Source organism: Schistocerca americana, chromosome X (assembly GCF_021461395.2).
Source record: "Schistocerca americana isolate TAMUIC-IGC-003095 chromosome X, iqSchAmer2.1, whole genome shotgun sequence".
Taxonomy (NCBI): Eukaryota; Metazoa; Arthropoda; class Insecta; order Orthoptera; family Acrididae; genus Schistocerca; species Schistocerca americana.
This window is the reverse complement of record NC_060130.1, coordinates 478,647,049-479,171,836: the sequence shown is the minus strand read 5'-3', so window position 1 is coordinate 479,171,836 and position 524,788 is coordinate 478,647,049. Positions and strand designations below refer to the sequence as shown.

The window sequence follows — 524,788 nt, the reverse complement described above, 5'->3', positions numbered from 1 at the left end:
CATTGACCTTACACTTAGTAGCTGACCATAAATTCTAGCTCAGAGTGACACCAGTTTAAGTAACCTAATGTACCGAAAACTGTCTGCCAGTCCTCTTTCTCACCGTAAAATACGCAACTTACTCATTGGGCTCCGTAAGTACACCGTAACAGTAATTTCTGTGTGTATGCAATGCACACGGATTGTAGAATTTAGTGGTGCTCTCTCTTGCACTTCTGTATACAATATGCCTGACCTAAACTGCCCCTATATCATTACAGGCCCTCGGCAGTGATACATCGTACTGAAAACAGTAATGTGCTTATACTGACAACCTCACTGTTCGTTTTACCTGATTTTGTAATCATATAAATAAAACAACATGACCTTCCAGTGGGAGACATTTCGTCCCCCTTTTCCTTCTATGAAATTTGCCAGTAAGCATTTTTGTCTCCCAACCAGCGTAATGCGGCAGAGTACGGCCGGTAAACGATTCACAAAACACGATTTAGTGCCGTTAAGACAATTTCTTTAAACATTGACGTAGCTGAAGTCGTTACTTCTGGTCAAACACGTACACATCTTACTGTTGGTGAGTAAGCAATTGATACTTAAGCTATATTCGTGGATGATAAAGAAGTACGGTAGGTGTGAGGTTCGATTGTCGCTCAGGCACAAATATTTGTATCCTCATTTTAGATTCAAACACATAGCAGCTGGTAAGAAAAACCGATAAGTAACATTTGATTTTACTTAGTTAACAGTCCGATTACGCGTTGGGTGCGTAGCTCTGTCACAGAAGTTCACATCATGCGCATCATCTGTAAGTGTAGGCACACGTTGTTACTTCTGAATGGAGGTATATCAGACATCTTTCGTGGTTAGTTAACAGGGACGAAAGGGCCTTGATAAGAGTCCTGGTTTATTACAAAAACTGTCGTCCTTATAGCAATATGATTAGATTAGATTAGATTAATACTTGTTCCATAGATCACGAATAAAAAAATTTGAAATGATGTGGAACATGTCATTTTATTGAAAGATTTCGTTACATACCTTGATTCAATTTCTTTACAACAATTTTTTACTCTCTCTCTCTCTCATTCCTTATTATTTTTATTTCTCTCTCTCTCCCTCTCTCTCTATCTCCCTCTCCCTCTTCTCTCTCCCCCTCTCTCACACACACACACACACATTCTTTTTTTATTTTTGTTTGTTGTCATCGACTATTGGTGAAGCACAAAAACGTCTGTGAAAGAGTTTATTAGTTTTGAGTACACTTACAAAAGAAAAATAAAACCAACTATGAGAGTTACTGATTTATGATGCATAGTTTTCAGTCAGTTCTGAGTATTATTAGTAACTACACTCCAGTGCCTAAACCTAGTTACAGAAATGCGAATCAGACGCATTACGTATTCCAGACAGTAGCAGCTGCGTCTTTGAGACGCCAACTATGGTCACTTCCCAGCCCGCTGTAGTATCACATCAGTTCGTCTTCTTCCTCCTGGTACTGCAACTAAGATTTCGCAACAGGGCATGGTATGTTTGGCAACTCTGTAATCGACGAGTTATTTGCTGGTGTGCATGGAATTAAGCCTCAAAGTTCACTTGATATTTCCTGTCATTTCCATGGAATAATCTGAGTTATTATCGCTTGAAGTGTAACAAATTAATGTAAATTTACGGTTTTGAACCCAGGAAAGTCGTTGAACGAGGAAATAGCAACTAATCTCGTCCTTTAAATAGCTGTTTACGAGTTCTAGTCTCTATTGCCCTCGTAAGAGGAACAGAAGTAACATACATTTTCCCTAGCTCTGTGGTTACATTGTAACCTGTAAAAAAGTGACTTTTGTGGTTCGCGGTTCCAGTCTCGCTGACAGTAACGTTTTTATCCCTTCTGTGAAAGAGCTACAAGCAGTCAGATCAAACATCGATAAGGAAACCAGAAGAAAATACTTTCGGCTCATAGTGCAATGGTGAAAAACTTACAATGCTACACTACAGGTAAAGACTCTTTCCGCTGCTGACAAGTAAATTCTGGGTTACTAGGAATACATAACTTTATCATGAAATGCCACATTTGCATACCTCTTGAGTATGACACAGCGTACTAATTAAACACAGGCCCAATCGAAATCTAAGTGATTAGTATTTTACTAATTCGTGCCTATATAGGCACGCTTGTGTACAGATACTCAGTTATATTAAAACAGACTTTCGTCGTAAGGTTGTCGTGGGTAGTTTCATTTCATTTCTTATAGTACAGTGCACAATTTTTGTAAGGTTTCTTTTAGTGTTGTTAAAACAATAGTAAACATGAGAGAGATATTAATCATCAATGATATATTCGTATTCTCTGATGATCTTTATAACAGTCTGACAATGAACATGCAGTTTATTGATTACATGCATGTAGAAAACTTGTTCTGAGTTAACGCTGTCAAACAAGGTTTGAAGAAGAATAAAATGCTAATACCACACGACAGCTCATGTAGAAAATACTTTTCTGATGTATTTTGTCACGATGCTCTCTACCCATACATAATACAAAAGTTTCGAAATGCATCTGCTGCCTGGCCGTCTATTAAACCTGGAAAGACCAAAATGTCGCAGAAGTAAGCCCGCGTTCCACATGCGACTATTTTGGGTTGAGAAGTGAAGGGAATTATGTTCAAAGTTCCATTAGATCGATAACTTCAGCACACAGCAGAATTGCGTTTTAAAAAATGTAGCGCTGAATGTACTCGACCTCGCGACGTATCATGTACGGTGCGCGACAGTTACAATCATGCTACTAGCTGCCACGTAGCTATGGTACCTCCATAAATCAATAACAAGGCCTTTAGGACTTCCACATTCCACAGTGTTGTGAAATAATGCATATGGCCGAATCTAGACTTTTGAGAGACAGACGGTTACAGCTTTTCTTTTGGGCTGCATGACTTTTTCAACAAACAGATGGCGCAATAGAGTAGCTCAAGTGGAAAGGAACACTTCCTCTTTAAATTTCTGCATCCTACACTGTTGGCAGTTCTGTGTTACCTGATTTTATTTCGGTGATTACAAAATAGAGTCGAATGTATGCACTGGGTAGCTGTGGCGGCTAGTTCATGGCGATTTGGTCAACCAAGTATATGAATGTACTGAACATGCTGCAAACCACTATAGGGAGCCTGTGTGTCAGAATTCTGATGAAGTGTGGCGCAACGGTGTTCTTCGCAGAGGGTTTGGTAGTCCGTTGCGTTGATAATAGGTTCATATGCTTATGGTCTCGGTTCGATTCCAACTTCTGCTGGTCATTTTTGACAGGGAGAGACAGATTCTATTCTCTTCTGGCTACGCCAAGTGAAGAAGGTATAATGGCATTGTGGTCTGAAATTCACATTAATAATGATATTCCTTCTCTACCACGTAAACGTTAGGTTGAACCACAATAAAGTCAAGTGTCGTGACATGTAGAAACTCTATCACCAGTTATACGTCCGCAGCTCGTGGTCGTACGGTAGCGTTCTCGCTTCCCGCGCCCGGGTTCCCGGGTTCGATTGCCGGCGGCGTCAGGGATTTTCTCTGCCTCTTGATGGCTGGGTGTTGTGTGATCTCCTTAGGTTAGTTGGGTTTAAGTAGTTCTAAGTTCTAGGGCACTGATGACTATAGCTGTTAAGTCCCATAGTGCTCAGAGCCATTTGAACCAGTAACCTTTACTTCACTAGTTATATATTTCTAGTTACGAAACAAAGGCTATGTAAGGTACAGGACGCTTATTCCATGGTTATTTGAGCTTCTGTATGTCTATAAAATTGGTTCTGAACTGGGAATGCAACTCAGACCGCCCTTAACGCGGAATTTGATCCCTTCGTGACAATACAGCTCGACTACTATTTGTTGTTTGTTCAAAACTGCAGATTCTTCAACATCTCTACATATTGCACGTGAATGTGTTCGAATCCTGACCAATCACTAAAGTTTTCAGTATGTATTATTAAGCTCTAGCATGAGAACACCTATTTGGTGGTGGATAATAATTTTGATTTTTAATTTCTTTCCATTCGAAGTCAGCACTAGCGATATCTGACGTTTTTGACTCCCAGTGAGACACACAACTATTCGCGAGTTCACTGTAAGTTCAAGGATGCTGGTGGAGAAAAATTCGGTAGCTGACGTCTCTTTGTGTGTATTCAACAACGATATGTGTGGGGTTCGATCCCAGTCAGCACTGAACTCTTCGTCATATTATTTCTAGTTCAAACCCATATTTAACGTTCGTTTGCTCTAGAATATAACAGCTATAAGTGTCGACTCGGAGTCCTGAGAAGGGGAAAATTATTGTTTCGTCTCGTCATTTCAGTTAAAACATCTAGCTACTGCCGAGAAAATCCGATATGCACAGTTGATTGTGCTTCGATAACAATGTGATTAGGTTCTGGGTTCGAATCCCTGTCCAACACAAAGCTTTACCTCACGGCATTTCAAGTAAGTTACTTGTGAAGAAGCAATATTTAACAACTTTCGTAGTTCGTTAACAGGCACAATACATGCTGGGTAGGAATTCCCGTCCATTAAAAATGTTTACGTTATGTAATTTAAAGTTGATATTTGCCAACTGAAACTGTCTAAAATCGAGGTATATCACTTTCTGTATGCATAGTCAGGAATGTTTGTTTGTTTCGTTAGTCACGTAATCTTTGTTTAGTCTGCATTACCAGGGTTTGAATCCATATGCAGAACGTGACGGTTCGTCGTGTCATTTGAAGTTCATACATATTCTGAACTAGCTGCTCGTGAATAACCTAAATTTCTAATGTCTTTTTATTTTAAATAGCAAGTAAGGTATGTTACTTTGAAGAGGAAATCATGAATACGACGAACTTACTACGTGCATTACCTACCTGACGTAATAATGAGAGTGGTAACATTTCAGGTATGTCACTTATTGTAATAAATGTGAGCTTACAAGCCTTAAGGACAGTCTTATCTGTGATATGGAGTTTCTTGATATTTGTAGTATCGTGGTATAACTTTCCATCTTGAGTTGTTGCTATACAGAGCAGTGTTTTCTAGTGGTGATTTGTTGGAACCATTTTCAACTGTACCGGGGAAGCGATTAGAGGACCTGCTAGACAGCTGCGTTATGTGGGTTGCATGCGAATCGGGAGAAATGCATTTCAGGTCGTTCGGATACTTTCGAGCATGACTGTAGGTATATATAAAGTAATACAGAAGTAATCCCTATAATAAACAGTGTAAGTGTATTAACACTGGTCACGAGCTGTTGCATGATTACTTCTCAAAACCGACATCCATTGACTGTTCCTGGTGGCTAAAACGTAACTTGACTCATTACATATTCAGGAAGGGTTTCCTTCACATCGGTTTTACAGAACATGGCTGTTAACGAGGAAGCTGTATGTAGAGATTTCTTATGGTTAAAAAAGGTGTTCAAAGAGAAGTTTCAGATCACAAAAGTAAAATTTTTGCAATTTATGGGATGGTGCAGTGCTTTTTTTGTGTAGATTTTTGTGTATTTGAAAGTTCTTCTCATACTGTGACAGTTGATACAAAATTTTATTATAATATGAATATACTACAGTGGTATTTTAGGTAGTTATAACTGCTTAAGAAAATATTAATAAGATTCAGTATTATCCACTATGGATGTGAGGTAGCGGTTGTTACGTTTATGAAATAAAATAGGTAGCACTCACTTGACACTCTTGACGCCCACAGCAGATCAGCAGAACGCAGTCTCGCACAGAGCGCAGTGTAAAATGGACAACCACTGACAGAAGTCGTCAGTTTTAATGTAAGATGAGGTCCACAATTCAATGTGTTTTTATTCCATTTTATTTTATCAGTGTCGCAATTGTGTTGATAGGCTTTTTAGCATTTTAATCTCATGAGCTAAATTTTAGAAACTGGTGATGAGAGCATTGTCTCTCCAAACATGTTGTTGATATGTTTGTAGGACAAAAATATGGTTGACTGTTACTATTACTGTTGTATTTATAAGATTTATGTGTTTAAATCCCATATGTTGTTCTAATTATACTCTTCTCAGGAATTAATGATCCTAGTATCAGTATCGAAATTTCCCAAAATATTACACCATAAGACACTGATGAATGAACGTAGTGTTTATGTACTGATTTATGTCTCCATGTTATTCCTGTTGCAAAAGCAACTAAAGTTTCCGTTTTAGAAATGTCACAGTAAGTAAAAGTTCTTGCAGAACGTAAGGCCTAACCATGCAAACATAGAGTATACTGCTACGTTTACTGACTCCTTTAAAGGTGCTGTGTTACTACTAATGCAAGTTTTTAATAATACCCAATTTAAGGATATGCTTCTTTTGAAACATTCAGAGAACGCAGACTCTTGGAAGACCAGATAAGCATATCGCAAAATGTGATTTAAAATTTTCTCTGTTAGCACATTTTTTATCTCAGCTGTAATTGTTGTATCGTCTACAAAGAGAAATAATTTTGTCACCTGCTGCAAATATTGTTGTTAATCACTCATTTATGGATAAACATGCTATGATTGCTACCTTTGCCAACAATTCTCTCCAAGTAGATGCTCTGTCTCTAATAAGTTTGAAATCAATGAAATGTCAAAAAACTTAACGTCCTCATCCCTAAGCTTTATATTTAATTGTGACCTTCTGCCTCTAATTACATGAACTGCATTACTTTTTGCACTAAGAAGTAAAAGATTCCAGTTTTGAAAAATTTTACAGTAAACATGGTCATCCTCAAGAAAATAAGCCACCTTCCTTGATATTGACCTCAGTTCAAAGAGGGCCCGATCAGGATCTCTGTCCATTCAGACATATCATCAAGTAACAATACCTCCACTTCGACAGCTCCCACCTGTTCCCTACCTTCACAGACCGAAATTAATCGTCCCAACTTCATACATATACAAATCTCCTGTACCTTGTCTCTACAGTCCCTTACCTATTTCTCACATTCCACCATCTCGCCATAAAACAGTAATCCCCTCGTGATTCAGTACCATCCAGGGCTGGAGCAACTGAATAACATTATCTGCTAGGGTTTTGAGTACCTCTTACTATACCCTGAAACAAAGAACATCCTATCCACTACTCTTCTCACCCCTCCCTCAGCGATATTCCACCACCCACCGAACCTACACAATATCCTTGTCCATTCTTACTCCACCCCTGTTCCCAGTCCCTTGCCTCACGGCTCATATCCCTGCAATTAATCTAGATACAAGACCTGTCCATTACATCCTCCCACCAACATGTACTCCAGTCTACTCACAGGAATCACCTATCCCATCAAAGGCAGGGCTATGTGTGAAGGCAGTCATGTGATTTACAAACTAAGCTACTTCTACTGTGCTGCTTTCTGTGTGGGCACGACAACCAACAAGCTCTCTGTCCACCTGAATGGGCACCAAAAACCTGTGGCCAAGAGACTGGTGGACCACCCAGTTGCCGTACATGCTGTCCAACACAACATTCTTCATTTCAAGGACTGCTTCACAGCCTGCGCCATCTGAATCCTTCCTACTCACACCATCTTCTCTGAATTCTCAGATGGATCTCTCCCTGTAATATATCCTAAATTACCTTCACCCACATGGCCTCAGCCTTTGCTAGTTCCTGTCCTTCACCCACCTATCCCCTTCCTTGTCCTCACTCCAGCCTTACACAGCCTTCTATACCACCGATGCACCCACTAATCTTTCTTCCCAGCCTTACACAGCCTTCTATACCACCGATGCACCCACTAATCTTTCTTCCCTCCTCTACTTCTCTCTTTTCCCACTCCCTTACCTGCCCCCTCAAAACTCCTAACTGCTCCTATCATCTGTGCCCTGTCCCCACCATGTCTCTGCATGCTCTATAAGCAGTACTACGCTTTGCCCCATCCCTACCTTGCTATCCCTCCCCTTTCCCTTCCAATCCTCTACCTTACACCCACCACGTACGCATTGCTCTTCCCATCAGCCGCAGTTGCTGGGCACAGTCCAGCCTCAGTGGCAAAAGACATTGGTCATGTGTGTGTGAATGATTTATGTATGTGTGTGTGTGTGTGTGTGTGTGTGTGTGTGTGTGTGTGTGTGTGTGTGTTTTGTACTTTAAAAGCAGGCTTTTTGGCCACAAGCTTAAATGTATAGCAGTACTTTTGTTGTGCCTGTCTGTGACTCAACTTCTCCTCTGTATGATGAGTAATACTCTACCCTTTTTATACATTGTAGTTAAACGTATTATTTTGTAATATGATGGTCAAGTTCATATAATCATACACTTGGAATAAATCATAAAAATTCCCAAGTGTCACTCACTAAATAAGCTTACCAGAGGAAATATTAGTCACTCCCTTAAAAGAGGACACTTGTCGCTTTGGAGCCATATGGATTCTGTAGAATTGGTACCAGGCTGTCATGTGACCCTCCAGTACTGCTGTAAGTCTTGAAAATGAAATAATGCATATGTGACAGTGAGTTGTATGGAATCAGAACCGTAATATGGGTTGACGTGGAGATGTGGCAGATTGGTAGAAAAGAACTGCCATGTTTGTACACGCCTGCTACCACAACATGAGTTGCTCGATTTGTTAGTGTATTAGCATGGATGATCCGAATCTCTACAGGTAATGGAGTACCACTCATAGTTATGTAATATGGCATAATAACTGTGGTCGTAAAAAGATCTTAATCAACCTAGACTGGAGACAAGCATCATCCCTAGACAATAACAATCGGTTTCCAACCCAACTGGAGCTGCTACTTTCAGTAAATGCATGTCAGTCTCAACCAGTTGCCATGGAAACACTGTGAAGTACCTTGCAAGTGGCAATTTCTCACAACTGCACGTCTTCAGTGGGCCAAACGGCACATCAATTAGACAGTAACTGACTGGAGATGTTTAGTGTCATCTGACAGTCACAATTTTACATCTTTTTCTAATGATGCAATGCATCAAGTACATTGATGGTCCAATGAAGTTAACAAACCGCAGTTTGGGCTGGAGGTCCTGTTCTGATTTGAGGGTGCTTTTGTGTACCCTCATTTGGACTTATTCATTCAGGTCACTATGAATATTGACGAAGATGTTTATTTCAGAATTCTTGGTGGCAAGGGGTTGCTCTTTGATCTACATCGTCATGATAAGAATGTTGTGACATTCCAAATTTCAAGATGACAACAGCCATATTCACAGGACTACACACATTCATCCCCGGTTTTCTGAACACTCTAGCACCTTATCACATCTCAGCTGACCTGCTAAATCATCCAATCTTAACGCTATAGTAAATGTCAGGGATTATTTGGAACAGTGGTTGAAGCATGTCAGTGAACATCCCCAATATTTGGTAGCTCTGTGGGTTCTATTGATCAATGATGTGGTTGGTATGCTACAGTATCATAACTGACAATATCATGATGTCATAACTATAAAGGTCAAAATTTACAGTATTGCAATAGTTCTAATTGTGATTTGCATAACTTTTATGTATTAGACGAAATCCTATATGTCATTTGGAATCACTAGTTATTCAGACGCCCATTAGTTTTGTTACCAATAGTGAATAAGGACTAACAATACACGCAAGACGGTTCCCATGTAAATATTGTTCCTATCCAACATCTTGATCAACTTGTACTCAGTTCACAGCCGTCCATCCTAGGGGTAGGACCTGTGTAGTCTTCGAACTCTAATGGAGCAGCGAGTCCTGCTAGGAGGACTTTGCCACTGCAAGCCACAGTGCTGCCCTTCGAGTGAAGACTAATGGGCTCCTGTGGGCGACATTCGCACAGGCCTTCTGAAGGAATAACAAGTGGAGCAACATAGCAGTCAACAGTCGTTATCGTGGAGGAACATGCCACAGTCGCCACCTGCCTTCAGTCCTGTTGATGTACTCCGATGCTGTGGATCCTAGTTCTGTCAGAGGCCACAGTGTGACCAAATCCAACATTGCACTCTCCATGCAGGAGCAGTGGGTGCTTACGAGGGTGCTGTCTACAATGTCAGTGAGAGGACTCTGTTAACCGATTGCCCTGTGCTGATAACAACAGAGGCATCACTGACAATACCGGCAGTGCTGCAGCCAATCTGTTGTGACGTCAGGGTGCTGAGTACATGCCCCCAGAAATGCAGCAGTCGAGATGGCGCATCAAGTGCAGATGTGAGTACATTCTAGTGTAGCTAGCGTCCTTTGGTTCACAGCCACTGTTGGTAGCCATGAAGGGTGGCACAGTGTATTTTGAAACAATAAATGCCTGTATGTCACTGATGTTTTATTAGTGCCCTTGGGAACAGAGCAGACCATCTCCTACAAGCCATGGTTTACCCCTGTGCATAATAGTGTGAGACTGAGTTATGTATTGGAATAGCGTTGATGGCAGGCATGTATGGGATGTCACTGTAATAATTCAGCGAAGCCGATGCAATGTTATGAGGCAAGTTACGTTGTTGAAACAGCAAACCCAGCAGTCCTGCACAGATTAGTGCAACAAGGGCCAGGCAGATTTCCACACCAGCAGTGGCAGTGGTGTTTTAGGATACACGAATGCCAGTGTTGCATGTGCATAACAAGCATAACACAGCTGACTATAAGTATTGGACATTTTTGTAACAAAATTGTGCTTAGTCTTGTGTCCCTACCAGGATGATGGGGCTGTGCCAGATGAGGTCGCCATATGGACCTGTCAGTGTAAGTCAGCGGTTCAAAGCCACATCAGAGCAACAGCTCTATGCACTAGGTCCCTCCCTGGACTTAGTGCCATGGCACAACTGGTCATCCAAAGTCAAAGCCAGCAGCACAGCCTACTCCTGTCCAGGAGGCAGTCGGCCACTGCTGATAAACACCAGCCATCTACCGCCATTGGAGGATGGGCATCTTATCATGGCAGGCATCCACCATCATGACACAGGTGGATGCCACCTGGGACCATAGGAGATACAGCAGTGTCAAGTGCACATGCTACTGGCACAGGAACTGCATGACCGGCTTATGTAACAAGGCCAATGGTGCTTGCTGGGGACTGTGTCAGCACTGTGGGCATGAAGGCAGCCAGACCAACAGAATTCAGCAGCCAGCCACTCACTGACCAGGTGTATCGGACAGCACAGAAGCGCCAACAAAGTACTTGTTACATTTGCAGCTGGCATTCTCTGGATACTCCTAGGGTCGGTCCCACCTCACCTTCATCACCTACTCACGCCATTCTGACCCATAGCTCCTCCTCTCTTCACCGGAAGATTTGTAGTTTGGTATCAGAATTTTCGATGTCGTCTCACTCAGGACTGTGTCCGTACCATGACCTACAGTGTCAACAAGGTGTGGGCACTTATGAACAATTTAGTTATGTTTTGGAGGGTGTAAGTGAGGCACAACTGTAATATTAATTTAAAGGATACCTTGCGAAGGTCAAGGAGCCAACTGACTTGTTTGACTTTCGGGGTAATTGTAGAGAACAGTGTTTGGGGTCTGTAAGATGTACGCAATGTAACTTACTTGGGCATACTGCATGATACATGGAACCCATGCCTCTAACCTTTTACACATGCCGTCAATATGGTCATATTGCAAGGCAGTATATAGTCTAGGTAGCTCATGATATGATGTAAATACTAATTCGGATGATTTTTTTAGAATTGTGACTTCTTGTATTATTGTGTGTATTAGGTAGTAAGAGTATTGCAGTGGCAAATTCAGAGATGAAAGCTCTGCTAGACCTAGACAGATATTCTTAGAAAAATTTGCACGGCTAACAGCAAATAATACACAGCTACATGAGCAGTTGGCAACTAAGGACGAAGAGTTAGCATTGCTACAGGTATCACAGCATGGGTTGGATCCAGCTGCCACAGGATTAATTGTTCCCTTTTCTGAAAAATCCTCTGAGACCTGCGGTTGTTCTTAGGGGACCTTAAAACATCGGCAGAGATGGATGGTTGGACTGATAGTTGTTGCGTGCAGAAAAATTGTGACTATTGGGAGAAGCTAAAACGCACGTGAAGTGTACGAAAGCATTAAAGAATGCAGCAAGCTTTGAACACTTCGAGAAGAGGCTTCTGCAAAGGTATGGAAAATAGGGAATTGCGAGATATTTTCAGGAGCAGTTGAGCAGTTGGCATCCAGTCACAAAAACTGACAGTGGTTAGAAGAGTGGTGTGCTGACCCCATGTCCCTCCATATCCGCATCAAATGACTCAATAGGCTGAGGATGACAAGGCAGTCGGTCAGTATAATTGGGCCTTCCGAGACATGTTCAGATGGCGTTTATTTTTTGATTTTAGCAGCTGACGTAACTGTGGAAGATTACGTAGACATGATTAGGAAATATAATGAATACACATAAGAGTTGGGCACAGTGACACAGTAAACACAGTGTTTTTCCAAGAATCTGAGCAGAGTGCAATTTCCATCAGACATGTAAAAAATGGTGCGTACAGGTGCTCCAAAAGATCTGTGTTCTGCTCTTATGTTAGGGTATGAGACAGACGTGGGATATCTGTTGCAAATATTTAGTGCTACGTTTGTGGACAAATGGGGCACTTACAGAGGCAGTGTCTTTAGCCACAGGCAAATAGAGGAAATGATGGGTATCAGCAGCAGAATTATAACAACGGACATAGGGGTGCACGAGAAGGTGGTAAGCAGTTGTTAAATGCAAGGGGGAACTAGATGTCCACCTAATGGTATTCCTGTTACAAATAAATGAAATGAATGTATATGCAGAGGTGGTGTGTGCAGTAATGGGTTTTGTAAAATATAAAGCGGTGAAGCTTTAGTTGGGCACAGGGCTCTATATCTCAGCTGCCAGTAGAGACTTTGTGAGCCAGAGGCAATGGAACCCACCATACTATACATTACATGGGATCAGTAATAATGGTGTAAGGACGTTGGTGTCGGCAGATGTAGGCTTTCGTATAGAGGCAGTTCGATTTTAGGAGCGTGTAGAGCTATTACCACATGTTAAGGAGGGCTACATCATGATCCTGGGGTTAGACCTTTTGTACCAGCATTTTGCTAAAATTTGCCTTTGGCAGCGTACAGTAAACTTAGTGGAATGACCTTCCAGGTAGGGGAAGCTGTTGCCATTGTAGAACTGTCATAAGGGGCATCTAGAGTATTGGACAAACCAGTGGAGCTGCATACAACTGCACTGAGGCTTGAAATGTGACTGTTTGCTAGGTGGTTCCAGGAAGTCGCTCTGGGTGAATGTGTAACCAGAACTACAGGTGGGTGTATTATTTGTTGTATGGCCTCTGGAAGACAATGATATATAGGATCCAGCAACCTGTTTTATTAAGAGAAGTGTTGTGCACGTACTGTACCCAGCAAGTTGTTTTATTAACAGAAGTGTTGTCCACGTACAAGAGAGGTAAAGTGGGAGAGTGGTATCCATAAATGTAGATAATTTTGGTGTCAAGGAAGGAAAGTTAAGGAAGAGGGTGCTGATAGCGAGTTTGGACATTCCGGATGAGGATCAGTGTTGCACAAGTAATGTGAATTAAAACATCCGCAAGCTGCTATTAAGACTGCATTATGTAGGAAAGTGGAGCATCTAAAGGGAGTAGAGAGGGAATGCATGGAAGAATTTTTTTCATGGGGTCTGATGCCAGCAACGCCCATGACTCAGTACTGAATACTAACAGGGAACGAAGTAATCGTGCATCAAAGACATATCACGTGCCTAGGTATTTGCAGCTGATGATAGAAAATGTTATTAATCAGCAGTTAGCTGATCAGATAACGGAAGACAATAATAGTCCATGGGGTGGTGGATCCATGCTCAAATCAAGAATGCCTATGGATAATTCTAGACAATTTTCATCTGAACAGCAAGACCATAACAGCTGCATACCCCTTCCTCAACGTTACTGAGTCCATCGATAACTTGGGACAATGATGGTAATTTCGACCATGGATTTGAGGATCACTCTTTGCAGAACGTGGATATGGTTGTTATGCTAAACCAGCACATAATGACAGTCGCACAAGCAATGGTTGACAACTGGATGCTGGAGATTGACATTCAAGGTACAATAATTATAGATGAGACTGCGAATTTCATGTCAAACTTATTGAAAGAGCTGTGCCAGATACTATATGTGAAGAAATTAAGAACTATTCCTCTTCATCCCCAGGCCAATAGTAGAACAGAATGGATACATAAAACTATTGTGAAAATGTTTAGTTACTATGTTTACACACATAATAGAAGCTGGGATACATATCCAAGGTATGAGGTGTCAGCACACATTTCAATAGTACACTCTGTACTGGGTTATCCCCACATGAGGTGAGGTATAGTTGGAAAATGCCATCACTATTCGATTAGATAAGGCAAAGAAAGGTAAATCTGGGGAGTCAGTTCTTCATTTTTAGAAAACAGTATGCGAAGAATGGAATCGGGCACAAAAATCGAATAAAGAGACGTTAGAGAAGGAGTCAGTGAAATGTACAAGTTTACTGCAGTAGAAACTAGGAAAAACGGTGGTGTTACCTGGTCCTTACATTCCGAAAGGGGCGACGAAGAAGTGCATAACATGGAATCAAGGACCCTATCAGGTGGTGGAGAGTACTTCATCAGTTAACATGGCATTTCAGTTGCCAACAAGAAAGACGATAGTATATACTGGACTTCTATGACTTTTGAGAATAGCCTAGATTTGATTCCAGGAATTGCAAGGATGGAGGTGGGGATGTACATTAGGAGAAGGAATCAGAGGAAGAGACAAGAAGATGGAGTTGACCATGTGCACAAAGTACCGCATTTGTTAAGTTCATAAAAATGAAAGGTGTTTGTCAAGGATTTTTTTTGTTTGTATGTTTTCATATATAAAAGACTGTAGTGAATAAGTTATTTTAATGTAAAGATTTTATCCATTATTTTTGTTGTTTGTGAACGGGTCTTCTAGTGGCAGCAGTCGTCTTCTGAGGAGGGAGGAAAGGTGATATTTGCCCTTGACCTCAGGTTGCGATACGTCGAGTGCGAAAATGAAAGGAATGTGAGTCATACCAGTATTACGTTTTGTCACTTGGATGTGGTTGAAGCCATTGCAGAACGAAGACTGGAAGGCAAGAGGCAAGAGGATTTAATAGTTGCCAGCCATTAGTGGTATTTAAAGCATGGGAAATGCGGAATGAGGTGAGGAGAGGGGAAGAAGCATTGGACAGACTTCGGCAAAGAGCCAAGGGCACGTGGTTACTCAAGAAATCCTCAGGAAGTGTGATAAAATGCACTGATTCTACAAGCAACTACGAGAACAAATGGGACAGAGAGTGGAAGTTGCGCCATACACACAGAGGAGAAGATGATTGGATGCTGGGGGTAACATTTTGAAAACAGTGTTTGGAATGGCAGATGAGTGAGATATTAGAGAATTAACCGAAAGTACGGAATCAATAAAAAGAGATTTTGAAGTTTTCTTCTTCTTTCTTCGTTAGAAGTATGATGAGTACGATTAAGTGTTTTAGATGTTTGCTCAACTGCATTTCAGTTCTCTAGTACTTTAATTAAGGATGCGATAAAGATTATATAAAATATCAGAGTACCGGTACATCTCCCCCTTGTAGTAGACATATGTACGTATATATGCATCTGCAGCCTCATTTCACTGTTTGTTTTTTCTTCTTATTTTTCTTTTTGCTCTTTTCGTGGTTTTTGTACTTCACGGCATTTACTTCTTTCCCATAAAAATCTCTATTCTTTAGTTACTCACTTATACATGGGTTCTTACTGATACAGGTCATAACACTCATTCATTTGAACTTTACCTAAAGTAATTTACGTCAATGCATGTGCTATTTTCTTTAACTTCTTGTATTTGCCCTGTATTGACCCTATTGCTGTCATGAGTCATTAATAACATTTCCCTCCTTCTATTATGCACCAATTGTGGCATGTCCTCAACAGTTACTGGTTTCTTAAGGCAATTATGGTTTGCTGCTTCATTCCTTTTGACCATACCTACGTCCCATGGGACTTGTTGGCTCTAGCACCCTTTCGTTAGATTCCACAACATTAAGCCACATCTCACCTATGGATTGCTACCACAGTTTTATATTCTGGTCTGGAAAGGCGCACTGAAATTATCTACATTTTACTGACATGCTTGTTTCCTTATCTTTCTCCACAACTGTTTGTGATGATTCCCCAACGGTTTTGGTTTCTGAGTGACAGTATGCCTTTGCTTCTCGGCTTTCAATGGTCTACTTTTTTCTTGTTTTGAGCAGTCACGCTTGTACAATGCCCACCTTTCATATTTCCAGCTATGTCCCTTCTTACAAAAAAAAATGGTGGTATATATTGACGTGGTTTTGGTTTTAGTGGTCTTGTAGATATTAGATTTGTATGGTTTCATATGTTTATATCAGTTTCAGTATGTCGTTTGACGTGGTGTGTTACTATTCTTATTGGCTCTATAATCTCCGATAGTTGATTGCATCTTTTCACTCCCTCAGTTTTGTACCATAACCTCAAATATAACGTCATGTTTCATGTCGTGTACTCCCCATGCTTTTTAACAGAGTTTAACGGCTCGTCACGTTGGGTATCCAAAGAGTTAGTCGAATTAGCATTTTTTCCTAGACAGCATTGCGATCTCTTTATCATTTTATATGTCAGTGACATGAATCTCATGACTCTCGTTTAACATATTGATATTACAATGGTTTATTTATTATTAGTAGAGTCTAACATGGGTATCCTGTTTATACATGTTACTCTCAATCTGATATGGATGCACTTTTTCTGATCCTTCCTTTTTAGGTTTATGTCAGTGTTCTGAGCATTCATTCACATATGGTAGTTCTATACCATGACCACTGTTGTCGGCTTGTGTATCCTGCTTTTTTTTAAAGATTGGTCTACAGAAAGTACAGGAGCTTGGGTTCCAGTGTATAGTTGTAGACTAATGTACAACATATTGGAAGCTTTACGCTGCTGATCATATCATTCATTGATACTTGCAATAGAGTTCTATTTTAAATTTGTGTTTGGCTGTTTATTGGAATACATTAACATAGTCTCCTGGTTATGACTCAGTACTTATGTTTGCAATGCTTTCATGTGTACTGTATATATGGGATACCACTTAAGAAATGATACATAATTGTAGAGTGTGGTTGTTGTACTTCTTGCTAGCAATTTTGCACACCAGGCATCTAACTACACATGGCATTGTTTTACTGGTCTTCAATATATGTGGGGAAATTTCTTCACACATATTTCTTAGTTGGTTATTAATGTCAGTCTTTTATACTGACTACAACTATACAGATACTATTCATGATACAGGATTGATCTTTTAATGTTTTTAGTACTTTCTATTTTTTTACAAGTTCTGCATGTAACAAGTTAATGTTGCCTTGACCTAGTCACATGCTTGCGTTCATTCTTCGATGGTTGCTTCACTACGTTTTTTGGAATTATGATACTAATGTTGTGAGTGCTTCCCTACTTACGTTGTTTTGATGGTATGTGATAGGTGTTTGTTTTCACATGTCTACACTTTCATTAGTTACCGTGGTTATGTTGTTCAGATTACACACCTGTATCTCTCATGCCTTGATAATAGTCGACTTAGTGTTCTGGTATATTACTTGACATCCATATTATCATTTAACCACCTACTCATGGAGATAGCGACTGACATATTACACCCACTCACAGACACATCAGTTACATAATAGATGCGAAAACTTCTCTTGCGATTTCCTCGGAATTGCCAGAGTGGTGCATCTTATTTACTTGCACATTTTGCTGTTTTAATGACCTACTAAGGGTGTAGAATATTTGAAGTACATCCATGATCCTAACGTCGTGGTCTCCCATTGAAATGTATTGTAACCTGTTTTATTTAAATGTAAAAGAAACTGATTGTGAGTATATCTGCATGTCTGTATCACTGCAGGAGATAAGTGCATACATGCAGCAGTATTTGGCTCAACATCTTGGAAAATTTCAAATGTTACACATTCAGTAAACTGGCCACATGTTGTAGTATCTGCTGTCTGTCAGTAACATTGGCTCGACATTGGCAGTTTACCAATATCGTTATATTAGACTTTAGAGAGATGGTGTCCATCTGTATTAGGCATAAACTGATTTGCTGACAAAGCATTACCACCTCTATATATACAGTCTTAACTAAAATATTATTGTTTGTACCACACTCCACTGCTGAATTAAGTCATTTCCTAAACTATATATCCGCCTATGCTGTGGAATGGGAACCCCTTTACCTAATAATACTCCATTTCTCCTTACAGCACTCACATAGATTATTTTTAGATCACTAGTGTGGACAGACAAGATCCGTGCTTCAACATCAACATGCATGTTCAAAGTAGCAAACTGCATTGTCTCAGAATGATTCCAGTCTGTGTCAGTATGTCCCATAAAATACAATCCAATACAATAAATTGTTTCCAAACTACAGCTGCGATCACCGCAGCTCTCAGTGCTCTCACCACTACATGAACATTCCTTGCTAGATGACAATCTGATGAGCTCCAACTGTGCAGCCACATCTCATATGTCACACAGCACTGAATCAGCTATGAATGTCAGAAGGCAACCACATGGCGAAATTAATACTATCCTGTTTGAAAGCGATAATTAGGTGCCAGCCGGAGTGGCCGTGCGGTTCTGGGCGCTACAGTCTGGAACCGAGCGACCGCTACGGTCACAGGATCGAATCCTGCCTCGGGCATGGATGTGTGTGATGTCTTTAGGTTAGTTAGGTTTAATTAGTTCTAAGTTCTAGGCGACTGATGACCTCAGAAGTTAAGTCGCATAGCGCTCAGAGCCATTTTTTTTATAATTAGGTTTAGGAATACCGGAATGATGTGTGAAAATGGTGAGAAACATGACATAAAATGCATGTAAGAAACACGTACTTTAACCCATATGGGGAATAACGATGTATCACTATGCATGTTGATTCAGAGGACACATACCACATGGCATAATGCTACTGGAACCCACAGCGATGGCGAACAGTGTGGCTGTCGGTGTATCACTTACAGAATGAAATCATGTGAGCATTCAGCATTTTCTTGCGTGGTATCATTAGTAGTCGGTGTTAGCTACTGTGTGATGATGTTAACAATGAGTGGTGGACATGCTTACAGACAATGCACTGGCTCTTTGGAGGTCATTAAAAGTATGTCTGTCTATATACAGGGTGCACATAAAGTCCAGGAACACTTTCAATTACTTATTGCACAAGAACTAAGCAGTGTACAAATGTCATACATATTGCATTTTGAAGAGAAACTCTGAAAGTATTTTTTTTTTTTTTTTTTTTTTTACAAACATTTGATATGCGATCCATGAGTGACTGGCAGATGTCAATACGGTAATCGAATTCTTGCCGTACCTGTCCCAGCATGGCATCATCGACAGTGGCAGTTGCTTCCCATATTCAAAAGTCACACAGTTTCAGATCTGGTGAACTGGAAGGACATATGAAACAGCTGTCCCCTTCTGTAGCATGGCCAATCCATCGACGTGGCAGCTCCGTGTTCAAGTACCCATGAACTTCACGATGAAAGTGGGGTGGAGCCCCCATCCTGCTGAAAGATGAACAGAGAGTCCAATTGCATTTGAGGAATCAGCCATTGCTGCAACATGGCCAAGTAGGAATATCCAGTGACGGTGCTCTCGGCGAAGAAGAATAGCCCATACGATTTTCGACGTAAGGCATAAAAAACATTTACCTTTGGGGAATCACGCTTAAATTCAGTGCATTTGTGTGGATGCTTTGTACCCCAGATTCGACAATTATGCCTGTTCACTTTCCCATTAGTGTGAAAAGTGGCTTCATCGCTAAAGATCAAGCGATCGACAATGCTATCCCCATCCTCATTCAATTGTTACAACAGCGAACAAAATTCAGAATGCTTGTCTTTGTTGTCGTCATTGAGCTTTTGCACTAGCTCCAATTTGAATGGTTTCATAGACAGCTTCTGCCACAGGACTTTCCACACTGTCATTGGAGCTATTTCGAGTTCACGGGATGCATGATGCACAGATTTCTTTGGACTCCTTATGAATGTCTCTTGTACGCGCTCCACATTCACTTTAATCACACTGGGACGTTTCTTCTCTTTGCTGGGCAGAAGAACCAGTCGTAACGAATTTGTTGTGCCAGCGGTAAATAGCCTTCCTTGTTGGTGGCTTCTTACCTTACTTGGTTCTAAACATCCATTGAACAGCGGTGGCACACTTGTTTTTGTCGAACCCCAATACACGGATAGCACCTGAACTCGCCATGTTTGAGACTAGTGCTGATTATCCGCAAATTACCAAACTATGCTGGGGCGTTATACATGAACAAAAAGTTTCAGGGTTTCTCTTCAAAATAACATATGTATGATGAATGTACAATGTTTGGTTCTTATGCAGTAAATAACTGAATTTGTTCCCGGACTTCATGTACAGCCGCCCGGGTTAGCAGCGCGGTCTGCTGCGACTGGCCATGGTTCGCATGGCTCCCCCTGTCAGAGGTTTGACTCCTCCCTCTGGCATGGGTCTATGTGTTGACCCTAGAGTAAGTAAGTTTAAGTTAGATTAAGTAGTGTGTAAGAATAGGGACCGATGACCACAGCAGTTTGGTCCCTTAGGAACATACCACAAATAAAAAGCAAACCACTTTACGTACACCCTGTAGTTGTGGCATGCATTTCACCGATTGTAGTGTGTTTCGAGAGTTTCTTTGCTGATTTTAGGCTCATTTTAACAGTCACAACTACACACAACTTTTATATTCACGGAGAAGAGCTGCTATTTTTTCTTCTAAACGCACTTCTGCCCTTGTTTTCGCTTCTATGCCTTATGTGAAGCTATCATCTTTATCTATTCTGCTTCCCAAGTATCAAAATGTGTATCTCTTGAAAATTCTATTCCCACTTCTGACATTTAGTTCTCCTCCAAGTCCACCTATGACGCTTTTTCTTATTTAATCTATTTCCATTTTTTAAACTACACCTAGCACAAGTTACCTTATTAAAAACAAAAATTTTAGAAATGCAATTCCTGTTCACTTTTGGCTATGTACCACCACTACATTCTCAGCGTTGTGCTAATTTTCTGTTCCTAATAAAAACCAACAGTTCATTACTTCCATAACTCCCTCTGTGGGGGAAGGAAAATAAACGATTACTTTATGGAGAAAAACTCAACGCATGCACATTGTGCCGCAAAATACTTTTACACCACCAGTATCCTCTAGAGACTTCATTTACTTTTAGTTCATACACGCATAATGCAGTCTAATGAGACCAAAAACGCTTCCTTGCTTTCGTGAACTTCCTTACAACCTGCTAATTTTAATACTTTCATGACAATTTATACACGGCTATCGCAATTATGTACATTACTCAGTCTGGTATGTATGTGGGAAAATACACAGGTGTGTTTACTTTTCTTTTTCAATGAAACTGAAGTACAAGACTAAGTACTAGTATTTTAGTAGATACAGATCGAGAAAGTTGTAGCCTGACATGCTTCTTTGCGCTCGATAAACGGTAGCCATTTACACAGTAGTAACGCCATGAACAGGAGGTAAATATTTTGCCATTCTCGTTTAAAGTCAAATTTCTGTAGCGAGTAAGAGTGAATACAAATGTTAAACATTTTCTCACGAGCCTAAAAGTGTAAGTATGCTGAAATGAGGAATTTTTACATCCTATAATAATTATCCATATTCTTCTCAGCATTTTTTGGTAGGCCTAATAGAAAATGAAATATATCTGATAGCTGCTGCAATTTGTAGTGTCATGACAAGTCCGAAATACGACGGCACTTTTATTTTGAATGTGCTTCTGCATTTCATTCTCATAGCGCACAAAATCACAATAGTTTCACAGTGTCTATACAGGCTAGCCGCTTGATGTCAATGCAGTAGCAAACATGCAGAAAAACTGTGGCAGCTTCGTGACTCAACAATGAGTGAGAACGAGAATAATGTATTGCACTAGGACTATTTGGAATGTCATACTCATTTTAATTGCATCGATGTGTTGCGGTATCTTTAGTCGTTACAGTTGTTTATGAATAATCACTTTTGATTGTGTATCGATAGTTGTGCGGAATTACGCAGTTATAAGAAAATCATGGAAGTGCAGCCTAAAAGAAAGGTCTACATCTAGAGTTACCGAAAAGAGTACGAAAAATACGCCGAGTTCAAGCAATGGTTGAAGCCTCTGCCAGCTTACGTGGCTAATGCCTGTTGTAGCTATTGCCAGTTCGAAATCTATGCAAAAATAATTAACAATTTGAAGGAACATTTGGAAACGAAAAACATAGAGCAAAATATGAACTAATTTCTCCAAATAAGCAACTGTCAGTTTTTGCAGTACCAGTGAAACCATGTAATTCTTTCGCAAGAACTGAGTATATGTTAGCTCTGTATTATACATTGCTAAACAGAGCTCAATATCTAACAACGAACACTTGACTGATGTTTGCAAGAAATGCTTTAAAAATTAGAAATTGACAAATGCAATGAAATGACATAGAACCAAATGCACGGAGTTAACAAACTATATTCTGATACCTCTTTTCAAGAAGCTTCTCTTAAGTAACAGATTATCAAAACCATAGTTTATTCGTCATTTTTTCCATTTTCCGTCTTTCCTTCGTTGCTTTAATTTCGTGGAGGTATGTTCCGTCTATGCAACTAACTGAAAGCAGTTTGTTTATTGCCATATGCGTTTTACTTCTTTTATTTGTGAAGCATCTTCAGTGGCCTGTAATACATGTTTCTTTTTATACATATAATAAATGTATTATGTGGTAATTACAATATGTTGCTACGTTACATTTTTTCATGTTTTTCTCTTACTTTGTAGTTGAGAATGAACTTTTATAACACAAATTTCGTGATTTGAAATTATTGTTCGGTGTTACTTACGATTCCCAGCGCTGTTAGGTCATGCGTGTGGTCTTGGAAATGCATTCATTAGTTTTCATGCTCCAGTTGGCCGATTTTCGGCATTCTTTCATCCACGTTTGATTCAGCACATCGCATACATCACTTGCACCTTCCATTTTGTGTTCAACATGTGTGTGTTTTCGGTATGTAGTGCTGCCAACAGTCGTTGTGTGTTTATCGCTTGTCTTTTGTGTGTGTGTGGCTATTTTCATATTTCCAACTTCGTAAATGTTCTTTATATCTAGTATCCAAGTTCCTACCAATCATCCCCAGAAATATTGATTTACTTTCTTGGCACTCTGGTTGGTATGTACCTGCTCCTTGGTATTTATTTAGTTTGTCTGTTGTTTGTAAATGTGATTCGAGTGTGTTTCATATTCTATAATCTATGTGTTATCCCTGTTTCTTTAATATATTTGCTATCTTGAGTGTTGCTTTGTGTTTGTGTGTAAGTGTATAATTTTTTTCTGTTAGTCATGTCATGAGTGTTACTGGTTTGTCTTTCCGAGTGTGCTGTAGTGTCTGTGGGGTTGTTTGGTGTTTGTGTTCTGTGCTTATTTTCATTTTTTAGGTGTGTTTTAATTTTTTGGTTGAGTTTTTTTGCTATATGGTTGCTGTAACCATTGTTTCTTACTATGAGTAGTATTGTTTGTAATTCTTTTCATAGTTTTTTTGCTGAGTGGGATGTTATTTAATCTTTGTGACATGTGTCATAGGGCTGCTAATTTATGATTTTGTGAATGCTTTAATGATGCACGTATAATTGTGTCTGTGGCTGTTGGCTTCATGAAGATGTCAAATGTGTATTTATTGTTGTCTCTCTTTATTGTTAGATCCAAGAAATGTATTTGCTTTTGTGTTCCTTTTTCCATAGTGAACTGAATATTTTTATGTATGTTGTGTATGTCTGTATGTAGTTTATGAGTTTTCTCCATTGGTTCATGCACCATACAGATTATCATCCACATATCTGTACCAGTAAACAATTTTGTATCGTTTCTTTGTGATGACTGTATCAAATATTGTGTGTCCTATGTGGTTGATGAATATGTTTGCCAGTATTCCTGATATTTAGGATCCCATTTGAAGCCTATCTTCTTTCAAGTAAAATTCCTTTTCAAATTGAAAGTAATGTTGTGGGTGTTTAACACTTTGTATTTTAGCATGGGTTAATGTGGTTAAAGGGGTTTTATGTACTTTCTGGTATGCCATGTCTTGGACTAAGTAACTGAATCATGTGTTTTACTGAAATGTGTTAATATTTTGCTTTGTGCACTACTACCCACAAAAACAGTTAGGTGATATAGGAAGATTTTACTTATCTTATTACTCTTTCTCAAATGTACTAAATCCAATTCTAACCCAGGCCAGGAGTTAATGTTCTGCAGTAAGCTGATATATTACGTTTTTACACAAGTAATTTGATTATCATAGAATTAAGTATTCTGTCATGTGGTTGACGCTTTTTATATTTTGGTATTAGTTCCACTATGAAGCAACGAGACTAATATTTTCCAGACAACACTACAAATTTATTTGGGCGCCTGTAAACCATTAAAAGATCAGTGCTGATTCAGTTTGGCCAGCGTCTACTTTCTATGATACTGATTTTAGTACTGAAACAGTAAACTAATAATGGATTTTTTTGTCAACCTAACAAAATCCATAATATTTCTTTCTTCTTTTGTGAAGCTTTCTGGCATTATTTTAATTTACTTTATTTTAAGATTTGATTATATATTCTCCATTAGCAGGAATCTCCTTAAAACCGCCTTTCTATATCTGTTATTTTCATCCTCGTCACTACCACTACTACTACTATTATCTTCTTCGTAACCACTACTGCCACTTTCCATCTTTCTTTTCGCTCCTTTCTCCGATACCTCCAGCTTTTCTTTCGCCTTTAGCCCACAGACGCTTGAGTGTCGTTGGACACACCTGTAAATATGTCTTCCCCCGCGAAATCCAGCTTTTGTCCCTCTTCCGGCCAGCAGGTAGACGGAGCGCGCTCGGTCCTACAGGCGGCCACAATGGGACGGACCGGTTCCGGCGGCGGGCTCTTTGTGGCCCACGCAAATGCTCAGTCGCTAACGGCTCACTTCGACGAGTTCTGTTCTGCCAATCGCTGTTCCATATTATCCTCGTCTCTGAAACTTGGTTGAAACCAAACATTTCTTCCGACGCTATCCGAATCACTGGTTACTCTCTCCTAAGGGCAGATCGTGAAACACGACGCGGGGGTGGTGTGGGTGCCTATGTTCGCTCTGATCTGAGACCTACTGTACTATGCACATCGGATGCAAAGGGCGAAGGAGAAGCAGAGTTCTTGTTTTTCGAAATAAATACATCAAATCAGAAACTGCTAATTGGAGTAATCTATAAACCTCCAAACGTCGGTGCTATGTCCTCCTTTCAGTCTGCCCTGTCCTCGCTCGTGACACTGTGGCGGCAGCACCGTCCAACGCACGAAGGACTGAACTACGGCACTGCCGACACAAGTAGGGACAGCTGTACCGTTATGCAGAATTTCGGCAACGGTGCGTCGCACACCGGACCGCACGGGAACAAAGCAGGCGGACAGTGCGAGCTAGTCGACGCGACGCGACACACGTCTCCCCAGTTCTTCCGCCGCGGACCACGTGCGTCGAGTCAACGTGATTCCGCCGTAAATATGCACGCGCGGTCGTAAACGCAGTCGCCGTTAAATTGTCTTTCGCTTCTTCGCGGACGTTACGGCGCCTCCGGTCGCGCCAAGAGCAGAACATTCTGTGACGCGGCCTTTTGTCTCGCTCGGTCCACGCGGTCGCGCCACGGCTCGTCACTGGAGTGTACACCCTCCGGGATCGGTGACCGAGCCGTGCCGCCAGTGCAGCGCGCCTATATAGACGGACATTAGCGAAGTATATTATTTGTCATTTATTGTAACGGCAGGAAAAATAAATGTGTCCTGTCCAGAAACTGCTTTAGTCATTTATTGCCACAAAGCCTCTCCCATGAGCATAGTGCGTGGGCGCGGCGATAAATGCCGGTTCACTGCACATGAGCGACTGTAAGCGGGGATACAACACGTTCCCGCTTCAACACTGTATGAACACATAATCATTATGGGCGACACAAACATCGACTTACAGTTAAAATCTCCCTCTGCAGAAAAACTAAGGAGACTGTTCCACTCCAATGATATGAGTTTAACACCGCTGGACCCAACTCATTACACGCCACACAGCCATACACTCATAGATATAATAGCAACAAAGCGACCAGATAAAATAATTCGCGCCAATCAGACATCCGCTCCAGGACTCTCTGCTCATGACGTGATATTCTTAAATCACTCAGTGCATACTACCAAAGAAAAGTCTCACCTGGTAACCTACAGAAACCTAAAAAATGTTAACCATGACGCTCTTCAAAAGGATTGCTCAGACATCCCTTGGCATGATATAGGCAATGAACCGACTTTAGACGGAAAAATTCGGGAATTATGTCGCAAAATTATTGCACTGTATGATAAACATGCTCCTCAACGCACTGTCAAGGTAAAAAGAGCTCCCGCTCCGTGGTTCACCACTGCATTACGCCAGTTAATGAATAAACGTGATGCTGCACATAGGGCCTTCAAGCGTAACCCAACTCCCGAGGCGTACGAAGCTTATAGGAAACTCCGAAATAGAACCAAGCAAAGCGTGAGGAATGCCAAAATCAGACATGCCCGCTCTGTCGTATGTGGCATAACAAAACCTGCTGCACTGTGGAAAAAGCTGCGCAGTTTCGGTATAGGGAAGCGAAGATCCGACGCTGTTTATCAAGCGTCTGCAGAAGAATTAAACGATTTCTTCTCAACAGCTGTAAACTGCCACGCAGCGACAAATTACCTGCCCCAAGATATCAATCTCTCGAGAGACAAGTTTTTCCTAAAACATGTAACTACCGGCACAGTACACAAGGCAATTATGAGAATCTCTTCCGAGGCAGTAGGAAATGATGGAGTGAGCATTGGCATGATTAAGAACGTCGTAGACACTATTACTCCAGTTATCACAGACATCTTCAACCTGTCTCATGTCAGTAGTACATATCCTACTGAGTGGAAGCAAAGTTTAATTCAACCTATACCCAAGACTGACAACCCTAAGTCGCCAGGTGACTACAGGCCGATCAGCATACTGCCTGCAATATCTAAAGCCCTAGAATACATCGTCCATGAACAGCTGACGGATTACCTCAAAACTCATAACATCCACAACAAATATCAGTCAGGCTTTCGAAAGCACCATAGTACGGCAACTGCATTAATCAAAGTAACTGATGACATTAAACATGCTATGGACAGACGTGAAGCTACCATCCTAACACTGCTTGACTTTAGCAAGGCTTTTGATACAGTTGACTTTGATATATTACTAATTAAAATGAAGCAGCTGAATTTCTCAAACAGCGCAATACACTGGTTCGACAGCTACCTCAGAAACAGAAGTCAACAAGTCATTTGTGGGTCGGAAAAGTCATCATGGAAAAATGTGCGCTCTGGAGTTCCCCAAGGCTCCGTCCTTGGTCCATCACTCTTCTCACTGTACATTAATGATATTTCTTCAATGATTCACTCCTGCAACTACCATCTATATGCCGACGACATCCAACTGTACATAAGTGCAAGCCCCTAGAACATTGCTGACGCAGTAGCGAGTATGAACACAGATCTTTGCTCTGTTTCTCGATGGGCACAGAACCTAGGTCTGAAACTAAACCCCAAGAAATCCCAGGTCATACTTATATCTCATCCAAAGTTAATCAGTTAGTACTTTCGCGAAACAGTCCCTCAAATACTCCTCAATGGTACCCAACTACCATACCAAAAAACAGTAAAAGACCTTCGAATAATCTTGGATGAACACCTAAACTGGGAAGAACAAACAGTCACAGCTTGCCAGAAATCGCTCTCCTCCCTACATGCAATTCAAAAATTTAAAAAAAAATATTTCCAACCCATGTTAAACAAAAATTAGTCCAAATACTAGTCTTGCCTAATCTTTACTACTGTGATGTAGTTCAACACGGCACAAATAGTGAAAATTCGAGATGCCTCGAGCTAGTGATGAATGCTTGCGTTAGATACGTATGCAATGTACGGTTGTATGATCATATCAGTCCTTCATACTCCCAGCTAGGTTGGATACGCCCACATAAGGCACGCGATCTCCACACGATGTGCTTACTTCATTGATTTCTTAGCCACTGGTGCCCCCAATACTTATCTTCTCACATTAAACACCTATCGTCATTCCACAACCGCAATACCAGATCAGATACGTCTAGCATCTTGGCTGTACCTTTACATAACACAAAATCTTTCTCCGTGTCATTCTCCATCTCAGCCATACGACTATGGAACGCGCTCCCCTGTGATCTGCGTCTTATCCAGAACCACTTAACATTCAAGAGGGAACTCAAGACTTACATATTAGGGACGGTATAGCCACCATTATTGTGCCCCTCTCATCTTTTTCTTTCTCCTCTCCATCACATCTTCGAATTTTACCATTCTATTTCTCTTCCTCTAACCTATCTACCTCTTCTATATCTCTTTCACCCCATTCTATCGTCTTATGTCTCTGCTTGATGAGAATAACTCACAAGCTGCAAGAATATAACGAGAAAATTCCCAACTAGCAATAGGACTGACATTCATAAAAGAAAAAAATATATTTACTTTCATATACATAGTCATTACTATTATTATTACTCTTGACTGTTATAATTATTTTTTGATTGTTATAATTATCATTGTACTACTTTTATAATCTCTATTTTTTTCTGTAACATTAATACTGTATAACATGTTATATGTCCTTAATGTTCTGTAGAAACTGAAATTTGTTGAAGCTGAGTATGCCTGGTTAGGTGTAAGAGAGGGCCTGAAGGCCCTAATCTTGCCAGGTAAAATAAATGCATAAATAAATAAATAAATAAATATGGACAGTGACGATTTCAATTATTACAGGATCTATTGTAATCCTGCATAAAACTCAAACTGTTAATATTTTACTATTTTCGTAACTCATGAAATCTGATTAAGCTGACTACATGCAAGTCCCCTCCCACTTACACTAAATGAAAACAATTGTAACAGATCCCTCCCATTGCATTAAGGCCCCTACTAGGGCAAACCATCTTTCCAGGGAGTGACTGACGTCCTTTAGTAAATAATGTGAGCCACCACTCCCCTGGAAGGAGTAAGGAATGTGCATGGTGGCAGCCAGTCAAGGAATATTTTAGGGAATTGGTTTACAAATTTATTTCAAAGGCCCAGTGAAATCTTCACAAGTTTTCTCCCAGAGTAACTTCATCTGTGTCTACGTGACACAAGTTGCCTGTCTTCAGAAATGAGGCAGTTTGTCCAGTTAAAGCTGCTGACAAGAGATGCCTTGAGCCCTCTACTGAAACTGCTAGAAAATTCAAGCCATCAGTTTTAGTAAATAGCGTGCTTGGGATACAGGTCATGTGTGTGGACTCTGGAGGTTTCTGCAGTGCAGAACACAGTTGCTTCTCTCTCTTGTGATCCCGACCTCGAGCAGAAAAGATGTCTTTCTTGGGAGTCAGAGCCTCTGGCTCTGCACTCCATGTCCAGCCACCAACGTAAATTAACATGAACCGTCTCTCCTTCCGTTGCTCACTTAATTAGTTGTTCCAACTCCTAGACTGGCCTAAACCTGGTAACTTTCGATCCTAGGCGAGCCCTTTGTATACAGTGTATTGAAATATGTTCTCTTTATCTTACCTAATTTCCTGTTCTGTCGTTTAACAGCTGCCCTGGATGCCCACTTACAAGTCCTGACCGCTCGACCTCCTGTATATGTTGCAAAAACCGTATGTACCAACCTTCTTCCCCATTTACTGCCTATGTAAAAGAGAAAGAGCTCAAAAACAGCATCAGTGCTAAAACAGGTAACCACTACACAGAAAATCTGATTGCAGAAACAGAAAACATCCTGACAGAGGAAGAGAAACAAGGAAATAACACTAAAAATATTGGGCTAACACGAGAACTAGCGAAGAAACAAATAAATAACATAATCATCATGTCAAAGAAAGAGCAAAACAGGAAACTTCAAACAGAAAACAACACCAATAAGAAATTAAAAGAAAAACTAGAATCTAACAACATCATAGTCACAAGATCTGATGAAGGGAACAACACAGTACTGATCAATAAGGAACAATACATAAAAAAATAATAAAGTTTTCATCTCCTCTAACAATATCACAAAACTGAAATCTGATCCAACAGCACACTTCCAGACATAGATAAAAAAAACTACTTCAAAGACATCAGACAAGTACTCACAGACAAACAAAAATAACATGCCACACAGAAGAACCCAAAAGCACCAACACTCAGAAGCCAACCCCTTATTCCATTGAGGCCTGTTATTGATTTCATGAACACACCATCTTACCATGTGTAAAAACACATGAACATGAACAAAATCATAATGCAACATTATGAAATGAAAAACAGCAGAACAGTGAAAAATAGAAATGAACTCAAAACTCAAAAAAAGACTTACACATTCCCCAAACATAATCACTCATCTCTTTCAACATAGAGAACATGTACTCCTCAATAATTATCGACGGCACAATAAAACTAACTGAAGAATACTTACTGACATTCACCAGCTACTTGCAGACAATGTTAATGAAATAACTAAAATCCTCAAAGCAGTCACACCCACAATGTTGTTGTTGTGGTCTTCAGTCCTGAGACTGGTTTGATGCAGCTCTCCATGCTACCCTATCCTGTGCAAGCTTCTTCATCTCCCAGTACTTACTGCAACCCACATCCTTCTGAATCTGTTTTTGTGCCACATACTCCTCTTCTCCCCAATTCTATTCAATACTTCATCATTGGTTATGTGGTCTACCCATCTAATCTTCAGCATTCTTCTGTAGCACCACATTTCGAAAGCTTCTATTCTCTTCCTGTACAAACTATTTATCGTCCACGTTTCACTTCCATACATGGCTACACGCCATACAAATACTTTCAGAAACGACTTCCTGACACTTAAATCTATACTCGGTGTTAACAAATTTCTCTTCTTTAGAAACGCTTTCCTTGCCATTGCCAGTCTACATTTTATATCCTCTCTACTTCGACCATCATTTTGCTCCCCAAATAGCAAAACTCCTTTACTACTTTAAGTGTCTCATTTCCTAATGTAATTCCCTCAGCATCACCCGACTTAATTCGACTACATTCCATTATCCTCGTTTTGCTTTTGTTGATGTTCATCTTATATCCTCCTTTCAAGACACTGTCCATTCCGTTCAACTGCTCTTCCAAGTCCTTTGCTGTCTCTAATAGAATTACAATGTCATCGGCGAACATCCAAGTTTTTATTTCTTCTCCATGGATTTTAATACCTACTCCGAATTTTTCTTTTGTTTCCTTTACTGCTTGCTCAATATACAGATTAAATAACACTGGGGACAGGCTACAACCCTGCCTCACTCCCTTCCCAACCGCTGCTTCCCTTTCATGCCCCTCTACTCTTATAACTGCCATCTGGTTTCTGTACAAATTGTAAATAGCTTTTCGCTCCCTGTATTTTACCCCTGCCACCTTTAGAATCTGAAAGAGAGTATTCCAGTCAACATTGTCAAAAGCTTTCTCTAAGTCTACAAATGCTAGAAACGTAGGTTTGCCTTTCCTTAATCTTTCTTCTAAAATAAGTCGTAAGGTCAGTATTGCCTCACGTGTTCCAATATTTCTACGGAACCCAAACTGATCTTCTCCGAGGTCGGCTTCTACTAGTTTTTCCATTCGTCTGTAAAGAATTCGCGTTAGTATTTTGCAGCTGCGATTTATTAAACTGATAGTTCGGTAATTTCCACATCTGTCAACACCTGCTTTCTTTGGGATTGGAATTATTATATTCTTCTTGAAGTCTGAGGGTATTTCGCCTGTCTCATACAAACTTTTATTATACTGATAAAATACTGGAATTATAGATGAAGTTAGGGGATAGCAAAGGCTACACATCAAAATCCATGAACTTCTAATATTAACATCCTACCTACATAATTTAAGATACCTTATATCACCTCGTACAGTAACAGTGCACATATAAACAACATGCTAATATCATGGTTTTGTTGCCATATTGCCTATTGTTTTTTAACATCTGTGATGTTCAAGTGGTTCAACAAAAAATTTTATAGACACATCAAAAAAAGTTTTGCATCATCCCGGTTCCCAGAACTCCTGAAGATAGATGTTGACTGTGGATATTGTATCACAGACACAGTGTCTTTGAATGTTCAGAGATGTCGCTAAACCTGCCCAAAGATCTAAACAATCATGCATGAGCAGCACCTATTAGATTGCGGGAGGGGGGGCAGGGGGGGGGGGGGTGATAGGGTCCGACAGCCGATCAGCCGATCGAGTCATTCCACCAGGAAGGAGGTACATGGCTCGTGTTGTCTGTAGTTCAACCATGCCAGACAGTCAATACTGCGGTTCAATCACGCCCGCACTGTTACTTTGTGCCAGGAAGGGCTCTCAACAAGGGAAGTGACCAGGCGTCTCGGAGTGAACCAAAGCGATGTTGTTCAGACATGGAAGAGACACAGAGAGAGACAGGACCTGTCGATGACATGCCTTGCTCAGGCCGCCCCAGGGCTACCAGAGGAACCCTGACAGCAATGCCACCATGTTGAATAATGCTTTTTGTGCAGCCACAGGACGTCGTGTTACGACTCAGACTGTGCGCAGTAGGCTGCATGATGCACAAATTCACTCTTGATGTCTATGGCGAGGTCCACGTTTGCAACCACGACACCGTGCAACGCAGTACAGATGGGCCCAACAACATGCCGAATGGACTGCTCAGGATTAGTGTCACATTCTCTTCACCGATGAGTGTCGCATTTGCCTTCAGCCAGACAATCATCGGAGATGTGATTGGAGGCAATCCAGTCAGGCTGAACGCCTTAGACCTACTGTCCAGCGAGTGCAGCAAGGTGGAGGTTCCCTGATGTTTTCTGGTGGCATTATGTGGGGCTGACGTACGCTGCTGGTGGTTATGAAAGGCGCCATAACGGCTGTACAATACATGAATGGCATCCTCCAAGTGATGGTGCAACCACACTGACAGCGTATTGGCGAGGCGTTCATCTTCATGGACGACAATTCACTCCCCATTGTGCACATCTTGAGAATGACTTCCTTCAGGATAACGACATCGTTCGACTAGAGTGGCCAGCATGTTCTCCAGACATGAATCCTGTCTAACATGCCTGGGATAGATTGAAAAGGGCTGTTTATGGATGAAGTGACCCACCAACCACACTGAGGGATCTACGCCAAAACGTTGTTGAGTAGTGGGACAATCTGGACCAACAGTGCCTTGATGAACTTGTGGTTAGTATGCTATGATGAATACAGGCATGCATCAATGCAAGAGGACGTGCTACTAGGTATTATAGGTACCGGCGTGTACAGCAATCTGGATCACCATCTCTGAAGGTCTCGATGTATGGTGGTACAACATACAATTCGTGTTTTTCATGAGCAATAAAAAGGGCGGAAATGATGTTTATGTTGATCTCTAGCCAAATTTTCTGTACAGGTTCTGGAACTCTCGGAACCAAGGTGATGCAAAACTTTTTTTGATGAGTGTATATTCATTTTCATCATGATTGGGTATGGTTTTCACACAATGGATGGCACAGTCTAACTTACTTCTAACATCTGGCACTATCTTCTTTTCTTCCATTTGCAACATAATGCTGTTTAAAGCTTTTAGAGAATTGAGTCTCTTTGAGTTACTTGAAGAAGCATCAACAAATAGATTACTGGCACTATTAACGATTAAACTGTAACTCGAATCATAATTTGTTGTGACAGAGAATGTGACACATGGCACTCCCCTATCAACTCTCAACACACAAAGATGCAGTTTGTTGTATTCATTAATCACTGATCACTTATTAGCACTAATTTTTCTGGTCTCTAAAGCTGAACCTGTACCATTTAAGCTTTTTAGTGCATCCTGTGTGTGGTAGTTCTTATTGGATTCTATATCCTGAATGGCTTTTTACAGGTTGCCTTCTTCTACATCATCGGTTTTACAAAAAATAGGATGGCGTGTTTGGAAATATGGTTGGCACGGCATCTTCTGTTAGTTCTTGGAAACACTTTTAATTCAACTTTGTCCATAATTCTATCTACTCAAATTGTGTACAATTCATCGAAATGTTTCATACATACAAGCGGTTGTTTTAGTTTAGAGAAATCTGTAGGGATGTGACGAAGCCACACACTATGGCGATTTTCATCGGATGGCAGTGAAAATATTGCTGTCTTCTCAATTTCTGATTTGTAATTCAATCTACATCCAAATACAGTGCACTTGCGTGGCAATTCGGTGTTTCACACAATCTATAAACAAAATGAAATGAAATTAATGTATGATTTGGAAGTACTTGTCACATTTAATTTGTAGTGCTACAGTTTTCTAATAATAAAGTGTATTGTAACTGCTGCACTCTATACTAAACTTTGATTTTACATACCTTCTTGGTATAAGTATTTACTTCCAAACACTTCGGTATAAAATCACGAAAAGCTGTTGAGCCTTGTGCACATTTGGACAGTCACTGTATTAGTAGTTTGCACAATATGATGTACTTATTTTAAAACTCGCACTCAAAGACATTAGACAGTTAAGTGAAATACACATGGTTGAGGCTATGCACACTCCTGGTTATTATACTTTCACATACACCTATTTCATTATTAAAAAATTATAGATGTGTTAAATGATTTCAGCAGAAGAAACGTGAGTGAATATAACTTACACTATAGAACTTCGCTCATACAAGACTCACAAACAAACATGCTCACCAGCTAACGCCAATAACGGAAAATGTAACATCAACACTGGCAGAAGTAATAGGAGCCACATATCCCTTCAACAGGACAAGAATTTAACCACCATGCCATCTGAAGAAGCAGTCAGCATTGGATAACTCATCAAATGGTCGTATACTGAGGAATAGGAAAGCAGTATTTTCATCCCATCTGCATGATTTTTTTGCTGAACGACTACGAAAACCACAGTAAGATGAGTACAAGTGCAATATTCTTACATATTAATGTGCAGTCTCTTAAGAACAAACTTCATGAACTTCAGTATTGGCTGGAAAACTTAAACTGCATTTTGATTTCAATAAATGAACACTGGCTTAGCAATGACGAACTAAAATTGAATGTACCATATGGATGTGATTTGGCAACATGATGGTGTATCTGAACGTGTTAAAAATAGTGTGAACCTAATCTATGAAGTTATAAATGTAAGTGGGCTGTGCATAGAAGCAAAATTTGAGGCTGCAGCCATAACGTTGCCAAAACAGGAAATTATAATAGCTTCAGTATGCAGCCCCCGAAACACAATGCAGACCTATTTGTGGAGAAACTGATACTCTTGCTACTCAGATACAAAGACTACCGAATACTAATATTTGGTGATGTCAATATAACCATTAGGCTTAAGAACAGAAATGCTGATCACTTACAAAATACATTAGGGTCCCTTAACTTCAGTTGCGTAAATGACAAACCCACAAGACAGGAAGCATGTCTAGATAACATAATACATAATTTTCATATAAACAAAACAGAGTTCGACACAATCAAGCTAGGCATTTCAGATCATGTGGGCCTATGGCTCAGACGAACTCTTATTAGTAAAGCAACTGAAACTTCCACAGACTGTAGAAAAATGAGACCAATTAATGAATCAAAGCTAAACATGTTGATAGGTAAATAGAATTTAATAAAATAGGATAAAATAATAACCACTGCAGGTACAAATGAATCAATGAACAAATTTGTGTAACTGTTAATATAAGGCACACACGCAATCCACCCTGTGGCCCAAGAGGTTGGCGTCACGATAATGCTCCGGGACCTACCTTTCTCCTGGGCCTCGCATTGATTTGAGTCTTAAGCTAGGTTTGCACATGCAACGAAAGTGTCGCCACAGCTAGTGGCACACTGCTGTTGCATGTATGAACTCCCACTTTTTAGTGGCACAACTTAAGATACACTACTTTTGTCACTCCAGAAAAGGTTCACCTCAGTTGTACTTTGTTGCGCAACTTTCCTACCACCACTGCTCCCTGGGGGTAGTATTTCGAAACAGGAGCATTCTTTGGCAATTATCGTTGTGTAGTTGCTGCTGTATGCCATTCGATTTCAGTGTTTTTTTAAATTTTATTTCTGAAAAAAAATGAAAACAATGGTCGGCAGGTACACCCGTTACTATAAGAACAGCATCCCATGTTTGATTTTCTGCAGCAGTGTGTGTGTGTATGTGTGTGTGTGTGTGTGTGTGTGTGTATACAATATTTGTAAACCAATGATGTATCCCACAGTCTTAAAAGATTTTTGAATGTTTGAAGAAACTTAATATGTTGAACCAAAAAAGCGAGTCATATTAATTTGGTAATACTTGAGACCAAGATTATAAAATCTTGGAAGAACGGGGTGTCTGCCAATGTTATTTTCATGCCAGCTCTTGCGTAGTTTGCCACTGCTGCCAGAATTTTTTTCTCTGAGTGATGTTTCTTTTATAAACGTGTTTGTTTCCCCTGATTTATCCCTGTGCGAAATCTATTTTCAGATCCAATATTTTGGGTTTCATCTTCCTTGTATTGAACTCTTTATCATAGTCCTAAGGCCATAATCTGAACTATGACCTTCATAATCGCCCATATGATTTCATGGTGAGTCTGGTCAGTTGCTTAGCTGGGTCAGTGTGGGGCAGTCAGTGTCTATCTGTCCTCCAGAGTGCTAGTATGTGTTGGGCCACCAGTCTGCTCGAGTTTGTTCAGGCAATGGTCATTGGCGGTCGGATCGATCGGTTGGTCGGTCGCACACTGAGACACAAGATGACTTGTCTGTCTTGAGTGTCGGCGCGTGTGAAGTCGCCATGTCAGTCCAGTGGGCTGCGCTGTATAGCGAGGGGTAGTGGCTTCACGGCTGACATGAGAGCGACAGGAGCCAACCCACAACATCGGCTTGGCTGGTGTGAGCTGCGACAGCGTGAGACGGGAGATGGGCGTGCCTTTCTGCGTCTGTTGAAGCAGCTGGCAGCAGACAGTTCAGGACAACGTTTTGGGGGTGCTGCGCCGGGTCTTCGCCAGATATCGCAGTTTGTTAGAAGTTAAGTGATTCGTGATATGTTGTTTCGTTTACTTGTTAAATTCTACTTGTTTTCTTGGTCAGTCTCTCATCCCCAGCTTGCTCGTCTGTCTCCCATCATCATTTGTTAGGCAGTTAGTGTCCGTCTGTCTGTTTGTCGGTCTGCCGTACGTTAATAGCTGCCTCTGTCATATTTGTCAGATTCGGTGTTCGGCTTGAAGTGTAACGGCCGAATTCCTGAAATATGTTTTTATCTGCATATCATCTTGAGAGGCGGTATATGTGTCATGTAGAGCATGTTTGGCCAACCTTGTATGTTTTATGTAAGACTGAATTTCATGTGTTATTATTTAAATGGTTATTTTAGTATATAAAGTTGACACCCTTCCACCATAAGAGTTTTTTTTTTAAATCAAGTTGCACCTTCGGTGGCAAGTTAATCTTTTAATGTTAGTGTTTTGTACCTTTTCCATCCCTCCTATGAGGTGCATAGTTTATGTGCTTGTGTGAGTTGTTAAAATTTTTAGTTTAAAGTAATCTGGTGTATTGCAGATTTGCACCAGTGTAGTATTTCAGAGGTTGTTGTGAGCGGTCATGACTACGGCCGTGTCAAAAGGGAGTGGCAAGGTTCTCAGCCCGAAAGCCCATACAGTCAAAAAATTGTTCTTTCTGCCTCTGAATAAATTGTAACTTGATATTTAGAGGGTGCATTCTGATTATAATTTTAAATCTGTTTTTTTTTAAAAAAAAGGTTTTTAGGAATAAAATTTCCATTTGTTGGAAGAAATTTGATTTGTTTTCAACAGTTAGCCACTCGAAACTACTTCCACGCTCACATAGTGTGATTAACTGTGTTAATGTTCTGGATGAATCGCTAGTAAATAAAATAAATTCTTAAGAAAAAGTTTTGAAAGTAGATTCACAGTTCACCCTCTTTCCACACTGACCACCTCCAGAAACTTCCCCGTATCAACTTGGCCCAAAAGTGTCTCTCACACCTTTCCTTACCTCCCCCTCTCCCTCTCAGCCCCAACACTCTCGTCGTCTGCCAAACCTCAATGTCGTGATCACAAAGCTCAGCCCTGTGGTCATGGAGGCAAAGGTGTTGCCAGAACTGAATGCCCATCCTGCCCTGGAAATCTGCTCAGCCTGATGCATCTATAACAGCTCTGGTCCTACCTTCCTGATGTCTGTGTTCACGGACTCTGCCTCCTCCATCGGTCACTTCCTCACTCAGGGGAGCCTGATTTTTAACTGCCATCACCCCATTGACCCCTCCCATTCCCTTCCACAATCCCACTGTTGCCAATGATGTCTCCTCTACAATGACCACCTCACCCAAAACTGCAAAAATCCCCCCACCTGCCACCACTATAAAGCCTCTCACAGTGTCATAACCTTGACTATCTTCCTTTCTGCAACATCTGCAATGAACGCCATCCCACCTACTCCTCCAAATTCAAGGCCAAACCCCGTTCCACTTGCCTTGATCTAACCGTTCCCATTCACCTAATCAGACAGCCCATCCACCCCAATTCCCTTCACCCTCTCCCTATGGTCGAAGACATCATCCATTTCCTGACTATCATCCACCAGAATATCCACCCCTTCCAACACCCCCACACTCTCCAGCAAATCTCTCTTGCTGCTCATTCCATCTTCCATTTGAATACCTACGCCACATGCTCCATCGACCAGGCCCGTTTCACCTTCACCTGCATAGACACCCTCGTTCAAGCCTCTCTCCTCCACCCTCCGCTCCCTTCCCCCTTCCTCCCTCTACCACCGGCAATTACGACGACACATCTGCAACCTCTTAACAGCACAGAGACACTGGGACTGACGCCAGACATGTACATGACTCAACTCTGCCATCCCTGTCAACTCCTCCAAGTATTGGTCTGCCTTCCACCACCTTACTGGTTGCCATCACACTCCACATTACCCCTTCTACAAGTCAAGCGCCCCTTCCCTGACAACCTCAGTAAGGCAAGCCATTTTGATTCCCTCCTCTCCAAATCTTCACCATTCCTGACGATCCACACTTTGATTACTCCCTCTTCCCTACAGTCCTTCAATGTTCTGATGCCTCCATCCCACCACTCACCCCCAGTTTCCAATACTCGGATCAGTTACCCCACTCAGATTTAAACACTCCCATTACAGGACACAACATCAAACTCGTATTCTACTCCAAACACAACACTGCCCCTGGTCAGGATGGTGTCACCTACCACCATCTCAAAGAATCCTCCCCCCCCCCCCCTCTTCCTGGCTATCCTTGCTACCTTGTGTAACATCATATTCATCATCCTCTCCACCAGCTTTTACTGTGATCTGTGGAAGACTTTCTGGGTCCTGCAGTTTCCTAAACCCATCAAATCCCCCTCTGACACCTCTTCCTGTCGTCCCATCTGTCTCACCTCCATGTTCAGTGAAGTCTTTAAGTCCATCCCCTCCCAACATATTCAGCACCACCTTAACCAGCAGCACATCTTTTCCCTTATCCAGCGTGGCTCAACCGACGACCAACTCCTTAATCTTACCAAACTTTTTTCCCTCCAACTTAACTCCTGCCATTCCACTATCTTTGTTTTCTCGACCACCATGCCTATGAGAGTGTCTGGCATCCCTGGCTCGTCTTTAACCTCCAGACCTACGCCCTTCCCATCAATCTCATTCATCTCACTGCTTCCTTCCTCTCCTGTCATCCCTCCTACTTCACTATCCACAATACCAACTCCTGTACACTCTATCCCACAGCAGGCATGCCCCAAGGCTCCATCTTTCCCCTCTCCTCTATCTCATGTATACTGCAGATATGCCCTAACCACCTCTGCCTGTTCACCTCCTCCAATTTGATGAACCACCTTCCTGCCCCTCTATCCTAGCCTTCAACTGTACCGAAGTACCCTTCAAACCCAGCCTATTGCCATGCCTTTATCATTGTGTCCCGCCCTCTCTCCATCTCCATGCCCTCCACCTCTTTTACCAAGATACCTTCCAGCACCTACCCCTCCCAGATGATGAGCTTCACTCTGATATCTACCCCTCGTACCAACTCTAATCCCACCATACCCCCTCCACAGGCCTCCCTCTCCCCTCCCTTTCCCTTCCACTGAGCAGTTTTTTCTTCCCTGCTACACCCCCTCCTTTCCTGTGCAGCCCTTCTGCATCTCTACATTCCCTCCTGACTTTCAATCCCTCTTCCTTTCCCATCCCGCTCGTCTCCTGATCCTTGGTGTACCCCCTGGCACCCTTTCTTTTCATCCCACACTCTCCAGCCTCCCTCCACCGCTTCCCTCTCTTCTCCCCTCTTTTCTCTCCTCTCAGGCCACCCTTCCCTTGGCAAGTCCCTCCTGGCAGTTTTCGCTCTTCGGTGTGTGTGCTCTGTCTCATGCAGTGGTTTTAAAGTGTCGTCATTGTGGTATGTGTTAATACTGTGGGCAACTTTTAACTTGTGTGTGTGACTACAATATATTTTACGTGCTACGCACATTGTCAACTGTGTTTTTTATCTTTATGTGGGCTTTTTTAACAGTCCCACAGTGAACGTCTCTTTGCAAGTGTATTGTCTCCTCTTATTATCTTCTAACCTCCCCCTTTTTATCGCCTTTTATATGTATCGTTTAATCTTTTTATTTACTGTAATGTCACTCAGCTGAAGAGCAGCAGATTGTGCTGCTGACAGCCCTCCCATGCCCAAATGGGGCAGAGGAATGAAATCACAACAAAGAAAATTACCTATGTGAGAACTGGTATGTCAGTCCTTAAACCAGCTTTTGGAAGTCGTAGCTTCAGACCACAGTCATGGGCCCTATGTTTTGGATACACATTTGGTTGACTGTGCCAATATAAACCAGTCACCCATATAATACTCACTAGGCAGAATGAGTTTGTAAAATTTAATTATAAACTGGAACTGCTTTTCATTATTTATACTGATACAGAATGCATATTGGAACCAGTCACTGGTTGTGGTCAAAGTATAGACTGATTTGTATTTTGATCAGATATCTTTACACAAACCATTCAGCACCTCTTACTACAGACACAGCAGTTATAACCAGGAATCTCCCCAGTTTAAATTACACAGAGGCAGTGATTGCATGCAGTGGTTTAGTCAACAGCTCTAGCAATCCCTGAACCTGTGAATGGTGTTTTGTTACAATATAACCAATGATACTAAGCCCCAAGAAATAATTAGCATTTTTCTGTGCAAAAGTCAGTCACTTTTGTGAGAAACCTTTTGAGGAAGACAATGTGAAGCACCATTGTTGTCATTTCCCTGGTGCACACCGATGTGCAGCACATCCCAGCAGCGATGTGAAGTACAGACATCACTATACTGTGCCAATTGTGTTTCACAATTATGATGGTCATTTCTTGGTCATGGAACTATGTGGAGAAAAGGTATCAGAGGTGATAAAGAAATTAGCTTAAATCCATGTCGTGTTTCACTAATGCATCAGGAGAAGAGATGCAACATAAATTTTCGATATATTGATCCACTAAACTTTCTGTTGTATTTCATTGAAGGGTGTGCGTCTTACCTGAAACCAGGAGAACTCAAGAGAATAATAACGTATTATCCCAATTATCGAGAGATCAATTTAGTTAACCAAAAGGACGTTTTTCTTTACGGACATGTAAGCACTGAATCGATTCTTCTGAAAGATCGCCTACCTTCATTCAAGAAGGGTCAGAATTTGCTAAAAGGCGAAACGATAACTGAGGCTGAATACCAGAGAGCCTGTAGTGTATGTAACACATTCAAGTGCAAAACGGTCAGAGAATACTCTGATTTATGTTTAAAAATTGATGTGCTGTTCTTTGTTGACATCCTCGAAATCTTTCATGGTCTTTTTCTTTAGACAAATTGACTGAAACCTGCACATTACATTACCTCATCTGGTTTGGCAAAGGAACGTCAGCTGAAAATTATTGAAGAGGACTTGTAGATAATAACCACTATCAAACAACTCCAGTTTGTAGAACCATCATGATGAAAACATTGATGAATTTTACATCTACCTTTATATGACCAGCTTATACAGATGGGCGATATTGCAGTACCTTCCTGTGCCTAATTTTAAATGGCTTCTTTTGAAAAGCATCAAAAATTTTGATGTTGGAAAGACAAAAAAATGGTTCAAATGGCTCTGAGCACTATGGGACTCAACTGCTGAGGTCATTAGTCCCCTAGAACTTAGAACTAGTTAAACCTAAGGACATCACAAACATCCATGCCCGAGGCAGGATTCGAACCTGCGACCGTAGCGGTCTTGCGGTTCCAGACTGCAGCGCCTTTAACCGCACGGCCACTTCGGCCGGCTTTGGAAAGACAGCAGATGGTTCGAACACAGGATACATACTGGAAATAGATCTTGAATACTTCAAAAGTATTCACCATTTACATTCAGCTATATCATTATTGCCAGAAAAAAAATGTCATCACAACCAGAGAGTGAAAAATAAAAGAATGACAAGAAAAATTGTGTCATTCATTACAGAAATTTGAAACAACAGTTGAAAAATATAGGTCTATTGGTTTTAAAACAAAATGTTTAATCTTATCATTTAGGCAAGTTCTGTGGATTAAGCCATACATAGTGAATAACACACAAAACTGCGTGTATGCATGAAATGAGTTTGAGGGGGAGAGAGAGAGAGAGAGAGACGTGTGTGTGTGTGTGTGTGTGTGTGTGTGTGTGTGTGCATATACAATGCATATCTTTGACTTTGGACTCATTTCAATATTATACCATAGTGTTTAGGTAAATAATGCATAACTTTGAGTTTGGTTCAAAAATGGCTCTGAGCACTATGCGACTTAACTTCTGAGGTCATCAGTCACCTAGAATTTAGAACTAATTAAACCTAACTGACCTAAGGACATCACACACATTCGTGCCCGAGGAAGGATTCGAACCTGCGACCGTAGCGGTCGCTCAGCTCCAGACTGTAGCACCTAGAACCACACGGCCACTCCGGCCAGCTTGAGTTTGGTTTCACTTTAATATTAGGTCAAATGTATGTGACTGTTATAGAAATAGAGAATATCATTGACTTTAAAGTGAGTGTTACATAATTTTTTACTCCAGATCTGACACATCATTGTAATAATAGTCTCAGATTGGTTGGAGACTGGAGAAGAGGGGAAGTATGCATTAGTTAAACGTAATTTGACACCAGTTTTACATATCCATTAAATACTACACTCAGATTAGTTGAAGATGTGGAGGAGACGTTGAGGTAAGGGGGTATAGAGCACAAGTCTAAGTTGCAAAAACAGCACGAGTTTTACTGACATTTTGCCTTTTTGAGGCATCTTTAGAATTCGTATAGGAACTACAGGTAATACATTAGTCCTAAGACATCGAAATTTTGGTGTACACCTTTGGTGAAGGCATGGAGCTACACTTTGCCAATGGTGCACACCAAAATTTCGGCTACTTGTGACTAATGTGTTACCCGATTTCCTATAACAATTCTGAAGATGCCTCAAAAAGGCAAAATATGTCAATAAAGCTTAAGCTGTCTTTGCAACACAAACTGTTTTTTATACTGAAAATGTATCACAGTTTCTCTCTATGGCCTTAGAGTGGGCGATTTACGTACACAATTGGTTTCTTTCAATCATCTTAAATTTTTAATACTGCAGAATGATTGGCTGGAAGTAAAGAGGGGATAAGAGGTAGGTTTTCTTAATTCACTACTAGAACAATTGTGCTATTTCCTAACACTACACTCTGATTCGTAGGAAAGAGAAGAGATAGAAGGTGTGAAGCACACAATTGGTCTTTTCCCATCATCTTGCATTTTTAATAGTTGTTTTTATTGGCTGGGGCTAAGGATGGGGAGACAGTGAGGGAGGAAAATGGGGAGACAGGTTTTAATTTTGCACTAACACAGTTGGACTGCTTTCTAATGCAATACTCTGAATGGTTGGAGAGAGGAGAGCATATAAAGCATATGACTTGCTCTGTTTACATCATCTTGCATTTTTAATACTGTGTTTGACTGACTGGAGATCACTTTTTCTTTTCTAAATTTTCAGCTGACACAGTTCACAATTGTGCTGTTTTCTTCATATTGATTTTCTTTCTAAGTACTACTGCGCTGTGTCTGGTTGGAGATAGGGGAGGAGAGGACATTTTTTTTTTATTTCCCACCAACACAATTGGACTATTTCTGCCATCTTGGATTTCTTAATACTGTGTTATGGTTGGCTGGAGATAAGGAGAGGGGAAGGGAGATGGAAAGGGGTATGGCTTTCCATTGATAAGCATGATGACATCATTGATAGGAATGCTGATGTCACTACCACTGCCCCTGCATATAGGAAACCCCAGTGCAAAGGCAAAAATAGATCACGTACCATAATACGTATCAACGCTAGTTGTTCCTTTAACTACACTCATGGACAGTTTTTCAAACAAAATTGTGTAATGCACAGAAACCATCCAAATCAACTTTTGTAAAATGTTCTCTAAAGCAGTGTACGACACCATCTAGTAACATAGAAGTATGTTGGAACTGATTATTTTTGTGTTAACAAATAATGTATCAAATGTGATAAACTTGGAGTTTATTTGGCGCACAGTTATACACACAAACCTCAGAAAAATCAATTATGTACCACAGGAAAAACAAAGCTATTGGGTTGCAAAGAAAATGCACACAGCAAAGATTCATGACAATCAAAGAAGATAAATTACTGAGTCTGTAACATATGCAACAAAAATAAATTTGTCTTTCTTTTGCACTTTTTTTTTTAAATGGCATGGTTAATAAATGTATCTTCTGGTCGTTCGATGGAACGTGTTCCAGTAGAAATTCATGCACAAAATGATAACATATATCAATATGGTCCGCAGCTCGTGGTCTTGCGGTACCATTCTCGCTTCCTGGGCATGGGGTCCCGGGTTCGATTCCCGGCGGGGTCAGGGATTTTCCTGCCTCAAGATAACTGGGTGTTGTTGTGTCGTCTTGATCATCATTATTCATCCCCATTATGGTCGGAGGAAGGCAATGGCAAACCACCTCCACTAGGACCTTGCCTAGTACAGCGGTGGGGGTCTCCGGCATTGCCCCCTGTATTCCTCAGAGTATGGGACCTCATAATCATCTCATATCAATATGCCCATTCGTCTGGTGAAACTCTTCATGTTTAATAAGTTTCACTGCACTTAAATTGTCATTATTCAACATTGTTTTTATGTTGTTGAACAAAGCCAAGTCATTATGCTATGCCCACATAGCGACATTTTCACCTATGGTCTCAGTTATCATAATGTCTCTCAATGGCTCATATAATTTATGCATGATTAACTGACATTTAATGAAAAGAGTGACATATTTGTGGTAAATCTCTCAATAGATGAGTGCAGATGCTAGGAGGGGTAGGAAGGGGGAGAGGAAGAAAAGGCAAGGACTGACTTCCAGAGCCCACTGCTGGAGATACATAAGGTCGGCCAGAAAAATTTGGTGTTGCTGACCAATTTCCAGCTGTAAGACACAGCAAGAACTATGGAGAGAACAAGATCATTTTATTCGTCATGACCTACCGAGTTTTTGTCTGTAAAGAAGCTGGCAGTATACATGGAGCAAGTCACTTAATTAACAGAGACACAGGATTTCAGATCAGCAAACTATGGGAATCAGTGTTAGTAGCACTGAGTCACTGTCAGTCTCAGAGAAAAAAATCCAATGAGACAACACCAAAGGGGTCTCAAAGTCAAGGGAGCTAGGCCAAGCATACAGAACCTGTGTGCATGCACAATCTGGCATCTGTGCCTTGAAGCCAAGCTTCTCACACCACACTCTGCTTCACTCTTTCTCCTCACAGTAGAACTTCTCTAGTGACGTAGCATATAAACTGGCTCCCAATAGGCACATCTGCTGAACATTAAAGGCATCTGCGTCACTGAAATATTCTGCAGTTTCCATGACTGCATCCCACATTACAATATAGCTAATTCACAGGGTAAAATTAAAATGATATAGTCAGTTGTGAAGAAAGTGTCTGGTCAGCAGCACAAGGTCGATGATATAAAGTCAGTTCGTAGTAAAAATATTTCTGTTATTGATAAATCAGATATATGTGCAGTATTTAACAATCATTTTATGAGCATTGCTGGTGAATTAAATAAAAATTTAGTTTCTAAAGGGAATCATATAACTCCCTTGGAAAATGCGTTTCTGAGACTGATGTCTGAAATACTCCTCTGTGATACTGACAAGGGGGAGATTGAGTCAGTAATTAAATCACTGAAGATTAAGGACTCTCATGGATATAATGGAGTGCCTAGCAGAATATTAAAGTACTGTGCTGCACATGTTAACCCTGTACTTAGCCATATTTGTAATTTTTCCTTTACGAATGTTCAGTTTCCTGAACGATTAAAGTACTCAGTAGTAAAGCTGCTTTATAAAAAGGGAGAAAGGGGTAATGTAGACAATTTTAGACCTATTTATATGCCATGAGTGTTTGCTAAAGCTAATGAAAAGGCTGTGTATGTAAGGATAATTGATCATTTTATATCACATCATTTGCTATCAAATGTACAGTTTGGCTTTAGAAGTCATTTAACAACTGAAAATGCTATATTCTCTTTTCTCTGTGAGATACCGGATGGGTTAAACAAAAAGTTTCAAATGCTAGGCATATTTTTTTTATTTAACTAAGGCGTTTGATTGTGTTGATCACAATATATTGCTCCAGAAGTTGGACCATTATGGAATACGGGGAGTAGCTCACAATTGGTTCACCTCTTACTTACTTCATAGTGTTGAGAATAGTTGGATGTGGGGTCTGAGTGGTGTATCGTCAAATGGTGTGTGTGTGTGGGGGGGGGGGGGGGGGGGCAGGGATCAGCATTGTGGCCACTCCTGTTCCTTATTTATATAAATCTAACATATTTCCGTTTGCTGATAACACTAGCTTGGTAGTAAAGGATGTTACGTGCGACAGTGGCTTGGTTTCGAACAGTGTAGTACATGGTTTGTAGAAAATAAACTAATGCTAAATCACAATAAGACTCAGTTTTTACAGTTTCTAACACATAATTCAACAAAACCCGACATCTTAATTTCACAAAATGGGGATATGATTAGTGAAACTGACAGTTCAGAATTCTAGGCAGTCATATAGATAGCCAACTGTTGTGGAAATCCCATGCTCAGGATCTTGTTCGAAGACTTAATGCTGCCATTTTTACTATTCAAACGGTATCTGAAGTAAGTGATCATTCAACACGAAAATTCGTCTGCTTTGCTTATTTTCATTTGTTTATGTTGCATGCTATTATATTTTGGGGTAACTCTTCCCATACTAAATATTTTTGGCTCAGAAACAGGTGGCTCAGGCAATAAGTGGTGTAAGTTCATGAAGCTCTTGTTGACCCCTGTTCACTAGTCTGGGTATTTTGACATTGACCTCTCAATATATATATTCTTTACTGTCGTCTTGTTAACAATATCAGCTTATTCCCAAGAATTAGCAGTTTTCACTCAGTTAATACTTGGCAGAAATCCAACCTGTGTTTGGATCAGGCTTCCTTAACTCCTCTGCAGAAAAGTGTGCAGTATACTGCAGCATCCATTTTCAATAAGCTACCTCAAGAATTCAAATATCTTAGCAGTAATCCACGTGCTTTCAAATCAAAACTGAAGATGGCTCACTCCTTCTATTCTGTTGAGGATGAGGAGTTACTTGAAAAATTAAGCTGATTGTTGTGTTATATTGTTGACTGCATTTACTGAAACTTATGGCTTGACATTTTTGGGTTCATAAACATTTTATTTTTATCTGTTATTAATTTTATGTTGTAATTTCATGAACTGACATGTTCCATGACCTTGGAGATTTGTTCCTCAGTTTGATCCTACATACCTTGACATGTAAATAAATAAAATAAATGCAAGAACTTTTCCAGCTATTAAGCTTTAATTTGGGCCTGTCTACTAGCGTCTTTGTAAGTCTTCCACTATGTATACTTGTCCGGGATAATATGACAGGAAAATGATGGTAAAGCTGATGTTCACAAGCAGCCTAGGAAAAAGTTCCAGTTTATTTGTTGTCAACACTACAAACAATGATATAGTCCATCATCAACAAAGGAGTTGCTGATGTGGAACTTCGTTAGGGTAATACAGTTTGTAAGCAAAGCACACTTTATCAAGACCACTAAATGCATATGTTCATATTCAGGAAGGGTACTGTTAACCAAGGTGTTGAGTGTTCTAAAGCCAACTTCTTTCATTATTATCAAGTTTACAAAATAACTGGAAGAAAAAAAAGAGTTGAATATGAAGTTTATTGTTTGTTTAGCCATTGAAAAACTGTGCAAGAGACACATTCTTACAAATCCCTTGGTGATAAATATTATGAATAGGATAATGGTCAATGATTGTACTGACAGAATCACTATATGGATTGCCATTGGTATCCACAAGATGTAGAAAACATATTTTAATAAATGCTTTAATGATCCTTGATATGTCTCACAACAACAGGGGAAACAAAGAGGATGCAGGAATAATAAAAAAAATAATAGAATTTAAACTGTATTTATATAATTACATATCACGTGTCTTACAGACAAATATTAAATAATTTTGTCTTTGTTAGTATAAATGATATTGCACTTTCAGATATTCAGGTGTATAGTAAAAAATGCCAACCTGAGATGTCCATATTCCACATCTAAACAAAGTCCTGTATCAATATTTCATGTCTTCATTATAAAAGGTTATCATACTATTTTGTGCACATATGTTCATAGGATACTAGTCGCATTAAGCAATTTTCATTCCTGAACATTGTGTATCAGATATTACAGTTTACGATGAGCAACTGACCAGATACTTTTGTGGTTTGTGAGGACAGTTCTGAATTCTTCACATTACCAAAGTTTTAAACACAGTACAGAATACTGACAAATATAATAGGTACAAAGAAATCTTTAAAAAAATAACACTAAATATGACATTAATTTTGATGAACATCATGATGTAATCTCGATTGCAGTGTTAATGAAAATTGATTTACACAAGGTGTATAAAAGAAACTCAGATTCCATATAAGTTACTGTCCATCTGTCCATGGTAATTACAGGATGATAGCAAGTATTCTTCATCAGCCAAACACACACACACACACACACACACACACACACACACACACACACACACACACACACACAGATTTCTTATTTCTTTTTATGATTATGAAAATGTACATACTCTTAATACAACTGTACCTCCATGATATTTTTTTTTTCAATTTACAAAAAAAGATTTATTATGTTATATTACACATCAAGATGAAATTCAAATCAAGGGTGTCTACAGACAATAAAATAATATACAAATGATGTCAACCTTACATACACACAACATATCTTTATGCAGAAGTGGTTTACAAAATTTATGTTGTAATTCATTCACACTTTGGTTCATCACTATTCAAAAGTATGTTTTATGAGAATACCCAATACATCAGATAAAAATTATGATTTGCTTCCTTGTGAAATATGTACAAAACAAGCCTGAGTAGTATGAAGCAGTGTTCCACATTCTTCCCTCATTTCACATACATGAAATAAATACCATTACACTATCTAACAGTACTGGCTGTAATACATTGCACTGATTTGTTAAGTTGACTTTAAAGCAGCAATGTGCCACTTTTCCACCAAGGAACATGTTTTTAAGAACTTCTCTGATGTAGTGTAGGCAGAAAGGGAATGAAAGAAAGATGTTTAAACATAACAGAAACAAAAAATCTGCTTCTTTTTCTAGTTTATGATGGTGCTGGAGAAGAAAATGTGGACTTCACCATAGGATCTCACGCCTGTAATGAATCTGCTGCTGCCGTCAGAAAATAAATCAATTTCTGTACCTCATTTATTGTATTTTAATGTGTGGAAATATGTTCTGAAATATCAAGATTTGTTTTCTGGTTGCTGGCTTATTTATTTTTGTGAGGGGTCAGGTATTTAAATGTAGACTTTCTTAGGTTATACTGCTGAACAGCTCTCAAGTTTCCACCTAAGTGGCAAAACTGAAACTCTCTAACAATTCTGGCTAAAATATCAACTTCTAATTGAAAAGGTCTCTAGTTTCTGGCAATATGTTTATTTAGCTATAACCTAGTGATTTCACCACAAGGTCATGAGCATAACACTTATTGAAACATTACACAATTTCGTCACTGCCACCTGGCTGGGCACTAGAGAGATTTACAATTAGAAATCAGTATTTTTGGCCAAAATTCTTATTATTTTTATTCCTGCAGGTGCAGGTCATCTAGATCAGTAACGAGCCATAGTTTACATTCAATTCTTTAACATCTTTTACTATCAATATTGAAGTAATTCTCTTAGACACTAGATGTTCCAATACACCAAAATAGTTGTAACACATTTATGTTTGTGTGAGACAAGTATATTGGTAGTAATCTCTTATCCTGTTTTTCTTTCTGCAAGAAGTGCTAGGTGCACTGGCTTAGACAATAGAGTATTTCTGGAGACACAAGTGTTTCTGAAGACATGAAAAGAAAAATAACGTAGAAAACATAACGCACCATAATATTTCTTATAACCACAAAGTGTTTTGTTGAACAGTGTGTGTAGGATGGTGGTGATGGGGGTTGAAGGATTGAAGTGTTATACTATTACTAAATGTATTAGCGGTACTTGACTATAAAAGTGACTAGCCAACAGAGAGGTATGAGAAGAGTGAGAATTCAGTATCAGTTTCTTGCATTCTTTTTATCATTATTTTTATTATTATTGTAGTAGCAGAGTGATCTACATTGTTACTAAGAAAGATGTACTACACACTGTAAAAGAAAAACTGAATGATAAAACATATTTAATTTTTTTGAGCCACAGAAAATGCCAAGTCATCGAGAGGCAATGAGCTTTGACAGACAGTTAGAAATTTTGTGCAAAATGACTTGTGCATATCTTTCAGGTGTGTGTGTGTGTGTGTGTGTGTGTGTGTGTGTGTGTGTGTGTGTGTGTGTGTGTGTGTGTGTGTGTTTTCTGATGTCAGTGCTGTTGCAAACACAAAAATGAATAGGTAGTGAATTTATAATTGGTGTTTGTTAACTAGGCTTTCATAGTTTCATGGTAAATAAAAAGAATTTTCATTCACCAACACTTGACATGCACATCATGTGCAAAAAATAATTCATAAGATGTCAATATTATGAGTGTTTGGTGTAATAATAAAACAGAGGTTTACTGATGAAACACATTCATGACATATTACCAGAAAACTCCTTCCACTGATACTAAGCGCATGTTATAGGTTCTATGTAAGTAACAGAAATGGTTTAAATGGCTCCTGCCATAGGGGATGTGCACCCAACCTGAATTGGGGCAAGGATAAAAGTTGCACTAAAACTATGATCCAGACAATTTTCATCTTATAAAAGAAAAATGAAACAAAAACCAAATGCAATTCATACCAAATCATATTATCAAGTCAGATCACAGAAACTAATAATATGTTGCACCAATAGGATATAAAGGGAAATAAAAAGCTGATCTCTTGCCTAAAATGAATTGGTATATCTATTTATCTATGAAAAAAATTGTATGTCAAAGTAATGTATAATGTATACTGAGTTAGGTTCTTTTCTCTGCATTCATCTGCTGACACAAAAATCAAAGTAGTTCCTCATAATTACTCATGTTTCCTAGAGTATAAGTGACTTGTTCTGTGTCAATATTGTTACAATTCTGAGAGAGTATTCAAAAATACAAATTATGTTACTTTGTACTGGGTAATAATTCTAAGATAACTATTTTTTATTGTTTCTCTCTCTCTCTCTCTCTCTCTCTCTCTCTCTCTCTCTCTCTCTCTCTCTCACAACGCGCATGCACACACACACACACACACACACACACACACACAAGGAATAGTAACTGAGAAAATATTACAAAATAAATGGCGTACAGAGTAGAAGGGCAGAGACTAGGTCAAAATAATATAAATACCCGAATTTATTAATCCTTGTTGTTACAATAACAGTAATAATAATGTGCTGAAATGTTCTGATAATGAAGGAAACTTGACTATTAAAACAAATTCTGCTATCTATGGGGATCTTTTTAGTACTAAAAAGATTAACTACCCTAGTAAAATGTACACAGAATGTATTGCTTTTAATAATGTGACTCTTGCCATGTACATATACCAGACCAATTCATTGTAGGAATTTATTAACATCAACAGCATGCTTTGTGTTCATGGGTTATGCCTTTGGAAAACAAAAGGGGTGTAGATTCCTTTAATTTAATTAATTATTGATAAAATTGTTAACTCTGACTCCATCTAATTTGCATCTGTGTATTACAATGCATAATGCATTAGAAATCTAACACTGCATTATGTGTTGACTGCATAGGTGTGTGGCAAACAATTGATGCAAAACTGCTTACATTATGGCCCGTTGTATGAAAGGATATGGGGCCAAGGCACTGACTAGTCTGAAGTAGACATTTCCCCATTTATTGAAATATGCAAACATGAGAGTGATTCCTTAACAAATAAATCAAGCTCCATCTCAAAAGCTCACTGCATATACTGAACAAACCTTCCTGCAATGTGTTTTCAGTGCATTATGTCCATGACTTAGATTTTATAAACCAAAAAGGGGCTCATATGACAGCTTGAACAGTTGATTGGGCTTAATATTTTGGACTCTCAGGGAACATATTTCAGTGGACATTAAACTCACTGGGCATTGACATCATCTGTGATCATGTATGTTGATTTCATGTAGTCAGATATTAAGAATTTAGCAAACACTAAACTCTTATGATATGCAGTAAAAGTGTTTCTTAGATAGATTCAGACAATTCAATAACCACGGAATTAAAAATATGTTAATAGTAACTTTCTCACCAACAAATCTGCTAATTACACTTGCAACAAAAATTAAGTTGATAGAAATCACAATAATGTTTAAAATTGAAAAATTAGACACAATGCACAAATTAATGCTCCAATATGGGTAGTTCAACACAAACGTGAATAAATCTTTAAGAAATTTATGTAACACACATTTCTGTTACGGAATGCTCCTTGTATTACACAAAACTTTTGAAAAATCTCTCTGTTTCTGCATTGTACTTAGAGACACACTGATGCTTAAATTCCTTAGACATAACCACTGATGGTCAATTCAGTCAAATGTATAAGTACATTAATTTCTCCATGCAGATTATTATATCTTAAGAAAATAGACTTTACAGTAGTTATTCACAGTCAGTGTGGAGTGTCCATTGATTGTATATGAACCGCATCTTCTGGATACAGCAATCTAATGAAACCTTCTTGAACCGCTTTGCTTGAAAAGCAGGTACTAGGTGAATATCTTGTGTTCACACACTGTAACAGTCATAACGAATCTTCCATTCTTCTAAAGACTATTTCACAGCTGCAACAGGCACATAACAAAGTTTTGTCTCAATCGTTTAATTTATTTAAATCCCAGAGATGACATTATAAACTTGGACAAATTGATAAAGTCACTGTATTTATACATATACATATATTGTCTCAGGGTATAATCACTTGTCATTGTAAGGATAGGCGGACTTGTAAACATAGCAAGAGTAATTTTCTTTTGACCTTTTCTCTGCTTAAATGCACACAAATGGTGCCAGATGCTGCTGGAATACACATGCACAAACTGTTCTAAAAACAGTAGGTGCGAGTTCCAGGACAAATCCTTCCTTGTGCTTGAGCATCCGGACCATCAGGGGCCCGGACACCCAGCCCACGTCAGCCATAGTAATACTGGCTGTTTGTGGCACGGTTCAGGCTCCGTGGAATTCCACTGCTGCCTCCAAACCGCACAACTTCTGATACACTTGTAGGTGGTGTTCGACCTGGCACATTTGGAGCTTTGGTAGGAACAAGTCCGAGGACTGTGTCTGATCCAGAAACTGCTGTCTCCATTTCTGCTTCACTCAGGTCATCTGTAAAACCATTTGGTAATGTCTGTTCTGTTGGTGGTGCCGAAGGCTTTGGATTGCGCTGGCTTCTACGGCGTTGTAGCAGAAGCCGTCCTATTACCAGTCCCAGGAAGAGGACGAGCCCCGCCGTTACACTTAGGATAAGGTACAGGTAGAACTTCTCCTGGTTTCCTGTAAAACAATGCATTTTTTAACTAACTGTAATGCAATATATGAATAACAATTATTACTGCAGTAGAATATTTCACTTTTTTTACTGTATGCTGCTCAGTTTAAACAAAACTAAAACATGGAGAATATCTGTGAATATTACTTTATCTATTACAATATATGATTAAGTGATATATTTTAATGGATTGGTTTTATTTTGTAAGTAAAATCAAACACCACTAATAAGTAAACATTAACACATATTAAATATCATAAATGGATACTTTGTCTACTTACTTTTATTTCTAAGAAAGCTATATTGAAGAGAAGTATGAATGACTTAGTATAACATTTGCATCTACCAACAATAGACAAACACTTAAAATAAGTTACAAGTGATTATTTTATCAATTACAGTACCCAAGAGACTTGCACCTCTCATCTTTTCTAATTCTTTTATTTTACTCACGTGAGATGAAATTGTATGCGTTAATCCATTCAGAAATGAAGCCAATCACATTCGTTTTGTCCTCAAGATTTACTGTGATGTTGCAGTTGTTATTTTCAAGGACTTTCTCATCCGAGACATCATCACCTTGCATATCTTTGGTGGTGATAGGGTCCACAGGGGCAGAGGGAGAATGGGAGAACTTTTTGCTTGTAATGTGGGGTTTTACATATGGACCATACTTTTGTATGTCTGTAATGAAAACAAATAATGTTGCCTTTATAAAACTGGCTTGTTCTTCCTCATCTAATCCCAGATATATATGCAGTTAAATCATGTAAACTATTTTAACATTATTTATGAGTTACAGTTTAATAAATATTTTTTTTATTTTGCTAAATACTTTTCATAGTAACAGGTAAATGATACTACAAAAAGTTGCTTGTTATTTACAACTCTCAGGGAAAGTGCAATATATGCATAGATGATACCATCCATATTGTGTTTGAAGGAAGCATTTGTGAGGTGCAATAGTTCTGGTCAAAATTTGATTTCACCAGATGGTCATCAAGCAATGACAGAAAGAAGAAACAAAGCCTTATTTACAGCAAACAGAACACAGGTGCAAATTTGTATTGAATGCTGTTTGTGGCATTCATGGTGCTGGATACATTTCAGTGAATACCACACCAATACACTACCTTATCTACACAGTAATTAACAGTGCTCCCAACTGTTGATATCTTTCCTAATCTAACTGCAGTTGTTACACAACGGAGAACACAAAATTTCATGCTATTAGCAAAGAAAGGTTAGTGAATCCTTGTTAGTATTTAATAAATGTTGCAGTTTATACAGCTGACAATTACTGAACTCTTTATTTAGAAATAAATCAACTGAGTAATTCCTTCATAAAAGAGAAACTTTCCCCTAATTTTTCAGCATAGTTATTCTGCACTGTATGGCTAACCAGCAAATGAATGACTGTACAAAGAATATGTCATTATTGTAGCTCAGCTACTGACTTGCATTCTGCATCACATGTTCTCAGGTAATTCTATTTCAAATGGTGCAGTGTGCAATGACAGAAAAAGGTGGTGTTGCTGCTGGTGATGGTGCTGGTTGGAGTGAGGGGGTTGGGGAAGAGGGGGGGGGGTGGAAAACTTTTGATGAAGCATAACAGTTCGTTTTCTGACTGTTAACATTGTAATTAATCTGTTTTTTGCGCTTCTAACCATCCTTCAAGAATATGTTATTTACCTAATATGATACTGATTACATGTTTGAAGCCAGCGGTATTGCTGTAGTGATAACACCGGTTCCCATCAGTTTATCGAATTTAAGGGCTGTTGAGCTTGGATAGCACTTGGATGGATCAGTGTCTGGGTCTGCCGAGTGCTGTTGGCAAGTGGGCTGTACTCAACCTTTGTGAGACCAACTGAGGAGCTACTTGACTCAGAAGTAGCAGCACCAGTCATGAAAACTGGCAACGGCGAGGAGAGCAGCGTGATGACCAGATGCCCCTCTGTATCCGCATCCAGTGACAGCTAAGGTCTGAGATTGACACAGTGGCTGGTTGGTACTGTTGGGCCTTCAAGGCCTGTCTGGACAATGTTTGTTTGTTTTAATTACATTTTTAGTAATTTTTCCACAGCCTACAAAATCTACTCTCTAGTTCATAGATGAGGATCGATGGTAGTTTTCTTTGTCTCTTTTCTCTTAAGAAGTTCTTGGGAAAAGCAGAAGAAACTAGCAATAGAGTATGCAAAATTTTCTTTCTAACTACAGCGCACAGTTTTCAAATTAAGTCTACTAACTTTTGAGTTCTAATAATTATTTCTAACTAAAATTGCCACTTTTTTTCCAATTTTCCACTTTAAAGTGAATCCAACTCTCAAAGTGTGTTCACTTCACCCATCAGTCTAACTGAATTTGATATCTCAAAAGATCTGCCACTGATTTGGAATGAAAACTTATTCAGCTGTTGACTAACTCTTGAACTGCCTGCCAAGGTCCTATAAGGCACACAACACCTCTCTGTTTCCCTTTAGTGTGAGACAGTGACTGATCAGAACTTCATATTGACGAACACTGTTTCATCCACATTGCATTAAGTTCAGTAAATGCTGATTCTTCTGTGGTGCAGAGCATATCACTCAAAAACATTGAGTTATCATTGTAATTGATCTTGCAGTAGTGAAAACACAGTGCCTTATAAAAAGAGTGAAGCAATAACAAGATATGGTGTCCATGTAACTTCATAGAAGTACAGGTAATCGGCAGGTATGTAAATGCTTAGAGTTGCAGTTCTCAGTGACAGAGGGAATAGACACCAGAGTGCATTGGTGTTCATGTTTAGTGGTTTTACGAGGCCTGTTTAGGGTATATATACATTGTAAACAGCATCAGATGTTGAGTGATCACTGTGAAGGACACAGAGGCAGCACATACTCCTGTGAATCAGTGTTATCAGCAGCTAACAGAGTTTGAAAGGGGCCTCACTGTGGGTCTCCATTTGGCTGCATGGTGGAATCATGGAATATCCAGATATGTAGGGCATGTATTGTTCACCACACACATTCTACCCCTTCACATCAGTGCCTGAGAACAAGTAATGGAGTCCATGCAACATTCTGTGTCATCCTGCACCACTGGTCAGAGCCTAACAGTAGCTGTACTAGGGAATTACCATCCCATGCATTGCTGCCACACCAAAACACAAATGGCTGCTTTTGGAGTGGTGCTGTGACTGGGATGTATGGGCTGTTGATGAATGCCATCACATTGTTTTCAGTGATGAACTTTGTTTCTGCTCTACCTCAGATAACCATCAAAAGTGAGTATGTCACTGACCTGGGGAGAAGTTCCAGTCCTCCAGTGTTTTTGAAAGGCACTGTGGTGTTGCTCCTTTATGACTTCAGGTCATGACTGGTAGAGTTGAGGGAACTATAATCACTTATCAGTATGTCACAAACAGCCTGCATTGTCAAGTGTTAACCCACATGCAACAGCATCATGATAACATTTTTCAACAGGACAAGGATGGTCCACACATAGCATGTGTTTCTGTGAACTGTCTGCATGGTGTTGAGGTGCTTCCTTAGCCATTATGATGTCCAGTTCTGTACCCAATAAAATGTGTGGAACTATCTCATACCGATAAGGGGGCTCATATTGCCAAGTTCTTTAGAAATATGATTTGAGATTGTAATCACCACAGTGCATTACATGGCTTCTAAACCTGTGAAGTTTCATTTTGTTTTTTCCTCCCCTTGTGGGTGGTCCACTTTTATGTCAAGCAGTGTATGTTGTAAGGGAAACTTCAACATTAAGAGTGAGAAACTATTTCATCAGAAGAGAGGTGGTGGTTTGAAGCTTCTGATCACCAATCTATAACCCATTAAACTGGATTTAATTCCGAACCTCTCAGCTGTGTCTCATGAAGTGAGGGCATGTTGGTTGGTTGGTGAACAGACTAAACTACTGAGGTCATCAGTCCCGTGTTCCATAAACATGTCCATCTCCATTTGCCAGCCACACTACAGTGCACTGAAACCTCCAGCCTAAAAGCTTAGGCTAAAGGCCAGACACATCACAAGACAAAGTTGAACAGACAATACAAGAGGAGGAGAAACAGTAAAAAAAGCAGGTATGGTGAGGGCCTGGGAGATAAGGCCAGGCACCCACCCTCAGTTTGAGGGATAAAAAGTCCCTCTTGAATAAAACTTAAAACTAGAGTAGCTGTTGAGGCATTGTCACCTAACACAATAGGCAGTCCATCAAGAGATTGGGATAGTCCCACAGGATATGGGCTACTGTCAATTGGGAACCACAGTGGCACTGGGGTGGTTCTTTGTGATAAGAGGAGATGACAGTGAGTCAGCCAAGTATGACCGCTGCAGAGCCAGCAAAGGACACTGGAGTCCTAGCGAGTGGCTCACATGGATGACCTCCACACATTTGTTGTCTTCTTTATAGCACATAATTTATTTGGTGTAGTTAGAGTGCACCATTTGGCATTCCAGATCCCAAAAACTTTACAGAGTAAGGCCATTTGGAAATCAGTTTCTGGAGTGTAAATCTCCAAAGTTGGTTTACCGGTAGCCTGTTTGGCCAGCCTGTATCAAGTTAATTTCCCAGGATTTCGACATGTCCTGGGGTCCTGATGAAGGACATCAAACATCCACAGTGTTTGAGGGCATAAACAGATCCCTGGATAGACATTAGTGAATGATGGTGAGGGTAGCACTAGTTGAGAGCTTGTAGGCTGCTTAAGGAGTCACTACAGATGAGGAAGGACTCACTGGTGCAGGAGCAGATATGCTCAAGAGCACGAGAGATGGCTACCAATTCTGCAGTGAAAACACTGCAGCCATCAGGCAAGGTACTCTGTTCAGTATGTCCAGTATGAGTGTAAGTGAAGCCAATATGACCATCTACCATTGAGCCATCACTGTACACTATCTGTGAGCCCCATAAATTGCTGAGGATAAGGAAAAATTGGCGATGGAGAGCCTCAGGATGAACTGAGTCTTTTGGTTCTTGTGATAGGTTCAGAAAAAGCTGTGGCCGATGTAAGGACCCTGGGGGTGTATGTGAGTGGATCCAGAGGAAAGGTGGTAGAGGGAAAAACTCAAGTTCGCAAAGAAGGAACCGAACATGGACTGCTATCATAATCCATAATCTGGGCCGCCATTGCGAGAGATGGATTACTCTGTTTGGGAAGAGGAGGCAGTAATTCGTTGGATGCTCAGGTGAATTACAGACATGAGTGACATAATTAACAAGCGGTTGTTGGTGCTGGTTCTGCAATGAAGGCACCTCAACTTTCATGAGTAGGCTGTTCACTTAGGGCTAGTTCAGAAAGCTCCTGTCACAAGTTGAACCCCGCAGTGGTGTATTGGGTCCAGTATCCACAATGCTGAGGGCAATGCCAAACCGTTATCCAGGCTTCCATAATCAAGGCGGACTGTGTTACTCCTGCAGCAAAGAGTGTTAAAATGCTGTTAGCATTTTTGCTTAAGCTGATGAAGATGGGGAAGCCAAGTTAGCAAGGCATCGAAGACTAGTTACAAAAAGCGGTAAGTCTTCACTATGTTAAGTAGTAAGCCATCAAGGTAAAGTTATGGATGTGGGTGGAGAGTACGAGGGGGTCAGAAGGGTATTATGCAAGTCTTTGCAGCTGAAAGTTGAAAGCCATGGGTGAGGGCCCATGAATGCACCTTTTGTATGGCTCCCTGCAGGTGGCATTCAACAACACTGATACTAGAGGAGTAAAACTGAATGCAAACGTCATCAGCATATAGGGAAGGTGACAGCTGCTGCTAGACCATTAATGGCCACCAAAAAGAGAGGAACACTCAATACAGAGCCCTGCAGGACCCCACTCTCTTGGATATGGGCTCAACCATGGAAAGCACTGAATTAAACTTGGAAAGTACAGAGTGACAAAAAATTCTGTATTAAGATCGGAAGTTGGATCTGGAGACACCACTTGTGTAATGTAGTGAGGATGTGATGTCTGCATGTTGTGTCATAGGCGGGCGGCATGTGAAACTACTACAGTATACACACACATCCATTACATTCACATAGACTCCACAAATACATATACGACACAACTCTCAAATATCCACAAGGAAAGAGCCAACAGTGCATGGATGATGAACACCCTTTCCATTCAGTGACTGAGCCACCCTGTGGGATATCCCAGCCAACAATGCCAAATGATATTTAATTTAATTTAAGCCAACATTTCACTAAGGTAGGAGTGCCAATTCTCGACATATTCTAATAGAAGACATTTTCTTCCTGAGTCACAATGACATACACAGACCGATAAAATTGCAACATCAAGGAGTTGTGCGACATAAAGGAAAGTTGGTAGGTGTGTTTCTGCATCTGAAAGATGATGTCAATTTTGTATGAGTCACGTAAGAGTGGCAATAGTAGCACCACTATGAGGATGCAAATTAGGTTTGCTATAAATACAAGCTGTAATGGTCATGAGCATAAATTAACTTTGAGATTGAATGTGGTGAGTTGATGTGGGTCAAGAATGCCTTAAAGTGTCAAAGATGCCATTATTAACACCCCATTGAGTCTGAATGAGCTAGTGTAACAGGGCTACAAGAAGCTGGATGTTCCTACTGTGATATTGCAGAAAGACTTGGCATGAATGCAGTCATTACACATGTTTGCTGGCAGCAGTGGTCAAGAGAACATACAGTTGCAAGAAGAATGAGCTCCAGAAGACCATGTGGCACTACCTAGAGGGAAGACCACTGTGTTCGGCCTATGGCTCTGACACATCATACTGCAGCTGCATCAGCAATTTGAGCAGCAATTGGCACCACAGTGACACAATGAACTGTTACAAATTGGTTACTTCAAGGATAGCTCCAAGCCAGATACCCTGTATTGTGCATTCCAGTGACCCCAAACCACAGTCACTTGTGACTTCAGTGGTGTCCAGCAAGAGCTCATTGGAGAGCAGGTTGGAGGTCAGTTATGTTTTCTGATGAGAGCTGGTTCTGCCTCGGTGGCAGTGATGGCCATGTGTTGGTTAGAAGGAGACCAGCTGCATGCCTGCAACCTGGAGTTATAGTCTGGGGTGCAATTTCATATGACAGCAGGAGCACTCATGTGATTATCCCATGCAAATTTGTACATCAGTTTGGAGATTTGACCTGTTGTGGTGTCATTCATGAACTGCATTCCAAGGGATGTTTTCAGTGGGATAATGCTGACCCACATACTGCTGTTATAACCCAATTTGCTCTACAGAGTGCTGACATGTTGTCTTGGCTTCCTCGATAATCAAATCTGTTTCCAAGCAAGCACATATGAGACACCATCAGATGATAACTCCAGTGTCATCCACAAACAGCATTAACTGTACCTGTATTAACTGACCAAGTGCAACAGACATGGAATTCCATCCCACATATACAACACAATGCATGTGTGTTTGCATGCTTGCATTCAACATTCTGGCAGTTACACTGAGTGTTTCTTGATTAGCCTGAGTTGTAAGGGTCAGTTTGCCACATCTAACTCTCATGAGTCATATGTGAACACCATGGTCCAAAATTCAATAATTCATTTGGCCCCTGATGAGGAGTAGTATCGACATGCCCTTCAGCTTGATGGCCCTGTATTAGAGGAAGTTTTGAATACTGCACAGTCGTTTGAAGTCTCCACTGTGGATCACCAATTAGAGGCTTGGAGTGATGCCATGAATTTTGACAGTGTGCAGCCCAAGCCTAGTGCACTGGGGGAAGAGGAGGTAGCTGCAGTACACATGAGCCAACTGGGCTGACACTGGCAAACACATCTTGGCAGCAGGGACAGTGAATGCCATTTACTTCATGCCCCTTTTGTTTCATAGAGCACGAGTGGGCAACTGGGCCTCTTGTTATAAATGTAAAAAATAAGTGTCACATAGCAGTGGTGTTTCAATCCTCAAGAATCATTGCAGGAATCGATTAACATCGGCATTTGTATTATTTTGTCATTGTGTTTGCTGTTGTCTGCAGGCCAGAATAAACTTTTCATTGAACTGTGACTGATGGATGAGTCATTATGCTTACAAGTTGACATGAGAGCCACTGTGTCCCTACCCAGTATCCACAAATACGTTAGGGTCAGGTTTCTGGCACTGGTGCACATCAAGCATCGGTTAGTAAGCTGTAACAAACAGCAGATTCCTATTCTTGGACAATTCACAGCTGATATAGTTTACATGTCAGTTGTCCTTCCCATTACATACTTGGTGTTTAATGATGCAAGTACTGAGAACTTTTTTGGGTTAGACACTTTTCCTACTTTTGGTTTTTCTATTATGAGTCTGGTGCATGTGGTGTCAGATCAAGTATTTCACCATGAACTGGATTCCTTGTGTTCTGAGTTTTAGATCTGTTTGCCCAAGTGTTAGGTTCTGCAAAAAATTTTGCAACACACATCACCCTCAAACACTCCACCAACCTTGCTTTTTCTGGGTGCAGCTGGTGCCAGCAGCTTTAGATGACCAAATCAAGACAGAGCTCAATCACTCAATTTCACTGGCAATGATCAGACTGATCTCCTCAACTGACAGAAAGCATGGGAAAATTGCAAGGCCCTACTTCTGACATTGCAGAGAGAAACACTTAAAATAGAAAACAGCACTCCTAGCTTTCTGAATGATATATTCCTTCTTGAAGGAGGAAAAATGGAATGAGTTGGGAAGATGGATTGTGGGGAGAGGTGGGAAGAAGCCAGATTCTAAGCTAAACCACTGGTTATGAGGATGCCTGTGAATTACTGTTAAACATTCATGGAGTGATGTTCTGTTAGTTGTCTCTACTCATTACTAAGCATTCAGTAATATACATCCACTGTCAGCTACCACAGAGACATGGCAGAGTCACTGCTAGGCCACAACTGAAATCCCTCCCCTACAAGCGATAGTCATTCAGTATTGAATATTTCCAGTAATTTACCACCATGTTGTAGTTGCCAAACTGTCATTAATTTTGTACTTTTATCAGAATACAGTTAAAACCACCATTGTAGATTGCTACTCATGTAAATATATTAGACTCCAAGGAGTATATGTAATTTCCTGGCCTATGTTTTTAAAGATTAATGAAAAATATGACCTGTTTACTGATCAACATCAAATTTTTACCAGCACATGTGTCCATCCAATGAATTCCAAAGAAAATATCTGAGGAATAAATGTCAGTGATGTTACAAGGCATGCATTAGGGATTGGCACCTCTTACCACAATACAAAGATAATATTGTATAGAAATACAACAGTACATCTGTGAGTTTATAGTCCGCCCCAGTAGCTGAGTGGTCAGCGTGACGGATTGCCGTCCTCTGGGCCCGGGTTCGATTCCCGGCTGGGTCGGAGATTTTCTCCGCTCAGGGACTGGGTGTTGTGTTGTGTTCATCATCATTTCATCCCCATCCGGCGTGCAGGTCGCCCAATGTGGCGCCGAATGTAATAAGACCTGCGATATGGCGGCCGGACCTGCCCCGCGAGGGGCCTCCCGGCCACTGACGCCACACGCTCATTTCATTTCATTTCATTTGTGAGTTTATATAAAATTCTTAAGATTCAAACTGTGATTGTGTGGTGCGGCATTTCATCACATACAATTATCAGGTCTTATCTCCATGAAGACAGTGTTAACAATGTTTTTACTGAGAATACGCACTGTATCTTCACCCTTGCCATGTTACAAGTCACTCATGTCCTGCAAAAATCTTATTTCAGCAAGATGGGGTTATATATCACACTTTATTGATTTTCATTACCATTCTAAAGCATGTTTCCTGGATCATCTAACGCACAAGGGGGATATTGTTTGGCCTACAAGAGCCTCTTTCCTTCAAATGTGCTATTATTTACTTGGCGTTTATTTGACAACGTAAGTTCACAACAGCTGTGCACTGTCCTGTATGACACTGAATGATTTAATGTCAGAAGAAGTCAACTAAATTCTGATATAAATCTGATAAAATTTTATACTTATATTAGAAAATAGTAATCATAGTAAACTACTAAATGCTGCTCCTTCATAGAGGGGTTGATTGGGAAAGGCTGAAAATGGTCAGGTCATTTGGACACAAGATTGAGAAGGACTCATCGGTTGGGTGAGGGGATGTGGGGAAGCCTCTTCTTATCTTTCCTACAGATGGGGGCCATCTTCACCTAGGGTTCCCTTTTGCCAACCTCCCCCAACAAATTCCTCATTCTTCCCTGGGAGAGAACATGTAGGAATGCCAAAAGTTAGGATTGCAATTTTCCATTTTTTAGGGGTTATTTTAGCTCTAATCAGAAATTATGCTTCCTGAAGTAAGTACTAACCTTCCATTTTGTCTCCTCATAATTTTAACTGTAGAAAACTGTGAATATTCCATTTGATGCAAATGACAAAATGTAATTTTCCAGCTTGCCCAAAAGATTCTGAGTTTGTGTTGTACATACATACCATATTCATGTAACTGTACATGATATGGACCACTCGTGTGTCACATTCGTAGGCATCACAAATTGCATGAGGTGTACTTCAATTTTGTACTTTTTTCGTGTTAGTATCAAATAACTGAATGGTATTTTCAAAATAATTTGTTTCACTGATAAGTAGTGCTCTCTGGAAAATCAGATTGAAAATCTGTTCTCAATCAACTGTGGTGATTATGATTCAAAGCTTTATGTCTTACATGATGAGTAATGCTGACATAAAAACTGTGGATTAGTCTCCCAATTACTTCATCACCAGGAGAGGACTGCTTTAGCACTGCTTGTACGGAAACCTACAAATGTTGCCAATGCCAAATCTCTGTACACCTGCTCGTGTAACTGCCATTCATGTAAAGATGGACATAGAGTGAGTAAATTGAGGAGGAATTACAGAAAGTCAAATGGTCTGTTATTGGGCCCAGTGAAATACATCATAAAGGGGAACAGCATGAAACATTAAACTCTAAACTCAGGAAACATTGTGTACCACTCAGGAGAACCAAGTGGAAGAATAAATGGTGTGGGATTCCTAACAATAAGTAAGAAATAGAATGAATATCAAGTAGGATAACATGGATTGTTATAAAAAATATGAAAGAGATACAAGTTACTAATACTGCAACTGTATGCTCCTACTTCAAGCAGTTCTCATGAGAAAATAGAAGCATTTTATGAGGAGGTAAAGCATGTACATGATAATGAATGGGAGTGTTACTTTAAACTGATAATAGGGGATTTAAATGTTTAAATGCTAAAGTTGGTATAATAATAAAACACACACACACACACACACACACACACACACACACACACACAAGGACATGTGTCTGTAGGTTGCCATGGAATCGATGAGAGAAATGAGAGAGGCAGAATGCCTGTTCAGTTTGCTGAGGTGAATATTTTTGTCACCTTCAACATCTTTTTTAAGAAACGTCACAATAGAAAATGGTCATGAAAAAGCCTAGATCACAAAACCCTGAATGGAATAGATTTTATTTTGTAAATGAAAACAAAGTAAGCAAAGATGTTCAGAGTTTAAACCAGCTTCATACTAGTAACAAGCACAGGCTTGTATGAGTGAAAGTAGACATGGGGATCCAACAAGAAAGAAGGCAACTAATACTAGTGAAAAATGAAACTATCAAAATGAATAAATTAAGTGAGAAAAGGAGATTTCCAGAAGATTCTTTCAATGGGATCAGAACAGTCAACAGAATAAGAACTAGCACAAATGATCATGAAAACTGCAAAAGAAATAGGGGGATTAGTGACAGTTACTTAACAACCAGGGAGTTAAATGGTTGAAACGAAGGCCTTACTGTTAAAGAAATGAGAGATGAACCTTAAAAACAACAGTTGACAAGACAGAGCATTCACAATTATCTAAGTGTATAATAAGGAAGGAAACAAATGCTGATATAAAAAGATACAATGAAAATGCCATAACGTTAGCACTAGAGAATAAAAAAACTACAAGAAAGTTAAAAAAAGCTTATGATTGGCAAAAAAATGAAATATTAGCAACTGGTAGTGATAAAGGGCACATAGCATGTAAGGGTGGAATTCTAGAGCATACAAGGAACTGCAGAAAACTATATGAAAGAACTCATGAACTACTAAGAACGTTTTATGCAAAAGAATATGAACTCATGACCACTAATAACACCTTATGCAAATGAGAATGATGAAGTCTTAGAAACCCTCCCAAAAAAATAAGAAAAGGATGCCAAAGAAAGAGATTGTGATGGTCTGAACAACTGAAATACTTAAGGTTAGTGGTGAAGAAACATAAAAAGACATCTGGCTAGAATCTTTACTTTCCATACAGAAAAAGGCAGCATCACTACCTCACAGAACATAGCAAAGATAATCCTTCTACATGAAATAGCAAGTATTCGTGATCTGAAGAACTGATGTCCCATAAGTTTACTCCCTGTTATCTATAAAGTTTTCACTAAAACCTTGACAGACCAGAAATGCTATTGTGGAAAATGCACGATCCTTAGAACAAGATGGATTTCACAGTGTAGCACAGTTGAGCATACACACACCCATCATGAAGTAATTAGCAAGGCCAATGATTATGAAATGCCCCTATGCACAGCTTTTATAGATTTTTAAAAAACCTTTTAATTCTGGCAATCACACTGCAGTTATACAGCAATTGCCTAAACAGTCTGTGGAAACAAAGTACACAAATAAATTATGTTACATCTATGATACCATATCTCAATGGCTTTCTGTCAGCACTGAAAACACATGAGGTAATTTTCCACCGGAACGGGAGCAAAGGAGGGTGACCCTACACCCACAAAACTATTTATACCAGTCTGTGGAATCACTGTGTCCAAAATTATTCAGAAATGAGGGGAAATTAGAATAAATAGGAAAAGACTCACTAACTTGAGATGAGCAGTTGATACAGCAGTCCTGCAAAACAAATGATAGAATTGCTACCCTCTATAAGGATTTATCAGATAATTGTGAAAAACTGTCCTTAAGATAAATCTGTCCAAAACAAAAATTATGCACAAAAAGTGAGTAACTGCAAGGCAATAGTGAACAACAACTGTCTAAAAAATGTTAACAGACACGTTTATCTGGAACAATAGATTGATATCCGAGGGGACTTAAAACCTGAAATTGTCTGCCGTATCAACTAGGTCGGAAAGGTTATGGAACAAACAACTGTTATTAAACTTAATAAACCAAAAAACTTAAAAAAGTTTATTTTCAGACACGGTGTCCTTCCTGTACTAACATATGGCTGTGAAATTTAGATTTTAAATGAGTTTTCAAAAGATAACTTCAAACAGCTCAGACAGCTATGGCAAGATCATTCCTATGTCTCACTAAGAAAAATAAAAAATTTGTGAAAGTACAGGGTGATGCAGAAAAATGGGAACATTTCCACAATCCAATAAAATAAAAGTAGAAGTGATGAAGGAAAAAATTGCATTCACAGCAATTGAAACCTTACAACTTTGTCTTTTTATGAAACATTGATGGCATTTATCATTTTTTAAAATTATGTCCCTTAGATGGCATCCACCTGTACGAATACATTTGCAAAATCTGCTGTTGAGATTCCTCATTGAACACTGTGACATTTCAGCTGGGATACTGTGAATTGCATCCAGAATTCTGTGAACTCTCTCCCGGGACATGCCAACCACTGCTGCTTGTTTATGAATTGAACACCATGGGCTCTGTAAGACAGACTCACATACAACATCAATGTTAGCTGGAGAATGCACACTGCTTGGTCAATCTGCTGGTTTCTTCTTTAGGGCAGATCCAGTCTCTCCAAAGTTATTAATCCAACAATTTATCAAGTATTTTGACGGAATGGCATCATGATGTCCTAAATTATAAAAACATCGAAATTCCCTCTGTGCTGCTACCAAACTATCACTGGTTTTATAAAACACTTTTATGGCTAAAGCATGCTGTTGTCCATTCCACTGATACATGATTACTGAAATTGTGGACTGTTTACTAGCTAACTGTCATGAACCCGCAGTGCAGCCACCTGCCCGTGGCTGCTACTATTAATTTCAAACATTCTCGTTATTCTGTGTCACCCTGTATAAGAGCAATAACAGAAATTCAGGATGTCATGGGAAATGTAAATGTTCTAAAATGGAAATGGGTAGGACATATTGCATGAAAAAATAATGGGATATGGACAAAGACAGTGGAGTCCTAGAGAAATATGAAGTCCACAAGGCAGACCAACTAGCTGCTGGGATGAAGAACTAAAGAAAGTCATTGGCTTTGTTTGGTAGGGGATAACAGGTGACAGAGAGACATGGAGACAATAATTTATATTGTGTTTGTTAGCTTAAAATTAAAGAGGCTACACCTTGTAATGGTTGAAGTAGCTGAACAATAAATAAATATTCCTCCTTTCTATCATCTCTGAGTTGACACTGGCACAGTGGTTACTTATCTACTGCCTTTGTCCTTCATATCTCTCTGACAGCTTTCCTTCACCCTTCTCTCCATTCCTCTTCATACTTCATTAGTAATAGTGATCCTCAAACCCCTCCCCTTTCCCTAAAGTACACAACTTTTTCCTATTTTGCCACACAGAAGAAAGGTAGTTCCGAAAACTAAGAACCCTATGTTTCCATAAATTCAGGAGGTCTGTCAGTTATTGAGAAGATACTATCATATGTAATTATTTTTTACTGTATGCATATTAAAGCTACAACTATACTTTAAACTACATCTCAACATAATTTCAGGAAACATTATGGAGTTCATCAGAACAGTGAATGAGCTTCTCTGTGTTGTTTTTATAGAACTTCTATGGCAGTGACCTCAATCATGACACCAAAGCATTTTAAAGCTTCTCATCATATGAAATACAATGTGGCAACAGTCATTTTGTGATTCTAGTGAAGATATGGGGTGAAAATTGTGAAATCCACTGACATAAGTGACACTGACAAAGGGCACACTATTATGGCCTGACACCTGAGTATGAGCACCTCAGAAATGGCAAAACTATTCAGCTGTTCAAGTGCTACTGTCATATGCATCAACAGAAAGTCATTGAAGTTCGGGGAAATTTTGAGTACCGGTATGTGAAAAGGTGTTGGATGTCCATGTCTAATCACAGAATGTGGATGTCTGAGGCTTGCTCACTCTGTAAATTTGGGTAGGCGACAATCTGTGGCAGATCTGATGACAGAGTGCTGGCACAAATGTTTTGGAGCACATTCTGCAGCACACGTTGCTAAACATGGGTCTCTGCTCCAGATGATCCTTGTGTGTTTCCATGTTGACTCAATTCAGGGAGCACACAATCATCAAAAGATTGCCCCATTTGTCAATGGAAACATGTTGCCTGGTCAGATGAATCATGTTTCTTGTTACATCCGATTGATGGTCATGTCCCGATACACCTTCACACAAATGCTCAAAATGTGCAGTGCCAGTGACTTAAGCAGGTCAATATTATGCCAGGGTAGACATTTGTCTGGTCTTCTGTGGACACCAGGATAGCTATGGACTATGTGGACATTACTGGAGACCATTTGCATCCCTTCATGCTTGATGTCTTCCCCGACAACTATAGCATCTTCCAGCAGGATAACTGTCTGTGTCACAAGACCCAAATCATGCTACAGCAGCTGAGGGAGAATGATAGTAAACTCATTTTGATTCCTTGGCCATCAAATTTGACTGATCTGAAGCCAGAGCTATAGTCATTCTGTGGGTCTCATGGATGTAATAAGGAAATGTGGATGCCCCTGAGGTTGCTATCAGGTGCCTACTGCACACCTTGTAGGAACTCTGTGACCCATGCAGAGACACCTGGTGCCAGACACCTCTGGAAATCTGTCAACAACTTACCAAATCCATGTCAGTCAGAATCACTGCTGTATTGCACTCCAAAGGTAGACCAAGATGCTATTAAGCAGGTTATTTTACAGAGGACTTGATGGTGTTTGGAAAGGATAGATTAAATACAATGGGTGGCGTCGTGTTTGTTGTTGTGCATTGTCATCCATAAAAATGAAGCCACAGTTGAATGCACCCCTGAAATGACGCATATAGGGAAGAGGTACAATGTCACAATAATGTTGACTGGTGGTGTACCATGTTCAAAGATTAGGTCAGTATGCCAATGCAACATTATGCCTCCCCACACCAGAACACTTGAACCACTGAAACAATCATGTTCCAAAATAGTCCTGGATGCATTATGTGTTTCACCCATGGCCATATAAGGGTACACCCAGAATTACTGCTCAGACTGAATCTGCTCTCAGAGAAGAGCACGTGACCCCAGTCCTCATTGGTCCAGTCCATTTGCTCTTGGCAGCAGCGAAAACAGTGCCACTGACGTACGGGTGTCAACAGAACACACTGTATTGGTTGTCTGGCTAACAGACCATCACCATGCAGTCACCATGCCACTGTGGAGCATGAGATTTTGTGCCTTGCAGTCCTGTTAAATGTGGTTGAAATTGCATCTGCTGTTTGATGTGCGTCCCTTCTTGCCTATTGCACAATGTAGTGGTCACCTTCTGCTGTAGTTAATCATGGTCGACCATCTCTTCTCTTTGAGACAGCAGTACCTATGGTTTTAAATGCACCCTGTGTGGAACAATGCTGTGAGCAATAGCAAACTCTTGGGCTACACTCATCACACTTCAGCCTTTTTCCAGTTTCCCAATGATTCTTCACTGTGTGAAGTCATCCAGATGTTGCCTGTGGGTCATGTTGTTATTAAGAACACCACCATGGTGCGTTGTAAGTGCTCACACATTGGCACACGTCTTTTCCTGTCCACTCAACAGCCTTGTGTTCTAGGGCCAGCCCATTTGGCATTACAGTCATGCTGACCTCACACCATTTGATGTCCAGCCTTCTGTGCAGGACTGAAAAACCACTGGCAACATATTCCCATACTTTTCTTCATTTATGCTGAGTTGTTAATATGTTATGTTACCTTATCTACCTCTTTCTTAAGTTTTGAAGCATAGTTTATAAGCTTTTGTGTCAGATTAAAACTGTGTATCAACCTGCGATGAAAACCCACATCTTTGTTATTCAAAGAGAAGTGATACATTGAATAATGCACCCAAGCCTATTTGTCAATTGATGGAGAGAACCTCCAATTTGCCCCTATGTCCCTCCTATCGAAGATGAAGAATGTAATCTACAACATGCATAAAAAAGATGCAAATATTAGAATCAGCTTTAAGGTTCTCCTGAGTTTGCATTCTGTGTATTTGTGTAAGATGTATCTTGAAGGAGGAAGTAATAAAGTACTGATGTTCAATGATAGGAAAGCTACAAGGGAAGGGATGGAAAATTACTGACATATAAGGAAAAGTCAAAACACTGAATGCAGCAAGAACATATTGAAAGTAGGCTAACATGATACTATTATTTTTCCAAGAAGAGAAGCTGACTTCAGGCTGACAAAAAGTTCTCTGAAAATATATGTCAAGAACACTACTGCATGGTCAGAGAAAATAGTTTCATAAATTTTGAACACTGCATGATTCCTCAGTTTAGTGGTAACTCTTAAAATCAGGAAATGAGAATCAAGAATTGGAATAAAGCCACTTGTAAGTGACAGTGATTAATGCAAAAGAAAAAACATGAAAACCATACAAAATAGATAAAATACTATGGCCTTAAAAAGAAATGTGGTAACAAATCAATAAATGCCTTCTAGGAAAGTATTGTCACACAGATGCAATACACCAAAAACTCAAAGGGTAGCTAGTATGTCAGAATCTAGTTACATATTACAACACATATGCCAATAACATGTAGAATACTGAAATGCACTCTGAAACCAATGCATTATGGCATATGGCATGAGAACAATTGCTGGTATTTTTCATCATTATCAAACCATCATCTCACTATACGACAAAGAATTTAACTATAAGGACATTATAAACAAAAGAGATGCTCCTTGATCCCCAGTTAGGTTAAGCGCTTCTTCTTTCTGGACTATGCATAAGATGTCTTTCTTGCATACTGCAGTGATCTGAGACAAGCTCATTGTCTGGACTCCAATCAGTTTGGGAGATATTTTGAAAACAAGCTAGTGTTTACACCAAAGAACAATTTATGATAACAGTTACTCTCTTTCTATATGCATCATTATCTGGCACTGATGGCAGCATTCCATGATAAGTTTGCTCATTGACATTTTTCATCACTGACATGGTGCATGGCTAATAAAAGTTACCAAATTTAATTATGACTCCAAAGCTTTTCTTAAATTGTAGCCTTTTCATCTCTATAGATTCCTGAATTGTGCTGCCTCACAAATTTTGAGCCTGTACTAGAATACAAAGTTAGGCATATCCCACCTTGTAGGCCGGCCGTGGTGGCCATGCGGTTCTAGGCGCTGTAGTCCGGAACCGCGCAACTGCTACGGTCGCAGGTTCGAATCCTGCCTCGGGCATGGATGTATTTGATGTCCTTAGGTTAGTTAGGTTTAAGTAGTTCTAAGTTCTAGGGGACTGATGACCTCAGATGTTAAGTCCCATAGTGGTCAGAGCCATCTGAACCATTTATACTCCAGAGAATTCTTTGATGGCTGATTTTCTTTATAGATCCAGTCTTGGGTATCATTGGTGTTCCCCATACCTTCCCTCAACATTTCCATTAGTCTGCCCCACATCCAATGTGCCACAATGGCCAATGCCACCTACAGAACACAAAGCCTTACAGCTCATTTATGACATCACTTGCTTTGGGCTACACCATTAGTGGCAACTCAATCTCCTGCATAAACATCACACTACCAGTGCTCTGGTGAATGATAAGTACTGGGCATTAGTTTTGCTACACTGATCTGTCTGATACAGATGGGGCTACTCATAACTACACTCCTGGAAATTGAAATAAGAACACCATGAATTCATTGTCCCAGGAAGGGGAAACTTTATTGACACATTCCTGGGGTCAGATACATCACATGATCACACTGACAGAACCACAGGCACATAGACACAGGCAACAGAGCATGCACAATGTCGGCACTAGTACAGTGTATATCCACCTTTCGCAGCAATGCAGGCTGCTATTCTCCCATGGAGACGATCGTAGAGATGCTGGATGTAGTCCTGTGGAACGGCTTGCCATGCCATTTCCACCTGGCGCCTCAGTTGGACCAGCGTTTGTGCTGGACGTGCAGACCGCGTGAGACGACGCTTCATCCAGTCCCAAACATGCTCAATGGGGGACAGATCCGGAGATCTTGCTGGCCAGGGTAGTTGACTTACACCTTCTAGAGGACGTTGGGTGGCACGGGATACATGCGGACGTGCATTGTCCTGTTGGAACAGCAAGTTCCCTTGCCGGTCTAGGAATGGTAGAACGATGGGTTCGATGACGGTTTGGATGTACCGTGCACTATTCAGTGTCCCCTCGACGATCACCAGTGGTGTACGGCCAGTGTAGGAGATCGCTCCCCACACCATGATGCCGGGTGTTGGCCCTGTGTGCCTCGGTTGTATGCAGTCCTGATTGTGGCGCTCACCTGCACGGCGCCAAACACGCATACGACCATCATTGGCACCAAGGCAGAAGTGACTCTCATCGCTGAAGACGACACGTCTCCATTCGTCCCTCCATTCACGCCTGTCGCGACACCACTGGAGGCGGGCTGCACGATGTTGGGGCGTGAGCGGAAGACGGCCTAACGGTGTGCGGGACCGTAGCCCAGCTTCATGGAGACGGTTGCGAATGGTCCTCGCCGATACCCCAGGAGCAACAGTGTCCCTAATTTGCTGGGAAGTGGCGGTGCGGTCCCCTACGGCACTGCGTAGGATCCTAAGGTCTTGGCGTGCATCCGTGTGTTGCTGCGGTCCGGTCCCAGGTCGACGGGCACGTGCACCTTCCGCCGACCACTGGCGACAACATCAATGTACTGTGGAGACCTCACGCCCCACGTGTTGAGCAATTCGGCGGTACGTCCACCCGGCCTCCCGCATGCCCACTATATGCCCTCGATCAAAGTCCGTCAACTGCACATACGGTTCACGTCCACGCTGTCGCGGCATGCTACCAGTGTTAAAGACTGCGATGGAGCTCCGTATGCCATGGCAAACTGGCTGACACTGATGGTGGCGGTGCACAAATGCTGCGCAGCTAGCGCCATTGGACGGCCAACACCGCGGTTCCTGGTGTGTCTGCTGTGCCGTGCGTGTGATCATTGCTTGTACAGCCCTCTCGCAGTGTCCAGAGCAAGTATGGTGGGTCTGACACACTGGTGTCAATCTGTTCTTTTTTCCATTTCCAGGAGTGTATAATTGTTGCCACTAAACGAAATTGCAAGTTGATTTTTTTGTCAAATATATTGAGTGAGACATAAAACAACGAACATCACTGCATGAGAGTTGTAGTTGTACTGATTTTTTTTATTGTCATAACCAAAATCAAAAATTTATGCCTTATACTTGTGAATAATTATCAAACTTCAATCAATATTTTTGAGCAAGTACAAAGCTGCACTAATATGAATTTTAATTGTCTAATTAAACAATTGTCGGCAATATTGATACTAAAAACAGTGATTTAGAAAAAAAACAAACAATGGAAAGTCCAGGTTGGGATATCAACAATATTACGAAAATTATAAATTGCTACTTACCATACAGATGACATATGGAGTTACAGACAGGCATAACAAAAAGCTTGTTACACACTGAGCTTTTGGCCAAAGCCTTCTTGAGAAAGGGAATTAAAAACATGCACAAACATTCACACAAGCAATCACACCTCATGCACATAACTGCTATTTCCAGCCACTCCACCCAGAACGTAACTGTATTGCTTGGAGTAGAAGCAGCAATGTGGAGCGAGGTGGGGAAGGAGAAGGGATACCAGCATATCAGCAACTACATGTAAGCCCACAAGAAAACAAATCCAAGAGAGTGTTGAAAGAAGTAAGCACTATTATTTGGTTACATCTGTGCCCATTTAGCTCACAGCAAATGGAAGATACTGGGAGTTTTTCAGAGGTGAAACAATTCTATCTGTACTCATGTGTGACTTATTTAATCTCACAATGGAAAATCCACAATTTAATCACAAGAATGTGCAAATGATAGACTGCTACTCACCAAACAGAGGAAGCATTGAGTCATATACAGTCACAATTAAAGACTGCTAACTTTTAGCTTTTGGACAAGAAAGTCCATCTTCAGAAGAAAATAGACAAACCCCAGTCACACAAACCTAACTCTCACACACATGACTACTGTCTACAACCTCTCAGGCATGAGAAGTATATTCCATGTGTTTGAAAAATGTTTTGTTTTGTGCTATTGCTGTTTATGTATTGTATTTTTTCAAAAGAGTGAGGTGTCTGCCATTACCAGCAACAACTACCCCAATACATATTTCTTATTGGTGACTGATGCATTTAGATTGGAAGCTCCACTAGTGTCAAATGGCCAGTTTTGTACTTCCACATTCTGATGTGTTTGGTGTATATTGTCCCAAATATTATGATGATCTTTTCCAGATGAATCTCCTCAAATTGTTTTTAACAGTTCTGTAAGCTTAATTGGAAGATAACTGATGTCTGAATTTTAGTGCATCTTTCTGTACCAAACTGATAGTCTTTTAAGTTACGTCAGTACTTCATGTTCTCACTACATATTCTACTTTGTTTTTGTGTCGTTCATGTATGTAATGGTGTATCTTATTTGTGGTTTCTTTTATTCTCTTTTAGCTTATTTCTGTAATGTGCTGTTAGTGTGTGTGCATAGTTGTTTTGGTTGTTAACTTTTGGAAATGACTGATGTATTCATACACGTACTTCTACTTTTTTCCCTTCAATGCTGGGAAACATGTAGAAAGGTCACTGCCTCCTATACAGTATTTGTATAGAATTCAAAACAATTGTTTCTTTATCATCTTATAATACTGGCGCTAACTGCTGTTAGTGTAACCTTGTCAGTTGGCTGTATGATATGAAGTTGTCTTTCAAGAACTGTATTATCTTATCTGCAGCTATTCAATATTTCCTTTCAGCAGCTTATGTTAGTAGTGTTGCTGCTTGTGGGGTGACGGAAATTCATGTGACATGTGAGTTGAATAGCAGTCTTTGCTGTTGTGTCTTTATGTGGTGCTGGGTGAAACATGTTTGCAAATAGTTGGGCAACTGGTACAAGATAACTATTTGACTTACAAGATTGTCTGCTATATAGTTTTTTTCAACACTCATGGTGTAAGATTCTCTTCTATTATTATTCCATTTTCACTTGTTTTCCTCCTCAGTATACTTTTGAATTTTATGTTGGTCTGAATTCATCTAAATGTTGTTTCCTCTACATATTATGTAATGTTCCTAACCACAGTAAAACATAAATTCAAACTATGCTGAGAATTACTCATTCTCCCTATGTGTCTTATATTGAGAATTTACAAACAGCTAGTATGTATGTAAAAAGAAATTATTTGAAATAAAGTGGCTGGATTTGGGACTTTTACATTGTTAATGGAGTTTGGTTCTTCTACTTGTTTCCAAAAACATAATACCAAATGAGCACTCCAGCTGTTTTCTTTATTCAAGGCAAGATGTTCATGGAATACACAGATGTTGGTCGATAATTTAGTTGTCCTCAAAGTTTTAATAGCTGTGGTTTGTTGGTATTTGGTTCTGTTTTAGGATTTAGCAGCATGTTTTTCACTTCAGATTCTCTTGTGAACTTCAGTGGTATTATATTTAATATTTTCTATATTTTTATCAAACAATTATTATGAAAAAGGTAGGGGGGGGGGGGGGAGGAGGAATCTGCTCTGCCTGGCACAGAGGATGCAGGGACAAGGTGGACAATGTGGCAGGACAAGGATGCCAGTGCAATGTTGGAAGGCTGGTGGGGAGAGACGGGGAGGGGGCGGGGGGATTGGGAGCAGAAAAGAAGAGGAGCACAGAAGGGGAAAAGTCTTCTGGGTGTTTTAGCAGAGGTAATAGGACAGAAAGGATGGAAACTCTTCGATGGAGGGTGTAGGCACAGTAGGTCACTGTTGCTTGAGGCTGGTATGATTTTGGGAGCATTGAATGTGTTGAAAGGATAATTCCCACTTGTGCAGTTTAGAAAAGCTGGCGGTGAAAGAGAGGATGTAGATGGCTTGGGTTGTGAAGCAGCCATTGATTGAAGCATGTTATTTTCAGCTGCATTTTTCACCACAGGATAGTCTACTTTGCTCTTGGCCACAGTTTTCTGTGGTCATTGATCCTGTAGGACAGCTGTTTCCTAGATGTAGCAATATAAAAAAATCTGCACAATAATTGCAGCAGAGCTGGTATATGTCATGGCTGCTTTAACGGGTGGCCCAGCCTCTGATGGGGTAGGATAAGCCTGTGACAAGACTGAGAAAGAAAGTGCTGGGTCGTTGGACTAGGCAGGTCTTGCATCTAGGTCTTCCACAGGGATCATCCATGATGTTGTAGAGGCTGAAAGGGTGATGGAACACTACTTTAGGAGGAGTGGAAAGGATCTTGGGTAGGATGTCCCTAATTTTGGGGTTGATGATAGATAATTAAAACCCTGATGCAGGATGTGATTCAGTTGTTCCAGTCTGTGGTGGTGTTGGGTGATGGAGGAGGCACTCATTTGTAGCTGGTTTTGGGGGCAGTAGGAGGCCTGGGGAAGTGTGAGGATATGGTATGAGAAATCTGTTTGTGGACTGGGTCTGGGGAAGAGTGTCTGTCTGTGGAGGCCTTTGTGAGATATTCAGCATGCTAGTCAAGAGAGTTCTTGTCATTATGGATACACCATCCCTAGTGGCTAGGTTGTATGGGATTTTTTTGGTATGAAACAGAGGGCAGCTGTAGAAATGCTGGTACTGTTGCTGGCTGGTGGAGTTAACGTGGACAGAAGTGTGAATAGATCCATCAGGGAGGAGGTGGTCAACATCCAGGAAGGTGGCACACTGGGATGAAGAGGACCAAGTGAAGCAGACGGGATAGAAAGTGTTGAGGTTGTGTGTTAGTGTCTTCACTCTGAGACCAGATCGTGGCAATATCATCAATGAACCACCATCATTGATGACATCTTCATGATCTGGAATCAGGGCCAAGACACTCGATTCTCATTCCTTCATAACCTCAACCCCTTCCCTCCCATCCCTCCTAAAGTGGTGTTCTGTAATGCTATAACCTCCACAACATTCTAGTCCATCCTTATGCCACTCCGAATCCCAACCCCTTTCCACAGGGATCATATGCCTGTGGAAGACCCAGATGCAAAACCTGCCGAATCCGACAACCCAGAATTTCCTATTTAAGTCCTGTCACAGGTTTATCCTACCACATCAGAGGCTGGACCACTTGTGAAAGCAGCCATGTCATATACCAGCTCTGCTGCAATTATTGTGCAGACTTTTTTTTATTTTGGTATGGCTAGGAAACAGCTGTCCCCCACGATTAATGATCATCAGAAAACTGTGGCCAAGGGCAAAGTAGACCATCCTGTGGTGAAACATGCAGCTGAAAAAAAAAAAAAAAAAAAAAAAAAAAAAACCATGCTTGATTTCAATGGTTGCTTCACAATCCAAGCCATCTACATCCTCTCTTTCACCATCAGCTATTCTAAACTGCACAAGTGGAAACTATCCTTGCAACACATTCAATGCTCCCAAAATCACACCAGCCTCAAGCAACAGTAACCTACTGTGCTCATACCCTCCATCAAACAGTTGCCATCCCCTCGGTCCTATCACCTCCTCCCATTTCACATACTCTAACTCTCATTGCATGCTGCTTCCTGCTAACACACCACCAGACTTTTCCCCTTCTTTGCTCCTCTTCTTTTCCACTCCCCATCCCCCCCCCCCCCCTGCAACCTCTTAACACTGTGACTGGCATCGTTCTCCTCCTACCCCCTAGTCCTTGCATCCTCTGCCAGGCAGCACAAAGTGCCCCCCCCCCCCCCTCCCCAACCACAGCCCAAAGCCTGCTTTCTATCCATCTTTTCCACCCCACTCCAAATTTCTGCTTCTGCTTGATGCAGTACATTTGTATTTTTGATGGAGTGGACAGAGGTAGCTCACTTGTGGGAATGTGTATTTTCTTTTCCTTTCGGAAGAAGGCTTTGGCTAAAAGCTCACTGAGTAACAGCATCTTCATCGTGCCTGTCTGCAGTTCAACATGTCATCTTTATGGTGGGTAGCAATCTACCCTCTTCATAATAGTGATTTGATGACAATATACAAAATATTAAATATAATGCCATCGAAGTTCACAAGACAATCTGAAGTGAAATGCATGCTGTTGAAACTTAAAACAGAACCAATTACCAACACATCACAGTTATTAAAACTCTGAGAACAACTAAAATATCTACAAACATCTGTGTAGTCCATGAACATCTTGCCTTTAATGAAGAAAACAGCTGGAGCACTGTTTTGGTATTATAATTTGGAAACACATAGAAGAACCAAACTCCATAAACAATGTAAAAATCTGAAATTCAGCCACTTCATTTCAAATAATTTCCCTCTTCACATACATACAGACTGTTCATAAACTATCATTATCTGACACATGGGTAGACTGAGTAATTCTGAGCACAGTTTGAATTTATGTTTTACCCTGGTTAGGATCACTGCAAAGTTTTCACTGTCAGAAACAACATTTAAATGAATTCAAATCAACTTAAAATTCAAAAGCATATTGAAGAGGAAAGCAAGTACAAAGGGGAGAATGATACAAGAGAATCTTACACCATGAATGTTGAAAAACCTATACACCAGACAATCTTGTACCACCTGGCCAACTATTGTCTAACACTTCTCGCCCAACACTGCATCAAGACAAAATAGCAAAGACTGCTATTCAACTTAAACATCACATGAATATCAGTCATCCCACATGCACAAATACTACTAATGTATGCTGCTGAGAGCAAATACTGAATATCTGTAAATAAGAATATACAATTATTGAAAGATCACTTCACATCACACAACCAACTACCAAGTTTAGACTAACAGCAGTTATTGCGAATATTGAAAATAATAAAGAAACAATTGTTTTGAATTCTACACAAATACTGTATAGGAGGCAGTGGCCTTTCTACATGTTCTCCAGTATTGAAGAAAAAAAGGGGAAATAGGTATATCAACACATCAGTTATCTCCAAAAGTTGACAACCAAAACAACTATGTGTACACGCAAACAGCACATTACAGAAATAAACTAAAAGAGGAAAAAAGAAACTACAAATAAGATGCATTACTACATACAAGAACAAAACTCAAGCAAAGTAGGATATGCACGAGGTGTGTGAGAAAAGTAATGAGACAGATTTTGTAGCTACAAAAGTTTTTATTTTTTTCAAGCAATACTGTCCCCTTCAAAGTAATTCCCTTTTGCACTTATACACTGGCAGTCATTGTTCCCAGTCTTGGTAGCAACACTGAAAGGCTTCAACTGGCAGGGCGTTTAACATGGTGGTGTCATTCTTTTGGGTGTTCTCCAGAGTCACAAAATGATGTTCTCCCAAGCCATTTTTCAATTTTAGAAAAGAAAAAAGTCACAAGGACTCAGATCAGTTGAATAGAGGGGCTGTGGAACAACAGTAATGTCTTTTGATGTTAAAAATGGAAGTGACTGTATAACATGGAGCTTTGTTATGTAGCATCTACCTGTCTGCAATGTATGGTCTCACTTGATTCAACCTTTTCCTGAGCCTTTCAAGAACATGTTTGTAAAATACTTGATTCACAGTTTGTCCTGGAGGAACAGTCTCACAAGAGCATGCACACATTCAATGTTTTCATTGGTTTTTGAAATTGATGGTCTCTCTGAGCAAGATTCATCTTCAGTGTGTACTTGGCCTGCAAAAGATTATTTGATATGGTGAAAAAGATGTGGTCTTGATAAGGTATGTTCCCCATATGGCTGTTTCAACTTTTCAAAGGTCATACTCTCGGATTCCCCAAGTTTAATAAAAAACTTGATGGCATAACTTTGCTCTAAATTCTGCTGTTCAATTTTTGTAACACACATCAAATATACAACTTCCCTGGTGGTGCTCTCAAAAATCACCTGACGGCTGCACGGAACTGAAACTTGGAGTGAGCATCTGGAAGCAATGGACACACTGTTCTACATAAGTAGAATAACACAGTATTGCCAGATCGCTAGCAGTGTTGTCAGCTTCATTACTTTTTTTTACACACCTCAGAGTGGAAAGATGAGGTATTAACATAACCTAAAAACTAGCAATTTCATAGATGCATGCACCAAAATTCAGACAAAGTATCTTCCAATTAAGCTATCACTACTGTTAGAAACAATCTGAGGAGATTTATCTGGAAATGGCCAGCAGAACATTTGACACAATAGACAAAGAACAAATCAGAGTGTAAAGTACAAAACTGGCCATTTGAGTACAAAACTGGCCATTTGACACTAGTAGAACTTTTAATTTAAGTACTTCAGTCACAAGTTAGAAACATATACAGGAGTAATCATAGGTGGTAACAGCAGACACCTCACTCTTTTGGAAAACTACACTACATAAACAACAATAGTAATCATAACCAGTAATGGCAGACAAATCAGACTTCTGGAAAACTACAATGTGTGAACAGGAATAGCACAAAACCAGAAATTTTTCATACATGCTGAACATATTTCTTTGCCTGAGTGCCCCTAGACAATGGCCATATGTGTGCAAGTCATGCTTGTCTGACTTTTTCGTCCAAAAGCTAAAAGTTTAGCAGTCTTTTCATTGTGTATGTCTGTGACTCAACACCTCCTCTATGATGAGTAGCAGTCTATCCTTTTCATGTTGTTGTAGTTCCATCCTGGACTTTCTACTGTCAGATTAAATGAGTCACACGTGAGTACAGCTACAAACCTTTCGTCCCTAACAAACTCTCAGTATAATCTGTTTACTGTGAGCTAAGTGGGCACAAATGTGACCAAATAAAAGTGTTAACTTCTAGTAGCACTCACTTGGATTTCTACTCTTACGGTATTACATGTAGTTATCAGTGTACGGAGCACCAGCAGAAATTAAAGAACTGGCTGGTAGGATTCTAGCAGCCTGTCTCATTGTGCAGCAGGCATATTTGAGAAAATGAAGGAAAATTTTATCTGCCATTATATCGTATGCGTTGGGATTAGTGGTCCTCACTTTGAACAAACTCTGTGAGCTTTAGTTGTTACTATAGTTCAATTCTTTTATCTTGGCGGCTCGCGCATGCCCGCCCAGACGCGGGAGATTGCTGCGTTGCCAGTTGCACGCGACGCACGCGCCAAGAGAAGCAGCGCCATAGTATAGCATAGTTCGCAAGCTTACGTTTAAGGGGGAATGCACAGTTCATGAAGTAAAGCCACCACGGCCGCATTAACCCTTTCGCTGCTACAGAGACGTGCTCCCCGCTTTCCGCACTGTGCGTGATTTTGTCACTGCACTGCTCGCCTGTGCTGACACATGGTGTTCCGACTGCTTTGACACCCTTATCATTCGATTCCACAAAACCAAACGTGCCTGGTGTAAATAAAACTTTTGTTACAGTCGTGAAAGACGGAATATTTCTCAATATTACATACGACACCTACGTGGTACTTAAATTATATGAGATAGTGTTATACAGTAAATTTTATATGAAATTTAGGTATCTTGTCCACATTTCATTCTCAACATTGTGGCAACTAAAATCGACCATACGGAAAGTATACTGTATGGACTTTTACCTCTGCAAACTCTTAAAAATTTCGTGCAATGGTTTACTACATTTAATGTTGCAAAATAACTGCGTTGAACATCGAAACAAAATTAATTCATTTATGGGGGGAAGGTATCAGTCAAGAAGATGTGCAAAAATCTAATTTTTGGACCAAACAGTTTTTGTGAAATCGAATGATAAGTGTGTCAAAGCAGTGGGAACACCATGTGTCTGCACAGGCGAGCAGTGCAGTGATGACAAAATCGCGCACAGCGCGGAATGTGGGGAGCACGTGTATGCAGCAGCGAAAGGGATAATGAAGAGACAAAGCACTAGAAATTTCAAAAAATTGCATTCAAACGAATAAAATTCGTGAAGTAAGACACTTCGATATTGTTTTTAAATAAAGAAAATATTCAGCACCACACAAGGCTTGAACCCTTCACTTACCACTTACCATCCCAACGCCTTAACCATTACGCTAACGCAGCTCGTCATACACTTGAACTCCATGAGGACTCTAACAGGTCACGCAAAATACTGACAAACACTGTTGGTATGACTATGAATTACTCACACTTTGTCAAAGTACAATAGGAAATAAACAATTACTGGTGTTCTTTATTGCGAAAAAGCTGTTCGTGAGATTGATACAAACACCTTTCCTTGCTATCGCCTGAATTAGGAGTCTTATTGCTTGTTTGGTTTAATTAATTAATAGAATATGAAGCAATTGGTATAAAGAATGCTTTTTCTAAACTTTCTATAATAGAAAGTCTGCTATCAAGACATTGCTTTTGTTCTAGTACTTTATTTATGACTGAACGTTTCTAAAACTGAAGACACTCGTCCGTGCTCTGCTCTGCAGTCGAGATCTGGAAACGTCGTTCTCTGTTCATTGGCTGACTGTGTTTTGTGACGTCAGATGCGCAGAACGAACCTACACTAGGCCGCCAACATAAATGACGCGCACTTTAGAAGATATAAGTTGTTTACATCAATAAAAATAAGTAATATTCACTTTTGACTACTCATTCCCTGTCAGAAGGCAATCATGTAGTAGCCTCTATCATCTACCTACTTTTCACCTAAAGATATTACACATACATACAAAAGAATTATATTATTAGATTACAGGCAGTGTTCTCCTTTCTGCCACTGACACTAAATTTTTGTAGTAAAATACTGGGATCTTGGTTACAGTGAATGTTACAGCAGTTCAAGAACACTGCAGTGGCCTTGCATGGTCGTATACAAAAAGTAAGAGGGATTACAGATATACCTCGGAAGAGAAAGTTCTTTCACAATATTCTTAAAAATTTATATATATGTATAGGTAAGTTTCAGATCAGAAAATTGAAAGTACAATAAATTAGTATTAGTTGAAGCATTACAAAAAACTACATTGTGAGGAAAATAGAAAGCCCCAAGCTTCTTTCCACTATAGGTTACTTCCACCACACACAACTGATGCTAAACAATATCTACAGAAATTCCAAATCTAGTTACACTGTTGATGACAAATGAAATATGTGGATTCTCATGCTAAAGTACTTCATGTTACATTACCTTTAACATTCAATTTTTTCTGTGAAAAATCATGTGTTAACCTTAGCATCTGCATATCTTTCTTGTGAACTATGTTAATGTAAAAGCTGAAGGGCTGTACATTTAAAGTTATTAAATCACTTTCAGCTATAGAAAACTTTATGAATAAGCAACTTTGTAAGTCTCAGTAACTGTGTTTTCTATTTCTTTCTTTTTGAACAGGCTGCAACATGCAAAATCTACCTCTTACCTGTGAAAATATGTAATACATGCTTCTGACTATATTTACTTGGTGTATTTTAATACAAGGATGAATGACAAAAAGGAATGACAAAATATGTACACAGAAATACATTTTTAATTAGCAAGTAAAATGTTTGTAATAGCACCAATAAAAAAGGAAAAATCATAATCACAATCAGTTCTCAGAAAAGTGTCTACATTCCCGCTATAACATTACAGATGGCACTGAAAATCCACAACTATGGGCTAAAGGGTACAGTCTGCTGTTTGAACTCTGTCTCATTAAACCTATTGCTCAAAAATACACAATAGCACATTTTCAATTCAAGACCAGCATCTCCAATTCATCAGAGCCTCTGATACTAAAGAAATGGCACAAAACACTCTTTGAAAGTTTTAAATCCATTCACACCCAACTTCCACCTGAAACTCTCCTTGTCACTAACAATATGATCTTGCTCTACACTAACATTCCATGGATTCTCAGCTGTAGAGCATTACTTGTCCCAACAGCTACCTGAACTTCTCCCTAAAACTTTGTTTATTACCTCCTTAGCCAACTTCATTCTTACCATTAAATACTCCACCTTTGATGGCCAGACCCAAAAACATAACGGAAGTGGGATGGCCGTGTCATACACCATCCTCCCACATGGAAGACACATATTTCAAGACCCAGCAACTGCATTCCCTGGCTTGGCACAGATTAATTGATGATAATTTTGTTCTCCAGACTTAGGGTGAAGAAATATTCCACTTTCTGTAGTAGCTTAGCTCCTTTTCCCAACTCCAATACCCAGGATAATTTTCCAGATCCAAAGTCATCATCCCTGTTGTTGACCTACACTTCACTGAAGCCATTACCAAAACCTCAGTTTATGTAAAACCAACTGAAACGGAACAATACCTCCACTTTGACAGTTACCACTATTTCCACATCAAACACTCCATTCCCTATAGCGCCAAATGTATGCACCACCGAATTCCTCATTACCAGCACCTACAACTTCTCCCAGGCTTTCCGACTCTGCAACTACCCCACAGAGCTTGTCCACTTGTCAATACCTTTGGCTGTTTCATCCTCTCACTCTCTGACAAATATAACTCCAGACTCCAAGAAACACAGGAGCTTCTTCCTCATCTTCCAGTAACAGTTAAGCCTCAAATGCATCAATATATTTCTGCATTAAGGCTATAAATTTCTCAAGTTCACACTAAAATGAAATTACATCTTCCTACTCTCCCCAAATCTCCCATTTTCCTCTTCTGTCATCATCCTAATCTGCATAAAATCCTCATCTAACTACTTGACATTCTCACACTATTATCACTACCTCTGAATTATTCCTGCTGTAAAGCCTTCCACTACTACTTAGTTCAACCCAGCCATGGATGGCATTTCATATGGGAATGACCACCAACAAACTGACCGAATGCATCAATGGACATTGAAGAACTGTCTGCAACAGCAACATTCTGTACCCAGTTGCAAAAGTGCCGGTTGTTTACAACACCACATGGCCTATTTGGATCCTCCCAGAACTTCAGAGCTGGGAATGTACCTCCAACATATCTCCACATCCCAACAGCCTAATGGACCTACCGTTAACTAATATAAAATCCCATCTCTCCTTTTTGTTGTTATTATTTTTGTTACATTTTTGACATTTGTTTACATCATTATTTCCTTGGTTGCTTTTTACTTTTTCAGCTACATCCAGCTGCCTCTTCTATCTCTTTATCTGCTGTTTCTTTCTAAGCTTTCACAACTAAACCCACTTTCCTCCTTGAGGAAGGAACTAATAGTTCCAAAAGCTAGGAGAATATTCTGTTCTTTTGTATGTGTCTATTAGCAGTATTAGGACTTTCATCTATTGCAGGAAAATACTGACTATCCATTTGGTCTTGCAATTTTATGGTTTTCTCAATGTATTTTCTTTTTGATACTATCATGACATTTTCTGGCAGGTATTTTCTGAAGGTATTTTCAAAATGATGTGACAAGGTTAGTACCACAATCAAGTTGGTAGCTACATGACAGAAGTCAAAGGTTACATGACACTAAATGATTGTTTAGCATTGTAAACCACAAAAATATACTACTTTTGATCTGCCTGCATAAATATCAACATTTTTGTTTTCCAGAAGCTGAGTGTCATTTTTATTTAATGATGGTTTCGCTTATTTGATTTTTACCTTCTAATGAAGGCCAGAGCATACAAACTTTTGGCAGGTTATCGACTAGAGCTAACACTCTGACAAACCACCTGCTACTACAAGGTTTCAGACCTGAAATCTAAGTTTGTTAAATTGCCACATGTATTAGATAAAGAAACAAGGTGGTGCCTCTGCCATATAAAATGCCAACCATACTAAATGTCACACAAAAATTTTTAGCATTTTACAGCCATCTACTCTCTACATGTACAAGGAATTTTGTACATTATCAATTTTTTGCACATGATGTTTGTTCAAAGAGGATATCAGGTACATAATTAATGCAGTTAAAAGATTAACTTTTACACGTAATGAAGTATTTGCTGTAAACAAACTGCAACAAAGAAACAAAAATTTTACCACAGTAAGAAGCACATAATAGTGACACTACCTGCTTTGAATGACTTCTGTACACTTACATTTCTGTCATAGATAAATGACTCTGCAGTTGGAACCTAATGGGTTTGCATCTCATTACATGTATCTCTAAATATATATTTTTACATTATTACCCAGTACCATCAGTCTTGATAGATTGTCCCTCTGATGATCTACAAAATGTAGGAGAGAATATAGGGCTTATGATGATTTCACTGACAAAGGTATGCACTTCTAGCAGAACCATCTAGGTGAGTACAGCTGTATTTATTTGTCTTCCAAGCTGGGTCTTTATGTAGTACCTGAACTACATGGAAAGTTGCTGCCATATCTATTGAATTTTTTGTTCATGCATGTGAAATGATTGGGAAAAAACAGTGGGAAGATAAATGAGACAATGATGTTAAGTTTAGTGATTTAGTATCAAAAAAATGTGCTTTGAGACATCCTCAGATTTGTGAGCAGAAAAATTAAAGAAAATGGCATAGGATATTTAGAAAGCATGGTAAAGATTAAGAAGCTCAATTTTGCTATGACTTCTTACAGTGAGTGTATCACCAGTCATTTCAAACCAGTAAGTAGTTGCTAACCCACAGCATTTAAGATAAGAAGCTCTCATCCATCTTACTTGTTTGTAATACTGGCCCTCAAAGATGAAGTAATTATTGTTTAAAATGGAACTGTTTACAGTGAGTAGGGGGTTAGTCTTTAGTTTGCATTAAGATGAATTTAGGAACAACAAATGATAAACAGCAAAAGTGAAACATAGAAGATGGCATAAACGACATTGTCTATAATGTGGTCAAGAACATAAGATGGGAACATCACTAGTACAAATGTTAGGCACTTGAGAATGTTCACAATTCTCTCCATCTTGGTGAATAATACTTGGCTCTGTAGTCACAAATGATTAACAGGAAAAAATATTATCCATAATTACACTTGTTAAACCACTTGGTCAGATATTAATAATTTCAAAATACATATCTCATTACCAAATGCTCTTAACATAGTCATTACAGTCACATATACAAAAAGCAATCACCACATTTGACAGTAGAAAATTACATTCATATGAATAAATATGCCCAACAAGACATTCAAATAATAAGCATGTGCAATATTTATAGATATACAGTATGTGGTTGTAATGATGGTATCAAGAGATTTGAAAAAGAATTACCCACCTTGAAACTGATAATGGCTGAATAAAAATCTTCATAGGTACCGTATAGCTGTGGAAATATATTTTTTCCTGTTTATTCAAAAATATTGTTTGTGTTCTAAGTTGAAGTTTGCAGATAATGAATTGCAGTCTTCAATAAATAAATATTGAAATATCTGCAATTGAGGCAATAACCAATGACCTTACTTCTGTCATGATGTCTTAGTTAATGTACACATAGATGTCAGGACTGTGAAGTCTCGGGTGGAGGTATGAGAGGATGTAGATTTAAATGTAAGGTTATGCATGCAATATTATGAGATGCCTCAGCAGTGGAGATACTGTGTTAGATACATATATTTTGTAAATGGTGTTGACAAGGAGGTGGTGCAGAGGCTTTTGAGTCATACTTACCACAGCCATTGATAACAATGGGAGAATATTAAACATACTGAGTAAAAGATTCAAGGGAGCTAAGTTAGGTACATATATGCGGAGATTTTGATAAAGGACACAGATTTAATGCTGGGTGTTCTTATGTCAAGTTATACAAGTCAAGATGGTGATGGTGGTGCTGGTGGTAGTGTTTATAACAGATTGGAGTGGACTGTGTGGAATTGGAGAAGAAACACACTGCTTGATGTGAAAAGAGAAGCACCGAAAAGGGCAGGAGAAAAAAAGTGAAACTTCATTGGTTGACAGGGTATGTGATATTATTGCATTGATTGCAAAGCCAAATCAAGTCTATAAAGAACATGTCAGTATAAGCCCACTTAACAGTATGATGTTGAACCATCTCTTGCCTGGATGCATGCACTGATTCAGTTGGGAAGGGCATCATAAAGCTGTTGTAACCTCTCCTGAGGCAAATTGGCCAACTGTTGTCACTAGTCTTTGACATCCTGCATACGGGCACTGGGGCGGAATTGACGTTTGAACTGGTTCCACATATGTTCTATTGTGAAAAGATATTGTGCTCTTGCTGGCTACAGGAGTGCTTCAACATCATTCAGACAGTTCATAGAGGCATATGCCATGGATGGATGAATATTAATCTATTGAAAAATGGCAAAATGATACTTTCACATAGCTGTACCACATAAGTGTGCAGGATGTCTGGGATGTGGCATCAGAGTTCCCTCATTCACTACAAGCCATTATATTAAGTCGTACATGATGACTCACCACACCACAATGGTATGAGTAACAAAGCTATGTCTCTCCAAAACATTGGAAGAATGAGACCTCTCTCCAGGTCACCACCCTGCTCATGACGATGGTTATCCAGTGTAGCACAAAACTGCAATTCATCGCTGAACACAATGCAATGCCACTCATCAGAAGTCTTTGTTTTCCAGTCAAAGCACCCCTTCAAATGCAGTTATCTGTGTTTTGACATTACCTACAGGCCACATGTGGGATGGTAATTCCCTAGTCTAGCTGCTGTTAGTCTCTGAATAATGCTGCGGGATATTACAGAATGTTGCCGGAGGTCCATTACTTGTAACTTCCTTGGAGATTAGAGCTGTGTGCCGGACTGAGGCTCAAACTCAACACCATTGCCTTTTGTGGATAAGTGCTCTACCGACTGAGCTACCCAAGCATGACTCATGACTCGCCCTCACAGCTTAACTTCTGCCAGTACCTCGTCTCCTACCTTACAAACTTCACAAAAGTTCTCCTGCAAAATTTGGAGGTCTGGAACTTCTGGAAGAAAGGATATTGTGGAGAAATGGCTTAGCTGTAGCCTGGTTGTTGTTTTCAGAATGAAATTTTCACTCTGCAGCAGAGTGTGTGCTGATATGAAACTTCCTGGTAGATTAAAACTATGTGCCAGACAAAGACTTGAACTCGGGTCCTTTGCCTTTCAAGGGCAAATGCTCTACCAACTGAGCTAGTCCCACAAGTTTCACAGGAGAACTTCTGTGATGTTTGTAAGGTAGAGATAAAGGACTGGCAGAAGTAAAGCTATGAGAATGGTTTGTGAGTTGTGCTTGGGTAACTCAGTTGGTAGAGCACTTGCCCATGAAACACAATGGTCCTGATTTCGAGTCTTGTTCCGGCAGACAGTTTTACTCTACCAGGAAGTTTTATTCCAGTGCACCCTCCACTGGAGGGTGAAAATTTCATTCTGGAGTCCTTAGCCATGAGGAGTGGCCTCAGAGTTTGAGATGCCACGTCACGAATTGCGCGGCCCCTCCCAGGCGCCATGTCACGGATTGCGCAGCCCCTCCCGCTGGAGGTTCAAGTCCTCCTTCGGGCATTGGTGTATGTGTTGTTCTTAGCATCAGTTAGTTTAAGTAGTGTGTCAGTGTAGGGACCTCAGCAGTTTGGTCCCTTAGGAATTCACACACATCTGGAGTCCTTTACTTGTTCTCAGATGGCAGGCACAGTGTGCTTCATGCACGATATGGTAATCCTCCCTTTTGGTAGTCAGTCATGGTCAATCTGACCGTCATGATAATGAGTATACCTGCCTTCATGTTCCCATTCAGTCAAACATACAACAGTGGTCACACTTTTAGCGCCCCAAGAATCTAGATACTGGATGATTTGAGCAAATGAAGATCCCTAATGAGGCCCCTTCCAACTCTGTCAGGCGCTGATAATGCTGTCTCTCGTGGGTGCATGGCATCTTCATGTCTTTTACAGCAATGAGTCAACACCTAACAGTGTTCGTGAACTGTATACACCTTACCTGACCTCGTAAGAACACTAAACATGGACAATACTAATGCACTCCAGTGACCATTATATCTGTCACATAGAACTGCAACTCTAATAATTTATAAACCTACTGATGGTGTTTATGCATATGAAGTTATATTGCAATCTGACCATGTGTTCTGGGTGCTTCACATTTTTAGTTGGGTAGCGCGTGATCTTAAAGGTATTGTGTGACATGGTTAGACAATTTCTGCTACTACTTTGTAGCCCATTGTTCACACCTACGTATAATGCTTTCAAAGATTGTTAGTCAGATCTGGTGAAAGGAATGTGTTGAAACATAAGGGTAAAATATATGTAAATTGAATGAGTATTAAAGCTAAACTGATGGAGAATCATGAAGATAAGTAGAAGAGTCTCTATGACTGGAATTAGAGAAAAAACTCACGTGGAAAAAGACTGCAACAGTGAAAATGACACTACAGCAGTTAGTTATTTTAGAACAATAACTAAATAAGACATTACATGTAGAGAGAAGATAGGATGTTAAACTTATCATGTCACTCATTTGGCATCTTCTCTTGTATCACCAGTGTGTGCAGAATCCTGCTATGCATATTGCACTTTTGTTATACATTTAGAATTAACATATGTTAGTCTCCATCTGCTCATTTTCTTTGCTAATTTTCTTTTCTGCAACTTTTCTCAATCCTTAAGGCCTCCCACATTATGGTTTTCCTGCTCTTAGCCTCTGTATGTTTCATTATCTCCATGTCTGCAATTTACTGTTTGTCACTTCCTTTCTATCTAGTTTCTTCAGCCCTTTATTAATTTATTTTATCATTTACATGTTTTGATTTATGTCTCAATTTCTTCCCTGTCTGAAGTGTGTAATTTTGTTGTTGTAAAGTGCTAGACAGCTGCTTGGTACATCAAGTCATCAGTATTTCCCTTCAAGTTAAAGAAAACCTTTGAACTGGAACATATTTTGATGCACATGTACATGAGTACAAATCTGTCAACTTAAAATTGTTTCTAAGGTATAAACTGGCCAGTAGTGATGTAACAAAATTCACAATTCTTGAAGATAGTTTAGAACCTTGGCTCAAAGAAAGGTATTATCCTTCAACACATGCTGTTCAGTTACTGTTGACCATATATCTTATTCTGAGTATGGCAACACAGCATCTGTTGAGAAGGATAACGTATGACTTTTCTGTGTAGATTTCACACTAACCAGAATGATTGATGTTTCCATCATGTACTGGAGCATGAGGTGAGAGAGTTGTAGGGTCTCTAGCAGGTGCTGCACCTCCTGTTCCCCTGTCGTTGAGCCCAGGACCTGCTCCTTGGACATTCGGAGATGGAGAAAAGGCACCTGTTTCGTCTGCAGTGTCATAGGCATCTAGGTCATCTTCGTGATCATCTGCTACTTCATCTGCCTGAGCTGCTTCCTCAATGGCTTCCATCAGAACTTTCCGGGGAACTAAAACAAACCATGCTTTAAGAAGGGGGTCAATGTTTAGTGCATAAAGATAATTGTAAAGATATAGTACCAGTGGCTCTTCCTAGAATTCCTCATGACTGATGTACTGCAAAATTCACATAAAATGCTCAATTAAGGGAAAAATTAGTCAATTAGATGTTTTAAGTATGAGCTCCTCTTTTGGATACACAGTAGCTAAAATGAGCCACATTACTGATGTTGAGTTGTTTTACAATGAAACTGTAACATACAAAATGTTTTTACAACATTCATGAGAGAAAGTATACTACATGGTATATTTTATGTCACCTTCATAAAATAAATTTTACAAATTTCTTATGCAGTAAACACAATGCAATTCTAAATCATACATTTTAAACTTGAGTAGAACTGTAAAAGAAAAAGAAATACTTATCTTTCTTGTCATTTAAACTGCATTTGCCACCTAGAAACTATGAAAGTGAAAAATATTTCATTATAACTCTTAAAATTAAAATTCTCCTGCTATGTAATCCCAAATTCCTGGAACCCATAACACATATTGAAATTCCTGCCCTGCAGGAACTTGAGCAACATGCACAACACCACCTCAAAAAGGTGTCCATCCTGCTCACTTCCTACTCCCGCCTCGGAGTACCACTGTCCGCCCCTTCTACAACAACCTCCAAACCTCCCCCATGTCCGCTCATAGCTGAGAAATCCTGTCTTGCAGACCTACTACACTTACCCCACCCTCCAAAACTCCCTCCCACCAACACACAGAACTCAAAACCTAAACAAACCCACAACACAGTCATGAACTTTTCCTCCAGAAGCCTTAGTCCCACAGAAATATCAGTCCTTTCCAAAGGCCTCACCTTTTGCCCCACTCCCAAATTCAACCATGCAGGACTAGTTAAAGACCTTCTCTCCTTCTCCCGGTCCCTACAGTGGAAACACTTTTTCACCACCAACCCGACCAATCAGACTCAACCAAAGACCAATATTGAACCTTGCTTAACTCAGTTCACTCCCCCATCCAACCGTGATCCACCCCCACTGCCTCCAAACCACCCCCAGTTAAATTTTCAGAATTTCTTATCCTCGAACCTTGCCTCACCCTCATTCCCCAAAACCCTCAACATGCATACTAACCTTACATCTGCAGAAAGAACCACAGTCCACCATCTAAAAACTGATCCTGATCTTATAATCCTACCTGCAGACAAAGGCTCCACCACCGTAGTTTTGAACCGCAAGGATTATGTGGCAGAAGGACTCCTTCAGCTGTCAGATATTTCCACCTACAAACCGTGCCACAGTGATCCCATTCCAGCAATCCAGCAGGATCTTCAATCACTACTCAAATCCTTAGGCTCATCCCAGAACCTCTTCCCAGAGTCCATATCTCTACTTACCCCTACCACTCCCTGCACTCCCACCTTCTACATGTTTTCTAAAGTCCATAAACCCAACCACCCAGGATACCCCATTGTGGCCGATTACTGTGCCCCCACTGAGAGAATCTCTGCTCTTGTAGACCAACTCCTGCAACCTATTACCTGGAACCTATCCTCCTATATAAAAGATACCAACCATTTCCTCGACCGTCTCTCTGCAGTTCCTTTCCCTTTGCCACATGGTGCCCTGCTCATCATTATTGATGCCACCTCCCTGTACACTAACATTCCTAATGCCCATGGCCTTACTGAAATTGAACACTACCTTTCCAGATTCCCTATGGATTCCAAACCAACAACCTCCTACCTAGTCTCCAAGACCAACTATATTCTCACCCACAATTACTTCTCCTTTGAAGGCATCACCTACAAACAAATCTACGGTACGGCTAAGGGCACCCGCATGGCACCATCCTATGCTAACCTATTCATGGGCCATCTAGAGGAATCCTTCCTAAAAACCCAGAATCCTAAACCCCTCACCTGGTTCAGATTCATTGATGACATCGTTACTATCTGGATTGAAGGTGAGGACACCTTATTCACATTCCTCCAGAACCTCAACAACTTCTCCCCCATTTGCTTCACCTGGTCCTACTCAACCCAACTAGCCACCTTCCTAGATGCTAACCTCCATCTCAGAGATGGCTACATCAGTACCTCCGTCCATATCAAACCTACTAACCACCAGCAATACCTCCACTTCGACAGCTGCCACCTGTTTCATACCAAGAAGTCCCTTCTGTACAGCTTAGCCACCCGTTGTCATCGCATCTGCAGTGATGAGCAGTCCCTCTCTAAATATACTGAGGGTCTCACTGAAGCCTTCACTGACCGTAATATCCTACCATCCTTGTACAAAAATAAATCTCCCATGCCTTATCTTTCCAGTCTCCCACCACCTCCCAAAGTCCCACAGTCTGGCCACAGAGGAGCATTCCCCTCATAACTCAGTACCATCCACGACTGGAGCAACTAAATTATATTCTCCGCCAGGGTTTTGATTACCTCTCGTCGTGCCCTGAAATGAGAAATGTCCTACCCACTATCCTTCCCACCCCTCCTACTGTGGCATTCCACCGTCCACCAAACCTACACAATATACTCATCCATCCTTACACAACCCCTGCTCCCAATCCCTTACCTCATGGCTCATACCCCTGTAATAGACCTAGATGCAAGACCTGTCCGATACATCCTCCTATCACCATCTACTCCAGTCCGGTCACTAACATCACCTATCCCATCAAAGGCAGGGCTACCTTTGAAACCAGTCATGTGATTTACAAGCTAAACTGCAACCACTGGGCTGCATTCTATGTAGGCATGACAACTAACAAGCTGTCTGTCCGCATGAATGGCCACCGACAAACTGTGGCCAAAAAACAAGTGGACCACCCTGTAGCTGTTAGGTTAGTGTTGTTTAACGTCCCGTCGACAACGAGGTCATTAGAGACGGAGCGCAAGCTCGGGTTGGGGAAGGATGGGGAAGGAAATCGGCCGTGCCCTTTCAAAGGAACCATCCCGGCATTTGCCTGAAACGATTTAGGGAAATCACAGAAAACCTTAACCAGGATGACTGGAGACGGGATTGAACCGTCGTCCTCCCGAATGCGAGTCCAGTGTGCCTGTAGCTGAACACGCTGCCAAACATGATACTCCTCATCTCAATGACTGCTTCACAGCCAGTGCCATATGGATCCTTCCCACCAACACCAGCTTTTCTGAATTGCACAGGTGGGAACTTTCACTGCAATACATCCTACATTCCCATAACCCTCCTGGCCTCAACCTTCGTTAGTCACTGTCCTCACCCATCCAGCCGCCGCCCTGTTCCCATTCCGGCACTACACAGCCGTCATTTCACCTCCACACTCAGTCTTTTAATTTATTTTTATTTTTATTTCTCTCCTTTCTGATACTTACCACCTCCCCCCTCTGCACCTTCTCTCCTGCCCTCCATCTAAACTGCAACACTTCACTGTCTGCCACTCCAACCATACAATCCCTCCCCCTCCCCGCCCCAGCCTCCTCCTTACCCCCACCCAGTCACCACTCCCATCATGCACTGGTGCTGCTGCTCGCAGTGTAGTTTCAGTTCTCCAAGACTGCAGATGTGTGTGTAAGTTGCACTTGCGTGAGTGTGTGTGCATGTGTGTATGGGTGTCTACTGCTGAAAAAGCTATGATTGTGTGAATCTTTTTATTGTGCCTATCACGACTCAGCATCTCTGCTATATGGTGAGTAGCAACTTTCTTTCTCTCGTACTGTTACATTCCATCCTGGATTTTCCATTGTTTGATTTCATTATAACTGTTACATATCATTCTGTTTTAACATATCCTCCCCCTCCCTCCCTCAATGAAGACATATATTTGTGGAAATTTAAAAATAAATGCATCTGCAGGTAACAGGTATGACATATTTGCACTGATATATGACAATAAAGGCAATGATTCAAAGTGACAGACTGTGAACAGAGTAAGAAACACACATCTACCAATGTGAAGAACTTGTGCGTTTAACTGACTCTTAGTGAGCTTATAAACAAATTCTGGGCACACTGGATATGGTGTGTCAGAAATGTATGAATGTTGGTGCTAGTGGGCAACGGAAGATCCTCATATTCATTGTCCTGGTTACAAATGGCAGCAGCATATGGTCATTTTGGACCACTGCATCACATGACCATTCTGATGTTAAAGGCAACTACATCACAAATTAGGATCAATGCTGCACTCAGATTGCCTAGGAGCATCAGCAATTGTTTCCTGGAAGCTGGACTATGAGCAAAGGTGGCACCTGCTATGAATCTTCTCATACTTCATCAGCATTCAACCTCTCTCACAAGATACAATAAAAACAGAAACTGAAAGGTGACTGAAGTAGTTGTGTGGTAAGAGGTGAGAGCAGATATGGTGACATATAGGGCCACATACATACATCATGGTTTGAAGCCAATAATGATAGTTTATCTCTGATGTCTGTTGAGGGAGCACTACACTGTAAATCCAAAACTTAATTCAGGAAATTATGTTGCCATTTCAACAATGTGAGGGAGACATAGTCTTCCAGTAGGACAATATCCATGTGATTACTTCTTCTCCACTCTCCAAGACTACTCTGGGCAGCAAGGCCTCCAGACCTTCCCCCTCTGAGAATATTGGGTACGTGATAGAATAGAGCCTTGTTAGTCTGCAATATTGTGATTCCTTGACTAATTGCAACAACAAGGAACACTATCTCCTAAGATGACAAGTAGCAAGAAACACTATCTCCTAAGATGACATCCATTAGTACCATGACCATCCTTACATATGATTTCAGGGTTGCACTGTAGCTAGATGAGACAATTCAAGATACTGAGAGTGTTTAATGCAATCATAAAGTCTCAAAAGTGAGCATTGTATAAAAATCTAGGAATATACTGCAGCTCCATGTGTATCAACCCTGTACGGGCTCTGAAAACAAAACTACACGAAACACAGTGCACACAAGGAAATTTAAGCAATCATTCTCCCAGTGTCAATGGAATGGAAAGGAACCCTAACATGCATTACAATGGAAATTATCCTCGGCCATGCACTTCACAGTAGAGATCAGAAAGAGAATGAGTATGAGTCTAATGTTGAGGGCTGAGTAAATTAGAAATCAAGGCACCACTGTTAGGTCAGCACTATACTGGTTTACTTCCTCCCCACAATAGTAGCTAAAGTAGCAGTGATGGGGCAATATGGCCAATTGTCAGGATCAGATGACCTCAACTGAAGCTGTGTTTTGTGATACTGTCAAGGATATAAGATTAAAATTAAGTGATGTAGTGTATACAACAGAGAATGTGCTCCAATAGAGGAAGAATGATGTCTGAAACGCATTCAGTGCTATAGTCAACAATTCAGACAAAAAACATACACATTTCATCCAATGCAAACAAGTGTTTGTATTCTTGTTTATTCCACATTCATCATGAGAAAATACATGTGTGCAGTCAAGCAAAAACAAGGCACTGAAGAATATCACTGTCCTGTGGCCAAAAGGTGTGCTATTTGTGTATTCTTTTGATCATGGCAACTTGTGTTCATGGGCTAATAGCAAGTCATGTAGCTTATCACTCATTTTTGTAAATTTATTTTAATAATTAATCATTATTCATCCTCAAGTCCTGCTTCTTGTACTGTTGACATAGACTTGATAACATGTCAAAGGTGTGTGTAAGCCAACATAATTGTTAGACATTCTATGAATAGAGATGCAATATTAAAATAAATTTACAACAGGCTTCAAAAAGGTTTTACACACACACACACACACACACACACACACACACACAGAGCAGGAGGGAGAGACAGAGACAGAGACACAGACAGAGAGAGAGAGACAGATACAGAATAATATTCACTGCCAACTGATCAGTCATTGTATTGATATATAACAACTGTTATGTGAACTCTCAGGTTTTCTTGGTGTGACTGATTAATGCCATGCTTCTGTGTGTTCTGCTGAGCTGTTGTTTCTGTTTTATGCACAATATTTTAATGACTGATCCATCCATTTGCTTGGAGGCCAGGTGTCAAATATAAATAATAGCAACACTCGCAGCACCAGAAGAAGATGGCTAGGTTGGTTGTCAAAATATTGTGCATAAAATGAAAACAACAATTTGGCAGAACACCTGGAAGCACACTATTAATAAACATGCCCAAAGGTTGCATATGTTGTGGCAATGCAGCCAGTCCTCAGCTATACCTCCAAACTCATGTACTTCCTCTCCTTTTTATACTGGTGTAGTCCACTTGCACCTGACAACTGACTCAAATGGCGAGTTTTCACTTAAATGGGCAGCAGTGGAGACTTGCAACTTGAGTCTCTGAGCTTACAGAGGCTGCAAGTTTTTAGATGACATCATAAAACTGACTGGCAAGTTTAAAGCAAGTATATAGAGCACATTTTTGATTTCTATTTCACAGTGGTTTGCAGAGTATGGCTGTAGATGTATATCTGTTCACTTGCGTATGTATACAGTGCAAAAACTGTATAGTATGTTAATGAAACACAATTTATGTTGAGTTATTGCTTCAGGCTGAAAAAACTCATTCGAGGAACTATAAAAAGTGCAAATCTTTCTTATTAACAAGGAATTGCTTCACGCAGTGAGCCTACCACTATCTGAAATACTACACACATTGAAAGGCATGAATAGCTTCATGAGCTACCATTGTTTCAGTTTCAGAAATGTGATGACAATATAGCTCATATGACAATTATTCAGATGACAATGATCAAATTTCTTAAAAAATTTAACAATGTTTTCAATACCAAAGAAAGGAAAAGGTTAATTTATAATATCCAAGAGGATAAAATCTGGCATTCATTTTATGATGGAGCGTATACAAAAGCACTTGTTTTTAACACATTCAAACAGTGAATATACTAGCAAATTCAAGCACAAATTGCATTGTAGGAATGCATGGTCTCACAGCAATTTCAGCTAACAAAATTTTCGTGGCCTTCTAGCAATGTCATGTTGTTCAATATCCATGAGCTACCAGACAAGTGCTCCTTTGTCATTCATCACTTGATGTGGGTGGCAGCTAGAGAAAATTTAGTTACAATAATTTTGTGCAGTTTTCTCCAAGTTTTTCAAGGTGTGCAGTTATGAACCACATAAAGAATTCTGAGAGTAGTAATTGCAATCTGAAAAGCTTTTCCTGTACATCCACAAAGTAGAATGTAGTTATATATGTAAGTATTCCAGAGTTCATATTCTAACCATCAAGTGGTCAAACACTCTGGTGAGTGCAACATGCTTGAATTTGATAGCTACTTTATAACCTGTGCCATCTAGATCCCTCGACCCCTCCCTCCCAATACCAGCTTCTCTGAATTATATAAATGGGAACTGCCCTGACAAAACATCCTTCAATCCCATAATCCTTCTGCCCTAACTCTCAGCTACTCCCTACCCAACACCCACACCCACTCCCGCACCATGACCTTAGCTTCGCTCATCCTACACTCACACCCTCATCGCTGTAGTCTCCCTCTTCTACTGTCAATTGCCCCCTCCCCACACCATTATGCACTGTGTACAGCTCTTCCTGTCTGTGGCCAGAATGTGCTCACCAGTGTCATATTCCTATCTTCTTCAACTGCCGCCACTCCCTCCTAGCCATCAGCCACCTTTCCCTAACTCTCCCTCCCATTTCACATTTCATTTCTCCCCTCTCTCACCCCCACCTGCCACAACCCCTCATCCCAGTGAAGTAGTTGTGCTGGCACTACGTAGTCACCCATTCCTCTCTGTGGCTAGAACATACTCACCAGTGTCATATTCCTATCCCCTTCAACTGCTGCTACTCCCTCCTAGTCATCGACCACCTTTCCCTAACTCTCCCTCCCACTTCCTGTTTTATTTCTCCCTTCTCTCATTCCATCTGTGCATGCATATGTATGTGCACTTCATATATCTCTGAAGAAGGATCTGTCCGAAAGGTAGCAACATTCTCAGCTTCGTTTATGAGTCTATCAGTATCTCAGCACCTCAGTTGTTCAGTGAGTTGTTACCTTTATTCCTTCCATTATTTATACTCCACCAAGGATTTTCCATTACCCTATTTACAATTGTCTTCTGTTAGTCATGAGATAAGAATATGTAGTGATGTAAGACTTCCTGTTCCCTTTTCTCTTAGAAGTTAGAAGCTTGTGATATTTGGAACCTATGCTTGATACTCATGTCAGCCTCCAATTGAGGATGAACACTTTATCTATATACGATCTGTACTTGGCCAAAACCCTATAAGTTCATGGCAGTGGGCACTTGTAAAACATTGATATATTTGTTACTACACTTAACATTCATGGATGGAGCATGAGAGGAGTGACTGTCAGAGTTTTCAATATTTCTATTTCATTTCAGTGAGTAAAGAAAACCCATTTTTAATAACATTATCCTTCTTCATGATTACTAAGTGTCACCCTTTAGCCCAATACTAGATGTATCCATGTACCTGAACAGCATTCATGACAACTAGCAGAAGATCTGACAGAGAACCTGAGAAAATTCTGGTCTTATGTAAAATTGCTGAGGGGCTCTAAAGGCTTCCATTCAATCCCTTGTTGACCAGTCTGGTGTGGCTATTAAAGATAGAAAAACAAAAGTCAAAGTTTTAAATTTCACATTCAAGAAACTGTTCACACAAGAGAACCATACAAACATACCATCATTTGACCATTGGACAGACTCCTGTATGGACGACATAGAAATAAGCATACCTGGCATAGAGAAGCAAGTTACAGATTTGAAAACAAATAAATCACCAGGTCTGGATGGAGTTCCAGTTCGATTCTACAAAAAGTACTCTATGGCAGTGGCCCCTTACATAGCTTGCATTTATTGTGAATTTCTCCCCCAGCACAAAGTCCCAAGCAACTGGAAAAAAATGCAAGTGACTCCAGTGTACAAGAAAGGTAAAAGAATGGACCCATAAAATTACAGACCAATATCCCTAGCTTCTGTTTGCTGCAGAACCCTTGATCACATTCTCAGTTTGAAAATAATAATCATTCTTGAGGCTAAGAAGCTTACGTTCACAAATTAGCATGGTTTTAGGAAGCATCACTCATGCAAAACTCAGCTTGCCCTTTTCTCACATGATATACTGAGAACTATGGATGAAGGGCAACAGGCAGACCCTGTATTTATAGATTTCTGGAAAGCAATTGGCATGGTGCCCCATTACAGGCTGTTAATGAAGGTACGAGAATACGGAATAAGTTCACATATATGTGAGAGGCTTGAAGACTTATTAAATAATAGAACCCAGTATGTTGTCCTTTGATGGCAAGTGCTTATCAGAGACAAGGGTAACATCAGGAGTGCCCCAGGGAAGTGTGACAAGACTGCTGTTCTTCTCCATGTACATAAATGATTTGGCAGACAGGGTGGATAGCCGTCTGTTGTTGTTTGCTGATGATGCCATGGTGTCGAAGTTGAGTGACTGTAGGAAGATACAAGACAACTTAGGCAAAATTTTCAATTGGTGTGATGAATGGCAGCTAGCCCTAAATGTGGAAATTGTAAGTTAATACAGATGAGTAGGAATACAGTATTACTAAAGTGCGCATCATTTATGACGGCGGCTGAGTTTAGGTTTGTTCTGCACATCTGACATCACAAAACACAGTCAGCCAATGAACAGAGAATGACTTTGCCAGAGCTCTACTGCAGTGCAGAGCATGGACGAGTGTGTTCAGTTTTAGAAATGTTCAGTCATAAATAAGGTAATTGAACAAAAGCAATGTCTTGATAGCAGACTTTCTTTTATAGAAAGTTTGGAGAAAGCATTCTTTATACCAATTGCTTCATATTCTATTAATTAATTAAACGAAACAAGCAATAAGCCTCCTAATTCAGGCGATAGCAAGGAAAGGTGTTTGTATCATTCCCACTAACCGCTTTTTCACAATAAAGAACAGCAGTAATTGTTATTTCCTATTGTACTTCGATGAAATGTGAGTAATTCATAGTCATACCAACAGTGTCTGTCGGTATTTTGCATGATATTTTAAAGTCCTCCAGGAGATACGTTGGATGACAAGCTGCGTTAGTGTAATGGTAAAAGTGTAGGGCTGCTGAATGAAAGATTCTGAGTTCAAACCTGGTTCGGTGCTTAATATTTTCTTTACTTAAAAACAATATCGAAGTGTCTTACTTCACGAATTTTATTCGTTTTAATGTAATTTTTTGAAATTTCTAGTGGTAACTAAAATCAACCATATGGAAAGTATACGCTATGGACTTTTACCTCTGCAAACTCTTCAAAATTTCATGCAATGGTTTACTACACCTAATGCTGCACAATAACTGCATTGAACATCGAAACAAAATTAAGTCATTTATGGGGGGAAGGTATCAGTCACGAAGATGTGTAAAAATCAAATTTTTGGGCCAAATAGTTTCTTTGAAATCAAATGATTAAGTGTGTCAAAGCAGTCGAAACACCATGTGTCTGCACAGGCGACCAGTGCAGTGATGACAAAATCACGCACATCGTGGAATGTGGGGAGCACGTCTCTGTAGCAGCCAAAGGGTTAATGCAGCCATGGTGGCTTTGCTTCAGAAACTGCGCGCTCCCCCCTAAACGTAAGTTTGCTAACTATACTATGGCGCTGCTTCTCTTGGCGCGTCCAACTGGCAACGCAGCAATCTTCCGCGTCTGGGTGGGCATGCACGAACTGCCAAGATAAAAGAATTGAACTATAGTGAGCAGGTTAACACATTCAAGTCATTTAAATATCTGGGTGTAATGTTGCAAACCAATAAGAGGTGGGATGAGCAAGTGAAAACTGTGGCAGGGAAGGCAAATGGTTGACTTTTAGGAAAGAGTGGTTCACCTGTAAAAGAATTGCATATAGGATGATGGTGAACCTATTCTTGAGTACTGCTTGAGTGTTTAGGATCTGTACCAGGTTGGATTAAAGGAAGACACTGAAACAATTCAGAGATTTTTTACTGGTACATTCAAGCAAAACGCAAATGTTATGGAGATGCTTCAGGAACTCAAATGGGAATCCCTGGAGGGAAGGCAGCATTCCTTTTGGAAAACACTAATGAGAAAATTTAGAGAACTGGCATTTGAAGCTGACTGCCGGGTGATTCTGCTGCCACCAACATACATCGTATGTAAGGACCACAAAGATAAGATACAAGAAACTAAGGCTATATGTAGGTGTACAGACAATCATTTTTCCCTCTATTTGCAATTGGAACAGGAGGGGAAATGACAAGTAGTGGTACAGGGTACCCTCTGCCATGCAACTTACGGTGTCTTATGGAGTATTTATGTAGATGTAGATGTAGAAATGAACCATACGAAAATTTTCCTTCAGGACCTGTAGCCTTCTTTAGGTATTTTGCAACATATGAGACTCAACATAAAATGTCAAATCAAAGAGTACTACTTCTCACATTTCATGAAGATCCAAACTTAAATTTATCTCCTTTTTGAAGTTAGTTATGAACCATTGCACCATGTTGGTTTCTTGTCACAATCTGATGAAATGTTAGAACATTTTTATCAGATAACACTTCTTCATCAAATGATTAGCATATAACCTGAACAACTGTACTTCAGTCACACTTACACCTGAACAAACCAAAAACTACATTTTGTTTATTACAAACATTCATTAAGTTTGAATATAAATGTTTCTCAACCATTGTGTTTTTTTATATTTTTTTGTTTATACTGTGTCCTGCAGTCTATAGATTATTGCATCAGATCACATTTGAAACAGAACTTTTTAAGATTTTGATATTTTTTGGTAACTTTCCTTTATTTTAAGGCACCTGTCTGAATGTTTTCATAAATCATAAATGTTTGTTATTCAGGAAATGTGGGTTCCATAATACTGGGGTTTTATCTGAATTTGATGTGGCAAATAAACCAAGAACATTTTTGCAAGGGCTCCATTGCAAAAGACTTCGTAGCCACATTCTGTAATTTGTATTGGTACCAAGTACAAAAGTATTATAACATAAACAGTTGATTACATTTTTTGACAGTATACAATAACTATATAACAAAATTTTGAGAACTTTTTTGAAACACTCTGTTAGCTGTTTCCTCTGCTAATTTATATATGTCATTCATGCAAGATTTATTCCAGAAAATTGAAACATGTGAATACTCATATTGCCTGTAATGCTCAGAAGAGTTACTGTGCAAAAACACTTTACTTTGCCCAGTTCCACAGCATCCTACAGTACAGAATTATATTCTAGGGTAATATGACATCTAATTCAGTCATCATCTTAACTCAAAAAGAACTGTAAGAACAATGCAATATGATTGATAAACAGATTCTTGCAAATCCCTCTTTCAAAAGTCATCATTCCTTCCCCTTCCCTGTATGTATATACCAGAAATTTGTAAATTTGCTACAGTGAATTTTTAAAGAAATGAAAATTTTAATATCCCTGATTGTGATCACAAAGCAAAGGAAAAAGTTTCATATAAAGTCAGTAAGGACATTAGCTTTTAAACTTCCACGAGAAACAGTGTGATACAAAGGAAAAAGTTTCATATAAAGTCAGTAAGGACATTAGCTTTTAAACTTCCACGAGAAACAGTGTGATACAAATGTATGAAATAATTTCATCATTCTCACTTTATTTGCAAAACCCTAACATTTTTAGAACCCATGAAGTACAAGAGACTTGAAACAAGGCAGTGGAGGTCCTGCAAGGACTACAAACTATTTAATGGAAAAATCAATTATGTTGTTAAATATTACTGTTTCTGTATTTTATGTAAGAGTAAGAGCAAGTGTGTGTGTGTGTGTGTGTGTGTGTGTGTGTGTGTGTGTGTGTGTGTGTGTGTGTTTTTGGACACATGAACATTTGCACACATATATTTATACTGTATTCCACAAGCTGGAAAGACTTTTTGGACGAACAAATAACTAAATGAGCATATGCTTAGATTACCCTCTCAGTACTTCACAAATCAATGTGGGGGGCAGGAATTTATTTATATTTCATTTGAAGCCAAAAAATCACAGTTCATCACTACTTAATATTACATACTTTTAATGTGTTATATTTTTCATTCTTTTTTTTCATACTAAATTCATCAGAGGCAGTTATAAAAGACAAAAGAAGCATTACAATATGTGATCATACTTACCACATGTATAAACAACTTTGAGATACATCCGTGAGTCACTCCTGCAGGGTTTACCAAATGTTTCAGAATCAGCAGGAAGTGTACAACGTCGTTTTCCATGACACATTCTCATGACAATTTCTGTGGCATAGCTCACCAGGCATGCTGCAGTAAAGCAGATAAAATTCAAAATTAGAATTTTTAGGCTATTGGGTGAAGCATTAAGGATAGAAATTATGTACTGGTATTTTGATTAAGGGTTGTGACATCAAGTTACATTTATCCTATATGTAGAAACTACCTTCACAGCAAGCGGAACACACATTATGCAGCTGGGTATTTCAAAGACTGTTCAAAGGAAAAATCACAAAATCAAATCATTTTCTTTCCTCTATGTTTGTAGTACAAGTAATAAATTACTGGAGAGTATAATTTTCAGTTGTGAAACATTTAAATAATGTCAGAAACAAAAACCAGTAGATTTTAAGCATTCTTTACTTTCACAGCAAGTAAGAACTTCATTTGAAATATGCTACTCAAGAAGAAATAAACAGTTACACTGAAGGCCACACAACTTCTTTATTTTGATCACATCTTCTTTAAAAGTATTTTCTCAAAAAAATCTTAAACATGGCTGTAACTTCAGCAACTGTATGACATTAAACTTGGAGATGTTGAAAAAAATCAGCCAACCAATTGCAAAAATAGGTTCACTGGAACCTTCAACCTAGGTTTCCACAATTTTAAAATTGCTTTCTTCAGCAGGTGTAATGGACCTTGCTACATCACATGCTCATTAAGTACTTCGAATAACACCAAACAGCTTGTCACATGAGACATCCATCTTAAGTGGACCTGAATGTCATGAGGGCCCAAAAAATGATTTTTCAATAAAATTCTGTTTCTTCCTGATTCTAAAAATATGTGCTTTACATATATTACCTCATTTTCATGTTTAAATCCTTTTTAAAGCAGATGCAGCATGTGAATGCCTAGCTGTCACATTACTGCCAAACACAAAACTTTGCCTGCAATGTCTCATAATTTAATTTTGGCGCCATTATTTCCATAGCAACTCATTTACGTAATATCCTTGAAGAACATATTGACTATACTACGAGCAGGGATTTATTGTGATTGATTTTTCTATTGATATATGTAGAATACTTATGTTTAGTTATGTTTTTTCCACGTGTTTGTGTCATAAGCTTGTTGCTGTCACTAAGTATTTCAATCATTTTGCATCATAAAGTGCCAAAAATGAAGAAGTTTAATTGCAGTAATAAATTTTATGGTAATCAAAACAAGTGTGTTGTTGGAAATCATAAAAATTAAGAAATTGCTACACAGCAGCAAAGTGAGGTTACGCCTAAAAACTCACCAGGCAATTCTTCAAAACACAAGTTGAAACATCAAACCAAAAATGAAGATGATTCTGGTGTTGTAAATAGTGGAAATAATGGTTTTATTTCAATTAGTAAGTGCAAGCTTTTCAGAATTTCTTTTGATTGTTGCTACATGTCAATACTGCAATAGTGAAAAATCCTTTACTTTTAGTGAGGACATAACTAAAAGAAGTAGCCTATCCAGGAAAACTGTAGTGGACTGTCAAGTATGTAAAGTAACAAATGACATTGCCTGTAACATGCCTGAAATAAAGTGAAGTGAACATTCACCTTGATTATTACATGAAGTATATCGTGAAGGGAAAAAAAGCAATGCAGATATTCTGTGGATTTCCTACTGCTACCTATCAAATTTGGGAGGTAGTATAAGTATTTGCATTATGCCCTAACAAATAAATGGTAGATATTTGTCAATTTACTGATATTGTTGCTGCACTGTACAGTTTCTGACAGAAAAGAGGTCATACATCATCAAATGGAGTTGTCACAGTTACCTCTGTAGATCAGTGGCAGCTATTCCTTGAGGACTCCAGGACAGAACCCTCCCAATAATATCAATAACGGCAAAAGTTGCAGCATGTATGAATCATGTAAGAAAAATTAACTCAATTTTGCACATACCACCAGTGCATGTATAGGAATGATCAGTGTTTTTAGAATGGGTTGACTACCAGCCCACGTAAGTGAATTATCAATGTTTTTAGAATGGTTCAACTGTCAGATCCTCAGCGAACCACCCTGGCAGTTTAAAGGCAGGGAACACACATGTGTTGGGTGGAGTTAGTGCATTATGTTAGGGCTGCTTAGAGCGATGCCCAAGCGAAGTGAGCAAAGTATGAGTAGCATTGCGTGTGTGGCACTAGTATTGTTGTTTTGATGTGAATTAGACTATTTAAACTGCAGCCTAGTGACTAAATGATGTGCTAGTTTCCCGTTTAGAATGATGGAGTAAACAACATAAATAATATTTTAACTGCTGGTGGTAAAAAATCTTACTTTTGATAAAAAGTTGGAACTGGAAAGGTTAGGACCACAAAGCCCTGATTTAAACATATACAGATTCAAAATACATGCAAAAGCAAAAGTAGTTTTACCAGAAAATTTGCTCCTACTTTATACAAACAAGCAAACTGACAGTGTGGATGTGGAATAAGGAAGGGTTTCTTCTGTTACATGTGTCTGGTAATGCATGTTGCAAAACGTCCTTAGACCACAGATGGGGTATCAGACATTAAACATTTAGCTGACAAAGTTAAGAAACAAAAAATTGAGTGAACTACACATGAACAGTAGCATCAAGTTTTCTGTGCTTGGCAAAGTCAATATAAGACGTCAGCTGGATACAGCTTACAGAATGAAGATTAAGAAGTTTCATGAAGATGTTTCTAAGAATCTTTACATCCTTAGCAAGTTGATCGACTGTATCAAATCCTGTGGGATATTTGAACTTGCACTAATAGGACATGATGAAACAGATACCTCAGAGAATTCTGCTTTTTTTAAGCTTTGGACGATCCACGTTGAAGGAATATATTGAAAAAACCAATAATTTTGTATTTTTGGGGCTTTCTAAAACAATTCAGACTGAGGTGCTGGTCTCTATATAAGGTGTTTGCCACCAGTTGATTTCCAAAGAAATATTGCAAGCAGATTACATCACAATTGAAGTTGATGATATGACAGATTGTGCAACTTTGTCTCACCTTGTATCTATGAACTATAGTTCAATATCAATTTAAAGGGAAATATATGAAAAGTTCATAAATTTCACAACACCCAAAAATCATACAGCTGCAGGAATAAGTAGTGAAGTGTTCAATGAACCTGACAAATTAAACATTGATGACTCTCCAGAAAAACTGATAGCTCAGAGCTATGATGGAGCTTCAATTATGAGTGGTAAGCACAATGAGGTGCAGGCGAAAGTGAAAGCAGTGCATGAAAGAACAAAATTTGTACACTGTTATGCCTGACAAATCAACCTCATTGTAGAGTGCTGTGCAACACAACAAAAAGAACTTTCAATATTTTTAGAAATTTACGGGGATTCTCTACTTTCTTCTCAATTGAGGAAGACGATAGCAATGATTATTCAATGACTGCTAAAGCAGAATGAGGTTTTCACTCTGCAGCGGAGTGTGTGCTGATATGAAACTTCCTGGCAGATTAAAACTGTGTGCCGGACCGAGACTCGAACTCGGGACCTTGCCCGCGAAAGGCAAAGGTCCCGAGTTCGAGTCTTGGTCCGGCACACAGTTTTAATCTGCAAGGAAGTTTCATATCAGCGCGCACTCCACTGCAGAGTGAAAACCTTGTTCTGTAAACATCCCCCAGGCTGTGGCTAAGCCATGTCTCTGCAATATCCTTTCTTTCAGGAGTGCTAGTTCTGCAGGGTTTGCAGGAGAGCTTCTGTAAAGTTTGGAAGGTAGGAGATGAGGTACTGGCAGAAGTAAAGCTGTGAGGACGGGCCATGAGTCATGCTTGGGTAGCTCAGGTGGTAGAGCACTTGCCCGCGAAAGGCAAAGGTCCCAAGTTCGAGTCTCGGTCCGGCACACAGTTTTAATCTGCTAGGAAGTTTCAACTGCTAAAGCAGTTGGGTTTTGGTAACTTCTTAACAATGACCAAGAGTTTCTCTTTTGGCTTCAGTTTTTCAATAAAATCCCATGAAATTTTGTTTAAGCAGCTGCAACATAGAAATGTAGATAACGGCAAAGCTTTCTGATTTCTAGTCAGTGATAAAACTCATGAGAAATTCTCTTGATCTTGATCAGCACTGGAATGAGGGGGATGAAAACGAAGAGATCACCACCCAAAATGTTTCCATTTAGAACACTCCTGTAAAACTTGCAGAGGAAGTCTATGACCTTGTTATGACTAACACTGATGAACATTTCCCATTTAGCACCTTTGTCAGTAGCTATATTATTCCAATCCAGTTTGTTTCAAAAACACAAGCTGTTGTTCCCCAACACAGAATTTCAGACTAAAGTTAAATTATTTGACTTAAACGAAAATGAACTGTGGCAGGAACTTATAGCCATAAACATTAGAAATGATTTCCAAACAGCAAATGGAGCTTTAACAGTTATGAATGGTATCAACAACAATAATTTAGAAAGTGATCCACCACAATCAGCGAAACTTTTATGGATGATTTTTAAAGTACCAATGACAACAGCAGAAAATGAGAGGTGTTCCTCCATGCTGAAAAGAATAAAGACTTTCATTAGAGACACTATAAAAGAAGAGGGAGTGAGTGCATTACCTATATGCTCTACAGAAAAAACACTTTTGAATGTGCAGAATTTTAATGAGCTTGAAATTGTCCACTTTGCTGAAGGGAAGGAGAAGAGAGACCTATTAATTAAGGTAAGAATGTCATTTTAATTGTACTCAGTAAATTACTGTCTTGCCTGCAGGAAAGTTCAAAAACCACATTTCTTTGTAAATTTTTATGCTTTGGTACCAAAGTAAAAAATTGTGTTAAATGAAGATTTAAATTACGTCACTTGCTGATACACTAAATGCTGTATTTTCCACATTCAAGAAATGTTCTGAAGAGACAAAACGTTGCACGCCCCTCTTAACCCACAGTCCACCAGCCGCCACTGCTGTTGATAAAGGCAATGTCTGACAAAGCACTGTCAGGGTTGTTCCAGTAGGGTAAATGAACACAAATGTGACAAAAACTTTCATGTTTCAGTGATGGTATGGAAAGCAAGGGGGCAGTCTCTAGTTTTAGTAGATAAACTCCTACATGTGCTGTGCGATACACTTAATAGTTTGGTGATGGTGACTCTCAGAATGGTCTAGCCTTTGAAAAAAACATCAAAAATATGCTGGGCTATGAGATGAGAAAAGTAATTTGAGCAATTCTGTCTCCCAGAATATTCACTGATGAGTATCCACACCATGGCCTCTGCCCAAATGAAACACTTCATGCTACAAGTATGACAGGTTCGAACAAATTGGTGAAAACATACATATGCATACCCCATTTACAGAAACTGTTGTGGTAGAACTAAAACCAATATATAGAGATGCTTCAGATTCTTATCTTCTGTAAAAATGTTTACATGGAAAAACACAGAATCCAAATGAAAACTTCAAAAGTTGTATTTGGGAATACTTGCCAGAACCTGTTTTTGTTGGCATGGAAGTTTTTTCAGATTGGTGTAATGGATGCCATAATATGTTTTAATGATGGAGTAACAAGCAGATTAAAAAGCATGAGCAAATTAGGCATCAAAACTGGGGACAACATGAAAAGTGGGGTGCTGCGAGTGGACAGGCAATGTGTCACTAAAGATGAAGAATCTGCTGAAAGCATGACAAAGGAGGCCAGAAAACAAAGAACAGGAAGAAAACTAAAGAAAATGAAAAGAGCGCTCAGAATCAGCAAGATTACCCAGCTGGAATGTTTTGACATGTTATCACTGAGAAGAAAATGACGTGCAAATATTTAGTTTCAATTTCCCGTGACCAATGTTTTTGCATACTTAGGTTCATTATCCCATCCAATGTTAAAGCTACAAAAACAAAATTTTGCAGGAATAATAAATTGTGCTTGCCTATACAGTGAACCATATTATTCAACAATGTATTAAATATTTTAAGCTGGAGCATGTCATATGTCCTTAAATTATTAGGAGAAAAAATTGACTTCTAAGGAACATTTCTTTAAAAATACACAAAACAACAAATTGGTAAACATTCCTGGTTTATTGTTTCAACAAGTTAATAATTAAAAGAATAAAATTTGCTTTGACCTTTTATTTTGAATAGTATAAAAGTACAGTGTACCTAAAATAAAAATAACACATAATTCAATACATAAATTAAAAATCAATATTCACTCCACTACATATTCCACAGTTTTTCAATTTTTTTGACATGGAGGTCTCTGTATACTACTTATTTGGTTAGAGTTTCATTACAATATCTAAATTTTTTGAGTTATTAAATTTGAAGTTATAAACAAAGACTGCAGGCCACAATGTCCAGGTCTACTTAAGAATACAAATAATCACAAGCCATGACTTAGGATTGCACCACTGTACTATTACTGGTGTGCAGATCAAATGATAAGGGTAGTTTCCCCCTTTTCCTTTGTTAATGGGCCACTGCACTTAGCATTTGTTCTGCACACATGTAATACTACAGTGCTGCAATCCTAATTAATGGCTTGTAATTATTTGTGTTCTTCAGATGGATGTCTCATACGACAAGAGCTGTTTGACTTTATTCAGGTTATTTAATCAGCATGTGATGTAACAAGACCCATGACATCTTCTGAAGAAGATAATTTTAAAATTGTGGAAACCTAGATCATGGGTTCCAATAAACCTTTATTTGCAACTGGTTGGCTGACTTTTTTGACCTCTCCAAGTACTGTCTCTTCTTAAATTTATTGTCATTTTTCAAAATTTATGGAAGAATTCAAATCTATTTTATAATGGATTATGTTAGTAAAATAAGGAATCTCTCATGTAATATTAAGTTTTTCAACACATATTTTCATGCAATATTCTATTTTGTATAAAAAGAGAAAAAGTGAAAATCATTGCATGAATTCCCACAGTGAGGGGCACAATGAATGAAACAGAAACGAATGACAGCTATTACAATAAGTGTCAACAGTTGTCCTCATTCTGGAAGGATGGAAGATTAAAGTCATCAACGGAGAGTGCAAGCTCAGACTGAAAAGAATATTGGTTGTGTCCTTTTCAGAAGAACCATCTCAGTATTTGCCTTAAGCAATTCATAAAAACAACAGAAAACTGCATTCCTCAAGTCTGGATGTGGATAGATATCTGGTTTTCCTAAATGTGCATTAAGGGCCCTGTCAACCTCAGAAGATATGCAACATGAAAACAAAGGTCTCATTTTCTTTAGTAATGTTAGAATACTTCAAATAGATTCTCACAGACACACTGGGGTAGAATTTTTCTCAGATTTCAGATTGCCCGTCACATAATCCAGTGTGGCTGGTTTTGTTTCAGTCACAAAGTTCTTGTACCACAATCATTTGGCACAGATTCTTGTGTAAGATTCTGCAGACATTGGTGCAACGAAAGTGAAGCATTTAGAGATCTGTTGCAGCTAATCCATAGAAACAAAACTGAAACAATGACAGAAATATTGCTGCATCTGTACAACTGAGTCTCTCTCTCTCTCTCTCTCTCTCTCTCTCTCTCTCTCTCTCTCTCTCCCCCCTTCACTACTAGAATAGTATCTGTTCTGAACTGAAATAGCAGTGTTGCTTTCTGCAGATTTCATAAAGGCTTCAGGATGGATCCAGTAAAACACCAGTCTACATGGGAAGAAAGACTATATGGAAATTATTTTTGTGGTTTATATTGTGGTATATTGTTACATAGAGTCTGGGACAGACTGCCAGTTGTGAGATCATGGTCACTGACAAGAAATAATACTTCTTGTTAAAAGTATGTTTATTAAGTACGCACATAGAAACACATGTAGCTGAGCTGCTTGCCTCAGTATATAATGTTCCTATCCATACATAGGCTCACAGAGAATGTTGTAGTAAATTCCAGTATGTTACAAATAATTAAGTCCCATAACATTCGAGGAATCATGTATGTTAAGTGATAAATAATTGCAGAAGGTGGGAATAGAATGGGCAATCTATGCACTGCTGGCATGTGACTGCAGCTGCTACACCTTGGTGAACAACCCACAGCATGAGGTTGTATCATAGTTAATGCAAAAGTAGTTATTACTAGGCACAGATAATATTAATGCACAAAAGTGGTTAGTGTAAGCATTTCAACATCTACACTGAGGCCTCTGTAAGTAGTGTTGTTATGTAAAGCACACAGTACTATTGCTGTTCACAATAGCCAAATACACTCCTGGAAATGGAAAAAAGAACACATTGACACCGGTGTGTCAGACCCACCATACTTGCTCCAGACACTGCGAGAGGGCTGTACAAGCAATGATCACACGCACGGCACAACGGACACACCAGGAACCGCGGTGTTGGCCGTTGAATGGCGCTAGCTGCGCAGCATTTGTGCACCGCCGCCGTCAGTGTCAGCCAGTTTGCCGTGGCATACGGAGCTCCATCGCAGTCTTTAACACTGGTAGCATGCCGCGACAGCGTGGACGTGAACCGTATGTGCAGTTGACGGACTTTGAGCGAGGGCGTATAGTGGGCATGCGGGAGGCCGGGTGGACGTACCGCCGAATTGCTCAACACGTGGGGCGTGAGGTCTCCACAGTACATTGATGTTGTCGCCAGTGGTCGGCGGAAGGTGCACGTGCCCGTCGACCTGGGACCGGACCGCAGCGACGCACGGATGCACGCCAAGACCGTAGGATCCTACGCAGTGCCGTAGGGGACCGCACCGCCACTTCCCAGCAAATTAGGGACACTGTTGCTCCTGGGGTATTGGCGAGGACCATTCACAACCATCTCCATAAAGCTGGGCTACGGTCCCGCACACCGTTAGGCCGTCTTCCGCTCACGCCCCAACATCGTGCAGCCCGCCTCCAGTGGTGTCGCGACAGGCGTGAATGGAGGGACGAATGGAGACGTGTCGTCTTCAGCGATGAGAGTCGCTTCTGCCTTGGTGCCAATGATGGTCGTATGCGTGTTTGGCGCCGTGCAGGTGAGCGCCACAATCAGGACTGCATACGACCGAGGCACACAGGGCCAACACCCGCCATCATGGTGTGGGGAGCGATCTCCTACACTGGCCGTACACAACTGGTGATCGTCGAGGGGACACTGAATAGTGCACGGTACATCCAAACCGTCATCGAACCCATCGTTCTACCATTCCTAGACCGGCAAGAGAACTTGCTGTTCCAACAGGACAATGCACGTCCGCATGTATCCCGTGCCACCCAACGTGCTCTAGAAGGTGTAAGTCAACTACCCTGGCCAGCAAGATCTCCGGATCTGTCCCCCATTGAGCATGTTTGGGACTGGATGAAGCGTCGTCTCACGCGGTCTGCACGTCCAGCACGAACGCTGGTACAACTGAGGCGCCAGGTGGAAATGGCATGGCAAGCCGTTCCACAGGACTACATCCAGCATCTCTACGATCGTCTCCATGGGAGAATAGCAGCCTGCATTGGTGCGAAAGGTGGATATACACTGTACTAGTGACGACATTGTGCATGCTCTGTTGCCTGTGTCTATGTGCCTGTGGTTCTGTCAGTGTGATCATGTGATGTATCTGACCCCAGGAATGTGTCAATAAAGTTTCCCCTTCCTGGGACAATGAATTCACGGTGTTCTTATTTCAATTTCCAGGAGTGTAAATCCAGTAGTTACTAGCTCACATTACTACATGTCATAATTCTGAGAGAAAATAAGGAGTGAAAGAAAGTAAAATAAGCTAAAACTTTTGTCTGTTGGTCAGCACAATCAGAGGAAATTATAAGTTCAAAACATCTTCTAGTCTAGTAAGTCAATTTATTTATTTACAAGAGCTATCATTTCCATTATCCTGTGCCGAGTGAAAATCTCATTCTGGAAACATCCCTCAGGCTGTGGCTAAGCCATGTCTCTGCAGTATCCCTTCTTTCAGGAGTGCTAGTTCTGCAAGGATCACAGGAGAGCTTCTGTAAAGTTTGGAAGGTAGGAGACGAGATACTGGCAGAAGTAAAGCTGTGGGACCGGGCGTGGGTCGTGCTTCAGTAGCTCAGATGGAAGAGCACTTGCCCGCGAAAGGCAAAGGTCCCGAGTTTGAGTCTCGGTCGGGCACACAGTTTTAATCTGCCAGGAAGTTCCAGATCACATCTTGTTTCTATGTTATAAAACTATTTTGCCTTATTCCTTAAATTGTGGATATTCTGGTAATTTTCTTCTGCAGAGGTGTTAGAAACTTTAGCCACTTCAACCAACAAACTTTGCTTCTAGTCTCAGATCCTGTAGTCCAGCAACTATATATTAAATAATGCTGACCTATCATCGTACAAACTAATTAAATGCACAAATTCATCCTCAGCGCACTTCCTGGCAGCTTTCTTCATATTTTTTTTTCTTTTCTTTTTGCGGACACATTTACTGACATTCACTTCACCATGCAAATCTGTTGTGGAAGTAGTCTCATCTGTCCCAGCAACACTAGTACAACTTTGCAGAGCAATTACTTGCAACACATATGTGGTGCAATGGATACTACACCACTCTTTCATCCGTATCAATGTAGCTTTGAGTCTCCTCAGTGACAGTTTCTTTTTGTTTGTTAATTCTATGAAGTTTTTATAAGTTCTTTGCTGTGTTGTGTTGCTTAAGTCTAGAACTTTTGAAATAGGCTGGCCACTCATGGCATCCATCACCTTCCATTGATTGTGGCAGTACTCATGTGTATCATGATATGTTGTGTGTTTTCGAAAATTTGTGAATGTCATGATAAATCATGCTATATCATCAATATTAAACCTGATGTGTGCTTTTTAGAAACTTTTGGTAACAGTATCCTTGTTCAAAAACAAGTCATCCCCTAATTTTTTCTCATGTACCATAAGCATATACATGCTTATGGTACATGAGAAAGATACATACTGACATATGACTTGAAACTGCACAAGAGACTGTCTGTGAAAGACTCAGTATCAAGAGTGGCCACACATTTATAATTGGATCATCCTATCGACCACTAAGCTCACTCTTTAATGTAGCTGAAAACTTCAGAGAAAATCTTAGTTCATTAGTACGTAAGTTCCCCAATTATATGATAACCTTTGGATGAAATGTTAATCATCCAACAATCAGATGGGATAGTTACAGTTTTGTTAATAATAGGCATGACAACACATCCTACAAAGCCACTTAAAACAGACAGTTTGAAATCCCACTCACGATTTAAATATATTGGATCTAACACAGCAAACAGATCTGACCTCTTTGAGGATCTCCACTTTAAAACTAGTAGCAGTGACCATGAGGCAGCTGTAGCAACAATGATTACCAAAGAACAAAGGGCAACTAAAACATGTAGACAGATTTATATATTCAGCAAACTAGACAAAGAGGCAGTAATGTCATACATAATGAAAACTTTGGAACTTTCATCTCATGACAGGAACATGCAGCAGAACTGTGGCTCAAGTTTAAAAGAATAGTTGATCATGTACTAGACAGATATGTACCTAGTAGAACAGTTTATAATGAATGGGAAGCTCCATGGTGTACTGTCACTGTAAAGAAGCTTCTAAGGAAATAGACACTACAGCTCAATAGGTGTGCTGTGTGCAACTAGTGAAGTGATCAACAAATGATATAGGTTGAATTAGTGATGAGGGTACATTATATGTGCGTAATATCTTTTGACTTTGTTATCTTTGGTTTGCTTGGGTGATTTTATTTGTGATACTTGCTGTATATGTTGTCCTCTTGTATGTAACTAGCATTGTGCTGTGTTAAATAAAGAATGCGTATCAAAGTGCTGTGACTCATTACCCCACATGGGTGTAAAACAAAGCATAGGGTTGTAGATAGGTAGATACCTAAAGAAATGAGCTTGTCTCTAAAGAGGGCAGTGCCTGAAGCCTTCAGTGACTACCGTAGCATAATATTATCAAACGATGTCTCACAAAACTTGAAGAAATTCTGTGTGTATGTAAGGCCTGTTGGTGGCACTGAAATCCAGACACTGTAACGACACAATTAAGTCAAGACATCAACACACACTTTCAACACATAAAGACACAGCATAGTTTTTGTTAACATTAATTTGAGCTCAGATGATAATTCACTGTGAGGTATTTCTGTGTATGCAACAGTGTCTGTGAATACAACAAGTAAGACATTCTGTTAGTAGCACAGGGAACTGTTTGCATAATTGTTGTCATTTTTCTGTCTTTTCAGACCAGTAATTGCAGATATTACTACTCATTTTTGTGATCCATTTTCTCAAAAGTTAAACAATACAAAACTGTGGAACGTTTAATAAAAAGCAACTGAAGTATGTAAAATATTTTAATATGTATGTAGGAGAACTGCACTGGTTAGGCACATATTTTAATTACTGTAATAGCATCAGGAGTAGTCTGTGGCTGGTTGGAAACATGGTGAGTCAAGGGGGTTTACCTCCCTAGCAGCGATATAAGTTGGTTGAAGTGCAGTGGAATGGAAAAGTATTACCTAGATGAAAAGCATGACCTGTCATAATTTCAGAGGTGATATATTAACACAGGATGAAGAAATTTACTGTCCTGGTTGATGAAGTATAAATTGGCCATAGAGATGCTTTAGGGGATGGCAATAATATGACATCCCTTAACACACAAGCTTGTTGATACAAACACTTTATTATATCTTTCCACACCACAGAGCAATATGAAATTCAGAACACATTAGACCAACAAGAGAGAGAAAGAGAGGTTTGTAATAAAAAAAAACATGAAAGACATAGATCACCTTAACGACATTCCTCAACTTTATCGATTATCAGCACATCTATCATGTCATCCCCCCGCCCTGCCTCACACACATTCTACAGAGCTATAGCTCAGCCACAACTGCCAACCATTACATATGCATTGATTACAATAATGAAAGTTCATCATTGCATTGATTGCTAAAATCCAGGTGCACCATGAACCCACAAAATCCTGCACATGATCACTATGCAGGATCACACCTGCACAGCTTGTGGAGCAGACTGTGTAGGCATAAGGATACATCTGAATGACCCTGATGTTCACGCATATATCCCCACCATGGCCCGCACATTAGGATAGATCTGTCATCATCAGTATTAGCGGGCTTAAGATGATTCACCAATACTGTATCCCATCTTCTGTTCCTATTGATAATTAATGTTGTGTCATTCCTTTCAATTGCTTGAAAGGGGCCAGCATACTGAGGAGCAAGTGGTGATTTGACTGTGTCACCTCTGACCCACACCAAACTACATGTAAAGAGATCTTTATTGTAGAAGAAGGGTTGTTACCATGCCATACAGCATTCACAAGTTGGAGACAATGCATGTGCATTTAGAAGGTTCACAAAATATTGGTGTACTCACCAACTGATAAAGTGGGAGAATACATGGGGGAAATGAACCTGCCTGGTATTTTTAAAGTTTCACCATGCCCCAGTTGGGTGGTGGGACATTTAATTTGCTCCTTTCAAACAGTCTCACTATCATCAATGTGTGGCAATGGATAGATATCTTTATTCACAGTTTTATTCAGTCATCAGTAGAAACACCATGTGCCATCCTCCATCTTCACAGGGACCACATGGAAGAACCAAGGCCTTCCTGAATGTTCAGTGCTGTTATCTTACAGCATTCTCCACTTCCGTATTATTCATCATTCATTCATTAACACATTATATGAATGCTGTAACTGTATTGAGGCTTTCTTGATGAGGAGGATGGAGAGTCTTCAGAAGATGTAGGACTAACTTCAAGTATGCCTCAAGAAACCATGTTGGGACCCTTGCTGTTCATGTTATACAACATTAATGACTTAGCAGACAATGTTGCCACAATCTGTAGTGCATGCAGTGTGGTGTATTGGTTTGTGTCACTGGCTGGTGTGTTGTGGGTCATCCATTCAAAACCGACCATTAGCAGTTATTCTGGAATTTTCGAAGTTTGCATAAAGAGCCACACTCTCAGTTTCAGGAGTTCAATTATGTTCTGGCTGTACATATATATTTATAATAAACATGCTTTCAGTGTTATGTGTTGTATTTCACCGGCGATGCTGTTTTCAGATTTGCACTTGAGTGTGGTTACAACTTGGCATAGTTTGGTGGAGATTCTGAGTAGTTCAAAATGTCTACACCACTGTAGTTCCCATTAGGCAACATAAATCGCATCACCTACATGAGCAGGAATTGGAATAAAAGCAGTACATTGTTCCCACAATCCGTATATTCAGGAGACCAATGGGTTCCAAGTCAGCAGTAAGTCAGCTGCAGATTGGAAGAATGATAAGAGTTTAACGTCCTGCCAACATGGAAGTCATAAGAGACAAAACATGAGCTTGGATTACAAAAGAATGGCGACAGAAATCAGCCATGCTCTTTTCAAAGGCACCATCCTGGCAGTTGCCTGGAGCAATTTTGGGAAAATATGGAAAGCCCAAATCTCGATGGTCAGACAGGGATTTGAACCATTATCCTCCCAAATGCAAGTCAGTGTCCTAACTTCTGCACCAGCTCACTCAGTAGTTGACCATCAGGCATCCACCAGTGTTTTCCAGAAATGTTGGTAAGGATCTGACAAAATGGCTGAAAGCATTCACCCGAGTCACCAAATACGAGGGCTATCCACAAAGTACATTGTGTTTTGGAATTAAAAATAAATAAAGTATTGGAATTTTTTTTAATTATATACAGATGAAAGCCACACTTCAATACTACTTTTCTACATAGTTGCCATTTAAATTAAGGCACTTATTGTAGTGATGGACGAGCTTGGAAATTCCTTTGTCGTAAAATTCGGCCGCCTGCGCCTTCAACCACGTGGTTACCTCTTCTTGAAGCTGTGCGTCGTCATCAAAACACTGCATAGCCAACCACTTCTTCATTGCTGGGAATAAGTGGAAGTTGCTCGGTGCCAGGTTGGGACTGTACGGCGGATGAGGAAACAACTCCCACTTAAAAGATTCGAGAACTTCACGAGTGGCATTTGCGTGTGGGCCCGGGCGTTGTCGTGAATCAGCAAGATCTTTGAGCCCAACTTTCCCCTGCGCTTGTTTTGTATTGCTCTTCGGAGGTTGTGCAGAGTTTGGCAATACCTTTGAGAGTTTATTGTAGTGCCTCTTTCCAGGAAATCCACAAAAATCGTATTTCTACCGGGTTACTGATTAACCACGTGGTTGAAGGCGCAGGCGGCCGAATTTTACGACGAAGGAATTTCCAAGCTCATCCATTGCTATGATAAGTGCCTTAATTTAAATGGCAACTATGTAGGAAAGTAGTATTTAAGTGTGGCTTTCATCTGTATATAATAAAAAAAAAATTCCAATACTTTATTTATTTTTAATTCCAAAACGTAATGTACTTTGTGGATAGCCCTCGTACAACAGGTTGAATAACATGATGTGTTTGGCAAATGTGTACTTTTTCTTGTACAGCAGTTTGAGGACAATGACGAGAAGCTAAATAGGTGGGATAAATCCAGGCTGAAGGGGAGAAAACATTTGACATCAATCAGCAACAAAAAAAATCGAAGAATAGGTCCCAATATAATAGGGAAATGTCACGGTTCTACATACAGAATGTTTTGACTATTCCACAATGTAAATGTGAATATGACAGAAGCTGACAAAACCTCACATCTTCATGAGAGGAGACATAGACGAAGTGTGTTAAACACTTTTGGCAATGGATGTCACACTAACTGAGGAATTCGTCGAGTGATGTCAATGATCTCAACCCCGTTACATGCTAGGTAGTGAGAGAAGAGTTATGACATTTTACAGCAAGCAGAACAATCAAACAGTCATGAATGTCAGCTTGAAATGTCAGGAGGTAATAAAAATGTTTCAGAAGATGTGTATTGATCTTTAGCCCCCACCTCCATCACTAGCAAACACGCCAGAAAAAATTTACTTGGGCAACTCGGGCTTATGCACAGTTACCAAATGACAAACCAGCACCTGACCAACACAGGTATCACCACCTCCTCTGCCAAGTATAGTACTCTGCAGAAGAACAAACATTTGGAGGATAGAAGATGAAATGCTTATATGTTTCCACTGTTGATGTCCCAGGCATGTTGAAGGTGAGTTCTCGACGATTATTACGCTGCCAGATGTCAACCATCACAACAGTTCTGTTATGCCATTCTAATGCAGACAATTACAGTCAACCTGTGGGATGAAGCCCATCATTGTACCCTGGACAAGGATGCTCCACAAATCGCCATAGCCATTCCCCGTCACTGTAAAGAGGTACAAGCCACTCGCCTAGCCACTAACTTCAACAAAACTAAGCAAGGTGATCATCTATGGAGGTGAGGCATCCCAGATCAAAATCCTCCACAGTTGACAGTCATCAAGATGCTAGGAAATTTCATTGATGTAATCATCAACATCTGTCCTATCCAGGTACCAGTCAACTTCAGCTTCCTTTTCTGTAATATTGGATGATTATCATTGTCAGCTAATGAAAACTATGTTCCATGATACAAAAATGATTGTGTTGAAAGTCAAAAATTGGAAAAACATCCAGCCAACAGGAGCATGTATTGTATGAAAGTACACAGCCCTTTGAACCTGTCATTTTAACAGAATTTAGTCATAACATTATTCTTAGATGGGAATTCTTGCAGGACTCACAAACAATCAAATACCATGGTAGATCAGAGCTCTAGACTCATAAACCTATTCCAAGAAGAACACATAACAAAGACTGCTCTGGGGAACTGTTTGCCATTGAAGATGTCATTACACCCGCTGTCATCAATGAGATGAATTCCTGTCACCAGTCAAGACACTCAGTTAAACTGTGAAGCTTTTATCGATTGCAAAATCTTACTCAGGCACACAAAAGAAATCTATATGCCAGGGAAGACTGTTGGTAGGCAGAGAAAACTTTTGGATCACTACCTGTCCTGAGCAGCCATAGCTCATTGCAGAGACAGTCAAACCACTCCAGCAAGGGCAGCTTAGTGTCACTGATGGTCAACCATGTTCTGCTACCACTACAGATAATGCAGGACAGAAGGCTACTATCGAAATGCAAACAGAATCTCGCCTGACTCAGGAACCATCGGTGAGCAACAGCCATTCTGCATCAGTTTTTGGATGCTTTCAAATCCAAAGTGGAGAAAAGACAGACCAAACTGCCCATGGCAAAACATCATTTCAACACTGGGCATCATCCACCAATCAGCTAGCATTCATATAATTTGTTGCTGACCGAATGATGAATAATATGGAAGTGGAGAAGATGCTGTAAGATGACATCACTGAACGTTCAGGAAGTCCTTGGTCCCTGTGAAGACGAAGGATGGCACACGGCATTTCTACTGAAGACTGAACAAAATTATGAAGAAAGATGTCTATCCACTGCCACTCACTAACGACAATGAAACTGTTTGGATGGAGCAAAGTATTTCTCAACTAAGGATGTGCAGAAGGCTACTTACTGGCAAATGGTGATAGCATCCATATCCTCCACATGAAACTCTACTACAGACCTGAAGTGCAGGTCAGTGATGAGAAATTTAATGAACAGAAGAATCACTTGATAACTGCAAAGCTTCAATAGGAGGGGTTATTTTCATTGCTCATCATAGTAAAGAGGAAGTGATGACATGAGCAAACATGACATTCCATCAATGTTGTCTTACAGAGGACCGTTGATAAGATCCAGATCCACGGTGCTGTAGGCAACTCCAATGAGAACTTCTGCTGTTTCTTGAGGGAAGGGCACAGTGCCACAAGCTGTGGTGCAGGCAGTGTGGGGTGGGTAGTGGTTAGTGCTCTAGCTCACCAGTTCAAACTCAACCACCAGCAATTATTTGTTATTTAGTATATATCATTTATGGAACATTCTGGAAATATCTTGTGTTTATAATGTTTGTATGGTATGTAATATTTTATCTCTGTGTAAAAAACAGCATTCTGAAATATGTGGTGTTTGTATATATATCAGCACTCTCTGTCGAGGAGTTCAGTACTGTTCTGGCTATACGCTGATGTTCATGACGAATGTACTTTTGGTGCTACATGCTGTGTTTCATTAATGAACCTGCTTTTAAGATTTGGAGTTCAATGTGGTTATGTTGTGACAATATTAATAGTAACTTCAGGCTTTTTGTAGACAATGCAGTTATCAATAATTAAGTATTGTCTGGAAAAATCTGTGCAGATAATCAGTCAGATCTTGATATGATTTCAAAGTGCTACAACTTGATAACGTTCATTAAATGTTTAGAAGTGTGGGCCTACAGTTTTGCACTTTACAAAATTAAGGAACATAGCATCCTATGAATACAATATCAAAGAGTGGCAGCTAGAGTTAGTCAACTCATACAAATACCTTTATGTAACAGTTTGTGCAGATATGCAATGTGATACATATGCTCAGTCAAAGCAGTCAGCAGACTTCAGTTCATTGGTAAAATGATAGGCAAATGCTATCAGTCTAGAAAGGAAATTGGTTACGAAATATTCTTGTGATCCATCCTATAATATTGCTCTTATGTATGGAACCCATATCAAATAGGACTAACAGGTGATATTGAACATATACAAAGAAGGGCAACACAAATGGTGACAGGTATGTCCGATGCATGGGAGAGTGTCAAGGTGATCCTGAAGACACTGAACTGACCTTTCCTTCAAGATAGATGCAAACAATTTCAAGAAAGCCTACTTAAAAAGTTTCTAAAATCAACTTTAAGTGATGAATGTAAAAATATGTTGCAATACCCTACGTATTGCTCCTATAGGGATTGTAATGACGAGATTAGACTCATATAGTGCACACAGAGGTATTTAAGCAATAATATTTCATGCATTCCATATGTCAATGGAAAGGAAAGAAGACCTAACAACAGTTACAATGGGAAGTACCCTCTGCTATGCACTTTACAGTGATTTACAGAGTAAATATATAGATTATTGTAAACAAGAACTTTTAAACACTATCTGAGATAGTAAAGGAAATTAAAAGAGAATAGCAAGATTTGTTTTCAAGATATAGAAGAGATATTTCCTGAAAATTTATTTACTTACTCATTTTCATTCAGTTATTTGGGTCTATACACTATCATTCTCACATTCTGATGAGAAGGTAGAAGACTCTTTTCTTTATGAAAAATTACAGAAACTGATACAGCAAATTACTGAGACAAGTGTATAATTGGGGACTTAATTGCAAATGAAGGTAAAAAACAAAGAACTATTCTTCAGTGGGAAATTTTGCCTATGATAGCAGAAATAACACACATCATACATCAGTCAATTGTGCCGAAAAGAATGATATGTTTTGTCCTTAAGACAATCTTCCAGAAGTAAAGAATTAGAAAATGAGCTTGGCAAGAAGATAAGGAAACTAAAATTGAAATCAGATATATTTATAAAGAAATACACAGCATATGACAACGAAAACTACTTCTGAATTCCAAATGGTCATGTGTCTGTAAGATGCAGAGTGAAAGTAGGTACAAAGCTAGAAAGAAACTGACTCATCAGGCAGTGAGTCACAGATGTATGTTATAGGGATGTATATAAAACAACAAGCTACATCAGGTTAAATTAAATAATGGATATGGCTTCTCAGAAGCTGAAGGCTACACAAACACAGACATTAGGGTCAATTTTTTAAGAAATGCAAGCAATAAAATATATTGCTGGTACAAAGGAAATCTCAGCTGCCTTGAGGGAGCTATTTAAAGGGAGGCAAGATTTTCAAGTTAATGGTAATAGGAGCAGGATTGAATACAATGATTTACACAAAACTATTCAGAAATGTCTTAAAGAGGTGTGAGAGGATAGAATGGAAATTTTGTAAGAGAAACAATAAAAGTATAAAAATACAAAACAGAAACTTATATTTAGCATACATCACAACTCGCTCATTAAGACCGTAGAGCAACTAGCAACAGACACAAAACTTCTCAAGAGTTAAAAATTTTTTTTAAAAAATGTATAGTTGAAGGGTTTTATCAGTAACGCAGATAGCTATTAACATAAAAAATGGCATTCCTGACCTAATGTCACACAAGGTGTATGCAGCCATCCCAAGTATAAAGAAACTAAAGATATTGTCACAGAAGAAGCTAAGTAGCACAGTCACCGTGGTGTAGTGGTTATGATACTAGACTGTTGCACCTGAACTGTAAAATTTTAATTTCTATATTCAGTTTGAGTACATTCTAGAAGTATCTACAATTGTACTGGAATGTTCTGTAACTGTATTTATACCATATGTGTTCTGGCCAGAGGCAGTTTGCTCCTTGCTCTTGAATGTGCAAGTGCTGAATAAACCTTTGTTAAGTGAAGTTAGTGTTCGCCATTCATCTAATTACACCTTCTTCTACATGACATTATTCTGGTGGAGATGCTGGGTATTGGAACTTGTGATAGTGCACATTATTGATGACACAGTGGTTCCCATCAGGCCACAACAGAGCCACAGTTTACGTGGCGAGAAACCCAAGTTGGAGCCATATTCAACATATCGCCATCTATCGGAGACAGAAGAAGAAGAAGAGGACATTAGACAGCAAGTGTGTGCCACCACATGAGACACCTTGTGTCAAATGAAGGTGTGTGGCCAGACCCAGAAAATGTGAGATCTATAACAGAATTTCCAATTCCTAAAAGTATTAGAGATGTGAGAAGCTTCCTCGGATTATGTTCTTATTACTGTCATTTTATCAAAGACTTTTGTATCAAAGCCAGGCCACTCCAAGAGTTGTTGAAAGCCAATGCTAAATTTATCTGGGGTGGTGCTCAACAAGATTCTTTTGATGTGATATGAAAAGCTCTGATGACTGACCCTGTACTTTGTCTCTATGACGAGAGAGCACATACAGAACTACACATGGATGCCAGTGGGTATGCAATCGGTACTGTTCTGGTGCAAATTTCAGATGGAAAAGAGAAGGTTATAGCCTATACTTCTAGGACACTTACAAAAGCCAAGAGAAGCTACTCAACTACAGAAAGAGACTGTCTTGCTGTGATCTGAGCCATGTGCAGGTTTCTACAGTATCTTTACAGAAGGCCATTCACAGTTGTTATGGATCATCATTCACTTTTTTGGTTGACAAGTCTTAAGGATCCAACAGGACGACTTGCCATGTGGGCACTACGCCTTCAAGAGTATGACATTGCTACAGTGTACAAAAGTGGAAGGAAACACCAAGATGCTGACTGTCTCTCAAGAAACCCTGTGCAAGACCATCAAGACTTTGATGAAGATAGTGACTGTCTCACTGCACTCCAGGATCTCTCTGCTGAGCAGAAGAAGGACACCAAGATATCTCAAATTATGCTTGCCTTAAATTGGTCAGAGGATGTGAAAGGACAATTTAAGGTAGTTAATGGATTACTTTGCAAGAAAAACATTGATCCACTTGGGAAGAGGTGGCTACCAGTGATTCCTAAACACATGCGCTTAGATGTTTTACAGAAATTCCATGACATGCCTGAGGCCGGACATTTACGATTTATTAAGACATACAATAGGTTCTGCAACAGATTTTACTGGCCAGGTTTATTTAGGCATGTCCGTCACTATGTGACGCAGTGTCGAGAGTGCCAGAGGAGAAAGGCAGTTCCTCAGAAACCACCTGGCCGACTCATACCAATTCCACCAGCCAAAATGCCTTTCCAGGGTATTGGGATTCACCCCCTCAGACAATTTCCAATGTCTGCTAGTGACAATAGATGGATTATTGTTCGCATTGATTATCTGACACGCTATGCCATTACAAAAGCCGTGAAAACAGCCGAAGGATTCGAGGTAGTGGAATTCATCGTGGAAGACATTGTATTAAAACTCGGTGCCCCAAGCTCATTAATTATGGATCGAGGAAATGTTTTTCAATCGAATCTTGTGACAGAGATAAACCGTTGGTGCAACATTACTCATCACATGAGAACTGCCTACCATCCACAAACTAACGGGCTTACTGAATGCCTTAATAAGACCTTGGCCGACATGCTGTCAATGTTAGTCAATGTTGAGCAGTGCAACTGCGATGAGGTGCTACCTTTCATGATGTTTTCCTACAACAACACCAAACAAGACACTACAGAATTTTCGCTCTTTTTCCTGGTGCATGGTCGTGAGGCAACGACGACAACGATGATGGACACTGTGTTTCTGTTACATCCTGTTGATGTGGACAATGACTACATCTGCCCCCCTCCCACCCCCCGTCAAATTAGATCCTAACTCTTTGCATTGACCTGTGACGTAAGGGTGTTGGTGCGTGTGACGTCATGACGGCATGGAGTTTAGTATATGAGTGTGTTGTCTTTGTAGATGTCATCTTGTTGTGGTTAGTGGTGTCCTCTGGTGGTGTGTGTATGGTCGATGTGTTATGTGGTGCATTTGGTCCATTTGGGTGTCAGTGCTTAAAGTGTGCATTTATAGGTTGTGACTGTTATAGAAGGACGGAAATTAGTTTCAGGGAATTAAGAATTAAATTTCCACTGTGTCTATGTTATTTTGGTGTTATTTGATGTTGTTGGTTTGCTGTCTGTTGTGCAGTTAGTCATTTAATTCAATTTGTTGCTTCTTTTGTTAGGTATGGATATGGCTTCTTAGTTTAATAGTGTGCGTCTGTGGGCTGAAATGAGGAAAGACATGTTGTCTGTCATTAAGTTTCTGCCATTTTTTGGGCTTGTGGTGGAGGTAGTCGGAACTTTTTTGTGGTAAGTAGTTGTTTTTCGGGTCTATTGTTTGCGTGTTATGATGTTTTTGTGTTGTTGGGTCTGTGTTATTTAATGCATGTGTTGGTGGTTGATGTTTTGGTATCAGCACTTGTGGTTGATTTATGGATGTTAGAGGAAGTACTCGATTTCAATTTTTTGGTATTGTCAGTTGTATTTGAGCTATATAGGTCAAGGGATGAGTCCGATTCCAATTTTTGTTTTTGGTGTTGGTTTTGTGGTATCAATAGTTGCGGTGTGATAATAATTTTTGGGGTATTTGGTTTTTATTTTGTGGTATCGACAATTGCAGTTGAGCTATACAGGTGAAGGGAAGTAACCGACTCCTGTCGATATTAAAGTGTAGTGGAATTTGGGGATTTTCTGGTGTTTACATGTCGTCGTTTTGTGTGGTTCAGAATCATGGTGTGTGTCTGTATGTGTTTATATTTAGTTTGTCCCCAACAAAAAAAAAAAAAAAAAAAAAAAAAAAAAACAATTTCCCAAGTTGGTCCTGTTAGTTTGATTACATTTTTGGAGGGAGATATGTTTGTTGGTTTTATATGTATTTTCATGTTTGTGGTCATGTTTATGTAATGAAATCACAGGCACCATATTGGAGACATTTCCATGCATCTATAACAGTCACAACCGATAAATGCACACTTTAAGCAACAACACCCAACTGAACCTAATACACCACATAACACGCGGACCATACACACACCACCAGAGGACACCACGACATCTACAAACACAACACACTCATAAATTAAACTCCACGTTGTCATGATGTCACACACCACAACACCCTTACGTCACGGGTCAAAGCCAACAGGTGTGATTGGACGCCTCAATTGACTCTAGTTTACATTATATGTTATAACCTGTACAAATGTAACAGCAGTTAGTTTAGATGAAACTGTTTTTAATTGTAAGTTACATTTTGTAATAAATTAGCAATGACGACCATTGTTAAATTTGTATATAAAGCGACGCAGTGAGGCTGCAAGGTGGTCAATCAGTGAAGTCAGTCAAAGAGGTCAATTAGCCAGTGTACTTGTTTACCTCAAGAGTCTGTGCAGTTCAGTTGTCAACTAATGTCAATAAATAATTTTGTGAAGCTTGAAACTTTTGTGATGTTCTCATCAATCATCAATGAACCTCAGGCCATTTAAATTAAATTAAATTAAGCAATGTTTGAAAATATAAAATCATTACATTGGTGGAGCTGAGCTGTGTTAAATGAGTGATTGTTTCAGGCTATGTAAAAATGTGAATGCAAGACAACTTTTTCCTAGAGAATTCTTTGTGGTGACAGTTTATGGAAAGATTGAAAGAAAAAAAATCATTACCTGCTGTGGGAGGATTGCAAATCATCTGTTTTGGATATCAGTACCTGAAGATAATGGCCCAAATTCTCAGACTGCGCCACTGGAATTCAGGTGAGTAACTGTTCTTTAAATTCCTAATTTTAAATAGTGTTGTGTGACAACAACACGAAAATGAGTGAAGAGAAGCCTGTCGGCCGTGAATCTGTAGAATACTTTTTGGACCTAGGATAAAGTATCTGTGAACTATCGTCCAGCAGTTATCCAAGTGTAGATCCAAATTTTGGTGGAAATGGTTCCAGTGAAAATGTTGCCACAAGTACTCCTATTACACAGGGAAGAGTAGGTGGAGATAATTTGTTAATGTTATTAATGCAGCATATGAAAGAAGCAAAGGAACATATGGGACAGATTAGGTAGGATATTGGTCAGCAAAGTCACCATTTAAGTGAACAAATGGCGGAATTAATGACTACTGTTACAGAAAATACTAAGCAGAGTAATGCAGGAGGGTTCGGCAGCACTAAAAATTACTGTTGAGACAGGACAGAGTGACCTCAATACTCATGTAGGAGCAATAGAAGAACCGGTAGATGTATTAGAAACTAATTTCACACAAGAGTTGTCCAAAAACAAGGAGATATTCGAAAAGCTAGATTAAGATGTAGAAGCAGAAAATTCTAAACTTAAAGTGGAGGTTGTTCAGACTAGGAGAATTTTAGAAGTGCACAATTCACGCCAAAGTCATATTTCACCCCCTCTGTTCCACCCGCAGATCGCGCGAGGGAAAAACGACTGTCTGAACGCCTCAGTACGAGCTATTATTTCCCTTATCTTTGAATGATGATCATGACGCAATTTGAAAGTTGGTGGTAATAATATATGCTCTACATTCTCGGTGAAGATTGGATTTTGGAATTTAGTGAGCAGCCCCTTCTGTTTAGGGTGTCATCTATCTGCAAGTGTGTCCCACTTCAAACTTTCTATGAGATTTGTAATGCTCTTGCGATGGCTACATGTACCAGTCACGAATCTTGCCACTCTTCTTTGGATTTTCTCAATGTCTTGAATCAGACCCAACTGGTAAGGGTCCCATACAGACGAACAATACTCTAAGACTGGACGAACTAACGTATTGTAAGCTATTTCCTTTGTTGATGGAATTCATCGCTTCAGGATTCTACCAATAAACCGCAATCTAGAGTTCGCCTTTATGGTGGTGTGTGTATGGTCCACGTGTTATGCGGTGTATTAGGTTCAGTTGGGTGTTGTTGCTTAAAGTGTGCATTTATCGGTTGTGTAATCTGATCATTCCATTTGAGATCATCTCGAATAGTCACACCCAGATACTTCACTGATGTTACTGCTTCCAAAGACATGATCACTTATTTTGTACTCATACATTAATGGGGATTTTCATCTTGTTATATGCAGTAGGTTACACTTACTAATATTGAGAGATAACTGTCGCTCATTGCACCACGCATTTATTTTGTGCAAATCCTCATTGATTTGTTCACAGCTTTTGTGTGATACTACTTTCCTGTAGACTACAGCATCATTGGCAAACAGTCTAAGGCTGCTGTCAATACCATCAACCAGATTGTTTATGTAAATCGTAAAAAGCAGAGGACCTATTACGCTGCCCTGGCCTACACCTGAAGTTACTCTTGTTTCTGTTGAAGTTACCCCATTCAGGATGACATACTGCTCCTTGTCTGTTAGAAAACTTTCTATCCAACTGCATATGTCATTGAATAGACCGTAAGCGCGCACTTTTTGTAGGAAGCAACAGTGTGGAACTGAGTTGAACGCCTTTCGAAAGTTAAGAAATATGGCATCAACCTGGGAGCCGGTATCTAGAGCCTGTTGTATATCATGCACAAAGAGGGCCAGCTGTGTCTCACATGACCGCTGTTTCCTAAAACCCTGCTGGTTTCTGCAGATAAGCTTCTCAGAGTCTAGGAAGGTCATTATGTCTGAACACAAAATATGTTCCATGATTATATACCAAATCGATGTCAGTGAAATTGGCCGGTAATTATGTGCATCTGATTTTCTACCCTTTTTATAGATTGCTGTGACCTGGGCCTTCTTCCCACTCGGTGGAACTTTTGCCGTTCCAATGATCTCTGATAGATGACGGATAAGAATGGTGCTATATTTGTAGCATAGTCAACATAAAATCTTATGGGGTTACCGTCTGGGCCAGATGCCTTTCTGCCATCTAAGGATCTTAACTGTTTTACAATCCCAGATACACTAAACACTATGTCAGCCATCCTTTCGTTTGCTCGATAATTGAAAGGCGGAATGGTGCTGCAGTCCTCTATCGTAAATGAGTTTTTGAAAGCTAGGTTTAGAATTTCGGCCTTCTGTTTATCATCATCAGTTACATTACCCGTACTGTCAGCAAGAGAACATATTGAATTATTTGTAGCGTTCACAGATTTTACATACGACCAAAATTTTTTGGTTTTTTTTTAGAATCTGTAGATAAAATATTGCTTTCAAATTCGATAAAAGAGTCTCTCATTGTCCTTCTGACAGCTGCTTTCATTTCACATAATTTCTGTTTGTCAGCGGGGCAGTGACTACGTTTAAAACGACTGTGCAAAATTTTCTGCTTTCTCAGCAACTTCCTAATATGTTTGTTGTACCAAGGTGGATCCTTTCCCTCCCCAATACTTTTGCTAGGGCATATACTTCTCTAGTACATGATGGACAATACCTTTAAATTCTGACCAAAGATGCTCAATATCTTTGTGTCCCATGGTGAATGCTTCGAGCTGACTAAAGCCACAACGACTTTATGGTCACTAATACCTTCCTCTAGATTAACTTCCTCAAAAAGATCAGGTCTGTTTGTCACAAAGATATCTAATATGTTCCCATCTCGAGTTGGTTTTCTAACCAATTGCTCAAGGTTGTCTGTTGAGAGCACTCCTAGAATAACTTCACACGAATCTTTGCTTCTGCCCCCTGTGATAAACGTGTAATTTTCCCAGTCAATGGATGCTAGATTAAAGTCTCCACCTATAACTAATGGATAATTTGGATATTTACTTCCTATGTACTCAAGACTTTCCCTGAAACGTTCTGTAATGTTTTGTTGCGGATGCTGGTTGTCTATAAAAACATCCTAATACAATGGTCAATCCTTGTCTGATTGACAGCTTTATCCAGACTATTTCACAGTCCAATGCAGTATTGGTCTCAACTGCATTTAAACAGCTTTTAACTGCAATGAACACACCACCTCCCATAGCATCAGTCTTATCCTTCCTAAACATTGTCCAATCAGAATTCAAAATTTCACTGCTTTTTATGTCTGGTTTCAACCGGCTTTCGGTACCTAATACAATATTGGCATTGCTACTGCTTATTTTGGAGATTAACTTGGGGATCTTGCTACAGACACTTCGACAATTTACTAAAATGAGATCAAGCATATTTAAATCCTTTGGAATGACCTGTTTAGGCGAACTAACAATTTTTACAGTTGGCACACCCACATCAGTGTCATGAACTGGTAATTTTTCAGGCCAGCGGTTTGTTCCCCATGGGGAGGAACCTAATCTAAAAAAAAACCATGTGCATGCCACAAGCACTGTGCTTCCTGTGTGTAGTGCACTCCTGATCTATCGAGGGGCATTCTACAACCTTCCACCCCATATTGTAGGTCGAGGGATCTACAACCATTTTCATCACAGAGTTGACATAGCCTCTGGTTTAGATTCTCCACTTGACCCCAAACCAGAGGACCCCGGTCTACCCTGAGTACAATGCTGCAGATCATCAGCTTGGCTTCCACTCCTTGAGATATGGAAGCCGCCTTCATCAATTTAGCCAGCCGTCGAAAGGACCCAAGGATTTCCTCGGAACCCTGACGACAGGCATTGTTGGTGCCGACATGTGCAACAATCTGCTGCTGGCTGCACCTCACAAGCTCGATAGCTGCCAGAAGAGCCTCTTCCACATCCTGGACAAGGCCCCCCGGCAAGCATACTGAGTGAACGTTGGACTTCTTCCCCGCCATAGCCACTATGTTCCTGGGGGGCTCCATGACCCACCTAACATTGGAGCTCCCAATAACTAACAAACCCCTACCCCCATGTGCCTGTCCGGACCTTGCTGAAGGAGCAGCCACTATCCTGGCAGAACGTGCAGTCTGATCCAGCTCAGCCTCTCCCCCAGCATCAGATAGCACACTGAATCTATTAGCAAAGTGCATAGGATTTGGCAGGAGCCCTTATCATCAGATAAGGGACATGTGGACAGCCATCATGATTTAGATATGATGCTAGAAACTTTATGCGATACTTACAAGGGTTATAGTGACAGTGACAGAGTAAAAAGGGCCATCAAGATTATTTGTGAAGAACTACATTCCAACTGGGAATGTAGAACCAATCAGCAGGCTTACAGTGAGATCAGTTCTGCGAAAAGTAGACAGTGTGTAAAAGAGGGACATGACATCAAGCGATCCTCTGATGTGGCCCTAAGTAAAATACAGACAAGAAAGAGAAATTGTGCAGGCAAAAAGCGTATAAGTAATTGGACTTTAGAGAGATTGAGGATGAATTTTTGCATGAAGATGAGGGAAGCAGGAAGGAAAAAGTTTTAAGTTGCCCTTATATACATACAAAAGTTGCTAATTATGAGGGAGATTGACTCTTCGACATGGGTAGTCCTGTTTGTGCAATTTAGAGACCAGATAAGACATAGTGCTGACTTTGAAGAATATTCTGTTATTGGAATCAAAATTTAAGGGAGTAACTGGTAGGCACAGCAAAGTTGTAAACAGGCAAGCCTTAATATCTTTCACTTTTAATGATGTACAGTATTACCAAAGATGTTTTGTAGTCTCTGACCTCAATGAAAATATTTTGTTCAGAATGAATTGGATACAAAAAGTACATGCAGATTTTGACTGGAATAACAAAAAGTTAAAGCTTACCAACCCAACGACAGATGTAACACGTGTGACTGAACTAATCGTCTAAAATTGCCTAGAGAACAATTTTCAGATTAGAAGAGTGATTTGTGTAAATTAAAAGATTGACTTTAATAAGGAAGACAATGAACAGAATGCAGTGAAGACAAGTACGCTGAATTAGTGGCCACCAAACTAAAGGAAGCTGAGAGTCCAGATAAAGAACAGACAGATCAATTAGGTAGTTTGTTGTGGGAATATAAAGGTGTGTTTAGTGAGAAATCTGGGAAAGTTAAAAGCTATGAATGTAGACTTAATCTAAAACCTCACGAACAATGTTTTATCAGACCAAATGGAGTATCTATCTCAAAAAGAAAAGCTGTGGAGAAAGAACTACAAAAGATGGAAGAGTGGGAAGTAATTGACAGGTGCAGTAGTTCATACAATAACCTATTGGTGGTAGTTTCCAAACATGATGGTGGAGTAAGACTTGTGCTCAATTCGAGACATTTAAACAAATACCTTGAGAGGGACACTGATCACCCTCAGAACATAGATGAGTTAATGCATAAATTTGAAAATATGAAGTGCATGTCTAGTTTAGACTTAACAGCAGGTTTCCATCAGGTACCATTGGAGATTCAGTCTAGGAAATGTACTGCATTTTTGTATGGAGGAAGATGCTATTGTTACTGTGTTGTATCATTTGGTCTTGATGTATCAGTTGCATAATTTATCCAAGCATTAGATTTTGTTCTAGGAAAAGAGCTGTTAAGCAAACTAGTCCTTTATGTTGATGACATACCTGAAACAGGAAAGAGTTGGGAAGAATATAAACGTTTGTTGGGTGAAGTGTGTTATAGATTGAGAAAAGGAGGTACGTCATTAAAACTAGAGAAGTGCAAATTTGGGGTTAAATAACTCAAATTTTTAGACCATACCATCTCAGAGGAAGGACTCTTGCCTGATGAAGAAAAACGTGAAGCCATTGCAAAATTTCCTGTGCCCAAGACTAAGAAACAAATTGTTCTATGGAATTTGTGGCTACTACCGTAAGTTTGTCAGCACTCAAGCTTTAAATGCACCATGTTTGAGTAACTTGTTGAATAAGAACACCATTTGGATATGGAACAAGGGTTGTCAGGAGGCATTCGACAACATCAAGAAACAGATGTGCAATAACAAAATGTTATACAGACCTGATCTTACAGAGCCATTTTGCATTATGATCAACAATAGTGACTACGGACTGGGAGCTCATTTGTTCCAAGAAAAGATGGTAGAGTGATAGAGCATAGATCAATAGCTTTTGCCAGTAGAACTTTACAAAAGCATGAGAAGTCATATACTGTCACCAACAAAGAATTGTTAGCAGTCTATTGGGCTTTAACCAAATTCAAGAATTAGTTATTAGGACATCAAGTAGGAATATACACAGACCATAAGGTTTTAATCTATATAGAAGAGTGTACTTTGCATCACAACAGAATAACCAGGTGGGCACTATTCCTTCAGCAGTTCAGTTATACAGTAAAGTATATAAAAGGTGAAGAAAATCTAATTGCTGATGCTCTATCAAGATTGCCAATGGGAGGAGAGGGTGCAAATAACAGTGATGAGTGTGAAAGGGAATTTTGGATTATGTATCTGAAAGGGGTGAAAGATGAGAATGAAATCAGAAAAATTTGTAATGACATCCGTAGATATCAGAACCATGATCCCAACTGGAAGTTAGTTAAAAGTTATCTGGGTAAGAGAGGATACAAGAAAGTAGAGCAGTAGTATAAAGTGCACAAGGGTATACTTTTCAAAAGATACAGTGCAGACAGTGATGCTTGGAGATCGTGTCACTGAGAGCAGTATATTGAAGTATTGATAAAGTATGTGCATGAGAGTTTCGGACATTGTGGGACACAGAAATGTATCCAAAAGATCCAAGAAAATGTATACTTTTACAACATTGCAGGGGAGTGAGTAAGCAATTATCTACATGTGACAGGTGCCAGAGGGTAAAAGTTAGTAATCAAACCTGCAAAGGATATATGCAAAACATCTTGTCAAAAGAACAACTACAACTTGTAGCAGTTGATTTTTATGGATCACTGCCTAAGACTAAAGGAGGATTTTGTTATATATTTGTCATGGTGGATCTTTTTTCAAAATTCATCAAACAATATCCATTTAAGAAAGCAACAAGTAAGAACATTTTGAAAATTAGAAGAGACTATTTCACAAAGGTAGGAAAACCAAAGAGCATACTTCTTGACAATGGAGCACAATTTACTTCTAAACTTTGGAAAGCATATGTTGACGATGAGAACATAAACCATATTCTGATATCTGCTTACCACCCGTCAAGCAATCCGGCTGAATGTTACATGAGAAAAATAGGGAGATTATTTAGAACTTATTGCAACAAAAATCATGTAAGTTGAATAGGGTACATAGACAGCTTTAAAGATATACTGAACAGCTAACAGTATTCGTCTACTGGGTTTTGCCCATATGAAATAATGTATCACAAGAAACCACCGAATCTGATCAATGAATTAATTGAATTCCCAGCATATAAGGCTATGAGTCCACAGGAGAGAGAAGAAATAGTCAAGAAAGTAATGGGACAACAAGGCAAATTGAGGAAAAACAGACATGATAAGAAGTTTAAACCTACAAATTTTGAAATCGATGATCTAGTCCTGGTGAAGAAACATGAAAAATCCAATGCTATAAGCAATGAATTAAAAAAATTCTTTGGCATCTATATTGGTCCATTCAAAATTCAGTCTATTCTACACCCAAATGCATACAGGTTAGTGCATCCAAAATCTGGAAGGTTATTTGGTTTACTTAACTAAAAACCTATAAGCAAGTGTCAAACACCAAGAAAAAATAAGAAGATGCAAAAGCCCTCAGGAGGACACCACATCTGTGTGTCAAGTGTGTGGCGAGCACTAGGTCTCCGAGCTATGTAGTATTGTATTTTCTTCCTTTTGTTTTCGGATGCTATATTTTCTGCTCAACAATAAACGTGTAATGAAGTTATCTCTTACTGTAAATACTATCCATTCTCTGTAGTACAAGTTTTCTGTATGTAAAATGAATATTGAGTGACATTATTTGAGGAATAATTTGAAAATCTAAACTGTGAACTAAATTTGGCTTTTTTACGGTAGTGTTTGACCAATAATTTATAATTATCTTGTAACTCTTAAGGTGTGTAAATAATGATTCTTTAAGCATTTCAGACAATAGTTACTACTATAACAGAAACATAAGAGAAAAGGACATTTTAAAACTAGTCCATAAGAAATGAGTTGTGTAAAACTTAGTGAGAAAGTTACGAGAGCTTTCTAGAGATGGGGATGATAATACACAACTGGTCATTAAAATTGCTACACCAAGAAGAAATGCAGATGATAAACGGATATTCATTGGACAAATATATTATGCTAGAACTGACATGTGATTACATTTTCACGCAATTTGGGTGCATAGATCCTGAGAAATCAGTACCCAGAACAACCACCTCTGGCTGTAATAACGGCCTTGATATGCCTGGGCATTGAGTTAAACAGAGCTTGGATGCTGTGTACAGGTACAGCTGCCCATGTAGCTTCAACACGATACCACAGTTCATCAAGAGTAGTGACTGGCGTATTGTGATGAGCCACTTGCTCGGCCACCATTGACCAGATGTTTTCAATTGGTGAGAGATCTGGGGAATGTGCTGGCCAGGGCAGCAGTTGAACGTTTTCCGTATCCAGAAAGGCCCGTACAGGACCTGCAACATGCGGTAGTGCATTATCCTGCTGAAATGTAGGGTTTCACAGGGATCGAATGAAGGGTAGAGCCACGGGTCATAACACATACGAAATGTAAAGTCCACTGTTCAAAGTGCCGTCAATGCAAACAAGAGGTGACCAAGACGTGTAACCAATGGCACCCTACACCATCACGCCAGTATGGCGATGAAGAATACATGCTTCCAGTGTGCGTTCACCACAATGTCACCAAACATGGATGTGACCATCATGATGCTGTACACAGAACCCGGATTCATCCGAAAAAATAACGTTTTGTCATTTGTGCAACCAGGTTTGTCGTTGAGTACACCATCGCAGGCGTTCCTGTCTGTGATGCAGCGTCAAGGGTATCCGCAGCCATGGTCTCTGAGCTGATAGCCCATGCTCCTGCAAACGTCATCGAACTGTTTGTGCAGATGGTTGTTGTCTTGCAAATGTCCCCATCTGTTGACTTAGGGATCGAGACATGCCTGCACGATTCGTTACAGCTATGTGGATAAGATGCCTGTCATCTCGACTGCTAGCGATATGAGGCCGTTGGGATTCAGCATGGTGTTCCATATGACCCTCCTGAACCCAACGATTCCATATTGTGCTGACAGTCATTGGATCTCGACTAAGGCGAGCAGCAATGTCGCGATATGATAAACTGTAATCGCGATAGGCTACAATCTGACCTTTATCAAAGTCGGAAACATGATGGTATGCATTTCTCCTCCTTACACAAAGCACAACAATATTTCACCAGGCAATGCTGGTCAACTGCTGTTTGTGTATGTGAAATTGGTTGGAAACTGTCCTCACCTCAGCACGCTGTAGGTGTCGCCACTGGCGCCGACCTCGTGTGAATGCTCTGAAAAGCTAATCATTTGCATATCACAGCATCTTCTTCCTGATGGTTAAATTTCACATCTGTGGCACGTCATCTTCATGGTGTAGCAATTTTAATGTCCAGTAGTGTATGTGCCAGGGGTCCAGATGGAATCTTAATTCAGTTTTACAAAGTGTACTGTATGGCACTGATTTCTTACCTAGCTTGCATTTATCAAAAAACTCTCATAAGCACAAAGTTCCAAGCAACTGCAAAAAAGTGCAGGTTATTCCTGTACGTAAGGAAGGCAAAAGAATGGACCCAAAAAAAAATACACACCAATATCTCTAACATTGGTTTTCTGCAATCTTCAACATATTTTCAGTTTGAATATAATAAATTTTCTTGAGACTGAGAAGTATGCATCCATGAATCAGCATCGCTTGTGTGGTACTCAGTTTGCCATTTTCTCACATGATATACTAGGAACTATGGAAGGGCAACAGGCTGATTCTATATTTCTAGACTTCTGGAAAGCATTTGCCATGGTGCCCCACTGCTGACTGTTAATGAAGCTATTAGCATGTGGAATAGGTTGCCAGATATGTGAGTGGTTCAAAGATTTCTTAAGTAATAGAACCTAATAAGTTGTCCTTGATGGCAAGTGTTCATCGCCAAAAAGGGTACTGTCTGTCAGGAGTGCCCCAGGGAAGAATGATAGACTGCTGACATTTTCATATACATAAAGGATCTTGAAGACAGGTTGGGCAGCAGTCTGCTGTTGTTTGCTGATGATGCTGTGGTTTATGGGAAGGAGCCAAGGTTTAGTGACTTTAGGAAGATACAAGATGACTTAGCCAAAATTTGTAGTTGGTGTGATGAAAGGCAGCTACCTCTAAATGTAGAAAAATGCAAGTTAATGTGGATGAGTAAGAAAAAAACTGGTAATGTTTGGAGGTAGCATTATTAGTGTTCTACTTGACAAACTCAAATCATTTACATATCTGGGTGTAGCATTGCAAAGCAATATGAAATGGAATGGGCAGGTGTGGCTTACAGTAGGAGGGCAAATGGTTGACTTTGATTTATTTGGAGAATTTTGGGGAAGTGTGGTTCATTTATAAACAAGACCACATATAGGGCATTAGTGTGACCTATTGTTGAGAACTGCTCAAGTGTCTGGGATCCGTACTTGGTTGGATTAAAGGTAGCCACCAAAGCAATTCAGAGGCAGGCTGCTAGATTTGTTACCGGTAAGTTGAAGCAACACGCAAGCATCATGCAAATACTTTGGGAACTGAAATGTGAATGCCCAAAAGGAAGGCAGCATTCTTTCTGAGGAACTCTTGTTAAGAAAATTTAGAGAACCAGCATTTAAAGCTGACTGGAGAGAGACTCTACTGCCACTAACATACATTTTGCAAAGGGCCATGAAGATATGATATGAGAAATTATGGCTCATAGGGGTGGGGGGACTAAAGACACGTGTTTTTCCTTCCCTCTATTTGTGAGTGGAACAGTATTGGAAATGACTAGCAGTGGGTCACTGAACCCTCTAATACACATAGTGCAGTCGTTTGTGGAGAATGTATGTAGATGTAGATGACACAACTGGATCCTTTCAGGAATGTGTACCTGTGGATCATGAGATTCATAAAGTTCACAATTCCAGCAGTTTTATAGGTACTGAGGGTAAGAAAAAACACCACTCACATATCTGGGAACATATTCCATATGCTCGTACCCTCATTAACAGTCTACAGTAGGGCACCGTGTTAAGCACTTTTCACAAATCTAGAAATATGGGAACTGCCTATTGCCCTCCATCCACAGTTTGAAGTATATCATGTGAGCAAAGGGAAAGCTGAATTTTGCATGAGAGATGGCTAGGTCAGTTCACTGTCACATTCAGGAAGACACTTTTTTGGCCAAAGGAGACTGCTGCAAATGAAACACTGTCACAAGGTTCTATTGTCATAAGAGTAGGGTCAAGTGAACTGTGGACAAAGTCATTAAGATTCATTTCACATGATAAAGTACCAAATGGCACAGGGAAGTGGGTTTTGGTGAGGAAATGCACAAGAAAGCATGACATTCCAAGAAGCTGTCAGTTTTAATACGCATATTAAAGTTAAGGGAACAAGTGGAATTACTGAGAAATATGTTGTGTGTGGTAGAGCCGTAGGCAGGTTTTGTATGAGCATAATTTTAAGGATCTGTTTTCTGAGGAGACATAAGGGTAATTTTCATTTCAAAGACAAGTTCCGGATGATGTACAATAAATGTGAATCGATAAACCATCTGATGAACAAGGAGAAGCGCCAAGCATGAGAAATTAAATGAGTGGTCCAAGCTTATGTTACATAATTTGCTAAGGAATTTTCTGAGAAGAATTTTGGTAAATTTATTTTGCTAGTTTGTTAAGTGGCTATTCATAAGATTGATGTCTATGTGTGGAAATTACATAAGGTCATTGGACTAACCATAGAAAATACTGTCTCGGTTAAGGAACAGCCAATGAACCATGTAGTTTATGCTAAGAAATACAATAAGAGGAGGAAAATCTTTTATTTTTATGTCAGTTAATAAAACATGGGTTAAACATTTGTTGTCCAGATATGAAAATAGTTCACAAATCAGAAACCAGATTTCTTCAAAGGGGGAGGAATGTTGCACCATGACTCCACCAGGTGCAATGTACTTTCCTGCCATGCTCAGCAAAATGACATTCTACAGGGGAAAGCGAGCATCAGCTTGAAGTCCAAACACCATTTCACAAGAAGGTGTATTAAAAGTCAAAGAGTATTTATTCAAAATGCTGATGAAGCAGAAGAAACTTACTAACTCCTCTGAAGGGTGAAACTGGACAATGTTACAGCTCCAGCTAGGGTCCTGCAGGAGCTGAAGAAACAAGAAAACCAGAACAAATGAAGTCTCACCACCAAATGGTGACACCCAGAAGCTAAGCCTGTTGTCCCTTCTGTGGAGAGGGTGCTGCTGTTGGAAAAGTATTGGCCAGCACACTGTTATAAATAATCCTCACATCAGACCCTCACTCTCAGATGATACTCACTGATATCCTCTGTACATAACCATTTCAGGATGTGTACATGATGCTGAATGCCAGTCTCCAACTGTTATCTTTGATTGGAAGACAACTGCTGTGCCAGTAGCTCTACATGTCCACTTGAGCTGGAGACAGTAGGCAGACAACATGGCTCCTTCACACCAATGGTTCACCTACTGAGGGGCTATGGATTGCCTGGCCTCACTATTGTTGTTGACCGGTACCTGCAGGCCCTCATTGTTGCTGATCACCATCCAGTGTGGGCATATGCTTTTAACTTCAGCCGTGACGAGTACACCATTATTCCCGGTGTATTACACAGCAATTATGAGTCAGTCAGGCTGCCAGGAGCTGCACCCATCATACATCAACAACAGCATGTGGCAATGTAGGCCTCTGGTGGTCATGTTGATGCAAGTGCCCATCACTGCTGGCGTGTGCTGTCTTCCAGGCTGGTGGTTGCTGGTGTCAGCACATGGCACATGGGCAGCCAGCTATAGCATTAGGGGCAACAGCCTTCTGCCTGCAGCAGTACTGTCTCTGTATCAACTGTTGTGATCAGGGATGTTTCACTAACAGTTTGCCAGGGATGTTTCACTAATAGTTTGCTGTGCAATTTCAGTCACCACCATCTCCACACCCATGTACAAGTGAGGAAGTAGCACCTTTTCCAGACCTGTGAATAACCAGTTCCTCTGCCACTGTCAGGGCCAGCTCTTGGCCCTAACAGAATGAAGCAATGAGTATGAATTATCATTTTATCTGGGTTTCATTGTCTTTGAGAAAGCTTTTGACTCAATGATAACAAAATCTCTAAAAACAGTTTTGAGAAATAAGGCACTGATTCAACTTATCAGTACCACTATATAAGGACAAGGCATTTAACTTTGTTATCAAAAATCTAAAAAGTTACTTACTGATTTACTTCAAATTTTTACACAATAATCTAATAAAAATTCAGACAGACAAAGGGTACATATTATTTTGAACAAAACTGTACAGATTTTCTGTTAAAGCCAACTGCAAGAAAGAAAGTGATGTGCCATGCTATGCTGCTGAAATGTGCAGTATAGTTTTCTTTCTTGCAGTCAGTTTTAACCAGGATAACAGGGCACGTAAACAGCTAGACAGATTGTTTCTCCAATATAGAGTATATTCATTCTCATTATATATAATTTTAAACTCACATTGTGAACACAACAATGTACTGTCTTGTTTTCTTCCTCACAGTCACTTAACACAAAACAGGACAGCTGTATTGATGGCTTGTCAGCTTATGATTAGATTATTACTAGGGAATCTGAATCAGCCAAAACTTTGTCATCCTACCCATTTGCAGATTAAAACTGTGCAAAATACTGTCATTTAATCTACTATCCTCATAGATCCAGCAGCTGGAGAGGTCTCTCACATAGTGCCTATGCCAGTGATCCCAATTCTCTTCAAGTAACTTCAGTTCCAAATCGTGGTTTTGTTTGCAGTAATACTGAAAAATGCTTAAGGATGGCAAGAGGGGGGAAGAGCAGATGGACAGAGAGGAGGAGGAGAAGGAGGGCAAAATAGACTTGGATGTATCTACATCTACATGACTACTCTGCAATTCACATTTAAGTGCTTGGCAGAGGGTTCATCGAACCACAATCATACTATCTCTCTACCATTCCACTCCCGAACAGCGTGTGGGAAGATCGAACACCTAAACCTTTCCATTTGAGCTCTGATTTCTCTTATTTTATTTTGATGATCATTCCTACCTATGTAGGTTGGGCTCAACAAAATATTTTCGCATTCGGAAGAGAAAATTGGTGACTGAAATTTCGTAAATAGATCTCGCCGCGACGAAAAACGTCTTTACTGTAATGACTTCCATCCCAACTCGCATATCATATCTGCCACACTCTCTCCCCTATTACGTGATAATACAAAATGAGCTACCATTTTTTGCACCCTTTCGATGTCCTCCGTCAATCCCACCTGGTAGGGAACCCACACCGCGCAGCAATATTCTAACAGAGGACAAACGAGTGTAGTGTAAGCTGTCTCTTTAGTGGGCTTGTTGCATCTTCTAAGTGTCCCGCCAAAGAAATGCAACCTTTGGCTCGCCTTCCCCACAATATTATCTATGTGGTCTTTCCAACTGAAGTTGTTCGTAATTTTAACACCCAGGTACTTAGTTGAATTGACAGCCTTGAGAATTGTACTATTTATCAAGTAATTGAATTCCAATGGATTTCTTTTGGAACTCATGTGGATCACCTCACACTTTTCGTTATTTAGCGTCAACTGCCACCTGCCACACCATACAGCAATCTTTTCTAAATCACTTTGCAACTGATACTGGTCTTCAGATGACCTTACTAGATGGTAAATTTCGGCATCATCTGCGAAAAACCTAAGAGAAGTGCTCAGATTGTCAACCAGGTTATTTATATAGATCAGGAACAGCAGAGGTCCCAGGACGCTTCCCTGGGGAACACCTGATATCACTTCAGTTTTACTCGATGATTTGCCGTCTATTACTACGAACTGTGACCTTCCTGACAGGAAATCATGAATCCAGTCGCACAACTGAGACGATACCCCATAGGCCCGCAGCTTGATTAGAAGTCGCTTGTGAGGAACGGTGTCGAAAGCTTTCTGGAAATCTAGAAATACGGAATCAACTTGAGATCCCATGTCGATAGCGGCCATTACTTCGTGCGAATAAAGAGCTAGCTGCGTTGCACAAGAATGATGTTTTCTGAAACCATGCTGATTGCGTATCAATAGATCGTTCCCTTCGAGGTGATTCATAATGTTTGAATACAGTATATGCTCCAACACCCTACTGCAAACCGACATTAATGATATAGGTCTGTAGTTAGATGGATTACTCCTACTACTCTTCTTAAACACTGGTGCGACCTGCGCAATTTTCCAATCTGTAGGTACAGATCTATCGGTGAGCGAGCGGTTGTATATGATTGCTAAGTAGGGAGCTATTGTATCAGCATAATCTGAAAGGAACCTAATCGGTATACAATCTGGACCTGAAGACTTGCCAGTATCAAGCGATTTGAGTTGCTTCGCAACCCCTAAGGTATCTACTTCTAAGAAACTCATGCTAGCAGCTGTTTATGTTTCAAATTCTGGAATATTCCATTCGTCTTCCCTGGTGAAGGAATTTCGGAAAACTGTGCTCAATAACTCCACTTTAGCGGCACAGTTGTCGGTAACAGTACCATTGGCACTGCGTAGCGAAGGTATTGACTGCGTCTTGCCGCTTGTGTACTTTACATACGACCAGAATTTCTTCGGATTTTCTACCAAATTTCGAGATAATGTTTCATTGTGGAACCTATTAAAGGCATCTCACATTGAAGTCCGTGCCAAATTTTGCGCGTCTGTAAATTTTAGCCAATCTTCGGGATTTCGCGTTCTGCTGAACTTCGCTTGCTTTTTCCGTTGCCTCTGCAACAGCGTTCGGACCTGTTTCGTGTACCACGGGCGATCAGTTTCATCTCTTACCAATTTATGAGGTATGAATCTCTCAATTGTTGTTGCTACTATATCTTTGAATTTGAGCCACATCTCGTCTACATTTGCATAGTCAGTTTGGAAGGAATGGAGATTGTCTCTTAGGAAGGCTTCTAGTGACACTTCATCTGCCTTTTTAAATAAAATTATTTTGCGTTTGTTTCTGGTGGATTTGGAAGAAATGGTATTGAGCCTAGCTACAACGACCTTGTGATCACTAATCCCTGTAACAGTCATGATGCTCTCTATCAGCTCTGGATTGTTTGTGGCTAAGAGGTCAAGTGTGTTTTCGCAACCATTTACAATTCGCGTGGGTTCGTGGACTAACTGCTCGAAATAATTTTCGGAGAAACCATTTAGGACAATCTCGGAAGATGTTTTCTGCCTACCACCGGTTTTGAACAAGTATTTTTGCCAACATATCAAGGGAAGGTTGAAGTCCCCACCAACTATGACCGAATGAGTGGGGTATTTATTTGTTACGAGACTCAAATTTTCTCTGAACTGTTCAGCAACTATATCATCGGAGTCTGGGGGTCGGTAGAAGGAGCCAATTATTAACTTAGTTTGGCTGTTAAGTATAACCTCCACCCATACCAATTTGCACGGAGTATCTACTTCGACTTCACTACAAGATAAACCACTACTGACAGACACAAACACTCCACCAATTCTGCCTAATCTATCTTTCCTGAACACCGTCTGAGACTTCGTAAAAATTTCTGCAGAACTTATTTCAGGCTTTAGCCAGCTTTCTGTACCTATAACAATTTCAGCTTCTGTGCTTTCTATTAGCGCTTGAAGCTCAGGAACTTTCCCAGCACAACTACAACAATTTACATCTACAATTCCGACTGTTCCTTGATCCAAGCACGTCCTGTATTTGCCATGCACCCTTTGAGATTGCAGCCCACCCCGTAACTTCCCAAGGCCTTTTAACCCATCCAATTCTAACACATAGTTAATAATTCTGAAGCATTGTCAGTTTCAGTAGTATTATTATACAGAAGAAGATACAAATCTGAGTTACAGCGTTCATTAGTCTTTCATCATAATAGTGATAAATTCATAGTTGAGAGAGATGTCAGGCAAGAAAAACTCCACATTTACAAAACTCTTCATATCCATAGTGGAAATTTTCAGATCCTTAATCTGGGAAAATGAAGAAGGAATATGTGGTAATCGAGCATATATGAACTGCTTTTATTTTGCTTATGACACTAGTCTGTTTGCCTTAGTGAATGTAAAAACTTGGTAGAGTCAGTTTGAAAGAAGGCCTATAAATCAATAAGATTGACCAACATATGACACAAATGAAAATAGTAGAATGAAGTCTTACAACCAGTTGATAAGTTTTTGTATGAGGACATGCTCAAAAGTGATGCCTCTTAATTTTTATTCTGTTTTCAATATTAGTTGAGGTATTATATGTCACACATATTACTCAGTCAACTTTCCCATTTTGCTGATGCAAGCTGCAACCCTCTCCTGCTAAATAATATAATTACATTGGTTGAAGAGAAAAAGCATTCTGTAATCAAGTTTCACATTCAAAGAGCTCAACCACGCATAGAGAACCCTCTCCTTTAAAACCAGACCACACATGAGCTCTGCAATGTCTGCAGCAATTCAACACCTTGGGTACATTGTCACTGATGATCCTCCATACAGTCCCAACTTGGCCCCATCCAATTTTCATCTGTTTCCTAAACTTAAAGAAAACTTCTGAGGACTTCACTTTGATAGTGATTAAGTGGTGCAAGCAGAAGTGAGGCTGTGGCTCCATCAATAAAATCAAACATCCTACAGCGACAATATCTACAAACTGATCTCTCATTGGGAGAAATGTGTTTGTTGCCAGGTGATAATGTTCAGAAATAAATATGTAGACATAATGAATAAATATGTAGACTATTAATAACATTTGCTTTATTTAAAAAGTTTTAAATGTTTTCACATAAAAACTTCTGAGGAATTACTTTTCAACATGCCCATATATTTAGAGCATTTGGAGGAAACTTGAGGATTGGTGGGAAAAGATGTAAACAACAGACCTAACATTGCCTGTTGAGGTTCTGCTAAAGTAAACAGATTTTTCAAACCAGAATGTCTTTTTCCAGTAGTGGATGTAAGACAATCAGTGATGTTATTGTTGTTGTTGGTGTTGATGATATGGGTGATGAATGTAAATAATGACTGAGTCTTTTTCTGGGTAGAACATCTTAACTAAAGGCAGGAAGATTGGTGTTTAATGTCCCTTTGACAATGAGGACATTGGAGATGGAGCACAAGCTGAGATTGGTTAAGGACAGGAAAGGAAACTGGCTCTGCTCTTTCAACGGAACTGTCCTGGACTTTGTTTTAGGTGATTTTGGCAAACCATCGAAAACCTAAATCCGGACGGTCAGATGTGGATTTGAGCTGTTGTCCTCCTGAATGTGAATCCAATGTGCTGACCACTGTGCTGCCTCTCATATTTTAATTTCGTCTTAGATTGTCTTCTGTAAAGAACGCTCTAAAGGGGAAGTTACATATCACCCCAGAAAGAAAATACTGACGGAACTAAAGAAGGTAAGTTATCCTGATGATATACCCTATGAAAGACCATTTGTTGTAAGGACCTTAGAATTCTACTTAGCATACTTAATGTCTTATGCCATTATTGGCATCTCTGTTGCAAGAATGGAGTTTTACCTTTATGACAGAAGGAGAGGGCAATATTGCCAAACTTCTCCTTAGGAACCCTAAACTCAGAATGGATTAATATAAGAGTCCTGTAAGGAGCCTCCTGTTTTTAATCTACATAAATGACCTTTCAGTGAATTTAAGGGAAACTGGACATCATGGTCTGTATTTTTTACTAGTGTTTTGAAACATAATAACACAAAACTTTAATTGATATTGAAATGAAACTTTAACACTTTAACCAAATAGTTAGTTTATTTTAAACTCTGTGTGAAAAAAATTTAAATACTGTGGAATTCATAGTGGAGTGAAAATTGATTTTTATTTTGCATACTAAATTATGTATAATTTTTATTTTAAGTAGATTGCACTTCTACACCATTCAAAGTGATAGGCCAAGACAAATTTTATTCTTTAAGTTATTAACTTGTTAAAAGAAGAACGCCAGACTACTTACCAAGTTCTTGTTTTGTGTATTTAAAAAAAATTAGAAGTAAATTCTTTCTCCTAATAATTTAAGAACATATGGCATGCTCAAGCTTAAAATATTTAATACATTGTTGAATGATCTGGTTCACTGTGTAGGCATACACTGTATTATTATTCACACAAAATTTTGTTTTTGTAACTTTCCGGATGAGATAATGGTACCTAAGTATGCGAAAATGCTGATTATGGAAAACTGAAATGAAAGATTTGCATGTCATTTTCTTCTCAATGATAACATGTAAAAACATTCCAGCTCCATAATCTTGTTGATTCTGAGTGTCCTTTCCATCTTCTTTGGGTTTTTCTCTTTTTCTGTTATTCTGGTCCATTTGTCATGCTTCCAGTAGCTTTTTCAGCTTCAGTGACATATGGCCTGTCCATTTTTCATGTCATCCCTTGTTTTGATGCCTAGTCTGCTCATGGTTTTTAAACTGTTTGTTACTCCATCATTAAAACATTTTATGTCATTCATCACACCAACCTGAAAAGCTGACATGTTAACAAATACAGTTTCCAGCAAGCACCCCCAAATGCAACCACGGGCTTGAGCCCCGATTTCCCACTTTATGCAAGTCTTCACCACCTCAGCTATCTGGACACATTTCCCTTCCAATCCAAACTCTCAAGTTTTTGCACACGGCAGATGTAGCCATACTGTCTATTATCTTCATTGCTGGCAGCTTTATCTGATTCCTGCAAGGGGTTGGACATCGTATGCATCTGCACTGGAGTTATCATTGCCGTCAAGGTGCATGTGTTTGGTGTCTGATCTGTTGGGCATGCACCCTCCTGGAATGTCAATTTTAGAATTTTTATTTATCCCAAAATTTGCACGCATAAGTAGAAACAATCATTGTGACTCAACTAGAAACTTGAGCATCACTAAATGCATTGGGAAACCTTGTACTACATACTTTAAGTTTGTTTGGTTGTCATGCTGTTCACAGCAAATTGTACCATTTTCAAGTCATGGTGGCAGTTTTGGCTCTATTTTTCTATCATGATGGATGTGAATCTTTATAGAAATTTTGCAAAATGGGATCCCTAGCATTATCTCTGGTATGGGGTCCCTAGTGTTATCTCTGTCAACTGCTAGTACATCCTTTATCAAGGGACAATTCAACACCCATTAAAAAATAACCATGTCCCCAACTACCTTTCCCTTTATACACAGTTCAATTACATTCATAGTATACCATCTGTCTATGGACAAAGGAGACCCATCTGGGCATGCTGAGACTACACTAACGGAAAAGTGATTAAAGTAGACTCTGAAGGGCACCACCATGCTTTACTGTGGGAGTATTGATGTATATTCATGCAGGCACTCAAATGAATCAGTCAAAAAGAATATGTACAGTACCATATTTTGCATTAGAAGAGAGGAAGAAAGTGTGGAACTTCAAGGTCAAATAGATGATATTTGTAGATGTTGGAACACTTGCAAACTCTGTGTGGTGCAAAACAATGCAACTAGTTTAGACATAGAGTCCTGCAGTCAGTGTGGAAAGGCTTCACAATAATATGTCAAACTGTGGAGATGACAACCATCTTGGTCCAGGCCTAGGCTGCTAAGTTGGTTCTACTGGCCAATTTGAGGGTTGTTTTCAACAGTTTTTCACATTCATCTCATTGAATGTTGGTCTTGGGTTAACCTCTTCCCAAACATGCATGAAAGTATAGATTTCAGAACACATTTGGTTCAGCTTTTATTATGCCAGTTAGGATTAATAAATAGAAGAAATAAAAATAATGCATCAGTCCATTAGCATTATTAAATATTAAAATTTGAAGGAAGAAAAAAGCACTAAAGATGGTATCAAAGTTTTTTACTGTTTTCTATTTCTCCACTCTGATAAGAATGAAAATTAATGACTTTTTTGTGGGTTAGGTTATCTTTTTTGATATCTAATGGTATTTCATCAGACTTTTTTTCCATTTTCCATTTTTAATATCAGCCCAACATTATTGGTACTATCGCAGTAAAAATAGCTGTTGTCAACATTTTCTGTTAATTAACTCATTAGATATGATAGCTTTAATCATACTTGAAAATAATTTTGGATTGTTAAGTCATAACGGTGGCATCCATATTTATATTAATAACATGAAAATGATGTACTTTGCATATGCTGGTGAAATATGCTTGCATTTATAGGTACCAAGGTAATCTATCTTATGAAAATTGTTTAATAACTATTAAACATTTGAGATATAATAAGTTCCTTGTATTTCCTATCAAATTTAGTTGTTGCAGTACAGCAAATTTCTACACTTATAACATTACTCATCTAAATAATGACAATTTTATAATTGGATAGATAAAATATCTGTTCACCAATCGATGGCAGAACAGACACATAAAAGAAGGTTATAATTAGGCAAGCTTTCAGAGCTCATTCTTCAGGCAGAAGGGTTGAAGGGGAAGGCAGACGAGTGAAGGAAAAGGACTAGAGAGATTTACGAAAAGGGGCAGATTTCAGGAAAGTCACTCAGAACTGTGGGTCAGGGGAGATTTACCACATGGGATGAGAAAGAAAGACTGATTGTTGAAGAAAGACTGATTGTTGGGGACTGCATGGAAAAGATCTGAAAACCTGAGAGTTTAAACGTGGAAGACAGGGCAACATCCAAGACCAGAGGTGACTGCTTAAACATCATACACAAGTTAATAAGAGTGAAAAGCTAAGTGCATTGCATGTAACAGAGGTAGGATGGGGGATGGGGGGGGTAGCGGCAAAAATTAGACAGGTAAGAAAATGAAATGTGTAGAAAACTAAAATGGAGTGAAGAAAGGAGTAGTTACTGTGAAGTAAATTAAGGCCAGGTGGGTGGCAAGAACCAAGTATATGTTGTAGTGCTACTTCCAACCTGCGGAGTCCTGAAAACCCAGATGGCACCTGTAGTGAGACAAGTACCGAGGGCATGATTGTCAAGTTGTAGAGTGTGTTCTGCAACAGGATACTGCGTGTTGTCAGTATACACCCTCTGCCTAAGCCCATTCATCCTAAGTGATAATTTGGTGGTAGTCATGCAGATGGAAAAGGCCGAACAGTGTTTACACAACAGCTGGTATATGACATATGTCGGTTCACAGGTGGCTCTCCCTTTGATAATAAATGGTTTGCCACTTACGGGGCTGGTATAGGTGGTGGTAGGAGGGCGCACAGGGCAAGTCTTACAGTGCAGATGCTCACAGGGGTAGGAACCATATGGTATGGGGATTGGTGCAGAAGGAGCATAGGGTATAGCAAGAGTATGGTGGACGTTAGGAGGGCGGTGAAAAGCTATTCTAGGCGTAGTGGGCAAAATCTCAGACAGAATGGATCTCATTATAGGGTGTGATTTTAGGAAGTCAAGGCCTTGTCAAAGTAGCTGATTAATATATTCCAGACCAGGATAATACTGAGTAATCAGTGGTGTGCTCTGAAGATGTTTCTTGGAGGGATCAGCAATTCCAGGATTGGATGTGACGGCCTGGGAGATCTGCTTTTGAACTAGGCTAGTGTGGTAATTACTTCCAGTGAAGGCTGAGATGAGAATGATGGTGTATTGCTGTAAAGGGTCTGCATCTGAACAAATATGTTTGCCTTGAATGACAAGGCTGTATGGGAGGGAACATCTGACATGGAAAGGATGGCAACTGTCGAAAAAAGGATGGCAAACTAAGCAGTAATCTCTGTCTTGCATATTACCTTGTCTTCCACCTTTAAGCTCTCAGCTTTTCACATCTTGTATAGTGCAATCCCCAAAAATCAGTATTTCCTTCTCATCCCATCTGGTAAGTCTGCCCTGATCTGCAGTTCTGGGTGACTTTCCTCAAATCTACCCCTTTTTCCCAGATCTCTCCAGTCTTTTTCCTTCGTACCTCTTCCTTCCCCTTCAATCATTCTGCCTCAAGAAGGAGCCACTGGCTCCAAAAGCTTGAGTAATTATAACCTTCTTTTATGTGTGTGGTCTGCTGCTGCTTGGTGAATAGATTTTTTATCTACCTAGTTATATTGTTTTGTCAAAAACTGATTGATTCCATTGTTATAATGACAATTTTAGAATGTTACTCCCTCTTTATTAAATTTCTGTAGACAAACATGCTTTCAATAGATGCTGTTTTGCAGGGCAATACGAAAAAGTGAGTAGTACAAATACTGTGAAAAATAGGTAATCACAAATCTTGTAGAGGCCTCTTCAGTGATCTCGAAATTAACACTATCACTTTTCAGTACACTTAACTTTTAATGTGAATGGTAGATAACAATATTTTTAACTTGTTTTGTGTGTGGTTAGTTTCTGTAGTCAAAAAGTCCAGCTGGAATATATAATTCAAGTGGAAACTGTTTCCATGCACTAAATACAGAAAGAAATTATTGCCAAAAGTCACCACTAAGGACACTTCAGACATATATAAATAAATTGAATATGGTAGATCCTTAAAAAGCAGTTATAAGTTGCAGAGGCTCTGCCTATACAGAAAGAAAACAACAATTAATTTCATCAAATAAGATGCTACCAACAGACAAAGAAGACAAAAATTAGATGATGTGTAATTCACATAGCCACAACACAAGACAAAAAATTGCACTGCCTGACAAAAAAATTGAAACACCCAGAAGACATGGATGGATGTCAATGTAACTACATACATGTACATACCATTGGGTTGTATGTAAATAATTAGAGTTGCAATTCTGTGTGACCAGTAGTACAACCACCAAAATGCATTGGTGTTGTTCACCTTTAGTGTTGTTACCAGGCCTAATAGGGCATATGGTGGGCATGATCAGCATCACATGTTGAGCGATCATTGCATAGGGCATGGAGATGCTACATATTTGTGTGAGATGGCGTTACCAGTAATAGATTAAATTTGAAAGAGGTGCCATTGTCAGACTCCATAGGCCTGCCGGTTGAGTCATGCAATATTCACATTTGAAAGTGACAGTGGCCTGATGTTAGACTGCATGGAAACTTGAGGGGAGGCACACTCATTGTTATGGTTCCAGTTAATCCTATCTGATCACTACAAGGGAGTGTCACAGTATTGTTCAACAAGCAAATTGTAAACCCTTCACATCTATGCCCACCATCTGAGAACAAGTAATAGACCTCCTGCAACATTATTTGTCATGTCGCACCATTGGTCAGAAACTAGAAGGAACTGCACTAGGGAATTACCATCCCATGCATAGGATGCCATTAACACCACAATGCAGATGATTGCATTTGGAGTGATACTGTGCCAGAGAGGCATGAACTGCTGATGAATGGCATCACATCGTGTTTTGTGATGAACCACAGCTCTGCACTATCCCAGATGACCATCATTGGTGAGTATGGCAACGGCTTGGTGAGAGATCACATTCTTCCAACATTTTGGAGAGTACAGGGCTGTTACTCCTCACGTCATGGTGTGGGGAGCCACTGAGTGTGACTTCAGTTACAGCTGGTGGTGACTGAGGAAACTCTGATGGCACAACAACATCCTTCATCCTCATTTGTAGCCTCTTAGATGATTGTATTGTGGTGTTATTTTTCAACAGAACAATGCTACTTCACATATGGCACATGTCTCTATGAACTGCCTGCATGATGTTCAAGTACTTATATGGCCAGCAAGATCCCCAGATCTGTCACCAACAGAATGTTTGTTGGATCATCTGGGATGTCAGCTCCATCCCAGTGCCAGTATACATGGTATCAAGAACTATTTACAAAAGTTGTGGGCCACCTTACCTCAGGAGAGAATACAACTGCTTTATGACACCATTCCCCACCAAATCCAGGAGAGAGGGTGGGGGGACATCATGCTGGTAAGTGGAATCATACTGCCAAATAATATGAATAAATTTTGTAACCAGTGAAATAACACAAAATACTCTTTCAACACAAGAAACTTCATTTTGTTTCCTCCTCCCCTTCTAGATTCTTCACTTTTTTGTCAGGCATCATATTTTTCATGTAGACTTTCTAGTGATTCATGGAAGCTTACTCTTAGGATGAGGTCTACAGAATAAGTTGGATGCATGGATGGATGGGTAAATAAATGAATGAGCAGAAATCACCACTCACTTTTATAGCCAAGTGATGAGTAGCAAACAGGCACTTACAAATATTTATAATGACTAAAAATGTAAATGTCATGTGACTAGGGCCTCCTGTCAGATAGACCATTCACTGGGTGGAAGTCTTTTGATTTGACGCCACTTTGGCGACTTGCACATCGATAGGTATGAGATGATGAAAACTTGAGCATGACTAAACAAGGAAAGGAAAAACTATCAATATTTAAAGACGAGTAATAAGGAAGATATGGGGACAAATCTTAAATAAAGGAGAATGGAAGAAGAGAGAGAACAAGGAAGTCTACTTCTTGATGCGATGAACAACAATCCTACAGATACTGAACAGCAGAACAATCCAATGGGTGTGTCATGTAGCCTGTAAGCAAGAAGAAGGGCCCATGAAGAAGGCAATTGACGGGAAACCAAGTACCAGACACCCCACAGGACAACCAAGGCAGTGCTGGATGGATGACCTGGTGAAGAATCTGGCAGCCCTGGGACTGAAGACAGCTGGAGTAATCGAGCGCAAAACCAAAAGGAATGGAGGCAATTTGTGGAATCAGTGTGGGGTCTACAGGGTCTGTGACCACTGGATATGTGTGTGCATATACACATCAAAAGTTTTTGGTACACATAAAAGAAAATTTAAGATGCTTTCACATTGCTATAGAACTTTTAATGTTATAGAACTGATACAAAAACTATAAAATATAAAATATACAGAAATATTGTATGCCTAATGTCAGTGAGGTGTACAGAAGAAAAATTGTACTGCATTAGATTAGCATCAAAATATGAAGTGGATGACATAATTTCAGTGGGTCAGCAAATTAGTCACACGTACAAAGCTCTGGAGAAGAAAATCATTGAGATGAGTCTTGGTTCAAATGTACTCCTACATTTACAAAATCTCTTGAATTCTGTATTTTGGTACTGTGAAAAAATTACTGAAAAGATATTATTTTTCCATGAATGGAACTCACTTTAATTAATTTACATAAAAGTAATGAGAAGAAAAGTGAACCACAAGAAGGACAAGAATTTTAGTGAGTAAAACAAAAAAGGTCACTGGAAATACAGGACAAATAGATGTTACAAAATTTTGTGTAATTTGTTTAAAGAAACTTGAATACTCACTTTCCTCAGGGACACCCTGTGGCTGTGGACACTGTATACTTTCATATTCAGTGCGTCCAAAGCTTGCTGAGTAGACAGCAATTCGAGCATTTGGATTGCACTGCAGGTGCACTGTTTCACTTTGACATGCGACTTTGCTGCGAAACTCATCTGAAACAATAAATCGGTTTCAAAGTCACAGATATGAAAATGCCGTCGAAAAAGTTACAAAACTACACAAGAACGTTTAAACTGGAGATTTTTTCAATTTTCTCATGTGGCTCATAGCACAATGCAAGCCTTTATATTTGACACCTATTAGCTGGTTATCATATCTGTACTTTAATTGTAACTATTCCGTGCAATGAATGCTCATGTAACTGTAATGTCAAGTTTGTATTATTGTTGTTAGTCTTGATATAGTTGATAATGATATGGGGAGAGGGGTTGAAAAAAAGTGCTATTAAATAGTTTAGTCTTCTTAAAAACACAAATATTGACATCTGATGGACAGATTATGCCCCCACTCCAGTATACACTGCAGATATGTTTGAAATTTAACCAAGAACATTGGCACAAACTCTTATATTCAGGCATTTTATGCCCACACATCATCTCCCCTTGTCAGCTAATCCTGGTGATGAGAATATTTTCGCCTCAAGGATTTCAGCTAATTTCCTCCATTGTAAATTATGTTACGCCTTATCAACATTTGTCTTTTCATATTAAATGAAGGTCATTACAAGTCCAGTGCCCTATGATGACAATGAAAAAAGTGACCCATATAAGTATATCAGGGCTGCAACAACACACTAAGCAATAAACAAAACATTTAAAAATATGTTTTGCAGTAAATGGTCTATCACTTAATGTAGAAAAAACACAGTCATTCAGTTCTGTACAAAACAAGATGTATCATCATCACCAATGATGCAGCACACGGGAAATGGAATATATAAAACTGACTTTGTGAAATTCCTGCACGTCCGCACTGATTAAAACTTCTACTGGAAATCATGTACAGGCTGTTTGGAAATTTCCATTCCAAACTTGGAAGACTTTTACTGGGGAGTGAGTAGATAATATTTTGAACTTAGAAGCCACAGAAATTGCACATGTACTCCTTGATAGTTTCTCTTTGAGGGAATGCAGTGTGTCCCCTTTCAATATGGGTGTGCAGCATCTCCTTGGAGCACCACAGTCACACCTGCTGATGATGATGATATTTGGTTTGTGGAGTGGTTGTCAGCACCCATTCGAAGTCCTGATTTTTACACAGTCCATTTTCTTTTCACAATCCAATGTAGTCACTCTCATAAATGAAGATGATGATGATGATGGTGGTGGTGATGATGATGATGAAATGATGAGGACAAAATAAACACCCAGTCCCTTGGCAGAGAAAATCCCCAACCTAGCCGGGAATCGAACCCAGGACCCTGTAATCCTCACCTGCTGATGCTGAAAGTACCCTTTCTTGAAGTTGTTGCATAACAGTGGCAAACAGAGTATGTGATAGAATCAGACTTTGTGGAGATTGGTCTTGATAAAGGCAACGAGCAGCTTTTCCATTACCATGAGCTTCGCAATTCAGAAGAATCATGTCAGCGTATGCTACAAACGTGTACTCAACCATGTTGTTCTAACACTCACACACATGGGAATGAGACTTGAAGTGGGTCAGAGAGGTAGGTTCAATAAATGGTTCAAATGGCTCTGAGCACTATGGGACTTAACATCTGTGGTCATCAGTCCCCTAGAACTTAGAACTACTTAAACCTAACTAACCTAAGGACATCACACACATCCATGCCCGAGGCAGGATTCGAACCTGCGACCGTAGCGGTCATGCGGTTCCAGACTGACGTGCCTGGAACCGCATGGTCACACCGGCCGGCTAGAGAGGTAGGAAAGACATCAAATGTCATCAGCCGATCCGACACATCAGCCCCCACCATGACTACCCTATTGCATAACTACCTAGCAAACATGTTTTCATACAGCTGTAGCACAGAAATGGTACATTTCTGGACATGTGCTCCGATTCAAAGCGTTATGTGCTTACTATCTCTAAAAGTCCTAGAAGTTTAGAATGGGAATTTCTGTAAACCCTGTATTTAAGGCTTCTCAAATGCTTGAGTTCAGCAATATTTGTTCTAAGTGTAACTGTTGATTTTGGTGACGAAAGCATCAAAAAATTAACCTACTTTGCATGCTTCAATTCTTTGCATGTACACATGTTTTCACAGAGAAAATATGTCTTACTTGTGAATCAACCAACATATACCACATCACTGCAAGGTGTTAGGAATATGATGCACGGAACACACAAAAATTTAAACTAAACTAAAACTTTTCAGTATATCCTAGAAATAAATTTCAATCAATATAGTCAAAAAACGTTGTTGAAAATATTGCACACTGTCCCTATGATTAACAGCAGCAGCAACAACAACAACAACAACAACAACAACAACAACAACCATTTGATATTCACTGCTGGATAAAGTCCTTCTCCACATCTTTCAGTGTGATACAGTCTGCACATATATGAACTCATGTTGCTCCTGTGTTTTATAGTGTTGTTTACTATCCAGTTGTATTAGATTGCCATTTAGGTCTTATCTCTCAGAAGTCAGCAAAGAACTTTCTTTATCCATCTACTGCATACATATCATTTTCATTGCAGTGATAATCGCATCTTCCTCTCCATTCTGTTTCTTTGCTAATTTCAGTTTTCATGTCTATCCAAATAAATTCCAACACACATCTCTCCACTGCTCACTGAGAAACTCTCAGATTTTGAAAGTGTAGGTCTCACCAGCATATTCCATAATTATTAATACACATTGATTGTCAGTTTTTCTTTTTATAAACATTGGAAACATAGCTTTGAGTTATTAAATAACGTAAACTCCTTACTAGAGAAGTTTATTTGCCCAGATCACAGAAAATGTGTATACAGAATACTAGTTTCAGTGAGTTAAATTACCAACTTCAGATCTGAAAAAGTATTGCAAGCAAATTTTACAGTCTAATAATCATTATTCATTATGAATAAGAAATTCTAATACACATATTACATACCATGCACAGACATAGAACACTGTGTCATTCTATGTATTGCATGGTCATTTAGTCATGGACATATTTGGGAAAAACAGTAATACAAGTAAAAATTATTATGGAAAATCCAACACGAAACATTTAAAATGTAACACGCCAGAGGTGAACATATTTTTTTGAAGATGCTCCAGTATAACATTATACAATAAAACCATTATTGTGCCAAACGCACACAGTTTATGACCAAATACATGTGGCTCCTAGGATACTGCCTGCTGTGATTGTGTTGAGAGTTGACAGCACACTGGCAGGTAGCAATTAAATGGGCTAAATAGTGTTTAGGGCTACCACCAGGTGACAGTAGTCTTTTACAAGATAACTTAGAAACATAATAAATATATATTTTCATTGTACTGTATAATACATCAAAGGATGGCAATAATCTACTATTGTTGCCAGTGATGTGGAAGTTGTAGGATCCTCTTAGCAGTGCCAGTTGTGTTGACAGTTCAAATGCCACCGTCTATTGCCCGACGAATTTGTAGCAGTTCTGAGGTGAATGCCGTGAAGTGTTTCCTTCAGTTTAGAAATCGAGTTGAACTTATGAGGGCTTAAGTCAGGGTGTGCAGCAGGTGGTATAGCACTTAACAGCCCCATCAGTCAAACAAATCAGTAACAGCTTGCACTGTACGTGCTTGAGCATTGTGCTGCAAAATTAGGGTCAGGTCCTGCAGAAAATGTCATCACTTCTGTCTCTAAGCTGGTCATAGGTTGTGTTCCAAAAATGAACAGCATGGAGACAGAAGTGATGACACTTTCAGCAGGACCTGGCCATCATGTTTGTGATGTCCTTAGGTTAGTTAGGTTTAACTAGTTCTAAGTTCTAGGGGACTAATGACCTCAGCAGTTGAGTCCCATAGTGCTCAGAGCCATTTGAACCATTTTTTTGGAAGAGGATGAGGAAGAACGGCTCGATCGAGGCATTTGGAGACTGAGATGCGGGATGCGGCGTCAGCTGTAGAACCCTAGCAACAAGAAAGGATTTGTCGTACCATACTTATGTATTAAGAAAATATGCATATTAACTGGTATGGCGCATTTAAGATCTCTCCGAATCGTGTCGTTTTTTGTATGGTTTCTCGTGCTAAAGGTTCGGAAAATGTGACACTTCAGCACCACATCCTGTACTACAAAAGAATGACGCGTTTTTTAATGTGACGTAGGTGTCTAAAAATGTCAATATCCTTTTCATGCACTTAAAATCTTAAGCCAAACTAATAGTTACAAGACAGAAATTGCTTCCAACTTTTGCTTACATACCTCAATTCACTCGCTTATAGATGAAATCAGCTCGTCTCCCCTTCTGCACTGCAAAATGGTGATGACCATTTCATTAAAATTTTGCTGATTCAGTTATCCTTTTTCGAGAGAACACATTGCAAGCGCAAAACGTCTGTTCTTATTCACTGTATTACGCATGTTATGTTTCGACTCGCTTTGACGTAAAGAAACTGCGTCCTGCCTCTCTGTTTCACTGGGAAGTTTACTATTACCTGCAGAAGATTAACACTTTTAGGAAACGCTTTTGCCAAATTGTTTTCATAAAATAAGTTCAACAAGGTCAAAGCACCTGATGCTTTCTCAAAATCCTTTCGGCTGTATAACATTCCGTTCATAACGGAAGTCTGAAGATGAAAACAACAATGGTTCAAACAGTTGTGCAATTCACAAGTGATAATTAAAACTGAATCGATCACTGATCTGAGTCATGATGCGGTCGCAGATGACTCGTACGCACACCATTCTTGATTCAATGAACGACCCCGTTTTGCAGTTCGTTCTTTCTGTTCCCAGTGATCGTGATCGTCAGTGTCAAGTGAGGCTCTAGCATACGGTACTGGACAACAGCCGCACAGTGCGATACATATCAACACATTTACCTGCATCAGCATTCCTTTGCTTTTGTTGATTGAACAAAATGTCACAATGAGGCATGACTTTATTTAAAAGAAAATGTAACTAGAAGAGGAAATCTTTGTCGTGCTGAAAACCCTTCAGTCGCATAGCCTTGTTTATTATCCTGTAATCATTAGCATCACCATCAACAATTTCTTCCATGCACTCAGCAGTCCCTTTTGGTATTTTTATATAATTGTTACACTCCGCAACTTGAAATTCCATCCGATGGACTGAAGACTGGTAGGAATACGTGTCTTAATTATCTCGTCAAGAACGGCTGTGCGTTTAGGAGACTGGTAAAAACGGCAGATATTCCTTCCAAGTTGTTGGAGAAGATCTGCACTTGCTTACTGCCTGTCACACAACGTTCAACAATTAAATTTAACTGATGTGTGTAACAGAGAATGAAGTGAGCATTTTCATACACCTTTTTCATTCTGATTTTAACTCCACTCATGCACCGTCGCAACACTGAGCTATAAGTAGTTCAGGAGTTTCATTTACGTTCATTTGCCCTTGCTCATTGCAAACAACTGCAGTTACATCGTCTACAGTATGAATTTTTGGTCGCACAAAGGAAATAAAGCTTTCGTCAATTTTCCCCTGTAGCTCATACCGAATTATTGCGAGCAGCTGTGACAAATTTGTACAGTCAGTGGTTTCGTCAACTTCAATTGCAAGGAAATTTGTCTTCGACAGTTCACTCCTGATGAGATTGAAGCATACCTCATAAATTAATTCCAGCGGTTGATTTCTAAATGTTTCGGACACGTCTAAGAAAACTCGGTTTTCCTATAATGTGCTGCTTCAAGACGCCGTCCAGTTCTGACATCAGATCAACTAGACCTCGAAAAATTCTTGAGTTCTTGGAATCTTCTGTTTCGTCAAGCCCCTTAATGCAAGCTCGAATTTGCTGCAAAATTCAATGCAGTCTATCAGTTTACCCAACATAGACCGATTTTTTTTTATAATTTTCATATATGTCTTTATATTAACGCGGAAAGTACTATCCTGTTGGCACGTAATATCCACTTTCCCTAACACCGAAAACTCTGTAAAACCATTTATATGTTTTTCACTGGAACTGTGCTTTCCCACCAATTTGTGAGAATTTTTTAAGTCTGTGATACCATTCTCAGCCTATTTGTCTATTTGTCTCAAGGCAGGTGAAACAGGAAAATCGATTTTTCAATTCATAACCACACGACCACTCGGCTGCACTGTACGTTGCTCTGTTACAGATGCGTGTTTATTTACTCGCACGAACAAAGTTGACACTCGGCGCGGTGGCTGATGGCAGCGACTGTAAATCAGAAATGCCTTTACGGTCGCTCCCATCAGCCGTTGTCAGCCAGTGTCAACTTTGCACGTGTAATACCCTTGCCTGGATTTACACTGATTTTGTTCTTGATTGATGTTTAGTTCGGATATGGGCGCACAAAGGTTCTTCACTTTCATGTTAACCGCACATTCCAAATTTTAACATGATAAATTGCACACTGCACTGACCTAGTATTGCTTTCGAACTCGCAGTGTGCTATAGTATTTCGCAAGAAAGTAAAATTAATTAAACTCAAGCACAATACACTCACAAAATTGCTAATGACGCGCGTTAACCGCAAACGCAGTCAACAGACAAGGAAACTAAATTAACGGAACGTTTTTCGCGCGCTTTTACCACTTCATTCGTGAATTCCTCGCTAGGTGGTGATACTTGTGGTATCGTATTCTAATGCACTCTGGCGAGAATTTGCAGACTTGTTCCAACAGTGGATAGGATAACCAATGGCAGAAACAAAAGGCTTTCTAAAACACTATCAGAATAGTAATATTATATATCGATTAATGACGCACCAAAGAATAATAGAGATATACAGATAAAGGAGCTTGATAGCAAAGTTCCGTAAACTCTGTTCATTCCCTTTTGATGTAAGCAGAAGAACGTGAAAATTGTGTGGAGGTTGGTAGGACACGGGATAACTAACATATAGAGTATACATGATTTTACAATATTTCTAACCGATTAGCAATCAACGTAAACTATGAAGTTGGTTTTTCGACGTTACAAAGACTTGATCTGACATATCGTATCAGTGGCTGTAACGTTGTTACGTATGACATTAACAATATTGCATGACTGTTACTCTACTGTACATAGTTTTTGCAATGGTTGTGTCTGTATAATGCTTAAACGTTCTTCAAGTTAGCCATCAGCATAAGTTATAAACGGTTGGACATGAACCGCTTTATGACTCGCTTGCGATGCGACCCACACAGCCCATTTACCTTCGATTTCGTAACCATCAGTTGGCGTTTGGATCTGTATACAGTGTATGGTCATATACCTCTAATCTTGAACTACGCTTTCGCCTAGGAGCGGACTTTTAACCGAGTACTTTAACCTAGACCTAGGGTAACACTTCACACAAGGCCCAACAGTTAATACTTGCCATGTTATATGAGATACCGGTAATACATGTACATATCATAAATTTAAATTTTTCCAGTTTGTTATTCACTAAGCATCGGGTAATATGGAATTAAAACCTGCTTTGGTATTAATGTCTCCGTTACGGCAATTGTTATAAGGCTGCTACATATTTTAGTAATAGTATGTTATGACTAATAATTTGCCATCATTCGGTATATATTTACAACGATCGTCCTTATGTAATATTGCAATAAATTCTTATGTAAGTCTCCAAAACGTTTTGCCAATCCAGACTGAAATTTTCACTCTGCAGTGGAGCGTGCACTAATATGAAACTTATTGGGAGATTACAACTGTGTGCCGGACCGAGACTCTAATTCCGCGCTTTGGAAGGTAGGAGGTGATGATGGGTTGTGAGTCGTGCTTAGGTAGCTCAGTCGGTAGATCACTTGCCTGCGAACGGTAAATGTTCTGACTTCGAATGTAGGTCTGGCTCACAGTTTCAGTCTGACAGTAAATTTCATTTTGCCAATGCTCGAGACGAGTTGCTTCACAGCACTGTCCTCGATTCCACCTATGTAGCCCTCCCCACTTTTCTCCATGTATTTTAATGGTGAACATAGTTTGAACCTTTTGCAGGGTGCATGGGCCATTTTTTGTCATAAATGACTTGCACATCTTTTTGCTGATTGCAGCAGCTAGTCACTGACTGTTGTAAGTAGTCTAGGTATGGTCTGTATATGTCTGTAACAACTATCAGCAGTTGTGTAATGTTACACTGGAGCATCTTCAACGAAGTACTTTCACCTCTGGGATGTTATACGAGGGCCGTTCAGAAAGTAACCTCCGGTTGATTTAAAAAAATACACCAAGTTAAATAAAAATACACTCCTGGAAATTGAAATAAGAACACCGTGAATTCATTGTCCCAGGAAGGGGAAACTTTATTGACACATTCCTGGGGTCAGATACATCACATGATCACACTGACAGAACTACAGGCACATAGACACAGGCAACAGAGCATGCACAATGTCGGCACTAGTACAGTGTATATCCACCTTTCGCAGCAATGCAGGCTGCTATTCTCCCATGGAGACGATCGTAGAGATGCTGGATGTAGTCCTGTGGAATGGCTTGCCGTGCCATTTCCACCTGGCGCCTCAGTTGGACCAGCGTTCGTGCTGGACGTACAGACCGCGTGAGACGACGCTTCATCCAGTCCCAAACATGCTCAATGGGGGACAGATCCGGAGATCTTGCTGGCCAGGGTAGTTGACTTACACCTTCTAGAGCACGTTGGGTGGCACGGGATACATGCGGACGTGCATTGTCCTGTTGGAACAGCAAGTTCCCTTGCCGGTCTAGGAATGGTAGAATGATGGGTTCGATGACGGTTTGGATGTACCGTGCACTATTCAGTGTCCTCTCGACGATCACCAGTGGTGTACGGCCAGTGTAGGAGATCGCTCCCCACACCATGATGCCGGGTGTTGGCCCTGTGTGCCTCGGTCGTATGCAGTCCTGATTGTGGCGCTCACCTGCACGGCGCCAAACACGCATACGACCATCATTGGCACCAAGGCAGAAGCGACTCTCATCGCTGAAGACGACACGTCTCCATTCGTCCCTCCATTCACGCCTGTCGCGACACCACAGGAGGCGGGCTGCACGATGTTGGGACGTGAGCGGAAGACGGCCTAACGGTGTGCGGGACCGTAGCCCAGCTTCATGGAGACGGTTGCGAATGGTCCTCGCCGATACCCCAGGAGCAACAGTGTCCCTAATTTGCTGGGAAGTGGCGGTGCGGTCCCCTACGGCACTGCGTAGGATCCTACGGTCTTGGCGTGCATCCGTGCGTCGCTGCGGTTCGGTCCCAGGTCGACGGGCACGTGCACCTTCCGCCGACCACTGGCGACAACATCGATGTACTGTGGAGACCTCACGCCCCACGTGTTGAGCAATTCGGCGGTACATCCACCCGGCCTCCCGCATGCCCACTATACGCCCTCGCTCAAAGTCCGTCAACTGCACATACGGTTCACGTCCACGCTGTCGCGGCATGCTACCAGTGTTAAAGACTGCGATGGAGCTCCGTATGCCACGGCAAACTGGCTGACACTGACGGCGGCGGTGCACAAATGCTGCGCAGCTAGCGCCATTCGACGGCCAACACCGCGGTTCCTGGTGCGTCCGCTGTGCCGTGCGTGTGATCATTGCTTGTACAGCCCTCTCGCAGTGTCCGGAGCAAGTATGGTGGGTCTGACACACCGGTGTCAATGTGTTCTTTTTTCCATTTCCAGGAGTGTATTTTAATATATACATCTTACAACTACATCGCCGGCCGAAGTGGCCGTGCGGTTAAAGGCGCTGCAGTCTGGAACCGCAAGACCGCTACAGTCGCAGGTTCGAATCCTGCCTCGGGCCTGGATGTTTGTGATGTCCTTAGGTTAGTTAGGTTTAACTAGTTCTCAGTTCTAGGGGACTAATGACCTCAGCAGTTGAGTCCCATAGTGCTCAGAGCCATTTGAACCATTTTTTTACAACTACATCTTTGCACTATTTTTCTACATAGTCTCCATAGCGATTGAGGCACTTATCGTATCTCTTCACAAGCTTTGAAATTCCTTCTGCATAAAAATCACCCGCTTGTGCCTGGAGCCAGCCTGTGACCGCGTCTTTGAGCTCTTCGTCGTCATCAAACCGCTGTGACCCGAGCCATTTCTTCAAATGCATGAAGAGGTGATAATCACTTGGCGCCAGGCCTGGGCTGTAAGGTGGATGGTTGATAACGTCCCACTTGAAGGACTCAAGAAGGGCCGTTGTTCTGGGAGCAGAGTGAGGACGGGCGTTATCGTGCAAAAAAATGATACCGGAAGTCAGCATACCACGGTGTTTGTTCTGTATAGCCCGTCGTAACTTTTTTATTGTTTCACAGTACACGTCTTGATTAATGGTCGTACCACGTTCCATGAATTCAACCAACAACACCCCTTTGGCATCCCAAAACACCGTTGCCATCAGTTTTCTGGCAGAAAAATCTTGCGAGGCTTTTCTTGGTTTGGTAGGCGAATTTGAATGTGCCCACATCTTTGATTGTTCTTTTGTCTCAGGGTTCACGTACTTAATCCAGGTTTCGTCACCGGTCACGATTCTGTTTAACAATGGTTCTCCTTCGTCCTCATAACGTGACAGAAAGTGTAATGCAGAGGCCATTCTTTGAGTTTTGTGGTGGTCGGTTAGAATTTTGGGCACCCATCGTGCACAGAACTTACGGTAACCCAATCTTGCTGTCACTATCTCGTACAAGAGAGTCTTAGAAATCTGTGGAAAACCAGTAGACAACTCCGACATTGAGAAACGTCGATTTTCACGAACTGTTGCATCAACTGTCTGAACGGGTTAGTCAGTCACCAATGATGGTCTACCACTCCTCTCTTCATCATGAACGTTTTCTCGTCCACTTTTAAATAAACGTACCCATTCACGGACAACGCCTTCACTCATAACTCTTGGTCCGTACACGGCACAAAGCTCACGATGAATAGCTGCTGCAGAATATCCTTTGGCTGTAAAAAACCTTATGACAGCACGCACTTCACATTTGGCGGGGTTTTCTATTGCAGCACACATTTCAAACTGCCACAAAAACTAAACTAGCGCAGGTACGACGTTCACTGGACCACGGCTTGATGCCGACTGACCTGTTGAGTGCGTGAACGCACAGATGGCGTCGCTACTCCCCCCACAACCCACACTGTGACCAATCGGAGGTTACTTTCTGAACCGCCCTCGTATTTTAAATTTTTGATTTTGGATTTTCGATAACTATTTTTAATTATATTAGAGTTGTTCCCAAATATGTCCATGACTAAATGACCATGACCTATGTATATAGTTGGTACGTAATGCGTGGATTAGAATTTCTTCTTTATAACGAATGACAATTATTAAACTGCAAAGTACTTTTACATTCTTTTCAGCTCTGAAGATGGCAATTTAACTTCCCAAAACTAGTTGTCAATACATGCCTTTATTACGATCTGGGAAAGTAAACGTATGTAGTAAATAGATTACGTTATTCAAATTCAGAGATTGCTCTCCTGCTACCAATGTCAGGTAACCATAAGTTGAGTTCTTGGTTTACGAAAAACACTCTGGGCTATTTTTTATCTTTATGTTTATTACTTTTACTGCATATCCATTACGTAACGTTACGCATATGTAGGCGAGCTAATTGGCCGCCTAGAATTGATACAATGAGAGTGTAATTTGCTTGCTGGGCTGGCTGCGAGTCGGTCGGAAGAGGATGTCACGTAGCCGCTCCACGCGAGCCTTGTGCAGCGTCAGCAAAGGACCAGATGTGGGGAAAATCTCGGTAAGGGAAATTTGGACGACGTGTCGATCGCTTAACAGTGCTCCCAGCTATGGCGGGCTTTGAAACAAACTGAAAGATGGCTTCTTACAGCTCTTCAAGAGTCTATAATACTTCACATCAAGTATTAAAGGAAATCTGACTATACCGGCAATATAAGATAAATGAGGCATATCCCGTGACACAACAGTAATTTTAATATTTTTAAAACAACAAAGGCAATAATTTACAGTGTGAAATGTTTTCACAATAAACCTCTGAATTAACAATGTTAAATGCTTCACGCGATTTCAGCATACGATATCTCAGATTATAGCACTGCACTATAGCTATAATCGCTGAAATCTATGTATCTGTTTGTATTTTATTTCTTGATTTTTACATCTTTTATATCGGAAATGTTTGTCAGAACATCATATATTCCACATTTACACAGCTAATGAATACAGCATCAATACCTCATATTTTGTCATACTTGTGTATTTATTTAATGAACAGTTTATTATTTTGCCAGTAACGCATTTAAATGTTGATTGCAAGTGCCATTAAAAACTATGCTAATTTAAAAGTGGTCAAATGCATGTGTTATTGGACACCAGAATAGAAAAGAGAACCAAAAGACGCTTCTGTCAAGAAGGCATAAATAATTGTTTAAATAATATTTAACGACAATTCATTGTCCTTTAATGTGATTGCAATTGCACAAGAACACTAGCTTATTTATTTATTTATTAACAGTCTTTTATCTGTAATTATTGTGAATGATCTGAGTGTGACTGAATGTTTATAACATTTCTTTTTTTAAATATGATTGTAATGAATTAGTTTAGTCTGGGAAGTGGTCAAGATGTGACAGATACTGTCTGTAGCATTTGAAAACGATATGTTTTTTGTGTGGATTACCTTCAGCCAATGGAAAAGCAGACAGTAGTGGAACACTACTAGAGTCAAGTGGAGACTGAGACTTTTCGTGTGAAGAGCTCAAGGGAGTGATTCTGGACACTTTGTGGTGAGTTCCGGAAGAACTCAGACCTATTTCGAGTGACGTGTACGATTCAGCTGTATAAGTGACTGTTACTGGGCAGTGGATGGTCTCTGCAATACTTTAACTTCTGAGGGGACTTTATATTTCGAGAGGTCTCAATGTGCCACAGAAGAGGACTCTACCTTTTGTCACTTGATTTGCGGAATTGAAAATAGACAGACTGTGAGCTACTATTATCGTATCATGTGTGATAACTTGTGAATCATCATGTTGAACTCTGAACTACTTAAAGCTGGTAAACGTTCCATGTGTTGTGATTACGAAATGGGGTTAGTTTTCGCTAGTCTTATGTGACGATTTAGTTTGGAGATTTAGCTACCATCCTTGTATAACTCTCAACGTAACTTTCCTGAATTTAATATCGGGATTTTCCGTCTGCATTTTAAATGAATATCGCAGGACCACTTCCCATTTATTCGAGATGTCCTTTCCTGAATAAACATAATTCAACATAACTCTCTGTCGTCTACATCGATTACGGAAGTCAGAATACAATCCTTGTTATTAAATTAATCAGTTAACTTTTATTTTGTATTTCTGCGTATTTTATTCATTCGCAATTCTAGCCAACGTATAAACTATTTTACTGCAGATTACAGTTATAGTTTATTATTTGCAGCGAATTAGCTGCGAGGTATGAAACCAGACGTGCGCAGCTCGCCCCTATGACTACATCACGCTTTTCGTTTTAAACAGAGCCATGTATAGCCAAAGTATCTAAGGTACGATCAATATCAGGTAAAGTAGCAACTGGTTTGCTCGTATGCGACGTGGCTAGGCAGAGCAACTACAAAGCAGTAACCATTAGGTACAGTCGCAATTAGTTGTCTTCAACTGTCCTGAATATAAAAAACCCCATAAACTGACTCTATGACTTTATTGGTAAGATGTACTACTTCCTTTCTGAGATATTCATTGCACAATATTATAGTCTTATTGTAACCGATTTTTCGGGGATATCTCTAAAACTGCTCTATTAAGTTCTTCCACACGTTACTGAAGTTTATATGCTATAGTAACAGACAGTACAATGTCATCAGGAGGCGACCGACCCAAACGTATTCCATTAGCATGCACTACTCCTTAGTTTCCCACGTTTAAGAATATGAAATCTTCTTCAGGGCTGCTGAGAATAGTTTTTGTGATATCGAAGCTCCTTGCCTCGCTGCTCTTTCAATTCTTAAATTCTGATTATACTGTTGAAGTCTAATAAAAGCAGTAAGCACTGATACATACAGGGTGATTCAAAATTCCTGTTATAGGCTTCTAGGGACTGAAGAGGTGACTTAATAGATTTTGTAAAATTAATTTGAGAATCGTATCACTTTCATATCTCTCACTTTATGGTACGTTTACGCCATGACGTACGTGCAACAATTGGTTCTGCTAAGAAATTCATCAATGGAGCATAAAGAATTGGCCACCAACAAATCCTTTAGACTCTTCTAAAACTGAACTTTATTATCAGTTAAATTTTTATGGCTGCAGGCATTTTATTGAAAATGTGTGTTGCTGAACAGTGGACACCTTTCTGAACCAAAGAAAGTGAATTTAAAACTTTGTGAAAGTTATTCTTATTTCTAGTATTGATTCTATAAACTGAGATGTTGCTTTCAAAAAAGATATATATTAAGTGCCAAATTTCATTAAGGAATAAATATATTTTGGGGAAGCAGTAGCTGGTATCCCCAGTTCCTTAAACAACCCTCTGCAGGACGTTCTTGAATTCATACCACAACTAATTCGAATTGTACGTTTTTGCGCCTGGAATACTTTAGCTTAGCTTTATGAGCTACCCCAGAAAATAATTCCGTTGGACATTATGGAATGAAAGTATGCATAGTATGCTAGCTTTCATTTTTATGTCTTGTATGCCTGACAACATTTGCATAACAAATAGAGACTTATTTTGGCGCTTCAGCATTTCTGTTGTATGCTCCTTCCACTCTATAATGCAGATAGAAGACGTTGACCGTTAATTTCTTCGCATTATAGCTTGATAATAAATTTAACTAGGAGGAGCATACCACAGAAATGCTGAAGCGCCAAAATAAATCTCTATTTGTTAAGCAAATGTTGTCAGACACATATATATATATATATATATATATATATATATATATATATATATATATATAAAATAGGCATATACTGGTAGGAAATCCTTTACAAATTTTGAAGCTGGCCGTTGTGCCCGAGCGGCTCTAGGCTCTTTAGTCCGCAACCGCGCTGCTGCTACGGTCGCAGGTTCGAATCCTGCCTCGGGCATGGATGTGTGTGATATCCTTAGGTTAGTTAGGTTTAAGTAGTTCTAAGTCTACGAGGCTGATGACCTCAGATGTTAAGTCCCATAGTGCTTAGAGCCATTTGAACAAGTTCTGAACTGTATATAGTATGTTTTTTCAACGTTTAGTTACAGAGAACTGTGCAAGGAACCATTTATTTATGTCCATGAAAATCTCATTAGCGGGCCTTTCTATTGACTGCAGTAAGTTCTTATTTGAAGAGTTTTCAGTGAAATCTACATTAAAACCACTTGTAACCACTAATTCTTTCTTTTTTGTTGTTAAATATGTCAATAGAGATTCAAAGCGATTTATGAACAGATTAAAATTACCTGCTTATACTCAGCATACCCTTAGTATTGCGAATAATTTATTATGACATTCTACTTCCGGTGCACATGCTTCCATATGCTGCCCTAGGCAAAATTTACGAATGTCTACACTACTAAATTTATGGCAATTCCTGATGAATGTGAGTACTCCTCCATCCCCCATTTCTGTCCTACAAAACCAAGAATGTAACAAAATTCTGTAACACTTAATGTATCTGTAGCAGCGGTACATTATGTTCAGAGAGGAGATTGTGCTAACTGGGTTGGATGACTCTAATTCATCAATTCAGATAATAGTTCATTAATTTTACTTCTTAGTCGTCGAATATTTTGATGCACTAAAGATAGTTGCACTTCATACTGACTGAAATAAAAATGGATGGAAACAAAATTTCTACTAATTGCTGAAAATTTTTAACCAACAGCTGTGATTGCTGATCCGGTTTGCTAGAATTATGCTGTTTAGATTCTTTCTCAGACTGAAGGTTCGTTTCAATCCTGACCTCTCTTAGAACTTGACTTCTTTCTGTCTTGCCTATCGTAAAAATGGTGCTGCTCCAACACCTGTAACCACTTGTATTTTACCACTCGTGGCAGTGCCTGCCCCCCCTCCCCGCCCCCCCCCCCCCTTCCCTTAAATTTCCTGGTATTAGCCTATTCAGTGTACCCTTCCCTTTTCTGTTGAGGTGTAGGCCATGTCTAGTACAATCCCACCTACTGACAGAATCAACGGGAACCCAACCAATATGTGCCCCCCAGCAGCCCCCTGTATGTCAATATTAGTAAGCACTCTTGTTGAAAGACTGTTTAAAAATTTTTTTGTCAAACAGAGACCAAGTGTATTTTTCATGTATGATCCTAAACAGTACTTGTCCTGTAAAAAAGAGGTTACGGTACTGTTACCTTCTGTTTTTTTAAATTTAGACTTCTTAAAACGTTATTTTAAGGCTTTTCTGAACATTTTAAAAGCGTGAATACAACATTTGTATTGATTAAAAATAAAGTTCTTCCATATCAGATTTCAGAACCTACAGTTCTGATTTCTTTTGATCAGAGCTATCGGTACGGGGTATGCTACAAATCAAGCACTGATCCTAAGTATGAAATATGAAGTACGAGATGCTATTGGTTCCACCCATTTTGGAGATGGCTATTATACGATTTTTTTTTAGGAACTTGTGGAGCAATTTTACAAGCTATTTTCACGGTAGTTATGAGTTTACTGCACGGCTTCACGTAATTTACTACCTAGAACTGTTTTAATTATTCAGTTTATTACATTATCTGCATTCTTCTTCATATCTATGGCCATTTGAACTTTAGCTTTCATTGCAACAGTGACTGCTAAAGCAGTAAATTTTCCACTGTGTTTAACGTTTTTTGTTTTCTCTCTACACCATGCTCTTCCATCCAGAATTCAGTCTGATCTATGTTTGTATGATAAATTGTCTGGATGTATTGCATAAGTGAAGTCGTGTTCCTTGCACGTAGCATGTAATGGATTGACTTCAACGTTACCTCTGTTTGGCTGTTCCACTAACTTCGTTCCTGGCCCACAGTATGAGTAGTCAGGTATACGAAGTTCTATGGGTATTAAGGAGATCCACCTTGCTTCTTCTTCTTCTTCTTCTTACTTGCTTGAATTCCAGCTTACGAATTATTTAATAGAATGTAGACAATGCTCTTATGTATTAGTTGCTGCAAGGCAGAAGACCCTTAATGTGTTGGAATACGTGATTTAAGAAGCAAGTACTCTAACTTCCCGTCATTCCTACTACATATGAAAGTGGGTCATACCCACAATGGTCTCAAATTTAAGATCGGCGTTCTACGGATCAGAGCGTGGAATGTCAGATCCCTTAATCGGGCAGGTAAGTTAGAAAATTTAAAAAGGGTAATCGACAGGTTAAAGCTAGAAACAGTGCGAATTAGTGAAGTTCGGTGGCAGGAGGAACAAGACTTCTGGTCAGATGAATACAGGGCTATAAACACAAAATGAATTAGGGGCAAGGTTTAATAATGAATTAAAAAACAGGAGCGCAGTTAAGCTACTACGAACACCATAGCGAACGCATTATCGTGGCAACGATGGATACGAAGCCCACGCCTACTACAGTAGCACAAGTTCATACGCCAACTACCTCCACAGGTGACGAAGAGACAGGGGAAATGTATTATGAAATCAAAGAAACTATTCAAATAGTGAAGGGAGACGAAAATTCAGTAGTTATGGGGGACTGGAATTCGATAGTAGGAAAAGTAGGGGTGGGAAAGTGGTAGGTGAATATCAAATAGGGGCAACGAATGAAAGAGGAAGCCACCTGGTAGAATTTTGCACAGAGCATAACTTAACCATAGCTAACACTTGGTTCAAGAATCATGAAAGAAGGTTGTGTACGTGGAAGAGGCCTTTAGACACTGGAAGGTTCCGGATAGGTAATATAATAGCAAGACAGAGATTTAGGAACGAGGTTTTAAATTGTAAGACATTTCCAGGGGCGGATGTGGACTCTGACCACAATCTATTGGTTATGAACTGTAGATTAAAACTGAAGAAACTGCAAAAAGGTGGGAATTTAAGGAGATGGGACCTGGATAAACTGAAAGAACCAGAGGTTGTAGAAAGTTTCAGAGACAGTATTAGGGAACAATTGAAAAGAACTGGGGAAAGTAGTAAAGTAAAAGAAGAATCGGTAGCTTTGAAAGACGGAATAGTGAAGGCAGCAGAGGATCAAGTAGGTAAAAAGACGAGGTCTAGTAGAAATCTTGGGTAGCAGAAGAGATGTTGAATTTAATTGGTGAGAGGAGAAAATATAAAAATGCAGTAAGTGAAGCAGTCAAAAAGGAATACAAACGTTTCATAAGTGAGATAGACAGGAAGTGCAAAATCGCTAAGCAGCGATGGCTAAAGGACAAATGTAAGGATGTAGAGGCATATATCATTAGGGATAAGATAGATACTGGCTACAGAAAAATTAAAGAGATCTTTGGAGAAAAGAGAACCACTGGTATGAATATCAAGAGCTCAGATGGAAAACTAGTTCTAAGCAAAGAAGGGAAGGCAGAAAGGTGGAAGGAATATGTAGAGGGTCTATACAAGTGCGATGTACTTGAGGGCAATATTATAGAAATAGAAGATGACTTAGATGAAGATGAAATGGGAGATATGATACTGTGTGAAGAGTTTGACGGAGCACTGAAAGACCTAAGACGAAACAAGGGCCTGGGAGCAATCAACAGTCAGTTAAAACTACTTATACCCTTGGGAGAGCCAACTCTGACAAAACTACACCATCTGCTGAGCCATATGTATGAGACACGCGACATACCCTCAGATTTCAAGAAGAAGACAATAAGTCCAGTCCCAAAGAAAGGAAGTGTTGACAGATGTGGAGGTTACCGAACCACCAGTTTTATAAGTCACAACGGCAAAATACTAACACGAATTCTTTACAGACGAATGGAAAAACTGGTAGAAGCCGACCTCGGGGAAGATCAGTTTGAATTCTATAGAAATGTTGGAGCACTTAAGGCAATACTGACACTACTACTTTTCTTAGAAGATAGATTAAGGAAAGGCAAACCTACGTTTCTAGCATTTGTAGACTTGGAGAAAGCTTTTGACAATGTTGAGCGGAATACTCTCTTTCAAACTCTGAAGGTTGCAAGGTCAAACACAGGGAGCGAAAGGCTGTTTACAATTTGTACAGAAACCAGATGGCAGCTATAAGAGTCGAGGGGCACTAAAAGGAAGCAGTGATTGAGAAGGGCGTGAGACAGGGTCGTAGTCTATGTCCGATGTTATTCAATCTGTATAGTGAGCAAGCAGTAAAGGAAACAAAAGGAAAATTTGGAGTAGGAATTAAAATCTATGGAGAGGAATAAAAACTTTGAGGTCTGCTGAAGGAGCAGTTGAACGGAATGGACAGTATCTTGAAAGGAGGATATAAGATGAACATCAACAAAAGCAAAATGAGGATAATGGAATGTAGTTGAATTAAATCAGGTGATGCTGAGGGGGATTAGATTAAGAAAGGAGCCACTTAAAGTAGTAGAAGAGTTTTGCTATTTGGGGAGCAAAATAAGTGATGATGGCCGAAGTAGAGAGGATATAAAATGTACACTGACAATGGCAAGGAAAGCGTTTCTGAAGAAGAGAAATTTGTTAACATCGACTTTAGATTTAAGTGTCAGGAAGACTTTTCTGAAAGTATTTGTATGGAAGTGAAACATGGACGATGAATAGTTTAGACAAGAAGGGAATAGAGGCCTTCGAAATGAGGTGCTACAGAAAAATGCTGAAGATTAGATGGATAGATCACGTAACTTACGAGGAGGTACTGAATAGAATTGGAGAGAAGAAGAATTTGTGGCACAACTTGACTAGAAGAAGGGATCGGTTGGTAGGACACGTTCTGAGGCATCAAGGATCATCAATTTAGCATTGGAGGGAAGCGCGGAGGGTAAAAATCGTCGAATGAGACCAAGAGATGAATATATTAAACAGATTCAGAAGAATGTAGGCTGTGATTGTTATTCGGAGATGAAGAAGCTTGCACAGGATAGAGTAGTATGGAGAGCTGCATCAAACCAGTATCTGGACTAAAGACCTCAACAACATATATATATATTTCTTGTGGTAAGCAAGATCATATGAAGGCATAAATTTCCGTGGGTCGCCTTTATGGATAGACAACTTTTATCTAGAGTAGGCCAAATATATAGCAAAATTCCGAAACAATACTAATGTAATTATTCATTTCAGACAAGATGAACTTAATTTGAGGCCTGTATTCAGCGATAATGGTAATCCAGAAATGACATTTGATGCAGTCCTCCAAGTGTGTAAATGAGCGTGGAGTAAGAATGCGTATAATTTTCTGGTTATAAGCAAAGACAATGGTTTAAGTAATGGACACTACAAAATGTCTGTGGCGTGTATTTTTCTTGGGTATGTGGGATAACACTCTTTACTTCACTCCGTCACGTAATACTCTATGTGACAGAACCATCCTTCAGTTACACAACTATAAAACTATGCACAATGGAAATTTGACTATTGAATTAATAGTTTTGGCCCTAATGGTGAAACTGAAGTGGATACAATGTAATAGATTTTCAAATACCACACAAACAAATTTAAACACATTGTAGGTACTGATGTGTATTCAAATGATAAATGTCCAATGTGACTACACTGATATATTGACGAAAAGCACGAGGGTGAAATTCTATGAGCAAACATTAAAGAATACAAAAAGTGCTGTGGTGCAGTTCACAAAGTCAGGAATGAGTGAAGTCCCTACACCTCGGTTCACACTTAAGAGTGTCCATAACACTATCTAGCTATAATTCAGTACATTGACAGAAATTGTGAACAGAAAACTAGGCGTTAGTAGGCCATATCGTGGAGTTCCTTCGAAAAGCACAATCTGCCAAATCAACCAATGGTGGAGTGTGAGCAGTGTTTTTCGTCAATAGTATGTTATTATAATATCAGGCACTGCCTCTCTCCGACAGATGGACAAAACTTTTTCTACCAGCCCTCTCTCTACTGTGGCATCGAAATCGAACAGGCAACCCCCCTGGTATGCACCTTGACATCACAGTCAGCTCACCAGTCAAGACGTATATTCGCCATTCGCGTAGGAACACTGGTGCGAGTGCCTACGTTTCCCTCAAAAAATGCATCTGTTCTTAGAATTGCCTGTGCAGTGGATACCCGTCACGGCGACCAAAGCAAAATGTTTTCTTTCACAGGCCGCTAAGGCGTTCTCAGGAACGCCCATGGAAAACATTGTCAGGACTATCTGCCGAAGCTAAGGCACGCTCTCTTTTCCGCAGGGATTAATTACTAGCGCACTGTTCAGATGCGATCCAGCCATAGCTCAGGTGCTGGTCCGTGCACAGAAATTCCCCGTGCCCCATTAAACGAGCATCCCTGCTGGGACATAGGCAAACCCCCTGATGCCTAAGGCGTATCCCCCACTGGTCCCTCTGAAAGTAGGATATCAGTGACCAAGACTCCTTGCCCGTCGCTCCATATACCTGAGCTCAGTACTTTGCATTCTCTAAACTGCAAACAATAAAGTGGCTGTTGTGCTATCTACGTCAGCAGCCACAGCTGCCCCCAACAGCAGCCTTAGCTGTCACTGGGGAAGACGTGCTTCCAATATAAGCGCAATTCCTTCACCTCAAAGTACTGCATGCAATATTACATTAGAACCAACATCATGCCTAATCACTGTCAGTCCTCTATACTATCCATTAAATTGGTCACTGTGCCTCCTCAACATGACACAAGTGCCCTAATCTGGTCATTGCATAATTGTGATCAGTTAAGTGAAAGAAAGACGAACTCAAAGGACTAGCCACCTTTCAAAAATATCGTATTAATTCAATAAATATATTTGTATTTGAGACTATCTGCTACACGTGAGCTTTGGTATAAATTACTTGTAATCAGTTCAGATGTTGACTGAGCATTACAGCTGTCAACATGTCTCAATTCAATTGAAGAAAAGATTAGTCTTAAAAGTCAGGTGTTGAAATCCCTATGAAATATTCTCAGGAAATTGACATAGCTGAAAAAGGAGAAAGAGTAAGCTGAAGCGTAGTCTCTACTGGAAAGAGTATTGAGCATTTAGACTCATTTCTCAGCTGCTAGAAGGATTGGAACAGCTATTCCAAAAGGAGAATTAAACAGACCGACACGAAAGAAACGAGGTGAATGAAAAGAAGGTGTTTATGAAAGCAGAAGAAGAAGAGAAGGAGACTAAAGACGAACAGGAAGATGGCCATGGAAATGAGGAAGAATGTCGAAACAAAATTATGCCAGAGGCATAGTGTAAACTGGCAAACAACAGCTTTCACTAAACGAATAGACAAAACATATGACACTCTATACAGCATCTAATTTCATCCATTAGCAGAAATGTGGATAGCTGGAGATTCGGCGATAGATATTGATGGCGATGATTTAATAATATTCACAATGTAATGTAAAGGGGAATGAGAGGATTATATAGTCTACTGTTCAAAATTACACCTTAAAAGCAGTTACACAATACGAGATATTTAACATTATGGTAAAACTCTCAGCTCTACTAGTCCGTAGCTCGTGGTTGCTGCCTCTGGATCACTGGGTTCCGTGTTCGATTCCCGACCGGTTTGGGGATTTTCTCTGCCCGGAGACTGGGTATTTGTGTTGTCCTCATCATTTCATCATCATCATTCGTGACAGTGGCTAGATTGGACTGTGTACAAAAATTGGACAGGGTAAGAATTGGGACTTCGTGCGGGCGCTGATGACCGCGCAATTGAGCGCCCCACGAACCAAAACATCATCATCACGTCATTAGCACTACTAATAATAATACTCGTAGATAAAACTATTTCTCCCTCATAAGTCATAAATATATCAATATCATTAAGTCTGTTTAAGGAGAAAGTGGTCGTGGATCACCATTAATAGAGAATGATAGATAATATTGGAATGGGAGAGAACGAAAATGTGCTTAAGTTGGAAGATAGTTTTCACCCAGTTGTCTGCACGTGTAGCTTACGTTCACTGGAATAATCAGAATCAGTTGGTAGACAGATTAATATTCTAGCTAGGTTCGGAAACAGTGGGCAATAATTCACATGATAATGAAATAATAGTTATTGAACAGGAGGTTGGTGAATAATGGATTACTGCTTGGTGAAGTTCACGATGGCTGTTGAAAGATCAGTGTATGAGAACATTCCATCGCAGAAAAGAAGTGTGTACAAAAATGACAGTTTCTGTCCATAAAGTATCACACAGCGGAACTTACAGAGATATTACTATTAGGTACCTAAAAAAAGAGACTGTTGTGGCTCCTTGTTTAAATGCAAGAGTGGTTAATTGTCATTCGCAAGGTCATTGGTTTCAGTTCTGATCCAAATTCTTTTTCTGAAGTGAATGTGAAGATAATACTCTTGCTTAAGAGGAGGTGCTTTAAAGATTCTGTATACTTTGCTGCTTCTGAAGCATGTGATAAGTATGAATTTGCATGTCGTTACTTTAAGGGTATATTATTCATATCGTCTACAGTTTGCCCACAAAAAGGAATGCAGTGCCGTTTCTATTTTATTAAGGCAGATACAGCAGTCAAAACTTGGCGATCTAGAGGAGATATCTCAAATATTTACTCAAACTGCGGCAAACTACTGTTTACAATAGATGATATCCTAAAGAATGTGGAAGATCATTATTAAATTCCTATGTTTGTACTGTGTATAATAGCATAAAATGTACTATGATTTGTGTTACAAGTGAAAGTTCACTGTAATTTACTTTATGAGAACTTTTTATAATAAAATTTATTTTTATAGTATTTTTTGGTTTTTTTTTTTACCTCTGTACAATATTATAATGATGATGATGATGATGCAGATGTGGAAATAATGTTATGTGGCCACACGTGCCATGAAATTTAATGAGGAGGCAGAGGTGGAGAGAGAGAGAGAGAGAGAGAGAGAGAGAGAGAGAGAGAGAGAGAGGGGGGGAGAGAGAGAGAGAGAGAGAGAGAGAGAGAGAGGGAGAGGGTGAGGGGGAGAGGGGATGGGAGGAGATTTACTGCGGAGTACAAATCATAGAGGTGTGTGTGTGTGTGTGTGTGTGTGTGTGTGTGTGTGTGTATGCAGTTCAGAGGCAAATATCTTTGAACACAACACCATTGTATGCACGTATCTTTCAACATGGCATCAGTTTAAGTAAAGCTGATGTAAGTTTTACGGAAATACTGCATATCTTCGAACTTTGCGCCATTTTTACACACTGCAAGTGATTGGCTGCCTCATATTAATACTAAATTGAGTTTGACTGGAGAGAGTGAAGGGAGAAACGCATGGGGAAAGGGGGCGGGTGAGGGTAGAGGGTGGGGTACAAAGCACAGCTCGACTATTTCCGCCATATTGTATATTTAAATTTCTCGACACCAGTGCCATCTTGCAATTTTCGAATTTCCCTCTACCTCGCTCTTGCGTTTTTAAATTTTCTGCCACCATCATCTTGCAGTTTTTAAATTTACAGCCACTGCCATCTTGCACTTTTGAATTTTCCGCCACCACCATCTTGGATTTTATGGAGAATGCAGCGCCGAAAAGCGACGCAAACTTCAACTCTGGATCAGAACCCTTGTGGATCTACTACTAAAATGGAAACAGTTCATTTTTTTCTAAGTTAGAGGCTCTGAGCACTATGGGACTTAACTACTGTGGTCATCAGTCCCCTAGAACTTAGAACTACTTAAACCTAACTAACCTAAGGACATCACACACATCCATTCCCGAGGCAGGATTCGAACCTGCGACCGTAGCAGTCGCGCGGTTCCGGACTGCGCGCCTAGAACCGCTAGACCACCGCGGCCGGCTTCTAAGTTAGAATGGCAGGACAAAAGCCCATGTATCTTACACCTATCTTCCCCACCAATTTATACTTCGAAATCTCATGTGAGACTACAGGTCAGAGTCTCGATGACGAAAGTTGCAATTGGTTCGCCGGCCGGAGTGGCCGGGTTGTTCTAGGCGCTACAGTCTGGAACAGCGAGACCGCTACAGCCGCAGGTTCGAATCCTGCCTCGGGCATGGATGTGTGTGATGTCCTTAGGTTAGTTAGGTTTAAGTAGTTCTAAGTTCTAGGGGACTGATGACCTCAGAAGTAAAGTCCCATAGCGCTCAGAGCCATTTGAAACCATTTTCTATTGGTTCCATGTCAACAGATAACGCACGATATTCCATTCGGTTGATTACTGGCACCTGAAATAAGAGTACACGAGGTGGGCACGATACCCATGTGCTACATTGTCTTAAAAAATGAACTCATCACTGAAATATTGACTTTAAGGGCTCGACAATGAGTTGGAGAATCAGTCAGCCTTCAAGTTGTCCTTGATAGTGAAGAGAAATGTCCAGCACTTATGCATGAGGTCCAAAATATGACTGGCCCACTTCCCTGTTGAGTAGTTTGGTCAGCATGCCTGAGATGTGCATTGAATCCTGGCCGCCTCCACACTCTTTTATGACGACCATCAGGTATCACAAATATTCCGCGCTTGTCGCTGAACAGCCGGCCGCGGTGGTCTCGCGGTTCTAGGCGCGCAGTCCGGAACCGCGCGACTGCTACGGTCGCAGGTTCGAATCCTGCCTCGGGCATGGATGTGTGTGATGTCCTTAGGTTAGTTAGGTTTAAGTAGTTCTAAGTTCTAGGGGACTGATGACCACAGCAGTTGAGTCCCATAGTGCTCAGAGCCATTTCAACCATTTGTCGCTGAACAGAACTCGATGTCAATGATCCAGATTCCATTTCGGCTGTTCTCCCGCTTCCCTTCTTCCCGCTCCACAAAACTTGGGAATTCGTTCTACTGTTCTAAATACACGCCGAGAGGCCTGGGCTGACATAGTCCTCCCAGTTACCTCTGAAAAAACAGCGCGCATTTCTTCTGTATTCACCTCAACCTACCTCCGAGTCGTCATTTGTAGGCAGCATCACCAGTTAGTGCTATTGAGTGAGGGCAACCTCTACGACTCATCTCTTAAATGTATTTTGTCTCACGATAGCGGCTGAATCTTCGAATGACGACGCCGTTTGGTGCAACATTTCGCCGGGCAAGTTCCCGTGCTGACAACCCTTTCTGCTGTATAATACATTCGTGTTCTAGCTTGAAATTACCCTTCGAGACATTTTGAGAGCCTGATCAGTATACAAAAGCTGCATTATTCCATTCATGTTTTCAGACACAGCTCACTCTACTAAAGTCCGGCTCTGTGGTTGACAAGGGGAATCCACAACAGGTCTCTGTCTGACGTATTCGAAAATTCGTTGGTGAAAGAAGGCCGAAAATAAAGGAACACTTATTTTGTCTTTGGTGGCAATAATCAGTAGTTTCTGAGAAAACGACTGTAGAAGTTTTGATGCTACTGCATTAGTTCACACGCATGGTGATATACCAAGCGAGGTGGTAGCGTTGTGGCTAAGAGAATAGTTTCGAATTTTTGCGTTCTGTGTTCAAACCAATCTTACATTGTTATTTTTTTCTTCTTTTGCTGTCGTAGAAGTATGTGACACAATGATTTCAAAATTTTGTGAGATCGAGAAATACAATGGGATTATGAGAAAAGAAATAAGTAATTCAGATCTTATTAAAATTAGATTTTATCATCACAAATGTAATATAAAGTTACGTAACTAATAGTAATTGAAAATAAGAAATATAAATTCTAGTATATCAGTTTTTGCTTTGATGTTTACTTTTATACTCAAAGGGAACAAGTGTAATCCCCAGGATGATATCCATCATCAACACATTCAAAGCATAAAAAGTCGAAGCACCGCCAGCAACGTGCGAAGGCGCATACGGCACATTCACATTCTATAATACGAATATCCTTAGGAACAGCAACATCTTTATCGCTGCTAAATACCTCGCTATCTTGCAATAATTTCGCGACAAACCAAGCATATCAAAGCACTTCCTCAATAGCTGGAGCCTGTAATAGATTACGGATACAGACGTATATCTTATAATTTTCTTCGCTTCAAACATTGTGATTTCCGTTTGCTCTGAGATGAGGATAGTACACTTCTGTAAAAGGCGAATGTAATTCTTCACCGGTCAGTAAAAGTATACGTGGAAGGTTTGACAGAGCGGCATCCACTTTGGAGAAATTTCTTTTAATGGACACGCCGATATTCCAATTTAATAGACAACCAGACCAATTTATTAGGTGGAATACCTTCCCACACCTCATGAGTCAATAACGTACAGAAACAGACCCATTTTTACGAAAGGACAAAAACTCTTTCCAAAATCTGACGATAGATTTCTTTATTTCAGCTGGCACGCAGCTATTTCTGTAACATTCCTGCCTCAAGACGATAACATTCTCCTGCTAGAGATGTGATACATTGTGTTTGATCAGTACTTATCCCGAAATCCAGGTTGAATGCAGGAATTATAGTGGAAGTTTGAAGTTGAAAGAATTTGCTGTTTCGAATAATTCATAAGTCGTAAGCTTGTCATTGGTGCTGATGTATTTGGTGACACGACTCTGCAGAACAGGCTATTTTGCTATGTTAAAAATATGATTTTCGGAGTGCTGCTATTCTCATTGAGCATAACATTTAAATAGCATTTAAGAACAATATTCTCACAAAATATCTGTTACCTTTATGTAATTAAAGCTTAAAAATCATTAAGTATCAAGCTATGGTCACTTGATCGATAACGCTCTGTTACTGGCTGATGATTTGGTGGCGTCACAGGCTAGAAGGAAGACGAAGCTATACTTGTGTTATACGAGCATTAGCTGAAGTTACGAGGTTTTTACGTACTTTTACTGCAAACAGTTTACCTTTTTAGTGATGCAAAACGCAATCACAGCTTTTAAGTAAGAATAGAAAGGAATTTTGTGAACGCTGATAATGGAAGCCTTGCGAAAGTTGATGCGATTATGCTCCACCCATTTAGAGCGGCGATATATGCAACGACGGACATTATATTCCCTGGTCTCTGTAACATCATTAAAGTCGCTCAAAACTATGGAATTGTAGAACTTTTGGGAATGGGTCCGTTTACTGTAATTAGATTGTCGACTGTCAGTCATTAGCTAAGACCCGAAGCACAACAAAATTATTCTTTACAGAACTTAGTACTGACTTCTTCTGCAGAAAGCACTCAGTCAAGATACTTCAGCCGTCAGGCATTCTGTAGCGTAACGGATATCGCTTTCGACGGCACTGAAAGAAGTCCTATGTTCGAATCCTGAAATGATCTTATAATTTTAAAGGTTTTATAAGAAATACTAAAATAGAGTTAACAAGAACTGATTGCAGAAGTTGTTTCGACTGCGGGATGTATTATACAGGGTGATTCTAAAAGAATACCACAACTTTAGGAATTTAAAACTCTGCAACGACAAAAGGCAGAGCTAAGCACTATCTGTCGGCGAATTAAGGGAGCTATAAAGTTTCATTTAGTTGTACATTTGTTCGCTTGAGGCGCTGTTGACTAGGCGTCAGCGTCAGTTGATGCTAAGATGGCGACCGCTCAACAGAAAGCTTTTTGTGTTATTGAGTACGGCAGAAGTGAATCGACGACAGTTGTTCAGCGTGCATTTCGAACGAAGTATGGTGTTAAACCTCCTGATAGGTGGTGTATTAAACGTTGGTATAAACAGTTTACAGAGAATGGGTGTTTGTGCAAAGGGAAAAGTTCTGGACGGCCGAGAACGAGTGATGAAAATGTAGCACGCATCCAGCAAGCATTTGTTCGCAGCCCAGGAAAATCGACTCGCAGAGCTAGCAGAGAGCTGCAAATTCCACATCAACTGTATGGAGAGTCCTACGAAAAAGGTTAGTTATGAAACCTGAACGTCAACTACCCGAGGCGATGGATCGGCCGCCAGGCAGCCCGTGACAGAGCACTTCATCACTGGCCTCCAAGAAGCCCTGATCTTACCCCCTGCGATTTTTTCTTATGGGGGTATGTTAAGGATATGGTGTTTCGGCCACCTCTCCCAGCCACCATTGATGATTTGAAACGAGAAATAACAGCAGCTATCCAAACTGTTACGCCTGATATGCTACAGAGAGTGTGGAACGAGTTGGAGTATCGGGTTGATATTGCTCGTGTGTCTGGAGGGGGCCATATTGAACATCTCTGAACTTGTTTTTGAGTGAAAAAAAACCTTTTTAAATACTCTTTGTAATGATGTACAACAGAAGGTTATATTATGTTTCTTTCATTAAATACACATTTTTAAAGTTGTGGTATTCTTTTTGAATCACCCTGTATATAGCTTCACATTAGTCTTACTCTGAGAAACGGGCAGCAGAGGATAAATGCATTTACTTTGCCAACAAACAATTCACTGTTTTGTAAAGCATTGCTAATAGTGAAGATATCGCCATACGTCCACAGTACAACTAGTCGCAGGACGATGATGATGTACGGAGAGATATAGAGAGTGTACAACATGCACGTGACATAAACGTAAGGGCTGTGATGTTTGCTAGTGTAAACTACCGTCTGAATATGTTGAAACTGAAAAAGTTTAAACAATAGGGATCATACGAAGACAGTATGAAAATAAAAACGTTGTTTCTAATAAAGTAAAAAGTGTGTGGTCACATTAGCTAGAAAATATGTTTTCGAACGTGACGTGTGTGAACAACGAATGCGAATGTAAGCGCATGTAAACAGCAAGGAAAACACAATAATATTCTTTTTCTGATCGATGTGGTGACGTTTTGTAATTATGATTTGGTTTTCATATGAGAGGACTGTCGAGTCGTTTTACAAACAAGTAAAAATATTCTTTCGGGTTAGAGTCGAAACAACGATCTATGGACATCGTCTTATAAAATTCGACGGTTTACCTCCCTAACAACTGAGCTACCGAATAATTGAGGTGTAATTAGATAAAACGACAATTTTAATTAGTAGTTTAATTTCGTTGAATGGCGCTATTCTACGCTGTAGCAGTGGAAGAGCATATCTCGGAGATAAGTTAATGTTAACTTCACAGTGCAACACATTTTTAATTAAGTTTGTGAATTTGTGCTTCGACATGGAGGTAATGTTCTAGTACAGTGCAACAATATTTTACCCATCTTCTCATTCTCTGGAACACTCAAAAACTTTTCAGGAGTTTTTTTCTCGATGTATTTGTACAGTATGGCGCTACACACCATTTGTAATCCATTTTCCGAAACGTAAATACCAAAACGAAACATGACTGTGAATAGCCATTGCGACAGTAGGAGTAGCGAGCTAGGCGTCACAGGCATCACATGACTCGAATGGAACGTTTTAGCGGGCGTTCAAATTATTTGAATTTTATTTCCGTTTTTATAAAAGACTGCTGAAATTCAAGAGGAAAAAAACATGTTAGGAGCATAAAATGACAGAATTAATCACTTAAGACAATTTCCAGAAAACAGTCAAATACCATATTCTATATTTCCCCTTGAATTAATCGCACCAGGTGTTCGAGGCTTTGAATTCAAAACTTTCCGGCAGCAATGAGGTTGCTGGAGCCATTATTTGTTGCCAGAATGCTTGTGTGGTAACCACGTGTACATTTTTTCTAACCTCAGTAAAACGATCGAACAGCCACGAAACAATCGTTTTGTATTTATGTCGAGTTGATCCTTCGCTTGTCACTTGGGTCTCCATGGCGATAGCTGTTTTGTAGTTGTGAGCTTGCACACCCGTACACTCCCCAGAAAAACTATTACTAACAGCTTTGGTTTGTCTTAAAGAACAACAAGGTGTAAACTAGTTAGTGGAAAGGCATCGTAATGTCTACACAACAGCCACACAAGTTCACATAAGACACCCATCATCAGTTTTTGGACAAAGTTTTGTGACCTTACATGAAAATGGAACCGCTTCTGTACATTACTGTCTCGTGAGATGGGCAAAGCTGTCCCTCTTTATACGATGAACTGGTCGCCGATGAGGTGTCGACGTGTCCATTAAAAGAAATTTCGCCAAAGTTAATACCGTTCTGTAAATCGTATGACATACACTGTTACTGATTGGTGAAGAAGTACATTCGCCCATTACAGACGTGCCCCAGTCTCATTGCACAGCAAGGAAAAATCATAATTAGAAGTGATGCAGTTAATAAAATACACGCCTGTATCCGTAATCAATCGCAAGCTTCAGCCTTGGAGAAAATGTTTTGATGTGCTTGGTCTGCCGCGAAATTATCGCCAAATCGCAAGGTATTTAGCAACCTTACCCACGTCGTTTTTTCTAATAGTATCTAAACGAAAATAATTATGTGACTGTGGCACATGTGCCTTTCCACGTTAATCATGGTGCTCTGACTTGTATGTTCGAACATTTTTATGATATTATATCACCCTGGGGAAGACACTGGTTCTCTTTAAGCATAACAATACAAAAAGGAACAAAGAGAAAATTTATATACTGGAATTTATATGTTTTCATACGTGGTTATATAAGATTTCGGATGATAAAATGTATTTTTAACAAGATTTGAAAAGCTTATTTCTTTTCTCAATAGCTCCATTGTATTTCTCGATGTTAAAAAAAATATTGATCATGTCACTGATGTCACATACTTCCGTGACAACAAAAAACAAAAAACATACGATTGTATTTGAACAAGGAGCACGAAAATTCGAAATTGTGCTCTTAACCACTGCGCTAGTGACTCGCTTGGTTTGCGTTATGCGCACTAACTAAGTGATGAATTAGCGTCAGAACTTTGACTGTATTTTCGCAGAAATTATCGAATGTTGGCCCCCAGGACAAAATAAATACCCTTTCTTTTCACCCTTCTTTTATTAAGTGAAGTTTCGACTGTGTCAGTGAGCAACCTTTGATGGCTACCCCTTGTCAGTGGTGCCGGTAGTGTGTTCGGTCAAGGAACTCGCCACCTTCTATAGTAAAAAATAATAAAAATTCTGAACGATGGAATTTGAAGATGTGTTGCGACATCCGCACAGAACCAATGGCGATAAAACTTGGAAAAGTGCGAGTAGGACCCGCGCTCTGAGAGTTCCGTACAAACTTAATTATGTATATAGGTAGTTCATCTATAGGTTTTCTGCGTGTATCAGAAAATGTGACATAAACGGCCGTATCTTCTGATTGCTTTGACATGAAAGGTTAATTTTTTTACACCGCCAAGACAACGTAGACGTTAGTATTTGGCAAAAGTTTTAACTTGGTACGTCTTCCTGTTCCTGAGAAAAATAATTATGTACAAACGGCCTTATGTTTTGATCGCACTGACTCAGAAGCTTAAATTTTTTACACCGCCAATGGACCGGTTTTAATAGACGGACAGGCAGACAGACGGACGGACGGCGAAGTGATCCTATAAGGGTTCCATTTTTAGCGATTCTGGCACGGAACCGTATAAACGACGAAGAAACAGGTCGATAAAAAGAAAAAAAGTGGTCAATGAATCAGGCCGATATGCGGGGGACCCGTGTCCGATTCACGGTAATACCAGAGATTTTTCCTTGTTGGGAAGAGTGAACAGGGGTACATTCAGCCTCGTGATGTCAGTTATACTTGAGTGACAAGCAGCGGCTCTAAAGTCAGGAAAGCCGACAACGGCCGGGAGAGCGGTGTGCTGACTCTGTGCCTCTCCATGCCGCATCCGAACGACGCCATAGTCAGCGGATGGCAAGGTGGTTAATCGGTCCCGATTGGCCCGTGTGGGCCACAACGCGGAACTTCCGTTTTCGCTATACTGAACTGCAAGGAGAATGCTTTCACATCGGACACCCAGTATTCTCCTGTGGTCAAAGGACAAAGAGGTTTCCGATCAAAAAAGTGAACCATGCCAGTCATGAGGATGGCGCAAAACTTTCTTTGGCAGTTTATTAATTATTAGCTGCGCAGGGTAGCCGCGCGGTCTTGGGCACGTTGCCACGGTCCGCGCGGCTCCCCCCGTCGGAGGTTCGAGTCCTCCCTCGGACATGGGTGTGTGTGTTGTCCTGAGCGTAAGGTAGTTTAAGTTAGATTAAGTAGTGTGTCAGCCTAGGGGCCGATGACCTCAGCAGTTTGGTCCCATAGGAACTTACCACAAATTTTCAAATTAATTATTAAATCCCAGCGCTCTTTTACAATATGCATATCGCAATGCCGTCGCACCTTATAGGTCTGAGGCTCATTAATTATAGTTTGTCTCCTTCTGCTCAATTCATACTCTCCAAATATCACATGAGTGTCTCGCCGCTGCTGAAGCTGAACCCACCCAACTAAATCACAGTTACTCGGTTCTGCGACGGTAATTTCAAAGTGTTTTTAAGCATTTTGATGGAACCTGTGTCGGTATGCATGAGAGAACGTGCTGTTCAGCTACACCACCCAATAGCTATGCAGTGCTCGCAGTGGCGGCACTGGTATGCAATAGGTATCACAAACTTATCCTGCCATGGAGAGGGTCATCCGAAACATTTCCACTTCGTGCTCCTTTCGTCAATAGCCCGCTGAAATTACCAATCGATATACACAGTCAAGTCAGTGATACTGGGGGGGGGGGGGGGCGAACAGCGCGAAAATATGGCAGGAATTCTGGAATTCATATTTAACTGCACCATTCGAGCAAGCGCTACTGCCCAGCAGGTTTTAGCCTGCAAGAAAATAAAATCTTTTAATTCTCGTGTGGTTTGAAATACAGGGCGTACCAGGAGGAATAGTCAGTATTCAGTGAAATGACAAGAAGCAAAAAACTTCATATTGATGTACTCCCTATTCCGTATTATTTCCGTGCTAATACACATTTAATATACATTATTACTTATTTCCTGTATTATTCAATACATTATAAGGTTTACACATGTACAATTGTTACTGAACATTACAAAATGTGTTTTACAATGCGTCAGTTGAAAAATACCTTGCCTCGGGCATGGATGTGTTTGATGTCCTTAGGTTAGTTAGGTTTAAGTATTTCTAAGTTCTAGGGGACTGATGACCTCAGCAGTTAAGTTCCATAGTGGTCAGAGCCAAAAAATACTTATTTTTAACACATTCACCTCTAAGCATTATTTTACATGTCACATTATTGCTGTTGAAGAGTTGACAACAAATGTTCGGATATTCCACTCTCAGCTTCAGTGCATTTGTGCACTCTTGGGAGAACATGCTGTGTTGCTAGTCTGAGGCCTCTGCAGACCCTTTGATTAGAGCAGGAGGGTCCACGATGCGACCGAGCAGTTCATCTCGCGTAATTAACTTTAGGTCGCATATTCACCTTTCGTTTGCACACTTCAGACTTCACCCAACCCCATAAACAAACATCTAATAGCACAATGTTTGGCCGTCTTGTCGGCTACTTAACTGTACTACAATGACCAATCAAGCGATTAGGATTAAGTGCGGTTGCGATGTTCACTCACACGTCTGGTACTATGTGGAAGGGCTCCACCATGCTGGGAGGACACTACAGTCTGCGTGGCCAAATGAACGTCCTCATGATGTTCAGTAAATGGATTTTCCAAAAAATGTAAGTAACTCTGTCCCATCATTTATTGTTCTAAACTGACTGGACCTATCAACTTGTTAGCCATCAAGCCGCACCAGACACTGATCGAAAAACGAAGTTAGAAATTGCTTTCCACCGTAGCGTGTAAATTTTCCTGTGACCATCGACGATTATTACGTGTGTTGTTGATTCCATTCCATGTAAACGTGGCTTCATCACTGAGTAGTGTTAGTGGAAGGAAATGACTATTGTCATTTAACCAGTGACAAAATTTAAGTCGTGTGCCCCTGTCGCCAACGTGAAGATTGTGGACACGCTGCATGTAAAACAGGTACAAGTTTTCCGCATGTAATGTTCGCTAGAAACGTGTTCATGGGACATTGATACGTATAAAAACCTATATAGTGCTGTATAGTTGTAGGACTACGCTGTGCCATTTCAACAATGTGTTGCTGTTCCCTCACAAGTTGTTGAACTACACGTTCAGAAGCAAAATGTGAACTTGGAAGAATGCCTGTTTAACTTGATGTGCTGAAAACTCTGGTAAACACTCTACCGTCAGGAATTCAAGGTGTTTGAAATTGCAGTGCAGTGCAGTGCAATAGCACTACTATCGCAGAACCCGTGAACGTACACGATACCTGTATATTCTTCATTAGTGTAGAGGCGTGGCATTTTAGTCAGCGCGTGAACAAAGTCACTTAACCGATGCCTCTCTCTGATACACAATTAATCTCTCACACTACTACACTCACAACATACCATGGGTTCAGCAGGTTAGCTTGATGGCAGAGAGACATCCCGAGCAAAGAAGATGATAGCAACAAGGTAGCCTGGCGTAGAATAAAACGTCGAGGAGGTTGGATGGGTAAGACACATACGTGTTGGTCACTAGCCCCAAAACTAATGTACGTTAAATACGTTCTGGCTCGGAAACCAATCGGAATGAGGCGTATGTCTACATGAAGACTTTTGCTTCTGCACAGTTTTTAGTTATCTCGGAAATCGTGATTTCTCGATAAAAGCCAGTCGTCTTAAAATTTAGTAGTAACTGTAGTTTTATTTACCCGTAGATCTCTTTTACAGCGATATTGGACATGTCTTGGTAATACAATTTAAGAACAACAAAAATAAAGTAATTCACATATACAGACATTTGCAGACATACAGGTCTAGAATGACAAAGATGGGACAGGTAATCGACCGTAGCCTTGTAGTAGGAACCATACCTCCAGCCTTTGCCAGAAATAATTTAGGGAAACCACGGAAAACCTAAATCAAGGTGGCTAGATTATGATTGGAGGCTCCATCCTCCCGAATACAAGGCCACTGTTTAAAACAGTGTTACCTCATTCGGTTTCCCCTACTGTACAATACGGTTTTACAAATGAGTTATTTAATAATGATAAAAGGATAATGCTACACTGTTCATTCGTTTCTCTCTCCCACCACTGCACTCATTGCACACCCTATACACACATTGTTTCGTAACAGTACACACACTATCAGCTGATGTCAGGATCATTTTGTGGTCCGCAACTTCCCATTTGATAGCCTGAAAAACTTAGTCGGCATCCTTCTACAACGAGTGACATTTATCTCAGAAAGAGGATAAGGTGTTAATATTATACACTGCAGAGCTTCGGAGTATAACGAGTGAGAGTTTAAGCTCAGAAAAAAGGTCTAAGTATTATGTACTGCAGAGCTTTACAGCATGTTCTTGTATAAAAGGAAAAAGAGAAGGACAAATGTAGCGTGGAAGTGTTATATGGAATGTTAGATGGTTAAATACCGTTGTTATTATTATTTGTGTCACAATTTTTATCAAACCCCTACCCTATGTTATGTAAGTTATCTTTCATAGTGTAGAATGTTTGGAGTAACAGGCACTTTTTAACTGTCTTTTAAATAAGTTTGTTTTAGCAATTTCTTTAATCTTGTTTGGCAGTTTTTGTACAGATTTGTTCCTTGGTAGAAAATGCTGTTTTCAGTTTTACATTTATTCTTCCTTCGTAAATGCAAGTTCAGTCTACATTTTGGTTCAAATGGTCCAAATGGCTCTGAGCACTATGCGACTTAAATTCTGAGGTCATCAGTCGCCTAGAACTTAGAACTAATTAAACCTAACTAACCTAAGGAAATCACACACATCCATGCCTGAGGCAGGATTCGAACCTGCGACCGTAGCGGTCGCTCGGCTCCGGACTATAGCGCCTAGAACCGCATGGCCACTCCGACCGGCCGTCAACATTTTGTTCCATGGTAATGGATAGTGCTGTCTGTGCAGTTATTACCGATGTTACTTTTTGTGTACAACTGTTTGGTAAATGTATTCATACGGCGTAGTTAAAATCACCAATGTTTTGAACAGATCTTTACAATTAGCTCGACAACTATTATTGGTCATTATTCTTACGGCCCTTTTCTGTAGTTTGCAAACTGTGTTCGTATCTAGTGCATCGGTTCCCCAGAAAAGAATGCCATAGCTAAGAACTGAGTACTAGCATGTAACTAAAAGACACTTGCTGTTACACACTGATCACTGAGCTCTAAGAGCATAACATGCTGATGACTTTCTGTTTGCAAGTTTCTCCAACTGAGATTCAATATTAATTCCTCAAAATTTTTCGTTTGTTATACAGTCTGCAGTGGTGCCATATACATTTAATTCAATTGCGTCATTTTATTTCTTCAAACTGATAGTCTTGACATTTGTTTTCCTTATGTTCAGTGTCACTTTACTGCTTATTGACCAACTGTAAACTTCCTTGGGAGTTTCATTTGCTTCTTCTGCAATGAGTTCTCCTGCTTTCTGAGTTACTATAATAATGCTGTCATCAAGAAAGACAATTTTTCCCCATGACTAAACTAGCGCCGAGCGAGGTGGCGCAGTGGTAGCACACTGGACTCGCATTCGGGAGGACGATGGTTCAATCCCGCGTCCGGCAATCCTGATTTAGGTTTTCCGTGATTTCCCTAAATCGCTCCAGGCAAATGCTGGGATGGTTCCTTTCAAAGGGCAGGGCCGACTTCCTTCCCTAATCCGATGAGACCGATGACCTCGCTGTTTGGTCTCTTCCCCCAAAACAACCCAACCCAACTAAACTAGTGGAAAGCCATTAATGTATAGCAGGAACAGTACTGGAACCAAAATGCTATTCTGAGGTAGCGGTGAGGAGACGGTCCGTTTGTTGGGGAGTGAGCAGCGGAAGACGGCTGACTGAAAGAACGTTTCTCCGCAGATGAATAATGTCTCAGTTTGATGAATGATTGACGTCTCTATTAGAGAAACTGGTTTCTGCAGTAACCAGACGACGATTGTGAAAAAGTTTGGTGACGGCGGAGTCCACCGTGAGGAGACATCGTGTTGGATGTTTCTACCCTGTTTGGATGCGGAGAAATACTATTAATGCCCAGGAATACCGAATACAGGTGGGACCCTAAAACCACATATGCTGCTTTCCAGAGATACAATTATTACAAAATTCATCTTCCAATGCAATAATGCCCATCCGAGATCGATTTCTCACGGGTGAAGACACCACCCGTGAAGGCAACTGATCTGGGTCCTGTTTGCACTGAGCAGGGGAGACAAACTGCAGGCCATCACGATTTCCTGGTTATGAGGAATGTGCTCGAATGACAGTAGAGCTCTTGCATCACCTCGTAGGAGTACTTTTTGGGATATTCATACTCTCTGTTAACAGTTCTGTTTTTGTCATTTTCAAGTTCTGTTGCTTTTCTTAGGTATATCTTTCGTGTGTTCGGACCTGTTGTAACTAGTATTTGTGGTGAGTCTTTTATACCAAATGGCTTGTGGTTATATTCTGCATCTACAACTATACTCTGCAAATTAGTATGAAGTGCAGTGGCAGAAGGTACTCCCCATTGTGTCAGGTATTAGGGCGTCTTCCCGTTCCACCACGTATGGAACGTGGGAAGAATGATTGCTTAAATGTCACTTCGTAGTACATTCTCTGATTCCTCACTTAAATCTGGTTCTTGAAATTTCCTAAGTAGATTTCTACGGTATAGTATACGTCTATCCTTAAGCGACGCCAGTTCAGTTTTTCCAATATCTCCGCGATGATTACCCAAGGGTCAAATGAAGAACCTATTTTCGCTCGTTCAGTACCCTCCCGACTTCTGTATCTTCAACTCCATCTACATTTATCTGACTACTCTTCGATTCACAATTAAGTGCCTGGGAGAGGGTTCATCGAACCATCTTCAAGCCATTTCTCTACCATTCCACTCTCGAATAACGCACATGACATGGCATATTATGACAGGGAGTCCCGTTCTGTGGAGTTCGCCAGTCTAGTGTAGGTCTTTTCATTTGACGCCTCTTCGGCGACTTTCGTCTCGAAGATTATAAAATTATGAAGAGTGCAACGCAACTCCCCGTCCCCGAGCAAAGAAAATCTCCGGCCCGTTCGGGAATCGACATGGCCCCCCGCACGGCATTCAGCCACGCTGGCCACTCAGCTATCGAGGAAAACCAACACTTAAATTTTTCCGTAAGAGCTCTTATTTCTCTGATTTTTATTACTACGATCATTTCTCCACATGTAGGTAAGCGCCAACAAAATATTTTCGCATCCGGAGGAGAAAGTTGATAACTGAAATTTCGTGAAAAGATTCTGCCGAAACGAAAATCGCTATCGTTTTAATGAATGTAAACCCCAACTCAGGGATAAGTTGAGACACACTCTCATGTCTCGATAGTGCTTAAGTTTTTTTAAATCCATTGTGGCGATATTATTGTTAGACCGATTTTTTGTAGTGGCCCAGTGATTATACGAGAGTCGCAGAGTGTGGTACGGACGGAGGCGGGTTTCAGAGGGGCAGTTCCTTCAGCAAGGTCGAGGACACCTTACCCACACTTGTTCAGTCGACATTGTCTCGAAGAGTAATTGTCCTACCTTCAGACAAGCTCGCAACTTTGCGAAAGCCTCATTTACGGATCTGTGTGAACGCGATCACGAGAGGCGAACGTTGCTGCGCTCTCTGCTTTGTCCTGCCATCACTCGCTCAAACTTTGGCGTGGAGCTGCCCCGCACGCAGTTGTGCTCTGAACTTTGAACATTATTGAAAAGTGCCTGCTTGAAGTACGAGCTTAATAAACGCCACTGAAATTTTTATTCACACATTCGTCCGTGAAACACTGAGCTCGCTTCCTGTTCGCGAGAGCAACTACTTGCCTTTCCAGGCCTCTCTAACTTCCGTCAATGAATTATGCAGCGGCGTTTTGTGTTCCGCGCCTATAGGCTCCCAAAGAATTTATACCATTCGTATGTACTTCAAGAACCGTTACACGATATTTATGGAATTATGGGTTATCAAGCTAAGCGCACAAATGAAAAACTTGGCTTAGCCACTTAAAATGAATTTTCAGAACTGATGAATGATGGTAGATGCTCTAATTTTGTTTCATACTGCCCTATTATTTCGCGTCTCTGTATAAAAAAGGAAGGAAAATTGGGGTTAACGTCCCGTCGACATCGAGGTCATTATAGACGTGTCAGTAAAAATGGTAGTTTCATGTACAAAATTGTTCTGGGAAACAATATTTATCTAGAAAACAATACTTCGTGCAGATTACTAGGAGCCAATGTGGACGGTTCTTCAAGCTTCACCGGTGAATAAAATGATCCAACAGTTTTCAGTGATGCAACTGAAACATCATTATTTCTTCTTTTCGATACTTCGGCTGCAACCCTGCAGTTAATGTCATAGGAAGTTTGTGATAGGTTTATACTTCGTATATTTCTTCCCTGAGATGGTAAGAACACGTGACTAAAGATATGCTACTTATTTATTGACTACTGTATTTTTCAACTGTTTATCTTGGATTACAAAACGGCTTGTGTTTAACACATATAATTTCAGAAACAATGCGTCCACAATTGTTTCAGTGTGTTAAATACTTCAGACAATTAAAATAGCAGAGACTATATTAAACAAAACAGATCAAACGAAAACGTGAGAATGAAGTAGTAACTAAGATTTTATTCAGAACACAAAAACTTCTCTGTTCATTACCGCTTCAGTACCCAGTGTCTCCGTGCAGTTTCGTGGATCTAAATGTCCTCCGCCGCCGATGACTCTGTGAGACGCTACTGCGAAACGCCGGTACTTCACCAGAAGATGGCAGGCCAGAACATACTGACAAGCCGCGAGAAACTTCATTTGCATATAAAATTTGACTTATACTCTAAGGAAAAAAATCGATGAAACAGAGCTTGATGTTGAAATTCCCGACGGTCATGGGGAGATTTGAGTGCTATCATATTATCGTTCGGTATCCTTTTCTGGGGTTACTCATCAGACCAAGCGAAAGTTTTCAGAGTCCAGAAAGGTGTAATACTAATTATTTGTGGCGTGAACTCAAGAATGTCCTACTACCGAGCGGGATGGTGCAGTCGTTAGCACACTGGACTCCCATTTGGGAGAACGGCGGTTCAAACTCGCGTCCGCCATCCTGATTTAGGTTTTTTGTGATTTCCCTAAACCGATTCAGGTAAATGCCAGGATGATTCCTTTGAAAGGGCACGGCCGACATCCTTCCCCATCCTTATCTAATTCGATGGGATCGATGACCTCGCTGTTGGTCCCCTCCCCCAAACCAACCAACCAACCTACCAACCAACCAATGTCGTACTGAGCCCTGTTCAAGGACATGAGAATACTAACTGCCGATTTCCAATATATTTATTCCTAAATTAAATTTGTCGTAAATAACATATTTATTTTATTGAAATCAACAGCTCAGGCCATGCAATCAATGCTAGAAACAAGAACAGTTTTCGCAAAGATTTAGAGTCACTTACTGTGGTCCAGAAAGACCTCCATTATTCGGGAGTACACGTTTCCTTAACTTACTAGTAGCCATAGAAAGTTTAACTACTACTGAATTTCAGTTTAAATGGAGACTAAAGGATTTATTGTAGGTCAACTGCTTCTACTCCATTCACGAATTTTTTAGTAGAACTGATTGATGTGTATATGTTTAATAATACAAAACAATGTGAGCTCATGTAAAATCCCACTTCTAAACATTTTCAATGCAGTAATGTGATCACTGTAAATAAGTGTTGCAAACTGATTTAATTTTTGATACGCCAGGCTACAATAGCCTAAATTTTCTTATACACCTCAATGTATGGTAAATTTACTTAATTTGTGGCAAGTTTGTTATTACCCCTGAAATGAAAATATGTTTAAGACTTTTTAGGCGTCATACACATCCATGAGGACCATTTCAACTAGGGACTGTGTGATGCACGTTAATATATCTGTCGTTTTCTTCTTTTTGTTGTTTGACATGTTCTAAATCCTTGGAGATCTCCTCACAGTACATCTATTGAACAAAAATACATATAAGTTAATCTAATGTATAATAATATAATCTGCTTAGGGGCCTATTTCCACTTCTAGTAGCAACTAGCAATCTACCGTACCTACCCTCCGCTGCCTATCATAAAGGCAAATGTTAAGGTGCGATCCGCTGCGTTGCGTGCGGCTGTTGACATCACTGTGGCCCCACCACAAGTACATAAAGAATTGTTGGAGGCAAAACACGACGAGCTGCGTACTCCTGTCTCGCTGCAAATACCACTCCACAAATTACGTCAACATTTCCATAGCCCACTCTTTCACAAACAATTAAATAGGACGTGATTATTTGCTCGGAGTTTATTTTTCAGATCGCTATGACGGCTAAAGGAGTATTCACCATACAACTGACTGACATACTACTTACCACAGCCCTTGATCCTCAAGTATTACATGAAATTGATGTTCTCGTACAATCTGTACTCTTTACTGGCTGTATAGTGGACAATAGAAACAAGTAGATCTGGGAATCAGCCATTCTGAGTTCATATTCTTCTCCCTGTCGACGTCGGATTTTGAAGAGGTTCTCAGCGTAAAGACCGTGCCCAGTCAGCAGGTGAATCACACCTCAGTTGAATGATAAATCATGTAGTTGTAGGCTTTCCAGGATCTTTGAGAAGATTTCGTAAACACGTCGAACCTCAACAGACAAATCTCAGCTGCTTCGTTAGGTATGCAGCCGACAATGTCTTAACTTTACCGTCCATTTAGTTAGTAGACAACAGCTGCAAGTTTTTCAGCTTGTTCCTTCGCGTCAGCACGTAACGTCAACATACCTGACGGTATCAGTTTACATTTACCATTGCTCCATCAAAGAATTCATTATCGTTCATATCCGCTAAAAGGGATACTATCCATATATCCCAAAGTGTCTGGCCACAGATCTATTCATACGGATACAATTTAGTAACATGTTCGTTTTCCATGTGATTTCCCACATTCCAATGTACTACTTTCCTTCAATGTCGACCATTATTGTAACTGCATATTTGAGAACTCAGTTAGTGTCTGATAGGAGACCATAATTAATGGCGTTGTTTATGGAACACCCGATCCTAAAACCAAACTGACACTGGCCGGGAAGTTCCATGTCTTTCTGAAACTAGTCACTCAGAAGGTACTCTTGAGCCCTAGCCAGCGTATTAACGATACTAATAATTCTGTAGAACTTACAATCTGCTAAGTTCCTATCTTTGGACTTCTTGATCAAATCTTATTTTACGGTTTTGCAGCATTTCGGAACCATAAGCGATGTTAAAGAATCATTGTATAGTGTCGTTAGAAAGAAGATATCTATGGTATTATTTGGTGCATTATCTCCGTGGAATAATGGTTTTCTAGAGATTTAAAGCAGAAATGTCAATCAAAGGAACATAAACCAATGGAAATTATCAAGACGAAATATAACGATAGCAAAAAATGGTTCAAATGGCTCTGAGCACTATGGGACTTAACTACTGAGGTCATCAGTCCCCTAGAACTTAGAACTACTTAAACCTAACTAACCTAAGGACATCACACACATCCATGCCCGAGGCAGGATTCGAACCTGCGACCATAGCGGTCACGCGGTTCCAAACTGACGCGCGTAGAACCGCACGGCTAACGATAGCACAGTTTGTATCTATGTTCATGGAAACGTTAAATCACAAGATACAGTGTCTATTAATTCAGACAGATACCGTCATTTCTCAGTTAGGTCACGCGGATACACAAATAGGACAGACTAATTCTAAAATTTTTGAGATATGAGAAAGAAAGCCTGACTAAACGTTTGTGCGACATAATACGGAAACTGAAGAAGCGATAGTTGGTACACATTATAATTTTACATAGGAAATGTCTGGTGTAAAGGAAGGCCGGTAATATTTGCCAGCCTACCTAGTGCCGCATACAAAAGTACTGGCTTGGCAGTAACTGGAAGTAAAAAGATGTCTGATTCGAAATGGTGGGACGGCCATGTGATCGCATGTTTCCTAAAAATTACAGAGTGTATCAAATGGTATAAAACCGAAAAATGCGTTTTAAGATAAGGTGGCGAGAAACCGGAAGTCGCGCAATTATACAAAACGCAGAGGGACATAAAAAGAGTGGACACATCTACCCAATAAATCACAGGGATACATTTACAATTTCGCTTTTCAGGAGACAAGAATTGCACGGACAGAAGAACAAGCTATTTGATGCACGGTATAAAGTCAGACATACACAGTACGAATAAGGCAATGATTAGACGACGTTCCAAGTCGTAATAGATGTGATACTGGAAGTTTTGCATTCTGTTTTGCATTAACAGAAAATAGTGAGAAATGAGGAAAATGATAGAGAAATAGAGAAAATGCAGCATTGGGGTGATAATTTGAAAGTGAGTGTGAATTTAACGATAAAAGTTGAAATGAACGTAAGTGTAGGACATGCACTGCTCGAATTGGAGGTTTGCAGATACATATATAACGGCACAGACCTCAGCCAGGACCAGTGCTTTAGCTGGAACGTTAGCAACCGTTGTCAACGACCTGCCGATATAGGAAACCCAGCAGAAGTAGTTGTCGACATCATCCCCTCCTATAAGGCAACGCCCACGTCTGAGACCTGCCAGAAAGGTTCCATGCTAATCGTCGTGGAGGAACATGGCAGAGGTACATCGTCTGCATGATCCCCAGGACAGCCACCACCTCAAATGGTTCTGAGCACTATGGGACTTAACATCTGAGGTCATCAGTCCTCTCGAACTTAGAACTACTTAACTAACGTAAGGACATCACACACATCCATGTCCGAGGCAGGATTCGAACCTGCAACCGTAGCGGTCCCGCGGTTCCAGACTGAAGCGCTTGGAACCGCTCGGCCAAAATGGCCGGCCCGCAGCGTGGTCAAAGACACGAATGGAGGAAGATCGCCCACCTCTGTCCCGCTAGCTTCCGCCACCGCCTGAAGCAACGCAGCATCCAACGGTTCAGGGTTCATCTTCCAGGGCCCAACTGCCTACTGTCACATCACCAGGACACCCCCGGTAGGCCGGCCAGAGTGGCCGAGCGGTTCTAGGCGCTACAGTCTGGACCCGCGAGACCGCTGCGGTCGCAGGTTCGAATCCTGCCTCGGGCATGGATGTGTGTGATGTCCTTAGGTTAGTTAGGTTTAAGTAGTTCTAAGTTCTAGGGGACTGATGACCTAAGAAGTTAAGTCCCATAGTGCTCAGAGCCATTTGAACCAGTTGAACCCCCGTAGCTGAGTGGTCAGCGTGACGGAATGTCAATCCTAAGGGCCCGAGTTCGATTCCCGGCTGGGTCGGAGATTTTCTCCGCTCGGGGACTGGGTGTTGTGTTGTCCTAATCATCATCATTTCATCACCATCGACGCGCAAGTCGCCGAAGTGGCGTCAAATCGAAAGACTTGCACCAGACGAACGGTCTACCCGACGGGAGGCCCTCGTCACACGACCGGGACACCAAGCTACTGGAAGTATGGGAGACTGGCGTGCTGCTACAAATACCCAGAGTAGTAACGTTCCACAGGAGGTGCCAGTGGTGTAACGGTGGCGTCTTCGACTAGGTAATCGGAATCAGTGTTAGGTCCTGGGTTCAATTTTATATTTTAGCTGACTCGGTTATAATCTTTCAGAAATGCTGTGTACTAAGTTTGCTCTATACTGTTTACACTGCATCTCAAAGTATATTTTTAAGATCTTGCGGAAGAATTTGGTCTTTAAATGTATAGACACTTAGCCCACAATGTCAAACACACTAAATTCCTAGCAAAACACAATGAAACACCATGACAGAACACGTCCTATTTGCGTGCTGTCATTTCCAAAAAAACTTCCTTTCGATATCTTGAACCGTTTAGGAAATACGAAGATTCTTACGACCTATTGATTCCCCATGCACAGGAAATGATTCCGGTGCGCCGCGAGCGACCCGCCCGCAGATGTTATAACCAAGATCACAAGAATAAAAAGAAATATCATTCAGCTCTCAACTTCCACTACAATTTAGATATGTTGGCTACATTTCTTACGCAATAACGTATGGAATAAAGCGAACTATACGAAAAGTCTATGGAATGAAATTTGACCTATTCAAACTCTTTAAAAGATTCGTGCAGTTATTTACTTAGTTTTGTGCAGTACAATAATTATGAAGAATAACGAAAATAAATTCAGTCCTTCATCGAGTGAAGATGTCAACCTGTAAGATGCGGAAGAATCTACTTTTCTCCGAATAGTTTTTTAAAAAATCGGATGATAAGTATTTCACAGCAGCCGGCACGTCCGCTCGAGTGCTTTGCCGAGAAGACGTGTACCTGTCGCTCTCACTGTCACGCGTGCTGCAGCGACGAAATTCAGACACGTTTGAATTCAGTTGTCGCAGGAACAAGCGGCGCCACGACGTCGTTCACCTAGGACACTTCCGTAACCATACCTGCTGTTGTGTTTTGTCGTCTGAAACTGTCGCACGCTGTCGTAGGTCTAAAAGAATAAGAGAGCTATATTCACAGACGTTTTCTGCAGCCATCCACATCGTCCTTCAGTCTCTCACGCCATCGCACGAGCCCAGGACAGCCAAGGTGGGTGTCGAACGCCTCCTAACAAACAAGAATACAGCTCCCGCCATCCAGTAGCGGTCATTGCACCCTCGCCCACTAATGTAGCTATGGTAGTAGGACTCACGGTGCTTGTAATGTATGAGAAACAAATGCCCTGATGATCCATACATATTATAAAAGTGTACGTGTGTGTGTGTGTGTGTGTGTGTGTGTGTGTGTGTGTGTGTGTGTGTGTGTGTATGTATGTATGTATATGTGTATGCATGCATGTATATACAGGGGATAGGAAAAATAATGTGAACAGTGGTAGTAATTGGATGGTTGTGTTTGACGGTCAACAACGCAGGTAAAGCACGTGTCGTGCTGGACTTCAAAAATGGCTCTGAGCACTATGGTACTTAACTGCTGCGGTCATCAGCCCCCTAGAACTTAGAACTACTTAAACCTAACTACCCTAAGGACATCACACACATCCATGCCCGAGCCAGGATTCGAACATGCGAACGTAGCGGCCGCGCCGTTCCAGACTGTAGCGCCTAGAACCGCTCGGCCACTCCGGCCGGCCGTGCTGGACTGTGCGACTTCAGTACGGGCTAGGCATCAATGCAGCTTGTTTACAAGTAGTGTACACTTCGTGTTTGCATACACAGGCCGAGGTCGACATGCAATAAAAGACCTAACAGAGTTCCAAAGAGGACAAATTGTGGTGGCCCGATTAGTTGGAGGATCAGTAAACAAGACAGCCAACTTATTGAATGTTTCAAGAGCGACTGTTTCAACAGTCGTGACAGCCTACACAAAACATGGAAAAACTTCATCGTGTAAACGTGATAGTGGGCGCAAATCAAAACTAAATGACAGAGATCGTCGTAGGCTAACACGAATTGCGTCAAAACAACATAGAACTACAGCGGCTAAAGTGATTGTAGAGCTCAATAGCCATCTTTAAGACCCTGTATCTATCGACGCTGTCCGCCGATAGCTCCATAAAGTAAGTATTCATGAACTAGCTGCTATACCGCAACCGTTAATGACAACAACCAACGCAAGGAAGCGTGTAAGTAGACTGTATAGGTTTTTTTATTGGTAACGCCACATAGCGCTCTGTATGAAAATCACTGGCTGTGCTGTGTGCAGTCTGTGGCTAGTTTTCATTGTTGTCTGCCATTGTAGTGTTGGGCAGTTGGCTGTTAACAGTGCGTAGCGCTGCGCAGTTGGAGGCGAGCCGCCAGCAGTGGTGGATGTGGGGAAGTGAGATGGCGGATTTTTGAGAATGGATAATCTGGAGGTGTGTCCATCAGAGACAGTACATTTGTAAGACTGGATGTCATGAACTGCTATATATATATTATGACTTTTGAACAATCTTAAGGTAAATACATTGTTTTTTCTCTATCAAAATCTTTCATTTGCTAACTATGCCTATCAGTAGTTAGTGCCTTTAGTAGTTTGAATCTTTTATTTAGCTGGCAGCAGTGGCGCTCGCTGTATTTCAGTAGTTCGAGTAACGAAGATTTTTGTGAGGTAAGTGATTTGTGAAACGTATAGGTTAATGTCAGTCAGGGCCATTCTTTTGTAGGGATTTTTTAAAGTCAGATTGCGTTGCGCCAAAAATATTGTGTGTCAGTTTAAGCACAGTCATGTATAATTGTTCTAAGGGGACGTTTCATGTGGCGATCCTGCCAGGATACCTTGCTGGAATCCTCTGATTTTTTTCTTGTAGTTTGTGTAATTAGTGTAGCTATTGTTTATTACTAGTGCGTAATTGTAGAGAGAATCTCCTTTGTAGTTGCAGTCTTTCATTGTTGTACAGTAAAACAGTTGTGGCATGCTTGTAGATTTGCACCAAGTATTTCGCAGCTGCGCTTGCAATTAACTAGATATTATTTTCAGTGCTATGTTAATGTGTTCTCTTATTTTTGCTCTTCAAATTGTGCTTTTCTGTGTTATCGTGTGAAATATTGTGACAATAATGGCGTGTGAAAAACGTAACACTAGGCTCCAAAGTGAGCTGAGAAATAATAGTGACGACGAGCGTAGCTTATCAGCACCACTGTGTAATGAATTAACAGACATTCAAAGTAGTAATTTGGTAACTGTGCATAGGGAAATGGAGCGGGCGGCAAATAATGGTGTAGACAATGAAACAAGTAATGAACAGGGAAGCATTATCGATCGATCGGTCGGCAACAGCTCGCCTCAGGAATCGGAAACGACAGAACACAATATTGCAAATACTGTAGACTTAGGTTTTGGGTCCTCAACGATTTCTCAAATGAGTCAAGACACATTTCTGCTTGTGAAAATGTGAATGTTACCGGTGAAAATGCACTGCCAAAAAGCATAGAGAAACAGATTCCAGACACTAATACATTATTATTGCAATTAATGCAACAAATGGAACAAAATCAGAGACAAACACAGCAAAAGCTTCAAAAGTTAGACACAATGGAACAAAATCAGAGACAAATACAGTAAAAGCTTCAAAAGTTAGACACCATGCTTGAATAAACACGTGAAGATTTAACTACTGAGTTACATAACATTGAATCGAAATGTTAAAAAGTCTGTAATGACGCAAAAACACAAATTTGTGAGCATTTTCAACCTGTTTTTTCGCGGCATGAAAATTCATTACAGAATCACAAAGCAGCCATAAAAGAACTGCAAACTATTGTTCATGAAAATCATGAGACCTTGCAAGCTAAAATTGACTCAGTTGCATCTACCGATTCGGTTACGCAACTTGCAAAAACTCTGTAAAACTTAAAGGACACAGTATATACTCTGAAAATTAGTTCAGAAAGACGCATGGAGGAAATCAGTTCATTTTCAGAGAAAGTAGTTGAACTTTCGGATCAGCTAAATAATTTATCTACGAAGGTAGATGATAATCTGAATCACAAGACCTGTACCCATCACTGACACAGAAGAGTATGAACAAATTAAGAAATTCAAACAAAATCAGAATCAAATTAATGCGCAACACAAAAGAGAAATCCGGGAAGTAGAAGATCAGTTGGCACAAGTAATAAAAAAAACTACATATTTCAGAGGACACTCTTGCTCCAACACGGGAGGGGGACTTAGAAATACGGAAAAGCCGCAAAATAATAACACAGGGCATTTCGCAAATTATGAAAGAAATTGGCAAGGTGCACCAAATTTTGAGATGGAACCGCCGACACGACGTAACAATGACCGATATGCGACTCGCCGACACGATGATTTTGACTATAAGCTGTTGATTACTACACGTAAATTCAAAACATTTAAGAATTCTGGCAACGATATTCATCCACAAGCGTGGCTCCACCAATTCTCACATTGTTTTCCTCCCAACTGGTCATTAGAGCACAGATTAGAATTTACATGTGGCTACTTAGAGAATGAACCAGCTGTAAGAATGCGATCGGTCATTCACGATTGCCACAGTGAAAGAGAATTTTATCATGCCTTCCTCTCAGCATATTTGTCTCAAGCTACACAAGACCAAGTAAAACATAGCATCATAATGATGAAACATTTCGAACAATCTGAATTTTCCAGTCTTGTGAAATATTTTGAAGACATGTTGCACAAGAATCAGTACCTGTCCAACCCATACAGCCCCTCAGAACTCATCCGCATTTGCTTAATCAAATTACCTGAACATTTACGACATATTATTTTGACAGAACGTTGCAAAGACAACATTGAAGCTTTTCAGGGACTCTTACAAGAATTGGAAATTGACACTGACAATCGCAGAACGGGAAAACAGGAGCACAACAATTACAAGTCACATCCGTCGCAATTCCGCGATGACATAAATAATAACTGGACACGACAAAGCTATTCTTACAATGCAAATGGTGACCAGAACAGACACCACCCATATGACAACCACTGGCAGAGTAATAGTTACAGAGAAAGATCGCATTTCCGAAGTAATGAATATGACAGAAACAATCATAGAAGCAGACAATATGGCAACCAGAACTACTATTATCACGGGAGACAGAATAACTTCAGGCTCAACGGTCCACCGTGCAGTGATTATTCAGGGAGATATTCTCCACCACTTAACCGACAAGAAAGAAACTACAGGGACTACCGACATGACGACAGACGATATAATCGTAACGACAGACCTGAATTGCATCAGAACAGGCGTGATTCAAACAGGGCAGGGCCCTCTCGGCAAGGTGAATTTGTAGAAGTTAGGTCTCCTAATCCAAATAACGACGCGCGCCAGCAAAAGAGACAGACAATGACTCGCACCGCAGGCAGCCACGTGCGCCGGCTGGCTCAGCGAAAAATAACATAGACGCTAACCTTGAGAAAAATTTTAGCATTCCTTACCGACGTATACAACATGATAAATGCTTTGAAGTTGAAACTCTGCGCACTAGAAAGGGTAAAGGTTTACACCACATTTCATATGTAAAACCGTTTATTGAGAGATAATCTGCTTTTTAACTTAGTCTTTGCTGTAAAATTTTTCACTTTACATTACCATTATGCTTTGTCAGACTTAGAATCTGTTAAAATGCAACAATGCTTGAAGTTAAATATCCAGTCAAGAACCAAGAGAACTTATTTAAACAGAAATTACGAATGCATTGTTATAGTGAACAGACGACACAGTGTTGTTATTTGTACATTCTTGTTTGTTAGTTGCACGATCACGTAACGACTATAAGGCTCACATACTTAGAACATATACTGGCACTGCTAATGAGATTTTCATGCAACATTTTGGTTTACTTGAAAAGACATTCTTTATTTGAAGTACTTTCTGTGGGATTAAAGATGACTTAGCATTTGGTTTCGTTGACAGCTACACAATTATATCATGACGCTACTAATGTGTGACACAATTTACATTGTTGCTTTTGTGCTGTATCTGCTTTATATCTGCACAGTTTTTCTGAATTCTTCTGGAAAGTAAAACATGTTTAATAGTAACTTTGTGGTATAGCTACAATAAGACAGCCTTTTTTTTTGTAGCACAACAATACGTTACAGTGTAGTACTTTCTTGATCACAGTACTGTACGTAATAACTACAATATCTATACGCAAAGCATTTCACTTTTGTTTATCATGAGGTGAGTACATTGGATTCTGCAGAACTTAGCTTTCGGAGGACAATAACTACGACACTTCCACAGAGATTATCTTACAGCAAGACGCACATTTAGCGCTACAGGACACGTATTTGAGTGATTAATTTTGTACTTAAATCATTTATTTTTAAAGATATTTGAAGCACAATGATACAAACGTTTTCCGTGATACATTTCATTCCATTGCTGTAATCTGTAACACCTGAGGGTATAATTACATTAAACGTATGGGGGTACACGCTTACTTTGTGTACCATGTGTGTGGCAAGCACAAGGAGTCCTAGCTAATATGGTATTTGCTTATACAACTTTACACATCGGTACCATATTTCTCCAACACAAAAAAACAGCTACCTGATCATTTAACTGAGAGAGACAAACATTTATTTTACTACATCAGTGACAGATGTTTACGTAATTACAGCGTTGGATAACTTCACACTTACGAAATTGTATTTTGTCTGTACTTTGTGAACTGTTCATATTTTTTCGGAACCATTGTGATACTATGAGAGCTTTGAATGATGTATTTGGTATGGGGTCATGATTTTTCAAGTACGTTGGAGGTAGATGACACTATTGAAATGAGCAGAGAATTTCTTTTTAGGTTTTGACATTATTGCAGAAAGCTACGCCTTTTTTGAGATTTGGATGAGGTTTTATGATGTTATGATGATGATGTGTATTACGCTGTTGCGGTATGTTTATGACCAATAAGCTGATGCTATATGAGGAATTTGGTTATGCTATGTATTTATTATGATGAAATATTGAAGTGTCGTCGCAAGATTGACGTGTCGACGAATATATATATGTGTAATAAGGTAAGGAGTAATGAATAGTGGTTAGGGACTCTGACTTGTGAAAAAGGATGTTGGAAACCAAGAATCGTACTTTAAGAGTTATGAAATGTGTGTAAATGCGTGAATGTATCACTATGCCGGCGAAAATTTTTTGGACACTGTTATATTCATAAGATTTTGTTTCTACACATTTGCAACGCAAATTCTCGACCTGTGAAATTTTTTATATGAGACTGCCACTGCAGTGCAAACTGGTGTTGTAAATATTTCGGTAAGAAAGTTAAGTGACCTTCACGTAATGCATCGTGGGCACGACGCATTACGTGGGCAGCTGCGTGACAGTCGCCTGGAAAAAAAAAGCCATTAGTGTGTGCCTTTCAGAGGCACAGGTGGAGAAAAAAAAAGAGGCCATTATCCTCGCTATTGACATTTCTTTGTAGAAAGCATCGCAAATATGACACACTCAAACTTGAAAACATATGATTACAGTGTGGAGCTCTTAATTTATGATATTTACTGAAATGCCTAATGAAATGGTTTGCACGGGTGTTAATAATTCAGCAAGGGACTGATTAACAGCATTGCTGGTTCTAAGGACAATTCCAAAAACTTTGTGAGTGCACAAGTGGTGGTTATGGACTTGCTACTGTACAGGGATTTTCTCTGCCTCGTGATGGCTGGGTGTTGTGTGCTGTCCTTAGGTTAGTTAGGTTTAAGTAGTTCTAAGTTCTAGGGGACTTATGACCACAGCAGTTGAGTCCCATAGTGCTCAGAGCCATTTGAACCATTTTTTTGCTACTGTATATTATCCGAAAGACTCTTCAATGGTGATTGTGCACCTGCACAGTCACAACAGATTGCTGCTGGCCATCTCTACAAGGATTACAGTGGGTCTACACCTTTGCTGACTCACCAATACCACAATCTCTACAAGGACTACAGTGGGTCTGCACCTTTGATGACCCACCAATACCATTATCTCTACAAGGACTACAGTGGGCCTGCACCTTTGATGACCCACCAATACCATTATTTTTACAAGGACTACAGTGGGTCTGTATCTCTGGTGGCCCACCTATACCACACTCTCTACCAGGACTATAGTGGGTCTGCTCTGTGATGACCTACCTACCAATATTCTTCAAAACTTCGACTGACTCTGCTGTGGGTTTGTTCTGTTGTGGTCCATTACCTGTCTGCATGTCAAGAGTCAGCACTGTCTTTCCGTTGGAAGGACAACACTGCTTCTTCAAGACTGTATGGAAATCCACTACTTCTGTGTGCATTTTCTTTTACTGCTCAGACTTTGAAAAAAAAAGAAAAAAAAAACACTGCGATTTTACTGTGATGAATGATCAGAACTGTCTTTATCGACTGTGAGAAAATTTTAGCTTTTGACCTACATTGTATCGATAAGTGTGTGCATTTGATTTCTTTGTTATTGTAATTATGAAAAATTTTAACAAATCATTATTGGACACTGCCCAAAACAATTTGTAAAATTTTTTGTGGGGAGCATGGGGGCTATGTAAGTAGACTGTATAGGTTTTTTTATTGGTAACGCCACATAGCGCTCTGTATGAAAATCACTGGCTGTGCTGTGTGCAGTCTGTGGCTAGTTTGCATTGTTGTCTGCCATTGTAGTGTTGGGCAGTTGGCTGTTAACAGCGCGTAGCGCTGCGCAGTTGGAGGCGAGCCGCCAGCGGTGGTGGATGTGGGGAAGTGAGATGGCGGATTTTTGAGAATGGATAATCTGGAGGTGTGTCCATCAGAGACAGTACATTTGTAAGACTGGATGTCATGAACTGCTATATATATTATGACTTTTCAACAATATTAAGGTAAACACATTGTTTCTTCTCTATCAAAATCTTTCATTTGCTAACTATGCCTATCAGTAGTTAGTGCCTTTAGTAGTTTGAATCTTTTATTTAGCTGGCAGCAGTGGCGCTCGCTGTATTTCAGTAGTTCGAGTAACGAAGATTTTTGTGAGGTAAGTGATTTGTGAAACGTATAGGTTAATGTCAGTCAGGGCCATTCTTTTGTAGGGATTTTTTAAAGTCAGATTGCGTTGCGCCAAAAATATTGTGTGTCAGTTTAAGCACAGTCATGTATAATTGTTCTAAGGGGACGTTTCATGTGGCGATCCTGCCAGGATACCTTGCTGGAATCCTCTGATTTTTTTCTTGTAGTTTGTGTAATTAGTGTAGCTATTGTTTATTACTAGTGCGTAATTGTAGAGAGAATCTCCTTTGTAGTTGCAGTCTTTCATTGTTGTACAGTAAAACAGTTGTGGCATGCTTGTAGATTTGCACCAAGTATTTCGCAGCTGCGCTTGCAATTAACTAGATATTATTTTCAGTGCTATGTTAATGTGTTCTCTTATTTTTGCTCTTCAAATTGTGCTTTTCTGTGTTATCGTGTGAAATATTGTGACAATAATGGCGTGTGAAAAACGTAACACTAGGCTCCAAAGTGAGCTGAGAAATAATAGTGACGACGAGCGTAGCTTATCAGCACCACTGTGTAATGAATTAACAGACATTCAAAGTAGTAATTTGGTAACTGTGCATAGGGAAATGGAGCGGGCGGCAAATAATGGTGTAGACAATGAAACAAGTAATGAACAGGGAAGCATTATCGATCGATCGGTCGGCAACAGCTCGCCTCAGGAATCGGAAACGACAGAACACAATATTGCAAATACTGTAGACTTAGGTTTTGGGTCCTCAACGATTTCTCAAATGAGTCAAGACACATTTCTGCTTGTGAAAATGTGAATGTTACCGGTGAAAATGCACTGCCAAAAAGCATAGAGAAACAGATTCCAGACACTAATACATTATTATTGCAATTAATGCAACAAATGGAACAAAATCAGAGACAAACACAGCAAAAGCTTCAAAAGTTAGACACAATGGAACAAAATCAGAGACAAATACAGTAAAAGCTTCAAAAGTTAGACACCATGCTTGAATAAACACGTGAAGATTTAACTACTGAGTTACATAACATTGAATCGAAATGTTAAAAAGTCTGTAATGACGCAAAAACACAAATTTGTGAGCATTTTCAACCTGTTTTTTCGCGGCATGAAAATTCATTACAGAATCACAAAGCAGCCATAAAAGAACTGCAAACTATTGTTCATGAAAATCATGAGACCTTGCAAGCTAAAATTGACTCAGTTGCATCTACCGATTCGGTTACGCAACTTGCAAAAACTCTGTAAAACTTAAAGGACACAGTATATACTCTGAAAATTAGTTCAGAAAGACGCATGGAGGAAATCAGTTCATTTTCAGAGAAAGTAGTTGAACTTTCGGATCAGCTAAATAATTTATCTACGAAGGTAGATGATAATCTGAATCACAAGACCTGTACCCATCACTGACACAGAAGAGTATGAACAAATTAAGAAATTCAAACAAAATCAGAATCAAATTAATGCGCAACACAAAAGAGAAATCCGGGAAGTAGAAGATCAGTTGGCACAAGTAATAAAAAAAACTACATATTTCAGAGGACACTCTTGCTCCAACACGGGAGGGGGACTTAGAAATACGGAAAAGCCGCAAAATAATAACACAGGGCATTTCGCAAATTATGAAAGAAATTGGCAAGGTGCACCAAATTTTGAGATGGAACCGCCGACACGACGTAACAATGACCGATATGCGACTCGCCGACACGATGATTTTGACTATAAGCTGTTGATTACTACACGTAAATTCAAAACATTTAAGAATTCTGGCAACGATATTCATCCACAAGCGTGGCTCCACCAATTCTCACATTGTTTTCCTCCCAACTGGTCATTAGAGCACAGATTAGAATTTACATGTGGCTACTTAGAGAATGAACCAGCTGTAAGAATGCGATCGGTCATTCACGATTGCCACAGTGAAAGAGAATTTTATCATGCCTTCCTCTCAGCATATTTGTCTCAAGCTACACAAGACCAAGTAAAACATAGCATCATAATGATGAAACATTTCGAACAATCTGAATTTTCCAGTCTTGTGAAATATTTTGAAGACATGTTGCACAAGAATCAGTACCTGTCCAACCCATACAGCCCCTCAGAACTCATCCGCATTTGCTTAATCAAATTACCTGAACATTTACGACATATTATTTTGACAGAACGTTGCAAAGACAACATTGAAGCTTTTCAGGGACTCTTACAAGAATTGGAAATTGACACTGACAATCGCAGAACGGGAAAACAGGAGCACAACAATTACAAGTCACATCCGTCGCAATTCCGCGATGACATAAATAATAACTGGACACGACAAAGCTATTCTTACAATGCAAATGGTGACCAGAACAGACACCACCCATATGACAACCACTGGCAGAGTAATAGTTACAGAGAAAGATCGCATTTCCGAAGTAATGAATATGACAGAAACAATCATAGAAGCAGACAATATGGCAACCAGAACTACTATTATCACGGGAGACAGAATAACTTCAGGCTCAACGGTCCACCGTGCAGTGATTATTCAGGGAGATATTCTCCACCACTTAACCGACAAGAAAGAAACTACAGGGACTACCGACATGACGACAGACGATATAATCGTAACGACAGACCTGAATTGCATCAGAACAGGCGTGATTCAAACAGGGCAGGGCCCTCTCGGCAAGGTGAATTTGTAGAAGTTAGGTCTCCTAATCCAAATAACGACGCGCGCCAGCAAAAGAGACAGACAATGACTCGCACCGCAGGCAGCCACGTGCGCCGGCTGGCTCAGCGAAAAATAACATAGACGCTAACCTTGAGAAAAATTTTAGCATTCCTTACCGACGTATACAACATGATAAATGCTTTGAAGTTGAAACTCTGCGCACTAGAAAGGGTAAAGGTTTACACCACATTTCATATGTAAAACCGTTTATTGAGAGATAATCTGCTTTTTAACTTAGTCTTTGCTGTAAAATTTTTCACTTTACATTACCATTATGCTTTGTCAGACTTAGAATCTGTTAAAATGCAACAATGCTTGAAGTTAAATATCCAGTCAAGAACCAAGAGAACTTATTTAAACAGAAATTACGAATGCATTGTTATAGTGAACAGACGACACAGTGTTGTTATTTGTACATTCTTGTTTGTTAGTTGCACGATCACGTAACGACTATAAGGCTCACATACTTAGAACATATACTGGCACTGCTAATGAGATTTTCATGCAACATTTTGGTTTACTTGAAAAGACATTCTTTATTTGAAGTACTTTCTGTGGGATTAAAGATGACTTAGCATTTGGTTTCGTTGACAGCTACACAATTATATCATGACGCTACTAATGTGTGACACAATTTACATTGTTGCTTTTGTGCTGTATCTGCTTTATATCTGCACAGTTTTTCTGAATTCTTCTGGAAAGTAAAACATGTTTAATAGTAACTTTGTGGTATAGCTACAATAAGACAGCCTTTTTTTTTGTAGCACAACAATACGTTACAGTGTAGTACTTTCTTGATCACAGTACTGTACGTAATAACTACAATATCTATACGCAAAGCATTTCACTTTTGTTTATCATGAGGTGAGTACATTGGATTCTGCAGAACTTAGCTTTCGGAGGACAATAACTACGACACTTCCACAGAGATTATCTTACAGCAAGACGCACATTTAGCGCTACAGGACACGTATTTGAGTGATTAATTTTGTACTTAAATCATTTATTTTTAAAGATATTTGAAGCACAATGATACAAACGTTTTCCGTGATACATTTCATTCCATTGCTGTAATCTGTAACACCTGAGGGTATAATTACATTAAACGTATGGGGGTACACGCTTACTTTGTGTACCATGTGTGTGGCAAGCACAAGGAGTCCTAGCTAATATGGTATTTGCTTATACAACTTTACACATCGGTACCATATTTCTCCAACACAAAAAAACAGCTACCTGATCATTTAACTGAGAGAGACAAACATTTATTTTACTACATCAGTGACAGATGTTTACGTAATTACAGCGTTGGATAACTTCACACTTACGAAATTGTATTTTGTCTGTACTTTGTGAACTGTTCATATTTTTTCGGAACCATTGTGATACTATGAGAGCTTTGAATGATGTATTTGGTATGGGGTCATGATTTTTCAAGTACGTTGGAGGTAGATGACACTATTGAAATGAGCAGAGAATTTCTTTTTAGGTTTTGACATTATTGCAGAAAGCTACGCCTTTTTTGAGATTTGGATGAGGTTTTATGATGTTATGATGATGATGTGTATTACGCTGTTGCGGTATGTTTATGACCAATAAGCTGATGCTATATGAGGAATTTGGTTATGCTATGTATTTATTATGATGAAATATTGAAGTGTCGTCGCAAGATTGACGTGTCGACGAATATATATATGTGTAATAAGGTAAGGAGTAATGAATAGTGGTTAGGGACTCTGACTTGTGAAAAAGGATGTTGGAAACCAAGAATCGTACTTTAAGAGTTATGAAATGTGTGTAAATGCGTGAATGTATCACTATGCCGGCGAAAATTTTTTGGACACTGTTATATTCATAAGATTTTGTTTCTACACATTTGCAACGCAAATTCTCGACCTGTGAAATTTTTTATATGAGACTGCCACTGCAGTGCAAACTGGTGTTGTAAATATTTCGGTAAGAAAGTTAAGTGACCTTCACGTAATGCATCGTGGGCACGACGCATTACGTGGGCAGCTGCGTGACAGTCGCCTGGAAAAAAAAAGCCATTAGTGTGTGCCTTTCAGAGGCACAGGTGGAGAAAAAAAAAGAGGCCATTATCCTCGCTATTGACATTTCTTTGTAGAAAGCATCGCAAATATGACACACTCAAACTTGAAAACATATGATTACAGTGTGGAGCTCTTAATTTATGATATTTACTGAAATGCCTAATGAAATGGTTTGCACGGGTGTTAATAATTCAGCAAGGGACTGATTAACAGCATTGCTGGTTCTAAGGACAATTCCAAAAACTTTGTGAGTGCACAAGTGGTGGTTATGGACTTGCTACTGTACAGGGATTTTCTCTGCCTCGTGATGGCTGGGTGTTGTGTGCTGTCCTTAGGTTAGTTAGGTTTAAGTAGTTCTAAGTTCTAGGGGACTTATGACCACAGCAGTTGAGTCCCATAGTGCTCAGAGCCATTTGAACCATTTTTTTGCTACTGTATATTATCCGAAAGACTCTTCAATGGTGATTGTGCACCTGCACAGTCACAACAGATTGCTGCTGGCCATCTCTACAAGGATTACAGTGGGTCTACACCTTTGCTGACTCACCAATACCACAATCTCTACAAGGACTACAGTGGGTCTGCACCTTTGATGACCCACCAATACCATTATCTCTACAAGGACTACAGTGGGCCTGCACCTTTGATGACCCACCAATACCATTATTTTTACAAGGACTACAGTGGGTCTGTATCTCTGGTGGCCCACCTATACCACACTCTCTACCAGGACTATAGTGGGTCTGCTCTGTGATGACCTACCTACCAATATTCTTCAAAACTTCGACTGACTCTGCTGTGGGTTTGTTCTGTTGTGGTCCATTACCTGTCTGCATGTCAAGAGTCAGCACTGTCTTTCCGTTGGAAGGACAACACTGCTTCTTCAAGACTGTATGGAAATCCACTACTTCTGTGTGCATTTTCTTTTACTGCTCAGACTTTGAAAAAAAAAGAAAAAAAAAACACTGCGATTTTACTGTGATGAATGATCAGAACTGTCTTTATCGACTGTGAGAAAATTTTAGCTTTTGACCTACATTGTATCGATAAGTGTGTGCATTTGATTTCTTTGTTATTGTAATTATGAAAAATTTTAACAAATCATTATTGGACACTGCCCAAAACAATTTGTAAAATTTTTTGTGGGGAGCATGGGGGCTATGTAAGTAGACTGTATAGGTTTTTTTATTGGTAACGCCACATAGCGCTCTGTATGAAAATCACTGGCTGTGCTGTGTGCAGTCTGTGGCTAGTTTGCATTGTTGTCTGCCATTGTAGTGTTGGGCAGTTGGCTGTTAACAGCGCGTAGCGCTGCGCAGTTGGAGGCGAGCCGCCAGCGGTGGTGGATGTGGGGAAGTGAGATGGCGGATTTTTGAGAATGGATAATCTGGAGGTGTGTCCATCAGAGACAGTACATTTGTAAGACTGGATGTCATGAACTGCTATATATATTATGACTTTTCAACAATATTAAGGTAAACACATTGTTTCTTCTCTATCAAAATCTTTCATTTGCTAACTATGCCTATCAGTAGTTAGTGCCTTTAGTAGTTTGAATCTTTTATTTAGCTGGCAGCAGTGGCGCTCGGTGTATTTCAGTAGTTCGAGTAACGAAGATTTTTGTGAGGTAAGTGATTTGTGAAACGTATAGGTTAATGTTAGTCAGGGCCATTCTTTTGTAGGGATTTTTTAAAGTCAGATTGCGTTGCGCCAAAAATATTGTGTCATTTTAAGCACAGTCACGTATAACTGTTCTAAGGGGACGTTTCAAGCGTAAAACAAGATGTCAGGAACACAAAACCTGGACGACTGATCAGTGGTAACACGTCATATGGTCCGAGGTGTCAAAATTTTTTTTACTTCCAACATGGGTCCGGGTTTACGTCTCAAGAATGCCAAAAGAAGCCTACAATCCTGATTGCTTGAAACCAACGGTTAAGCGTGGAGGTGGAAGTGTGGTGCCGTGTAGCGCCGGCCGGAGTGGTCGTGCGGTTCTAGGCGCTACAGTCTGGAGCCGAGCGACCGCTACGGTCGCAGGTTCGAATCCTGCCTCGGGCATGGATGTGTGTGATGTCCTTAGGTTAGTTAGGTTTAATTAGTTCTAAGTTCTAGGCGACTGTTGACCTCAGAAGTTATGTCGCATAGTGCTCAGAGCCATTTGAAACATTTTGTGATGCTGTGGGTAGCCATATCATGGTATTCTGTTGGTCCCGTCATTACTCTCAAAGGTCATCTTATAGCCAACGACTACGTAAAAAATTCAGGTGATCAGGTGCACCCTGTGATTCAAATGTTGTTCCCCAAAAAATGGTTCAAATGGCTCTGAGCACTATGGGACTTAACAGCGGAGGTCATCAGTCTCCTAGAACTTAGAACTACTTAAACCTAACTAACCTAAGGACATCAGACACATCCAAGCCCGAGGCAGGATTCGAACCTGCGACCTTAGCGGTCGCGCGGTTCCAGACTGTAGCGCCTAGAACCGCTCGGCCACCCAGGCCGGCAGTGCAGGTGTTCACATTATTTTGTCTATCCCCTGTATGTTCCACACCTCTTCCTAAACCTCTGGATCGATTTTAACCAAATAGGGTACACTTACTGTTTAAAAAGAACCACTGTGACGGTAAGAACGACCTACCTGTCAAAGGGTGATAATGGAGGTGAAAAAGAAGCGTAGTTCACGTCGCACAAATAGCCGAGCCATATTCATTCATTACTTGAGGATGAGAGCACTTAGTTACTTGTAAAAAATTATAGAATAATTTCATACCTTTATGAGACTTTTTCTCTCTGACAGCCCACAAAACGATGAAAGAAAAAAAGTTTATTCCTTACTACAATTTCGCTTCCCATACAGTAAAACTGTCGCATCAGGTTCGAACGTTTAATTTATTACTTCTTTACTAACTGTATTGCAATACATTTTGCAGAGAGTATTCACATATACAACGGATGGATCTGAAAAACATATCAGTTGACGACAAGTAGTTCAGGAAATACACTCCTGGAAATGGAAAAAAGAACACATTGACACCGGTGTGTCAGACCCACCATACTTGCTCCGGACACTGCGAGAGGGCTGTACAAGCAATGATCACACGCACAGCACAGCGGACACACCAGGAACCGCGGTGTTGGCCGTCGAATGGCGCTAGCTGCGCAGCATTTGTGCACCGCCGCCGTCAGTGTCAGCCAGTTTGCCGTGGCATACGGAGCTCCATCGCAGTCTTTAACACTGGTAGCATGCCGCGACAGCGTGGACGTGAACCGTATGTGCAGTTGACGGACTTTGAGCGAGGGCGTATAGTGGGCATGCGGGAGGCCGGGTGGACGTACCGCCGAATTGCTCAACACGTGGGGCGTGAGGTCTCCACAGTACATCGATGTTGTCGCCAGTGGTCGGCGGAAGGTGCACGTGCCCGTCGACCTGGGACCGGACTGCAGCGACGCACGGATGCACGCCAAGACCTTAGGATCCTACGCAGTGCCGTAGGGGACCGCACCGCCACTTCCCAGCAAATTAGGGACACTGTTGCTCCTGGGGTATCGGCGAGGACCATTCGCAACCGTCTCCATGAAGCTGGGCTACGGTCCCGCACACCGTTAGGCCGTCTTCCGCTCACGCCCCAACATCGTGCAGCCCGCTTCCAGTGGTGTCGCGACAGGCGTGAATGGAGGGACGAATGGAGACGTGTCGTCTTCAGCGATGAGAGTCGCTTCTGCCTTGGTGCCAATGATGGTCGTATGCGTGTTTGGCGCCATGCAGGTGAGCGCCACAATCAGGACTGCATACGACCGAGGCACACAGGGCCAACACCCGGCATCATGGTGTGGGGAGCGATCTCCTACACTGGCCGTACACCACTGGTGATCGTCGAGGGGACACTGCATAGTGCACGGTACATCCAAACCGTCATCGAACCCATCGTTCTACCATTCCTAGACCGGCAAGGGAACTTGCTGTTCCAACAGGACAATGCACGTCCGCATGTATCCCGTGCCACCCAACGTGCTCTAGAAGGTGTAAGTCAACTACCCTGGCCAGCAAGATCTCCGGATCTGTCACCCATTGAGCATGTTTGGGACTGGATGAAGCGTCGTCTCACGTCCAGCACGAACGCTGGTCCAACTGAGGCGCCAGGTGGAAATGGCATGGCAAGCCGTTCCACAGGACTACATCCAGCATCTCTACGAACGTCTCCATGGGAGAATAGCAGCCTGCATTGCTGCGAAAGGTGGATATACACTGTACTAGTGCCGACATTGTGCATGCTCTGTTGCCTGTGTCTATGTGCCTGTGGTTCTGTCAGTGTGATCATGTGATGTATCTGACCCCAGGAATGTGTCAATAAAGTTTCCCTTCCTGGGACAATGAATTCACGGTGTTCTTATTTCAATTTCCGGGAGTGTATTACATCATAAAAACTGAGACGCTTGAAAAATTGCCATTTCATGCATGACGTTTTAATTTATTACTCCTTTGCCACTAGCTCCAGCCGCACATATTTCGCAGACTGTGTCCATGTACACCACTGGGGGTATCTGCAAAATTGTATCATTGTATGGTACACAGTTCAAGAAATAGGATGTCATAAACATTGAGATACGTGAAAACGAAACTGCAGAGCGAAATTCGCTAGAGAAACCTGTGAAACGCGTGTACAAATTTTTGTGCATAATGTTAAATATACAGGGTGAGTCACTAACTATTGCCACCTAGAATAATACCGAAAGTATGATAGGTGTTGAAACGTTTGTGGGACAGAAGTTGCATGGGACAACGGGAGCCATAAGATGACGTTGGTTTTTTGTTGCTAGGTGGGGCGGCGTCAGAGATATGATGGTCAACTTGTTTTTCTTAAACGGGATGCTACAGTTTGGTACTTATTTTCTGATAATGGTTATCGAGACGAATCCAGTGATGTGTAACAGTAAGGTCTTTGAAGGTGAACGAAGATGGCATGAACGTCCATTAACAGAAGTTGTTCGAAGTGATGACCATTGGTATCAATGCACTCTTCTTATCATGGATTGAGTGGTATTCCTTATAACTTTGTTACTTACCGAAGCAAATGATCTGACAATTCTCTCTCGTATATCGTGCAAATAGTAAATATTCGCCGAATACGGCGTATCCATCTAACGTGCAATTGACAAGTAAACACCATTAGACGGTTTCGCTATACAACACTAATAGGAACGGTAAGTCTAGTATCATCCCATCAAGCGAATGTGAGTGATGTATTACTTCGAAGACCAAGTCGATATGCTTCTCATTTACGGAGTGTGCCAACGAAATTCAGTGAGAGCTAGAGACTTATACGCCGAAAGATATCCTCAATGTACTCGCCCTACACGTCGTACATTTAAATATGTGTATGATAAATTGAGAACAACTGGATATTTAACGCATCGGAAACATAGCCGGAAAAGAAAAGTTATTAACGAGGAAACGGTAATTGGTACTCTTGCCACAGTGATTCGAGATCCTTGTGTTAGTTCGCTTCAAATCGCAAGGGAATCTGGCATGAGCCAGAATAGTGTTGTTCGTTTTCTGCACCGCCATAAATATCATCCTTACCACATCAGTCTCCACCAAGAATTAACTGGTACAGATTGTATGTGCCGCATTAAATTCTGCCGATGGGCTCAACTTCAGATTCAGAGTGATGACACATTTATTAATTTGATTTTATTTACTGACGAGACTACAGTCACAAACCATGGAAATGTTAATTTGCATAACATGCGTTATCGGGCAATTGAAAATCCACGTTGGATCCGACAAGCTGCACACCAAATGGTTCAAATTGCTCTAAGCACAATTGGACTTAACATCTGAGGTTATCATCCCCTAGACTTAGAACCGCTCGCTGCACACCAAACACGGTGGCTGGTGAATGTATGGTGTGGGATTCTGGAGGACAGAATTATGGGCCCCTATTTCATCGAAGGAAATCTTTATGGTAGGATGTTCACCACATTCCTGCAAGAAACATTAGGTCTGTTATTGGAAGAAATACGTTTAGGAACTAGGATCAGACTGTGATATCAACACGATGGCTAGAAATTAGTTGCAGAGAGAATTCCCAAATCGTTGGATTGGACGCGGAGGAGATGTGTCGTGGCCGGCTCGTTCGCCAGACTTTGCGCCTCTGGATTTTTTATTATGGGGATTCGTTAAAGACATAGTTTATAAAGACGTTCGAGCTACACCTGCAGATATGCGAGAGAAAACTGTCAGAGCATGTGCTTCGATAAGTGCCGATGTGATAAGGAATACCACTCAGTCCATGATAAGAAGATTGCAGCACTGCATTGATACCAAGGGTCATCACTTCGAACACCTTCTGCAAATGGACGTTCATGGCGCCTTTGTGACCTTCGTTGAGCTTCAAAGACCTTGCTGTTACACACCAATGGATTCGTCTCGATAGTCGTTATGAGAAAATAAGTACCAAACTATATCATCCCATTTAAAAAGACAAAGTTGACCTTCATGTCTCTGAAGCGACCCCACCTAGCAACAAAAAACCAACGTCATCTTATGGCCCCCGTTGTCCCATGCAAATTTGTCCCACAAACATTTCAGTTCCTATCATACTTTCGGATTTATTCTTGGTGACAATAGTTAGTGACTCACCCTGTATATGGAATATTTTAATATTTTGTGACATGTGCGTATATGGGCAAAGTCGTGAGTGAAAAGCTCTTTCTAATCCCTTGGATCGATTCCAACCATACTTGATACACATATTATCTAACATCTGGAAAGAAATACTGTGGGGGGGGGGGGGGCTAGAACAAGCAACCTGCTATTGGGGTTGGGGTGTTGGGGTGATAGCATCGATAGAGAATGGGGAAGGAAGAGATGGACAGACAGAGAGGGGGAAATGGAGATGTGCACAGATATGGGGAAGGAGGAGACGGACAGAGAGAGGGGGGAGGAACAGATGAACAGAGAGAGAGTGAGGAAAGGAGATGGGCAGAGAGAGGTGCAGGAAGAGGTGGACAGAGAGTGGGAGGTGGAGAAGGTGGACAGAGACAGAGAGGAGTAGGAGATGGATAAAGAGAGGCGAAAGAAGGAGAAGGACAGGGAGAGGGCGAAGGAGGAGATGGAGCAAGAGAATGAGAATAAATACAGACCCCTTAACGCCGGGTACTCATTTTAGTAAGATAATACCGCCTCCAGTCTGTGTCCGTATCCTCCTCCTCCTCTACCTGTCCATCTCCTCTTCTCCCCGCTTCCCAGTCCATCTCCACTTCCCCTTTCCCCTGTCCAGCGTCGCCTCTCCTTTCCCAGTACATTTTCTCCTTTCTCCTCCCTCTGTCCATCTCCTCCTCCCCTCTCTCTGCCCATATCCTCCTCTTTAACTTCTGTGTTCATTTCCTCGTACCGAGCGAGGTGGCGCAGTGGTTAGACACTGGACTCGCATTCGGGAGGACGACGGTTCAATCCCGCGTCCGGCCATCCTGATTTAGGTTTTCCGTGATTTCCCTAAATCGCTCCGGGCAAATGCCGGGATGGTTCCTTTCAAAGGGCACGGCCGACTTCCTTCCCCGTCCTTCCCTAATCCGATGAGACCGATGACCTCGCTGTCTGGTCTCCTTCCCCGGAACAACCAACCAACCAACCATTTCCTCGTCCACTCTCAGCCTATCCATCTCCTCTTCTCTTTCTCTATCCATCTCCTCCTTCCCCATCTCTGTCTGTCCATCTCTTCCTCTCCCTCCCCCCCCCCCCCCTTGTCTCTTCACATTATCATACCCACCCCAATAGCAAGTTTGGTTGAAATCGATGCAGGTGTTTAGGAGGCATTTTTTGCCCACAGATTTGCCCACATATGTAAATTTAAGATGTTACACACATATTTGTACACGTATTTCACGGGTATCTCTGGCGAATGTCGATTGCAATTTCGTTTTCACGCAGCTCAATTTTCATGACGTCATATCTCCAGAACCATATGTCGTACTACAATATAATTTTGCAGGTACACCCAGTGGTATAATTATGCGGATACTGTCTGTGAAATGTATTGCGAATAGAGTTAACAGTAAAGAATTAATAAATTAAAATGTCATGCATGACGCGGCAGTTTTGCTGCATGAACATCGAAAATGTACTCATCGATAGACTCTTTTCCTCACTTCATTTTGTGGGAGGTGTCAGGGAGAAAATGTCTCGTAAAGGTTTGAAATTATGTGTAAAGTTTGTTGCAAGTCATTAAGTGCTCTCATTCTCAAATACTCGATGAATACAATCTACCTATTTACCAGTAATGAGCTAAGACACTTTTTCATCTTCACCCCTTTGAGAGGGATTCTTTCCAGACAGTAACTGATTTGTGTACTAATTTTGGTTGATATTGATTCAGCGGTTTAGGAGATGTGGAACATAGATACGTACTGAAACTACCTCTTTAATTTTTTTAAAATTAAACTCTGACCTATAGAATTTTGCCTAACAAAGACAACTCAGACATAACCTATTTATTTATTATCCACAATATACAAGCCCAAAGCAATCTGACTGTTATACATTGACAACATGACTTCCAATAATTAACACAAAATAATGGCCCTGAATTGCAAGAAATCCTAGCAATAATTGAAATCCAAAAAATATGGAATTAAAGAAATATGGAACTACCTCCAACTCTGTTAATTGCCTAATCTAATTTAAATCACGAATCCCGATGGTGAAAACCCTATTCTTTTCCATAAGTCACTTACCTCACAGAAAATATTCATAATACGAACTACAGCAATTACAGCAAGTAGCAACAACGGCCAGCTAAATAAAAAGATTCTAACTACTATAGACTCTAACTGCTAGGAGGCATATTGTTAGCAAAAAGAAATATTTTGTTGAAGAGCAAACAACGTATTTAGGAAATTTTGGTTGGCTCTGAGCACTATGGGACTTAACTGCTGTGGTCATCAGTCCCCTAGAACTTAGAACTACTTAAACCTAACTAACCTAAGGACATCACACACATCCACGCCCGAGGCAGGATTCGAACCTGCGACCGTAGCGGTCACGCGGTTCCAGACTGAAGCGCCTTTAACCGCACGGCCACACCGGCCGGCTAGGAAATTTTACCTTATTCATGTGACGTCCAGTTTCAAAACGTATACAGTTGTTAATAATTCCGCTGCCCAAACATTACCAATCATACATCCATCCTCATACATTTCTTTGTGTATTTTCTCACAAACACATCATTTCATCTCACTTTACAATGCATGTCCTACCAACGCAGAGTCTCCACTAAGAATATCATGCCCATACACTTCCCTATCCACTCGCTAACTGCTAGTCCGCCCCATTCTGCTCTCTCACGATGTCTAGTGACTACTGAGGTCGCTGATATGGAGTACCTGGCAGTAGGTGGCATCAAATGCACCTAATATGGAAAACGTATGTTTTGGGGGGTGTCTGGGTACTTTTGATCACATAGTGTATGTGGCATTAGATGTAAACGCACAGGTCATGTAATCCGCGTAAATAACGAGCCACTGACTTGCTTACGAGTGATGGTGCCCGTCAACGACCCAGATAGGTTCCATATGATTTACACTAGGTGAATTTGGTCGCCGAGACATCAACGTGAATTCACTATAATTCTCCTCAAACCACTTTAACACGGTTCTGGCTCCGAGGCCGGACAGTTATACTGCTGAAAGATGATATCACCGGCGGGGAAGACATCAAGCGTGAAGGGATGCATTTGCTTCGCAGCTGTCAGTCTGTCTTCGATTACAACCACAGAACCCATGCAAGTGGTGGAGAATGTCTCCCATAGCAAAATACTGCTCCCACTAGCGAGCGTCCGTGACGCGCGGCACGTTTTGTACACCTGGATGATGGCGTTTGTGGAGACGACCAGCGTTCTAGTGTAGCAAACATGTGATTCACTCGAAGAGCAAACATGTTTCCACTGACCGACGGTCGAATCATCCAGTGTCCACTGTAATCGTAACTGACGATGTCGGAACACGGAGGGGTGGTCTGCTGCGGATCTCCATGTCCAACAATGTACGATGAACGGTGTGCTCTGAAACGCAGGTGAGTGCACCAGCATTGTGCTCTTTCGGCAGAGGTGCCACAGATCGCCATCTATCCTACTTCACAGAGCCGACAAACCTCCGAACCCCTTGTGGCATAACTGCGTCAGTGAAACCACTCCGCCGGCCGGTGTGGACGTGCGGTTCTAGGCTCTTCAGTCTGTAACCGCGTGACCGCTACGGTTGCAGGTTCGAATCCTGCCTCGGGCATGGATGTGTGTGATGTCCTTAGGTTAGTTCGGTTTAAGTAGTTCTAAGTTCTAGGGGACTGATGACCACAGATGTTAAGTCCCATAGTGCTCAGAGCCATTTGAATCATTTGAAACCACTCCTTCCCTTGGAGCGTTGAGTTACACATATTTCGCGGGCGGAAACAATAGTTCACAGTGCGATGAGCAACAGGATGACGTACTTGACAACATCCGACATTGCTGACACCCTCCGAACGATTCAATCCTACTTTAAGGACAACGTGGGACTGCAGCCCCACTGAACGTGATGTGACCCCTTAGGAGTGTAGTGCGACGACAATTTTTGGTCAGGTATGCAGGGTAGAACCACTTTGGATAGTTCAAAACCCTTCGACGAAATTGAAATGTGGTCCGAAGCAGCAAAGGATGTTCACGCTTTTCCAGCCCTCCTATTTCGCTCCCTCCTGGGGCGTGATCACATTGGGAGGCAACATTGGCATGTGCGTGAATAAAACGGCAAAGAGTCCCTCTAGGACCCATCAGTTTGGCAATACCTTCGATGCCACCAATGCACCTTTGTTGAACACCTTAAAATTGTACCTGAAAGAGACTACAAACACTCATTCAGCTGCTCTAACGCACGAGGTCAGGCAACCCGTTTGACACCCCTTAGGGCTGGGATACGCGTAAGAGTTTTTTGCTCGCAGACAGTTTGGTGTTCTCAGACGGTACTCGCAGAATTGTTTACACTAGAGGCGAATTTTCGCTGATGATTACTATCTGATAGTTCCTTGCGAGTTCTTTCTCTAAGTTTCTTGCTAGAGCATACGTTGGAAGCGTCAGAAGGGTGAGAGTGTCTGTGAGAACAGAGAGATCACTCTCAGCAAGATTTTTCTGTCGTAGTTCTGCGCGTGAATGCGCAAAGAAAACACATAAGCGACGGTGTTCGTGTTGGATATGAAAGTGGATTAGGCGGCGGGATGATGACAGCGACGGAGAAGTAAGAAATACTTATCACAATTGGGCTAGAAGTTGCCAATCCAGATACTATTATGCGTAAGTTCATTAGTGTTAAACACACTTGTGACACTAATATATATATATATATATATATATATATATATATATATATAATCATCATCAACTACGTTAATCTCTTTAAGATTTGGTAAAGTAAGAATTACGATGAAATAACATTACACTAATTTCATCTTGATACCCATAGACGTTCAAAAGCCAAATAGGATAAATGAAGCATTTCCGGACATAGGGACCTATATTTATTTGAACGCTTCTACTTGTATTAACTTTTGGAACCACTCATAGATTTCTCAAGTTCTGTTTTCAACACCAAATATAATATAATCCATAAAAGAGAGCATCGCGAGTTCCTGCTGCTAAAAAGGCGAGTACACCGTTTGCTTACTAATATATTTTCGAGTTTCAAACAGGAGAGAGTTCAGAAATGGATAGGCACTGTGAGTTCTGTGAGCAGATACGAGCTGAGTTGGTGACCATTCGCTCAAAGCTGCAGGCAGTGTTGGCTTCCGTCACACAACTTGAGGCTGCTGCGAAGGGGCATCACCGCGGGGTGTCGGACGCGGGGATGCTGTAGACGTGGAGTACGACCCACGTGTCCCCCGATCGATCCACTGCTGTGGCCGCCCCGGGTATTGCCTGCACTGAGGTTGACCCCTCGCCCGTGGTCGAGTGGGAGATCATTCCAAAGTCCAGCAGGCAGCGAAAGACCTTCCGTGGGGTCGATCGTAGGGCCTCCCCGGGTCGTTTGACGAACAGGTTTCGGGCGTTATCTGTGGCTGGTGAAGTCTCTGAGCCGGATGCTGTCGTCCACCCTGTTCCAGAGGACGCTTCTCGGTCCGCAAGGTCTGGGTATTCATAGAGGGTGGGTTTGCTGGTAGCTGGGAGTTCCAACGTTAGGCGCGTAGTGGGGCCCCTTAGGAACATGGCTGCCAAGGAGGGGAAGGAAGCCAGTGTGCACTCAGTGTGCATACCGGTGGGAGTCATTCCGGATGTGGAAAGGGTGCTTCCGGATGCCATGAAGAGTACAGGGTGCAGCCAACTGCAAGTAGTATCCCATGTCGGTACCAACGACGTGTGTCGCTTTGGATCGGAGGAGATTCTCTCTGGTTTCGGGCGGCTAGCGGAAATAGTAAAGACTGCCAGTCTTGCTTGCGAGATCATGGCGGAGCTCACCATCTGCAGCATTGTAGACAGAACCGACTGTGGTTCTTTGGTGCAGAACCGAGTGGAGGGTCTGAATCAGAGGCTCAGGCGGCTCTGTGACCGTGTAGGCTGCAGATTACTTGATTTGTGTCATCGGGTGGTGGGTTTCCAGGTTCCGCTTAATAGGTCAGGAGTCCACTACGCACAGGAAGCGGCTACATGGATAGCGGGGGCTGTGTGGAAGGGACTGAACGGTTTTTTATGTGAGAGGGTCTCAGGAAACCACAGAAATGCGTCCGTCATAAAGGGGGACGGTAAAACACAATAAGGTAATTGTAGAAACGATCGGTATTGTAGTTTTAAATTGTCGTAGCTGTGTTGGGAAAGAACCAGAGCTCCAAGCCATAATAGAAAGCATTGAACCTAAATAGTTATAGGTACAGAAAGCTGGCTACAGCCGGAAATAAGTTCAGCTGAATTTTTTTCAAACGATCTAACAGTGTTCAGAAAGGATAGATGAAATACAGTTGGCGGTGGAGTATTTATTGCTGTCAGAAGTAGTTTGTCTTGAAGTGAAATTGAAGTAGATAGTTCATGTGAAATAGTATGGATAGAGGTTATACTTGACAATCGGACTAAACTATTATTGGATCGCTTTACCGAGCCCCCGACTCAGAAGATATAGTTGCTGAACAGTTCAAAGAAAACTTGAGTATCATTTTAAACAGGTACCCCACTCATACAACTATAGTCAGTGGCGACTTCAATCTACGCTCCATATGCTGGAAAAATTATACGTTTAAAGCTGGCGGCAGGCATAAAGCGTCATCCGAAATTGTACTGAATGCTTTCTCAGAAAATTATTTTGAACAGTTAGTTCATGAGCCTACTCGAAGGGTAAATGGTTGCGAAATCATACTTGACCTTTTAACAACAAATAATCCTGGACAAATGGGGAGTATCATGAAGTATTAACGAATACAGGGATAAGCGACCACAAGGCAGTTGCTGCTAGGCTGAATACCGTAACGCCCACAACCATCAGAAAGAAACGCAAAGTACTACTATTTAAAAAAAAAGCTAATAAAATGCTCTTAACGCCTTTTTAAGAGATAGTCTCCACTCCTTCAGATCTGATCACGTAAGCGTAGGAAAGATGTGGAATGATTTCAGAGAGATAGTATCGACCACAATTGAGAGACATATACCACATAAATTAATAAGTGATGGTATTGATTCCCCATGGAACACAAAACGGGTCAGATCGCTGTTGCAGAAGCAACGAAAAAAGCATGCCAAATTTAAAAGAACACAAAATCCCCAAGATTGGTAATGTTTTGCAGGTGTTCGTAATATAGCGCGTGCTTCAATACGAAATGTTTTTAATAATTTCTACAACGAAACTCTGTCTCGGAATCTGGCAGAAAACCCAAAGAGATTCTGGTCATACATAAAGCACACCAGTGGCAAGACTCAATCAATGCCTTCACTGCGCGATAACAACGGTGAAGTCACTATGACAGTGCCACCAAAACACAGTATTAAACACGGTTTCCCGAAACTCCTTCACCAAAGGTGACGAAGTAAATATTCCCGAATTATAATCAAGAACAACTGCGAAGATGACAAACATAGACGTAGATGTCCTCGTTGTAGCAAAGCAACTTAAATCACTTAATAAAGGCAAGGCTTCGGGTCCAGATTGTATACCAGTCAGGTTCCTTCCAGAGTGTGCAGACACAATAGCTCCATATCTAACAATTATATACAACCGCTCGCTCGCTCATAGAAAGTTCCGTATCTAAAGACTATAAAATTGCTCAAGTCACACCAATACCCAAAAAGGGAAATAGGAGTAATCCGCTGAATTACAGGCCCATATCACTAACTTCGATTTGCAGTAGCGTTTTGGAACATATACTGTATTCTAACATTATGAAGTACTTCGAAGATAACGATTTACTGACACATAGTCAGCACGGCTTCAGGAAATATCGTTCCTGCGGAACACAACTAGATCTTTATACTCTTGAAGTAATGAGTTCTATCGACAGGGGATGTCAAATTGACTTCATATTTTTTGATTTTCATAAGGATTTCGACACCGTTCTTCAGAAGCTTCTTCTAATCAAACTGAATGCCTGTGGAATATTGCCTCAGTTGTGATTGCCTCAGTGGATTCGTGATTTCCCGTCAGAAAGGCCACAGTTCGTAGTTATAGACGGAAAGTCATCGAGTAAAACAGAATAAATATCCGGCGTTCCCCAGGGAAGTGTTACAGGCCCTCTATTATTCCTAATCTATATTAACGACATAGGAGACAATCTGAGTTGCCCTCTTAGATTATTTGCATATGATGCTGGCCTTTACCGTCTTGTAAATTTATCAGATGACCAAAACAAATTTCAGAATGATTTAGATATCTGCGTGGTGCGAAAAGTGGCAATTGACCCTGAATAAAGAAAAGTGTGAAGTTATTCACATGAGTACTAAAAGAATCCGCTAAATTTCGATTACGCGATATGTCACACAAATCTGAAGGCTGTAAATTCAGCTAAATACTTAGGGATTACAATTACAAATAACTTAAGTTGGAACGATCACATAGATAATGTTTTGGGTATAGCAAACCAAAGACTGCGATTCATTGGCAGAACACTTAGAAGGTGCAACAGATCTATTAACGAGACTGCTTACACTTGTCCGCCTTATTCTCGAGTATTGCTGTGCGGTGTTTGGAATCCGTATGAGGTGGGACTGACGGATGATATTGAAAAGTTCACAGAAGGGCGGCTCGTTTTGTATTATCGCGAAATAGGGGAGATAGTGCCACAGACATGATACCTAAATTGGAGTGGCAATCATTAAAACAAAGGCGTTTTTCGTTGCGAAGGGATGTTCTCATGAAATTTCAATCAGCAGTTTCCTCCTCTGATTGCGAAAACATTCTGTTGGCACCCACCTACAGAGGGAGAAATGATCATCACGATAAAATAAGAGAAATCGGGGGTCACACCGAAATATTTAAGTGCTCGATTTTTCCGCGCACCTTTAGAGAGTGGAACGGTAGAGAGACAGCTTGAAGGTGGTTCATTGAACCCTCTGCCAGGCACTTAATTGTCAATAGCGGAGTAATCACGTAGATGTAGGTGTAGATGTAGAAATACTATATCATATAAAATTATAGATACAGTTGTAATACTTGAAGTTAAAAGGCAATATTCTGAATTCCAAAGCGATTACTTTCAAGCACAACTTCACTTGTTTCTCTATGTTAATGAATCCGTTATAAAACTACTTTGACTGAACCTTTGAATTGTGGATATTCTGATAGATTTCTTCTGCGGAGATGTTAAAAACCGTAGCCATATCAGGAAACAAAATTTACTTCTTATCTAAGTACCTTTAGTTCAGTAACTGTGCATCCCATAACAGTAGTCTTTCTTGTACAACTAATTAAATGCACAGTTTCGCCCTGAGTCCACTTCCTGGCAACTTTCTTCTTCACTTTTATTGCCGACTCATCGCCGACTTTCATTCATTGTGCGTATCCATCGCGACAGTAGTCTCAACTGTCCCATCAATACCAGCGTATTGAGACAAAGCCCGTTTCAGGACAATTTTTTGGTTCTAGTTGCCTACATTCAGGGGCAAACCTATTGCTCTCCTCTGATTGACAGGCCTGTAACCTATTGTCTATTTAGAGGATTAAGACCTCTTGGGGATAATCCATTCTTCTGACTGACAGGTTATGACACCATGGGGATAATCCTTCCTTCTGAGTCCGCCACCCGTCCCACTCCTCCTCCTCCTCCCCCTCCACCTCCTCCTTCCCTTTCACTCAGGGAACTTCCCTCCCCAATACAAACACACTTTTGATATCAGTTTGGTTGACTACTTAAATCGGTCATTAATTAAATACACCCTCTAGGAAACCCCCCTGCCCTCCCAATCCCCTCTACCTCCCGGAAATTGGTGGGAAAAAGACTCAGTTGATTGGCCATTTGCCAGGAAATCAATCGCAGAGTATGGAATATTGTTTAAACAATTTAGACAATGAACAAAATATTGTTTATTTAAACAATTTAAGTAATTCAAGGCAGTGTGTGGAATATAGTTCTTTCATTTAGTTAAAGAATTTGTCAGGACTTCGATTGCAGTGTATGGTATATTGTTTAAACAATTTAGACAACGTGTGAAATATTGTTTATTTAAACAATTTACTAAAGACGAGGTGGTGTTTGGAATATAGTCTATTTATTTAGTTAAAGAATTTTGTCGGTAAATTGAATGCAGTGTATGGAAGACAGTTTAATCAAACTATTTACAGGATACAAGATAGTATATGGAATATAGTTTATTTAAAGAATTTGTAGGGAAGTCGATCGCAGTAGGGAATATTTAAACAACAGCGGCGCTTTTTTATTCTGATCGCGTGTGGAAACGCTGAGTAGGCTTACTTTACACTTGATTCAGGAGTCATGGATGTTAAGGGTCTTATTATTTATTTTCCTCACTTTCGAAGCACACTGGTGTCTAAGCACAGATGCGAAAATCAGAATAATTACATGTCTAAAAGTTCATGACAGATATCGAAATCCTAAGTAACTTTCTGAAGACTGACAAATTACTATAATGTCAGCGGCAAACTATATTGTATAGATTGAAAAACATACTGCAGTCATATTCCCCTGACAGTAAATCCTGCAAAAGGGTCTACAGATCATGAATGGAGTGAAGTGCGGTATAGTAGCTGCCGTTTGGGGTCTCCTGCGCGTGTCTCTATCGTCAGGGCACCGCAACGAAGGTTAAAACCACCCGATGTCCTAGTTACAGATCACGTTATTACTCGTAAATACCACCGACCACATATCGGTCTCCTTTGATCCCACGGCCCCCAAACAAAGCATCAAGTGACGGCATTCTGTTGATCGATAAAATTCCAGATGCGTTTCCAGTCTCTGTCTCTCTCAAGAGGCCACAGTCTGATTGTCTGTGTGAACCAACATCCCGAAACATGCAGATAGAGGTTGCATCTCTGCTCAGAATACAGTGTTCCTATTCTCTAATGCTTGAGACAAAGGGAGAGATGATACAATTTCCATATCAAAAATAGAGTGAAATAAGCCACTTGCTCTACCCTTTCAAATTAATTGTTTAACAATTTACTGCAGTCAAATAGATCGCTTAGAACACTCACCTCCAGCTTATGATGACCCTTCTTCGTAATAAAACATATTTACAACGTTTGAGTATCACACACAAACATCAAACAAATCAAGTAATGAAATTTCCACCACAACTACATCGTAGCGCTAAATAAATCCGAGGTCTTGTACGCACCAGCGTTTGAGAGCACAAACACCCACCTTCTCCACAATGTTCCACTAAACATGTATGATGGGAAAAAAAATCCTACAGATCACACGAACTGGCGACCGCAAGGCGCGTGACGTTCGCCGTCTACAGCGTAGCCACCGTCCACTCTGGCGGGGAGAGACACCCACACCCGAGCGCATGCGTGAACGCAGTACAACTATCTGACACAATAAACTGATCACTCGGGAATTTGATGTCGCGATTGGGTTTTTAAAAGTACTGTAGAATACCCAAATTGGTTCTCTCTACTTCATTCAGAGGGAGGGACGAAGGTGCGTGATGCAGTAGAGACAACAGCAAATACCACTGCCAGACAGAGCCCACTGTGATGTATTGAGAAGCACTAAACACGGCACACTTAAACCATGATGCAGTCTGTTACAATAAATTGTCATGGCTAGATGTCGTAGATAGCTGAAAACACTCGCACATCCTGTGCGCTTCTGTCTCGAGGAGCACTCGCAGCGAGCCCACCCCCATGTACACTGCCAGCGCCGTGTAGGGAGGTCGGTGAAATTTACCGCCGCGGCTGCAGCCGCAGTCGTGGACGGGCATGTATGCCAGAGTACACCACCCCATGGAGGGCATCCGGGGATGATTGCAGTGGTAGGAATTCAGATGTCATCAATACCTCTAGCGGAAACGTCCATCGTTCTGATTCTTCTCTCACGTAATACACACATGTCCGCTTCTGCCGTGCTCACCCAGCACATTGGCCACTTCGCCAGCCCTCGCTGCCACGGGAAAGATCACAAAGGTAGGTGCATTATTTGTACTCGTCAAGGGCAGGGCTAATCGGTTGCCAACTCCTCGAGGTTGCCCTTGTAGACAGCCGCGGTGCACTGCGAAACAAGCAGCTACAGCGTGGACGTATAGAGTAGTTCTAAACAATTCCACCCCGACATAGACCCACCAGATTAAAAAATCTGCTTTACCCAATCCGAGGCAACAATGTTGTTGGCTATACACCACGAATTTCTCACGCGAATTGTAGATTCCTCCAGTTTATACGAGCTATTTCCAAAGATAAAAGAAATCGGACAATACACGCGTTTTCACGTCGCTAAAGTATCGTTACTTGCTGTGAAAATTGTGCACAGGACTATGGTATGGGCTATATTTACTGTAAAAATACACTCCTGGAAATTGAAATAAGAACACCGTGAATTCATTGTCCCAGGAAGGGAAAACTTTATTGACACATTCCTGGGGTCAGATACATCACATGATCACACTGACAGAACCACAGGCACATAGACACAGGCAACAGAGCATGCACAATGTCGGCACTAGTACAGTGTATATCCACCTTTCGCAGCAATGCAGGCTGCTATTCTCCCATGGAGACGATCGTAGAGATGCTGGATGTAGTCCTGTGGAACGGCTTGCCATGCCATTTCCACCTGGCGCCTCAGTTGGACCAGCGTTCGTGCTGGACGTGCAGACCGCGTGAGACGACGCTTCATCCAGTCCCAAACATGCTCAATGGGGGACAGATCCGGAGATCTTGCTGGCCAGGGTAGTTGACTTACACCTTCTAGAGCACGTTGGGTGGCACGGGATACATGCGGACGTGCATTGTCCTGTTGGAACAGCAAGTTCCCTTGCCGGTCTAGGAATGGTAGAACGATGGGTTCGATGACGGTTTGGATGTACCGTGCACTATTCAGTGTCCCCTCGACGATCACCAGTGGTGTACGGCCAGTGTAGGAGATCGCTCCCCACACCATGATGCCGGGTGTTGGCCCTGTGTGCCTCGGTCGTATGCAGTCCTGATTGTGGCGCTCACCTGCATGGCGCCAAACACGCATACGACCATCATTGGCACCAAGGCAGAAGCGACTCTCATCGCTGAAGACGACACGTCTCCATTCGTCCCTCCATTCACGCCTGTCGCGACACCACTGGAAGCGGGCTGCACGATGTTGGGGCGTGAGCGGAAGACGGCCTAACGGTGTGCGGGACCGTAGCCCAGCTTCATGGAGACGGTAGCGAATGGTCCTCGCCGATACCCCAGGAGCAACGGTGTCCCTAATTTGCTGGGAAGTGGCGGTGTGGTCCCCTACGGCACTGCGTAGGATCCTACGGTCTTGGCGTGCATCCGTGCGTCGCTGCGGTCCGGTCCCAGGTCGACGGGCACGTGCACCTTCCGCCGACCACTGGCGACAACATCGATGTACTGTGGAGACCTCACGCCCCACGTGTTGAGCAATTCGGCGGTACGTCCACCCGGCCTCCCGCATGCCCACTATACGCCCTCGATCAAAGTCCGTCAACTACACATACGGTTCACGTCCACGCTGTCGCGGCATGCTACCAGTGTTAAAGACTGCGATGGAGCTCCGTATGCCACGGCAAACTGGCTGACACTGACGGCGGCGGTGCACAAATGCTGCGCAGCTAGCGCCATTCGACGGCCAACACCGCGGTTCCTGGTGTGTCTGCTGTGCCGTGCGTGTGATCATTGCTTGTACAGCCCTCTCGCAGTGTCCGGAGCAAGTATGGTGGGTCTGACACACCGGTGTCAATGTGTTCTTTTTTCCATTTCCAGGAGTGTACTTTTATCAAGTCTTTCACACAGATCTCATTCGGACTGTAGTACCTGTATGTAGTTTGGAAACGTATCGCAATGCTGTACCAAAATCCTCTCCCTTCTATCAGTTCCTGTATGATACGGAGTGTTCCTAATTTTCCCGATAAGAAACACCAGCGTAATTGTTCGTGCTGTCTCTTATACTGCCTTGTGTTGGAGGAGAAAGCTTCGTTTTGGTGCTGACCTTACACATCGTACACCATTGTCGGAGCTACGACAACAGGTTCCCATTTCCACAGAGGTCAAAATTCAGCTAAACCTGTTTCTTCACGGGTTGCAGAAGGTGGTGGATATAGCGCTCTCTGACTTCCGTTGGCCGGCCGCTGGTGGTCGAGCGGTTCTGGCGCTACAGTCTGGAACCGCGCGACCGCTACGGTCGCAGGTTCGAATCCTGCCTCGGGCATGGATGTGTGTGTTGTCCTTAGGTTAGTTAGGTTTAAGTAGTTCTAAGTTCTAGGGAACTTATGACCTCAGCAGTTGAGTCCCATAGTGCTCAGAGCCATTTGAACCATTTTTTTGACTTCCGTTTAGTTCCGACTTAAATTTGGGCGATCACTTAAATTGAGGCGATCACATGGACGAAGCTGCTGGGAGACCGGGGCAGAGACTGACGAACAGTTACAAGATGCAGGGGAATTATCTAAAACCACGTTGGAGTTTTGCTGTATCAGATACGTTCGAAAAAGGTGACTCGTTTCGGGAGATGAGAGTGCCACGAATACTGTTCCTCAATGGCTCTAATCATTAAAAGTAAGTATATGGTTGAATGGCGAGCCTTGATTCCAAATTGCTGACAGCATTTCTTCCAGAAAGCGTCACAGTATCAGCTACTCTTGCGTGTGCCTGTAGAACCAAGACTACAAGACTACTTTTTATGCAGAATGACTGTAACATGATTGTTGTGTTCGTTTTTTTTTAATAGTGCGGTCCTTACGCGTAATGTAGAGTCCTTCTCTGTTCAGCTTCAAATGTCGGTTCTCAGTAGCGTGCATCGAAAAGAACATCGTCTTCCCTCCAGGGACTCCCATTTGAACCAGAGTGTGAGTGTAATCCGACTACTGATAAAGAAAAATTACTCGCCATGCGAAGTGACGTTCATGATCAATTTAATTAATTAGCCTATCAGTTTGTTATCAGTGACATGCTGCCTGGTGGTTGTAGGCGATGACGAGGGCCCACGGATATGATTGTTCACTTGGTGGTTTTTTCGTTGCGGCGATATCTTTTAACGATATTTCCCTCGTCTACCTGTGCAGGGAGAGACAACCATCGTAATAAAATCAGATGTATTACCAAATTTATAAAGTGATGTGTAGTATAAAACTTGTATTTATAGCTTCTCTGTGCTGTTATCTTAAGAGACATCGTATGTGGCGAGACATTTGGTTACCTTAAGAGAGAGTTCGAAAGTGAGCACGCGTCCAATGACGGTGGTAGAGCTTAGCATTCCGTCACGAGCCAAAAATGAGTTTAATATTCTAGTCCTGTGATGCAGGACGCGATACATAGGGAAAGATATTTTTCTATTTGATGAAAGAATACTTAGAGGGAATGTAGTCCATACCATAGTACTGTACACGATTTTCACAACATGCATCCATACCTTAGCGCCGTGAAAACGCGTGTATTGTCCGATTTCTTCTATCTTTGAAAATAGCTCGTATAAACGAGTGGAATCTACATTTCGCGTGAGAAATTCGCCGTGTATTACCCAACAACAACGTTGCCTCGGATTGGGTAAAGTAGATTTTTTAAACTGGTATGTCTATGAGAGAGTGGAATTGTTTAGAGCTACTGTACACGTCCAAGCTGTAGCTGTTTGTTTCGCAGCGCACCGCGGCTGCGTGCAAGGGCGGACACGAGGGGTCGGTGTTGTGGATTGGCAAGAGAGCCAACCCACTATGAGAGGAAGCCGAAAGGCACGCGTTTTCGCTCACGCAGGCTGGCGTGAGGTCTGGAACAGGACAAGGAAGTTAGACTTTAGCAAAAAAAAGGACGTAGCTGTTGGAATACTTAACTTTAATCCGTAAATGGTGAACATCGCTCTTGACGGTACATGTTTTATAGCATCAATAGCAACCGGTAATGGCGCTTTGCTAGGTCGTAGCAAATGACGTAGCTGAAGGCTATGCTAACTATCGTCTCGGCAAATGAGAGCGCAATTTGTCAGTGAACCATCGCTATCAAAGTCGGCTATACAACTGGGGCGAGTGCTAGGAAGTCTCTCTAGACCTGCCGTGTGGCGGCGCTCGATCTGCAATCACTGATAGTGGCGACACGCGGGTCCGACGTATACTAACGGACCGCGGCCTATTTAAAGGCTACCACCTAGCAAGTGTGGTGTCTGGCGGTGACACCACAGTCGACAACAGTAAGTAACTGATTCTTTGACATGTACAAAGAATGCACCTACCTGTGTGATAAGCACACAGCAGCGAGGGCTGGCGAAGTGACCAGTGCGCTGGGTGAGCGAGACAGAAGCGGACATGTGTGTGTTACGTGAGAGAAGATTCAAAATGATGGCGTTGGCGCTGGAGGTATTGATAACATCCGAATTCCTATCACTCCAATCATTCACGGACGCCCACCATTGCCAGGTGTGGTACACTCTGGCATACATGCACGTCAACGACTGCGGCTGCAGCCGCGGTGGTAATTTTCACCGAGCTCTCTACACGGCGCTGGCGGTGTACGTTAGGGAGGGCGCGCTGCGTGTTGACCTCGGGCCAGGAGCTCACGGGGTGTGCGAGTGTTTTCAGGTATCTGTGACATGTAGTCATGGTATCTACTGCTACGGACTGGATAGTGGTTTAAGTGTGTTGTGTTTAGTGCTTCTCAATACATTGCAGTGCACTCTGTCTTTCAATGGTATTTGCTGTTGTGTCTATCCTTTCATGCACTAGAACGTTCATCATCCTCCTCCTTCCGAATGTGAGAACCAATTTAGGTTTCCTACAGTACTTTTAAGAACCTAACCGCGACAAAAAAAGTCCTAACTGATCAGTTCGTTGTTTCTGATAGTTATATTGTGTGCACGCATGCATTCGGGTGTGGGTCCCTCTCCACAGCAGTGTGGAAGGCGGCTAACGCTGTAGACTGTGAATAACGCGTGCATCGCGATCGCTAGTTCGTGGGATCGGTAGGATATTATTTTTTTTTATCAGACATGCTTAGTGGAACATTGTGGTGGCGGAGGGTGTTTGTGCTCTGAAACGTTGGTTCATACAAACCCCGGATACTCTATGTGATCAAAAGTATCCGGACACCCCAAAACATACGTTTTTTGTATTAGGTGCAGTGTGCTGCCACCTACTGCCAGGTACTCCATATCAGCGACCTCAGTAGTCATTAGACATCGTGAGAGAGCAGAATTGGGCGCTCCGCAGAACTCACAGACTTCGAATGTGGTCAGGTGACTTGGTGTCATTTGTGTCATACGTCTGTACGCGAGAATTCCACACTCCTAAATATCGCTAGGTCCACTGTTTCTGATGTGATAGTGAAGTGGAAAAGTGAAGGGACACGTACAGCACAAAAGCGTACAGGTCGACTTCGTCTGTTGACTGACAGAGACCGCCGACAGTTGAAGAATTTCAAACTGCATCAGGATCCACTGCAAGTACTATGACAAGTAGCTGGGCGGTGAGAAAACCTAAATTCCATGGTCGAGCGGCTCCTCATAAGCCAGCATCACGCAGGTAAATACCAAACGACGCCTCGCTTGGTGTAAGGAGCGTAAACATTGGACGATTGAACAGTGGAAAAACGTTGTGTGGAGTGACGAATCACGGTACACAGTGTGATGATTCGATGGCAGAGTGTCGATATGGCGAATGGCCGGTGAACGTCATCTGCCACCGTGTGTATTGCCAACATTAGAATTCGGAGGCGCCGGCCGTTGTGGCCGAGCGGTTCTAGGCGCTTCAGTCTGGAACCGCGCGACCGCTACGGTCGCAGGTTCGAATCCTGCCTCGGGCATAGATGTGATGGCCTTAGGTTACTTAGGTTTAAGTAGTTCTAAGTTCTAGGGGACTGATGACCTCAGAAGTTAAGTCCCATAGTGCTCAGAGCCACGTCAACCATTTTCTTAGAATTCGGAGGCGGTGGTGTTACGGTGTGGTCGTGTTTTTCGTGAAGAGGGCTTGTACCCCTTGTTTTGCGTGGCACTATCACAGCACAGGCCTACAATGATTTTTTAAGCACATTCTTGCTTCCCACTGTTGAAGAGCAATTCAGGGATGCCGATTCCATCTTTCAGCACGATCGAGCACCTGTTCATAATGCACGGCCAGTGGCGGAGTGATTACTCGATAATAACATCCATGTAATGGACTGGCCTGCACAGAGTCCTGACCTGAATCCTATAGAATATCTTTGGGATGTTTTGGAACGCCGATTTAATGCCAGGCCTCACCGACTGACATCGATACTTCTCCTCAGTGCAGCACTTTGTGAAGAATGGGCTTTCATTCCACAAGAAACCTCCCAGCAACTGATTGAACGTATGGCTGCGAGAGTGGAAGCTGTCATCAAGGGTAAGAGTGGGCTAACACCATACTGAAACCCAGCATTACCGATGGATGGCGCCACGAACTTGTAAGTCATTTTCAGCCAGGTGTCCGGATACTTTTGATCACGTAGTGTATATTTAGCGCTATGATCTATTTGTGGTGAAAATTTCATTACTTGATTTGAATAATGTTTGTGTGTGATACTCAAACGTTGAAAATATGTTTTATTACGCAGCAGGGTCATCGTAAGTTGGAGATGTGTGTTCTAAGTAATCTATTTGACTGCTGTAAACTGTTAAACAATTAATTTGAAAGGGTAGTGCAAAGGCCTTATTTCACTCTATTTTGATATAGAAATTGTATCAGCTCTCTCTTTGTCTCCAGCATTAGCCAATAGGAACACTGTATTCTGAGCAGAGATGCAACATCTGGCTGCATGTTTCGGAATGTTGGTTCATACAGACAATCAGAGAGTGGTCTCTTGTGAGAGACAGAGACAGAAAGCGCATCTGGAATTTCCCGATCAACAGAATGCCGCATCTTGATGCTTTGTTTGGGGGTTATGAGATCAAAGGAGGCCGATGTGTGGTGGTGGTCGGTGGTATTTAGTAACGTGATCTGTAAATCGGACATTGGGCGGTTTTGACCTTCGTTGCGGTGCCCTGACAATAGACACACACACAGGAGACCCCAAACGGCAGCTAATATACCGCACTTCATTCTATTCATGATATGTAGACCACTTTTGCAGGGTTTAACTGTCAGTGCAGTATGACTGCTGTATGTTTCTTGATCTATACAAAACAGTTTGCCACTGAGATTATAGTAATTTATCAGTCTGCAGAAAGTGACGGTGGATATCGAAATATGTCCTGAACTTTTAGATATGTAATTATTCTGATTTTCCCATCTGTGCTTCGACACCAGCGTGCTTCGAATGTGAGAAAAATAAATAATAAGAGCCTTAGCATCCCTGACTCCTGAAGCAAGTATAGAGTAAGCCTACTCAGCGTTTCCAAGCGCGATCAGAATAAAAAAAGCGGCGTTATTGTTTAAATATTCCCTACTGTGATCGATTTCCCGACAAATTCTTTAAATTAACTATATTCCATATACTATCTTGTATCATGTAAACTGTTTTGAATAAACTGTCTTCGATACACTGCAGTCAATTTACCGACAATAAATAAACTATATTTCAAACACCACCACGTATCACTTAAATTTTAGGAATAATTATATGCCACTCATTTTCTAAAATGTTAAAACAATATTCCATACACTGCAATCGAAGTCCTGACAAGTTATTTAACTAAATGAATGAATTATATTCCATACACCGCCTTGAATCCCATAAATTGTTTAAATAAACGATTTTCCATACATTGTCTAAATTGTATAAACGATATTCCATAGACTGCAATCGATTTCCTGCCAAATGGTCAATGAACTGAATCTTTTTTGGGCCAGTTTCCAGGAGGGGGTTTTCCGAGAGGGAGGATTTAATTAAATGATCGATTTAATTAATTAGTCAATCAAATGTGTGTTTGTATTAGCGAGGGGAGTTCCTTGAGGGATGAGGGAGGGGAAGGTGGAGGGGGAGGGGGAGGGGGAGGGAGAGGGGGAGGAGGAGGAAGGGGAGGGGTGGGGGAACAACAGGTTAATAACCTGTCAATCAAATGCAAGTATTATCTGCTTGGTGTCTTAACCTGCCAATCCAAAGGATGGATTATTCCCAGGTCGTCTTAATCCTCTTAGCAGAACAATAGGTTAAGGACCTGTCAATCTAAGGAGAACACTTGGTCTGTTCCTTAATGTAGGAAACCCACACTAACAAACTACCCTGAAACGAAGGTTGTCCCACCACATAACAGTACACGTTTATAGAGCGTCTCGTTAGAGATTGGTATGGCGCAGTTGGTAGCGTGCTAATCATTCATTCATGTTTCAAATTAACGTGGGATCGAGTCTCTTCTGTGATATTTTTAAAATTTTCGTTTGTTAATTCTATGTGATATGTCTATGATGTTTTTATGCTACTTTCTGTGTAACTGTTGGGTCCATCGCTTTCGAAATGGGCTAACTGCTAGTGCTGTTCGTTTAGGAAGTAAGAAGTCAATTTCATTGCCAAGAAACATGCCATGGCTACATATAATGGCTCAAAACACGTAGTTTCCTGGGCACTTTTATTTCATGCGCACCTGAGTATGGAAAAATGTACTACCAAGATGTGATAGGGTACAAACTGTGAAATACTACACTAATCTGTGTTGCAATGTGACCACTCAGCACTCTCCGAGTTCTCTCAGCTCTCTCAACAATACCTGTATATTTCTTCATGTCTGAGAGCAATGGCGTGCAGGTTCCGAGAGTTGGAGATAACCATCTATGTTAGAGGTCTGGACTTGCAGAGAGCAACTCTGTCGGCCACTGACGGCGAGCTGACTCTTGTCGCTTTTAACACGACGCATATTACTCACAAAAGCTCCTGAGAGTGAGCAACTGTCACATGTGCACCTGGCTGTGGGTGGGGTTGCCTGCCCTCAGGCGCTACATCTACATTTACATTTATACTCCGCAAGCCACCCAACGGTGTGTGGCGGAGGGCACTTTACGTGCCACTGTCATTACATCCCTTTCCTGTTCCAGTCGCGTATGGTTCGCGGGAAGAACGACTGTCTGAAAGCCTCCGTGCGCGCTCTAATCTCTCTAATTTTACATTCGTGATCTCCTCGGGAGGTATAAGTAGGGAGAAGCAATATATTCGATACCTCATCCAGAAACGCACCCTCCCGAAACCTGGCGAGCAATCTACACCGCGATGCAGAGCGCCTCTCTTGCAGAGTCTGCCACTTGAGTTTATTAAACATCTCCGTAACGCTATCACGGTTACCAAATAACCCTGTGACGAAACGCGCCGCTCTTCTTTGGATCTTCTCTATCTCCTCCGTCAAACCGATCTGGTACGGATCCCACACTGATGAGCAATACTCAAGTATAGATCGAACGAGTGTTTTGTAAGCCACCTCCTTTGTTGATGGACTACATTTTCTAAGCACTCTCCCAATGAATCTCAACCTGGTACCCGCCTTACCAACAATTAATTTTATATGATCATTCCACTTCAAATCGTTCCGCACGCATACTCCCAGATATTTTACAGAAGTAACTGCTACCAGTGTTTGTTCCGCTATCATATAATCATACAATAAAGGATCCTTCTTTCTATGTATTCGCAATACATTACATTTGTCTATGTTAAGGGTCAGTTGCCACTCCCTGCACCAAGTGCCTATCCGCTGCAGATCTTCCTGCATTTCGCTACAATTTTCTAATGCTGCAACTTCTCTGTATACTACAGCATCATCCGAGAAAAGCCGCATGGAACTAGTTCAGAAGTGGAGCACCACTCAGCTGAATGGTTGTCGACGTCTCTGTACAGGTACATTTTTAAAGTGCTCAACAAACGTGCGGACAACAGTCTCGAACGTTGTTAAGAACGTCGTCCTGTTGCTCATCACACTATGAACAGTCGTTTTAAACCGCGAAATGTGTGGGAATCAACGTCCCATGAGAAGGGGTGGTTTCATTGATATCCTTTGTGGCTTTTTCGTGTCAATTCGAAACGGCCATGTGGCTGAAATATTTTCCGCGGCCACCCTACGAAAACCGTGTGATTTCAACGCTGGATGTTGCGATTATGACCTTCATCGCAGAAGCGTCAAAAGAACGGATGAAATGTGGGTAGGAGGGGCTGTGATGACCTTCCCATCATAAGATGCGTCCCCAGAGGCGTTGTATAGATTTGTCGTGAAGTATGGTGCCAACGTGACACCATTAACCGATCTTACACCTCATATGAACTTCTGAGCGGTGGTCTTCGTTCGTACATGTCAACCCCCTGATGTTTGAAGTGTCGCCGATTCCGAAGGTGAAGTCGCTGTGCGCCACGCTTTTGCACCAATGCAGGGGAAGGTCACAAGCATATTTGAGACACTTTTTAAATTTCCGCTTCGCAAAGAAGACAATTACGGGGTTCCTAAAAAGTGATACTTCAATTTTTTGAGCAGGTCAGCGTGAATTACATTTTTTGGACATAGCATTTGTAAACGTGTGAGCTATCATTTGTAAACTTTAGAGTTTCTAGTGGTGTGGGCTATCACGTATAGAATTCAAACTATTTCTGAACGCTTACGCTCAAACTTTATGTTTCTAAGGGGTTCAATGAATTTGGATGAAGTGACGCTTGCTGAGAAATATTTCAGAGAATAATTTTCGGCTTTACTAACGCTGAACTAAGTTTCCGGAGAAGAAAGGAATATGTGGAAAACACTCATAAGGAGAAGGGACAGGGTGATAGGACATCTGCTAAGACATGAGGGAATGACTTCCATGGTACTAGAGGGAACTGTAGAGGGCAAAAACTGTAGAGGAAGACAGAGATTGGAATACGTCAAGCAAATAATTGAGGACGTAGGTTGCAAGTGCTACTCTGAGATGAAGAGGTTGGCACAGGAAAGGAATTCGTGGCGGGCCGCATCAAACCAGTCAGTAGACTGTTGAAAAAAAAAAAAAATTGAACAGTCAGCAAATTTGAATTGAAGACATGTGCGGAGAAACGGGCTAACCCTCAAATGTAAAAACTAAGAGGTAAGTGTTGCCATCTGTTTCGGAGTACGGTAACTATCAAAACTGACGTTGGTCTCACCCCTAAATATCCCAGTGTGATATCATATTGCTATATTTAAGGGTGAGACCAATATGAATTTTGATAGTTCCCGTGCCCAGCAACAGATGGCAACACTTATCTCTAAGCTTTTACATTTGAGTATTAGTCCGTTTTTCCGGGCATGTCTCCAATTCAAGCTTGAAACTCGTGAATTACTAACCACAGTTTGGGAACATTACCGACGCTCTTCTACGCCATTGAATTTCTGTGCACTAGACTTGAGCCCACTATTTAGCACTTACCAGCAGCAGTTCACAGTCTCATTTTGTGGAAAATACGAAAAGTAGTGATATAGTTTTAAAATTCACCTCGATAATGTAAAATTACATAATTAGTTACTTTGTTTGCAAGTAAATGTCTGCTCTCCTGGTGTGTATTGAAATCACGGTTCCACAGTACCGTAACACGCCACTCGAGGAGCCAAACCAACATGGCGCGGCTAATTGATGGAGCGTCGTGCGGTAGTGTGTTTTCGGCAACAGCGAAAATGTCACAGCTGCGTCAGGTCCAACCAGACAGCTAAAGCAGTCATTTGGATTGGTGTGACACAGCGACAACATTTTCGCTGCTGCCGGAAAGGAAATTACGACACAGTACTCCACTCTACAAATGGGTTGCTTATTTTAACTCCCGTAGCGGCGTGCAACAGTACCGTGAAGCCGAGATTTCATTGTGTTCCAGAGCCTGAAATCAATAAAACATGAATTATGTAGCTTCGTGAAAATTAAAACTCTATGACTAACTCTCCTACCATCTCACTAAAGAATGATTCATCATGCGTAATCTACATACCACATTTCCACAGTTCCATTATAACTATGGCATCTGCACATGTAAAGTTTCAGGAACATACTGCAGCGGTGTGTGATCAGCCTTGACAGATACTGGCTGGTTATAACTAAAAGTGCACCTGCTCACAGAGGTCCAATGTGGGCTGTAATTATCGTACGGCAGCGAAGCTCAGTAGAACTTAGTCTGGGAGTAGACTGGAATAGAAGAGAGAACCGATAGAGGTACTCAAGGTACCCTCCGCTACACACCGTCAGGTGGCTTGTGGAGTATGGATGTAGATGTAGATTCTGATGCGTTAATGGGGAACCGATTTACAGTGGGAAAAAATCAGTTCAAATTTTGGTCACCAGGTGCAAACCTGGCGCTGTAAATGCAAGAAAGACGTATACAAATGTTTGCGTATTAGTATACGGGCAGAAAAGGCCAAACAAATGAGAAATGTATAATGTAAATATAATTAACCGCTGCTTACACAATTTGTTCAATATGTGCACCAGAGACGTTGACGAGTTGTTGTACAGCTCCAGATTTGCACCTGGTGGTCAAAACTGGAACTATTTTCTTCCAGTGTAAATCGGTTGTGCGTTAACACACTAGAATATGTACCTAGTTTCGCTGCCATACGATAATTGTAGCCCACATTCGACCTCTGTGAGTAGCTGGACTTTAATTATAACCACCTGGTAGTTAGCTGCAGTCGATACAGTGAACCTACAGTATTACCCTGGTGTCCTGGCAAGCTGACTGCACTAATTTTAGCCCAGGTCGGCACGTTCAACTTTAAAATGGCAAACCAAAAACATCATAAAAATCTAATACTTTTCCTTAATTCTATTTGGCGTCATGATTCACTGTCAGCTCTAAATTTGGAAAGATGTAAGTTAATGGAGGTGAGTGCGAAAAGGTATCCTATCATATTAGAACACAATTTTACTTGCGTGATCCTTTTCACGGTCAACTAAATATCTAGGCGTTACGTTGCAAAGTGGCATAAAATAGGAAAGAGCACCGGAGGTCGGTTACAGGGAAGGTGAACTGTCGACTTCGGTTTATTGGAAGGTTTATTGAAAGTGCAGCTCATCTATAAAGGAGACAGTGTACAGAAGATTTGTGTGTCAAAAGTGGCATAAAATAGGAAAGGGCACCGGAGGTCGGTTACAGGGAAGGTGAACGGTCGACTGCGGTTTATTGGAAGGTTTATTGAAAGTGCAGCTCATCTATAAAGGAGACAGTGTACAGAAGATTTGTGTGTCAAAAGTGGCATAAAATAGGAAAGGGCACCGGAGGTCGGTTACAGGGAAGGTGAACGGTCGACTTCGGTTTATTGGAAGGTTTATTGAAAGTGCAGCTCATCTATAAAGGAGACAGTGTACAGAAGATTTGTGTGTCCATTCTCGGGTACTGTTCGAGTGTTTTGGATAAGCCTTGCGTAGGATTAAAGGAAGACATGGAAGCCATTCGCAGGCATACAGTTAGATCTTTTACCGGCAGGTACAATGAACACGCGAGTAGTACGGGAATGTTCCGTGACCTCAAATGGGCATCCCTGGAGAGAAGGAAACGTTCTTTCTACAAAACACAGTTGAGAAGATTTAGAGAACCAGCATTTGGGACAGACTGCAGAACGAGTCTACTGCCACCAACGTATATCTCGTCTAAGAACTGTGAAAAAAAAGTAAGCTTGTACGGAAGCATATAGACAGTTGTTCTTTCCTCGCTCCATCTGCGATTGGAAGAGGCAAGCGGATGAAAAGTTGTGGCAGAAAGTATCCTCCACCATCGTCGTAAGGCGTAAGGTGGCTTGCGGTGTTTGTATGTAGACGAATTCCAGACTTCCTGAACTATATCAGCAATATAAAGCAAAATCTAGATTGAGATTACCTCCAAGAAAAAGTCACAAAATACCTGAGCATCCTAGATACTGCCAGGATCACACCGTGTTCATCTAGAAATAGAAAAACTAATTCTTTCTGTAGAGAACTGTTATATGTTCTGAAGAGACTAGTAGAAAGGTACAGGCCAGCTTTTACCCGTAATTTAGTCGGCAGAAGCAAGAGAAACATCCCTGTTGTTACACTCCTTTTGCAATGACGGCTACGAAATCTTTAACAAAATGCCTTTGCGTTGTTTCGACCTCTGTTCACTTCACTGGCGCCCACGGCACTCCTACTCCTTCTTTAGAGTCTCTTCCGGCTTGGTGTTCGTGGAAAGGCAATATTGTCCTAACTGTACCGCTCCCTTCCACCTACCTGACGCCCGTGCCTCTCACGCTGGTTCGCGCAAAGCTGTCGACAGCGCGCGTTTATAGAAACAGCACTTACCCTTACGCCCAGGGGCTGCAGTCCCGAGCGACGACGGAGAGACACGAAGAGTTACGAGTTCCGTAGAGGCCACTGTCGGCACCTCAGCAGACTGAATTCAGGCGGGTAGATGTGTTTGTTCTATTTGTTCTAAATATGACGTAACTACACTCTCAGGAGAAAATAATAGTCACTCCCTTAAAATAGTACCCATGTCGTTTGACCTGTGTTCTACACCATTGTGTAGAACTGCTACCAGACGGTCATGTGACCTTTCACCGCTGACTTGAAGATATGACAATGAAGTGATGTGTACATGACACCTGGTTGCATGGAATCAGCGCAATAATAAGGGTCGACGTACAGGCTTGACAGAGTACTAGAAATGAGTTTTTGGTTTTGGCCATGACTATGCAGTAAATGATATTTCACGATCTGTTGGTGTATCATCGCAGATTCTCCAACGCGTCTACACGGAGCCAAGTTACACCATGTAAGAACAGTGATGGTAAAAAGATTGTAACCGACATGTAGCAGATAAGAGTGTCACACCGTGTGAATTGTATCTGATTTCAAACCCGACAGGAGATACTGCTGTCAGTGAATGCAGATCCATCTCAACTTACACTGAGGAAACAAAACTCATGAGATAACTCATAATATCGTGTCGGACCTCCCTTTGTCTGGCGTAGTGCAGCAACTCGAAGCGGCATGGACTCCGCAAGTCGTTGGAAGCCCCCTGCAGAAATGCTGAGCCATGCTACCTCTACAGCCGTCCATAACTGCGAAAGTGTTGCCGGTGTAGGATTTTGAGCACGAAATGATCTCTCGATTTTGTCCCATGTCGGGCGATGTGGGTGGCCAAATCATTCACTCGAAACGTCCAGAATGTTCCTCAAACCAATCGCGAACAATTATGGTCCAGAGACACGGCGCATTGACATCCATAAAAATTCCTTCGTTGTTGTGGAACATGTAGTCCATGAATTCCTGCAAATGGTCCCCACTAGTCGAACATAACCATTTCCAGTCAATGATCGGGTCAGATGGACTAGAGGACCTAGTCCATTCCATGTAAACACAGCCCACACCATTATGGAGCCATCACCAGCTTGTACAGTACCTTATTGACAACTTGGGTCCATGGCTTTGTGCACTCTGCGCCACACTCGAACCCTACCATCAGCTCTTACAAATTGAAATCGGGACTCATCTGACCAGACTATGGTTTTCCAGTCGTCTACGGTCCAACCGATGTGGTCAGGGGCCCGGGAGAGGTGCTGCAGTCGATGTCATGCTGTTAGGTTAGGCATACCCGTCAGTCGTCAGCTGCCCGTTAACACGAAATTTCGCCACACTGTAGAAACGGATACGTTCATCGTACGCTCCATATTGATTTTTGTAGCTATTTCACGCAGTGTTCCTTGTTTGTTAGGCCTGGAACTCCATGCAAACGTAGCTGCTCTCTGTCGTTAAGTGAAGGCAGTCGGCCACTGCGTTGTCCGTGGCGAGAGGTAATACCTGAACTAGGGATTGAATTCTCTAATGATTTCCGAAATGGAATGTCCCATGTGTCCAACTCCAACTACCATTCTGCGTTCAATTTCTATTAATCCCAGTCGTGCAACCATTATCACGTCTGAATCCTTTTCATATGAATCACCTGAGTGCAAACACAGCTCCGCTGATGCACTATCCTTTTACACTTTGTGTATGCGATACTACCGCCATCTGTATGTGTACATATCGCTGTCCCATTACTTTTGTCACTTCATTCTGTTTCCACGTCAGAACTGTGAAGGGAATTGGAGAAAATGGACATTCGGCGTTGGCTACCTCAGAAAAGGGATTTTGTTCACAGCAGCACATAAAGATACACATCTTCGGTGGACCAAAGAACTCAGTAACTAGACAGTAGCTAAGTGGAGGCATGTAGTGTAGTGTGACGAGTCGTGATTGTAAGTAGGCTGTTTATGTGTTTGTATGTTGGCAGCACTATGTAGCGCTCTGCATTAATAACTCTGACAGCGCTGTGTGCACTCTGTTCAAAATGGTTCAAATGGCTCTGAGCACTATGCGACTTAACTTCTGAGGTCATCAGTCGCCTAGAACTTAGAACTAACTAAACCTAACTGACCTAAGGACATCACACACATCCATGCCCGAGGCAGGATTCGAACCTGCGACCGTAGCGGTCGCTCGGCTCCAGACTATAGCGTCTTGAACCGCACGGCCACTCTGGCCGGCGTGCACTCTGTAAAACACACTCTATGACTGGTTGGACTCGCAGTTGGAGGTGAACAGCCAGCAGTGATGGAAGTTGGGTATGAGTAGACAGCAGTGATGGAGGTTAGAAGGTAATAATTAGCAGTGTTGGAGGTTTGCGGTATTAGCGCTAGCGGACGGTCTGAATGTGTATCCATCATGGAGATTTATTACTGACGATTGTCACTTGATTAAGGTAAAATCTGCCAAATACATTGTTTGCTCTGCAACAAAATTTTTCCTTTGCTAACCACATGCCTATCAGTAGTTAGAGCCTTCAATAGTTATAATCTTTTATTTAGCTGCCTTTATTGGGGTTTGCTGCGTTGCTGTAGTTGGTGAAATCAAGATTTTCTGTGAGGTAAGTGACTCATGAAATACATAGGTTATTGTTAGGATTTCTTCTTATTCAGGGCCATTCTTTTGTATTAATTATTTGAAGTCAGATTATAATTTTTTTTGAGCAGTCAGATTGCTTTGCGCTAGAATATTGTGGATCAGTGATGAAATGATAAATTCTAGCAAAGTGACACTTGCATTCAATTTCAGTCAGCAGTTTCAGGATTAAATTAAGAAGTTTCACCGTCTCAGATATTTCAGTCCAACTAAAAATTTAATAAAGAAGTTCCATGATTTTGCTCCTCTAAATGATGCAAACCGTCGGGTGCACTGACAGCTCTATGACTCGTTAAACCCGCCGTGTGGAGAGTGTTTTCCAGGACGGAGTTTTTTCTATGATTTTTGTGGACATTTTTCGTACCATTGCAATGGTCCACGCATCCAGGTTGCCTTTAACATGAAACACAATGTTTGTTACAACTTTCTGTTTGACGAAGTGTTGCCATTTCTCCAACAAATGGTTCAAATGGCTCTGAGCACTATGGGACTTAACATCTGTGGTCATCAGTCCCCTAGAACTTAGAACTAATTAAACCTAACTAACCTAAGGACATCACACACATCCATGCCCGAGGCAGGATTCGAACCTACTACCGTAGCGGTCGCGCGATTCCAGACTGACGCGCCTAGAACCGCTCTGCGGCAGTGTTAAATCGTATTAGTGTGTCGTCTCCTAGGATGACTAACTTTTAGTCTTTTGTGCTTACTACTTGCTATGCTACAATGGAAAACACTTGATTATGTAATTGGTAGTAATATTTATAGCATTCCGTCTGTTCCAGTCTGTTTTGTCACATTATTATTTTGCTCAGCCTTCATTTTCTCACAAATTCAAGTAGGATTTTTTATTTTGTAATGTCACATAGCGTCAACTACTTCATCTCAATCTTACAATAAAAACACCAATATTTGTAGCTTCCCACTGGTGAAGCATTGTAAGTGGAATGAGCTGAGTAGTTTTCTTCTCTTTCGTTGGCTACACCCTGTGTTGTTTTCTCGTATATTTGCTCCTGCATGAGGGACTTCACGTTCTGGCTGTGAAATACGGCTAAGATCACTATAAACGACAGTGTGTGCTATTCGAGAACTTTTATTTTCTTAAGTGTATAGATATCACCAATAAACCCAAACGCTTCGGAAGCAATTGTGCCACTTTTTCTGTCAAGTTCACAGGATGTTAACTTGATTTGTGGGCTACTGACCCATGAGAGTATTTCCTCTCTTTTGCTCGTTTCCCATAGATTCTCGCTGACTATGATTAATTTATCGCCATTTTCGGCAGTCACTGCGGGATGAAGACGACGGGCATTGATTCAGCACACTCTGTGTATGTGCTTGCCCATGTTCATCAACTTGCGGTGGAGTCGACGCATGAGCACAAATACCTGCTCACGCAAATGTTGCCACCTGGGACACATCGGTATGCAGCTGCATTCAATTTGATTGCCCTTTATGGAATGTACTTGCGTGACGTTTGAGGCAGATGGTGAATTCCAGCTACAACCCTTCTCAGTAATGGTCCTTGTTTATTATTACACTCTATTTATTCCAGGGAAAAACGTCTTTTTTCTGAGTTTTGCTTTCAGAAGCACTAAAGCCAGTAAAGTAATTTGTCTTTTGGAAGAGGCATAAGTGTGAGCCATTCTCCTCGTGGACATGTTTCTGTTCAGTGTGCCATGCAGTCTGTTACCAAGCGCTCAGTGGATCAGAAACTCTGATGCACCAGAATCAGATTTTAGGTTTTCAACTACAGGAGTAACAATTTCATTTGCATTAACGTTTTTACCTATAACAATGTACTAGCGATCTTGTAGAGCTTGATTGTTTACTATGCCCTCTTATTTTAGTATTTATTTTTTCTACCAGGTTCTGCCTTTAAGTCATGCTCAGCAGAGACTCATTTTGGGTGCTTTTGTGGTAACTTTTCATACTTTAAGCTTCATTCACATTCGATATCAAAGGTGCAGAACGCAATGGAAAATGTCAAGTGAAGGTGTATTCACATTAAATAGAACATCATCAAATCACTTTGCTTAGCCCAGCCAGTATGAAAGCATGGAAGTGAGGTTATGAGATATCACGTGTAGAAAAAAAGGAATATACTACCAGAAGTAAGGAAGCAGCAAAATGTCCTTGAAAAAGGTTTTATAGGAAATTTTCACACAGCTGCAAAGTGAAAGAATAGGAAAACTGACACTCAAACAGGTTAAAACATCGGCATTTATTTTTTAGAAGAACTATGTGCAAACAAACACATCAAACATAATCCAGGAGGCAATACATAGAACCTCATTAGCTTAGCCATTCTGTTTCTTTTTGTTTTAATGTATGAAATACGGTCAAACACAACTGTATTTTTCTTCTTAAATAGAGCTGACGTTTTCACTGTCAAAGGTTTTTTTAATGGTACTGTTTTACCTATAAATGTTCCTAATTGTTCATGAAATAGGTTTTTCTTTGTCCGTGTATTGTATGACCTGAATAATTTTTCACTTTCAGACATTAGTTCTCTTTTGTGAAAAAACACAGGTACGAAAAAAACAAGAAAGTGTCTCTAAAACTAAGCGAACAATAAAAATAAAGACTAAGAAGACACAAAACCCACTACTATAACACGATTAAGAACAGATTGACTTCCGATGTTAGTAGACCACCGCCAGTCTCCCTCTGCCAACGTCTACGTCGAAACTTTCTTCCCAAGAATCCTTGACGTAGAAGTCCCGTTCTGTTGGCGCTCTGTGTGAATGCTGCCCATTTGAAATGCATTGTGGAATGTTTTGACGTTTCGTTCTGTGGCCTCCAGTGTGAATCGACCTTTAAAGGGAGTTTCCAACAACTCTGAAGTGAAAATGTCCACTTGTGGTTTCCCAACATCGGTTTCTAAAAATTAGAAAACTAATAATAGCACTTGATTTTTTGAATATACTTGGAAATTCATTCCTGACATCATCCAACAGCCGCGCGGTGGTAGCAGCGCGGTCTGCGGCGCCTTGCCACGGTCCGCGCGGCTCCCCCTGTCGGAGGTTCGAGTCCTCCTTCGGGCATGGGTGTGTGTGTTGTCCTTAGCATAAGTTCGTTTAAGTTAGATTGAGTAGTGTGTAAGCCTAGGGACCGATGACCTCAGCAGTTTGGTCCTATAGGAACTTACCACCACCATCATGCAACACTAGTTAATGTCGTAAGCTTAAAATCATAGTTGTCGATGTCATGTGCTCGATCAACACAAACACAGTCATTGTTCCCGCACATCAGCCTTTACCTTTGCGTTTTAATCAACATCAACACCATATCTGTCCGTCTCAGCTCTGAGTAAGATTCGTTGTGTTGTGACAAATTTCAGTGTAACGTCATTCTTGCCCATTTAGCAAGCAGATTCGTTCTAGCTCGGCGTCAAGAACCGAGTATCACCTTGCTTCGAGTGCAGCACAAAAACTGATTTTATTTGCGGCATGGGATCATCTAGCGGCACACAGCCGCGGATCACGGTTTGCGTTCTGTGGGTCAATGGGTCACAGTTTCTTACATTCTTCCCCCAACCCCTCTTCTCAAAGAGAATATACTGTCACGCCCTCTTTTAACGTATCAAAGTTGCCTAGGATTTAATAACAATAAAATGTGTAACATATTTTAATGTAACAATAATAATTATTTGCTAACATTAACGCTTAGCACAACGCTTTAGCACAACATACAAGATAGAGAATGTACACAGTATAAAATAAAAGTGTGAGCACAGATCTCTACACTATGGCTATGCGAGAGTGCAAATCAGAGGAATACAGTTTCTTTCAGTTGGTTCTGCTTGCGGTCTGGAATATCAGGGTTTGTATTATTTTTTCCTTAGTGGAGGGCCTTTCCCTATTAGTCTCGTCTCGCTCAGCTTCCTGTGGTTTGCCGGTTGTAGACTCAAGTACTGTGTCGGATAGATGTTGACAACATGTGTGGCTAGCCTGTGATCATATACAAATACATGACTCAATATTCTCTGCAGCCAGTCAGTTCAGAAGCAGTATCCATGTCGACAAGCCCTCGAGCGGTCAACGTGGGACGTGGCGCCCCCTTCCCCACCTTCGCTTGGATCTGCGCGTGGCCACAGGACGTCGCGGCGTCGCTTCCTATCTGTTCGGCTCTTCCTGCTAGCATTCGGTCTCTGTCGGCAGCACCTTGCATCAGCTGACGATAGAGCTGCGTTGCCAAACGCTCCGCCAGAGCGCAGGCAACGTTATGTAGTAACCTTGCGGGCAACGGGCAGCCCAGCAGATGGCGATCACATTTTTGTCTCCGTGCGGCTGCTACTGCCGCCACCATTGTCAGCCGCTTACGAAGTGGTGTGGCAGCATTTCCTTCATGAGGTCACACACTAGATGCGTACTCTCCTTCCCCAAATTTTTTTACATTAATTTTTCGTTGTTATTGTAATGCAGTGTGCTTACCATAGAATTAGAAATGTTCTGCATAAGTTCTGTCGATGACCGAGCGCTGTCCGAACAGTTTGTGCCTGTGTTTCCTTTTCAACAAATATATTAATTATTTTTTTTAAATTTATTTATTTTGGCTTTGGATTGCAAGGACCATACAGCCAACAACGCTGATGCCAAAGAAACATAATCGCAAAAAAGCGAAATAGCACAAAGTTACGAAGTTAGCATACAAACACATTCTTAGAGTAAAAGAAAAGCTCAATTAGACAAACACCAGTCAGCCAGCGCCAGTGATGACAATGACATTGGAGCAGAATTACAAACAGCACTATACAGCAACATTATGACAAACACGTATATACTCTTACAGTAAAAAACAAACCATGAATGGGCGAACACCGTACGATATACAATAAGTACAACAATAACTGAAGAACAAAATTGCAACTAACATCATGTAAGAATATCAGAAATGTAGCATACAGAAAGCCGTCCTCAAAGTAAAAGAAAAATCCAAAATGACAAACACAATAGAACCAACAGTGTGCGCAAGAGCACCAGTAGAACAGCGACCTAAAATGCACTCGAGAGCAATAATGAAAACTTTATGTACAATTGGACGTCTGTACGCAAATTAAGACACGAAATTACGCACCCGATTACGAACCAGGCTGATGCCATGTGAAAAGAAATACCTCGGAAACTCATCAATTAAATTTGGATGCAGGTGACTTTATAACATTCTGTGGGCAAGTTATTCTTGTATTTATCAAACACTGGAGTAAAACATGAATACTGGTGGGGAGGGGGTAACCTCTCGCAACCAATTTCTTATACAAGTCTGATTGTGCAGTCGTGTACTTGGAACATGCCAATATAATGTGGTTAAGATACACTATCGCCGTCGTGTCCTTATCGTAGTGTACGAGCGTGATAATCTTCAACTGACATGGGCGCGCGGGGTAACCCTCGTGTCCTGGCATAATGCAGATGGTAGAAGTTACTTGACGTCTACGAAGATATACCGGTATGACCGCCGGGTGGCCGCCCTTAGAGTGCTGAGAGACATGTCATTTACAGTTCCAAGGGTGATCGGCCGTCTTTCGTATCGTCGATGCGAGATCCGTATAAGGGACTGACACTGGGCGTAACTGGCCTTCTGTAATACTCCTCTTGGCAAGGAGGACAACAGTTTCATTATGAAGAAAGCCATGATGTCCTTCAATCCAGAGTAACTGGACGGCAATGCCCAAAGTCTGCGCGTCTCTGTTGGTCTGTTTATCAAACGTGGGATGCTCTAATTTCTGCAGCACACTTTGAGAGTCCCTAAATATCAGGACGAACTTGAATGTCCGGGTGCATGATGAATAGCTCCCCTGATGGCCAGTAGCTTCGCAGTGTAGATGGAAGATTCAGTTGGAAGCGCAGACATTTGGTAGGCGCCAGTAGAAGGATGTGTATCCCACACCCGCTTCAGATTTAGAGCCATCCGTACATATTTGAGCTTGTTGCGGCCATTGTATGCTGAGAAAACGCTCCAGGGCGCGAGAGATGTTCTCCGTTCAGAAATCGGACGGCAGGTATGCTGTTGGGGCTGGAGGGCAGAACAGACTAAACGAAAGGGAACTGATGACCTCAGATGTTAAGTCTCATAGTGTTCAGAGCCATTTGAACCATTTGAACTAAACGAAAAACGAAAACAGAGGAGGACGAGTGGAAAGAGATGGCATCATTTCTCGTAGCTGCGAACTAAGAAAGGAGTTCTGTTCATTCGTCGTCTATGAGGTGTCTGGTGTGTGTCTCCAGACTCCAACCACCGACTTAAAAGAGGCACAATCAGATATTGAACATCGAGTGAGGAGAAAAATATCAGACAACATCTGCCGTCTTATAGAGAACGGCGTGACGGGTGCTTTCACTACCAAGGCGTTGGTGGGTGTTCATTTCATGATTTCAAGGACAGTCAACAAACATAAAACTACAGGGTGCAGAGCTGGCTTCAGGTCGAACGGAACCCGATTCACCATTTTTTTAAATGTATTGTTGTACTTCTACGCAAGGTGACTATATGTTTTTCACTAACAGGTGCTGTGTAGTTTGATTCTTGACCCATTATCTGACTAACGCAATAAAAATCAGTCAAGACATTAAAACTATCTTTTTTTATTGGCTCCGTTTGAATAGTGAGGAATATCAGTGCTTGGACAAGTCAATAGTCAAATGTTGCCTAGTCTTTTGTATCATTTCCTAACAACAAAACCGTTAACTTGCTGAGCTGAGGGGCGTTCAATAAATAATGCAACGCATTTTTCTTCTCGGACAGTTTCCATTGAAAAAATGCGGAATTTGTTCTAGAAGATCATCGAATATTCCCCCTTCAGCTCCTATAGTTCCACGAAGTTCAGATAAGTGGCGGAGCTATATCTAGCCTTAAAAATTGCGCCTGTAACTGAGAGAGAGAGAGCTCTTGCAGTGAACAAAAGTAGTGATCGTTGGGCGAGGCGTTTGTCATCATCGCAACAATACTGCTCAAAAATAATCTCCTGTGTTTCGGTCGGCCGCACACGGTTGTGGCTCCTGCAATTTTGAAAGGTGCAGATGCCCTTGTCAGATATGATACGATATTGCAGTGCCTGTGTTGTTAAGAAGAGCGATGCTATGTTCCTTCGGACATGCACGCATATTCGAAGGAATACTGCATCCTTCTTCTTAACAACAAAGGCACTGCAATATCGTATTTATACCAGGCAGCGACGTTTCGATTAAAATGTCCTCTCCTGTACGGGAATTGCATAATGTGTGTACGAGTACAGGTTGTAACAGAGGAACGACGACATACGGAAGTTTGGGTCTGGCTGTGAGTCGTGCATGGTCAGCTAAAGTGGTTAAGGTTGTAAGGTTTTGAGGTCAGAACAGCCGGCCGCTGTGGCCGAGCAGTTCTAGGCGCTTCAATCTGGAACCGCGCAACCGCTACGGTCGCAGGTTCGAATCCTGCCTCGGGCATGGATGGGTGAGATGTCAAATGGTTCAAATGGCTCTGAGCACTATGGGACTTAACATCTGAGGCCATCAGTCCCCTAGAACTTAGAACTACTTAAACCTAACTAACCTAAGGACATCACACACACATCCATGCCCAAGGCAGGATTCGAACCTGCGACCGTAGCGGTGGAGCGGTTCCGGACTGAAGCGCCTAGAACCGCTCGGCCACACTGGCCGGCGTGTGAGATGTCCTTAGGCTAGTTAAGTTTAAGCAGTTCTAAGTTCTAGGGAATGAAGACCTTAGATGTTAAGTACCGTAGTGATCAGAGCCATTTGAACTAATTTTTTTGCGGTCAGAACAACAATTGTGCAAGCAGTAAATATTTTTGGTTTAATGTTGCAATCTTATCACAGAAATACACGCATTTACACAGTTTACAATGTGACAATATTACGACAGTTGTCAAACGAACGCGTCTCGTTCTCAGGAAGTGAAATAATCCCAAACACAACAATGATAAATTTTAACTAGAAGTTTCTTTACAAAAATATTCTTACAACTACGTCATGATGTTGGCCAGTATTGTGATAAATCATCAGATTCTGGTTCAAAGTTCGGTAATATTTAGGATGACAATCAAGTCTGCGGACGATGGTTAGCTTTGTGACAAGTTGAGCAAAAGGTTACCCAAGGTCGCTCGAGTGTACAGTGGACGCAAGCTGGTGAACCAACAAATTTACGCCTCTGCTCGCGGTATTTACCTTAGCTGCGATGAGCTGTCGTCTGCATGGCTGCTCTCGTCCTCTGAAATTCCTATAAGAACTAATTAAATCTTTGCTCATTTTTCCAGCAGAAACTCTCCCTATGTTTCTCGTTATGTGAGAAAACATGTACTCATTCCTAGTCTTGGAATATGGCGATATGCAAGCGCATGTCTGGAGCAGCGTGCATATTAAAATGCCCTCTCTGTCCTCGCAAGGACAACTAACCAACTGGCTGGTTCGTTTCTCTACAGTTGGAACTCAACGACGCTACAGCTAATATCTAGCTGAATGTCAGCCACAGTGAACGCCGTGCTCACACAAATTTCTCCTCTGAATCGTACAGAGCGTTTTGCGCTCCATTCTGCACTTGACGCTAGTTCAGAGAAGGGTCTTCGAAAATTTCGCTCTTGTCTTTCTCGTGGCCAAACTGTCTCCCCACCTCGGTTCTTTCGAGTAGCTCCTCGATTCGCATCACGAGACTTACTCCCTGTCGGGAGATGAAGGGAAAATCGCTATCAGCGCCGGAAATTGAGGCGAGTCTTCGCATGGCAGTTAGACACACACACCACTCGGCTACAGAGGAGGACTATCGTAATTCTTACTTTGATATTTTTCGAGACTTGCTCGTATAGGGATGAAAGGCGACGCGTATACATATTGCAAGCAGACGCTGGTGACTTCCTGGAGGGCTGTGGGGCTGGGGAGTAGAATGCACAGTGCCTGGAAATGAAGAGGACAACAGGTCCGATGTTTCAATATCCAAGCTTCTCAAGCACTAAGACTGCGCTCGCGCTATAGCATGGACGAAGAAAGTAAAACTAAATAGTCAATAATACAACTAAAAAATATTTGTAACTGTGTGAGCTTTAATTAATTTCTGACCATGATGCTTGTTTCAGCTAGTGTTGTCTTTACTTTAATAAGAAAAAGTTAGGATGCATTCTTGTCACTGTTTTAAGTTTATTTTCATTATGTTTATAATTGTAAAACGTAAATGAATATTCAGTTGAATTTTTAATGTAGATTAGTTTGGTTTTAAACACTTGGTTATTTAAAAAAATATTATCGAATGACATTATGAAGCACAGCACCCATTTGTCTATGTATGATCATATAAAGATGATAATATCATCCATCTGCAACACTTACAAACTGTAACGTGCACGTTCAGTACAGCAAAACTTACGATAGGACACATTTTATATCGAGCAGGGGAAGAATTGGTATGCTTGTGCAGCGTGCCTACATAAGTCATGGAGGCTATACAAATGCACATTTTATTTTTTCTTATGTTTGTTATAATACAATTGTTAAATGCAGTTCTTCTTTTATATCTGCTGTAACGAGATTGAAGATGGCTAACGCCAAAACCGGTTATAATAAAGTGATATGTGATTAGTGATTGAACATAATTATAAAATTCCCATAATGTACTCACCCTTCCGTCTATGCAACATCATATTCTACCGCTTCTCTCTCAAACCTATTGCCGATATTGACGTTTAAAGTATGACAACCGTATGTTCTACAAACCTGTACGTCATTCTTACGACTGGATAATTTTAACGGCGCTGCAGACAACATACTGTTCAACATTCGAACACCCTTGCAAACTTTATAGTAATGTGTTGAAACGTGGTAGACATACACACTGTAGAGGCACACCGTAGCTGAACTGAACAGCATCGCAAAACAACACTTAAATAAATTATCCCAAACCTGCATCTTGAAATTTTCGCTGCGCAATGACTGTTCCATTAAATCTCGGATGTGCAGCTGCATAAATTCAGCTCCTTCTTCTAATATTTCAGCTGTATATCTTTCAGCCGTCTTTAGAGTGAGCCGAAAGACTGTGGCGATCCTGCCCCCTCTCCGTCCTTTTTAAGCTCTCAGGCACCGCCACTGCGCATGCTATTACATATACAAAGGCGTCAGAGATGTTGATCGGCAGCGAAGAGGCACAGTGTGTATGAATTATATCTGTGGCTGCGCAGTCGATCCACGCTGGTATGTCGATTTATCACTCTGAGCTGCACTCTCGCGACGTTTTTGTAAGATTGTTACAGAATTCCATTGCTTATGCAAGATGAAGTCACTATCTCAATTAATTAAATTTATTGCCATGCGAATTCTTTCATGGGCTGTACGAATCGTCTGTCCGATTTATGAGTGGCCACATTCGCAGTGGATCTTGTAAACACCAGTCTTCTGAGGCATCAAATCATCTTTAACGGAACCCAACAGTGCTGCTGTCTTCGGTGGAGGACGAAAAATCACTTTTACTTTGTGTTTACTGAGCATCCGTCCTATTTTTGACGATAGTCTTCCTAGACACGGCAGGAAAACCATGGATTTACATTTAAAGTGAGTTTTTGAAGACAATGGGTGTTTTCCACAGGCGATACATCAGGCGCTACGAATGAAACCAAAGGCGGCCATAAGCAATGCAGAAGAAGACACACAAAGATTTAAATCCATGGCTTTCCTGCCATATGTGGGAAGACTGTCGCCAAAAATAGGACGGATCCTCATTAGGCACAAAGGAAAAGGGATTTTTCGTCCTTCGCCGAAGGCAGCAGCACTGTTGCGTTCCGTTAAAGATGATTTGATGCTTCTGAACGCTGGGGTTTACAAGATACCCTGCGAACGTGGCCTCTCGTACATTGGACAGGTGATTCATACAGTCCATGAATGATGTGCGGAATACCGCTCACACACTCGCCTCTTACAGCCAAATAAATCGGTTGTGGAAGAACACTGTACTCGTACTGATCACACTACGTTGTACGAAAACGTCGAAATTTTATTGCCTACGTCACCCTTCTAGGATTCGATGGTGGAAGAGGCAATTTAAATTCACTTGGCGACGAGTTTAATGAATCGAGATATTGACTTCAGGTTGGAAAGCCACGGAATCCGGCGCTTTCTGTAATAAAGATACAGAGATGACGCCGTAGTGCAGCTCAGAGTGATACAACGACATCCCAGCGTGGATCGACAGCGCAGCCACAGATATAATTCAAGCACACTGAATTCTTTGCCTCCAAACAACGTCTCTGGCGCCTGCGCATCTGAGATTGTATGCACAGTGGCGCGGTCCGCGAGTTTAAAAAGTCGGAGCGATTGCTGGAGCGTCAGTCATTCGGCTGTCTCTGAAGATGGATGAACAATATACAGCCGAAATATTAGAAGAAGAAGCTGAATTTATGTTGCTGCACACCCGAAATTTAATGGAGCTATCACAAACCTTATTTATTTAGCTGTGCGATATTGGGATATTCTGGTTGTCTGACTATTTGGTTGTACCCTCGCACCAAAGGACATAGTGCCCTAAAAGAAACAAAGATTTTTATGCGAGCCTTGTTAAGAATGTGAAGCAAAAAATACCTGTCGGCAATACTGTGATACTATAGCAAAAAAAATATGTACATAAAATTCCTGTATCAACTAATTATACAGAAAACTGAATTAAATAAAGTGGAATTATGACGAATATATCCTTAATACTTTTGAAAATACTCATAATTTTATGTCAACACCTTAATGTTTTCGGTGCTTTAAAGATTCTGCATCATTATGCGCTTATAATCTACTTGAAAGCTGATACTTGGGGTTAGCCACGTTCCCAAAACCCAGGAAGTATGGCTGCAGCTGCAGTGCCCCTGAAAGCGAACAACCCGCAGCACGAGCTACAAGTACTATTTGGATAAACCACTGTTGACAGAATGCTTCAAAAACATTCATCGGATTTCACAAGACCGTATCTTGTAGATGAATCACGACTGACATTTGGTGTAAATTATTTTTACTTACGCACATGCTTAGAAATGTTTTATTTCATTTTAGAAAGAAACATCCTATTTTACAAGAGTATATACTTTACATGAATGCTCATACAATCTTGAGATACCACTTTCAATTACAATTAAGATCAAAGATTGTATATACCTTTCAAAAATGTTCTTTTGCCCTCCATCGAACGCACGACACACATTCAGACTGTAGTCGAACTCGTCCCACAGTTTTGCGAGTCACCGCTTTCACTGCTGCTGCGATGATGCACTAAAGTCCACAAGTGGAGGCACATAAATGGAGTCTCTTATAAACCTCCACAAAAAATCATATACCCTGAAATCAAACGACGTCTGAGGCCTGCTGTGCAATGCAAGATCTGTACGCCCGTTATGGTAGACCTGTTTTTGACAAAGTGCATTATTAAAAGATGTCCTTACATACATGTGGCAGTGGTGGGGTGCTCTGTCGTGTTGAAAAATAAAATTTTGGGCCTATTCTCACATTTGTGGAAAAAGTAAGGCAACGAGTGACAGAATGAGCCAACTCTTCGTACCAGGGAGATCCCACCAACAGCCACATGAACCAGCGACTTAAACTGACTTTTACTTTCGATGTGTAAGTTAAAATTTATCCCAAGTTACTATCTTCAGTCATTCAGAAGATATAATCTTGTGAAACCGGACGAATCCTTTTGAAACACTCCCTTTTCTGTACTTCGTAGACTAGTAATTACATTTTCGCTTTCAGTTACGCTAAATGGAGCCGAAGGCTCGAACTTATAATGTCAGCAACAAAGTCCTCGTATTGGTTATTATACGGCGGCAAGGTGACAAGTCACGTCACCGAATATTTTATTCCGTTATTAATATCGGTTGAGGTATTACATGTGATGCATCTTACTCGGTAAACTTTCCCGCTTCGCTGACGCAAGTAGCAACCCTCTGCTGCTAGAAGGCTTCGAGTTATAGCGTGTAAAACGGCGGTGTGTGATATAACTATGTTGGTGCGTGAGAAATAGTATGCTGTAAACCCTCAGAAAACTGGAAGCACGAATCGTAAGCGTTCGACCACGCGTGGAGGACCCTCTCCTTCAGCATGACAATGCCAAACCACACACGATCGCTGCGACATCTGCAACAATCCGACGCCTTTGGTTCAGTGTCATCGACCATCCATCATACAGCCCGACTGGGCCACATCCGGTTTCATGGATTTCCAGAACTTAAAGAAGACTTTCAACGGCTTCACTTGGATAGTGATGAAGCGGTGCAAGCAGAGGTGAGGTTGTGGCTCCGTCAACAGAGTCAAACATTCTACAGTGACAGTATCAACAAACTGGCCTCTCGTTGGGAGAAATGTGTTCGTCGCCAGGGTGGCTGAGAATTAAATATGCAGACGTGAAGAATAGAGATGTAGAATGCCAGTAAAGCTTGTTTTATTTAAAAATCTGTAAGAGTTTTCATACAAAAAATTCGGAGACATTACTTTTCATCACGCCATCGTATATGATTCCATATTTTTAGATATCCAGAAGGCTTTCGACACCGATCCTTATAAGCGTCTTCTAACCAAACTGCGTACCTACGGAGTACCGCCTCAGTTGAGCGACTGGATTCGTGATTTTCCGTCAGAAAGGTCACAGTTCGTAGTAATAGACGGAAAGCCATCGAGTAAAACAGAAGTAATATCCGGCGTTCCCCAAGGAAGTGTTATAGGCCCTCTATTGTTCCTGATCTATATCAACGACATAGGAGACAATCAGAGTAGCCGTCTTAGATCATTTGCAGATGATGCTGTCATTTACCCTCTTGTAAAGTCATCAGATGATCAAAATGGCCTACAAAATGATTTACATAAGATATCTGTATGGTGCGCAAAGTGGCAATTGACCCTGAATAAGGAAAAGTGTGTAGTTATTCACAAGAGTACTAAAGGAAATCAGCTAAATTTCGGTTACGCGATAAGTCACTTAAATCTGAAGGCTATAAATTCAACTAAATACTTAGGGATTACAATTACAAATAACCTAAATTGGAACGATCACATAGATAATATAGTGAGTAGAGCAAACCAAAGACTGCGATTCATTGGCAGAACCCTTAGAACGTGCAATAGGCCTACTAAAGAGACTGCTTACACCACGCTTGTCCGCCCTATTCTGGAGTATGGCTGTGCGGTGTGGGATCCGCATCAGGTGGGACAGTCGGATGACATCAAAAAAGTACAAAGAAGGGCAGCTCGTTTTGTATTTTCGCGGAATAGGGGAGATAGTGTCGCAGACATGATACGTGAATTGGAGTGGCAATCATGGATCTTCTCATGAAATTTCAATCACCAGTTTTCTTCGCCGATTGCGAAAACATTCTGTTGACACCCACCTACATAGGGAGGAATGATCATCACGATAAAATAAGAGAAATCAGGGCTCGTACAGAAAAATTTAAGTGCTCGGTTTTCCCGCGCGCCGTTCGAGAGTGGAACGGTAGAGAGACAGCTTGAAGGTGGTTCATTGAACCCTCTGCCAGGCACTTTATTGTGAATAGCAGAGTAATCACTTAGATGTAGATGTAGATTATATTATAGCAATAACAGTCGCCCTCTAGACTCCTCCATAACGTGCATAGATCCGTTCCGTGAGTCCAGGTATTGCCGCGCACAATCACACAGACCAGTTGTCGATACTCTTTTCAGTTTGGAATTCAACTATAATGTTAGCAGAAGCTTTAGAACAGTCTCACTAGACACTGAAATCTACAAACACCCTACACAAAGCATTTCTGTGGATTCTGTGAACGATATTACGATTAAATATGTAAAACTCCGAAAGTTTGCCTCATGATTTCCATAATGAAAAATCACTCGTGCACCAGGTAGCATCCACCGAAAATCTTCACAATAAATATTTGCGCAAAAATGTACGTTCTACATCTACATTCATATACTGAAAAGCACTGTGAAGTGGATGGCAGAGGATTAAATGGCTCTGGGCGCACTGTACGTAGACTGTCTTCCGAGAGTGATACATAGGGGGCTGTAGTGTATTCCCACATCCATTTATTAGTGGTTACTGAAACTTCGTTAATAGGAATTCGAATTCGTGAAGGAGTTGACATTTATGTTGAAGTTAATGTATTGGACGGTAATTTTGTTGTCACCTCTGGTAGCCTTCTTTGAAACAGCTGTGATCTGTGCTTTCTTCTACTGGGCACAGTTTTATGTTCTACGAATCTTCGGTATACTGTGAACAGAAGTGGGACAAATTCAGGTGCTAGTACAGAATCTGACAGAGATCCCGCCTGACACTGGAGCGTCGTTCAGTTTTAGCGACATAATCTGTTTCTCGTCATCACTGATACTGATATTTATAGGTCTCGTCTATCTAACGAAGAGAGATTTAAACTGGGGCATAATTTCAAAGTCGTCCTATTCAAGGGAACATTTACAAATGCCCAGAATTTCTTTCAGTTTTAAGAAGATGCCTTCCAATAAGATTTTGTTGAGGAAATCTTTCTAGACTATACGAATTGCGCTTTTTACACCCCGATGCGTTTCATTTAGTATATTTGTAGCCGTACCAGTACGCCTTGTTTTGAACTCTCTTAGAAACTTCCTTACAGAGACCGTATATCACGAGATATGCGACCTATTCTCCTAGGTACTAATCCATCCAGTGGGTGGCCACCTAATCTTTTAAACTTGAGCTACAGTTCTACGTGTTCCTGACCAGAAGTAAATGTTGGCACGACGGCCACTTTATCTGGCTTAGTGAGTATATAAATCATCCTACTTGTTTCAGTAGCCTTTTGTACTTTAGAAATCATTGTTCTTACAGCCGTCTCATTGTCACTGATACCAGTTTCAGCGTGAATGTGCTCACAGAGGTCTGGTCTGTTTGTTGCCATTTGATCTAAAATATTTCTATCATGAGTGGCGCTCAAAACTCACTGTTATAAACAGTCTTGAGAGAAAACACGTAATGTCGTTCCACTGGATGTCTTGTCACACCCACTACTTACAAAAAGATTTAATTTAGCCGGTCCACTGTTGGTAATTAGTCTCCTTCAATTGTGATAGTACGATTGGGGAACATAAGTGTTAGCAAGCTGAGATTTTCTATAATGATTCAGTTATGTATCGACGTGAGTCAGGTTATCTGCAGAAGGACCCACCCATAATACTAAATCTTGGTTAAACAATCCTGCATGCACATTCAATTTCTGTCTCGGTGGATCTGAGTTTCCTGCCTATTGCGACGAATATACCCTATTGGTCAAAAGTTTTCAGTGGCACATTAAAAAGCTATATACTTCATTTGAATGTGCAAATCCATAGAACAAACTAAATAGACTAACAAAATTAAATTTTCTCTCTCTGTAATTGAGTTCAAATACAATATGTGATTTAGATTTTAGCCTTTTCAGAGCATCCAACCTTTCAATTGAGAACAGCTGCATAAAATCTTGGCATTCTGCATATAAGATTTTGTAGTGTTTTTACAGATATTGCAGTCCAACAGGTCTGTAAGTTATTCCACAGGCCTTCAACATTAGAAGACCTCTGTTTACAGACTTCTCTGTTAAGTTTATTCCATAAGAGTTCAATGGGCTTTAAGTCAGGTGACTGACTTGGCCAAATTGTATTCTTCAGTTCCCCACATTTCTCTTGTCTATTGACACGCTCTCTGTACAATTTAGAAGCATGACTGGGATCGTTGTCTTGCTGCAGAACAAACCCATGAATAAATAGTCTATTGGCAAATGGAACTGCGTTCTTTATCTGGATCCTGTGATATCCTTCCTTCGTTAATGTTCCATTAATTCTCAGTAGACCATCGATTTTATCACCCGAAAAACATTCCCACACCATAACCGACCCTCCACCATGATTCACTGTTGGTGTCACACACTATTCTTCGTACGTTGTCAACAGGTCAGTGGTGGGACAAAGACTGTGCATTGTTACCAAATTTATACAAGATGGTGGCTCCAAGATGTTGGCAATAAATAAGGCAGCCTTATTGACGTATATGGCAGGAGGTTCAAATTTTGATGGGAAAATACGTAAATTGGGCTACCTTCACTAACTTAACTCCATACCCCCTCTTATTCTCCCCTCTCCCCACCCTCTCCCAAACTCTCATCCCCTCATCCTCACCTCCCCCAAATGTAAACTGGCGGGAAAGGACTCAGTGCTGGGCTGCTGGATAGGACAGACGTAAGGCTTTATTTTGTATGCATTGTGGTATACTGTTTATTTAAACTATTTGAGTTGTCATAGACAGTAGCTCTATCCAACGTGTTCAACTTGAGGTATGGAGTCCAACTGACCTAGTTCATAACACCACCACCAGAGGGCTCCGTTGCCCTCCCCCCTCTTCTCCCATCCCATGATACAATTGACGATAGCGGTACAGGGAAAAATGGCGGAAAATTCGCTCCGTCTGGGCTGAGCTTCCCAAGAAAATGGACGTAATTGTTTCCTATGTATTGTGTGTTCAATGGATGAGATGTCTGTACCGGAGAAGGAGATGTTTAATAGATATACACTCCTGGAAATTGAAATAAGAACACCGTGAATTCATTGTCCCAGGAAGGGGAAACTTTATTGACACATTCCTGGGGTCAGATACATCACATGATCACACTGACAGAACCACAGGCACATAGACACAGGCAACAGAGCATGCACAATGTCGGCACTAGTACAGTGTATATCCACCTTTCGCAGCAATGCAGGCTGCTATTCTCCCATGGAGACGACCGTAGAGATGCTGGATGTAGTCCTGTGGAACGGCTTGCCATGCCATTTCCACCTGGCGCCTCAGTTGGACCAGCGTTCGTGCTGGACGTGCAGACCGCGTGAGACGACGCTTCATCCAGTCCCAAACATGCTCAATGGGGGACAGATCCGGAGATCTTGCTGGCCAGGGTAGTTGACTTACACCTTCTAGAGCACGTTGGGTGGCACGGGATACATGCGGACGTGCATTGTCCTGTTGGAACAGCAAGTTCCCTTGCCGGTCTAGGAATGGTAGAACGATGGGTTCGATGACGGTTTGGATGTACCGTGCACTATTCAGTGTCCCCTCGACGATCACCAGTGGTGTACGGCCAGTGTAGGAGATCGCTCCCCACACCATGATGCCGGATGTTGGCCCTGTGTGCCTTGGTCGTATGCAGTCCTGATTGTGGCGCTCACCTGCACGGCGCCAAACACGCATACAACCATCATTGGCACCAAGGCAGAAGCGACTCTCATCGCTGAAGACGACACGTCTCCATTCGTCCCTCCATTCACGCCTGTCGCGACACCACTGGAGGCGGGCTGCACGATGTTGGGGCGTGAGCGGAAGACGGCCTAACGGTGTGCGGGACCGTAGCCCAGCTTCATGGAGACGGTTGCGAATGGTCCTCGCCGATACCCCAGGAGCAACAGTGTCCCTAATTTGCTGGGAAGTGGCGGTGCGGTCCCCTACGGCACTGCGTAGGATCCTACGGTCTTGGCGTGCATCCGTGCGTCGCTGCGGTCCGGTCCCAGGTCGACGGGCACGTGCACCTTCCGCCGACCACTGGCGACAACATCGATGTACTGTGGAGACCTCACGCCCCACGTGTTGAGCAATTCGGCGGTACGTCCACCCGGCCTCCCGCATGCCCACTATACGCCCTCGCTCAAAGTCCGTCAACTGCACATACGGTTGACGTCCACGCTGTCGCGGCATGCTACCAGTGTTAAAGACTGCGATGGAGCTCCGTATGCCACGGCAAACTGGCTGACACTGACGGCGGCGGTGCACAAATGCTGCGCAGCTAGCGCCATTCGACGGCCAACACCGCGGTTCCTGGTGTGTCCGCTGTGCCGTGCGTGTGATCATTGCTTGTACAGTCCTCTCGCAGTGTGCGGAGCAAGTATGGTGGGTCTGACACACCGGTGTCAATGTGTTCTTTTTTCCATTTCCAGGAGTGTATTAGCTGTAATCATGCAGCTGAGGGCTCTGTCCATAGAAATCTGCACGATGCTTGGAAAGGAATGATATTTGGTGAATGTATGAAGAAGACAAATACGCTTTATCAAGTACTGAAGATGCAGCAAGACGGGGCTAAATCACTCTTCACAACTCATGCTGATAAATGTGTGTACTGTAACAGCAGATCATTAGGTAAAAGTCCAATCAGTCTTACGAACCACAAGAGGCAAGACGTTCACCCTCTCCAGTGCAGACGCTCCCTGCCCCAGACTCTCCGCGCCTGCTGGAAGAAACCATGCGCCGGACTCGCAGCACCAGCTACCGACAACCACAGGGCGGCCACGTGCTAAGTCCTTCCTGTCCTGCTGGAAATAGCTGTGCCTTCTTTCTGGTGCACAGATCCCCTAATCATTGAAAATGGACTGGTTCAGGAGTTATTAAATCTGGTTGTTAAGGAATATGTAGAATATTGTCACATATGTAACATGTCATAGAAATTAAATATATCACTACACACACACACACACACACACACACACACACACACACACACACACACACACAGAGAGAGAGAGAGAGAGAGAGAGAGAGAGAGAGAGAGATTTGAAGATAACGCAAGAGTATTTAAACAATATGCGATGTAATTACACATTTTATTATGAGGAATACCACCACCACACATGAACACGGAACATCCTCCTCTGATTCGGACAAGCAGGATTCTGTCCCCCACCCCCCATTGTGGCTTTAGAGCATCTCCAGACCAGCAGCTGTAGGACACAGAAAATTCACCGTAAATTCGAACCATTTTCTCTTCTGTAGGAGAGTGCTTCAAATTGTGTTTTCCTTTTCTTTTTTTTTTCATGATCTGTTGTGGGATTCGAAATATATCATGAACTCTTAGGTATGTAATTGTTCTGATTTCTCCGTCTGTATTGAGACACCAGTGCGAGTTTGGAAAAGTGAACAAAATAAAAAATAAAAGCTTTAACATCCCTGGCTCCAGCAGTAAATATAAACTAAGCCCACTGAGCCTTTCAGAAAAGTCATGAACACTGCAGCAGCTGTAGGACTCAGAAATTTCTCTCCCCCCCCCCCCCCTTCTCCCTCTCTCTCTCTCTCTCTCTCTCTCTCTCTGGCGTTGCCTCCAAAGAAGCAGCTAAAATTGGAAAAGTGGCGAGCGTCCTGTTTAGAGTTACAGACATATTTATTTCGACTTCCAAATATCGTCGTTTTGGAGTGCAAAATCGGATATTGCAGCTGATATCGGTTTCGGGATCTATTTCCCAGAAAGTGTGTGAAGTGTCTCCGGGATGAAGACCAGGAGGTTTCACAACTGTGCCGCGATATTTTGGAGTCTGTTCAAGAGTGGCGGTATACGTCGCAAAACTGAAGCATACTATTGTGCGATGTTTTTCTTTTGAAAGTGTATTTGGAGATATATGCAATTGGATTTAGTAACTCCTGAGGCAGTCGTGATTAAGGACAAGTGAAGGATGTGGTATTCCTCACCAAAGTGCGCGAAGTGTCTCAGAGATGATTCACAAGTTTGCTGCGTGTGGCCGGAATGATTGACATTTCTGGCTTACGGCTGGAGCCACTGGAACTGGAGAGGCTGGGGTACAGGAATGCAGCTGACGTAACCGTGTCGCCCTCTACCTGGGTGAATAGCAAACTAATACTCAGTATATGTAGGGCAGCCTTCGTGATTGTATGCGGTGTGAGTATTGTCTGTGGGATTTTGAGAAGATTCAATATGGGCGACTGTTTGCGCTGAACAACTATTCCCTCCCACTTCGACTCTCTGGTTGACTGCTTGTATTGCCATTCTACACATTTCCTGTCTTTGTCTGGTTGAGAGTCGATCGATGTATGTTGAGTGCATCTACATGGTAAAAAACAGGTGGAAGAGACGTTTGCTGTTTCTCTAGACTTGAGAAACACCTTAGTTGAATCTGTAAAGTGCAAGGTTAATCTGGAATCTGTTATATCATTGACATCGGTATTCGTTGAAAAACAAATAGAGTGGAACAGCTAGATTCCTCTATTTTCGAGTTTTCGTCTAACGATCTTTGCAGACAAGATAAGCTTCTAGTTAATTAGTGGTTTGCAGCATATTCCATCTCACTGCACCTCGCTAAAGATCCGTGTTTCTAGAGATATAATTTCGACTCTTTATCTTCGGAATTACACTGTGCAAGCGATCAGTACCATACTGCTATGTGGCTGATATCGAGAACTATCGCGTAAATGGTATGATATCCTGGCAAACCATTTGAAAATACATATGTTCTTGTAATCCCAGAGTCTGGAGATGCCTGTAGAAAGCATGACAGCAAGCACACAGGTCGGGGCCGGAAACAGTAACGCGTTTGTGTTGGAGTAAGCAGCCCAGGCTTTGCACATCAGTTCGGAGAGTGACTGCTGAATGTGGAGGGCGCTCTAATTGCGCATCAGGTCGGCGCGCGTAGGGGCAGTTGCCTCGTGACCATTGGCCACGGTGGATGACTGACCAACTTCGAGGGAAATATCTAGTGCTCCAATTATATGTGATGCATGTGCTTATGTTTTTTGGGATCTGTCTGTCTTCACTGGATATGTACGAGTGTCTCGTAGTCAACAGCTGTATGCAGGATCTAGAATCGATGATTCTGTATGGCGCAGAATACGAATTATGTTTACTACACTGATATCGTATGGTGATACAATCGTTTGTGGTGATATAACCTGGCTGGAGATCGGTTTCACGCCGAAAAATTCAAGCTTCCCTCGATGGTAGCAGACCAACGTAATTGAAGAAGTGTCTTTGCCAATAACTTCCGTATTTCATTACCTGCAGACCAGTTTTGCACGGTTTAACTGTCAGTGCAATATGACAGCTATATGTTTTTTCGATCTGTACGAAATAGTTTTGCCGCTAAGAGTCTCATAATCTGTGCATATGAAGAAAGGGGTGGTTAGTACTCTTACACTAGCAAAAGCAATTAGGCGGGTAAATGCAGTAAAAACCAATCAAAATGCTCCATTCACAGGAAGTTGCATGATATCAAAGAGTCACAAGACATCCTTTGTGCGGGGCATAGGAGCCTCTTCAGACTGGTTCGAACAAGACAGGCTGGTAAGGTATCTATGGAAAGTTCTGTGGCGTCTGAGGGTCAGAGACAAGTCCAAGGAGACCATCCTCCTCTGGCTCGGACAGGCGAGATGCTGTTCCCCACCCCCCGTTGCGGCTTTAGAGCATCTCCAGACCAGCAGCTGTTGGACATCGAAAATCCACCGAAAATGCGGGCCATTTTTCTCTTCTGTAGAACAGCGCTTCGAATTCTGTTGGTGTGTTTTTCTTTTTCTCAGGATCTGTTGCGGGAATCGAAGCATATCATGAACTTTTAGATATTATGTAATTGTTCTGATTTTTCTGTCTGTGCTGAGACACCAGAGCGATCTTGTAAAAGTGTAGAAAATAAAAAAATAAGGGCTTTAACGTCCCTGACTCCAGCAGAAAATATAAACTAAGCCTTCTCAGCGTTCCAGAAATGTGATGAACACCACAGCAACTGTAGGACTCAGAAATTTCTCTCTCTATCTCTCTCTCTCTCTCTCTCTCTCTCTCTCTCTCTCTCTCTCTCTCTCTCTCTCTCTCTGGGAGTGCCTCCAAACAAGCAGTTAAAACTCATAAAGTGACGAGCGTCCTGTTTAGAGTTACAGAGATATTTCTTTCGGTTTCCAAATATCGTCGTTTTGGCGTGTAAAATCAGATATTGCAGCTGATATCGGTTTCGGGATCTATTTCCCACATAGCGTGTGAAGTGTCTCAGGGATGATGACTGGGAGATTTCACAAGTGTGCCACGATCTTTTTAGAGGTCATGTTCAAGTGTGGTGGTGGTTCAAATGACTCTGAGCACTATGGGACTTAACTTCTGAGGTCATCAGTCCCCTAGAACTTAGAACTACTTAAACCTAACTAACCTAAGGACATTACATACATCCATGCCCGAGGCAGGATTCGAACCTGTGACCGTAGCGGTCGTGCGGTTCCAGACTGTAGCACCTAGAACCGCTCGGCCACTCCGGCCGGCTGTGGTGGTGGTATTCCTCGGAATAAAATGTGTAATTACATCGCAAATTGTTTAAATATTCTTGCATCACCTTTAAAGCTCTCTCTCTCTCTCTCTCTCTCTCTCTCTCTTTGTGCCGTGGAACATTAAGTTGCCATGACATGTTCAAGATATGTATGTCAAAATATTCTACACATTGCTTCAAAACCAGATTTGATAGCTCCTGAAGCAATTAGTGTTCAACAACAAGGGGCATACGTGCACCACAAAGAAGGTAAAGGTATAAAGGTATTTCCGACAGGATAGGAAGTGCTTAGAGATTTTGGGGCAGGGAGTGTGTGCACTGGAGTGAGTGAACGTCTTGCCTCTTGAGGTTTGAAAGACTGACTAGACTTTTCCTAAATGATCTACAGTTGCAGTACACACACCCATCAGCATGAGTTGAGAAGTGCAACTTAGTTCCATCCTGCTGAGTCTTCATTATTTGATGAAGCTTATTCGTCTTCTTCACACAGTCACCAAATATCATTGCTTTCTAAGCATCGTGGACGCGGCTATGGACACAGCCCTCAGCTGCATGATTACAGCTAATCTGCCCATTAAACTTCTCCTTCTCCAGTACAGATATCTTATCCATTAATGACACAGCACACAGGAAAGAATTATGTCTATCTTCTTGGGAAGTTCTTCACAGACTGAGCGAATTTTTCGCCATTTTTCCCTGGACAGCCATCTTCGATTACATCATGGGATGGGAGAAGAGGGGGAAGGGCCAACAGAGCCCTCTGTTGGTGGTGTTATGAACTATGTCAGTTGGACTGCATACCACAAGGTGAACACACTGGTTGGAGCTACTGTCTATGACAACTCAAATTGTTTAAATAATAATGCATACAAAAGAAATACTACATCCATTCTATCAAGCAGCCCAGCACTGACTGAGTCATTTTCCTGCCAATTTCCATTTGGGATAGGTGAGGGGAAGGGAAGCAGAAGGGTAGGAAAGGGGGCAGGAGCGGAGGATAGGGGAGGGGATATATAGGAGGGGGTGTAGTTAGGTTAGTGGAGGTAGCCCAACCGACCTATTTTTGCCCCAAAATTTGAACTTTCACCACGATGTCTGTATGACATTGCCACACCTATGGCCACCATCTTGGATCCACTATCTTGAATAAATTTGCTAACAATGCAGAATGGGGTGACGCTCTCTTTGTCCCGCTACTGAAATCGAGCAACAAACATTCTACGATGGTTTCCAAATACTTAAAACTTAAATTCATTTGTGAATAACACCTTGAACCATTGCTGCACTCTCCAGTTTTTATGTTGCCGTCCCCACTGCTTTAGTTTCACCTTATTTTGTTTGCGTAATGAATTTTTTTTTGCTGCTATACACCCCTTTGAACCTTGGTCACGGAAACGACATTGCACTGTTGAGACATAATTCGGAGCTGCTCACATTCTATTTACTTCCTCGCGAATTTCAGGTGCAGTACGAGTCCTCAACGTTGACCCTGTACACACATGAGCTGATCTTCTCGGTGATGTTAATTGGGCTCTTCCAGATCGCGACACACTTGCATTGGCACCAGTTTGCTTGAGCTACTGCAACGTACACAACACTGTTGATTGAACTACGCCGAGTTTTATTGCTTTTGTCTTACTAAAATAGCCCTCCTGATGCAGAGCTACAATTACAGCAAGTTTTTCAATTCTAATCTCCAGCTTCCGTCGCATTAGGAGGTAATAAGGTATGCACTTGATCAGGCAAACATACTGCTAGATGCATAAAAATATTCTGTAAATTAATGCGAACTGATTGCTAGACAGAAGTAATGACGCCTATACGAACGGAATTGTCTTAGGTAAAAGTACGTCAGTTTTGTTCTGAAAATTCATCGGTATCCTTCTAGGCGAACAAACAGTCAAATACACAACAGAGAAGCTTAGTCTTTACATGTTAATATTTGTTTTATTATCATAATTCTGATATCATAGAATATTCAAAACGAAATACCTGTTTCAACTACAAATCCATAGTTTTGATAGGTGATTGTAAACGTTTGACCGCTAGTGTATCACCCCCTCTTCCTTTAGCCTATGATTTCAATAATATTCCAAAATTCCCACAATTGTCTATATCTGGTTTTAGTTATTTCTCTGTATGCAGTATTATGAGTGAAACTTCTTATGTGAAATCTACTCCTTTTTGCGTGTGCTTCAGACTCTGGCACTTTGTTGGGAATGCTTCGGTGGTTGATCAGTAGAATTTTAATACTCTCACCCGTTGGGGGGGTGGGTATTTCTTTTGATCTTATACGAATACTCTGGGGTTTTCTGCAGCTATCATTATCTAGACTGGATGGAGAGCTCCGTAACCTAAAAAAAGGTCCTTTTGTGCACTCCTCACAGTTAGCCACCTGGGTGGTAGCCTTTGATGTGTAATGCCTTCCTGAGCCGTGTAAGGGCGCCCTACAGTTCTAAACCAATGGCGCATGCCTATGGCGTCACTGTGTAGCTTCTTGCAGAACCTTCGAAGTGTCTGGTTCAAGGTTTCTACTCGGCTCAAAAACAGGAGGCCACGATTAATTCTGAGGGCGAAGGTGCAGATTGTGAACTTCGTTGAAACTACGTGAGCAAGCTATTGTCAATAGTAACTCAATTGGTGGTAAAGATACAGTAATTTGGAAATAAGGAATGAATTAACAAGTGTGCTGCATGTGGAGAAGAGAACAAATGACACAGTGTTGGTCGACTGAGTTTTGCGAAGGTCTATGCGTTCCAGCTCAGAATTTCTAGTGAACTAGCAAATAAGTAACATCAAAGAAGTTTGTTGCTGGCACCTTGCAGTTTTTGTAAATATTAAACAAAACATTGATCGGATTTATAGTGGGGGAATGTACTCAGAAAGTATCGAGAAACTTCTAGTTTGTTCGTTCCAGAATGAAAACGATAGGAGTTTAATATGATCAATGACGTTATTAGTTTATACTGATAAGCCAGAACATTATGACCATTGCCCACTGCAAGGTTGGATGCCTTCTCGTGGCGTTGCGGACACATGACGCAGTAAGAAAAGTTGCGCATCCAGCAGCGACGGATGGGGGATTACCCTAGCGAAGATAAGCGCTGCAAATGGGCAAACGCATTGACATAAGCGACTTTGCCACATGGCAGACTATTATTACGCAGAGCCTGCGAACGAGTATTACCAAAAGCGCGAAGCTGCTCGAATGTTCACATGCTACTGTCGTAAGCATCTGCAGAAAGTGGTAGAAGGGAAGTGAAACTACCACGAGGCGTTAAGTGGTTGGACATCCACAGTTCTTCGCAGGAGGTGGGATTTGGAGGCTTTCCTGCTCAGTAAAGTAGGATAGATGGCGATCTGTGGCATCTCTGGCAAAAGAGCACAATGCCGATGGAAGTACGTGTGTTTCGTAGCACACCATTCTGCGCACATTGTTGAACAAGTTGAACAAGTAGGCGACCCCTGTGTGTACACATGGTGACCCGACGACATTGTCATTTAGAACTGTAATGGATTCGACATCATGGAGATAGGGCCGTGTACCACTGGAAACGTGTCGGCTCGTCGGATGAATCACGTTTTGCTACAAACTCCGTCATCCAGGCGAAAGGGTACTCGAAACGTGCACCGCGCCACGGACTCAGCCTGGTGGGAGCAGTATTACGCTATGGGAAACATCCTCCCGCGCTTGCATGGTACCTGTGGTAGTAACAGAAGACACAGGGTCAGCTGCGGACCACCTGCGTGCCCTCACGCTTCATGTCATCCCTGACGACGATGTCTTCTTTCAGCAGCATAACTGTCCGTGTCTTGAAGCCAGAATCGTGCTACAGTGGTTCGAGGGGCATGATAGTGAAATCACGTCAATGTCTTGGCCACCCAATTCGCCTGATGTGAATCTGATGGTTTCCGTCTGGGTCGTTATCGAGCGTCATCACCGCATACACGACCAGTTATTTACAGGAATTAGGTCACTTGTGCGTAGCCAGCTGGTGCCACATAGCTCCATAAATCTACCAACGAACTGCAAAATCGACGATATATTGCGTTACAAAGATGGCCCAACAAGCTATTAAGTAGGTGGTCATAATGTTTTGGCGCGTTTATGTAATGTAATTGGGTAGAGAAGATATTGGTGAAACGTATCAAACAAACATCACATTTTTAAATATACAAGATATTGGTAAAGAGTTGGAATTATTCATATCTAATTAAAAGTAATGTAGGATTTGTGAGTCCTTCTCCATGCAAATCACTTTATTTGCTTTAGTGAAACTAGTTTCAGCGAGTGTTTGCCATTGTCAGAGTTTTATTTATTTATTTTTTATTTTTTTTTATTTTTTGTAATGCTGAGAAACAAAGAAAGTACAAAGACACTCTGCGAGATTAACTCCATTTTCGAGTGATTTGTTACTAATGGTGTACTGAAGTGCTTCATCTTTTTTTCCGGCGCATCATCATACTGTAGCATGATGTGTTACACGAAATCGCTGGTTAATAGAACCGTGCTACAAACTATTTGGGGGAAACAAAGTGTTTTTCTACAGGGCGAATACGCAACTTCCACATTACACTCGGTAGAAAGGGAACAATCAAGGTAAGAGTAAGATTATGCAGCCATTAATCAAAAATAGTTGTAAAGCATAGATGATGATGTAGAGCAAAAGATCGTGAAACTATTTGCGAGAGATCGGTGACGTTGAGGAACGGAAGTTTGGGATGTAGGCTGCACAGCGCCGGTAGGCACACCACTGGCGCCGGGATTACGCAGTCGTAAAACGTGTACGACAGCGCGCGTAAATTTCGATTTCATTTCAGACAAGATATCGGCGGCCGGGTGATGATCCTGTCTGCTTCTAATGGAAGGTTGTCCGGCGCACTCAGCCCCTTCCCCTCCGCCCTTCGCCGTCCGTTTTTATATTTTCTAAACCCGCGTGTGTTCTCTCGCGCTGGTCACCGAAAACGCATCTAGCTGTAGAGCCTTGTCCGTTACTATGTATTTGATGTTCGTTGTCTACAGAACATCGCAATAAACTGCCATGGAAAGGCACTCACGTGACGTCCCGTGATATTACGTCTCTAAAACTGATATTGGTCGGGCAGCCTGAGCGCGCCTAGCGGACACGGCCACAGACGGCGTAAAAATCTACTGTATGTGGTGCGGGAGAGACGTTTATAACCTCAGCAAGCCAGTACTTGGCGACCGCTAATGTGCGTTTCGACGAAAAAGAATTTTATATTCCAGGTTGGACTTCGTTTATGTAATGATGAATTTTCGTTAAGTTAAAACCTCACGTTGGTGGTTCTTTAAGGTTAATGTGTAAAACTTGATCTACTAAGTCCAGTCTACAATCTTTAGCAATGCGTAACATGCATTGTGAAACACCATATATATATATATATATATATATATATATATATATATATATATATATATATATACAGGGTGTTACAAAAAGATGCGGTCAAACTTTCAGGAAACATTCCTCACACACAAAGAAAGAAAATATGTTATGTGGACATGTGTCCGGAAACGCTTACTTTCCATGTTAGAGCTCATTTTATTACTTCTCTTCAAATCACATTAATCATGGAATGGAAACACACAGCAACAGAACGTACCAGCGTGACTTCAAACACTTTGTTACAGGAAATGTTCAAAATGTCCTCCGTTAGCGAGGATACATGCATCCACCCTGCGTCGCATGGAATCCCTGATGCGCTGATGCAGCCCTGGAGAATGGCGTATTCTATCACAGCCGTCCACAATACGAGCCCGAAGAGTCTCTACATTTGGTACCGGGGTTGCGTAGACAAGAGCTTTCAAATGCCCCCATAAATGAAAGTCAAGAGGGTTGAGGTCAGGAGAGCGTGGAGGCCATGGAATTGATCCGTCTCTACCAATCCATCGGTCAGCGAATCTGTTGTTGAGAAGCGTACGAACACTTCGACTGAAATGTGCAGGAGCTCCATCGTGCATGAAACACATGTTGTGTCGTACTTGTAAAGGCACATGTTCTAGCAGCACAGGTAGAGTATCCCGTATGAAATCATGATAACGTGCTCCATTGAGCGTAGGTGGAAGACCATGGGGCCCAATCAAGACATCACCAACAATGCCTGCCCAAACGTTCACAGAAAATCTGTGTTGATGACGTGATTGTACAATTGCGTGCGGATTCAACATTACCTTCCTTCAATTGGGCCAACTGGCTGTGAGTAGAGGAAGTACAGTATATACTGACGAAACTAAAATGAGCTCTAACATGGAAATTAAGCGTTTCCGGACGCATGTCCACGTAACATCTTTTCTTTATTTGTGTGTGAGGAATGTTTCCTGAAAGTTTGGCCGTACCTTTTTGTAATACCTTATATATATATATATATATATATATATATATATATATATATATATATAGGGGGTGGGGTGTGTTCTGTAGGACAGAACCGCCTCTGACATCCGGAAACTCTTCCAGTACGGCCACTGTATCAACAACAGTGTGGTGGCAGTTCTTTCGATCATGTCCGACAGAGCAGACACAAAACGTATATAGTATATCCGCAGGCGTAACTGCTTCAGCAACTTCAGTGCGGATGCGCAACGGGGTCCGAGACTCTTGCGGGAATACAGGACTCGCTACGAACAAGTATTTGAGTGGACTGTGTGGACGCTGCTAGCGTGTGACGAAGATGAGAATTTGGGTGGGACGGAAGCTTGTCAGGTTTGTCATGGCGGTTAAGGCAACTGCTCGCGGTAAGTGGGATATCCGGGTTCGAGTCCCGATCCGTAACAAATTTTCAGTTTTCATCATTGATTTATTTCGATACCCAACTGCTGATGGTGTCGGTATTTCCTTCGAAATTTAATGGACTAGTGTTTATTATTTCATACTGATGAGGCATTTGCGATGAATCCAATAAATCAAGCGCTTACGTCCGCGCCATTGGAACACCATGACGACGTCTGAAGCGCCACGGACTGTCAGCACGACAACCACTGTTGCGGATTACGCTGAAACAGCAGCAGAGAGAGGACCGCCGTCAGCTGTGTGCCAAATGACACCACCAGACACAAGAGTGGCACCCTTGTCATCGCAGTTTGGGCAGCAGGTGTTATTTTTATGACGCGTTTAGGCCGGTGATTGTGCACTATTTTCAGTGTCTCTGTGACGATATGTTTCAACAAGATAACGCATGACCGCATGTTGCCCGTTCCCTCCTGACCTACATCGATACAAAAGGTGTACGACGGTTTCTCTAGCCAGCACGTTCTCCAGACCTCTCATCCATTGAAAACACCTGGTCATGCGTTGCCGAGAATCTGACACACCCCCATTTTCCAGCCACTGCGATTGAAGAAATGTGGCACAGAGTTGGAGCAGCATGGAATGACGTGGCTGCATATGTTATATGAGCTTCGACATATTCGATGTCCAGCTGGGTTAGCGCCGTTGTCAGTGCCAATAACGGTAGCCCCGTGTACTAAATGATGCAACCTGAATACCTACAAATTTAATCATGTATTCTTCCACTGTACTGTATAAGCGCAATAACTAAAATTTCATTATTCTTAGTGTTGTAATTTTAAAGAGTAGCAGCGTAATTAGAGTTCATTGGAATGTTTTATTTGGTTAATGTGTTCTGCTTTGGAATATATAAAAATATTTTCGTCAGCTTTGACAAAACAGATAATATATTTCCCTCACTACTATTGAAACAATAAAACGCTAGATACCAACTACAGTATGAAAGCTCCTGTGTCGCTTCCCAGGGTTTCAGTTATCGTTACTCATAGAGAAAAGTAGCACCGGCAGGCGATCATTGATGGGAGTGCTGTAGTGCATTTCATTTGTCTGGCGGCGATCGATCTTACAACGGCGCGTGCTGAGTGCGGTCGGAAGTTGTTAGGTGGCATCTACAGGAGGCAGGGGTTGCAAGAAAGCGGCTGCGGTTACATGTTTGCGTCCCTGACTGGAGTGGTCCTCCAATATTAGCAGCAATTACTCTCAGTAAGCTTGTCTTGAACGACGTCCGAAGTGTAGTGAACTGTGTCTCATAAAGGCTACCGTCGAAGTCTTACTCATGAAGAATAGTATTAAAGTGTCTCAACTAAGAGGATTTCTCCTGCAGTGTCCTGCAAAGTTTTCGCCGGCCGAAGTGGCCGTGCGGTTAAAGGCGCTGCAGTCTGGAACCGCAAGACCGCTACGGTCGCAGGTTCGAATCCTGCCTCGGGCGTGGATGTTTGTGATGTCCTTAGGTTAGTTCGGTTTAACTAGTTCTAAGTTCTAGGGGACTAATGACCTCAGCAGTTGAGTCCCATAGTGCTCAGAGCCATTTGAACCATTTGCAAAGTTTTCAATGGCTGTATCCATACCCTAAGTATTCCGCAAAGTTTTCAGTGGCTGTGACCATACATCTGACTGGCCATCCAGGTTCTTCGTAAAGCGATGGCACACGGTGGTCGTCGTATGATGACATTAAAAGTCGGGTTCTAGACTCTCGATGTCTCCTGGTTGTTAAGGAGCCCTGAGTCTAATGTCGGGTAGGTGTCCCGTTCGCCATTCATTAAATAAGTTGCAGATAGCTCCTGACGACTAGCCCACATGTTTATGTTCGGCTGAGAGCCTCCCATCTGGACGTCGTTGCCCTATATGGCTGATACGTTACAACTCAGTAGCTAAGTAGGTGCTAGACTGCAAAATTCAATAAACACAAAATTCAAGGTACCTTTTACATTTGTTACAATGATTTTTTCTGTCACATATCGCTTCTCTCACTTCTGGCAATAATTTACACATGTGTGAAAAGTGATAATTGTTAGTGTGGTTCGGAGTCTACGTTAAAATGTAGGTCCCGCTGTAACTGGCCGCCCAAGACAGATGAAAGGTCGCAGGAGGGCGAGGGATACACCTCGAATAGAGTCGTCCTAATAAAGCTTTGAGTTTAGTACAGTTTTTTTTTCTGCATGCTTTGACAGGTAATGAAATTTGTAAATCTGAATGTCAAATGCCGTGATCTTTCACGAAGAACCACGGTGGCAATTCTCTGCTGAACTGAAAGAAGATAGAGTGAGCCAATATCTCAGCTGCTAGACAGTTCGTTTGACTTTAAGTGGTTCCTGCAAGCCGACCTGCTACGTGTAAGTGCGCATCTGCCAAGTGGTCGTCATTCAAACGAAAGCGTATCGGATGGGATTTGCAGCGGGAAACCTGCTTTGCACAGCAATTCCTGAATCAAGGCTAAACTTTCTCTCTGTGTCCCTCCTGGCGTAATGTCCCTCGAATTTCTCCCACAGAAGGCAGCACATCGATATACAGTTGTTCTCATGGTGTGTCTGTGCAATGTGTGTGTCTGTGTGTGTGTGTGTGTGTGTGTGTGTGTGTGTGTGTGTGTCTGTGTGTGTGTGTGTGGACGGCTACAGGCTCTACAACAAACAAACATGAAGAGGAACGACAATATAGGCGCCGTTGTAGGTAAAGCAAGTGGCAGCCTACGATTCATTAGTAGAAAACTGGAAGACTGCAGTTTGTAGACAAAAAGATTCGTACAAAACGCTTGTATGACCCATGTTTGACAACGCTTAAATATGTGGGACCAGTAACAGTTTGGACTAACAGGGAACATGGTGCGTATAAAAAGAAGAGTTATGCGAGTGGTCATAAACTTGACTGACTGACGAGAGAAGGTAACAGAAATGTTGAAAAGTCTTAGCAAACAGTGGAAAAAAGACGCCGTACATTTCACGAGGACTTGCCTAGAATACTGTAAGAACTGAAATTCATTGTGTAGTCCCGGACTCCAACATAGCTGTCCCGTACAAACTGCGCAGAAAAAAGTCGGGCAGATAATAACTCGCACAGAGATGTTCAAGCGATCATTCCTCTCGCGCTCCATCCGTGGGTAGAACGGGAAGAAACCTTAATATATGGTGCAATGAATGTACCTTGTGTAGCATATCTCAGTGATTCGCAGAGAATAGATCTAGATACGGATGTAGATCAATGTCATCATTGTCTTTTGCAGGTGCAGTAGATAATACAATTAGGAACAAAAAGATGGAAAAACGACAGAACCACTCTTTTCGGAAAATCAAAACCATCGTAGTTCAAGCCTATGCGCTCATTCACGAAATGAGGGCAATGTAAAATATGATACGCTGCCTGACAAAAAATCTGATGCACGCAGAAGAGGAGGAGGAAACGAAATTTCATGGGTGGAGAGGATATGTGGTGTTATTTCCGTTATTACAAAATCGAATCAGATTTATAAAGAACTTAGCTTATCGCTACGTTACGCCTCCCCTTGCCTGTGTGCATGCACTGATTCGATCGGGAATAGTGTCAAAAAGGCGTTGTATCTCTTTAGGCAAGTTGGGCCATAAAATTTTGTAAATCAACATTGTTACCCTTGATACTGGCGCTGAGACAGAGTAGACTCCTGAGCTGGGTCCACACATATTCTGTCGGGACGGATTTGGCGAGTTTGCTGGCCACGGAAGTACCTCAGCATCATGCAGATACTTCACAGAGACACGAGCCATGGGTGGCGGATCGTTGTCCTGCTGAAAACTGGCACTACGATAGCGCCGCAGGTAACATATGAGGATGCAAGATGTCCGTGATGTACCTTTGCGCCGTCAGAGTTCCATCAATCAATACCAGCTGTGTCCTGAAGTCATACTGGATGGCTACCCATACCATGACGCCAGGAGTAACACCACTGTGCCTCTCCAGAACACTGCAACAATGGGATGTCTTCCCAGGTCGCCACCATATTCGCCGACGATGGTTATCAGGGGTATTGCAGGACCGCAGTCCGTCTTTGAACACAATATGGTGCCATTCATCAGCAGTTCAAGCTTCCTGGAAATGGGACCTGTCCAAACGCAACCGTTTGTTGTGGCAACGGCAGCCTACAAGTGGTGGCGAGGGTAATTTCTAAGTCCGGCTGCTGCTACTCACCGGGATGACACAGAATGCTCCAGGGAGTTGATTACTTCTTCTCGGATGGCAGGCGAATACATGAAGGGGCTACGATGTGCTTGGTGCACACAACGGCGATTCTTTCTTGTGGTGGTAAAATGTGGTTGAGTGGAACCTTGGCGATGAGTATGCCTGCCCTCATGTTCCCATGCAGTCCAGCATTGTGCCACTGTTACATCCGAATTCCCAAACAAATCTGGATACTGCCCGATTCGACCAGCCGGTCAATCTGAGACCCACAATGGGGCCGCTTTCAAATTCTGTCAGATGCTGACAGCGCTGTCTCAAATGAGTACGCAGCATCTATGTGTCCTCCACAGCGATCTCTCAACATCTGACTCCGTTCATGCTCCTTATATACCCTACCAGGTCTGGTAACGACACTAAATACCGAAAACACTAATGAACTCTTGTGGCTGTTCTACCTGCCACAGAGAATCGGAGCTCTGTTCAGTTACATACACGCCTATGGTGTGCACGAGTTCGAAGTTATATTTATATTTAACCAAGTCTTCTGGGTGCTTCAATTTTTGTCAGGAAGTGTATATGCTCAGTGGGTCGGTAAAGAAGCGACATCCGTCGAAGAATGAAGCCCTATAGTATCGGTATTAAATGTAGCGTAAATTGGTAACAAACGTCAGTTATGATGCAGGAATAAACCACCGATAAATGCAGTAATATAGAACTACAGGTTGACCAACATATTCAGTGGGAGACTACCCTGACGAATAAGATGCCGTGGTACCTATCGACCTACAGTACTGAAGAGTACTTTATCGCCACTTATGGCTTCGTTGTCTTGCTCAAATCTGGGTTGGCGTGAATGACGAACATTTAGCAAATATGAAGCCGTAAAAGTTGTTTTAAAGAAATTGATGCTCTTCTGCATCAATCACTTCTTGTACTAAAGCTGATAGCAATTTGGTAAACACCTGTTGACTTCAAAATATGTAAAAAATTTGTAACAAACACTGCCAGTAAATTGTGCTCAACATTCATTACTAAAAACTGCTTCAAACTATAAAAATCAACATGCAGAAACGCATTACGTGTGCAGTGTTTACAGAACTACCACTTATGACGTTTTCTCTACAAAAGTGGGACGTGTCTGGAGTAACAGTCTCTTAAACTGGAGTGCGGGAGACTGTTGCAATGGTGGACAGTGCACCTAGGAACACATGATGTTTTCTTGTCGATGTTTCAATCTAGTGACCGATTTTACGATCACGCGAAGGAACGAGCAATAGAGACTGGCATCAGCAGTTGTTTGTAAATATTAGCGCTATGCATATTTAAGTGCTGTATATTACATCAATGCTATAATGAGGATACTGTTAATTCTTCAATTACAGAGATCTGTAGTGAGTATACTTCTGTATATTTTTAAAACAAGTTACATAACTTATGGACGTTTAAACCGTACTTAGTGAGACGTTCATCATCCTGTACCTTGAAACAGAGGATCTTTTTACCATAGAACACGTGGTATTTAAAAATGAACTGCTTTTCTTTATTGTCTTAACATTTCCCCTGTCTCTAACACAAAAATTTGTGTCATCTGATAAAAAGTTCTATTTCAGAACGTTAGCTTGCAATTAGTTTTTGGTAACACTCCTTCTTAATTTCATTTCACTTATTGAGTATTGGTGTGTGGTAGACTAATAATGTAACACAGTACTGACAAGATTTTCTCGATTGCAAGGCTTTTAAATTTGCACAGACTATTTGGTTCTCCGTACAGAGTGACAATTATTGACTGTATGAAATAAAATAGTCATAACTTCTTAACGGTTTGTGTTAGGACATTCAAACTGCACGCTTGACCGCGGGGTATGATGGGAATTAGTATGCGCATGCGCACGCGATTTATTGTAGTCGGCCATTTGCACCTGAAAATATCGCGGTACAGCGTGCCTGAATGTATAGCGCTTGTGAAGGCCTATTATGCGAGCAAGAACAGCTCAACTGTGGTTCGAAGGAAGTTTGCGACCGACTTCAAGCTGAAGACAACCGGTCCAAGTGTGCTAACAATTAACAATTTGATTCGCAAGTTGGAGAGAATGGATAGTGCTCGTGATGACACTCACGGCAATGTCGCTCGTCCAAAAAATGGTGAAAACGCCTCAAAACATCGAGAAGACACACACTGTGTTTCAAACCAGTCCCAGGAAATCGATCAGACGAGATGCACAGCAGGTAGGAATCAACTGGGAGATATTGCGACAAATTGTTGTTGAAGACCTGCATCTCTTCCCACACAAAATTGAAACCCATCAGCCATTAATCCCCACGGCCATATAACAGTGGTTGTGTTTTGCCAACACTATAGTCCATAGGACTGAGGAACAGGACTTTGATGTGAATGTGGTTTGGTTTAGCGACGAAGTCCACTTTCATTTGGATGGGTTTGTCAATAAGCAAAATTGGCGCATTTGGGGGACTGAGAATCCGCATTTCGCGATCGAGAAGTCTCTTCACTTCACCGTCAATGGGTGACTGTGTGCTGTCCAATGTCCAGTCACGGAATAATCGTTGCGATATTCCTCGATGGCATAGTGACTACTGAACGGAAGGTGAAGGTTTTAGGAGATGATTTCATCCCCGTTATCCGAAGTGACCCTGATTTCAATAAGATGTGGTTCATGCAAGACAGAGCTCGACACCATCAAAGCAGGAGAGTGTTTGATGTCCTGGAGTAGCACTTTGGGGACGGCATTCTGGCTCTGGGGTACCCAGAGGCCACTGGCATGAGCCTCTATTGGCCGACATATTCTTTGTATCTGAACACATGAAACTCCTTTTTGTGAGGCTATATTGAAGACAAAGCGTACATCAATAACCCTAGAACCACTTTGGAGCTGAAAACAGCCATTTACGAGGTCATCGATAGCATCGATGTTTAGACACTTCATCGGGTCATGCAGAATTTCGCTATTAGTCTGTGCCACATCTTCGCCAATGATAGCAGGCATATAGATCTTGTCATAACCTAAATCTGAATATCTGTAGTGACGTTTACATATTGAATAAAGTGTGTGCACGCCGTAGTTCGTAAACAATTTTTTTTCGTATAGTATTATCATTATCATTCTGTACATGATCATGTTGAACCTTAGAATAATTTTGTACATTTGGAAAAAGCTTCCTTTTCCAGTGAAATTTCTATAATTTCAGAAAAAACTGTAGAACACATAAAGTGAAGGCTTATATCATTTCAGAATAGAATAAGAAAATATGTTTCACTTCTATTACAGGGACAGCTAAAGACGAAAGTCTGAAAAGTGTTCCAAGGTACGCCACTCTCCCCTACGCTTAAAGGGAAAAAAAACCAAATGTGTTATGACTACTGCGGTAGGTGGCCATACAAACAAACATACATGAGGGAGAGTTGCACCACTCGTATTAAGATAGCTTACTCCACATATCCCCCTGCCCAAGAGGAGAAGGATGGCGATTCGGATCCCTGTCTGGTCATCCGGATGGGGTTTTCCGGGGTTTCCTTAAACCACGTAATACGTTGACTGCCACGATGGCGCCTGTGACACAACAGAGCGGTACTTCATCTTTGTTATATGTTTTACTCAATTCTGAAAAAATCTAGGATGCCTGCAGATACGTCACGTCTCAGTGAAACATGTTAACGCGTCGTGAGGATGCCGACTGCTGCAGGATCGTTATCTCACAACGAGAATCAGAAAAAAACTAGCTGCAAACAATAGTTATTCTACACGCGAAAAGAAAGGGAACGATGACGTACACAATATACGTGAAACGTACTGGCAGTTGTGAATATGGCCAACCATCAACTGTATAATGGAATGACAACAACGAAAATTTGTGCCGGACCGGGACTCAAGCCTGCATTTCCAGCTTACCGTGAGCGGTCGCCTCGCCATTTGGCTATCCGAACACGACTCACGGCCAGATCCAAACTTCCGTATGTCCTCAACCACGAGTCTGCATTCTACACTCGGACATCCATTATGTACGTTCCCGTACAGGTCAGACATTGTACTTGAAAGTCGCTTGCCCGCTGACGGCAGACAAATACGATATTGCACTGTCTGTGTTACACCCAACAGCATTGTACCGCAATTCGGAATAACACAGGTGCTGCAATATCGTATCTATCTGCTGACACCGGACAAGCGACTTTCAAGTAAAATGTCTCCCCTGCAGGGGAATATACATAATGGATGTACGTGTACAGGTTGTAGACACGTGGTTGACGACATAAGGTAAGGGGACCAATCGTGGTAAGCGCGATATCCGTGTTCGAGTCCCAGTCCAGCACAAACTTTCATTGTCATCATTCCATTAGAAAGCTGATGATTGTCGATTTCGCAACTGGCAGTACATTTAATGTTATTTCACAACGGCTGTAGTCGCCACAATGTTTGTTTCTTCGGAAATGTGTGTATGTCCGAAGGAGCACTGCATCGTAATTCGAAATAACAAAGGCACTGCAATATCGTATATTTGCGAATAACAAGGTGAGCATAGATTAACAGAGTGTGACTACCTTCTTCATTCGTTTCAAAGCTTGGGATCTTCCATGAGCTTTGAAAATCTTAAAGTAACGCCCCTGGCAACTCTTCTGCACTTTCTTATTTCTGTTGCCTTTTCTGGAGTAATTGTCAGGTAGTGTGGCCTTTCGTATTTCCCAGTACTACACTATGAGATTGTTGTCAAATTTTTTGGGACCTAGAGAACTTTGAAGAATATATTGTACCTTTATTTCCTGTACACCGACATCAACTCAAGCAAGAAACAGAAATTGATACACAGTGGTGCAAAAAATCTGCAGCAAGTAAAACTGTAAGAAACCAAAACTACGACCAACAGTAAACTGCCGAGATACATTCATTCACAGTATATGTTTCCCCAACAAGCGCCGGCCGCTGTGGCCGAGCGGTTCTAGGCGCTTCAGTACGGAACCGCGTTGCTGCTACGGTCGCAGGTTCGGATCCTGCCTCGGGCATGGATGTGTGTGATGTCCTTAGGTTAGTTAGGTTTAAGTAGTTCTAAGTCTAGGGAAATGATGACCTCAGATGTTAAGTCCCATAGTGCTTAGAGCCATTTTTTCACCAACAAGCCACAATGTATTACGAACACACCGTCCAAAGGTATACTGTATTAAACAGGGTGAAACTTGTAACGCGCGTAGATAGCCGTGGTTGTTAAAAGCACCAGCACGTGTGCCTGTAATGGATCAAATCCACCCAGCGGATTAACGACGAGGATCAATGTGCCAGAGAGCCTGGATGTGGTTTCTAGGCGCCGTCTCACATCCCAATAGGTGAATATCGGGCTGGTCCCTAGCCCTGCCTCAGCTACACGATTCGCAAACATATAGAAAATTTTTGCTCCCTTTCACATGCATAATACTATATGCAGACAGTTGGGTTACACGTATTCCGCAAGGGGAAGGCGACAGTAATGCCATCCAGCCACTCCTTAAATTAAAAATGCCAAATCTGTAAATAATCACGCCGACCCTGCGCCGATGCGAAAAAATCCCATAGACTGGGGCACACAGCGCCAGGCGGGAACCTCTGCTGTTTCCACCTGCTGTCTCAGGGTAGTCAATGGGTTAAGGCAAATGCCAGGATGGATACAGCTGATTTTATTCCCCTGTTCTTTTCCATTCCCAACATTGTGTTATCTCTCTACTTTCTTCGTCGTCGACGGAACTTTAAATCCTAAATTACATTCTTGTGTGGAACTAATTACAATAAAGCTTTGCTCAAATGAAATGCACATTGGTTTTCTCCTGTAATTCTCGACCTGTTTGACATCTCACATGACCCCTCTCTTTTGCACCTGAAAACTATGAGTTTTATTCCAAGACTATGGTTTGCAAAATGGCCGCCATGTCGATAACATATGCTCACACGATTTCCCACTGTTGGTGTCAGGAAGAGGAATCCAAGGGGAGGTTGTGACGACTGGAATCGCACTGCGAACCGTTAATGAAATATCCCTGTTAGTGAAACGTCGGTTCTCACTATGACACAGAGAAGGCAGGCGGGAGGCTTCGATCCGTGCCAGATGCAGAAGCACTGCGTGACAATGGAAGCAATTGTCAGCCCCGAAGACAGCACACGTTAGCAGTGACGTGCGCCGGCGTCAGCGAAGCTGTCGAAGGTTGATGCTACTCCACCTCGGTAGCTGCACCATCAGCACAGCGGATCGCTAAGTAAACGGATCCGGGTTCGATTCCCGGCCGGATGGGAGATTTTCTCCTCTCGGGAATTGGTTGTTGTGTTGTCTTAAATTCATATTGTCATAAATGACAGTACACTAGTGACATGGCTGCATGGGCGGGGTCAGAATACAAATAAATTCTAAAACGAAGTCCTGGTAGCCTGCCTGCCTCGTGGTTGCAGCATACCACCCTGTTAACGATGGTGTTCAACAGCTTTACGTAATTTATTTGTTTTCGCATCTGCATCCGGTTCATTTCCATCGGTTGCATCATGCGATCCTTCTTCCAGAATAATTACCATTAAATCTACACTACTGGCCATTAAGATTGCTACACCAAGGGTATTCATTGGACAAATATATTATACTAGAACTGACATGTGATTACATTTTCACGCAATTTGGGTTCGTAGATCCTGAGAAATCAGTACCCAGAACCACCACCTCTGGCCGTAATAACGGCTTAGATACGCCTGGGCATTGAGTCAAACAGAGCTTGGATGGCGTGTACAGGTACAGCTGCCAAAGAAGCTTCAACACCACACTCCATCAAGAGTAGTGACTGGCGTATTGTGACGAGCGAGTTGCTGGGCCACCATTGACCAGACGTTTTCAAGTCGTGAGAGATCTGGAGAATGTGCTGGCCAGGGCAGCAGCTGAACATTTTCTGTATCCAGAAAGCCCCGTACAGGACCTGCAACATGCGGTCGTGCATTATCCTGCTGAAATGTAGAGTTTCGCAGGGATCGAATGAAGGGTAGAGCCACGGGTCGTAACACATCTGAAATGTAACGTCCACTGATCAAAGTGCCGTCAATGCGAACAAGAAGTGACCGAGACGTGTAACCAATGGCACCCCATACCATCACGCCGGGTGATACGCCAGTATGGCGATGACGAATACACGCTTCCGATGTGCGTTCACCGCGATGTCGCCAAACACGGATGCGACCATCATGATGCTGTAAACAGAACCTCGATTCATCCGAAAAAATGACATTTTGCCATTCGTGCACCCAGGTTCGTCGTTGAGTACACCATCGCAGGCGCTCATGTCTGTGATGCAGCGTCAAGGGTAACCGCAGCCGTGGTCTCCGAGCTGATAGTCCATGCTGCTGCAAACGTCGTCGAACTGTTCGTGCAGATGATTGTTGTCTTGCAAACGTCCCAGTCTGTTGACTCAGGGGTCGAGACGTGGCTGCACGATCCGTTACAGCCATGCGGATAAGATGCCTGTCATCTCGACTGCTGGTGATACGAGGCCGTTGAGATCCAGCACGGCATTCCGTATCACCCTCCTGAACCCACCGATTCCATATTCTGCTAACAGTCTTTGGATCTCGACCAACGCGAGCAGTAATGTCGCCATACGATAAACAGCAATCGCGATAGGCTACAATCCGACCTTTATCAAAGTCGGAAACGTGACGCTACGCATTTCTCCTCCTTACACGAGGCATCACAACAAGGTTTCACCAGGCAACGCCGGTCAACTGCTGTTTGTGTATGAGAAATCGGTTGGAAACTTTTCTCATGTCAGCACGATGTAGGTGTCGCCACCGGCGCCAACGTTGTGTGAATCCTCTGAAAAGCTAATCATTTGCATATCACAGCATCTTCTTCCTGTCGGTTAAATTTCGCGTCTGTAGCACGTCGTCTTCGTGGTGTAGCAATTTTAATGGCCAAGAGTGTATAAAATGTTAGAACTGCCTTGGATATAATTACACTCAAATAACTATAATAGGCATATCGCACGACGACGTAGCCTTCGTCCTTTGCTCATCTTCCTTAGTCAAGGTCCATATCGCCTTATGATGCGACGAATGCGGGTACGAGTGCTCAACCCATACACACGACGAATAAGGCGGGCACCACTACTCTTTCGTAGCACCCACCATGGCCGAAGTCGAACGTGTCTGCAGGACTAGGTGGTGATTAGCAATGATGACGCCCGACAGGTACCGACGAACAGCAACACAGAGACCGGACAGCTCCTACCCCGTGCTCAAACATGCGACCCACCAGGGAGCTGGTCGCCAGCAGGAGAGTCACCCAACAGCTGACGCAACAGTGCGACAGCGCAAAATTGTCTGCACCAGTCCCTAGCTCAGGCAGATACCTTTAGCTACTGGAAGCGAGACCCTCGGAAGGTGAATGGATGCTTCATCTGGCACTGCAGTTGTTTTCACCTCGAAGTTAACAGCTCTGTTTGTAATCAGGAAAACACACCAATACGATCGTGTACAGAGAACGTCGATGAGCATCTGAGAACGTCTGAGAGTGAGGGTCGGTTATTTTTTTTTGAAAGGGGGGGGGGGGAGGGGGCGATTATTTATGAGAGTCTGGTGTCCAGTACTTCTCCAACATCAGCAGTCCTATTAAGGCGTGGCGCCCTTATATCGCTCCTGCCAGGAACCTGTGTATCGGGAAAACGACTCATGGGTGCACAGTGACAGATGGTCTAAAGCGGGTTCAGTCGACTACGTACTTCTAATTTTCATCCACCAGAGTACAGTACCGGACAGAGACAGTCAAGAAACAGGACAAGAGAATGTTTTTGTGAATTGTTCTGTTTATATCTGGAAGGCTTTTTTGCTTATTTATGTTTGTACAGTTTTGTATATATTTTTAGTAGGGTGAATGCTGCGTGAATGTGGTTTAAAGTAAACAAGTAAATCACTGTTATACTGACAAACGCCGTACAACTAGCGTGAGAAATTTTTAAGACAGTGTGAATACAGGCGACGGGGAATTTTGTAGCATAATATGTTAAGTAAGTTTACGGTAAAAGGGAAACTAATTCGAGTGTAAATGAAAATAGTTAATAACGTAAAGTATAAATGTTAAATATTTAGTTTGGAAAAAAATTCATTTCGAAAGTGGGTTATTTGTTGATTGGTTAGTCATTGAAAAGCGGGGACTAACGCGGGAGAACAATATTTTTCCATTGGCTTTGAAGAAAACTGACTAATCAGAACGGAGTATTCTTCGCGCGTCTTTTCTCTTGGAGACAGACAGTTCAAAAATGGCTCTGAGCACTATGGGACTTAACATCTGTGGTCATCAGTCCCCTAGAACTTAGAACTACTTAAACCTAACTAACCTAATGACATCACACACATCCATGCCCGAGGCAGGATTCGAACCTGCGACCGTAGCAGTCGCGCGGTTCCGGACTGCGCGCCTAGAACCGCTAGACCACCGCGGCCGGCGAGACAGACAGTGCTTACAGCAGTCTAAATTAGTCGGAGCCCACCCTTTCATTGGTACGGTTGTGTGCAGTATGAGCTCCGAAGGAAGTTACAGTTTGCCGGTTTTAGTTGTGCTACATGCCTCGAAAGTGCGTTAAAGTGAAGGCATATTTATTCCTGTGTGTTTCTGAGAAAGTACGGATTTTTTAAGTAATTTTATGTATGAGAAAAGACAGTAATTCCGAGTGGCGTATTGAGCAGATCGGTGACCAAAAACTTGAGTGCATTAGACACCGATAAAACGTAATAGTGTGGCGAGCATTTTCATTTAAAAACAATCCTTGTTTAGTAGCTGTTCAGATTTCGGGAAATACGCTACCATAAACTTGCTAACGTGAATGAAAGGGTTTGTGCATGACTGTGTTAGGATTAGCACGGGCTTGGCAGTGAACTTGTAATTATAAACTTCAGAATTGGCAGTATTTCCACCGTTCATTCAAAATTAAGTCCTTTTCCCGATTTTTAGAACAGTTACGTTGTATGCAGCCTGGTGCGAGTCGCAGTACGGTAGGTTTCTGCTCGGCTTTCCTACCGGCGATCTGCTGCGACGAGTTCACTGGTAGGTGCAGGTAAAAACCCAGAAAGGAGCCTAGCCCCTGCACTATTCCAAAAGGGACAACAGGCTATAATGGCTGGGTGTCGCCACTCGATGGCGATGATTCAATTTGTTCTGATTTTCTTGTTTAGTCAGCTCCTGCAGGAGCCTATCTGGAGCTGTAATATTGTCCAAATTCACCCTTCAGAGGCGCTGGCTCTCTTCTTCCGCCTTGTCAGCTTCCTGAAGGACATCAAGCTGACGCTCGCTTCCCTCTGTATGAGGTCGTTTTACTGAGCGTCGCAGGAGCAATTCATCGCACCAGACAGAATCGTAGTGCAACATCTCTCTCTCTCTGGAATAGTGCTTGAGTTTAAATTTCTGTTTATTTAATTGTTTTTGTTTTAGAAAGGAACTGCTACCAGAGACTATGTTTCAATCATATAAGGGGAGATTAAAAAGTTTCCGTTTGCGTATATGCCACGCTGCGCGATTCAGATATTGGCATATAAACACTGACATGTAGGCAAGTGATCCGTGTGGCATTCGTGTCTTGCAGACGTGTGTGTAGTAAACGTGGAAACGTGAGCTATGGCGACGTTATTACCAAATGCATCCAAACAGGAAAAACGTGCTGTTATTCTTTTCTTGGCTGCCGCAGGACAGACAGCGATAGACGCCCATCGGAGAATGAAAAATGTACATGGGGGCAGCATGTCTGTCGAAAACTAGCATTGCACAACGATGCGTCAAGTTCCATTCTGGTCGCGATTAGACAAAAGTCACTGGTCGGTCTGGGAGGCTGTCCCCGTCCATTACGGACATCACCCTCCCCCCCCCCCCCCCCCCCATAGTCCTGATCACTGTCTATGCGATTATCACGCTTTTTAAGAAAAGCGCTGAAGGGTCGACGATTCCTGTCGGACGAGGATGTGCTACAGTCAGCGGGGTAGGGTAGGGCAGTGGATAGCATACTGGACCCGCCTTCGGGAGGACGACGGTTAAAACTCGCATCCGGCCATCCTGGTTTAGGTTTGCCCTGATTTCCCTAAATTGCGTAAGTCAAATGCCGGGATGGTTCCTTCGAAAAGGGCACGGCCAATTTCCTTCTCCATCCTTCCCTAATTCGTGCTTGCGCTCCGTCTCTAATGACCGAGTTGCCGACGGGACGTTAACCTCTAATCTCCATCTACACACAGTAGAACACGGTGTTTTACTAAACGCGTAACTTCAAACTGGTGCGACGGTGGTATGATTGCCTCAGCGTTGAAGGCGATTTTGCCTGATTGGTATACCGATTCTGGACTGCAGGGGCTTCGAACCGAAACTTTCTGATCGCCCCTTATACTCTGGTTTAAATCCACCAGATAGGTTTTGTCTGAAGAAAATTTTCAACTACTGATTTCTTTGTATGGTAAATGTTACTACACACCTCGTGCTGCATATCAAGTGTCGCGTATTGATGAAGTCAGTGCAGTTTCGAGAGTTGTGAAAACCCTGAAATTCTAGGCACAGCGTTACTTACACGAGCAGCAAGTTGCGACCGAAATTCTTAGAAATGTGTGAGTTTTCTTGTATTCTCACATTAGAAATAATGGAAATGAAATTTGTTGCGCTAATGTTTCAGCGAGACCGTCGTCATATTTGAAATTAATTTCAGAGTGAGGTGGTGCAGTGGTGAGACAATGGAATAGCGTTTGGGATTACGGTGATTCAAATCCCCGTGCGATCGTCCATTTCAATTTTCGTCCGGTTACCCTAAAATCTCTGAAGGAAAATATCAGCATAATTCGTTTGAAAAGGACAAGACCAATTTCCTTCTCCTGTCCGATTGCGCGCTCTATCTCTAATGAACTTATAGTCAATGGTACGTTAAACCCCAACTCTCTCGTTTTGAAATCAACAACGTTGGAAAACCTTTTTTTTAAAAAAGTTCACAAGCTAGGATTAGATTTAAGCGCAAGCTAAGAAAAAACATTCAAACTTTTCATTTGTATCAAAGTCATTACATAGTGCTAGTTCAGGTAAAGGATGTGACTTGTTTAAGGAATCACCCAGAAAATCATCAGAGATGAATTAAGACATCTTGGAAGGCTTAAACTCATGGTAGATGAGCGGAATTCTTCCCCACATATCCCGAATAGGAATCCAAAGTAACTGCTACGCCATCTCGTTCGGTGTATGTTATAAAAGAGTGAATAAAACGCGATTACCTTCATATGGTATTTATTCGGGTGTAGAGAACACAGTACTACATACATCTGCAGGAAGCCGGATGAAGCGGCTGGTTTGTCTCGAGCGTTGTATTGTCAGGACGGAAGCACACAAAGGGTGAGATGCGGTGTATGGACTTCAGACAAGAAGCATTACAGTGACGCCGAGCAGACTCTGCCAGAGCTGAAGTTATTTTCAAAAGGCCAGCACTGAGACGCGGAACGAAGGAGCTTGAATTTCTACTGTAGCAACTGCCTGTGGCACAACGAGGCGCGCTTTCCAGAGAGCGGCAGCAGCTAAGTTAATTCGAGTGTCAAAACACACCTCGGTGCTCCAGACAAAGAATCAACGAATCAGCGCTAAGCCGTACCCTATCCCTCGTTTTTCTTATTGTGCTCCAGTGCTCGTTAATATTCTTTGTCTTGTTGTGCACTTCACAGCCGCAGTATTTATTCCTTCAAACTTCCATAAAAATTTCTCCAGTAAGACGACGAAACATTACCTTTTACATTCCCTCATGATCACTAAATAGGCGACACAAAGTTCGTTTATAGTTTTCGTAGTCAATCCTTACAGACAATAAGTATCCATCGTGCTGTGTCATACTATTTGTTCCAGTTTTGTCACTTTTTGGTCCTATGAGGGTATGCCTGGCAATGACAGATAGTGTTTTTCCCGCTCTTTCAAGTCATTGAACTTTCTTCAGCGAGTTGCCTTAACCCCTGAAGTGTCGTTCTGGAATGTCTGCAAAATACATCTACATCTACATTTATACTCCGCAAGCCACCCAACGGTGTGTGGCGGAGGGCACTTTACGTGCCACTGTCATTACCTCCCTTTTCTGTTCCAGTCGCGTATGGTTCGCGGGAAGAATGACTGTCTGAAAGCCTCCTTGCGAGCTCGAATCTCTCTAATTTTACATTCGTGATCTCCTCGGGAGGTATAAGTAGGGGGAAGCAATATATTCGATACCTCATCCAGAAACGCACCCTCTCGAAACCTGGCGAGCAAGCTACACCGCGATGCAGAGCACCTGTCTTGCAGAGTTTGCCAATTGAGTTTGCTAAACATCTCCGTAACGCTATCACGGTTACCAAATAACCCTGTGACGAAACGCGCCGCTCTTCTTTGGATCTTCTCTATCTCCTCCGTCAACCCGATCTGGTACGGATCCCACACTGATGAGCAATACTCAAGTATAGGTCGAACGAGTGTTTTGTAAGCCACCTCCTTTGTTGATGGACTACATTTTCTAAGGACTCTCTCAATGAATCTCAACCTGGCACCCGCCTTACCAACAATTAATTTTATATGATCATTCCACTTCAAATCGTTCCGCACGCATGCTCCCAGATATTTTACAGAAGTAACTGATACCAGTGTTTGTTCCGCTATCTTATAATCATACAATAAAGGATCCTTCTTTCTATGTATTCGCAATACATTACATTTGTCTATGTTAAGGGTCAGTTGCCACTCCCTGCACCAAGTGCCTTTCCGTTGCAGATCTTCCTGCATTTCGCTACAATTTTCTAATGCTGCAACTTCTCTGTATACTACAGCTTCATCCACAAAAAGCCGCATGGAACTTCCGACACTATCTACTAGGTCATTTATATATATATTGAGAAAAGCAATGGTCCCATAACACTCCCCTGTGGCACGCCAGAGGCTACTTTAACGTCTGTAGACGTCTCTCCATTGATAACAACATGCTGTGTTCTGTTTGCTAAAAACTCTTCAATCCAGCCACACAGCTGGTCTGATATTCCGTAGGCTCTTACCTTGTTTATCAGGCGACAGTGCGGAACTGTATCGAACGCCTTCCTGAAGTCAAGGAAAATAGCATCTACCTGGGAGCCTGTATCTAATATTTTCTGGGTCTCATGAACAAATAAAGCGGGTTGGGTCTCACACGATCGCTGTTTCCAGAATCCATGCTGATTCCTACAGAGTAGATTCTGGGTTTCCAAAAACGACATGATACTCGAGCAAAAAACATGTGCTAAAATTCTACAACAGATCGACGTCAGAGATATAGGTCTATAGTTTTGCGCATCTGCTCGACGACCCTTCTTGAAGACTGGCACTACCTGTGCTCTTTTCCAATCATTTGGACCCTTCCGCTCCTCTAGAGACTTGCGGTACACGGCTGTTAGAAGGGGGGCAAGTTCTTTCGCGTACTCTGTGTAGAATCGAATTGGCATCCCGTCAGGTCCAGTGGACTTTCCTCTGTTGAGTGATTCCAGTTGCTTTTCTATTCCTTGGACACTTATTTCGATGTCAGCCATTTTTTCGTTTGCGCGAGGATTTAGAGAAGGAACTGTAGTGCGGTCTTCCTCTGTGAAACAGCTTTGGAAAAAGGTGTTTAGTATTTCAGCTTTACGCGTGTCATCCTCTGTTTCAATGCCATCATCATCCCGGAGTGTCTGAATATGCTGTTTCGAGCCACTTACTGATTTAACGTAAGACCAGAACTTCCTATGATTTTCTGTCTATTGCTTTACAAATTTATTTATATACAGCAGTAGGTGGAAATCAGAGGCTTGCCAATTATGAGGAATAGGATCGTTGTTCTTACCACTTCTACTCAGTTTTCTCAGAGCACACTTCAGCGATACAGACTCCCCTTGCTGCTGTTAAAAATTAATTAATGATGCTAGGCACTTTGATACTGTACGTTGGGTTCTCTGCGTTTGACAAGGCAAGTGTCACGAGCAAACTGTACGGCGCTGAAGATCAAAGACACCGCAGATTCCCGGAAATTGCCACTGCGCATGCATGTTTCTGCTCCTGTATTGCCGACTACGAGACGGGGTGGAATGCCGGTCGTGGAAAATTTGTTAATCGAATATTTCAAGGAGAATATCCTGGAGCAATCCCAATTAAAATCAACGTGTTTCTACCGTTACATGGATGACACATTCATCGTTTGGCCACATGGACGGGAAAGCTTACGTGAATTTCTTTATCTCCCCAACTCGCTCCACTCCAACATACAGCATGGAGCAGGATGGCGCCATAACTTTCTTCACGTGCTAGTGAAACGGTAACTAGTTGGCAAGCTGGGACATGTTGTGTACAGAAAAACTACACTAACTAACCTAAATCTGCATGCATCCAGTACGCATAACTCCAAACGTTAATGCGATTTACACACTTGCTCGCAGGATGCGATCCATCTGTGACCGAGACAGCTTTACAGCTCAGCTAAAGCACCTGGAGACCACATTCCGAAGAAGTGGGTACAGCACCAAGCAAATAAGGCGGGCGTTTAGAAAGCTTGTACCTAGAAAACAGCAGGAAAAATGAGGATCACAAATTACTAGCTTGCATCCCATATGTCGGCAATTCCTCCAGAAAAGGCGGCAGAACGTAGAGCGACACGATGTTAAATGTGTATCTAGTCCACACCCTATGACTTTGACACTACTAGGATGAGTAAAGGATGATCTAAGCCTTAGAAAACCAGGGGTCTACCGGTTGCGCTGCAAATGCGGCAAAGCATACATCAGGGAAACTATACGCACTGTAGAACAAATGTGGCATGAACATAAACGCCACACTGAATCACCCCACTTCGACGAATCAGCCGTGGCCGACCTCAGTACCGTAACTGATAGTACTATGGATTACAGCAAAACCCAGATACTTAGCCAATGTACTATCTTCTAGGATTGCTTTATGAAAGAGACCATTGAAATTAGGGTCCAACATAGTCTAATTAACAAAGATAACGGCCTACAACTGAGTTCTGCACTGGGCCTATAAGAAAAAAGAAAAGTCTTCTTGTACAGTGAGGTCCACAGCCGACAGCGACGGCGCTCACACTGGAGATCACAGTCAGGAAATGTAATTCATACACGAAGGAATTGGCTTTCATAGTGATTGCTCGACCGATTCTTGAGTACTGTTCATCAATCTGGGATCCTTAGCAGATAGGACTGACAGAAGAGATGAGAGCCTACGAAGAAAGGCTTGTTTCGTCATGGGATCGTTTAGTCGGCGCGCGAGCATTACAGAGATGCTCAACAAACTCCAGTGGCAGACGCCACAAGAGAGGCGTTGTGCATCACGCAGAGGTTCACAATTGAAATTTCCAGAGAGCGCTTTCCAGTGAGAGTCGGACAACATAGTACTTGCTTCCTCGCGAAATGACCACGACAAGAAAATTCGAGAAATTAGAGCTAATACAGAGGCTTACCGACAATCATCCTTCCCAAGAGGGCCGTTCACGAGCCGAACAGAGACGGGGAGGGGGGGGGGGGGCCCTCAGTTAGTGGTAGCAGAAGTACCCTCCGTCACACACCGTTACGTGCCTTGCGGAGTATGATGTAAATGAGTTCGCAGACGGGCGTCGCTACCCATACTACCGCCACCATCCAGCGCAGCAGCTGTACAGGCAACGGCAGGAGCTGTGTGTTGGAGGGGGTCACAGCTAACGTATTAAAGACGCAGAAAATAGCGGAGCAGGAGTCATCATGAACAACCTGAAGATGACAACGGATCTGCCGGAGTATCGTGGATAACTTACGACGTGACCTAAGTGGACACACGAGAATTCTACAAGCAAGTTACATTCGGTTTATGTTATTGGCAACGTGTATCACCAGAACAAACACAAATTTTGGTTATACCAACGCTATACATGTGTCTAACTAATAAATATAATTCGTGTTCTTATGTAAGACTCATAGGCACTTCAACATTCGGATTCGCGCTGTTGTCTGGAAATTGCGTCTAGTCAGTGCATCCTGTTAGTACGACGATAACGAGAAACCTGGTCTACTCGCATAGCTTAATACGCGTCATTTACTGTAATAGGAGAGTGCTCGGCGTGGATAGATTAACTTGCGATGTTAGTAGACGAGGCGAAAGTCTCCTGTTTCTGGGCATGAGTAGTCTGCAGCATATTCAAGGTTTTAGAACTCCACATACGGGACAGTCAACTGATCATTGATGTGACTGACCCACTCGCGACGTATTTGGGGTTGATTTACACACAAGTACGTGACTCTCATCATCAACGAGTAGTCGGTTTTGATCACGGTGTCGCTTGTGTAAAACAGACTTAAGATCGAATCTTCATGAAGGATGAAAGACCATCGATCAGGTACAGCAGCCAGCGTGGGTGTGGATTTTAGGCATTTTTTCACACATAGAAACAATATAAAAACAGCCGAAGTGCTATGACACACAGAAGAAAGTTTACGCGAATGACAGACAGATGACGCTTGCTACTTCCCTCCCTTAGGAAAAATTGGAAATTTGTGGTAAGTTCTTATGGTACCAAACTGCTAAGGTCATCGGTCCCTGAGCTTACGCACTACTTAATCTAACTTAAATTAATTTACGCAAGGACAACAAACACACCCATGCCGGAGGGAGGACTCGAACCTCCGACGGGGGGACCTCCCTTAGGTTAATCGACGACTGTGGCATCTGACCACAAGCTTCAAAGACATCCACATCCACGCACATGCTCTACAAATCAGTGTGAAGTGTGTGGTGGAGTGTACCACATGTTAGGTTTCTTCTCGTTCCAAACGCGTAAGGAGCGCTGGCAGAACGACTGCTTAAACGCTTCTGTACGTGCTGTAATTAATGTAATCTGGACTGAAACATATCTCTGGATTTTTCGCTTAATACAAGTTCTTCAAACCTTGTAAAAGGATTTTCGTACAATAACTGGAATTTGTTTTCAAGCGGCTGCCTATTGAGGTTTTTCGATATTTCTTTGACGGTGTCCAGTGAGTCAAAGAAACCTACGACTATTCGTTCTGCCTCCAGAACATTTTCAATATCCCGCACTAGTCTCATTTGATATGTTCATAACTATCACGTTGTTGGCCTGGATTGTCACAGACCAAACTGAATTTGACTACAGAGGCTATCAGTTTAGACACTTACGTTATTTTCGATGGATTTGTTATCCGATGTCTGCGTCAGTACGTGACGGGAGAGAGCTTCTGCTCAAGGCTCCTTCAGGAGATCCACGTTCCAACGGTTGAAAATGCCTTAAGTGTCGAAACCGGTATTGCTACTAAACAGTATGTGTGAGCGTTCACTGATAATCTTTTTAATTTGTTTTATACGCGTCCCACACACTTCAACAATATTCGAAGATGGGACGCAAAACTCATTTGTAAGCAGTTCCCTTTGTAGGCTGACTGCATTTCCCTGTAACCTGCCAATGAACCGAAGTCTGCCACTTGTATTACCCACAACTAAGCCTATGTGATCATTCAATTTCATATTTCCACAATTTATTACTCCCATATATTTGTATGAGTTGACTGATTCTAATTGTGATCATTGCTGATGTTGTGATGATGTCATGTTTTCTCGTTTTTTTTGTTTTGTGTTGTGGAGTGCACAGTTTTGCATTTCTGAACATTTAAAATCAACTGCCAGTATTTGGACCCCTTTGAAATCTTACTGAGATCGGATATATATATATATATATATATATATATATATATATATATATATATATACGTGTGTGTGTGTGTGTGTGTGTGTGTGTGTGTGTGTGTGTGTGCTCCTTTTTTCAGACAGTACTTCATAACAGATAACTGCATCATCTGTAAAAAGATGAAGTGATTATTAGTTGTACCTGGCAATTCATTAACACACAACATCAACAGGAAGAATACCAACAAACTTCCCTGTGTTCTCCCTACGAAGAAATCCTCAGTCCAGGCACAGATTTTGTTTGGATCTCCAAATAATCGTGCTTTTGTAAATAACCGTTGTTGTGTTTCCGAGTTAAAAGCTTTTTGGAAGTAAAGAAATACTGCACTGATAGTCTTGACCCATGTATTTCAGGATTTTCGAGATACATCATTATGTTTGAGCTCAGAATATACTCTAGGATTCTACAACAGGTGGACGTCAATGAGACTGGACGGTAGTTTTTTTGATCCTGCCACCCTGCTTGTGGATGAGCGTGACCTGTGTTTCCTTCCAATTACGATGACATAACGAGTGCTCGAGGAGTGCTGTGGTGAGTATCTTCAACACGTGGTGAAACTGTGGTGTCACCGCCAGACACCACACTTGCTAGGTAGTAGCCTTTAAATCGGCCGCGGTCCGTTAGTATACGTCGGACCCGCGTGTCGCCACTGTCAGTGATTGCAGACCGAGCGCCGCCACACGGCAAGTCTAGAGAGACGTCCTAGCACTCGCCCCAGTTGTTCAGCAGACTTTGCTAGCGATGATATACTGACAATTACGCTCTCATTTGCCGAGACGATAGTTAGCATAGCCTTCAGCTACGTCATTTGCTACGACCTAGCAAGGCGCCATTACCAGTTTATATTGAGATTGTAATTATGTATCATCAAGAGCGATGTTCTCCAATTATGGATTAAAGTTAAGTATTCCAGAAACTATGTACTATTTTTGGCTACTATAATTCCTTGTCATTTTCCAGACCTCACGCCAGCCTGCGTGAGTTTAAACGCGTGCATTTCGGCCTCCTCTAGCAACACGGTGTTGGCTCTTCTGCCAACACTTCAGAAACCAAGGAGAAACGACGTCCAGACGTCGTGGGGTTGGGAGGCCACCCCTCACTACGAATGTCGAACGTCATAGGCTAGGCGGACTGGTGAAACAGGACAGGCGACGAAGTATGGCGGAACTGATATCAGACGTTAATGCTGGGCAGAGCAAAAGTGTGTCTGAACACACAGTGCACCGAACACTCCAAACAATGGGCTTCCGCAGCCGACGACCCACGCATGTGCGAATGTTGACAGCACGACATCGGCAGCTACGACTGAAATGGGCAGGCGACCATCGGTACTGGACGTGGGCGCAGTGGTAGAGGGTTGCATGGTCTGATGAATCCCAATACCTTCTTCATCATGCCGATGTGAGGGCGCCTATCTGTCGTCTTCCAGGGGAACAGTTCCTTGACACCTGTACTGTGGGACAGGGAATCCATGGGTCAAGTGGAGCTCGTGAAGGGCACAATGAGGGCCAAGGAGTATCGTAAACTGGTTGCAGAGCACGTACACCTCTTCATGACGATCATATTTCGCGACGGAAGTGGCATTTCTCAACAAGATAATGCACCATGTCACAAGGCCAGAAGAGTAGTGGAGTAGTTTGACGAACACAATGGCGATATCCAATTGATGCACTGGCGCCCAGCTCGCCAGATCTGAGCACGATCAAACACATCGTGATGTGGCATCGTCGTGTTCTGACTGATCAGTGAATGTACCCTATATTACTTGTGCTAATATCTATATTACTCATTTTTGGAGTCGTGCGATAAGTAAATTGAAGAGATACTTCTGTATCTTCCTTGGTAAGAACGTTTGAAACTGAGTTCAGAATTTCTGCTTCTGCTTTGCAGTTACTGTGTCACCCATGAGCACCAGTATTTCTTTGGGTTTTGTAAGAGATCTTTCAATAAGATTCTGGTACCGTAATCATTGAATGCTTAACATACTGCCCTCTTCATAACCCAAAGCGTTCCATTTAGCATCTCTCTATGTATGGCGCTATGCTTTGTTTCACACATACAGTGACGGAAAAATTTCATTACGCTACATTAATTATTTTTTAGTGTTGTGATAGTTTTCTGTCAGCGTATTAGAAGTTTGTTTACAGTGACTGCATATCGCGGAAGATTTCTCCCATCATGAAATTCTCTGACACGTACTTATCTATCAGTGGATGGTGCACTGTTCTTTTAAACTTGAACTGCAGTTCTTCTACGTGTTCCTGCCTAGAAATAAATTATAGAGTTCCTCTCCGATATTTGATTCGACCGTAGTTTTCTTAACACTTAAATCTTCCTCTTGTTCTGGTTGCGCTTTGTACTTTAGTAATCATTTTTGCTACAACTGCCTATAGCACTAATACCAGCTTCAGTATGGATATTCTCAAAGGCATCAGGCCTGTTTGTTGCCATTAGGTCTAGAGTATTTCCATCGTGACTGGTCTTCTGAAGTATCTTCTAGGTAGTTTTCAGAGCATGCATTTAATATTGTTTCGTAGGATATCTTGTTACACCCACCACTTACAAAACTGTAATATTGTCAGTCGATTGCTGGATGATAAGTCTCTTTCAGTGATTACAGTATCATTCGGAAATTGAAGTACTAGCCAGCTGAGGTTTTCTGTAGAGTATGCAGCTACGTCTTGGATCAAATTATAAGTTTATGCCCACGCCTCATGTTTAGTCTCTTCCAAATAATCTCGTATGGAGCTTTAATTTATATGCCGGTGGATGTGAGTTTCTCGTCTACGGTGACAAATACACCACCTCCATTTTCCATTAATCTACACTTTCTACACACAATTAGATTTACCCAAAAATCTCACTATTGTCAATTTCTGGTTTTAGACAATTTTCTGTACCTGTTATTACATGAAATCCACTGATTATTAGGACTGCTTACATAAATATGCCATATCATGAAAATAATGAAACCCCTACAGCGGAATGAACGCTAGGAAAGACAGAGACAAATGAGAGACCTAGTTGGTTAGTGCGTGTGGTGGATAACTTAAAGTACGAGAAAAATATCAGCCAGAACAGCTCAGTACGGATGACTTTTATTTTACTTATGAATATACTTTACATGGGTAATTTGGGGGCTTGAGGCCACGTATTACGAGTAACAATTCATCTTTAGATATTATTTTTATATTTAATATTGCTCTGGGTACAATGCACAAGTATCACATTACAGTGTTCCATCACAGTAAGATATCATGGCCAAGTGCAAAATTTTCCTGAAGTTGTCTCCAGCCAATACCCAGTTAAACCAGGCCAGCGCGCCATGTAGCAGTCAGAATGACAAACAAGCAGAGAAGCAATACTGCATAAATGTGGTACACCCCGGAAGCTGTTGCTTCATATCGCTCGAGCGAGAAGTACGAATCGTTAATTCAGCAACAAGACCTGTTCAGGAGGGATCATAACGTCATTTTGACAGCACAACATGATGCCGCAAGAAAGGGAAGATGTTCCATAAGACTGCTTATCTGACCACTGACATGGGGAATATCACCCAACTGAAGCCCTGAAAACCGCCGTTGTGACACAGAGGTGCAGAGTAGAACGCTGATGAGCCCAGAAAAGGAGGACAAATGCGGCCAGACCTCTTTGAGTTGATTTTGGCGCCCATGTCGTGCCTCCAGAGGAGAGGCGCTCCGCAACACTGCACTACCATCTGCATTCCGTGCAGAACTTCCTTATTTTATTTGGGCACACCCCTTCGATTTCCCGAAGAGTGCAGCAGTAACACGCAGTCTATGAACTGGTGGTCGACATCACTGTACGAGCTGCGCATGCCGCACGCTGACTGCATGGCAGCGCGGTGTTGTGTGAGCTGCCACAATGGAGACAATGACCTTTATAATCTACTGAGATGTACGAGTCAGCGCGTTCTACAAGGTGTACAACTTTGCTTCCGCCGTTTGACGATAGGTGGTGACAACGGTAAGTAGAGGACGAAAGAAACAGATCACAGACGTTAGGCAGTTGGTTTGGACCTCGGTCAACATAACCTCATTCAAACATTAGTCGATTTGTGTCTGCTTCATAAAGTTGTCCTTGATTGAAAATGGCAGTTTACGAGCCTAATTCTCGTCATTTGCGGAAGGTGTTACTGTTTTGTTTCACTACGAAGAAAATGGCGGCTGAGTCTCATCGAATGCTCTCAAGTACGTATGGTAAGGACGCTATTAGTGAAAGAACGTGTCGTGAGTTTTCAACGCTTCAAGAACGGTGATTTTAATGTCTTAGACCGGTATAGTGGTGGAAGAAAGAAAGAACGTTTTCGAAGATGCAGAACTGGAGACAGTGCAGAGTGAAGACTCACGTCAAACTCAAGGAGAACTGGCACGATTAGTGGGAGTGACACAGCAAGCCATTTCGAAACGTCTCAAGGCTGTGGGCATGATTCAGAAAGAAGGAACTTGGGTCCCGTGTGAGCTGTAACCAAGAGACGTTGAACGGCGTTTGTGTGTTTCTGAACATTTGCTTCAGAGGCAAAAACGGAAGGGATTTCTGCATCGCATTGTGACCGGGCAGGAAAAATGGTTTCATTACGATAACCCTAAACGCAAAAAATCATGGGGATATTCCGGCCTTGCTTCCACGTCGACGGCCAAACCGAATACTCACGGCTCCAAGATCATGCTCTGCATTTGGTGGGACCAGCTCGGCGTCGTGTACTAAGAGGTGTTAAAACCAAGTGAAACAATCACAGGTGCTCGTTATCGGACGCAATTAATGCGTCTGAGCAGAGCATTAGAAGATAAACGGCCGCAATACAGCGAGAGGCACGATAAAGTGATTTTGCAGCACGACAACGCTCGACCCCACGTTGTAAAAGAGGCCAAAACATACTTGGAAACGTTAAAATGGGAAGTGCTACCCCACCCGCCGTATTATTCACACATTGCTCCCTCTGACTATCACCTGTGTAGATCAATGGCGCACGGCCTGGCTGACCAACACTCACGAAGAAGTCACAAACTGGTTAGATTCGTGCATCGCTTTGAAAGATGAACCATTTTTTCGACGCGGGATTCAAAAAATGGTTCAAATGGCTCTGAGCACTATGGGACTCAACTGCTGCGGTCATTAGTCCCCTAGAACTTAGAACTACTTAAACCTAACTAACCTAAGGACATCACAAACATCCATGCCCGAGGCAGGATTCGAACCTGCGACCGTAGCGGTCTTGCGGTTCCAGACTGCAGCGCCTTTAACCGTGCGGCCACTTCGGCCGGCGACGCGGGATTCGTACACTGCCCGAAAGATAGGAGAAAGTAGTGGCCAGCGATGGAAAATACTTTGAATGATTCATGTGTAACCAGTTTGTTTTATTAAAGCCTCAAATGTTGGGGAAAAACGGCGGGAGCAAAGTTGTACACCTTGTACTATATGTGTTTTGTTCGCGGGTTGCCTCACCATGGACGCTGAGAATATGACCCAATTTAAACACTTAAATAAACGTATGTCTTGCTAATGCTATTCCATTAGTACACAGAGCGCCAACTGACCTTCACCACAGTACTCAACGCTTTTCCATCCTGCAACCGTAAGGATCTCAGACCAGGCCCTTATAAACTGGGTCAGAAATGCTTAGGTCGGCTGGCCCCGCTGTAGTGGCACCCCGTTTGCAGCATCGTCATCGTCGCCGTCCAGACTCCCAACCCAGTGTAATGCAGCACTGCGAGTGAGAATATTTCTGTTGGCGTTTCTAGTTTGTTTGTTGTGTGTCGCTATGTCGAGTCGTAGAGACATTAATCTCACTCTCGAAGTGTCGATTGTTAAACTGCAAGAATCTGCAGGTTTATCATATTTTAAAGTAATTACCAGGAAATTTTATCGCCAGTGAGATAAATTTTTTTTAATTTACCACGGAATGAGCTGGCGTGCACTAAATCAGTACCAGATGCATGTGACACTTGTAGGCAGTTTGGTCAACTGGCACAAGACAGTTCTGAATCACGTTGACCATCATCCGGCGTATACACTGATGTATTTCATTGTTGTGTGTAATATGAGAGTAATTTTTTCCTTTATCTCTGATACTGTAACGGCACTGGTAGAATATCAGAAATGATGGAAATACGTGCTGCTATTACAGGTGAAACTGTTACCGCTCTAACAAAGTGGGTAGAAACGTATAAGCAGGAAAATACAGACGTACATTTGTAGGATGAAACTTTACAAGTTGTAGTACGGCAATTATAGTCGGGATCAGGGGAAGTAAAGGCAGTGTGGAGTGTACCCCTCCCTCTTCTTGATCTATTTTCCGGAAAAACAATGATGAATGTAACTGTGTTCATTAGATATGTATCAGCTACAGCGGAATTGTGCAACAGGGTGGATAAAACATGTTTACGTATAACTAACTTACAGTTAGGGGGCTGTATCATGTGGCGCACAGTAAGTGTGTTATTTCTGATCGCAACATTCACTGGTGCAATGACAAATGAGATAATGAGATGATGTGCTGGGCGACTGCTATCTTTCAATGACACCCGACCTTCTCGAAATTGTTTATTCCACGCGAATACATGTGTGCGTGATGTACTGTATTCGCCGCACACAACAGCCATTCAGGCATGCAGTGCTGTCCTAACCCTGCTTCTGCGGTCAAAAACAGCACTACACCTCGTTGTCCCACTTTCCCGGGCTCCGTAGTGAAGCCGAACGCACACAAGACTCTTTGATTTCACATCGAGTACATTTAACAGGCAAAGGCACAGTGGTGAACTTCGAGCTGTTACTGGCTGATCTCCAATAGCGTGGACACTTGTGCACACACAACTACATGCTTTACCAGAGACCAAGCCATTCTCGTTTTATAGTCTGTCTCGTTTTCATTTGCCTGCCACTTATTTACCTGTAGTTTTTAGATGGAATGTGGACTGTGTACTGCCATCCCTATGATAGGAATGTTCACTGTAGGGATGAAAATGCGAAAGAAGCGAGCATGGCTGACATGACTGACTGCTGGCTCTTGCAAACAGATTCTATAAAGAAACTGCTAGTAACCTCAAAAGGAGAATATTTGTAAAGAGGAATGAACAAGGACAAAACCAAATTCAGCTCACCTTCTCATAATGTTTCAAGAAGATTGTGGGTATCAAACAAATATAACTGATGTGTTGTTAATTAAATGTTAGTGAAACTGCAGTGAAAAAACGACTATTAGCTCTTAGAGAGCGGTTCTATTGTGTCTACACTGTTGTAGCTATCGCTGAACCAAACACTAAGTGAAACTAAGATAGAATTTTCCCAATTACAGTGACTCATTTTGATGACCCAGGCAAACAGGTGGACAGAAAGCCCCTGCAAGTCGACTGTAACTTAGTGATTGGAGAATATGTTCATAAAGTAGATCTTTCAACTTGTGATGAATTGCCTATTCTGTTTATATTAGAAGGAGATTGACTGATGCAAGAAGAGGGCTTTCAAAGAAGGCTACCAAAGGATATAAATTAGAGTTTTAGTATACTGGCGAAAAGAACGAAGGGGTATCTGAGGATAGGCAGGTTAACTGTTGCCACTGAATAGAACAAAACAAAAATAAAAAAGTGACGTCAAGTGACGTGTAAAGTTTATCAAATACAGGGGTGCCAAGAGGGCACAGAAGAAAGGCACGGTAATGCATCACCTTGGTACCGAAACTCCAAGGGGCTGGAAAAAGAGAGAATTAGAAACAGCAGGCTTCATCAAAATAAACGTTGTGGGCTGGACTTAACGAGAAGCACGCGAGTTAGCCAGAGGTCACGCGATTTGCTCTTGAGCTAGACCTGGTGAGAGATTCAGCAGAATCTAAGTGGTAACGTGGGGGCGCAGGACGCTCGCAACTGGCTGCTCTCAATGTCCTTCGCAAGAGCTATCATTTACGGACTTCCCAGCAAAATATTTCCTCTGATCACGGTTGCGACACCGTTGTGTGGTGGTGTGCGTACTGTTGGAAGAAAGAAACAGAAAATTTGTCTCCAGATGTTTCCTAGTGTTTCTGCAGGGGCATGGTATTTTGATCGGATGGAAAGCGAAGTGGGTTCAGCAAAGTCAGAGGGCAACGTAAAGTGAAGGCATTGCGTCTGAGTAACTGTCCAATTTTTTTACGATTTCTGATTCTAAAATTTTGGTATTCATGACCTTCAATACAATTTGTTTCGGCTAATTGTAAATTTTCTGGCCGCGAGGGTATCTGCGTGGTCTAGGGCGCCTTGTCACGGTCCTTGCGGCTTCCCCCGTCGGAGGTTCGAGTCCTCTCTCGGGCATGGGTGTGTGTGATGTCCATAGCGTAAGTTAGTTTAAGTTAGATTAAGCAGTTTGTAGGCTTGGGGACCGATGACTTCAGCAGTTTGGTCCCATAAGACCTTCCACAAATTTCCATTTTTTAATTTTTCAGGTCGTTTTGTTATTGCCCGATGTGCCTCTTTCTGGATGATTTACCTCTATGTAGCCTCCATAAACCGCTTTAAGGAGCGCAGTGGAGTATATTTCTTGTATCACTGTCATTGCCTCCATCTCCTGAATAACAAGTCTCCGCATGATTTCGAATTTTTCTAATTTTACCATTATGATGTACGTGAGAGAAAGTAATATATTACTTGACTCTTTTTGGAACGTACACATTCCTCAATACACAAGGTCTCTCTTCCACCGCCTACCACTGTAGTTGACTGAGCATCTCCGTCATGTTCTCGTGATTACTAAATGAACCCATGACGAAACGCGGTGCCATTCTTTGGATTTTCTCTATCTCCTCTGTTGATGTTACATTGTTTGGCTCCTAGACTGAAGAAAAATTCTCAAGAAACAGTCAACTGAAGATTTCGGAGGCTACCTTTTTGGTGGGTGAGTTACGTGATCTCTGGATTTTCGGAGTGAATCTCTGTCTGAGACAGGCCATTCCTACAACTAGTTTTATGCGTTCGTTACACTATAAATCGCTCCAGACGTATAGCCCTAGATGTTTAACACTCGTGACTCTTTCCAGCAATTAATTAGCTATACCGCGAGGAGTGATTGCGCGGTTAGAGGCGTCATGTCACGAATCGCGCGGCCACTCTCGCAGGATGTTCGAGTCCTCCCTCGGGCATGGGTGTGTGTGTTGTCCTTAGCGTAAGTTAGTTTAAGTAGTGTGTAAGTCTAGGGATCGATGACCTCAGCAGTTTGGTCCCTTAGTAATTCAAACACACTTGAACATTTTTAATTAGCTATAGTGTATAAGGAGGTTCGAGTCCTCCCTCGGGCATGGGTGTGTGTGTTGTCCTTAGCGTAAGTTAGTTTAAGTAGTGTGTAAGTCTAGGGATCGATGACCTCAGCAGTTTGGTCCCTTAGAAATTCAAACACACTTGAACATTTTTAAGTAGCTATAGTGTAATCGAAGAATAACGGGTGTTACTATCTATTTACGTGCAGTACGTTACATTTGTTTACACTTAAGGGTAACTTCGAGTCCCTAAATCAAGCGTCTATAATCTACAGGTCTTCTTCCATTGCCTTACAGTTTTCTTTCTTTACGACTTCTCTATACGCAACAGCATCATTCGCAACATCGTAAAGATCACGACGCTATCCACATAATATATGTATATATCGTGACAAGTATCGGTCCGAGGAAAAGACGGGTAGGTCATATAACTAAAGAGGAGGTACTGAACAGAACTCAGGAGACAAGAAATTTGTGGCACAACTTGACTAAAAGAAGGGATCAGTTGATAGGACACATTATGACATATCAAGGGATCACCAATTTAGTACTGCAAGGAAGAGTCGAAGGTAAAAATCGAAGAGGGAGGCCAAGAGTTGAATACAGGAAGCAGATTCAGAAAGATGTAGGTTGCAGTAGATACTCTGAGATGAAGAGGCCTGCATAGGATAGAGTAACGTGAGAGTTGTATCAGACCAGTCTTCAGACTGAAGACGACGACAGCAACAACGACATCGCTCTTCGCGTACACCCTGCTTTCATATTTCATGATATGTCGCCGGTAAGAAAGAACACCGAGCCGTATGTTGTACGAAGTTTTCAATCCAGTCTCGTAGCTTCTCTGGTTTGCAGCACGCTCATGTTTTATTCACTAGGCGAAAGTACCGATTCACACTGAACGCCTCCCGAAAATCAAGGAACATACTAATAACAGTCTTCTCGATGTCATGAATGAACTGAGTTTCATTGTAGAGTAGCCTGGGGAATGCATGCTGTTTTCTACAGATGAGACTTTCAGTCTAAGAAAATATAATTCGCGAGGCTAAACCCTGTTTCGTAATACCACAGCCTATGGTTATGCTCAAATGTCCAACGAGCCGCCCAGGACCAAACAGTCAGATCACATGCCTTGAGTCAGGAAGGGGAACTGTTTACTACTTGACCTTGCCATGGCAGTAGAGAGAATCCTTTTTTTTAAATTTTACATCTGCAAGATCATGGAACGTGTCAGTACAAGAAATTACAAAATAAAAGTAATAATAGATCATATAAAATATTTATGAGCCCAAGAAAAAAGACAAGCCATAAGTTTAAGTAAACTCAATCAACAATATAACGTAGAAGGAGTGACCCATGAGGAAACTCTTCAGTTTCGATTTGAAACGCGTGGATTACTGCGAAGATTTCTGAATTATTGTGGTAGCTTATTGAAAATGGATCCAGCAGTATACTGTACACCTTTCTCCACAAGAGTCAAGGAAGGGCGATGCAAATGCAGATTGCATTTCTGCCTAATATTAGCTGAGTGAAAGCTGCTAATTCTCGGGGAATAAGCTGATATTGTTAACAAGAAACGACATTAAAGAATATGTATATTGATAGACCAATGTCAGAACACCCAGACAAGTGAACAGCTGTCGACAAGAGGTTCGTGAACTTATACCACTTATTGCCCGAACTGCCCGTTTCGGGCCAAAAATATCTTTTGGCAATGGGAAGAGTTACACCTATAATAATACCATAGGGTATAAGCGAATGAAAATAAGCAAAGTAGACCAACTTTCATGTTGAACAATCACTTACTTCAGATACCGTTCGAATAGAAAAATGGCAGCATCAAGTCTTGGACCACGATTCCGAACGTGGTCTTTCCACGACAGTTTACTATCAATCTGAACGCCTCGAAATTTGAACTGTTCAGTTTCACTAATCAAACACATATTCCATGAAATTAAAACATCGGGTTTTGTTGAGTTGTGTGCTAGAAATTGTAAAAACTGAGTCTTATTGTGATTTAGCGTTAGTTTATTTTCTACAGGCCATGAGCATATGTCATGAATTGCACTATTTGAAACAGAGTCAAGGTTGCACACAACATCCTTTACTACCGAGGTAGTATCATCAGCAAACAGAAATATTTTAGAATTAACTGCAGTACTACAGGGCACATCATTTATATAAATAAGGAACAGGAGTGGCCCCAACACTGATCCCTGGGGCACTCCCCATTTGACTGTGCCCTACTCAGACCCCACATTGCAGCCATTCTTAACACTGTGAATAGTGACCTTTTGCTGTCTGTTGTTAAAGTAAGAGGTGAACCAACTGTGAGCTACTCCCTGTATTCCTTAATGGTCCAACTTCTGGAGCAATATCTTGTGATCAAAACAATCAAACGCCTTAGTTAAATAAAAAAAATATACGCCGAGCGTTCGAAACCTTTAATCCATCCAGTGCCTCACAGAGAAAAGAGAATATAGCATTTTCAGTTGTTAACCACTTCTAAAGCCGAACTGTACATGTGACAGCAAATTATATGATATAAAATGATCAATTACCCTTACATAGAAAGCCTTTTCGATAACTTTACCAAACACTGATGACATAGAAATAGGTCTAAAATTGTCTACATTATCTATTTCTCCCTTTTTATAAAGCGGCTTTACTACTGAGTACTTTAAGCGTTCAGGAAACTGACCATTCTGAAAGGAAAAATTACAAGTATGGACAAGTACACGGCTAACGTATGCAGCACAGTACTTTAATATTCTGCTAGGCAGTCCATCACATCCATGAGAGTCTTAGTCTTCAGTGATATAGTTATTGACTCAATTTCCCCCCAAATCTGTATCACAGAGGAGTGTTTCAGACATCAACCTCGGAAAGGCATTTTCAAAGAGAATTATATAACTCCCCATAGAAACTAAATTTTTATTTAATTCGGCAGCAATACTCAGAAAATGATTGTTAAATACTGTACATATATCTGATTTAGCAGTAACAGAAATATTTTTACTATAAACTGACTTTATATCATCGACCTTGTGCTGTTGACGAGACACTTCCTTCACAACTGACCATATGGTTTTAATTTTATCGTGTGAATTAGCTACTCGATTTGCGTACCACATACTATTTGCCTTCTAATAACATTTTAAGCACCTTACAATACTGTTTTTAATGGGCTACTGTAGCTTTTTTGTGACTTCTTCTAGCATTTTAATATAATTCCCATTTTGTTCTACATGAAATTTTTATCCCACTAGTCAGCCATCCAGGATGCTTTTTACTGCTAGTACCCTGTTTAGAACATTCTAATGAAAAGCAACTCTCAAAGGGCATAAGAAATGAGTTAAAGAAAATATTATCATTGCCATCTATGTTATCGGCATTATAAGCATCCTTCCACTCTTGTTCCTTAACAAGTTTTAAAAAACTCTCTATTGCCGTTGGATTAACTTTCCTTCATAGTTTGTAATTATGTATAACATTTGTTTGAGTACAAAAGCCTTTTAGTGTTAAAATTTGTGCATCATGGTCTGAAAGACCAACCACCCTTTTACTAACAGAATGTCCATCTAACAATGAAGAATGAATAAAAACATTGTCTATGGCTGTGCTACTGTTCCCATGCGCCCAGGTTGGAAAAAACACAGTTTGCATCAGATCGTATGAGTTTAGGAGATCTACCAACATCCTTTTTCTCGCACAATCACACACAAAATTAATATTGAAGTCACCACATATAACTTATTTTTGGTACTTCCTATAAAGTGAACCAAGATCCCCTTCTAGCTTGAGCAGAAATGCTCTGAAGTCGCAGGTGCGAATCCTGCCGCGGGCGTGGATGTGTGTGCTGTCCTTAGGTTAGTTAGGTTTAAATAGTTCTAAGTCTAGGCGACTGATAACCTCAAATGTTAAGTATAAAGTGAACCAAGATCCCCTTCTAGCTTGAGCAGAAATGCTCTGAAGTCGCAGGTGCGAATCCTGCCGCGGGCATGGATGTGTGTGACGTCCTTAGGTTAGTTAGGTTTAAGTAGTTCTAAGTCTAGGTGACTGATAACCTCAAATGTTAAGTCCCATAGTGCTTAGAGCCATTTGAACCATTTTTGCTCTGAAGTCAGAGTTGGGGGCCCTATAAACAACAACAATCAGAAGTTTAGTTTCAATAAATTCAACTACCCCTGCACAAAATTCAAATACCTGTTCAGTGCAGAGCAATGATACGTCTACGGACTCAAATGGAATTCTGTTTTTTACGTACATGGTCACTCCTTCACTCCTCAAAGAACTCCTTGAAAAACAGCTCTAACACCAACTACTACAAGAATTTTTCCATGAATAATCCTACCACCACCCACTATACCGTCAACTATAAGCTTTGCCAGCCTTCCCTTCCCATACCTATTGAGGTGCAGGCCACGTATAGTGAAACCTGATCTATTGATACACTCAACTGGCACTACTGCAATGTGAGCCATGCTCTCCGCCATCAGTGCCTTCGTCAACCCCAACCGAGTGAGGTGGCGCAGTGGTTAGCACACTGGACTCGCATTCGGGAGGACGACGGTTCAATCCCACGTCCGGCCATCCTGATTTAGGTTTTCCGTGATTTCCCTAAATCGCTTCAGGCAAATGCCGGGATGGTTCCTTTGACAGGGAACGGCCGACTTCTTTCCCCATCCTTCCCTCATCCAAAGAGACCGATGACCTCGCTGTTTGGTCTCTTCCCCCAAACCAATCCAATGCAACCCAACCCCATGTCAACACGCCTAACAGCAGCATTAAGATGAGACCGATCATGATGCTGAAACAGTTGCTCTAAGTGCACATTATTGCCACCAGTTTGAGTAGCTATCTTTACCAGATCACCACCTACATCATGTTCTCCGTTCCTATCAAGACTATTCCCTGGTTGATTCGTCATCGTCGTATGCATCCAGTATCTGGGCTGATGGTATGGAGTACTACGAGTAAACAATACGATCACCTCTCATTTGTATACCCATTAATTTTGATATCAGTAGTTATATTTCTGACGTGTTAAGGCCGTTGATTGCGCACCATCTTCGAGGTCTCCGTAACGTTCTCTTTCAACAAGATACATTAAGGTGATGAAAGTCATGGGATAGCGACATGCCAACACACGGATGGTGGTAACATTGCGTATAAAAGGGCAGTGCATTGGCGGAGCTGTCATTTGTACTCAGGCGATTTATGTGAAAAAGTTTCCAACGTGATTATGGCCGCATGATGGGAGTTAACATTCATTGAACGCGGAATAGTAGTTGGAGCTAGACACATGGGACATTCCATGTCGTAAATCGTAATATTCCACACCCCTCGCGTCAAGAGTGTGCAGAGAACACCAAATTTTAGTCATTACCTCTCACCACAGACAATGTAGTAGACGACGGCCTTCACTTAACGACTGAGAGCAGCGACGTTTGAGTAGAGTCGTCACTGCGTTAAGTAAGTGCAGAAATCAATGTAGGACGTCCGACGAACATATCCCTTATGACAGTGCGGCGAAATTTTGCGTTAAAAGGCTATGGCAGCAGACGACCGGCGTGAGTGCCTTTGCAAACAGCGCAACATTGTCTGCAGCGTCTCTCTTGGAGTCGTGACCATATCGGTCTTAACCTAAACGACTGGAAAACCATGACCTGCTCGGATAGTCCCGATTTCAATTGGTAAGAGCTGATGGTAGGGTTCGAGCGTAGCGCAGGCCCCACGAATGGACCCAAGTTGTCAGTAAGGCACTCTGCAAGCTGATGATGGCTCCATAATGGTGAGGATTTTGTTTACATGGAATGGACTGGGTCTTCTGGAGACAATTTTCATCCATTGATGGACATCATGTTCCCAAACAACTATGGAATTATTATGGATGACAATGCGTCATGTCACGAAGCCACCGTTATTCGCGATTGGTTTGAAGAACGTTCTGGACAGCTCGAGCGAATGGTTTGGACACCCAGATAGTCAGACACGAATCTCATGGAAAATTTATGGGACATAATCGAGGGGTCAGTTCGTGCACATAACCCTGCATTGTCCACACTTACGCAATTGTGGACGGCTGTAGAGGTAGAATGGCTCAATATTTCTACAGTGGACTTCCAAAGACTTGCTGAGTCCATGGCATGACGGGCTGCTGCATTTCACCGGGCAAAAAGAGGTCCGACACGATAGTAGGAGGTATCTCATGACTTTTGTCACCTTAGTGTAGTTCCGTCAGTAAAGGATTCTTAAGCAAAGGTATTGATGGGCTTTTATGCAAAATAGGTCACACCTGTTATTATCTCTCAACATAGTAGGCTGTAATGACTGCACAGATTGTATTGTCTAATAAGAAAATGTGATTTTCATAAAAATGTAACACAGTTAATAAAATAACAGCATGAGGTTTTGCCCATCAAGCTGCATGCACTTGTCCTTGGGAGCAAATGGCACATGATCATAGCCATTTTCATAGATATATTGAAGACATGTGCAAAATTGTGTATCCTGTAGTGAATGTGTATCAAAGAACTCATATGTGGGCGAAATATCTTTAAAAAATAACGAAATGTTACAAAATTGTGGATTTTATGTTTTGTATCGCTATGTATTGGGAGCACATGTATTATATATCTCTGACAGTATGGTTTTAGCAATATCTAAACATTACTACGCTAGGTTGTTCAGACAGGCCGCAGGGATTAAAAAGCACAAAAACAATTTAACAGAAAAAACGAAGAACTGAAATCAGACAAATTGTGGGCGTTAGTGCTAAATAAAACTAACAGCGCCTACTCTTCCCCACTACAAGCTTCCTAACTTACATCGGCGCGACTCTGCGATCTTAGGCAGCGTTTTGATGACGTCTCGAACCAACCATTGCGTGGATACGCATAAATAGTTAGGTTTGTAGAGCTACTTTGACACTCACTTGGTTTGTGAGCCGTTAAAACCTCTGACGATGTCTCCAGCATTGGAAGACGAAACGTCGGGCAGTGAATTATTCCTTGGACCACAGGTTTCCTTACAATTTGTTCGCATATGCACTGTGGAACAGTTTTTTCTTCTTTAACAGCATTTAATGATTTGTGATAGAAGAAGTACAGCGGTGTCCAACAAATTACCATTTTTACGCTATTTTATATACTCTTATCAGGCAGATCATTATGACCACCGACCTACTAGCGATATAAACCCGTCCAGCTGATAGCAGCGTCACCTGGCGAGGAATGACACACGATCAGTGCTTGTCGTATCAGCGAGGATCCTATCCGTGAGTAGGATGGGGGAGGCGCTCTATCTATCTGCGTTTGATCGAGGGCAGACTGTGATGGCCCGGGGGTTCGGCACGAGCATTTCGGAAACTGCACGACTTGTCGGGCGTTCGAGGAGTGCTGTGGTGGGTGTCTTCAACACGTGGCGAAACCAACGTGAAACCATGTCCAGATGTCGTGGGGCTGGGCGGCCACCCGTCATTATACAGATGTCGGACGTCGTAGGCAGGCCAGACTGTTAAAACAGGACAGGCGAAAAACTGTGGCAGAACTAACATGAGACTTTAATTGTGGGCAGAATATAAGTGTGTCTGAACACACACTACATTGAACACGCCTAACGATGGGCCTCCGGCAGCCAACGACCCATCCAGCTACGACTGAAATGGGCACGTGACCAACAGCACTGGACGATGGCGCAGTGGCAGAGGGTTGCGTGGTCTGATAAATTCCGATACCTTCTTCATCATGCCGATGGGAGGACGCGAATCCGTCGTCTTCCAGAGGAACACCCATTGACGCCTGCACTGAGGGATGGAGGCAAGCTGGGGAACTTTTACGTGGGCATCCACGGGTCTAGTGGAGTTCGTACAAGGCACAATGACGGCCAAGGAGTGTCGCACACTGGTTGCAGACCGCGTACACCCCTTCATGACGATCATTTTTCTCAAAGGCTGTGGCATTTTTCAGCAAGATCATTCGCCATGTCACAAGGCCAGGAATGTTATGGAGTTTTTCGAGGAACACAGTGGCGAGTTCCAATTGACGTGCTGGATCCCCTGCTCGCCAGATCTGAACTCGATCTAATGTATCTGGGATGTGATTGAACGTGACGTCAGAACTCATCGCCCTCATCAGCGGAATATACGGGAATTAGGTGACTTGTGTTTGCAGAAGTGGTGCCAACTCTCTCTAGGGACCTACCAAGGCCTCATTGCTACCACGCCACGACTCGTCGCCGCTGTTACCCGTACCAAAGGTGGACATACCAGCTATTTGGAAGGTGGTCTTAATGTTCTGGCTGATCAGTGTACTCCTACTGAGCGTAAATCAAAACCAGTTTCTGATATGTCATACGGTTTCATTATTAAGTGTCGTGAATGTTGTAACTGAATGTTACAATTAATCCAGCCTTAACGTCCATGGTAACAGGAAAGTGGATTACTGCGATATTCTTTAAAGATGGCAGATTGCAAGCTATTTAGTATCAACTTGCTTGACAGGGTGGCGCTAGAACAGGAATGTAGCAACACAGTAAGAAATAGCCAATAACATTTATTAAGAGTGTGTTACAATACGATACTTAACTTTAGTGCAGTTGAGTGCGTGGCACTGGATATCCTATACCCAATACAATGAACTTTAAATAACTTTGCTGTCTCTTGGCAGTCTAGGATATTGTCCTTATGACAGTATCTTTGACAGACGTAATTTTGCAGACACTAGTGATTGTCCTGTTTCTCCATAAATAGCGACTGATAAGTCGGAATTTTGTCTGCTCAACGAAACCCATAGAACTGTTCTGTGTAGCGTAACTGCAGGCACTGAACTGAACTGTCTGACTGCAGGATCAGAACTGTGTGAGTGTCGGTGGCGCATCGTGTTTTGTGCCTGTCGGCGGAAGGATTTCCATATCCGCCAGTACAAGGCGGAAGCAATGTAGTCCACGGTTGACAGCGTTTTATTTGGCGACAGGCAATACTGTCAGCGGAGGAGTGCGATGCGCAGAGGGACGTGGGATGGAAGCAGAGAGTGGTCAGAGTTTGTGAGTACCATCTGGTGGCTGCTGCACCTCGGAACTGAAAGGCATCAGGCAAGTGATTGTGTCCGTGTGGTGGCAGCCACTTATATTTGTTGTGTACCTAGAAGCCTGGTTCACAGCACTAAGTAATTACAAATTCTGATTATGTCAGTTTACATTAAGAGATTTTGCTTATGTCGTAGGTACATATAATAACACCAGCTTGTCAACTAGTCCTTCCACTATCGTTACTGAAATAGTCTTTAGAGGACATACAGGGTATTTGTTTTAAACGGAGACAACCTAATGTCTCGAAAACCGTTAGAACACAAAGGTTTACATTTACACCGTAAATGAAATGTAGAAGCAATTAATTGTGAAAACAGACAATTGAAATTTGTCGGTTACAGCGCCATCTACCACGGATGGGAAACGATGATTTGAGTAAACAGTACGTATTTTATGGCGTAGAATGAGAATATGCAATAAAAATAGGTTATAAGATTTGGAAATACGAAGCTGACCCCGCCCACGCAGAGGGGTGGTTAGGAGGTGGCCATTTGTAGCATAGACAGACGTCCACTTTACTAACATTAACTCTGCATACTCCTGTGAAACACCTTCCTCCAAAGTACCAAATATAATGTCCCCTTTATCGTCTTCAGTGTCCACTAGCACTCGAGAACTATAACTTAGATTAGGTGAGAGTACTCACTGATCGCAGTCTCCCATGTCCCTTTCCCCTCTTTATTCTGCACTGCACGTATCCAGTAAACATAAAGTGGAACGTGGAGTAGGAGCATGTGCGGTGCGCGATGTATGAATTTAACGAAAATCACATAGATTTACAACTCCTCGCAGACGTATTCGAGCAACATAGTCATGGTACTGTTATCACGGGACGCAGCGCTCAAAAGCATATGCAGCTTTTAACCAATGTCGACGTGTTGATGTTATTAGAATACTGGATTTTTTTCAGATACGTCAAGGCAAATAATGACGACTGAGTGAATTGTTCAACGACAGCTACATCCCGTTCTCAGTTTGTATGAGATCCATTTTTATCCACTGGAGTCTCACCAAATGATACAGATTTTTAAGGAATGATTCTGGTGTAGGATATGTCTTGGCGTGTCCTAATAGTTTACCGCTACTAAGTTCTGTGGGTTTCTGATGTATACCGTTACTCTCTCCTTCCGAATATCCAAACATCTATGCTGGGAATGCAGAAAGTAAATTACACATGTAGTGTCACACTAAGATTATTGTGCAGCAAGAGTGACATGTTGTCATAAGAGAGTAGAGGTTCTGAGTTCCCTGCACACATGTTTCTGCTGTGGTAGAGGTAACAGCTGAAATTGTGCGGTGACTGGAAATGTACTATAAAGTTGAAGTATGCGGTACAGTATGATTCTTGTGGGCAAAACGTCTAAATGCACACAGATTCACTGGGAATTTCTGGCAGTGTATAGATCAAATGCACTGTAGAGTCCAGCCTCAGTGAAATGATGCCTACAGTTGGATCAAAGCCACAGAGACGTGGGTAACGCTGATCGGGAAGGAAGAACATTGACATCGACCACAGGTGAGAATTTCCAGACAACTGAGGAACTAATACACAGCTATTGCAGATTTTCCAGCGATAAAAACGTTCACACAGCAGTTCTCGAATGACTCCGTGACCGTAGAGAGAATTTCTATCGTCGAGGAATTGAACGATTGGTGGAATGTTCCGGCAGTTATTTACAGAGGCTTAGTGACTATTCTGAAGAACTGTCATGTATCTATTTCACTTTTAGGTGTACTACAGCATTCAGTAAAATTAACATAGATTTTGAAGTTCCCTCGTTCTTGTATATGAAACTGAGTGTAGTGTGTTTATTATAGTGAAGACGATTACAGTTATGTGACGCCATTTCGGCATCTCCCACGTTTTGGCTCCACGTTTTTATATTTTACCGTTATCTTGTTTTACAGCTAGTGTTTACGTCGTGTATTCGATTCAACTCCTTCATAATTTGATGCACAACTTGCTTTGAACAGAGTGTTTCGCCTTTCATCTGTTGCAAAGGTCAGACGAAGCTGACAGTTTGCCTATGACACACTTCAGTAGAGTGCCGTGGGTTGTCCAGGTATGTAGCTCAATTTTGTATGCTACAGTACACACTGACTTTCTGAGTGAGGTATCCATTATCTGTTAAACATAGCACTCTACCACATATGGTAGGAATGTTCTCACAGCTATTACATCAGCCTGTCAGCTGTAACAAATTCTAATGGTCACCTTGCGGAAGCTACTGTCCACCTTCTGTGTGTAGGTAGTATTATTTCTTAACTAGTGTTAACGATAATTTCATGTAAGTGATATTGCCTCTGGCATCCCAACACTGTGTTTTGACAAGCTTCTCTTGAGCAAGTGGTAATTACTTATCTTATGAATTTACGTAACTCCTTACTTAATTACTAAAGAATGTCGATTCTGCACTTTTTTAATGCGCTTTCGGATGAAAATTGTCTTACGCTTGCAAAATCTCCTACTGTTTGTGGATGGTGTTATTATGTGCAGAACTCTTATTCGTTGATGTGGTTGTATCATACATTCTAGGGCAAAAAATAAAATAAAATAATAGAAAAATAAAAAAGACGCATCACGAAGGAATGGGACGCAAATCAGTAGCTGTGATGTACGTGTACAGACAAACAAATGATTACAATTTCAGGTAAAATCGATGATTTACTCAAGAGCAGGAGCTTCACAAATTTAGCGAGTCAATAAAGCGTTGGCCCACCTCTGGTCCTTGTGCAAGCAATTACTCTGGTTGGAATTGACTGATGTAGTTATTGGATTTCCTCCTGAGGGACATAGTACCAAATTCCGTGCAGTTTGTGCGCTAGATCTCAAAATCCAGACCCGGTTGGAGGGCTTGCTACAATGCTCAAAATGCTCTCAATTGGGGAGAGATCCGCCAATCTCGGTGGTCACGGCATGGTTTTTCAAGTACGAAGACAAGCAGCAGAAAATCTCGCCGTATTCGTGTGGGCATTATCTTGCTGAAGTGTAAGCCAAAGATGGCTTCCCATGAAAGCCAACACAACGGAGCGTAGAATATCGTCGACGTCTCGTTGTGCTGTACGAGTGCCGCGGATGACAACCAATGGGCTCCTGCTACGGACTGAAATGGCACCCCAAACCATCACGCCTGACTGTTGGGCAATGCGGTGGACGACGGTCAGGTTGGCATCCCACCGCTGTCCGGGACGTCCTAAGCCACGTCTTTGGTCTGGAATCTCATTAACTCGAGTAGAATTGTCATCAATGATGACTTCCACTTCGGACTGAGCCCAGTGACCAGGCAAGACGTGTCTGGAGACGCTCCAGGCTCCAGTGGGATACCAATCTGACTGTCGCCCGCCCTACCACCAGACAACCAAGAGTGATACTCTGGAGTGCCATTTTTTTTCATAGCAGGAGCCCTTGGGTTGTCATCCGTGGCACGCTTACAGCATAGCAGAAGGTTGAAGATATTCTACGCACCTTTTTGTTGCCCTTCATGGCCAGCCATCCTGGACTTATATTTCAGCAAGATAATGCCCGTTCGCACACGGCGAGAGTTTCTACTGTTTGTCTTCGTGCTTGCCGAACTCTAGCGTGGCCAGCAAGGTCGCCAGACCCGTCCCCAAATGGGAACATTTGGAACATTATGGGCGCTCTAACCAACTCGGGAGTTTCACGATCTAACGTGACAGTTTGATATAATTTGACACGATATCCTTCAGGAGGACATCCAACAATTCTTTAAATGAATGCCAAGCCGAATAACTGCTTGCATAAAGGCCAAAGGAGGACCAACGCATTATTGACTTGCTCAAACTGAGAAGCTCTTTCTCTTGAATAAATCATCCACTTTTCTAAAACTGTAATCTTTTGTTTTTCAGTACATGTACACCACATCTACGAATTTACGTCTCATTCTGATAATTCCTTAGTGGCTCGTCTTTTTCTTTTTTGTCCTAGATTGCATCAATCCACTGCACAGTAAAGCGACACACCTTAGGAATTCTGCTGTTTCTATTGTAAAATTCCTGAGTAATCCGGTTATTTTCTCTGTATACTTTTTTCTATGTGCTCGTGCTACGTCATCAGCGGCGAGTGGATACCCATATATATTTGGAATACGTACGCTGATATGATGTTATGATAGCTACTCGCATCAGTTACATTCTGCGATGCAGTTCTAGAGCTTACATGCTGATTATGATGACTGATGGTTTCATCGAAATTTATTAAGTGGTATAACGTAGCCATGCCGTGAAGAACTGTTTTTTCACATCATTAAAGGGCTTGTTTACAGATGGTATGAAACTGGTGTAGTGACTGTCTCTCAGATATTAGGAATTATTGTGTGTTTTCCTATTACACTGTTTTTGGCAGGTACTTTATGGTGAGTAACTCTGTTGTGCTTTATTAGTTGTGCTCTGTTAAAACCTGTCAGATTCTTGCTATTCAAGGAGTTGTAAAGTGTTCTTAGGTGAACGTTGAAAATTTAGAAACAATAAAGATTTATAAATTCATTAAGGAGTTCAGGGGGATTTGTAGTCCTATTCCTCTTGGAGTTACAGAAAAAACTATTTTCAGCTCAGTAGGTGAGATGTCTGCGTTTAGCAGGAAGGTTACTTCGTTCAAAATGTGTTCTAGTATTCTGCTGCAAAACGGGACTACGATCAGCTCTCGTTTGATACGTGCTCCATTGCCTCGTATTTTCTTTAACAGCTTGATCTGAAAATGATTAAGCGAAATGAAATAGGTCAACACCATCTCACTCATGAAACATTATTTTATATATGCTTCGACGTACTATTGGTTATTCACAAAGCCCTTGTCGATATCGTCCACGAAATCCTGCTTTCGTTTCGTCATTGACAATAAAACCGTACGTGTTTCCTTGCCAAAAGTAGTTACAGATAGAATGAAATTAACAAAAAGACATCTCACTACGGACAGGGCTGTTGAATATTCCTTTTACATTACACGAGACTTGTTTAAAAGCAGCAAGGAAATTCGCATTATCTGGAATTAACTGTTTTGGAAGACGTGTGTACATTTGCGATAGAATGCATCTGTTTTGATATGTCTCTAGAAATAGAAATAGTTTCTTATTTGAGGCAGTCTGTGTTGTTCTTAGAAGAGTGTTCTTGACAACACATTAACTTTTTTTTCATAACGTATGACTTCTCGATGAGTGATCAGTATCAATACAATATCAGACTTTCCACGTTTCTAATAGATTTGGTAGTAATTCTTTATTATGCATCTCATTCGCAGCATCTTTCGGACATGACCAATCCTTCACAATAACTTCATGATGACTAAATTTCGTCCACTTCGTACTTATAGAAATGAAATGTAATCATACAACAGCAATGGTTTTTATAAGATGATAATAAAACTTAACCATTTTTATGCAATTTTTTATGAATAAGAGGAATACATTTGTTATAAAGTTCAAGCTTAACAGCACGACACGCAAATAACTTCATATATGACGACAGTTCTGAGGGAATATCTGACCGAAATATTGCTTGGAATATAAATGTCTTTTCCAGGGTACAGCAAACGTCGAAATGATTCACCACAATACCATCCACAGAATGCGAACTACCTGTTTGGCGAACTTTCTCAACAACATCACGAACAAGATTTTCAAAATAACTGTTTACATACAACTTCTAGTCCTTTCGTCCATCTAGTCCACACTGAATTGCACCACTGGTGAACATAGACTCCTAAATGTCTCTTCCTGGAAATGAGTGTACTGCATACTGTCCAAATTGCTAGCTACTTGCACTGTCAGTAGTTCTCTCTATGGGACTTAACAGTGCATATTCTACAATTTTCCAATAACACATCTGGAACTTCTCTGCTGAAACATTGACACCATACATACAGAGTCACTACATATCTATGATAATGAATACAGTCAGAAGCAATGAATGAAATCTTGTGCCAAGGCAGGGATTCGAACACACGTCTCCTGTTCACTCGGCAAATGCACTAAAAACTGCACCACAGAGGCACTGCAGCTCATGGAGTTGCAGAGGTTACCTTAGCATACCCCCTCCCTAATACAAACTCAAATTCACACATCAGCCCATCTTGATGTTCCCCTCCTTAACTCGTTTCAGTACTGCAAAGGCTCCCTAACACTGGAATAGCACATTAGCTCTCAAACAAAGTGAGGATGATCCTGCCTGTAACTCAGGTGTGGGTTATATATTAACCAGCATATTTATACGTTACAGAGACATGTTACGTGTCATCTCTATCTATGATGATGAATACAGGCCACAGCAATAAATTACAATTTGTAACAAGGTCAGGATTTGAAGCTTGGTCTCCTGCTCAGTAGGCACACGTTCTAACCACTGCAACACACCGGCACCACAGCTAACACAGTTGTATCAAACGAGCTGAGACATGTATTGGAGTTTGTATAAGGGAGCGAGACGTACTAGGGTAATCTGTGCAGCAGCGTTAACTGCAGTGCCAGGGCGGCGCAGTGGCTACACATCTGTCTAGTGAACAGTAGACCTGTGTTGGTATCCTGGTCTTGGTAAAAGTTTCAGTTCATCACTTCGGCCTGTATTCATTATCATAGATAAAGCTGAGACTTCATACGTCTCTGGAATATATAATTCACCTTATCAATATGTCACCTACACCTGCGGTAGAGGCAAGATAATGTCCATTTCGTTCAGCGCTAAGGTGCTCCTCCAGTGTTAGAGAGTCTCTGCAATACTGACACTAGTTAAGAAGGGGAACATCAAGAAGGGCAGGGTCGTGAACTGGAGTTTGTATTAGGGAGGAAGACATACTAGGGTAATCCGTGCACTGATGTTAACCGCAGTGCCAGGGTGGCGCAGTGAGCTGGCACGGTAGCTCAACGTGTTCGGTCGGAGGGTTAGCTGTCCTCCGCAATAAAAAAAAAAAAACGGAGTAAATGGATAATCAATGAACCTGGACAAGTGTCATAGGACATCCGCCCCGAACAAATGCAACGAACAATATCGAACAAAATGAGATTTTTAAAAAGTGAGCAGGAGACCTGCGCTCGACTCCTGACCTTGGTAAAAATTTTATTTCATTGTTTTGGCTTGTATTCATTATCATAGATGCAGTTGAGACTGACTATGTCTTTTGGAACATATAAGTTATCTGATTAATAAATCGCTACATAGCTGACAGCATTTGCGAACTGTTATATCAGGGATTCTCAATTATTACAACAGGCTTGTACTGGGATACTGGAAACCTGCCATTGAGAACGTGTTTTACATCATCACCATTCAACTGGTATGGCGTGGTCAATAGCAGTATGCCTTGCAACTAGAAAATTCATTGTCTAAATGATCTGAATGTGCTTACTTAGATGCTACTGTACAGAAATATGGAGTAACTGAGGTAGTGGGAGGGAGGAGGAGGGGGGGTACAAAGCACAGGACATGAAGCACTGAGCTTCATCCAGTACCAGGAAGTCCAAGCAGTTTCCATCAATACAAGGGCAGATGCCCAGGTGGGGTTACACGGGGCTGGGATCCAAAGATATTTCATTATTATGTACCCCAACAGTAAGCATGCGGCACGTCACTCAGCCGCGCGGATTGGCCGAGTGGTTAGAAGCGCCATGTGACAGACTGCGCCCCCCCCCCCCGCCCCCCGCCGGAGCTTCGAGTCCTCCCTAGGGCATGTGTGTGTGTGTGTGTGTGTGTGTTGTTCTTAGCATATGTCAGTTTCAGGTTGTTTAAGAAGTGCGTAAGTCTAGGGACTGATGACCTCAGCAGTTTGGTCCCTTAGGAATTCACACACACACAGACGTCACTCACAGCATGATGTGGATCAACTGGATACATAAAAGTCACACCCAACTAATCATTACGCACCCTTACACTGACACATGTAATACAAAGAGCCATCATCCGATGAATCGTTCTTCTTTTCAACGCAGGTGGGTGTGTGGTAAGAAAAGAAAGTATGTGATTCTTCTCTCCAGCTCAGGTAATTGCGTGGGAAAAACGAAAGTGTGCTTCTTCTTTTCAGCTCAGGCTGATGTGCTTCACTCATGATACAGTCGTAGGTGTTAAAATAAAATTGTCCCAGAGCCCAGCCATTGGTTCCCCTACTCCCACAACAGCATAGCCAGACGGACTACTCCCTTCCATCCACCCACTGGCTGCTGCGAGCAGCCCAGAACAGTGCTTGTCCCCTCAGCTGACAGCCATCCCTTATACCATATACTGTGTGGACAGATGCTGCCTGCTCCAGCACTTAAGCGCTGCTTCAGCTCTCATCCAGAAATTGTTTATAAATAATAATAATAATAATAATAGTGTGCCCAACTACAGCAGTCTGTAATAGTATTTGGTACACAGAGACAGGAACAAGGCAATTGTTCCGACATGGTGGGAGAGGGGAAGGTGGGGAAATGTATTTTTTAAGTAGTGCATGTGGGCTACCTCCAACATAGTAGTAGATATCAAATGCCCCACCATTTTTGACATTTTGGATTTATTTACACCACGATTTTAACTGGCCTATTTCCCTCATCTTGAATTTTTTAAGTAACACAAGTGGGCTATCTCAAACATAGAAGGTGATATAGAACGCTAATTCAGATTCCTGACATTTGTGACATCTTGAATTTTGTTCATGGCCATTTCAGCTGACCTTTTTTCCATCACTGTGAATTTTTTTTATGTAGGACAAGTGGGCTAGATTTGCGCGAAATATGGAAAACTGCATGGGGAAGGAGAAGGGGAGGGGGAGAAGGGAGGAGTCAGGAGGAGAGGAAAAGTTTACCTTTAGGGATGGTCTTTACTGATAACTTTGAGGGGGGAGGTGAGGGGTGACATTGAGAGCTGACCTCGATGGGGGGAGGGGGGGAGGTAACATTGACGGATGACCTGGATGGGGAGTGGTAGTGGGTTCGACTAAGTTAGAAATAAGTTAGAAATACCAGTTTCATTGCTTGTGTCTCATCCAACATGCACCATAAATTCTCAGATGAGAGCAGAACAGTTCCAGTTCACAAAAGTCTTTCTCACCTTCCACATATCGGACTTGAATTTAAAAAGTCTGTGCAGAACCTAAATAGTAGCCACCAACGTACTCCTTCCAGCCCACGGTGATAACTGAAAACTGTTTATTATATAAGGACTGGAACATCCGATTGACCTAACCATAACACCTACACGTGCACAACTGTCAAGATAAATCCGGAGCCGGCTCAACCACATCAGAACCAGGTATGCAAGATGCAAAGCATCTCTTAATAAATTGGGCGCTGTATTCAGCCCAGAAGGTATTGTAGCGATATGGGAGAATTAGTAGAATGTATTACTAGTGAATGAGCAGTAGCAGGATTTCCAGGGGACTGGAACGACTCCACGACGCTGGATCATGGAGACTACAGGTAAATTATTTTGTTTTGAAGCACAGTGGTAAATTAGGAAGAAAATAGCTTGTGTGTTCGAAAACATCATATCGTCCACGTAGTGGGCTTAGAGTTCCGATGGAACTGGGATGATAATTACCACTCTAAATGTTCACTTGCCATAATTTTAAACTGCACTAGTTTAGGCCAGTTTCGTTACATGTTCTGTGGATCATATTTGTGACAGTTCGGAATGACGTGGAACATGTCAGCAGGTTCACAAAAATGATACATTTTCTCTTTGATAAGAAGCTTACGTGCTGATCATTTACGTAACTAAATTTTTGTTTTAATTTTAATCTACATCAAAATTTGATAAATGTAGCCCACCCACACCCATACAGTACATTTAGATACTCATGTCTGGAGCAGAAGAAGTTGTGAAGTAGAAATTATTTTAATATGTTTTACAAAGTTTATCTGCCAACACCTTTACCCAAAGGAACGTAATCACATATTTTTATGGCTGAATACTTTGCTCCTTTCTGTGCAACGGTAAGGTTAAGACGTGCATAGTGGTAACTACCGTTCCTAGTGTTATATTTCTGAATGCTCCTAATACTTTCAAAAATGCCAAATTTTTTGTAAAAAAACTTCATAAGAGATTAAATATATTGGGAAACTATTGTTTGTAAGACTAATTTTTTATACAGATAACAACATGAAATTCGAGAATGGACGCAAAAAACTGTCCTTACAACACACTTCCGTACATTGAGTACTTCGTGGCTTCGTGCGGAATCGATCTAGAAAAATCATTCCATTTATGGCATCAAAGAATGGAAGTATGCAAAGTAAGCTAATTATGTGACACGTACATCAGCAAACTGAGCAATTACTTGTAGAGCACCCCGTCGTTTTCAAGGCACAAGTGCGACGGGAGGAGTGCTGCGCAATGAAATTTCAACAATATAAACAACTAGCGCCAACACAACCAAAGACGACCAATCTCTTATGGATAGTTAATATTAATCACCAACAGGTGAGTAACATTAACTCTGTCGCTCTGTTGTTTGATCAGGGAAGGAGAAAGATTCGAAGCAGGTTTTAAGCAAAAGAACTCCTTATTTGCCAGGTCACTTGGTAATTTAATCTCTGCTGCTTCCGTAATAATATTATCCCAATGCCTAAACGCGCATTTCAGAAGTTCTGTGTTGTTATATTCCATGGGATGACCGATACCAAGGTAATGTGTGACGCTTGAACTCTAATCACTGGTCATGCATGATCCTGATAGCCTGACCAAAGTATGTCACAACCGCACGGTATACGGCAGATATCCGCATTATATCTTGCATTGTACATAACTGAACGAAATGAAAAACCATTTACCGCAGTAAATCAATAAGGCTTTTGATTACTTTATAAATCTGTTAATATTTTCGTACATTTGTGTTAGGTCTTATTTTTGTGGTTTATGCTTGTCATATGCTTCTATAGGTTTGTTACCTGTTAAACAATAAATAGCAGTGCTGAGTGTGTGAACATCTTACAGCGAATTTTTCATTTTCAGAAAATTGTGCATGGTGCAGTGAGCTTTGTTGAAGTCACATTTGAGGCGTACTTACAGGGCCGGCACTTGTAATCGACGTGGACGTACTTGGGCGTCCCGGGGCAGGGATCTGTGCCGTAGGGCCGTCCGGTTGGCTGGAACTTGCACTGTCGCTTCTTCTGGCACGCCTCCACCACCGTCTGCAACAGAGAGTACTGCGCCCACTCACTCTAGACGCCTGCTCCTTTCCACATCTCGTGCATTATAAACTAAAATTTTAGCAAATGTCACATTCTGAGAGGATCAATCTTGTGCACACTGCACAAGAAATTGTCAATGTGTAGCTGCTGTTAGTACAAATCCCGCAGTGGCACAGGTTTCAATATTTCGTCAACTTACATAATATAGGCGGTTATTAATAGTGTTGTGCAAGTTATCGCATTAGAGTTTTCTCATACTGGCCATATTATTTAATTTAAAATGAAATTGATGTAATTAAAAAAACAATGTGCATTTGCATGCAGCTTTAGTGAATTTCATGTTATTTGACTAATTACTAATTTTAATTAATTGTTAGGATAAACATATTTTACCGGGCGAGGTGGCGCAGTGGTTAGCACACTGGACACGCTTTCGGGAGGACGACGGTTCAATCCCGCGTCTGGCCATCGTAATTTAGGCATTCCATGATTTCCTTGACTTGCTTCAGGCAAATGCCGGGAAAGTTCCTCTGAAAGGGCACGGCCGACTTCCTTCCCCAGCTTTTCCCTACTCCGATGAGACCGATGACCTCGCAGTACGGTCTTTTCCCTCTTCCCCCAAATCAACCACCCTCCCCAAACAAACGTATTTATAACTATCGGCAAGTAAATAAGGAAACGTATAGAGTTTTCCTAAAAATGTGTGACTGTCGTGATTTGCGAAATCCCTTATACATTCAGTCTGGTAAGGTACCTGGCACTACTTTGTACCTCGACACTTCAAGCTGCAGACACAGAGGCAGGCAACATTTGGCAGTTAACCTGCGTAGCGGTGAGACGTTGCTAGTGTAGCAAGAACGAATAGTGTAGGTGGAATTTTTTTGAATATCACATAATTTGCACTTGTACTAAAGAAATGAAGGTTTCAGCGCGAGTCGAACCGCTGCCTCATACGTTTCTGTCTAACGTAGCTCGAACGCTAACCACTTATTGTTTTATCTCATTTTGTTCGTTAAATTTGTTTGGGGAGGATGTCCCATGACACCCGTTCAAGTGCAACGTTGATCCAGTCACTCAGTTTTTTTTATTAAAGCGGGCAGCTCTTCCTCTGACCGAACACGCTGAGCTATCGCGCCGGTCACCACTTGACTACCATGAACTCTAGCATCCGGCACCGACGCACAAATGCATTACTTACGTAACAGACTAGTAAAACTTCTCCTGCGATTTTCTCGGAAATGCCAGAGTACTGCACCTCACTACTTGCGCATTAAGTTGTTTTAATGTCCTACTAAAGGCGTACAAAGTAAATCCGCGGTCCCAACGTCGTGTCCTCCCCTTGTAAGTAGCACCGACTTTCAGTGGCGTGGCGGAGTGTGGCCCCACTGCATGTGTGCCTCTGAATCCTAGGTGTTCGTACTTGCAGTTGCGGTATACCTGTAGTACGTCCCGAACTGTGGTATCACTTTCGATGCGCATGTGAACGCAAGTTTGTGTGCAGAAATACGAGGGTTACCCAGAAAGTAATGCACGGCATTTTCTTCCTTCAACAATTCGTTATTGAACATAGTGAGAATTACACACACGAAAGAGTGGTGCTTTATCTACACACCCCATTTCTCCATGTAATCTCCATGTCGTTCTATAGCCTTCCTGCAGCGCGAAACAAGGGCGTGTATGCCCTGTCGGTACCAATCCTTGTCCTGGTGGCGGAGCCAGTGCTTCACTGTGAGAACTTCCTCTGGTGATTGACAGATGCAGCGCCAACTGCCGAGTCGTAATGCGTCTGTCCTCTTGGATGGTAATATCAACTCACTGCAATTGTCAGGTGTGAAAGCCGTGGATGGTTTCCCCGAGCGCTGCAAACCGCGGAGCTCCGTCGAACCGGCTCTCAAATGGCTCTAAGTACTATGGGACTTAACTGCTGAGGTCATCAGTCCCCTAGAACTTAGAACTACTTAAACCTAATTAATCTAAGGACATCACACACATCCATGCCCGAGGCAGGATTCGAACCTGCGACCGTAGCGGTCGCACGGCTCCAGACTGTAGCGCCTAGAATCGCTCGGCTCCGTCGAACCGCCTCCTGATGCTCTCACCCTCCGTGCCCAGCGACTAACTGTACTTCTGTCGACAGCAGATGCTCCATAGACTTTGCACAAGATCAAATGGCTCTGAGCACTATGCGACTTAACTTCTGAGGTCATCAGTCGCCTAGAACTTAGAACTAATTAAACCTAACTAACCTAAGGACATCACACACATCCATGCCCGAGGCAGGATTCGAACCTGCGACCGTAGTGGTCGCTCGGTTCCAGACTGTAGAGCCTAGAGCCGGCCGAAGTGGCCGTGCGGTTAAAGGCGCTGCAGTCTGGAACCGCAAGACCGCTAAGGTCGCAGGTTCGAATCCTGCCTCGGGCATGGATGTTTGTGATGTCCTTAGGTTAGTTAGGTTTAACTAGTTCTAAGTTCTAGGGGACTAATGACCCCAGCAGTTGAGTCCCATAGTGCTCAGAGCCATTTGAACCATTTTTTTGTAGAGCCTAGAACCGCACGGCCACTCCGGCCGGCCTTCGCACAAGCGTTTGTGAATACTTTCCACGGTTTCTTTCTCTGCACTGAGAAATTCAATGACGGCACTTTGCTTGTGACGTACAACACCTACAGAAGCCATTTTGAAACTGTCCTGCAGCTACGCTATCTGTCAGAAGTGACGGAAACTTGGCATGCTCACTCAGGAGACTTCAAATAATACATACGTAAAGTTTCGCATTCGTAGCATTGTTTTCAGCTGAGAAAAAAAAAATGCGGTGCATTACTTCCTGGCCAACCCTCGCAGCAATAGAGAAGGGGGGCCTGCAGACAGGCGCAGAACGTAACGCAGCTGAGGCGGCAGGCTGTTCCTGTGAGCAACCTCAGCGGGCAACGCGACTGGCTGCGCAAGCGACGAGCCGATTTGGCCCGGCTGGTTGTGCTCAGCCGGCGAGCAAATCGGGCTGGCCTTTCTACCGTACGGACCGGAGTTCGGGATAAGGGCTGAGACCTGCAAACGTCTGTCACGTACATCACAGAGGTGGGAGCGCCTACCGAAATTGCAAATCCCCCTCACAGTCAAAATTGTGTAAATAATATTGTGATTGACAGTGCTGTGAGATAATGGCACCTCATGTTTTGAAATCGACGAAATCACGTTAACTATTGGGCAAGGACTGGAGTATCATCTGTAATCACCAATGAAATTCCGCGAAAAGTGAATGAAACACTTGGAGAGTGTCGATGATATACAGAGCTTTGTGGTTTCTAGGTGCCAAACACATTTTAAGATGATAATAAGAACCGCAGAATGTGGTCCTATGGTCACTCGTTGGCAATTCTTTTGGTTAATTTTCTTGTGTCAGCTGTTCATTTCACGACTATATCCCTACAGTGATCGAAAACGTTGTATTATAGAAACTGGGGTATCTGTGGTTCGTGGGGGACAGGTAGATCTCTCACCGGCGCAAACAATGTAGATTTTAATTAAAATTACAACTGCGTATTTTTCGTCGTATACGTCTATTGTCTCGATCACCTGTTTGTCAATGTCTTCAACGTCGCATAGGAATTTTTCAGATTAGGAACTGAATAACTTGCACTATTATTTATTTCAGAACCCAGCGATGAACCTTCCCGCTTATCAATTTAGTTGTGGCTAAGTCTTCGTCTTCTTCACGAAACTGCGTAGTTATCAAAGTTGTCGGTATTGGACGTTAACGTTCCTGTATTGCGCCAGTCGGGTTGGATGACTACAGTGGGAGACCTCTAATGGTCTCTTCTAGCTCTCTTTGTACGCCGTCTGTCAGATCAGGTGGCCACAGTATACTCTTTAATCGTATGATGGCAGCTTTTGGTGTACATTTGACTTGCGCGTGTTGAATTATTTCTTGCAGGCCTGTGTCCTTAGATCTATACTATCCTACACTTTGTTTACAAGATTCAATATTTCGCGTGGATTGTTCCAGTTTGCTGTGTTCAAAATATTTTTATTTACAAGAAGTGTGTTCTGATCAGTATCGTTTTGTCGTTTATTGTGAATGTAATATTGTGATAACTGTTGGTCAATCCGGAATCGACTATTTAACGTGAGATTATTTTTCGCCTTCCTATTAGTTGGTGTCATGTCTTTGTTAGTACCTGCACCGACTCTGATGCAATATATACTGAGTTTTTCCGCAGAGTTGGACATCTAAGTAGTTCCAGGATATCCAGGGCAAATTTTATCCAAGTCTTTTTGTTGTTATAAGGAAAAATCACTTTCTTGGATGCCAGTCACGGAATGGGGACATGAAACGGAACTTGTAATCCTCCTAGCGCAATAGACGCAGAAATTAAAAAAAGAATCAACAAGCTTAATTTGAAGTTATTTGTTTACTATTGAAGACTTACTTGGAGACAGATTTCAACACGTCGTTCTTAACAGAACAAAATCGGCAGATGTAAAGGTACTCTGCGCAGTACCCCAACGAAATATGATAGGACCGTTATTATTTACAATGTATACAGGCTGTTCGGAAATTCCTGTTCCAAACTTTTAGGACTTGTAGAGGGGACTTAGTAGACAATATTTCGAACTGGAACCCATGTCTGGAAACGCATCGACTGAGTAGACAATATTTTGAATTAGGACCCATGTCTGAAAACGTACAGTTTCCTTGCTACAGCCGTTTGAAAACATATTTGCTAGGTAGTTATGCAACAGGGTAGTCGCGGCGTAGGGTGCTTACGTCGGACTTGCTGACGTCATTTCACGTCTATCCTACCTCTCTGACCTGGTTCAAGCCTCATTCACGTGTCTGTGAGTGTTACAGAAACATGGTTGAGTACACATTTGTAGAATACACCGACGAGATCCCTCTTTATGGCGAAGCTCACGGTAATAGAAGAGATGTTCGGTGCCTTTATCAAGATCGTTATCGACAACGTATGAGTCCATGGCATGCCCTTTTTCCCACAATTACTCAACGGCTTCCAGGAAGGGGTGCCTTCACCGTCAGCAGGCGTGACTATGGTGCTCAAGGAGACGCCGAACATACGAAGTGGAAGACGTCGTACTGCATCACTTGAAGAGAACCCGTCAACGAGTACACAAGCAATTACTTTGGTTATTAATGATGTACTGGGTCACGCCAAATAAATTACGTGTTAAAGTGGTCGCGTCACCAACAATGTTTTCAAACGGTTGTAGCACGGAGACGGTACGTTTCCGGACATGGTTTCCCATTCAAAATACTACGTACCCACTCCGCTCTACAAGCTCTAGAAGTTTGTAACGGGAATTTCGAAACATCCTGTGTAAATGACCCTGTAGAAAGCGTCGGATGCTCTTTAAGAGTGGTCGCAGATGACGCGGTTGTCAATAAGATTGGTGCAGGCTCTGGCAGGGGAGCCTGAACGTAAATAAATGTAACATATTGCTCATAAATCTGAAGAGAAAACCACTACTGTGCTACTACACTATTGACGAGAAACTGCTAGAAACAGTATCTACCGTAAAATAACTAGGAGTATCTATCCAGATCGATCTTATGTAGAATGACCGTATAAACCAAACAGTAGGAAAAGCAGAAAAGCAGATGCCAAAATGAGATACATAGAAAGAATCTTAAGGAAATATGACTCGTCCATGTGGGAAGTATCTTACAAGGCGCTTGTTCGAACAATTCTTGTGTATAGTTCGTCAATATGGGATCCTTACCAGGTAGGACTGATAGAAGAGATAGAGAAGATCCAACGAAGAGCGGCGTGTTTCGTCATAGGATCGTTTAGTCGGCGCGAGAGCGTTACCATGATAACAAACTCCGTTGGTGGACGTTTCAAGAGTGACGTTTCGCCCCACGGAAAAATGTACTGCAGGCCTCATTCACATTCCGTGAAGAGTAGGAGAACGTGTTACTTCCTCCCACATACATCTCTCGTAGTGACCACGACGAAAAAATTCGAGAAATTAGACAATCATTCATCCTGAGTGCCGTTAGCGAACGGAACAGGGTAGGGGGGATCAGTTAGTGGTACCAGTAGTACCACCTCCGCCACACACCACGAAGTTTTCGTAGTATGACGTAAATGTAGATGTAGAACAACATTGCTTCAATGACAATGCAGCTCCATTGCGAATCCAGTTCTCTCCTATCGGATGAGTTACATGCTGTTCGTTCACAGCTGGCAATCATCCTAACTGTTGTCAGGCGATTGGAAACTGCTTCGAATGGGTGTTATGGGAATGCTACTGATATACATCTACCAGAGTATTATCTACCAGAGTATTATCCTCTCTCAGTGGTGCTATCTGTCCTCTTTAGGAAATGTAGAACTTATTACCCCTCGTTGACTGGACTAGGGTTGCATAAGAGTGGTAGGTCTAGCGGCTCTGTAAAGGAAAGGCTAAGCCCAGGGAGAATTCTGTGTACTTCAGCCATCCTACTAAGCAACAAGTTTGGGATGGTGTCTCTCACTCACATTGAAACTGAGGCAAAGCGACACGCTTCACTCGTTGGGAAGCCTGCTGCTCCCTTTATAAGGGGGTGGAAAGCTCAAAAGAGTAAGCGGTCTGTAGTTCGAACGAACGGCAAGTAATGGTACCTCTTATGGAAATGGCAACAAAAGAAACGAAGAATCACCTTGTGCCTTCAGCATGCATGCCTGCAGGCCTCATTCAACATGTTGATGAAGCTGTTGCGGCACCCATTGAGGGAACAGGGTGCGACCATCTCTGCCGAAAATTTGACAAGAATGATGCCTGACGACTGGTCTATGAGGCCATACTTAAATCATTTAGGGAATGAAAGAAAATGTTGATAAGACCAATTTTACTCACGGAATTTTAACAAAGCTCACAACTGCTGAATTGTCCCCATAAGTGATTGTGGCTTGCTCGTTCGAAGTTGAGTGGAAGGACGAACGAGAGACTTTGATGGTTCTATAAAAACTAGGATGCTACTTTCTAGATTTGCATCATACAGTTGAGTACTGTGTCACTGTAACAGGTTTAGCAGCTCTAAACACATGGATTTCTGGTTGATGTGACTTTCCATTCAGTCCAGACAACGATAGCTGTAAGGGACCCCAAAGTATTCGTGTCAGAACTCTAGAAATACCTTCCATGGACGAGACTATTGAAATCCTACCAGTGTATTCGTAAGAAAGTGCTAGCATTCTTAAGAAGCAGTGGAGCGTACATCATGGTAGACGCAGAAAATAGTGAGATTTTTGGGGTGCTTATAAATCGAAATATGTCGAAAAGACAAGCCAAAGACACGTGAAGGTGGTGTATTCATCGCAGTAGGCAAGAAATGCATAGCCAAAGAAGTTGAAATAAAAGTTGCATGCAACATTTTTTGCGCAAGACTCAGTATTATCGTTAGGCATAAATACGTTATTGGATCCTTCTACCTACCACCAGACTTACTACGAGACGTAATCGATAACTTAGGAAAAAAACACAATTTGTTAGTACACATGTTCCCCAGTCATACTGTTTTCCATGGGTAGACTTCGATCATCACCTAATCGATTAGGATAATTACAGATTTTTTAGCAGTGTGTGTGACTAGACTTTCTACGAAGCAATACCAAATGCATTATATGAAAACTACTGAGAACAGAAAGTTCAGATGTGTGTTAAATATGTCGACAACAAATAGACCTGAACTCTTGGAGGATGTCTGCTTTGAAACTGATATCTGTGACCCCAAGGTAGTTGTAGCAACAATGATACCAAACTGAAAAGGCCAACTGAAGCATATAAAAAGATTTATAAATTTAGTAAACTAGGTAAAGATGAAGTTCTCTCATGTCCCAATGATGAACGTCAAACACTTACTTCTGTGCTGAGAAACACAGAAGAACTGAGGCTCCAGTTTAAAAGAATAGTTGACCATGCACTGGACTGACAGGCACCTATTACAACAGTTCATGATGGAAAAGACCTGTGTGACATACACTGTCTATAAGGAAACTTCTAAAGAAACAACGACTACGGCACCATACTTGTAAAATTTTGCTGTCAAAAGGTTAAGGCGCGAAGAATTCAATGATTATTTTCACAGAAAGTTATAGGAAGATCTCTCACTAAATATAGAGAAGTTAGGGTAATACGTAAAGGCTGTCAATGCCAATAAATTTATTGTCTAGATATTCAATTATGGATGACAGGAACTGAAACTTAGGGTAGGAGAAGCGGAAACGCTGAAATCAATAAAACTTAACATGGGCCCATAAACCACGAAATTCCTATCAGATTCTATACAGAACTGGCGGCTGAACTTGTCCCTCTTTTAACCACAACATACCGTAGATTCCTTGGAGAAAAATCTGTCACCGTAGTGTCCTCGTGGAAAAACTGTGCTCACCGGTTGGGAAAAAAGCACAGGTCACATCCATCTACAAGAATGGTAGCAAAGTGATCTACAAAACCACCGTCAAATGTAATTTGCGTTCATATCTTGCAGAGTCTTAGAAAATATTCTGAGCTCAAACGTAACGAGGTGTCTCGAACAGAATGACCTCCTCGATGCCAACCAACATGGATTCCGGAAGTATGGGTTACGCAAAATCCAACTCCAGCTTTTCTCACATGACAACTCAAAAGCCACTTGTATACCCTGTTTGTCTTCATCTAGTGTTAATCCAGGTGAAAAGGTGAGGAGGTTTTCGAAGTGTTTGCGAGTTCTGTAAATGCTGTGGTACGTGGGTACCAGCCCAGTATTCATCTAGTCGGATGCGGGAAACCACCTGAAAACCACATCCTCACTAGCCGGTGCAACGGTCCAGATCATTAATCCGCCGGGAGGATTCGAACCGGGACCGGTGCGGTTCCAAGAATCTAGGCGGTGTGCTGAAGCGTGCGGCAATCCGGACCAATCACAAAGCGTATACCTGAAGTCCGAATACTGTGGCTATATTTTTGTGAGGATCCGCTTGCTCTTTTGGAATCGAAATTAAGGACATCACACAACACCCAGCCATCACGAGGCAGAGAAAATCCCTGACCCCGCCGGGAATCGAACCCGGGAACCCGGGCGTGGGAAGCGAGAACGCTACCGCACGACCACGAGATGCGGGCTGAGTTTAACATTTTTCAGGTGTAGTTGCTGGATGCACAGCAAGTTTACTGTCATTTACCCCACCCTATTCAAAGTTCGTCCATTACAAAGGAACTCTCTGTGGCATCGATATCTAGATTTTTCAACGTCGCTGTAAGAGCTGTGTTCGAAAGTAGCACTGTGAGGATCAGAGTCGGGCGCCCGTATTCAGTTCGTCCATGGCCTTGTGCAGTGTTCTGCACACGTTGCGTAGATCTACATCTACATCTACGTGATTACTCTGCTATTCACAATAAAGTGCCTGGCAGAGGGTTCAATGAACCACCTTCAAGCTGTCTCTCTACCGTTCCACTCCCGAACGGCGCGCGGGAAAACCGAGCACTTAAATTTTTCTGTACGAGCCCTGATTTCTCTTATTTTATCGTGATGAACATTTCTCCCTATGTAGGTGGGTGCCAATGGAATGTTTTCGCAATCGGAGGAGAAAACTGGCGATTGAAATTCCATGAGAAGATTCCGTCACAACTAAAAACGCCCTTGTTTTAATGATTGCCACTCAAATTCACGTATCATGTCTGTGGCACTATCTCCCCTACTTCGCGATAATACAAAACGAGCTGGCCTTCTTTGTACTTTTTCGATGTCATCCGTCTGTCTCATCTGATGCGGATCCCACACCGCACAGCAATACTCCAGAATAGGGCGGACAAGCGTGGTGTAAGCAGTCTCTTTAGTAGACCTATTGCACCTTCTAAGTGTTGGTTGGCTCTACCCACAACAGTATCTATGTGATGGTTCCAGTTTAGGGTATTTGTAATTGTAGTCACTAAGTATTCAGTTGAATTTAAAGCCTTCAGATTTGTGTGACTTATTGCGTAATCGAAATTTAGCGGATAGACCTGACCTGCCAGGACATCTAATTCTTTGATATCTGGAGGCAGATTGCTCGCTTTCAAGATTAGTCTGTCTGCTGCCTTGGTTGTGAGGAAGGTGATTGATGGCCCCTTTTCACAGCCGACGCTGGTTGCATATCGGAGCAGGCCCGCATTTACACACAGCCTAAAAGCTCGCAACACAAGAATTTAAATTTTAAATGATTTGGGTTTAATACTGTGGTGTGGGCCCTCTTATAAACGGAGAACGCGCGGACGTAATTATTTCGTATAGCCACATTCGGCTGAATTTTTCAGTGGATAACTGATTTCAATTAAATCAGCATTCACCTTTCAACCTCGTGTTCCGCTGCGTCAAATCTCAGGCTTCGCACGGTGAAATGGGTGGTACTTCATTTGGCGAAATTGGTGAGATATTTAAAAGAATGGTTGATTGAATATCGGCAGTTTGAATCGAGTCAGATTTCGCGGAAGGCCTACTTCTGCCATATGTCATTCAACCCAAATTAGGGACCAATTTTTGCCTTCCTTTCACTAGATACGAATTCTTGAGCCTTTGAAGCTCGGCATATTCAGATAACCCTATTCGTTATCGAGATATTGCGGGTAACGCACAAAATGTCTTAAGATCCAAATCGTCTAGCATTTCTCTGATTTGCACTGTCAGCAACGTCATACGACCTCTGTAAGCATTTTAGCGGGAAACTGAGGTTCAAGGTAGGATTCTCCTCGAAGATCGTACATGAAAACTATTATTCTCAGTGAGCCAAATGAGAGTTCAGACGATCGGACGTAGACTGGGCAACGTTAAGAGTAATCCTAGCGGCAGATCCTGCCACTACCAGGACCAAACCGGACATCTGCTTTTTCTTTCAAGACCAGTCCTCAGAATAATGTCAGTTAATATTCGAAGTATTTCATCTGTTAAAGAAGTTTTACTGCCAAACATCTGGAACAAACAACCTGAGATTTCCTGTTAATTCCAGAGACCCATAGTGGTACAAACAAAGTAAGGGGGGAAAATGGAACGAATCTCATCATTAAAAGATCAGATACGACGTATGTTAGTGCAGTGTTTGCAAGGCCTCGTCTAAACTAATTTCAGTAGGTTCTACATCAGATAGCTACATAGAGATCCTGACAGTGGAGATTAAGTCATGTACAGTGTAATTCATATGTGAACCACCTAACACTAACTTAGCTTCAACGAACCATCTTGTTTCTAACCTCATTCAATAATGCTAGTAATATGACCCGGCTACTGCTCCTCCTGATCTCTCGGAGATAACTGGCACTGTAGTTCATGAACCTGTAAGGAAATTGAAAAAAACGGAGAAGATCTGGAAGACTGAACTGAAAAGATGGGACTAGCGATAATCTGTGGCCCAAAGATGCCACCATTCTTTAACAGTGACAAATCATGTGGTGGATACAATCCATATAACATTTCTGTCAATGAACATCTCTCTCAGCAAGTAAAGAAGACTTGCAGAGCCACACCCACTCATCTAATATCGACCTCCTACTTGCTTTGTTGAAGCAGTTGTGAAACAAGAGACTGTTCAGTTCAAAAGGCAATTTTACTTCAATAGAGCATGATGGGAGAATTTTACACGAGAACGTGATATGGAGATCCAGTCACTAGAGACTTATTAAGAATTAAATTAGAACAAGTCATCTAACGTAAGTATACTCGAAGTTGGTGCTGAAATAACTATATCTCAAGTCTTGACAAAGGGTCTAAGTCTCTCGTGGGGAGATACGAGTAACTATTTGACAATGAGCCATTCTCTGAGCAACCAACTTAAACAGGTGAAGACCTCCGACTTGCTGTATCCGTTTCCTGAATAAAAAGTGGGGTGACTTAGTATCAAATATGAATATGAAACAAAACAGCTGGAAGAGATGGAAATTATTTAAAACCCTCAACAATGACCCAGCTACTGCTCCTCCTGATCTCTCGAAGATAACAACTAGCCAAATTGCCCATCACTTATTTTTGAATGGTAAGATTAAAGGAAGATCTAAAAAACTCTTGGGACATGTAGGTGAGAAAAACCATCTGAGAACTCTTTTCAATTTAGAAGAACTAGAAGTTTTCAAGTCTATGAAGAACAATAAAGGTGAATGCCTATACCAACTATGAACATAAGAAATCAACATGTTTGGATCTCATACAGAGCAGTGCACATTAAAATTTAGGAACACCTGTATTTTAAAATTGCAGACGCCAAAGGTTTGGTTCAAAGTAAAGATAATGGCACTTATAAAGCCTGAGAAAGAGCCAACAGATCCTAAAAACTTCCGTCCAGCATTAATTATCTGCCATTTGTAAGATATTGGAAAGTCTGATATTCGGTTTGGAATCAGAGGGTGTTGGCAAAAGCCCATAAAAAAGCAGTCTCAAATGTCGGAGAGCGGCAATGACATACGACCTCCAACAGGATCATGCTTAATAAAGCTCTATGTCGTTCCAACTGACCTGCAGGCTCATGACAGATTTACCTTTTTTCTTGTTATGTTGTGAATAAATATTGTCAGAGTTTGTGAGGTGTGAATCGAAGGATACGAGGAGTATTGCCAAACGAAACTGCCGAAAATATTTAAGTGTGTTTCCTGCTGAGTTATGACGAGTAGTGTGTTACAGAGCTCCGCTTTTAAGAATAGTGGAGAGTGCGCTATTAATAACTCGTCGCCGCTTTGTTTCTATGGCATACACACGATGGTTCTGCGACCCCAACCGGGTTTTCCGTTGGCTTTGTCGCGTGAAAAAATGTGAAACTCTTTCTATTTTACCCCACTTCAGCTAACTTGCGCGTCGATGATGATGATAATGACGACCACACACACACACACACACACACACACACACACACACACACACACACGCACATCGTGCGCCGAGCGGAGCGAATCCCCGACCAAACCGGCAATCGAACCCGGAGCCCCGCGATCGATAGTCAGCAACGATAACCACAAGACCATGATCTGTTGAAGCTTTGTCAGGTAACATATCTCAAAAGTAAATATAATGTTCACACTCGAAACAAGGTGTAAGTGACGCCTTTATGAACTTAAATATTATATTTCGTTAATTGCAGCTGTGGTCTGCTTAATTTTTGGAGAAGTCGCACAGGTCAGTTTGGGCACTTCAGCACAGCTGTTACTCGACCTTTTCTTTTTTTTATGGTACTGTAAGTTACGCGCGATCCTCCTGTTCTTTAGAGGGACACGTCCGTTCCATTTACACAGCTCCAGGGTAATGAGGAAATTATTCAAATGCCAAGTTGTGCGGCGAGTAAAAATTTAAATAGCAGCGTGTGTGGGGGCGGGGCTTATACAAAGCACGTAACTATTTCTCTAAAGCAGTCACGTGCGGGCAAAACCTGGTGAGGGCAGACACTATGTAAATGAGGGCAGATCTCACAGACACCGCTGGCGCACTTCTCACGCTTAAATAAAGATCATTTATTCGAGCACACTCTGCTGTGCGAGCGTGGTATTTCAGTTGATCCGTATACGAAAAGCCTGGAGCGGCAAGGAGAATGCACACGTTCCCGTTAAGTAAGTGTGCGCACTGGGCTGCCCTCGTACCCAAATCCACTGCTCGCTCCCAATTGTGTCCCTGCCACACGTTTATGGTTTTTGTCCTCCATCCCTCATCGATTTGCAGTAGAGTAACTAGCTTTCTTTTGCAGCTTCGTCGTTTTGGAACACGGCTTATCAATTTCTTTCACGTTTGAAAGCTACATACAAATAACACTATCTAATTTCTTTCTTGCCATTTAAATTTTTAGAAACGATAAATCTTTTATAGGGTTCCTTAACACTGCACTGCTTTGGATTGCAGAACTCAGAGTAACTTACAGTACCATAGAAAAGAAGAAGTCTGAGCAGCAGCTGTGCTCAAGTGTCCAAACATTATTTATTTCGTATTTATTAACCTCTTCGGATTATGGCGTTCAGATCCTCTCTTACATCACTCTATAGTTTTATACACACAGTTCTTCTCGCATCACTGCTAATTAAATAATCATATTAATTTCAATGTATTCTTGACATGCTGTCTGTTTGAATAGCACCCAACACAATCAGAAAAACATGTCTTTTAATCTATAATCGCAATTTCTTGCCTAAAGTAAAAAAAAAAAAAAAAAAAAAAAAAAAAAAAAAATACGACTGTAGGCTAAAAGACGTATTTTTAACATGATACATAATAACTAACCGACTAAAAATAATTTGAAACAATATTTGAATTTATCGAAAGCCATTCGATTGTGCTGACTAAGAATACTAAGGATTAATAGTGCTAATACGGGCCGCTACGGTCGCAGGTTCGAATCCTGCCTCGGGCATGGATGTGTGTGATGCTCTTAGGTTAGTTAGGTTTAAGTAGTCCTAAGTTCTAGGGGACTGATGACCTCAGATGTTAAGTCCCATAGTGCTCAGAGCCATTTGAACCATTTTTTTGCTAATACGGACAATACTACTACTATTACTACTACTACTACTTTTGCTGATTACATTGAGAACAACAATGTTGAGTCGGGCACACGGATCGTTTACTAAGGAAAATACACTGGTTACACAGAACATTTGTGCAATACACGAAACCAAGTCCAGGCATAGTCAACTGTGGGCTGTAGGGGAGAATCCGGCCGGCACAGTAAATCGAGCCAAGTTCAAATGCATCGCCGTGGTCATCAGATAAATAACAGCCAGATTAGATGTTATAGCTAGACTGAATACCATAACATCCAAACCTATTAAAAATAAAGCAAAATTCTATTTAAAAAAAAAAGCAGATAAAAATTCGCTTGATGCCTTCCTAGGAGACTATCTCCACTCCTTCCAATCTGACTATGAAAGCGTAGAGCATATGTGGTTTAAGTTCAAAGAAATAGTATCGACGCCAATTGAGAGATATATACCAAATAAATTAATAACAGATGGTACTAATCTTCCACGGTACACAAAAAAGGTCAGAACACTGTTGCAGAAGCAACCAAAAAAAGCATGCCAAATTTGAAAAAACGCAGAATCGCCAAGTTCGGCGATTTTTTACAAAAGCTAGAAATTTAGCTCCAACTTTAATCCGAGATGCTTTTTGATAGTTTCCACAAGGAAAGTCTGTCTGTAAATCTGGCAGAAAACTCATAAAGATTCTGGTCGAATGTAAAGTACACCACTGGCAAGTCGCAATTAATACCTTCACCGCAGAAAACAATGGTGATGTTACTGATGACAGTGCCACTAAAGAAGAATTACTGAACACTGTATCCCGAAATTCTTTCACAAAAGAAGACGAAGTAAATATCTCAGAATTAGAATAAAGTACAACTGCCAACGTGAGTAACTTACAAGTGGATATACGCGGTGTAGTAAAGCAGCTTAAAACGTTTATGAGAAAGGCAAGCTCCCCTGTTCAGACTGTAAACCAGTCAGATTTCTTTCAGAGTATGCTGATACAGTAGCTCCATACTTAGCAATCATATACAACCGCTTGCTCGTAGAACGATCCGTACTCAAAGACTGGAAAGTTGCACAAGTAACACCAATATCCAAGAAAGGAAATAGGAGTAATTCGCTAAATGAAAGACTCATATCACCAAGGTCGAATTTCAGTAGAATTCTCGAACACATATTGTGCTCGAACATTATGAAAAACCTCGAAGAAAACGATTTGTTGACAAATAGCCAACACGGATTCAGAAAATATCGTTCTTATTAAACACAACTAGCTCTTTGTTCTCACGAAGTAATGAGTGCTATCGACATGAGACGTCAAATTAATTCCATGTTTTTAGATTTCCAGAAGGCTTTTGACACCGTTCCTGACAAGCGACTTCTAATTAAATTACTTGCCTGTGGAGTATCATCTCAGTTGTGCGACTAGATTCGTGACCTCCTGTCAGAAAGGTCACAGTTCGTAATCATTGACGGAAAGTCATAGAGTAAAACAGAATTACCATCTGGCGTTCCCAGAGGAAGTGTTATGGGCCCTATGTTGTTCATGATCTATATGGACGATTTAGGAGAAAATCTGAGCAACCCTCTTAGATTATTTGCAGATGATGCTGTCGTTTACCATCTTTTAAAGTCATCAAATGATCAAAAGAAATTGCAAAATGATTGAGGCAAGATATCTGTATGGTGCGAAAAGTGATAATTGATTAATTAATGAAAACTGTGAAGTATCCACATGAGTACCAAAAGGAATCCGCAAAATTTCAGTTACGCGATAAATCACACACATATAAAGACTGCAAACTCAACTAAATTCTTAGGAATTACCATTACGAATAACTTAAATTGGAGCGACCACATAGATAATGTTGCTGGGAAAGCAAACCATACAGTGCGGTTTATTCGCAGAACACTTAGGAAATGTAACAGGTGTACTAAAGTGACTGCTTACACTAAGCTTATCCGCCCTCTCCTCCGGTACTGGAGTGCGGCGTGGAATCCGCATTCAGATAGGACCGACAGAGGACATCGAAAAATTGCCAAGAAGGGCAGCTTGTTTTGTGTTATCGCGAAATAAGGGAGAGGGTGCTACGAATAGGATTCAGAAACTGGGGTGGCAGTCATTAAAAAAAAAAAAAAAAAAGGCGTTTGTCGCTGCGGCAGAACCTTCTCATGAAATTTCAATCACCAAATTTCTCCTCAGAGTGTGAAAATATTTTGGCGGCGCCTACCTACACGTGGAGAAATTATCATCAAAATAAAATAAGAGAAATCGGAACTCGCACGGAAATATTTAAGCGTTCGTTTTTTCAGCGAGCTGTTTGAGAGTGAAACGTCAGGGAAATAGTTTAAAGGTGGTTCGATGAACTCTCTGCGAGGCACTTAATTGTGAACTGCCGAGTAATCATGTATATGTAGATATAGATGTAGACCACGGCGTCTAAAGAATGATCGAGAACGATACGCAACTGGTCCTCCGATAGGCGTGTCGGCACCTTTATTCCAAGTCGAAAAAAAAAAAGAACGATTTGGCCCCACTTGATCCTACGAGGCGATTTCCTAGCTTGTAGCGCCGATCGCAGTGTGAACGCGGTGACTTGCTTGCCGCTGGTGGTAGGACCACGCAAACGCGATCGCGTGTATCGATACCCGAATAGCTGATACAGCAGATAGTAACAGTACAAGATAAAAAATGTAGGTATGGCTCCACAAATTGAGATTTTATGATACTACAAGTTCTGAGGGAGAGAAATTCAGTTAAACTGCACCATTTAGCGGATTTGGGAAACGTGGAAGGCAGGTGGGAAAGAAGAGAATTCAGTTGTAATTGTTGTTTTAGTATGTACAGAGTGTATCAGAAAGAATCATTCCGTTTGGCACGTCTATATTTCTGAAACTAGTGAACATATACAATGAATTTTGTTTTTTTGATGAACGCGAAACTCAAAAAATTTTTTTCATACCTTTCCATAGGTGTTGAAGACGTCCCCCTTGAGATGCACGGCATATGTCAATGCGGTATTCAAATTGTTCCTACACTGCAGCGAGCATATCTTCAGCTACAGCTTCCACAGCTGCTGTTCAAAAAATGGTTCAAATGACTCTGAGCACTATGGGACTTAACTGCTGTGGTCATCAGTCCCCTAGAACTTAGAACTACTTAAACCTAACTAACCTAAGGACATCACACACATTCATGCACCAGGTAGGATTCGAACCTGCGACCGTAGCGGTCGCGCGGTTCCAGACTGTTGCGCCTAGAACCGCTAGGCCACCCCGGCCGGCACAGCTGCTGTGTTATGCGATGACTCAGTCCATTCATTGTTGTTGGTAACGGAGGAACATAAACAGAGTCTTTTACAAACTCCCACAAGATATAATCACATACAATCAGATCCGGTGACCTGGAGGGCAGTAATGTATTGTTGTTGTTTGTTGTTGTGGTCTTCAGTCCTGAGACTGGTTGATGCAGCTCTCCATGCTACCCTATCCTGTGCAAGCTTCTTCATCATTTATCCATACAGTAAAGCTGCATGCCCTCGGGAAAAATTACGACCGTAGTTTCCCCTTGCTTTCAGTCGTTCGCAGTATCAGCACAGCAAGGCCGTTTTGGTAATGTAAGGCTGAATCATTTGATCCAGTGCGACCGATCCATCGTTCAGTAATCCTTTCCTTTAAAATTTCCCGCGCTTCCATATGCCAGTGTGGCAGTGCCCCATCATGTTGGTAAATGAAGTTGTTCGAATCAGGTTCCAACTGTGAGAAAAGAAAGTTCTCAAGTATGTCGAGATATGTGCTTCCTGTAGCTGTGTTTTCTGCAAATAAAAATGGATCACACACGTTTTCCCGCGAAACTGCACAAAACACATTAAATTTTCGAGGCTCCCTCTCATGTTGTACAACTTCATGTGGTTGTTCCGTACACCATATTCTCACATTATGACGGTTCACATTTCCATTTAAATGGGAGGTTGCCTCGTCACTAAACACTAAGCGTGGAAGAAAACTGTCATCCTCCATCTTACCAAGAACGAAAATACAGAACTCCACATGTTGTTGATTGTCACCTTCAAGAAGAGCTTGCAGTATCTGAATTTCATATGGTTTCATGTGTAAACGTAGACGCAACACACGCCAGACGGAAACCAGGGACATGTTAAGCTGTCGAGCTGCAAGGCGAACGCCGTCCGGCGCTTCAGTCTGGAACCGCGCGATCGCTACGGTCGCAGGTTCGAATCCTGCCTCGGGCATGGATGTGTGTGATGTCCTTAGGTTCGTTAGGTTTAAGTAGTTCTAAGTTCTAGGGGACTGATGACCTCAGATGTTAAGTCCCATAGTGCTCAGAGCCATTTGAACCATTTTGCAAGGCGAACGGTATCCTACGGGCACCTTGTGAAACTATGGCGTATGCGTTCGACGTCTGTGTCAGACTCTAGGGGAGGACCCGGCGATTTGCCTTTACACAAACAACCTATTTCTCAAAATTGTTCATGCTATCGTTCAAATGGTTCAAATGGCTCTGAGCACTATGGGACTTAACTTCTTTGGTCATCAGTCCCCTAGAACTTAGAACTACTTAAACTTAACTAACCTAAGGACATCACACGCATCCATGCCCGAGGCAGGATTCGAACCTGCGACCGTAGCAGTCCCGCGGTTCCGGACTGCGCGCTTAGAACCACTAGACCACCGCGGCCGGCCATGCTATCGTCTAATTCTCTGTGCTGTAGGAGGATACATATCAAAACTAGTACGAAAGTCACGCTGAAAAGTTATTACTGATCTGCACTACGGAAAACGTAGAACGTAAAACACTTTCTGTTGTACCGACACCATTTTTACTAGAACTGAAGTGGCCGCATATTGCTGCTAGCTAGAAGGAACCATGTAAAACTCGAGAGTATACTCTTTCCAACAGTACGTTATTCACGCGCTTATCTCAAATAGCAAAATAGTTGTGATTTCTTTAAAATTGGATGATTCTTTTTGATACATACTGTATATCGATAGCGGTGTTAATTAGTTATCTGATTCGGTGAGGGAGATAACTCCACAGTCGCGTTCCTTACATTGGAAAGGAGTTAGGGAAGGCGGATGAGTGATCATGAAGGACGAAGAGGAGTTTATTCTAATAGGAATGAGTGTTTTAGGTCTTTTATTCAGACAAGAGCGTTAAGGCCGATGAGTAATATGAGGAACTGAATAAGTCGATAAGAGACATAATGAATGGATCTTTTTTCGTTTGTCTACAGGTAGCAAGGATAGTTCTGCGTATGATGGCATAATATGATCCAAAAGCTGATAGTCACAGATATATCATACGCAGGCGCTCATCATCTCCAGCCACCGTTAGGTATCCAGCGAAGGACTTTGTGGGATAACATCATTGTAATCAATTGGGGGTACAAGGGTTTGTACATATTTCTTTTTCGGGCCGAGAGGGTAGTGTGTTTAATATTTTTGAATAGCATGGAGTAATACTGATGCCATTTTACGTATTGTACCTATGTGCTCAACCTAGTTTAGTTTCTCGCCTATTATTACTGCTACACTCTTTGTTGCGAGAGAAAAAATTGTATTTGTTTCAATTAGGATTATAGATGGTAGGCATTTCAGAAGTTTGGATGGGTATCAGTAAACAGCGCAAGCTCTCCGTGATGCACGTAAGGCTTAGCAAGTATATGATTTAGAATGCTGCTTCTTGTATCGTAAGTGAGGTTAACATCCTTTTAAAACGTTAGACACGAAGTGAGTTAACAAACAGCCAACAAATATCTACTAGTAATGTTTACAGAAGACGCTTTGTTTTTTATTTTCATGTAATAGTTTCACATAGTAAAAAATGAGGATATACTAGTAAGTAGTAATAAGTGAAAAAATCTGTTATTTAAAATGTATAAGCAATCCAGCAAGGAAAGAGTCTTTGTTTTTGTTTTATAAACATACTGATGATCATGGCTGTTTGTCTGGAGAGCAATTAAACTGAAATAAAGAAAAATCCTTTTTTTTTAAGTGATGATGATTCCCACTCAGAATAATAACACAGTCTCCTTATACAAACTGGGGGGAAAAGATGGTGTTGATTCAGTTAGCGGATAGGAATCCCAATTTCCGGAGTACTGAAGCAAAAATCACATTACCATAAATTATAAAATTAGAATTAATTTGCAAGAAGCGATGTCTATAGCGAAAAGACTAGTGCATACAGAAAATGAAATTTTACATTCAATCATTCAAACATAAATTTGCTTTGCAAATATTATTATAAGGAAGTAGCTATACAATTTTTCAACGGTCCAGGAGAAACAAACTTGCTGCACTGAGATCTATTTAATGGGAGGAAAACTGCTGCCATCACCTACCACTGTTATCTGGACGAGATCTCCATGACACCTGGCCAACTAAACCGCAGAAAAAAGGAGTATTAGAAACTCGCCCCGTGACAAAACGTACAATTAACTCACCATTATTTTGTTACTGCGTTTTTAAAATGTTGCATCAGTGTACAATGTGTGGCTAATATCTGTCGGAGTCTAGCAAACTGATCGAGCTCCTCGTGGACACGTAATTTACTTATTAGTTTTGTCTCATACAGAAGTTACACCTAACATGTATGGTAAAAGCAGCAATAACGACAATGAGAAAGAGATCCACAGTACCCGGTTACAACGTTACTGATGAACATCTTGACCTCGTAACACCGTATAATTATTTAGGGGTAATACTAAAAGGCGATATGAAATGGGACAGTCGCGTAAAATCAGTATTAGGGAAGGTAAATGGGAGACTTAGATTTGCTGAACGGGTTCTGGGAAAGTGCAGTGCTTCTGTAAGGGTAACAGAATACAGGCTGCTAGTGCGACCAATTCTAGAGTACTGTTCAAGTGTTTCGAGTCCTTATAATTTAAGCATGACAATAAACACGGAACGGATTCAGAAACACGATGCTGGGATCAAAACAGCTCGGCTTAGCCCATACGAAAGTGTAACAGGAGTGATAGGGAACTTACATGGAAGAACAGCTACGTAGTGCTCACGAATTCCTATTCGGTGAATTTAGAGAACATGTATTCGAAGAAGACGAAGCGATCATTATGCTGCCGTCATCGAATATCTCGCGTAGGGATCGTGAGAATACGTCGAGAGTGATTAGGGCATGTACAACGAAATATTAACAGTTAATTTTCCCTTGTTCAGGATGCTAAAGGAATAGGAAAAAATTGATAGTGTTGGTAGAATGTACCGTCCACCACCAACTAAATAGTAGCTTGCGCAGTTTGTATGTAGATTCTACACCGTAGGCTATTAAGCAAGGGCACTAATAAACATTAATTCGGCGGCTCCACTTCGTTCATAACTGGATTTTCTACACAAGAGCAAACAGTAGTCATCTGACAGCTGAACCACAACATATATCCCCTGCCGTGTATAAACATGTGATACCGAGAGCTAATTAGAGCAATATGTTGTCGATACGATATTTTTTAATTAGCATTTGACTGCTTAATGTAGCACACGGACATAAATTACACCTGGTTTCGTCCGTAATCGATTACTCCAGTCCACGCGCAAAAATCGTGAAAGTATAGCGACTAGACTTATTAAGCTAACGTTGCTGCCGATACACAAACATTTCAAAGATTAGTCCCGACATTTGCCTCAAGTAATTTAGGGACATAATGGAAAACGTAAATCTAGATGTTCAGACAGGATGCGGGCCGCAGCCTGAATGAGAGTGGAGTGTGCACCGTCTGAGAAACATTTCAGGTTTCGTACAGTAATTCGAATGCGTGACCGAGCGAAGTGGTGCAGTGGTTAGCACACTGGACTCGCATTCGGGACGACGACGGTTCAAACCTATCTCCGGCCATCCTGTTTTAGGTTTTCCGTGATTTCCCTATATCGTTTCAGGAAAATGCCGGTACGGTTCCCATGAAAGGGCACGGCCGGTTTCCTTCCCCATCCTTACCTAACCCGTCCTTGTGCTCTGTCTCTAATGACCTCGTTGTCGACGGGGCATTAACACTAATCTCCTCTCCTCCGAGTGTGTGCACAAGGCACATGCTTATGAAGACCATTCGAATAGTTACATCGCAATTTCAATGAATTAATGAATTTCTGGATAGTTTTCTGCTTTATGTATTTTGTTAAAATGTTACTGCTAGATACACATGTATGTTGCTGGCCATTAAAACTACAAATTGCAAGGAGGTGGTCCGCAACAAACAAATTCACTTGAAGTGTACAAGGTGCTTGGGTAAGCAAATTATTAGTATTTCAGTGCGATATCATGAAGTAGGTAACAGTAATACCGTCTATGTAAGGGTTATAAGTAAATATTACGAACAGGGATATCTCATTCAGAAATCGCGTTAGAATGGTGCCTGTTTGTGAGAAAGTTGTGTTGTGCCTCCTGTAAAAAGGAGACGTCTACCAGCACTTGTCTTAATGCTACAGCGGCAGAGTCAAGACCTGTCGAAACTGTGTTTTATCGTTGCTGTTCGCGTTGGTCTGGATACACGACTGTTATTGCAAATATCGTATCGATGGGTTCATGAAGGTATATAGAACGCCATGCAGGACCCCAGTGACGCCTCGCGACTACCTCATGAGAGGACAGACATTCCGTTCGTTCAGCCGTGCAAGATCGTATAGCCACGTTATGTACGTCGAGTCAGAAAATGGGCTTCTTTGTAACGTGACAAGTATCCACATAGACGTGTCAAGCATCGTGGCTATCCTTGACGCGCCAAAAGTGGGAAGAAGTGCCGACAGGAGTGCGCCCAACGACAGCACGTTATACTGGAGTTGTACCACAGCATCCTGTCAGAGGAGTCCTGCTTTGTGAACAGCATCTCGTGGGATATACTCGAATGTGGAGGGTCCGAGTAGAACGCACATTTCCAGATTGCATTAGTCATCGTCATACAGGCCACGCATCTGACGTGAATAGAGGATCAGTGGGTATTCTGGGCAAAAACTCTGACATTAGCACTTTTTGACGCCAGTGTTCCTGTAGTTCTGATATGATCGCATCCGGCCACGTGCATTAAAGCCATGATATCATCGTTCCCAGGATTCTGACATGATCGCATCACTGCCCTGCGAAGGCCGTTTCCTGACCCCCCCCCCCCCTCCCTCTTGCCGTGCCCCAAGCGCCCCTCATCACTCCAGTGGCCCAGTGACCCCCTTGTCGACATCACTGCAAATGGAGTGCAAGCTCAACTGAGCAATTTTATAAACTACATTTGCTGTCTGTACTCTGTCCAGTATGAAGCGCCAGCATAATCATCATCATCAGCAGCAGCAGCAGTGATGAGCAGAGAAGAAGAAGACAATTGGAAATTATTTGATTTTGTTACAACAATAGGGTTATTAGCAGAAAAAATTCTTCTATCCTTTGCTTATTGGTGTGGCTGGACATACTGAAATGTACTTTTTGACTAACAATTACACTGGTCAACACTCATTTTCTTGCCAAGGATATTTGAGTGGCTTTAGGATGGGTTAGTGGTGCTGAGGACGAATATAGCAACCATTTATGCAGTTTGGCTCTAGTTTTTGAGATAATGCATGATTTATTCAAAAAATTAGAAAAAATTGCTAATACTGAACTCGAGCGCTACAAACTACAATGAAAAAAGAAAATAATCTTTATAAATAGCTTCTATGAAAACCTGATAGGCATTTGTCCACGTATAAAACATAATTGAAAAGTTTCTCTATAAGTATATCATTTTCCGTCCATGACGAACCGCTTCCTGCACGCTTTCCTTTTATAGGTCTCTTCAGAACAGTCACGTTGCAGATTCCAGCAATAATCTGCCATCATATGCCTGTCCCATCTTCCTTTATATCTTTCCTCTATTCCTTTCATATCTTGATGGAACCGCTCTCCTTGTTCCTCACTGAAATCACCTAGATTACGAGGAAATCGATCCAAGTGGCTGTGAAGGAAGTGCAATTTTATGCTCATGTTAGCTCCTAAGTTTTGAAAGTTAGTGAGCATGTTTTTGGCCAGTTCCTCGTAATTGGGAGCTTTATGATTGCCCAAAAAACATTTTACAACAGCGACAAAACTGTTCCAGGCCGATGCATCAGTGACAGTCATGACACTTGTAAAATTGGTATCGTTGATGAGCCTGCGAATTTGAGGACCATCAAATATTCCTGCCTTAAGTTTTTCACTACTGAGTCCAGGGAACGTATTGCAGATGTATGTGAAGCAATTACCATTTCTGTCTAAAGCTTTGGTGAATTGCTTCATTAGTCCTAACTTAATATGTAATGGTGGAAGAACAATCTTGTCCCTACTAACCAGAGGTTCATTAATGATGTTTGCTTCACCAACAGCCATATGTTCCGTTGGAGGCCATGTTTTCTGCTTCCAATGTTCGTGCTTTGCCCTACTATCCCACATGCAGATAAAACATGGGTGCTTTGTGTATCCACTTTGTTGTCCAAGCAAGAAGTTCACCATTTTCAAATCAACACAAATCAACCACTGGTGCTGCATATACTGAATTTTCTGCAGAACCATCTTGATGTTAGCATATGCTTCACAAAGTTTTGTTGAGTGGGCAGTTGGAATAGATGCGTAACGATTGCCATTGTGTAGGAGAACACATTTTAAACTTCTAGTGGAACTGTCTATGAAGAGACGCCAGTCCTCTGGTCTATATTCCGGCAGCCCCAATTCAAGTAAAAGCCCACGCCTTGTCTTGATCTCCAAGTTTAATTCCGAAATATGCCAGATACGCTCCCTTCACAAAAGGAGTGATATTCTTCCTGTTCTGTTGAAGAACGTATTCACCACAAATGTAGCAGAACTCATCTGGATGGTTCACGCAAAGACGGCGTGAAGAACTCATGTTTTCCTAAAACAAAATTGCACAAATACTACATATTATGCAGAACTTTCTTGTATTTGCATGTCAATCACATCCAACAAACATCATTAATTGTTTTGTGTGAAATGAATACTCACCTCTTCTTTGCTACGTCACGATGAAAAGGTTCTATCTCCTTGAAGCTGCACTGCGCATGTGTGTGACTTTCGACCATCGCCATTTTTCTTGTTTACACTGAACGCTACCTATCGGCTGTTGCGGGGATTACCTCGGCCAACAAATGAATGTCGAGTACCGCCGAATTCAAATCTGCACAACCCTCAATATCTTCAACGCACGCCCCGCACAAAAGGACTGAACACATGCTGACAGTGTGATGTTTGCATGATGTAATCCTCAACCACACAGATGCACTCCCTGAGCACAATTGTTTAATAAAGATAGTACAATATCACTAATTAAAAAACAGGTAGCAAATACATTACACCACATATGGACCCTGCAGTCGATATTATCCACATGAAACTCTCATTTCCACAAATAACCTATATCTCAAAAACCAAAGCCAATTTGGAAAAAGTACAAATATACTCGGAATGAGTATCATAACAATATCCCATTTTCGTTCAAACTTCCCTGGCAACGACAAAAAATTTTTATTTTGTAGAGCTGTGTTATTTATTACAGGAATCAAACAAAGTACACTTGTTGCAGGGCGTGCTGTGCTGATAAATAATTGTTAAGAAAACAAATTCAATACTTTGCGCCCAGTCCGAGTTATTTATTATTGAAGTTAGCCAATAAGGCCGTTGTGCTTGCATATTCATGTGGCATACCAGAGACGGTATCGCCAAACGTGTGCTTCATTTGGTTTCCTACAACCGAATAAGAGGGTGATGTAAAAATTGGACATGGAATGGTAGTAAGGATCGAACCCAAGCCAAAGGCTGAGCAGTCTCATGCGCTATCATCTACGCTATGTCCGGCCCCGGTAGCTGAGTGGCCAGCGCCACAGAATGTCAATCTTAAGGGCCCGGGTTCGATTCCCGGCTGGGTCAGAGATTTTCTCTGCTCAGGGACTGGGTGTTGTGTTGTCCTAATCATCATCATTTCATCCCGATCAACGCGCAAGTCGCCTAAGTGGCGTCAAATCGGAAGACTTGCATCCGGCAAACGGTCTACCCTACGGGAGGCCATAGTCACATGAAAAAAAAAATTACGCTATGAGAACAACTGACACTAATTCCATCTGGCAGGCAGCTCGAATTTACACGCACAGCGACATGATTGGCTAACTCTAATGCCACATAGTTCGGAAACGTATCGAACTTTCTTGAAACTTATTTCTGAGCAAAACCTCCCCTGGAAACCCTTACAAGCTTTTAAAACTGTTTCTGACCACCATGTATTTCGTGCTCTGTATACCCCCAAATCGAGCTCCTTGTCCGGGCCTTGAAGGCCCTAGGGAGTCGACTGGGTACCGCGTCATCTCTGCCTTGCGACTTCATGTGGACGCGGTAGGGAGGGCAATGTGGTTAGCCCACAGCTGCCGCCGTTTTGCCGACTGTCCCCACCGTGGAGCCACTGCTTCTCATTTAAGTAACCACTTAAATGGCATCAAGAGGCTGGGTACACTCCGTACCAGTCCTTCCACCAAGGAAAAGTTCTTGGCAGTACCAAGAAAGCTGACTACTCAGCTTCGAAGGCGCATTATACACCCACATCACCTACACATATAATAATGCGTTCTCCCTGTTATACTGTATACACATATTAAGTGAAATTTCCTTATTTGTAACCCTTCCTTGTGTTGTAATTTTAATGACTGGCAATGTTATTTTTTAGGTTACAGTCCATTGGTGGATGATAGTATTTTGTACCTATATCAGGCACTGACTAATGTCTGTTATCATAATCTCGTGAGCCTACTGTGAAACAATAAGCTCCATACGTCTTCCTGGCGTGATCAGTTCTGATATGGATCAATAGCGGAAATGAGGATCGCATTCTTGATGTGAACATAAAATTTTATTACGACACCAACGAACTTCACGAGACATGTTTCACTGTAGTTAATTGTGTTGTGTAAAGACCGCGTGCACAACTAAAATACAAAAATACAAACAAATAAAAATTAATCGTATTCACAATCAAAGTATAAAGGAACACGGTTGTGGTTGAAATGCTTCATATCAGCAAGTAGTCGACATTTTGGCCATCGACAGCAGTACACAAATGTAAACGCACATGTAGCGAACGACGAAGAATCTGAAGTCTTACGACAAGGTATCACACTTCGTTCCTGCGCGTCAAATGGCGTTATAGCAACCGTTCTGGAGATTATCTTTCAGCGTTCCGCACAGGACGAAATCTAGAGACGCATGGTCGAACGAGCGAGGAGACTACCCTGCCCAGTTCACAGGTTTGGAAATGTTTGATTTAACACTGCCTCGCCACCAAAGCACAACTGCATAGCGCAGGCGTCATGCTCGAAACAGATGTCGACAAGTATTTCCTCCAGAAGCAGCGGCAAAATCGTTCTGAGGAAATGTGAATCTGTTTCCTTTAGGTACTGTGGCGAGGTGGAAAAGTGTCCGCCGATTCACCGTAAGTGATATGGTAGCGTGTCTTACTGCAGCACCGAATACCTTAGTTCGATTACAGGTACTACCGAGGATTTTTACCTTGTTAGAGGACTGAAATGAGGTTCATTCAGATTCGTGAGACCTAATGAGGTGTTACTTGAGTGACTTGCATGAGAGGCTGTGACTCCAAGGTTAATAATGCTGACAACGGTCAGGAGAATTGTTTGCTGACCATATAATGGGGTAGCGCTGTCTTTAGGGCCTGATTGTGGAGTTAAGATATTGTTATTGTTAGTTTAGTGGATTGTGAAGGTCACTTCATCAGTAAGTAGTACGTACTGTAAAAAATTCATTGTCACTCCTTCAAGACCTTAAAGTCTGTTTCGGAGTCAAGTGATATGGATGATATCTTTGCTGTTGCACATGTGTTTATTCGTACAGTTCTGGAATACGGTACTGCAACATTCTCGCGTACCTGCGTAGGGGTTTCTTCCAAACATTGGCTTCTAAATCTCCGTCTACGCCGCTTTGAGGATTCCAGCCACCTAGCAACAGGAGCGTTTGTGAAGTTGTATTGTTTTCCTTCATACGTGCGTTCTGTTAGCGTAACTTGAACCATAAATTTCGACAGATGCTTCGTAATTTCTGCAAGATTCGCCGTTGATATGTACAGCGTCCAGTTTATACTGATTCGTAAATTTGGAAATGGGAAACCCAGACTCAACACATGACAACAGATTGCGGGGACTACTACCAAGCAGCCTCACCAGAAGAGGAATGTTGTCTGTTGTTTGCTACCCATGGGGCTATCCGTCAATTGCTCCATATGATACCCACCAAAATTGTTATTATTTCACCTGACGAAATATTAATCATCCCTTTAAGAGGGCACAATTGTCGCTTTGTAGCGTTGTAGATGGTGTCGAATTGGTACTAGGCGATAATGATGTCCTTCACAGCTGAAGTATACAGTTTTAGGAAAAAAAGCGACGCACCACGAAGGAATTATCCAAATGGGACGGAAATGGGTAGATGTGATACAAATCTACAGAAAAATAAATTGTTACAGTTTCAGAAAAATTGGATCATTTATTCAATAGAAGAAGCTTCACAAATTGAGCACGTCAATAACGCGATGGTTCACCTCTGGCCCTTATTCAAGCGGTTGTGCTGCTTAGTATTGACAGACAGACTTACTGGATGTTCTCCTAAGGGATATCATGCCAAATTCTGTTCAGTTGGTGCGTTTGATCGTCATAATTCCTAGCTGGTTGGAGAGTCCTGCCTATAACGCTCCAGATGTTCTCAACTGGGGAGAGATCCAACGACCTTCCTGGCCAAGGCAGGATTTGGCAAACACACAGACAATCAGTAGAAACTCTCGCCGTGTACGGCTGGGAATTTCCTTGCTGAAATGCAAGCCCAGGATGAAGGGTAACAAAACAGGTAACAGAATACCGTCGAGGTACCGCTATGCTGTAAGGGTGTCATGGATGATAACCGAAGGGGTCCTGCTATGAAATTAAATGGCATCCCAGACTACCAGTGCTCGTTGGCTGCCCATATGGTAGGCGACAGTCAAGTTGGTATCCCACGACTGTCAGAGGCGTCTCCAGACACGGCATCGGCGTGAAATCTCATTGACTGGAGCAGAAGTGTTTCAGTGTTGGGTCACATTTCTAACTGAGCCCCTATGACCTGGACAGTGGTGGGACACTAACCTGACTACCGCTAACCCTACGGCCTGGCAACCAGGAGTGATGGTATAGGGCACCATTTCATTTCATAGCAAACCCCTCTGGTTGTCATCCGTGGCACCCTTACACCACAGCGATACGTCGACAATATTCTACGCGCCTTTTTGTTGCCCTTCATGCCAAGCCATCCTGCGCTTACATTTCAGCAAGACAACGCTCCCCCGAACACAGTGAGAGTTTCTACTGCTTATCTTCGTGCTTGCCAAACCCTATCTTGGTTCTCTGCCTAGCTGAGAACCTTTCGTGAATTATGGGCAGGGCCCTCCAACAAGCTCAGGATTTTGGCGATCTAAGGCGCCAAGTGGACAGAACTCGGCACTATAGCTGTCAGGAGGACATCCAACAACTCTGTCAATCGATGCCAAGCCGAATAACTGCTTACACACGGACAAGTGGTGGACTAATACGTTATTGAAGTGTACAACTTGTGAATCTCTTTCTCTTGAATTAATCATCCAATTTTTCTGAAGTTGTAATCATTTGCTTGTCCGTACATGTACATCACATCATCACATCTACCGAATTCCGCCCCATTCGGATGATTCCTCAGTGGTGCATAGATTTTTTTTTTTTTTTTTTTTTTTTTTTTTTTTCTCAGAAAGTATCATGGCAGTGAAGTGGTGTGTTCGTGGTGATCGGTTGCGTGGATTGAGCACAGTAAGCGTTGGGTTGACACGGAGAAGTGACAGAATGGGAGAAAAGAGTGATTTTGTTTTGACGTGCCCTTAATCACACCGATTTGCTGTTTAATCAGAGCTAACTTTCCAACGTGTTGGAAAAGAATGCTGTAACACGGCGTAAGAATAGTCCTCCTCAAAGGAGCCCGACTGACAGTGACCAGAGACAAGTGCCATGCCGTTCTCAACGACTATCAGTTTCATACCAGACAGATTGTCAGTGATTGTAGGTCTGTCTTAATCAGTTTACAAAATGACATTGCGAATGAAATGGAATGAAAGGTACAGTTCGAACTGTGTACTTCACAAAAGGCTGTGGATACTCCAGTGTTCCAAAATGACAACAACTACGTTCACAAGGCTGCACTCATACGTTCTGGGCTTGATGGACAGTCAAGAATCCTGCTACACATCGACTGTCAGTAAATCACCCGATATTAATCCCATAGAAAATATTTGGGACGATTTGGAGCAGCGAGTGAAACGTAGCACTCAACATCCGCGTCATCTGGTAGCTCTACGGAATTTGCTTATCGATCATTGGCTTCCAATGGATATTTTAAAGTTAAGGACACTATTCATCTTCGATTTGGGGTTATTTTCTAGTTGTTACACGGTATTACCATGGTGTCTCCTGGTCTGTGTGTGTGTGTGTGTGTGTGTGTGTGTGTGTGTGTGTGTGTGTGTGTGTGTGTGTGAGGGAGGGAGGGGGGTGGGCGGGAGGGGTTTGTATGTCATCTCCATTAACTATATCGTGACTTTTGTGTCTCACGTTTCATTCCATTTCTCTTCGCACGTACCTTCAGATACCTCTAAAAAAAATTAGATTTCAGTTACAACGGAGTGTCTGATCCAGTTCCTTCGTGCGTATATGTGTTTTTAAGAGGCGCCTTATGGCAACGTACTTGCTCGCTCCCTGACATACTGTCATTTACCGAAAGCTCCACTGGAATATTTGCACCAGCTGCGTTCGCTTAGGATATCCACTTTGGGTGGATCGCCTGTACAAGGATATTAATCTGTGTGTGTTAGTCTCGACCTTTTTTATTGTAAAGTGTTTATCGTGTCGAATCAGTCTTCATTCTGAAATAGAGATACGTGTAGCCACGGAGCTGAGGTTATACTTCTAGCAATATCACTTCAGGATGGGACACTCGAAAATTACTTTCCACCGTGATCACTGCCGTTATGGATTTTCAAGCTATTTCAGACTAACCAGCCCAAAACAATTTTCAGTAAATTTGAGATAAACGAGAAAAGCTTACCTTTAGAATGGAAATACATTACAGGTATACGGTGGGAGTAACGGGCTACAGAGCGACGTATCGCATTTAAACTTTGGGGGGCGCGCTAATTTAGCAAATTATCTGATTGCCGCTCATGGACGTGTTTAAGCTCGTCCAGATATCTACGGTTAATTAAATGAAATCGAAAAGGTATTATACGCACTGTGTGCGCGTCCAGTTAATTTCGTTTAGAACGTAATGTTTGTATCAGCTGCACATTTTAATGTTCGTTGCCATGCGAGGGCTTGAAAGCCACCAGCGTTATGTGTGTCCCACGGCACTGAGAAGAGAAGCACAGTAGGTAGCACCGTGTGTCATCAGGAGCAGCATTTTCGGCCAAAAGTAAAAATCAGATTGAAAATAGCGGACAAGAGAGTAATTAACACATTCAACAATGGAATTTCTAAGGCGTATCTCGCAATGGCATTAAAATTCCCGTTCAAATCTAAATTTCTTATGACAAAAATTGCTGATGTAGAATGATGCTTTTATGACTGTATAAGTATTGTGATATCAGGGAAAGTTAGAACACGTTGAAAGATTGGCCCGAATGAGTCCAAACTCGGATGATGCATAGAACAGCGTGTCCTCAATAGCGTGACTCTAGCTACGGAAAAGGCAAACTAGTCAAACGTGAGACCAGTATTCCACGAATCAAGTCTGTCATACCATGAGACTCGTGCGTGTTATGCCGCCTTTATTACTTAAAAAAAGTAATTTCAATTTAAGAATTTTTGTAATTACGTGTTTTGATACTGAAGTGTGATAAATGTGTTACCGTGTTCCGATAATTTTTTCTGGCACAATATTAAGCAAATTTGATCCTGTTTATGATTGTGTTCCACTTTTGGACTACGTAAAATATTTCTAACGCAGATTACTCGTTTCTTTCCATAGTGGAGAATAAGCTATATGAACCTTATTACAAATAATGTTGATCAAAGGATACCTTAAGCATGAAACAGTAAGCAACAAAATAAATAATTAATTAACCTTTCGGTAGTTAACATTTCGAATCATGATTTTAATCTTAACTAAAACTGCAGAGTAAGGAACAACATAATTTTAAATAAAAGCAGAAATTGTTTAACCCGCAGGGATACCATTCATTTATTCTTGCATTTTCAACTTGCAAAAAAGGCAATGTGTGGAGTTTGAAGTCTCCTGTTCGTATAGGTAACTGTACGTTTCTAATTATACTGTAGCCGTTACAGCAGCAACTGGGATTAGCGACAATACTCCGAGCGATGTTTCTATTAAGACTAATGGCCACATGCACCTTGTATGTATCGGGTATACGTTAAATTTTCTTCTCCGGCAAGCCTTAGTTAAAAATAATTGTCTCAAAGCGAAGCTATACGCGAACACCGAACCTGCAAGAATGCCATTTTAATTGAAATAAACGAGACTTTACCTTACGCGAAAGCTAGAACGTAAATGGAAAATGCTATCTCTGGGTGCACGTAATAATGATTAAGGGACGAGGTGGACAATATACGTGGAAGTAATGCTTGCGACGCTGTCAACATACGTTGCTCGTTGGAGTACGTTGCAAGGAGAAACGCTATACCGAAGAAAACAGCATTCTACGGCACAATAATACTAAAAATCGTTGTATAGCTTACCTAAATATTTTTGTATGGTTTTAGTTATCTGACGACCTCGAAATATGACCCATGAATAAAATTCCAAAAGTACACTAAAAATTGCGATTGGTATAAGTTGCTGTGAACCACATTTATTAACGTTAACAGTCGTTGTTGAAAACCAGCCAATACTGCTTGGATATGATATCTCATACAGTGATCTGTTAGGCGTTATCGCCTAGTATGCTACAGATATCTTTGTGTTTATCTCTTTTGAATGTCTCCAGTATTCTGAAAAGGTGTTAGAATACACAATTTTGTTACGTGATGGGCTTATGTGGACTATGAACGAATCCAATCCCCGCCCGGCCATCCAAGTTTATGTTCCCGTGGTTAAATCGAATGCACTGAGGCAAAGTTCAGCGTTGTCTCTTTCGAAAGGACACTGCTCATTTCGTTCCGCGGCCTTCCCCTATCGAAGTCTGTGCTACGCCTGTAAAGATCTTATCGTCACCAGACGTGAAACCCTAAATTTTCTTCCTTCAATTACGAAGAAAATCCGAAAATAATCAGCTAATTCATTATACGGATACGCTACGCAGCATCTGTGGAAGTGAACCAGAAGAGAAGACCGGACGTTGGTTCCCCCGAGTTGAGCCCGGGGAACGTCGAAAATGAGGAGAAATGAACAGGGAAGAGACGCTACAAATATTTCTGTTTTCGTTGAAAAACACCATACTAGACAGAAACCTTCACAATAGGAAAGAGAAATAGTGAAATATACAATTGCAAAGACGTAAGCTTAGGATGATTCGGCAGCAAACGATGTCAGGAGGAAGGCTAAATTTTCTGCCCGTTCGGGAAAGAGCTATCCCTGTGCAGCACGTACGCTCCAAGGAAGGGGTGATTCTATTTATGCCCACTGTGGTATCCTCTAAGATCTTTTCGCGTGGACTCAGAACGGCGGTGTGTCTGAAATGTTTTCCTCGGCCAATCATAAGAAAGCCGCGTGATTTCAACGCTGGGCGTCGCGGTTCTGACCTCTATGGTTCAAATGGCTCTGAGCACTATGGGACTCAACATCTGAGGTCATCAGTCCACTAGAACGTAGAACTACTTAAACCTGACTAACCTAAGGACATCACACACATCCATGCCCGAGGCAGGATTCGAACCTGCGACCGTACCAGTCGCGCGGTTGCAGACTGAAGTGCCTAGAACCGCTCGGCCACACCGGCCGGCTCTGACCTCTATGGCAGAGGCGCCAAAAGAAGGTGTGAAATGTGGATAATAGGGGGTGTAATGACCTTCCCATCGTGTAACGCCCTTACGTTGGTGTTGGATAGAATTTTGGTGAAATTTGGTGCCAATGTGATATCATTAATCCATCTTACACCTCTCTTGACTTCTGAGCTGTGACGTCTTTTTCACGTGTGTGGACACCTTGCTGTTTAAAGCGTCGCCGAGCTCTAGTATGGCGTCGTAGGGTGCCACTCTTTTCCATCATTACAGGGGAAGGTTGCAGGCCTTCTGCTTTGCAATGGGAGTCAATTATGAGTGTTCCAAAAAAGTGATAATTTAATTGCGTTGCGCAGTGTATGTGTCATACTACCCACTCAGCGGCGTGTTGCGGAGGGTACCTAGCGTACTACTATCAATTCCTCCTTTTTTTGGTACATCCGCGAATCGAGGAGGATACTTGGCATACCACTACCAATTTCTCCATTTCCTGTTGCATCCGCGAATAGTATACAAGCTGTAGAACTTACAGTGAATGAAGATAATTAAAGTGCACCTGACGCTTCGGTTTGCACCACAAATGACAATCACAGATGGAGAGATCAGATGACCGAGGTGGCCAGGACACTGCACTGCCTTTGCTGATTGTCCTCTCCTCACCGAACACTTCACGCACGCGAAACAAGGTTCTCAAAGTGGTGTGTGCTGTTGCTCCGTCTTACTGAAAACATTCACGGAGTAGTACATCTTCTGTAAGTTGATGCACATGTGGGTTAAACGAATTTTGGACATAATGGTTAGCATTACCTATTTGAAGAAAGAATGCTGTTACGGTGCGGAGGCCAGGTACTGCATGCCAGAGACCAATACTGAGATTATGCAACAGCTCTCCAAAGTACTGATACGGATTTTCTGATGCATAATGGTGCATGTCCTTGGAGTTCACGTATCCTAAGAGGCTGAACCAGGTCTCATCTGAAGAAATGAAAACCTGAGGATCCAAAAGCCCTGATCATACTTCACATTAGCAGAAGTCAACACGCGAAATTTCGTCTGGATGCCTTAAGTAATGCACAACAGTAAACTTACAGGGAAATACATGCAGATCCTTCTCGATAATGTATCTTAAATCCCACTTGTATAGACAAACGGCGCTTAGATGTCGTCAGACTTTATTCCAGACCTCCCTCCGCCTGAGCAATGTTTCCTGGTATTCGAACACTTTTCGGATCGTTAGGATTTTTATTCACTACAGAGCCCGTTTCGCGCCATTTTGCCACCAAGATTTGTATTACAAAATTTGCTGGAGTATTTATCAATTCACCTCCAGCCTTTAACTCCTGCGCAAACAGTTACGCACACGTTTTCCACAAATTGTGCTTCGGAGGACAATCGACAATGAACACGCGCTGTATTATTTTGAGAACCATTTTGTGTTGCATTCAACTGGTAACTAAACGCCTCTGGTCCTCTCACCCACTCAAACATAATTACACAGTGAAGATATGGACACACAGAGAAGATATGGACATACAGACATGTGACAGCAACCGATTGGTGCATCTAAAGCACGGTTTCCAGCGTTTTCTGTGATCAGTTGTTCTCTTGTTCATTAACAAGGATCAGTTCCACGCTATTCTTATAAATACTTTCCAAGTCCGTTTTATTTTGCTCACCCTCAGTTATCGTATACTTTTACTCATTTCAGTTTTCGCTATTGGGTATGATACATCCTGTGTGTTCATGGTGAGTTTACCTCCACGTGATTCGGTTACAACTCCATAAATCATCAAAAATCGTAGCACGAGAACCACGACGACAAGCTGCCGACCAAGTGTATCGTACACATGTACGGAGAGTCACGTCAGTCGACCATGCAGAGCAGTGGAGCTGTGGTACCCGTATGAGTGCACATTCTCTTGGCAGCTGAAGCCGCCTGACGGAGGCTAAAACCTGTCTTATGTATCGAAAGCTGAGAATGTCCTCAGTATGTAAGAGTAGAGATTCCACAACGAGCCTGTTGTTGTCTCAGTGTGTTGGCGATTTCTGGTCAGTGGAATCCGAAACAATGGCATGTATGCTAATATCCGCTTCACAGCAGACGTTGTCAAACTGTCGATAAAGGAGGGACCGTGCAATCTGCACTGATAAGCCTAGACATTATGACCGCTGCCCACCGCGAGACTCAGAGCCGCCTGGTGGCGTGACTGTGAGAAAAGCCCATAAGCGGAGCAGAGATGAAAGGGTAATCATTCTAGTGACGACATGGGTCACCCATGGGGAAACCAACAGACGTTGTTGACCTCGACAAAGGACAGACTGTTATGGCACGGCGCTTGGGAACGAACATATCAGAAGAGTCGAAGCTTGTTGGCTGTTCGCGTGCCACGGTCGTGACCATCTTGGAACGTGACTGAAGGACGAGGAAACCACGAGTCGGCAACAAGGTGTTGGAGGTCCAAAGATCATCATAGGACGCTCGCTAAAACACATCTATAGATAGAGCACAACGCTGATGCAGCCACGAGTGTTTCAGATCGTAATATTCAGCGCACATTGTTAAACACAGGACTCGGCAGCAGATGGCCAGTACATGTTCCATGTTGATCCAGTGATACCAACGACATCGTCAATTACGGTTACAGTAGAAACAGAATCAACGAGATAGAACCTCGGATAAATGAAAACATATCACTTGGTCCTACGGATCACTTTTTCTTTTCTTTTTTTAGGCCAGGTCAATGATCGTGTCGGGATACACCGCCATGCAGACCAATGGATGCTCGAAATATGTACTACGCCGCAAACGCATGTCGTCGGGCGGTAATATGCGATGGTGGGTATTCATCCGGGCATGCATGGGACCAGTGGTAGTAATCGGATCTCTTCATGCCTAATATCTTCCCTGACAGCGAAGGCATCTTCCAGCACTCCCAGAAGGATAAATGTCGATGTCACAAGGCCAGAATCGTGCTTGAGTTATTTGAAGAGCACAACAGTGATCTGTTGTTGATATCTTGGCTACCAAATTCATCAGACGTGATTCCAATGGAACACATCTGGCACGCTATCAGGCGTCAGTTCTGCGCTTTCAAACCTCTGGCCCGTAATTTACGAGAACTGCTTGAACCTTGCGTAGACGCCTAGTGCCTCACACCTCTGTAAATCTACTAAGAACTTGTGGAGCTCATGCAATGCAGAATCGCTGCTGATTTGTGTTCCAATGCTGGACCTACACGCTATCAATCAAGTGATCATAATGCTTTCGGTCATCGGTGAACATCGTTTGTTCATTAAGGCCATATGAAAGAGGAGGCAGTAACTCGCATTGCAAGTCACAATCCATGGTCAAATACCTGTTCTCCAGTTTTTATGACCCTCTCTTATTCGCTGATACCCCACACACATTACTACAGTTGCTGCATGCCTTGTGTGACTCGAAATACTATGTTGGTGGACAGTTTGTTGTACATTAAGTTACAGCATATAGCAGAAGTGAAGAACACACTTCAAGTTACGCCATATAATACCTGACAGTCATTTAGTACTTCCCAATATTCAGGTATCGAGGCTCTCGTGCATGCTTTCAGCACTAGTTCGCTACAGAAACTGTCTAAAGCTATACAAAAATTTCTGTTCATCTCATGTGAAGACCAATGACACTATTTAAAAACAGAGTTTTAGAGCAGTTTTCGAATCAAAGGACTATAATTCAACATTTAAGATCTTTTAATTATATAAAATTTTATTATGCAAGTTAAGGTTTAAATAACTGATGAAATATAAAAATAAACGAAACATCTTTTGGCACTTCTAGTTTTGAATTTTTTCTTTCTTTTTAACGGAAATAGCTTGTAGTTTATGGTGGGTCATAATAAAAAAATTACACAGAAAAATATAATATCATCTTATTATATCGTTAGCTTCACATTTGCTTTTACAGTTTATTATTCGCCTACAACAACTATTACAGCTATCAAGGAAGCTCTGTGTATTGCGCTACGATGCCAAGCGCAGCCCCGTCTCTAATGACCTCGATGTCGACGGGACGTTAAACCCGATCTTCCTGCCTTCCTTCTTTCCTTATAGCCGCAGCCGGCAGAATGCTGTAGTAGGGCTGTTTTGACAATTTTTCGGAGATTTTTCCAATTGGTAATAGTAAATTTATAACAACGAAAAAATCAGTAAAATAAATTCCCATTAAAAAAAACTATTCTACTTTTTGAATTTCCCGTTAAATGCTCAGTGTGGTCGTGTGAACCTCCATGACAACACATACACGCTACGGACATTAATGCACCGCGTACGTTTCCCGCAACATTTCGTTAACGTTCAACAGGTCAAGAATTCGTGTCTTGCTGCAGAAAGTGGTATGGCACTTGTTTGATAAGATGAGATCTGGAAAATTTGATGGGAGGGAGCACGAGGTGAATGCTGACTTAATTAATGCCTTATTATGTAAACTGAAGGTGGGTGGAGGAGAAAGGAAAGGAAAGGGAATACATTATTGATGTCAGCTGCATCGAGACTTTATGCGGAATCAGCGGTGACGAGTGAAAATGGGTGCCACACTGGGTCACGAACCCAGGACCTGCTGCTTACTTGGCAGTGACGTTAACCACTGCGCCATCCGCGCTGAAGGTGGTAGATTCATGACCCATCGAGGAGAATCAGTTATACACTCCTGGAAATTGAAATAAGAACACCGTGAATTCAGTGTCCCAGGAAGGGGAAACTTTATTGACACATTCCTGGCGTCAGATACATCACATGATCACACTGACAGAACCACAGGCACATAGACACAGGCAACAGAGCATGCACAATGTCGGCACTAGTACAGTGTATATCCACCTTTCGCAGCAATGCAGGCTGCTATTCCCCTATGGAGACGATCGTAGAGATGCTGGATGTAGTCCTGTGGAACGGCTTGCCATGCCATTTCCACCTGGCGCCTCAGTTGGACCAGCGTTCGTGCTGGACGTGCAGACCGCGTGAGACGACGCTTCATCCAGTCCCAAACATGCTCAATGGGGGACAGATCCGGAGATCTTGCTGGCCAGGGTAGTTGACTTACACCTTCTAGAGCACGTTGGGTGGCACGGGATACATGCGGACGTGCATAGTCCTGTTGGAACAGCAAGTTCCCTTGCCGGTCTAGGAATGGTAGAACGATGGGTTCGATGACGGTTTGGATGTACCGTGCACTATTCAGTGTCCCCTCGACGATCACCAATGGTGTACGGCCAGTGTAGGAGATCGCTCCCCACACCATGATGCCGGGTGCTGGCCCTGTGTGCCTCGGTCGTATGCAGTCCTGATTGTGGCGCTCACCTGCACGGCGCCAAACACGCATACGACCATTATTGGCACCAAGGCAGAAGCGACTCTCATCGCTGAAGACGACACGTCTCCATTCGTCACTCCGTTCACGCCTGTCGCGACACCACTGGAGGCGGGCTGCACGATGTTGGGGCGTGAGCGGAAGACGGCCTAACGGTGTGCGGGACCGTAGCCCAGCTTCATGGAGACGGTTGCGAATGGTCCTCGCCGATACCCCAGGAGCAACAGTGTCCCTAATTTGCTGGGAAGTGGCGGTGCGGTCCCCTACGGCACTGCGTAGGATCCTACGGTCTTGGCGTGCATCCGTGCGTCGCTGCGGTCCGGTCCCAGGTCGACGGGCACGTGCACCTTCCGCCGACCACTGGTGACAACATCGATGTACTGTGGAGACCTCACGCCCCACGTGTTGAGCAATTCGGCGGTACGTCCACCCGGCCTCCCGCATGCCCACTATACGCCCTCGCTCAAAGTCCGTCAACTGCACATACGGTTCACGTCCACGCTGTCGCGGCATGCTACCAGTGTTAAAGACTGCGATGGAGCTCCGTATGCCACGGCAAACTGGCTGACACTGACGGCGGCGGTGCACAAATGCTGCGCAGCTAGCGCCATTCGACGGCCAACACTGCGGTTCCTGGTGTGTCCGCTGTGCCGTGCGTGTGATCATTGCTTGTACAGCCCTCTTGCAGTGTCCGGAGCAAGTATGGTGGGTCTGACACACCGGTGTCAATGTGTTCTTTTTTCCATTTCCAGGAGTGTACGAATGCGTGGTGTTTGATCTTTCGAATATGTCCGAAAGAACAGACACCACGTATTCGTATAATTCCAACCAGCTGTCCACTGAAAAATAAGCCGAATACGCCCATAAAAGCAATTACTTCTGTGCTTTTGGGATTATAAGATGACCCGCACCACAATATTAAAACAAAGTAAAAAGATAAAGCCTATGGCGCAAGCCCTTGTCGGGACTCTCAGCCTGACTGCTGTTTAGGTGCAACCTTACTATTCACCGCGGCACAAGAGGATGGAGGGGTGACGGCCCCTTCCTCGTTGCCATCTTTTACCCACGCGGAAGATCCCCGCTACTCGTTTTGACAGCAGACTGAATGGACCTGGAGCCGTTCTGGAGGGTCCGGAAAGAGGAAAATCCCCCTGCTCTATCCAGGATTGAACCCGGAACCTCCATGGCCGGAGTATAGTGCTCTGCCCCCTGGGCCAGCAGGGGCTACATTAAAATGAAGGCATTTTTAAATTTTATGTTTCTGTGGTGGGGGGCCCTGTGTGGTGGGGACCATAGACCTAGCCCAGATAGCCTGCGAGTAAATGGGGCGCTGTGAATATTTTAATATGGCAAAACATACTTTGTGAGCGCTAATTTGCCCCTTTTTAATGCCAAATAAATAAATTATATATATCTGTTGATTCATTTCACAGGCAATAGTCAAAGAAATCTCTCGATGTGGTGTCGGAAGTAATGAGCACATGGAACTGGCGTTTATTGGCAGATCTTAGAAGGAGGGAGTCATTTTTCACCTTAAGATGTTTTTAGCATTGATTGGACACGTAAGTCACAATATAACATGGCTATTTAAAAATTTATTTCATAGATATTTAATAAATTCCAAGTACCGATTACATTATATCTCTCACTTCAAAAACCATTCAAAAGTACCTGAGCGATCAAGCTCAAATGAACACATGTTGTGCCGGCCAATGTGGTCGAGCGTTTCTAGGCGTTACAGTCTGGAACCGCGCGACCGCTACGGTCGCAGGTTCGAATCCTGCCTCGGGCATGGATGTGTGTGATGTCCTTAGGTTAGTAAGGTTTAAGTAGTTCTAAGTTCTAGGGGACCGATGACCTCAGATGTTAAGTCCCATAGTACTCAGAGCCATTTTTGAACACTTGTTGTCAACCTGCCACCGTGTATCCTTTGCCGTATGGTGTCATTTTAATAATTGTGTGGGGTTACCACAACATAATCCCGGCAGTAGACTGCTTTCCTTACTTTTTTAACCGCTGCTACCATCCACTTAAAGTAGTAAAGGAGTTTTGCTATTTGGGGAGCAAAATAACTGATGATGGTCGGAGTAGAGAGGATATAAAATGTAGACTGGCGATGGCAAGGAAAGCGTTTCTGAAGAAGAGAAATTTGTTAACATCGAATACAGATTTAAGTGTCAGGAAGTCGTTTCTGAAAGTATTTGTATGGAGTGTAGCCATGAATGGAAGTTAAAAATGGACGATAAATAGTTTGGACAAGAAGAGAATAGAAGCTTTCGAAATGTGGTGCTACAGAAGAATGCTGAAAATTAGATGGGTAGATCACATAACTAATGAGGAGGTATTGAATAGAATTGGGGAGAAGAGGAGTTTGTGGCACAACTTGACAAGAAGAAGGGACCGGTTGGTAGGACATGTTCTGAGGCATCAAGGGATGACAAATTTAGCATTGGAGGCCAGCTAGGAGGGTAAAAATCGTAGAGGGAGACCAAGAGATGAATACACTAAGCAGATTCAGAAGTATGTAGGTTGCAGTAAGTACTGGGAGATGAAGAAGCTTGCACAGGATAGAGTAGCATGGAGAGCTGCATCAAACCAGTCTCTGGACTGAAGACCACAACAACAACAACCATCCAAGTAGCCCCGCAGATGGCCTCACGACGCTCAGTGTTCTCAGAACTAGTCCTCAATCCAAGAAAAAATCCCTGAAAGTGCCGGGAACAAAGTACATCTCATAAATGTTTGTACTAGTTAAAGTGTTCTTGTATCTCACCAATTTAGCCAAAACCTGCACTAAGCATTCCTTACCTACATTTGCAATTGGACTCGAAACTTCACCAGCGTGTTTAATATATTCAGTCTGCTTCCAGTTAAAATCCCTGTCCACCAATATTTAGCAATTTCTTCCAATTACATGTTCTTCTTTAGGTTTAGAAATATGGTTCGTCTGACCCTCCAAGACGCAGCTGTTGTCTCTATGACTGTAATGTCTATTTTCCACAAATTTCAACCCAAGATCCCATTCATTAAATTATTTTAATAAGTAATCTGAATCTACGATGTGAATAGTTATGTTTATCACTACTTTATCTTGATAATATACAGGGAGAGTCAGCGAAGAAGTTCACGACAGATATTTCCGGAACCGTTTAGGATACCGTGATTCGCCCAGATCATTTGTGAGAAAGTATTCACCAAACAACATATAGCCTCTTTTCTTATTTATATTAAATACAGAGATATCGGTACCAGCTTCTCGTTTTCAAATGGAACTACAGTAACTTCTCCTGCTATAGTGTCGTAGTTCTAAAAGAGGCGAATCCAACTCAGTTTCACTCTTCAATATCCGATTACTAGTTTCAGAGTAATTACAGTATTTATAACTTAGGATTTATCTGTTCTGAGCATGAAACCGGTTACTGTGTTATGCATAAGTTCATGATTTCATACTCAAATTAGGAAATATGTGAAACGGATAATGAGGAAACAGAAAGTTGCAAAAATGGTTCAAATGGCTCTGAGCACTATGGGACTTAACATCTGGAGTCATCAGTCCCATAGAACTTAGAACTACTTAAACCTAACTAACTTAAGCACATCACACACATCCATGCCCGAGACAGGATTCGAACCTGCGACCGTAGCGGTCGCGCGGTTCCAGACTGAAGCGCCTAGAACCGCTCGGTCGCATCGGCCGGTCAGAAAGTTGCACCACCGTGACACAAGTATAGAAGGAGCACAGAGGAAATGTGTTTCTCGTTGTGTCTGTGTCGGTCACGTGCATCGTGTGCTAGTTAGTTTGAAAAATGAACGTCATTCAAAAAGCAAGAGAAAGTAGACATACTAATTCCTTACGGAGCATGCAGAAGGAACGCGAGGAGAACAGTTGTACGCACAAAGGGATGCACACAGATGGTGTCTTATAACAACGACATTTTAGCGAAAGGGCAAAAAATTGTTTTCGGAAGATCACTGGAATAATGCACAGAGGGTAAGGATCAAGCCAGCAACAAGCTGAGCGAACGAAATGGGTGATGTGGCAGCTGTTGCTCATAATGCACATGTTGACTTCATATAAATTATAGTGTCTCTGAAACAAGTCGCCCAGCGTAGTTACCATTTTGTGCACAAATAGCTTCCATTCGTGTCATGATTCATTTCAGCAGCCATTTACCAGCGGGGTTGGAGAAGACGCACATAGCTCGATTCAGATGCGACGTCAGGGCAATAGATTCTTTATTCTAAGGATTTTTTTACCGATGAATTTACCTTTACTAATCAGGGAGACCTGAATGTAGGAAATATGTTTTCTTGGATCGTTTAGAATCTGCGTTCGCTGTTCAAGGTTGAACATCAGAGGCAGTAGAACGTTAACATTTGGTGGGGGTTGGTAGAGACTACATGATTAGTCCGTACTTCACTGAAGAAACCTTAACGGGTGAAAAATACGCACCATTATTTACCGAAGTGCTCTCCTAAAGGAAGTATCACTGTAAGCGCCACTGGACTCTTTCTCTGGGGTAAACTCAACGATGAGGTCTTTACACATTTCCGACGACTCAGGAGAATTTAAAACACGCGCAATGACAACGAAGAAATCTCTTAAATCTGTCCGGAAGTCCTTACATCAGCGATTGAAAAGTGTATTGAAGTAGACTGTGGAAAATGAAATTCTAAGGAAGTGTTTATGGCAACATTCTTTTGTGATTTACTTTTTGTCACTATTGCTGGCGTAATTTTGCAACGTTAGTGTGTATCATGACGTCAAGCTATAACTTACCAATCTTTACACCTGAATTCTCTGTTTTACGAATCTATTCATTTTTAGACTTTGTAGCTTTCTTTCAAGGCTCTGGCAGAAACGAGAGTAGGGCTGTTAAAGAAGTCAGCTGGTGACCATTCTTAGATGTCACGACTTTTGACTTCCTGTTGGTGTGGCAGCCCAACAGTATATAACCAAGTTTGATTAGCATCAGTTTTTAATCAAACTTATATCCAGTATTCCGTTGACAGCAATCAGCTTCATGTTAAAATCAAAAAAGCCTAAATTCTAAATATTATAAGTTCTCCGAAACTGAAAATAATATTTTGAAGAGTGAAACTCCGCTGGATTCGTCTCCTGTAGAGCTACGATACCAGCAGCAGAAATTACTAAAGTTCAGTTTGAAAAAGCGACTTTCATATCTATATATCTGCAACTAATATAGCTATTAAGAGAGACTACATGTCGCTTAGAGCCGACATTTTCACAATTCATGTGACTGAGAGCAGAACTGGGCTATCTTAAAGGCTTGAGGAGATATCTTAGATGATCAGCTTAGCTGGATCACGCTGTATTTTCTATACACCGACAAAAAAGAGCAAAGTAGATGGAGCAGTGTTTAACGAGATCCTCATCCTGTGACACGGATTAAGGCAAATGACGTGATATTTTGTTTAAAAAGACATGTCCGATTACCTTCTCCGCCCTTTCCAGACCGACTTTTGCACTGTCTTTAATGATAATTCTGTCGAGATGATGTTATAGCATAATCTCCCTTCTCGATTAAAAATAATGTTTGAAAAATTTAACTTGAGATAATGTCTCATAGTCCCACAGATCAGAAGACACAACGTATTGCGTGACATTATTCCGCGTGCACAAATTTGTAAAGAAAACGGAACAAATCTTCTGTTTCTTAATTAATTTATCTTATAAAGGTTGTACACGATGATAGGAATTCCATAACGTAAGTGCATTTTGAACACATCACACGTTGATAAAATATACCCTCGATTAGCCGTAGCTCATAACACACATTTCACTAGAATTTGCTATAAAAAAAAGAAAAAGTTTGATAATGAAAATGAGAAACGTTCTATGGTAATGTCGAAATTAAGGGAGTTTCGTGATAAGAAATTACCTGTTCGTGCAGTGAACTGGCATCTGTCAATAACGAAGTGTAGTGAACTGGAAGGAAGCCGATATGTCTCAGATGCGAACAGGTGGCGTTCTGTCGTTAGCTAGCCTGCTGGAGTGGATCCGAGGAACAGCATGCTATGACGAGAAGGAAGTGTCCCAGAAAACAAGATTCATAGCATCCGGTCCCCACACCTGCAGCGTGCGGCCCTGCGACGCGCAGTGTCTGGCGCTCCTCTTTGTTGTGCTTCACTTCAGAGAGAAGAAGATGGAACGTTCTGTGTTCTCCTCTCTCGAAAAGGAATGCAGAAGAGATATACGCTGCACATAAAGCGACTGCTGTCATCCAGTCACACAACTGGTTCGGACGTCCTGCACGGCGAGGGCTAGCGGCTGCAGTACGTTGTCAGGAGACGTGGCTATCGCGTAATATCCCCAAGGAAGATTAACGTATAAAACATTGTCGAGACTGAGTATTCAGGGATGTGTTATAAGCTAGGGTTTCAGAGGATGAAGCAGGAAATCAGATGTGGGATTTTCAAAGGAATTTACTCGAAGCGATTTTAAAGTAACTACGGATAATGTAAAGCTGGAGAATTTGAATTCCACACCTCACGCAAGCGAGAACAGCGTCTCACTTCGCTCTTTGAATGATCACATCCTCATAAAACTCGTTCACAGCAATTACGAGGGGTTTTAATTAAAAATAAAGTTACGTAATTAATTTTTTGGTTGCAAGTATACGTCTGCAGTCCTAGTACACATTGCAATCTTCGCATCATAGCTCCGCAGCTCGCCGCTGGAGGCGGCTAGGCGAAATGAGGCAGCCCATATCCTCTTTATCAATAGTCGGCGCTATTTTGTTTTGCCTCCTCTAGCGGCGTGATGTGTTGGGAATGCGGATGTCTACCTGCAAATAAACAAAACATTAATTACGTAGCGGAAACTGAACTTTATTACAACTCGTCGTAAGCTGGACATCATTGAGTGACAGTACTGCATTTGTGCTACGTAATCGAGCAAATTGTAGAGTATTATATCGGGGAGTTATGTCGCTAGCTGTGCGGACTTCGCGTGTATTCTAAGTGAAAATAAAATTACTGTGGCTTCCAGCCCGCTGCAAGCGTTTCGATTTGAAGCTACTTTGATGGTTTGCGCATCAATATTTATTTCTTAATTCCAAACGATTCTTCCTTTCATACAACGAGAATGACCGAACCTCGTTTGAGAACGTCCCACCTCCGAAAAACATGATGTGGCCCGCAGCCTGAACGTTAGCAACTGCACCACGAATGCTGAATACTTCACTAACGAGTGAACTGAGAAGTCACTAATTTGCTTCTGAGCCCTATAAAGAAGGAAATAACATAACTTCTAATTGTATTTTATAGGAGTGTACTATTTTCAACAATGTGAAAATTGTTCAACCACGATTCCGAACGTCTCTACACGTATTACTGCGCCTGGACGATGTTTCCGTCGCTTGATTAAGAATAATATAATGTGCTTGTTTTCCACTACAAAACACCGGATTGGCCCACTGTTGCTTCTCTTCATAATACAAGTGAACTTCGTGGTGTTTACGAGTTTTTCTCTCTTCGATTTCGGGCGAATAAAGTCGATTTTAATTTTGTTGTTGATGATGTGGTCTTCAGTCCAAAGTCTGGTTTGATGCAGCTCTCCATGCTTATGCATCCCGTGCATGTTCAAATTGTTCAAATGGCTCTGACCACTATGGGACTTAACATCTGTGGTCATCAGTCCCCTAGAACTTAGAACTACTTAAACCTAACTAACCTAAGGACATCACACACATCCATGCCCGAGGCAGGATTCGAACCTGCGACCGTAGTGGTCGCGTGGTTCCAGACTGAAGGGCCTAGTACCGCTGGGCCACACCGGCCGGCTAAATGTCAAGAATTGTGATCATTACACAATCGTGCGACATTTGCATTCAGTGGGGAGGTTCACAAATCACGTGTATGGGTACCGCATACTCTAAGCCAAAATCAGAAAAATCAGTAGTTGCCCATTTGTGCATCTCTGTTTGTTCGTGATCAGATGGTTTATGAACAGCACCAACCATTCCTGTGCTCTATAGTTGGGTGAAACTAAACAAAGCAGCAACTTCCCGTACAAAGACTTCCGCACATCCACAAAAGATAATGTTATGCCTCCGGTGGAACAGCGAATGTGTGGTGTACTTCGAATTGCTTCCTAGAGGTGTAACCGTCACTGCTGACATTTATTGTCAACTACTGAGACGAGTCTTGCAGACGCAATCCAAGGACAACTAGGAAGCCTGCGTAAAGCGATGCTACTTCACGATAACGCCGCCCGCATTCTGGTAGACTGAAAAAAGAACGCTATACTGGAGTTGGGATGGGAAATCATTCCGCACCCGCCTTATTCACCTATTTTGCGCCTTCAGATTTTTAAATTTTACGCTCTCTATCGAACAGCTTTCAAGGAACTTCCTTTCCGGACGAAAATGCGCTCCGAATATGGCTCGACGAGTTCTTCGCATCAAAAGCACGTTACTTCTACAGTCGCGGGGTCGGAAAGTTACTCCAGCGTCGGTAGACTGTTATAAATAGCGAAGGAGAATATATTATTGACGACTAAAGTCTCTGTTATGTGTATCTGTTATGTTTATAAAACTTATGGAGAAACGCAACAAATTTATGCACCATCCTATACTAACAGTACTGATACCCATTGCTTTTAGCTGCTCGTAATACTAATTTAGCAAGGCCATGTTGGCTGATTTTACAAGGCCAGATCCTTCAATCATGCAGAATGTCGGACCTACAACTAGTGAAAATTTTGCCGCCCCTTTTCAGGAGCGATATTTTAGTCTGACGTTTTCATTGATACTCCTTCGATGTGGCTTCACCTTCTGCGTGGCTATCTGCTGAGAGATCAAAACACGCACTGAATTGTGTATTTGGAACCGCGCGACCGCTACGGTCGCATGTTCGAATCCTTCCTCGGGCATGGATGTGTGTGATGTCCTTAGGTTAGTTAGGTTTAAGTAGTTCTAAGTTCTAGGGGACTGATGGCCTCAGAAGTTAAGTCCCATAGTGCTCAGAGCCAGTTTTGAATTGTGCATTCAAGAAAGCAGGCACTCGTATGAATAACTCACCTAAGCGTACATTCCGCCACCAGTACATCCATCTAAACACAGTAAGTTATGTACAGCTCGTTGCATCCACCCCTTAAACTGTAAACGTTTCTAACTCCCTAAATAATATTGACAGAAATTTCATTTAAACTGATTTATACACAGTTTGCTGAAATTAATCAGCTATATGATATTAAAATTATATTCTTCTATTTAAAAAAATATAACTTGTTGCTGTAACTCTCTGGAAAATAACAAAACAACCTCTATTCGTGACTCTACGGGAAGCGTAACGTTTCTTTCGTTATTTCTTTTACTTATCGTTTTGTAAGCTACAAAGAAAACTACCAGATCTGAAATACGTTGTGTACCGTTGAGGCACGCAAGCCACCTCACTGCGACAAGGTCAGTGGTTCGTGAGGAAAGTAATCTTGATTAGCCGAATTGTGTTTAAATGATGACGGTTTAATATCTTTTAACACTAAATAAACGTTCTTTGTGCATGCAGTTCCGTGCTCGACTGCCATGTACCTTCTCCTCTGAACAGACGCTTCTGGTGTTTCTTTTGGGAAGTTATTCAAAGTGTATATAACTTTCTTGAACACACGAGCAGTATCAAAATAACAGTGACCATGATTGCTGTGTTAAAAAGTACTGCAAGCCGATGAGTTTCCCCATTCTCGAAAATACGGCATGAGAGGAATTAAAATTTGGGATTTCTGCTAACTGAGGTGCTTGCAGTGTAGCAAAGACGCATAAATATGGACGAATACATAAGGCTACGTCATCAATAGTGTAGTAAATCTACGCTGACGGAACGTCTTGGAGAGGAACAGGTAGTCAGTTTCGCTACAATAACGTACTAGACGCACCCTTGAGGACTTCAGTTACCTGCTACAATGAAAGGATAGGAGGGCCTCGGTGTAAGATGAGCAAGTTGGAAGAACACTGCCTGTAGCAAACTCAGGTGGGGTCCATTTAGATAAGTGGAAGTTTTCTACGAAATGGTTTCTGAATATTTATGGCCCCATGGCCCGCGTCACGGATGGGTGAGAAATTTATGACTCTGTAAAATAAAATCATTTTATAGAATGTCACTGGAAAAGACTTTTAGAGGAATGTGTCGATAGCGAGAGTTGCTTGAGCAACGATATACACTGGAGAGCCAAAGAAACTGGTACAGCCCCAAATATCGTGTAGGGCCCCCGCGAGGACACAGAAGTGCAACAACACGACATGGCGTGGACTCGACTAATGTCTGAAGTAGTGGGGGGAACTGAAGCCATGAATCCTGCAGGGCTCTCCATAAATCCGTAAGAGTACGAGGGGGTGGAGGTCCCTTCTGAACAGCACGTTGCAAGGCATCCCAGATATGATCAATAATGTTCATGTCTGGGGAGTTTGGCGCCAGCGTAAGTGTTTAAAGTCACAAAAGTGTTCCTGGAGCCACTCTGTAGCAATTCTGGACGTGTGGGGTGTCGCAATGGCCTGCTTGAATTTCCCAAGTCCTCCGGAATGCACAGTGGACAAGAATGGATGCAAGTGATCAGATAGGATGCTTACATACGCGTCACGTATCATCCCACATCACTCCTACCACACACGGCCCACACCACTGCAGAGCCTCCACCAACTTCAACATGCAGGGTCCATGGATTCATGAGGTTGCCTCCAAACCCGCACACGTCCATCCGCTCGATACAATTTGAAACGAGACTCGTCCGACCAGGCAATATGTTTGCACTCATCAACAGCCCACTGTCGATGTTGACGGGAGCAGGCGAGGCGTAAAGCTTGGTGTCGTGCAGTCATCAAGGGCACACGACTGAGCCTTCGGATCCGAAAGCCGATGTCGATGATGTTTCGTTGAATGGTTTGCACGCTGACACTTGCTGATGGCCCAGCATAGAAATTTGCAGAAGGGTTGCACTTCTGTCATGTTGAACGATTCTCTTCAGTCGTCGTTCGTCCCGTCCTTACAGCATATTTTTCCGGTCGCAGCGATGTCGGAGATTTGATGTTTTACCGGATTCCTGATATTCACGGTACACTCGTGAAATGGTCGAGCGGGAAAATCCCCACTTAATCGCTACCTCTGAGATGCTGTGTTCCATCGCTAGTGTGCCGACTATAGCACAACGTTCGAACTCACTTGAATCTTGATAACCTGCCATTGTAGCAGCAGTAACGGATCTAACAACTGTGCCAGACACTTGTTGCCTCATATAGGCGTTTCCGACCGCAGTGCCGTATTCTGCCTTTTTACGAGGGCAGTTCAATAAGTAATGCAACACATTTTTTTTCTGAAACAGGGGTTGTTTTATTCAGCATTGAAATACACCAGGTTATTCCCCAATCTTTTAGCTACACAACACTATTTTTCTACGTAATCTCCATTCAATGCTACGGCCTTACGCCACCTTGAAATGAGGGCCTGTATGCCTGCACGGTACCATTCCACTGGTCGATGTCGGAGCCAACGTCGTACTGCATCAATAACTTCTTCATCATCCGCGTAGTGCCTCCCACGGATTGCGTCATTCATTGGGCCAAACATATGGAAATCCGACGGTGCGAGATCGGGGCTGTAGGGTGCATGAGGAAGATCAGTCTACTGAAGTTTTGTGAGCTTCTCTCGGGTGCGAAGACTTGTGTGAGGTCTTGCGTTGTCATGAAGAAGGAGAAGTTCGTTCAGATTTTTGTGCCTACGAACACGCTGAAGTCGTTTCTTCAATTTCTGAAGAGTAACACAATACACTTCAGAGTTGATCGTTTGACCATGGGGAAGGACATCGAACAGAATAACCCCTTCAGTGTCCCAGAAGACTGTAACCATGACTTTACTGGCTGAGGGCATGGCTTTAAACTTTTTCTTGGTAGGGGAGTGGGTGTGGCGCCACTCCATTGATTGCCGATTTGTTTCAGGTTCGAAGTGATGAGCCCATGTTTCATCGCCTGTAACAATCTTTGACAAGAAATTGTCACCCCCAGCCACATGACGAGCAAGCAATTCCGCACAGATGGTTCTCCTTTGCTCTTTATGGTGTTCGGTTAGACAACGAGGGACCCAGCGGGTACAAACCTTTGAATATCCCAACTGGTGAACAATTGTGACAGCACTACCAACAGAGATGTCAAGTTGAGCACTGAGTTGTTTGATGGTGATAGGTCGATCATCTCGAACGAGTGTGTTCGCAAGCTCCGCCATTGCAGGAGTCACAGCTGTGCACGGCCGGCCCGCACGCGGGAGATCAGACAGTCTTGCTTGACCTTGCGGCGATGATGACACACGCTTTGCCCAGCGACTCACCGTGCTTTTGTCCACTGCCAGATCACCGTAGACATTCTGCAAGCGCCTATGAATATCTGAGATGCTCTGGTTTTCCGCCAAAAGAAACTCGATCACTGCCCGTTGTTTGCAACGCACATCCGTTACAGACGCCATTTTAACAGCTCCGTACAGCGCTGCCACCTGTCGGAAGTCAATGAAACTATACGAGACGAAGCGGGAATGTTTGAAAATATTCCACAAGAAATTTCCGGTTTTTTCAACCAAAATTGGCCGAGAAAAAAATGTGTTGCATTACTTATTGAACTGTCCTCGTACATATCTCTGTATTTGAATACGCATGCCTATACCAATTTCTTTGGCGTTTCAGTGTATATGGACTGGTGGTAATCCCGGAGCAGAGTTTGCTCGACCTTGGTGGAAAGGGTACAGGGTGGTTAGAGTCACACGTATTCGAAGACTTGGCATAAGAGTTGAGTCGTTAACACTGTTGCTACGCACGCAAGGTAGTCATTTCTCCATGATGCGATGCCACACACTCCCTGGAGACACTTGCTGACCCTGTCTGCCACTACTACCACCAAAAACTACTGCTTCCATTTGGTGCCCGGTAAAATCAGAAGGGACTACGTAAGTATAAAGTTCCGAGTTCTGGCCCTAGACGGGCCAATCGGGCACGAAAGATAGCCGTCTCATCCTCTGCCAATGGTGTCACTGGATGTGGAATGGAGTGCTATATGGTTAGCACACCGCTCTGCCGGTCGTTGTCTGGTGCTTTGACGTCGGCCCCGCCACTAATCGCTCGAATAACTCCTTAGTTGTCATCAGAAGGCTGAGTCCTCCGACCACGGAAAAATCCTTTGAAGTAACGGGAATCTAACCTGGGTCCCCAGCATAGCAGTCAGCCCATAGACCACTAAGCTGCGGAGGCACACAGCAAGTACCCCAAATGTCAAAAAATATAACCAAAGCCTGTAGAGAATTGATCATTATGGAAAAAGCACTCTTAGATTTCCTAATTCAAGGAACTGGGTTAAGAGTTCACTCATAATCACTCGAGCTATGGATGTCAGAAAGCCATTTGCACGTAGCCCATGAGACAGAAGCATATTCACTCATGTCGCAAATAAAAGCTTTCATACGAAGACTAAGCTAAACTAAACTCCGTCCGAACAGGTCTCGGAAGACCCGACGGTACTGACCGACTGTCGTGCCATACCCAGCCTGTAGGCGTCACTGGATACGGATATGGACGGGCGTGTGGTCAGCAAACCGCTTTCCCGGCCGTTGTCAGTTTTCGTAACCAGAGCCGCTACTTCTCAATCAACCAAATAGTTCCTAAATATGCCTCACAAGGGCTGAGTGCATCCCGTGTGCCAACAGCACTCGGCAGACCGGACAGTTACCCATCCACGCACTAGCCAACCCCAACAGCGCTGAACTTCAGTGATCTCACGGGAACCGGTGTTACCACTGCGCCAAGGCCATTGTCTTAATAAGAAGACTACAACACAAATTTATTTTACTGTTTGACAGAGGGCATGCTCGCCTTATACGTTAATACACTCATGTTAAAAAAAAATGGTTCAAATGGCTCCAAGCACTATGGGACTTAACATCTGAGCTCATCAGTCCCCTAGACTTAGAACTACTTAAACCTAACTTAACCTAAAGACATCAAACACATCCATGCCCATGGCAGGATTCGAACCTGCGACCGTAGCAGCAGCGCGGTTCCAGACTGAAGCGCCTAGAACCTCTCGACCACAGCGACCGACACACTCATGTTCAGAAAAAAACAGAACTTCTTCAACGACTAGAGATAGGACGTTCATATTCACAGGACATGTAAATTAGTATGTTCTGTAGAAACGATTAGCAGTCGGTCCATGTCGGCCCGCGGATTCTAGATCAACATCGATATGCGGCGCAGCACCACCTGCCGGTAAAATGTGCCTGGGGCTCTCGTTGTTGCTATAAACCAAAAGTAATGGATGTGTGTGACTTGAGCAGACGTGCAGGATGCTCGAAGACGTATGCGTGAACCGCACCGTCAAATCAGTGAGTTTGAAAGACGGCACTTTATTGGCATGAGAGAATGTGACGCATCCATTCAGAAAACTGCTGCTCTTGTTGGACGATGTGTTTGGGCAGTGCAACGGGTTTGTGCAGAATGGTTCATGAAAGGCCGTAGAACACGTCGAGATGGATCAGGTCGCACCACCCAAACCACCCCTCGAGAAGATCGACACCTCATCCGAATGGAACTGCGTCCTCCTAGGCTCTGGCGCAACAGTGAAACAGTATAACACATCTTGCACTATCAGGTGTGGCAGTCAGTCGCCGTTTATTACAGCAGTGGTTACGTGCCCGTCGTCCCCTTCTCCCCCTACCTTTGACTAATGTGCTGAAATATGCTAGACGGCAATGGTGTACGTCTCCGGGGACAGGAATGGCATCAGATAGTGTTTACGAACGAATCCAAGTTCTGTTTGTTTGGGCATGATGGCCACATTTTGGTGAGCCGCAGGAAGTAGGAACACCATCACAGTGACTGTATTTGCACGAGCGCCAACTCAAGACCCTAGGTTGTGAGGTGTTATTCAGTACAACTACAAATCACAGCTGGTGCCTGTCCAGGGCGGTGCAACCACTGTGACCTATGTGAATGACATCCGGTGACCCGTAGCCATAACCTTTCTGAATAACACTTCAGACGCAATTTTTCACCAAGACAATCCACGACCATATGCTGCACGAATACGTACCTGTAGTTATCTGACCCTCCGCCACACACCGTACGGTGGCTTGCGGAGTGTGGATGTAGATGTAGATGTAGATGTTCTTGCTGTCACAGGATGTCAACCTTTTGCCCTGGACCTCCAGATCACCAGACTTGTGGCCAGTCGAAAGTTTTTGGGATATGGTGAAACGACGGACGCTGCACTGTGACTCGATGACAACCACCACATATTAACTTTGGAACCAGATGAATACAGGATTGACAGTTATTCCAAAAGACCCTATTCTCGCCTTGTACGCTACGATGCCATCACGCATGGAAGAAATTGTCAATGCCCATGCCGGCCTTGTTGCCTCTTGGCAACAGGACACTTGCTGAGCCAAGGTCACTGGAATGGCGATCATTTCTGCAGAACATACTAATGTACATGTCCTATGAGTATGAACATCTTATCTGTAGTTATTTAAATTGTTTTCTTTTTCTGAATATAAGTGTATTTGGGGAAACATTATGAGGGCGTCAGAAGGAAGCTTCTCCTTAAAAACAACAGGACGTGGAATTGTGCGCAGACTCTATTACAGGAATGAAGATTAGGGTTTAACACCCCGTCGACATCGAACTTGTGTTCCAATTATGATGAGATGAGAGACACTTTATCATTTATGTGAGGTACTGTGCTGCGTGTGCAAAGAGGTGCCGATGAACAATACATAGCCTGTGATGGCCACGTTACTTAGATTACCGCAACCAACCTGCTGGGAATATGTAGCAGATTTAATACACGCAAACAATCAGTGTAGTGTACTAACTACTCCAATGTGCTGCAGGAATATGACGTCTCTAATAAAAACATAAAATTTATTTAGCCACAAGCCGAACGGATGTTACTGCTTTGTTAATACACCTGACTGATATATAGGCCTACTTGTATGTTTTTCCGTGCCGTTTAGCAGCCGCACCAATCATATTTTTATTTTAATTCCGGTTACTACTCTAGAGTGGACATTTTAATTAATTAATTAATGTCAAATTATGGCATTACAGTATTTCTGTCGATGCGCCCATAAATGTGAAAAGGCGTTCCTCTGATGTTACGGGAGTGGCGCTGTGCTCGTAAAAAATCAAGAGGTGAGTGCAGTCGCCACGTGACAGAGTCCCTTTACTAATTCATACATTTAGATATTCGAAGGCAAATGTTAACAGATGCGGATATTACCGAACTATCAGTTTAGTAAGTCACGGTTACAAATATTGAGGTGAACTGCTTGCAGAAGAATGGGAAAAACTGGTAGAATAAGACTGCGGGGAAGATCAGTTTCGATTCAGTAGAAATATAAGAACACACGCGATCATACTGACCCTACGACTTATCTTAGAAAATAGGATAAATGAAGGAAATCTTACATTTATAGCATTTGCAGATTTAGAGAAATGTTTTGAAGTTGCTGATTCGAATACACTCTTTGACGTTCTGAAGGTGGCATGAATAAAATACGGGGAATGAAACGTACTTTGTACACAAACGAGATTGCAGTTGCAACAGTCGAAGGACAAGAAATACATGCAGTAAATGGGAAAAGAAGGAGATAGGGTGGTCGCCTATCCATAGTGTTAGTCAGTCTGTAAATTGACAGTAGAAACCAGGGAAAAATTTTGAAAACGAATTAAAATTCAGGACTAAGACGCAAAGACTGAGGTTTGCTAGTGACATCATCATTCTGTGAGAGACGGCAAACCGCTCTGAAGAGCATTTAAACGGGTAAGCCGGCCGGTGTGGCCGTACGACTCTAAGCGCTTCAGTTTGGAACCGCGTGACCGCTACGGTCGCAGGTTCGAATCCTGCCTCGGGCATGGATGTGTGTGATGTCCTTAGGTTAGTTAGGTTTAAGTAGTTCTAAGTTCTAGGGGACTGATGACCTCAGATGTTGAGTCCCATAGTGCTCAGAGCCATTTGAACCATTTAAACGGGTAAGAGCTTATAAGACGGACAAGGCCAACAGAATGTAGTCGAATTAAATTAAGCGATGCTAGGTAAATTATACAACGTAAGGAGACGATAAAAGTAGTAGATGAATTTTGCTAATTTGGCAGCAAAATAACTGATGACAGTGGAGGTAGAAAGAAAGTATAATAGAGACATGCAAAAACAAGAAAGGCGTTTCTGAAAGAGAGAAATTTGTTAATATCAAAATAAATAAATAAATATAAATTTTGGTTTGTTTGAATGGCCATCGATTGTAGTAATTGTTAAACACGATTTTTTTTCGCCTTAAGCACAGTGCATTTCATATCTTTTAAATAAAAACGAAACGTGGCTAGTGTAACACTCTCTCAATTTGCAGTAGGCTTAAGACAGAAAAAAACGAATAACTGGTTCTTATTTAAGTTTCAGTGAGTCTTTTGTGAACCTATTTGTCTGAAATGTGGCTTCTTACGGAGGTGAAATGTGGAAGATAAACATTTCGACAAGAAGAAAATAGAAGTTTTCGAACTGTGGTGCTAGAGAATAATGCTGAAGACTAGGTGGCTACATCCGATACCTAATAAGACGTGTTTAGTCGCACTAATGAGGAAAGAATGTTCTGTCACAACTTGACTAAAATAAGGGATTGATTGACAGATAGAGTCTTGAAAATTCAAGTAATTGTTAGCTTGGTAATGCAGGGAAGTAAAACAAGAAATGTCACGGAAGACCAAACCTTTAGTAAAGTACACAGGTTCAAATCAATGTAGGATCCAATGGTTACACAGATATGAAAAGACTTGCACAAGACAGACTTGCATGGAGAGATGGAAACAGTCTCCAAACAGGTGAGAACAACAACAACGACGACGACGACGACGACGATGACAACATGGAAATAAAATGGAGAACGTCAGGACATGCAGCCAGGTGAAATGGGCCAATAAACTGTTTGCTGAATTCTAAGACTGGGTCGGTGGAACGTACTAGAAAACATGCCAGGCAACGTGGATGTTTATGACTCAATACTATATTCCACGGGAAAGTCTGGAGGAGGTCTTTATCGAGTAGTGGGAGTTTATAACAGGGACACCCTGACTGTAGTGACTGATTCGGCGATCAACAATATGGAATCTTCATGCATTTTTCAGCCTTTGCAGGAGGCGCAGCCCTTTCAAAGTCTTCCTGCACGCAGTAACATGACGTACCATCCCTTTAGTTCCGAATGTCACCCGTGAAGAGCTTCAGAGAGCGCAGACACCACCTACCAGGTCGTTAATACACACCGTTTACAATAATAGTCGTTGAGATATTCCTGGCGCTATATTCACTTTTGACGTTGTCTTCCTACAGAGAGCTACACGGTTAGTCCTGTTACACTAGTCGGACCGCGGACATGATTCGATATCCCTTAAGTTTTTTTATTTTTTTTATTTTATTTATTTTTTTTAACTAGGCGACGGCGCGGAACTGTATGAAAAGCTTTCTGGAAATGAATCAACAAATACAATATCAACCTGGATTACTTTAAATACTTCCGGATCTAACAGCGTACGGGTCCAGTCTGCACTGCTGTCGGATTTCCAAAGATGTCATTAGTGTTGTCACTGATGATTTGTGCAGTGTTGCCAGATTCCCTACTCCTACACCTATTACGTCGTAGTGGACATCGTCCAATTACCTTATGTATAAAAATCAAGAAATTGGAGGGAAATTTAAAAAATCCAAGATGGAAAACCTTGTCCAATTTCCTTAAAAATAAATTCCAAGATCGTGGACATATGCCTCAGAAAACAAGATGGCAGATGTGGGGAGATGGGTGCACTCTATATGGTTGCTGTATTTCATATGGTTTAAGTTTAGAACCCAGTCCTAAGTATAAAATGGAGGAAAATTCAAAAATCCACTTTCCATAAGTTTCAAACTGTGTTACTTCAAAGCTCACTGACACAGTTTACGTGTTTAAACAATTTCCCCCACCTAAGTTACCCTGAGTTTTAAAATATGTAGTTCATTTGTGCTGTTCTGATCACATCTCCCAGGTTCACTGTCACCAGTGAAATATCATTAGTGAACAACGGTTCCGAATTAAACGGCATGCGACTTGAGAGGTTGTATGATAGCATAATTGAGCACGTGTCGGATTGCACAACATGGAGGTGACGATAATTAATGCCTTCCTAGAGTTCTTAGCCCCACATTTCTAAAGTAAAATTAGCCGACAGTACTGCAGTGGTCCGCTGGAGACGCACATATAAGTGATGTGCACAGAGAAGAGGTTTTCTTCACAATACAAACGGAGCCACTTGACAAAGAACAGTTAATGTGACTCCACTGCAGTATGAAGTGTATTGTTCCACCTTTTGCACGCAATAAATTTTAGACTCTGTGTAAGACGGACTGTCCAAGTTTTTGGTAGCTTGAAAGATACTGAAAGTGCGATTCTTGTACTGGTAGGCCGTTCTTCGCCTTCCTTGAGTGAAGTATATGCTGATGAAAATGTTTCCTGTTGAATCTGACCGATGAGAATACCAAAGACAGTGATACGTCCAGAATTTTTCACTGAACATAGACCCCATACTGTAATGCGAAGTATTTTCCAATAAGAGCTGTACTTTTTGTAGTCAGTGACCGGTTCCTTTGTGCTTACAAAGAGCGCTTGGTGGTGTACCTTATGAATCTCTGAAAATGTCAAGAGTGGTACGGACTTCTGAGGTTGAGCACCAGGAGGACCTGAGAGCTATGATGCTCAGTTTCATCATAAAGAAGATGGACACAGGTACTTTACAGATAGGCCTAGCGAGAATATATCGGCGGGATTACCTTGCTTAAGACAGTGAAAGCATTGAGATGGAGATGTGCTATTCTTGATTTCGGCCACCCGACTACGGGCAAAGGCTTTTAAGCGCTGTAGATCACTTTGTAGCCAACCTACAGCAATCACTGAATAAGTGCAGACAGTCCCTTTCCTAAGATCGCAGTTTGTAGCTTGTTAGAAGTTGCGTGAATTTTTTGTATCTATAAGTGCCGCATATAGCTCTAGACATGACGGAGTAGCGCTTTTGACTGGTGGAAATTTTGCCTTGCTGCGCAGGAGATGAACGACGAGAAGTGGCGCAGGATTGCATTCGAAGATGATTTATGGCGCCGTACGGTCATTCGGAAGCTTCGTAGAAGATGTGCAGTGCGTTAGTTGTCAGATACAGGTATCAGACGTATTCACAGGATTTATTAATCATTTCTGACTAACGCCAGTATGATTTCTTCTACACGGTCAATATCGATTTATACACTACTCAATGTTAGTTAACGTTTTGTCGCTAATGATCTCGATGTAGACTGTATGTTAAACGAGAATCACCATTTATATAAGCAGAAATCAATCTATTGTTTAGTGGTAGCATTACATTTTTACGTGATTTTTAAGCGACTGTAGCAACAAATTGTAATAATCGACTCATCAACGAATTTTGTATCAAAATTATTGAATTTTACGTCCAAATCATAGAATTTTCCGTTGAAATCGACGAACTATGTGTCGGAATCTGTGAATTGTTTGTCGACCTCAGTGACTGTTGTGTCCATATCAGAGAATTTTATGTCAAAATCGGTTCTTTCAGATATGATAGTTTTTCACAGTACTGTATTCTCTGCAAGTGTTTTCACCAATACATAATTTCTGCACCCTACTTCCATTAAAATGCTGTTAATGTAGTGGATAGCAAGAGTACCATGAATGTCACTGCAGCGTGTTACGTACACCCTCTAAACCAATGTTGCATGATTTGGGCCTTGAAACACAGAGATATCCTTGAGGAAAACATGCATGAAAGCTTGTGAACTTCAGAATAGAGGAAAGACATTGCTTGTAAGAGTGGCTGCAATTGCTTAAAATGAAACAGTCGTACACTTGTATAGTGCTTATATAAAGCAAATTTCGTTGTATTTCACATGTAATGGCATTGGTATTGTACAGCTTTACATAGAAAACTCTTAAAACAGGTTATTATCAATACCCAGTCAATGGTTGACGTGATGAAAGCGAGCTACTTGGGAGAAACCGACGCACACACTCAACGTCATTTGAAGCTTGAAGTTAACAGAATGCTGCACATATTGCAGTTAAGTTGCAACAATGAATGGAACACTTGTTCATCCTGGCGCCTCGCAACTATTGTCAAGCAAGTGGCTAGAGAAATGTTCTCTTAGCACTGACAGAAGCTCAATATTTCTGCCACAGGCTCAAATTCGCAACTAAGAAGTTGAAAGTAGCACATGTGATTACATAGGTTGGGTAAAGAAAGAAGCGATATCAATAACATGTCAGTGCGTCTGCTAACATAATGACGGTTTCAAATATCCTTAATTTTGGACCTAAAAGACTTTGAATCACGGCAAAGAGGAGACAATCGCCGCAGATCTACTGGAGGCAATGTAGATACAGCGTCTAGTGTTACGGCTATATACATACAGGGACAAGATAAGACATGGAAACACCAAACACGCATTACCCTGCCCAGTACGGTATAGGAAACCCGCTGGCATTCTAAATAACTTCCAGTCGCCTCGGAATGCGTAAATACAACTCCTGTATGGTTTTCAAGGTAATCTTACATCATTCTTGCTGCAAAAAAAAAAAAAAAAAAAAAAGCGCCAAGTTCATATGACGGTGATAGCGATCACACAGCCATTCTTCCACAGTATGCCACGAAGACAATAACATTGAGGTCTGGTGACTGCAGTGGCCAGGGGATATGCGACAATAGTTCCTCAGGCTCACAAAACTAATTCTGGACGACGTGAGCTGTGTGAATAGAGGCCATGTCGTCTTGGAATACAGCATCACCATTGGGAAACAAACATTCTATAATGGGATGGACCTGATCACCCAGAATGGTCACGTAATCCACGGTAGCAATGCGACCTTGTAGAGTAATCATGGGGCCCATGCAATACCATAATATTGGTGGCCAAATCATCACCAGATCCGACCATGTTTGACTGTTTGGACGTAAACTCGACCCAAAGTTAGAAACAGCATGAAACAAGACTCATCCGACCAAATGTTCTTCCAATGCTTTACAGTCCACGTTTCATGGCTCTGGCTCACTTTTTCCTGTTATGAGCATTTTCTTCGCTGATTAGTGGTTTTAGAATTTCAAAAAAAAAAAAAATGGCTCTGAGCACTATGGGACTCAACTGCTGAGGTCATTAGTCCCCTAGAACTTAGAACTAGTTAAACCTAACTAACCTAAGGACATCACAAACATCCATGCCCGAGGCAGGATTCGAACCTGCGACCGTAGCGGTCTTGCGGTTCCAGACTGCAGCGCCTTTAACCGCACGGCCACTTCGGCCGGCTTTAGAATTTCAGCCCACCCCGTAGATCCCTGCTTATGGAGCTCCTTTCATATTGTTTTGTTGCAGACATAATTCGCGAGGGTGGCATTCAGTTCTGCAGTGATGTTCGCAGCTGTCTCATTTTTCGTCACAGTTGTCTTCAATGACTTTCTGTCACCATCACTCAACACACTCTGTCATCCGCGCTGTGTCTTTGGGAATGACGTGTTTTTGCTTTCCCTGTATCTGGTATAAATCTTCGAAACGGTGCCTCTTGAAACAGCAAACGCTTCTGTCACCTTGGTTACGGAAGCACCCATCATATTAGCACCAACAACTTTTCCCACACTCGAATGTAATGAGCTCCGATATAATACACTCACAACTACACAGAACGCTGTTCTGAGAACGACTTATACTTGCAACGTATTGAGGTGTTGTTGTTGGTCAAATACAACAGTGCAACCTGCAGACTTGGCCGGCAAGAGCATTTATGTTCAAGCATGCAGATCTCGCGGTGCTTCGACACTTGTCCATACCTTGTAACCGCTGGCAAACTTCATGTGCTAAATGGAATTTTAGGAAGTGTAAATAATTTTGTGAAAGGTTTGTTACGATTTTTTACGGGGCACTTTCATAATTCTACTATAACATGGCGATATACGGGAGCAATTTGCGATGTTCAGGACGTCTGGGAACGTGATGTGCTGATAGCAAAGACACGTAAATGTAACCTCATCAGGATGTAGCGGGGTTTATTTCTGGAACCCATTCAGCTCAGATCAGAACAGGGACACATACCCAACCAGTAATGCAGCGTTATGGTAATGTAGACATGTGAATGTAAACTGGTCGGCATGCTGTTATAGGCCTATATCTTTTCCCCAAAGTGTGTGTGTTCACAGTCGCCGCCGACCAGTTGAAACGCACACCAGTTTCTCTGGCTGACTGACTACCATGGTTAATTCTGTCGTAAAGAATGTAGTAACACGGAAATGCCCTTTAAGGAATGTGATGATGTCTCCGTAACGGTTGTGGGAACCGTTTATAGCCCACAAACATTCCATAGCTGTCAGATTTCAGATGTCCTACTGGTTTTCCCATGGCCGTTTTTATCTGACATAATTCCGTGTCCTAAGTTTAAAACTGGGTTGTCCCTGACCATGCAGTGAAACAGCTGTAGTCACTCACAAACAGCCTGCATGGTTCCATGACATATTGTAGCCGCGCAATGTGACCAGTTCAAAATATCTGTTCAATTTCCGAGACGCTACAGTTGAATATCCTCAACGTTCGTCTGCAGTGCCGAGGTATACTAACCATGCAGTGCACTCAGCACACGTGTTCTTTATGCCATAGTGAAACGTTAATCATTTACAGTCATCAGTGTTCTGACACCTCAAGACAGAAAGAACTGATGCCCACAGTCGATTGCAAGTATCAAGCCATTCCCCTCTCTCAATGCTCATGTTTCATTATCTATGTACGTAGGTTCTCATGGGTTTTATTTATCTCTCCTTGGTTCAAATGGCTCTGAGCACTCCGGCCGGCATACCGCCTTTCAGCTCGCATGTTCATTGATGTTATTTCCGCTGATGACAGTGATCCTGAGAGGTGTGATCAATCCTGGAAGTCCCTTCACGACTTCTTCAAGCATGTAATTAACCGGGATACCCTGGAAGTGATAGTATGGATATTACTGTCAGCTGTGAGAACTACATCTACTAACTTCCTCCTATTCTGCTCTCTGTTCGAAACACAGTTCACTGATGTCAAAATGTTTCAAATGGCTCTAAGCACTATAGGACTTAACATCAGTCCCCTAGACTTAAAACTACCGAAACCTAACTACCCTAAGGACATCACATACATCCATGCCTGAGGCAGGATTCGAACCTGCAACCGTTGCATCAGCGCGGTTCCGGACTGAAGCGTCTAGAACCGCTCGGCCAAACCGGTCGGCTCACTGATGTCCATTCTCCAACTTTTCCAGTTTACTTTGCAGTGTGAATGAACGGTGGAAAATAGCAATTGATAAACCGAAATCTGATGAGAATTTCATGAACATTTGGTGGCATATACTTACAGAAACTTTCCTGGGGCTTGTATCACTCAGAATCGCCACTGTGTTGGCTGCAAAAAGCATAGCACTACGCTGTTAAGCAAGTCTTCACTTGCATACTCTTTAACCAGAACCCTGCTTCGATGCGACTCCTGGCAAATTTCTATCGCACCAAAAGCATACACACAAAAAACTCAATGATCGTTGAAGAATAATACTGTCATATATCAAAGTAGTTAATGGTAGTTGCGGTCCCTATGTGTTTACTGAATTGGAGTTTCATCGTCTTAGCGTTTGCGACCATTGCGTGTGGTGATCTACGCAGAAAAACGTTGCTGGGAACAGTAAGGGTGAAAGTTGGTCACGATGCTGGAAAGTTAATAAGGTCACTTTCTTTGAAGTGCCCAAGGTGAGAAAGTGGTCAGAAAGCGTCCAATTCTGAAATTAGAGTGGGTTTAAGTTTACCATCGTGCACCCTTAGAGCATCTTATCTTTGATAAGGCACAATGGCTGTATCAGACAACAGCCTACTGGTATCTGTCCGCGTTCCGAACTCAGTGAGATGACATTGCTCTAATTAGCGGTGCAAAATGGTTCAAATGGCTCTGAGCACTAGGGGACTTAACATCTGAGGTCATCAGTCCCCTAGACTTAGAACTACTTAAACCTAACTACCCTAAGGACATCACACACATCCATGCCCGAGGCAGGATTCGAACCTGCGACCGTACAGCAGCGCGGTTCCGGACTGAAGCGCCTAGAACCGCTCGGCCACAGCGACCGGCTTAGCGGTGCAACATACTGTATGGTGTCACAAGTAATCTGAGAGTCACGACACGTATCGCACATTGTGAAAGCAGCATGCTGCGTAGCCTAAACCCCTGTCGTGACACGGCCTGGGAATGTTGGTGGGGGCAGCTCGCTGGAGTGCCAGTTGCTCAGGGTCTCGGCACACACTGGGGGCCCTTGTAGCGGCGGCGGTTAGTGGTGCGGTTGATGCGTTTAGCCTACGCGGCAGGCAGCTGTCGGAACGCAGTCGAGTGGCCTAGGCCCGGCGCTCTTAGCCCGCGAGGCGCCCCGACCCCTTGTGAGATTTGCGACCGCGTAAGAAGCCGCCTAGTGTGTCCTGCATCTGTTTAAAGACGCAATTATTTCTATCCTATTACACTTGTCGGTAATTGTTTAAACGGCATAGGTTCCGCCATCTTGGATTATGCAGGGTGAACATTAACAAAACCGACAAACTGCAGGGACGGATTCCCAATTGGAAATGGAGGAAAAAAGGCCCAACGAGTATGTGTTCGGAAATGGGCAGTGTGCTGGCAACAACAAATCGTCCCAGTATACAGTACAGAGCTGCATTGCATCCAAGGCACAACAGATGTTCAAAGTGGCGTCCGTGGGATGCAGTGCACGCCTTTAGACGTCGCATTAAATATTGCTGCACTCTTTCGCACGTTCTGGCCTCTCTCCGAATTGTGTAACAGGTGTGGAACCAGGTCCTCCAAATCTAGTGTACGCACAGTCCGCTGCCTCCCTACACCTTCATCTGTCTGAAAGGATCCATGATAACACAAAAACCCAAAAAGGGCTCGAAATGTTGTCTGATTTGGTTGGTGTCTGTGAGAGTACTTCTTTGGCATAGCCATGCTGCTTCTCGACTGTTTCCATCTGCTTGGCCGTACACAAACACCATCTCGGCTCTTTCCCGAGGTGAATGCCAGACCATTCTGCTGCTTGCAGCGCGCTGCGTCCATCACACAGTCTGCAGCACACAAGGAACTGACGGTAGGTGGTCAGAGGAACTTTCATGCGTCATCTACAGTGGCAACGATGCATTTCCGGACACAAGTTCGTAGGACCTTTTATTCTTGATTTCCAGTCAGGAAACCGTCCCTGCAGTATGTCGGTTTTGTTAATGCTCACCCTGTGTACTTAGCACAAGTTACCTGGCAATCATGCAGGCCGCACTTCTATCTCCAGGTGTGCTACCTAGGATCACCATCTTGGATTCTGATAACACAGAGCCGGAAAAAAATCCAATAGGACGAGTAGAATATATCCGCCTTCTTGAATTTTATACTTAGAGCTACTGGGGTAGGTCCAACGGTGGGATCTTTTAATTTAACCCCAGTTTTTGAATTTCTCGCCATTATATACACACGGCAATTGGTCGATGTCCGCTGTGACGTCATAGGAGTGGGAGAGAAATGAAAAGGTGGGGAATCATGGAACATTGCATGGCTCATCGATAATGTCTGTCTCGTTATTGCGGACCACTTTCATGAATGACGTTATCCCAAAGGGCAGATATCACGAGCTTCTCAGATATGTCAGTTTAGATAAAAAAAATCACCCTGAACTGAACCCCTGCCAACCAACAAATTCGCTCTTTTATCTGAAATTTGGGGAAACTTCAAGGAAGTCAATATTGGTGCCTACCGACCAGGAGACAACGTACCCATAGACGAGCAACCACTACCACTCCACTCAGTTTAACGTTCAACAAACCCAACAAATATGGCCTATAATTATGGATCGCTGCAGATGTAGCGACAAAGTGTGTAATTAGTGCTCTCCCGTGTCTCGGAAAAGAGGACACGATTAGAGAGAAGCAGCTACCCGGAGAGTACGTCGTTCTGTGTCTCATGGAACCATTTCTAAATCCAGGAAGAAACATGATCACAGACAACTTATTGACACCTCTTCAACTTGCTAAGAAGACCAAAGGAACGAAAACGACATTAGTTGATATAATTAACAAGGTCCGTCTTGAAGTTCATCATGAAGAAGCAGCCAAATGCTGAAATACACTCCATCATCCACCAGACCGGCTGCACAAATTGTACCACGACTGTGTTCAAAGGAAAAAGAATAAAAATGTCGTTCCTTTGAGTATACTGCATGCCGAGGTAGCAATAAGCACATATGGAAAAAAGAAAGATGAAATTATAACATTCTACAATGCAAAAAAGTATGTGGTGGACGTGGTTGATCTAATGACCTGTAAATATACCACAAAGTTTCATATAGGAGATGGCGGATGCATGTCTTCTACAACATCTTGGACATGACGGTAGTAAATGCATGTGTCATCTGAAAAATAATAACGCACAAGAGAATGGAAGGGAAGAAGCTTATACTTAAGCTGGCGAATGAACGAATCAAACGAGAGCGCAAGAAGAAGGACAGAGAAAAGAAGAGGATACGGGACCAAAATCAGCTAGAAAGCAGAAGAAGTGTCAAATCAGCCTCTGCAAAGACAAGAGGAGCAGCGACAACTGTGTGAAGTACCACAGTGCCGTGTGCAGAAAACGTGCGCGTAAAACAGAAATCACTTGTGCTAAGTGTGTATAGCAGATTTGAATGATATGAGCTAGAAGTACAACAAATCTGTGTGTAGAACATATGTGAGTATAATGTATTAATGATCACTTTAAATAATTACTGTTATAACTTGCAAAAAGGTATTCACAAAAATGAAGTACTTGTTTACGTCAAATATGAAAATATTTTATATGAGGTTTATATGAAAATATTTTCTATCGTTTTAGGAATGTCCGAAACTCCACCGTTCTATTTTTAAAGACAAGTTCATTCCCAACGGAATCACTGTTGTGTGGCAATAAATATGTTTATCATTAAGTAGAGTTACAGCCTTTTCATCTTCAGCCTCAAATTGTCCGAAAAATTTATCAGGCAGGATGAGTGAATGCCCTATCATAGGAAATAAAAGTGTAATTTTATATTTTGTGCAATCTTCAGCCAGAGAATTTCAGTGATTTTTGTTTCTTCTGACCGCCGTCATCAGCAACGGGTTTCACATAATAATAGTAATTTATCCATCATTCTCATATGCTTGCAGTATGCTTCAGCTTTTCTTTTATGAGTATTTAGATCACTCTGTAGTTTTTGCCTCATATCCGCATCTGTACTGGTCTGCTGCAATCTAAACGCGGGAGCGACAATCTGTGGCTGGAAAGTAAACTCCAATGTTATAATCTTCGTCAAAATGTTTCAAAAATAATTGTACATAAAGTGTAGATTTTCATCTTGACACTCTTAATACTGCAACCAAACAGTTTCAACGCTTAGCTCGTTTTAGAGATACTAAGGAGTTATAGTAGAAATTCCATTTAAACACCTGAATAGATTCAGTAAATAGCTTGACAGCACCTGAGGACACATTACAACGTCTGCTATGCTCGACACGTAATGCCTGAAATTGTGCATAGATACTCCACGTGTAAATGAAGCACCTTGTAACAGAATTGCAAATATTAAGATACGAACACATTACCACTTTTAATGGAAGTTTTGTATATATGCTGAAAATATAGAATTTAAACAAAATGTTCATGAAACCACGACGAAACGAGTTTTACAAGTCAGGCCATTAAACTGATGTATTACTACAGAACATAACGAGCTGTTCATCTCATTTGCTATTGTGGACATAACGTGTTTTGCTGCTTTACAACTACTTGACATGACGTGTTTCGCAGCAGCTCCAATATTTCAATGTCGTTTCTTTTGCGGATAAAATGGAGTCGGCAGAATTCCAACACTCTCGGGATGTGTGCCTTGGCAAGTTTTACAAGATGAGAGAGTGATTCCATTTCTCGAAAAGAAAGATGTTACAGATTTTGCAACTGGGTGATTGATTTGTGTATTGTACCATGCGAATCGTGCGGTATGAAGAAAATTTTAGGTATTTGTATCCTCCATGGTATCGCGGTTGTCACAAAAGTTAGTGTATTCGTTAACTGACTCCACAAAGTCCTTCTGTTACAACAGGTACGCGCAGTTAACATCAGACGTGGGCGGCGTGCAGATATCGAGCGGAAGCAACGCCGTCCTGTAGCTGTGCGCGTTACCCCCACGAGCCGTATTTCACGAGGAGCTCACTGGTCAGCAGACAATTTAGAGCCGCGGTGAGCCGAAGTGGCCACGAGAGTGCCAGAAGCAGCGAGAACCTTAAAGTATTCGTCACAGGATGGAGAAATACTGCGCAAGCCGCAACAAGCACGCATAACTCCGCGCCGCGTCGACCACCGGATGAAACCGGGAGTGCGGCCAAGGCCCGGCTGGCCAGCTCACAGCAAATCCTGGCGCCATTCCTTCCTATTTTGTCCTCAGTGCTAACGCTGCGTTGTGGGGTATCTTGCACGGCTTATAAATTCAACTTCAAGAATGTCTGCAGCTTAGAACGCGCGGTGCAGCTAAACGGAACTGCTTTCATTTACGAGTGTAGATTAAAAAGCGTTTTATTTATTTATTTAGTAACAGTTTTTGGACATCACCCATACAGCCAGACTACGAATGGGTTTCTTAACATTAAATGTGTAACAGCCTTAAAACGGCGGAATGCAACGTGATGCAAGTACTCGCACTATTGTAACAACAATTAACACGTACATTAATTTTATCTAAAATTAAGTACATGACCTAATAAAATTAAAATAAATTCATTAATATGAAAGGCGTGCTGATAACACGAAGCTTACTTATTCATTTACTACGGTACAATATAAGAAACACTTTCCCTTTATTCTTATCTGTGCTTCTGCTATAAAACCCTATAGGAGTGTATGTACTTACACGTCTTCCATTGCGAAAAGAGTTTGAATGTTCGTTGGCAATGCATTGTTGGAGGACATCACACGCTTGAACAGTATCGTGATTTTTTGAAATATTCTATAGCAGCCGAAGAAATCATGGTTAACGTCTTTTTCACCGCCGCATTCACGTATAGAAGATAAGATCATGTTGAGGTGGTAGAGATGCTGCCGGAATCTCTAGAGTTTAAATCGAAGGCGTACCATTGTCAATATAAAGTTTCTGCTGTACCTGCATCTTTGGTGCCAGGGTCGGGGAGATTAGATACTACTACGATGTATTTCATAAGACCGGTGTAAATTTGCATCCATCGTGCTCTTATTCTTATCCCTACGGTATGAAGGAGATCGTTAGGTGGCACTTTACCATATTTCACTAAACCATTGCACACACCTTCCACGGCCATAATGTCTACTTGTTCATTTCCCTTTATGCCGCTGCGAGCCTTCACCCACAACATAATGATAGTCATATTTAGGCGGGAAAGCTCTCTAACTATTTCTATAATGTGATACCCAATATAAGTTTTGGTTTTACAGATATCGTAGCCTTTTGACAGCATAAATGCTGAGGGTGGATCTGATAAAATAATGACTGTTTCTTCTTGAACTCTTTTTGCGTATTTCATTTTCTCTGGATTGGATTGCTGGCTATTACAGGTTAAGTCCATCTATACAATGTGTTTGGGAGGAAACGGGAGTACTCCAATTGGTGATAGTGGGAACCATTCTGACATTCTGGAGAACCAAATCACTTAATCATTTGCTCTATTATTGTGGGATAAGGAAATATTAGCGCCATGATGTTTACCACGTTGGAATTTGAAAACGCAATTCATCCGTACAAAGATACGCTTTACACTTTCTGCCTTGTCACGTTTAAAAATGTAGCGGTGGTTTAATAGTTTTGTTTGTGTGGCGTGCAGTGATGACGAGAGTATTTACATGTGCAGAGTAGGTCCGTATGGTGTACGTCTACAGTTATTACAATAAAAAGGCGAGGGTTTCTCCTTGGGAATCCAGTAACGGTTTTCTGCACGAGAAACACCTCACAAAACATAACTTTACAGAATAGTCAACATACTACGTGAATATGATTTCGTTTTGCGGCGCCCGCATTGAGTGAGAAACACGGATGAGTCGAGATGGAAAACATTCTTAAGGCAATGGAATGTAACACAGCGAGTAGTGTGCAACAGTTTTTGAAAGTGTGGGTAGTCTTACCCGAGTCGGAATCAGGGGGTGTCTTCTTTCGCTCTGTCACGTAGATGTAAATGTCGTTGTGATACATTTAAAGGACTGAGTAAACAGAACCAGTAAAACACATGGTTACACACGGGAGAAGAAATTATCGTATACTCGTAAAAGGCTTAAAAATTAGCGAAGCAAGATGATTAGTTACAATCACATGCTAAACATAATAGAAAACCCTGTACGTTCATCACAGTTAAATAACGATTCATATACTAATCAAACAATCAATTCAACGTGAAAAGAGTAAATTGTAGCAGAGGCACATGCAAGTTAAATGCAGTAACTTGTGCTTACAGTATGACAGAAAGTTATTGACGAGCTAGTTCAGATTGCTACCAGATTAAAACAATATAATACAATCATATCCCAAATTTTAATTATCAACACTAGTATTTTAAACACTAATGTAAAATGCACCATGAATAAAAAAAGTAAATCCTTATGTCCATCACAATATTCGAAGTTTAGCAAGCTAACTGAAGCATAAGGATAAAGGATTTATGACGGCGATTGCTAGTAGACAAAGTGATCAATCACAGAACAATGGACTTAAACACATATCTTTTAGACATTAGTTACAAAGTTTTTACACGGAGTGGTTCACCATGATTCTTCGTTAACAGCGGAGGCTCGTTAAAAAAAAGGCGAAATGCACGATATAACAAATTAATCGCCAGTTTTGTTGATATTTGAATTTTTTTTCTTTTTGTGAGTGTAATGCATGAAAGATGACTGACCGCCTTCGTGAATAAAATAAAAATACACTGGTGTGGAAAGCTTAAGGACGGAAGTAACTTTCTGATCATGTGTGACTGACATCTAATATAGGTCACTGAAACTTAGACCATACGCAGGAAGAACTGCTACAGTGTAGTGCAGAAGGGTAACAGAAATACGTAGTGAGATGAGCAGAAATGACACTTTTGTTGAAAGACAATAATTATACCTAATTCACCGCAGTCCATCATGGTTTCTTGTACATTACAAACGTGCGGGACGTTGTACTTAATAGCGTATGTGATCTCCACGGGCATCATTATATGCTTCGCAATATACTCCCACTCTGGCACAAGACTGGTAAGGAGTTCTTGTGGCAGGGTGTCCAATTCCTTTAATGGCACGGTTGAAAAGTGTTGGAAGGCAGTCGGTGTATGTGGACGAACTGCAATATATCTCCCCAACGCATCCCACAAGTGTTCGATGAGCTCATGTGGAGAGAGGTGGAAACACGTAATGCACCCAGGAACATTGTCGAACATGATTGTTATGGTGCTCCAGATGGTATGGTGTGGAGAGGAAGAATGCTGCGTGAGTATACTGACCGCTCAATCTTTGAACGCGGCACAATCACCGGTCAACATTATTGCACCACTGTACTTCTTCCCTACGTGCATTTAGCTATGACTACATTATTATGGATAACGATGCGCTACCACATCGTGTAAAGCAGCCGGAGAAGCTCTTGCAACGAGAGGATATTCGGCGAATGGACTGTCCCTCCCATTCCACCGACTTAAATCCCATCGTGCACGTGTTGACGACAGGACATGGCGACGTTAAAAATCCATATGAATAGATGCAGTACAGCTGTTGGTACTCCTCAAACAGGTGATACAACTATTCTCTGGCAGAGAATGTTTACATGGAATGAAATAATGAAATGGAATCTCTGCCATCTCCAATTGTCTTTCTCTGGCGAGACAGTCTTACAGTACACATTTTACGAGACAAGTCGTATATGATCGCCCTTCGTAAATGCAGAGATTTAAGCGCACGGAACTGCACAAACTCTCTCTTCCCCCCGCCCCCCCCCCCCCCCTACCTCCAGCGGTGTACATGCATTCCCACATCCGGTGATCCCGCAATCGCAGGTCGTCGACAGCATATACAGCTGGCCACGCCGAACAAAAATGGAAGTTTTCTGTCGGTTGGGGTTGTGTCGTCACCAGTCGCAGTTCGTCAGCGCCGCGTACGAGTCAGTACGCCGTCGGGGCGTTGACCGTAGATGTGGTGGTGGTGATGGTTAGTGTTTAACGTCCCGTCGACAACGAGGTCATTAGAGACGGAGCGCAAGCTCTGGTTAGGGAAGGATTAGAAAGGAAATCGGCCGTGCCCTTTCAAAGGAACCATCCCGGCATTTGCCTGAAACGATTTAGGGAAATCACGGAAAACCTAAATCAGGATGGCTGGAGACGGGATTGAACCGTCGTCCTCCCGAATGCGAGTCCAGTGTGCTAACCACTGCGCCACCTCGCTCGGTGTTGACCGTAGAGTGTATGTATGAATCGTGTTATGAATGAAGTTATGGGGCCGCGCACGATTAGCCGAGCGGTCTCAGGCGCTGCAGTCATGGACTGTGCGGCTGGCCCCGGCGGAGGTTCGAGTCCTCCCTCGGGCATGGGTGTGTGTGTTTGTCCTTAGGATAATTTAGGTTAAGTAATGTGTAAGATTAGGGACTGATGACCTTAGCAGTTACGTCCCATAAGATTTCACACGTTTTGAAGTTATGGAAAAGTAACTGGACTATGGCTACGAGTATCGAACACTCCTTTACCCTCATGACCCTACGCCCCGCCACCGCAACATGCCTTACCAGATCACTTACAAAATGGTTCCAGAAGTGGGGTCCTCAGTGTTCTTTTACCCATCACTGTTCTCGAGGAGAGGAGAAAAAACCTACAGTCTTCCACTGGGTGGAGCAATGATTGGTATTATTAGCAGACTTTAGTTTATGAGCACTGTACGGGGAGCCTGCGCAAGATTGAAGCAGACACTATTTTTCTTCTTGGTGATGCAGCGGAGCGGGATCCAGCATTGAAAGTAGGACTGACAGATACTGGTTTTGTTTAGCGGGCATGTGAACGGCAATAACAGCAAGTTTTTATAACTGCAGTTACTGGATAATCAATCATGGCGGACACACGGCAAGGTGCGGATTTGCAGACTGTTATAGAGCAATTACGCTCAGGAATTCAGCAATTAAAAGCAGATGCAGTAGGTAGGTGGGATGTGGGTAGAGTAAATAGCAACCTTCGGAGTATAATCGATGACTGTACAATGGACTAACGGTAGTTAAGAACTTTTTTATTTTATGCCTACAGTTCCAGTCTTCCGCGGGAGATCAGTTGAGTATGTTCCCGTGTTTTCTCAGAAGGCTGGAAAATATAGCAAGTTGAGGATCGTGGAGTAACTTGGACAAAATAACTGTGGAAAAACTGCGAATCCAAGACTGCACTCGATTTCGTCACGTGTGATCCGACGTGCGGTCAAGTAGGTATCTACGGCGAATTTTAACAGACACCTGTGGAACGGTACAAGAGAAAAAACTCAGCAAGATTTTACAGGACCCAACTCAACAGCTTGTGTGTTTTGGACAGAGAATTCATCGAGTTTTTTGCGGATCGCATTAGAAAACTTAATGCTAACATATGAGAGCTTAGTGAGAACGTTTCACACAAAGAGGCGAAATTGTTTGAAGTAGAACAAAGGGTATTAGATACGTTTTTGAAAGGGCTACAGGGTGAATTCGGCCGATCAGTAAGATCCTGCCTCGTCATGGATGTGTGTGCTGTCCTTAGGTTAATTAGATTTCAGTAGTTCTAAGTTCTAGGGTACTGATGACCTCAGATGTTAAGTTCCACAGTGGTCAGAGCGATTTGAACGTTTTTTTGTAAAAGTAACTGGATTATGGCTGTGAGTACTGATCACCTACTCGCGCTGATGACCGCACAGACTGCAACCGCTCGTTCTGGATCAGATCCCTTACAGCGAAAATATTTTGAATACACATGGGTTATGGGACACACAGAAGGCAGGTACAGAGTTTAAGTACATGCACTGTGCAGGTCGCTAGACATTGTCTAAACACATCAGTAGCGGTACAATGCATCGTTTGGGTCAAATATGACACTGACCTTTTGTGACAACCTTGAGCTCGCCCTCGGCCTTGCTCCTTAGCCACAGTGCATCATTACATCTTTCCTTCCCTTCCCTTCTTGCACGTTAGTCATAAGCATACCGATTGAACGAACATTTATTTAAGAAGTCCTAGTGTTGCACACAGTGTGTGACGATACTATATGTAGTCGCATTTTTGGTAACAGGTGACATATTTATTTCATTAATTAATATTCTTAACACACAAGTGGGTAAAATGCTGTATTTTTCACCAGTGGTATGGTAAATGTTCACTTGATATAATGTAAGCAGCTGAGTTAATTCTGTACACGTCCATAAAAGAGATGGAATGTTCCATTTGCCTGCGTGTGCACAAGTCAGTTGATTACTTCCCTGGAATTATTGTGCGTACTGGCTGGAACAGACGAAACATTTCACGCCTGGTCGCACGCGCGCGTTTGTGTGTGTGTGTGTGTGTGTGTGTGTGTGTGTGTGTGACACGATTTCCCGTCTGTCTCTCCCTGTGACTTCCTTTATGTATGTGAAAACAGCATGTCAAAATTTTACGAGAGATTTTATTTATCATAATTGATCCCTGATACAATTATAAACAGTATGTTACGTTTACATAATAATTGCAACTACATAGAAGAGTTTTTAATTTTTCTTAACTCAAAAATTACAATTCTACTATACTTATAAACAAAATGCTACATTTTCCTAACACATTTTCACCTCTGCTCTCATAGTGCAGAAAGCACATCTAGATGCTGACTTGCCCTGTCTTCTTTTCTTAGAAACTCATAACTGTTCACTTTATTCTCGAGTATTAAATAATTATCGTCTTTTGATGACAATTCAAATTTACATTGCTTTGTAGTGGAAACCGTATGCAGCTTGAATCTAAGTCCATAATGAACAGTCGACTTTCTATATTTGACATAAATTCTTGGTAATCGTCAATGCTTAGTTCTTTAGTTGAAGATTTTTTCACAACTTTATCTCTGCGCATTACGTCTTATAATTCGGTTTCAATCACGTACACTTTTTTCTCCAGTGAGTTTTATAATAGTCATCTAATAATTTATCTTTCACCCATTTACGCACATCACTTATAGAAACATCATAAGTATTTGAGATCATTATATGATGTACAAAGTTATCTGTATTTATATAACACATTTTAGCCTTTTCCCCTCAAGTTTCTCCAATATACATCCATAAGCGAAGTCTACGAGAAACATCTTTTAAATATCTGGAATAGCCATTCCTACAGTGATGCCCATAACGATGTTAAGTTTGCTGAGCACAATAGCACCTAGATTTTCCTTAAATACGACACTGCTCTTTCCATTATATCTTGCAATCAAAGCTACAACTGCGTATCTACATTCCTAACTTGTTAGTGGGGTAAAATCTGTGCAGCAAAATTTGGTTCAAGTGGAGACGATCTTTAAAGAATTACAGAGAAGCCTGTATAAGAGAAAGGAGAGGTTCGTTGAGATCGATAATGAAATTGAACACGCTTCAATTTGGGAAATGAAGAGCAGGACTCGTAGTAGGATCGGAAGTACTGCTTAATGCTGTCGTCAAGTAGCGTTCATTATCAGCTGTAAGTTCAACAAAATTTAATCTGATATTTAGAAGCATATTGAAAAAGGTCCCTCAAGGCAAAGAAGGTAACACACATGATGAATCAGTAACCAGATGGAATATGAGACGTCCAAATGGGAACACGTCTAGAAACGGCGTGGATCCTTTAAACTCAAATGTGCTTGCCTGTCAAAGTAAGAAATCAATAGGACGGAATTCTGAATTTCACATGCAACTGTCCGTATAGCAGACGATTCAACATTGTGTATAATGAATATCTAAAAATTAAGACAGAAATGAATCAAAATCTATCTCAGTTGTCTATATGCCGTACGAGGATTGATATAAAATATTATCCATACACCACGTTTCTGTACAATCAATACTTCGTGTCTATTATGCGTACAATTGCCCCCACAGAATAGGTTCCAGAGATTTTTTCTTCAATTGTTTTTCTTTTTTTTTTTTGCGTGTTCTAGGGATCACATTCACGAAAACTCTCAACGGTGAGGGACGGGGCAGTAGGTTTACAAATAATATACATTTTCTCTGTGAAAACACGGATACGTACTGGCCACTTACACAACCGGTTTTTCTGAAAATATTAATAACAAAGATTGATAAAAGTAACCCAGCCACATACGTACCATCTATTCAGAAATTCTGACGTGGATTAGGAGCTGTCAAGCCAAAATGATATCAATTTATTTAATAAGTTTCTTTGCTTCTTTCTGAGCATGAATAAACTGAAGTTGTGGATAGAGGAGGCTGTTTTTGATCCTACTGCTATATTTGTGAATGCTACTGTTATTTTCAGATTGTGCCTGACTATTCAAAACAGACCTCGTGAGAGATTAATCTATTGTAAGGCTGTTGTTACAATGTGCAATTCTTTGTGAACAATTGTCTACATGCCGTACGCGGATTGGTATAAAACATTATCTTCACACTACCTTTTTAAATTATTCCGTATTACATCAGTGAGTTGAAGAATGCAAAGTAGGCTAATTTTCTAACGCTTTTGTCATGAGAATCTGCAATTACACGCAGAACAAATGTTGCTGCATTCAAGCATTTTAGGAGATCATAATATGCGATTTATAATTCAACTTCTGACCAAAATGCACACCAAATAATCTTGAACAATCAGTTTTACATAGTTCATTCCTCCACTCTGTGTTGTTGATGATTGTAGGTCTTTCCTTGTACAGAATCGAATACTCTGTGTTTTTTCCAAGTTAAGTGGTAGATTTTTTACTGAGAACCAATCAATAATACTTTTGAATATTTCATTTGTAATCCTTTCAGTTCTTGGGTTTCATTATGATGCTTAGACAAAAGCAAAGAGCACTGTTTCTGATTTATCACTGTATAACAGTTCATTTACATATAGAGCAGGAATAATACTGGCACCAGAATTGAACACTGTAGAGAGCTAGCAGTAATTTATACCTACTCAGTAGAAGAACTATCATCAAGGCTGCATGAGCTATTTAACATGACCATTCGCTTCCTATCAGTTAAATATGAAGCGAACCACTTACTCATGCTACCTCGAAAGCCTTAAACTTCAAGTTCCTCCTTTGTGAGTTGCAGAGCCTTAGGCACATGAAATATTGTCAAGGCACGGCCGCTGAAATGATGTGGTATCAAAATTGTGGAATCAAAATTGTCACTAATTCAGAATTTGCAGGTATGTTCAACCACTCTGAATTATACTATTATTGACTATTCAACAAATTTGAGAAGAAAATTAGTGGTAAAACGGGTTATTAATATGTGTCCTACTACCTTTCTTAAAGAAATTCCATACTTTAGTCTGTCTAAAAAGATACCGTGTGGGTGTGATGCGCTGAATACATGGCTGAGTGCAGCACCTATGTCAGAAATACATACTTTTAATGCTGCCGTTGACATGCTGTCAACTCAGTGAGACATTTGACTAGCTGGCTGAAGGGTTCGTCCAACGACATCATAAGCAGAACAGTGCCAGGTTTTTGAGGGAAAAACTCGTAGGATTCACGCAGAAGCACAACGGGTTTGCAGAGGCATTTTCTCACAGAACTCGTAAAGTGAACTCGCAGACTTACGTACAGAGGCAAATAGAGTCCTCTTGTGTAAAGCAGAGAATAGTGCCTCGGACGTATTCGTAATGGGTTTTTCGGCGTGTGTGCCCCGTTGAGCGAGGATGGAAAATCTAGTGATTTGTTCACGGCTATCAGGATTGCCACGCAGCTGGAAGAGGTCGATATTGCAACTCAGAAACGGAGTGACCGTGGTTTCTTCTTCTCTTATAAGTGTTACACATGTGGACATACGAACGACGTAATAAAGCAAAGTCGTCGCCGCGTGTTTTGACTGTGGTAAGGTTGGTCATACGGCATGTGACTGCGAGAGTAGGAAGCAGAATAAATGTAATAAAAGGAAGCGTTCGTCAAATGTAGACGGGAGTCCCTCAACAGTCGAGCTCATTACCAATAACATGGTACAATGCAAGGGCATGTGGAGAGATGGATTGTTGCTTCCGTGGCACAGTAAATAAAGAGAAACATAAATTCTTTGTGAACACGGGTGAACATACGCTAGTTATTAGTCTGGAAGTCTTGGGTAGGAAGATACTTCGGTCTCCACAATATAGGTTGCTTGATATGGGCAACAACGAGGTGGAATCGTTGGGAATAACACGGCTCACATTTAGCATTGGGGCTAAGAGATTTAAGGAGCATTCGAAAGTGTTGCCACACATTTGTGAGGGGTACTGTGCAAGTCTCGGACTAGATTTTCTGGACAAACATAGCGCTGTAATTGATCTTTCGTGGTGTATGATCGAGCTTGGTGGAGCTTGGTTACCGCTAGGGCGGTAGTGGGGATATGGGGAGGAGGAGGGGGGTGGCGCAGCTGCTAGTGAAACAGTGTCGCAAGGTGCACTTCCCATGTAAATGTTGCCAGCTAAACTGTGTATAAGTGCACTGAAGATTAATTCACGGATTAGCATGCCAGCAGATACAGGAAAATTGATCTGCGTTAGTGTTGGCACGGATTTACCAAGGGAATTGCTGTGCGTGGTGGACCATTGGACTACAACGAGGAATTAGATAAGTTGCATTGTATGGTGAGCAGAAGCATAGTAGGCCTATGTGTTGCGGATGGAGAATTTATTGTTCCTGAGAATATGGGCAATTTTGGCGTAGACAAGATTAGTCCACTAAAGGGCCTAATTGTTGCAAGTTTGAATGTCTCAGAGTAAGACGATATTGACAGGTAGAGTGATGAATATTTGTCTTGTGTCTGAACCACTAGTACTCATACTGTACTGTGTTTTGGGAGTTTGCTTCTTGTTTTATACTAGGTAGGGAGTTTGCTTCGTGTTATATACTAGGTCGGTTAGGAGTTTGTTATTATTATATAGTTCGGTAGTGTTTTCCACATGCATTCGCGTTTTTCGAATGAGGGAGGGGAAATGGCGAGAAATTTCTTTCTCTCAGATGATGTGCCGGCACGGGTAGCTGGGAAAAATTTGATAATAATCTTGCTGATCGTACACCTCATCCAGAGGGGAAGAGGGACTGGATTGCAGAACCAGCCTCTTGATTCTGGAGTGATGTTCTCAAGAAAACTGGACATCTTGATAACAAATCATTGATACGTGCTTAGACTGTCTTTTAGTGAGTGGAAAATGAAAAACGAGACGTGCAGGTTGGAAGACATCTTTATGGAATTGCAGGAAGATGTGCAGAAAAAATTAATCCTGGCGGAAATTCAGGAAGCATACCGCGAATTACAACTCTCTTACAGGAAACTGAGCGAGCAATTGAAGATGGTGACCGATCTGGTGCCAAGAGCACTGGTTCGGAAAAACAGAGGATGGTTTATTGCAGATAGGGAACTGTTGAAAACGTGGCCCGGGCAGCGGTCGAACAGGATATCAAAAATTTGAACAACACAGTGCGGCAGGTGCAAGCCGTAACAGACACTACTAAGACCAAGGTAGAAAGACATACCACCCAAGTGGTAAACATGGACCAGGCTGTACTGAATAACACAAGATTGATACGATAGTTAGCAACAGAGTTGAAGCAGTATGTGTTAGGGCGTAAAGTCAAGCACCGACACGCCAGTCGAAAAGAGAGAGAAGAGGTGGCTGCGAGAAAACGTCAGCCAATCGCACACTGACCGACCCCTGTCCAGGACGACAAAGGACAGCAGCGGCCTCTATGTGAAGAGGACATAAGCGCCGCGACCGACTGGCGACTCTCCAGTTGACTAGTAGCTTCAAGACTACCCACTTGGATAGAAGCGTCAACTCAAGTTACTTTGCGTGTGGTGTCTATGTAGCACATACCTGGAATAGTATACACTGAAGAAGCTTATTTATTTCGTATGTCGCCCTTTGCTTGCGACACTTTTGTGTAACTGCCAAAGTTAAGTATTGTCATTTACTCTTTGTAATAAAACTCATTAATACGATTTGTTTCTATGTTTTTCTAGCGAACCTAGTAAGCAGTCTTCCTAGACACCGCATATTTGAGGACGAGGATGGAGACATAATAGTATGCACAACCAAGCACACTATAAATAGTAATCTTAAAATGATATAAAATCAACTGATTATGCTGGATGGGCGAATAGCTGTGGTCTGATTGTTACGGGTTTAAATATATTCGCAATTGCGAATATGGACAACCATCAGCTGTGGAATGGAATGACAGTGAAAATTTTCGAAACCGGATTTCCCGTTTATCGCGCAGTTGTTCGAGGCGGACGTCATGTGACACCTGTTATAGTTGATCGTTGAATATTTAACTCAATTTTTTTTATTACAGAGGGCAGCAGCTCTCTGACCGAATACTCTGAGCTACCTTGCCGGCGTGGCCAGTGTTATCTGGCTATCCGTGCACGATGCACGACCAGACCCAACTTTCCATATGTCGTCAAGCAAACCTGTACTCGTATATCCATTATGTAAATTCCCGTACAGTCAAGGCATTTTACTTGAAAGTCCCTTGCCCTGTGTCAGCGGATAAATACGATACTGCAGTGCCTGTGCTATTCCGAATTACGATAAAATATTACATTGCATCATACGTCGGAATAATGCAGGCACTGCAATATCGTGTTACGGGTTTTGTTGGGAAGTATAACTGATCCAAGATTGGAAGAAGCAACATGCCATACACGGGAAACTGACTTCCACACTATTACCGCTGCAACAATTCCTAGCCGGACTAACGAGAGCACAAAAGGACGTTATAACAGTGTTACGGCGTGGAACGGAATCAACCGAAGGCAGTTTGGGGTTATTTTATCACCTGACAGTAGTTCAAGACAACACGTACGGCGCAAGGGCCTGCATGTGTCAATACATTTTCCAGTAGTAGGCTTGACTGTCCAGTAGCAGTGTTTACCTGTGAAAACTTACCAATGAATTGGAGTGTAGTGGGAAACTTTGTTCGAGCACTAAAGAGCGAATTGCTAATAGTCTTGGAATACAGGGGAGTTTATACTGTAATATCCTTGCAGTAGTTATGAGATAGACGGCAAGTGAGTATCATACTCTGTTGAACCAGCGTGGTTCCGACTGACACACAGGTATGTGAGATGCAGTTGTTCTTGGTGAAATCTGAAACAACAGAGTGTCGAAGATAAGTCCTAACTCCCATCCATATTTTCCGAAAATTACAAGACATTGGATTTATTTGGTATTCATTCCAGAGGCTATAATTCTGAATTTTCGAGAGAAGAGTGGTATCCTAAGACATGATACGCTTTGTGTCATAGCCAGGATAATGTTGCGCCTTCCAACCACGACTACAGGTGTAAAAATGACAGAACAGACACACTTCTTGCTGCTACGACCGCAGAAGACGTTGGAGATACTGCCGGTTCAGAACTTGATCTTTTTGAATGATAAACCCGGATATCCTTAACTCGAAAGACAAATTTAGAGGATCACAGAAGGGGCGGATTTCCGCAGAATAAACGTGGCAACACACCTAGCAGTAGCGAGACAAGCCGTGAAACCATGTTATGAATGTAAGCATTTCAGCTATCAGTACTGTAGCGATTCTGATCGCTCCTTGCGTAATTTGTATTTTTTGTAAGCGAAAGACCGAACGACACCCAGAATTACCTGTGCATCAGTTACCTGTTGCCTGGTTTAATAACATCACAGGAAGTAAAACTGAGCAACGAAGTCGCGTTATAGATCTATGCATTAGTAAATATAGGGTAAAGAGTCGTCTGGAAATTAGTGTAATATACACTTAAGAGCCAAAGAAACTGGTATAGGCATGCGTATTCAAATACAGAGATATGCAAACAGGCTGCGCTGCGGTCGGCACCGCCTATATAAGACAACAAGTGTCTGGCGCAGTTGTTAAATCGGTTACTGCTGCTACATTGGCAGGTTATTGAGATTTAAGTGAGTCTGAACGTGGTGTTATAGTCGACGCACGAGCGATGGGATACAGCATCTCCGAGGTAGCGATAGAGTGGGGATTTTCCCATACGACCATTTCACGAGTGTACCGTGAATATAAGGAATACGGTAAAGCATCAAATCTCCGATATCCCTGCGGCCGGAAAAAGATCCTGCAAGAACGGGACCAACGACGACTAAAGAGAGTCGTTCAACGTGACGGAAGTGTAACCCTTCCGCAAATTGCTGCAAATTTCTATGCTGGGCTATCAACAAGTGTCAGCGTGTGAACCATTCAACGAAACATCATCGATATGGGCTTTCGGAGCCGAAGGCCCAATCGTGTACCCTTGATGACTGCACGACACAAAGCTTCATCCCTTGCCTGGGCCCGTCAACACCGACATTGGACTGTTGGTGGCTGGAAACATGTCGCCTGGTCGGACGAGTCTCGTTTCAAATTGTATCGAGCGGATGGACGTGTACGGTTAAAGAGACAACCTCACGAATCCATGGAACCTGCATGTTAGCAAGCGACTGTTCAAGCTGGTGGAGGCTCTGTAATGGTGTGCGGCGGGTGCAGTTGGAGTGATATGGGACCCCTGATACGTCTGGATACGACTCTGACAGGTAAGCATCCCGTCTTGTCACCTGCATCCATTCATGTCCACTGTGTATACCGACAGAGTTGGGCAATTCCAACAGGACAATGCGACACCCCGCACGTCCAGAATTGCTACAGGGGGCTCCAGGGACGCTCTTACGAATTTAAACTCTTTCGCTGGCCACCAAACTACCCAGACATGAACATTATTGAGCATATATGGGATGCCTTGCAATGCACTGTTCAGAAGAGATCTCCATTCCCTCGTACTCTTACGGATTTATGGAGAGCCCTGCAGGTTTCATGATGTCAGTTCCCTCCAGCACTACTTCAGACATTAGTCGAGACCATGGCACATCGTGTTGTGGTACTTGTGCGTGCTCGTGCGGACCCTTCACGGTACTGGGCAGGTGTACCAGTTTCTTTGGCTTTTCAGTGTATGAAGGAATTTCATGTAAGGGATTGTGCTAAGTACAGTTAATTAGAGGGGATATATACCTAACGATGGGAGAATTAATTATGAAGATGTGAACATGTGTAACAGTTAGTAAGAGTGAGGATCTAAGTTCAAAAATTCGGGTCTAATTTTATAAATGATGGGGAAATATTGCACAGCAATGTAGTATTAGAGCGAAGAAGAAAATAATACATAAGAATTGTGAAGAATAAAATAAGACGTCATTGCAATGGAGGCGTAATGATATTCTGTTAACAGGGCAGGGTGGAGTAACTACGCCTAAATGTTATGCAAGAGGGCCTTTCAGGCTGCAAACGTTGCATAAAAGAACACTCTGAAGCTAAAAATTAGTCCAGCAGAGTACGGTGACGGGCCTGAAAAACTGGAGCACATTTGGTCACCTGTATGGGAGAATCACCTTACTGATCATACTGACCACTATATAACCCTCACCTTCCTCCCACTCAGGGCTGAGGGTCTGGTGATTCCGTCTGCATTGCTGATTTCTGTGGACAGTCAGCTACGTTAGTCGCAGGATGACATACGACGAAGTGTTGCCATCCAGTCTGGAGTCTACAGCCATGCAAGATATTCGACTTGGGAGCAGGGCGCCTGGTGCCGCCAGTCCTTGGCAGTGCGTGTACCGCCTTACCAGCTATACACTGGGACCGTTCCAAGGGCTGATCTCCGTGTCTGCTGGGACGTCTGGTTTCTCACCATCACGACAACCGTCATCATGGATATGCCGATTTGCAACTAGCGCTAAGGCCTCGGCGGATGTCTACAGTCACGCTACGCTGTGGGGAACGCCGGCCGCCGCTCCACCCTGCACGAGGCCAAGGAACTGACCTAGTGCAACACTAGGGGCCACGACCGTATATTTCACGACGGGCCCTAACACGCCACTCGGCACGTTCTTGAGACGTGTACGCAGCACAGGTGCTACCAGGCACACTGTAGAACACTCAGCAATAAATGGGTTTTAATTTAATACTGTCTCATTGACGTCTTGGGCATGACGGAGGTCCTCTCCACCACCTCTCCACTCGACTGTCCTGAACCCAATGAATCCCTACACACCATCCACAAAAAAGCCCGGCATTGCATAAACATACTGCCGAGCGCAAGGTAGGAAGCTATACGTAATAATTTCATAATTAGAGAATTACGTTTACTCTTTACCATGCCCACCTCAGTGTGTATGTGAGAGGCAGTAACTGGTACTATGTAACAATGGAGTAAAGTGTGAGCATCACCACCGTCATCCACTTGGGGAAAACTGACCAACGATAAGTACTATTTTTCGTATTTTAAATTAGAGCCTGTATTTCCGGTGGCTTCAAAGAGAAATAGCTCTCCCTTTCTCTCACATTAGACGTTTGACGTTTCACGAAACTCTAAGAGAGAAATGTACGTTACCAGGTACTAGGCGCCAAGCGCTGTGGCAATGAAAAAGAACCTAGTTAAAACAGTTTACAAAATTCCAAGCTCTGACTAAAAAGACACGTTTCTTCTTCAATTTTCCTGATGTACATCACTTAGCAATTACATTTCCTTTTTATTAAGAGCTTCACAGAAAGCTGTGTCCGCGATACGTAAAGCTAGAAATCTTGGCTGTATCTCGATACACGCAGAATGTTCATAACAGAAATTCGAAAATATAAAATTCGTGAATCATGCTCTCTGTGTGAATGATTTCTGCAGTTCTCTATATTGAGTATTGTATGTTGTCAGAAAGTGAAGGCTGGCCGATAACAAAAAGGGTGCACCTGACGACTGGCAAATTATTAGCTGCATTACTTGAATCAAACGAACAAAATCGGATTTCCTAATTTGTTAACCCTGATAGAGACGAGCTTCAGACATGAAAAGTCCTCAAAAATCTGCTGTCAAAGCCTCCATTAGTATAATAGCTTCATCCCACGGGAACTCGGTAGAAGCAACGCTGGCAAACGATATGTAACCCGATAATTGGGTAATAGCCAGCAAAAAATCCACCGACCTTAGTCTGAAGAGATTTTGTTATTATGGAAAATCGATATCTCCAGTTTCTCGTTCGGATGCTATGTCATATTATCGGTCTTCTCACTTGAATCCCCTCGATAAAGCCATTTACCACTCTCATTTTGGATAGCAAAACAGCTTCTCTCTTAGGACTCAAAAGCGGCCGATAAAAATTTTCAGCTTTCGTTAAACAAAATTTATTATTTGGAAATATGATTATGGCAGAAATTTTTCCTGATTTATTACTGAGTAATTCAACTGAATAGAGAAAAGAGCTTTTTCATTCTTTGATGTTTCCCCATAAGCGAGGAAAAGACAGAACATAAAGGGTAACACAAATAAAAAGCGACAGCTTGGGAGGGAAGAAGTCAATTTGAAAATGAATATGATACTAGAACGAGAGTAAATTTCTGTTCATTGAAGGTATGTTAATTAACGTATTATGCTGTATGAATTTTGTTTCTTTGACGTTGGAAACTGTTATGAACTGGGTGCTCGAAGTTTTTCAACATTTTTAATTTCAATGACATGCGATACACTGTGAGATGAAATGTCCAACGCGCTGTGATAATAATGGAAGCTCGGAGAGGCGCAGTCACATTAAGTCATCATGAAACATTGTACATAAATTCTTTAGCACATGAATCCTTTAGGTGCAGTCACATTGAGTCATCATAAAACATTGTACAGTACATAAATCCTTTAGCACCTACAAACGCAAGACATAATTAAAGAGGAAGAAATTCACGCAAAAAAGGAAAAAGGTGTCCTCAGTAATAAGAGAAATCTTACATTTTAGATCTGATAACAGTTTTATCCATTATGGACTGTGAATGCTAATGTGAACAAAATATTACAATATGCGTGCAAGTCACATCTATTTCTGTTTTATCCACGTCACGTTTCTAGGACTGTATCGTCGCACGGACTGCCGATCTTTGCTTAACTGTTCTTACTGAAGAGAACTCACCATTTCTTGTAGCAGAAATATTGTGTCTTGGACTAAGCATTTATAAATGCGACATAGCGAATAGTTGTGCAAGTGTAAAGGGAACTTTTTATAAAACACTCTAATGCTGCACTCAGTCCATACATTTTACTTCAGCAGGTTACTTGTGTTTAAAATCTGTTCATCTTTACTCTCGAGAGAATCTAGTGACGATATCTTCGAAGAATCTTGTGACATTATTTAACTAATGCCGAACAGCCTTTCGTATGAATACAAGGGTGGCAATCCTGAAACACACTCTTGATTATTGTCATACATATGACATATTTCTGTATTTTCAAGGCCAAGTAACATACATTCCAATGTAGAATATTTTCCATAGTACAGCTACAGTCAGTAGCACCAATTAATAAACTTTAGGCAAAGTTGGGCTCTAATTTCTGCACTTTTGTGAAAACATTGATTCAGAAGGTAATTAGTCAATAAGTCCTTCACGAATGTCTGTCATGTTCTGAAACGTAAGGAGTGGAAATTTAGCTCCTTACCTTGTACTTATAGGGATTTAAGAGCGAAGCCTAAGGAGCCAAATACTTTCACGATTTAAATAATTATGTTGTCGGATGTTTTGTTGTAGAGAGATCTCTTTTTGAACAGCAGGCTGACGTCCTTCGCAGTTTCAATCGTTAGAAGCATTGTCTTCAAATTCGTGAGATGTCTGAGTCGATATCCAGGTTATGTCATACTGTTCCCTCAATTTTAATATTTGCTATCTGCATTTATACATGAGTACAACCATTTTCAGACTGTTTCTCTACCATTTCACTCTCGAACAGCATGTAGCAAAGAAGGAAACCTAAATACTTCCTTGCGTCTCTAATTTGTCTAATGTTATCATGGTGGTCGTTTCTGCCTATGTAAGCGGAAGTCTACAAAATGTTTTTGCTTTCGAAGGAGAAAATCGGTAACTTTAATTTCGCGGAAACATATCGCTGCATAGAACAACGGCCTTGTTTCAACAATTGCCACCGCTACTCTCTTATTATACCCATCACATTCTCTTCCCCACTTCGTGACGATGCAAAACGAGCTACCCTTCTTTAGACGTTTTTAATATCTTCCGTCAATAGTATTCGAAGATGGATGTACGGTAATTATATTCCAGAAGAGGACGAGACAAGCGTAGTGTAGGCACTTTCTTTAGCATATTTTTATTATTCATGGACAATTGCCACTTTTCCCAGCTTGAAGGTATCTTGTTTAAATCATTTTGCAATTGATTATGAGCTCTGATGATTTTATCAAACGTAAACGATAGCATTATCTGCAAACTATCTACGAGGGCTGCTCAGATTGTCTCCTAAATGGTTAGTATAGACTAATAACATCGGGGGTTCGATAATATCTTATTTTGAAACTCCAGATACAGCTTCGGTTTAACTAGGTGACTTCCTACCAACTAGTACGAACTATAACGTTTCTGCCTGGAAATCAAGAACCCAGTCGCTGAGCTGAGACTATACTCCATAGACACGCAGTTTATTAGAAGCCGCTATTGAGCAACTGTCTCAGACGTGAAACTTCCTGGCAGATTAAAACTGTGTGCCGGACCGAGACTCGAACTCGAAACTCTCCCAGACTGTAGCTAAGCCATGTCTCCGAAATATCCTTTCTTCCAGGGGTGCTAGTTCTGCAAGGTTCGCAGGAGAGGTTCTGTGAAGTTTGGAAAGTAGGAGACGAGGTACTAGCAGAAGTAAAGCTTTGAGGACGGGACGTGAGTCGTGCTTGGATAGCTCAGTTGGTAGAGCACTTTCCCGCGAAAGGCAAAGGTCTCGAGTCCGAGTCTCTGTCCGGCATACAGTTTTAATCTGCCAGGAAGTTTCATATCAGCGCACACTCCGCTGCAGAGTGAAAATCTCATTCTGTCTCAGATGTCTTCTGGTAATATGGAAATATGGAATCAACTTGATATCTTCTACCGACAGCACTCAGCACTAAGTATCAATAAAGAGCCATCTGTGTTTCAGAAGAACGTATTTTCTGAAGCGATGCTGGTTAGTGCGTTATCTTCGAAGTGTTTCGTAATGTTGTAACACAGGGTAAAATATTTAAGATTCTGAACAGCAGAAGATCATATAGCACATCTAGATTTTTTTTTAAATCTTCTGTTGAAATCTCTGCATTCCTATAAATACTATACAATGATCAAGCGTTAAGGGAAACTGTGCACTTATTCTCGCTCCTGGTTAATCGATTTTAATGTCAGATGAACAATAAGCGCTCCAGAAGCGGCGGATTGACCAGTGACAGTCATCACGTTATCCACAACGCTTCTGGGCATGCGCAGCCCGGAGGTGGTTGGTTACTGGAAAACAGCAACAGGATGCGAGGTGCATCACACGCTTCACAGTGGCGAGATTGCTAAATGAACTGTGAACGGAAGTTTACTATATAGTAAAGGATGAGAAAAGTACAAGAGAAAATAATTGTGACGCTTCCTTGGTTGATTCTCGTAGATAAACTGTACGCACTTAGCAAAGGTGGAAAATACACCACTATTCGATTTGTAAACATGGAATGGGAATTAATTTGAATGTAACAGCTCGATGCATTCAATGAACCTACAATTCATCATATGCCTTATTTAATTTATGCCACTGTAGTTATTCACTGAATAAATAGAGAGAGGCACATTACTTAAAACTTTATTTGATCATTGTTAAATTACACCACTGATGTAGTTTACACTCTGCAAATTTAACAGATTGCATATATTGATAAATTACACTGGATTCAGAAATTAATTTCGGTTTAAACGTAATTCATTTCACGGTGGACCTTGGCGCTCCCCGCATGGGCCTCCAGTGAACAGGTTTGTATTGACGTTGGGTATTCATCAAAGGAACTCGTAATATATTCTCAGCAGCCCAACACCAAAAGTGTTTCGAATACACAAGCAACGTTTTGAATATGAATTGCTTTATAGAACAAAGAGTCGACAGGAACTTTTCCATCTTCTTTATAATCTGACCTTTCACATTCGAATGTGAAGGAAAATCAATGTCATGCAGCAACGTTTACAGGCTCTGATTACGACAGAATTCAGAATAAATTTCTCACAGAGAAGAAGATTTGAAGTACGAAATAGAAAATCAGGGAGTTTCCGAATACGTATTTCGAATGTTTCTTTGGTGACGATTCTAGATCAGTGGTCGCCATACTGCGAATCGTGAAGTATTATGCGGGCCCCGATTCTCAGACTAATTTTATAATAATATACATCTGGCATGTCGAATTCAAGAGCGTCAGTTAAAGTTAAAAACTTCTTAAGACTGTAGTTTCCCTGCTCGGTAACAAATAAAAATACTTACAGGAAAAGGAATATTTTAAGATGTGCTTAATTTTAATTGACGTTGTTGAATTCGGCCCTGGATAAGTAAGGTTTGCTGCCTACCTCAGTGGTAGAGAGGAAAGTAACTTGGTCACTGCGGGAATTAGAGGATCTGATAAGGGAATGTTTTGTTGTTTTTCTTCCAACAGCGACAATTGAGAGGCGTGAGCTGCTCTTATCGATTAGGTGCAATGGTATAAATTTTTAAACAGAAGTAAGATGGATTTATGAATGCTCATTACTAAGACGGTCTTCTTCAAATGTGATACTTATTTGTAGCAAGAAACATTAAATTAATTAAGGGTGTCACAATACAGTGCAATATAATACAATGAATTGAGGAAAGACGACATTCAAAACATTTGTGTCAGTGCCTCGTACTGCATTTATGCATTTAAATGTAAGTAGGTCTACAACTACTGTTACTAATCAATTAATCATCTGCTCGCACAGACAACACAACAATACTTCGTTAGGCAATACAGTGCCAGAACTGTCGGGTCGCTGATGGTGGCAGCTATATGAAACAGAAAACGGTCGGCACGGCGTGTTCAGTTTTGTGCCGACCGCCAATTTATCGTAACCTTGCCACAGCTACTGAAATCTATTCGCCGCTGCGAATATGGACAGCCATCAGCTATATAATGGAATGGTGATAATGAAAATTTGTGCCAGACCAGGACTCGAACCCGGATTTCCCGCTTATCGCTAGCGGTCGCTTTACCAATAGGCTATCCGAGTACGACTCACGGCAGGCCCAAACCTGCACATTATATCGTCACCCACGTGTCTAGAAGCTGCATTCATACATTCATTATGAATACTACCGTACAGCGGAGACATTTTCGTCACAGTCGCTTGCCTGGTATCGGCGGATAAATACGATATCGCAGTGCCTGTGTTGTTAAGAAGAACGATGCAGTGAGGAATAACATGGGGAAAATAACATAATAATTTATGTCGGTTACCAATTAACAATAATGTCGGTACATACGCGGCCCGTGGAGCCGCCCCTCAATGTTAATATTGGCTCCTGAGCAGAGTCCGCAGCTCGTGGTCGTGCGGTAGCGATCTCGCTTCCCGCGCCCGGGTTCCCGGGTTCGATTCCCGGCGGGGTCAGGGATTTTCTCTGCCTCGTGATGACTGGGTGTTGTGTGATGTCCTTAGGTTAGTTAAGTTTAAGTAGTTCTAAGTTCTAGGGGACTGATGACCATAGATGTTAAGTCTCATAGCGCTCAGAGCCATTTGAACCATTCCTGAGCAGAATAGTTTGACGACACATGTTCTACACTGTACTGTGGTGTGCACACTACATAATTCTGTAAACAAGATAAATTCAGTATATAAAGTCCGTGTACGTGCTTTTGAAATGGAGTTTCTGTTTTATATATAAAGAAAGTATGTTTTCTTTTGCAATGTGCCGTATAAGAGCTTGTGCCGAAACTGTTTTAGCGGCCGATGGAGCGGAAGAATCGGAGAGTGCCCGTCATATGAGAGCGGCACGGTCGCCTTCCGTCTGCCATACACAAAAAAAAGAGCCCTGCGCAGTGCAGCTCTCTCTGTCTAAAGTGGTTGCCGTACACCAGCTCTGAAAGCGCGCCCGCCATAGATTGCCATGCTTCCTATCTTGCCCACCTATAACCTGGCGACCACAAAGTGTCAATAGAGTGCAAAAGAAAATACTATCAGATTCTGCGTCCGCATGAACCTATTACACTACTGTTTGTAAAAAGTGAAACACACAGAAGCGATGGTCAGCAGGGCGTGTAGAACAGCGGAACCATAATAAGTGATTTAAAAGGCGGAAAGGCGGCGTGCACTTACGCACAGCAGTGCCCTCTTTTGTGTGACCAGACGCGTCAGTGTTACGCAACGCTCAGTCATTCTGGAGCTGTGATGCGAAGCGGAAACGCGTAACAAAGTGCCTCGCTAACATCACACGGTGGAATATTGGCACGTGTGTGCATTCGAACGGCGCAGTACGATTGGCCTTTGGGAAGCGGCTCTATAGCTCCGTGTCGTTGCGGCTCGTACAGAGCACCCTGCTTCAACACTGAGGTGTATTAGGAGGTAGAGGAGAGAAGAGGGCTGTACGCAGCGCCGACAGCGTACTGGACGACACAACGTGACCACAGCGCGAGGTGACCGCCGTCTTGTCCACTGGGCCGTAACGGACAGAACAGCTTCGTGCACAAACGAGTGTAGTCATGTCAGCGTCGACGGTTCCACACCGCTTTCTGTAGGCAGGACAGGTGGTACGCGTGTCATTACGTCGGCTTCCATTGACCAGAAGCCATCAACGTCGCAGACTGCAAGGGCCACGTAAAGGCCGACACTGGCGTGCTGAGTGACAAAATGTAGTGGTTTCGGGCGATTTCCACTTCAGCTCGTCCTAGAGTTATGGCCGTACACGCGTTCGACACCACCGTGGCGATCGCAATCGGGCGGACTGTATTGTTTGCGCGGCATAGTGGACAAACGTCAAGTGTGATGGTTTGGGACGCCATTACCTATAACACACGATCTCACCTCCTATGTCTCTGAGAGCAATCTTAACAGCTACCGCTACGTCAGGGAGGTTTTACAGCACGAGGCACTGCCCCTTCTGCAGCCAGTTTCACATGCCATATTTCAGCAGGATAACGCTCGGTCGCATGTGGCGAGGAATGTGCAAGCGTTCTTCGAAGAATGACAGGTACTACTGCTTTACTGGCCAGCACTTCTGCTTGTCATGTCGCCCATCGAACGTATCTGGGATATGGTCGGTCAGTAGCTTGTCCATTCAGATCCTCTTGCAGCCACAACTGATGCTTTGTGGACGCGCCTCATCATCAGCATATTCAAGCACTCTTCGGTTCCCTGCCCCGACGTCTAGCGGCTCTGACTGCAGCAGGTGGTGGCGCTACTCCACAGTGAGTTTCCACAGTCACAGTGTGTGAACAGGTCTGTAGTACTAACCATTTTTGTTGTGTTATGTTCTTAATCACTGGTATAAATTTCATTGTGGTTACATCTCTCGGTCTTTGTGTTTCACTTTTTCCAAACAGTAGTGCACATCGTATGTTTATGACTCCTCAAGAAGAACAAGGTGAACTGTTTCAAGACTATTGAAAAAAACGTTGCGGTAATCCTACCGTATTAGTTCAAAAAATCTCGTGTGTGTCGGATGTTGCGATACTTATCAGAAAACTGATTTTGCTTTACTTCACTTATGTTTCACCCATACATTCCGTTGTTGTAGAAAACAACGCTTTGAGTTGCATCATAAATCAATAAACTAAGTACTATAATAGCCAAACCTCTAAAATTCGCGTAATTCGTCAAATACGGAGTTGTAAACAATGCACACGCCTCTTGAATGTAGATGACATTGTTTGCTCAGACATGCCGCTACTGCTAAATATTACGTATGAACAAAGCAAGTACTTATTAAGCACAAAATGATATTCAAATAAGCATCGGTACCTACATCTCAATATAATATGAAATGGATTTTTACATAATTTGTACCTAAAGTTACCTTGACTGCTAAAAGTTATGTTTCCACTCAGTGTTATAGGTTCGCTTAGGGCAGTGTGTTGTACTTGGAGGACAGTGTATCTAGGAACACATGATATTTCCTGGTCAGTGTTTAAATCTAATGACCGGTTTTAGTATCACGTGGAGAACTGCACATTAGAGACCGCCATAATCAATTTCTGGCATTTTCTGTTGTTTTTGTTCTTGTGAGACATGAAGCTGAAATGGCTCTGAGCACTATGGGACTTAACATCTGAGGTCATCAGTCCCCTAGAACTTGGAACTACTTAAACCTAACTAACCTAAGGACATCACACACATCCATGCCCGAGGCAGGATTCGAACCTGCGACCGTAGTGGTCGCGTGGTTCCAGGCTGAAGCGCCTAGAACCGCTCGGCCACTCCGGCCGGCTGAGACATGAGGTTCTGTTTTGCGCAGTGTTGTGAAACATTACCAGTTCTACATACTTATGTGCTGTATAATGTATTAAAGCTATTTACTGTCCATTCTTCCGTTACAGAATTTTATAATATGTAGGCGGTGAAGGAATATTTCTTCAGTTGTGCACCATCTTTTACCATGAAACGGAAGGTCTTTTTTTACCATGGAACACGCGATATTTGCAAATGAACTGAGTTTCTTTAATGTTTCAACAATTTTCCATAGCTCGAAAATGAAAGCGTATGTTAGCTGCCAGTAGCTCTACTTCCAATAGGTTTTCAACTTGTAACTGGTTGCTGATAATACTTTTCATTAACCTGATTTCAGTTAGTGATTATTGGTGTGTATGGAGTAATAATGTAACACGTAGGCTATAAAATGCAGTACTGACAAGGTTTTCTCGATTGCAACACTTTTAAATTTGAACAGAATATTTACTCCTTGGTAAACGACGGTGGTATGCCTTGAACAAAGTTTCCCTTTTGTAATAAACCTTACTTTTTCAGAGTAATCTTTATAATTTCAGGAAAAGAGGACAGTACACATAAAGTGAGTGCGATTATTTGAAAATAGATTAAGAAAATATATTGAAGTTCTGTTACAGGGCAGGTTAGAGGCGAAAGTCTTTAAAGTTTTCCAAGTTACAAAACTCTCCCCTACCGCAATAGCGACAATATATTTCCGTAAACAAGACATTAAATCTCAAGTTTTCAGAAAAGTTATCTGGACTTACGGAAGCTACATGTGGTCTGTTTTCACTACTCAAGGCGACAAGATGATATATAATGAGCTTCGGAAATAGCGCTGCAAAAGATTGTCCGTCTCCAGTAGGACACGTACAGAAAATATACGTAGGAGACAAAGTATTTCAGTAGCACTAAATAGTCTGTTAATATTTAAAGGAGCAAATCCACGAGAGAGAGTGCCGCACTCTACTTTACGTGAAGGCAGCAATTATTTTGGTTACGTAGTCGTCTTCTAATGCACTATTCAATTTCAAACTGATATGAATATTCCCTGCTTCAGTCACTGTTATTGACCATTACATAACGTTATAATCTGCAATGGATAGATAATCCTTGATCAAGTACAGATCGATGGAAATGTGTAGCCTAACTATACAGTACGGCGAACGATACAGACGACAGGAAACGGCAGCTCTGTTCTCAAAGAAGAGAGATTTTTTTCGGAAATTTATTTATTTTTGGCTTTGGGCAGCAAAGACCATACAGCCAACAGTAGTTACAAAAGTGCTGTGTTAACATAATTGCAACATCCACAGTGGAACAATAAAAAGAGTTCGAGGTACAAACATAAATTCATAAGTTCGTTATATAAATTAAAAAACGTAAAATTACGACCCAGGATTCAATCAGGGCCCGTTCCAGAGGAGAATGAAATCCACAGCAACTTATAATTTGAAACTGGACAACGTTTACAAAGACAAGTTCTTAATGCAAAGGAAAAACACACACAGGCGTCTCAGTTTTCTAAGCATGCTGGTTTCTTGGGAGGACAAGATCTTAGAAGCGAGTTCCACATCCAATAGTATAGAGACCACCTGCACGGTGCTAGAAGAAAACAATGCTTTTACTTGGACTCCATACATCGCGCAGGAAATAATAAACACGTGATCAACAGATTGTAGAATCTAAAACCCCTCCACTGTAGCGATATGGAGAGAGATTGTGGGAGTGGCGGCGATATTATTTGTGTGGCCCGTAGTCGCACAAATACATTACATGGGGATGGTCATTACCCTCTACAGGAAGTATACCTGATTGGAAATTTGTGGTAAGTTTTTATGGAACCGAACTGTGAGGTCATCGGTCCCTAGGCTTACACACTATTTAATCTAACTTAAACTAATTTACGCTAAGGACAATTCACACACCCATGCCCGAGAGAGGACTCGAACATCCGCCGGGGGCAGCCGCGCGAACCGTGGCAGGGCGCCGCAGAACGCGCGGCTTCTGTACCTAATCAAGTGGGTGGATCGACAGTTAGTGTCTTGTTACCGAGTCCTCCGTATGCCGATTATGCAATACAACAACACCTTCCTTTGCGTACATGGTCTCTTTGTGACTGCGTATTGTTATAAGGCGCAGTCAAATAAAAACGAGACATATAAAAAAAAGTTAGTAAGCTGTTTATTAATTCAAAAGAAAACGCCGTAACTGTTAACACATTTGTCTCACTGTGACACATTTATCCACGTGGACACTTTGTAAAAATTGAAGCTCGCCATCATGTCCAACACAGGAATATTGACGGACAGAATCACTTGTTGCGGGATAATGCCCGCCCACATGTTGATAAAATTGTTTCAACTAAGCTGCCGTAGTTTCTCTGGGAAGCCGTAACATATCTTCCATACAGTCCCGAGCTCGCCCCCATGCGATTTTGATACATCTGGAGCCATGAAGAAAGACATTCGTAGTCATCGATTTGCTTCGGACAGAGAGGGGCGCGCCTGGGTACAATCATGCTTCCATAGGCATTGACCGTATTGCACCACAGTCAAATAATTATATTAACTACATGAAATGTATTCGTAGTGCCCGCTCCTTTGGACATGCATACATGTTCGAACATTGTATAGTGATTCTGAACAATACAGGCACTGTAATATCGTTATTATATTAACATTTATGGCGATTAGTTTTGAAATGATAAACAGTTTACTTATTTTTTTCCATCTGACTCGTTTTTATTTCTCTGCCCCTCATATTTATGACAACTGTTGCTTTGTTCATCGGTACTGATTGAGGTTCGCGTTACTTGAAGTCGTAGCGTTTGCTCCTCACAGCGTTTGCAATCGCCGACTTAGCGTCGATCTTGGGTTTCTATACTCTGTGTGGTTGGTGGCGGTGACCCGTTTAGTTTGTGTCAGGCTACTAATCAAATGGACAACATCTGATAAAAGAAGTGACTAATTTTCTAGCAGGTGTGACAAGTCTGAATAAGGACGATTTCCATTTATGACGCTCTGCAGTGTGATGATTATCGCCACACACACACACACAATAATAATCGTGCACAGATATAGCCAAAAATTCAATTATAAGTGAAAAAAGGCAAATGACTTAAAACATACTTTCCGGCAACTAACGAAGAATATATTATCCCCCTCTCCAGTCTGTTCTCTCTTTCGCCGACCGGAGTGGCCGTGCGGTTCTAGGCGTTGCAGTCTGGAACCGAGCGACCGCTACGGTCGTAGGTTCGAATCCTGCCTCGGGCATGGCTATGCATGATGTCCTTAGGTTAGTTAGGTTTAATTAGTTCTAAGTTCTAGGGGACTGATGACCTCAGATGTTAAGTCCCATAGTGCTCAGAGCCATTTGAACGAGAGTACAATGACATATGTGTGGACACTTGACGCATCTTCCCCACCGTTTTGGTAAAAGGAAAGAAAAACCAGTTTGAGGTAACGAAAATTTATGGATATCGTACTCTGTTGGATTCGAACCCAAGAACTTCAGGATAAAGTGACAGATGTGAGGACACTTGAGCTATATCCACCATTTTCAATTTCGTTAGAGGTGGTGCAGAGATAAGAATGGGTGGCGGAAGGGCGGAGGGGGAGTGGGGGAGGGTCCGATGGTACGGTAAAGGTCATCAGCGGCATCATCTGTTCTATCTCTCCCGTTCTCATACTACTTAGGAGACCGCAGAAAGGAGACAATTACGGGCAAAGGACGTTTCTGCTCAAAAGAATTCTGCTAGTATCACACTTTGGCCTTAATTTGAGGAAGAGATTTATAAGAAAATCCGTATTGAGCACAGCATTTCATGAAAGAGAATCATAAACTGTAGGAAAACCAGGAAAGATGAATATTTGAGATATGTTGCTACAGAAGGATATTGAAAATTTGGTGGATGATAACATAAGAAACGAAGAGCTTACCCAGAAACGGTGAGGAAAGAAATGTATGAAAACCAGACCATAAGAAAGGACAGGATGATATAACATTTGTAAGAAATCACGGAATAATTTGCGTGGTACGAGAGCGAGCTGTAGAGGGTAACAGCTGTAAGCGAAGACACGAAGTGTAGTATATCCAACGAATAAATGAAGATATTGTGTGTAAATGCTACTTTGAACTGAAGAGGTTGGCACAGAAGAGGAATTTTTAGCAGATCGCATCAAAACAAACAGAAGACAGTTACCAAAAGAAATTTTTTCTAGACTCAAAAATATGCAGAGATCCATCCATCGTACTGAAAAACATACACTATTAACAATCAGTGCACCTCCTCGAAACTGTCTCAAGGACCTCCAAAAAAACCAAGCAGTTCATAGCAGGGTAGGAGAGTAGTCACATCCAAAACCAAACATCTAACTTTCCACGACACAAAACACATTTTATTTATTTTAATCATAAGTCTGTATGTTCGCCAGTCCCATCAATGTACTTCACCTAGCCAATAGTTCAAACATCTAACACAACGACGAGTTACTTGTGCATACACTAAATTGCAACACTAGATTACAGAGAAGGAAATAACCGTTCACAACTGCGTGCCCGCACAAGCGAAACGCAGTTGTGATTTCTTGTAAGCCTTCTGTACTGGAGGAATAATTTTATCAGTCACTGAGGTTAACAATTCCCAAACATCAGAAATATAACGGTCATTCATATCCAGTGGCAAATGCTCCAACCAAGGCGATGCTCCCACTGAGTGGTATACTGAAGAATTTCTGAGAGCGTACATTCCAAAAAGAATCTAGTAACAAATGGCATCGTAAAATATACATAGCGTTTCGTTATGATATACTTACCTGTCGTAAGTAGATTTCTTCGGAAAAAAAACACAGGGAAAAACACATCAGATTAAAAGCATCCGGACACACTTATGTTATGCGGAATTGACCACTAGCTGTTACGAGAGCCGGACGAGGCAGTATAAAAGGAGGTGGGATGTGTTGTGTTGTCAGTAGATAAGCAGTAACTGTAGACTGTGTAGGCCAGCAGAGTTCAATGAGTGCTGTTGCGACCGTTTTAGTAGCAGTCCTATGTGTCTGCAGACTGTTGTTGCTTCTTACATGCTCCTCACACTCCCATCAGCTGAAGGAACTATACTCACATCAGTTTAGTTACGCCATAGACATATGGATGGTAGTGTCTAATCACGCCATTGTTGTGATCGATGAGAGAAAACAGCTTGCTTTTAGCCATAACGAAAATTTGAAAACAGTTTGGAGTTTCAAACGGACTCTGTCACTGCCAAATTCTGTAATGATGGTAATTAAAAACCACATTGCTCTTTCTGATAACACCACCTGCTTTATTGATTCAAATGTACACATGTGAACTTCACCACCTAAGAAATTAGATATCTAACAGGAACAAAATTATCTCCAATTTATTCCCTGTTACTGTAATTACAACGAATCGACTCGTTTCGGATCACGTCTACTCCGTCCGCACGAGATAAGCCTCCATGACGCACTGAAATTTCTTTCGCTAGTCACAATTGAGGCTGGAACACAAAATATTCTCCTCGCCAAATTAGGTAGCATGGGGAAGAGACTACGGTTGTGCTGTTACCTCCCAAGCCAATCATCGACATCGCCACTATCCATTCCGGTTAAATAAAAGTCAACATCATCGTTAGATTGAGTGCCACATCTAGCCACTCCGAACAGAGACTATTTTGGCTGCTGAGCGCTGCTGACATTCGCTCAGTGGTCCTAAATAAATATTTACAGATATCACAAAAATAGAGATAGAAATTACTGTCACGTTATATTTTTGTTCTAGTTTATCAGAAACTGGTATTTCATCACATATTTGATTGACAGTCCGAATTTTTACTTTCCTATGAGACGGAGACGCCCATCTTTCAGCACTCGTAGTATCTACAGTTAATAGACGGTAATATGACAGCTATACTGTACCGCCAAAATACCGATGACACTGGTCTTTGAAATTAAGTGCAGTTCTCATTTGTTGTATTAAACAAGGAAACAGGGTCTACAGTAATCTAAATGTACTTCTGCGTCTTCAGGTCCTGTATTACAATGACTCTTCAGTTCGTACACCCATTACAAAACAAACAGAATTGTTGGATACTTCTCGCCTTCCAGCATTCCTGTTGCATCTTTGCTTGGCTCTAAAAATGTCAGGAGTTCTTCTGCAGTATTTTTGTCATAACTAGTAAGGTTTTCAGAGACGCCCCTTCCCAGAAGCATTTCCGTGATTTTATCGTACTGCCTAACTACAGACTGTAGCATTCTAAACAAGCTCTTTTTCTTCATGAAACGGACAGTCTCTTTGGCAGCATGAATCATGGAATAAACCACAGCAACCTCATTTATCAAACAATAATCATCTAAAATGAGGTTCAGGATTGTGTTCAAAACATGTGTAACGCATTAATAACGCTGAAAGGGTGCAGTGCCTTGCATATATTACCGCCTCGGTCAGTGACAATTGATATCGTATTAAAATGCTGGGAATTAAGTACTAACAATATGAATAACGTTTCCTCAATATACTTATCAATAAATTCGCCAGATTCTCAGGTTTTTTCTTCTCGGAAAAGAGAGTGGTCACCACCATCTTATTTTGCAGAACCTAATCTTGGTAAACAAAGTTTGCCGTAATAGATATGTCCCACATTTTCCTTTCTGTATCAGTCATTCATCCACTGTACATCAATATGCATTCACGCCTATTGCCTATATTATGCTGGGCATCATACTCTCCCATATATCATTGGCTTGTCTTCCACTGTTTAGTGATACTGTCGTAAGGGGAGGCAAAATCTTGGAAGTGTCTACATGCACCAATTTTGTACCGACGTTTACATTCTCCATACACAAAGCGCGAAATCCAACACCTAATTTAATGTAAATGCATGACGAGCTCTGGCACACATCTCTATACACATTTTCAATTACCGTAGCTTTCAATGGAACTGGTAATGCTTCAGAACTTAGACTTTGTCGTGTTCGGCAGGCATGTGCCTTCAGATGTGTGATGGCGGCCCAGTAAGGAGAACATTGCACTTGCTACAGTACATGTAGCGGACATCCTTATCAGTCTCTATTGAAAATCTCTCCCAGACACTGTTACGACCACCGTCTCTCGTACTCAGGATATATTCTTTCGAATCAAATTTCTTCCGCACTACCCTTCATCTCCGGTTCACGCGCCGTGATCTTACAGCGGGTGACTGAGTGGCTCTCGGATAACTGTGGTAGAAGGCCGGGCAGTTGGTTCATGAGACGCTCTAAGGTCTTCCGGAAAGTCGAGTGGAGCTACACTCCTTGCCGAAAGTGGCTGTAACAACATCTAGCGGACTTAAGCGTAATTACGTACACCGACCAATTCGAGCGCGAGCGTGAACGTTTGATGCAGCAGACCTCTTAGACCAGTCATCAGATATCACCTTAGTAACAAATCGATTAGGGGCATTTCAATGCCCAAGTCGACAGCTGATTATGTGACTGTGAAGTGAAAAGGAAGAACCGTAGCTAAACCAAGACTGTAGACCTCATGTACTGGACAGGAACCATCAAGCTTTGCGAAGAGTCATTGTACAAAGTCGCATGAATTCAGCAAAAGGAATGACTGTGAGTACCAAGGTGTAATCCCTCCCATCCTCTGTCATGCCAGTCCCGCCTGGATATCCATCCCCCCAAATTCTATAAGTCCCTCCAAATCCTCGAGCACCATGCACTCCACCTTGCCTTCCGTATATGCCTCCCGTCCCCCATGCGGATCCTCTATGACCTGATTCCTTTCCCACATCTGCTCCTATTCCTCAAACATATCTGTATCCTCTACACCTCCCACTGCCTTGATCCCCCTCATCTTCTGGTTGCTCCTCTCCTCTCCAACCCTCGCCCTCTGCTGCGCCTTCACCATTGTGTCCCCCCTACCGTCCACCTCTACACCCTTCATCTCCTTTCCCAAGGTGGCTTCCGTCGACTCCGCCTCCCAGATGATGCCCTCTCTCCCTCCATTTATTCCTCCTATCAACTCTGATCATCACCTCCCTCTCTCTTCTTCTGTCCTTTTCTAGGGCTCCCTCTCCCCCCCCCCCCCCGTTCCATCCTGTTTTTCCCCACCTACCCTCTCTTTGCCTCCCTTCTCTCCTCCGAGTCCTCTTGCATTCCTCTGCCTTTCCCCACTCCCTCTCACGTCTGCCTTGTCACCCTTATGAATCCTCTCCCTCCGTCGGTTCCCCTCCTCCCCACTTCGTTTTTCCTCTCCTCCCCCCTTTTCTTTCCCTCATCTGTCCACGTCCCCCCCCCCCTCCCCATCTGCCCTTGGTTGTGGTGTGTCATCTTTGTGCCAACTTTTTAGTGCAGTGTTTCAAGTGACTGTTAAGTGTTGTGCGTCTTTTCTGAAGTGCTGCGAACGGAAGTCATACTGTCACTGGATGTGATTTTTGTATCTCTTGCATACAGAAACCTGACTGTGGCCATGTTTTTTTAATTGTCTGTTTCCTATTTTACCTGTCTGCTTCCTGTGTATTTTATTAGTATCGCCAACCCTTTCTTTTATTTTTTAACTTCCACAATTTTTCGCCATTTTACAATTTAAGTCACCGTTTTTATCGCTTTCTTTTATTGTTTATTATCTTCTTCTTATATTTTCCAAATTCTGTCGGCTGAAGAGCGGCGTACTAAGCTGCTGCCAGCCCGAATCGAAACTCAATAAAGGAAAAAAAAATTCCAAGGTGCCACCAGCAGTCCAGCTAGCATAATGGCTGTGTGTAGGGAGTTAAAATGAATCGTGTAAAATGGTCGATCACCTCCTCATAAGACACAATATACAGTCTAAATTCATTTTCGAGCGCGTCGTAAGTTGCAGATGTGAAATATGTTATTCAGTAATGAAAGGGAAAACGATTGCGATGGATTAGTTACATCAAATCCCGGCGTTACAGAGCTAACACCTCTTCATGCATTAAATATGGGTTCACATTCCGAGCGCTTTTTAACACAGGAATCGAAACAAGTTAAAATTGCGTGTTGAGAAGCAGGATTTTTTCTTTAAAAAAGCAATAATAAAGCTGTTTTGTAGTAAGTATGAAAGCCTGCTGTTAGCAGAGGATATACGTTTCTTTGTGGAAACAAGAATAGGTGACTACTTTGTAGCTAGACGGCCCACAACACTGTCGTACGTGTCATGCGAAGCCATGTGGCAAACTGTGCCACTTATTGCGGCATTCTGGTTCATGTTTCGGGCCGAAAGCGAAAGTTAGTCACCTATTACATGGTGGTAGGGTTTAGTGGATGAAAAAATTAACATGGTTTGCAGTATGAGCACTTAATTTGCTTTGTTTCGAATAGAAGTTTACATGGTCATAGTGTGGGCTCGAACTGTAAGCTCTCTTCATGAAAAATATTTAAAATTTGATACAATACCCTCATTTCAAGTTCTGGTCTTTGCGAAATAATAATGAATTTTTAAAATCTGCGTAACGTATTCTCCCAGATGACTAACAAAAACTAAATTTTATAGCTGTTTCTTCGTCAACCAGTTTTAGATTGAAGCAACGCTGTGTTCTTTTCATCATGCTTTCGAATACTTGTTTAAAGTATTCATTACTGTTTTCCTTTGTTGCAAATTGCATTTCCAATTTAGTGTCTTTATGAGGTCTACGTCGTTTCCGAATTTTTTTCTCCTGGTCGTTCTGAAACACAAAAAAGTTTTTAATGTTCACAATCTGAGGTAAGGGAATTCTAGCATTCGCGTGAACATTTAGCTGCCCAGTAAGTAAGTAGACAGTTGGAGTAAGCTGGACTCAATTCAAGTTTCCTTCCTAATGTAGGAGTTGAGCAGTTTAGTAAGGGATGGATCTCATTATGAAGGTAAAACAGTGCGGGAAATTTAGCAGGTCAGTTCTAATAATAAACTAAACTTCGTCTGAACAGTCCTCGGAAGGCTCAATGGTATCGACCGATCGCCGTGTGACCCTCAACGGTAAGGCGACACTGGATGCGAACATGGCGAGGGGGCGGGGGGGGGGGGGCGGTATGTGGTCATCATACCACTCTTCCTGCCGTTGTCAGTTTTCGTGCTCGGAACCGCCACTTCTGAATCAATTAGCTCCTCAATTAGCCTCACAAGGGCTCAACGGTACCGACCGATCGCCATGTGATCCTCAGCCGAAAGGCATCACTGGATGCGAATATAGTGGGGGGAGGGGGGGGGGGGGGGGAAAGCGGCATGTGGTCATCATACCGCTCTTCCTGCCGTTGTCTTCTGAATCAATGGCTCCTTAATTAGCCTCACAAGGGTTGAGTGTATCTTCCATGCCAGCAGCGCTCGGTAGACCCGGATGGTCACTCATCCAAGTGCTAGCCAAGCCGGTGTCACCACTGCGAAAAGGCCGTTGGCAGCTCTAATAATAAGACACAAAAAATATTTATGTGTAACAAAACAGGAGCGTGAAATTTGCCAACAATGCGTAACTACTAGTAAACCAGAGGCTAATTTCGAAGACGGCACCGCAGGGATCAAACATGACGTGTGACTATCGACTCTGTTACATGCCACTTACTGTGTTGATCGTTGCTTGTTAATATCCTGCAAAAATGCCAAATGCAATAATCCTTGAAGTGCTCAAGTGAATTAAAACCACTGACTCTAAAAATATATTTGGTGGTGAGGAGTGGTGGGTTGAGGGGTGGGGTAAGGTAAGAAACTGTGAGCTCATTTCCCGCTCCCGTCAGGATCCACCATAGATCCGTGCCTGAACATGTATTCCAGCTATAACAAAACTTCTAAGGCCTTCCAAGCGAGGTGGCGTGGTGGCAAGTCACTGTGGACCCGTATTCGAGAGTACGTTGGATCAAATCCTCACCTGGCGATTCACATTTAGGTTTTTCTTGTTTCACCTAACTCGCTTAAGGCGAATGCCGTAATGATTCCTTTAGAAGGACACCGCCGATTTCCTTCTCATCTGTGGTTGTGTCCGTCTCTGATGGTCTTGTCACCGAAAGTACTTTAAAGCCTTCTCTTCCATCCTTTTAAGGTGTGTTACTGCAGAAAACATTTTCGAATTCCGTTGTCCTTCGTGCATATGCATATCTTTCGTGTTAAGATTTTATCTAATTCCGTGAATAGGTTCTGGACACTGCTTTACGCCAGATATCATGGGACTGAACTTTACCTCGGTCTGTTACGTTTTCTTGCGGCAGATGAAAGTAGAAGGTGCTCTCAATTTTGATTATGCTCCACTTGAGTGTACTTGGAGGTAAGAGTGGCTACGGTTAATAGGGCAATAATGGCAATCTTCGAGGCAGGCGCACTTAAGTGGGGGAGAGGTGAGTGTTTGCACAGCACGGCTCAATTCACGGCCGCCTCATGAATCAACGGGCGCACGAATTACGCAGCCGTGCGTCTGGGATCAAAGACAGGCCATCCATTGCCCCCGCCGACGCGAGCTGCGCACTTGTTCCACAGGCTGATTTATAGCGGATTCCGTTTCTGTTCCTGTCATCCCCTGGACGTTCCGTTCTGTGCCGAAAGCCAAACCTGCGGAAAGAGCAGTTGTGTGACGTCTTTCTTGGTCGACGTGACATATCACCATCAGTATTCCCTGATTTACTCTCGAAAGAGTATCAATAGCTTCCGCGATCGCATACTCTGCGGAAGAAAAAACAAGTCCTGGGCCTAGTCTGTCGCTACACGATTGTGTGGCGGTTGTGATCAACATCTCAAGGAATCACCTACACGTTGTATTCCCTTTATTTCTTGGGTGGCTCAAGATTTCGAAACGAGATTATCGGCAAATGACAGTATACGTAATTTTGTTATATGTGTAATATTATTAACTTTTCTATCAAACGAGATACTGAAGCATGAAGCAAATATGATTTTTTTATTTTTTTTATTTTTTTTATTTTTGGGCGGAGCGACTACACTTTGCTAAAGATATTCAAAAGCTCTTGAAAAGACAAACGTCTTACAAAAGGATGCGAGAAAGGTGCTAAATCTGAAAAGCAAGTTGGTCGATATCTGCTATTGCGCTGTGAACACTGTCAAGTGGACTTCTGACGTCAGGCTCCATCGTTGTATCAAATCTTTCGACTGTTTACTTGTTTCACAGAAGCTGTTCAATTACTCCTGAGTATGTACACACATTTGAAAAAGTTTTCTTAATCCCCTTCTAACACGCTATAAATTAGCAAATAGTGTCATTTAGAGAAATCATAACTGGTCTTATTAATATTCTGTATAAAGTAGCACCGAGAGGACATACGTTTTACCGTAGTGGTGTAGCCCTCTCTTCTTAGTGGATGTGATGACGGAGGCTGGCGTGAGGGACCCACCTGGTGGTCTTTAAACCGTAATAGCTGATTCCTGCCGCCCTTCAACTTAAAAACATTTCACGGATAATTTCGCAATAGATTTCACCACCAACATAGCCGAACGTTTTAACACTGTACTCGTTTTTTCAAGAGCTTGTAAGTGGCGTTAAAAACTGTTTCATTCCATTTGAAAAAAAAGAAAAAAATTGCTTGCTGCAATATATCGATTGATACTAGTGTATAACCCATACAACATAACTGCGTGACCTTCTGTCTACTATGATTTGCCGGAAACCTCGTTGGTAACGACCACAAACGCTGGAGCAGTGCTTGGACTAGGTCGTACCTGTCTCTCGTATGTTTCCGTTCGAGGTGCCATGCACTTCTCGCAATATTCTTGACATATCTAGACATTCCATTCTCCTCTCCTACCATTTACTTCACGTGTTCATATCACTTGATAGTATCATGAGACCGATGTCAGAATGTCTCGATCTCGTACAGAGATTTTGAGTTTATTATGTTTAAACCACGATATTTATTCTTTCTTCGAGTATGCCGCAACTTGTTGCGTAGTAATGGCAGTAGAGCAGCATGTTTGACAGCGGAATAGATTTTTTATGGATTTTTCAAATGTCCAGTGAGTTTCTGCTATAGTGTACGGCAGTTAAAGAAGTCTTAGGCTTAGGCGCCTTGTCGCCAGTGGAAATTCATACAAAGTTGGTGCAGATAAATTTTTCTGCATTCTTTCTGTCAGAAACGCATTGAGTCAATCAAATACTCGACAACTACTCTGCGTGATAGCGTCACATTTATCACTCGACAGTATGGCAGAGTACGGACAACTTTCAAGACTTCTGGGTGGAATGAACATACCTGGTCAACTTTGTCTGCTATTTGAAAAAACATCTTGTATGTAAAATCAAATTTTATACCTTCTCGGTATTATGCAAGTGTTTCCCACCATTTCTAACCCCTTTTTCTCTAACATATATTAACAATAGAACTCCCGTTCACTAGTTGTGAGTTTGTTTTCTGAATTACATGGAAAACAGTTTTTAGTGCACTTTTGTGTTATAAGAGGACATCGTGGAGTCATGTATTTGGGCCGCGTTGTACAGGGACCAAATTTTTGAGCTTGAGACATCGCGGCTACGGCATTTTTCTTCAAAATGGTTCAAATGGCTCTGAGCACTATGGGACCCAACTGCTGAGGTCATTAGTCCCCTAGAACTTAGAACTAGTTAAACCTAACTAACCTAAGGACACCACAAACATCCATGCCCGAGGCAGGATTCGAACCTGCGACCGTAGCGGTCTTGTGGTTCCAGACTGCAGCGCCTTTAACCGCACGGCCACTTCGGCCGGCGGCATTTTTCTAGTCTGTTGCTATAAAAACAACATGATATTATGATATTACAACCCAGTTGTCCTGTATGTCCTGTATTTGAGTATACTGTCCGATACATCCTCCTTTCTTCTCCCGTCCCCGATAGTGGTAGGCACTAAAAAAAAAAATTAAAAAAAATTAAGCTTACACTTTTATTTCAATAAATTATCACATCATCACAGTATCACAGTTATGTATTTCATATTTATTTCATTTGAAGACAACAATTGTGCATCTTAGGAGGCATCTGCATTAAGAATTACACGAGGCATACACTAGTATTAACACCTTAATATACTACTACAAAGCCACACAGATATACAGCAGTGGCTATAATGTTAGTAGTGCACTGAAACGCACTCCAAATTTTGAGAAACTACAAAGAAATCTGTAGCAATATTTACATTTCACTGAGTGTCATTAAAATCGCAGAAATCGTAAATACTCTAGCAGCACAACAGCAGTCAGATGTTCTTGACAAAGACAACGGAGTTTATCGACAAAAGTTGGAACTTTTATTCTAATTTAACGCGGCAAGAATACTGAGAGAGATTTATGGAGATAAAAATGTACTGATACACACGTCATCTGTATTTTTGACAGGCCGCGCGGCTAACCTCGTTGGAGGTTTCGAGTCCTTCCTCGGGCATGTGTGTGTGTGTTGTCCTTTGTGTAAGTTAATTTAAGTTAGATTAAGTAGCCTGTAAGTTTAGGGACCGATGACCTCAGCAGTTTGATCCCATAAGATCTTATCACAAATTTTTTTAGCCTCTTACACACACGAATTGAGTTCAGATATATCTCGCCTCTTTAAAATATGCACAGATATGCGGACACGCACATGCAGACAAAAGTATTTACACTCACTCGTACACAAATGCACTATGCAACAATAATGTATCGCACACAAGCGGTACACCCACCTTCTTTATCCGGACACAGATTCCAGGCTGACTAGCAATAATTAAGTACTGATCGAATAAGGGTTTTGTAAACTGCCTCCTTTGTAGGTGGATCACAGTTCCTGAGGATTCTTCTAACGTATTTCAGTCTGGCGTCTGCCTTACCTGCGCTTAGTCTTATGTGGTCAATCCACTTTAAATCGCTTTGTAAGCATGCCTCTAAATATTTCATAGATGAGACTGCTTTCACTGACATTTTGAAGCTTAACTACTAATAGGTACCGAGGAAACGTATTAGTATGTGGATCTTTTGACATTACATAGTATGACAAAGGCAAATCACACACCTTTACCAAAATCCAGTCGCTGATGTAGCACCATCCAGTGGCGTTAACGATGACTACACACTACAGCAATGTGCCACACCTGTCACCAAAGCTGCGCTAGGGCTTCGTGCGTATGCCTTCTTAACGCTACTTTTGAACAACTGACGGCCGCATGTTCGTGATTAGTATCGCCTGCCCGAAAGTGCCCAGTTTCATAGTTTGTAAGCCGTAATTTGATGTATACTAGGATGGTGGAATATAGTTTTCTTGTAATAAACGAAGCAGACTCGCTTGGCGAGTAATAGTTTGATAAGAAAAGTACGTTAGGTTTATCAATTTATTTTCCCAGGTAAAAAGTTTAAATCAGCTCGATAGTACTAGTAGAAACGTGCGTGAAGGTACATGCTTGGCATTATTTCGGTTGGTCAGGCTCTCTTAACTTTGTTGCCAGATACAAGTGTATGTGCGGCAGTACTTTCTGTTCTCTATTACTTTACGAAGACACGGCGCTTTAGGTTGTTGTACAAATCGTAGCGTTAATGTTTTGCATGTTCGTATTCCGGTTGCTATGGGTTTCTTTATCAATTGTCATTTTCCATTTGTAGTTCACTATTGCTATTTGAGTTTATATGTTGTCATTTTGTCGTTTGGAGATAGTGAGTGGAGCTGTGGACGCTAGAAAATTGAGTGCCAAGTGGAGAAATCGGAACATTTCAGACGTATTCTTCTGTTTGAGTTCAATAGAGGGGTGGCAGCAGCGGAGACAGCCAGAAACATTTGCGTTGCGCATGGGGATAATGTTGTTGGACTGAGCATGGCAAGAACATTGTTTTCTCGTTTTAAGGAGAATCGTTTTCACGTTAGTGACTTTCCACGTTCACGAACACATTCGGGGTTTGATGAAGGTCGTTTAAATACCTATTAATCCACAGTGATCCACGTCAGTATACTCTAAAAATGGCAAATGTGATGAACTACAATCATTCCACCATGGTGTGACGTTTGTATGCAATGGGGAAGATCAAAAATAGAGTGTATGAGTCCCAATGCTCTAGACCAAAATCGCAAAAACCAGCGGACGATCATGTGTGCATCCCTGCTTGCTCGTCGTCAATTGGCTCGTGAACAGCGCTGAGCATTCCAACTCTGTATCGTTACTGGTGACAAGAAATAGTGTGTATGCTAACACAATAGAAAGAAAGGAATGGTTGAGTCCAAACAAAGCAGCAATTCTCAAAAAATGGTTCAAATGGCTCTGAGCACTATGGGACTCAACTGCTGTGGTCATAAGTCCCCTAGAACTTAGAACTACTTAAACCTAACTAACCTAAGGACAACACACACATCCATGCCCGAGGCAGGATTCGAACCTGCGACCGTAGTGGTCGTGCGGTTCCAGACTGTAGCGCCTTTAACCGCTCGGCCACTTCGGCCGGCAAAGCAGCAATTCTCCCCGTACACAGACCTGTGCGCATCCACAAAAGATAACGTTATACCTCCGGTGGAACAGCGACGGTGTGGTGTACTACAAACTGTCCCCTAGAGGTGTAACCATCACTGCTGACATTTATTGTCAACAACTGAGACGTCTTGCAATCCAAGGACAACGAACAGGAAGCCTGCGAGAAGTGAAGCTACTCCACGATAAGGCCCTCCTGCATTCTGCCAGACTGACAAAAAACACCGTACCGGAGTTGGGTCCGGAAGTCATTCCGCACCCACCATATTCATCTGATTTTGCACCTTCAGATTTTCACAACTTCCACTCTCTACCGAATAAAATTCAATGAACTTCCTTGGCCGGCCGCGGTGGTCTAGTGGTTCAGGCGCTCAGTCCGGAACCGTGCGACTGCTACGGTCGCAGGTTCGAATCCTGCCTCGGGCATGGATGTGTGTGATGTCCTTAGGTTAGTTAGGTTTAAGTAATTCTAAGTTCTAGGGGACTGATGACCACAAATGTTAAGTCCCATAGTGCTCAGAGCCATTTGAACCATTTTTTTGAACTTCCTTTCCAGATGAAAATGCGCTCCGAACATGACGAGTTCTTCGCTTCAAAACGACGTGATTTCTCTATTCGCGGAATCGAAAAATTACCCCAGAACTGGTACTGTTGTAAATAGTGAGAGAGAATATATTACTGATGACTAAAATCTCTGTTATGTTTATCTGTTGTGTTTATTGAACTTATGGAAAACTCTACGTACTTATGCACGAAACCAATAATTAAAATCTACTTCTTTTTAAGTGATAGTTCTATCCTTATTTGGCTCCCACAACAACTTCTTTTCTGGTTAGAGCACTCACCATCCCACACTCATTTGTGTAATGGAGCGAGCGCGTCGCGTGTGTAATCTGCTAGCACGAATAAGCATGTACGTGACGCAGACCTCCCGCTCATGGACTCGCAGCACTTAGGTAAGTGAATTTTGTTGCGGATTTGTTTATCACACTATCTGTGCACCGGCGAAAGTGAGCCAAAGTTACTTCTTCACTCGGCCTTACCACGTAACAGCGCTACACCACGGTGCAAAGTCTGACAGGAACTTACATTTAGAGTCTGTTTCGTTAAACAATTTGAATGACCAACCACCTGACGCACAATCGTCACCGATTTGCACTTTTTCTCGTTTTGAGCTGTGTTTTGTGCATTTTATCTATGCGTTTCTTACTTAATTATGTTGGTGCCTCACAGACTAAACAGGCGCAGCGTCCCATTCAAAAGTCAGGTAGTTGCACTCCTGCATAATGGTTGCGCCATTTGTAGCTGAAGTAAAGGAAGCCCAAGTAATAACTCCGAAAGCAATACGAAAAATAAGAAATGATCCTTCGCATTTTAAGACTGGTCTCGCCAAGAACAATATTAACTCGTGAAATCGAAGATGAACAGTTTTGTTATGAGTTAGGTAGCCTGAAGTGGGAAATAAGGAGAACTACTACTTGAAACGATGATGCATAAAAGAATTTTATACGCTAACAGCAAACGTGATGAAAAGATGAACAAGGGAACACACTTATAAAAGGGGACATGGTATCCTGGGAAATCTTCGGAAAAGAGACAAACGAGGAGGAAACATTAAAAAGTTTTTTCATTTGTACTGGGGACCATTATTTTTACGAGCAATATCCGACACTAAAACAATTCCGTTGCAGGACCCATAGATAGGAAATAATGCGGATGCTACAGCACCCAAGACGTAAAACAGTACATAAAAACTAAGAACGAGAAAATAATTTACTAGATCCGTCAGGATCTGAACGCGCGGTCTATTACCTAGAAAGAGAGAAAACGGAAACAAATGTAGGTCGAATGAAATTTGTTTAAATTGATTTCGAAGAGAAGATCAAACAAAGAGGTACATTAGTTCTTTTCATCAATCAGTAGTGAACAAACGGAGGATTTGCACCGTGTTTTAATTTCGTAAATCAATTATGCAACACGCTTTAGAGGACAGAGATCGTATATTCTTCAATAAAAGTATATGAAACAGAAAATCGCCTTAAGGCCTCCTTGGGAAGAAACGAAATGGTTAACGAAGTGGTAATAATGAAATTGGCATGATTACCACCAGATGCTAATGTAAACAACGAAGCGATAAGCTGACAGTGGGTCATCAAAGCGTCGCAGCTTGCTGTATTGGATTCCGTGGTGATCTGTCACAGCATTGTAAACCACAGATATTGCCGATTCCAGATCCTCCATGGAAAAGTGGCAATTACGTGACCCAGAACTGTTGCGTTTGAAGTCCATATAGGCCTTCGATTAACGCAAGGTAGCAAAGGAATGCTTGTTCCGAGCTGGTAGTACGCAGTGCTCTGTCATTGTCCATTGCCTAGAAAAAGCCTTTTGGTGATGGTTGGAGACACCCTTGCGCTAGTAACGCTGTTTTTTATGGCCAGTTGCATTTACTGTAAATCATCCTGATAGCGGTCGGTACTTTTATAGAATAAGTGGAACGTTTGATAGAGTCGAAAAAAATAGCCTTGTCTTTTCTCCACTCTTTTCGTGTACATCAAGTACTGCTGCTTGCTGTCCAAAAGCCTGTGACGTTTTCTGCTGCTGCTCGGTATTTAAACCGTCGCAGAGCCACACACGTGACCCCGATTGCTGAGCGCTAGTCACAATTCAGTCGAACTACAGGCTATCTTCTAAGATGATCAGAGATGTTTGGAACATGCTTGTGATGTAACCACTCCAGGACCTTTCTTAGTGTTGAAACACAGCCATCAGACTGTTCAGCGTCCGATTTGCTCTGCTGATCACACTTTTTGGTGGCTTCACTTCAGAACTGCTCCACCTGATATATGGATCCAGAGTGGAAAGTGGTCATTGGAATGAAGGGGTTCCTGAGATGAGTCTGCGAGAACTGGACAGCTGGATGGTGGGTCTATGGCTGAGAACAGCGCAGCAGCAGTGTTGAAATGCGTGGAACTGTCCGTGATGAGAATACAAAGCTCCTGAGACATCATGGGGCCCTCTATAACTCGACGTCTGGAGCAAGTAGAGGATGCATCCCATAACACATTATAGGCGTTGATGTCTCTCAATGGGAGAAATCGTCGGGAAACATTTTCTACAGGTTCTTTGAGAACTTCGAAAAAAAATCTTCTTGTGGTGGTTAAGTGAAGTGAGCATACAGTGAGCCTTTTTCGCCCACGAATGCGAAACACAGCTACGGTTTCCTTTGCCCTTTCCCTACTCACGTCATCCTTGCGGTGGAGAGTGTAGCTCCTTAGGAGAGAAGTTGAATATGTGTTTGTTGGACCAGAATCACTGTGGCCTTCCCTGCGTTAGGCGTTCCAGTTCTTCTACATGTATGCAGAGGCCGTTAATGTTCCACTGCAACATGGGACCAATTAGCGGTGATGTTTGTCTTTGTCTTTCCACTTATCCTTCCATCGAGTTGGGGAACCTAAACAGAATGATGGGTTGAATGAGACGCTCGATGATTCCTTCTAACACTTAGTCCACAACGTCTGATGAGTTGTCATCTGACCCGTTACACAAAACGGTTGTTATCGGGGGAATGAACTGCAGTAACTACAAACTAATGGTAAAAATGCCCATAGACAGAGAAGGATGGCTACATCAACATGACGGTGCCTTTAGTTTCTGCTGATATCTTTTGGTGATGAAGGTGGGAATTCAACTGCGTACAAACACTATTACGTTTATTGTGGTTCTTCTTTCTGTAGGCTTACTTTGTTATGCGCTGATCGTAGCCAGAGGGTTCGTTAGAGCCTTGAAAAAGATAATGTCTTTTGTTGCTACTGTACTTCCACAAGCGCATATGGTTGTACATGTATTTTCTTTTTCAATAATTGTTTGCGTCTCTGTCAACATACTAATTCTTTGCGCTAGTTTCTTCACTGTTGTAGAAAATAACGTTGCCGAGGTAGACGGCTTTTGGGCCTTGAACCTCTGTTTCGCTTCTATGTAAGTTACTAAATTTGTCACTTTCATTTCTTGTATCTTTTTCTCCAACAAAATGAGGCTACCTCGACTCCAGAAAACACGAGTTCCACCACAGTTACCACATGGCGATGGAGATGTACATGTGGTGCCAAGTTCATGGGTGGTTTTGTTACTGTTTCCACAAGGTCCCTGACCGTTAAGTGCTAGTGCGTCCGAAATTTTGCCATTTTCAAACATCTTAAAGTGTTTGGTACCAACTACTGGCCTTTCAAAGGGAAAAAAAATGGAAATGAGAATTTGCCGTCATTGGCCGGGAGGTCCCTTACGGGGCAGATCCGACCGCGTTGGTGCAGCTCTTATTACATTCGACGCCAGATTGGGGAACCTGAGCGCCGGATGGGGATGAAATGATGATGAAGCCAACACAACACCCAGTCCCTGGGCGGAGAAAATCCCCGACCCAGGCGGGAATCGAACCCGGACCCGTAAGACGGCAATCTGTCACGATGACCAATCAGCTACCGGTGCGAACTTTTAAAGGGATAAAACCTGCTGTTATATAATCAGGAATAACAGGCGTATTAGAAGTCAAAATAAATGCGAATACCTTTTGTAGTTCCTCATCGACTTTTTCAAGATGTTACATACGTCAGTCACTCCAACTGCATTCCATTCTTTCTTCAGTTAATACCGTCACTGTTTGGTATTCACCGAGTCGTTTGGCATTTTTCAGCAGGCTTACATGATGAGGGATAGCGATTTCCACGAGCAATACCCCATTTCGGAGGCGTTTCACCGACTTCGGCGTTTCTCCTAGCCCGCTCGAAGATTTTTGCATACAGAAAATACCGTTTTCTCTCTTTACTATTTGAAACATATTTTGGCAGTTGACCTACGTTTTATAACTACTGTCGGATTTCACCATAGTTTATTCGCCTTCAGGATGTCTGAACTCACGACGTGCATTAATAGGTTGGTTGTTAAGACCAACAAACGGACCATCAAAACCACTGGGAGTATTTCTTTTCTTTTTTTGATATTGTAGTCTCAACGGGTGTCCACGAGCAACTAAATGTGTACATGCCAGCTTTGGAAGAAGGAAGGAAGGGATATTAGGATTTAACTCCAAAAATGGTTCAAATGGCTCTGAGCACTATGCGACTTAACTTCTGAGGTCATCAGTCGCCTAGAACTTAGAACTAATTAAACCTATCTAACCTAAGGACATCACACACATCCATGCCCGAGGCAGGATTCGAACCTGCGACCGTCGCGGTCACGCGGTTCCAGACTGAAGCGCCTTTAACCGCACGGCCACACCGGCCGGCGATTTAACTCCAGTCGACATCGAGGTCATCAGGGACGGAATCCAAGCATGGGGATGGAAATCGGCCGCGCTGTTCCAAAGGAACTATCCCGGCATTTGCCTGGAGTGATTTGGAAAAATTATGCAAAACGTAACCCAGAATGGCCGGACGCGGATTTGAACTTGCGTTCTCCAGTGTGCGAACAGCTCAGGAAGAGCCCGACGTAACTGAGCAAGCCGTATTCCACAAAGGGTGTCAGGCGTTTCAGAGTTTGCTCATTAACGACTGTCTCGCCTTACGATAGAATACGCACATACGCACAGTCGTAGCTGAAGCAGGGGACAGACTTTGGCGTATTGGTAGGATACTGGGAAAATGCAGCCTACATAGCAGATTGCTTACAAAACACTCGTGCGACCCATCCTAGAAAATTGCTCAAGCGAGTGGGATCCATACCGGATAGAGCGTACACAAAGAAGGGTGGCACGAATGATCACAGGTGTGTTTGACCGACGGCAAAGACTCACGGAGATGGAAAACCTGAACTGGCATAAGTTTGATGACGGGCACAAACCACTCCTGCGAAAGCCTACTTAAAAAGTTTCAAGAAAAAGAATTAAGTGAAGAATCTAGGAATATACTACAACCCCCTACGTACCGCTCCCGCAGTGACCACAAACACAAGATCAGACTAATTACAGTTCGAGCCAAGGTATTTAAGCGCTCATGCAGCCGACGCTCCATATGCGAATGATACGGAAAGAAATTTCAGTACATGGTACAACATATTATTTGCATAGTACAGATGTGGACGTGGGTATAGATGTAGACGTCAACAGCTATCCACCCCATGGGCGCGTAACACATGTTGACGTAGACTTTTTTTATTTTATTTTATTTTATTTTATGTAAGGGAAATGCAGTGTCCTTACGATTCGCGTTGTTAAATCAAGATCCCCGCTCCATGTGATGCGGTACGTTCCACCGCCACGGCGCGCTGTGGCCGCTGCAGCCGAAACACATCCTATCAGAGCGATATATTGTGCAAGGTTTTCTGTGTAATGAAGACCAAGAATATCTCGCAAGGAAAAGTATAGCAGATGGTACGATGTCGAGATAAGACATCTTTGTAATTCGGTCTCAGGATACTGAGGCAGTTGAAGAGTGGACGCTTTCTTGCGTGAAGGTGTGGGGTCGAAAATCGAGCATGACGCAGAGTGAGAAAGACGTGCAGATTATGAAGGTTGTCACAAATCTACCGGTAATGTCATACGGATAAGACTGTGGAGATGACTGTGGGCAATTGAGAACTCTTCGCGAGGCAACTGCATATTGATGTGGGACATCTTGTGTATGGCACCTGGTAGTTTTCCTTTCGGATCTAACACAGTGAAAGTGTGTAAAGGGGGAATAAGGACTGGAAGAGACGATCTGTCCTCAATAAAGCCATGAATCAGAGGTGAGAAAATGTATGTGTAAGAACGAATGGGTTACGTTTCACCCTAGATGAAAACGGGGAAGGTAGATTGTGAGTGAAGGAGATACATTCAGCTGGACAATCTAAAAACTGATTGATTGTATGTGCAAATAGATGTAAATCTGAATTGTGGTCATGGGTTCAATAGTGTGTGATGTCACAAAGTTTTTAATGACGAGCTGTAGGGCGTGCGAAGTCTTTTGCTGAGTACTGGTATTCTTGCTTTGGTCGGTCGTTGTTGGTGAGTCCGTCGAGAGGACTGTGCGGCCAAGCAACCGTGTGAGTTACATACTTTCACCTTTCGTTGTACTTGTACCAGTTTAGTCAGCACAAGTTACGTACTCTAACTTTTCACTGGACTTGCATTATGTAACTGTGTAATCGGTCACTAATTCCCTGTAACTTTACGAACTTCACTTTTGTTTAAGAGGTTTGAGGCAGCTGAAAACCATTACTATTTGCTGCAGTTGATACGTATATTTGTGTGTATAATGAACTTTTAGCTTTTTTCGCTGTGGTTCTTCCGCATAACGACCTTAAATTTACGCCGCGGTAGACAGTGGGAAACTGCATTTTCGGACTACGAGCGTTTTCTGTTTATTTTTGTGAATTAATGTGCAGGTATATGAACTGTGCTCGTATGGGTGTCTACACTCTATACTCTACACGCACTAATTATTTTAATTATTGTTTAATTTTTTGTTTGGATCTGCGATTTATTTGACAGTGGCCGGGAGAGCGGTGTGCTGGGCACATGCTCCTCCATATCTGCATCCAACGACGGTTACCGTCTCAGGATGACACGGCAGTCGGTCGGTACCGTTGGGCCTTCCGACACCTGTTCGGGCGGAGTACAGTTTTAAATTTATTTGGGGTCACCGCTCACACATTTGTGAATATTATTGAATAAACATTTATTTAGTTTAAATTATAATCCTCTGGTATCGTCAGTATCATTAATCCTATGGGATTTATCCAGTCATTTCACTCATTTATATATCATTTGCTAACTTGGCCACCTACTCAACAGGGTTTCGGGATAAATTCCGTATTAAACGTATGGGCGTTAAAGAGACATTGTATGACCGACCCCTATGATATCATAACGTGTGAAGCCAGCAAATTAGGTCGTGCATTGGCTACACCGATAGCGGCAATTAAAACCGCCGGTGCGCTCGTAAAGCGCAGAAAGCACGATGAGCAAAGATGGTCCATCAATCTAAAATAATTGACGAAGTTGTAAACGCTGATAAAGCTATCCGCCGATGGATAGACGTTGGATCCCCCGAATACATTATATGAAAAATAAGGTCTACTGAAACATGGAAATGAGGATAGTTTTAGAGATGGAAAGATATACTTTTTGATATCATTAAAAAGCTCTTAAAAAGACGAGTACTATACAGTGAGACGACAGCAAAAATGGTGTTCATACTTTCGGAAAAATATCCCAGAAATGAGCTGAAACTGAAAATAAAGGCAGCCCGAAGACTTTTCGGTTGTATTCGTAGTGAGAGACTAGCGGGTTTTAGCGAAGGTCGGGTGCAGCCTAAATCCACTACTCTTTTTGTAAAGGTAGGGATAAGCGACAGGAAGTGCAAAATAGCTAAGCAGGGATGGCTAGAGGACAAATGTAAGGATGTAGAGGCGTATATCACTAGGGGTAAGATAGATACTGCCTACAGGAAAATTAAAGAGACCTTTGGAGAAAAGAGAACCACTTGCATGAATATTAAGAGCTCAGATGGAAACCCAGTTCTAAGCAAAGAAGGGAAAGCAGAAAGGTGGAAGGAGTATATAGAGAGTCTATACAAGGGCGATGTTCTTGAGGACAATATTATGGAAATGGAAGAGGGTGTAGATGAAGGTGAAATGGGAGATATGATACTGCGTGAAGAGTTTGACAGAGCACTGAAAGACCTAAGTCAAAACAAGGCCCCGGCAGTAGACAACATTCCATTACAACTACTGATAGCTTCGGGAGAGCCAGCCCTGACAAATATATAACATCTGGTGAGCAAGATGTATGAGATAAGCGGAATGCCCTCAGACTTCTAAAAGAATATAATAATTCCAATCCCGAAGAAAGTAGGGGTTGACAGATGTGAGAATTACCGAACTATCAGTTTAATAAGCCACGGCTGCAAAATACTGACACGAATTCTTTACAGACTAATGGAAAAACTGGTAGAAGGCGACCTCGGAGGAGATCAGTTTGGATTCCGTAGAAGTATTGGAACACGTGAGGCAATACTGATCCTACAACTTATCTTAGAAAATAGATTAAGGGAAGGCAAACCTACGTTTCTAGCATTTGTAGACTTAGAGAAAGCTTTTGACAATGTTGACTGGAATACTCTGTTTCAAATTCTGAAGGTGGCAGGGGTAAAATACAGGGAGCGAGAGGCTATTTACAATTTGTACAGAAACCAGATGGCAGTTATAAGAGTCGAGGGGCATGGGAGGGAAGCAGCGGTTGGGAAGGGAGTGAGACAGGGTTGTAGCCTATCCCCGATGTTATTCAATCTGTATATTGAGCAAGCAGTAAAGGAAACAAAAGAAAAATTTGGAGTAGGAATTAAAATCCATGGAGAAGAAATTAAAACTTTGAGGTTCGCCGATGACATTGTAATTCTGTCGGAGACAGCAAAGGACGTGGAAGAGCAGCTGAACGGAATGGACAGTGTCTTGAAAGGAGGATATAAGATGAACATAAACAAAAGCAAAACGAGGATAATGGAATGTAGTCGAATTAAGTCGGGCGATGCTGAGGGAATTACATTAGCAAATGAGACACTCAAAGTAGTAAAGGAGTTTTGCTATTTGGGGAGCAAAATAACTGATGATGGTCGAAGTAGAGAGGATATAAAATGTCGACTGGCAATGGCAAGGAAAGCGTTTCGGAAGAAGAGAAATTTGTTAACATCGAATACAGATTTAAGTGTCAGGAAGTCGTTTCTGAAAGTATTTGTATGGAGTGTAGCCATGTATGGAAGTGAAACGTAGACGATAAATAGTTTAGATAAAAAGAGAGTAGAAGCTTTCGAAATGTGGTGCTACAGAAGAATGCTGAAGGTTATATGAGTAGATCACATATCTAATGAGTAGGTATTGAATAGAATTGGAGGGAAGAGAAATTTGTGGCACAACTTGACTAGAAGAAAGGATCGGTTGGTAGGACATATTCTGAGGCATCAAGGGATCACCAATTTAGTATTGGAGGGCAGTTCGGAGGGTAAAAATCGTAGAGGGAGACCAAGAGATGAATACACTACACAGATTCAGCAGGACGTAGGTTGCAGTAGGTACTGGGAGATGAAGAAGCTTGCACAGGATAGAGTAGCATGGAGAGCTGCATCAAACCAGTCTCTGGGCTGAAGACAACAACGACAACAGGGATAAGCGAGTGCCGATTATTTCCTGTTTCGTGCTTTGGCGCTTGCATTAATTGTTGATTTACAATTTTGAGAAGTTGTACCCGGAAATGACAAACTGGCGATTTAAAGTGAAACGATCACATTAAATTAACCAGAGGTAAGGGAGGTGCCAGACAGATTCACCGGAAAAATCCTCATGAAATGTAATCCATCCATAAAGTAAGTAGCTTACAAAACCTATGCTCGTCAAATGCTTGATTGTTGCTCGTCAGTCTGGGATCCGTAGCTGATAAGACTGACAGAGGAAACAGAGCAGGCCCAATGAAAAGCAATGTGTTTCGTTACAAGTTCCTGCGGTAAGTACGAAGACGTCACCGAGATATTCAGCCAACTCCAGAGGAAGACGCCACAAGTGAAGCTTTATGCTAACATGTTAAAACTGTGAGGGACTGCTAAAATTACCAGAGAATAAGTTCCCAGAAGAGTTCAGAAAATGCTCCCTACTACTTATATCTCTCGAAAAGACCACGAAATTAAAATTAGAGCGGTTCGAACACCCACGGAGGCTCACCAGTTATCCCTGCAGCCCCTGGATCGGGAAGGGGGATACGTGACAGTGTACTCTAAATACCGCGCCCCCACCCCTCCGCCATACACAATTAGGTGGCTTTAGAAATACAGATAACGATGTACACTGCTGACAAAAAAGTGAAGCGCCCAGAAGGAGATGAGGAAACTAAATGAAATGTCACGGTCTGAGGGGGTACGTGATGTTATTTCAGTGATTTCCATATCGAGTCAGATTTACAAAGAAACTGGCAATATGAGACCACTTATCAATACTACGTTAGCCCCCTCTGGATTAGATGCATGAACTGATTGCATCCTTTCCTGATGCAAGCTGGTACTGGCACTGGCACTGCAATGGAGGGAAAGTCCGAAATGGTCCCATACATAATCTATCTGGGACACATCTGAGGATCTTGTTGGCCCAGGGGCTACTTCAACATCACGCAGACAGTTCAGAGAGGCACGTGCCATGTGTGGACGAGCATCGATAATGTCGGATGAGAGGTACATATAAGGACGCCAGATGTCAGTGACGCACAATTGTGCTATAAAAGTTCCCTTAATCTCTCCAGCCGTGAATTGAAGTACTGACGGCTCGCTGTCCTACGAGGCCAGAAGTAACAAAGCTATGTCAATCCAAAACATTGGAAGAATGAGACCTCTCTCCAGGTCACCGCCCTACTCGCCGATTATGGTGATACAAAGCAGTGCACAACCATAATTCATCGCTAAACACAATGCTCAGTCCATAATTTCCAATCACGGAATCATTCCAGATGCAGTCGTTTGAATTTCACTGTTAACGGCAGCCTACGCATGTGGCCTTAATTCCCTGCACCAGCTACTGCTAACTTCCGACCAATTGGGCGGCATGTCACAGAATGTTACAGGGATGCCGTTACTTGTTCTCGCATGGCAGGCACAAATGTTAAGGGAAACGATATTCTTGGTGCACAGTGCGGCGATGCTCCGTTATGGTGGTCAGACGAGATCGATCGGAACGTTGACGACGAGTGTGTCTGCTTTCACGTTCTCCCGCATTTTAACACTGTACCACTGTCACATCAAAATGCCCCACAAATCTGGATATTGAATGATTCGACCAGTCGGCCAAATGAAGACCAACAATAATCACCATACGAGTACGCAACATCACTATGACCTTCGCAATGATCACTCATTATCTGACACTGTTCAAGTGCTGATATCGCTTTCTCATACGAGTACGCAACATCACTATGACCTTCGCAATGATCACTCATTATCTGACACTGTTCAAGTGCTGATATCGCTTTCTCATACGAGTACGCAACATCACTATGACCTTCGCAATGATCACTCATTATCTGACACTGTTCAAGTCTTTTATATACCCTACCAAGCCTAGTAGCAACACTAAACACAAATAACACCAATGAACGCTGATGGCCATTCTACTGGTCACAAAGTGTTACAACTCCTGTCATTTACATACCCGCCCATGGGGTACACGTGAACGAAGTCTGAATAACATCCAACCATGTCTTCTTGGTGCTTCACCTTCTTTTCTTTTTGTCAGGCGATGTAGGTGTAGACTCTCCCGCACGTCCATACGTCCTCGACTGCCAGCATGAAAAACAAACACGTGAAATCCGTTGCTACCTATGTATGACGGAATATATTGAATCAAGTCTATTTTAAAGATGCTACCACAATTCGCAACGTTGAAATGGTCATGTTATGCCACTGTTAATAAACTGCCGCATGCACATTTCCGAATCTTTCCAAACCTCATCACACAGCACCCTGAAATTTCAAACGGCTACTTCTCAATCCTTACGACTTGAACTTTAATGGGCATTCAAGTAAAGGCGACACAGATGGAAGGAAGTAAATAAACTGCTTATTATTTCAAAATTAATCGCCATAATTGTTAATAGATTTATCCCATTGTGAGACAAGATGGTCAGCGCCTTCATGGAAAAATGTTTGCGCTTGCCTACGGAATCGGGATTGTAGCAAGAGGTGCACCTCTTCGTCTGAAGCAAATCGACGGCCACGAACGTCTTTCTTCGATGCTCCAAAAATCTGGAAATCGCATAGGGTGAGATCGGGACTGTATGAAGGATGTGTAAGTACTTCCCAGCGAAACTTCTGCAGTGTAGTCTAAACAATAGGCACACCAGCTGTGGACATGTCATGATTAACATCTTCTTTGAATGCAAGGGACCGTTGTCCATTGACTTTCTGGAACATGGTGACACAATTAACACATTGCAGTACGTGGTCAGTTTGAAAAAATTGAAGCGTGCCATCAAATCCAAACGCCCGCGAATGTTGACGGACAGCATCATTCTGATGCGTGATAATGCCCGACCACAAGTTGCCAAGGTTGTTTCGAGAACGCCGCTGAGGTTTCACGCCTTATAAATCCTCCGTACAGTTCCTATCCCTAACCCATGCGATTTCCATATTTCTGGAGGACTGAAGAAAGACATTTGTCGTTGCCGATTTGCTTCGGACGGGAAGGTGCACGTCTCGATACAATCGCGGTTTCGTTGGCAACCGCAAATACTTTTTCACGAAGGCACTGGATCGTCTTGTCTCACAATTGGATAAATGTATCAACAGTTGTGGCGATTTCTTTTGAAATAAGTAACAGTTTACTTCCTTTCCTTCGATCTGGCTCGTTTTCATTTGACTGCCCTAATACTTCTACAGCTCGTCACTATACGGTTGCATATGCAGCTACCGATAACTTGCACGTACTCCGCATTAGTAACGAAATAATATTGTAAATCTTCTAGCAGGTTACGCCATAAGCCTATCTTATGTAGAACCCACGCGTCAACGTCTTCAATCCGGGATCGGTCAGAAAATTCATATCGAAAATCTAATCTATGGGGGTGTCATTTGATGTTTATCTCCGTGTTGTTGAATCAGAGTACTTACAACTACAGCAACTTCTCCACTACAAACTGTCTTTGTCGATGACTCACATAAGCTGCAGCTACCACGAGTTACCTCAAGGCATAAACACATCCAGCAAAGGATACTTCGATCAGGTGAGGACACATCCTCGACGACCTGTCGCACCTTAAAGTGCTACCAGCTTATTGCGTTGGTTCAAAATGGTTCAAATGGCTCTGAGCACTATGGGACTCAACATCTTAGGTCATAAGTCCCCTAGAACTTAGAACTACTTAAACCTAACTAACCTAAGGATATCACACACACCCATGCCCGAGGCAGGATTCGAAACTGCGACCGTAGCAGTCCCGCGGTTCCGGACTGCAGCGCCAGAACCGCACGGCCACCGCGGCCGGCTATTGCGCTGGACTTGATCACTGAGACAGCCGTCGTGAGGTCAGGTTTCTGATAGGTTGTGTCTAAAAAACAGCAAGGCTGTGAGCCCATGCCTCCCAAGAAAAGCTCGACTCGTAGAAACATAAATCACGAAATTATTTTAATCGAAATATGTACCTATTAACATGTATTATGTGTTTAAAGGCAATGAAATACTTAAGGAACTTTATTCACAGAACAGATTTTTCATCTTACACAGTATAGCACCTAACACCAACTGATGTATCGATCCTCAAGATTGGCTATAGACCATACGTGTCACTGAATAACGTAATTTTCTGTAATGTTTTTTTCCCACTCTGCATAGAGAATTACCTCTTACACTTACTGTAACAGCTTCTATTGACGCGTTGGTATTCCTGTCTGACATTCGCAGCTCACACTATTAATTCCTGTGCCAATCACTGATAAAAATATATCAGAAAAAAATTACGCGTATAAGGGTAAGGTGCACGATTATCAGGCACATTTTTAGCAGTCAGCTATATCACAACTCTGGAATTGGTGGCACATCACAGTTACCAAATCATGATTCCACCCCCACCATCAACCCTCACAGTTGAGGTAAAACTTATCAACCGTTGACGTGCTTCAACTCCAAAAACCCACAGTTGCTAACTGTTTGTGAGATCGTCACTAGTCGAGCAGTTACTCACGATGTACGTTTTATAAAATCGTTTCGTTTGCATACAGTGCTTCCTTACACACAACCTGCAGACGAACTACATCTGTCTCCAAGCTGTGTACGCCTGCGTGCTAACCAGTAGCGAACATAGTTTTAGAAGCTAGCTGTATTCCAACGAACAAGAGAATGGAATTTACAATGAATTATCAGCAACGAGTCACTTTTGATACAGTTTATTCATGAACGCTTTACCGGTGTCAATCTAACCCCTCGTTATTATGTGATACACTTTTCGGCTATTTTCCATTAGACATACACAATAGGAGAAAACGGGATTTCGGAAGAGGTGACAAGAGGCAGTCTTCAAAGTGGAAAGAAAATTATGAATTTTAACGACGAGGTTTGTCAATAGTCTCAGGATGCGCTGCCTTGTAAACTTCTCACACGTAGGGCGTCAGCTGCTGCTATTCGCGCACGGACACTATTCAGCATTCCACCTCGTAGCCAAATGCCTGGAATATCAGAAATTCACGCGTGGATGTAGCACATCGGGTTCATTCTAGACGTCGCATACAGGGCACGGTGCTAACGGAATTGTTTCTTGTGATCGATACTTGGTATAAGTTCTCTACTCACAGATTAAATCACACTCAGGTCGTTAGCATTCAGACCAGCTGCCAGTCTCATCGTCTATCGCTCTATACCTTTTCCTTTGGAGCCTCTGTCAGGCGGTAGAGGCAAATGAGCAAAAATCTGTCTGTCTTCGGGTCTCAGGCAAAGAGCGAGCAACCTTGTGCCTCTGGCGCACTGCGGACAATTTCATTTCTGTCTGCAAAATTGAATCCGTCTTTAATGACCTCACTGTCGACTGGACGTTGTACTCTAACAAAAGGAACGGAAAAACAGGCAAGGGGATCGACAGAAAGAGTAATTGTTGCATTTGATGAATTCCGTTCGCGAGGAAGTTGAAATATCTCGTCCTTTCCATGGAGACGATAATTTATTTTCATCATTCTTGATATGTGTACGGGGTGTACCAAATAATACTATCATTGCGACCATTTCACGCACGATATGCGTAATCGACATGCTTTTTCTTAAAATCTAAATACGCGCAGGAACTTAAAAATGAAATTAGATTGTACGACATTGAAGGAAATTATACTTAATACCCCAATGTGTACTTTTCCTACATGCAACAATGAATACTTTTCTATGAAAATGACATTAGAATTGATTAAAATCAGCATAAATAATAAGTTTCTACTCATATAAAATAACCGCTGCAACATTAACTGGTTGAACCAGTAAATATTCTGCTTTGGTTTTGTTACGTGGAACGACAGAGCACATGAAGAGCAAATAAGTAGTGTAGGATGGTAGTCCAGCATTTCATAGTACCGTTCAACAAAGATGGATCACTCAATGTCAGCGAGTATGTCATCTTCTGAACACAGTGACTTCCAGCAATGTTATAGAACATTGTGTTTCAAACAAACAGGAACCACATGACTTCTGTCCAGATTATTGTGTTGAATGTTCTACGATATGTATATGACATAAAACTAAGAGGAGCCTCTGTCCGGCAGTTGATGACAAACGCTTGCTAAGAATGATGAAAAGAAGAAGATTGCTTGTGAGTACACATTGACTATACGAAAACGTCAAAGCACAGCTGTGTTTCACATGCTATGTCATGTGTAACGAGCTTTGTAGGACATATTAGAAGTGCTTATAGCAGCTAATGGCCTTCGTTTTGAACTTACTTAGCTAAACTGCACGACTGTGGCAGACATAGTTAGCATATTTTTGGTGGTTTCAATGAGATAGACCACACTTGTAGAGCGGAAAAACGATCATAAACAATAAAAGCAACTGTAAATGGTATCATCCTGGTGAACATTTGTGCTACATTTAATCGAACAAAAGGGGAGCTACACAAATCGTTGCACGGGAAATTCTAACTTGCTGTGCAATATTTTCTCGTAACAGTCTGTTACTAGAAGTGAATTTAACCGTGTACTGCAAATAGTTCATACCAGGTGAGAAATACAAATACACATACACTATGTGATCAATAGTATCCGGACGCCCCCAAACCATATGTTTGTCATATTAGGTGCATTGCGCTGCCACATACTGCCAGGCACTCCATATCAGCGATCTCAGTAGCCATTAAACATCGTGAGAGAGCAGAATGAACCGGCCAGTGTGGCCGAGGGGCTCTAGGCGCTACAGTCTGGGACCGCGCGACCGCTACGGTCGCAGGTTCGAATCCTGCCTCGGGAATGGATGTGTGTGTTGTCCTTATGTTAGTTAGGTTTAAGTTGTTCTAAGTTCTAGGGGCTGATGACCTCAGACGTTAAGTCCCATAGTGCTCAGAGCCATTTGAACCATATAGTCCTGATCAGAAACCTATAGAACACCTTTGGGATGTCTTAGAATACCGACTTAGTGCCAGATCTCACCGACCGACATCGATACCTCTCCTCAGTGCAGCACTCCATGAAGAATGGGCTCCCATTCCCAAAAAACCTTCCAGCACCTGACTGAACGTAAGCCTGCGAGAGTGGAAGCTGTCATCAAGGCTAAGGGTGGGCCAACACCATATTGAATTCCAGCATTACCCATTGAGGGTACCACGAACTTCTAAGTCATTTTCAGCCAGGTGTCCGGATACTTTGGAGCACATAGTGTATCTAACTCCTCTAAGAGTCATGCTAAGTAACCGAATTAAATCAAACTATGCTGAGGACACTAGATTAGGAAATGAGACACTAAAAGATGGAATTGAGGAAAAAGAATTAGGCATCCCTGGTGTTGAGCCGTAACTGAAAGAACTGAAAACAAATGATTCACCAGATCCAGATGGAATCCCAATTCGGTAATACAGAGAGTATTTTTCGGTGCCGGCCGGTATGGCCGTGCGGTTCTAGGCGCTTCAGTCTGGAACCGCGTGACCGCTACGGTCGCAGGTTCGAATCCTGCCTCGGGCATGGATGTGTGTGATGTCCTTAGGTTAGTTAGGTTTAAGTCGTTCTAAGTCCTAGGGGACTGATGACCACAGATGTTAAGTCCCATAGTGCTCAGAGCCATTTTTAGTATTCTTCGGCATTGGCGTCTCTCGCTCAGTGTAAAGTCCTAGCGACTGGAACAGAGCGCAGCTGACTACTGTACGTGGTAACTTAAGGTACTTTTGCAGTCTTTCGTTGTAAGCTTGTTGCGATGATTTTATCCAGTCTAGTGTTTTCAGTTTTTGGCAACAGATCCTACGAAACTCTTTTCTTGAGTTGCGCTACATCTGCGCTTACCCGTGGTCAGTGGACTGCACTGACAAAACAAGTTACTGTTGTGTGACACATCTCAGTGTAGAAGAATAGTGACTCGTTCCTTCGCAGCTGTAAATCTAGTTTAGAGCTGCAAGGAGCAAGTAATATAATTTTATTAATACATAGTCTGTGTTATAAGATCTATAGTATTGCGTAGAAAACTTAGTTCATATATTTTGTAAAATATGTGAAGAAAAGGACCTTTGGAAGTCAACGCTTGCTGTTACGATACTCGGATGCCGTCTTGGGTCACTCAGATAGACGATTGTTGACGTTGTTCTTATATTCAGTTCTACGCCTTTCTGCAAGATGTCTATTGCAAATATTACTGGAGGTAAGTTTTTCACACACATAATTGTACACAAATTTGAATTTCAGCCAATGACTAAACTACATAATCTACTTTTGCTAAATTACTTTCCCATGCAATAGGAGAATTATTTATTAAATTAACAAACATTTAAAACGCATTTTAAACTTTTTTGCTAACATATTTTACGTCGAAATTGTCAGGATTTGGTTCAACATGTCTTCTAAGAAAAATTCTACTGATAATCACGCAAAGAGTGTGAAATGAAAACCTAAGGAAATTAATAGAGTGAAAAGTGAAAAAGTGTACAGAAATTACGAAACTTAACTGCAGCTGGACGAGTAAGAGCGAAAATATGACTATATACAGGGTGAGGAAGCTAAGAATGTCCGCCCCAAATGCGTCCAGAATGAACAAATATATATAGAGATGCGGTTCTCGACAAGTTCTAGTGGACAATATGGTGAATTTCATGACGTTCGCCATTAATTTTTACCGTCTATTGTCGCCGAACTACGGCAATGACTTTGCTTCTTTTTTTTTTTTAACGGAACTGTGTAGTTTATTTGTGTACTTTATTGTGGAATTTTAAAGAAGGTTCTAATAGGACTTCAACGAGAGAACAAGTATGCGACTTTATGAAGTCTTATCAACAGCGCCGCAAACCACTACCCTGCCGTCAGACGAGGATCCACAAACGCCAGCCGTATTATACCATATGTAAGCAAATACCTAGCTCAGCTACGGTTCCTGTATTTATTATCACGGCTGTCATTACAAGTGCTCAAAGTGTTGACCTTGAGCATCGATACATGCGATAAAGTGATTCTGGAGAAACGGCACTGCACGATGAATTTCATGTCTAGTTAACGGTAGCACAAGCCCGCGTTATAAGGCATTTCCTGCCTTTGGGAGATGTCGGTGTTACCTAATAGACGCCTTGTTTTAATTTTCACCACAGATAAAAGTATAGAAGTGTTAGTTTGGTGAATGTGCAAACCATGTTGCGTTTCCTGAACGACCTTTCCAATGCTCTCCAAATGTTCTCCTGAGATAGTCTATCATTATATGAGCGGAATGGGAGGGACATCCGTCATGTTGGTACCACACTGACAAGTCCAGTGGGATGTCTTGCAAAAACTGTGGCAGTAGCATATCCTAGGAACTCGAGATACTTGAGTATATTTAAATTCCCAACATTAAAACAGGGACCAATGATGTGAGTCTTGAAAAACACGCACCAAACGCTGATAGACCAAGAGCGTTGCTTTTATCCACTGCTTTCAGCCAGCTTAGATTTTCAACTGACGCTTAGTTCATATTGCAGAGATTGATGCCTACTTGAGTGACTATTGTTGTGAACACTTCACTGTCTAAGCCGAGGTTTGATGCAATAGGGTGAATGAAACTTTTTATTGCAACGTTGCTTTACAGTTACTGCAAAATTACCTTGCCTACTGCTGAATTACCTTCCCGTATATGCATCCAAATTATCTACAGTTATGCTCAGCGACACTTTGAAAATTGTGGCTCACGTATTTAGTTACTTAATAAAATTAACTGCAATTATTTTAATTATTTTCCTCTAGTAAAACAACACGTTTTGTTGAAAATACGGCAAAATTGACTTACTTTACCCTATAAGAAAATAAAGGACGGACGGGCAAAGTTACAGACCATTATTCTTAACATCGGTTTGCTGCAGAGTTCTTGAGCGTATTCTAAGTTCGAATATAACACATTTCCTTGAGACATAAAACATTCTTTCTACAAATCAGCACTCATTTAGAAAGTCTCTCTCTTCTGCAACTCAGCTTACCTTTTCTCACACAATACCCTGAAAACCATGAATGCAGTGCAACCGGCAGATTTCATATTCCCAGATTTCCAGAAAGCGTCTGCCACAGTGCCCTAGTGCGGACAGTTAAATGATATCATACATAATAGGTTCTAGGTATGTGAGTGGACGACGAGCGTTCATCAGAAAAGGGGTATCGTGAATAATGTCCCAGGGAAAGAATGATAGGTGCACTCTTGTTTCCTGTCACCGTTGAGTGACTATTGGGGGATACAGGAAAACATACAGAATGTCTGTTTGGTGTGACTAATGGCAGGTTGCAAGAAATGCAGAAAAGTTTAACTTAAAGAAGATGAGAGGGCAAAAAGAATCCTGCAATGTTCAAATAGAGTGTTAGTGGTGTGCTGCTTCAGTCACAGCGATTAAATATCTAGGCATAACGTTCCAAAGTGATATGACGTGGACCGAGCACGTGATATCGCTAGTAGGGAAAGTGAATGCTCGACTTCGGTTCTTTGGGATAATTCTAACAAATTGTAGCTCATCTATAAAGAAGCCCTAGTATAGACCACTAGGACGACCCATTCTTGAGAACTGCTCGAGCGCTTGGGATTCCCACCAGGCCGGCTTAAAGCATGACATCGAAGCAGTTCAGAGGTGTGCTGCTAGACTAGTTACCGGCAGAGTCGACGGGTACTCTAGTATTATGGAAATGCTTGGTGAAATAAAATGAAAATTCCTGGAAGGAGACGACGTTCTTTCGCGGAACACCACTTTAACAATATATAAAATCGGCATTTGCGGCTTACTGCAGAACGACTCTACTACCGCGAACTTAAATTTCGCGAAAAGACAGCGAAGACAATGAAGCGAAATTAGGACTGATACGGAAGGCCGTTTTACGTTTGCTCCACTTAAGAGCGAATCAGGAAGGGAATGACTAGGTCCCCTGTGATACACCGTGTGGTGGTTTAGGCAATACGTATATAGATGTAGGCTTAGTAGATGAGTCTTTATATTAGGGCATCTAAATGAGTGATGATGGTCGAGGTAGAGAGGATGTAAAATGCTGACTATCGATGGCAAGAAAACAGTTATTTAAAAGAGAAATTTTCAATCACTGAATAAAATTTTAAATATTAGGAAGTCATTTCCGATAGTATTTGCCTGGAATGTAGCCTTGTACTGTAGTTAAACGAGGACGATAACCAGTTCAGACAGGAAGAGAACAGAAACTTTTGATATACTATGTGAACAAAAGTATCCGGACACCTGGCTGAAAATAGCTTACAAGTTCGTGGCGACCTCCATTAGTAATGCTGGAATTCCGTATGGAGTTGGCCCACACGTAGCCTTCATGATAGCTTCCACTCTCGCAGACATACGTTCAACCAGGTGCTGGATCGTTTCTTGGGGAATGGCATCCCATTCTTCACGGAATGCTGCACTGAGAAGAGGTATCGCTGTCGGTTGGTAAGGTCTGGCACGAAGTCGGCGTTCCAAAACATCCCAAAGGTATTCTATAGGATTCAGGTCAGGACTCTGTGCAGGCCAGTCCATTACAGTTATGTTATTGTCGTCTAACCACTCCGCCACAGGCCGTGTATTATGAACAGGTGCTGGATCGTGTTGAAAGATGCAATCGGCATCCCCGAATTCCTCTTCAACAGTGGGAAGCAAGACGGTGCCTAGGACATCAATGAAGGCCTGTGCTGTGATAGTGCCACGCAAAACAACTAGGGGTGCGAGAACCCTTCATGAAAAACACGACATGCCATAACACCACCGCCTCCGAATTTTACTGTTGGCACTACACACACTGGTAGACGACGTTCGCCGGCTATTCGCCATATCCACACCTTGCCAACGAATCAACACATTGTGCACCGCGATTCGTCACTCCACAAAACGTTTTTCCACGGTTCAATCGTCCAAAGTTAACGCTCGTTACGCCAAGTGAGGCGTCGTTTGGCATTTACCGGCGTGATGTGTGGCTTATGAACAGCCGCTCGACCATAAAATCCAAGTTTTCTCCCCTCCTGCCTAACTGTCATAGTACTGGCAGTGGCTCCTGATGCAGTGTGGAATTCCTGTGTGACGGTCTTGATAGATGTCTGCCTGTTACACATTATGACCCTCTTCAACAGTCGGCGCTCTCTGTCAGTCAACAGACGAGGGTGGCCTGTACGCTATTGTGCTGCACGTGTCACTTCGCGTTTCCACTTCATTATCACATCGGAAACAGTGGACCTAGGGATGTTTAGGAGTGTGAAGATCTCGCGTACTGACGTATGATTCAAGTGACACCCAATCACCTGACCACGTTCGAAGTCCGTGAGTTCCGCGGAGTGCCCCATTCTGCTCTCTCACGATGCCTAATAACTACTGACGTCGCTAATATGGAGTACCTGACAGTATGTGGCAGCACAATGCACCTAATATGAAAAACGTATGTTTCTGGGCGTGTCCGGATACTTTTGATCACATAGTGTATGTGATGCTACACAAGAATGTTGAAAATTTCATCAGTAGATTGAAAAATTAGTGAAGAGGTACTGAATGGAACTGCAAAAAGAAATAAATGCCCCAACTTGAATAGAAGAAGGGAGCGGTTGATAGGGCACATCCTGAATCATAAAAGAATCGTTAATTTGCTAATTGGAGGAAGTGTCAACGGGAAAAATTGTAGAGGGAGTCTAAGTTCGAGTACAGTACGAAGGTTCAAAGGGATGTATGTTTCAGGAATTATCCGGAGCTAAAAGGTTTGCACAGAGTAGATGCTTGGAGGGCGGAACAAATCCAGTCGTGGGACTGCAGACCACGACAGGAACATCACAGATAAGGCACCTAACAATCCGATACTGGAAAAGTACATGATCTTTTACTCTGAGAGCCACCACGCGATTCGAGCAGACTCTCTATCTGTCACGCGATGGAATCAATGTTCTTGGGAAGAAAGAAGTATTAGCGTTTAACGTATTGCGGTGCAAAGATCATGAGAGGAGGATCCCAAATTCAGATTGAGGAAAAATAGGAAGGTAAATCGAGAATATCCATTTCAGGGTAACATCTCAGTTTACGCGTTTTTGGGAAACTATGGAAAATCTAAATCAGGGTGTGGGGACGACGAACTGAACCTATTACTCGCGAATGCAACTGTTGTGTCTTTACCACTGTATCACTTCGCTCTTTACGTTCCTTGGGAATCTCCCTCTATACGGCTTGTGTGAACGTTCGCAAAATATCAGTAGAGTTTAGAGACCAACAATATCTCTCTGAGATGTTCGCTGGGTGGCAGGCTAGGCGTACGTGCAAGACTGGGGTTCAGTGCCGCCCATGTTCTACGCTGAAGACTTGCACATTCCACTGGGAATCGCTTTGCTTAAGCGTTTATTGCGTTTCCAGAATGAATTTATGAATTTTAGCTCTGTTGCTGATATGCGACAACTGCAGATTTACTGGCAGATTAAAACTGTGTACCAGACTAGAAATCTAACTCGAAATCTTTACCTTTCGCGGGCAAATACTCTACTGATTGAACTATCCGGACTCTTTTCACGACCAAAGTTTTCGACTTGGGGTCTGTGTTTGGTACACAGTTATAATCTGCCTGGAAGTTTTATTTTTTTTGTATTGTTCTTTGAGGTACCAGCATTGGAGTTCTTGAACCATACAATGTAACGATCGCTAATCAGATTGTCCTAAACACGTAGGAGTCAACATCCAATGACGTCCCTTACAGATTTATTTTTTTTTTTTTATTTTTATTTTTTTTTTTTTTTGCTTTGAGAACCGACTTAGTGATACGTGTATCAGCTGTCCAAATGGCACTGAAGCATTCCAGTTGCAGAGTTCTGGTGTTGAGCTGTGGCTGTGAACCACGTTTTACCGTCCGTTACTGTCTTATGGGCAAATTGTTGGTCATTTCCTCTTTTTTTCACATCGCATTGGCCAAGACCCACTCGTCGAGGTGCCGTGCCATCCAGCAGTTTGACACAAATATCACTGGGGTAGCAGTATGCCCTTACGAGCCGATTTGTAATGTTATAGCAAACTCATTTTCTGGAGACTGATTGTTCTGCTCTGTTAGAAATAACTCAGATGTTGACATTGCGCTCTTTGTGTTGCGCCGACCTTTCGGGTCACTCACGAACGAAAGCTACCGAGTCCGGGTGTACTCCATCTCTCTGGGGTCTTAACCTCTTATTAATGACATATTTACCTACACATCTTTTGAGTTAGGGTGCATTCAAGCCGTTTTACTGGCTATTGCCAATTTACATCCGATAGTGTTTTTTACCGGACACCTGTGGCCACTACTTTCCCAGTATACCAATTCGCAACGGAAAGGTCACCGCATGGAATTTATAACAGTATGTTTACAGTTCGTGTATCACACCACCAAAATCTTTGTAATTCAATTCTTACAGTGACCAGTTCACTCTGCTTTTATTAGGACTGACGTACACGCTGACGTAATTACCTTACTGAAAGTCATTCTGTTTTCCGTCTTTTTGCGAACGAAATATTGTTCTTTAAGTTGGCCATCTGCAAAACACGATGTGTTTTGCGAAAGACGGTTTTTTATTTTTAAGAAATATTTAAATGTATCTCTCATGGCACAAAAAGTTACGTTGATGAACTTCCTCATTGCACAGTGCCGCCACGGCCAATATAAGATGAAGAACCCACTGAAGCATTTCAAAGGCGTTTGAACTAACTCGTATGAATATAATTGTATGTTTTTGGTGTTACTGAAGAAGCATTCGATCCAGAGAAGTCCTTTCTAAGTTAGTACGGAAAGAAAGTACTACAGACTTTTCGGTTTATTTACGGACTGGAACATGGGAAGAATAATGAAAAGGAATCATTTTACTTGGAAATATACCGTCTTTCTTCCGGCTGGAACATGAACGGAAACAATAACTGGAAGGGACAGGTAATTAATTTTTAAATTAGGGAACGAATCATCGCCAAACGCTATTTGCCCTTGGGCTCCGGTGACTGACCTTTATATTGCGGAACTTCTCTCATATTGCAGTGTGTTCTTAAGCAGCCTTTTAATATTGCGGCTATATTAAAAATACGCGTCTCTGGTACTAAAGCTGGAATACTGCACAAAGGGTTATCGAACTTTCATGTAATTCAGAACCACGAATGCACATTCCATCAAGTTTCAGAGCTCTAGATGAAATGCAAATACTTTTTCCTTCTTTCTTTACTCTTCACCTCTGTTTCTTCGAACTGCGAAGTTATCAGATCACACCACTCTTTAATACACTAAAGAAAAATTGATGGCTTAAACCACATAGAAAGAATTAAAACTACGTAATCTTCTTTATTGACTTCAGCATGTATAACCTTTATTTCGCTGAGGAGAAGCCAGATGAACTTGCTTTTGTGGATCTTCTGACGAGAAACGTTTTACCATTAATATTTAATACTATGAAATCTGTTTTTCTGAAAATAAATTCCCGAAATAAGAATAACTATGTGCATGGCCCTTCCATTTCGACTTTCTTAGATATTTGTTACTACAATAATCGCTTGGAAAAAACATAAAAGTAAAATGAAAATTAGAAGTAATAATTATACATATAATTCTCACCTTCTGCAATTTTTCTACTCAGCTGCTTAAGTCGTCGGTTCGATAACTGTGACCTGAATCTAGTTATGGTATTCCCTCATTGGCGAAATCGTCAAACGCGATGACGTCGTGGTAGGTACATTGTACTCGTATTGCAAAGAAACGAGCTTCAAATCTCTATCCAGCTATTCAGATCTAAATTCGCTATAGTGTCCTTAAATTACCTGGGGAGAGTAGCAGAAGATTCCGCGGAAAAGACAACGGCCAGGTTCCTGTCCTATTGTCTTTCAGTCTGACCTTGTACTCTGTTTCCTGAAATATCATTCTTTTGTTATTTCGTAGAAATTTAATATTTGTGACAAAATTCTCCTGGTGACCTTGAAAAACAATACACAACTGTCTATGACGTGTCAGCTGTGGCGTGTGCCTAATTTGTTACTGCTAAGCTAGACAAGTCGATCGGCCGTAGATACTTCATGCAATCTGTGTGAAGCAGGGGCGAGTCACTAGTCCTATATAAAGAAGAAGAACGAGTATTTTTACCAACACTTATCACTGACATTACTGTAGAAGAACGAATCGTAGCACTCCTGATTGCATCGTCAACTCAGTAGGTTTTCTACAGTGAAACGACAATGGTCGATTTGAGTGCACTTATTTCTCGTAAACTGACTGCTTAAGGCTATACCCAGCAATTTCTGGAGTGATAAAAAGCTTCGTCTTTGCGTCTGGTATGAATTTTTCTGTAATATTAGTGATTAATGACATCTCTTCTACATATTTTATCGAAATAAATTTCGGAGTCCTCTACCTACTGGTTCTCCGTGATTTCTTGAATATATACATCACAGAAATCAACAACGTTCATTTAATTTGCTGTTTAAGAAGTGCACAGCGTATACAGGGTGTTACAAAAAGGTACGGCCAAACTTTCAGGAAACATTCCTCACACACAAAGAAAGAAAATATCTTATGTGGACATGTGTCCGGAAACGCTTACTTTCAATGTTAGAGCTCATTTTATTACTTCTCTTCAAATCACATTAATCATGGAATGGAAACAGACAGCAACAGAACGTACCAGCGTGACTTCAAACACTTTGTTACAGGAAATGTTCAAAATGTCCTCCGTTAGCGAGGATACCTGCATCCACCCTCCGTCGCATGGAATCCCTGATGCGCTGATGCAGCCCTGGGGAATGGTGTATTGTATCACAGCGGTCCACAATACGAGCACGAAGAGTCTCTACGTTTGGTACCGGGGTTGCGTGGACAAGAGATTTCAAATGCCCCCATAAATGAAATTCAAGAGGGTTGAGGTCAGGAGAGCGTGGAGGCCATGGAATTGGTCGGCCTCTACCAATCCATCGGTCACCGAATCTGTTGTTGAGACGCGTACGAACACTCGACTGAAATGTGCAGGAGCTCCATCGTCCATGAACCACATGTTGTGTCGTAGTTGTAAAGGCACATGTTCTAGCAGTACAGGTAGAGTATCCCGTATGAAATCATGGCGGTGAATCGAGGAAGTACAGTACATACTGACGAAACTAAAATGAGCTCTAACATGGAAATTAAGGGTTTCCGGACGCATGTCCACACAACATCTTTTCTTTATTTGTGTGTGAGGAATGTTTCCTGAACGTTTGGCCGTACCTTTTTGTAACACCCTGTATATCTATCAGTAACTGTAAACTGACTCTCACACACATTAATAAAAGTTTTCAGCAGCATTTCTTTTAGACTTTTCTGAGTTTCATTTGATGTGTATATCTTTTTCCTGTAATAATTGCTTACTCTTGCACAATTAAAGCTGACATTTTACAAAACGCTACCTGCTTTGCACACTGCTTAACTTTAAACACGTTCCCGTCCTTCATTTCATACAAGACTCACAGATTCTTTCTTGGCACTGAAAGCTGCTCGAGATTGTCCCTTCTTTGTGGTGGAAATGAATTACCTGTTCACTCTCTTGCCAGGATAACTTCTTTCACTCAAATAACAGTTTCCTAAAACGAAAGCGATATTTTCTATCGTTTTTATGTGTCCACGACCTGTAGTGAAATCTCAAGATTACTCCCGTGAATGTTCAAGAAATTAACCATCGAATCATATAAATTTGATAGTTTCCGTTTCGTTCTACATTCTTGTTATTTCATCTTTAAAGCCTAAGAAGTACGAGGGTCGTTCAACAACTAATGTCCCTATCTTATGTTTCTTTCGCACGTGCACTAAGTTTCCAACACTTCCGACACATGACATAGCCGTGTCCACGTAAGAAATTCGATACAAGCAACGTACTGTAATTGAGTTCTTGGTTGCTGAAGAAGAAACTGTGATGAACAATTATTAACGTTTGTGTGCAGTGTATGGTACTGATGCAGTTGATAGAGGTTCATTTGGGGGATGAATAGACAGAGCTAAAGTGCCAGGGACTGCAGAAACTGAGCTCCATGATCGGCCACGTTCGGGACGTCCTGTCACAGCCACTGCTCCAGACATTGTGAATCGTGTGGATGCCATTTTTCGTGCACACCGACGCATCACAAATGGACATTCGCTCTACAGCTATCGAGAAGCATTGGAGGTGAGTTCCACGACAACTCACAACAGGCTACAACGTTCAAAGAAAATCCATTTCATCTTAACTGTTCGAGCAGTTTGAGCCCAATGGGAAGTCCTTTCTGTCACGTATTGTTACAGGTAACAAAATATGGATCCATCACTTTGAGCCAGAAGCAAAAAAGCAGTCACTGGAGTGTCACCAACTTCAATCACCAAAACAGAAGAAATTCAAGGCAGCTCCCTCTGGTGACAAAGTGATGATGAGAAGTTTTGGAGGAGAGATGGTGCCACTCTCTTGGATGTGTTCTCAAAAGGGCATGTAATTCAGAGGCACATATGTAGACTCTGAACAGAACTGTTTACGACGTTTTCAGTCTGATAAGAATCCAAAAGAAACCTTGCTCCAACACGGAAATGCATGCCCACACGCAAGTCTCAGAACCCGTGAATACACCGCCAGACTTGGTTGGACATCATTCCCTCAGCCTCGTAGACCAGACCGGGCGCCCTCGGACTTCCGGCTATTTGGTCACGGAAGGATTCTGTACGCGGGATACACTTTGAAGACGATGAGAGGATTAACATTTCTTTTAGCTGTTCAAACTCTTAAGAATAAATATACTCTGAGAAAAGAAAACTTTAGGGGTATTATTTTCTGGACGAAACTCGTATATCACGATTTAACATTATTGTACTAAGCAGTACTGTGGTCCACGTTTAAAAATTCTGTGAAAAGGGCTACGAAAAAGAAATACAAAAAACATTAACAAAGTTTGTTCACTGTTAACATTTATCGCAAATTAAAGCGATTGCTACGCTTCTTTCCGTGCAGCAAATCACTTTCATGAACAATAACAATGAACAGCTCAATTCGTAAATCTAGCAATGGAAGAGCTGTAGCGGACTTCTTTCACTACGATGGAATCGAGCTCATTTATCATTGTATCGATACTCCTGTGTCCGAGGTGTTTATAAACAGCGAAACAGTCAAATCTTCGAACAGCCATACACACCGAAAACGGAAGTAGGACAAAGCAATTCAGGGCCAAATTGCCTACAGATCCGTCGTGTCGCTAACATGGTTTTACTACACATCCCGTTACTAGGACCTAGAACTTTATGCAAAGACTTCATCCGTCATATGACGATCGAATGAATGTGTACGTTCTCGTGTAGGGTTCTCATTTGATGGACAAATGAAAGCGTGCCCTCTCAGCGAAGGCTTTCATATGATGGACCAGTAAATGTGAGCTCTCTCTGTGAGGGCTGTCACCTAACGGACGAATGAAACGTACCCTCTCAAAGAGGACTATCACACGATGGACCTTGTCAATATGGCACATTACGATGGTCCATCATATGACGGCTCTCGTAAAGAGGATACGCTGTAACTAGTCCATCACATGGAATCCGTCATGGAGAGGAGACACTTTCATTTTAACGACATATCACAGCCCCTCTATGAGGGAAGTCATATGACAAACAAATGAAAGTGTGTCCTCTCGGTGAGGGCTGTCATATGATGGACAAATAAAAGGATGCTCTCCCTAGAGCCGTCACATAACAATCAGATGAAAGCGTGTTCTCTTCAAGAGGCCTGTCATATGACGAAAAAATGAGTGTGCCTTGCCTATAAAGGTTTTCGAATGACAAGGCAACTATAGCGTGTCCAAATAACGGCCGTCATATGATGTATGAATGAAATTGTGCTCCCTCTACGGGGACGTCATATAAAACACGAACGGAAATGTGCCCTCTCCAGGAGGTCTGTCATATGAGGGATCAACTAAAGGGTGCTCTCTCTATGAGAACCAATATGTGGTGACTGTGTTGCTATAGGCACAAATAAAGGTTTAACCTGACCAAAGCAGGGCCTCCATTGCACAGGAAGCAATATAATCAAATTTTACAAAATATAGTGACTTGGAGCTTCTCAAATTCTACACATTTTACGATGCAGTTAGGTAAGCATTTGATATATTAATATAATAATTTGGCTATATTAATATAATAATTGATACAAATAATAACATCAGTAATAAAAGTTGTAACGATACTAAACAGACGTTAAAAGTAAAAATCTTGTATAAAATGTCAAATAATATCGATAGCACTTCTGAAACGTTGTTCCTATCGTCACATCATGAGGAATCGTAGCAGGAAACATGTCTGAAGTGAAAGTGAAGATAAAGAGGCTGTTCCAGTAGATCACGAGGGGGCGAAAAAAAAAATGGTTCAAATGGCTCTGAGCACTATGGGACTTAACTTCTGAGGCCATCAGTCCCCTAGAACTTAGAACTACTTAAACCTAACTAACCTATGGACATCACACACATCCATGCCCGAGGCAAGATTCGTACCTGCGACCGTAGCGGTCGCGCGGTTCCAGACTGTAGGGCCTAGAACCGCTCGGCCACTTCGGCCGGCAAGGGGGGCGAGGAGACGAAAGGAAAGGAAGTGAGTATTAAATGAACTGTGGACGAGAACACTTGAGAGATACCTATAGTAATGGGTTCTGTATCCTAAAGCTGGAAATCTGTGATAGTTTTGAGAAGGAAGGAAGATTAGGGTTGACTGTCCTGTGGACAACGAGGCGTAGCGCTAGTTTGGAATGCGGAGGGGTAAGGACGGAAATCATCCATGTCCTTTACACAGAAACCTTCTTGGCATTTACCTTAAGCAATTTATAGAAACCACGGAAAATGTAAACGTGGATGGTTGGCAGGGATCTGAACTGTAATTTTCCGAATGCGAGTCCAGTGTCTTAGCCCTACACCACCTCACTGGATAGAAATTTCTGTACTTATCGTTCCGAGTTTTAACTGCCGATATCGATTAAGCGTTGGAGAAATTGGTCGTGTTACATAGTGGAACACAGAGAATGTTGTTTCATTGAGAATGATTGATTCTGCTATGTTGTATACGTAGAAAATAGTTCAAATCTTTCTAAGCACTTTGGGACTTACCATCTGAGGTGATCAGTCCCCTTGACTTAGAACTACTTAAACCTAACTAACCTAAAGACATCACACACATCCATGCCCGAGGCAGGATTCGAACCTGCGACCGTAGCAGCAGCGCGGTTCCGGACTGAAGCGCCTAGAGCCGCTCGGCGACAGCGGCCGGCTTGTTCACGTAGAACTGTTAGATTCCAGAAATCGGACGGCAAGTAAAAGCAGGGTGAGGTGTTCTCTAAGCTTGTCTTCACGTGGCCAAGATGTGTAAGGTGGAGTAATTTAGGCGAAAAACGATAGTCATAAATAGACTGCACGATGGGGTTTAACACCAACTGCAACATCTTCAGCATCAGAAGAAACCCTTCTTTATATATCTTTGCAGAACGTAGAGAGACGATGGTGTCTTATTATAAATAATCTCAGTGGAGACGACTTACACTAATTTAGTCCGAATACCCATTTTGTAATTTTATCGAAGCAAATTGTACAATGTTTTTATTGGAATGCATTAGCAATATAAATGAGTATGTATGTCTTACGAAAAATTTAACATACATCGATAACTCTCCAAACTAATGCTGGGAGGTAAACCTAAAAACCTTCTCTGCCTCGTGATGACTGGGTGTTGTGTGCTGTCCTTAGGTTAGTTAGGTTTAAGTAGTTCTAAGTTCTAGGGGACTGATGACCATAGCTGTTAAGACCCATAGTGCTCAGAGCCAAACCTGACAACCATTTTGGGATAGAGAGAATAACCACAAAAAAGATAAACCGTATGGAACATCTGTTCTTCGTATTCCTCCCACGCCCTGTATGAATGTGGCGACGGGCTGTCAGTGGTTAAAAAAAGGTTTTGTTACAGCATGGGGAGGCATGCCTTTTAATTAACAACACAAACAAAAAAGCACACTGATTCAAAAAGCACAAGTTTGTAAACCGTGCAATTGCAAGTCAGTAATTGCGTGCTGCACAAATACGACCAGAATACAATTCACGAGCTAGTGTAGCAGTGGTCGCATTCCAAATATTAGCCGGCGGTACGACTAGTTACGTTAGTCATGAAGCCTAGGACATCCACTCGATGCTTGCGGTAGCTGTCGTTTAGATTACAATGAAGTCAGAGGAGACGGGGCGGCTGGGACCTAATCACTGCGTTGTGCGTCGCCTGTGATAGGGCTGCAATGACGTGGAGTGTGTTGTCTTGACTCTCTATGTCGGATGGAACAGCTATAAAATTTGAACGAGATTTTCAGTCCACACTTACACTCTAAAACCGTAAAGTACATTGCGTTGTATTCTTTCTTTGTGTCACAAATAAAGGTTTCTCCCCATTCCATTTACATATGGTAAATTTGAAATAGATATTAACAGTACATTAAAATACACTCCTGGAAATTGAAATAAGAACACTGTGAATTCATTGTCCCAGGAAGGGGAAACTTTATTGACACATTCCTGGGGTCAGATACATCACATGATCACACTGACAGAACCACAGGCACATAGACACAGGCAACAGAGCATGCACAATGTTGGCACTAGTACAGTGTATATCCACCTTTCGCAGCAATGCAGGCTGCTATTCTCCCATGGAGACGATCGTAGAGATGCTGGATGTAGTCCTGTGGAACGGCTTGCCATGCCATTTCCACCTGGCGCCTCAGTTGGACCAGCGTTCGTGCTGGACGTACAGACCGCGTGAGACGACGCTTCATCCAGTCCCAAACATGCTCAATGGGGGACAGATCCGGAGATCATGCTGGCCAGGGTAGTTGACTTACACCTTCTAGAGCACGTTGGGTGGCACGGGATACATGCGGACGTGCATTGTCCTGTTGGAACAGCAAGTTCCCTTGCCGGTCTAGGAATGGTAGAACGATGGGTTCGATGACGGTTTGGATGTACCGTGCACTATTCAGTGTCCCCTCGACGATCACCAGTGGTGTACGGCCAGTGTAGGAGATCGCTCCCCACACCATGATGCCGGGTGTTGGCCCTGTATGCCTCGGTCGTATGCAGTCCTGATTGTGGCGCTCACCTGCACGGCGCCAAACACGCATACGACCATCATTGGCATCAAGGCAGAAGCGACTCTCATCGCTGAAGACGACACGTCTCCATTCGTCCCTCCATTCACGCCTGTCGCGACACCACTGGAGGCGGGCTGCACGATGTTGGGGCGTGAGCGGAAGACGGCCTAACGGTGTGCGGGACCGTAGCCCAGCTTCATGGAGACGGTTGCGAATGGTCCTCGCCGATACCCCAGGAGCAACAGTGTCCCTAATTTGCTGGGAAGTGGCGGTGCGGTCCCCTACGGCACTGCGTAGGATCCTACGGTCTTGGCGTGCATCCGTGCGTCGCTGCGGTCCGGTCCAAGGTCGACGGGCACGTGCACCTTCCACCGACCACTGGCGACAACATCGATGTACTGTGGAGACCTCACGCCCCACGTGTTGAGCAATTCGGCGGTACGTCCACCCGGCCTCCCGCATGCCCACTATACGCCCTCGCTCAAAGTCCGTCAACTGCACATACGGTTCACGTCCACGCTGTCGCGGCATGCTACCAGTGTTAAAGACTGCGATGGAGCTCCGTATGCCACATCAAACTGGCTGACACTGACGGCGGCGGTGCACAAATGCTGCGCAGCTAGCGCCATTCGACGGCCAACACCGCGGTTCCTGGTGTGTCCGCTGTGCCGTGCGTGTGATCATTGCTTGTACAGCCCTCTCGCTGTGTCCGGAGCAAGTATGGTGGGTCTGACACACCGGTGTCAATGTGTTCTTTTTTCCATTTCCAGGAGTGTACATGTGCTTTACAAACAAAAGTATAGATGATTCGTTTCGAGGTAGGAATCCCATTTTGTTAATGTATTTTACAATATATATTGGCCACGACATCTTGCTAGATGATTGTTGCAGTGTCTGTGTGTTTATGGGTTGCATTTTTTCATATGACTTGTCAAGCCAATGGCAGCACGGCATCTCTTGTCGCAATTGTCACAAGTGTATCTGGCTGCTGAGGCAGGAGCAGTGCTTTTACTGTCTTAATCTGTCTAGCAAGCCTTCATCATGCTTCGACATTCCAGATGATATATCATCACGCCACTCTGGTCTCATGCTAGCCCGTGCCTCCCATCTGTTTGTGTCGATTCCAAAGCTCTCCATATCTCGTTTACAGGAGTCCTTGAACCTCAATACAGGACGTCCTACAGCTCTTTTGGCTACAGATATCTCTCCAAGCATCACCTCACGTGGTAATCTGTCAGGATCCGTACGGTGGACATGTCCCAGCCAGCGGAGTCGTCTCTGCTTCAGGATGGCTGAAATACTGTTGCAGTTAGTTTTAGATAGCACTGCTTCGTTGGTCACTCGGTCCTTCCACGTTACTCCGAGGATGGGTCTCAGGCACTGCATGTGGAAAGCATTAAGGCGACGTTCTTGTTTGGCATAGGTAGTCCATGTTTCCGATGCATACAAAAGGATGCTGAGGACGCAAGTTTGACATACAAGAATTTTGGTGGTCAAAGAGAGTTTGTTGTTTCTCCAAACACGTGTAGAGAGTTTGCCAAAAGTTGTCGCAGCTCTTCTAATGCGAGCATCAATTTCCTTGTCAACAGACACGGTTTTATAGTAGATCCAAGATAGCAGAAGTTATCTACGACTTGCAGAGTAGTGCCATCTAGTGTGATATTCGGCTTTGTGTTAGTACCCTGAACCATAATAACGGTCTTACTGCTGTTTACACTCATCGAGAATAGGTGGCATGCGTGACTAAATCTTGATACTAGCTCTTGCAGCTCTTTACAATAAAAGTAAATAAAAACTAATGCCACGCACTGAATTTGCCATTGTTACTGCATATGGTGGTGCGTGGTATTTGCGACAGTCAAGTATTTGGAATGCAAGAAACAAAGCGTTTTTCAGTGTTTGATGTTGATTCGTTTGGTGGAAGGTGAAAACTGGAACGGATTTTTTGTCGAAGAAGAAAGAGCGAGGGAACCACACTTTATTTATTGTATAATGATGTAGTCATTAGAAAAAATGTAAAGTAAAAATAGAAAGAATTTACATAATTTTTATGTAAATAATTTAAAGATGTAAAGGAAACAATACTACAGACTGAATAATGCTGGCCATTAAAACTACAACATCAGAAGATCAGAAAATAACGAAATTTTACTTTTTGTGCATATACAGTATGGTATGAAAAATACATGATTAAATTTGTAGATGATTTTGGGGTATACGCGACATTTAGGTGAAAGAACTGTCACCTCTGGTAGCATAATAACTGGCTCTAACCTGGCTGGCATAGAGTCCAACAGAGCTTGTGTAACAGATAGGGGAATACCATTCTGTCTTGCTTTAACTATATGCCAGAGTTCATAAATCGCGATGACTGGCGAGCGGTGGTGAGTCCAGTCTCTCGGAGCCAATGACCAGATGTTTTCAATGAGTGAGAGATTTGGAGATTGTGCTGGCCACGGTAAACGTCGAAAACCCTCTGAATAGAGGTAGGTCAGGACAGTATGGGCTACTTGCAGCCTTGCGTTTTCTTGTCGAAATGTAACGTCATAGAGATCTCGCCGATAGGGTACAGGCACCGGCCTTAACATCTCAGAAAGTACAGGTTGTTATCCAAATTACCGAAAAAGCGAACCAGAAGTGATCGTGAATTTTCTATTTTTAATTAAGGGTCACTAATTTATTAATTGTATTATGATTTAGTTCACTGTTAACTGTTCTTAGGATAGAAGATTTTGTGATTGTTTTATTTTTATTTTTTATTTCATGCTTTAGCATCACGCCAGATGTTGGACCGTTTGACATTGAAGAATGCAATCTGTCACGTTCGTTCTCCTCAGAGCCAGCACACACCGGTAAGTCCATAGCGTCGCTGTTAGTAAAACCGGGACTCGTATGAAGAGATAACGTAGTATGTAAGTATGCAATATTCCATAACTGTTATCGTTTAAGGTAAAATCTTCTAGGCTGTCAGGCCGTGTCATGTTATACTTCAATTCTTCCCCACCATCGACGTTTCGAAACCTCTGCTGAGACCTTCTTCAGGATCTTCTGGTATTCAGGGTTAGCTGAACGAACCAATGTTGCGTTCACTTATAAAAGGGGAGTTCTCCCGCGCATCTTCTGGAGAAATGGGGGTTATTTGATGAAATTCTTCCGGCTACTACTGGCGGGAATTCGTCACTGGATAGAAACCGAAACAGGTTAATGCTGAAGGAGCGACGTAGTGCTACTCCTGTGTGCAGTGTTGTCGTTGGGTGCAGAAATGTTGTCGCGTTTATGGAAGCCACGACAGTGGGCTTGCTGCAGACGAACCCCTTGGCTGTGTCGAGGTACATGACGTGGTTGTAGAACGGTCCAGTCTCCTCGTCGCCGGCGACGAGGAGACTGGGCCGTCCTCCGTGAGCTCAACCACAGGGAAACAAGGAAGTCATGCAGAGAAACCACGATATATTCGCCATCGATTCTGCACTCTAATATAATATCGATTATCAATTTTCTATTTTTAATTAAGGGTCACTAATTTATTAATTGTATTTTGTTTTCGTTCACTGTTAACTGATCTTAGGATAGAAGATTTTGTCATTTTTTTATTTTTATTTTTTGTTTCATACTTTTTATACTGGCATTCATAAAAGTTGTATGTCACCTAACCAGGCTAAGGGCTGTATTGTATATTATTTGTACTTTTTATGAACTTCTAGTACGAGCCTAATTTCACATATGGTATATCAGTATATGTTTTTAATGACAGACACCCGTTCACCCGTTTAGCTAAGGAGGAAAATTTTTAAACTAAAGACAATGCATACCGCATTTTAATCTTTAAATTGGCGGCACTGGTTTACTATGTACTTTGGATAAAGTGCCCTCTGCTGGCATTAGGTTTTTGTATAAATACTGACGCAATCTGAGTATTAGCACGCACATGTTTAACTTGACGATGATTTATATCAGAATATTTTAACGGTATGTATGGGTGCCATACATGGTTATAAATATGTTATATTTCATCATCACTAAGACTTGTATATATTTAATGGTTCAAATGGGTCTCAGTACTATGCGACTTAACTTCTGAGGTCATCAGTCCCCTAGAACTTAGAACTACTTAAACCTAACTAACCAAAGGATATCACACACATCCATGCCCGAAGCAGGATTCGACCCTGCGACCGTAGCGGTCGCGCGGTTCCAGACTGTAGCACCTAGAACCGCTCGGCCACTCCGGCCGGCGTATATATTTAATGTTAACTAATTAAACGTGGTCGCTTACACAATATTTATATTAACAACAGATCTGAAGATGGCGATAAGCCGAAACTGGTCATAAAGTGTAAAGAAATCTATGTGGTCACGACGGGCTTGTGAAAATAAAAGAATTAGAATTTTGTCTAAGCCGTCTTGTATCTTCCAACAGGCACTCAACTTCGACACCTTACCGTACACCACAGCATCGTCAGCAAATAACCGTAGATTGCTGCCCAGCCGGCCGGAGTGGCCGTGCGGTTGTAGGCGCTACAGTCTGGAACCGCGAGACCGCTACGTTCGCAGGTTCGAATCCTGCCTCGGGCATGGATGTGTGTGATATCCTTAGGTTAGTTAGGTTTAAGTAGTTCTACGTTCTAGGGGACTGATGACCTCAGAAGTTGAGTCCCATAGTGCTCAGAGGCATTGCTGCCCATTCTCTCCGCCAAATCATTTACCTATGTAGAGAACAACAGCGGTCCTCTCACACTTCCTGACCAATGCGAGCACCAATACTGCGGACCGATGAACTGCCGTCTCGATAGGTACCGATCCTGCCGCTCTCGAATTCTGACACGCGCTGATTGAATTTCCTCCTTGTTACGTGGGGCATGATGCGATCTTCTCACAGACTGCCAACACACAAATGCTATTTATGAATGAGAAACTAGCTGTGTAATATTTCCTTATATGCAAAATTTAGATGTCGGTACTCCTACCTGATTGATGTGGCTGTGCTCAAACGCGAATGATTTGCATATCCAAGCATATAGTACACCTCATGCTGATTTCACGTCTCTTACATGCCGCTTTCATGATGTTGCAGTTTTAGTGGCCTGAAATTAATTTTGTGTATTAAAGCGTCTTTCCTTTTATGCTTTAACTGCAAAAAGATATTTTACACATAGTTTTTTTGTTCTCTGTAGACTTCGCTGTCCACGTTCCGATTACGAGGGAATACGGAAAAGTAATGCCTCCGAATTTTTTATGTGGAAACTCTTAAGGATTTTTGAATAAAACAAACGTTATTAACATTATAGATCTTTATTCTTCATGCTAGAGGGCTCCAAATTGTAGAATCTAACACGGCGCTGTGTAACGTAACTGTGTCGGTGCGTAAGAAGCATCTTAATGTAATGGATTTTCGAATTCGAAAACTTCGTCCACAAATGGAGCACCCTCTCGTTCGGCATGACAATGCCAGACCACACACGAGTGCTACGATATTTGCGACTGTCCGACACCTTGGGTTCACTGTCATGGGCCATCCTCAATAGCGTCCCGACTTGGCCCCATCCGATTTCCGTATGTTTCCAAAACTTAAAGAACACCTCTGAGGATTTCACTTTGATAGTGATGTGGCGGTGAAATCAGGGGTCAGGTTGTGTCTCCTTCGACGAAGTCAAATATTCAACAGTGACGGTATCTACAAAATGGTCTCTCTTTGGGAGAAATGTGTTCGTCGCCAAGGTGACTATGTTGAGAAATAAGTATGTAGACAAGAAGAATGAAGATGTAGAATCTTTATGACGTTTGTTTTATTTAAGAAGATTTAAGAATTTTACATAAAAAATCAGGCGCATTACTTTTCATCACGCCCTCGTAGGTACGTATTATCCATTGTCTCTGTGTATAAAACACCCTGCACAGTCTCTTTAGGATCTCCTCGGTTTGGTTGTCTGATGTTTTGTAAAGAAGAAGTTAACCAATGTGCTAGGTGTTTCTACGGTCGCAGGTTCGAATCCTGCCTCGGGCATGGATGTGCGCGATGTCCTTAGGTTAGTTAGGTTTAAGTAGTTCTAAGTTCTAGGGGACTGATGACCACAGATGTTAAGTCCCATAGTGCTCAGAGCCATTTGAACCATTTGCTAGCGTGTTTACTGTGAGTCGATGACCGAAATACAGAATGATGCTTGGAATAACGGAAACGCCTTTTGACGTATGCAGCACGCGAAACAGTTTAAGGTAAAGACGACCTGCCTAGTGCAGCAGAATACTCTTTCTCTGAGGGACGAGAAATAAAATAATGCAGCAGGTCTCCAGTCATTTGATGAAAAACTGCTGCCTCATCGATTCAGCATAGCCTGTTTACTAAAGGTCAGAATTACCATAATGCAGATGGCTGCAGTAAGTTATGTACACAACTGAGTTTTCTGGTTTAACGTTACCTCATATTTGAATTGATGTACACTTTCCATTATCACCCGTTGCTTAATCGGAACGTTTTGTTGGGGTTCCATTAACATTTGCAAAGTAATAAGACGTAATTCACGTCAGCAAATTAGCTGGGAGTGTATCCTGATGTTTTGAGCAACGTGATAAAGGATCTGCTGATACTAAGTTCAGATTATCAGTGAGTGATACCTATGCCTCATTAATGATATAATAAATTCTGTAAAGGTGACTCACTTTATGTGCAACGCTCTTAAGAGACTTCCTTATTTTGCTAAACAGAACAAAATGAATGTTAAAGCATAGGCGCTACTACATTTTGCAGCAAGGGTACTTTTAATTCTGTAACAAATAAAATTCATTGGATTAGTTTAAATCATTTTGATGTTAATTCGAGTCTGTAGCCACTAGTGGAAGATACGGTTAGGGTTGCAAAGTGATAGTACATTCTGTAAGAACTTGTAGGCACGTAGCGAAATTATGCAGCCAGAGTACCTGTATGTTACAGAATTCAATATTTTGTAGAATCCTGGCCACTGTCAAAATGTTTGTGTCTGATTTCTTCCCAGAAAATTATTGTTATAGTTTTTCACGTTAATGAGTATGTGTCACATAAATGTCAGTAATTACAGTGAATTTAATCTAAAACAGAAACAATAGAGACCCATGAATTTTGTTTTCATTAAAATTGGACATTCAGAAAGCTATAGTCTGTCTTAGAGTGATGCTAGATAGCATTACAATTGATTACTCAATTTTATTAAGGTTAAGATTTTCATCTTGCATTTTACTTTAGTATTCTTTCCAAAGTGAGTACATACTTTTTGAGCAGAAATTCTGTCATCGGTTACTGATCATTTTTTTCCGCCATTCTATGTTCAGTACTCGCAAAAAGCATTACATTAGCTCAGTCCTACTCTACCGTGTACCGACATGTCCCTTCTACAGCGCGGTCATTAAGACGGAGCTCAAGCTTGGATTATGAAAGGACATGGAAGTAAATCGGCCGTGCCATTTTCAAAGGAATCTCGCGGCACTTGCCTGGAGCGTTTTATGGAAACCATGGAAAACCTAAATCTAGATGGCTGGACGGGGATTTGAACTGTCATCCTCCACAATGCGAGCCCAGTGTGGGAATCATTGTGCCACCTCCCTCGGTGATGGCTGTGATCAGTAACTTTACAACATAATGTATTGCATGTTACAGTGCTTTTTCTCACTGGCGAACATAAACAATAAAAAATAAGTACGAGGTAGCACTAGGTACACAAGAACACGCTCGTCATGTTAGTTGCTCAAACAGCAAAAATAGCAAAACTCGCCTAGTGCTTTTAGTGGCTCATTTCCTAACCTGATTCCCTTAGCATCGCCTGATTTAATTCCACTGCGTTCTAGGACTCATGCTTTCCTTTGTTGATGTCCATATTATAAGCTCTTTCCAAGACACTATTTAGCCAAAGTATTTTATCTGATTTTCTTGCTTTTTATTGGGTCAACGATAGGAACAGTTTGTCATAAACGTCTTTCTATTCTTTAGCAATAAGGTATAAGAATAAGGGAACAGGGGCATTGGGAGATTGCTAGTGTCAGGTGTGTTTGGCATTGCTTCTGATTTTCAGGGGAGACATTACATCTTCCATCGTAAAATATTCCTTGTGAATGTTCATGCTGTGACTCGTCCAGATGTCGTGAAAGAGGTCTCGAGTTTAATGCAGGTGCTGCAGGTTTTGTTGTTGAGACTCCGAGGTTCTTCAGCCAGGAGAGGCGGAAACTGTGGGAGTGTTCTTGGTAGTAGGTGCATGCACTCCTGAATTATACTGGCGTTGCTGAGGTGAGACATGTGTAAAAAACGATTGTTGTGTTTGTGTGTGCGTGGCGGTTGGGGAGGAGAGGATGGTACGTTGTCGGAAAATTTAACATGGGCAGCGATGACGCGACTGACAGACGAAAGATGAGATGGTAGCGACGGACAGGTGGTCGAGCTGGAGGGGGGGGGGGGGAAGAGGAGATGAATAATGAATGACTGATGGACGGATGACACAGCGACAGCTGAGGAAGGCAAGTCGAACGGAAGGACCACCTGAAGTAACGACAAGGCAACATGCAAAGAAGGGAGAAGACAGCTAATGGACGATAATGATGTCACGAAATCTTTGATGAGGAACTGTAAACTAGCAACGACCCTGGAAAAGACGTGGCAATTGTTGCAGACAACCGATGCGAGCTGCATTCAAATGGCTCTGAGCACTATGGGACTTAACATCTACGGTCATCAGTCCCATAGAACTTAGAACTACTTAAACCTAACTAACCTAAGGACATCACACAACACCCAGTCATCACGGGTCAGAGAAACTGCATTCAAATGGTCAAATGTGTGTGGAATCTTATGGGACTTAACTACTAAGGTCATCAGTCCCTAAGCTTACACACTACTTAACCTAAATTATCCTAAGGACAAACACACATACTCATGCCCGAGGGAGGACTCGAACCTCTTCTGGGACCAGCCAGAGATGCATTCCCCAACTCCAACTTTCAGATATTCGGTTAAATATAGTGATGATCTTGTAGAGCCCACCCAGTTTTAGCGTTTCCGTTGTTTCCTAAATTACACGATGTTAATACCGCAACAGCTTCTTCGAAAAGGCCACGGCCAATTTCCTAGCCCTTTCTTGTCTTCTCGAAGATTTATTTACTTCTCTCTGCTCCTATCGGAGGCACGGACGAAAATAAGAAATGTGGGATGTTATAGACAAATACAAAACGGTGAAAGGCTCTAAAATAGTACCATAAAGTCCTGTTGACGGAAAAAGTGTGTCATAACCTTCAGCTTACATTTGAAAAGCAGGGATTCATCACTCACATTTCTCAGTCACGCAGGAAGCCTAAAGACAACGGCATCTATAATTACTGGGAAAGGAAATGTTAATAAATTTATATCAGTTGTCCAGCTATACTGTTCGCTGCAGTTCCATGTGAACGATTGGGTATTATTAACTACAAGTGCTACGCCTTATAGGACTGTTCTGTGTATGATGACCATGTAGATGACAGGTAGGATAAACTCATATCTTCCTTTCTTACAATTATTTCTTGCATTTGAAATTTACTAATTTCGAGTAGAAATCACTGGTGAAGAAGAAAAAATGAACAAGGATGAAAGTCCTGTCGGTGCAGTTTGTATGAAAAGTAGATTTTCACTATGGGACTTACCTAAATGCGATTGATTATGGTGATAAATGGCAGACCAGGTATTCTGTGCATGATAGTAATTATTTATTACGCGAAGTGCCAAACATTAAAGAAAAAGAGGAATGCTGTAGCAAATTCGTAATTTAACTATTTTGTTCCGTAGTCTTGTATAATGATTTCAACGCGGTACAACACAGTAATGAAAGGAGGGTGATATACTCTCGGCACTTTTTTGTCAATTTCCTATCGTGTCCTTTTACTTGTTCCCAAAACGCTGCACACAAAACAGTCGAAACAATCCCGGAAGTTATGTGAAGCTAGTAAGGACACCAGTGCATGATTATCTGATATATATGTGGAAGAACTAAAAAGTCACACACATACACGCATTTCATTCACAGATTTGGTGAGAAGGGTGAGTAATACCCTTGTTATTTTAGGCTTGTTAGAGCCCGTATGAGTCCCGAGACTGCAAGAGTCAGCGTTAAGCTGCTTTCGTGGTCAGCAAATTGGGACGTATTTTACTCGCTGCATCCGGGCTCTTTGCTCGGGAAACCTTGCCTTATCTCTGCAATGGGCCGTTTGTTAAAGGAAACTGCTGCGCCCGATCTTAATAGCTATAGAAGAGCAGCTGGTGCCGACGTTCAGAGTTTCTTGCCTCTGAGAGCAGATGCAGGGTCAGAAACCATCTGCGCGCGAGATGCCGCCCACAAGTGCTAGATGGATATGGTGACTGTAGGACGTAGTTAATTCAATTTGTAGATTTAACTTTGCAGTTCGACGAGTCAGTACACCGTGTGGGGAAATCACTCGCGTCGTCTCTATCAGTCGTGACTTCTCTTTTCATGTCAAACGTAGAGAATTTTGACAAATCATCAGCTTAGTATCCTCCATTTTGTATTTTTAAGCAAAGGAAGACTGCGTTAAAATCGAAATCCTGTAGAGGGAATTAATGGAATTCCTGCACCTGCCGACACATCAGCGGTAAGTACATTGTTTCCACATGCACGTGGATGAGGGATAGAACTACCGTGCCCGTACACACAGCGAAGCCGAACTTCTACGATAAAGCGTCGGACGTTGTTCATGGAGATTATCTGAGTATTTTCCTATACACGACCTGTGACCTCCAGTCAGTATTACAGAGTAGTAACGTAATTTTGCTGTATTCTGTTTGTTACCACAGTTACCTTTGTTTCTGTGAAAACATCTTTACAACAGTGAGGAAGCCTATTGGTGATTACCAAAACGTAGAAGACAAAACACAGAATAATAGCGTTTATATGTAGACTGGAGATGCGGTAATACTGCTGTGGGAACAGCCACGCATAGCATCGTTGTGCCGCTCTTCCACTGCATCCAGTGAACCTATTCACGAGTTGCGTATCGGTCAACTCTTCATCAGTAAACTATCCATACGACTATGTATCACATTTATTGTGCAACTGACACCGTCAGAAAGACACACCCGAGACAGAAGCATGCATGAGGGCGAAGACTAAAGTGGGCATTACTGTTGTAAATGTAACACCTTTATTTCTAAGCCGGGCACAAAGCGCATACCTTCGACATTTGCTCGGTCGTGTCCATATTTTCAGTGCAATTTATCCACACTACTATATAAATTCAAGTTGTAGTTTGAAGTGCTTAGCTAAAATCTCGAAAAGTTGTTGACTGATTTACTTCAAATTTTTACGTGATACTCTAAGAAACGTTTGGACGTAAATTATATAAAAGATACACGTTTTAGCAAAAGCCGAGGCAAGTTCTTGACCGATTTACTTTAGCTTTTTACTCGATATTCTAATAAACGTTCGAACAGACATAGGATACATAATTTTAAATATATAAAATGAATAAATATGTATATAATCTATACTTTTATATGTAGTGATGTCGTGGTTTAACGATCGGACGGACGTAGACCACACACACACACACACACACATACACACACACACACAAAGGTTGTTAACAAAAATCTCAAAAAGCTTTTAACGAAATTAATTCAAATTTTTTCATGATACTCTAATAAATGTGTATACGGACATAGCCCTTATATTTTAGTACATATTGTACATAGCTATATATCTAATACATTAAGGGGAAACGTTGTCAGCAAAAATCTCGAAAAGTTCTTGACCAGTATATTTTAAACGTTTATTCGATGCTCTAATAAACAGACTTTGACTGCGTATTTTTAAATATATATCATATATAAAGAGGAAATGTTATTAGCAAAAATCTGGAAAAGTTCTTGACTATTTTAATTCAAACTGTTACACGATAGTTGACTAATATTCACACGGACATAGGGCACATAAATTTTTAAACAACAATGTACAGATAGAAAATGCCGTGCTATGAAAATATGCAGTTCCGTTTTCTTTCTCGCAGTCAGTTGCCACTTAGGTATCAGGGTATTTAAACCATTAGGCAATCTGTTCCTTTCACACATATATTCTCTCTCTTTATGTATAATATTAAACAAAAATTCTATCCACACCAGAGTGCTGTTTTGTTTCTTCGTCGCATTCAGTTATAAAACAAAAGAGGAGTATCGTATTTGTGTCTTATCGACTGATCATTACAATACTACTATGGAACTTGAATCATTCCAAACTTTGCAGTCCAACCTGTCCCCAGATTAAAACTATGAGAAATACTGTCACTGTAGTTACTGTCCTCACAGATCCAGCAACTGGAGTGGTCTCTCCTGTACCCTATATATTAATGATCCCAACCGACTCGCCCATGCATTTTAAGTAACTTCTTTGCGCAGATGAGGTTTCGTTTGCAATAATAATAAACAAGGCTCAAGGTGAGAGAGAGAAGGGAAGAGGGGGTAGACGGAGAGATGAAGTGAGAGAATATGGCTAGACAGAGGGGGAAGGAGGGAACAGACAGAGAGAGTGTTAAGGAGGAGATGGATAGGAATTTGGTGGTGGCGGGGGTGGGGGAGGAGGGAGGGAGGAGGATACGGATACCGAGAGCGGGAGGGGGACGAGGAGGAGGAGTTGGACAAACAAAGGGGGCAAGAAGAACTGATGGATAAAGAGATGGAGAAGAGGAAATGGGCAGAGACATTAGGCGTATATACAGTTCCCACTCATAATTAGAAATTGCGAAACGTTACCGGATTCACTAGTACAACTACACAGATAAATGAGGGTAAGAAAACAAATGAAATGCAATTACTCTGCAACAAGTCACTGGAGAGCATGGGTCCCTTGTACAAACAAATTCGGAAAATATCAGTGAACAACCTCAGAAATTTTGTTGGCTGAGATCTGGTTCACACTTTAGAAATAGTATAGTTGGTGATTTGTGTTAACATCACAGAACTAAAAAATTACAACGTCTACGTAAAAGGAACGAGACTGCTCGCATCGCTAAAGAACTATTTTCCTTTGCGGATTTGTACACATTGACCTTGTATTATGCACTTACGCTGTCACGAGTTTCATCAGAATCGATCAGGTCACTGCCAGTGGACGAGATATTAGACTCCGCTGAAGGCAAAATGGTGTAGCTTCTGAGCAGCTTCACGGGAAACGGTATACAGAAGTGTTTTTGAGGAGTGGATGGAACGAATACAGACGTGTGTATAGGCTGAAGTAAGTGAACTTTGAAAGCAAACATCTCCTATATGCAGATGAGACAAAACATAATGACTATGGTCCACCGTAAGGTTGAATGCCACGTGGTGGCGTTGCGGGTACGTGACGAGGTAAGGAAAGTATGTATATAAGCGGAGCGGAGACGAAATGGGGAAGGGAGGGAAACAGCGGCTGTAGGTGACGAGAAGAAAGTTCTCTACTGTTGGCAATATTTCAAAGATACTCATAGCAGACTCAAGCACACTTATCGGTATCAACAACTCTTCGAAAATTACGTGCACAATGTCTTCATAAACCCTCCTCACAGTTGTCGTGTACCGGGCAGAAGGCGACCCCCGTAGTGGACCTTGTCACAAAAGGACTTGGATATAGACTTACTACCAATCAACATCGTCCGCAGATGGGAAGCGAACGTGGAATGGCGTGTAGGGTTTGTTTTTTATAAAAAAAAAATTATTTCCTTTGACTTCGTGGTCGTTATTTAAGCAATTTATTTGTAAGAGTTTCCATTCTCTTTCTTCTGGTTAAATGTTTTGAGGTCACTGATGTGTTAGAAGATAGACGCATGAAGTATATGTGATTTAAAACAAATATTTGATGTTGAGATAGTTCAAAATGGTTCAAATGGCTCTGAGCACTATGGGACTCAACTGCTGAGGTCATTAGTCCCCTAGAACATAGAACTTAGAACTAACCTAAGGACATCACAAACATCCATGCCCGAGGCAGGATTCGAACCTGCGACCGTAGCGGTCTTGCGGTTCCAGACTGCAGCGCCTTTAACCGCACGGCCACTTCGGCCGGCGATGTTGAGATGATTTATGTTATTTATTGACTCATGTGTTAGAAGATGGACGCATGAAGTATATATGATTTAAAACAAATATTTGATGTTGAGATGATTTATGTTATTTAATTTGTTTACAACGCTTTCTGACTAGCAAAAACAATTTATATTACAACTATATCCAAAATTATTGAGTTGAAGAACAAAGTAAATAAATGAATAAAATTAAAATAAAAAACATAAAAAATGTAAATAAAATCGGAGTGGGCGTTCAGGGGCGGGATGGGAGAGACGTGGTGGTCAGGCCTCGTGTTTCGACCCCTGGCCACCCTGTCTCCACCAGCCTGAAGCTGACCGCTATTAAAAAATGTGGGCTGCTGGAAAAAAAAATGAGGTTTGAGTACGACTTGCTAAAGGCTGTGAGTTCAAAACCTGCAACTGTTTGAATTTTTGTCTTTAAAATTTATCGCAATAAGGAACTGCGGCGATTAAAAAAACAGGATCCTTATATCTACGATAGATTGCATAAAGTCGAACTGCTCGTCACCATGCATAGTGCACTCCACATGGCAGCAGGGAACATAGAAATTTACAGTATACTAAGATTAGTGAATTGTATTACTGCGGTTTACATTGACGACAGTGACGTGGAATGACTTTTTGTTATTTTAATTTTGTTATTGACACCTCAGTAAGAGTGAAACCACACAGGCTGCTATATCCATTTTATGTTGCCTGATGCTGATCTTCTCGATAAAAGCTAACAGAAAATTAAAGTTGTTTTACCAGCACGTGTTGGTGCTACGTAAATATGTCTTTCTTTCAATATTTAAGATTTCTAGCTCACCACCTCTGGAAAATACACTACAAAATTAATTAGCCTTTCGAGCACCATGTCGCTTAAAATATAGAACTGCCAGCTTCCATAAGACAGTCAAAAACTTGACTTGAAAGAAGAAACCATTTGAGGAAGTAAGTAATGGTACTTAGATCTCTGTGCAAAGGAGAAATAACTAAAAATTCGAGCGTATGTAGAGAGATGTATTTATTATTTTTTTATACAATGCTCGACAAAAAAGTGAAGCCCATAGAAGGGGAGGAAAAAATGAAATCAAACTTACAGATTGAGAGGGCATGTAATGCTATGTCAATGCTTACAAAATCGCGTAAAATTTTTACCTAACTTGGCAGTATGAGCCCACTTATCAGTATGTCGTTACACCACCTCTGATTCGGTTGGGCAGAGTACGACAAAGCCGTTGTATCATCTCTTGAGACAAGCTGGCTCACAACTGTTGTAACTGGTCCTTGATATCCTGGATAGTGACGCTAGGCTGGAGTTGACGTCAGAGCTGTCGTCACACACGTTCTGTTGGGGACAGATCTAGAAGCTTGCTGGCGAAGAAAGTACCTCAAGATCGCGAAGACAATTTATAGAGACACGTGTTATATGTGGACGAGCACTGTCCTGTTAAAAACTTGCACGACGATATTTTTGCGTAAGAGGGAACACATGACGATGCAGGATATCTGTGCTATACCGTTGTGCCGTTAAATTTCCCGCAGTCGCCACCAGCCGAAGTCATACCCGGTAGCTCCCCAAACCATGACGCCATTAGGAGTAACACCGCTGTGCCTCTCCAAAAGGCCGGCCGGTGTGGCCGTGCGGTTCTAGACGCGTCAGTTTGGAACCGCGTGACCGCTATGGTCGTAGGTTCGAATCCTGCCACGGGCATGGATGTGTGTGATGTCCTTAGGTTAGTTAGGTTTAAGTAGTTCTAAGTTCTAGGGGACTGATGACCTCAGTAGTTAAGTCCCATAGTGCTCAGAGCCATTTGAACCATTTTGAACCTCTCCAAAACATTGGAAGAATGGGACTTCTCCCCAGTCGCAGCAATACTCGCCGACGGTGGGGCAATGCAGAATCGGGATTCATTACTGAATCGATGCGACGTCATTCATCAGCAGTCCATAATTGTAGACCACGGCACCACCCCAACCACAGCCTTTGTGTTGTGTTGTTAACAGCAGCTTACCATTTGTGATGGTAATTTCCTAATTTTCGATCAATGGTGCTAGGTGACACAGAATGTTACAGAGTCCATTACTTGTTCTCGAATGGTAGGCGCAGATGTAACGTTGTGAAGCGTTACTATGTGCAGTGTGTATAATACGAATATCCTCCGTTGTGGTGATCAGAAGTGGTAGACCGGAATCTTGACGTCTAGTATGCTTGCCCTCATGTTCCTATGCAGTTCAATATCGGGCCATTGTCACATCTGAATACCCAGACATCTGAATGTTACACGATTCGACCAGCCAGACAAATGGAGATCCCCAAAAAGGTCCCTTTCAAACTCTGTCAGACGCTGACATCGCTGTCTCACACGATTACGTGATACCTCCGTGTCCTTCACAGTGGTCACTCAACATCTGATGCTGCTCACACCGTTTATATACCCTACTATGCCTGGTAACAATACTAAGAACGAAGTACCCAAATGCGCTCTGGTTGTTGTTCCGTCCGTCTGTCTAGTCATTTACATAACCGCCGATGGTTGGTACGAGTGCGAAGTCACGTGGACGTCCAACTATGGTCTGTGTGTGCTTCACTTTTTTCGTCAGGCAGATTATTTACCAATTTGCATCTGTAGAAACATTCCATTTAGAAAAATGAAATTATGGAGACTATAAGTCTTAGAAGGACTTCCAGATACAAACGACGGCCATTAAACGCTGCGATAGCTCAGTTCCACGAGAGCTCTTTTGTTTCTGAATTTCTGGAGCTTTGAAGGTCCGGCACAACGTGCCCACCTTATCTTCCATAGCTAGACACTACCCTGGGAGTCACAGAAACCGCGTATCAGTATTCAAAAAGGGTAGCGTGCATATTTCATGCAGGCATCTGACAAAAAGGGAAGCAGCATATATCATCTCGCCTCGCCCTCTACGTTTCTTCGATTTTCGGAGCTATCAGGGGCGACCTTTCATGGTCGTTGTCGGTTGCGACGGAAATGTCCCTTCACGCTTCTAAAGCAAATTCAGCCTCCCCACGAAAAATGCTACGGGAAAACGGAGGAGAAACAGCCAGATACGACTTCTGAAACAGACAATAAATTTATCATATTTAGAGAGTAAGATTTAAAACTCAGGACGATTCGCTGTAAACAACGAGTTAAAGTGCCACAGAACGGCAACTGGACACGTTACACGTAAGGCAAGCGATCTTTATTTGCATTCAATGTCAGCTTGAATTTTCGGGGAAGAGAAACTGTGGAATATATTGCATGTAGATTATGCTTTTAAATATGTCTATTAAGAGTGATATTCATGGAAAGAAGATGCAATTCTGGTCCAAGTAGTAAGCAGGTAAGCGATTCACCTCATTTTGTGGTGTACATATAATTTATCAATGAAATGGCGACTTCAGTACAACACACGAAAAAGAACCTGACATATATTATATGTACAAGTGTTGAAAACCGTAGATTGAGCTGCATCGTAGACAGACATGGGCTAATACAGAGACTTGAAGGTGACGTCAGAGATTTTCTGTATAAAGGATACTATCTCAACTTACTCATAGCCAGTTAGTTTCCAAATTAAAATGACGTAGTAAAATTTGTATATTTAATTAAATTAATGTACTTTCATAGCCGACAGTTAAAGATTAAAATATCTGGGAAACATTGCTTCCAGCTTGACTTCGAAACAAACGCTGGTGAATACGAGTCTGCCATATCTCACAGCAATATCCAGATTAACTGAAGCGTTCATAGCCAAATCCGAATTAAATAAAGCGTTCGAAACCGCTTCGCCAACTCACAACCACACCGTCACCTTTCATCGTAATGTAGACTTCGGGCTACACCACAGATGAGTGTCATCACAGACTACATTCCAGAAAATAATACAAATTCAAAAGAAATGTTGTCAGTACACTGTTATCTTTCTGTTTACGTACGTGTGACGTCATACGCCACTTTATCATTACGTTATGGGACGAAGCCAACATCTGGTATCGGTAGTTATTAGATACACTATTCCAAAAGCCTTACGGTTATAGTAGTTTCGTCACTAACAAAAATACTTCAGAATAAAAATTTAATTAGTCTACAAATTTTCACGTGTTCCAGTCACTACTTCAGCAGTGGACAAACGTGCAGGAATCCTAAAATTTGATTTAATAGCTTCGTCGCATGCTGTGGAGTTCTCATGATCAATAAGTAAGTAAAAGTTGCGCACTGCAACATGAAACATATGATGACTGTTGGAAGAAATTCATACCTCAGATGAAGGAACGGAATGTCAGAGCTTGACAACGCAAAAAATTGTAACCGTATGAGAAAATATGTGAGGGACAATTAGTAAGCAAAGCAACACCTTTTTTTCGGAAAGCAGGTTGGTTTCAATCAGGATCCGAACCACCATATTATTCCCCACTCTTTTGGCTACAAAATCCTACTTTTCAACACAGTCTCCATTCACTGCGACGGCCTTACGCCACCTGCATGCCCGCATAGTAACACTCTTCTGGTCAACGTCGGAACCAACGTCTTGCTGCATCAATAACCATACCCGCCCGCCTCCTTAGCTGGGTGACAACGTGCTCACCTCCCATGCAAGCGGGCCCCGGTTCGATTCCCGGTCGGGTTGGAGATTTTCTCCGCTCGTTGACTGGGTGTTGTGTTGTCCTCATCATCATCTCATCCTCATCCCGGCGCGCAAGTCGCCCAATGTGGCGTCGACTGAAATAAGACTTGCACTTGGCGGCCGAACTTCCCCGAATAGGGGCCTCCCGGCCAACGACGCTATGCGCTCATTATTTAGTTTCAATAACCTCCCGATCATGCAGGTACTGCTTCCCACCGAGTGCATCCTTCATTGGGCCACACAGGTGGAAGTCACAAGGTGCGCGATCCGGGGTGTGGGATGGATGAGGAAGAACAGTCCAATGAAGTTTTGTGAGCTCCTCTCTCGGACGCAGACTTGTGTGAGAACTTGCGATGTCAAGAAGAAGGAGAAGTTTGTTTGCATTGTTGTGGCGACGAATACGCTTAAGTTGTTTCTTCAATTTCATGAGGGTAGCGCAATACACTGTGAAGTTGATCGTTACACCGTAATGCAGGATATCAAACAAAATAGCCCCTTCAAAGTCCCTGAAGACCGACGACATTAATTTACCGGCTGAAGATGCGGCTTTGAACTTTTTCTTCGGAGGCGAGGTGGTTTGGCCCCACTCCATCCACGAATTGCAGCTTTCTTTCCGGTTCGAAGTTATGAACCCATGCTTCGTCGCCCGTGATGTTCGACAAAAAATTCTCACTATCAGCCTTGCAAAAATGGTTCAAATGACTCTGAGCACTATGGGACTCAACTGCTGAGGTCATTAGTCCCCTAGGACTTAGAACTAGTTAAACCTAACTAACCTAAGGACATCACAAACATCCATGCCCCAGGCAGGATTCGAACCTGCGACCGTAGCGGTCTTGCGGTTCCAGACTGCAGCGCCTTTAACCGCACGGCCACTTCGGCCGGCTATCAGCCCTGCAAACGCGCAAGCAGTTCCGCACAGATAGTCCTTCATAGCCCTTTATGGTCTTCTGTTAGGCGGTGATGAACCCAGTGGGCGTACACCTCTGAGTACCCCAACTGGTGGACGAGTGTGGCAGCCCTACCAACAAAAGACGTCCAGTTTAGCGGCGAGGCTTTTGACTGTGATGGCCGGCATGTGGGAGATCGCACAGGTTTGCGCAACCTTAGTGCGATGATGACAGACGCCTCGTCTAACGACTCGCCCTGCTTTTGTTCACTGCAAGGTCTCCGTCCACATTCCGCTAGTGCTTATAAACATCTGCGATGGTCTGGTTTTCCGCCAAAAGAAACTCAATGACGCATCTCTGTTATAGCGCCATTTTGAAGGCTACCTATAGTGCGTCCACCTATCGGAACTTCATGAAACTATAGCGGCTGAAGAGGGAATATTCCAAGCTGTCCCATAAAAAATTCCACATTTTTTCAACCGAAACTGACCGAGGAAAAAAATGTGTTGAATTACTTATTCAAAGCCTCTCGCACGTGTATTGAACGGCGGCTAGTTTGGGTCGCTCAAGCTGAAACTGGTATAAAACGTTTGTTATTGTTTTAAAATAAGATATAACTGCATAAAACCTTTACGTGAGTATCTGTTTTGGCGTAAAATGTCAAAAGAGGAATTCTAACAGAAACGACATAGAGCAAGGAAATATTTTCTAAGATTCACAATTCGAGATGTTAAGAAAACTGTCAGGCAGCATAAGCCATACAACAAAATATAGGTTTGTAAATGTATAGGTGCTCTTGCGGTTCACAAACTAGTTAATCTGTTTATTTAACAAAAGTACCAGTAGTAAAACAATAGGTGGTTAAGAAACTTTTCAACTTTTGGTTGAATAAATCTGACACAACGTTAAAACTTGAGGACTGAAGTTTTCTGTAAGACAGTTTTGGGTCGTTCTTCATACAGCATTGAAAGAAATCTTCACTTGCCAGTTTCTTTTCTCTGTTAAATCTGTGGGGCAGTTTTAAATTTTCTGCTAAATCGTAAGTTAACTTTTGAAACTGAATCTCACGTAGCTGCATTAATCTTGAATCTAAATCTCTCATGTGTGCTACAAGCATTTCTACATAATTTTATGCATGACGTTGGCTTGAGAATTCCCGACTGATTTTAGTCTCCTTTTTACAATAGTTCAAGGAGAATTAAAACGATAGGGTGCAGCTCTTTCGGTCGTTTCGCCTTGCAAAACACGTGAAATCGCTTGCTTCATTGCTGCCTCGGACCACTCCCCTAGACCCGAAAATCTAGGCTTCTTTTCGAACCTTGGCATCGTGACCAAAAACCAAACAAGAACATACTACTCGGTTTCGGTTTGGCGCATACTAGCCAACTGACACTGCACATTAAAACAAGGCAGAAACAGAAACAGGATTGAGTCTGCGGGATTTCATTATTACGAAACAATATACATCAAACGATTTAAATATTAGTAAGAATACGACGGTATTACTTTTTATCTTTAAAAGTGTAAAATAATGTTTACACCGTTCACCGTCTTCGACATGCAGAATGAAATAAAATTTTCTTGTGACAAAAACTCAACATCCGCGCGGGGTAGCCGTGTGGTCTTGGGCGTCTTGTCACGGTTCGCGCGGCTCCCCCCGTCGGAGGTTCGAGTCCTCCCTCTGGCATGGGTGTTTGTGTTGTCCTTAGCGTAAGTTAGTTTAAGTTAGATTAAGTAGTGGGTAAGTCTAGGGACCGATGACCTCAGCAGTTTGGTCCCATAGTCCTTACCACAAATTAAAAAAAAAAAAAGTCAACAGTTACTGTTAGTCAAGTTCTGCCAAGCGGCGGGGTGATGTCCGTGCTTTATTCCAATCACTGCACACGTCCACTGGTTTGCGGAAAACCCGATAAGCACCAAGTGGCCCATACTACCCGTCGGTCCTTCTTACTGCCGTTCCTCTACACATTCTTTAGTTTCGACAGTTATTTTAACCAAATGAGGAAAAATGTAGAAACAACAGAAAGTTTAACTACAATAGCAGGATGTAAATGATTCAATGCGACTTGAAGTGTTCTCTCAGATTTTATTGTAACTAAAATAGCTACAGTTACTTATTTACATAGTTCTAGATTCTAGATGGTAGTTTTACATTTAGGAAAAGATGAACAGGATAACGTGGATGTATAACAGAAACAGTAAACAGTTAAACTCACATGGGAGTTCAGCTCATAGAAAACCCACGAAATCATCTTCCACTTCTGTGTTTAATCTGAATATATTTGTATGCATCTTTGTACTGTAACTTTGTTTTCTTTTATCAATAGACAAAATTCTATAAATACAAAAAATATCAATGAAAAATTGTAACAAAATACCAGAATTATGTAACGAGAAAGCTTCACACCTTGCATTGCGAGTAATCATTGAATAAGTTTTCAATCCTCTAATATTCATTTGAGAAATGACAGAAGAATATGAAAATTCTAAATCTGTTTGGTGAGCCGTTTGGCGCCAAATGTAATCCAAAAGGAAAATACTTCATAGTGTAGCGGGACACGTTTAGGTACCCAAAATGGTAAAAAGTTGCCGACTTGGACCTCAATCCAGGTTGGAATAAATATAAGAGTTATACAGTGTAGCCGATCACAGCATTATTGGTGATAATTTGTATTGGGATCAAGCCGTCGTACAGATTACCAACAAATTCGTTTCTCTGATGTAATGGTTTTGTCAAGACTTAATCTTTGCTATTCTAGGATGTACAGAGAGGCCACAGAAATTCAAAAACACAAAAATAACTTTAACACAAAAGGAGAAGGTTTGAAATAAGACAAGTTGTGGTCCTTAGTATTAAATAAATCTCCGTAACACACCACGGTGCGACTCGACTGGTGACGCCACGAACCGACCTATGCCTGTATACGTATAAACAGTTCGGCCTGCTGAGCTTGTTTCAGACAGTGACTGTTGTTATCGACTCTGGTGATGTCTCCATCGTTGGAAGATGAAAAGTTAGGTACATAAAAATACCTTGGACGAAGACCTAATGCCAATTAAAAAGAAATCACCAGGATTAGAAAAAGTTTTTGGCGTGAGGATTGGGCCTGGCTGGATTGTTGACACTGTCCAGTCACATTAATGTGAGCACCTATCAAAAGCCTGAATAACCACTTTTTGCAGCGTGGGTCGCTGCGAGACGTTCAAGACGAGAGAGCCAATGAGGTTCTGCAAGGTATCGACAGAGATGTGGAATCTTGCCGACTCCAGTGCTGTGGCCAGCTGCATTAGGTTCGTCGGCTGAGGATCTACATCTACATGTTTACTCTGCAGTTAACATTTAAGTGCTTGGCAGAGGGTTCATTGAACCACAATCATACTATTTCTCTATCATTCCACTCCCGAACAGCGCGTGGAAAAAGAACACCTAAACCTTTCTGTTCGAACTCTGATTTCTCTTATTTTATTTTGATGATCATTCTTACTTATGTAGGTTGGGCTCAACAAAATATTTTCGCATTCGTAAGAGAAAGTTGGTGACCGAAATTTCGTAAATAGATCTCGCCGCGATGAAAAACGTCTTTGCTTTAATGACTTCCATACCAACTCACGTATCATATCTGCCACACTCTCTCCCCTATTACGTGATAATACAAAACGAGCTGCCCTTTTTTGCACCTTTTCGGTGTCCTCCGTCAATCCCACCTGGTAAGGATCCCACACCGCGCAGCAATATTCTAACAGAGGACGAACGAGTGTAGTGTAAGCTGTCTCTTTAGTGGACTTGTTGCATCTTCTAAATGTCCTGCGAATGAAACGCAACCTTTGGCTCGCCTTCCCCACAATATTATCTATGTGGTCTTTCCAACTGAAGTTGTTCGTAATTTTAACACCCAGGTACTCAGTTGAATTGACAGCCATGATAATTGTACTATTTATCGAGTAATCGAATTCCAACGGATTTCTTTTGGAACTCATGTGGATCACCTCACACTTTTCGTCATTTAGCGTCAACTGCCACCTGCCACCTGCCACACCATACAGCAATCTTTTCTAAATCGCTTTGCAACTGATACTGGTCTTCGGATGACCTTACTAGACGGTAAATTACAGCATCATCTGCGAACAACCTAACAGAACTGCTCAGATTGTCACCCAGGTCATTTATATAGATCAGGAACAGCAGGGGTCCCAGGACGCTTCCCTGTGGAACACCTGATTTCACTTCAGTTTTACTCGATGATTTGCAGTCTATCCATGGGGCGAACAGCTCGATCGAGGTGGTTTCACAGATTCTCTATTCGGTTTTAATCGAGGGAGTTTGGTGACCATTGTTCTGCTCGTGGATGCCCTCGTGCCGAGGAAAAACAAGCTGCATGTAGGGGAGGACTTGATCCCCAAGGTTAGATACATACTTTTGTTGATCAGAATGACGAGATCATTCAGGGAATGCTACGAATACATTCCTCAGGCCATAACGCTCCCTCCTCCGACCTAGGCCCATTGTTTTCAGATTATTCACGCCGTAAGCGCAACGGCCATCTGTCGATAGGGCACAGAACGAGATTCACCTGAAAACGCCACCATTTACTATTCAGTGGACGTCCAGTTGCGATAATGATGTGCAAATTCCATCCTTCGTCACCGATGAACAGCAATCAGGATGGATGCACGAAGCAGGTGCCTGCTGCATAGGTCCATACGCAGCAACGTTCGCTGAACGGTCGTTGAGGAGTCTCTGTTGGTAGCCCCTTGCTTCATGTGGGCAGTCAGTTGGCAAACAGTTGCACGTCTATTCGCCGGTACATATCTTCGCAGCCGTCGTTCACCCCTGCCATTTGGGGCCCGTGGTGCACCACAGTTACCTCGGCGCCGGTTTTGAATAGTGCCATTTAGCCATGTTCGGTATGCGTTAATCACGGCGGCGCGCGACCAGTTTACCAACTTAGCCTCTTCGGAAATGCTTCCACCCTTGGACCGAAAACCCATTGTGATGTCAGATAAATCACTCCGTTTCCACTTTACGACAAGTACTGTACAGTTTTTCGCGTCCCCACAGACACGCTTTATACACCCTCCATTGCCAGTGCTGCCACCTGCCGTGTGTGAGTTTTCATTACACGTTCGGGTCGAACATAGGCGGTGGTCACATTAGTGTGACTGGACTGTGTATAATGAAAAAGGTTAGGTTAGTTTCTACAGTCGTAATATCACTGGTGAAATTGTGTTCTTTATTAATCTGGAGTATTTTATATAAATGTTAACATTTACAGAATATTCTTCTATCATAAGAAGAAAGTGGTATTCTACCGCGCACCCAATCTGCGTAGTGGTCACACCTGTCTCTGATACGCTTACCCAGCACATGCTACTCCAGGCCTGTCACAATATTATCCTGTCCTATGAGAAGCATGAACAAAACACGATGGAACAACGTTGACCCACATGGCCGTTGACTTGCTGGTGAATCACGTAAATAGAGTATCTCGAATATTTTATAAACGGTTCTAAGTATCGAAACGATGATGCCAGCAAATTTTAGTACATCGAGGGACAAGTAATTTACTGTATTGACTACACTTGTATCTTTTTTATTTACAGAGATAGTGAACCAACTACTAATTGTTAGTGGACTTGTATACCTTTTTCATGGAATTAGAAATCACGTGGAACGAGGTGGACAGTAATGCAATGTTTTTTAAGGTCTGCGTTAAAATTTTCGTAAAATAGCTGTGTAATTACTTAGAAACAAATTGTATGGTAGACAGTAAGACTCAGTCTCTCCTCTGACGAAGCAGTAAACATTGGTCATCAGTGCTCGGATCATTTCCAGGCAGACCATATTATAGGTGTGTGTGGAATTATCACTGGGCCTGAGACGCAGAGTTGATTACACTTTGGCGAACGGGGGCACGACGGAATACGAGGGATCAGATTGACTGCAGCTCTTACAAGTTGGAGAGGATGTTAGTTGCGGTATTCTTTCCGAATGCGACAGGCTTTACACAGAGGAGAGGTTGGTGGATTTTTACAGTGGGTAGAGAAGTGGCCGTTATAGACTAGGTAATTTCGTCAGCTTTAGGACTGAGAAAGGGATTCTGATGGTTCGACTTCTTGGTGGTGGTGGTGGTGGTGGTAGACTACGGTTCCCTATGCTATAATATGATCTGCTGTGGCAAAAGAGTCAGTGATGTGCCGGATGATGAGGATGGAAACAGTGTCGTAGTCAGTTTGGAGAGGTTTAGGATTCTGATGTCAGGATAGGAGATTACTATGGATTCCGCCTCCTCTGACATCCCTCCTGATCACAACCATGGAGGCTGGAGGACAGCAACGCCAAATGTTCAAATGTGTGTGAATTCATAAGGGACCAAACTGCTTAGGTCATCGGTCCCTAGACTTACACACTACTTAAACTAACTTATGCTAAGAACAACACACACACCCATGCCCGAGGGAGGACTCGAACTTCCAGCGGGAGGTGCCGGAACAGCAACGCCACTGAGGTTGTTAGACCTATCAGGTGGAGGACTGTCGATAGACAAAGGATTATATGAAGCTGGTCAACATGGAAGTATAAGGTTGGCGGTATGGCTAAGGCAGTGACTTTTTTGGCTGTTATCTGTTTTGTGGAGATTTATGGGGGGATCTCCTCACATCAAATGTTAGGGATTTTGGGTTTATGGATTCTGGGTGTGAGCAGGGTGGGCATGAACGATGGTGACAAGAAATTGGGTGGGGGGGGGGGGGGGGGGAGATAGTGCATAGCATGTGATTAAGTTTGATATTTTTTCTTATATGAATCGGCTGACAGCTTCTGTATGGTGTTTGTGAATTTCTCTCGTCTTTCTCTAGGAGCGATGGAATGGAGAATGGAATAGTGATTCTAAGCCTGGAGGTTGTAGGATATGGGGTTGTGGGTTACATGTGGATGGGAGTTGGTCCTTCAGCAATACTTGCAATGGTGGTACAGTTGCTGGTTGTTGTTTGAGTGGCTGATGATCAAGTCACATGCCGTAAGCAAAAAGCTGTCGCGATTCGAAGATTCATCAATTCGGATGCTCATTATATGCTCACTGATCTTGAAGTGTGTTCAAATTCCATGGCCCACAACGAGACAGTACATGCGCAGGTCCTGATAACACTATAAAACACTAATAAAAATGCGTAGGGGAGATTCTACAAGACTCAGGGTCTCATTAAAATTACATCATAATGATGTTATCGTTCTCATAGTGGATTAAGGGCTAAAAGCTGCTCCCCTCTTCACCCGTTTAAGCACCGTAACTGAATTAACATCAAAGAAAAAAATGGGAGATGTAAGTCCACGTGGAATTCTCGAAGTACAACATGTGCAACAGATTAGTATGACAGAATATGCAATCACTGACTTTTGACAAAAGTGTTGTGTACAAATGTCCAGTAAGTACTTATTAATATCAGCGTATTTGATGACGTGGTTTGTCACTGTATTTGAATTTTGACGCACAGAGTTCTTACCGTTACTATTTATCATTATACTTATAAATTGCCTAAGGGCGAAATTCTACAAAAGTACAATAAATAAAGTAAATATGACAGTTACGGATGGGATTAATCAGTTAAACAATTCAAAAGCAGTTCCTTGCATACTACTTTCACTGTTGGAATAACAGTTCGTTCGTCCTGGACATCAACAAAAACACAGAACATGGCGACTTTTTTAGGAATCGATAGCATGGCCGTTGCATTCGAAGTGAGCATCAACTCGTCTTGCGGAATGCGCCACACTGGTCAGACGTGACTTAAATGTTAACGCGTACCTTTCGCGATATCTGCTGCCCCTTCGTTCAGTGGTCTGCACAGTTAATGCCACCGAGTCGAGATACGAGTTTATAATTTTGCAGCTTAGACCTAAATTACTCGAATACGGCACTGCGGTTGCGACACAGCTCGCCAGAAATCTCGGTATATAGCACTAAAGGCAACAGCTGCCGTCGTAACTGATCACTATACGTACAACCCAACAAGACCTCCGTTATTTCGGGTTGTTGCAGACGCTAAGATTTGTCGCCTCGGAAGATCCAAGATGAAAGTGGTGCGTGAGCTTTGGTGATTTCCAATTACTACAGAAGAAGCAGACAACGTCTTCAAGGACAGGGCTTGGCAACCAGGAGAAGAGAAAAGGGTGCCGAGGGATTTGGTTTCCAAAATCACAGTATTATACTAAGAATATGCATAAGAGTGACTTGTCCTTTAATTACCTGAACACATGGCGGCTCTTCTCGCACAGAACTGGATTTTATGGGTGGAAAAGAGTTAACAAAAGTTATTTTGTGTACTGCACTTTTGGTAAGGAAAGTGACATCAGAGTCAAAATGGAATGTGCTTTGTATTAAGTCACACATTATACTGTAAATGAGTGTTGGCAACACGACAGATTCCGACATTACTGCCAAACAGAAATGCAAGCAAACGTTTAACCCTTTAATATGGAGCCTTGCTGACTGTATAATTCACCTAGCATTTCCTTAAAAGCAATAAAGCAGTTTGTGCGTCTGTTGGTACATTACATGCCAGTCGAGAAGCATTAGTTCGTGTTGCTAAAATATGTGGTGCTTACGGGATATCAGGTACTTTGATCGACGATGAAACTGAAAATACGACAATATCTCCTGGCAAGTACGCAATGACAGCGTTATAATTATTACCCGCGACTTAGCAGAAGACTGCCACACAAGAAGAGAGTTGTGTCGTCGACACCGAAAATATTTGCTCGGATATTACAAGGAAAACATCGCGCACTGCAGCGAAGAAAAAGTCAGTTTCTCTTCCAAAAATTGGAAATTACCGGATTGGTGTATGACGGCGCTCTAAGCCTCTCTTTACAGCGGCTGGGACGGCCACTCTGCGTGAGACGACTGTTGCTCACATCTAGTAATCCACGTACGATCCAAGTTTTGTGACCACGAGTCAACACCGAAGAAGCAGGCTCAGACAGCCGACTAGGCTGTAGTCCGTTCCTCCGACTAAGGTAGGTGACATATTAGTGTTATTCAGCGGTTTTCAATGACAGTAGCCGCACTTGGGCGTTGAAATGACTCTTGGTAACAGGGGAAAATTTGTGTTGGATCGCGATTCGAACTTGGAGCTCCCGCTTAAGGCGAGTGGTCGCCTTAACCGCCTCGGCTATCCGAGCACGCTTTCCCTCCGACCCAAATTCACAGCCTGCTACATACTACTAGCGTAGCGTCACCTACCCATGAACCCCTCCCTCGCCATTTCAGATTTCCACAAGAGAAGGGTCTTGGTGTGCATTAGCACTGAAGGAATGGCATCTGACATACGTACATGATTCTGTCCCCAAATATGGCTGACCAACCTCCTTGCTAAACGCGAGGGACTGAACCACGGGGTTAGGAGTTCGTACCGTTGTTTGTTCAAATGGCTATGAGCACTATGGGACTTAACTGCTGAGGTCATCAGTCCCCTAGAACTTAGAACTACTTAAACCTAACTAACCTAAGGACATCACACACAGGATTCGAACCTGCGACCGTAGCGGACACGCGGTTCCAAACTGAAGCGCTTAGAACCGCACGGCCACACCGGCCGGCCGGTTGTTTGTCATGGACGCCTAGAGATCAAAATGATCGACAGTCTTATCCAAACAAGCGCCGCACAGTTCCCTTGTATTCTTCTCAACTTATGTGCTGACGACGTTGGTGTACATGGAGTGTTTGAACTTGTCCTTCTTGTCATGTTGATAGAATGAACAGTGGGTGCAACCCGCATTGCCCCGTTAATGACTGGAGACAGCGCGCTCTCGAGCAAACTGCACTGAGAGTTCAGGTTTATTCCTCTTTTACGCAGGTGGCTGTTTATAGGTATAGGTATATAGGTATAGAATAGTCAGAAAGACGTTTCCGCTCAAAAGAACACAAACGATGGAACTTATTACGGTGGTGCAAAACTTTTTCATCAGATAAGTTTTGTGCCTTAATGTATACCTGAGTATTTCAATGTAAACCAAATAACGTAGGGTTTTCGTTATGACTTTGCGTTTGTTAGGAGGCAACTGCCCATGTTCGTAATTATTAGGTCTACAACATTGTTTCCTCAATTTTTTTCGAAGTTCGAGCCTTTATTGTGAAAAACTTAAAAAATTCTTCGCTGGCCCATCTTTCAGGCAGCATACGAATCCGCGGCGGAAGAAATGGGCATCCTTAGAGCAGATCCATGAATCGATCCAGTTTTGCATTCGTTCATATGACCGGAAGTGCTGGTCAACCAGGCCGTGTGCTACTGATCGAAAAAGGTGGTCGTCAGAGGGAGCAATGTCTGGAGAATGCGGTGGCTGGGGTAGGACTTTCCATTTCAGTGTTCATAAGTATGTTTTCAAAGGTTTTGCGACTTGGAATCGAGCACTGTCATGTTGAAAAATCACCTTTTCTTTACTGTCGCTGTACTGTGGCCGTCTGTGTTTCAGTGCTCGGCTCTAACGCATCAACTGCTTTCGATAACGATCTCCTGTGCTTTTTTCCATCAGTTTCAGTTGCTTCGAAAACCTCTCTTCGACCGTCATGCCGGCCTTAGACGTCAAAATCACCGTTCTTGAAAGACTGAAACGATTGAAACCATTCTCTGCACGTTCTTTCATTAATAGTTGCCTCACCATAGGTCTTACCCAGCATGTTATGACATCAGCCGCAGATTTCTTCACGTTAAGTTAGACTAAAACTTCCCGGCAAGTGACGAGAACTGGTCTCATAAGTTGACATATTCAATCGAGAATAACTTTATAATTCAATCACAAACAGTGATTTGATGGAACTATTTTTACAAATTCTTAAGCCTATTTGATGACACCTGCGACGTATCACCTGCACCAAGACTTGCCGCCACTGCCATCTATTGCAAAACAGCGAAGTGAATTTGTAGACTTAATGTAATGTCCCGCATTCTCAAAAACTGGAGAAGTGTACCAGACAGTTGCTTGGAGGTGACACGAAAGCTGTTTTTTTTAACATAAATTTCTTACGTGTTATTTTAAAGGCACTCTGTTGACTAGCATCTTAATCTCTATAGAAATAAACTGCCCACAAGAGAAGAGGGCAGATAGTGTTCAGATACAGTCAGCATAATGTCTCACGTGTTGCTTAAGCAAATGGGTTAATGTTGTCAGCGCTGTTATTAAAATGGAAGCTGTGGTGTCGTTCGTCACAGACACATGCCAGGAGTGTCTATTCGTAATTCTTAGGTGGGCAAGAGACGATCCTAGTATTGCGCGAGAGGGAGCCCACAGCAAACGCGGCCAGCAACCGACGGCCGCCCTTCGGACACAACCCTCTGGGCCGGCGCGGGCAGCGCTGCTATCGAAATCGGTATCATCAGCCCTTTTTCGGATGGTGATGACGCCTGCGAGTCTCTGTTAATGACTATAGTATTATAGATTCTGCTACAAACTACAACACTCAGAACTCCAATTTGGATTTGATTGCTTTGTGTTCAGCAACTCATTAAGTACAGGCCTTTTACTTAACTGTTGTTGTGACTCTCATTGTCTACCTTCGACCTTTAGAACCATCTCTACAGGGTACAACAGCAGCTATCTTTGTCTGTTGTCCTTAAATGTATAAGATGTGTTCCTAAAGTAGGGACTTATTTGTATTAAAAGTGTTAACGATGGAGCGAAAATTAGAAAATTTAGAGAGTATTTATCTTATGATTGCACAGATGCACTTACCTATAACTCTTGCCTCTTGCGAATCTAGCTTAACATTTACGTAAGCTGCAGAGTCAATGGAGTAGAAATTATTATGTAACGCAATAGATGATATTCAGCAATTATTTTCGAATAAGGTCCTGGGAAGTAATTTTGATTGCCCTTTTTTAAAATCTAGTAGCTGTTGCATTTCAGAATAAGATAACTACTCTTTGGTACTTCGAAATTTGTAAGGCAATAACGAAGCGAACGAATTGCTTTTACCAAAGTCGAACTGGAAAAATAATTTTGGTGTTATTGTGATTTAACAAAGGAAGGAAATACAGCGAGAATGTTCACAGAATTGACGGTTGGATATTACAGATTTGTTAGAACTCATTTGACGAGGGCGGTATGAATAATAAACTTTTGGAACACGTCAAAAACCTACTACAGTCAGAGAAACGGTGGCAAGAATGCAAATCCTTGACCCTATGCAGTGAAGTAGGACGTGAACGCAGTCCTGTGCTTTTGTCTAGGGGTTTGGGTAGCATTCTGGCTGCACTCGGCATCCCGATTATAACGCTCTTTGATAGGTCGTGGACCGTCAAAATTAAACAGCCAGCTCTCAGCCCCAAACGGCACTTTTGTTAATGGTCCGATAGGCAATGTGGACGGCTCCAAACACAAACTGTCGAATAAAAGAGCTCTATAGCTCTCTCAAGGGAAAGAATTTTACTTCTGTATTGGAGGAAAATGAAATACAAGGAACCAATAAGTATTCGAACAGGATATGCCTTTTACTGCGGAAGAGAGGGAGAGGACTGGGAAACGGAAAGTGTGTGTGTGCGTGTGTGTGTGTGTGTGTGTGTGTGTGTGTGTGTGTGTGTGTGCGTGTGTGGGCGCGCGCGAGTGTGTGCGACAGAGAGAAAGAGAGAGAGAGAGAGAGTGTGTCTGTAAATGGATACAAAGAAACAAATGTGAAAATGTGACTCCTTGGCCACGCTTATTGGAGTTTACATAAGACTCCACGAACGTGATATCGTTAGAAAAAAGTATCAGTACACGTTACTAGATGGTCCCAAGTATCTGTCAGAATACCGTAAATTATCAATCAGAAAGATATGGTCATTAGATGGTCAAGTGAAGTGGACCATGTATTATCTCGGGAAAAATATGCCTATAGGTCACATATGTATTTTCAGCGCGAACTTTAAAGAAACTACTTGTTGTAAATTCTTTGACATCAAGAAAGGGGCATGTGGCTGACACCATTGAAGATCAGGTACATGAAATACACTGAAGATCCAATGAAACTGGTACGTCAGCCTAATATCGTGTAGGGCCCCCGCGAACACGCAGAAGTGCCGCAATACGACGTGGCATGGACAAGACTAACGTCTGAAAAAGTGCTGGGGGAACTGACACCATGAATCCTGCAGGGCTGTCCACAAATCCGTAACAGTACGAGAGAATGGAGCTCTCTTCTGAACAACACGTTGCAAGGCATTCCAGGTAAGCTCAATAATGCTCATGTCTGAGGAGCTTGGTGACCAGCGGAAGTGTTTAAACTCAGAAGAGTGTTCCTGGGCCCCTCTGTAGCAGTTCTAGGCGTGTGGAGTGTCGCATTGTCCTGCTGCAATTGCCAAGTCCGTCGGAATACACAATGGACATGAATGGGAGCGGGTGATCAGACAGGATGCTTACGTACGTGTCACCCTTCGGAGTCGTACCTAGACGTGTCACGGGTCCCATATCACTCCAGCGCCACATAAAGCCAATTTTCTGCCACCAGCCAAAACAAGAGCTTTCATAGAGGCAGCGAAAGACGACCTGGGTCTAGAGAAAGCGGAGGTGTACCAAATTCTGTGTAAATGCGGAAAAAATTCTAGTGGACAAACGATCTGCACAACTAAAGATTGATGTATAGAGCATGAGCGCCACTGCCGTTTACTGCAGCCCAACAAGTCTGCAGTAGCACAACACTACATACATAAATGAGCATAACAGGGATTACCTGCAAACAAAAGTCCTGGATACAACCGATATTTTTTGGGACTACTCTTTCAGAGAATTTTAGGAAAGAGTGGTTCACCTGTAAAGGAGACCGCATATAGAACGCTCGCGTGACCTATTCTTCAGTACTGCTCGAGTGTTTTGGATCCGTACCAGGTCGAACTGAAGGAAGACATCGAAGCAATTCAGAGGAGGGCTGCTAGATTTGTTAACGGCTGGTTCGAACAAAACTTAAGCGTTACGGAGATGATTTGGGAATTCAAATGAGAATCCCTGGAGGGAGGCGGCGTTCTTTTCGGGAAACACTATTGAGAAAATTTAGAGAATCGGCATTTGAAGCTGACTGCCAAACGATTCTGCTCCCGCCAATATACATTGCGAGTAAGGACCAGGAAAATAACATATGAGAAATTAGGGGTCATGGGAGGCGTACAGACAGTCGTTTTTCCCTCACTCTATTTGTGAGTGGAACAGGAGGGGAAAAGGCAAGTAGTGGCTTGCGAAGTATCTACGTATATGTAGATGTAGGTGTAGAAGTAACTGAGTCCGCAGCTCGTGGTCGTGCGGTAGCGTTCTCGCTTCCCGCGCCCCGGTTCCCGGGTTCGATTCCCGGCGGGGTCAGGGATTTTCTCTGCCTCGTGATGACTGGATGTTGTGTGATGTCCTTAGGTTAGTTAGGTTTAAGTAGTTCTAAGTTCTAGGGGACTGATGACCATAGCTGTTAAGTCCCATAGTGCTCTGAGCCATTTGAAACATTTTTTTCGTAGAAGCAACTGAAATTCGTGTGACTGATAATTTAATCAACAGGAACACAGCTTCCAACTGAGCAAGACGTAGGAGCTACTACTAAGCTCCATCAAAGCCCAACGTGATATGTGATGGCGAATTGCGACATGGACGGTGGGCGGAAGGCAGCTGAGACTCTTCCCTCCACGTTCGCAGCCTTATGCACTCCAACCACGAGCTAGGCGTGGAGGCGGCGACGCCTAATCTGTGTCTGATGGTTTCCAATCTTGTGCTTGGATGGCAGTGTCATCTGCGTAGATGGCAAGCATCAGAACTGTTGAGAGATGGCTTGAGAAATGGCGTGTCAAGGTAAACGTCGACAAGTGCGAGGCGAAACAGCTGCACAAAGATTGAGGTTGTAGACAAATGACTCTACGCACAAGCCCAATACGTTTCCGTGAAAAAGCTACCTCAGTGTCAGGATGGATTGAAAACTTACATGGGGGACCACATGCAGCTCGTTGCCAACAAAGCACAGGCGAGACTAAGTCACCTATACCATATGCTTAACAGGCAAAGCACACTAAATAGGAGGGTGTCGAGGTCCATACACATGACAGCACTAGACTTTTGATGACACACGCAGCTCCAGTCTCGGAATACCCAGCTCCAATGCGTCTGCGCTGCCTGCAGCTCATAGAGAACAAGGATTTACGAACTATAAGGAATCCTCCGAGATAGACACGCACCTCGAATTTACGTAACAAATACAGCCTCTAGACTCTCGCAGAGGTATTCAAACAACTCACCACACGACTGTACAAGAACTCAAGAATCTCGAACAACCTCTTCATCCTGAATCTGGGGAACTACGATCACAACCACAGATGGAAGTATAACCACCCAAAAACACTTTTCCTTAGGGAAAATTAAACAACGCTATATCGGCCGGCGAACCCCTGTATTACAGAAAATCTGACTGATACAGTCAGCTGTACTCACAGAGCCCACTAGACAGTTTAAACAGGGAAGCGGAACTCACACGACACAAAAAAAAACCCAGACAACTCTACACAACGAGCGGCCAATTTCATAATCAAATTAAACACTGAGAGACGTCTTAGGATGTTACAGGTACGTCGAAGCAGCAGCTGGACCAGGAGATTTCGTATTTCGTCGGAGACAAGCTACAACGGCAATACCACTCTACTATTTCCTAAGACCCAATCATGAGCTGTCGCTGCTGGCACAAATCTACCAGTGTTTTTGCTTTTTGTTTTTTTCTTTTGTTTTTTATTTTTAACATCTTATGGGATCAAGCTGCTTAGGTCATAGGTCCCTAAGCTTACACACTACTTAAACTAACTTACGCTATGGACAACACACACACCCATCCCCGAAGGAGGACTCGAACCTCCGCCGGGGGGAGCCGCGCGGACCGTGACAAGACGCCCTCACACCGCACGGCTACCCGGCGCGGCAAATCCACCCGTTCAGATTAGCGCATAGGTTTCCTCCCACGGCACTTGCCGCAACACATTTTTCCCCTCCGCCCTTAAAACCGCTATCCTTCAATCGCTTTCTTTCAACAATCTCCAAGATAGGACAGTATCAAAGGGCGACCGTGCCCCGACATTCGGACAACATCACAGAGCCGCATCCTCTGACTCCTACATTTGAATACTATCAATTTTGCAGAGGTGAGAGTAGAACGCCTTATGATGATCACCACACTAGTGAGATCGTGGAGGGGCTCCACTATCGTAAAAAAGGAAAAAAAAAGCAGACACTTCATTCCATCAGCACCACCAAATGACGGCGGAACGGTTGTCTGCCGAAATAATGTGGACATTCGACGATGGGATCCAGCAGTACACGCGAGAGCGAGAACCGTGTAAGCATCATATACGCCGGGAAACCATCATCATAAAGTAATGTCACTCAATACGGGATCATTAATCTTAATATTGAGTAAAGTCCACAGATGTTAAGTCCCATAGTGCTCAGAACCATTTGAACCCCCCCCCCCCCCCCCCCCACACACACACACGCGCGCGCGCTAGAGATACAGACCCCTTTCATGTCGTTATTCGCTGTTTCACGATGCGTTACTTCTAGATTTCTGCTCAGTTCATAAAAATTTTGAAGCATTGTGAAAGTGTAACTACTTTGCTGCCATGACTGGACTATTTGAAAAATAGTATCTCTTCAAGGCTGTATTAAAACTGAAGCAAACTGTAGGTTTTTTAGGGTTTTCTTTTTTTTGCTTTCTCGTAAATGTTTGATATCCTCCTATCCAAGCTTAAAAAAATTAGCTATATCACTTAATTTGGTAGCGTAGGTAGTTGGGAACCAGCCCTGTGAACATATTCCTACTTATTAAGGAAATACACAACGAACGCTAGCTGATGCCATCAACAGAAAATACACGTAAGTATTTTCTGCTGTGCGAAATTGTATTTTCATAAGTCTAACATTCAAATAATTAAGACACATTGGTGGAATAATTGAACTTTCCAAAACGTTGGTTTATTGGTTCAACTAAGGTGACAAGGCACGTGTAAATATAGTTCTAAGTAAAATTCGTTTTCACCATTTTAATTGTGAAGTGTTTACCAAGAGGAACGGAACTGCAGGACAGCGCAGGAGTCAATCGGAATTAACGGCGACATTCTGAATTTTGCTTCTAAGTCCAGGTGAAAATAGTTACTGAACTTTATGTGTAGCTAACAGTATATGTAATAGCATGAAGGTTTGCAGTTTTTCCCCGTTGGATTACTCGATTAGGAACGGAGAAAATTCATTTCGTGAATATATGAAAATTAGAATCAAGGAAAATACTGGAAAGAATACCGTTTTAATTGAAGCTTTTATTACAAATGAAAATAATAAGATATGTAACGATCGTGAATGTAAAGTATATAGTGCAGGTAAATCTAATTCTGAAAACAAAAAGCGTACTAAAAGAATTCTGCCATCTTAAGGGGAAAAAATCCAGGCCTTGTCAACACTAATTCATATATATTCCATAGTGCCTGTGAATTGTTCACTTCAACATATGTCAAATGGTTGTCTCCGCGATCTGAATGAAACTTAGGACTACGTGTTCGAATCTCCATGATCTGTACAAAAACTATTTTGGTAGGCCCGTAGAATTCCGGACGTATGGGATACGATTTCATGCGTCACTCTCTCCTTTCGTTAGGTGGGATCAAATCGGTGTTACTTCTAGATTTCTTTTCAGTTAATGAAAAAAAGGATCATTGTGAGCCACAGACATTTGTAATGGATATAACACTGTATTTTCAAGTCTTCTATCGCGTTAATACATAATCAAGGTCCACCTCTATCTGTCTGACGAGTCACATTACACCCCTTCCATTTCAAAATTACGAGTAGCATCCAAGATGGTGGCTTCCAAAGTGGTCACCATGTTGCTAACACAGCCTCACACGCTATCCCTTCACCCATCTCAAACTGCTCGGCTTTAAATTTTTGTTTATCCATCCGTTTTTATTTTAGTAGGGTAGTTCCAAGCCCTATGGACTATCAAAAAAAAAAAAAAAAAAATGCCTCTGAGCACTATGCGACTAAACTTCTGAGGACATCAGTCGCCTAGAACTTAGAACTAATTAAACCTAACTAACCTAAGGACATCACACACATCCATGCCCGAGGCAGGATTCGAACCTGCGACCGTAGCGGTCGCTCGGCTCCAGACTGTAGCGCCTAGAACCGCACGGCCACTCCGGCCGGCTATATGGACTATCCGCTACAATGCCGATCCACGTGAGTACGTACTTGACAACCAAAACATAGTTATTAGCAGAGTATCTTAAGTGCTAATGCACAAAATTTTGTTATTGCGCAGAATGGGCTAAGCTTCGTTGCTTAACATTATAAAACAGTCAAAGTATTATCAGATCCAAATCCATCCAGACAGTGAAGCCCTCCGAGCGTAAATTTGTGCAGCAATATTTCACTGGAAACTGTAACTCGTAATGAATGGAAAGCACGAAACAGTACACTGAATCTAGTCGATAGGCCTTGGACTGGACCAGCGCACAGCGTGGCATCTTTCGTGTATTACGTCTTCTGTACAGGAGGCAGCACTTATCCTGGCCTCAAATCCAGCTGCCAACACGTTGACTTGTCGTATCAGTCTCGGGTACTGGTCTCCTAACTCGGGGTCGAATTTGGTATGGCACAGACCGCTTGAAATTACGGGTCTTGGTTCTCAAGAATTGTATTCTGCAGGAACATCTTTCAAATTCCTCTCTAGCATTCCTCGTTTAGGTTTCCCTAGGTATCTTAGAAGTTAAACTCGTTCCTCCCTTTGTCGTCAACAAGACACAGTGTGAAATGGCTATGTTTTTGTTAGTGTGAGCAGGTACCCACTTATACATTTATAGTTACTACACTCTGTGTCGCTGTTACATAGTGGGTAAGTGCCAGACTACACATTTTAAGTACCGACGTTCAGTTCTTAGCTGGCTCTAACAGTTTGTCATTTACTCCTTACTTCTTTCTACTCTAGCGTTAACTTGTTGAGTTGAAAAATTCTAAGTGACGCCTTGCATCGGAGCTGAATTTAAATTGTAGGGTGATATACAGATTACATTCATTTATTTACTGCCGAACTAGTAATGGGGTACACATGCCCACCATCAACGACACCTTATATACTGATTACTTTACACATGCCCACCCACTTGCCACCAACATTCATATAATTAGATAATTATATAGATTTTATTGCCAAAGGTCAAAGGAAGGCAAGAGCAAAATAAGAGCTTCCTCAGTAACGCGCGTGGTGTTCAAACGGACCTTCAGATTGATGGCAGCTTTACCTTATGAAAATGGAGTTGTCTGGGTTTCTCTCTCTCTCTCTCTCTCTCTCTCTCTCTGTGTGTGTGTGTGTGTGTGTGTGTGTGTGTTCGTATTACCCAATCACACCTAAACTAGCTAACCAAATGAGTTGAAATTTTGCCTGAACATAGGCCTACTGACATACCGAAATGTTTCACCATTTCAACATGGCACCAGTTTATACGATGTATTTACAAGAAATTGCTGAATTTCTTTAGTGGCTAAACAACTGATTCTATCGCTTCCATATTTTCAGATGTTTAATAGCAAATTGATAACAAAACAGTTTTTCGAGACAACGTTTTAAAGAAGTTGCCATTTTCTTCAGATTTAATATGCAATTTCCCTAAAAAATTCATACCGATGTCTTAAATTGTTTAGTTGTAAGTAATGTTGTGCATAGAACTTTCTATAATAACGATCACTTGCACTTTTCTATATTTTATAGATATCTTCGATAGCTCTGCTTCAGAACTGGAACTGATTTATTAAAGGAAAGCAACAATTATTATTATCACGCCTAAGCAATTACAAGAATAATGTTCTATTTGCGGATAAATGCATCAGAACTAGAATGATAACAGATATTACACTTCGTAAGTGTGAGAGAAATTCCTCGCACGCTTTAGAACTACCGCAAGAAAGTCAGCGATTGGAAAGCCATTCCAACGTACCTCAGAAGCCATGGAGGAGCATCAGACGCCATTACAAGTTAATGCAAATAGAGCAGCAGTCTGACGTGCTTCAGAAACCTGGAGGAGCATCAGGCGCGATTACAATTTAATGCAGTTACAATAGCGTCTCAAAGTTCGCCGTAAGCCATACAAAGGCTTACGTCCGTTTACGAGGTGCTTCCGCTAGACATTCGACTAATAGATTTTTGTTAAATTTTCTCACGTCGTTGAAGTTGTTTGTTTCGATTATCATATCAGTTTTAATTTTCAGGGGCACATTTTCCATCGAACTGTGTCCGTACTTGACTGTGGCACTCCAGGTCATTCTTTATAACAGAGGGCTTCAGAGAAGTAATTTTATGTATTTAACAGCGTTGTATTTATGTACAGTCCTAACATAGTCGATAACAGCCATTGGTTTCTTTCATTAAAAATATGCATGTATGCTGAATGTTCTTTGTAGCACCTAGTTGGAATGCTGATTTTGTAAGTTTATCATGTGCTAATGAGAAACACAGCCATCATTAAACATATTCGTGAATACAATTTCTTCTGAGACATATCTTCTGATGCATGTGCTCACGTCATTGAAGTTGTTTGTTTAGGTAATCATATCACTTTTACTCTTCAGAGGCACATTTACCATCGATTTGTGTCCATGATTCCCGCATCCTCCTGCCGCTTCCCCTCCCGTCGACTGGCATCAAAAGCTTTTGAAAATCTATAGTTTGGTCAAAAATTAGGGTGAAAGAAATCACACTGAATAAAGAATTTGTTCTCCTGGAGACATCACACTAATACTGTGTAATACCGCCTTTAGCATCTCTCATGCACTCAGTTTGGCGCGGTAGAGAGTTCACGAATTTCTTCAGGTTGCAATGTTCAGCTCAAGTCTCTCCTTAATCGCTAGATTTAGGGCAACCACTTTGCAGGGAGTTAACTGCTACGTGTAACCCGCTGTTCCAAATGATCTAGAATTTTTTTGTGGAATGAATATCGGGTGATTCAGCGGGCTAGTCGGGGTGCTTAAAAATGGCTCTGAGCACTATGGGACTTAACATCTGAGGTCGTCAGTCCCCTAGAACTTAGAACTACTTAAACCTAAGTAACCTAAGGACATCACACACATCCATGCCAGAGGCAGGATTCGAACCTGCGACCGTAGCGGTGTCGCAGTTTTAGGCTGAAGCGCCTAGAACCGCACGGCCACATCGGCCGGCCAGTCTGAGTGCGGCAGAGTCGTTGTGTGTTCGTCAAGCGGGAGACATATGCCTGCAGCTCTGTGAACATAGCTGTTGTTATTTTTGAAGACAGCAGCGAACACGGCATACTTGTCATGCTGCTGCAGAAAAAAGGAAAAATTTCCTCAACGACAATGTTGAAATAACCTGTCTGATTCATGTCCACGGTGTACTGAATGAGAGGGTTTAAGTCATGGTATAAAAATCTGCACCAAAACATCACTGAACCGGCCTGAACTACATCTACGACACACTACGGGCTAGGCTTCTCTCTGGGCCATAGTTTCTCTTTACGCCTTGCATAATTTGAAACAGGCAAAATAACGACTTTTCGGACACACTACACGTCTCCAGTCTACTACTGTACGTTATTTGTCTAGCTTAACTCACAGAAAACCAGCAGCTTAAATGTGCCACAGCGAGTAATGGCCTTTTGCAAGTTACCTGACTCCAGACATCCACTGAATGGAATTCTAATCGCAATGTTTGCTCGAAAACTGGTTTACATGGACCTGCGTCTTATGACAGCAACAATTTCTCGCGGATTTGAAAATGATTTTTATCAACAGGGCATGACACTTGCCTCCGGTCGCTTTCGGTTGGGATCATTTTATGACCACTGTTCTTATGCCGTTTTACATACTTGCGGATACTTCTTCATTAAGACTGCACATTCCGCGTTGATGCACCAACAACTCAGGCATCATCATTCACGATGTGGTCACGGGCACGTCCAAACAAGACAGCTCCTTTCTGCCATGCTGTCACGTCGCCACGTCGACCCATATTATTTCATCCCTTCGCTGCCATGACTTACGTTAACAGTGGAGAACTACATGACCGCCTAGTACCATTTTTATACTCTCTACAGCTCTCCAAAGCGACCAGTGACCTCTTTTCAGGAGGATGACTAATATTTTGTCCAGTGACCGTAATAAACGGTGGACTACTGGCACATTTGGAAGTTTTTAGCAGTTGATTCGCGAAGAAAATCAGCTGGTTCCCAATCTGAAGACCGCCTTGGCTTTCCTGTGACAACGACGTCTTTATCCGCGCATATCACCGACCGCCCAAAGAGCGAGAGTGGCGCTTCAAGCAGACGAGTAAATAAATGTCGCAGCAGATGACCGATTCAAAAACAGAGGCATTCTTTAGTGGGAACGTGACGACACGCAGGTAAGAGTGTCCGAAAATTTACAGTTACCATGACGCATTTTAGTACTTCAACATATCTTGGAAGAGACAAGAGAGATACTAATCTGATATTCACACAGTAAACAAACAAATTGTAAATAAAAAGAAAGTTTTGGCAAGTATATTACAATACACTTCCAAGACGAAAAAAAAGACTCGCCGCGAATAAATTACCCGAATGGGACGGAAATCGGTAGATGTGGTGTACATGTGCAGGTAAATAAATGTTTACTATTTCAGAAAAATTGGATGATTTACTTGAGAGAAAGCCGTATTCAGAAACTCAATAACGCGTTGGTCGATCCCCCGCCTCTTATGGAAGCACGTAATGGGCTTGGTATTGATTGATTGTGTTGTCGGATGCCGTCCTGAGACATATAGTGACAAACTCTGTCCAATTGGCGCCTTAGATAGAGTTCCGAGCTGGTTGTAGGGCTCTGCCCATAATGCTCCTAGCGTTCTCAGTTGGGGAGAGATGCGGCGACCTTGCTAGCCAAGGCAGGGTTCGGAAGGCACGAAGATGAGCAGTAGAAACTGTCGCCTTGGGCGGGTGGGCATTACCTTGCTCAAATGTAAGCTCAGGATGGTTTACCATGAATGTCAACTAAACGAGGCGTAAAATACTTTCAACGTACCGCTGTGCTGCAGTTGCCGCGGATGACTACCACAGGGGTCCCACTATGAAAAGAAGTGACACCCCAGACCATCACTCTTGGTTGTCGGACAGTATGGCGGGCGACAGTGAGGTTGGTATCCCACCGCTGTCCCATCCGTCTTCGGACACGTCTTCGGCCTAAAGTCTTACTGACTGCAGTGGAACGGTCTTCAGTGATGGATCCCGTATCGAACCAGCAGCCTACATTAGCGATCTCCTTGGATGAAGACGGAAACTGCAGTAAAATCTACATCAGGTATTTGACTGAGGACGCTGTAGCCAATGAGGATGGCTACCCTTTGTACAGTAGGTGCAATCGGGGCGACGCTAGGTTCACCATCAGGTCAATCTGCTCCCTGCTCGCAGACGGCGTGATGACATTGAAAAGCAATTGACGTAGCATTTAGTCCTGTCTTGATCAAGATATATAATTTGCAAATCAATATTTAATGCTGTAACTCAGACAAAGCGATCAAGTACGTTTGCAAATATGTCCTCAAGGATAATGAATAAATCAGTATTTAATTCGGTGAAGGAGGCAGCTCCTGAGATCAGGTGGAGTTAAGTAATATTCTATCAACGATGCCATTACTTGGGTAATAACAAAATCGTTTGGTACATCTTCGCAATTTCCGTCCGTGCTAGATACTCCACAGCCATTTACTCTGACGAGTCAAAACACTATGACCACTTGCTTCATAGCGTATTGGTCCACCTTTAGAATAAATACAGCAGCGATTCTGTGTGGCATGGATTTGACAAGTCCTTGATAGGTTTCCGAAGGTATGTGACACCAGATACCTACGCACAGGTCACGCAGTTCCCGTGAATTACGTGTGGTTGGCTTGTGGGCGCGGAACTGGTACCTGATGGCGTCCCAGATGTCTTCCATCGGGTTCAGATCAGGCGAATTTGGTGGCTAAGACATCAACGTGAGTTCAATATTATGCTTCTCCAACCTATGTAGCACGATTCTGGTTTCGTAACACGGACAGTTATCTTGTAGGAAGACGTCATCTCGTCGGGGAAGACATCGAGCATGAAGGGATGTAGGTAGTTCGCGATAGTTATTACGGCTTCACTGATCCACGGTCCAGTATGGATGATCCCGTACCAACTGCAATCATAACTGACTACGTCGTCAGGCCTAAGTGGGAAAACGTATGGGTAGTCTGCTACGGAGCCATATATTTTCAACAACCGCCAAGCAGTGTGCTCCCATTCGTTTGTGTATATATCAGTGTTGTACTTTGTCATTGTACTTGCAACAGATTGCCGCCTATCGTGCTGCACAAATTGGGCAAGTTCAGTAATGAGTTTTGGACATTCAACATCTTGTTACCTGTTCGTGATTTTGCCGTCCTTCAACACCTTTGCATACACCGCCATGATAGTAGCACGTGAACAGCCGATTCCCTATTCGTCTCTGCTCCGTTTACACAGGATGAAGCGAAATTCGCGCACTCGGGGTTCGCAGCGCGAATCCTCACATGCCAGCGATAGAAAAAATGTCTGTCAAAAAAAAAAAAAAAAAAAAAAAAAAAAAAAAAAAAAAAAAAAAAACTTCGTCCGGCTAGTATATCCGGCAGAAAAAGGAAATTGAAGAGTGGCAATCTGGCAACACTGTAACCACATTTATGGTAACTACCTCTGTCAGCAGATTTTCTCATACTGTCAGCTGGTGCAGTGGATAGAGTTTGGATTAGCATGCAGTAGGTCGAGGGTTTAATCCTGGGTTGGGGCGCGTTTTTTTTTTCTTTATTTGCTAATTTCATTCTGACGTTTTATACTGTAATATACACCGTTTCTCAGGTCGCATGTATCCTAAATTTACAACATTTTGTAACGCTGAACATAATAAATACGTGGTTAGACAATAACGAAACAGACAGGTGAAAGAAATGACATGTCATAGAACAGAAGAACTACAAAAACAATAACAATTTCGAAATGCTAAAGATGATAGCACAGTACAATAACACAGGATCTACTTGTCATTTACACTACATGTAATATGAGCGCTCAGATGTTGCACATTAGCAACCAATGACAGTAAGAACGTCCATATTAATGACCGCATGACCTTCACAACAGAATGCGTTGTCCTCAGAAAACAGATGCTCAAAGCGACCTCCATGCACGTCCAAACATTGCGCATCCCGCCGGATGATACAGCTCTGCGTTCACAGTAACAAGAGCAGCATGAACATGCGCTACCAATTCTCCCATATTCGTCGGTGGAGTAGAGTATACATGCTCCTTCAGGTGTCCCTACAGGAAGAAATCCAGAGGATTTAGATCAGGTGAACGCAGTGGCCATACAACTGGACCTCCACGTCCGAGCCATTTCCCTGGAAATGTTCTATCCAAATATTGTCGCACATTAATTCCAGGGTGTGGAGGTGCACCATCATGTTGGAACCATATCCTCTATTGAACATGTAGTGAAGCATCTTCGAGCGCATAAGGCAGATAGTTTGAGAGGAATGCATGATAGCTTCGTGCAGCCAACCGGTCAGGCAACATGTAGGGGCCCAAACACCTGTCGCCCAGTATTCCGGCCCAGACGTTGATACCAAAGCGAAGTTGATATCCATTCTCGTGGGTGACGTGCAGGCTAGCCTCACACCAATGGCGGGCATTGTGCATATTGAGGACACACTCACGAGTGAATGCTGCTTAATCCGACGGTGTTCACGAAGTCACTGATGGCTTCCTGTTGTTGTTGGAACTATTCACAGAATTGTATCCACTGATGGCTATATGCAGGATGCAGCTGTTGCGTGAAAGCACAATGATACTGGTGCGGCCCATGCTCGTGCAGCACATTAATTACCGTGCGTTGTGAGACACGCAGCCGTCTTGCTACGCTACGTGTACTTCGCTGGGGATCTTGCTGTGACCTCCAGAATAGCTCCCTCAGTAGCCGGAGTACGGCGAGTCCGAGGGCGACCTCATTCACGCGATGGTGGAGGGAGAGAACCTGACTCCCGAAGGTGAAGCTCCAGACGACGAAACACATTTTTTTCTGGATGGCGTCGACGAGTATATATAGCAGCATATTCACGAGCGGCAACACCAGGCCGGTTATCAGATGCATCAAGCGCCAAAAGCATATTCACATATTCATCGTTTGTGTATGTCATACGTCTGCCACACTGGTTTAGAGGTATACAATGAGAAAATTCGATACGTGTATGCATGGACATTGGAGTCTGTCACGGGAGCGTTACTCTGCTCTCGACTAGTCCATGTCTGGTGGACAGCACATAAAGAATAAACGCGCCGTCATTCCTGTGCGCTGTTCTACCTAATACGCATTACCCCTCTGACAGATTTTGTTCTGCATGATTCATCCCGATACTGCTAATTGTGAAATGTTCGGTTTCGAGTTACACTGTTACCCTAACTTTAATATACGTGATGTTTCCAAAATCCCATCGATAGAATAATAATAATCATCATCATCATCATAATCCATTGAGATACGTACTAAACAGCGTGCGGTTACCAGATTCAATGTTGAAAGGCATAATTATTGGGACCATGGTGCTAACACATAAAAATAGTAACCGAGTTTGGACATTATTCAAAAATGTTCAAATGTGTGTGAAATCTTGTGGGACTTAACTGTTAAGGTCATCAGTCCCTAAACTTACACACTACTTAACCTAAATTATCCTAAGGACAAACACACATCCTCATGCCCGAGGGTGACTCGAACCTCCGCCGGGGCCAGCCGCACAGTCCGTGACTGCAGCGCCTTAGACCGGGACATTATTCGCAAAGCACGTTTGCTAGTTCATCTGGGAACGTAAGGCCCTAACGGAATGTAATGGACCTGAACGAGGCACGAATAATAGTTGGTACTAATCTGTGGGACGATTGGAGGAGGGTACAAAGAAAACAGGTTTTGCATCTAGTAGATGAAGTGGTGCGAATAAATACACGCCCACGACGTGGGTAGAGCTCCTTTCAAAGCTGATCAATTTTCCATTTCTACGATTGTAGTATGTAAGTGCAAATGTTTTCTGGAGGACCCGCTCAATCGCTGTTGACGATTAAGATATCTGCTACTAGACCACCTGGACTTCATTTGCCAAATAAAAAACATATGCCTCAACCCAGGATCGGACCATTGACCTCCTGCGTGCTAACCTAAAACACTATCCACTGTCCCAACTGTACAGCACCACTAATATGTCCTGACAGAGATAGTTATCATACATGTGGTTATAGTGTTGCCAGATTGCCACTCTTTCATGTCCTTTTTCTGCCGTATGTGCTCGCCGGACGAAATTTTGTGACAGATATTTTTTTGTCGCTGGCATGTGAGATGTCGCGCTGCGAAGCCCGAGTGCACGAATTTCGCTTCACCCTGTATACGTTCGTTACCTCGTCACGCCCCCACATCGGCATCAGGCAGCATGCAGTCTCATTGTGTACAGTGGTCTTAGTGTTACGTCACTTTGCAGCTCATCTTGAGAACTGTCATTACACTGAGGTGACAAAAGTCATGAGATATCTCGTAATCTACATCTACATCTATACTCCGCGAGCCACCTTACGGTGTGTGGCGGAGGGTACTTATTGTACCACTATCTGATCCCCCCTTCCTGTTCCATTTACGAATTGTGCGTGGGAAGAACGACTACTTGTAAGTCTCCGTATTTGCTCTAATTTCTCGGATCTTTTCGTTGTGATCATTACGCGAGATATATGTGGGCGGTAGTAATATGTTGCCCATCTCTTCCCGGAATGTGCTCTCTCGTAATTTCGATAATAAACCTCTCCGTATTGCGTAACGCCTTTCTTGAAGTGTCCGCCACTGGAGCTTGTTCAGCATCTCCGTAACGCTCTCGCGCTGACTAAATGTCCCCATGACGAATCGCGCTGCTTTTCGCTGGATCATGTCTATCTCTTCTATTAATCCAACCTGGTAAGGGTCCCATACTGATGAGCAATACTCAAGAATCGGACGAACAAGCGTTTTGTAAGCTACTTCTTTCGTCGATGAGTCACATTTTCTTAGAATTCTTCCTATGAATCTCAACCTGGCGCCTGCTTTTCCCACTATTTGTTTTATGTGATCATTCCACTTCAGATCGCTCCGGATAGTAACTCCTAAGTATTTTACGGTCGTTACCGCTTCCAATGATTTACCACCTATGGCATAATCGTACTGGAATGGATTTCTGCCCCTATGTATGCGCATTATATTACATTTATCTACGTTTAGGGAAAGCTGCCAGCTGTCGCACCATGCATTAATCCTCTGCAGGTCCTCCTGGAGTACGTACGAGTCTTCTGATGTTGCTACTTTCTTGTAGACAACCGTGTC

At 41.9% G+C, this 524,788-nt stretch overlaps 1 protein-coding gene across 1 annotated transcript; it reads right to left on the bottom strand.

Moving 5' to 3' along the window:
- Nucleotides 1-48,721: 48,721 nt before the first annotated feature.
- LOC124556082 (protein eva-1) lies at nt 48,722-399,107 on the bottom strand. The gene is made up of 9 exons (XM_047130109.1): nt 399,052-399,107; nt 379,821-379,929; nt 378,586-378,675; nt 332,795-332,933; nt 156,309-156,458; nt 105,751-105,894; nt 92,376-92,624; nt 54,744-54,974; nt 48,722-54,295 (listed from the first exon to the last, which is right to left on the bottom strand). Exons 1-9 carry the CDS (start codon nt 399,105-399,107, stop codon nt 53,931-53,933), a joined length of 1,533 nt encoding a protein of 510 aa, XP_046986065.1. The 3' UTR covers nt 48,722-53,930.
- Nucleotides 399,108-524,788: the final 125,681 nt, after the last annotated feature.

Excerpts from the sequence above, each read along its gene's own strand:
- LOC124556082 (XM_047130109.1), bottom strand. The coding sequence starts at position 399,107 with ATGGTGATCCTAGGTAGCACACCTGGAGATAGAAGTGCGGCCTGCATG. Across the intron at positions 92,625-105,750 it reads CAAAGTTGTTTATACATGTG|TTCCCCGGAAAGTTCTGATG; the intron begins GTAAGTATGATC and ends GGTTTGTTTTAG. Across the intron at positions 54,975-92,375 it reads TGGAAACATCAATCATTCTG|ACATACAAAAGTATGGTCCA; the intron begins GTTAGTGTGAAA and ends TTTTCATTACAG.